The following is a 464,640-nucleotide window of genomic DNA, read 5'->3' on the forward strand; positions in this document are numbered from 1 at the left end:
ATATGGGGCATTGTTTTTTTCAGGTAAATTCAACTGGCAATTCTTTTATTCTGGGGAAGTTGCACACAGTAACATAGGGCTCTGACTAGCAATGTGGTCCACGTCAGACATTTCTTTGTCCTGCCAGAATCCTAGAGAAACAACACCACTATTTATTTCATTGATGAACCAAAATTCTTTTTTTTTTTTTGCAGTTCTGTGCAAATGAAATGAAAAACAGATGGAAGCTCAGTAAAGTGACTTTGTTCTCTAGGAGAATATCAGACACTAACAATCATCAATGGATAATCTTCCAATGTTTTATTAATTCATTTTAAATATTTTTATAGCCCCTTCCTCAGATGATGCCAGGATAATTTACTAAAAATAATTCTAATAAAATTAGAGAATCTGGGACAATAAATATCTTGAAATAAAGGCAAAATTAAAAAGCAGGTACAATAAGCTTCTGTTAACCTATGAAAACCATAGGTTTTGATCTCTTACAGAAACAGATGTAATGGGAAGTCTGTTCCTCAACTTGAGTTCCTTAATAGAAATGCCTTTTTTTTTCTTGAATCACATAATATTTTAGGTTGTTATAAATTTTAATTCTTCTTATAGTCAGTAAAAGGGTCCCCTATAAGGATTCAGCTTCAGTGTATTGGTTCTCATCCACCCATGATTACTCAGGTGACATGGAAAAATAACACTGAATGCTGTCAGAATCATCCTGACACTACATGCCAAACTTCCCAATTATCTTTTTCACCCTAGTGACAAGATAGAAAGGCTCTTCCAACAGAGATGTTACAATGGGGAAGGACCTTTCCAAACAATTTTAAGGAGCTTGTGCTGATGGGCATACCCCCATCCATTGCATGAAAGAGGGGGTGAGCTGTTGGAAAATCCAAAAATCAGTCGTGACTTGTTGGAAAATCCAGAATGCTCTACTTTTTCACTTGCCTTGATCAATCAGGATTCTTCCCCTGCACTTTTACTGAACATATATTTCTACTGGAGGCTTCCTCTTTTCTGGAGTGCAGATTGAGTCACATCCTTTTCATTTGGGAACTAATTCTTCTGCTGTAGCTGGATTTACAGTTTAGCCCCTTAAGGCTGCATCTTCTTTAGATAGCCACTTTCATCTTTTAATGGACTTGAGATCTCCAGCTCTACAGAGGATACATTGATTGCAGACTGAATAGTAGTGTTACAGATAATACCTGGCACTGTACTATCTCACCTTCTTGTTCACCAGTTGGGCTGATTTATGCAAGAGAAATTGCTCTTTTTCTTAATGGATGATTCCTGAGAAATTTCATGGAAAGTTGCAAAACTTTGTTCAGTCTTGAGGGCTGTAAGGAGACTCTTCCTTTAAATAGGATGTGACTGATCACTTTCATTCCAGAAGATCATTAGCCATGTACTGTGCTTTACATTTTTAACATTATATTTTAACGTAATTCTATATGGTATGAAATTTTGGCCCAAGATAGTAAATACATTTTTTATTTTCATAGTTTTCTAGATTTTTTTACTTTCCTAGATTCATAGGAATCAAAGAATCATAGGATTGGAAGGAACCGTGGAGGCTTTCTAGTCCAACCTGCTGCCAAAAGCAGAAATCCTTATTCCATCCCAGACAAATGGTTGTCCAATCTTTTCTTGAAAACCTACAGTGACGGAATACCCACAACTCCAGGAGGAAAGTTTCCTATTGATTAATTATTCTCACTTTCAGGAAATTTCTCCTTAGTCCCAGGTTGGCTAGTCCTCTGATGAGCTTCCACCAGGGGGATTTCATAACTCATCACTACCGGTTTGCTCGTGGGTGCGCGCTCACGCACACACAATGCTTCTGCGCATGGGCAGAAGTGTCCAGGCAGGTGGGCAGAGCCTCCTGCTGCCTCTACTAGTTCGCCCCCGGGGTGAACCTGTAGCAACCCACCACTCATTGCTCCTTGGCCTGCCCTCAGGTGCTACTGTATGTAGAGTAAATCAACCCCCTCTTCCCTATGACAGCCCTTCAAGTATTGGAAGACATCTGTTGTGGTCCGCCAGCAGCCTGTGGAGCTGGAAGCGGAGTTGGACAGTGAGAAGGCTGGGGAGGAACATGGGCCCCCAGTCCTGGAGTCTGGGGAAGGCCCAGACGAGGGCTCTGCATCGGAGGCAGAGATGGGGCCGGGGCCAGGGCCATCTGGGAGTGATGCGCGGAGTCCAGAGCCTCCAGAGTCAGACAGCAGAGAGGCAGAGGAACAGGAAGATCCTGTTTCTAGTGCGTGCATGGGCAGAGCTGCCAGAAGGCACAAACAGTTAAAACAAAAGGGATGACTCAGGAGTAAGGCCTGGAGATGATTGGCCCCTCCCATAAGGCTTAAAAGAGAAGCAAAGGCACATGGGCCCTTTGCAGGAAAGCAACGTTGTTAGTTCTGTTCCCAGTCAGCATCTCTGTTTGATTCTGGACTCCATGTGACTTTGCCAAGTAGGTCTTTGGCAGTGTGTCAAAGGAGATAAAGGTTGGTGATTATCCCGAAGGACTTCTCCCAAAGGACTTTTTGCAACTAATTGGGACTCAGCTGTGAATGAAAGTAATTCACAGCTGTTGCAATAAAAGAGGTTTTTGGGACTACTTGTGTGTTTTAATGACTCAATAAGCCTAGGTCACAACAACAGCTATCATGTCACCCCCCTAAGCTTTCTCTTCATTAGACTAAACATACCTAGTTTCCTTAGCCATTCATTGTACGATTTAGCCACCAGATCCTTTATCATCTTTGTTTCTCTTCTCTCTTTCTAGGGTCTCAACCAGGGGTGAAATGCTCCTGGTTCGGACTAGATCGCTCGATCCGGTAGCGATGGCAGCGGGTGGTTCGGAGAACAGGTAGCAAAAATCCGTGCACCCCCCCATACCCAGCTGAGCTGCGCGATCATCAGAGGCTGATTCAACCTCTTCGGCTGAAAAAATGCTTTTAAAAGTAAAAAAAAAAAGCCTCTGATGATCGCGCATTTTTTTCTGCAACCCCTTCGGCCAAAGAGGTTGTAGGAAAAAAAATGCCTTTAAAAGCCTCTGGCGATCCCAACTGACTTGCCTGATCGTCAGAAGCTTCTAAAAGCATTTTTTTCTGCAACCTCTTCAGCTGAAGAGGTTGTAGGAAAAAAAAAAATGCCTTTAAAAGCCTCTGGCGATCCCAGCTGACTTGCCTGATCGTCAGAGGCGTCTAAAAGCATTTTTTTATGCAACCTCTTAAGGTTGTAGAAAAAATGCTTTTAAAAGTAAAAAAAAAAAAAGTTGGCCACGCCCACCCAGTCACATTACCCATCCACCCCACCGCCAAGCCACGCCCACAGACCTGGTAGTAACAAATTTTAGATTTCACCCCTGGTCTCAACATCTTTTTTCTATCATGGCAACCAGAACTGACACAGTATTCCAAGTACGTCTTCACTAATGTCATATAAAGAAGTATTATCACCTATAGTATCTTGATACTATCCCTCTGTTGATGCAGTCTAGGACTACTTTGGTTTTTTTGGCAGGTTCACCACACTGCTGACTCATACTTGAATGATGGTTCACCAGAACACCTAGATTCCTCTCACAATTACTATTGTTGAGTCAGGTACCTCCTGTTCTATAGCTGTGCATTTGGATTTTTCCTACCTAAGTGCAGGACCTTACTTCTTGCACCACTGTACTACAACTTGTTGGATAGGGTCCAATGCTCAATCTAGCTAATCCATTTCATCTAATTACCATTTCTATCTTCAAGCTTTTGTTCCCAGTGGGGATGTTAGTGTATAGGCAATACATATTCAAATCATATGGATCACTTAAAAAAAAAAGGGTGGATGCAGTATCATTTCTTTCTAAACCACTGGCACTCTCTCTTCTCACAGAGGAATTAACCACTTCTTCAGCCTCTCCTGTATTCCAAAATCCATTATTCAGGATATAGTGATGTCCACGGTTCAACAATGGATATAAAATGTCTTCTTTAATGAAAGCTACGCTCCAAAATTTGTATTGGGGAAATGGATACTGTGCACACTGACACATTTGCTAAACTTTCACTATCAGTTAAAATCTTAATATCATCAACCTTCATGGTAGGTCATCACCCCTTGATCATACACCGCTCTCCCCTTTAATTATTCAGATTGTAAAGGTCACTGTATACATTTCACGGCATCAGCAGAAAGAATATAGAACACTTATACTTCTTATTTTCTTTTCTTACAAATTTACTCTTAGGTCATTCTTTTCTCTATAAGCTCTTCATATTTGGCTTTTAATGCAGTTAATTTCTGTAACCTAATAATGTAGAAACTGAGGATACAACTGAATGACAAGGACCAGAAATTTCTTTTTTAAAAAAACAGAAAGCAAAGAAAATTTTATGGCAAGGTGGGAATAATAAAACACATATGGTAGTAGACAAAAATCTACCGGAGAAGAATAAATAGCATGAATATATAGAAGAAATATTTTTAAAAATGATCCAAAGTTGATGCTATTTACAAAGGTCTGATCCCCCAAACTAGAGCCAGATATTATGAAAGTGATATTTGGAGAAACATGGGAAGGGAGTGGTCTTATTGCAGTCCCGAAGAGAATCTGACCAAAGCAAAAACTCTCAGGGAAAGTAAACTCATTTTCAAAACATAACATTTGGCTCATATTTGTTCTTAAGCAAAACCCAGTTATTTTTTCCTTCCTTTTGCAAAACGTCATGGAGAAAATATCATGGGAAAAATATCTCCCATGACATGCATCCTTTCCCTAACTCCCCAAAATGAAAGAATAAAGAACTGTCCCCCCTGCCCCAGGAGTATCAGTCGTGTAGTGTGATGGCCTTTCCAACATCTTAGAACATAGAACAATAGGGTTGGAAGGGACCTTGGGGGTCTTCTAGTCCAATCCCTGCTCAAACAGGAGACCCTATACCAGTGGTGAAATGCACTTACCTTTGCTACCAGATCGGAAACGTGAGTGCATGCGCAGAGGGTCAAAAATGGGATGTAATGACATCCCGGCAGATGGGCAAAGCCTCCCGCTGCTGGCCCTACCACCTCACACAAGCCGGATAGATCCGGCCAGATTTCACCGCTGCCCTATACCCAGTGGTGGGATTCAAATAATTTAACAACCGGTTCCCTGCCCTAATTATTTCTTCCAACAACCTGTTCGCCAAACTGCTCAGGAAGTTAACAACCAGTTCTCCTGAAGTGGTGCAAACTGGCTGAATCCCACCACTGCCTATACCATTCCAGACAAATGGCTGTCTAATTTCTTCTTGAAAATCTCCAGTGATGGAGCACCTACGATTTCTGGAGGCAAACTGTTCCACTGATTAATTGTTCTCACTGTCAGGAGCTGTTTCTTTAATTCTAGGTTGGATCTTTCTTTATTAAGCTTCCACCTGTTATTTCTTGTTCAGCCCACAGGTGCTTTGGAGAATAAATCAAACCCTTCTTCTCTGTGACAACCCCTCAAATACTGGAAGACTGCTATCACATCACCCCTTAGTCCAGGTATGTCCTGGACATCCCTAATTCCAGGGATGGGTTCTACTTACCTCCACTACCAGTTCGCAACAGGAGCGTGCATGCTTGTGCTTGGTTCGCTTGCGTGCGCACTTCTGCACCTGCACAGATCGTTCATGATGACGTCTGGGAGGGTGGGTGGAGCCTCCCTCCGCTGTTACTACTGGTTCGCAAGAACCAGACCGAACCGGGAGCAACCCACCACTGCCTAATTCCCACAATCATTCATCATATAATTTAACCTCCAAAACCCCTATCACCTTTGTTGCTCTTCTCTGCATTCTTTCTAGGATCTCAACATCTTTTTTGTATTGTGGTGACCAGAATTGGACATGGTATTCCAAGTGTAGTCTCACCAGTAAAGTGATGTAAACTGTTGATTCAACCTAAGATTGCATTAGGCAGCTGCAGCACACTAGTGGCTCATACTTAAGTGGTGGTCTACCAGGACACCTAGAACAGTCTTACAGTTGCTACTGTTGAGCCAGGTACTACCTATATCTGTGCACTTGGTTTTTGTTGCCTATGTGTAGCAGTTTACTTTACTCGCCTCAGAATTGCATTTTGTTGGACAGGGTCCAATATTCAAGTCTGCCAAGGTCCTTATGAATCTTGAGTCTATCAAAGATGAAAACCTCCTTAGAATGCATATGAGTCAATATAAAAGAAAAAAAAAAGAATGACATTGTCATAGGTGTATACTACAGGCCACCCAACCAAGCAGAAAAAATAGATTTACTTTTTGCCAACTAACTAACAAATATATGTAAGAAACACACTACAATAGTAATGGGGGACTTCAATTACCCTGACATCAACTGGAAGACTAATTCCGCACCAAGTGAAAAATCGAATAGGTTCCTGACCAACTTAGCTGACAACTTTGTTGTCCAAAAGGTAGAGGAGGGAACTAGAGGGACAGCCATACTGGACTTTATTCTTACAAACAGAGAAGAAGTGATAGAGGGAGTTTAAACCGCAGGAACCTTGGGTGAGAGTGACCATGTCATATTACAATTCAACATAACGCAAACACAAGCAACAGAACATAATGATACCAGAGTCCTAGACTTTAAAAGAGCTGATTTTAACAAGCTCAGAGAGAACCTGGGAAAGATTCCTTGGGTGAAATTCCTTAAGGGGAAAACAACTCAAGAAGCTTGGGAAACTCTGAAAAATATTATCATAAAAGCTCAGTCCAGCACAATAGCGCTGAAAAGAAAAACAAGAAATCCATGAAGAAACCAGCATGGCTGCACAAAGATATTTCTGACAAATTGAAAGACAAAAAGGACAAGTACAAAAAATGGAAAGAAGGACACATAACTATGGCAGAATATCAGCAGATAGCCAGAATCTGCAAAGACGAAGGCAGGAAAGCAAAGGCTCAGAATGAACAAAGACTTGCAACAAAAGTCCAAGTTAATAAAAAAAAAGTTTCTTCCAACATATAAATAACAAGAAAAAAGTCAAGGAAACATTAGGTCCACTAAAGAGAGAAGATGGCAAGGAAGTAACAGGCAGTAGGGAGAAAGCAGAGCTGCTTAACACATTCTTTTTTTAAAAAAAAGTTTTATTGGATTTTTATTTTTAAATATACATCAAAATATACATCAATATCCATATATGAACAGTGTGGCCTCTGGGTATAATTCATTTTGTTACAAGTAGTGATAATAATATTAATAATATTTGTTACATTTATCAAATTTATGTAATCCTAGTATCAATATACATGTTTGTTTTAAAGTACTCATTCAATATTTCAATGTTCCATTTTAATGCCAATGATATTATTTAAGTATAATAGTAATACCAACTTTCAGTGTCTAGTCCCATGATGGTGAACCTATGGCACGCATGTCCAAAGTGACACGTGGAGCCATGTCACCTGGCACGCGCAGTGTTGCCTGTTCCTCTTCCGGGTTTCTGGCACACATGTGCGCGTGACGATCAGCTGGCCTTTGTGCGTGCGGCAGTGCTGGAAACTGGAAGAGCTGGTCTTCCATTTTCCTGTATGAGCTTGTGCACTGGCCAGTTGATCGTCGCACACGCATGCATGCTAGAAACCCTAAAGACCAGCTAATTAAAAAACCAGAAGTTTATTTCCGGGTTGCGGCCCAGATGAGCACTCGGTGCCGAAAAGGTTCACCAACACTGCTCTAGTCTTTCCATCTAGTTATTGCTTATATTATATTATATAAAAATTATATATGCTAATATTCCCCATTTCTTATTTCTACCTCTATTCTAGCTTTTAGTCAGGCCACCATTACTAATCCTAGTGTTAATACACATGTTTATATTAAGACATAATACTTCATTATTTGGTTGTTTAATATTTTAATACACCATTCTAGTACCAATCATCATATTATTTATACCATCTGTCAACCTCCAATCTTTCCGTCTAACTATTGCTTTATATAAAAGTGTGCATTCTTATTTCTACCTCTATTCTAGTTTTTTAATCAGGCCATTATTATATTAGAATTTTTTTTCGCTTTCTATCCATCATCTCTTGCCCGTTTTAATACTTCAATTCTTATTCATTTTTTAGCTTGCCTCCCATACTCCTCTCTTAGATCTTTGTCTCTATCAACATCTGTGTCTTCATCATTCAGTCTGAATATTTGTCCCATCTCTATCCCCCCTAAGCTGCCAGGTCTCCAGAGTGTCCACCCAAGCCCCTATCTCCCATTTGAAAGTATCTTCCAGTTTATCTGATTCCATTTTTAAATCTCTTAAAATAGTTTTTCCTTGGTTTATTTCATCAGTCATTATTATCTTTATCATCTTCTCCTTCTCATAGCCTTGCTTTATTTGCTGATTTGTCTGTTTTATCCTTTCCTCTATTCTTTCTGTTGTCTCCTCTCTTTCCTGGACTCTTTGATCTTCATTCATTATCAGTTGTAGGATATTTTCTATTTTCCCATTTATGCCTTGCACTAGGTTCTTCATCACTCTGTGATTCTTTGCCATAGTATCCCTAATGCTTTGAAACATCAATGCCATTTCGTTTGAAATCTCACTTATTTCCCCCTGAAGGAGCATCTTGTCTTATTTTGGTAAATCCCGCTCTTACTCAATATCCAAAAGGTCCAATGTTGCTCCTCAGAAAGTTCAATAATCATAGTTCTTTACATGTCAGGATTATTAATCTGTTCTATTTAAATAGTCCAGGCAGCTTTTCAAAAACCAAAAGTCACTTTACTTTACTTAAAAGTCTTCCTTATTTTCACAATAGAGTCCAGTAATCATAAAGTAGATAGTTATAGACAGGGGTGAGATTCAGCCAGTTCAGACTGGTTCAGATGAACCAGGTGCTAATTTTACATCTGGTTCATCAAAGCGGTAGTTGAAAGGACTGGATTGCCCTGCCCACCCCATTCCGCCCCTCCCAGGAGTCTCCACACAGCCTGTTTTGGATGCCAGGTAAGTGCAGTGCCTATGCGGAGCCTGGGGAGGGCGAAAAATGGGCCTCCTGGAAGTTCTGGAAGTCTGGAAATGGGCCTGTTTTCGGCCTCCAGAGGACTCCAGAGCCCGGGAGAGGCCATTTTCACCCTCCAGGAGGCTTGACAAAAGCCTCCGGAGCTTGGGGAGGGTGAAAATGCCCCCTGGTTTTGTGGTGCAGGAGACAGAGTAGGCCACGCCCACCATGGCCACGCCTACCCAGCAACTGGACAGAGAACCGGTTGCTAAAATTTTTGAATCCCACCCCTGGTTATAGAACAGTATCACCATAGTCCTCCAGATGGATGTTTTTTTATTTCTCTTATCTGAAATTTTGCAGACTTGTAGAGGTATGGTATATTTTCCATTCACTAGTAGATGGCACCCTCGGCCTAGGTTTCAGCGTTGTTTTATTTCTGACAAATTGATTAATCCAAATTTAATTCAATTTATGGGAGCAAAGTCAGCTATTCAAGTAGATAGTTCCAGCATTTTATAATGCCTTTCCAGAACAATGCCTACCGAGTTAAAAGTTCAATTTTCTATATTTTAAAAGGTCTTTAGCTTTTCTCCCTTCAGTTTCTTTCTTTCAGGTCTAGGATTTTTCTTTCTATAATTATTCGCCACTTTAAAAAATAGTTCTAAGAGTCTCTTTTTCTGGATTTTCTTTCTTTTTCTTTTAAAGTTAGGGTCAAAATAAAAAAGGAATCTTCTCACCCAACTCCAGTGACTGTTCATCTATACCACTTCTGCACATTTCTTTGTTGCCTCAGTTGTCCCAGCTTCATGACAGCCATGTTGGCTGCCTCTTCTCCTTGTTGTGGATGAGAGGGAACAAGCCCTGGGTCAAGCAGGAGAGTTGCGGCTCTCTGCAACCTGAAAGGCACCCCTCTTTACTTCACCACCCCTACAGGGTGGCTTTAGCTACTTTCGGAGGCCTCCAACAGGGAGAACTTGGCATGGGAGTGCAGAGACCTGATCCTCATGTCCAATCTCACCATTACGTCAGCTGGTAGTCTAACTCATTCTTTGCAGCAGTCTTCATGCAAAAAGAAATCATAGCCCAATGTACCAAAAAAGTTACTGTAAAAGACAAACCAGAAATAAAAATTAATTGGCAAGAAAATGGTAAGAGAACAAGAGAACTATCTGACCTTGATAAATATAAATCACCAGGACCTGACAGATTACATCCCAGAGTTCTGAAGAAGCTTACAAAACCCTAATAAGACCACACCTGGAATACTGCAACCAATTTTGGTCACCATACTACAAAAAGGATGTTCAGACTTTGGAAAAAGTTCAGAGAAGAGCAACTAAGATGATCAAAGGCCTGGAGACTAAATCATATGAAGAATGGCTGCAGGTTTTGGGTCTGGCTAGTCTAAAGAAAAGAAGAATTAGAGGTGACATGACAGCATTATTCCAGTTTTTGAGGGGCGGCCACAAAGAAGAGGGGGTCAAATTATTCTCCAAAGCACCAGAGGTCAGGACAAAAAAACAATGGTTGGAAACTAATCAAAGAGAGAAACAACCTGGAATTAAGGAGGAACTTCCTAACAGTGAGGACAATTAACCAGTGAAACAGCTTGCCTCCAGAAATTGTGGGGTTTTTTTTTTTTTTTGCATTTTGGGGGTTCGGGCGCTCTCACACGCATTCACATGTGCACATATGTGGTTTGGGCACTTGGTCCAGAAAAGGTTAGCCATCACTGATCTATAGAGTGCATGCAGTATCAAAAAAGCAGTTATTCCAAGGCTGTTATATTCTTTTATTTATTATTAAATTTATATGCTGCCAATCTCTCTATCCAAAATGACTCTGAGCTATTAACAGGACCTAATCAAAGAAGGACTAAAAGCATTAGCATACTCAGTTTGTATAACACAGAATATTAATGTAATGTAATGTAATGTAATGTAATGTAATGTAATGTAATGATGTATTAATAATACATTTAATTAATTAATGATAATAATGTAATTGTCACACTAATCTAAAACCTATCGATTTTTATTTTTAGAAACAATTCTGATATAGAGTTACTTAAATTATTTACTTGAGCCTAGGGATATAATAGATTCACTTCTTTAATGAATAAATCCCACTTACATTGCAGGAGATGATGGCAAAATATTCAGAAAAGTGGAGGGTTCATTTTGGAGGATGCTTTTGACTTATAGAAAAAAATAAAATGTCTCTAGATAAAGCTTTACTAAGATGATGAAATAAATATTTGATTGATTGATACAGATTCAGGGTTTTGGAAAGCAAACTCTCCTTCTGTCTTAAAATAAAATATTTTTTCCATGTTACCAGTTCATCTAGAGGAAATAACTCACACTGTCAGATCAACCACAAAGTGTGAATGGGTACAATTGCTGAATTGCAAAAGTGGCTTTGAACATAATTTTGATGACAAGACAAGTTCAGCAGTTATTATAGGAATTAATCATGGATGGTGGTTCTCTATTTGGTTTTACACTAGAGCACATTCTCCATAAGAAGGAACAAAAGGTGGTGAAAGGAAAGTTTGAGAAAAAACTAGCAAAATGTCTATATGCAATGTGTACAGTTCAGAAGAATCTTGCAGCATTTAAACTTTTCTGGATGTGTTTGGTTAGAGTACGGTCCATTTATTCCTCCATCAAAGTATCCATCATATCTATATTGATTTGGAGTTATAATAGAATCATAGAGCTGGAAGGAACTTGGAGGTCTTCTAGTTCCATCCCCTGCTCTAGGCAGGAGACTTATACCATTTCAGTCAAATGGCTGTCCTGTCTATTTTTGAAAACCTCCAGTGATGGAGTAACCACAATCCCAGGAAGCAAGCTATTCCATTGATTAATTGCTCTCACCGTGAGAAAAATGCTCCTTACTTCTATGCTGGATCTCTCTCTGATAGGCCTCCACTGATTACTTCTTGTGCTGCCCTCTGGTGCCCTAGAAATTAAGTCAAATCCCTCTTCTTTGTGACAACTCCTCAAGTATTGGAAGTAGTTATCATGTCCCCCCAATCCTTCTCTTCAATAGGCTAGACATACCTAGGTCCCTCACCTGTTTGTCATACCATTTAGCCTCCAGACCCTTTACCATCTTTGTTGTTCTTCTCTTCACTTGCCACGGTCACAACATCTTTTTCGTGTTGCGGTGACCAGAACTGTACACAGTATTCCAAGTGTGGTCTCACCACTATGGTGTAAAGCAGTTCCATCATTTCTTGATGTCTTGATGCTACCTTTTTGTTGATGCAGGCTAGGATTGTATTGGTTTTTTTTTACAGAAGCAGTGGTCCACTAGGACATCTAGAACCCACCCATAGTTACTACTGTTCAGTCAGATACTACTTAGTCTATATCTATGCATCATTTTTCTTGCCTAAATGCAGGACCTTACTTTTCTTACCACTGAACTGCATCTTACTGGATAGGGCCAAGTGCTCAAGTCTGTTGAGTTCCTTCTGAATTTCTGAATCTACCCAGCAACTGGGCAGAGAACCGGTTGCTAAAATTTTTGAATCCCACCCCTGGTTATAGAACAGTATCACCACAATCCTCCAGATGGACTATTAGCAACCAGCCCCCCCCCACTTTTGTATCATCTGCAAATTTGATGAGTTCCCCTTCTATTCCCTCATCTAGATAATTTAGGAAGATGTTGAAGTGCACTGGGCCCAAGACAGAAGACACCTTACTGCATACTTCCCTCCACATAGATGTAGGTCTATTGAGGATTACCTGCTGAGTGTGGTTGGTCAGCCAATTGACAACCCATTTGGGATGGTACTGTTTACCCTATTATTGTTCTATCTTACCAAGAAGTAGGCTGTGGTCTATTTAATCAAATGCCCTGCTGAAGTCTGAATATACAATGTCTACAGCATTTCCCTTATGCACTGATATAGTTATCTTATCAAAAAAGGCTTCAAGATTTGTCCGGCATAATCTGTTTTTGACAAACCCATGTTGGTTTCTAGTAATCATCTTATTTGTTTCAAGGTACTCACAAATTCTCCACTTAATTATCTTTTCCAGAACTTTCCCAGGTATTGAGTTCAAGCTGATTGGCCTACACTTTTCTGGATCCTTTCCCCATCCCTCTTTTTGTATATTGGAACTACATCAGCTCATTTATAGTCCTCTGGTGTTTCCCCTATACTACATGAGCTTTGAAAGATTACATTCAGTGATTCCAAATTACATCTGTCAACTCCTTCAAAACCCTGAAGTATAAACCACCTGTCCCAGGTGATTTGTACTCATCCAGGATGGATAGATGAACTCCTATCTAGATTTTCTCAGAAACTGAGGCACAGATTTAATTTCTATCTTCCAATGGGATACCCAGCTGTAGCAGGTTTCCCTTATCGGTTGCTTGCCCTGCTTCACCAGCTTTTAATATTAATCATTTGAAATAGGTTTTTTGATATCATAATGACTCAGCAAGGCTCATTTTAAGAATAAACTTGCATAACATCCCTTTGCGAATTTAGTTATCAGACTTTGCTCTCTTTACTGCCACTACTGTATATGATTTGACCTGTGGAACATATTTTAAGGAAGCCGAAGGATTCATCTGCCTTAGTTGTCCTCCCTCTTCTACACAATTCCAGCAGAATGCTTTAACAGGAATAGGGCAAGATTGCTGCAGACCTTTGTGCATCTCTCTCAGTTCCTTCCTGTGTTTCTTTTCCCACATCTCATTCTTCCACAAGCTTAACAAAATGTATTTATTTCATTTAAAAGATTTGTATGGTTTCTCATCTTACAACAACCTGGCTGGCTCCCCATAGTAAACCTACAAAAACCATAAAAACCATGTGCCTCAATCATCCTGGCAGGGTGCCTCCAAACCCACCCGCAGGTTCTCATCACTCTACCTCAGTGCCTGGTAGAGCCAGGTTTCAAAGGCTAAGAGTGAGTTCGTGTGTGGGGTGGGGTGGGGTGGGGGGTTCTGCCGGATTGCCAGAGAGAAGGTGGTCCATAAATCATGGACAACCACAGAAAAGGCAAAGACTTCTGAGGTCCCACTAGATAGCAATATTTCAAAGAAGGGATCTAGAGCGATCTAGAGGGGTGGGCAGATACCCTCAGAGACAGGTCCGTCCAAGGAGTTCTGAGAGATCTCGTTAGGACCTCGAGTTCCATCTGAGAATTCCCAGAGGGCTTTCCTTTCTCCCACGCAATCCCCGACCTTTTCGAAACCGAAGAGAAAAGAAAAGAAAGTTGTGGAAAGCGCTGAGAATTGGGGTTTCCGTTTTCTCTCAAAAGCTCACCCTTAGGCGTTGCCGAGTTCAAAGCAAAAAGGAAAATCATTTATGAAGCGACTCCCATTTGAAGGTGCAGTTAGTGAAAAAAATTAAGTCAGAATGGCTTTTAATAGCCAAAGGAGAACCAACTGCCGAAGAATTTGTCACTGGCTCCGGAGCAGAAACTCGGAGGGGCGGGTCATCATCCAAATCCCAACGCGTCGGAGGAAATCACCAGAAAACCCCGTGGGGCGGAGTCTGAAGTAGTCTAGAGATCAAGAGCCGGGGCTTCTGCAACCGAGCAGCAGTCTGATGGAGCGGGTTGACGGCACTCGGTGGTCTTGGCGTCCTGCCTCCGTTTGCGCGGTGTTCTTGGGGAACATCTGCTTCTTCATCGCCTCGCTCACCGTGCTGGTCCTGAGCCTGACGAAACAGCAGTCTCCGCCGCACCAATCAAGTACCTCCAGCCAGGTACTATGAGGGCCCAAAGAACAGGGAGCCGTACTGTAATGGGGCCCGAGACAGAGCTCCAGCCTTAAACTTGGAGGGTAGAGGGTAGCCCCAGCTGGCGTCACACAAGCCGTCCCTGATGTAAGTGAAGAAGCACTGTGGTCAACTTTATTCTGAAAGGGCTAAATCATCTTTCCCCTTCTTTTTCAGGTATCCGCTGCTCATCTGGTCCTTAACCTGAATGGAAGCAGTAAGTAGATTTCCTTGATACCTGGTTACTAGCTCTGAAGACCCCAAAGTTTTATTGTTTCCCCAAATTGGTATTCTTCAAATGCTCTAGTCCTGTGTCTGGTGAGATAGTGAGGGTTATAGTCCCACCTACTTTGAATCATGAATAGAAGAGTGCTGATGAATCCAATAAATAGATGAGTAAAATAATAACTAATGGGAGAATGCCTGGTTATGGGAAAGCTACTCCAAGTGGCCTTGGGCATTGATACCAGCTGCAATATTGTGGGAGCCACTTTACCCTTCCTGAACTTTCTATTCTTTTTCTTTTTTCTTTTTTAAATTTGTAATTTTATTAAAACACATATTTGACATTTACACAACATACAACATATAAATATCTTATCATTTTAAAGCATTGTTTCATAGTGGTCTTCCATCTGTTACTTTATTCTTCTTCCCCTATATCTTAATCTATTACTCCTTCTTCTTCCCCTCATTTTCCTTTTTTCCCCCCTTCCCCCTATAGAGATCCATATATTTTAATTATATCTTTAATATTATACATTTCTACATTCCTATTATACTGTATACTTTCTATTCTTTCTCTTATTTCTATTGTCCTTAGTTTGTATTAGGTTTTTATCTTTGTAATTTTAAACTTCAATAAACATACAAAAGTAAAGATCACTTACCTCAGTTGGTGGCAGCATCCGATCATCTTGGCTGATCTCAGAAGTCAGTTCTGTCCAATACGGATAGGTACTTGGTAATCTTAGGCTGATAGTTGAAAAAGAATCCTAGAACTGAGCAAGGTTAAACCGCTTCCAGGGATTCAGTGGTGTTTTAAAGATCACTAAGAGAGCCAGTTTGGTCCAGTGATTAAGGCACCAGAGTAGAAGCTGGGAGACCACGAGTTTTAGTTCCCCCTTGGCCATGAAAGCCAGCTGAGTGACTTTGGGCCAGTCACTGTCTCTCAGCCCAACTCCTCTTACAGGGTTGTTGTGGGGAAAATAGGAGAAATAAGTTGCATTATTTATGGTCACTGCCTTGAGTTATTTATAAAAAATAATAAAGGTTGGATATTCATAAACAAATTAACAAAAGCTGTGATGTGAACACAAACATGGGTGGTTTGTTTTGTGTGCTATTTTCAGGTGCTTCAAAGGTATAAAGGGACTTTGCATTATTTTGTTGTTATTTCTTATATAAAGCTTTTAGTTGTCTGTCATGCCAAAAACTGTGTGAAACTATGTGTACTATCTTCTTACTTTCAGCGCTGAAATAGTATCAGATACTACCAGGCCATTCATTAGGGGCATAAATCTGGATGCTAAATTGTAAAGAGTATGGTGTTTTTAATTCTTTCTGTAGCTTTGTATGATTTGAGCTCTGTCAGACTTAAAAAATTGACCACTTAGAGCTTATTCGTTTCACAACATTCTAACTAAAATCATGCTTTTCTGCCAAGTCCTGAATTATATCTATAGTATAGCTAAATAGTTTCAAGAGTGTGTCATCAACTCTTTCTTCTGTTTGTAATATGACTTTAGCAGCTGATCTGTTATATGGACTGACAAGACAGTATAAATGAAAGGTTGTGAGCTCTGGAAAATATTGTTAGATTACAATGATGTAAAAAATCCTCTCAAATGGGTAAGATAACATAGAAGATCCTTGAAGGGAGAAGTCTGTTTTATATAAATCATAATTTGTATCTTAGAATTGTGTGAAATATGGTTGTAATGAACCATGGCTTTGTGTGATAGGTTTGCTTTATTAGTGTATTGATTGATTGATATATTGATTGATTCATTCAATTTATATAATCTCTCATCTCACTTTTATGTGACTCTATAGGCAACTATGTAATATACAATAGTACATTAGTCCTCAATCACTCGCTCAGTGACCATTTCATTTCAAGTTACAATGGTGCTGGATGAGTGGTGGTTATGACCAGTCCTTGGAGTTCCAGCCATTTTAGCACACCCTGATCTGGGCACTTGGCAACCGGTTCACATTTATGATGGGTTTCAGCACCTCACGGTCATGTGACCTTCCCTTGCAGCGCCTCGCCAACCTTCATGTATCCTCACACATCTTCGCCATGCTACCCTTGCTCATTCTCCTTGACTCTTGCCACACTTCCCTTGCATCCTTCACACTTTGCTGCACTTCCCTCACACCTTTGGGCACCCTCTCACATCCTCACTGTGCTTCCCTCCCATTCTCAAATGTTCTTGCCACACCTCCCTTACACCTCTGTGCATCCCCTCATGCCCTCCTCCATCTGGCATCAGTCGCTCATTTGCCTGCTAGCCAGTTTACAAACTACCTGAGACTTGCAACTTCCTGCCAGATTTGTCACTGATTTGGTTGTGATTTGGCAGGAAGTTGCCACGCCTAACGACCCTGGGATTCATTAACATCAGTAATAGGAACTGCAAGATTTGTCATTGCAAAATGATGTGATTATACTTTATGATCACATTTCTGAATGACAGAAATGACAGTCCCAATTGCCATCGTAAATCAACGAATGCCTGTATTCTTTAGCAGGGAACTCTATTTCTTACGGCCAAATGCAAGTAATTTGTTTACATTTTACATCAAAAAGTACTTTACAGTACTTTATAAGTGGGATCTTTCTCTTCGCCATGTCTGGATCAGATACACCAGAGTTTCTCTTTAACTTTGAAGAGCATGATTTTTTTAAAAAATAAAGCAAAATGGGTGTGACCTGTGTATACAATACTAAGCCATAGCCAAATTATGTTATAGCTTAACACAATTATATTATGAACCCATTCTATTGTTACCAACCTTAAAAATAGAAAATACTGTATATGCATATAAAGATATCTCTTAGATTGTAATGCAGGAATCATTCTTCATATTGAATCTCTTAGATTGTAATGCATGAATTCATATTGTCAGAACCACACCAAGAATAACCAAAACAGAGGGTTGGACTAGAAGACCTCCAAGGTCCCTTCCAACTTTGTTATTCTGTTATATGCTAGAAAGTTAAACTGCAGTATTGGACACTAGTTGATGCTTCTATCTGATATTTTCCTCTCTTTGCAGCTAACATTACTCGAGGGACACTAGACTGGTTTTACAGTGACGTTGAAGGAGCATTTCTTGGGCCATCATTTGAATATAGCTCTCAGAAGCTAAAGATTAAAAAGGATGGGCTGTACTGTATCTACGCCCAGATCAATGTTAATCGTCGTGGCTATTATAGTAACAAGACAATGAATGCTGACCTCTATATTCATCGTAAGCATGAGTCTAGTCCTCTTCTGACTCTCACTTTGCATTTGTCTGCCCGTGTAAAGAAATCATATACAAATTCCATATCCCAGATTCATCATTTATCAAGTAATGACAGACTTTATGGGACATTAAAGGGAACTACTGAAGCAGACATTAACTGGGCCCTTGAAAACTCTGGTAATTTCTTTGGCATCTTCCGGATTAATGAAAAATAGACTGTTCAAAAGGGATTGTAATAAATAGCAGAATTGAAGGAGAAATTCAAGAAGAGTTATCTATATATATATATAAAGCTTCATATAATGCTGAAGAGGCAAGTAATGCTGTGGAAAGGTCCTGCACAGACTACTGAAGCAACCAGGCATTCCATTGAAAGTGATTGTGTCTGCTCAAATTAGTCTTATTTGGCATTAATGCAAAAGCAGACAGAGCCATTGGTGTGTTGCCCTCCTTCTAGCCTCATCTTTGGGTGGAACTTCCAAGGATTTTCTCTCTGGAAAGACCCTTCTGTGATTCTCACAGTGCTTATGCAAGGCATTCTCCATCCCTAGAGAAGAAGCTTGTCCTGAAGATGATAGGATAAAAAAGAAGAAAGATGGAGCTACCGGGCCAACAATCTCAACTAGCTGCTGAAATATTTGGGATGATAACTACACTGCATTGCGGATCAATCTCAATGTTCTATTGAAGCTGGCTTTCAGTATATTTCTCAAAGAAGACAGACGTGTTACACACATGCCCCGAGCTTTGGCTTATGGTCATTCACTCACACACTCACAGCCTTGGAAAATAGCCACACCCAAGTCACTTTCAACCAAACACTGAGGCACAACCTGTTCTTTAGAATACAGAGACCCATTCAATTTAAAATAACAGCAAAACATTATTGGTTATAATATATATATTTGCTCTTTTGTGCATGCACGCACACTTGGCACTAGCCAAGACTCCAGGGCAAGGGAATAGGGGTAGCAGTTGTCATCCAGGAGTCTCTGGTAGCCATCAGAGGCACTGTTCCACAAGTTGCCAATTGTGAGACCCAGTTCTTGAAGATAGGTTCACTGGAGCAGTTGGGATTGTTACTACTATATACCAGCCTTCCTGCTGTATAGCAACTTCCCTGCATGAGCAGCTGAAGGCCATCTCAGAACTGGCTGTGGAGCCCCTCAAACTTATAGTTTTCCTGCTGCTGGAACCCCCAAAGTGGCCTGGATGTTCCTGCCTATATCCATGGTGGCCATGGGCCAGTCTCAGGTCATTCTTAACCTGACATGGGACAGTGGCCATACTCCAAACATGGTTTTCTTGTCATAGCAGTAGCAATGTTTCCTGAGAGAGTAGCTTTTCTTGACTCCTCTATCATGGTCAGATCACACCCTGATGACTTTGAGGCTTTCTGATGCTACCCTCCACTGCAGGGAGGCTGGACCCATCTGTCTGGTACACACTCAGCAACTGATGGACCAATTGGATTTCAAAGGGAGCTGAGAAAAATACCTGCTAATCTGCTACATGGTCCTATGGAGGCCCTGGCAGCTGTTTTCCAGGGTGAAGTGAGTGATGCTATGGACATTCCTTTGTGGTCCCTGGAAGTTGTAGGGTCCTGAATGGGGAACAATAGACTTCAGCTGAACTCTGGTAAGACAGAGTTGCTGTGGATGGGCCCCTCTATATCCAGGAGTTTACCATCTTTGATCTTGAATGGGGTTGCAATACCCCAGACAGACCTGGTAGGTAATCTGGGGTGGTGATGGTCCTAGACTCACAGCTCCTGCTCTAAAAGCTGATGGCAGCTGTGGCTAGGAGGGCCTTTGCTCAACTTCGTATTGTCTGTCAGTTATGCCCTTTCCTAGATAGGGAGGCTCTCCATTCGGTCACTCATGTCCTGGTCATTTCCTGTTTGGACTATTGCAAGGCGCTGTATATGGGGTACCCTTGAAAAGTATCCAGAAGCATCAGCTGGTACAAGATGCAGCTGTGCAGGTCATCTTGGGCGCTCAAAGAATTACATATAACTTTTAGCATTGATTTTTAATTTATCCTTGCCTTTTAAAATTTTATATACTGTTTTTATGTTTTAATATTTTATTTGTACACTGTTCAAAGTCCCTCTGTGAGGGAGAGGAGTGATTTCAAACTTTAATAAATTTTGATAAATAACATTTTGATAAATAAAATAAATCTTTCTGTTTCTTTCCTCCTCTTAATTTCTACAGCTTTCCAAATTCTAAATAGCCCTCCCTGAATACACCACTTTTATTCCCCCAATCCTTGCTTGCTTTGCTTTGTTGATTGGCAGCTACTTTTGCCTTGTTAATTTATAAGTCTGGTAGCTGTTGATGGGTCTTGGTGAGGAGCTTCAGGCCCAACCTCTTTTGTCTCATTCATGTGGCATTTTTTCCTTTGTTTCCTTAACAACTTGGTTCCTTCCTAACTACCTCCCTAAGGGATCTTTTAGGCAAGATTCCAGGTTTATGTCCACCCTATTACATGCCTGCTTCATCTTTAGCTATGGCAGTTTCAGCATCGTCTCTCAGATGAAGAACTACAAATGTTTAGAGTTGCTAAATTCCAACAACAATTCTTAAAAGTCTTTGACAGCACATTCCAGTGTAGTTGCAAAGAAGTTTTAATAACCCATTTTACTTGTATCTTTTTAGCGATCTTGAGCACTTGGACTAGCCTCCCTGTTTTTGGAATTTAATTTGGAAATTTTGATTTCCTGGATAGGAACAAAAAAAAAAAAAGTGGACCTCTAAAGTTTCTTGGTCTGACTTAGAATATATTTCTTAAATGCATAATTATAGCGTTATAATAATATATGTGTTCAGTCTAATGCACACTTATAAAAATACAATGTTCTATTAATATATGTAATATTTAAGTTTTTAATGGCAGTTTTCAGTTTTTGGCTGTCTGTCTACAGTAAAAAAATGGCACTTTTTTTTTAACCTTATTTCCCTTTTCATTCAGCAAAGGATCTCTTTAGATATATATTTGCTAACAAAATATAATATTTACTAGTCTTTCCCACAAATTTTTGCTACAACATGTTCTTAAATACCATCAGGTGCCCAAAAGAAACAGAACAAATCTTGGTATGATATAACTGGAACATTTATTACATACAGAGAGAGCTGGATTTTAATATAAATAAAACCACTGAGGACATTATACAAAGCTGAAGTCCCATTGTTAACTTGAAATCTCCAACCCTCTGCATCTAAGAATGGTACTACTACTAATAATTTATTAAATGTATATGGTGCTGAACTCCTAGTAATTTTACCTTGATTCTTTACTAGATCAATATGATAGTTCTGGGCATAATTATATTAAGTTTCAACAGAGATTTCTCACGGGACCGGTTCCAGTCCCTATCAATAGAGGGAGGAAGATCTAGCCTGTGACCCCTACTTTTTCGGCTGCCTCAGGGCTCTGTTCTCTCTCCCTTTCTATTTAACATATATAAAAGGCTGCTGGTTGAGGTGATCCCTTGATTTAGGGTGAGATATCATCAGTATGCGAATCACAGCAGCTCTGTAGCTCTACCCCAGGCCCCTTGAGTGATGCCATGGATGTCCTATCCCAATGTTTGGAGGCTGTTGGGGACTGGAAGGGTCAAAACCGACTCCGACTAAACCCTTGCAAGATGAAGTGGCTGTGGATAGGTAGACATCTCCCCCATTTCACAGACAAAAGCCTATTTCACAGACAAAAGCCAGGAAAAACTCCAGGCCCAGACAAGATAACTCCTTCTTGCTTAAAAGTCTCTTGACCAATTAAAAGTCTGTGTTGACCAATTGGCCCCATCTTCACTCATATCTTCAATAAATCGCTAGAGATGTGCTATATTCCTTCTTGCTTCAAACACTCTACTATCATCCCAGTGCCAAAGAAGCCCACCATCAAGGAACTGAATGACTACAGACCAGTTGCTCTAACATCTGTAGTCATGAAAACCTTTGAAAGGCTAGTGCTGTCCCACTTGAAAACCATCATGGATCCGCTGTTAGACCCCTTATAATTTGCATACCGAGCAAATAGATCAACAGATGATGCTATTAATATGGCTCTGCACTACATCCTACAACCAGTGGTGGGTTGCTCTCGGTTCGCACCGGTTCGCAAGAACCGGTAGTAAAAATTTGTAGTAGTTCCAAGAACCGGTAATAACATTGGCTGGCCATGCCCCTGAACCAATCCCCGGCCCGGTCGCTGGTCACTTACCCCGCCCACCTCATCAGAGGCTTTTTTTTTTTTAAGTTTTAAAAGCATTTTTTCTACAACCTCTTCAGCCGAAAAAATGCTTTTAAAAGTATTAAAAAAAAAGCCTCTGATGATCCCGGGGCCAGCTGGGATCGTCAGAGGCTTTTCAAAGCATTTTTTCTACAACCTCTTCAGCCGAAGAGGTGGTTAAAAAAATGCTTTGAAAAGCCTCTGACGATCTCAGCTGAGTTGCCTGATTGGCAGAGGCTTTTCAAAACATTGTTTTCTGCAACCTCTTCAGCTGAAGAGGTGGTTAAAAAAATGCTTTGAAAAGCCTCTGATGATCCCAGCTGAGTTGCCTGATCAGCAGAGGTTTTTCAAAGCATTTTTTTCTGCAACCTCTTAAGGTTGTAGAAAAAATGCTTTTAAAAGTAAAAAAAAAAAAGTTGGCCACGCCCACCCAGTCACATTACCCCCCACCAAGCCACACTCACAAAATAAGCCACGCCCACAGAACTAGTAGTAAAAATTTTTAGAACCCATCCTTGCCTACAACATCTTGAATCTATAAAGACCTACACAAGGGTCCTCTTTAGTTCAGCATTCAATATCATCATTCCAGCCACTCTTCTAACTAAGCTAAACCAGCTACAGGTACCTGAACACACTTGTAAGTGGATCATAAACTTCCTAACAAACAGGAAGCTGTAGGTGAAGCTAAGCAGAATCATATCAGATACCTGTACAATTAGCACAGGGCACCCCCCCCCAAGGCTGTGTGCTCTTCCCACTTCTCTTCTCTCTGTATACCAATGATTGCATCTCTAACAATCCATCAGTTAAACTACTGAAGTTTGCAGATGACACAACAGTGATTGGTCTCATTAGAGACAATGGTGAATCTGCATACAGATGGGAGGTTGAACAATTAGCCTCATGGTGCGACTGGAAAAATATGGAACTGAACACACTCAAAACCAAAGAAATGGTGGTAGACTTTAGGAGAAACCCTTCCATACTTCCACCTCTCACAATACTAGACAACACAGTATCAACAGTAGAGACCTTCACATTTCTAGGTTCTACCATATTGCAAGATCTAAAATGGACAGCTAACATCAAAAACGTCATCAAAAAAGCACAACAAAAATGTTCTTTCTGTGCCAACTCAGAAAGCTCAAACTGCCCAAGGAGCTGCTGATACAGTTCTACGGAGGAATTATTGAGTCTGTCATCTGCACCTCTATAACTGTCTGGTTTGGTTCTGCAACCCAACAAGGCAGACACAGACTTCAGAGGATAATTAGAACTGCAGAAAAAACAATTGCTACCTGTTAAGTTGGGTGAATGAGGACGCAGCAAGCCAGGCAATGGGGCAGCGCTGGATCTCAGGGCCGTCAGCTAAGTCCTCCTCTAGACTCGGGTTTGAGTTAGTTCGAGAGTCCTGTTGGTAGCTAGGGAGCAGTTCGTCGAATGCGTCTTCTATGTCGGTGGCCCAACGCTTCCGTAGCTGGTCAATGTGTCGGCGCCAAATCCTCCCATCTCCCATGTCTACCCTATACGACTTGGGCCCTGTTACCTCTGTAATTGTCCTGGTTTCCCAGAGGGGCCCATTCCCATAATTTCTAGCGAACACTGGCGTCCCTACTGTGAACTCCCTAAGCCTTTTCTCTGCCCCTCTAAAGCTGTCAGGGGAATAACTGGGGTGTAGCCTGTCTAGGACTCCTCTGAGGTTTCTCCCCATTAGAAGTTCCACCAGGCTCCTGCCTGTGGCGGTGCATGGTGTGGCGTGTTGGGCCATTAAGAATTTATCTATCCTCTCCTGCCAGTCCCTGGGGCCTAGGTGTGAGATGGCTTCTTTAGCCGTTCTCACAAATCTCTCCGCCAATCCATAATTAGCCAGATGAAACAGGACGGAGAGGATGTGTCTGATCCCCAACTCAGCTAGGTACCCCTCAAACTGCGTGGCCATGAACTGGGGCCTGTTATCTGAGACTAAGGTGTCCGGTAGGCCATGGGTGGCAAACAACTGCCTTAGCTCCCTAATGACAGCGTCGGTGGTAGTGGTTTTCATGAGTCTGATCTCCAACCACTTCCAGAAAGCATCCACTACGACCATAAATACCTGCCCATGGAATGGGCCAGCAAAGTCTATGTGGATCCTAGACCAGGGACCCTGGGGCCGTTCCCATTCCTTGACTGGTGCTGTGGAGGGGTCTGGTCTAGACTTTTGGCAGGGTTGGCACTTCCTTACCCACTCAGTGATGTCCTTATCCATTAGGGGCCACCATACGTAACTCCTAGCTAACCCCTTCATCCTTACAATCCCAGGGTGCCCCTCATGCAATAGCTTTAAAACTTTTTCCCTTAGGCACAAGGGAGCAATAACCTGATCACCCCACAAAAGACAACCCCCTTGCATCGTCAGCTCACCCTTTTTGTTAGCGAAATGTTTGAATTCCTCGCCCTCAGACTTTTCCGGCTACCCCCTCGTGACCCAACTCATGACTGTCCTAATCACGTGGTCTCTGGTTGAGGCTCTCGCTACCTCTGCTGAAGTGATGGGTCCCGAGTCCAAGATGTCAATTAGCAGGACTGGAATTCCGGGTTTGGGGTCCTCTATCCTGTCCGGTAATGGGCAATGGCTGAGGGCATTGGCGTTGCCCATGCTCACTCCTGGTCGATGTACCAGGCGATAGGAGTATGCTGCCAGGAAGATGGCCCAGCATGTCATCCTGGGAGATAGGGCTGCCGGGGTGGGTTGGTCCCCTGCGATGAGACCCAGAAGGGAGCGATGGTCTGTGATGAGTTCGAAGTCTCTGCCGAACAGGTATTCGTGGAACTTCTTGACTCCTGAGACAGCTGCCAGGGCCTCTTTGTCAAGTTGACGGTAGTTCCGTTCGACGCTTGAAAGAGTCCAGGAGTAGTAGGCGATGGATGCCTCTAGACCGTTCGGTAGTCTATGGCTCAGGACGGCCCCCACGCCGAAGGGGGATGCGTCACAAACTAGCACTCAGGGAAGCATAGAATTGTATTGAATTAGGAAACTCTTGGCTGACAGGAGTTTCTTTACAGCAGCAAACGCTGTAGCTTCAGCCTTCCCCCAAACCCATTTGGACTTTTTGGCCAACAGTTTGTGTAGGGGCTCCGCTACCGTTGCCTTGTCCCTTAGAAAAATTGTGTAAAAGTTCAATAGTCACAGGAACGCTTGTAGTTCCGCCTTATCTTTGGGAGCGGGAGCCTCTCGGATTGCCCTAACCTTGCTTTCGGTAGGGTGTATGCTGGCTCCATCTACTCAGTACCCCAAGAACTCCACGGAAGGGACTGCGATCATGCATTTGTTGCGTTTGACCCTGAGTCCTGCACTCCTGAATTTCCCTAGGACTTGTCTCAGCCTTTCCCCTAGCTGCTGTTCGTCTTCTGCGGTGACGAGCACGTCATCAAAATACGGGACCTTCGAAAAAATGATAAAAACTATCTATGACAATCAGAGGGTGAGCATTCTAGTAAATGGAGACAGGACAAGAATTTTTCAAATTAAGAAAGGAGTAAGGCAAGGCTGTCCCCTGTCACCGTTATTATTCATTTTGGCTCTGGAAGTTCTGCTACAAAACATTAGAAACAACGAGGAAATTAAAGGCCTAAGAATTAGAAAAGAGATTTATAAAATGCAAGCCTTTGCAGACGACGTGGCGCTAATATTAGAGGATCCATTAATATCTGGACAAAAAATATTAGAGGAATTGAGTAAATATGGAGAGGTGGCAGGCTTTAAATTGAACAAATCTAAAACTAAAATACTTACCAAGAATGTAACTGAGACGCAAAAGAAAGAGATAGAAGAAACTTTGGGCCTACAAGTTGTCCCAAAAATAAAATATTTAGGAATTTGGCTAACCAAAAGGTGTTCATCCCTAAAAGAAGACAATTATACACCATTAATTAATAAATTAAAACAAGATTTGGATAGATGGAAAAAGATTAAATTATCACTTATAGGCAAAATTGCGGCAATTAAGATGAACATCCTCCCCAAGATCTTATTTTTATATCAAAATTTACCAGTAATTCTAGAGAAAAAATTCTTTGCAGATTTAAATAAGACTGTTAGGGAATTTGTTTGGGAGGGAAAAAAAATCAAGGATCTCACTTAAAATTCTACAGGAAAAAAGGAATGTGGGAGGACTTGGACTCCCAAATTGGGAAATGTATTACAGAGTAGCAAAGTTGATATGGATAAAGGATTGGATCACCATGGAGAATAAGAGAATCTTAGTGCTAGAAGGACACGACCTACAGAAAGGGTGGCATGCATATCTATGGGACAAAGACAATAAAAAGAAAACCTATTTCCACAGGCATAAAATTAGGGACTCCCTAATACAAACGTGGGTGGGGATTAGGCAGAGATATTATTCAAAAGTCCCAAACTGGCTTTCCACGGTAGAGGCAATGATTTACCCCAATAGGTGGGGAATGGAGAGATTGTGCAGATATAAAGATATCATCGATGGAGGGGGAAACATTAAATCAAATGAAGCTCTGAGAGACCAAGGTATAATTTTAGATTGGTGGACTTACCTGCAAATAAAATCAAGATACCAGAAAGACAAAGATGAATATGGCTTAGAATTAGGATATAATGGATTAGACAAAATTTTGATGGGACCAGGGAAAAAAGCGTTGGCCAAGCTGTATAATTATTTATTAGATGAAGACAGAGATGAGGATATAATTAGAAACCAATTGAGAGCATGGGAGAGAAATATTGGACACAGTTTGAACTTTAATGAATGGGAAGAAGCTTGGAATAAAAATTATAAATTAACTAGAGCAGCCACGTATAAGGAAAATCATTACAAAATGCTTCATAGGTGGCATTTAGCACCTGCAAGACTCGCAAAGATGTTCCCCAATGCGCAGCCAAATTGTTGGAAATGTGGCCATGGTCATGGCACCTTCTTTCACATGTGGTGGACATGCCCCGAAGCAAAAAGGTACTGGAGCAAAATTCGGAGATGGCTGAAAGATATACTTAAAGAAGAAATCGATTTGAATCCAGAAATATTTCTCCTGGGAATGGTAAAGAAAGGGTATGGAAAGGAAAAAGTCCACCTCCTAATACACATAACTACAGCTGCCAGACTAGCATACACTCAATACTGGAAAAAGAAAGACCTACCACCAGATGACCTTATAATTAATAAAATATTGAGTGTGCAGAGATAAGTAAATTAACACACGAGATAAATGATGATGAAAATTCCGATTATGATACTGTGTGGGGAAGATGGTACGAATGGATAAATGATAGAATTAAGGAAGGAATAAAAGGTGCAGAAATTAATTAGAAATGTATAGTATAAATGACACCAGACATTTACTCATGTATATATGTATAAACACTGCGAATCCGATGTCAAACAGAATTGTTACGATATTTTACTTGTGTAAAAAAATCAATAAAATTGTATTAAAAAAAAATATTTACAGACCCCTTACATCCTGGACATAAACTGTTTCAACTCCTACCCTCAAAACGACACTATAGAGCACTGCACACCAGAACAACTAGACACAAGAACAGTTTTTTCCCAACGCCATCACTCTACTAAACAAATAATTCGCTCAACACTGTCAAACTATTTACTAAGTCTGCACTACTATTAATCTTCTCATCGTTCCCATCACCCATCTCCTTCCACTTATGACTGTATGACTGTAACTTTGTTGCGTGGATCCTTACCATTTATATTGATACTGTTTCCTGATTGCTTATTTGTACCCTATGGCTATCATTAAGTGATGTACCTTATGATTCTTGATGAATGTATGTACACTGAGAGCATATGCACCAAGAGAAATTCCTTGTCTGTCCAATCACACTTGGCCAATAAAAAATTCTATTCTATTCTATTGGTGTAGAATGCAGCTGTGCGGATGGTAACTGGTGCCAGAAATATGGCACACGTAACACCACTCCTGTATGAACCACACTGATTACCAGTGTGTTTCTGGGTGCAATTCATGGTCCTGGTAGTTATATAAAGCACTACATGGGAGGGCTGAGGGACTGCCTTTTTTGCAGAGTTTCTACTCGCCCAACTAGATGGGCATGCTGCAGATCCCATCAGCCAAAGAATGTCAGCTGATGGGGACTAGAAGATGAGCTTTTTCTGCAGCAGCCCCAGCTCTGTGGAACATCCTCTCTTCAGAGATTAGAATGGCTCCAACCCTGACCCAGCTATGCTCCCAAGCCTGGGGTGCTACATGCGCCTGCCCTCCCCGCCTCCTGGCTATATTGTTAACAGGCCAGATGTCTTGCTTTGTATGTTCTCAGATTAGACATTTTAATGTTTTTAGTGTTTCAATGATTATTATTGTTTATTGTTTTAAAGAGTTTTTAAGATTTTAATTGTAAGATATGTTTCTGAACTGTGAGCCGTACAGAGTCATTTGCAGAAATGGGCATACACCCATAGCAAAAACTATATTGAGTGAGGAGGAAAAAATACTACTTTACAAGTGCAACAGCTACAGACAATTTTTAATTACCACAGCTGTGAGCAGGGGTAGAGAGGAAGGCAATATCATAATGCCATGGTGTTAAAAAGAACTGGTTAACGGGGAATGAGCCCCTTGGGTTTACTGTTACAAATTGGTTCCCTCTTATTTTTTTTTAAAAAAGGGTTTTCAGACAACCCTTCAGTTGCTGATAGATTTCCAATACAGATTTGTCTGCTTTAATGATTTTTGCTTTGTATCACTGTGCATCATATTAATAGGTGTGAACAGTAAACAAACACATGACTAGATTGCAAGTCCTTCATAACATTGGTTCACTAAATAGTTTTTATTTAGCATAGGAATTAGGGAAAGTTGCATATATTGATCATGTCTATATCTTGAATCTTGAATAAAGATTACTTTTTTTTAAAACAAAATGATCTTTTGTTTTAGTTTTCCAAGTATGTTCCTCAATAAGTTTGGTGAAGCTATGCTAATATTTTCCAAACAAATCTAATATAAGTAAGATCTGATATTTTAAGAAATGATTAAATATATTTAAAGTTTCAGAATGCAAAATTTTAGGGAAAAAATCCATTAATGTGCATAAACACCTACACTTAACATGATGTTGGGAGTTGATGCTACTTTACTGTTGGTAATCCAACTTGTTATAAGAAGCAAATTCATTCATGTCCACTTTCCTCATTACAAGCTGATATGAGTGATTTTTGCCTTCTGTTCTGGTTGGAACTACTTCAGCTCTGATACATTCATTGCCCATTAATGTGTGCAGTGCCTGGTGCTACTTTGGGAGAGATGATTCCTTTGCCTCCTGCTTTTTAATTTTATGGAAGCCTTCAGCAAGAAACAGTCACGTAGTGAGTAGTGATGAACAGACCCTGATTAGGAGAAGTAACACATTATGTCAGAGGTTGGATCTGTATCTTCTGATACTGAGTTAGAAGCAGGTGCTTAGAAAGTCTGTAGATGCAGTTTTAAGTCTCCTTCTGAATTCAGCACAGAACCACTGTAGAAAAATGAAAGTGGAGAAGCATCAAGATCACACAGTGAGTAATAACAAGAGTATTACCATTCCATTGATGGGCATTATATTGGAAAAAGCCCAAGGGATTTACAGGAAGGTACAGAAGCACTGTACAAAGAAATCCCCCAAAACAATATGTGCACTCATTGACCACCAAAATAGAACCAGACATTCTGGAAATAAATGTCTGGATGAACCTTAGAAAACATTGCTAAAACAAGGTTTGACTAGTTGAGAAAATCCCAGCAGAACTATTGAAACCTGAAAAGATGATGCAGTCAAAATGCCACATGTGGCTAGGAGATATAGAAAACCACAGTGGCAAAGAATTGGAAAAACTGTTTCTATTACAATATCAAAAAGCACCAAATTATGCTAATTAAGGTAAAGCTCAAAATTCTGTATCATGAACAATAAAATATACAACAAGAAGCGACAGATAAAACATCTGATTTCATGAGAAGGAGGAGACCTGAGATCACATTGCAGACACCTAATGAAGCATGGAAAAGAGAAATGAATTTCAAAAAAGACTTCAGCAGTATATACTATCATATAATGGAAAATTATTGGTGGTTTAAATCAGTAGCATCATCAATATAAACAAAACACATATGGTGCTAACCTCACCAGATGATACATCTACCTAATCATATTAAGGTTGGCAATAATAACCACCTCATCTCAGATAATGAGATTTCAAGATTCAGGCAAGCATGTCTGGGAGAAAATGATATTTCTTATAGACTGGAGCCATGTCATACAGGATTTTTAGTCCATACAGTATGAACATTGCTTTGAATTTTGCTTAGAAACAGTCATAGCAAGGGAGTAATATGCTCTGCATCATCAGCCCATTTAATAGTGTAAATGCAGAATTCTTGAGGCATCTAGCAATCCTATATTGAGTGCATTATAGTAATCCAAGTGGGATGTAGTCTTTTGATCCTGAAGGTATCAAAACTATGTCCCTATGGTCATGTGAACAAAATTTGGGTGGATTCACCCTTATGACCAGCTGCAGCAGGGATGGGTTCTACTTATCTTTACTACCGGTTTGCAGTGGGGCCGCGAGCACGCGCACGTTTCGCTTGCATGCACACGGGCGCTCTTCTGTGCATGCGCAGAAGCATTTTGATGACGTCGGGGTCAGTGGGCGGGGCCTCCCGCTGATTTTACTACCGGTTCTTTAGAACCAGTGAGAACCGGGGACAACCCACCTCTGAACTGCAGGGACAAAAATAGAGTAACAGAATTGGAAGGGAGGTCTTCTAGTCGGTCTAGTTGAGCAGGAGACCCTATACCACTCCTCCCAAATAGTTATCCAATCTCTTCTTGGAAACCTCCAGTGATGGAGCACCACAACTCTGATGGCAAGACATTCCACTGATTAATTGTTCCCACTATTAGGAAATTTCTCCTTAATGTTAGTTTAATAATATTCTGTCTGTTACTTCTTATCCTATCCTCAGGTACTTTGGAGAAAAAGTTGACCCCCTCTTCTCTGTGATAACTCCTGAAGTATTGGTAGACCCCTATCATTTTTTAAAAATTATTTTTATTATGCAATTTTCTTTGTTATATATAAAATTTCCATGTCCACAATGGCAGTGTACTGACTAGGTATAATCTCTTTTAGCCTAAGGTCAGACTTGAAAGAGTCAGTTTGGTCTAGTAGTTAAGACATCAGAATAGACACTAGAAGACTGAGTTTAAAGCTAGCTGGGTGACTTTGGGCCAGTCCCTCTCTCTTAGCTCTAGGAAGATGGCAAAGGCAAGCCACTTCTGAATCCTTGCCAAGAAAAGTGAAAAGACTAGTTCACTAGTAGTTGCCAGGAGTAAAAAATGACTCAAAACCCCACACATGAAGATGATGTAAAAGAAATGACTTCTCTGCCCTAATTCAAGGGTTTTATGATTAAGACCAGAATCTTGAAATATGGCCAAATCAACAATGATCTCAATTCCTTAGTGAATCAGTCATTAACAGTCCACAGCTATAATTTGGATCAGATGAAATTTCCTGATAGCCTTGAATGAGCTGAATCCTAACCTTGTAAAGCCATGTTACAAGTGTCACTGTTATGCTACAGACATTGTGGGTAATACCCAGGCAAGGTTTATAGCTGAACGTGATGATAGTCCCAGGCATTTCCATAGCAGTAATAGTTTTGATTTTGATGTGTGGGTTTGTTTTTAATGAAGAATGCTTTTAAGAGCCCCTATAATTAATTTCCTTGGAATTGAGTTACATAACATGAAGAAATCAAATCAAGTCAATCTTATTTGGGCTGACACCTGGTGGGAAGGGTGGCTTTGTTTTTATCTTCAATGTTTTTGATTGTTGTGAGCCACTGAATGAGCTGTGCAGCCATAAAAGTTCTATAAAAAAAATAAAATCTTTATTAAAGTCACAGACCTGTATTGAGATCTAATGTTTTAAAACAATAATAAATTATGGTACATACAGAATTTAAAAATATGCATTGGAAATCATCTCACTTTGGAAAAAGTTCCAAAGTGAATGATTTTTTTCTTCTTCTTTCTTCTTTCTCTTACCAAATGCTTAGAGAAATGTTTCTCAACGTCAACTGCTTAAAGATGTGTGGAGCAACCTCTGGAATTCTCCAGCCAGAATTCTGGGAGTTGAAGTCTATACATCTTCAAGTAGTCAAGGTTGAGAAACACTAACATAGAGTAATAGTTCCCTACAACCAGTTCTTTAAGTGAGTAGATTCCCAGTTTCATTGTCTATAGTACTTCCCTCCCTTGCCCTCCCCTTTCACTTTATACCTTCCCATTCGAGGGCCTGCAAAGGCCCTTGGGCATGGCCCTTGAGTACTAAATCTGCCATAGCAGGCAGGGGAGCAATTGGGCCAGGCTTGCTATTTCTCTTCCTTCTTCACCCGTGCTGTCAGTTCATACTATGGAGGAGTGAGAATGAAAAGAATTGGCAGTTGGGTAGCTACTGGTGGAAAAGCTGTCATGGGAAGACATCATATTAGGGAAGGAGGGGATCTGTTCAGAGAAAGCAAGTGGGATGATTCAGCCGATTCCCTTCGGTGGAAAGTGATGCTTCAGCTTGCATCATTGCCATCTTCCTGCACACAAACATTAGCAAGGGAAGTCAGTGCAAGCAAGTCAGAGCAAGAAACCACATCCCCATAGTGGAGATTTTTGTGAAAAGCAGCTTGGTTATCATTCAGCAGTTTTCCTCATGCTAAAAAGCTGATGATTCTTTCCTCTACGTTGTGCCCAGCAACAATGATGAGTTATTCTTGTGATTTAGGCCTTGGGCTGGAACACAAACTCACCCACTCTGTTTCCTTCAGACACTATTTTCATCACCACATTAGATTGACTATTTGGAAAGTCAAGTCTGTTCTTTTTTTCTTGATAAGCCAACCTATGTAGACATCTTATGCTCAGCCAAGTATCAGACATGATCTAATATAACATTCTGATTCTGGCTTCTAATATTACAGTAAGTTGCTGTACTACCCCTCCACCTTGGGTTGATCAAGCAATGCTGTTAAGGCCCTTTCCCAGGGACTGGAGGCCATGAGGACCTGGATAAGGTGAACAGGCTTCAGCTCAGCCTGAGTGGCTATGGGTTTTATGGCCCCCTGATTCCAAACATTTTCCATTTTTGACTCTGCATCTCTTCCCTGGCATTAACTTGCTCCTAACTCACTCTCCTAAGCGCCTTTCTTGCTCTCCTTGTGGGAGGATTTTGACAGAGTAAGTGTCTTTTCAGTCTCTTTGCAAAAGGGTTGGAATAAAAATATAGGGAGTTCCTCTAGTAAAGAAAGTGGCCAGGAAGGAGGCATGACAAACACACAAAGAACTAAAGAAGCTTGGATCTACTTTTTCCATTCTTTTTCTACATTAACTGCAAACTTATGGCTGTAAATCTTTTTTTGTGAGCTGAGTGTTTTTTTTTATTTTTATATTATTACATTACATTACATTACATTATAATATTACTACATTATAATATATACTATATTATAAATTGCCTTATTGTTTTGAGACAGTACGAGGCTTTCTGACAAAGACATGATATGATATGATTGGTTAAGACGAACAAGACTTCACTTCATTGTATTTAAGTATTATTTTAATATCAGCCACAAGAGGGAACTCTGAGTTACTTTCTCTATTCCTTTTTTACATTAGCTGCAAACACATGTCTGTAAGTTGTTGTTGTTGGGGTTTTTTTGGTGAGCTGAGTTATTTTATTTTTTCCTTGATTTTTCTGCCTGATTCTTTGTGGATTTATAAACAGTTTTTGAGATCAACTTTTAACAGAAGGTTGCTGAATCAATTCTTTGCCACAAAGACCACAGTATTGAAAAGATTGTTAAAACTAGACTCTGTTTGCTTTGGATTCCCTAAATTGATTGGATTGCTGCAAGAGAAAGTGGAGGGTCTTGAGGCACAACTCACTATTCTGAGACTTATCCATGAAAATAAAGAAATCCTAATAAAGGCAGAAGTCTGTATCCAAAATGAACACAGCAAGAAAGAAGCAACTTCCAAGAAAGAGGAAGACACTACCAAGGAAGACTGATGGCATCGTACGACTGAGAGGTCAAAAAAACAGAGAAGACTGTCCTTTCTGCTGGAGCTGAACAATCAATTTCATATCCCCCTGGAAGAAATCATATGCTGACATCTTGAGAAGGGTCTTTATCAAGAGTTCCAGTGAATGGAAGAAACGTAGGCCAGATTTCCCCAAAGAAAAAAAAGGCACGTGTTGATGATTGACGATTAAAACTGGAAGGTGAAGGAGGCCATTCTTAAACCCAAAGCATAAACCCCTGCAAACAAATCACACAGTGAGTAAGGCAGTGGTGAGAAGGAAGGGACGCTCATATATAAACAGGAGATGCAGGAAGCAAATGCAGGGTCGATTATACAGGGCTTAGATGCTTGTAAAATGCTCAAAGGTTGGGCAACAAACAGGGAGAACAAAGTCTTAGTACATGAGGGCAGGTATGACATTGTTGCTATTAGTGACACATGGTGGGATGAAATTTATGATTGGAATATACTATTGAAAGAAAAGGAAACAGACTCAACAAAAGAGGGGGAGGAGTTGCATCATATGTAAATAATTACTACACCTCTCCAGAAATATACAATACCAAAGATGGAAGCCTTTTTGAAAGTATGTGGGTGGATATTAGAAAATGACATTGCTGTAGGTCAGGGGTGTCAGACTCGATTTCTTTGAGGGCCATATCAGGGTTGTGTTTGACCTCGGGGGGATGGGGGTGGGGGCTGAATAGGTGTGGCCAGCTTGACATCCTGCAGCCCTCTGCCAACAAAAACGGAGCCCGGGAGGGCCATGCACAGCCTTCATGAGCTCTGTTTTTGCTGGCAGAGGCACTGTAGGTTGGTCCTTCACTGTTTCCAGGGCGGCCCTGTGGGCCAGATCTAAGCACCCTGTGGGTCAAATCTAGCCCGCAGGCCTTGAGTTTGACACCCCTGCTGTAGGTATATATTATAGGCCCATGCTGGTGAACCTATGGCACACGTGCCAGAGATGGCATGCAGTGCCCTCTCTGATGGCATGCGAGTCTTCGCCCCAATTCACCTCTGCTGCTCATGCGCGCGTGCCTCCTGCTGGCCAGCTGGTCTTCGGGTCTCTGCCATGCATGTGTGGGGGGCAGGGCACAAGCGTGGGGCCTGCATGTGCATTTCATTTTGGGGGTTTGGGCGTGCATGCATTTGGGGGCACGCATGTGCACTTTGGGCATTCGGTCCTGAAAAGGTTAGTCATTACTGCTATAGGCCATCCAACCAAGCAGAGGAAATAGATGAATATTTTGCTAATCAGTTAACTGAGATGTGCAAGCAACACATCACTGTAGTAATTGGGAACTTTAACTTTCCACTTGTTTCCACTGGGAAACAAACTCTACAGGAAGTGGGAGATTGAACAAGTTCCTGACAACTTTGTCATCCAAAAAGTGGAGGAGGGAATTGGAGGGTTAACCATGCTGGATTTAATTCTTACTTTTAGGAATCAAATGGTTGAGGTACTGGAAATTGTAGGAACTTTAGGGGACAGTGACCATGTCATATTAGAATTCACCATAATGCAGGCACAGGCAACTGAACAAAATCAGACCAGTGTTTTAGACTTTTAAGAGAGCTGATTTCAATAAACTAAAAAAGAGGTTAGGAAGGAAAATCTTAGAGGGAAAACAGTTCAGGATGCTTGAGATAATAAAGGTCCAAACTAAAACAAGAGACTCCAGACAAAACCAGCATGGCTGCACAAAGAGTACTTTGACAAACTGAAAGACTGAAAGGACAAATGAAAGAGGGACTCTTAACTAAAGCAAGTACTAGCAAATGCCTGAATCTTCAAAGATGGAGTCAAATAGGCTATGGCTCAGAATGAACAAAGGTTTGCAACAAATGCCAAAAATAACAAAAAAATTGTTTTTTTTCAAAATGTTGGGAACAAAAAGAAAATCAAGAAAATGGTTGATTCGCTAATGGGAGATGAAGTTGAGAAGGTGATAGGCAGCAGGGACAAAGCAGAACTGTTTAAATCTTTCTTTGCATCTGTCTTTATGCAAAAGGAGAAAATAGCCCAACCTATCAAAAGCAGCACCATGGGAAACAGAACAGGAATGAAGGTCAAATTAGCCAAGAAATTGATAAGAGAACACCTATCCGCTTTGACATTTGTCTGAAATGGTATAGGGCTTACAGCCTAAGCAGGGGGTTGGACTAGAAACCTCTGAAGTCCCTTCCAACTCTGTTATTCTGATCCCATTTTTCCCGTAAATGAAATGTTGATGATTCTAGAGATTCTGGAATCATCTGCTAATAGCATATTACACCCTCTATCTCTATAATGCTACATCTCCCGCTAAGTCCCATGTTACTCACCTAGCAAATCCATATGTTGCATCTTCTACTGGCATCTGAGGTAGAAGTGTTTTGACCCTATAATTGCTGCTTCCTTCCATTCTCTGTTACTACACATTTTCATTGCAATGGGCAAAATATGATTCAACCATTTCAAAACAGTGCAATACGACTATAAGAGGAGGACAGAATGGAAAAGTAATTGAAGTCTCCATGTGTTGTTTTGGACACATATATCTGAGTGAAGGAAGCAAGACTAGCTAACATTAGGTATCTTCTATCAAGATGAAGTGCTGCAAATTGAAGAATTAACAAGATTGGTTCATAAACAGGTCTGGGATATAATTTAGGCAGGGGGCGGTCAATCCTTGGTAGACGCAGTATTTAACAGAATATTAATGATGTTTCTAATAGATTGCCTCCATCTATAAAATGTTTTGCCTAGAAATGTAGAACGGTTGTATTTCACTGAGCTAATGTCTGGCATTTAAGATTAAAAATAAAACCCTTAGTGGAAGATTTTAATTTTAGAAAAGCAACTGTAAACAAAGTAACCATCTGGGATATATTGAAGAACAGATGTATAAAAAATATCTTAAGGGTAATTAACAATTTTAAAAGCAGTATCCTGGAAAATTATATATTTAAGTTACTAACTAGCTATATATTTACATTGATGCAATTATGAGTGTGGAAGGTTTTTTTGACTGTTGTTTGCTTTTTGTTTTTTTAAAGAGATCCCTGAACGGCACATATATGGTTAATTGTAAGTAGCACCATCCTAATTTATTGAGAAGCAGAAATAAAAAAAATCCTTTGCAAGACATTATCAAATCACTAGAATAATACGTTGCATAGATATCTCTGTTCTGAGATACATATTTCTGACACATTTAGCATACAAGGGCTTTTTAAATTACAGATTTGAGTTGCTGAGCACAAATGGAAAATGCATGGAAGGATGGCTCCTTTTATCTCTAGCAGTAATCTATGGGAAAGGTGGTGGGATAGAGACAATGACACAGTGATGGGTGTACAACACTTGCACTAGGTCATGTCAAGTAGATCAAAAGTGCACAACTTTCATTGGCTTGTTAGCCCATTAGTTTCAAAATTCTGTTGTAGGTGTAGTTGTTTTTGTATTTATTAAGGCAGATCAACTCCCAAAAGACTCTGTATGGTTTGGGGAGATACAGGAATGTTAGCCCTTCTGGTTTATCCAGACAAGAAGTACAAGCAGGAGTACAGAATCTTGCAAATCTGAAAATTATTTCTCTCCTCCTTTCCTTTTACTGTCTGGAAAGTCCCTTCGGAAATACCGTGTGTCTTCTGATTCTGTGGACTGAGAACTGCATGACAATTGTTTAGACTGCACTCTTCAGTCTGTCTCCCAAGGTCCTTCTTACATGCTGTTACAAGGAATTTAAGGAGTGAAACATATGTCTTAAGTCTTTGCAAGGTTTGAGGCAAAGCTTTTGCTACTAGGCCCCCAAATTCCAGCTCTCCAAAGCTAAAAGGATCTTCAAAATTTGCTCCCCTCAATCTTTAGCTATGTGAAAGACATGAACAGATGGTGATGGCCACACACAACTCTTGAACAAAATCCATTGCCTAAAATAGAAAGAATGGAACAAGACTAAAATATTTCTTGGAAATATCATAATAATTTTATCATCATAGACAATACTTCATTCCTTTAAACCTCAGGAAATTTCCATGCAATAAGCAAACAGAGACCAGAAACATGAAATCCATTTTGCTTTCTCCCAATAACTTGAAAAAATCATTCAGGTAACAATGATACTTGTTAGGGGGAGCTCTAGGGGATGTCCTGCCTCCCTCTCTGGCCATCTAATATCCCTTCTCTAATTGTGACTTTTCCACAGTTTTTCCTTACACCGTTAGGAACAACCACATCCAAGTTCATGAATACTAGGGACTGTTTACTATGCTATGGAATGAAATGTAACCAAGCAACTCTCTTCCCTGCCAACCCTCATCAATTCTCTCCAAAGAGGTTCCCTTTGACTGTCTCTGCCAACAACTCTGCAGTGAGCCCCCCCTCTCCCCCCCCCGCCCAGGTCCTACAACTTTCTCTTCTGAGGTCACATCTCAAATTGCTTTACATCTCCCCTGCTTTTCCCCCCCTTCTTTTTCTTTTCCATGTTCTCTTTTAATACAGAATACAAGCCAAGGATAGACATACTGAAAACAGATCTCAATCACAGATATGCTGTCCTGGGAACCCATCAATAAGAAGCAAAACAGGAACTGTTTTCTTTTTAATTGCAACTTCATAGGGAGACTGGAATATGTAAAATTAAATCGCATGAAAGACGGTCACAGGACTTTACGATGTAACTGTATTTCACGAACCTAGACAACAATATCATGTTCATTTCACCCCCCCCTTTTAAATTCATTTTACTATTATTACTATTACATTTACATTGAACTCCTAGTACCATGCATTGCATTGTCAATAGACTGACAACTTCATTGGCTATTTATCATGAGTGGTGACCTTGGAATCCTATTTGAATGTACCCAACAAAATAATTAATTCCAAAACAATTATCCCCTGCATTCAATTCCATCAATTTCTATTTGATATAAAGAGCGTTTACTCCATTGGTGGTCTGGGAACTTGTTAGGGTTCGGCTGTGCTATGTTCCTGATAAGCAAATTATGTAAAAATCTTATGTACAATTTCTGAATAATTGTTTCTGCAGAAGTAAACCACAAATTTCTAACACACATTAAGTTGTCAGACAGACACTTATGCAAGCGTGCATTCATCTGCTTTCATTCCTGCTCATACAAGATACTTGAAAGGACAAAAGGCCAGCAGTTTCACTGAAATGATTCACTGTTAGTCAGGGCTTTGCTATTTTGCACATAGTCCTATGTTTCTCTTCTTAGCTTCTTGCTCGCAAATTCTCTTTGTGGGAGATAGTAGAGGCCTGGATGGGGGAGGTGTCCAAAATAATATTAAATGTTCTTTCCCCCCCTCTCTTCCAATCTCCCCTCTCTTTTTCCTTTTTGCTTCACCAAAAGTTTAGTTATTTTGGGCTATCTTCCTTTTTTTGTCCCCTTCCAAACTACCATCCTTTTTTCCATTCATTTTCCTGTCTGAGGGGAAAGTTTTTTTCTCTAATATAAACATGGCAAAAAGTACTGAAATCTTTATTACAAGTTGGAGATTTTAGAAGATGATGGGAGGGAAAGAGCCCAGATCTATTCTTATTAATGAGCTATGTTCCAAGGAGCGATTTTCTACAATTGTCCTGAACTAATAGTAATAATAGTTCCCATCTTTTCTAGATTTTGGAAGACAAAATTATAAAAAGATGAAGGCTTCTTTCATCTCATGATCTTATATAATCTCCTCCTTCCCCAGGCTGCCTGTGAGTCTATTTGCCATAATATATACTGTATGTTGATATAGACAGCGCAACAAAAGTAATTTCAGAAATGCTGCAGCTCAAGGGAAGCTCCGAAGTAGAATCTGAACTAGATACCTATCAGTTCCAAAATCCGGTGGTTCCAGAGCCCCCTAGTGGCCACTTGCAGAAGCTTGAATTTCTTGCAAACTATCTATTTTATTCTATACAGCAGGGGTCTCCAACATTGGCAACTTTAAGCCTGGAGGGCTTCAACTCCCAGAATTCCCCAGCAGCTAGTGGCGGAATTCTGGGAGTTGAAGTCCTCCAGGCTTAAAGTTGCCAAGGTTGCAGACCCCTGCTATCAATACTGTAGTCACACATTCTAAGCAGTGGTGGGATTCACTTACCTTCCCTACTGGTTTGCAAATGTGAGTGTGCACATGTCTCATCAATGCCTGTGCATGGCCTTCTGTGCATGCGCAGTGGTTGCGCATTACGTCCGAGTGGGTGGGCGGAGCCTCCCGCAGTTGCCGCTACCGGTTCACCCGGTAGTATCCTGAGAGAACCGGCAGTATCCCACCACTAATTCTAACCTAGACAAACTAGGGATAATTTTTTTCTTGCATATGATTTTGCACCAGAAGCCTGGGAAACTGTCCCTTGTCAGTAAACAGGAGTGCTGATTTATTACTAGCTTTTCAAATACGTAGGAGCTGAGGACTTGGCAGCACAAGGAAACAGTAGCTAATTATCAGCCATCAACACACAAATCAACCAATAGAAAGGGACCACATAAATATGAAGCATAGAATAGCCCAAAACACAAACTCTGTAGAGAGAAGTTCCCTGAGGATAGGCATGAGTCCGAAATTGTGGAAGACTAAACCTCTGGTCCCGATGACCTACCCAGATTGGATCTTACAACATTGTCCTGGGACATGTATATTTGCTTTCATTTGTCATATTTTTTCTTGCTTTGAGAAAAATGTTCCTTGAAAACCAACCGAGTAGTATATGAAGTTAATTCTGGCTAGATTTTCCAGAAGGAGATAGAAAAGAAAACCTGGTCTCGACAATCTAACTTGTTGTGAAGGACCAGATGCTTTGAATAGAAGCTGGACTGGATTGAGCCAAAACATTACATCATGTACCATCCTCTTCCTCATAGTGGCCAGCTCAGGGTTTTCAGGAAGTTTATAAGTAGAGCTCAAAGACATTCTGTATTGTGGTTGCTTCTGGTTTCATTTCGTCATAAGTAAGAAAATACAGTATTGGTTTGTCATGATACTCTCCCCAGAAATGTGCCTAATTCCATTTGACAGGACCTGAGACAATAGGCATCACAATTCCATTAGCAATCACACTGTGATTTATAAAAATTATAAAAAATTAAAATTCTTCTGTCCTGAATTGATTGTCTCCCAGAAAGGAACCATAAATTTTATTCTGTTGTAGAAAGTTAGCACCCACCCTTCTAGAAAAATGAAATATTCTAGAAAATATTAAAAAGGCAGAATATTTCCCCTAAAAGAGCAATAGAATCTTAAGGGACATAGAAACTCAGCTCTAGCAGATATTTTGGTGCCAGCTGATCTACAAGACAAAAGACCTTCAGCTCCAGGGTGATATGATTAGCTCTCACTCAAGATCCAAACCAGGACAAAGCCATTAAGCCATAATAGGAATTGCCCAAAGCCCCTTCATTACATCACCAGCAAGATTCAACCAAGCCTGGGACTCAAGACAACCTACAAAGTTACCCCTGCATGGGAGCCTGACAACCAAGGAGAATTTTTTTTTTCAGGAACAGGAAGCAAGTTCAAAGCCCAAGAGAGGATATAAATCTCTCTCTCTCACACCCATGTGCTTGATTGCCCAGGACCTCAAACCACGTGGTCCTGTCCACCATTAAACCATTTTTCCAATCCGCCTCCATGTTTCCAGTGTCTTTCTTCCCACTTGGAACCAAACCCAGATGGACATTTCTTCCAACACTATCTACTCTTTCCCAACTGGACAGAATTTTATGAAGTAATATCTTCCCTCCCAACCTCAATTTTTTGTAATGTTTTAATTACAGAAGAGAAATGAATAGAATAGAGTAGAGTAGAGTAGAGTAGAGTAAAATAGAGTAGAGTAGAATAGAATAGAATAGAATAGAATAGAATAGAATAGAAAAACAGAGTTGGAAGGGACCTTGGAGGTCTTCTAGTCCAACCTCCTGCTCAGGCAGAAAACTCTATACCATTTTGGTTGTCCAATCTCAGTGTCTAAAAAACTTCCAGTTTTAAGATCTCCAACACTGTGATATTTTTGCTTGCCCCTTCTTGCATGTTTTCCAGCTTTATAATATCCTTTTGAGGCCGGTTAGCATCATGAGGCAGTTGCGCCTATAAGCATCATAGGCATCATTCCCAATTTCTCTGACTAAACATTTGTAGAAAGAATTTCTGCAAGAACTTCAGTTCCTTTTGTAACAAACCATAACTTTGACTTCTTCCTTCTTCACAGTTACCATTTAGTAGGCCTGATTTATGAATTATTTTTAATATTGGATTGTTTAACCGTGGGATGGTGACTAACGTAGCTGAGCTTGAGCAACACAGTAAGTCATCAATCGTCGTATCAGCTAGGTTTACATATTCTGCTAAGACAGAACAAAGTGAATCATTATATTTTTTATTTATTTATTTTATTTTTATTTTATTTATTTGTCAAAAACATATTAGGTAATATATATAAGTATAAGCATGGATTGGATACATAAAATAGATACAAATAGAGGAAACATTAGGACAGGGACGGTAGGCACGCCCCTTACAGACCTCTTAGGAATGGGGTGAGGTCAACAGTAGACAGTCTAAAGTTAAAATTTTGGGGGTTTTGGGATGAAACCATAGAGTCAGGTAGTGCATTCCAGGCATTGATCACTCTGTTGCTGAAGTCGTATTTTCTGCAATCGAGTTTGGAGCGGTTCACTTTAAGTTTGTATCTATTGTGTGCTCGCGTATTGTTGTGTATTGTAAAAATGCTTTTAAAAGATTAAAAAAAGGCTCTGATGATCACAGCTGTGCCGCGCGATCATCAGAGCCTTTTTTTTACTTTTTTAAAGCATTTTTTTACAACCTATTCGGCGAATAGGTTGTAAAAAAATGCTTTTAAAAGGTAAAAAAAAAAAGGCTCTGAAGATCACATGCCACAGCTGATCACACCCCCCCCCCCGCCCCGCACTGTTCTACTTACCCCATGCCTCCTTTTGGTGTGCACTGCGCGCTCGCACCTCGCATTTGGTGCATGGTGTGCAGTGTGCATGCACGTGCGCAGCACACATTTGGCACACAGCACACATGCACAGCCAGTGAACCATTAGCAAACCAGTTCAGATTTCACCACTGAGCATTAGGTATGTTTACTGGGTGGAGTTGACTATATAAACTCACACGCACACATATAGCTGGATAAAATTATAATAATTAAAATTATTATGGTTCATCGCTCAATCGGCCAGATGTTCAGACTGAATTTGGCATTTTTATCTACCCATCAAGTCCTTCCCAAGGACCTGGGATAGGCAGATCTTGATGTTTTATGGTGTGAGAGGTATCATCACAGGATGTAAGCTGTTCAAAGTAATGCTGCCTTTTGTAATTGACCAATGGTGATTTTGTTAATGGTATTCAAGAGTGCTCCACTTTTTTTAAGATTACACCCAAGTTGCCATTAGTATTGGTACTATCTTTCCTTTCTTTTACTACAATCTACTTCTATTTGCAGTAGGATTCTCATCAGCTTACTTACAGTAGGAAGATAAATAATAACACAAGAATTAAATTCAATTAATAAATCCAGGAAAAATCAGAACATCATACAAGAAGACATCAATAATCAGGAGGGTACTGTTCATAACTATGCCTGGGCCAAGACTCCCTGAAAAGCCATGTTTTCATGGCATTCCTAAAAACTAGCTAGAGGGCCATCTGATTTGGAGGGTACACTGGTCCAAAGGAAGAGATTCCAACTAGAAAGTTTCATCCTTTTGGTTCCTTAAGATGACAGTCTTGGAGAATGGTCATTCCTCCAGATCTTATTAGAAGGGCAGAAACCACTGAGAGAAGGTGGTCCTGAAGATACTCAGTGATTTTGTAGCTTCATCTTTCTTTACAGAATTGTGAAAATTATTTGCAGAATATTCTGGTGACCAAAAGAAGAGGGGGGGAAATCCCATGATCAAAAGTGGCTTAAGAGTGGTTGTGGAACTTCCCAGTTGTTATGTGTAACAAATGCTTTTTTGAATAGTGATTCCCGTGACAAAAGAGGAAGAAGGTTTGGTACATTATGCCTTAATATTTTTCTTTTCCTAGACCTAGTGGGTGTGAAGACACTTGCTGAAAGTCACTGGCCTTCCCACATCCTCTTGCTTGTTTCTGTGGTAATTAAATATGTCATGCCTCCATAGATCACCAGAAAAGCAAAAATGACATTTTAATAAATGTAGAAACTTTGGCCCATTATTTGATTTGTAGAGACAAATAAAATATCAATCAAAATTGTGATATTAAGTACAAATACATATAAAGCCAAAATTAAAAAGATAGCAACAGGCAATAAATGCTGTCTCTGCAAAGAAGCTGAAGAAACAGTAGCAAAGTAACACTAGTTAAGCAAGAAGATCACACAGACTAACTACAAACAATGAACAACAAGTAGCAACAATGGCACATTGGAAGATCTGCAAGAAATACCATTTGTCTGCAAGCAAGAACTGCTGGGACTACAAAATAGACAAAGTAATAGAAAATGAAGATAAGGTGCTCTGGGACTTTAGAATTCAAATAGATAAATTATTGAAAGAGTATCTAGATTAAAAGCAAGAGAAAAGTTGGAAAAAGTAGATCATATTTGCCAATGGTTTCCCTATGCACAATTAGTAGAAAGATTAAAACTGGATACGTTTTGGATTTGTTTCTATTTGGAGACTACTTTTTGCTTGAGAAAGATAAAAAGAAAATTTTTATTTTATTTGAAATGATGATTAGGTTTGTTATCATTATAGAAATATTGTATATGTTTATTGTTATTAGACATGTATGTTTATATTTGTGTATGTTTAGTCTAACATTTAGAATAAGACATTACTTTATTATATAGTTTTAGTATTATTTTGATAGTTTAATTCGTATATTTTTATATTAGGTTTTGGTGTTTTGTTTTAACTGAGAATGTTATCTTATTATATATTTGTATGTTTAACGAAGAAAGTCAGGTCACACTTTTTGTTTTTTTCTCCATATTTTTTTATTTTATTATCACTTTTAATTTCTATTTTCCCTTGATCTCCCCCTTCCCAACCTCTTTTTTTTTGTTATTTTGTGTTTTATTTCTTTTTGAAACTTAATAAAGTTGGTTTTAAAAAGAGTGTTTCCACATTTCCCATACAGTTATAATTTTATTAGGCTATCCAATCTATCTATATCTATATATCTAATGAGCTCAATTCTTCAGAACTATTTAAGTAAAATTATTAATTAAAAAAAAGTGGTAATGGAGAAGGAAAATGGATGGTATTGGATATGGGGATTTGCCTTTGGCTGCTATTGTAATATAAAACATCTGAGGATGTAAATGAAATTCACATTAGATTCTATTTCTGGGCTGTGCAGTCTGTGTGAAAGAGGTGCTTTGCACATAAGTTTGAAAGCATTAATTTGGAAGGGTTTGTGTAGTTGATGTGAATGTTGTTCCTAGCTTTCTTTATGTGTGAGCAGCCATAGTATTGACTATGCTTCCAAACACATGCACTGTGTGCTTTGGAAAATAGATTGATCCCTTCCTCTTTTTGGCAGCCCCTCAAATATTGGAACACACTGCTATTGTGTCACTCTAGTCCTTCTTTTCACTAGACAATTCCTGCAACTCTTCTTCATTATATTTTAGCCTCCAGCATCCTAATCACCTTTGTTGTTGTTCTCTACACTCTTTCCAGAGTTTCAACATCTTTTTTATATTGTGATGACTAAAACTGGATGCAGTATTCAAATGTGGTCTTATCAAGGTATTATACAGGGGCACTAACACTTCACATGATCTTAATTTTATCCCATTTTTAATGCAGCCTAGGAATCCATTGGCTTTTGTTGGTAGCTGCAGCACACTGCTGGCTCGTATTTAAGTGATTGTCCATTAGGAGTCCAAGATCCCTCTCACAGTTACTGCTATTGAACCAGGTTTCACCTACTCTATACCGGTACATTTGGTTTTTTCTTGCCTAAGTGTAAAACCTTACTTTTCTCACCATTGAATTTCATTTTGTTAGCTAGAGCCCAGTGTTCAAGTCTGTCGACATTCTTCTGGCTCCTAACCTTGTCTTCTGGGGTGTTGGCTATTCCTAGTCCTACGAGCTTAATATCATCTGCAAATTTGATGAGTTCCCTTTCTATTCCCTCATCTAAATCATTAACTCTTTGTATAAATGGGGAAAGACACCTTCAGCACAATGTGATTGCGCCCCCTCCCCCCGATAGACTATCCAACATATAGTGAGGGAATGCTCTAACAGAAGGTATCCAGGAGGTTTTAGGGACTTCCTCTGCGTAACAACAACAGCTACTGACTGGATCTCCAAACTCGACATTAAACTCTGAAATGTTATTTCTGTTTTCCTCTTAGGTTTTCTTACTGCTTTTTTTTAAAAAATTGTTTTAATTGTTTTAACCTGTAAAAATGAAGTGTTTTAATATTGTGTGTGACCAGTCATACGCTAAATAAATAAATAAATCTAAATCATTTACGAAGCTATTGAAGAGTACTGGGCAAGCCAGAACCTTGGGGTATCCCACTGCTTACTTTCCTCCATGTAGATGTAATGTAATGTAATAAGTCCATTAAGGACTTATTAAAGACTCTATTAAGTTATATAGGCCATCCAGGGACATGGTTGCTTTAATGCTTCAAGGAGATACGTTTTTCTCATTTGAATGCTTTGCACAGCTCTACATTATACCCTTTGTGCAGAACATCTCAGATTGCAGCCAGGATTCTGTCAGGCAACTGCAAACGATGATGCAAATAAAGTATCCAGTTGTAGCTCAGAACTACAACTAAGGCAAAATACATAGGATACTTACAAATAAAAACAGAGAATGTTTTTAAGGATACAAGAAAGCCAAAAATAATTTTAGAAGAAAAGTTTTTCTTAAATAGAAAGAATAGAAAGACAAGAGAAGCTGTACTCTCAGAAAATTAATTTGCAGCCTCTAGAAGTATAAACCATCTTTGTCAAAGGCAGGATCCCACAACTGAACTCCTAAATTTGTCCCATAATTACTGTGGCTTAGAAATCAGTAAAGAATGTTAGTGTCTAATAAATGTCTTCTCAAGCTTCTCATTGGTTATTTAGTGAACTTCCTTTGAATTTGATAAAATGCAACTTCCTGCCAAAGTGTTGGAAAAGTCACCAAGCACCCTCTGGAAACCTTCAGAATCCTTTAAGTACTTTTTAAAAAACTATATCTTCTTCTGTAGGTGTTTCCTCATTCTTCCAGTGTTGTACAAATACAATTCTTGCTGCTGTCAAGACATGTAATATCAAATATACATTCCCTTTATCACATTTTTCTGGTATTATGCCTAACAGAAATAGTTCTGGCTTATAGTCTAGGTTGGGACCCCTTTTAAGCTTTAGAGTTGGCCAATCACTCACCCGGTAACAATACTCTATTCAATCACCGCTCCTGCACAAATCTTAGTCCGGTTACCCAGCTTGCAGCAGTTGTTTCAATGGCCCCCGCCCCTGGATCAAAGAATTGCCTCCGACCCTTCGAGGAACTTGCCTGTTACCCTTGGTCTTCTGAGGTGCCTACCTTTCTTCCCCATCCCTCCAAGACAGTTCTGGTCTGAAGACACCCCCCCACCCCCGACAGCAGTTTGTCTGGCTGGGTTTTCACAAAGCTCTTTGGAGCTTTGCTATTTCCCAGCCAGTATTGCTGCGATACTTCCGGTTCTCCTGGCTTATAGTCTATATTTATTTATTTATTTATTTATTTATTTATTTATTTATTTATTTATTTATTTATTTATTTATTTATTTATTTATTTATTTATTTATTTATTTATTTATTTATTTTATTTTTAAATTTGTATACTGCCCTTCTCCCTGAGGACTCAGGGCGGTGAACAGCCAAGTAAAAACATAAACTACAAACATTAAAATACAATTAAAAAGATATATATATAAATTTGGCCCCATGATTAAAAACAACAACAGACAATTAAAAACATTTTAAAAAGTGTTAGGCCAGCCCGGCTTGCTGGAAAAAGAAGGTTTTAAAGGCACGGCGGAAGGCACCGAGGTCTTGGATTCTCCTTATCTCTGGGGGCAGCTGATTCCAGAGGGTAGGTGCCCCCACAGAGAAGGCCTTCCCCTGGGGGTCACCAGCCTACATTGTTTGGCTGATGGCACCCTGAGGAGGCCCTCTCTGTGGGAGTGCACAGGTCGATGGGAGGCCGTCAGTAGCAGCAGGCGGTCTCGAATATATGCTATCTTATCTTTTAAAATTACAGAAATGGACTAACTAATGGACTAACACTGAAGATAAAAGAAAAGAAGACACAGAGTATTTTCAAATATGGGACTTGTTTTATCAATGGTTAGATAACAGAGGTAGAAATTAGGATTCTAAAAAGTATTATTATATACGCAAACTGACTCAGACAGTACACTGTTCACTAAGCCCTTATTGTATGTAAAGAGAAAATGTATAAACAAATTAAAAAATATATTTTTAGGTACTTGGGATAGATAATTTTAATAGGTCTACCAACCTTGAAATAGCCCAGGGTCTACATAATCTGCAGTTTGATGTTATACTGATTTATCCACCCTGTCTACTCTGATATAAAGGTCAGATCTATTATGTGTCCTAATTCATTTGCTGGAGTGTCAATTTCTCTTGACAATTCAATGGTTGCCACAGAAGCTCTGAACTCATGAATTACATCAGGCTCCTTCCTTGCAATATCAGTCACAAGATTATACCAAGAGTTGATGGAGGGCCACTGCAGGGGAGGTAGGTAGTTGGTAATCAACAGTAGTCCTAGAGGACTTCCGGTTTGGCATCACGGTGAGACAGTCAGGGAAATAGCAGGCTCTGATGAGCCCCGCAAAAACCTCGAACTGCCGCCGATGGGTCTTCGGACCAGAACCGTCCTGCAGGATGGGGAAAAGGAGGGGCACCTCGGACGACCAAGAGGAACAGGCAAGTTCCTCAGAGGTCAGAGGAAACACTCTGTGAGTCAGCGGCGGGGGGCAGCAGCCATGATGGCTGCCACAAAGCTGGGACAACTGGGCAAGAAATGTGCTGGAGGAAAGTGGATAGAAATGGAGCTCTTTGAAGCCGGGTGAGTGACAACCAACCCAGGCTAGAACAACGCTTAGAGCAAAATTAACATCTATAAGATCCCTAGCTATAAAATAGCGGCTGATAACAAAGGGGCTGAAAGTTTAAAATGTTACCTTAAAGAAACAAAGACCCGATAAACAACTAAGCTTTGAATAGAACTAAAGGAATTAAATATTGAGATATGGGACAAAGACTGGATATTTTAAAATTGGAATTGGATTTTTTTTTTTAAAAAAGAAGATTGGATACTTTTAAAATTAAAGAAGAAATAAATTGGATTGTTACATAATAGCACAAAATGGATACTTGCATGACTAATGGAAAATGTGGATTGTAGAGGGACATCTTCTGGTTCAAAAAGGAACTTTGTAATTGTTTTCTGCTATGGGAAATTTTGAGTTCTACAGATAAAAGTCGTGGGATCTTGCGTAGGAGGGTTTTTTCCCTGTCTGCAGGCAGCTTGACTTTTGTGAAAAGAAAAGGAAATTATAATGGAACTCCTATAGTTGAAACAATAATAACTTAAAAAATTGGCGCAGGAATAAAAGAAGGACTAAGTGCAGGCCCAAGAGAAGATTTGATATATATCATATCTGGAATAAAAATAACAAAAAGATATAATATGATTTATGGAGGACAAAATTGAAAACTTTGAAAATGGAAGGAAATATATGTTTGCAGGAGAGGAGTTGAAGAAATAAGATAAACACGACTGAAAAAAGAAAAAAGAAGATTGAAACAATGTGATTAAAAATAAAACAATGAACAGGTGGATTGTAATAATAAAAAGGAGGTTTTTACAGAAATTAAGAATGTTAAAAGGAATTTATAAACATATTTAAAGGTATGTTTGAAGCAAGAATTATGTGTTAATGTTAAATTGGTATGAAAAAGGATAAAGATAAATATGGTTAATTTAAAATGTTAAAAGGAATTTATAAATATATTTAAAGGTATATTTTAAGCAAGAACCATGTCTCAATGTTAAATTGTTATGAAAAAAGGATAAGGATAAATATGATTAACTGAAAATAAGCAATGGATAGATGGATAGAAACAACAAAGAAAGGATTAAGTAGGGATAGTTAAACCAACTATGATTATGCTGTGTTTAACAGTCAAAAAATAAAAATAGATATGCTGTGTAACAGCCAGAAAACAAAAATGACTATGCTGTGTTTAACAGCCAAACAAAATGGATATGCTGTGTAACAGCCAAAACATAAAAGGCAGTGGTGGGTTCCTCACGGTTCCGCCCGGTTCCGCCGAGCCGGTAGCGGTGACGATATGATGTCACCGAACCGGTTCTGTCCCCCCGCCCCCTGCCCCCCCACCCACCCCCACCTACCCCCCGTGTTATTCTTACCTTTTATTTGGCCCCACCCCCAATCTATTGCTGCCTCCTGAGTCTCAGCTGATGGCTAGAGGGAAAAAACTGTTTAAACTCTTGCTGCGGGGCTTCAAAGAGCCGCCCTACAGCTGATCAGTGTTAAAAGAAAACAAATGAGTAGACCGGTGCCTGCAAAAATAAATGGGTAGACCAGTGTCTCAACAGCCAAACAAAAATGGCTATGTTGTGTAACGCTAAAAAACAAAAATGAGTATGCTGTGTTTAACAGCCAAAAATAAAATGCTTATGCTGTGTTTAACAGCCAGGAAATAAAAAGGATTGGTTTAACAACAAAGCTGAAGATAAAGATGTTGGGTTTTATAGCAAAATAAAATGAGGCGGGATAGCCAAATAAGGAGGAGTATGTTGAGATTAATAGTTAAAATGAAATGAATGTTAGGTTTAATAACAGAAATAAAGACTATAAATGTTGAGTTCATTAATAAAAATAAAATGATTATGTTGGAATTAATTATGAATGTTTATAATAATAGTGATGATTTATATTGTTAAAATATATCCATCTAAGCAAATGAAAGAGAAAAATGGAATTATAATTGGTTAGGATTTAAGATTTAAGTAATGGGTTTTTGGGGATAATGGCATAGTTAAATAGATAAAATTGAGGGAAATAACTGAGTAAAATATTAAGTTGTGTTAATCAAAAATTAAGATTTGTTAGTGATTTGTATTAATTTGTGACCGGATCAAAAGCTTTGTTTTGAAAAAATGTGTTTTATGTTTATATTTTAAAAAAATAATAAAAAACTTTAAAAAAAAATCCAATTTCCTGCATAGATATTGCTTCTCACTACTAGAACAGTTTTCTTTGTCATTAAAATTCTATAAGTAATCACAGCTGCTGTTCCTCCTTGACTTGTCCTTAGCACTGTGGCTACTGCAGGCCCTGAAATCTTGCTGATAAATAGTAAGGAAAGTGCTAAATTATAGTAATCTTAAGCAATTTGGAGAAGCAGGATGTGGAATTTTATATTATGCATAAATTACTTTTCCACTCTAATTCAGATGCACAACTTCCCCAATAGAAACACTTGATGGATATAATTTGATTACATGTATAGTGCTTATTGATGTTTGTTTCACATGTATATTAGATTTGTGCTGCTGCCATACACAGAAGAAGAGATATATATCTTGGGGCAAAATGAACTCTTAGCAGCACAGGAGGAAAGATTACCTCCTCTCCACACAATGGAGATGGTGCTTTTCTTGATTGAATTTGTGATAGAAAGTTAAAAGAAAGACTTGCATTATTTGATATAATCATTGGTACTTTCCTCGCCCTAAGTTCTCAGAAACTGAGCCTTTTAAAGTGAAGTGAAGTAAAGTGAAGGGAGTTTTAAGAATTGCCCACTAAAAGAGTTTTACTGACAAACCTGGATGTAGGTCATGGTTTGCAAAATATTATATGCACTGAGCCGTAAGCGGCCGTGGTGGCAGCCACAAACCATTTGAGCTTTGGGGATATCTGAGTAACAACTGGCTTGAGGGCCTTCCGTGCTGCTGGGTTATTTCCACCCATCCTCAAGTTGGCCCCGAATTACACCAACATGACATTTGTGGCTCTAATTGCCTTCCCTGCATTGCCTGTATGGCACTCTATTCCATTCCACTGCATAACTTCTCAGGATGTAAAAAGAGATGGTGGGAGATTTGGAAATTCCCCTATCGCTTAATGGTCAGAGTAAGAAACTTAGAAAAGACTTTGCCCCTTATGGATCAAGCAGATAAAAGTGATGGTGGGATGTTTGTACTTTCAGACTTGCAAGGTTTTGTTAATGTAACTTTACAATAGAATAGCTCATCTATTATTGCTTCCTGTCTGGTCTATTTGGGAAGGCTGATATCAATTTTGCAGACTTGATAGTACAAATCTCTCACCATCTCTTTTACAGCCTGAGAAGTGGGGGGTAGGGGAGGGTTTCCTTCTGAGATTCTTTATCCATTATGTAATTGCAGGCTATGCCTTCTCTCCCTGTAATCAGATCTTATCTGATCATTCCCCAGGCAGCATCTTTCTCTCCCCTCCCCAGGTCTCCCAAGGTCCCTTCCAACTCTGTTACTGTAACTGCAACAAACCATTACAGGCAGAGGGTGCAGTCTGAAATGAGGTTATTTTCCCACCCACCTCCTCCTAATTACTAGCCTGTTTCTAACATAAATCAGTGAAAGGCAACAGCTTTTAAAGCCTCAATGGATGGTGTCCATTTAAGGATGGAAATAGAAGTTATAACCCTGACACAGATATACCTGTTTCACTCTGAGATTTTTGCATTGTGGTTAAGTGCAAATGGGGAAAAGCTCTAAGCCAAAGAGAGAGTGATTTTCATGTACTTGAAAGCACTCTGTATTTTCAGTGATTCTTCAGGTTTCACTCATCTTTGTGAACATTCAGTGTAAGAACTATTGAATGCTGCTGGAGGAGTAAACTCTAGGTTCAACCCGAAGCCGCAGGTTAATGTCCTGGAATTTAATTTGTTCCTCTCACAAGGGCCTGTATTCAGTAAATGAAGCTCATTGGGACTGACTTTCTACCACACTAGACAATGCTGCTAAAACTGAGCAGATGGTTTTGGTTCAGGTTACAGAAATGTTGCCGTTTTCCATCTACCACCCTTCTCTTCAACACACTCCAGCCAGCCAAGCATTGCAGGCCACAGGAAATCCTTTCTGTAATGCTATCGAGCCCCTGTGGTGCGGTTTGACTAAAGGAAGCAAGTGTGAGGCACAGCAGAAGCCATGTGAACCTATATAATAATGTTGCAAACATCTATTGCCACCACTTTCCTATTTATCTCCTAATTATTATTTGTTCTTCATCTACGATTATCCAGAAACCTTTCTCCCACTATACATAATAAGAAGAGTTATATTATTCTCAGTTTTACTTTAATTCCCTAGCATTAAAAAAGTAGCATTTTCCACTGAGGCAGACAGCCTGCGATCTCCAGGGGAGTTGCTGCACCAGGAGATAAATTTTTTGATAAAGATACTACAATAGAGATTAAAGAGCTACTGAAAAGTCAAGGAATCTAGTGTCAGGGAGTTTTTCAGAGATGTGAAAGTGGTTCTTCTGAGAGAGGCACATGTATGCATGTGTATCTTTTGACCAGAGTTGGCAAATAATTTATGAAATAAGAGAAAATGAGGCCTAACTGGCTTATGCCATCTCAACATCTTTTGCCATCCCTGCTTCTTCAATTGAACTTTGCTCAGCACTGCATGACCACACCATCTAGATAGCTTTCGCAAAAGCATATTTGTTTATTTTAGACAAAATAAGACAAAACCAGTCTTTCAATTCCAAAACAAAAAAATAAGGCTATTTATTATACAGATGAAAAGCCTATAGTATCAAATCATAGCAATATTGCAATAAAACACAAAAGAACAGGAAGTAACCGAATATCAGTCAACCAACTATAGCAGCAGGATGCCAAGCTTAACTCTACAAAAAGCCTGGAAGATAAGAGGCCTCAACCAATCTTTCAAAAGTGAAAGCTAGGGAGCCAACAAAACTTTCCAGGGCTTGGTCCTACTAGTGAGATTATCCTAGAATGACTGCAGATAATGTTTTTTTAAAAAAGATTATGCTGCAACTGCATGATCAAAATCTTACCCCATTTTTACACGCTACACAGATAAAAAAGGACTTCATTCGGCTGTTAACATTTTGGATCTTCCTTCTGCTGCCCCACAGACACTCCTGCCAGCTAAGCTATGTCCTGCAAGGCCAAGAGGCAATGAGGAAAGCCTCCATCTAAACTGATGAAAGGTTTAAAAGTAATACAAGAACTTTGTTGGGAAATAATCTGGAAACCAGTGTAATTTAAACAAGGTGCAATATGGCGTGGACACATCCCTGGCTCCCATATTCTATCATAGCTCTAGTTTTCAAGTCCTATTTCAGAGCAGTCCCACAAACAATATATTTTGACACATTAATCTTTGGAATTTTATTTTATCACACACATACTGTAGCTGTTCCATTAAAATTGCTTGGTGCCCTTCTTTGAGAGCCTGGTTTACGCCAATGTATAATTATCCCATTCAATACAGGATTGGGAATTAATCCATTTCCTTCTTATTTAATAAAAGGCTGAATGATTTCTTTGAGCACTAGAGCAGAGGTAATTTTGATTAGAGAAGTTTTACTTTTAATCATTTCTTCAGTATTAAGGTAGCCATCCATATATATTTCAAAAAGTATCACACCTTCTGCTCTCAATAATATTTGAATGCTTCTGTTTTGTTATATAATCCTCTTTTCCTTAAGGGATATAAATGTAATCAAATCTGATTGGTCACATGGTTTGGCAGGATTTGCCCTGTTTAGTACAAAATCCCTGATTGGGTAGCATGAGCCAGTGACTAATCCAGGAAATGCTGCCCTATTTGGGCATTACAGTAGTAGCACGATCATATGGTCCAATATCATTATATGGATATTCCCATGTTAATGCAGCAACTGTGCAGAAGGAAAAACAGCTAGGCACTCATAGAAGAGAATGGTTAATATAACCCTTCAAAGGTCTTTTGGTAGGAGATGAGGGAGAAGCATCAGAGAATAAATAAAGCCTAAAGGCTGATAGTGGCAATGTCTATCCAAGTACTAAATGGCTTCCTGAGCTCTGACCAAAGCCAATAATAAAGGAATGGCTTTATTCCTGACTATAGGACCCATGTCATAGTCAGAAAGCTGCCCAGTCATTCAAGCTTAGCTTACATTTGACATTTCACTGCAATGATAAGCAACAGTGCACCAGCACAGGAAGCTCCTTGGCTCAACAATGCTGTGTCAGTGTAACTATAAAATGGCATTTTGGAATGTGCTGGGTAGACTGTTCAAGATGAAGTGACTCATGAGTAAGCCTCCAAAATCTTGATCCTAAATTTAGGGGGCTCTCTCCACTGCTGAGTTGAAGTGCTGCCCATCCATTTAAGTTCCCCCAGGCAGAACTTGTCTCTGCTCAGAGTCCATCCCTGTCCTGCCTCTATTACTTTTGTTTCCACTCACGGGTAGTTTCCTGACTTCACTCCAAGGGTGACAAAATCTCAAGGGCTGTCCTCTGGAAGGGTCAAGATAAGAGAGGAAAATATCATTCCGAGGCTTTCTCAGTGCTGGGCTGCTGAGAACAAGACAAAGTTAACTTCATGGGAACAAGGCAGAACATAGAGACTGCCATGGCAAGTTTATGCTGTAGGTGGGTGCAAGTGGGGAAAGGCTCCTGTATATACAGCAGCTTTTCAGAGACCATGAGGTGATACATTGTCATTTTCTTTGTCCACCATGACTCCTTATCAGACTGACTTTGCAGGATTTGACAGCATTTCAAATAATAATGTATAAAAAATAGAGTTACCCCCCCCCCCCAAAGAAGTGCACCTATTACCTAAAACAGCCATACACTTGGGATGCCAGTCATGGGTGACTAATTGACAGCTCAATCAAAGAAATGTCAGCTAGTTCTTTGAAGAAATAGAAGAAGTTCACCTATGTTCTCCCCCCCCACACCTCCCACACCAAATATTTTCTCACCCTTTTTTATTTTGATCATGGCCAACCAACAGTTTATCAAACAACTTTTTCTTCTAAAAAATGAGCAGACCTCTTGCCCTCCTTCAACATATTTGAAAAACGTCTGAAGCAACATTGAGAGATGACCCCACTACAGTACAAGGAAGGATCCCTCTTCATTGCTCAACTAAAATCAAGTCTATGTGCAACCTTAAAGCCTTTAGATCATGAAGGTGCCGAATTGTGATACTGAGTCATCCTTGTACAACAACAGCTCCTTGTTTGTTACTTTGATGAACACTTCTTCCTCCTCTTCTAGATACACCATCCCAGCAAGGAAGCTATTGCCGTGCCACTGTTCACTGTCCTTAGAGTTGCAATAGGTAATGTAGTTGGTCAGAAGTAATAGCTCCTTAGGATACCGAGATGTCCTTTTGTAAATGCTGTGGGTAAAAAGGGAATTTCTCTGGTGTTTGGTTAGACAGCTTGAATATGCCAAGCTGAGCTTGGAATAGATGTAGTAGTAGCCAGACTTGTTGCAAATCAGTGAACCAGCTTTGTAGTCCATGTCATGCAAAAAGGCAAAACCGTTCTGATGTTCCCACTGCAGGACTCCATCTATAATTGCAGTGTCGGGGGGTTCTGGAAAACACAACCAACCTTGTTTCATAGATGGGCAGAGAGGTAAGCAAACAATTTTCATAGAATCTTCACTAATAGATCAGCAATGAAAACTAATTTTAACAATCTGGCTTCAAAACACACACATAGAGAACACTGAACATTGGCGAATCATTGCCTCAAATTAAGCTGAAACTTCATTTTGGGATGGGAAAGGGCAGTGAGCTCTGAGCCTTACCTCCCTCACCCCCACAGCCAGGTTCATTTCAACATAATATCCTCATATATAGATGCTGTTTTGCTGTAGGTATGAGACATCCACCCTCAGCTATGGTGCTCACTGGGTGATTTTAGTAGATAATTCCTCTCTCATTCTTAGTGTACCCTCCATCACAAGGAATAAATTGAAGGAGGGAGTACCACCTTACTCTCCTGGAAGGAAAGTGGAACAGAAATCTAACAGTGAAATAAATGACAATCAGAATGCCCGAGTTAGCTTTGCAGGTGTCTAAAGCAGTGTTCCTCAATCTCAGCAGTTTTAAGATGTGTGGATTTCAACTCCCAGAATCTGCCAGTCAGGTCTCAAGGATTCTGTCTTATTCACAAGCAGCTTCCATGCATTTAAAAGCTAAATAGAAATATAGCTTCATAAAAAGATTTCCTACCTAGTGTCAGATGAGCAGATGGTCTTTTGAGAGGAAGCTTGGGTGGAGCTGTTAAAAGGAATAAGATGAAACTGATTGTTATCAAAACAGGTACAAGCTTGAGAAGGCTCTATACAAACTCAATGCAAGTAATGAAGGCATATTTCAAACACTGCAAATGATAGAATGCAATTATATATTGAAAATTAAAATACACTAATTATATGCACTAAAACTATCAATAACATAAAACTCCCTTTCAGGTAGAGTCTGGGTGACTGGATGGAGCTGAGTATTTACTGGCTGGATGCCCTTCCTGACACCTATGTGGAATTGCAGCAGATATTTTTTTCTGTGTGCCCTAGGAGAGAAACATCTGCTACTACCTAGGATTGAACTTTAAACTTTTTGAGTGGGAGGCAAGTGTCTTCACAACTAGGATCATCTTTAATTGTCCTATAATTTGGGAGCAAGAGATGATGTTCTCTTCCTGCATTTGTTAACTAGACTTTGAAGAGTAGGAGCATCTATGGACCTGGTACCAAGACAGGTGCAGAATGGAAAATGTAGTCATTCAGATAATCAGGTCCTGCTGAATCAATGTCAGGGCCTTAAATTGTGCATGGCAGAGGATGGCAATCTAGGTATATTCCTCCCAGAATTGATGGGAATTAAAGAAGAGCATCATGTTTCTCTTTCCCATTCAATTGGGCCAACCAAGGTAACTGTCAAGTAATTTTTGATAAAATTGCATGGCCTGGCTGGACAAATTGTGTTTATTGATGTTTCAGTTGCTCATTCAGTCTTTACTGGTCTGTGTGTGTTCAGAAGTTTTGAGATTACAACTCCCAGAATTCCAATAGTTATGCTATTTGAAGGTCATATTTCATTGGGGAGATCTGGTGGGAAAAATAATTCTCGAATAATAATTCTTGTGGCTTCTTTGGTAATAGACATTTCTTGTTTTTACTCTTTCCACTGCTGTTTCTATCAAGATGTATACTGTACATCTTTTTTATAGATCCTCCACACTCCTACAGTGTCTCACCCACAGCATTTCTCCATGCTTATAATAGGTTACTATGAATTGTTCCACTAATGCATTATTCCCTTAAGGTGTGGAAAAATTGACACAGTATGCAACCAGAAGTATAACTGAGAGGGTGGATAATGGAAGGTGTTAGTTTAAAGACTTGATTTGATTTTTTTCTTTACTCACCCAAGGAAATATAGAGTTGCTATTGTATTGAGTCTTATCATGTAGTGAAAACCCAATTAAGATTTGACTCTAGTTCCCTAATCAAGTGATTTTCTTCTTCTTCTTAATTGTCTATGGGGATTCTCAATCATCCAGGTCGTCGTTTTCCCAAATGTGCTGTTTCCAAAAGGCAACTGGATTTTCTTGGTTTTATTTTTTCTTTTGAAAGCTTTTTATAGAAAGCTTATTTGAAAGCTTATTATTCTGATAATAATGAACTGAAGAAGCTTCTTGGTTGAGAAGCAAAATGTTTTCAAAGGGTGGGGGGACTCAAGACAGTCCAGTTGCTTTTTGGAAAAAGCACCTTTGGTACAGTTTTCTTCCTAGTGTTTTCCTGCAAGTGCAGTATGCTTTTTTTTAAATCATCTGAGTGCTGATCCATTGTTTGTGACAGGATTTGACCAACCAGCTTGTTGCCAAGCCTGGCATCATGGGCAGAGAGAAAGGGATTGACTTAAGGTCACCCAGCCGGCTTGCATGATAAAGTGAGATTAGAACTCACAGTCTCCTAGTTTCTAGCCTGGTGCCTTAATCACTAAACCAAACTGGCTCTCAATTAGCCTAATAATGTGAACTATAGCTCACAAAAGTTTATGCCAGAATAACACTGGTCGTTTATAAAGTACCACAAAACTCTTCATTGTTCTCTGTGTTTTGCCACTAGGTGCTCTTGCAAAAGAGCTAAAAAAGGGCCATTAAAGGGGCATTCATCAGTAATCTTCCAGCCCTCAACAAACCTGACTCTAAGCAGTTTTAAGCACATCTTAATAGACTGAAACATTTTGCCATCTTGCAAATTATTCAGTCTGGACTGCAGGCTTCCATTCTCAGTCACTATTTCCCTCATTCCTGTGCCCTCCCACCATCTTATTCCAGGAAAGCAATTGCCAATAACTTTTCTTCTTGTAAGTAGTGGTCTTGGACATTTTCTCTTCTATCTATCTATCTATCTATCTATCTATCTATCTATCTATCTATCTATCTATCCTGTTTCCCCGAAAATAAGACATCCCCTGATAATAAGCCCAATTGGGCTTTTGAGCGGATGCACTAAAATAAGCCTCCCCCCCCGAAAATAAGCTGTCCCCAAAAATATTTAAACTCAGAGCTGGAAATCAGGTAAGACGGCAAGAGGAGCCCCATCTTGCTCCAAAATAATAAGACCTCCCCGAAAATAAGGCAAAGTGCTTATTTTGGGGTTAAAAAAATATAAGATAGGGTCTTATTTTTGGGGAAATTCAGAATCTATCTATCTATCTATCTATCTATCTATCTATCTATCTATCTATCTATCATCTATTTATCTATTAACAGGTGATGAAGTCCTTCATTTTTTGCCTTTCAGAAATAGTTGCCTGTCTGTTCTGATGATAGAGCAACTGGGCAATGCTAAGAAATCCAGATCATTTCAAGTTTCCTTCAGCTCACAGAAATGCTTTGGAATAAAGAGATGAAATGCGGTCATTTTTACTATATTACAGGAGCAATACCCACCACAACCAGTGAACTATTCAAAAATTAAGAAATGGTGACTTTAAAAAATAATATTCCTGAATGTCTTCTTTAAAAAAAAAAAAGACTGGATGGAGGATCTTTGGCTACTAATAGATCTAATAGTGATGGTAAACCTATGATATATGTGTCAAAGGTGACATGGCACAACACATCTGCGTTCATAACATTCGACAACAACTATTCTCAAAAGCATGACCCATTTTCATGCACTGTTTGGAGGTCATGAAGGATGTGAAAGAATGGTTTTTGTAGAGTTTTCAGAGGCTGCAGGAGAACATTCTGCGAAGTTGCTTAAGAATAAAGGCTTCAGGTGACCCAGAGCAGCTCGAGTAGGCTGCAAAAGGCTGCCTACAGGTAAACAGCATGCACTATCAGATCCCTGGGAACACTAGATTGTGAGAGCAACCAATCATGCCATTCTTCAAGGCTTATATGCCTTGAGGAAGGTTACTAGGTGGCCTTTTTGAATGGCAGCAGTGGCGCTAGGGCTGAAGTTGAGTCCCAGGGCCTCTAGTTCAGCCTCAGCCTCAGTGCTGCCACCTAGTGTTATTGTTCAGAGCCTAGGTCCTAGGAGGAAGGGAGATAGAGAATTGTTTCTCTTTTGTTTGGGGGAGGGATTGACAAACCAGCAGTGTCAAATTAGGTTTTTTTCTACATTTTTGACATACTGAATCCAAATGGTTTGCCATCTGTTGGAAAATGAATCTGGGAAATGCTAAGCCTTAACAGTGAAGAGAACTATGCACGAGTGTTTCTTTTGTACAGTCAAAACACACTGATTGAGGACTGAATTGCTTTCCTCTTTCCTATATTTCATTGCAAATCAATACTATTCACTATTGTCTTTGGAGATTCTCAGTCATCCAGGTCATGGTTGTCCCAAAAGTGCCGCCCCCCCCCCAAGGCAACTGGACTTTTGGAAAGAGCTGAAGAAGCTTCTTGGATGAAAAGCAAGACATCCAGTTGCCCTTTGGAAAAAAGTACTTTTGGGGCTATTCACTATTGGAAAGAAAAGAGAAAACAGTAAGGAGTAACTGTGAGTATGTATATACATATTTGCATGTGGGGCAGAATGGGCTAAAAGGGGACCCTTCATCATCTGTAAACTTCCCACCCTGCAAAGAGGGAAGGTATAGCATGTAAACTGACTGAATCTGCAGCATAGAAATTGTCACTTAGCATTGGAAGGATTGGTTGTGTGCCAACAAGTTGGTGTTGAATTTTAGTGGCCACAGACAGATTTGCTCCATCACACTCTTTCCCTTTATGGATTTGTGAGAATGGAACTTTCTGTAGTACCCATATTATAGTATCTGTGAAATCTGTTTTAATTCTACTTCCCACTCATTGCTGAAAAATAATGACTCTGAGGCACTTAAAGGGTATCATATTGAATCAAGTCTAGGTGAAGACTGAAACAAAAGAGAAGAGAAACTTACCTTGTATAATTTTTTCAGCAGTCGCATTGGCTGTTCCCTAAAAAAAAAAAATCAGTAGATAATTGTTAATAAACCAAATGGAAAAAGCACTAGAAATTCACTACCCAGGAGCTCTCCTTTTGCTACACATACATGCCTCTTCTCCACAAAACATTCTTATTTATTTAACACATTGCTTTGGAATATTAATTTCCACCAAAAGAAAGAGAATCAAAGTTCAAAACCGAATTCTGAACAAAAGTCTGGATTCCACATGTTGTTCCCTTCTATTTCTCCAATAGGAACATAAAGAATCTTTGGGAAAAAAAAACAATCAATACAATAACAGGCAGCTGTGGCAACCACAACAGAGGTTAAATGAAGGTGAATTCACCATCTGTGCACTTATCCACAAAGTTTGGTCCTGCATTCACTTGATATATGCACAAAGATCATGCATGGGATGAATTGGTCAAGATATCCTCACAAGATTCTTTAACATTCAGTCATTCTTCACTTTGATGAGTTGAATTATGACTGAGAGTATCCTGTGTTGAAACTTCTTAAGAAAGGATGGCTGGTGCCTGAAAACATTCTGCAAATGCCTCAGCAAGGGAAATTGGTGAAGGCATAAATATGGGTGAAAATAGTTTATATTTCTTAGAACTGCCTATCCCTGCCCCCCCCAAATCTAGTTGCATTTGCAAGAGCAGAAAGTCAGTCTGAACGGAAGCCAGCAAAAACAGAGGAAGAGAACTCTCCTTTTTGCATGAAAACCTGTGCTACTATGGTTCTATTAGAAATGTGATAAAAACAGAAACCTCCTAATACTGTATATCCTGATCTCGTGCTCAGCCTACATTTGCACAGAAATAAATCTTAAATCACAGAAACTCATGAATAATAATAATTAATTAATAAGAATTGTTATCATTAGTTTAGGTATGCATTTATATTATTATGTTATTATTATTGTTTTTATTATATTATATCAGGACAATCAGGGATTAGCTGTAAAAAAAGCAAGTTGTGCTTCTCATTGGAAATTACATATAATCCCGTCTATAGAATAATGGCAAATTAAGTTGTGGGAGATGTAAAAAAGGACATATTTGAAAAACAAATCTAATATAGAATTCAATTCAGCATGGAAACCATTCCTAGGTTATATGGCTTGCAACACATCTGAAGTTTGAATCTCTGTCAACATAAGGTTTTAACCCCAAACCAGAATAAAAGAACACCCACCCACCATTTTTGCATTTTAATAATCCAGAAGTGTGCAAAAAAAAAATTAAGAGAGGATTCTAGGATAAGAAGCCAACTCCATATTAGCGCTACAGTGGCTGGGCTCACAAATCAGGCTAATTCACAATCAATCGTGATTTATGAGTATAAACCCTTAGTGGGTTTGGTTCACACATTTTGTTTAGCTATCTGCAATGATTTAGAAAGCACGCAATGGCTCTTTGTAGAACATGCTACCGAAATCAGGCAAGCTATTGATCTGGCTTGGAGGAATATATGACCAGCCTCTGTCATTTTTTCCTTAAGAAAAAAGGGAAAATAGTTGTAAAATATAGAAAGATTCCAAATAGGAGATACTCTGCTGACTTATCTGTAAAATTCTCCGAAAGTGGCAAGGTTATTGTTTAATTGCCCTTTGTATTTCCATCTCATACAAGGTACATTAGAAGAGACTAAAAATAGCAGTGCCATATACTAATTATTGGTCTCGTGCTTAAGGTAAAGGTAAAGGTTCCCCTCGCACATATGTGCTAGTCGTTCCCGACTCTAGGGGCGGTGCTCATCTCCATTTCAAAGCCAAAGAGCCAGCGCTCCCCAAAGACATCTCCGTGGTCATGTGGCTGGCATGACTAAATGCCAAAGATGCATGGAGCACTATTACCTTCCCACCAAAGGTGGTCCCTATTTTTCTACTTGCATTTTTTACGTGCTTTCAAAATGCTAGGTTGGCAGAAGCTGGGACAAGTAACGGGAGCTCACCCCATTATGCGGCAATAGGGATCTCATGCTTAGATCAGATTAATTGAATAGCTTTTAAAAGCTCCAATGTTTTCAATGACCTTTGAAATCTAGATCCTGCTGTTCAACTGACTTGCTGGAAGAGCCCTTCTCTCTGTCTCCCACCAATAATTTTTGCATTTTGAAAGCTACTTTGACCATTGTCAGTACAACCCTCTAATATATCATACTTAAGAAATTACTATTCTCTTTTCTCCAACATACCACACATATTCCTGCACACATACAAGAGCACACACCTAGTATGTGGAGCCAACCCCACTGAGAAACGATAGCAAAACTGTCCTGGTTTCAACTGTAGAGAAACCAAATACTACTGCACCAAGGACACATGGTCCAGCATATTCATTGACTAGGTTCCTCCTCCAACTCCCTGGCCTCTTCTTCCTGTCCCACTAGAATCTCATTCTCACCACGCTTTATCACTCTCTATGACCTGTTCCATTGCTGTATCCAGTTCCTTGCGAAAGGAAGTCAGGAGATAGGCTTGGATGGTTAAGCCGCTCAGCATCAGCAGCACCAGGAATCCCAAGAACAGCTGACCAGCTTGCCATTTCTTCGGACTCCTCCGTCTGGGTGGCACAAAGGGAACATCCCTTAGTGTTGGATCCACAACAAAAACAGAGGGGTACCCTGCAGCCGCTTCCATCATGTATCCTTCAGTGGAAGTGTGGAAGGAACTGCAGAACCCAGAGGCGTGCTGCTTATCTACAGACTGAGTCTTGTACATGAGAGAGAGAGAGAGAAAGCATGCAACGCCCACAACCCCTGGAGAGGAAACCACAAGGTTACTCAACTGTCCTTTATACATGCACTGGCCATGTTTGACTTGGTGGGCTGGGACTTCCTTGAGGGAAACTACTTTTCTTGTCTTTTCCTGGGTGGGTACATCAGGTTTTTGGTTTGAACACTGACATTTTGCACTTCCCACCTATTGCCATGAAGGGAAAGATGTGTGTAACTGGGAGTAGGGCTGTCCTTCCTCTGTTCAGGATTGCTGTCTGCTCCCAACTCATGAACAGTGAAAACTGAACCCAAAGTCCACGAAAAGAGAAGCCCTTGGACTACAGGTAGGTGGAAAGAAGTGTTGGGGGTGAGCAACTTACTCACTATGTAAGAAAATGTGGTTAGCTAGACAATAGATAACTCTCTCCTTTTAAAGCCCATAAACTAATAGATTTTTTAAAATGTATTTTTGTGATAGAGGTGAATGCTTTGGTGAGAACTCTGAATGAAAAGGACAGCAAATGAAACACCACAAGCAAGCATTGCTTCTTGAAAATATTTCTCTTCTTATCATGCAGATGGATAGGGAGTATTTAAATCCAACATGTAGATAATTTAGTAGAAAGGACAAGCCTCTGTTCTTGCCAGCCTTTGGCACTCTTCAGAATTATTGGAAATACAACCCCAAAATTCCCTAGCAAAATGGGTTACATTATGGGCAGGAATCAATAATACGGCGCTTCTCTCCCTTCTTTGTACAGTATGTAACTTCCATACATGAGTGACATCTGCAAAGGAATCCATCAGACTATTGCATTCCAGGAAGTCCTGGGTGGTAATATACACTTCCTCTTTTCAGCTAAAACTAAACTGATTGCTCGGGTGGAATAATGCTCCCTAGTCCCTTTGAATAGGTCAACTTCTATTGGTATGACTGAAAGTTTCACATGACTGTGGTCCTCTTTTCTCCGATGAACTGTCCCTGATCTCTCCCTGGGGACACAATTGAGGAGTCCCCACCCACTGAATAATATCTGCTGACAGTGTTAAATGCAGTCACAAGCAAATCCAAGCATAGTCTGTGTTTGTGGGCTTGACAACACAGAACAATACATCTGAGATCCACTTTCCTTCTTTCTTCAGCCTTCTTTCCCTCTGACCTTCCTCCCATGAGAAATCATTTCCCCCAATTGCTCTCAGAGGCAAATGTATAAAAGAATAGTTCCCTTTGTTGGTTTGTGTCATGAAAATAGGAAGGCTGCAGATCTTATAGATCCTCTCTCTTTCTTCAGCTGCTGACGCAATGGCAAATGCTGGATTTTCCAATATTATATCAGTCTTAGTTTCATTAATTTAGGGAAGAGAAATGAACTTGGGGAAGCTTTCACCAAGTCAGTGTCATCCATAGGCCTTGGGTTTATGAATCAAAATTTTGACATATTTAGATGGGCCTAGGTTGTGGAAGTCTGCCCAGCGAAGGACTTCCAAATGAGATGCATATTGAAAGCAAGGCAGCTTGTTCATCAAACTCATATTGGGATTGGCTTTGAATAGCTTTGGTCTGCTGCCTCATGAGTGGCTGGTACAAGGAGGGAGGCAACCGCTTGAGTAAGCTTGGTGCTGAACAAAAGAGGAAGTTCACATAATGATTTGAAATAATCACTCTTTGGAGTCCACAGCTGGACAATTTTGTTTTCATCATCACCTGCTTGAACTGAACTTTTAAGTAATTTTTCCCTGATGGAAATATTAATTTTATTTTGTCTTTCAGAGAGTTAGCATGTTCATGCTGAAGTGCTGTCCCCCAGCGTAAATTGCACTGTCCCCACTGCCTCCCTTTTCTTCAAATCTACCATTGTATTAAATGTCTCCATAAATGAACCTACATTAGGATGATCAAAATATAGCTCCACCACCACATGCACATCAATTAATCCCTTCCCAAAGGCCTCCATTTCATTTTTATGCAACCCATCATTGCCTTTTTAGCCCTTTCCACCTCAATATCTGATTATTCTCATGGGCTTCATTTGTATATTATTGACTATGAAATTTATTATTATTTATTTATTTATTTATTATATTTCTATACCGCCTTTCTCCCATAGGACTCAAGGCGGTGTACAGTCAAGAAAAATATAGATACACAAACATCATAAAATTGCTAATTAAAATTATTATTATAACATAGTTTGGCCCAATTAAATAGAACCTAAAATTAGATAACATTTTAAAAACATTCACATGTTCATATGTTTAGCCCCGCTTGTTGGAAAATCAGGGTTTTGAGGGCACGGTGGAAAGCACGGAGATCAGGGATATTTTGTATCTCAGGGGGCAGTTAATTCCAAAGGGTTGGAGCCCTCACAGAGAAGGCCCTCCCCCTGGGAGTCGCCAGTCGGCATAATTTGACTGACGGTACCCTGAGTAGTCCCTCCCTGTGAGAACGAACTGGTCAGTGGGAGGCTATTGGTGGCAAAAGATGGTCTCGTAGGTACCCAGGTCCTAAGCCATGGAGCACTTTAAAGGTGATAACTAACACCTTGAATCGCACCCGGAAGACCACCAGGAGCCAGTGCAGCTCGCGTAGGAGAGGTGTTACATGGGCGCAACGAGCTGCGCCCATAATCACCTGCACGGCTACATTCTGGACCAGTTGGAGCCTCCGGGTGCTTTTCAAGGGGAGCCCCATGTAGAGAGCATTACAGTAGTCCATACGGGAGGTGACTAGGGCATGAGTGACCGTGCGCAAGGCATCTCAATCCAGAAAGGAACGCAACTGGCGGATCAGGTGAACCTGATAAAAGGCACCCCTGGCCACAGCTGTCAAATGATCTTCTAAAGATAGCCGTGAATCCAGGAGGACACCCAAGTTGCGGGCCCTCTCTGTGGGAAGCAAGATCTCATCCCCAATTGTCAGTGATGGTACCAGCTGACTATACCGGGATGCCAGAAGCCACAGCTACTCGGTCTTGGAGGGGTTGAGTCTGAGCTTGTTTCTCCCCATCCAGACCCGCACGGCCTCCAGGCAACGGGACATCACAGCAAGGGCATCATTGGGGTGGTCTGGGGTGGAGATGTATAGCTGTGTGTCATCAGCATACTGATGAGCACTCACCCCGAAACCACGGATGATCTCGCCTAGCAGTTTTATATAAATGTTGAACAGAAGGGGTGAGAGGACTGACCCTTGCGGCACCCCACAAATAAGGTGCCTTGAGGTCGACCTCTGCCCCCCTGCCAACACAAACTGCGAACGGTCAGAGAGGAAGGAGGAGAACCACCGAAGCATGGTGCCCCCTATTCCTAACCCTTCCAAGCATTGATAGAAGAAATGGCCAAGATAGAAATGGCCAAGCATTGATAGAAAATGATTTCCCCCACAAAGGATTTTTGTTGGAAGGCGATGGGGGGGGGAGAGGAGCACGGACTATTTTTTCCTAGCTAGAACATTTTAAATATAGCACTTCCTCACATAGTTCTCTTGGTTAATCATCTGTGGCTCTCAGCAAACTATTCAGGCTTGTGCAGTTAAAACATGATTCATACTTGTAATCATACGTGAGGACTGGAACAATGAGGACATAGCTGATGTGTGTGGGGGCAGCAGTCCAGACCACATGATCGGAATATTATGCTATATTTAAGGGTAGTGTGGAGGAGGGACACAGACAGCTTCTATCTAACTACACCAAAAGAACATAATCTTCTGGCTCAAAGAAGAACAGAAATTTGACTGGCCGGCACTTGCCATTTACGTAATCTGTATTAGATGATATTCTACAGAATTACAGTTTAAGCCAATTGTACTAATCCTACTAAACAAGATCTTATGTCTGTTGCAAAGTGACAATCTTTGTCTCCTGCATAAGCATCACAGTTTTTTAGAATAGTAATGTTATTAAAAATTGTACTTACATAAGTAAAAATTAATACAAGCTAAAAAAATATAAAACAGAAAGAAAGGGGCAGAAAAGAAAAATAGAAAAGAAAAAAAGTAAGAATATAGTATAGAAAAAGAAAAGAAACAAAAAAGTGACTTCCAACCTGCATCGCAACAAGTATAAACAATTTTAGTAATTTAACACCTCCTCTTAAAATACGACAATTGAGCACTTCTTCCACATTCCCTCTCTTATTTATAAACAAAAACATTGCCACTTCAATCTTGGTATTAGTAAAAGTACATTAAGGGTTACAAAAATAACAACATATCTATGCTAAAGTTGATCCAATGAAACAATTTTATATTTTCTTCCTTTTACTTCTAACAATTTTTGTTTTAATCAAATAATTGTATTTGTAAGTCTTCTTTCAAGACTCTTCAAAATATTAACAAACCTCTATTGTTAATTTACTTTATTGTTAATTTACTTTATTGATTAGCCCATGGGCCATATCAAAATGCAGAGCTCCAAACACAAATTATTACTAAAATCTGATAAAAACAATTTAAAATGGAATTGGAATAAAATACAATTTAAAAGGAGATTGGAATAAAATACAATAATTTAATATATGGATAAATAAAATATGATAAAATTATATTTCAGTGTCTCCCCTACAATCTACCCCAATCAGTCCCACATATGCCGATCTCAACCAAACCATTTTGCTCCGGTACTGTGCTGTATTAAATGTTGTTTTCAAATTCTGGCTGTACATAAGGTAAGTTATTTTGATATGGGATTCCCAATGGATCATTCATTTAGTATATAGACCAAGATACCTGTGTCTCACCCTCTTATACAGGCAACAATCATATAGGATGTGAGCCAGGTCTTCTACCTCTGCCGCTCTGCAAATGTAGGGACGTCCATTGTAGGGTATAGAATGGAATCTCCCATATCTGACCATTGTGTCAAGCTGTTCGAATCTCGCTAGCATAAATATCTCCCTAAGATGTTTTGGCATTTGTAACTTTAAATAGCTGTCTATTTGAAAAGAATGTTTGCATTTGCTCAGCCATTTCAAGTTACTAAGGATAGCTACATTATTTTGCGCTTCTATATCCTTGATTCTTTGGGTAGCTCTTTTTTTTTACTTGTTCCCCTGTTACTCAAGAGACAGGGAAACAAGACTCTATTGTATAGAGCAGTGATGGCTAACCTTTTTTTCCATCGCATGCCAAAGGCGGGAGGAGCACAGGAGGGTCGCACATGTGTGTGTCCACACCCATAATTCTATGCACCCTGCCCCCCCCGCACATACATGCATGACCCCCCTGCACTCCCCCCACTTTTGGCACACAATGGCCCAGTTGGCCCAGTAGGCTTTCTAGGAGCCTTGGGAGGGCAAAAACGGCCTTCCCCACCCCCCCAGAGGCCCTCCGGAGGCTGGAAACAGGCTATTTGCCGACTTCCGGTGAGACCAGAAGGCCCGAAAATCAGCAGGCCAGCGCACAGGTGAGTGTCAGAGCTGAGCTCGCATGCCCACTGATATGGCCCTGTGTACCATCTGTGGCACCCGTGCCATAAGTTCGCCATCACGGGTATAGAGTATAGTATAGGAATATATAGTATTCCTAATATAGGAAAATTATCCAAGTCATTCTCCTGGTTTATTGTTTGTGTGTCTCTTTTAATTACTAAAACATCAGCCAGTTTCTTTTGTATGTCCAGTGTAACATCTTTTTCCAGATCATTGTAGCTGGTCATTTGTAAACCGACTTTCAATTCAGTCTTGATCTTATCAAATGAAACTTGTTCCTCTTCCATAACTTCTTTTAGACAAATCTCTCTATAGGAGCAGATGTTCTCTATTGATACTTTTAATAATAATTTCCAAATCCATTTTTCAAAAGCATCTTTCAGTATCTCCAATGTTAGAATATTTTGCTCCATTCTGTAATTGTAAGTTGAGTTTATCTGTTCTCCTTTAATTATAATCTTTAGTTCCTTCTCGTTCCTTCTAATGTCCAATGTTTAAAAATTGTATCTTACCATGTTTTAAAAATATTTAAAACAAAAGCATTATCCCATAGGAAGGATTCTTTTTAATTAATTCCAAAATCTTATTTCAAATTTATCTGGACCTTTAGTGCAGTTGTAAGATTTCTAAAATCAAACTTTTAATCACCCCTTTGCTGTTTTTATTTTTATTTTTAATCTTGTAGTCAACACTTTCTTTTGCTAAGGATTGAAGAGAAACTCACCTAGTGCTATCAAACTTGTCAATCAAAGATTTCTAATAACAGAAGAACAGTTAACAAGCAATTTCCAAAAGTAATTAGAAAAGCAGGTATGTGGACATAGTGTCCTTTAAAGGTGCCTGCCATGGTCTGACCAAGATAGTATCGTGCATCATCTCCCACAGCTCTAAAATCACTGGAAACCACTTGCAGTCTCCTTGTGAAGAGCAGCTGTCAGGACCGCTTGCGAGTGATCTCAAGTCCTCTCCTTGTCTGAATAGGTTTTAAGAGCTGGTCTACTTGCCAAGTCTTTGTTCTTTGCAGCAGCCATTGGCTCCAATTTTTGCAGAGCCATCTTTCATCTGACATTTCCTCCTCCAGTTTGCATGATTGGACTATTTTTCTTAAGTTTCCATTGGAAAACTGCATTCAACTTCATTCCCTTAATGCAGTTTCAGTTAAAGATCCAGTTCAGACCTGCACTGGCATTGGTGACAAGCCATGATGACATCACATACATCATAACATACATCATAACATCATTGTGCAGATGACTATTTGAGTGATGATGTCATGATGCATATTATTTCTCTTGCCTCCCTGTAAGTGCCCTAAAAATTTGTAATGGCTAGATACAGGCCTCCGTAGTCAGCCTTGCCTCTAATTCAATCCAGTTCATGGGACAACATTGTTGTTAAAGGCAGTTTCTTCTGTCTTGCCTTCTTCAAAGTCAAGGGGAGGTTATTTCATTCCAGCCTATGTAACATCAGACATGAGTTCATGTTTGTTATATCTCTGTCATTCAGACTATATTCACATATTGAACTAAACCATAAATCATGACTCATAAACCAGTGGCTGGTTTTGCATAACACTGATCACATTTTGAGGCTGCCTGACTGTGAACTCAGCCTCACTTTATCTTTCTTGGAAATAAAATGAAAAAGGCAGTTCCTGTGTGTCTCTCAAACAAGGTTTGGGATAACAAGAACAATTACTTGTTGTGCTTTAATTTTGCATCTGGAGGCAGGAAAAATATAAATAGAAAAACGTTTCATTGAAATGTTTGAATTTCAATAAGATAGATAAAATTAAACAGCTCATAGGAGGGAATAAAATGAAGTTAAATTGAAGATTTGTACAATTAAAATAATGCCTACTTTTGGCCTTATTTGGAATTGCATTATAGGAACTTAAAGAAAAAAAGACTAGTCTTCAGTTAAAAAAGTCCTTGGATAAAGCAAATCTTTTTCAGTCAGGATTGGGGCCAGTGGTGAAATTCAAAAATTTTCCCTGCCGGTTCTGTGGGTGTGGCTTGGTGGGCATGGCTTGGGCACGTGGCTTGGTGGGCGTGGCTTGGTGGGCATGTGACCGGGAAAACCAACTATCACACTTTACACAGAAATAACACAAAAGCTACACAACTGACTCACACACAATGCAAAAGCAGCTGGACTTCACACAAAGTGGCCCCTGCAACAAGCAGGAACCTCACAGAGTCACAGAGAGCTCAAAAACAAACTTATCACTTTACACAAAAATACTGGTTTGGACCAGTGGTGGGTTGCTCCCAGTTTGCACCGGTTCGCAAGAATCGGTAGAAAAATTTGTAGTAGTTTGGAGAACCGGTAATAACATTGGCTGGCCACACCCCCGAACTGGTCCCTGGCCTGGTCGCTGCTTGCTTACCCTGCCAACCTCGGCCAAAGAGGTTGTAGAAAACAAAATGCCTTTAAAAGCTTCTGGCGATCCCAGCTGAGTTGCCTGATCGTCAGAGGCTTCTAAAAGCATTTTTTTCTGCAACCTCTTAAGGTTGTAGAAAAAATGCTTTTAAAAGTAAAAAAAAAAAAAAAAAGTTGGCCACACCCACCCAGTCACATTACCCCCCCCACCAAGCCATGCCCACAAGATAAGCCACGCCCACAGAACCGGTAGTAAAAAATTTTAGAACCCACCCCTGGTTTGGGCAATAGGTAGTAAAAAAATACTTTAAAAAGTGAAAAAAATTTCCATCCATCACGCTGCAGAGCTGATTGTCCCAGCTGCTTGTCGGAACCTTTTAAAAACGTTTTTAAAAACTTTTTTTTTTACTACCTATTTGCCTGAACCGCTAGTAAAAAAAATGCTTTAAAAAGAAAAAAAAAGTTCAAACAATCAGCTGTGCCGCGTGATTGTCGGACCTTTTTTATTACTTTTTAAAGCATTTTTTTTACTACCGGTTCCAGTGAACCAATAGCATTTTCACTACTGGTTCGGGCAAACCACCCCGAACTGGTAGCATTTCACCCCTGGGCCAGGCTATTGATTGAGACAGCATTGGTTGCACTTGTGAATAACCTCTGTCTAGAGGACTTTGGATGCTGTGTTATCCTGGCCTTATTGTATCTCTCAGTGGCTTTTAATACCATCAACTATGGTATCTTCCTGGATCAGCTCCAAGGATTGGGAATGGAGGGAAGCTATTTTGGAGTGGTTCTCCTCCTTTCTCCATAGCCAGCACTAGTTGGTTTGTGGGGAAGGAGAGGTCCAGCCACTGGCCCTGTAACGTGGTTTGGCTCAGAGCTCTTTCTACTCCTATTTAATGTCTACATGAAGCTGCTGGGAGAGGTCATTGCTGACATGGATTTCATTATCATCAATATGCTGATAATACCCAATTATACATCTCTATCCCATGCTTGGCAAATGATGCTATTCAGCTGCTGGATCATGCCTTGAGGCTGTTAGGGCCTGGGTAGGGAGAAACCAGCTATGATACAACCCTAACAAGAGTGGTTGATGGTTTAGGCGGGAGAGTTAACATCTCTGATTCTGAATGGGGTAACACTTAGAACAGATCTGGTGGGCAGTTTAGGGGTCCTCTGGGACTCATGGCTCCCGCTGAAAGAGCAGGTTGAAACTATGGATAGGGGACCATTGCACAAATCAATCTTATGCACCCATTCCTGAACCAGGACACCTTCCACACATTCACCAAGTGAGTCTGCCTTCCATCCTGAACAAAAGAAAAATTTCATCATAAACTTAAGAATTTAAATAATCTGAAATAAGCAACAAAAAGCTAAATAAGATTTTAATCTTAGAATGTTATAAATGGACTAAGGGCCCAGATGAAATTGAAATACTTAAGCTTTTACAATAAGATTTGGAATTCATTATAAAGAACAAGCAGTTTATTTCAGTTTATTTACAAGACAAAACAAGGATAAGTAATTTCATGATTTCAAAAAGTGAACACTAGAGGGACTAACAATTTCAGGCAGAAGAAAGGTTTATAAACCTGTAAAATGTGCATTGTACATTATAACAATAAAAATTAATATAATAAAAAGGAGATTTTTGAAGAATGTATCAGAAAAAAGTAGAATTTGACAGAGCCGAGGACATAGTGAAGGGAGTGATGATAGCTTGGGCAAAAAATGTAGGGCATACTATTGAATTAGAGGATTGAGAAACGATTTGGAACAGAAATTATAAAATAACAAAATCAGCAAAATATAAAGAGAACCAATATAAAATGTTTTATCATTGGTATTTGACACCTTCAAGATTGGCAAAAATATACCCAAATTTAACCCCAAATTGTTGGAAATGTGGACAAAAACAGGGTACCTTCTTTCATTCATGGTGGTTATGCCCAGAATTGAAAAAAAAAATTGGAAAAAAATACAAACTTGGTTACAGGAATTAACTGGCTTTCAAATAGAATACACACTGGAATTGTTTCTTCTCGGGATAACGATAAAAAAACAACGTACATCATTCTACATATAATAACGGCGGCAAGTCTAGCCTTTGCGCAGTGTTGGAGAAATACAAATATACCCTCTGAAGTTGCCATGGTAACAGCACACCCTCCCACCCCACCACATCTGGCCGGAGGGGGAGGAGGAAGAGGGCCGCTGGAGCCTTAGTGCAGGAGCGAAGCAGCTCCAGACTTGCCTTCATGCCACATTTGTGCTCAAGGCAGCCTTTGCCTTCTGCCACTTTGGGCTGGATCTTGCACCCACCACGCTCGGCCAAAGAGCTGCGGGGTGGGGTGGGGGGACGGGACACAGCAAGGTGATGGCCAGAGGCTTAGTGCAGGAGTGAAGCAACCCTGTATTTCCCTTCATGCCACATTTGTGCTCAAGGCAGCCCTCCCGCCGTTTCGGCCTCAGAACTGTAAACCGTATCCTGTGCTAAGGGTGAGTGGGGCAGGATTGCATTGTTGCTCCACATTGTAATGGGCTCCAGGAGGAGGAGGCACCCCATCTCCCTCATTGTGAAGTGTGCTAAAGTTCACTGTGCTGCACAAGGCACTGCAAAAGTGCCTCATGGCCTGCCTGATGCCTCAGATCAGAATCAGAGGAGGGGGAGAGAGAGACACAGAGAGAGATACAGAGACGGGGAGAAAGAGAGGGGGCAGAGACAGAGACACACACAGAAGGGGGAGAGGGGGGAGAGACAGAGACACAAAGAGAGATACAGAGGAGGGAGAGGGGGGAGAGAGAGACACACGGGGGTGGGGAGAGAGGGGAGATACACACTCAAAGAGAGATACAGAGAAGGAGGAGAGAGGGAGAGATACAGACAGACACACACACAGATACAGGAGGAGAGAGAAGAGAGAGAGATACACATAGAGAGGAGGGAGAGAGAGAGGGAGAGAGAGACACAGAGAGAGATACAGAGGAGGGGAAAGAGGGGGAGACACACACACACACACACAGAAAGAGATACAGAGATGGGGGAGATAGAGAGGGGGAGAGAGAGAAGGGAGAGAGAGACACACACAGAGAGGTTGGAGCTGGCAATAAATAAATACCCGGGCAATGCCGGGTTATCAGCTAGTTCTTAATAAAAGCACATATCATGTACTGGGGGAGTGAAGCTGATGAACAAAGTCTTTGGAGTGTTGGGTGATTATGTCCTGCTGAGCTAGCATTGTTTGTATCCTTTTCTTAGGAAATCCTCTAAGTTTCAGTTCTACTGTTCCATGAAATGTTTTAATTGTCTAACAGTATTAGCTGGCAGAAATTTCTGGTAAACGGCAATAACTACAATATATGCATCGCCAGTAAACAATTCTTTGTTCCTAAATCCACACCAGATTTATCACAAGGCATTTTTGATCTAATATCCTCCTCAGACACTAAGATCATCTCTCTTCCACTGCAACTGTTTCCTCACCCTCCTTATGTGAGATGGGAGTGCCTAGAAACACTAAAATTCAAACTTACTCAATGATACATTTTGATTGTTCCAGTATAAGTTGTTTAGAATCATAACAGGCATCTTCTCAATACTTTTTCATCATGACTTCTAAGTTTTCAGCTTCATTTTCTCTTTATAAGATACTTATATCTGTAAGCTTTCCTCAACTTAGAATTGAAACAAATAGTATTGTTATCTATGGGACCAAAATTAAATCAATAAGATAAAATCTTAATTTTATATCTCATTAGGTCTCATTCACCACTCTCTCTTCCTGTGTGTGCCTTAAAATTAAATAACAATTGTCTGATAGTTGTGGAAATTACAATCCCAGTATTTTTGAAGGGGACCAGATTAAGGCAAAGCAATAGACCTTTCAGAGGTTCCATTTTTTACAAAAGTCATTTTATGCAGGAAGAGATTTTCCCATTTAATGTCTATTTTTTGGTGTACTCCAGCCACAGGAAAATGCAGGCATATGCATCTTCCCACGCCCTGGAATGTCTTTAAAATTTCTGATGGAAATACTGTCATATGAAAAAGAAAGTACATCCTCTTTGAGTTCTATGGTTTTACGTATCAGGACATAGTAAAAACCATCTTAGAGGTCTTCTACTCCAACTCCTTGCTTAAACAGGAGACCCTATACCAAGACCAGTCTCTTCTTAAAAGCCTGCAGTGATGAGTAGCAGCTAGATACTGCTGATCAGGTGCTCTTGATTAATTTATCATCAGCAGGTGTTGAAATTGAAGTTTTAGGAGTCTGCTGCCCTCCAGCATTGAGCTATGTGTTAACACAATGTCAAAGAGGAAAGATATAAGCAATGATCTTAGAGAAGCAATGTTTGCTGCTCCTCAATCTGGGAAGGTTCATAAGGCCATTTTCAAACAATTTAAGTCCATCATTCTACAGTGAGGAAGATTATTCACAAATGGAAAACATTCAAGACACTTGCCAATCTTTCCAGGAATGGAAAGCAAATTCACCCACGGTCAGACCGTGCAATGCTCAGAAAAATTGCAAAAAATCCAAGAGTTACATCTCAGACTCTACAGGACTCAGTATGTTAAACTTCATGACAATATAATTAGAAAAAGATTGAACAACCATGGGTTGTTTGGAAGGGTTGCCAGGAGAAAGCCTCTTCTCTCTAAAAAGATCATGGCAGCATGACTTAGGTTTGCAAAGTTGCATCTGAACAAATCACAAGAATTCTTGAACACTGCCCTTTGGACAAAAGACCAAAGTGGAGATGTTTGGCCATAATGCATAGGGCCACATTTAATGAAAACCAAACACAGCAGATCAGCACAAACAGCACCAACAGTCAGCACCAACAGTCAAGCAAGGTAGAGAAGGTTGCAGCTACGAGACCTGGGCATCTTGCAATTATTGACTTGGCCATAAACTCCTAATTACTAAATATTCTAGAGTCAAATGTGAGGCCATCTGTCTAACAGCTAAAGCATAGTCAACATTGGGTCATGCAGCAGGACTATGATCCCAAGCATACCAGCAAATCTATAACAGAATGGCTGAAAAAAAGAATCAAGGTATTGCAATGATCCAGTCAAGAGTGCTGTGAATAAACAAATGTTCACAAACATCAATGAACCGAAGCAGTGTTATAAAGAAGAGTGGGGCAAAATTCCTCCACAACAATGTGAGAGACTGATAAAATCATATAGAAAATTATTCCTTCAAGTTATTGCTGCTGAAGATGTTCTAAAAGCTATAGAATCATAATGTGTACTTAGTTTTCACACATGGCTTCTCCAGTTTGGCTTTCTTTTTGTAAAATAAATGATGACATGGTATAATATGTCATGTGCTGTTTATCTGAGCTTGTCTTTACCTACTTTTAGGAACTGCCAAGAATGGGATGATTTTTATTATATCTTGATATGTAAAACCATAGAACTCAAAGAGGGTATGCTTACTTTTTCACATGGCTGTAAGATGTGCACTTTCTTTAGAAACTTAAAAGCACACCTCAATTTTGGCACAAATGCCATAAAAAGCCCACTTTTATCTAAAGTCTACTCGTGCTATTCTCTGTAAGTTATGATCTATAATCTTCCCTGTAAGACAACATACTCTTGCCCACATCCTATCAACTAGGAGGTACATGGCACATACTGACTCTGCTTGTGATTTATGCCTGTAATTTCTTGATTTATTAATCTTGCATTCTTTGTAGTTCAAGCTTGATTCTTATCACCTATGTTTAAGGGCCATGGAACATCTCTATTTCACGGTTTTACAACAATCAGATCACATCTGTTGGAAATGTGTAGCAAATTGCTTTACAGGATTTATCTCCATAACTTTAATTTGAAGAGTGTTTGAAGTCCATCCCCTGTGGTTGAGAATGTGCTGCCTTCCCTCATCAGAATTCAAGGCAGTTCAGAGGAAAACATCAATAAAAATGTTGTAATGTCTGTAATGTTGTAATTTTCTTCAGCACTGCAAACAACTACATCAGCTCCCAGAATGCTATATTGTAATCCTTACTGAGTTTCGGGATTATACTGGCACAAACTTTGCTGCCACCACTGGCAATTTTAAACTTTCCCTAGATTGATGTGCTATTCTTATTTATAGTATACAAGGGGAACTGTATACAGAACAGGGACTGATGGATGCACCTTCCTCTTCCCTCCCTCCCTCTCTCCCTCCCTTCCTTCCTTTCCTCTGTCAAGAGCCAATGAGAGAACATCTATTAGTTACTATCCTCAGGGTTGGAGCTGGAGAAGAGGCATATTTTGACAGATGGCAAATCTAGCAGGCTTAGTCACCTGATAAAACCCATTCTAATGTAATGCAATGTTTTCTGTGGATGCAGTCAAATAATGTTTTTTCATTATTAAATAGCAGCTATTAAATGTTCTGAGATCAGTGTTTATTAAGAGTTAAGATTGTATCCAAGTCTAAGCATATAAAACTGAAACATCTGTCTTCAAAGTAACACATTTCAATCGATGTTTCTTTGGGTACAGATCTACCTTCAAGAAGAGTATATAGGCCTATTAATATTAACCCACCAACTCATTCATCCATCACTAAAACATTACTCTATAATCTGCTCAGATCACTTCAAATATTGGATGGATCAAAAGAAGAAAAAACAATCATGAAGCACCACTGTTTATTAATAATCAAGAACACACCAAAGTAAGAAATCAATTATTTATTTTATGTGTAAACAATTTAAGGGAAAATAGCAGAACAAAATGACATAAAAGTAAATGATCAAGAGGCAAAGTAACATATGTATTGGCTCAAAAATCTGTCTTCTGAGAATTTCCTTCCTATCATTCTTCTGTACCTTAATTAGGGCAGCCAAATATAGTCAGTATGTTGTACAACTCAGCAAAGTTATCACACAAATTCTGGAATTCTTCATCCTGACATTCGTCTTCATTTGGCCATCTCTCAATCCAGGTGTCCTTTGTAATGAGGTAGGAAATTCTGGAAAGAGGAAGCAAGCTAGCTTAAAATTTAGCCCTTCAAGGAAATTACTGTTGGAGTAATGTGTTGGGCTTGGACTGAATCCAATATAGTTTTTAATTATTTCATCCTATGAATATGACATTTTAATTTCAATTTCGATTTTAGGGTGAGAGAGGAAACTTTTCTTTTTCTGTAAAATCCGAATCCTAAAACAACTGAATTCTAGAAAATTCAAATGGCTGCTGATTTCTACAATAATGAATGAATTCAGTGATAAGTCAGTTTTGTCTCATAGATTTCTTATCTCCCGTTCTAGACTTTAAGCAATTCAGTTGAGATGTAGAGCGGAAAATTGGATCTGAATGCTACAGATATATACTATCGTAGTAAGTATATTTGTGGGACCCAAATGGAATGAAAAACCCCTCCAATTGCCTGCAGCTAGAACCTCTCAAAGGCAAGGAGAATAACAGATGCATCAGACTTGTGGTAGTTAAGACAATCATGAATTCAGGAAGATTTTAAGAAGTATTAGATAATAATGAGAAAATCCTTATGTTGCTTTGGAAAGTTAAACCACTGAAGCAGTATTTTGATCTTCTTCAGGCAAATGATTATCAACCTTAATGTTTCCAAAAAATACCTTAAACAAAAGGTGCATGTTCCTAAACATAGGATGATTAATTTACTGATGTTGAGTATATAGAGAGGAACAACTACCATATTTTTCGGGGTATAAGACGCACCTTTTTTCCCCCTAAAAGGGGGTGAAAATTTAGGTGTGTCTTATACACTGAATGTAGCCCTGCCCACCCACTGGCCCCCACCCTTTGGCCTGTGCCTCGCAGCAGTTACCTCTTTGCAAACAAACAGCAAGAAAAATCAGCTCCTTTCAGCTTCAGCATAGACTAATTAGCACAAGTTGATTAGATCGGCCTCCCGACTCTCAGCTGATTTGCTCTCAGCTGTTTTGTGCAGACTCTGCTGCTTGCTGCAAAGAGATAAATTGCTGGAGCAGATTTTTTTTTCCTTGTGCTAATCGAGCTATGCTGAAAACGAAACTGAAAGTAAAGCAGGCTGTTTGCTGTTTGCTGCAACAAGGCAAAATTAGGCAGAGGCAGAAGATTACTTTTTCTTTTTTTTTTCCTCACCAAAAAAGATAGGTGCAAACAATGGGAAATTTAGGGCAAAAGAGGAGAGTTCAAGATTTTAAAACACAAAAGAAAAAAAGGAGAAAGAAAAAGGCAAAAATAAAAATGGGAAGGGAGAAAAAGAAATGAAAGAGAAAGATGTTATACATATTTAGAATTGAAATATGAATAGTAGTAAGAAATAAATGGGAAATCATGATTGTAAAAATGAAATGAATAATAATTGGAATATTTGTCTTTGTATTTTTGAAATCTAGACAATGATAAGTTTTTATTTTTTATTTTTTTTAAAAATATGAATAAGTATAAACTGTAACAATTGAAATATCTTTAATGGTAGATGGTGGTGAAAGTAAAAAGGATTAAATTATAGCTTGGATAACAGCTAGAATATTTTAAAATTTAATTAGGGAAATTGTAATGATTGAAATTGTTAGGGTGTGTATAAAAAGTATTTGTTGCTTGTGCAACGAGCAGAGCAGAAACACACAGGGAAGGAGATAAACGTCCAGCTCGTGTGAGAAAAATACTTTATAGATAACAAGCAGTCTCGGTGTAAGTAAAACAGTCCAAGGTCATAAACAGTAATATCAGTCCAGTAAGTATCTTCCCTTACCAAAGCAAACAGACTTTAGTAACTCTTGGTATACAGTACCATATAACAGACGCAGTAAGCAACAGGATACAATCAAGTATCAATCCGGAAGAAGCAGGAAGAAAGAACGCTTCTCTGTGCTGCTTATTTATGCACTGTAGCCTAATTGCAGGGTTCAGCAAACCCTGATTACGTGGCTCAGTTGTTTCTTAAAGAAACAGATATATTGCCTGACCAACAAGTTAGGAGTAAGCTACAAGCTGAACCTAACAGAAATATTGTTAATTATATATTGTGATGAAAGTAGAAATGATTAAGTTGTGATTTGGAGGATTATATGGGCAAAACTGTGGGTTGTTGGGAGAGTTTAAGATGTGAAAATGAGTAACATAAGAGGGGAAAATTATTTGGTTTATTATTATTGGTAAATATAATTAATTGATTTGTAAGAAATTGGATTGCATGGAAATAATTGGAATATTCATGTTCATATTGATTAATATACAAAAAAAGATAGTTATATAACTAATGGATTTATATTAAAATATTGAATTTGTATTAAACAATTGTAATATTACATAATTAACCAATGTGAGAATGGATATAAAAATAGATGACAATGGGAAGGGGTATAATATAGAATAGAAGGGAAAAATTGAATTTGATTAAGATTAGAGATGAGGATGAAGGATAATATTGGCAAACACTATTTAAATTTGTGAACCAGCCAAATACTCTGTTCAAAGAAAATACATTGTATGTTTGTATGTGTGTTCGTCTAAAAAATAAAAAAACACTTTTTTAAAAAAAACCAAAAAAGCTAGGTGCATCTTATACTCCGAAAAATACGGTAGATGCAACCCTTCCCCAATTGAACTGTCTGTACTATAAAAACAATGGTGGAAATAATTCAGCACAAAGTGAAAGGATTGGATTAGTTGGTCTGGGCTGCACCAAAGAGATACAGACAATTTTCACTTTCTGCTGCCATCATGTGCAGATCCTTGCAGGCCAGACCTGGAGGCACTGGGAAACTTGAGGTTGTGATAGAAAAGACCCCTCCTGGCAAGCATTAGATATTCCCAGAGAAATTTAGTTGGGCAGATGGTGCTATCCATACATGAAAGAACCTAAAAATCCTAGTTAAGGTAATTCTACAGTCTTCCCCACAAAGTCACATCTAACCTATAGAACTCTTCTGTGGCATCCAGAGGAAGAATGACTATTTTGATGTTAAAAGATTCAGATTATGGTTGCTTTCAAAGTTGTAACACAACATTCTGTGGTACTGTAGTTATATTGTTAGGGGTTCTATGGATTTGATAGCAGGAAAGCAAGGTCTATAAAATTTTAGGATTTTTTTTAAAAAAATAGTGAAATACGTACTCATCTTTCATGTGCCACAGGTCACTAGTGAGACCCCAGATCAGATAATCATCATTCACTTTCAGATTCAGAGCCTCCTGGCATTTCCTTTGACTTACATAATTGCGGGCCTTTGCTTGTGGATTTCGGTCAGTGCCTGCAGAAATTAGATAGAATCTGAATAAATATTTCATTAGGGATATGGTCTTTCATTGGTTTAATACACATACTATATGTATTACATAGCCAATGGCAAGCAACTGGCAAAGAGGAAGCAGCTGTATTTAGTGGGTGAATTGGTTCTTTCTTCAACTGCTATTGGTCCATATTTATCGCCCTGGGGTAAACAAACCATCTCAGTTCTATCTTTTTCCTTAGAGAAGCCAATTATATGCAACACAGATACTGCAGCACCTGACACTGCAAAACCAGTTCCTTACCTCAGTCCTGGAGCTGTGGATGATTCAGAGAAGATTCTTATGAACAAACCTGAAAGGAGGGACATTTTTGCAGAGGGAAGGGAGGCTATTGGCAACCCTCCTACAACAGATCCTTCCCCCACTTGTTTGGAGGATCTTCTGACTCCCTGGAGCAGATTGATCAGGATACAGAAAATTGGTAGAATGATAAAAATGTCCCCTCCCCTTTCTTCTCATGGTACTTGCCCTAGTTCCTCATTCCCTCAGACAAAATACTGAATATTTATTTAAAACAGAAACATTCTCTTTAGAAAAACTCTATTGTGAGTTTGAATAACACTAATAATAAAGTGGAATAAGGTACTTCCACAGAAAAAAGAGTGAAGAGATCAGTTTAAAGCCGTCCTCTTAAAACCAAAAAAAATAAATAATAATAATAATAATAATTCATTTTTAAAGTTGTATACTATCCCATAATCCTTTTGATAATTCATAATGGTACGAATATGGGAAGTTTAAAGGAATTACTGAAAGACATTTGATAATGATGATGATGAAGGGTTGTAAGTTGAAGACTACCTATATTCAAATGCACTTTTTGAGACAATTTCTATCTGATTGCCTGCAGCAAACACTTCACTCTTTTTTAGAAATTTGAGCTTCTATTTTATTTTTATTTGATTTATATGCCGCCCTTTTCCGGAGACTCAGGGCAGCTTACAATGCATTAAGCAATAGCCTTCATACTTTTGTATATTTATACAAGTCAGCTTATTGCCCCCACAAACTGGGTCCTCATTTAACCTACCTTAGAAAGGATTGAAGGCTGAGTCAACCTTGAGCCTGGTAAGATTCGAACCTGCAGAAATTGCAGGCAGCTGTGTTAATAACAGGGTGCATTAAACCACTGTACTACCAAGGCTCCTATACAAGGCTTCTATACAATAAAATATGTCCTATTAGCACTTGAAACACTAGGTTTTTAATGGCTGTCCTCTTTTTCCCTTTGAGACAACTATGGCACTATTTCTCAAGGAAAGTTCTAGCAAACACTGAAGTTCTGATCATACAGATGAAAATTCAGTTGGTAAGAAAGTTCTCCCTGGTATCTTGGGTGATCCCCACCCTGTTGGAACTGGCTTCAAGACTTTAGGTTAGAGTGACTGGGGTTCCTGTCAGGTACGTTTGGGAGTGTGGATGTTATCAGCTGGATTCAGCCTGTGTTCCTGTTCTTTATTCATTTGTCCTGTTCCATTAATAAGTTCAATATATTGCATTTTCAATTTTGTTTGATTGTATTGTACACTGCCCAGAGTCGCTTTAGATTGGGGGGCAATTAAAATGAATATATTAAATCAAGTTAAATACACTAATGTGAACTTTCAAATGGGGTTCAAATAAACTTTCAGATTTTGTGAAAATGTTTCCTCTATTTAATATGTGATATATTTAAGGGAAAATTCTTACCTCTTTTAATAACTTCTAAAACGTCCATGATATAGATATCATTACCATCTTTTTCTTCTATTCGAAGCACCTTGGTTTTGTAGACTTTTAAGAACAAGACAGAAACAATACTCAATTAGACAGCTGATTATTTTTCACCATGAGCAGCATAATCAGTGAGGCACAGGTGCTGCTAGTTGTCTATGGAGATTCCCAATCATCTAGGTCATGGTTGTCGCAAAGATGCTTTTCCAAAAGGCAACTGGATTTCCTTTCTTACCAAGAAAGTCCAGTTGCCTTTTGGAAAAGTACCATTGGGACAGGTACTGCTAACGTTTCCACCTAGACTATGGGCACTTCCAGGCTGGATCTTTGTGGCAGTCTAGAATCCTCCAAGTGAGGCCACTGAGTACTAGTTCCACTGTGGGGTACATGGAAGCAAATTGTGTATTTTCTCTTGCATGTTGTGGTTCTGTGAGTGTGATAGTATTGTCAGCCTTGAGAGGTAGTCCAGATAGGAAACATGGCCAGACACACTAACATTACTTTTTTGAAGGATTGAGAGTGAAAACAGTGAGAGTGTGGAGTGTGGAAATGTTATCTGAATCCCGGTGTTTTGGCTCCGCTTATTCATTTATCCAGATCTATTTCTAGGAGCCCTTAATTGTTATGCTATCCCAGAGGGTCAATAACACACCAACAAGCGAGTATAAGATATTATAATGGAATGTAATATTTAATGTGTAGTAGGTATGTATATATAATATATTGATTATAAGAATAAGTATGAACCGCCCAGCCGCCCTGTTTAGGGTGACCCGCTCCCTACTTCAGATGGGAGCACGGGATGATCCCTTGCAGGGTAGAGCTGAGGATTTTGTGCAATATCTGCATGATAAAATCGCTCAGATTCGGGACAGCCTGGACTCCGATTGGGTAGCCTCGGATGGGATGATAGGGGCAGATCTTGAGAGTGTTATCTGGGAGGAGTTTGACCCTGTGGCTCCTGAGGACGTGGACAGGATTTTGGGGAGACTCAACGCTACCACATGTTTATTGGACCCGTGTCCCTCCTGGTTGGTGCTGGCCTCCTGGGAGGTTACACGAGGCTGGTTTCAGGGGATTATTAATGCTTCTTTGAGTGAGGGTGTCTTCCCAGCCGCTTTGAAAGAAGCAGTGGTGAGGCCCCTCCTCAAGAAGCCCACTCTGGACCTGGCTATATTAGCTAATTACCGTCTGGTCTCCAACCTCTGCTTTGCGGCGAAGGTTGTTGAGAGTGTGGTGGCGCGACAGCTTCCTCAATACCTGGATGAAGATGTCTATCTAGATCCGTGCAAGTCGGGCTTCAGGATGGGTTACAGCACGGAAACAGCACTGATCGCATTGGTTGCTGATCTCTGGAGGGCTCGGGACAGGGGATGCTCCTCAGTCCTGGTCCTCCTAGATCTCTCAGCGGCTTTTGATACCATCGATCATGGTATCATGCTGCGTTGGTTGGGGGGACTGGGAGTGGGACTGGGAGGCACCGTGTTGTGGTGGCTCTCCTCCTTTCTCTCCGACCATACGCAGTCTGTGTTGACGGGGGGGCAAAGGTCGACCTCGAGTCACCTTACTTGTGGGGTGCCACAAGGGTCAGTCCTCTCGCCCCTCCTGTTCAACATTTATGTGAAGCCGCTGGGTGAGATCATCTGTGGTTTTGGGGTGAAATGTCAACTGTATGCCGACAACACGCAGTTGTACATTTCTACCTCGGACCACCCCAATGATGCCCTTGACATGATGTCCCGATGCCTGGAGGCCATGCGGATCTGGATGGGGAGGAACAGGCTCAGACTCAACCCCTCCAAGACTGAGTGGCTGTGGTTTCCGGTGCCCTGATATAGCCAGCTGGTACCATCGCTGGCTATTGGGGATGAGATCTTACCCCCCTCAGAGAGGGTTCACAACTTGAGCGTCCTCCTGGATACACGGCTGTCTTTAGATGATCATATGATGGCCATGGCCAGGGGGGCTTTTTATCAGGTTCGCCTGATTTCCCAGTTGCGTCCCTTTCTGGATCGGGACGCCTTACACACGGTCACTCATGCCCTTGTCACTTCCCGTCTGGACTACTGTAATGCTCTCTACATGGGGCTCCCCTTGAGGACCACCCGGAGGCTCCAACTGGTCCAGAACGCGGCCACACAACTGGTTATGGGGGGCGACCTGTCGCTCCCATGTAACACCTCTCTTGCGCGAGCTGCACTGGCTCCCAGTGGTCTTCCGGGTGCGTTTCAAGGTGCTAGTCACCATCTTCAAAGTGCTCCATGGCTTAGGACCGGGATACTTACAGGACCGCCTTCTGACACTGCATGCCTCCCACCGCTGATACGCTCCCACAGAGACGCCCTCCTCAGGGTGCCGTCAGCCAAACAATGTCGGCTGGTGACCCCCCGGGGGAGAGCCTTCTCTGTGGGGGCTCCTGCCCTATGGAATGAGCTGCCCCCAGACATAAGGAAGATTCCCGACCTCCGCATCTTCTGTCGTGCGCTGAAGACTTTATTGTTTCAGCAAGCCTGACCGAATGAATTAACTTAAGTGGGTTTTAATGGTTTTAAAGGGGTTTTAGCTAGGGGTTTTAAATACGGCCAATGCTTTAAATTATTTTAAATTGTTTTTAATTTTTGTGTTGGTATTATTTTATCATGGCTGTACACTGCCCTGAATCTTTCGGGAGAAGGGCGGTATAGAAATATAATAAATAAATAAATAAATAAATAAATAAAATGTAACAAACAAAATGTGTATGTATATAGTTGGCTGAAAGATAAAATGGATATTACTAAAGATGCCGTTATTGGAAAGCTGCAAAAGTTTAACTAAGATTTTAAAGATGTAAATGTTGAATAAAAATATTTTTTTAAAAAAAACCACACCAACAAACAGCACCATGTTAACTAGAAAAATATCACTGCAGGATGAAGATGTATAGCAGCAGCTAAGCATTCGGAGGATAAAAAAAATCCATGAATATTATGAATAAATTCAAAATGGTTGCTTCAAATCATGACTTCATGATAGTTAGAAGTATACTGTTAACAATGAAAGACACCACTACCTTTTTAATAAGATTCTACAATATAAATACCATAATCCACATTTGGTTCGCAGGCTTCTTTAATTCGTAACGGAAGATCAATCTTTTCCTGCTGGCTGAGCAAGGAACAGGTTTCTTCAAGGGGAGAAAAGAGAAGACAGAATGTTGGATTGATTGTTGAGGATACATGTTCTGATTTAAAAGACATGGCTAGGGCCAGCACAGAGCAGCTAACATCTCATTTGTAGAAGACATCTGTGTTTGATAATTAGAAACAAGTAACACTAATTTAAATGTGGCACCGTATATCTAGGGCTAATCTACAAACATAGTTATTTGATAATTCAAATAATGTGATATTTCAAATAACAGAATAACAGACAGGGTTGTAAGGAACCTTAGAGATCTAGTCTAACCCCCTGCTCAGGCAGGAAATTCTGTACCATTTCAGACAAATGAGCCACGGCGGTGCAGTGGTTAGAGTGCAGTATTGCAGGCTACTTCTGCTGCCTGCCGGCTGCCTGCAATTTGGCAATTCAAATCTCACCAGGCTCAAGACTGACTCAGCCTTCCATCCTTCCGAGGTGGGTAAAATGAGAACCCAAATCGTTGGGGGCAATATGCTGACTCTATAAACCACTTAGAGAGGGTTGTAAACCACTGTAAAGTGGTATATAAGTCTAAGTGCTATTGCTATTGCTAAATGGTTATCCAATCTCTTCTTAAAAACTTCCATTGTTGGAGCACCCACAACTTCTCAAGGGAAGTTGTTCCACTGGTTAATTGTTTTCCTTAGAGAAAATTTTTCATTAATTCTAGGTTGCTTATCTGCTTAGTTAGTTTCCATCCATTGATTCTTGTCCTATCTTCAGGTGCTTTGGAGAATAGGTTGACCCCCTCTTCTTTGTGTCTGTCCCTTAGATATTGGACCACTGCTATTATGTCACTCCTAGTCCCCCTTTTCATTAAACTAGACATACCCAATTCCGGCAACTGTTCTTTATATGTTTTAGCTTCCAGTCCCCTAATCACCTTTGTTACTTTTCTCTGGACTCTTTCTACATCTCAACATCTTTTTTACATCGTAAACAGGATGCAGTATTCCAAGTGTGGTCTTACCAAGGCATTTTAAAGAGATATTAATACTTTACGTGATCTTGATTCTATCCCTCTGTTAATGCAGCCTAGGTCTGTGTTGGCTTTTTTGGCAGCTGCAGCACACTGCTAGCTTATATTTACATGATTGTCCACTAGGACAAGAGGAAATAAAGCTACTACTATTCATGTAGATATCACCTATGCTATACATGTGAATTTTGTTTTTCTTGCCTAAATGTAGAACCTTACTTTTTTCACCATTGAATTTCATTTTGTTAAATAGCACCCAATGTTCAAATCTGTCAAGATCCTTCTGTATCTTCAGCCTCTCTTCTGGAGTGTTGGCTATTCCTGCCAGCTATTCCTGCCAGCTTGTTGGCTATTCCTCAGCCTTCCATCCTTCCGAGGTAGGTAAAATGAGAACCCAAATCATTGGGGGCAATATGCTGACTCTGTAAACTACTTAGAGAGGGTTGTAAAGCACTGTAAAGTGGTATATACGTAAGTCTAAGTGCTATTGCTATCTTTTCTTTAAAACTTCCATTGTTGGAGCACCCACAACAATGGAACAATAGTTCCACATCTATCCCCTCATCTAAATAATTGATGAAGCTATAGAAGTATACTGGGCCTAAGACAGAACCTTGGGGTACCCACTCCATACTCCCCTACATGTAGATGCAGTTCCATTAAGGACTATACACTGAGTGTGGTTTGTCAGCCAGTTACAAATCCATCTGATGGTGATGCTGTCTAACTCACCTTTTTCTATCTTATCAAATAGTAGGTTGTGGTCTACTTTATCAAATGCACTTTCTTATTTTCTCTGAAGAGAAAATCAGATAAGAATTGTGCTGTATTTAAGGAGCAAAGGAAACACTGGGTCTTTCAAAAGCAAATCTGGCAGCTCTGACATAAGGTTTATTATGCTCTGAAATAAAAATTCAGTAATTGTGATGAACTCCGAACTAGCAATCTTTGGTATCTCCTGTTTCAAGTATGAATAAATCATTGATGGGATATCATGTAAATTGCATTTCGAGAAGAAGTCTATAAATAAATTATCTGGAAGTTATCATCATTCATATGGGGACTTATTAACGGCTTTACCATTTATTGATGATTGGTTGCAGATTAGTTTCAGATTGCAAATTCTTTTACTCTATATAATATCAAGTCATATCCCCCCTTTCTATATTATTTTCATGACAATGATACATGAAGTAGTCTGAAATCAATAGATTTGTAGATAAGTAGGACTTAAACCTGGATCTACACACAATGTTCTGACAACCTGCTACTTCACCCAGATTGTCTAATCTTCATTTTTGTCACCTATGTCACACAGTGGTACGTAGCAGAGAAACTAAGCTTGTCTGCCCGTTTCTAATCTGTTTTTCTCTCCATCTTCTCCTGTGTGTTAGAGAGAGGGACAGATCAACTGGGAAGCAGGAAGCCAAAAGACACATGCTCTCAGTTGATGAAGAGAAAGATGTACCAACTTCTGATCTTCTGCAGTTGCTTGTCCAACTGGAAGGAATGGAAGGAAATTGACCATGGTCATCAGAGAGGGGCATGTCCCACAGGAGAATGGCATTTGTTAAATATTCATATTGTATGGATACATTTTTGTTTAACTTTATTTCCTTGGTATTAACTGCTTTGATCATACATTAGATTTAAAAGGGGGGGGGCAGCTCATAAGTAAACATAGAAATGTGTGGAAACAATGAATCTTCAATCACATGTAAACTCCTTAGTAATCGTTTTATGAAGTATTGCAACTACTAAGATCCAGCAACTCTCTCCTCATATTATTTTATAGAGTCCAAAGTTTCCAAACAGATTCAGATTGATTGATTAAAATTTTATCATTGATTAAATTTGAATTAAATTTATATTTGTCATAGATTCCAAACTAACTCTTCCCCAACTCTTCCATTTTGGTGCTCAGAGACAACATTTACCTTATTTCTCCCAACTTACCTTCTGCACATCGGCAAATGTTACCATGACATATCTTATTGAGAAGGCCTGTTCTTTTATCTGGATGGTAGAACTTGGTACATTTTTCATCTAAAGGAAGAGTTAAAAGTTATGTCCATACTTCACATCAAGAAAACTATGGTGATTATAGATTTAATTACAGTTAGTCCTCAATTTACAATCATTCGTTTAGTGACTGTTCAAAGTTGTAACAGCACTGAAAAAGTGACTTATGACCATTTTTCACACTTATGACCAGTGGTAAAATCCCTCCAGTTCTATCCAGTTCGCAGAGGCTCCACCCACCTGCCAGGACATCATTACATCCCCTTTTTTAACCAACTGCATGTATAGGCGTGCAGAAGAGGCGCGCATGCAGGGGAGAGCGTGCACGCTCCCATTCCCAAACTGGTAGCAAAGGTAAGTGGATTTCACCGCTGCTTATAACCATTGCAAAATCCCCATGGTTGTGTGATTTACATTCAGATGCTTGACAACTAGTTCATATTTATGACGGTTGCAGTATCCTTGAGTCATGTGATCATCTTTTGAGACCTTTTCACAAGCAAAATCAAAGCGGAAGCCAGATTCGCTTAAAAACTGTGTTACTAACTTAACAACTGCAGTGATTCACTTAACAATTGTGGCAAAAAAGATTGTCAAATGGGGCAAAGCTCACTTAACAAATGTCTCACTTAGCAACATAAATTTTGGGTTCAATTGTGTTCATAAGTCAAGGAGTACCTGTATTTAGAAAAAGAGTAATCCATTATTCTCAGGGAGATTTCAAATTTGGGGCATGTCTAACCTGACAGTGCAATGGAAACTTATCAAGAGTGATGATTGGCTAAATGAGTTTTGTTAAGCATTTACCCGAGAAGCAGAGGGTGCTACAATGCATCAAGAAATGTAAGAGAGGATATTCCCATTATCTAATGGAGTTAGGAAGTTGAAATATGGATACCTGCAGGCAGGGCCAGATTTAGATGAAAAGAGGCCCTAGGCTATTCCACTTATGAGGCCCTTTCACCTATAGTGAAAGTGTAATTTTAATTTTGCTAACAATTTGAATGTAGGGAATGTAGGCCCCTCTTGATCTTGAGGCCCTAGGCTGAAGCCTAGTTAGCCTATAGGAAAATCCGGCCCTGCCTGCAGGATTCTGCTCCTTTTGTCAAAAAAGATGAAAATTGCAATGTGTTGCATGTTTTGGGCATGCATGTGATGCCCCAGTTAACATAAGGAAGGGATTGTGGTGTGACAGCACAATGCTTACTTTTGTCATTCTAACTCTTCTTGACGCCTCCTGTAGATGCCACTTTTTGATACTATAAAATAGACTACAAATAGTTCTTGGTTTATGACTAGAATTAAGACCTGAATGTTGATCGTAAATTGTTCCTTTCATGTTGAGTCTTCATATGACTGGACTCCATTGTATAACCATTTTTATATTGCTTGTTAAGTCAATTACTATAGTTAAGTGAATCACATGGTCTTTAAGTAAGTCATGTGGTTGTAAGTTTGAATCCAGCTATTTATATGGTAGATTTTTGCCTTTTTTTTTTTTTTTGCTGAAGAACCTACACTCATGATTCTTATGGTTTTCTATAAAAACCAATGCCTTATAGTATTAAAGGCTTTAATTTTACGGAGCGTCTGTGCAATATTAAATATAATGTCTGTGCAACATTAAATATAATACCCTGGCTCTGGTATTAGCAATACTAATGCCAATATGGAGTATTATTAAGGTAGTCCTCACTTAGTGACCACAACTAGGACTGGCAACTTGATTGCTAAGCAGAAAATCCTGTGACTGCAACTGGACTTATGACCTTTCTTCCCTTGGTCGTTAAGCAAAGAGATGCAGTCACAGAGTGAAAAATAACATGATTGCAACTTACAATTTTACTCCCACTTTCCAAACTGTACCATATCAATCCTACATGTATGCTGGTTGTGAAATATGCAAATGGCAATCAAATCACTGAGGGCAATAGTTGTAATTTGAAGGATTAGTCATGAAATTATTTTTAGCACTGTTGTAACTTTGAAAGGTTGCAGCATCCCATGTATGTTGGTAAGCAAAGACTACCAGTGCCTTATAAGTGAGACTATAGGCCAATAATCTCATATTTTCACTGCAGTTAACAAGACCTAGTGAGAGTGAGATCAAAATGGGGACAAATTGACTTTCCAGGCAAGTTAGGTAGCCTGCCCGAGCCCTTTGACACAGCAAGCGAACTTAGGGTTGCGTCTATATGTAAAATCAGTGCAAATGTTTTGCGCAGCAGAATGTCTTGGATGGACACATCCTCTCCTGAAATTAAAGCTCAATCCATTGATCTGTGCTGCCAACAAAAGAGAATTAGAACTGGTCATGGGTGTCTGTCGGTTCGGGTTTCTCATCATTTCCATCTTGGCAAATATGTCAGGTCTGATTAGTTGGACTGGAGATTTTTTAAAACAATTATTTTCTATTCTTTTAACATTTCAGAAATGTGTATGCATTTGAGGGTATGTTTTCAATTTTGCAATTTTGCCTACTAGATACAGGTTTTACAGGTAATTTTCTCTGAAGTATTTTCATGATTTTGCACATTTCATGGTTAACACACTTGTAAGTGGATCATAAGCTTCCTAACAAACAAGAAGCAGCAGGTGAAGCTAAGCAGAATCACATCAGATACCTGTACAATTAGCACAGCCCCCCCCCCCCAAGGCTGTGTGCTCTCCCCACTTCTCTTCTCTGTATACCAATGACTGCATCTCTAATGATCCATCTGTTAAACTACTGAAGTTCGCAGATGACACAACAGTGATTGGTCTCATTTGAGACAATTATGAATCCGCATACAGACGGGAGGTTGAACAACTAGCCTCGTGGTGTGACTGGAACAATCTGGAACTGAACGCACTCAAAACCATAGAAATGGTGGTAGACTTTAGGAGAAACCCTTCCATACTTCCACCTCTCACAATACTAGACAACACAGTATTAACAGTAGAGACCTTCAAATTTCTAGATTCTATCATATCACAAGATATAAAATGGACAGCTAACATCAAAAAGTCATCAAAAAAGCACAACAAAGAATGTTCTTTCTGTGCCAATTCAGAAAGCTCAAACTGCCCAAAGAGCTGCTGATACAATTCTACAGAGGTATTATTGAGTCTGACATCTGCACCTCTATAACTCTCTGGTTTGGTTCTGCAACCCAACAAGACAGACACAGACTTCAGAGGATAATTAGAACTGCAGAAAAAATAATTGCTACCAACCTGCCTTCCATTGAGGACCTGTATATTTCATGAGTCAAAAAGAGGGCTGTAAAAATATTTACAGACCCCTCGTATCCTGGATATAAACTGTTTCAACTCCTACCCTCAAAATGAACACTGCACACCAGAACAACTAGACACAAGAACAGTTTTTTCCTGAACACCATCACTCTACTCAACAAATAATTCCCTCAACACTGTCAAACTACTTACTAAGTCTGCACTACTATTAATCTTCTCATCGTTCCCATCACCCATCTCCTTCCACTTATGACTGTTGCTTTTAACTTTATGATTTATATTGATATTGTTTCCTGATTGCTTATTTGTACCCTATGACTATCATTAAGTGTTATACCTTATGATTCTTGATGAACGTATATTTTCTTTTGTGTACATCGAGAGCATATGCACCAAGACAAATTCCTTGTTTGTCCAATCACACTTGGCCAATAAAAAAATTCTATTCTATTCTATTCTATTCTATTCTATTCTATTCTATTCTATTCTATTCTATTCTATTCTATTCTATTCTATTCTATTCTATTCTAGGTGAGATCATTTGTGGTTTTGGGGTGAAGTACCATCAATATGCTGATAATACTCAGCTTTATATCTCCACCCCGGACCACCCTGGGGATGCCCTTTCCGTGATGTCCCGCTGCCTGGAAGCGGTGCGGGCCTGGATGGGAAGAAACAGACTCAGACTCAACCCATCCAAGACTGAGTGGCTGTGGATGCCGGCATCCCGTGATCTAGTGCTCCTGTCACTTGTGATAGAGGGAAGGTACTCACTCCCTCAGAAAGGGTTCACAATCTGGGTGTTCTCCTGGATTCACAGCTATCTTTAGAAGATCATCTGACGGCCGTGACCAGGGGGGCCTTTGCACAAGTACACCTGGTGCGCCAGTTGCACCCTTTCCTAGACCGGGATGCCCTTGCCACGGTCACTCATGCCCTTGTTACTTCTCAGTTGGACTACTGTAACACCCTCTACATGGGGCTGCCCTTGGGATGCACCTGGAGGCTACAGCTAGTCCAGAATGTGGCCGTGCGGGTTGTTACAGGGGCTTCTCATTACTCCCGTGTGACACCTCTCCTGCATGAGCTGCACTGGCTGCCGGTGGTCCGTCGGGTCCGTTTCAAGCTGCTGGTGCTCACCTATAAAGCCCTACATGGCTTAGGCCCAGGGTACTTGCAGTATCATCTCCCGCCATCCTCCCATCGTCCCGTGCGCTCCCACAGAGTGGGCCTCCTCAGGGTGCCGTCAGCCAGACAATGTCGGCTGGCGACCCCCAGGGGGAGAGCGTTCTCTGTGGGAGCGCCGATCCTCTGAAACGGTTTGCCCACCAGGCTTAGGACAGCCCCTGACCTCCTCTCCTTCCGCCGTGAACTGAAGACGTGGCTCTTTTATCAAATGGGCTGATCCGTTGGGGGATTTTTACATTGAAATAATTTTAATAAATTTTAATTGGATTTTAATTTTTATGTAATTTTCGAATTGTTGAATGTTTTCTTTGTAAGCCGCCCTGAGTCCTTCAGGAGAAGGGCGGCATATAAATTACATAAATAAATAAAATTCTATTCTATTCTATTCTATTCTATTCTATTCTATTCTATTCTATTCTATTCTATTCTATTCTATTCTATTCTATTCTATTCTATTCTATTCTTTCTATTTCTATTTCTATTTCTATTTCTATTTCTATTTCTATTTCTATTTCTATTTCTATTTCTATTTCTATTTCTATTCTATTCTACTCTAAAGAGCTGCACTGAAAATACTATTCAGACATAAAAATGATAATGAACTTTCAAAATACTAATTAGAATGCAAAACTCTTCCTCAGCCAGGATAAGCTCAGTACCACATTTTCCCCCTAAAGATGAGCATCACGTTGCCCACCAATGTGGGGAAATTAGGAAGAGGGAAGTGTATTCAATACATTTGACTTTACCTAGATTGTAGTAGCTGTACACCTTGACTGATCCTGGCTGAATGAAACCAACTTCAAAATGCTTGAGAATCTTAAATTGCAGGCATTCATTCTCAGAGTGGGAGACCTGGGATGGAGAGAAAAGATAATTGGTGGGTGCCAGTTTATCCATGGAGATAGTTCCCCTCCCCCGAAACTCCATCCAAATAACCTCAAGGAAACTGCTTATTCCACAGTCCTTAGGTTTGACCCAGTGATTGAAGGACTAAATTCTGCAAATCTGTCCAGGTTTCCCAGAATAAGGGGTATACAATGGAAAATGTAAGAGGAATAGCCGGTTGAAACTCTGTCTCAGAAAATACTGGTCAAAAATTAGAATATGAATACACTATTCTGTCATGTCTCCAAAGAACATTAGGTGACCTAGGCTGTTTCCCCAGTGCCCTGTATAAGAGGGTGAGAGACAGGTACTTTGGTCATATACCAAACGAATGAGCCATTGGGAGCCCCATATTAAAACAACTCACCTTATGTGTGGCCAGAATCTGAAAATAATATTTAACACAGCACAGTACTTAAGCAAAATGGTTCAGTTGAGATTGGCATATGTGGGACTGATTGGGGTAGATTGTAGGGGTGACACTGAAATATAATTTTATCATATTTTATTTATCTATATATTAAATTATTGTATTTTATTCCAATTTCATTTTAAATTGTTTTTATCAGATTTTAATAATAATTTGTGTCTGGAACTCTGCTCTTTGATATGGCCCAAGGGCAATTCAATAAAGTAAACTCAAACCCCAGTGTCCAGATACAGTGCTGCTTCCCCGTTTTGAGTCAGCAGGAAACTTACACTGGCACAAAATTGGCTAAGCTCATTGCCAATTCCCAGCCTGCCCCTGTTGCTCCTCTATTAAATCACTACAGTCATTGGACCCCACTCCAAAGGAATAGATGCTGAAGGCTAATTTCACATGAGTTGAAGATCCCCTTGAGCAGTGATTGCATGAAGGGGAAAATATTGTTTTGGCATGGGTTCAAGGAAAAATCCCTTCAGTCTGTCTTAACCAGAAACGGTGAGCCACATGCAGGAACAATTTACAGGTATATCAGAAAATAAGTCCTGGCCATGGTGTGCTTATACTGAGGTTAAATGCAAGTGGAGAAAATATCTGATTATCAATGCAAGATATTTCCATTGGAATGATTGCTAGAATTACATAGAGATCACAATAATCGTAATATTAATATTACAATTATTGTGATGTCTATGTAATTCTAGCAATCATAATATATCCAAGATGGCAGCAGCAAAGAAAACAGCATCCGATTGGGGGGAAGAAAAGTTATTAAATTAAGCAGGAAAGGAGAAGAGGAGAGGGGAAAGGGGAGGGGAGGAAAAAGGAGCAGAAAGATAGATAAGGAAGGTATATAGGAAAAGGGAAAACAAGAAGTTGGGGTGGGGGAGGAGGAAAACACCCGATTGGCGCAGTTAAGGAATGGCTGCACACTGAAAATCGGAGACAGCCAGTGACAGAACAATAGATCCCTCTCAGGAGCCCAACTAAGCTGCCCAAGTTGGAAAAAGAGGCAGCTGAGATCAGCGAACTGCCAGCTGCAAGGCGGACAAGAAAAGAAGCTGCTAGAGGCAGCGAACGGGTGGGTCACAGTATATTTACTAAATACCTAGGCCCAGATTCCAACCTAGGCAGCCCCACTCAAAGAGGCAGCTCGACCCAGAGCCCAGCAACCTAGAGACAGCCCGATTACTGCAGGGCCCCCCGCAAGCATCCTTCCATCCTGGCACCCCTCCTCAGCGACCTGCCCCAGGTGGAGGAGTCGTGGAGGACTGGATCAGCCTCCCTCCCCAATGAGATCAGCAGCCCCCCTGCCTCCTGCTAGCCCGGCAGCCCGGCAGCCCTTCCCAGGGATCTGCCTGAGGTGAAGCAGCAGAGGCGCACTGAGTTAGAGAGCTTTGTTCTCTAAACTGAGTGGCAGGCTGAGCCACTCAGCAATGGAGTCGACCGACCAGAAAACGGAGCCGACCGAAGAATTGAACGGCTGGCCAAGTGGAATTGACCAGAGCAGAAACGAGACCAAAAAGTCCCGACCACCCAAGGAGCGACAGGAGCTGGCAGAGAAAGCGGCCGGAGCAGCAAATGACGGGAGTTAAGACAATAAATTAAAGCTGAAGACTCCAATAGAGAATACAGGACTCAAAACAAAAAATTAAAGATATATAAATAGGCAAATAATAATGTATACTGAGAAAAAATCTCCTACTTTTACATATTTTTTTAATTCTTAAAAGAACCAAACAGGGTGAACTAGAAGCAATAGTACACGAGGGTAGGTATGATATAGTTGCAATTACAAAAATTTGGTGGGATGAAACTCATGACTCAAATGCATTGATGGATGGAAACAAATTGTTCAAAAGAAACAGATCTACAAAAAGAGGAGGTGGAGTTGCACTACATGTATGGGTCAATATAAAAGGAAAAAAGAGTGACATTGCCATAGGTGTATACTACAGACCACCCAACCAATCAGAACTAGATGAACTTTTTGCCAACCAGTTTACAAATATATGTAGGAAGCATCCCACGGTAGTACTAGGAGACTTTAACTACCCTAATATCATCTGGGAGATAAACTCTGCAACAAGTGGAAGATCAAACATTTCTAAGCAACCTAGATGACAACTTTGTCATCCAAAAGGTAGAGGAGGGAACTAGAGGAAAAGCTATACTGGACCTAATTCTTACTAATAGAGAAAAAGCGATAGAGGGAGTTGAAGTTGTCAGAACTTTGGGTGTGAGTGACCATGTCATACTGGAATTCAATATAATGCAAACACAAGCATTAGGACATAATCCAACCAAAGTTTAAAATCTTAAACTTTAAAGAGCTGATTTTAACAAACTCAGAGAGATCCTAGGAAAGATTCCATGGATGAAGATCCTAAAGGGGAAAACAACTCAAGAAGTGTGGGAAACTGAAAAATATGATCATAAAAGCCCAGTCCAACACAATACCACTGAAAAAGAAAAACAAGAAATCCAAGAAGAAACCAGCATGGTTGCACAAAGATCTCTCTGATAAACTGAAAGATGAAAAGGACAAGTACAAAAAATAGAAAGAGGAACACATAACTAAGGCAGAATATCAGCAGATAGCCCAAATCTGCAAAGATGCAGTCAAGAAAGCAGAGGCTCAGAATGAACAAAGACTTGCAACAAGGGCCTGGTGGCTCAGCAGACTGATAGCATTGTGATTAACACCAGCTGTCTGCAATTACTGTAAGTTCGAATCTCACCAGGCTCAAGGTTGACTCAGCCTTCCATCCTTTCTAAGGTAGGTAAATTGAGGACCCAGTTTGTGGGGGCAATAAACTGACTTTGTATAAATATACAAAAGTATGAAGGCTATTGCTTAACGCATTGTAAGCCACCTTGAGTCTCCGGAGAAGGGCGGCATATAAATCAAATTAAAAAAAAAAGTCAAAGATAATAAAAAAAAGTTCCAACATATAAATAACAAGAAAGAAAATCAAGGAAACAGTTGGTCCACTAAAGAGAGAAGATGGCAAGGAAATAACAGGCAGCAGAGAGAAAGCAGAGCTGCTTAACTTATTCTTTGCATCAGTCTTCACGCAAAAAGAAACTATAGCCCAACCTACTGAAAACATAACTTAACACACTGACTAGAAATAAAAATTAAAATAAGCAAGAAAATGGTAAGAGAACACCTGTCTGATCTTGATGAATATAAATCACTGGGACCTAACAGATTATGCTAAGCCAATCTTATTTCATTCTTTGACAAAGTGAGTAAATTAGTAGACCAACAAAATGCTATGGAGATACTATACTTAGATTACAGTAAGGCATTCAACAAAGTAGACCACAACCTACTTCTTGTTAGTAACTACTCGTTGACCCCGGTTTGTAACTGGCTGACAAACTATACTCAATGAGTAGTCCTTAATGGTACTACATCTACATGAAGGTAGGTAAGCAGTGGGGTACCACAAGGTTCCATCTTAGGCCCAGTATTCTTCAATATCTTCATAAATGATTTAGATGAGGGAATAGAAGGGGAACTCATCAAATTTGCAGATGACACTAAGCTAGCAGGAATAGCCAACATCCCAGAAGACAAGTTCAGGATCCAAAAAGATCTTGATGGACTTGAATAATGGGCCTGATCCAACAAAATGAATTTTAATGTGGAGAAGAACATAGTTTTACATTTAGGCAGGAAAAACTAAAGGTATAAATATACAGTAGATGAAACCTGACTCAAAAACAGTAACTGTGAGAGGGACCTTGGAGTCCCAGTGGATGACCGCTTAAATATGAGTCAGTAGTTTGAGGCAACTAATGATGCCTAGCGGAAGGGAAGCAATTTACCGAGGACAATGCTATTCACCATCCTTATTATTGTGGCAGAATATGAACTGGTAGAATAATTTAGGCTAGTATATGTTTACTAGCTCAAGGGCTGGTGGCTTGTACTTTATTACAATCATGGCAAACAGACAGGAGACAGTATTATATTTATCCAATTATTCTTAAATATAGCAGAAATGCAGTTTTTAAATGTACCATGCCCCATATTACAAAATATGATTATATCTCTTTCTTACTAGATATATGATCCGTTGTAGTTAATGATGGATTATGTAGGTTTATTTTGTTGAATATACTATCTATCTTTTTCAGTATAACACTCCAGAGTTTGCCTAGCAAACCAAATAACCAACCAAGCAACTACTCAAAGAAATTGATTCCATAAATATTTACCTTGTCTAAGTAAATGATAACAGCTCCTTTCTGAGCCATATTATTGTCAACTTCATACTTGGAGATGTATCTGTCCACTCCTTTAGAAAGCTAAATAATGAAAGGAAAGGAAAGAGAAGATGATATTGATTTCAGGAGTTGCAGATGATTCAAGTATGTGGAATTGCAGATGACTGAAGCCATTTATACTGGCACTGTGTTAATTTATAGCAAAATTTGAAAGTATTTTCAAGGTTCCCAGGATGTACACCTGAGAGACTTGGAAACAATCAAAAAGAGTTTTAATATTATTAATTTGTCAGAGAAATTCCAGAATCACTAGAAGAGTTGCACTTTTCTGATTTTATTAAAATATTATGCCTTTTATGCGTCATAGAAATAAAATTCAACATCTTATTGTTTCATTTACTGGTAGTGAAGTTTCATTCATTCTCTGCAGTTTTAATTATATAGGGAAATGATTAATTATAATACATTCTCTAATTCAGCATCTTCAGTGAACTATAGAAACAGCCATTTCAAGCCCCATGCAAAGCTTGCCTACCCTTTTAAGGTCTTCAGCATCAGGGAGAAAACCAGTCAGCATAGAAACATCAATTATTGTCATTGTAGAATCAACTTCTCCCAAATACCTAAAATCAAGAATGGAGAAAAAATGACCAAAAATGGATTTCCTAGTTCAGAAACTATTTCCTCTTCATTACTATGAATGCAGTGCTGTGTTTTTTTAAAATGATTCATCTTGAAGGGGAGAAATCCAGCTATTGTCATATCTTATAGGCTGGCACTTGAGCCACCGCAATGTATCTGCTCCAGTGGTGGGTTGCTACCGGTTCGGCCGGATTGGGTGAACCGGTAGCGGCAGGAGGCTCCGCCCACTTGCCCAGACGCTTCTGCTTATGCGCAGAGGTGTCACACGAGTGTGCGCCCACGAATGAACCGGTAGTGACAGGTTTTAAAACCCGCCCCGATCTGCTCCTAACTCCCATAAAACATTTCTTTTTTTTTTCATAGAAGTTTTTGCAAGGTTTATGAATTTGGGTGAAAACTGAGTAAGAATCATTAAGGCATAAAATGGAATGTATTTTTGTTCTTTAAATGACAAAACCAAACTGAAGACCTATCATTAGTCTCACTCTATAGTTCTCTTGAGTCCAGCTCAACATCTGATGGATTCATGAACAAGTTTGTGGAATTTTCTCATCAACATGGAATATATTTACCTTCTCCTGGGTTATTTTTCTCAATTTCTGAGTCTAGCCTATAGTTCTAGAGTCCCCTGGAGGTTTCCCATTCATGTACTTGCCATCTTGCTGTAGTATATTGCAATTTCTGCATCCCTAAATCAATCTGAAGGACCTGCAGTGACTTAAATCCTGCTCTTTGTTTCATCCACCAACCACAAAATGTTACAAATTAAGATGGTGCACAGAAAATAGATCAATATACAAGCAAAGATAAAGTGTAAAGTTGGAAAACGTTCAACTATTTTCTTGAAAAGTAACATAATTGCTTCTCAAAGTTATTATTCTAAATATCCTGTTACAATCCAAAGTTTTCTTTAACATTCAGCATTCTTACCTAGTGCAGATTTTGAGCTTGAGGGCTCCCTTGGCTCCCTTTGCCTGTTTGAAATCTAAAAATTACAAAAGAAAGGGGAAAAATCAGACTCTGCACAATTTTTAGCAGTTTTTTAAAGCTGAAAAGTTTGATTTTCTGGCAGTAACATCTCCTTGGAAATCGATTAATCTAATCATTTTTACCCTCTATATTTATTATTGGTTCCTTCTTGAAAGAAATATTGTGAATAAGGAATGTTTAAATGAAGAATAACAAACCCAGTTTTCAATAACTGAAGAATTGGTTGTATTGATTCTAAAGTGTATTAGCTAGAAATCTTCCAGCTAAGTGTAAAATACAACTTATTCTTCATTTTGCAAGAACTAAATTTAGTTGTTTTTTTTACACAATCTGCTGTTACATGTTTTTTGTGTGTATTTCTCTCTGTGCATGTATGTATGCATCACTGTTTTTCCTAACCTATTGTATTGAAGTATTGCAAGAATACCACAACAGGTAGTAAAAGCATTAAGCCGCTGAGAGTTGCCTCAAACTGCAAGATTAGCGGCATATAAATTGGACAAATAAATTGGGGTTCTACAAAGGAAATATGGGATAAACATATAATAAACAATATCATGAATTATATCTTGCAGAGTGCCTCAATATGGTGGACAGATATAAAACCAGTAAAAATTTGGATCCTGTTTCAAACCAATCAACATGAATTAAGAGCACCTAAAAATCATTCTTCATTTAATCTCGTTCTGGAGTTTCTAAAATTAAGAATGGCATTAAATCATTTTCTCTTTGGCACCTTTCATCCCAACATGGCTCTTAGACAAGTAGTTAATGATAGAAGAACAGTGGAGACTTAGTGGACAACAAGAGGCCTTCTGGCCTATGGCTATATCTGTCCAAATCCTAACTAGTTTTGCAAGCCTCTCATGGACTGCAGTTGCTGTTAGTTTGGGGTTAGTTAGGAATTATATTGGCAATAAGGATCTAATATCCTCTTCTTTGCTAGACATGAGCTAATAGGATTTTTCTCTGTGCCTCCGAAGAAATATAAATGATGGTAGCATGTGTGTTGCCTACAACTTCAGTTCCTCTCCGATCTACATATTTCAACACCAAAACCTGTCCTTCAGTGCTCTCAATGCCTGCTTGTTCAGGGCAAAAGGAAATAAATTATTTTGTTGACTTCAAGTGTTGTGTTCGGCACATTGCCTAACAACAGGGGCGCCATTCCCTGATTGGCTGATGCAGAGAGCAGCCACAAGGGCGGGAGAAAAGGCGCTAGTTGATTGGTGGTTGAGTTTGACAGCCGGGCATATATAAACACTGTCGGGTTTTGTTGCTGTTCGTTCAGTTCTGCCGTTTGTTAATAAAATAGTGTTGTACCGATTGTCTCGCCTCAGCCCATATTTAAACTGGGAATTTAGCATCAAGAACTAGAGTTCAACTAAGTATGAAATTGATAATGTTATTTTCTATCAAATGAGAGACTTTTTATGAATAAATAGTAGAGTAAGCTTGTTCCATATTGGAATCCTGACATGATGAATAGAAACACTTTAATCTCCCCTCCCCCCATACATTTCATTAGAATCTATTTTTAGCAAGCCAAAGGCCACCAGTCAAACTTACTCAAGTGGACGTTTTCAACAGAAACATCAAGAAAGAATTTGTTGCAAACATTTGCATCCTCCCGCAATTGTGCGTTATAGATTGTCAAAATTGTCATTGTTGCTTTTCCATCACCTGATGCTGACACAGTGAAGTCTTCATTGAGTTTGGTCTGAAAAGCAACCAGGGTTAACATGACCTTCAATTGCAGTTCCTTGGCTATTTTGATTTTACTTGTTAATAGTGCTAGTATTTTATTGACTTCGTTGTAACCTGATACAGTAAGAGCTAGAGGTGGAATAGATTTCAAAATATAAAAAGACCCAATCAAATATTTAGATGAATAAACAACAGTATATTAGCAAGGTATCAACAAAATCAAATTATAAAGAAAACTGATTCCCTTTTACTTTCTGAAGATACAATGAATGTTGTTAGTTGTGAAGTCGTTTCTGACCCATCGCGACCCCATGGACAACGCTCCTCCAGGCCCTCCTGTCCTCCACCATCCTCTTGAGTCCATTTAAGTTCACACCTACTGCTTCAGTGACTCCATCCAGCCACCTCATTCTCTCTCATTCTCAATGAATGTAAAACTAACCAAATTATTGTGCATCAATCTTAGCAATTTCTGTATTGATGTACATTCATAGTGATAAAGGATTCCAGATGTTTAGGGATTGTATCCAAAGTGTCTTATTACTTTTAGTACTACCTTTGCCACAGTTGTTCTGTTTTCTATTTCCATTTGCAGGTGTTTGTATTTTGTGATTTTCTTCAGTCCTTTCCCTTCTGCTTTCTCCAGGTGCTACCATATCCACTATCAAGACTTTTTTGTTTTTCTTATCAACAATTGTTAAATCTGGAGTATAATTATTATAATCTTATCCCTTTCATAGTATATATAACTCAAGGCACTGAACATATCTAAGTATCCTGCCTCCTTTTTTCTCCACAATAACTACCCTGTGTAGTGGATTGGGCTGAGAGAGAATGTCTGGTGTAAAATCATCCTGCCAGCTTCCCTGACTAAAGCAGGATTAGAACCCACAATCTCTTGGTTCCAAGCAATCACCTTCACCACTACATCTAATTGCCTCTCATTATATTGTATATAATAGAAATGTACTTAAGTCCTCTCCAGAATTCCTTGGAGAACTACTGTGAATCTAAATCTGTTTTTGTTTTAAACAACGTTATTTTATTCAAAAGATTAAAATCCAAAATAAAATAATTGAATAGAGACAGAACAAAACTAAACAAAAACATTGAAAAATGTCAATTAAAAAAGGACAAATACATATATTATCTCCCCTAGTTGAACACTGAGAACTTTTTTGCAACAATAATAGCTTCCTCCTTGCAAAGCAGGTCCAAAATTTATATCTATTTGCAACCCAATTGACCTGTCACACAAAACATATGTGATAGAAAAATTGTTAATGGATTAAAGTGAAAATTCAAAGCACCCTGTTAGTTGTCTGCTATTGTAATTTACTGATAGAAAGTCGCTGTGGTTTCTTACTAACCTAAATCTGTTTTTTTCTTTATAGTATGGATGTGTTCCAAAGGCATATCTATAGGCTGGCTCTGGAGTCTTGTTTCCTAAATTCTGCCACTTAAAAGCATCAACACTGCTCCATGGCAGGCCTAATTCTGGCAGTGGAGCAGTTCCTTTGCTAAATAGAAAAGCTAAGATTGGGATAATCAGAAGCTCTTTTCATCAAGCCAGCTTAAACATGAATCTGACTAGACTTTGAAGAATCAACCTTCAAGCAGGTCAGATTGGTGCACAAAGTTTAGATGCAGATTATGAGGGCTTTTTCCATCTGAGTTATATTTTCTATGATTCCAAATTGTTTTTACAGTCATGAGCTGGAGTAGAGCTCCATGTAAGCAGGAAAAAAAAAAGGGGTGTATGAAAGGATGAAACATGATTCAACTGGAAGCATCGCAACAACACAGTTGGGGATTAGCGGGCTCTGATTAGCCTTGCGAAATCCTGGACTGATGAACCGCTGCCGAGGAGTCTTCGGACCAGACCTGTCCTGTAGGGACAAGGAAGAAGGAGAGGCACCTCGGAAGACCAAGAGGAACAGACAGGTTCCTCAGAGGTCAGAGGAAACTCTCCCTGACTCAGCAGCGGGGGGTGGTGGCCATTGCGACCGCTAGTAAGCTGGGGCAACCGGACTAAGCATTGTGCAGGAGCGGCGAATTGAGCGGAACATTGATGCTGGGTGAGTGACAACTAGCTCATAGGCAGAAAAAGAAAAAAAAAGAGGACTTTTAAATTAGTTATAAATGTCCCAGCAGAATAACAGTGGCTAATGGGCATGGGGGAAAGGACAGAAGAAGATTAAAGTGGAAGCTACAAAGTGACAAAACCCGATTAGAAAATTGTTGGGTTTTTTTTTTTTATTAATATACTTGGAGAACTTTAAAAAATTAGAAGAATTAAGAACCCAGAAAGAAATTGAAAAGATCTGTCTTTAATTTGAGGAAATATAAAGGAGAATCTAAAAAGCCTTGTAATAGAAGTCTCATACGAAGAAAAAGAAAAGGGGAAAAAACGGACTTTGAAATTTTGAATTAGACTATAAATTGATTTGGTGAAATAAAAGCAAAAAAGAAGAAGATAAAAAGTTAGTAAAGATTAGCGATGTGGATTATAAACAAAATGAATACTTTTACAGACTGTTGATTGGAATTGTGGACTCTGGAGAGACACCTCCAGGTGAAATTGGATGATTATAACATTGGACTCTTATTGTTGAAAAAAGTTAAAAACTTTGATGGTGATAACCAGCTGTGAGAATTGCTAAAGAGGTTTTGTTTTGTCTACAAGTGACTTAACTTTGATGATTAAAGAAATTGGATTACAGTGGGATTTAAAATTGGAATAATACCAATCAAGATATAACAAAATGGAGCAGGAAATAATGGAAATGATGAAAATGATGTATATGTCACTGAAAACAGAAATAAGAGAAATAATCACAATATTGCAGGGAAGATCTGATGAAAATGAGTTAGACAACATTCAAGTGGATAAAGAAATAATGAATGAGAAGCAAGAGAGATTAAGAATAAAGATGAAGATAAAGACAAAGACATTGAAATTTTAACTGATTATGTTAGTAATAATAATAAAAAAGAGAGGAAAATTAAGAGTAAAGGGGGAAGTTTAATAATAGAGCTGAAACTTGAAGATTACATTGGGATTAACAATGGGAAAAATAAAAAAAATTAGAGAGGGTGGAAAGGCAAGGAGGAAAAAAGGGTTGGAATAGAAATAATAAAAATATGAATGATTACACTGGGATTAACAGTGAAAAAATAAAAAAGAAAAAGGGATGGAGAATAATGGGAAATACAGGACAAAAGATAAGAGTGCAGGAATATAAAATGCAAATAAAAAGATTGGAGAAGAAAAAGAAGAAAATGAAAAAAAATGGAAGAAAGGGAAAAAGAAAGCTAGAAACATGGCGTAGGCACTTAGAATTAAAATGAATTGATGTAAAAGTTATAGAAATAAATGAATGTCAGAAAAGGTAACAATTGATATTATGATTTACTTAGAAATAAGAATAAGTTGTGACAGATGGAGTATCTATAAAATTGTAAATTAAAAAATGAATTGGTAAGGAATGGTGATATGTTGCATGCACTTAGAATTAAAATGAATTGATGCAAAAGTTATAGATACAAATGAATGTTAGAAAAGGTAATAATTGAGAAATTACAAATGGTATTAGGACTTAGAAATGAGAATAAGTTGTGACAGATGGAATATACATGAAATTGTGAATTAAAAAATGAATTGTTAAGCAATTGTGATATTTGGAAGGTATTGAATGGTAATAATGGAATTAATTAAGTATTGTAATAGTTGGATTATTTGTGTTAAGATTTACACTTAACTGATTTTTTATTGAATATTCTTAATTAATTAGGGAAATTATAACAATTGGAATACTTTTAAAATATGAGATAAGAATATAAATATTTGATGAAAATGTAAATTAAAAAATGAACTGATAAAAATTGTGATATTTGGAAGGTATTGAATGGTAATAATGAATTAATTCAGTTAATATGAAGTAATGGTAACATGTACGGATGCTTAAGAATTAAAACAAGATTCAGAAATATAAATAAGCTTAATATATAAGATTGTAATAGTTGGAACATCTGAGTTAAGATCTATGCTTAATTGGTTTTTTGATCAGAATAAGGGAATTTAAGGAAATAACTGGGAATTGTATTATGTTGTGAGAATTTAAATTTAGGGGTTCAAATTTAGGGAGGAGAAAGAAAAATTGAATTATATCAGGATTAGAGGTTAGGATGAAGGGTACTATTGGTTTATTAAAACTAGAAAGAATAAATATTATGGTAAAAATGAATATATAAAATTGTGTTAAAGATGAAAGGATGAAACAGTGGCTGCCATGGTTTATGTTCCTTCATGTACTTTTCCCTTAAATACTATTTCATAAACATTTATTTCTGCTTGTTTATACCAGATCCATATTTAAATATATAATTCTATTGGTATCATACATCTACTTTGACTCCAAATTCCTTGTGCAACATCAGAAATAGCAACAAAATTGTTTTATTGACATTATCTTCATTTCCTAAGTCATGAAGTGCTCCAGAAGTCTCCCAGAGCCATTCAAAACTCTTTCTTATCACAGATGGAATAGTTCTTAAAAGTACAGACACAATTTTGCAATATTGTCTTAAATACAGCCTTTTGCAGCTTTGTGTGAGGAAAGGGAAGCCATTTAAAACTACACTGTATATTGACAAAGAAGCTAGCAGTCTTAAACCAGTCTCCTTTGATCAGATGCTTGACCATGGGCTAATCTCCAACCACCACAATTCCAATAGGAAGATCTGATTTAGGTTTTCTTTCTTGTTTCACTAAATTCTGTATAGTTTTTTCCGATTCTTGAAAAAAGTTACATTTGAACTTGAAACTCCAAAATAATTATTTCCAATGAAAGAAGTAATAAATACACTTGCTGAAATACTGTACCTCTGCTGTCTGGGCTCGAACAACATTGGTAGCATCAATTCTATAGTTTATAGGTAGTTCACGTTCTGGCAGCCTAATAACAACATCTAAATTTACGTCCTTATGGGTAGGCATTTGAATCTCATATTCAGCAAAACCTTGAAACACCATAATTGTTGCCTGGAACGGGAGAAGGAAAAAACAAGATTGTTTGTCTTGGAGTATCTCACAAAGGAACTGAAAATCCAGTGATATATTTTACCAGAGAATTTTTTTTTTTTTTTTTACAGTTGTCTGTTAGATCATTTGATCATAAATGAGAAGATGGGCTACAAACTGAATGAGTAAACAAACAAACAAACAAACAGAGGAGGGTTGACTTACACACATCTTTAAAGCCTTTTATCTGTAAAACTAAATGATCTAGGACAATCTAGGACAATAATAGATATTTAATAGCGAGTGCCATACTATGTGCATTAATCAAACAGGTGGCAAGAAAGCAGGGGCAGTCAGGCACAACACGGGTTATGTAGACAGTAAACATAGGGTCAATCCAAATGGACTCAAATGCCTATACACCAATGCACAGAGTATGAGGAATAAACAGGGTGAATTAGAAATTCAAGTAAATGAGGGCAAATATGATATTGTTGCCATTACGGAAACTTGGTGGGATGAAACCCACAAATGGAACGTACAGCTAGAGGGATATAAATTATTTAAAAGAAATAGACCAAATAAAAGAGGAGGTAGAGTTGCACTATATATAAGAAATAATTACATCTCTACAGAAATAGAGTACAACAATGATGAAAATTATCTTGAATGCATTTGGGTCAATATTAAGGGGGGGGGGAATGACATTGCCATAGGTCTATACTATAGGCCACCCAACCAAACAGAGGAAGTAGATGAACTTTTTGCTAGTCAGCTAACTAAGGTATGTAGGAAGCACATCACAATAGTAATGGGGGATTTTAACTACCCTGACATCAACTGGGAGACAAACTCTACACCAAGTGGAAGATCCAACAGGTTCCTAACAAACCTAGCAGACAACTTTGTTTCCCAAAAAGTAGAGAAGGGAACAAGGGGATCAGCCATATTGGACTTAATTCTCACTAACAGAGACGAAATGATAGAAGGTGTTGAAGCTACAGGAACTTGGGGGCAAGTGATCACGCAATATTGAAATTCAACTTTATGCAAACACAAGTAGTAGAACAAAGTCAAACTAGAGTCTTGGACATTAAGAGAGCTAATTTCAATAAACTTAGAGAGAGTTGGAGAAGGATTCCATGGATGAGAATCCTCAAGGGGAAAACAACTCAAGAAGCTTGGGAAATTTTGAAAAGTGAGATTATAAAAGCCCAGTCTAGCACAATACCAATGAAGAAGAAAAATAATAGATCTCAAAAGAAACCAGCATGGCTCCATAAAAAACTCTCTTACAAATTGAAAGACAAAAAGGACAAGTATAAAAAGTGGAAAGAGGGGCAAATAACTAAGGCAGAATATCAGCAAATAGCCCGAGCCTGTAAAGATGAAGTGAGGAAAGCTAAGGCTCACAATGCACAAAGGCTTCGACTAAAGTAAAAAATAACATAAAAAGCTTCTTCCAATATATTAAAAACAATAAAAAAGTCAAGGAAACAATTGGCCCATTGCTGGGAGAAAGTGGCAAGAAGGTGACAAGCAACAGGGAGAAAACAGAACTACTTAACTCATTTTTTGCATCTGTCTTTACACAAAAGGAAAAAACAGTCAAACAGTCAACAATTCAAAGATCCTGTAGCACAGGAGAATGCCAGAGGATTGGGAAAGAGCTGATGTAGTTCCCAACTTCAAAAAAGGAAAAAAAATAGATCCAGGAAACTACAGCCCTATCAGCCTGACCTCAATACCAGGGAAGATTCTGGAAAAGATAATCAAACAACAAATCACTGAACACCTAGAAGCAAACCAAGTAATAACCAAAAGCCAACATGGGTTTGTCAAAAACAGATCATGCCAGACTAAACTTATTGCATTCTTTCACAAAGTGACAAAACTAGTGGACCAGAGGAATGCTGTCAATAGAATTTACTTGGACTTCAGTAAAGCATTTGATAAAGTAGACCATAACCATAACCTACTACTAGATAAAGTAGAAAAATGTGGGTTAGACAACATCACCACCAGATGGATTCGTAACTGGATGACCAACCGCACTCAACGTGTAGTCCTCAATGGAACTGCATCTACATGGAGGGAAGTATGCAGTGAAGTACCCCAGGGCTTGTTTTAGGCCCAGTGCTCTTCAACATCTTCATCAATGACTTGGATGAGGGAATAGAGGGGGAACTCATCAAATTTGCAGATGACACCAAGCTGGCAGGAATAGCCAACACTCCAGAAGATAGGCTCAAGATACAGAATGATCTTGACAGACTTGAACATTGGGCGCTATCTAACAAAATGAAATTCAACAGTGAAAAAAGCAAGGTTCTACATTTAGGAAAGAAAAACAAAACACACAGGTACCATATATGTGGTACCCTGCTCAATAGTAGTAACTGTGAGAGGGATCTTGGAGTCCTAGTGGACAACCATTTAGATATGAGCCAGCAGTGTGCAGCAGCTGCCAAAAATAGAATCAAGAATCAAGATCACGTGAAGTGTTAATACCACTTTATAATGCCTTGGTAAGGCCACACTTGGAATATTGCATTCAGTTTTGGTTGCCATGATGTAAAAAAGATGTTGAGACTCTAGAAAGAGTGCAGAGAAGAGCAACAAAGATGATTAGGGGACTGGAGGCTAAAACATATGAAGAACGGTTGCAGGAACTGGGTATGTCTAGTTTAATGAAGAGAAGGACTAGGGGAAACATGATAGCAGTGTTCCAATATCTCAGGGGTTGCCACAAAGAAGAGGGAGTCAAACTATTCTTCAAAGCACCTGAGGGTAGAACAAAAAGCAATGGGTGGAAACTAATCAAGGAGAGAAGCAATTTAGAACTAAGGAGAAATTTCCTGACAGTTAGAACAATTAATAAGTGGAACAACTTGCCTGCAGAAGTTGTGAATGCCCCAACACTGGAAATTTTTAAGAGGATTTTGGATAACCATTTGTCTGAAGTGGTGTAGGGTATCCTGCCTGGGCAGGGGGTTGGACTAGAAGACCTCCAAGGTCCCTTCCAACTCTATTCTATTCTATTCTAAATAGGAAGTCTATGGATGAGATTTCCCTTGGTTCCCTTAATTTCAGCATGGATGACGGATATAAACCCTAGATAATGTTCAGATAAAAATTTCTTTCAAAAGCTATTCTTTGATCTGCATATCAAAAGATTCATGCACTTGTCTGCTAACCAAATAGAGATAAAGAACTCTCTATCCACCTTGTACCCACACATGGGGGATAGAGAATACATTTCTCTACTACATTTTTCTCTACTATATTTTCTCTAGAGATACTTTTTTTTTCATTTTATTGTTGAAAACTACCCTATGTAGCTTCATGGTGAGATGGACAGCAAATATACTTAATAAACAAACAAACAAACAAACAAACAAACAAACAATACACAAATGTTATTTTCTCAACACAAAACATCCTCTTCTATGGACATTTTGTGCCAAAAAAGCTTACAGATAACTGAAGTGAAACCTGTAGTTTCTTTCAATTTATCAGTTTGTCAAGTCCTAAAGTAGCTATTTGATGCCTTGTTCTACCAGCTAAGTGGGGATCATTACATCTCAGTATGAAAACACTTTGCATAAAGAAAATCAGCACTAGGATGTCAAACATATATTTAAAAACTTTCCCTTGACCTTGTCTTCATGAAATAATCTTTGAAGGCTAAGCATTCTATCATTTTTATTCCCCTTACTAGAAAATGAAACAGAATCAATGGTAGATTTACTATTACTATTAGTGCTATTACATATTCAAAACCAACCTAATACCCAGGCAAGAATCCTGACAACACGCCCAGCAAATGGTTGTCTAGCTTTTGCTTGCAAGCCTCTTGATGAACCATTATGACCACTGCTTAATAGCATTCATAGTCAGAGAATTCCCCCTTATTCTTTTTTTGGAGGTTTCTCTCTGTAAAGCTTCCATTCACTGTTTCTTGTCCTATCCTTAGGCACTATGGAGAATAAATCCATAACCTCTTCCCCGTGACAGCACTTCAAATATTAAAAGACTGCTATAGTGTCTCGACTTTACCTTCCCTTCTTTAGGCAAAACATTCAACAATTCAGACTATTGTTTTGTTTTAAACAGCCTAAAGTAGAATAGATCTTAGAAGATTATAATCTGACAATAAAGCAAAAGCTCACTTGGGTTTGTCCATATGTTCCCCCATAAAATTTCTGATCTGTCAGCCATCTGACTATGGGACCAGTTTGATCAAATTTCTTCATTTTCAGCAAAGCCAACAAGGCATAGGAAGTGCCTTCAATGTTATGGGTGTGAGCATTATGTTCTTCCCAACGATTCCTTTCTAAAAAACAGCACAGAAACAGAATTAAGCCAAACAGATAAAAATATTGGTTACTTACTTTGAAGGTGACTTTTGGTTGAAGTGAAAAGATTGGGAAAATTAACAATTGATTAAGTCTCCCATTTTTCAAGAAAGCAGATATGACTGGTTGGGTGAGGTTACTCAATGGCATGGAGTTGCTGATGATACCCAGTTATAGTCAGCTTTACCAGGTAGATCAGATGAAGAATCAATTCGACAGAAAGGCTAAGATTACTTATACCAATATTGACATATCTCCATCAAGGTCACCTTGCTTACTCTCTACAGTTAGTCTCTCTCTCTCTCTCTCTCTCTCTCTCTCTCTCTCTCTCTCTCTCTCTCTCTCTCTCTTACATCCACCACTGGCTGGGCAGGTGCTGCTCCTCCTCCATCAATGCTTGGGGATGTGAGTATCTAGATGGAGAATGATTGGTTTCTGTTTCTCCTACATCTATTAATGCTATCTCTGACTCTCAGTGGGGTAGCACTTTCCTGGACAGAGATTGTGTGCAATTGGGGAGCCCTCCTCAATATGTGGCTCCTGCTTGAAGAGCAGGTGGCAGCTGTAACTAGAGGGGCCTTTGCATAGATCCATCTTGTGCAGTAATTGTGCCCATTCCTGGATTGGGAGGCCTTGCTTGTGGTCACTCCTGCCTAGGTCACTTCCCAGCTGGACTACCTCAATGTGCTCTATCCTTGAAGGTCACCTGGGAGTTACAACTGCTCCAGAATTCAGTGGTGTTGCTTTGCCGTATCATATTGTTTTGCCATGTGAATTACACAGGGTCCATTTTCTTTCTGTATGCAATACAAGGCGATGGCTATCACCTTTAAAACATACATGGCACATGGCCAAGTTATTTGGAGGACTGTCTCTCCCTGAGGGTATCTACCAGTCCACCAGATTGGATAGGGTTAAGAACTCAAGAAGCTTCAGAAAATCTGAAAAATATGATCATAAAAGCCCAATCCAACACAATATAATTGAAAAAGAAAAACACGGAATCCAAAAAGAAACCAGCACGGTTGCACAAAGATCTCTCTGACAAATTGAAAGACAAAAAGGACAAGTACAAAAAATGGAAAGAGGGACACACAACTAAGGGAGAGTATCTGCAGATTACCCGAACCTTCAAAGGTGAAGTCAGGAAAGCAAAGGCTCAGAATGAACAAAGACTTGCAGCAAAAGTCAAAGATAATTTTTAAAAAAGTTTCTTTCAACATATAAATAACAAGAAAAAACTCAAGGAAAAGTTAGTCCACTAAAGAGAGAAGATAGCAAGGAAATAACAGGCAGCAGAGACAAAACAGAGCTGCTTAACTCATTCTTTGCATCAATCTTCACACAAAAAGAAAGTATAGCCCAACCTACTAAAAAAAATATTGTGAAAGACAGACTAGAAATAAAAATTAAAATAAGCAAGAAAATGGTAAGAGAAAAGCTATCTGGCCTTGATGAATATCAAGGGATATTCATATACTGGGACCTGGTTGATTACCTCCCAGAGGTCTGAAGATGCTATCTCAGAACCATTGTACCATATCTTTAAAAAAATCCTGGAGCACAGGAGGGGAACTACCAGAGGATTGGAAAAGAGCTAATGTGGTTTCCATCTTCAAAAAAATAAAAATAAAAAATGGGGGTAGGAGAACAGATCTTAGGAAACTACAGAGCAATCAGCCTAACATCAATACCTGGGAAGATACTGGGAAAAATAATCAAAAAACTGATCTGTGAACATCTAGAAACAAATGAAGTTATGACTAGTAGCCAGCACAGGTTTGTTAAAAACAAATCATCCCCATCCAATCTTACTTCATTCCTTGACAAAGTGACTAAATTAGTAGACCAGTGAAATGCTGTGGACATAATATACTTGGACTTCAGCAAGGCATTTGACAAAGTAGATGACAAACTACTTCTTGGTAAACTGGCAAAAGCATCACCACCAGATGGATTTGTAACTGGCTGCAATATCTAAAAATCTGTCTATCGTAATTGGTATTCCCAGCTCATCCTTCATTGTGCTTCTTACTGAAATTATCTATTTTCAAAACCCAGCCATAACTGGTTCCTTCTTCTTAAAACAAAGCTATATATGTACCTGTTGATGCCGCCATGAGTACCCTGTCGTCATCCAGACGGTCTGCAGCAGTCAAAGCATAGGCTGTGAGGGCTGTAGTGTAAGGTCTTCGCAATTTCTCATACTTTTTGAGCAAATAATCTGCAGCCTTCTTGATGCTGCTGTCTAGACTCTGAAGGTGAGGGGAGAGGGAAGAGAAGAGTTCCATTAGGAATGTTTAAAGCATCTCTATGGAACACCATTTCCTTGAGGTATGATTGCCCCCACTCTGTTGCTTTTTCAAAAGGCCTTAAAACCATGGATTTGTCAGTGCACCTGGGGACCACAAAGGGAGATGGAGCTGATCAAGTGGTAGATTTGATTGGGGGGGGTATGGGTTTGTTCTGTGGTGAATTTTTAAATGTTGTAAGATGCCCAGAGTCATATACAGGGGTGGGATTGAAAACTTTCAGCAACCGGTTCACTGCCTGGTTCCTGGGTAGGTGTGGTGGGGAGTGGCCTACTTGCCTCCTGCACCATGGTGTGTGGGGTGTTTTCACCCTCCTCAGGCTCTGGAGGCTTTCCTTGAGCCTCCAGGAGGGCGAAAACAGCCTTCCCCAGGCTCTGGAGGCCCTCCTGAGGCCGGAAATGGGCCCATTTGTGGACTTCTGAAACTTCCGGTAGGCTCGTTTTTTGCCCTCTCCAGGGTCCAGACACTTTCTTGGAACCTCCAGGAGGGCGAAAATGGCCTCCCCCAGGCTCCGTAGGCCCTCCAGAGGCTGGAAAAGGGCCCATTTCCAGACTTCTGGTAGGCCCATTTTTTGCCCTCCCAGAGCCTCCACACGCACCCTGTACTTACCTGGCATCCAAAATGGGCCGCGGACTTCTGGTTGGCACCACAGGCTCCGTGGACGGTCATTTATGACCGCCAGCCCTGCGTCTCCGTAAAAGCTGCTTTGACAGCGCAAATCGGCTGTCAAACGGCTGAAAAACTCTCCTTCGGGAAAAGAAGGAGAGGAGAGCCGGTGGGCAATAGGAGAGCCCCCCGAAAGTCCTCTGGATCATTTCCAGAGGCTTGGAGGGTGAGAGCTCCTCAGTCAGCCCGCCAAGAAGCTCCGGAGCCAGGACGACCCTGCAAAAGCAGGGCGAGAAGCCGCGATCCGATCCTGCTTTTAAAAAGTGAGTTTGATTGATCCCGAGCGCAGGCAGAGCGGAAAACAAGAGAACAAGCCTTAAAATTACAGAGCTTAACTCCAAAGTTACTTTGTTTCAATTTGAATCTTGAGCTAGAGTCGGAAGATGGCGTCTTTGTTAGAGCTTTGAAAGTGAAAGCCTGAAACGAAATGCTTGAGAACTCTGCACTGGGAGAGTGGATTAGCTGCCTATTAACTGCTGGGAACTGAGAGTGCAGAGGGAAGAGAATAAAAGGAAAAAAAAAACTACTTTGTCTGGCAACTTAGAGACTATAATTTAACATCTTTAAAGACTTTGTTGCTTTTAAAGAAAAGAGGGGGGGGGAAAGGAAAAAAAAAGGCTTCTAGACAAGTGAAACCAGGAGTTGCTAAAGGAGGGGGAGGCTCCCCAGTTGTGTCAGTGGTGACACAGAAAGCACAACTTCCGGCTGATTTACAGAGCCAGACCCAGAGTCAAGACGCAGCACTTAATGATTTTAAGGAAGCTATGAAAGAAGCCATGAATAATCAAGCAACAGCAATGAGAGAAGCAATGAACAATTTAACATTACTTGTTGAAGGGAAATTTAAGAAAATAGAGGAAGACATAGGTTCGATCAAGGGGGCAGTTGCAAAGGAGCATGATAAAATAAGAGATGATATTGTTTTTGCTGTATCAGGACTCTCAAATCTTGTTATCCAGCTTGATGGGAAAGTCGAAGAAATTAATGAAGCCAATTTAAATCTGGAGAGCAAAATGGGTGATGTCATGACCAGAACAGAGAAAGTGGATGATGAATTGGTAATGTTACAATACAGATCTATGGAGTTTGCTCTGAGACTGAGAGGCCTGAAGGAAAATAGCAAAGAAAATTTAAAAGACATTTGTGCTGATGCTATGGCTGAGATAATTAAAGAAAGACCAGAAGATGTGGCAATTCAAATTGACAAAATTTACAGGGTTAATTCCTGGTTGGCAAAACAAAGACAGCTGCCACGAGATGTGGTGATTTACTTTACAACTAGGAGGATCAGAAATGAAATTCTACAAGCTTCTTACAAGAATAAAGTTCAGGTGGCTGGGCAGGAGGTGGTGGTTTTGAAAGAGATTCCTCCAAAGATGTTGAGAAGCAGGAAAGATTTTGGTTTTCTGGTAAATGAGTTGAGAAATCAACAAGTGGCATATAGATGGGACGTTCCAATTGGTCTAATAGTGACTTATAAAGGAGAAAGATACCGGTTAAACACAGTTTGGAAGGCAAAAGATTTTTATGTAAATGTGTTACAGGCTGGATACCCACCCTCACCAGGGGGGGCGGGGAGGAAGAAAATGGAGATGTTACAACAAGAAAAAGATGGAAAACAGATACAAACCTATGCTGAAGCTGCAGCTGGAGGAATTATTATGGAAGAAGATTTGGATCTTGGGGGTTTACCCCTGACTTTGGAACCACCTAAGAAGGGAGAGCTGAAAGCACAATGACTGACCCGATCAACTTATAAATTGCAACAACAACAACCAAAAGGGCAACAATCTCAAGATTCACCTCAAGAAGTTCAAAAAACAGAAGCAGTGGGGGGAGGTAGGCCGAAGAGTAAGGTGGAGGAGGAGCTTCAGCTGATGCTCACAAGGCTTCAAAAGGCTAAAGATGGCAACTAAATTCCTATCTTGGAATGTTAATGACCTAAACTCACCACAAAAAAAGAAAGAAAGTATTTCACTACTAAACAATTTAACAATGATGTTATTTGCTTACAAGAAACACATATTATATTATTAGACCAAAAATATTTGATAAATTCAAGATTAGGTACAAATTTTGTGGCATCAACGCCAGAGAAGAAAAATGGACTAGTCATATATGTTAGGAAAGGACTATCAGCTAATCTAATTGAGGCAGATGATCAAGGAAGATATATTGCAATTGAATTATTGACACAGTCTGGAAAAATGCTTCTTATTGGAATATATGCCCCTAACCAGCAACAAGACAAGTTTTATAAATTTTTACATACTAAAATAATACAGTGGGACTATAAATCCTTTATACTAATGGGTGATTGGAATGGAGTAATTGATACACAGAAAGATAAAAAAAAGCTTATCAAAGACTTCAGCACGTGCAAAACTATCTAAATCCTTTTTTGATATGATGGAAGATATAGAATTGAGAGATATCTGGAGAGAACGTAACCTGGAGGAAAAAGATTTTACTTTTTTCTCTGATAGACATCAATCCTTCTCCAGGATTGATTTTATACTAATCACAAATGATTTTATTTCCAGGGTGAAGAAGACGAAGATATGTCCAAGAACTTTAACTGATCATAGTCCAGTCTGGATTGAATTTGAACAGGAGAGGGGAGAAAGGAGGTCTTGGAGGTTGAATGAAAACTTATTTAGATATGAAGAAAATATAAAGGAGCTTAAAAAACAAATGAGAGAATTTTTTGTTATTAATATGAATAAGGGTACTCCTATGGAAATGGTCTGGGATGCTAGTAAGGCTTATATGAGAGGTATCTTAATACATATGAATAATAAATATAGACTAAAACAACAGAAGAAGCGTAAAGAGATAGAGGAAGAAATAAAAAAGAAAGAACAATTACTTATATCTAATCCAGGAGATAAGAAAGTAAAAGAAACAATAAACATACTACGAGGGCAATTCAATATGTTAATGGCTGATCAGGTGGCAACTAGTTTACAATATGCTAAACATAATACATTTTGTAATTCCAATAAACCAGGTAGGTGGTTGGCCTACATGTTGAGGAAAAAAACAGAAAGCACGAGTCATTAGTAAGATAGAATATAGAGGTAAGGAAGTTTACCAACAGAATGTGATTAAAAAGGCTTTTTGGGAATTTTACACAAAGCTATATGCTAGTGACTCAATACAAGATATAGATATAGATAGATATTTAAAGGAAGGGAATATTTTGGAACTAATGTTGGAACAGAAGGAAGGATTGAATCAACCAATAACTTCTGAGGAGATTGTTGTGGCAATTAAGCAGTTAAAAATAGGGAAAGCTCCAGGAACAGATGGACTAACAGCTGTTTATTATAAGAACTTACAGCTTGAAATGGTAGAGCCGCTTAGAACTCTATTTTGTAAAATTCAATCAGGGGGAGGAGTTCCACCCTCTTGGAGAACAGCTTTTGTTTCATTGATTCCGAAGGAAGATCAAAACTGTATCAAACCTGAAAATTTTAGGCCAATTTCACTTTTGAACACGGATTACAAAATTTTTGCTAAGATACTATCGAATAGACTAATGCCAGTTATGCAACAAGTTATTCACAATGACCAATCAGGCTTTATAAAAGGGAGACAGATGAAATATAATGTTAGGCAAATTATTGGAATATTTGGAGAAAAATAATCAGGTCCCTGCAGCGTTTATATTTGTGGATGCAGAGAAAGCATTCGATCGATTGAACTGGCAATTTTTGTTTAAAATAATAGAAAAAATGCACTTTGGGGAGCATTTCATACATTCAATTAGAGCAATATATCAGAAACAAACAGCACAAATAATAATTAATGGAGGTTTAACAGATGTGTTTAAAATTGAGAAAGGTACGAGGCAAGGTTGTCCTTTGTCGCCATTGTTGTTTATTTTAACTTTAGAAGTTTTGTTGAATAAGCTACGTGATTCTGACAAAATAAAAGGAATTGTAATTAGACAGCAGGATTATAGATTAAGAGCGTTTGCAGATGACCTGGTTCTTACTTTATCTCAACCCATAGAAGCGGCTTCCTATATGTTGGATATAGTAGCTGAATATGGTAAAGTATCTGGATTCAAAGTAAATCTACACAAGACAAAGATGATAACTAAAAATTTATCTATAACTCAAAGAGAAGAGTTAGGGAGGATAACGGGGTTTGAAGTAGTTAAAAAGGTTAAGTATCTAGGAGTATATATTGCAGCCTCAAATACGAAATTGTATAAAAATAATTATGAAATTCTTTGGCAAAAAGTACAGAAAGAAATGGAAAAATGGAAAAAGTTACAACTTTCACTACTGGGAAGAATAGCAGCAATAAAAATGAATGTATTACCTAGATTTTTATTTTTGTTTCAAATGATACCAGTGTTTAAAAAAGATGGAAATCTGATGGAATGGCAGAAAGGGGTTAAGACTTTTATTTGGGCTGGGAAGAAACCAAGAGTGAAACTGAAAATTATACAGGATATACGTGAGAGAGGAGGTCTTAAAATGCCTAATTTAAGATTGTATTATGAAGCAGCAGCTTTATCACAAATTAGTGACTGGTTTAACTTAACTGAGGAAAGAATGTTAAACATAGAAGGTTATGATTTGTTATATGGATGGCATGCTTATTTGTTGTATGAAAAAAAGGTGGATAAAGTGTTTAAGGGTCATATACTCAGAAATGCATTGTTGAGGGTTTGGAAAAAATACCAATATAAGCTGAACTATAAGATACCTATATGGGCAAACCCCAGACATGTAATAGAAAATATAAGTACAGAGCAAAAAATAGAGGTGATTACCTATAAAGAGCTTCTTCTTTTGGAAAAGGGCAAGTTGCAATTGAAATCTCTAGATGAATTAAAAGAAGAGTGAGGGAGGTGAGAAAAGATTATAGATTTTTGGCTGTGCAATTGAACAAAAGAAATATATTATTTAGATGGCTCCTGCCAGAGGGGATGTTAATCACCTGGCAGGGGAGAAAAATAAAAATAGATAGCTTGAGCACAGCACAAGATTTTCTTGATCAGTTAAAGGGTGCAGAAGAAGAACAAAGTAGCAAGGAGGAAATAGAGGCGACAAACTTAGAAGAGGAAGGAACCGCGGAGGAGAAGATCGAAGAAGGAGCTAAGGAAAAAAAAACAAGACCAGTAAGAGCCGTAAGACTAAACAAGAACTAAGACCGAGCAAGGAAAATAGGAATGAATGATTTGAAATTAATCTCAGTAAATGTTAACGGATTAAACGACAGTAAAAAGAGGAAATTAACACTTACAAAATTAGCAAAACACAATTTGGATATAATCTGCTTACAGGAGGTCCACATAAAAAAGGATGAGGGTAAATGTCTGGAGTATAAAAAATATGGTAAATTATTTACATCATTAGCAGAAAAAAGAAAGAGAGGGGTAGCAATTTATGTTAAAAAAGGAATTGACACAGAATTGAAATATAATGATACAAAGGGAAGAACCCTCATGGTTGAAGTTATGAGAGAAAACACTAAAATGTTACTAGTGGGCATTTATGCCCCAAATAAAAAACAAGGAGAATATTTTCAAAAGCTTCGTGAACAACTAGGGAAAATGGAATATAACGAAATTTGCATGATAGGCGATTTCAATGGAATCGTAGACCCAGACAACGATCACAAAAGCAATAAAATGAACAAAAATAAAAGGATGACTTTACCAAAAGCCTTTTTCGACTTGGTGGAGGAGATGAACTTAATTGATATATGGCGAACTTTACACCCAAGCGAAAGACAATAAACATTCTATTCCAATCCGCAACAGTCATGGTCGAGAATAGATATGGTCTGGGTTACCAGGACGTTGGGGTTAGAAATAGAGATGGTAGAAATCAGCCCAAACATATGGGCAGACCACAATCCCCTGGAAATAAAATGGAGAAACACAAAGAGAAAGAAACAACTGAGATGGAGGCTCAATGCAAAACTACTATGGAACAAAGAGTGTGTGGAAAAATTGAAAGGAGAATTAAAGACTTTCTTTATAGAAAATGAGAACCAAGGGACACCCCGTGAAATAATATGGGACACAATGAAGGCCTACCTAAAGGGGTAATAATATCCTACTCTGCATATAAAAATAAATTAAAAAGGAAATCCCGGGAAGATCTTATTAAACATCTGGATGAAGCAGAAAAGAAACTCCAAAAAATACCTGGAGATACTGTAGCAAAAGAAAATTGGCTGGTGTGGAGACATAAATTAAACATCCTAGATCAAGAGGAGCTAGCTCAAAAAATAAAAAGAACAAAACAGTACCACTTCGAGAATGCCAACAAATCGGGCAGGTGGCTGGCCTATAAATTAAAAAAGGAAAATGAAAAAGGGACAATTCAGATACTAGAAGACGCTGAGGGAAATCTTTTAAACAAAGAAGAAGATAAATTGGAAAGGGTGAGAGAGTATTATGAATCCCTATACAAAGAAGAGGAGGCCTCGGAAGAAAAAATAGACCAATATCTGGCAAATGCGGAGCTCCCACAAATAACGGAGGAAGAAAAGGAGATGCTAAACGCTAAGATAACAATTGAAGAATTTAAAAAGGCTCTCTCCAAACTCAAAAACAACAAATCGCCAGGCCCAGATGGATTCCCAGGAGAAATATACAAAAAATTTGAAGAAATCCTACAACCTAAATTAATGGAAATTTTCAATGAGGTTTTGATGGGCGCAAAAATTCCTGATTCGTGGAGGGAAGCACATGTTACACTCCTGCCGAAAGAGGGTGCCGATCAAAAAAAAATCCAAAATTACAGACCGATTTCGCTTCTAAACACTGATTACAAGCTATTCATGTGTATAATGGCAGAAAGAACCAAAAAAATATTAAATAATTGGATTCATAAAGATCAAAATGGTTTTCTCCCGGGGCGACAAATTAGGGATAATTTGAGAATCATATTAGATACTTTAGAATATTACGAAGAACACCCAGAAAAGCAGTTGGCCTTAGTTTTCTTGGATGCCCAAAAGGCATTCGACAATTTAAATTGGAACTTTATGACCAAGCAAATTAAAATAATGGGATTCGGGGAAAACTTTGAAAAGATGATAAAGACTATCTACGACAATCAGAGGGCGAGCATTCTAGTTAATGGAGATAGGACAAGAACATTCCAAATTAAGAAGGGAGTAAGGCAGGGCTGCCCCCTGTCACCACTATTATTCATTCTGGCTCTAGAAGTTCTGCTACGTAAGATTAGAAATAACAAAGAAATCAAAGGCCTAAAAATTAGAAAAGAGATCTATAAAACGCAAGCCTTTGCGGATGACGTGGCACTAATACTAGAAGACCCATTAACATCTGGACAAAAAGTATTAGAGGAATTGGGTAAATATGGCGAGGTGGCTGGCTTTAAATTGAACAAATCTAAAACTAAAATACTAAGAATGTAACTGAGGCGCAGAAGAAAGAGATAGAAGGAACTTTGGGCCTACAGGTTGTCCCAAAAATAAAATACTTAGGAATTTGGCTAACCAAAAGGTGTTCATCTCTGAGAGAAGATAATTATACTCCATTAATTAATAAATTAAAACAAGATTTGGATAGATGGAAAAAGATTAAATTGTCACTTATAGGCAAAATCGCGGCAATCAAGATGAACATCCTCCCCAAGATCTTATTTTTATACCAAAACTTACCAGTGATTTTAGAGAAAATTTTTTTCCTAGAATTAAATAAGATCACGAGGGATTTCGTTTGGGAGGGAAAAAAATCGAGGATTTCACTCAAAATCTTACAGGAAAAAAGGAACGTGGGAGGATTTGGACTCCCGAATTGGGAAATGTATTATAGAGCAGCAAAGCTGATATGGATAAGGGAATGGATCACTTTGGAGAATAAGAGAATCTTAATGTTAGAAGGCCATGATTTACAGAGAGGGTGGCATGCGTATTTATGGGACAAAGATAAGAAAAAGAAAACCTACTTCCACAGGCATAAAATCAGGGACTCCCTAATACAAGCGTGGGCGGGGATTAGACAGAGATATTATACAAAAGTCCCAAATTGGCTCTCTACGGTAGAGGCATTGATTTATCCCAACAGGTGGGGAATGGAGAAACTGTGCAGATATAAAGACATTCTCGACGGAGGGGAAAACCTTAAATCAAATGATGTCCTGAGAGACCAAGGCATAATTTTAGATTGGTGGACTTACATGCAAATAAAATCAAGATACCAGAAAGACAAGGATGAATTTGTTTTAGAATTAGGATACAACGGATTAGACAAAATTCTGATGGGACCAGGAAAAAAAGCGTTGGCCAAGCTGTATAATTACTTATTAGATGAGGATAGAGATGAGGACATAATCAGAAACCAATTGAGAGCGTGGGAGAGAAATATCGGACATAGTTTGAATTTCAACGAATGGGAAGAGGCGTGGAATAAAAATTATAAATTAACTAGAGCAGCCACGTACAAGGAAAATCATTACAAAATGCGTCATAGGTGGCACTTAGCACCTGCAAGATTAGCACAGATGTTCCCCAATGTACACCCAAATTGTTGGAAATGCGGTCATGGTCAGGGCACCTTCTTTCATATGTGGTGGACATGCCCCGAAGCAAAAAGATACTGGAGCAAAATTCGGAGATGGTTGAAAGACATACTCAAAGAAGAAATTGATTTGAACCCAGAAATATTTCTCCTGGGAATGGTAAAGAAAGGGCATGGAAAGGAAAAGGTCCACCTCCTAATACACATAACTACAGCTGCCAGACTGGCGTACGCTCAATACTGGAAAAAGAAAGACCTACCACCAGATGACCTTATAATTAGCAAAATATTAGAGTGTGCAGACATAAGTAAATTAACATACGAGATAAGTGATGATGAAAACTCAGATTACGATATGATATGGGGAAGATGGTACGAATGGATAAATGATAGAATCAAGGAAGGAGTTAAAGGTGCGGAAATTAATTAGAAATGTATAGTATAAATGACACCAGATATTTTTTCATGTATATATGTACAAACACTGCGAATCCGATGTCAAACAAAATTGCTATTATATTTTATTTGTCTTAAAAAAAATCAATAAAGTATATATAAAAAAAAAAAGAAGAAGGGATAATTTATATTTGGTTTCAGTATGGTCAGCTCCAAGCTAGATGGAGGGAGGATCAAAAAATTGGGGTTATGCAAAATGAGGAAAATTTGGTGAAACAGATTAGAGATCAAAGTCAGATGCATATTAAAAGGTTGTATAATGCATTACTGGAAATAGACTCAGAAACTGAATTGGTTAAGGATTGTATGATAAAATGGACACAAAACTTTCAGGAATCAGTGATGATGGAAACGTGGGAAAAGATTTGGGTCAGAAATGTTAAATTTACGCAAGCACAAAATTTGAGAGAGAATTTTTATAAAATGTTTTATAGATGGCACTTAGATCCTAAGAAATTATCATGTATGTACTCAAATTTGCAAGCTAAATGTTGGAGATGTGAATGTAATGACACAACCTATTATCATATATGGTGGACTTGTAAGAAAGTCAAGGCATTTTGGATAAAAAATTGGTGGGTGATGCAGAACATTTTGAAAAGAAGGTTGAAATTTACTCCTCAATTGTTTCTATTGGGTATAATTACGGACTGTACAGTTTCAGAGACTAAATTGATTTTGAACTTAATATCAGCAGCTAGGCTGCTGGTAGCGCAATATTGGAAGAAGGACTCTTTACCTACTATTGAAGAGTGGATATTGAAAGTAACAAACCTAGCAGAAATGGCAAAAATCTCGGCGTACTTGAAGGACCACACGCAAGAAAGATACGTATCGGAATGGAGAAGATGGATTGATTATATTCAAAATAAGTATCAGACAAGAAAATATCAAATAGCTTATGAATGAATGTTAGTATTAGAAGTATTTGGTTATCTGTAGTGGAGTTAAGGTTTCAGTGGGGGAGGTAGTATTTTGAGGATAAGTAGATTAATCTAGTTTATGTTTGATTAAATGAAATACCTTGTATTTTGCTCTGGGAAGTCGGGGGGGAGGGGGGGGATGAAGAGGGAGGAAAGGGTGGGGGGAACAGGGGGAATTTTTTTTTGTATTTTCTTTTTGTAAAACTTTTCAATAAAAAAAACAAAAAAACAAAACAAAATGGGCTGCATGGAGACTCCTGGGAGGGGTGGGGCGGGGGGTGGGGTGGGGTCAGCCAGTCCTTGGATCAACCGGTTTGGCGAACCAGATTAAAATTAACATATGGTTTTCCCGAACCAGCCCGAACTGGCTGAATCCCACCCCTGGTCATATACATTTGTCATATACATTTGTCCAATAAATAATTGAACAAACGTGATTCAGAAGTTGTGAGTGCTTCAACAATGGAATTTTTAAAGAAAAGATTGGACAAACATTTGTATGAAATGGTGTGGGGTTTCCTGCTTGAGAGGGAGTTGGACTAGAAGATCTCCCTTCCCAACTCTGTTGTTCTGTTAATTAACAAATATATTTAAAAAAATGTGCTGCCAAATTCCTGCTGCTATGTTTTACATGCGAATACTGCAAATTTAGCCATAATATGTGTTATTTTAAGGTTATCTTAAGGTTAAATGCAGGAAGAAATGCTATGGATACATTTTTTAGGAAAGTCTTAAATAGGAGTTCCAGTAGAAAATTTCTGAAAAGCCTGCAATATCGTAAGATCCACCTGCATAGATAAATCTGCCTTTGAGGAACACTAGTGATAAAAATTACACTGCAGCAGTGAAAAGGCTCTTTGATATTTAAAGGTCATTAACTGGTCTAAATACCTTGCTGGCTTGAAAGTATATCTGTAATTTCCTAATAGTACCCTTATTGAATTGATTATTTATTTTGGTTTCATCTGATTTGAAATTAATAAAGTATAAACTACAGCAATACTATATTGAGATCCTGAAGGCTTCTAATATTGAATCTGGGGTCAAGAAGGTGGGAAAATGGAATACTATGATAAAAAAAAAAAATACTATGTTAAGAGATGTAATCTTATTTTGGCCCCCTCATACCACTTCCCATCACAGCATCACATACATTGATATAGTCATTGCAGATTGATTTGGATTCCAACAACGCAACCAGAACGAACGCTGTTAAAGATTCCTCTGGTTCAGCACCTTGAATTCCTCCCTAGAAGAAAACAGGGGGGATGGGTGAGAGAGACAAATAATAATAATAATAATAAAACAAAAACAATGCTAATGAATAAATACTTCTCTGTAATATATAGCAACAACATGGAGTAGAAAAGAATTAAGGTTTTTTTTGTATGTCTTGGCTGCCACCTAGTGGTCATCCATATTTGTTCCTCTTGAAGATGCAGTGTTGAAGAGTTGGAGTTTGAGGAAACCATTTAACTTTCGGTAGTCATATGGGAACTATAACCTATCCTAAGAACATTATGTGAGAAGAGAAAATAAAAACAAGGGGCAGCACACTCTGGGAATTGAATTTTCTGCTACACTGTCTATAAAAGAACAATAAATTAGTTCTTTTAATGTTTTTTTTTTTATTATTTGCTTCAAGTGGGGCATGGCCTAGACCAGGGGTGTCAAACTCAAGGTCCGGGGGCCAGATCTGGCCCATGGGGTGCTTAGATCTGGCCCACATGGCCACCCTGGGAACAGCAAAGGACTGGCCCACAGTGCCTCTGCCAATGAAAATGGAGCTCACAAGGGCTCCCTTTTCACTGGCAAAGGGTTGCAGGACGCCGTCATAGCTGAAAATGGAGCTCGCGGGCCTGTTTTCGCTGGCAGAGCATTCAGGCCATGACAAGCCCCCCCCCAATACGAATGATGTCAAACTGGCCACGCCCACCCTGGCCATACACCCCAACTCCCCAAGGTCAAACACAACCCTGATGCGGCCCTCAATGAAATTGAGTTTGACACCCCTGGCCTAGACAATTTCAAGGCTTCATATTCTGAGCCTCACCCATGCAGCTCAACATGCCCTATATTGCCTGTGTACAGCATCTTCAAGTAGGCTATTAGGAAGACTAATCTTATCTCAACTACAGAGAGATTATGTTACAGATGGAGATATGAAGATATGTACTCAGGAAGTGTTGAATGGACCATTTTGTACCAGGGCATGGAGGCTGTATAGATTTACTCCTAAATTTCTTCAGTAGAGCCTCATCTGCTCTTGTTAATATGTTGTTTCTTCTCCACTATAGGTGTTCTTGTTTTTGAAGCAGATTTCATCTTCAAATTCCTCCATCAGATCTATTCTCTCATTAAGTCAAATCTTACCAACACTACCCTTTTTGTCCTTTGTTTCTCTCCTATTGGTGATATCCCAATCCTGTTTTTTATATATATACCTATTTCACTGATTGTTAAATAATCTCTGAAAAGCTACCAAACTTTTGTAGTTTTCTTTATTACCTAGTGTTATAAATACCATATTTTTCGGAGTATAAGATGCACCGGAGTATAAGACGCACCTTAATTTTGGGGGAGGAAAACAAGAAAAAAAAATTTCTACCTCTGCCTACCAGCATTTAAGATGGTCTGCTTTATGCCGCTCTCCTCCTCCTCCTGTAAGTGAGAGGTGCCTCAGAGACTCGGCTGGGAAAGAGGGCATCGATTACTGAGAAGTTCTTTTCCAGAAAACTTATTGGGGTGTTCCTGCGATCCACAGGGACTACTCGCTTTCCCTCGAAGAGATCCCTCGCATGCTCTGGGGGGAAGGTCAGAGCACAGCCTGAGGAACAAACCTCTTTTGGACAGTATGGGGGGGGCGAATTTGCCCAGTGACTTCGGTAAACAAGGCATGCCCCACGATTCGCGGCTGGTCACCCCTCTGGCCTCCCAGTGGGCAGCTCAGGGCAGACAATAGTCGCGATGACTTCACTCCCCAGCAATGTGAGGAGCCGCCGCTGCCACCACCTAAGCCCTCTCTGGGACCAGGAGCCGAGCCAAGCCGAACGGGAGCACCTAAAGTGAAATGTTCCTCCTTTCCAGACACCGCTGCCCATTTGCCGGATTCCCCAATGCAATTTTCAGAGTCGCGTTTCAGGTGGCAGCCAGTTCCCCTGCAATGTGCAGCAGGGAACCGTGAACCATTTTGGATTCGGGGAGGGGATTGCAGCGCTGCCACCTGAAAATGCTTTTCTTCCCATTGCACATTGCAGAGCTGTGTGCCCTTGTCCTACTTCTCAGTAGACTCACCTTCTCTTTCCTCCTGGCCAGATCCGCCGCCTGAAATGCGATGGACATTTTTTGCCTCTGCACAACCTATGTTTGGAAATGGGAAGGGGATCACGGGTCTGCCACCCAAAAATGCTTTCCTTTGAAATCAGGGGTGTGCAGAGGCAAAAAAAGTGCATCGCGTTTCAGGCGGCAGATCTGGCCAGGAGGAAAGAGAAGGTGAGTCTGCTGAGAAGTAGACAAGGACGCATAGCTCTGCAATGTGCAATGGGAAGAAAAGCATTTTCAGGCAGCAGCGCTACAATCCCCTCCCTGAATCAAAAATGGTTCACGTTTCCCTACTGCACATTGCAGGGGAACTGGCTGCCGCCTGAAACGTGGCTCTGAGAATTGCATTGGGAAATCTGGCCAACGGGCAGCGGTGGCTGGAAAGGAAGAACATTTCACTTTAGGGGCTCCTGTTCGGCTTGGCTCGGCTTCTGGGCATGGAGAGAGATTAGGCGGTGGCAGCAGCGGCTCCTCACATTGCTGGGGAGTGAAGTCATCACGACCATTGTCTGCCCTGAGCTGCCCACTGGGCGGCCAGAGGGGTGACCAGCCGTGAATCGTGGGGCCCACCTTGTTCCCTGAAGCTTGTTCATATTTCATTGTAGAGATATGAATAATAATATTTACCCTCATGTCCTGTCTGAATTCCTGTACAGCTCTTGACTGCCCAATAGGAAGGAAGGAAGGGAGGAAACCATACCTGCATTGTTCCAGTAATTACAGGGGCATTTTCTTTGAACACTCCATCTGGTTGTTGCCTGTTCAGAATCAGCCACCTCACACCTCCACAAATGATTTCATGGCTAATGTCTTCTACAACTTTGGTAGCCATGGCAAAGACTTTTACAACATATGCTGTTAGCCTGTAAAGAGTGTAATGCATTAACCAACCATTTCAATGAAGATCTTAATACAAATAGTTGCTTGATTGATTTTGTAAGCCAAATATGGCTAGGTTGCTGCTAGCTAGGAGGGAGAGGGGAAGAGTGAAAGGGGAAGTCCAGAGTCACCACAATATTAAATTATGGCACAATATGAATAGAAGCTGTGCATGAGTCTAGGCTGGGCAATGTTATTGTTATGATGGGAAATAATCAAGATTAAAATTGGTCATCCTCATTTCTTCTTCAACCCTGAAAGGGAAAAGAAATTCAACTAACCAAGGACTCAAGGCCATATCAAGAGAAATAGGGTATTGAATCAGTTTAAGAGGAATCACAATGTTGTTATATCACAACAGTGCACAGGAGCAAGAGCTTTGGAAGAAATGCAGGTAACAGTTAAGAGAATGAGAAGTCCTTAATTCAGTTCTTATGTCAGGTCCACCCGTGTCCTACCATTCGGTTGGAAGCGGGATTGGGGGGTTGGGGTGGGGCTTGCTGGCATTTTTGCATGCTTTTGCTTTTGCTATAACTGCTTGAGAATTAGAGGGGGGGGGTTGCCTTTGGAATCGGAGTGGACTTCCTCCCAGCTAGTTCCAGCCAGGTTTCAAGGCCATCATGCCCTGAGAGTGAATCTCTCTGCCTAGCACCTCAATATTCTCAAAACAATCTTGTGGCATCATGTTGGCTGCAGTGGACTGGTCAAGGGGACTGGGTTTGGGGAAACAGAAGAATAGCTTTGTGCTTTATGTGGGAGTTTTCAGATTCCGCCTGACTTTACTGCAGCCACATTCTCTCAGCAAAAATTGTTTTGATTCAACTTAATGGATTCAAGAGTCTTATTCCTGAGGGACCAGCTGAGGCAGGTCCTTACATTAGGCAGAATCTGCAGAGTTGGTCAATCCAGAGAGGCACATTGCTCTACCGTGGGGACTGTGCACACAATATCAGCAACCAGGAGGGAGAAACATCATCCAGACCTCCCCCTGAACCTGGACCTCTCCAAGTGGACAGAGGAGGTCAGGAGCCTGGGAGACTCATCCAGACTCAGGTGGTCCACTGGAGTAGGGAAGAAGGAAGACTGGGAAGGAAAACCCAAAGGGGTGAACATTGCTCAAGGTAGCCGAGATGGATGGCAATGAGAAATGCAATCACAGCTGGAAGAGCTTGAGGTGGAGGAAGGCAGAGAACCCGATCATGCCGACTTAATGATGAATCAAGCCATATGGTTCATGATGAATGCCTTCCAAAACCTGAAGACATGTGAGGCACACACCATGGCTGCTACCAGTGAGGCCCAACAGACCCAAGAGGAGGAAGATGGGGGATGAGCATCAACAATAGAAACCACGGTGGCCAGATGAAAGCAAAGCCCTGGAAAGCCCCATCTCTTGGCATGATGTTTGATAGAGACTCCCAGCAGTTGGGATTCTTCCTGGCCCATGTTCTGACAGGGCAGGAGATGCCTACTGAGGGTGCCAAGGTGAGAAGCATTACCCTGGCACTGGAAGGGGCTGCAGTTCACTGGATGGTGACACTCCACAACATAAATGGACAAGAGTTAAGAAACTTCTATCACTTTATGACGGCATTTCATTGGCAGTTCAAAGACCCCCTAGCTGACTGCAAGGCGAGGGACTGTATCAAAACCATGCATCAAGGCCGCAAAGTGGTGGAGTGGAGTACACTGAGAAATTCCATGACTTAATATGCCTGGCCTCTCTTGAACAGCCCTCTCTCAACAGAGTGGGAGGGATACGACATCATCTATCTCCAGTCTACAACACAGTCCCTTCAACAGTTCCAAGAAGGCTCCATCCCCATTTGCACTACTCAGGTGACCCTGATGGCACAGATAAACCTCCAGGTGTTGTTTTTGACTTCCGGTTGGCAACCCCCGGCGACATGGTGCTGAGAGAGTGACCGCTACTCTCAGTGCCACTAGTCACTGTGTTTTGGGGACCCTTTTCGGGCGCGGAGCCTGGAGAGCCTCGCGGACGTTAGAGAGAGCCAGGGGAGCGATAAAGCGAATTGCAAACGCTTATCGCAAGACCGGGCGGCTCTGTCAAACCAACACGTGTGAGTCGGCCATTCAATGGCAGACCTGAGGCTGCGGTAGCCAGCAACAAAACGGAGGCAAGGAAGATCGGAGGCGGCAGTGTCAGCAGTGTCGAAATTGGATTAATATATCTTTCCCTGCATATGTGAAGTTGTCATCGGAAGAAGGTGCCGGCGGAGTCGGGCATGAAGGGCTCAGAGCGGTAAAGAGCAGCGACTGGAATTGGAGAACGGATTGAAAAGCTATAGAGCCCGACAAGCCGGCAGGGAGAATTAAGATTGATCAAATTACTTGCGCAAAGGAGATCGGTTGGCATAGCAAGTAATACATAATAAGAATTCAGATTCCAAAAATAAAAAAAGGACCTCGCTTTTGATGTTTAAAACCATAGAACTATCGGAGTGAAATTGGACGGAGACTGGTTTGTATCAAAGAACAGGAAGTGCAGCCATTACAAAGACCTGACAGGGCGATAATTGAAGAGGCTGACTCACAGACAATCTAGCAGTGGAAAATACCAGAGAGTGCCGATTTTGACCTACGGACATAGAAAAAAAGGGAGTTTTGGAAAATATTGGAGATTGAGCAATAAAAAACTTTACATATTTTAAAAGGGGACAAAAGGAAAAAAAAGGAGGTCGTCTGATTCATATAGGAATTTCGATATTTTTGGATACTTTTTGATAATTATACTGTCTAACACTTTTGATAATTGATATACTTATATTAACTGTCAACTTGCAAAATAATTAATTTTTGACATCTTTCTATGTATAGCATACATATCTATATAGTTTTCTATACTTATATATAACAGTATTTATTTCTATTTATAGTATTTATAATAGTATATATTTATATAGTATATAGCATTTATAGTATTATCAGTATTTACATATATTAAATCACGCATATATATCTATATTTATATAATATTTATAGTTTGAAACTAGTTTAAAGAAATAAGTTGGACATAGAGAATAAGTAAGTGTGATTTACTCTGGTAGCAGTGTTCCATTTCATGTCATTTACGTTATCAGGAGAGGCTAGATAAATATTGTGTTTTGGGAGAATCATATTCAAATTAATATTAGAAAATAGAGAATAATAGACAAGAAGAGGTGGCAATTAATGAATGATAATTTGGAGAAATATTGAGAAAATAATTAGAGAACAAAAAATAGTCCTGAAAGAAATGACAAGCCTGTCATCAACGATTCTGAAAACAGGGAAGAAGATACTTTCCAATCCCACTATAACTATGACCTCCCCAGCAACCTAGAAATCAACGGAACGGTTGTCTAAAATGGAAAAATCCACAGCAACACTGACCATGCAAACTTTGCAATCAACTTTGACTTTAATTCAAGAAACCATGATGATCATGCAAGAAAAAATGTCCAATAATCATGCTGAATTAAAAATAGACATTCAAATACTGGCTCAGAAGATGAGCGAGATCCAAGTCCCGATACATAACAATGAACAAAGGATACTGAAGGCGGAATCCAGAATAGAGCAAAACGAGAAGAAATTAGACATGGTGGACCAGAAGCTTATGATGCAAAATAGGGAGTTAGAGGATTCAATAATCCAACTGGAATTGGACAGGGCTTCCTTTTATTTACGTTTCCAGAATATTGTAGAAGACAAAGAGGAGGACCTGGGACAGATAATGACAGAACTAATCGCAGAAGTACTTCAACAGGACAAGCTAGAGATAATTAAAGAATTGGATGATGTCTATAGAGTAGAGACAAATTATGCAAGGAGGAACAGGCTTCCTAGGGAAGTACATGTGAGATTTGCAAGGAAAAAAGTGAAAGACATCCTGTACAATATGGCAAGAGAAGAACCAATTACATACAGAGGAAAAGAAGTGATAGTTCTAAAATAGGTCCCAAGAAGAGTGAGGGAAGTAAGAAAGGACTACAGATTCTTAGCTGTACAGCTAAATAAAAGGAATATATTATTCAGATGGCTGTTGCCAGAAGGGATGTTAATCACCTGGCAGGGGAGAAAAATAAAAATTGATAGATAGAGTACAGCACAAGATTTCCTCGACCAACTGAAAGGAACGGAGGAAGAACAAAGTAGTAAAGAAGAATTAAAGGCAGCGGCATTAGAAGAGGAAACCCCACACCAACGGAAAACTAAGGAAGGACCCTTGGAGGAGAAGAGGACAGAAGAAAAGGAAGACAAAAAGGCCAAAGGGAAAAAAACAAGACCACAAAGAGCCGTACGAGTAAATAGAAACTAAAACCGGACGAAGAAAGCAGGAATGAATGACTGGAAACTAATATCAGTAAATGTAAATGGACTAAATGATTATAAAAAGAGAAAACTAACACTTACAAAATTAGTGAAACAAAATGTAGATATAATTTGCCTACAAGAGGTGCACATAAAAAAAGAAGAGGGCAAATGTTTAGAGTACAAAAAATTTGGAAAACGTTTACCTCACTAGCAGAGAAAAAAAAGAGGGGGGTGGCAATTTACCTCAAAAAAGGAATTGAAGCAGAGCAAAAATATAATGACACAAAGGGAAGAACTCTAATGATTGAGCTCAAGAGAGGGAATTCCAAAATACTATTAGTAGGTCTATATGTTCCAAATAAAAATCAGGGGGAATACTTCAAAAAACTTCATGAGGAACTAGGAAAAATGGAATATAATGAAATTTGAATAATAGGTGATTTTAATGGAATAGTAGACCCAGGTAAGGATTATAAAAGTAATAAAAGTAATAAAAACAAAAGGGCAAAATTACCGAGAACATTTTTTGACTTAGTGGAAGAATTAAATTTAATTGATATATGGCGGACCCTACACCCAAATAATAGACAGTATACATTTTATTCTAATCCTCAAAAGTCATGGTCTAGAATCGATATGGCATGGGTCAGCAGGAATCTTGGATTAGAAATAGGAACGACAGAAATCAGCCCAAATATATGGGCAGACCACAACCCCTTAGAAGTAAAGTGGAAGAGCGCACAGAGGAAGAAACAACAGAGATGGAGGTTTAATGTGAAATTGTTGAGAGATAAAGAATATGTAGACAAACTTAAAGAAGAATTAATTTTCTTCAGAGAAAATGAAAATCAAGAAACTCCTCGTGCAATAGTATGGGATGCAATGAAGGCCTATCTGAGAGGGGTTGTGATATCATATAGTGCATATAAAAATAAAGAAAGAAGAAAGGTCTTGGATGATCATATAAATCACTTAGGAGAAGTGGAAAGGAAACTCCAAGAAAACCTGGGAGATAAAATAACAAAAGAAAGTTGGCTGATGTGGAAGCACAAACTGAATATCATAGAGCAAGAAGACCTGGCACAAAAAATAAAAAGAACAAAACAATACTATTTTGAGAATGCCAACAAGTCGGGTAGATGGCTGGCTTATAAATTAAAAAAGGAAAATGAAAAAAGGACAATTCATATATTAGAAGACTCTAAGGGTAATTTGTTAAACAAAGAAGATAAATTAGAGATAGTAGGGAATACTATGAAGCTCTTTATAAAGAAGAGGAGATCCCAGAAGAAAAAATAGAGAAATATTTGGCAAGTGAAGAGCTTCCACGGATAACAGAGGAAGAAAGGGAAATGCTCAACAGAAAGATAACGGTTGAAGAATTAAAAACAGCGCTCTCCAAACTCAAAAACAACAAATCGCCAGGCCCGGACTGATTCCCAGGAGAAATATATAAAAATCTAGAAGAAATATTACAACCAAAATTAGTGGTAATCTACAATGAGGCATTGATGGGCTCTAAAATCCCAGATTCGTGGAGGGAAGCCCATGTCACACTACTGCCGAAAGAGGATGCTGATTTAAAACAAATTCAAAACTATAGACCAATTTCTCTCCAAAACTCCGACTATAAATTATTCATGAGTATAATGGCGGAAAGAACAAAAAAAATATTGAACACTTGGATACATAAGGATCAAAATGGATTTCTCCCAGGGAGGCAGATTAGGGATAATCTGAGAATTGTGTTGGACATTCTAGAATATTATAAAGAACACCCAGGAAAGCAGATGGCCTTAGTCTTTGTAGATGCCCAGAAGGCATTTGACAATTTAAATTGGAATTTCATGATTAAACAAATTAAGATAATGGGATTTGGAGCAAATTTTGAAAAGATGATAAAAACTATTTATGACAATCAAAGGGCGAGCATCTTATTAAATGGAGACAGGACCAAAACATTCCAGATCAGGAAGGGGGTATGACAAGGTTGCCCCCTATCACTTCTATTATTTATTTTGGCCTTAGAAGTTCTGCTATGGAAAATCAGGAATAATGGGGAAATTAAAGGGTTAACAATTAGGAAAGAGGTATATAAAACGCAAGCATTCGCAGATGATGTGGCCTTGATTTTGGAAAACCCATTAGAATCCGGACAAAAAATTCTAGAGGAGTTGGATAAATACGAAGAAGTAGCAGGATTCAAATTGAATAAAACCAAAACCAAAATACTAACTAAGAATGTGACCGAGGTACAGAAGAAAGAGATAGAAGAAAAATTGGGATTATAGGTTGTTAAAAAAAAAAATAAAGTATCTAGGAATCTGGATAACTTCAAGGTGTTCATCTCTAAAGGAAGACAACTATACCCCCTTAACTAAGAAAATAAAACAAGATTTGGATAGATGGAAGAAAATACAACTGTCACTCCTAGGCAAAATAGTCTCGATTAAGATGAACATCCTCCCAAAACTATTGTATTTGTATCAAACGATACCTGTAAATCTGGATAAGAATTTTTTTTTAGAGCTTAACAAAAACATTAGGAAATTTATATGGGGTGGAAAAAGACCAAGGATCTCATTTAAAATCTTACAAGGAAAAAGGGATTTAGGAGGATTTGGACTCCCGGATTTGGAAAGATATTACAGGGCAGCCAAGCTAGTATGGATAAGGGAGTGGGCCACTCTGGAAAATGAAAGGATCCTAATGTTGGAAGGCCACGACTTACAGAAAGGGTGGCACGCATATTTATGGGACACAGAGAAGAAAAAGAAAACATACTTTCATAGGCATAAAATTAGAGACACTTTAATACAAACATGGACCACAATTAAACAGCGATATTATAAAAAAGTCCCAAAGTGGCTCTCCACGATGGAGGCCCTGATTTATCCTAACAGATGGGGAATGAAGAAAATGTGTAGATACAAAGACATACTAGATGAAGGAGGAAACCTTAAGTCTAACGATGCCTTGAGAGATCAAGGTATCAATTTAGATTGGTGGACTTATTTACAAATAAAGTCTAGATACCAGAAAGACAAGGAAGAATGCGGCTTAGAACTAGGATCTAGTGGATTCGATAAGGTTTTGATGGGAACAGGAAAAAAGATTTTGGCCAAACTATATAACTACCTATTAGATGAAGATAGAACAGAGGACACAATCAAAAACCAAATGGGGGCATGGGAGAAGAACATTGGACGCAGTATAAATTTTAACGAGTGGGAAGAGGCATGGAATAGGAATTATAAACTGACCAGAGCAGTGATTTATAAGGAAAACCAGTATAAAATGTTACACAGGTGGCATCTAGCCCCTGCTAGGCTAGCAAAGATGTATCCAAATATTCACCCAAACTGTTGGAAATGTGGTCATGGACAGGGCACCTTCTTTCACATGTGGTGGACATGCCCTGATGCGAAAAGGTATTGGAGCAAGATTTGGAGATGGTTACAAGAAATAATTGGAGAAGATATTGAATTGACACCTGAAATAGCCTTGATAGTACAAGGGTTTAGTGCACCCTGTTATTAACACAGCTGCCTGCAATTTCTGCTGGTTCGAATCTCTCCAAGGCTCAAGGTTGACTCAGCCTTCCATCCTTTCTAAGGTAGGTGAAATGAGGACCCAGTTTGTGGGGGCAATAAGCTGACTTTGTATAAAAATATACAAAAGAATGAAGGCTATTGCTTAAAGCATTGTAAGCCGCCCTGAGTCTCCGGAGAAGGGTGGCATATAAATCAAATTAAAAAAAAAAATATTTCTCCTGGGAATAATAAAGAGGAATTATGGAAAGAAAAAGATTTATTTAATTATACATATCACCACAGCTGCTAGACTGGCATACGCACAATACTGGAAAGAGAAAGATCTGCCAACAGAAGAACATATAATTAGGAAAATACTGGAGTGCGCATAGATGAGCAAACTAACACATGAAATAAATGAGGATGAAAATTCAGATTACTATACTGTTTGGGGAAGGTGGTATGAATGGATGAACGATAAAATAAAAGAAGGAGAAAAAGATGTGCCTAATAAAAGGAATAAGTAGCTTAAGGAATACCAGGTACATATCTTGTATATATGTATATATGTATAAAACACTGCACTTCCGATGTAAATAGAAATGATATTTAATGTATTTTCACAAACTTAATAAAATATTTTAAAAAAAAACATCTCCAGGTGGCCTCAACAACTCTCTAAAAGAATGAAAATGTCCAGCTGTCTGCAAAGAGTATAAATCCTTCCATTCCCCACCATCCAGTCAGAGCTGAAGAAACTTCTTGGATGAGAAGTGAAACATCTTCAAAGAAAAAACAGAAAGTCCAGTTGCCTCTTGAAAAAGCCTTGGGACCCTAAAGCAGAACTAGTCAAACCTCTGCTCCCATCCAGAAAACTGGCTGCTTAAGTCATCACCCGGGCACAAGCAAAAGAAAAACAACAAATTGGCAATGAGGTTACAGCCACATTTAAAGTCGCTCTGAAGGACGACAAATGGTTTTGAAATCATGGGAATTTTTGCTCAGCCAAGGATGGACTAGCTTGGGTGGGGGCCAAGGTTGATGGTTTTGGGGAACCTTGATGTGCCAAGGTTGATGGTTTTGAAGAAAAACCATGACTCCAAAGCCACTAGACATTTTGACTTTATAAAGACTTTACATTTAATCAAGTGACAGCTTTGGTGTCCGTCTCTGAAAAAAGACATCAAAAGCTATGTGGCAGGTTGTCCTGTCTGCACCTCTGCCAAGCAATGGCAAGGGAAAACCTCAGACTCCTCCAACCAGTGGCAGAGCTGGAGAAAATCTCCATGGATTTTATTGTGGAACTTCCAGAAAGCTCTGGAAATGCAGCTATATGGATGATAACTGATTTATTTTCTAAGCAAGTGCATTTTGTCCCCTGTCAGAAGATTCTGCATGGGGGTTGGCCAAACTATTCTCGCACCATGTCTACAGTCTACATGGAGCACCCCAACATATAATCTCAGATAGAGGGATGCAATTCACCTCTAAATGTTGGAGGGTTTTTCTTAACCTGCTTGGGACTGACCAGGGGCTTAGCTCAAGTCACCACTCCCAAACTAATGGAAGGTGTTAACATATCAAATCAGTATGGGAGCAGTATCTCAGGTGTTATATCAATTATATAACACCTGAGTTCAATTATATAGGGCCCGGTGGCTCAGCAGACCAATAGCATTGTGATTAACACCAGCTGTCTGCAATTACTGTAAATTCGAATCTCACCAGGCTCAAGGTTGACTCAGCCTTCCATCCTTTCTAAGGTAGGTAAATTGAGGACCCAGTTTGTTGGGGGCAATAAGCTGACTTTATATAAATATACAAAAGTATGAAGGCTATTGCTTAACGCATTGTAAGCCGCCCTGAGTCTCCGGAGAAGGGCGGCATATAAATCAAATAAAAAAAAATTATCAGCAAGATAACTGGACTGATCTGTTGCCTTTTGCTGAAGTGGCATATAATAATTCCATACATAGTAGCATGGTATTCACTCCTTTTAGAATGGCTACAGGGTCAGGACTTCAAACCAATGCCTGAATTGCCCCTCAATTACCCCCCAGTTGCATTGTTGAAAGAGTGGGTCTCCCAACTGCGAAATAAGTGACCAGTGGTGAGGAAGGCTTTGGCAGAAGTGAGGCTTATAAGAAGCAAGCCAACAAGAAGCGTGAAGAACCCATTTAAGATTGGTGACTGAGTTTACCTTTCTACTCACTTCCCATAGTATCTACAGCTATCAAAGAAACTATGACCCAAATTTGTGGGGCCCTTCCCAATCAATTGCATTATTAACCAGTAACTGTAGAACTAGACTTACCCAAGTCTCTTTGAGAGGTTCACCCCGTTTCACTGCACCTTATTGAAACCTGAAATCACTTCTCCCCTTAGACCTAGACTTCCACCAACCCCGGAACCATTAATGACAGAAGGGAAGCAGAATTTTGAAATTTGGGGAATTTTAGATTCCTGTAAGCATAGGGGAACCCTTCTGTACTTAGTGGCCTGGAAACATTTCCCAATAGCTCAGAATGAGTGGGTTGACCATCACTATATTAAAGCCCCTAAACTCATCAAACACTTCCATAATCAGTATCCTGACAAATCCAAATGACATTTCCCCTGTTTTATGCTTCCTCTCTCCCTGTTTGTTTTGTTTTGTTCTCCAGGACTAATGCCGCTGTTCAGGGAAGCAGCATATCAGGTCCACCATTGTGTCCTGTCATTCTGTTGGAAGGGAGAGGAGGCTTGCTGGCATTTTTGCATGCTTTTGCTTTTGCTATAACTGCTTGGGAATTAGGGAGGGGGATTGTCTTCAGAGATGAAGCAGACTCCCTCCAGCTGGTTCCAGCCAGGTTTCAAGGCCACCTAAGTCTGGAGAGGACTCGTTTATATTTGCCTGCAGGGCAGACAAAGCCTCACCTTCCCCAGATGTTGCTGTCTACTGTTGGAAAAGAGAAGAAGGGCCTTCTCCAACAATCCCCACTCCTACAACCTCCAGATAAGCAGAAGATTGGGCTGGGGGGCCAGAGCCCCTGGGCATCAGCCCAACAAACAGTTGACAAAGACAGAGCCAGAAAGGGGTCTTGGGAGGACAGTGCCCATTGGCTTCCATTGACTTCTTGGCAAGCAGCTGCCAGGCAGAAGGAAAAAGATTGGGGGAGTGATTTATGGGGAATAGGAAAAGCCAGGACGTTCTTTGAGATTGTGGGAAGGGGGAGAATTCAAACCTGCAGCTGCATTAAAAACTCTGCGGACGTGGGCAGAAAGGGGGGGGATTTGACACTTCTCCACAGAGGAGATTTGCTTCTTCCCACCCTCCCCTCTTCCAACTTGGCACTGCCACTGCTTCTTGCCCCTCCTCAAATTCTGGCAGCCAAGTGTGGAGCCAGCGCTGTTTCTCCCCAGACACTGCATCCTGGAAGGGAGAGAACTGCAAGGCTTCCCTCCAATGTGGGGAGATCCACTACTCCCAAGAATAACTTCCCTGCTGCCTTCCAGCTCCACCTCTGCTACCCAGTCTGGCCTGGCTGGCTGGCTGCTTCCCACAAGCGAGATCTGCATTGGCTTAAGCCCCATGGCAGCCTGCCCGCCAGGCGCTTCTCTCCCGGCAGATCCTGGGACAGGCTGCTTGCCCTGCTTGCCCTCCTTTCCTCCCCTGCCACTGTCCTCAGGTGGGGCATCCACAGCCTTTTGGAGTCAGAGTCCTGACTCAGCCGGGGGGGGGGGGAGCGCAGAACTGGGCAACCCCTGCACCCCAGCCAATGAGCAGCTGAGGGGCCAACGAGCTGCACCTGCCCAGTGGAAGCACCTGGCCAGATTGGAGGTGAGGTGGGGGACAGTCCCTTGCCAGGGCAGCCCTGCGGGCCAGATGTAAGCACATCATGGGCCGGATTCAGCCTGCGGGCCTTAAGTTTGACACAGTAGATCCCCACTGAAGTAGGATAATTATCTATTCAGAGAGACACTTTGCAGTAGTGGTGAAGGTCTTGGCCTAGAGAGCAGGAGATTGTGTGTTTGAGGCCTCTCTTAGGCATGAAAACCAGCTGGGTGACTTTGGGCTACTCACTCTCTCTCAGCCCAATTTACCTCATGGGGCTGCTGTTGTGGGGGAAAATAAATGGCAGGAGTATTAAGTTTGTTCGCTGCCTTGAGCTGACCAAAGGAAAAAAAAATCTAGTAATAGTAACAGCAACAACAACTCAATCTCAGGGAATCAATGTTTCAAGTGCTTTCGCTATCTTGAAGCAGGACATTCTGATTCTTATTTTAAGGAAAAAAACAATACAACTCATTGATACTAAATGCTAGACATGAGAAGACAAGGGTGACATATATAGGCAAGCCACTATTAGAAAAGAGTATTTTGTCAAGGACTGAAGCACGGCCTGGGAAGAAGCTACTAGAAAGAAGGGAATGGTAGGCAGAAATGAGGAATTGAAGAAAGCAAAAAATAAAGAGACTCAGATGCACCAGCAGAAGTTAGAAAATGAAAATATATGAACATTTATAGAGGAAGTTAGAGGAAAGCCTTTCCATGATCTGAAAGTAATGGCTATATTTTTGTCCATACCAAGTACTAGATGCACGATTTGTAAATGCTGCATAGGAATGGTCTGCTTTCTTGTACACCATCTGCTGGGCGTAACCTGAAAAGGGACAAGATAGAAAGAGCTATGAAATTTAGCTCCAGCCATACAAAATCACACTTGCATCCAAAACAGTTTTACACTCTTCTTTCTTTGCTATGTGTCTCATTGGAGCTGCTTTTCCTTTGCACAATTGTTTTGATTTGTGTTCTGGTCTCAGTGTAAAACCATCCCACTCTGCCATTGAGATTCTGAAAGCAAGCAACCTTAACAACAACAACAACAAAAGGAGCTGATGAATAGAACATACATTACTCTCCTCTACAACTGAGAAACAGACATTTGATATCAGAACAATACTTCCAAACTTACCACAAAAGAGATTAAAATGTATTTCTTTTAATAGAATATTATGATAATGAGTCCATATTTAAATATTGCTCAGCAGTTACTATGACCACCTCCACCTCTCCAGGCTAAAGAAGGGATATCCTTAGCTAAGCTAGCAGAAACCTACCTTGTGAAAGAAAACAACAACAATAACAACAAAAAACCCACCATACATTTAAGAACACTTGGCTTCTTGACTTCTGTGAGTCTTACATTTGTTCATTTTAGGAATGAATGAATCTCACATTTCCATCCCCTGAAGAAAACAAGTCTGGAGACAATTTGCCTTACCAGTCATGATCTGTTTGACAGCTTCAGGCCTGCGTTTTATGCCGAGAGCCTCCCACTGCTCTGTTGTGTCCAGGTAGTAGGTGGCAATGACCGGTGCAGTCATGCGGATCATATTTTGCTCCCCACAGCCAGAAGGAGTGATAATGAGATGGCTGAGTTTACTTCCATCAATTGAGCTTTCAATAATCTGAGCCACACGATCACCTAAATGTGAAAAAATTGCCAGGCATGTTAGAAGCTGGGTAGTTTGTGATCTTTCTTTAAGCTTCAATATCTTTAGGGCAAATGATTAGTCTAATCTTGCTTCCAACTCCACTACCCTTCCTTTAGAGCTTGAGGCAAGTAGACTAATTAGAAGGTTTATTAACTAATTTATTTAATTTGGTTTCAAGATTCTATGATTCCTTAGCAATTCTGAATGGCTTACACCACCCAGTTAAAAAGAAGAAACAATATATATAGAAAAAGACCTAGCTGACCAGAAGATTAACTCAATACCAGTAGAAAACCAATACCAGTAGAAGACCACACTTTTGCAGGGGCTCCATGAGAAAAAAAATTAAATGATTTTTAAAATGTCACTAGGATTGGACCTGCATGAATCTAGGAGGATCATTCCCGAGGGCAGGCACTGAGCACAGAAGGAAGGCTCCATAGGTCCCTCACTGTTTAAACAATAGGACCTGGAGAACACCCACTTGGTCTAATCTCACCAGATGGCAGAAGTAATAAGGTTAAATGTCAGAAGTGGGACAGATCCATTGTACCTGTGAATCCAATGAGGAAGGCTCTGATCTACACTTCATCAATTCATGAACGGAAGGACAGGGAGATATTGTGCCAATGACTTGTAGCAAGAATTGGGCTTGTGACTATTTTATTTTCTCTGTTCAACAGATGTAGGAGCCTGGATTTCAAATAACTAGTTATTACCTTGGATGGTAATCTTGGTTTCAATGTCTGTATCAGGCACCTTGTCATCTAATTTTTTGGCTTTAACCACTTGTCGCTGTGTTCCACCTGAAAAATTAAATTCAAAATGAGGAAAATTCCAAGAAAAGAAAAATGCTAGTTACCTCCACATTAGGTTCCTCTTCTGCATTGTTTCTAATAATCAGTTGTAACTGGAATTCAACACAATTATCTTAATAGGCACTTAACAGGAAGGAATATAATTGTCTGTAAACACATAACGTTTCCAAAGTAAAATAACTTTTATTTAAACTGTCATGGTAAAAAGATCCTCTCCTTTCCCTGGAAACAATAAAGCATATGGGTGAAAGGACTTTGCCATCTGCAGGACTTAGTAAAAGGTATAACGGGAATTAATGAATAAGAATTAGAATTACTCACCGAGTCCTTTTGCACGTGGGTCCAGTTCAATAATAGTCACAATATCTTTCCGTATCCCTTCAGGCTGTTACCGAAAAAGACACCAGAACAATTTCTTATGGGAGCCTCATTGCAAATAAAAATATCATGCATGATAGCAACAAGTACTTCATAAGAACACTTACAAAATACAAAGACTCTCCTGTAGCATCTCTTAGAAGTGTACTAAAATATTCAGTAATCAAATTGATGTTTGAGTGCACAATAGGAAAAGGATAAAATAACTACATGAAAGAACTCCCCAAGCAGGGAGCTCTGCCTCCATTCTGCCATTTTCAAAGCAACCAAATTTTGATATGGGAAGATTCCAAAAGTTTTCAAAGACAATCAGAAACATTTTAGCCACAGTGGTAGACTTGTTATTTAGTGCTCTTACAAGTAAAATGTTTGAGACCAAAAAGCCTGTGTTGCAATGGGAGAAGGTAAAAGATGCATTCATTAATAAAATTATGGTAAATAGTTTTTATCTACAGTGATCACTTTCTCTCCAAGAGCCATAATGTAACCCCACTTGTTACTTACTACAACTTTCAGTTTCTTCCTCACACCATCATGCAGCCCCTTTACCCGGACACTTGCTTTGACCTCAATATCATGCAATCCTTGCTGTAATGGGACTATCACAAATGGTACTGCCCTGGAGGACAGGGGTTTAATCGGGAACTCCTGTCGGTAACTTTGTCTTTCTGTGGAAGCACTGCAGAAGGCTGGGTTGTGTAACAGTTCCACCCGCACCTAGTGGAGATGAAAAAAAGCAGATGAGCCACAAGGCAGCTTTGGCAATAAGAATCATTTAAAATTAAGACTTCCGGTGGCACCGCAGGTGCTGGCAGATGTTCCTTTTGGATCGTCAGTCCCGCGATCTCCTTAAAACCACTAAGACAGAGCAAATCAGCTGTCTAGCGGTTTGGAAACCTTCCCCTCGGGAGAAGAGAGGAAGGCGAGCAGCCGGATGAAGGTAGAGCTCCCCAAAAGCCCTAGGAACAATTCTGGGGCTTGAAGGGTGAGAGCTCCCTGGTAGCCCGACAGAGCTCCGGATCCGGGACTTTTCTGCTTCAAGCAGAACAAGACACCGCAACCACCTCTGCAATCAACATTCAGCTTCAAATTAATCTCAAAGCAGGCAGAACAAAAACAGGAGTCCTAGTAACTGCAAGTACTGAACTTTAACTCTGTATCTATATTTCTTCCTTCTAAGATCATCAAAAAGGAAAGGAAAAATGGCACCTGAATTGTAACAGGGTGTGGGAAAAAGTGAAAGTTATAATGAAAGTGATTGTTAACATCGTTAGTGCTTTTAAGGCTGTTCAAGATTATTGGATTCTATATTAAAAAAAGAAAGATTTAAAGCGGAAAGATTACAGTTTGGACTTTAAATAAACTACAATACTTACAAAAGATTTAAAAACAATTGGATTTATTGATTTGGTTGCTGCAAGAAGTATAAATTGAAAGTTAAAAATGGCTTCTAAGCAAATAAAATCTGGCTTTAAAAGTGCTGGAGGATCGCCAGCACAACCATCAAAACTACAATCTTTGTCTACTTCAAACCTACAAATATTGACTTTGGAAGCTCTACAAGAGTCTTTACAGGAGGTTTTTAAGCAGCAAACCTCTGTTTTAGAGGGGAAAATTAAGGGAGTCTTTGATGAGATGGCTGAAATTAAGGAGGTTATCCAAACACGGAATAAGGAAATAAGAGAAGATATAGTAATGGTATTTCAGGGTCTGGCAAAATACACTGAATTGTTGGATGAAAGAGTAGAAGAAATTAATCAGTCTAATGTGAATTTGGAAAATAAAATGGATGAAGTTCAGACCAAGATGGATAGGGCAGACGATGAAGTGGTGATGTTACAATATAGAGCGATGGAATTTGCCCTGAGAGTAAGATGTCTGAGAGAGCACAATCGAGAGAATTTGAGGGATCTTTGCAGAGGCCTTTGCAAAGATAACTGGAGAGCAACAAGCAGATCTTTCATTGCAAATTGACAAAATATATCGTGTTAATTCCTGGTTTGCCAGACAGAACCAATTGCCAAGAGGTATTGTGATTTATTTTACATCAAGGAGGATCCGAAATGAAATTTTACAAGCCTTCTATAAAAATAAACTTCAATTGGCAGGACAAGAGGTTTTAGTACTGAAAGAAATCCCCCCAAAAATGTTGAGAACAGAAAGGAGTTTGCTTTTTTGGTGGATGAACTTAGAAATCGACAGATACAGTTTAGATGGGATGTTCCAGCTGGACTGTTGGTGAATTACTTGGGAGAAAGGCATTGCCTTAACACAATTTGGAAGGTAAAAGATTTTTATACTAATGTATTAAAGGCTGGATGCCCATCATCCCCAGAAATGAGGAGAAGAAAAGAAGAGCTGGCAATACAGGGACAGAAGCAAAGTAAACAGCCACAAGTTGAAGGAGAGATTTCGCTTATTGAAGAAGATTTATTGCAACTTTTTGGTACTGTTCCACCTTTGGAAGTAGCAGAAAAAAGAGAAGAACCAAAAGATCAAAGAGAGACCCGAGCTGCAGCTAAACAAAGAGAACAAGATTTAAAGATACAGCAAACCCAAATGAAAGTTCAAGAAGCTACAAAAACAGAAGCAGTGGGAGGAGCAAGGCCGAAGAGAAAGGTGCAGGAGGATCTTCAGCTGGCACTCCAGAAGCTTCAAGGTGCCAAGAATGGCAACTAAACTTTTGATCTGGAATGTCAATGGTTTAAATTCACCGCAAAAGAGGAAAAAAATATTTCACTATTTGAAACAGTTTAAAAACGATGTAATTTGTCTACAAGAATCACATATTAGAGTGACAGACCAAAAATATTTGATAAATTCAAGATTGGGAACACATTTTGTTGCATCTGCTCCAGAGAAGAAAAATGGTATAGTTATATACCTAAAGACAGATTTAACAGCTAAACTAATTGAGGCAGATGTTCAAGGAAGATACATTGCAATTGAATTCCTAATAGAAGGGAAGAAAACACTCTTAATTGGAGTATATGCTCCCAACCAACAGCAAGAAAAATTTTATAAGCTTTTGCACACTAAAATAATACAATGGGATTATAAATCGTGTATATTAATGGATGATTGGAATGGAGTACTGGATACTCAAAAGGACAAAAAAGGATTACTTCAAAATACCCAAAATCATGCTAGATTACCTAAATCTTTTTTTGATATGATGGATGATATGGAGCTGAGAGATATCTGGCGAGAATGAAATGTTGAAGAAAAGGATTTTACTTTTTTTTCTGATAGACACCAATCTTTTTGTAGGATTGATTTTATACTAATCACTAATGATTTTTTTTCCTAGGGTGAAGGAGACGAAGATATGTTCAAGAACTTTAACTGATCATAGCCCAGTGTGGATGGAATTAGAGCAGGAAAAGGGAGCTAGAAGGTCTTGGAGGATAAATGAAAATTTGTTTAGATATGAGGAAAATGTGAAAGAATGTAAAAAAATAAATGAAAGAATTTTTTGTTATGAATATGCACAAGGGTACACCTATGGAAATGGTTTGGGATGCAAGTAAAGCATATATGAGAGGAATTTTAATACATTTGAATAATAAATATAGACATAGACAAGAAAAGAAACGGAGGGACTTAGAAGAGGAAATAAAAAAGAAAGAGCAGGCACTTATATTGAATCCAACAGATAAGAAAATAAAGGAAACAATAAATTTGTTGCGAGGGCAGTTCAGTATGTTGATGGCAGACCAAGTGGCAACTAATTTACAATATGCTAAACATAATACTTTCTGTAATGCGAATAAACCAGGTAGATGGTTAGCTTATTTGTTAAGGAAAAAACAAAAGCTACGTAACATAGAAAAAATAGAATACAAAGGTAAAGGGGTATATCAACAAAATATGATTAAAAAAGCTTTTTTAGAATTTTATACGAAGTTATATGCTAGTGATACAATTCAAGGTAAAGACATAGATAGATATTTACAGGAGGAGAATATTCCTGTAGTTACACCAGAGCAAAGGGAAGGATTGAACCAACCAATAACTTCAGAGGAAATTATTTTAGCAATTAAACAGTTAAAAGGGGGCAAAGCTCCAGGCACAGATGGACTGACAGCTGTTTATTATATAAATTTGCAGTTAGAAATGGTGGAACTGCTTAAGGAATTATTTAGCAAGATTCAAGCTGGAGGAGATGTACCCCCATCCTGGAGAATAGCTTTTATTTCATTGATCCCAAAGGAGGACCAAGATCATAGTCAACCCAAAAATTATAGGCCAATATCGCTTTTAAATACTGATTATAAGATTTTTGCTAAAATATTAGCAAATAGGTTAATGATAGTTATGCAACAAATGATTCATAATGATCAATCTGGATTTATAAGTGGGAGACAAATGAAATGTAATGTAAGACAAATTGTAAACTTATTGGAATATTTGGAAAGAAACAACCAAGTCCCTGCAGCGCTTATTTTTTTGGATGTGGAGAAGGCACTTGATAGATTGAATTGGCAATTTTTATTGAAAATTATAGAAAAGATGCAGTTTGGAGAGTATTTTACACAATCTATTAGGGCAATATACCAGAGACAAACAGCACAAATAATAATTAATGGTGGTTTAACAGAAACTTTTAAAATTGAAAAAGGAACAAGACAGGGATGCCCTTTATCACCATTATTGTTTATTTTAACTATGGAACTTTTATTGAATAAAATATGAGGGTCAAATAAAATAAAGGGAATTAAAATTAGACATCATGATTATAGATTAAGAGCATTCGCAGATGACTTGGTTGTTACTTTAACTCAACCAGTACAATCAATTACAGGTTTAATGGATATAATTAGCCAATATGGACAAATGTCTGGATTTAAAATAAACAAACAAAAAACAAAGATAATAACTAAAAATATGACAGTAAAACAAAAAAAAAGATTTAGAAAGATTAACAGGATTTGAAATAGTAAAAAAGGTTAAATATTTAGGGGTATATATTACAGCTTCAAATGTAAAATTATATAAAAATAATTATGAATTGTTATGGCAAAAAATACAGAAAGAGATGGAGAATTGGGGAAAATTACAATTATCTTTGTTGGGAAGAATAGCAGCAATAAAAATGAATGTTTTACCCAGGTTTTTATTTTTGTTCCAAATGATACCAATACTCAAGAAAGATGAAAATTTGAGGGAATGGCAGAAGGGTATTAATAATTTTGTTTGGGCAGGGAGAAGACCGAGAATAAAGTTAAAAATAATGCAAGATATACGTGAAAGAGGAAGTCTTAAAATGCCTAGTTTAAGATTATACTATGAAGCAGCTGTCCTATCAATAATTAATGACTGGATTAATTCAACAGAAGAAAGAATATTGAACACTGAAGGATATGATTTGTTATATGGTTGGCATGCTTATTTATTATATGATAAGAAGGTGGATAAGACCTTTAAAAGCCATATATTAAGGAATGCCTTATTACGAGTTTGGAAAAAGTATCAATATAAGTTAAATTATAAAATACCTATATGGGCAATACCCAGACATGCGATAGAGAATATAAGTGTAGAACAAAAGCAAGAGGTGATTACCTATAAAGAGCTTCTTAAAATGGAAGGGGGTATATTGCAGTTAAAGTCTTTAAATGCATTAAAAGAGGAAAGGATAATTCAAACTTGGTTTCAGTATGGACAGCTGCAACCTAGATGGAAAGAAGATCAGAGAATTGGTATCATACAGAACGAGGAAAATTTGGTAAAACAAATTAGAGATCAAGGCCAAATGCATATAAAAAGATTATATAATATATTGATAGAAATAGATTCAGAAACGGAATTAGTTAAGGATTGTATGATAAAATGGGCACAAAATATTCAGGAACCAATAATGATGGAAACTTGGGAAAAAATATGGGTTAGAAATGTGAAATTTACGCAAGCACAAAATTTAAGAGAAACTTTTTATAAAATGTTCTATAGATGGCATTTAGATCCTAAAAAGTTAGCTTGTATGTATCCGAATTTGAAATCTAAGTGTTGGAGATGTGATTGTGATGATGCCACTTAATATCATATATGGTGGACTTGTAAAAAAGTTAAAGCATTTTGGATTAAAATATGGTGGATTATTCAAAATATTCTTAAAAAGAAGATAAAGTTTACTCCACAGTTGTTTTTGTTGGGTATAATCACAGATTGTACGGTTATAGAGACTAAATTGATCTTAAATTTAATAACTGCAGCTAGACTTTTGGTGGCGCAATATTGGAAGAAGGAAGATCTGCCTACTATTGAAGAATGGACATTAAAAATAGCAAATTTAGCAGAAATGGTGAAAATTTCAGCTTATTTGAAAGATCATTCACAAGAAAGATATATATCGGAATGAAGATGGATTGATTATATTCAAAACAAATATCGGACTAAAAAGTATCAAATAGCTTATGAATGAAAAGAAAAATTAAGAGTACTTATATTTAGTTAGGTAAAAGGGGAGTTAAAGTGTGAAGGGGGGGATAGGAATCCAGAGATAGTTAGCTTAGTTTAGTATATGATTGTTAATTGTTATATCTTGTATTTTGTTCTGGGAAGTTCGGAGGGATGTTGGGGGGTAAGGAAGGGAGGGGGTAGGGGGAAATATTTGTAAAAAATTTTTTTTGTAAAACTCTTTAATAAAAAAAAAAAGAATCATTTAAAATTCACCATTCCCACAGATGACACAAACACATTCCCTACTAAATCTGTTCCTGCACCAGCAAATCATTGTGATACATGAAAGGAAACACCGAAGAGGGGTACACACAGAACACACATACACATACATCATATGTTTGTTTATGTTTTGTTTGTTTTATTAAATTTATATACCACCCTACTCCCGAAGGACTCAGGGCGATGAACAGGCACAAAATAAAATACATAAATACAAAAGTTAGAAACATAATTAAAACCAAATTAAATAATTTAGCCCAAGACAATTAAAAAATCCCAATAATTTAAAACAAATTAAAATTCCAATTTAAAAATTTAAAAGAAAGGGGAGAAAATTAGGCCAGGCCGGCTTGCTGGAATAGGAGGGTCTTTAGAGCATGGCGGAAAGTGCGCAGATCCGGGATCCTCCGTATCTCCAGGGGGAGCTCGTTCCAGATAGTGGGTGCCCCCACAGAGAAGGCCCTCCCCCTGGAGGCCGCTAGTTGACACTGCTTGGCTGACGGCACCCGGAGGAGCCCCGTTCTATGAGAGCGTACCGGCCGGTAGGAGGCTGTTTGTGATAGTAGGCGGTCTCATAAATAACCAAGTCCTAAGCCATGAAGCGCTCTAAAGGTGGTGACCAAAACCTTGAAGCGCACCCGGAAGACAACCGGGAGCCAGTGCAGGTCGCGCAGGAGAGGTGTCACACGGGAGCACCATGTTGCTCCCATAACCACCCGCGCAGCCGCACTCTGCGCCAGTTGGAGCCTCCAGGTGCTCCTCAAGGGGAGCCCCATGTAGAGAGCGTTACAATAGTCCAGGCGGGAGGTGACAAGGGCATGAGTGACTGTGTGTAGGGAGTCCCGATCCAGAAAGGGACGCAACTGGCGAATCAGGCGAACCTGATGAAAAATCCTCCCGGTCACGGCCGTCAAGTGCTCTTCTAAAGACAGCCGTGAATCCAGGAGGACACCCAAGTTGCGAATCCTCTCCGTGGGGGCCAGCGATTCGCCCCCAATAGTCAGCGATGGCGTCAACTGACTATATCGGGACGTCGGAGACCATAGCCACTCGGTCTTGGATGGGTTGAGCCTGAGCCTGTTCCTCCCCATCCAGATCCGTAGGGCCTCCAGACATTGGGAAATCACTTCAAGGGCATCATTGGGGTGGTCCGGGGTGGAGATGTACAGCTGGGTATCATCAGCGTACTGGTGGTACTTCACCCTGAAACCACGGATGATCTCACCCAGCGGCTTTACATAAATGTTGAACAAAAGGGGCGAGAGGACTGACCCTTGTGGCACCCCACATATGAGGGGCCTCGGGGTCGACCTCTGCCCCCCCTGCCAACACAGACTGCAACCCGTCGGAGAGAAAGGAGTACAGTGCCCCCCACCCCTAACTCTTCCAACCGGTGCAGCATGATACCATGGTCGATGGTATCAAAAGCCACTGAGAGATCTAATAGGACCAGGACGGAGGAGCAACCCCTGTCCCGAGCCCTCCAGAGATCATCAACCAATGCGACCAATGCCGTTTCTGTGCTGTACCCGGGCCTGAAGCCCAACTGGAACGGATCCAGATACGTCGTTTCATCCAGGTACTGGGGGAGCTGTCGCGCAACCACACTCTCAACAACCTTCACCACAAAACGAAGGTTGGAGACCGGACAATAATTAGCCAACACTTCCGGGTCCAGGGAAAGCTTCTTGAGGAGAGGCCTCACCACCGCCTCTTTCAAGGCGGCGGGGAAGTCACTCTCACCCAACGAAGCATTTATAATCCCCTGGAGCCAGCCTCGCATCATCTCCCGGGAAGCCAGCACTAACCAGGAGGGACACAGGTCTAATAAACAAGTGGTCGCGTTCAGTCTACCCAGAATCCTGAACATGTCCTCAGGGGTCACAGGATCAAACTCATCCCAGATAACATTCTCAAGACCTGCCCCAGTCCCTCCCCCTGAGACTACCCAGTCGGAGTCCAAATCTTCCCGGATCTGAGTGATTTTGTCATACAGATACTGAACAAAATCCTCGGCTCTACCCTCCAAGGGGTCCTCCCACGCTTCCTGGTGGAGCAGGGAGCGGGTCACCCTAAACAGGGCGGCCAGGCGGTTATCTGATGACGCAATAAGAGCAGCAAAATAACTACATTTCGCTGCTTTTATCACCACTAGGTAATTCCTAATATGAGATCTTACCAGTGTCTGGTCCGATTCAGAAAGTCTGGCCCTCCAACTGCTCTCTAGGCATCTTTTCTGGCGCTTCAACTCCCTCAGCTCCTCAGTGAACCAAGGAGCCAAATGAGATCGGCGCCGGGTCAGAGGCCGCAAAGGCATGACCCGATCCAGAGCTCCAGCAGCTGCCCTATCCCAGGCGGCCACTAGGTCTCCAGTCGAGGCGTGTGTCAGAGCCTCAGGAAATGGCCCAAGCTCCATCTGGAACCTGTCAGGTTCCATCAGGCACCTGGGGCGGAACCATCTCACTGGCTCCGCCTCCCTGTGGCGGGGTGCAGCAGTTTGAAGGTCGAGACGAAGGAGAGAGTGATCTGACCATGACAAGGGCTCGGTAACTATATCCCCTATCTCAAGATCACTCAACCACTGTCCAGAGACAAAAACCAGATCCAGCGTGTTTCCCCCCATGTGGGTAGGGCCATGAATTAACTGGGTCAGGTCCATGGCTGTCATAGAAGCCATGAACTCCCGAGCCACTTCAGACGCCTCACCCACGGACGGCAAGTTGAAGTCCCCCATGACCATAAACCTAGGGGTATCAACTGCCACCACGGCGATGATGTTGAGTAGCTCGGGCAGGGCTGCTGCCACGTGGCAGGGGGCCAGGTACGTGATCAACAAACCCATCTGAACCCCATGACCCCATTTCACAAGGAGGGATTCACAGCTGGCCATCTGAGGAACAGTGGCCTCCCTCGGTCTCAGACCTTCTTTAATGATAACCGCTATCCCCCCCTACCCTGCAACCTCGGCCGATGGAATGCGCGGAAACCTGGTGGGCACATTTCAACGAGAGGGACCCCCCCTCTTGGCCCAACCAGGTTTCCGTAATACCTGCCAGGTCCGCTCCCCCCTCCTGGACAAGATCACAAATGAGGGGGGCTTTATTTACTACAGACCTGGCATTGCACAGCATCAGCCGAAGGCCAGGGCCCTGAGGATCTGCGCAACCTGGAGAATGAGTGGAGCTTTGGGGGCCGGAGCACGCCACCACTCGAAGACAGCGGGCGCGCGCTCCCCTAACATGATATGGCCCCCTGCTTCGGCCATATCTACCCTTCCCACCCACAATACTGATAGTAAAAGCTTTATCTGGATGAGCTTTAATCCCCCTCTCAACCCCGGGCACCCCACCCTCCATACCGCGCTTCACAGCCATACCCGGCCCTCCCCTTAGTGGGTTAACCCCCATACCCATAATCCTACTGCTAATCCAACCCTCCCTCCCCGGAACCCCTTAAAAATTAGTTAAAACTTTACATAAAAAAACCCTCAACCCCCTCTTCACGGCATGCCACCTCTCTGGGTTCCAAAACCCTTCATCGAGGTAGGCCTTTGATAACGTAGAAGGTCAGGCTTGCGAGAGGGGGGAGTCTCGCAAGGCAAAGAGCTGAGCCGGTGAATACATATCATGCAATTCATCCTTCCCTTCATCATGATAGAAAATAGGACTATGTGAATAATTCAGTATGTATGCAAATAAGACCACCCAAATACCTGAGCCCCATAAGTGCACTTCTCAATAGAAAACACAAATGGAGCAGAGATGATGATCTAAACCAGTGTTTCTTAAAGTGTGATCTGAGGAAGGGTTCTTTAAAAACCCTCACAGGGGCTCACAATATCATTTTATTTGCCAGGCAGTAAAGGTATTTGCACACATTTAAAATAATGTTACTCTTTTCATTATTATGCTATTTTTTCATGAAAAATATTCTATTGGTTAATATGTGATGGATTAAATATTATTGTTTTTATATTATTCAGTAAATAAATATTCTACAAATGCACGAATTTCAATTTTTAATATGGTAAAGATGGGTAAATATAGCCCGTAGGAGTAAAAGCTCTTTGGGGGCCCTCCATAATGTTCAAAAGTGGGAAGGGGTCCTGACAACAAAAATTTTAAGCAACTCTGATCCAAAGAGGCTTAGCCAAATGTGCCCACCATTGCCTCCATCACTGGCACTTTTTTATTAGTCAGAAAATGATGTGGCTTAGATTTGAAAGTACATAAAGTTTGCCCATCAAAGAATTGATAGCAACACAAGTCATGCACATTTCCTAATTTCTAAACCCACACTCTTGTCACAGTCTCAAAACTTACTTCAATTTCATCATCAGCGTAGTTGTACAGAACAGCTCGAATCTCCACCTGCTCATTCTTCACTACTGAATACGGTACTCGAAGATCAATGAAGAAGTCTTTCATGGCTGTTATTTCATAAGGTTCAGCCACACAGATCCCTGCAAGTAAGGCCAATGGCAAAGCCCCCCCCCAAAAAAACCGTTAATTCTACTTCAATTCTTAGGTGCTTTTCACACCTGCCAACTGTCTATCAATTGTAATTCTTTACCTTTGGTGGGTGTAATGCTCACAGCCAGCACCTCCCAGGTTGTGATGGAATCCTTCAGATGAAAAGACACTGTTGTGCTTGAAATCCTAGGGAAAAAACTAAGGGTGTTACATCATTCCTGTGCAGAGCTATTTGTTCTGTCCCTGTCCCACACACGCACACAAACAGACAGCCGGGGGTTAAATAAACTGGCAGACAACCAATTCTTCCAATAAGACGCTTGGCAGCAACCCAGTAGCTGCTTGCCAAGAACTTTACTCAATAAACAAAATACCCACAGTCAAGAATTGTCCAGTTCATAAAATAAATCCAAGGCCGATAATGTTGTTTCCAAAGATGCAATGTGACTCGATAGTAGTTAGTTTTGTCCATCACAGAGTCTGAATGGCCACCTCACCCCCTTTTATACCCTGTGGGGTGTGGTCCAGTGACTCAGCCTAATCTCTGGCACGCCTTTTCTTCTGTTGCGTACGCTTATTTCTGCGACGCTGCCGAGGATCCAGCCAAGACTCATTACCCTCATCACTGTCCACCTGTGGCTGCGTCGACGTGCTTGGCCCGGCCCTATCTCTTGCCCTTCGGCGGACACTGAAGGCATTGCCAGAGAGGAGAGTCCTGGAGAGGGAGGCCTTGCCAACTCCTCTCCTTCACTCTCGGAGTTCTCTCCTGCCGATGATACAGGCTCAGGTAACGGAGCCACAACACTATTACAGTGTGCATTTGGAAGCTAATACCAGGTAGAAAATTCCTAGAGCTATCAATCATACAGGCACTTTGTTCCAAAATATCTCAGAATCAGTGGGAAACATAAATGAGTTGCAAATTGAAGTTGTCATCAATTACTTTCCTCATTAAATTCTATGTTTGTGACAGTGGGGTTTCATAATAAAATACTCATTTATTTTGAAGGGGAAATAGATAGGAAATAGATATAACAATGCAATTTGCTTGCTGCTGGATCATCAACTACCTATTCATAACTTTGAAATCAACTTCAAGGTGACTCACTGTCACATTTCCTTTATCTACATTTCTTTCAAGGTTCTACTGACAGCTTCCAAAGTTGCCCTGTGATGGGAGATGATGCAAAACAAACTGGTCTAGTCCAGTGGTGGGATTCAATTTTTTTAACAACAGGTTCTGTGGGCGTGGTTTAGTTGGGGGTGTGGCTTGGCAATCATGTGACTGTGTGGGTGTGGCTAGCTGGTCACGTGACTGTGTAGGCGTGGCTAGCTCATCATGTGACCGGGTGGGCATGGCTATGTGCATAGGGACTACTCAGAGGGCTGAAAAAAGTCATTTCTGACTGGGCCTCGCACTTTTGACTGGTCCTCACACTTATGACCATCCTCACATTTATGCCCGTGCAGCTTTCTTAACAACCATGTCACTCATTTCACAACTGCTTCTCTTCACCATGGTGACAAGATAGGGCAAAAACGTAAAATGTGAGGACAGTCGTAAGTTCGAGGACTGGTCAAAAGTGCGAGGACCAGTCAAAAATAACTTTTTCAGCCCTCTGAGTAGTCCATATGCACAAAAAGACTACCCAGAGGGCTGAAAAAAGTGATTTCTGACAGGTCCTCGCACTTTTGACCGGTCTTCGCACTTATGACTGGTCATCATTTATGCCCATTGTAGCATTCTTAACAACCATGTCACTCATTTCACAACTGCTTCTCTTCACCATGGTGACAAGATAGGGCAAAAACGTAAAATGTGAGGACAGTCGTAAATTCGAGGACTGGTCAAAAGTGCGAGGACCAGTCAGAAATAACTTTTTCAGCCCTCTGAGTAGTCCATATGCATAAAAGGATACAGCAATAGAGAGTGATGAAGGAAGGGAAGGGAAATTAGAGTAGGAGGGAGGGTAAGAGAGGGAGGAAGAGAGGAGGAGAAGGAGAAAGGAAGAGGAAGTAGGGAGGAGAAGAAGAGGGGGAGGAAGAGCAAGTAAGAAGGAAAGAAAAGAAAAGAGAGAGGTGGTAGGTTTGAGGAGAAAGATTGCTGTACAATAAAAAAGATGAAAGGGAAGAAAGCCAACCCCAAACAAACATAAAGATATTAAGATAAAGAATGAATTGCTAAACTTTAAAGAATAAAAGAGAACAAATATGAATAAATAACAATAATTAGAAACACACATACAAACATACAATGTATTTTCTTTGAACAGAGTATTTGGCCGGTTCACAAATTTAAACAGTGTTTAGTCATTTCAATTAAATTTACAATTTCTATATTTCCTTTTTGCCATATTTATTCCTCATCTATTTTTGTAAAAAACCAATATTACCCTTCATCCTCATCTCTAATCTTAATCAAATTCAATTTTTCCCTTCTATTCTATATTATTTTATTTTATTTTTTATTTTAAATTTATATATATACCGCCCTTCTCCCTGAGGACTCAGGGCGGTGTACAGCCGGAATTAAAAAACATAAAATACAAATATTAAAAAACAATTAAAATATATATAAATTTGGCCCAAAATTAAAAATACAAACCAATTAAAACATTTAAAATTTCTTCTTAAGCCAGCCCGGCTTGCTGGAAAAAGTGGGTTTTAAGGGCACGGCGGAAGGCACTAAGGTCTTGGATTCTCCATATCTCTGGGGGCAACTGATTCCAGAGGGTAGGTGCCCCCACAGAGAAGGCCCTCCCCTCTGTGGGAGCGCACGGGACAATGGGAGGTCGTCGGTAGCAGCAGGCGGTCTCGAAGATAGCTAGGCCCGATGCCATGGAGTGCTTTAAAGGTGATAACCAGCACCTTGAAGCGCACCCGGAAGACCACTGGGAGCCAGTGCAGCTCGCGCAGGAGCGGTGTTACATGGGAGCGCCATGCTGCTCCCATCACTACCCACGCTGCTGCATTCTGGACCAGTTGGAGCCTCCGGGTGCTCTTCAAGGGGAGCCCCATGTAGAGAGCGTTGCAGTAGTCAAGGCGAGAGGTGACGAGGGCATGAGTGACTGTGCACAGGGAATCCCGATCAAGAAAGGACCGCAACTGGTGAATCAGGCGAACCTGACAAAAGGTCCCCCTGGTTACAGCTGTCAGATGTTCCTCCAAGGACAGCTGCATATCCAGGAGGACTCCCAGATTGCGAGCCCCTTCTGTGGGGGCCAACGACTCGCCCCCAATAGTCAGTGATGGAGTCAACTGACTATATCGGGATGCCGGGAGCCACAGCCACTCAGTCTTGGAAGGGTTGAGCTTGAGCCTGTTCCTCCCCATCCAGATCCGCACAGCCTCCAGGCACTGGGACATCACTTCAAGGGCATCATTGGGGTGGCCTGGGGTGGAGATGTACAGCTGGGTGTCATCAGCGTACTGGTGGTATCTCACCCCGAAGCCACGGATGATCTCGCCCAGCGGCTTTACATAAATGTTGAACAGAAGGGGCGAGAGGACCGATCCCTGCGGCACTCCACAGATGAGAGGCCTTGAGGTCGACCTCTGGCCCCCTGTATTACCCCCTATTATACCCCTTCCCATTGTCATCTATTTTTATATCCATCCTCACATTGGTTAATTATGTATTATTAGTTGTTTAATATAAATTCAACATTTTAATATAAATCAATTAGTTATATAACTACCTTTTTTGTATATTAATCAACATGAACATGAATATTCCAATTATTTCCATGCAATCCAATTTCTTACAAATCAATTAATTATATTTACCAATAATAATAAACCAAATAATTTCCCCCATATATTCCTCCAAACCACAACTTAACCATTTCTGCTTTCAGAAATATACAATTAATAGTATCTCAATTATTACAATTCCCTAGTTAAATAGAGCTTTTTTTCTTTTGTGTTTTAAAATCCTGAACTCTCCTCTTTTTCCCTAAATTTCCCATTGTTTGCACCTACCTTTTTTGGTGAGGAAAAAGAAAAGAATTCTGCCTGCCTAATTTTCCAACCTTGCAGCAACAGCAAAGCAGTTTCAGTTTCGTGTTTCAGCAGAGCTAAGGGAAAAAAAATCTGCTCCAGGACTCTTTGCAAGGAAGCAGAAGAGCCCTGAGCAAAACAGCTGAGATAAATCAGCTGAGAGCCGGGAGGCCGATAGAATCAAGGGGCTAATTAGCCTATGCTGAAGCTCCGTGGGCCAATAAAATTTCAAAAAAACACCGAACTATTTGTTAAATTGCTGGCTCCCCCACCCCTCGCCCACCACTATTTATTGGCAATAAATAGTGGTGCGGAGGGGCGGGGCAAGCCAGCAATTTAACAAACGGTTCGGCTGCACCACTGGCTCTAGGGCGGCCCTTTGAAGCCCCGCGGCAAGAATTTGAAGTTTTTTTTCCTCTAGTCATCAGCTGGGACTCCGGAGGCAGCAATAGATTGGGAGTGGGTGGGGTAAGCGAACGCCCGGCAATCCAACAGATCAGAGAGTGAGGGTGAGTGAAGGTGGAAGCTGCTTCCTCCATCCTGCTCTCTTGCATCCGGAGCTGGTGGGGAACCACGTGGCAGCCCACGTGGATCCCAGGCAGCGGATGTCAGGCTAGGGAAGGGGTGGGCAATTGTGGCTCTTTTACAACCTGTGGCCTTCAACTCCCAGAATTCCTGAGACAGCCAAGCTGTATCAGGAATTCTGGAAGTTGAAGTCCACAGGTTGTAAAAGAGCCACAATTGCCTACCCCTGGCTACGGTAAGCTGGCGCCACGCGGGTGGGAGGCGGGGCGGGGCGAGGGGCGGGCGAGCCAGCAATTTAACAAAGGGTTCGGTGTGCTGCGGGGCCAATAAATTACAAAAAAACACCGAACCGTTTGTTAAATTGCTGCCTCGCTCGTCCCATTTATTGGGAATAAATAGTAGTGCGGAGGGGCGGGGCAAGGGGCGGGGCGAGCCAGCAGTTTAATAAAGGGTTCGGCCAAACCCCCTAGAACCCCCAGAATCCCACCACTGGTCTAGTCCAAGTGGCAAGAGCTGAAAAGCAGCTTTCTCCACAACTACCATTTCTTGGTCCTTCTACTGTGCTCCATATAGTAGAACCCAAGAGGAAAGATGCATTATTGCTGCTAATGGGGTCCTTCAGTGTGAAGTGGTGTGAGAAGGGGAAAACAGCATATGCCAATGTATATCTCTATTTGGTTGAAACTACTGTTGTTTTTCCCAGTCGACCTACGGTAGGTCCTTTGATCCTGGCTGATAACTCTGGATCAACTTGGCTAAGATTCATGTATCAGAATTCATGACTTTTCAGAGAATGATGCAAATTTAAGCAGGATGTATGAAGCCTTAAACAACCAATTATGGATGCAGAAAGACAATTACATTTGTCAGTCCTCCCTAAAGATGGTTTTTTAAAACAGCCAGTTTTCATTTTTTAAAACCAGCAAGATATTAAAACTAAATAGTCATCTTTAAATTTAGAACAGCCTAAACCTTAGCACATTTTAGACATTTCCCCCAGGTATTCCTGTAAGAAAGTTTGGTAAATCCCTTATTTTTAAAGACTTTGTCCTCGTGGCAAAGAGGCAATTGAAAATACAATCCATATATTGATACACTGCTGATTTTAGAAAAACACATGACCATGCCTTAAATTTCCTTATAAGCTAAATTTCTGGGTAAGTCAGATTTATTTTAGGGACAATATTGTAAAATTTTGTTTTATTGTTTGTAAAACACACTGTAATCAATCATATTGATTATTTAATTAGTGTTGCATATTTTTTATGTTGTAAGTTTTAATGTCTACCTTTTTAAAATGGAATTCTGTTCATTGACCATAATAAAGAACAGACTGACTGACAAGTCACTTCCATAGAAATGAACAAAAGCTTTTCTCTTTTAATGGAGGTCAAAAATAAACCCCAAGTTTCACTCAGGACATTTACTGATTGATTCCTCTTGGAAGAGACACTGCCCCATTCCTGTATAAATTTTGCAATCATTAAATTTACATTTCAACTGAAAAGTGGGCTAATATAAACAGCAGAACTCCAGTACCCTTTACTGTTAGGACGTTTGGGCAGTTCCTCAGTTTGCCACAACCAACTCTCAGGAAAATTGGACCTTGTGGTGATATCCTCATCTTTTGTGAAGCCACCTTCATTATCATCTGGAAAATAGAAGGCAAATTAGTATAATGTATTATTTCTTTAACTACACTTAGTTAATTTGTTAATTAAGTATTTGATAAATTGAGTGGAGTTGGTGACCATGAACGGACATGTCCTACAAAGGTCCTGAATAACCTGCTGCTGCTGCAGGCTGTCTTTGACTCCCAGTTGAGAGATTGACCAGTCAAGGAGTTCAGCCGTTAAACAGTTAAGCTCCAGTGAAACCATCCCCCACCATGCTCCATGCCCAAGTGAGAACTGAGGATGCCACATGCCCAAGGGATTTAAAAAAAAAATGCTACAGCCTCCAGTTGAAGAGCACATCTTGATGCACAAAAATTAAAGCAAAAAGTTACTCAGCTGAGTGCAACAAAGCAAGAAGTTACTTGGGTTAGTGCAGCTGGGACATGTGGTTTCCAGATTTTATTTTAGTTCTTTATTTCCTTTTAAACATGTGAAGAACTGGATTTACTTTTCTATTTCTTTTTTCATTAACTCCAAACTTAAGAAAGAACAAAAAAAAAAAGTCAGATTTCTTTTTGCAAAGTTAAGGCTGCACATTTTTGTAGAATTACTTATTACAGGAAAATTTTTAAAATTATCCCTCCCCCAAAAAAGATAATTTTTGCCTATATATAATGGTATTATAAACAGTGTTGTTGAATTAACTGTGCCACAAGAGAAAAACTACAAAATTTTGTTTTACAAAGATTATGGTTGCCTTGAATTTACTGGAAGCATTTGCACTGGGGAACTATTAGAGGATTGGAAAAGAGCTGATATGGTTCCCATCTTCAAAAAAGAAAAAAAAAAGAAAAAAAACAAAACTACAGACCAATCAGACTAACATCAATACCTGGGAAAATATTGGAAAAAATAATTAAAAAATAGATCTGTGAACATCTAGAAACACCAGACCACCCCAAAGATGCCCTTGAAGTGATGTCCTGGTGCCTGGAGGCCGTGCGGATCTGGATGGGAAGGAACAGGCTCAGGCTCAACCCGTCCAAGACTGAGTGGCTGTGGTTTCCGACGTCCCGATATAGTCAGTTGACGCCATCGCTGACTATCGGGGGCGAATCGCTGGCCCCACGGAGAGGATTCGCAACTTGGGTGTCCTCCTGGATTCACGGCTGTCTTTAGAAGAGCACTTGACAGCCGTGACCGGGAGGATTTTCCATCAGGTTCGCCTGATTTGCCAGTTGCGTCCCTTTCTGCATCGGGACTCCTTAAACATGGTCACTCATGCCCTCGTCACTTCCCGCCTGGACTACTGTAATGCTCTCTACATGGGGCTCCCCTTGAGGAGCACCTGGAGGCTCCAACTGGCGCAGAGTGCGGCCACGCGGGTGGTTATGGGAGCGATGTGGTGCTCCCATGTAACACCTCTCCTGCGTGAGCTGCACTGGCTCCCGGTGGTCTTCCAGGTGCGCTTCAAGGTTTTGGTTACCACCTTTAGAGCGCTCCATGGCTTAGGGCCTGGTTATTTACGGGACCGCCTGCTGCTGCAAACGGCCTCCTACTGGCCGGTACACTCTCACAGAGAGGGACTCCTCCGGGTGCCGTCGGCCAAACAATGTCGGCTGGCGGCCCCCAGGGGGAGAGCCTTCTCTGGGGGCACTTACTATCTGGAACTACTATCCGGAGATACGGAGGATCCCGGATCTACGCACCTTCCGCCGCGCTCTCAAGACCTTTTTATTTCACCAGGCTGGTCTGGCCTAACCTCTCCCATTCTCTTTTTAATGTAAATTTTAATGTAAATTTTAATTTGTTCTTAACCTGGGATTTTAAATTTGTCTTGGGCTAAATTGATTTAATTCGATTTTACTTCTGCTCTTAAATTTTTGTATTCTATATGTTTTATCCTGTGCTGTTCACCGCCCTGAGTCCTTCGGGAATAGGACGGTATACAAATTTAATAAAAAAAAAAATTAAATGTTCCTTTCTTTCAATAATCCCAGAACCTGCTACTTACTTCTTGCCAGAAACAACTCGTTCTCCCGTTTCTTTTCATCTCGGATCCCTCTGATGTAGTTACAGCATTCAAGGAAGGCGGCCTTACAAGCATCTCCCTCCTGGATGTATTTTGCACGCTTTTCACAACTGTACCCCATGGGGTTCTCATGCATGCCATCTTCGCAGCATTTACGCAGGTCTTGATCCTGAAACTGCGACACTAAAATATGGAAAATTTGTGAAACATTAGACAATCCTATTTCTCATAGTCATAGGCATAAAGAGAAACAAGAGACAATGAATATCTACATAAATTAATCAAATGAGTTAGTTTTTTATCTTGTCCCAGACAGTTGGAAGGAACAGCTGAGCATCCTTTGACTTTTCACTACTGTAGTTATTAGTGCGCAAGTAATAAGCTTTATGGCTTATTACTGCATCTGCAGTTTTGCCAGAACATTCAAACTTATCTTCTGTTTTTGAAAATCAGTCAAATGTTGCAATGTATCTCAAACTCTTAAATGGAGCATTCTTGGTGCTACCAGGAGGCCTGAGTAAGCCATCAACAGCTCCTGGAAAAAACATGGGTTTTAAATCACCTAGAGGCCCTTTTCTTTAGTTATCCCTCTTCTTTCAACCAAGCCGTCCTGCAACCTTGCATACAGAGGAGTCCAAATAACAATTCCAGAGTATGCGCCTTGTTTAGGTCCCTTGGGCAGGGGAAGGGATTGGGGTCTGCTTGAGGAAGATGGTGGCCCCAGTTCATTTCTAGCTGAGAGGCATGGCCAGCTTCTCATGCTGCTGGTTGTTCTGCACTGACCCTGGGCAACATCTTCCAGGGTCAGAGCTCCCCTTGGTCTTTGGATGGCATGCGGGGGGGGGGGACGCTCCTAAAAACTACTGAGTAAACCGAGAAGAAACCCAATTCATTTCACTTAATTTGTATTTCAATGTAATTAAAATTAAAAACAGTTAATACAATTATTCTTCAACAAAATTCTCCCCCTCTCATAACAGGTAAAAGTAATAATAGGAGAGTAGGCAGAACAGGCAAAAGTAATAATAATAATTTACCCTCAAGGCTCTTTGAAGGTTTCCAGTTCAACACCTGCCTGCAGAACATTTCTTTGTCCACTAAATTCTGGCCCTTTCATAGGAGCTTTACTGATCTCTCTAGGTATAGACATTTTATTTTACTTTGTACTATTTATTATTTTTTGAAATTAAGCAAATAATTAATTATATCACCAGTACAGCAGAGGTGGGTTTCAGCAGGTTCTAACCAGTTCTGGAGAACTGGTAGCAGAAATTTTGAGTAGTTTGGAGAACCGGTAAATACTACCTCTAACTGGCCCTGCCCCCATCTATTCTCTGCCTCCCGAGTCCCAGCTGATCGGGAGGAAATGGAGATTTTACAGTATCCTTCCCCTGCCATGCCCACCAAGCCACACCCACAGAACTGGTAGTAAAAATATTTGAAACCCGTAGTACAGGGCAGAATGTGGTTTTTTAAGTTACATTTATAAATCCACAATCTGTGTTTTAAGCTTACTATACGGTTAAACAGATTTATTCTTCGCTTTCTCCTGAAATAAAGGACATCAGTTCTGGGTGTTCTGCTGTTGTTTTTTTGTGGTCCTGGTGATTCATAAGTTGCAAAAAAGGCTTTGGGGCATGGATGTCTTTAGGAAGGGGATGGTTGAAGCCCCAAACATATAAAAGGGGTGGAGCTTTGATTGTTCAGTTGGAATTGCCATGTTGATATACAGGCATTCCCACAGATGCTCCTGGTTTGGGGGCTGCTTGTAGTTCACTGGCCATTACTTCCTCCTCACCAAGAACAATTCTTGACCAGTGCTGCGATCCGAGAACACTCAAAAAACAATGCTTAAAAATTTTGTCTATCAAATGTAATCTCTTTAGCTGGAACCAGTTACTGTAGATTCGACATTAAACTATTGGGCCATTTAAGTACTCCCCCATTGCACTCAGAATTCAAGCACTCAAAGTTATTGATAAGTTAAGAATGATCCTATTTAATAGAAGTTATTAATTTTCTACCCTCTTGCTTGAGAAAGAAAGGAAAGAGGGATAATCTTCTATTCCTTTGTCCATTTCCTGACTGATTCAATAAATGCAAACAGAAACTTCATTATTTTTCACATACCTTTGCTTGCCTTGCTGTCAAGCAGCAAAACAGAGCGTCGACGCCTCCGATTTGCAGGCTGATGACACTTTGCATCTGAACGAGGCAGGGGAGAAGAGGTAGGAACAATTATTCTTTAAAGTAAGAAGATAGCGTTCAGCACTAATTCCTGTGAAGATTAATTTTACAATCGGTTTACAGTAAGGGAGTAAGGGAGTTCTGCTGCCTTCTGTGGGACTTTCTCCTATTTAAAATAGTTTGGGAATGCAGTCTGAAGCGTTAATTATGTGTTATTTGGATCTATATCCAATAGATCCAAAGCAGCTCATAGAAAGTTCACTTTAGTGCTGGGAAGCTGCAGTAAGGAAGAAAGCATAGCTCAACTCTTCATTGGGTCTGAGTTGAGGGGCTCACAGTTGAAGGTCAAAGAGCATCTCCAGCTTTTTCATGTTTTGCTGAAAATACCAGTGGAGGATTAGAGTGGATCCCTCCTAAAACCATAGGAATAAAGTAGGATGCCTGCACTATAACTCTCCTCTAGAATCATCCTTAGAAACAGTGATCTGGAATTTGCCCTACAATTTGAGTAATCATTTGGTAAAAGATGTTGGGATCATTGCATGCAGTTCAAGAACTCAGTGGCCAATATTCTGTGCTTCAGACACTGAAACATACTTTTCAGGTGCGAGGAAAACAAATCCTTAGAGGAGTGGGACATTTTAGCAAAAGAGAAACGTAAAAGGAATGTGTGCTAATTGGCACATGAAAAAGGTAACCCTGAAGTGCCTGGTTCTCTGCAAGCCTGACCAAGATTTCTATGGCAACCGAACTGATCTGTTTCTTTTATTAAGGCAATCATTCTTTCTTGAATGTAGCAGTAACTAGATGTTTGTTAATTATGAATATTTATATTTACATCATTTATTTCTTATGTGTATATATGACTCTATCATTTTCTCCTCTTTTCTGAAATGTATAAATATGAATGAATCTTTTTGTCTGCTGGAGTTTCTTCTACTATTTTCTGGAGGCAGTTCCTCCAGTACACACCGATAACAATACATTTTGCTTATTTGCTCAATTAATTAATTAATTTCTAAACTGCTCATCTCAACCAAGTGACTCTGCAGTGAGACTTGACTATTTGCTTTGGGCCTTGTGAATTTATTTATTTATTTATTTAATGGAACTTGTATGCCGCCCTATCTCCAATGGATTCGGGGCGGCTCACAACAATTAAAACAAAGCAAACAAACCATTAAAACAAAAAATCCAGGTTAAAATTAACAAAAATTCAATAAAACCCAGTTAATCTGGATCCGTTCCAGTCGGGCTTCAGGCCTGGGTACAGCATGGAAACGGCATTGGTTGCATTGGTTGATGATCTCTGGAGGGCTCGGGACAGGGGTTGCTCCTCTGTCCTGGTCCTATTAGACCTCTCAGCGGCTTTTGATACCATCAACCATGGTATCATGCTGCACCGGCTGGAAGAGCTAGGGGTGGGAGGCACCGTGTTGCGGTGGTTCTCCTCCTTCCTCTCCGACCGGTGGCAGTCAGTGTTGGCAGGGGGGCAGAGGTCGACCCCGAGGCCCCTTGTATGTGGGGTGCCACAAGGGTCGGTCCTCTTGCCCCATCTGTTCAACATTTATGTGAAGCCGCTGGGTGAGATCATCCGTGGTTTCGGGGTGAAGTACCACTAGTACGCTGATGACACCCAGCTGTACATCTCCACCCGGACCACCCCAATGATGCCCTTGAAGTGATTTCCCGGTGCCTGGAGGCTGTACGGATCTGGATGGGGAGGAACAGACTCAGGCTCAATCCATCCAAGACCGAGTGGCTGTGGTTTCCGACATCCCGATATAGTCAGTTGGTGCCATCGCTGACTATTGGGGGCGAGTCATTGGCCCCCACGGAGAGGGCTTGCAACTTGGGAGTCCTCCTGGACTCACAGCTGTCTTTAGAAGAGCACTTGACGGCTGTGGCTGGGAGGGCATTTTATCAGGTTCGCCTGATTCACCAGTTGCGTCCCTTTCTGGATCGGGACTCGTTAAATACGGTCACTCATGCCCTCGTCACTTCCCGCCTGGACTACTGCAATGCTTTCTACATGGGGCTCCCCTTGAGGAGCACCCAGAGGCTCCAGCTGGTCCAGAATGTGGCCGCGCGGGTGGTTATGGGAACGATGGGGTGCTCCCATGTGACTCCCCTCCTGCGCGAGCTGCACTGGCTCCCGGTGGTCTTCCGAGTGCGCTTCAAGGTTTTGGTTACCACCTTTAGAGCGCTCCATGGCTTAGGACCGGGGTATTTATGAGACCGCCTTCTGCCACCAGTAGCCTCTCACCGATCAGTACGCTCCCATAGAGAGGGGCTCCTCAGGGTGCCATCGGCCAAACAATGTCGACTGGCAGCCACCAGGGGGAGAGCCTTCTCTGTGGGGGCGCCCGCCATCTGGAACGAGCTCCCCCCGGAGATACGGAGGATCCTGGACCTGCGCAGTTTTCGCCGTGCCATCAAAACATTTCTTTTCCAGCAGGCCGGCCTGGCCTAACCTCTCTTTTAAACTTTTTAAAATTTTAAAATTTTTCAATTTTCAATTTTTTTTATGAATTTGGGGTGTTTTAAATTTCGTTTTCTGGGCCAATTATTTAATTGTATTTTATGCTTTTTTAACATTTGTATTATATGTATTTTATCTGGCTGTTCACCGCCCTGAGTCCTTCGGGAGTAGGGCAGTATACAAATTCAATAAATAATAATAATAATAATAATAATAAAAGTCTATTAAAACCCCCATCAGTCCAGGGCGGCCAGGTGAAATAGCCACGTTTTCAGGCCACGGCAGAAAGAGCGAAGGTTGGGGGCCACCCGGAGCTCCAGAGGGAGTTGATTCCAAAGGATGGGTGCACCCACAGAGAAAGCTCTCTCCCTGGGAGTAGACAGCCGACACTGTCTGGCCGATGGCACCCTGAGTAGGCCCTCCCCGTGGGAACATACAGGGTGATGGGAAGCTGTTGCTGGCTGCAGATGATCCGCCAAATATCCCGGGCCTAAGCCATGTAGGGCTTTATAGGTAATCACCAGCACCTTGAATCTCACCCGGAGGGCAACAGGCAACCAATGCAAGTCACGCAGGAGAGGTGTAACATGGGAGTGTCTCGACACTCCCATCACTACCTGCGCGGCTGCATTCTGCACCAGCTGAAGCCTCCGAGTGGTCTTCAAGGGCAGCCCCATGTAGAGAGCATTGCAGTAGTTAATACGGGAGGTGACAAGTGCATGAGTGACTGTGCGTAGGGCATCATGGTCCAAGTAGGGGCGCAACTGGCGTACCAGGTGAACCTGGGCAAATGCCCCATTGATTCCCATATGATGCCAGTAGTGTTTGATGGAGCAAATGCTCTTCTCTTGGCTTATAAATAGATTGGAAAACCTCTGCCATCTACCAGACATTAGCATTCATCCCCAAAATACCTGATCTCTCTTTGGTGTTGAGATTAGTGCTGGTTGTCAGAGCCAGTCCAGCATCTTCAAACACACCCAGATTATTCTGGCCGCTGCCAGCTGTACAGCCAAAGTCATTCTTTTCTATTGTGTCCCATATCTAGTGCAGATCACAGGAAAAAAATGTTCCTCTTCAGTACCGTAAATCGGAAACCCCTTGAAAGCTGAGTGTAGCTTAAGAAATGTCTGGCCTTACCTTAGCTTGGCTAATCTTATATTTATCATTGAGGACATATACTGCCTTGTCCACAGCCACAAGACCGACCCGAGCACCTGGATCTCCTTCCAATTTGATGTTCATTTTAGCTCCTGGCTGTTGTATTCTATTGTCTCTGGAAGATGCTCCTTTCACAACCAACTGTTTATACAAAGCAAAGAACAGCTCATGTCTCTAACAGACAGAAAAAATGTCAATTCAAGGAAAAATAGTTGGCTTTCTCTATCTGAACAGAAATAAATGTCTTATGAAAATACCATGAAAATGCTTTAAAATAAGCACATCTGATTTATGCACTTCTGATGCAGCTATAATAAGGTGTTTCCCATGACTGCTAAGAAGGGTACTGGGAAGGCTGACTTACCGTTCCCATGCAGGTATCCTTCACATCCACCCAGACAGAATCAGCCACAATTTCATGGTTTCCCACTTGGTAGTAAGCCACAAACCGGAAGGAAGGGATGAGATCTGGAGTGATACGCAGAGTCATGGTCACCAGATTCTGCCCAGCTCCCTTGGGTTGCCTGCCAACCTTGAAAATCTTCCCCTTAGTCAATATCTGAGGGTGAACAAATACTGATTAATGGAAAGGTTAGAAATGATAGATTAAGCCAGTGGCTTCAAGGCTACAATATGAATTGAAATGCAGCCCCTGGATTTCCTCCAAATCTATAATACTTACGAGGTATGTGAAATATTGGATCTGGTTCAGCGAATTTGCATTGCCCCTCACATTGAAATTGACAGGTAAATTATCTCCGGGCTTAATCTCTGCAGATGTAATGGCTACATGAAGATAGTTTCCAGATCCTCCCTGGGTTTGGTAGGCTGTGGCTGTCATGGACTTTGTTGCCTGGCGTTCTCTTGGGAGGTCTCCATGGTTGGTTCTAACCTAGACAGGGTACATACAAAGCAGTAACCTAATTAGGAAGCAACTATGACTCCTTTTAAGGCTGGCACTTAGTGATGTCCACATGAAGACTGCTGAAAGAGTACAGTAATGGTTACAAAGGAACTGGCTGGCACCCTGTTTTCATAAAAAAAATCTGAGATCTTTTGATATGATTCTTGATGTCTTTCAGGGGGAAAAAAGAACTCCATGTTACTATGAATGTAGCAAATGCTATACTGTCACTGGGATTTGGGGAGGGGACACATGTATTGAATAACAAAATAACAGAATTGGAAGGGATTTTGAAGGTCTTATAGTCCAACCTCCTGTTCAAGCAGGAGATCCTATACCATTTTTGACAAATCATTGTCCACTCCCTTCTTAAAAGCCTCTAGCATTGGTGCACCCTCAACTTCTGAAGGCAAGTTGTTCCACTGGTTGATTGTTCTTACTGCCAGGAAGTTTCTCCTTAATTATAGGTTGATTCCCTCTTTGTTCAATTTCCATCCATTGCTTCTTGTCTTGCCTACTGGGGCTTTAGAAAATAGATTGACCTTCCCTCTTTATGGCAGCCTACTCAAATATTGGAATACTACTATCATATCACCCCTAGTTATTTATTTATTTATTTATTTATTTATTTATTTATTTATTTATTTATTTATTTATTTTATTGAATTTCTATACCGCCCTACTCCCGAAGGACTCAGGGCGGTGCACAGCCATGAAATAAAACACATAGAAATACAAAATTTAAAATCGAATAAAATGAATTAAATAAATTTGGCTGAATTAATACCCATAATTTAAAATACCCATAATTTTAAAATACATTAAAAATTTAAAATTTACACTTAAAAGGGAGAAGATTTAGGCGAGGCCAGCTTGATGAAATAAAAGCGTCTTCAACTCGCGGCGGAAGGTACGCAGATCCGGAATCCTCCGTATCTCTGGGGGGAGCTCATTCCAGATCGTCGGTGCCCCCACAGAGAAGGCTCTCCCCCTAGGGGCCGACAGCCAACATTGTTTGGCCGACGGCACCTGGAGGAGCCCCTCTCTGTGGGAGCGTACTGGTCGGTGGGAGGCTGTTGATGGTAGTAGGCGGTCCCGTAAATAACCAGGTCCTAAGCCATGGAGCGCTTTAAAGGTGGTAACCAGAACCTTGAAGCGCACCCGGAAGACCACCGGGAGCCAGTGCAGCTCACGCAGGAGAGGTGTTACATGGGAGCTCCATGTTGCTCCCATAACCACCCGCGCGGCCGCACTCTGCACCAGTTGGAGCCTCCGGTGCACCTCAAGGGGAGCCCCATGTAGAGAGCATTACAATAGTCCAGACGAGAGGTGACGAGGGCATGAGTGACTGTGCGTAACGAGTCCTGATCTGGAAAGGGACGCAACTGTTATTATTTTTTATTATTTTTTATTTATTATTTTATTATTTTTTTTATGTATGTATGTATGTATGTATGTATGTATGTATGTATGTATTGAATACATGAACAGTGTGGCATCTGGGTATCATTAATTTTGATACCAAATAATAGTGATTTATTCCAGTTATTTATTAGGAACTTCATGTTGGCATGTTCCAAGTGAAGCCAACTCTGACCCCATGTAATTTAAGGCCTAGGCTTGACCCCGTTTTCCCCCTCCACCCAGGGTGTGTCATCAGTCACATTCACCAACAGAGCAATTTCATGGGTTGTAGAGATCACTCCCCTCAGGCCACTGTGGATAATCCTGGGAGACAGCCTTGACAGAGATATGTCTGGAATGTGCTTTTGTTTTTGGCTGCCGCGCTGCTTTGCCATAGCTGCAAGTTCATTTTCCCATCCCCCTTGCCTATGGCAACTCAAGAGCAGGCCAGGGATGCTTTGTGAGTTGACATTAATATTGATAATTAATTAATAATTAATATCGATCTTAATTACTTTAATGATACTCACATCATCATAACATTATAATTATTACAATTAAAATTATTAACAGTTTAGTATTTGCTCCACCATGTATATAATCCTTCATTATTTAATTATTCAGTATTTTAATACACAATATGAATAACCACGATAATGTTGTTTAAGTGTACATAATACAATCATCTTTCAACTTCTGATCTTTTCATCCACATACTGATTTTACAATATTATATAGGTATATACATAATAATATTTTCCCCCTTTCTAATTTCTATCTCTTCTATCTCTTCTAATTCTTGTTAGTACAAATCTTATATTAATAGGTATTCTATTTCTATCCATCATCTCTTGCCCATTTTAGCATTTCAATTCTTGTTGATTTTTTGGCATATTTTCCATACTCCACCCTTGGAATTTTGTATCTCCATGCATCATTCATATTTGATCTAAATGTTTCCTCTTTTTCTACCTCTACCTCTCATTGCCAAACCTTCACTACACCTATTAGTGTCTCTATCCTCACTTCAGGAATGTCTTTCTGTTTATCCAGTTATATTTTTTTATCTCTTAATGTATAATCTGCCTGAAATCTGATCTATTTCATCCATTTTAATTATCTCTTTCTTCTCCTTGTTTTTTTGGTTCATTTGTTGCTTTATCTGCTCTATCCTTTCCTCTGTTTTTTCTGTTTTGCCCTCTATTTCCTGTGTTTCCTGTTCATTTTTCATTGTCATTTGCTGAACATTTTCTGGTCTCACAACTATATCATCTATCAAATCCTTTATCTCCCTGTGGTTCTTTGTTATAGCTTCATGAATACATGAAAACATCAATAATATTTCTTTTTGAAATACACTTATTTTTCCCTGTTGAAGCATTTTGTCTCATTTTAATGAGTCAAAAGGTTACTCAATAATCTACCAAATCCCAAACTCTCAGTTGTCTGTAACACTAAAAAGCCAATATTAAAACAATTTACTCAGTCCCAAAATTATTCCTCAGGATGCACAATATTTATAGTTCTTTATAGTTGTCAACTGTCAGTTTACTCCTTCCAAGTTCTCCAATAAGTCTTTTTTTTTTAAATTTTCCTTCTTTTGCCTCTTTATGCAGTTATCAGACAACATCTATAATCTTAGGTGATCCAGCAGGTTTCCCCACGTCTTCCTAAACCACATAGTCAACTCTTTAATTTCAATGATAATTCCAGGTATTTGTAAGGCACTCTACTTAGCAATTTTCAAAAGTCTCAGAATTTGTCCTCCTTAGCCATGAAATGAATAAGTATAAAACAGTATGCAAAAAACCCAGTCTTCCAGGTATTGTTTGTCCCCACTCTGTATTATCAATTCTTAAATTATTTCAAGGATATTTCCAGCCTTGTAAAAATATAGTGTATATTCTTTCACCAGTAGATGGCATCATCACCTACAATTTCAACTTTATACCCAATCTAACAGCTGAAAATCTTTTCAGATTTTCTTCAAGCAATTTCTTCCAATAATCAACCAAATCTTTCCAGCATTTTAAAGTATCTTTTCAAGACATTGCCAATGAAATATTTAAGTCCTGTCTTTCTGTATTTTAAAAATTTTGTATTCTCCCTTAGGTTTCCCTTTCTTTAAGGTCTGTAATCTTTCTCTAAGTATTTATTCACCATTTTTTACCACTTTAGAGAGTCTATATTTTCAGAGTTCCTTTTCTTTCTTTCTTTTCTTTAGATCTATAATAAAGAAGTTGAAAATCACCTCACCCAGTTTCAGTCCAGCACATTTCTTTCTTCAGTTGTCTCAGCTTCATGGTGGCCATAATGGCTGCCTCTCCTCTTTGTTGTTGGATGGAAGGGTAAGCCTTGGATCAAGCAGGAGAGTTGCCGCTCTCCGTGATATGCAAGGTGCCCCTCCTTTTTTCGTCACCCCTTCAGGGTGAGTTTAGCCCTTAAGGGCCCTCCAATGAGGAGGGTTCAGCCTAGGTTTGTGGAGCCCGCTCCCTATGACTGTCTTGCAGCGACGCCAAACTGGAAGTCTGAACCCCTAGTTATTCTTTTCACTAAACTAGACAAATCTACTTCCTGTGAACATTCTTCACACACACATACACACACCAATCATCTTTGGTGCTCTTTTCTGTGCTTTTTCCAGAGTCTCAACATCTTTTTTATATTGTGGTGACCACAATTGGATGCACCTTCCTTTCTTTTTATAGATATCACCAGACCACACAATATACCATGATCAGTTAATTTGCATTGTCTAGTGGTCATTGTAAAAAGAAAAGAAGACAAAGGAAAATTGTCATTATATTACACTCTATTCAACAACAATAGACCCAAATATACAGATATCAACCTATACACAATGATCCTCTTTACACTAACAGGCATACATAATGTATTCATGTCCATTCCTAGCCAAGATGACTCTCCAGTGACACAATGTGCATAAAGGCTTCACAGCGTGTATTTCTTGCTTTGACTTTCATAGCTGTGTGGACTATCCTGCAAAAGTGCATAAAAACAGTTCGCATCACAGCAAACAGATGGACATTGCATCACTTGTTCCCTCCTGAGCAACAGCAGAGCTGCTGCTGGCATCCAAGGTGCCATTGTGCAGAATTCCACAATGCATAGGCCTGCTAAGTCTCTCTCTGCTCTCAGAGTCTGACTGTGTATGGGCAAAGCGGGTGAGCTCATGTTACTGACATAACATATCTCCTTCGCTTTCTTTGTAACTGGTAACTGATAATCCTCTCTTCAGGTCATTCCATTGGGTGGTGCACAATTTGCACACCAGACTGTGATGGCCCTATGTTCCAACATAGGTGTCAGGCCCAAAACCAAGAATAACACTTTTCCCAAGTTGAGTTTTTTATTACTTTCAAACCTATAGACAAAATCTTGTCAGACTGAGGAGTCCACTATCTGTATCTACAATATACTCTGATAAGTATTAGGTAGAGGCTGTCTTCATCCTATTTCTCTCACACAAAGAATCTGGACTGAGTTGCCACTTACTCCTCTGCAATGCCCCTCTCCCTCCACATGACATTCCCTCTCATCAGCACACTGAATGGGACTTAACAGAATGTCAGAGTGACTTACAGTGATCGGTAGGCTTTGAATGTTCAGTGGTGTGTTCAGGATGAGTTTAGCAGTCCCATCACTCAAAGTGGTTCCCTCAGAATGAATGGCCTCTGATACCACTGGTACATCAGCAGCTGGTGAGCCATCGGGGTTGGTAACATACACCTAAAACAATCCAGAAGAGATGATTCAACATGGAACATGGCAGCTTCCTCTGAATTTAAATCAGTTTATTCACTTATTTATTAATCATTAGCAAGATTTATATGGATACCCAACTCACACAGTGATTCCAGGTGGCTTACAAATTAATAAATTATGTAACTTCTGTGCAAATATATTCCAGCAAAACATCCAAAACATAAATAGCAGTCAGCGTGTCTACAGTGGCAGCGTCAACCCCAAGATAAACTTACAGTAAACCTCCACATGTATCTTGGACAATCAAGTCTGGACAGCTCTTAGAAGCCCAGTAAAGTGAAGGAGATATTGCTAAGGTGGTTCTTTGACAAAATAGGAGACTTCAATTTCTATTACCGTCAGTTCATATGGCATTCCTGGCTTGAAATATTTGGGAGTTTTTGTGAAGTAGATCTGATAGGGAGATGTCACAATATGAATGCCGCTTTGCTCAGTCACTACCATATCACTGCCTGCAAAACAAAAAGGAGGAATGCAACTTAAAATAGGAAGTCGAATTCAGAAATACAAAAGAAAAATCCTGCAAAGATTTTGAACCAGGAGGTATCACTAGCGGTTTCAAACCTAATAAATCCAGTACATTAACAGTTGTTCTCCCTCTCTCTCTTTTCTTTCCTCCTCTCTCTCTTTTTCTAGAAAACCCTAAATGAAAAAGGTGGGATAAAAATCTTATAAGTAAATAAATAAATAAATAAAAACAAAATAGCAACTTAATACATTATAACATGGATTTTCAATTTTTTTCAGACTAAGGAACTTGTTAAAATAAAAAGCAAAGGAAGCCTGATTTTATTTTTCTCTCTCTTCTTTTTTGGCTTTAGAATATCACTGAACTTAATCAAATTTTCATAGAACTATAGAGTTTCGGGGAACAGTTTGAAAATCCTTGTCTTAAATGATGGCACTCATTAAGCCAACATATCTGAGGAAAAATTGCATCCTCAAAAATGATTACAGCTTGTCCTCAAGTTAAAAACATAGTTGAGCCCCGTAATTACAGGCGTAAGTCATGACAGTCATAAAGCAAATCACCTCATGACTGGTCCAATATTATGGCCTTTTCTGCAGCAGTCATTAAGTGAATATAGCAACTGTAAAGTAAAGGTCACAGTCGTTAAGCAAAGCCATTCTTTCCGATGGGACATTTTTTGCCAGAACCAGACATAAATGCCAGTTTGTATCAATTCTTGTCATAAGTCTTGGTTGTGTGACTGTGGGGGAACTGCAAAAGACAATAAATGCAGACCAATTGCTGAATGCCCAAAATGCAGTCATGTGAATGTGAGGAGTGGCAGATGTTGGAATTTCAAATTCAGGGCATACAGTAAGTTTCTTTTGGGGGTTTTGTTGGAATTTCAAACAGTTGCTGAATAACCAGTCATAAGTAGAGAAATACCAGTATTTCTCAATATTACCTATATTATTATATATTTTTCAAACATTCTCTCTCTCCTTAATTAGGAAATTTCTAAATTCATGGCAAAACACATTTGCAAAATTTGTATTTGAAATGAGGCCATGTATAAATAGAAAATTAGCATCTTAAAATTTTTGAAGATGTGGAGTAGGGATTTCTTAATATATTGTTTTCTTTTGTGGCTTTGCAAGTAGGCATATTGTGTCCATTAAAATACTTCAAAACATTTATACAACAAAGCCTGGACGTAATCCCATACAACCTTTTGGAATGTATTGTTAAAATTTGGAAAAAATGATGTGAAATATTAGTATCATAACCTTCCCCAATTATGCTCCTAACAAATCAATCTTTTCTAGAGAATTTAAAAACACAAATGCAAATTTCTATAGATCATAGGATTGATTTATAAATGGAAAAACCATTTCTGGTATAGAGAAAAGACAGAAATCTAATGCATATGTACACATTCTATCATTTGTTAAAAATGAAAATCTAACTCAAAAAAAATAGCTTTATGCACCCCGACTGATGTTGAAACAGCAATTTTTCAACTAAAGGAAAATACCAAAGGAGCATCTCAAAAATTTGTACAATATTCTTAAAGGGTTGTCTGCTGGGCTGTCTGCTAAAATAAAGCAAGGTTGTGGCATAACTTGAAAGGAGACCAGGAAGCCTGTAATTGTGGAGTCTGTCTGGCAAGAACAAAGAATGCTTAATGCTTGTAACAATTCTGGGTGGTTAGAAAGCTGATAAAAGTAACAAAGAGGCATCTTGCAGACCTCAGCTAGAAGTTAGGAATAGAGATGCTCCGGAGCAAATAATTAGCAAAGGTTTAGGAATAGGGACAGCTAGAGACTAATAGAATAATTGTTAGATCATTACTAAATGTTTATTAAATGATATTTCTTATATATCCTGCCTTATCCCATTTTCTGCTTCAATGAAAATGTATAAAGCTTTCTCAATTCTACTGTTCAAGGTTCCTTGGCATTTTGGTCAGGATCTTTTTTCTTGGAGTGCTTCAATAAAAGGAAACAAATCTGCACCTCATGTCTGGTGTTCTTCATCGGCCCCAGCACAAGGCTCAGACCTGAATTGGTGACAGCACCTCTTTCTTCTCCCACCCCTGCTCACCTGATTCTGTTATCACTGTTACAGATGCATACAGAGTATGCCCAACAAGATCATTGAGATTTTGAAATCGAGAACGTAGTTTATGTCTTTCTAGTGTTGCTTCCCCATCTCCATCAATAATCTGAAAATAAATGAAAAATAAGTAAAAATAAGGAAGGAAATCAAGTGGCCTTCCACAGTTTAGAACAAGGAAGATCACCTTGATGGAGATATGCAAGTTCTGTGGCCAAAGCAGCAAGGGGTAAAATATGTTTTAAGTCCGGAACATCCAGATAACATTCAGAAGAAACTCGGGCACACACTCCCTTATTCACTGAATTATTAGAAGGAGAGGGAATTATATCACAACCAGGCTTGCAAAATTCTGTTATTATAGCCAGCCTCAATAATGGTAGCTTAGCCTTCTAGTGGAATTGTTCTACCTAGTAGATCTGACAAACAAACCACAAGCATTAATTTTTTAAATTTTTTAATTTGTGATTTTATAAATTGGGTGTTTTAATCTGTGTTTCGGCCGAAATATTTAATAATTTTAAGGGACTTTTTTAATATTTGGATTATCTGTATTTTATCTTGGCTGTTCACCGCCCTGAGTCCTTTGGGAGTAGGGCGGTATAGAAATTTGAAAAATAAATAAATAAATAAATAAGCACACTTCTATATGCAAACACTCCTGTTACATTTTACCGGAATCCTCATGAGTGACTCTGGAATACTCTTTTTATCACCATCTATTTTCACTCCAAAGAGGACAAAGGCCACACCTTCCACTTTCTTTCCATACAAGTACCTGTAATGACACAATGAAAGTAAAGGCCCAATTATACAACTTTGCTTTTCCTACTGATCTTCTTTGACACAAGAGGGGTACATCAGTGAGGGCATTGATCTATTTCTCACAGCTCCTTATTTTCTCAGTTCTACTCATTCAGGCATCTTTCTCCAAGCTTTTGTCACTTCTGATGCTAAAGCTGGGCAGGGGAAAACAGAATTTGAGGGTGGGAGGAATGATAAATTCAGTTTTTTATCCTTCTGCCCATTTTATTTTCTGATTTCTAAATTTCACCTTTCTGTCCATTCCAACACTCAAGGTGGCTTGCAAAAATGAAAAATATAGCGTAGAAAACACATGACAATTAAAGCCTTAATACAATTAAAACCAATTATTAAAATAACTAAGAGTTTGCTGAAAGAAACATATTTGTAACTTCCTAAATAATGGGATTGGGGGCATTGGGGGGGATTAATATTTCCCTGAAAAATGGATTTGATTATTTTTCCTCTGATCACTGCTATGACTGGGTTGCCACCCTACTCTTAACACTAAAAAAGATGCAGCATCAAAGCTATAAGAGAAATCATAGCTGATAGTGATATCACAAGCAGACTAATAAACTAAATAAAGTCTACAGAGGTAGTCAGCAGAATGTTCTTATTTTTCATGCCTAACAGCATGAAGCCAATGAACTGCTCAAGGTAAATTTACAACATCAGTTAAACAGAAATGGATTGGGAATCAAAAATAAAGTTGAAGAAGCATGATAAGAGATAGGTTGCAGAAACAAACAATATTAGCAACACTTACTCTGCAAAGGCAGGATTCACATAATGGTTTTGTCTCAAGAGGCATGGTGCGAGAAAGGGATTGAGGGTTCTTTTAGCTAAATTTTTAATCAAAATTTTAAGGGGACCCGGGAGGAAGGGAGGGGGTTGTAAAAGTGGACCCGGGGGGGGGTTCAGATAGCAACTGAGCGGGGTGATGGGTCGATTGGCTGCAACAGAGGGGTCGTGAAAGGAAATTTAACCAGGGAGCAGGGGGACGATAGGAAGGGCTGTGTAATTGAAACAATGAGTGGGAGGGGCAGGTATGACGGGCGCAGGGGGCCATATCATGTGCTGGGGGTGCGCACACGCTGAATACGAGCAATTACGCACCCCGGCCCCCAATGCGCGACTCGTGTCCTGGGTTGTGCAGAGTCTCAGGCCCAGGGTCCGCGGCTGATGTTGTGTAATGCCAGGTTAATAAAGCCCCCCTCATTTGTGATCTTATTTTAGAGGGGGGGTGGACCTGGCAGGTATTACGGAGACCTGGTTGGGCCAAGGGGGGGGGTTCCCCTCGTTGAAATGTGCCCACCAGGTTTCCGTGCATTTCATCAGCCAAGGGCCCAGGGGAGGGGTGGGGGAGTAGCGGTGATTATTAGGGAGAGTCTTTGTCCGAGGGAGACCACTGTTCCTCAGATAGCCGGATGTGAGTCCCTCTTTGTGAAGTGGGACTGTGGGGTGCAGATGGGTTTGCTGACTACGTACCTGGCTCCCTGCCACGTGGCAGCGACCCTGCCCGAGCTACTCGATGTCATTGCCGGGGTGGCGGTTGACACCCCCAGACTTATTGTCATGGGGGATTTCAACCTTCCGTCTGCGGGTGAGGCGTCAGAGGTGGCTCGAGAGTTCATGGCTTCCATGACGGCCATGGACCTGACCTAGTTAGTTCAAGGCCCAACTCACATAGGGGGACACACTCTGGACCTGATTTTTGTCTCTGGTCAGTGGTTGAATGATCTTGGTAGAGGGGACCTAGATATCAAACCCTTGTCATGGACAGATCATTCGCTCCTTCACTTAGACTTTCCTACCGCTTTCCCCTGCCACAGGGAGACGGAACCGACCAAATGGTTCCGTCCCAGGCTCCTGATGGACCCTGAAAGGTTCCTGACAGAGCTTGGGCCATTTCCTGAGACTCTGGCACACGACTCGACTGAAGAGCTGGTGGTCGCCTGGGAGAGTGCGACCGCCGGAGCTTTGGACCGCGTCATGCCTTTGCGGCCTCTGACCCGATGCCAATCTCAATTGGCTCCTTGGTTCTCTGAGGAGCTGAGAGAGATGAAGCGTCGGAAAAGACGCCTGGAGAGCATTTGGAGGACTAGTCAATCCGATTCCGACCAGACACAGGTGAGGTCTTATATCAAGACCTACCTAGTGGCGATAAAAGCGGCAAAATCTAACCATTTTTCCGCTCTTATCGTATCTGCAGAGAACCGCCCAGCCGCCCTGTTTAGGGTGACCCACTCCCTTCTTTGGGGGGGAGTGTGGGAAGATCCCTTGCAGGGCCGCGCTGAGGATTTTGTGCAATTCCTGCATGATAAAGTCGCTCGGATTCGGGATAGCTTGGACTCCGATTGGATGAGTCCAGGGGAGGAGACAAGGGTAGGACTTGAGAATATTATCTGGGAGGAGTTTGATCCTGTGGCTCCCGAGGTTGTGGACAGGGTTCTGGGTAAGATTAGTGCCGCCACATGTTTATTGGACCCGTGTCCCTCCTGGATGGTACTGGCCTCCCGGGAGATTACATGAGGCTGGCTCCAGGGGATTATAACTGCTTCTCTGAGTGAGGGTGCCTTTCCCGCTGCCTTGAAATAGGCGGTGGTGAGGCCCCTCCTCAAGAAGCCTTCCCTGGACCCGGCTGAATTAGCTAACTACCGTCCGGTCTCCAACCTTCATTTTGTGGCGAAGGTTGTTGAGAGTGTGGTGGCACGACACTGCCCAGGCACCTGGATGAAGCTATCTATCTAGACCCGTGCCAGACGGGCTTCAGGCGGGGGCACAGCACAGAAACAGCATTGGTCGCGTTGGTGGATGATCTCTGGAGGGCTCGGGACAGGGGTTGCTCCTCTGTCCTAGTCCTATTAGATCTCTCAGTGGCATTTGATACCATCGACCATGGTATCATGCTGCAGCGGTTGAGAGGGTTAGGAATAGGGGGCACCGTTCTGCGGTGGTTCTCCTCCTTCCTCTCCAACCGCTCGCAGTTCGTGTTGGCAGGGGGGCAGAGGTCGACCTCAAGGCGTCTCGCATGGGGAGTGCCACAAGGGTCGGTCCTCTCGCCCCTTCTGTTCAACATTTATGTGAAGCTGCTGGGTGAGATCATCTGTGGTTTTAGGGTGAAGTGTCATCTGTACGCTGATGATACTCAGCTGTACATCTCCACCCCAGACCACCCCAACAATGCCCTTGATGTGATGTCTCGCTGCCTGGAGGCCATGTGGGTCTGGATGGGGAGGAACAGGCTCAGACTCAACCCATCCAAGACCGAGTGGCTGTGGCTGCCGGCGTCCCAATATAGTCAGCAGGTGCCATCGCTGACTATTGGGGGTGAATCTTTGCCCCCCACAGAGAGGGCTCACAATCTGGGTGTCCTTCTGGATGCATGGCTGTCTTTAGAAGAGCATATGACGGCCGTGGCCAGGGGGGCCTTTTATCAGGTTCGCCTGATCCGCCAGTTGCAGCCCTTTCTGGATTGGGACGCCTTGCACACGGTCACTCATGCCCTTGTCACCTCCCGGCTGGACTATTGTAATGCTCTCTACATGGGGCTCCCCTTGAAGAGCACTCGGAGGCTCCAACTGGTCCAGAATGTGGCCACGTGGGTGGTTATGGGCGCAACTCGTTGTGCCCGCGTGACACCCCTCCTGCGCGAGCTTCACTGGCTCCCAGTGGTCTTCTGGGTGCAATTCAAGGTGTTGGTTACCACCTTTAAAGCGCTCCATGGCATAGGACCCGGGTACCTTCGAGACCGTCTTCTGCCACCAATAGTCCGCTCCCACAGAGAGGGTCTCCTCAGGGTGCCATCAGCCAAGTTATGTCGGCTGGCGACACCCAGGGGGAGGGCCTTCTCTGTGGGAGCCCCAGTCCTGTGGAATGAACTGCCCCCGGAAATACGTAAGATCTCCGACCTCCGGGTGTTTCGCTGCGCATTGAAGACCCTGTTGTTCCGCTAGGCCAGGCTATCAACATAATAATTTTAAATTGGGGTATTTTAAATTTTTGGGGTTTTAAACCGGCCAAATCTATTTAATTATTTTAATTTTTAATCATTGTTGTGTCTTGTGTTTTTAAATTGGCTGTACACCACCCTGAGTCCCTCAGGAGAAGGGCGGTATAGAAATAAAATTATTATTATTATTATTATTATTATTATTATTATTATTATTATTATTATTATTATTATTATTATTATTATTATATTGATTAATAGTAAAATGAAAGTTCTTGCCTAAAAATTTTAACTGATCTTTTTTCAGTTACTGGGGGCAGGGGAATGTGCTGACAGGTATTTTGCAATATTATAAATAATGTTTCAAGCCTGAAGCTGGCCTGACTGAGGCCATTTTGAGACTTCAGTGCTGACACACTGGAGAAGAGGGATAGGGAGGGGGGAATAGAGATAAGTGGGTTATTGTAGTCAAAACAAAATACTTTCTCTTGGGAACCAAGGACATTCCTGCAGGTGCTCAGAAGGAGGGGACTAGCGTCACCTAGAAACTGGACAGTATCCTGATTGGACCATGTGACTGATTGTTTTGAGAAAGTGACAAACGTTTACTTTTAATTAGTTGAAAACTGTGGGAATATTCAGTCAGTTTTCACCAGCCTGTACCAATATGACATATCCAGTAAACCTATTTTTTGAGGAAATTGCGTGCTTCAGAGGTTTTTTTTGCTATGGATATGTTACTTGGAACCCTGACATAATGTATTAGTTAAACAATTTTCAAGTAAATTTGTTCAAATCAGGACTAATATCCAAATCTTATTTTTCTGAATATTATGACCCAAAGAAAAATCCCTTTCATGCAGATGTTACCCAGTGCCAAAATAAATTTCTTTAGCTATTTATAACTAAGCATACCTTGCAGTGATAAACACGTGAAAATTTGTGTTGCCATCAATGTAAAGAAACTTCTCTGATGGTTGCAGATCGACTTCAAAGCTTGGCAACACTACAGAAAATGAAACAGGTGAAAGGGTAGACGTCTAGCACTGACAGGAAGATTTATTTACTCAATTTTATTTAATATATTTTCTTATTTATTTATTTATATCACACCTTTATTGTTTTTACAAGTAACTCAAAGCAGTGAACATATCCGACATATCTTTCTCCTCCTATTTTCCCCACAACAATAACCACCTTGTGGGATAGATTGGGCTGAGAGAGAATGACTGGCTTTCATGGCTTAGACATTAGTAGAACTCACGGTCTCCAGAGTTCTAGACTGCTACCTTAACCACTAGACCAAATTGGCTCTCATAACTTTTCAGAAGCAATCATAGCAACCATTTCCATTTCTACTAGTTTTTTTTAAACACAAAATGGAATGGGAAGAAATCCAGGATTAGGGAGTGGAAAGAGAAGAGAAGAGAAGAGAAGAGAAGAGAAGAGAAGAGAAGAGAAGAGAAGAGAAGAGAAGAGAAGAGAAGAGAAGAGAAGAGAAGAGAAGAGAAGAGAAGAGATTATCCTTCTTACCATATTCCCTGACATCAAAATATGCAGTATAACTCTCCTCTGGGGAATGTTCATATTTGGTCACAACCTTCCATGTCCCAAAACTACAGCAAGAAAATGAAAATATTTTTCATTGCTTTGGCTTTATAACCGATTTATGACAATAAATATATGAACAAGAGAACCAAGGCTTCTTCCTGATATTAATAGGTTTACTTGTCTTATGGACAATAAGTATAAAAGAGAAAGAAAATGCCTGGTTCAGAACTCTTCAGTCTCACATTTGTGGAAGTTGAAATGTGACTCTTACTTCTGCATTAAATTTCCTCTTACTCACTTAAATGGTGGTGATAAGATTGTATCTATTATTTTATCCACCCAGCTTCACAGAATTGCCATACAAATAACATTATAGCCCCACCTCTGCTGCTCCAGTTTCTCCAAAAAATAAGAGGAAATAGAAATGTGATGGACAAATGCAAAACATCAAACCTGGATTTTTTCTTTCTTTAGTAATCGATTAGAAAAATAAGCTAAAAGGGAACATACTATATGGCCTTCTTTAACCAATCTTTAATAGAAAAATGGTCCCCCCCCCCACATCAGAGTTTCAGCTTGGTTTCAAAACAGCTTTCCTTATGACAATATCCATATTAAATTACCTGACAAGCTCTGGTAAAGTGTAAGGCCGGGTCATATTTGAGTTAACTGCATTAGAACTGACAACAATGCCTTGGGGAGTCTGGGCACAAGGAAATAAAATACAGGTGTGTTGAAAACATGTAGAATGTTGCATATTATTTCCTATGCATTCTATATGATTGAAATCCATCTGGAATATTAGATTTTCTATGTGATGACATAAAATAGAGAGGAAATACAACCCAGCAGATGGGGCACTGGGATATAAGGTGCAAGACTATTATTTGAATTTTCATCTAGATGAAAATATCAACTGATAATACAAAACAGATAATTAAACTAATTTGCTTTGAAAGTAGAACATTTTATTATTTAGACTTATTATTATTTAGACATATATACTGCTTCATGGTGCTTTACAGCCCTCTCTAAGCGGTTTACAGAGAGTTAGCATATTGCATATTGCAAATTGCCCCCAACAATCTGGGTCCTCATTTTACCCACCTCGGAAGGATGGAAGGCTGAGTCAACCTTGAGCCGGTGAGATTTGATCTGCTGAACTGCTGAACTAGCAGTCAGCTGAAGTAGCCTGCAGTACTGCACTCTAACCACTGCGCCACCTCGGCTCTATATTTGCCCATTTGCCACCCTTTTGGGCAAGAAAAACATGGTGCAGATGAAAAAAGGCTTACTGCTAACAAAACAGGAAGTAGTAAACAACTAGCTCCTATCCCCACCATATACATGCACACACGAAACACATGCATTCAACCTCAGCATTATTTTTCAGCTTCATAGTGAAACTTTTCAAACCTTTGATACAGCCTAATATTTAGCATAGAGCTTAAAATTAAACATTTTAGGGAAAATGCATATATAAAATGTTAGCCAATCAAAGCTTCATATATTGGTTGGGTCTACCTGCCATGATTTCATGGGAAAGAAGAATCAACAACCATTCCTTGTTCAGGGGACTATACTAATCAGACAGGATTGCAGACAGGATTCTCACCTGAAACTCAACAATCACAGTTTTGTCCATCTTGTGCATGTTGTGATCCACAGAAAAGACACGATAGCGCACTAAGAAAAAAGAGACTAACTGTAATTTGCGGTAAAATTCAGGAGATATGGGCTTGCATTGTAAAAAAAACAAGTTTGCATAAATTGTCTGATATTCTGTGGCTGTCTGCCAGCTTCACTGTAAATCCTAAAAAGCAGATGTGGGACAGTTTCTAGAAAAACAGCTGATTAGTCTATTTGGCCAAAACAGCAGCATCCTCGGCACTTTAAAGGCCAATGGGTTTATTACAATGTTTCTTGATTACTTCAGCCTGGATCTTCTGTATCTGAGACAAAAGCACCACCTACGGTAATTCTTCAAAAATTCTTTTTTTAAAAAGCCTTGAAAAGACCTTCAAGATGACAAATTTTCTTCTTCTCTTAAAGAAGCATAATAAGAATTGGGTTTTTTTTTTTTAAAGAAAAAAGATCACTCACATAACCCTCAAGGTTTTCCCCCTTTTATAACTTGCAATTAGTCAGGGTGACATCTTCTTGGACTTCTCCATTCCCTTCCTAATTTGTGATTACATTCCACTGGACCATCAATCAATGTGTTTCTTAAATCTTTTCCGAACTTTCTAAGCTTGATTTCTCAATATCACCGATGCCAACACTCACAAGACACACATTTTTCCATTCCCCACTCTCTGGAAAACTTGAATAAATGACAAATCCCGAGAATGGTTTTGTTTATAGTATTATTATTTGTTAGTAGTATTATACCCACAGTGGGACCCCAGGGGAGTGAAGAAATAGAGGCAGAAAAAGAGTTTACCTGAAGAGCCTGGTGTATAGATGCCTTTATCGGTCTGGATGAACAAAAAGCCACTCTGGTAAGAAAGGAGAACCACCTTTTCCAATCTCACTTGAGGACCAGTTACTTGCACAACCACATACTTATTTTGCCTGGAGTCCTTACTCAGTTCTCTTGCAGGAATCTGGATGAGAAGATGAGTAGAGCAGAGGCTTCAAACGTAATCATGACTAAAGGCCACCTGAGGCCTCATTCCTTAGCCCTAGGCAACAACACTAAAACATTGGTCCAAAAATTTCTACTGAGTCAAAAATGAAACCAAAGTGGATCACAGAATGCCAAACAAAGACTTATCTTTAAAATGTGTTGCTTGCTTCTACTAAGACAGTTTTTTATGTTTCCTGGCAAAAGGCAACATGTAGTGTCCAGTTAAAGCAGCCCAGTCAATGAAAATAATGCAGAATATATTCCTGAGATCTCATTTTGCCTCTCTGCTATTACAAAACACATTTGGTGCCCTTTGTAGTACACCTACAAACCTCACCTTCTTCTCCCTGATGTTACTACAGGTGCCGCTTTCCACTCCTAATATTCGCACCAAGAAAAGTCAGCACCGAATTCTAAACTCAAAACAAATGGGAGGGAGAATCAGGGAACTCTCACCCCAAGTAAATTTACCTGGTTCTACCATTTCACTTCCTGGAGAACTATGAACCTGAAACATCAAAACTACCTTCTGGGCTGCACATTTGTAGCTCTACAATTATATGAGAGATGTTCTCTTTTCCCTTTCTCATTTTTCATTGGGTAATTATTCAATTACACACACACACACACACACACACACACACTTACCAAGATGAACAAATCTGTCCATAACTCCAACCTAGAAGGTCTGGAAGTCAGGAGAAGGTTAATTTACAGTACACAGCATACATACGTTTGTTTGGACTTGTGAACTCTCAGGACATAATCTGTTCATAAGTAGAATGTTCTTTTATTCCAGTGTGTGTGTGTGTGTGTGTGTGTGTGTGTGTATGGTGTGTGGTGTGTGTGTGTGTGTGTGTGTGTGTGTATAAAATTGTAAAATCCAATATCATTGGCATCCTTCAGTCTCAAGAAACTATGGTATTGTGCTCTGGAAAGAGGTCCTAAGACAGCATCTAATGTGACTAAAAAGGCCAATTCAAGAATGGCAATCCCTTCCACACTGAGGGCAGATACATTCTGTCCCCTGCCCAGCCCCAAGATTTCGCTGGTTCCGGGACTGCCTCTTTGCCTCAGCCTGCTAAACAAGTGTCTCTTCGAATTGGAGAAGGCCATGCTACGTCTTTAGCCTCCATGATGAACGATCGGAGGTCAAAGTTTCCCAGTTGTTAATGTCCATTCCCAGGGCCTTTAGGTCCCTCTTGCAGATATCCTTATATTGCAGCTGTGATCTCCCTCTGAGGCGCTTCCCCTGCACTAATTCTCCATACAGGAGATCTTTCGGAATCCGACCATCAGCCATTCTCACTACATGCCCCAGCCAGCGTAGACGTCGTTGCTTCAATAGTGTATACATGCTAGAAATTCCAGCACGTTCCAAGACTGCGCTTCTTTGGAACTTTGTCCTGCCAGGTGATGCCAAGAATTCGTCGGAGACAGCGCATATGAAAGGTGTTCAACTTTCTCTCCTGCCGTGCGTAGAGGGTCCAAGGCTCACTGCAGTACAAGAGTGTGCTCAGGATGCAGGCTCTATAGACCTGGATCTTTGTATGTTCCGTCAGCTTCTTATTAAGCCATACTCTCTTTGTAAGTCTGGAAAATGTGGTGGCCGCTTTACCAATACATTTATTCAGCTCAATATCTAAAGAGAGAGTGTCAGAGATAGTTAAACTGAGGTACACAAAGTCATGGACGACCTCCAGTTCTTGTGCAGAGATTGTAATACAGGGAGGTGAATCCACGTCCTGACCCATGACTTGTGTTTTTTTCAGGCTGATTGTTAGTCCAAAGTCTTGGCAGGCCTTGCTAAAACTGTCCATAAGTTGTTGAAGGTCTTCAGCTGAGTGAGCAGTGATGGCAGCATCATCAGTGAAGAAGAAATCTGCCCCTCTGAAGTCTGCTACAGGTGAGGTTATCCAGGACCGAGCAGAGCAGATGGCATGCTGGGTGCAGCACTACCCTGAGTTATATTCCAGAGAAAATGTGGTAACTGAAGAAGCATTAAATAATATTGAGTGCCTGCCTGTCTTGGAGGAGCTTGACAGTGAACCAACTTTAGAAGAACTAAATGTGGCCCTGGACTCCCTTGCCTCTGGCAAGGCATCTGGGAAAGATAACGTTCCTGCCGAAATTCTGAAGTGTTGCAAAGAGAATATCTCCACTGAACCGCATGAAATCTTCTGTTTTTGTTCTGGAGGGAAGGTGAAGTACCACAGGATATGAAGGATGCAAATATTGTCACACTGTACAAGAACAAAGGTGACAGGGGTGACTGTAACCACTACCGTGGCATCTCTCTTCTTAGTGTTGTAGGGAAGCTACTTTCCCGTGTCATACTGAAGAGGCTCCAGGTGCTTGCAGAGAGAGTCTATCCAGAATCACAATGTGGATTTCGAGCCAACAGGTCCACTACTGACATGGTATTTTCCCTTAGACAGTTGCAGGAGAAATGCAGGGAACAAAGGCAGCCACTTTTCATAGCCTTCATAGATCTTACGAAGGCTTTTGACTTGGTTAGCAGGGACAGCCTTTATAAAATTCTCCCCAAGATTGGATGTCCACCTCAGCTCCTCAACATCATCAGGTCCTTTCATGAGGGAATGAAGGGCACTGTAGTTTTTGATGGCTTAACATCAGATTCCTTTGATATTCAAAGTGGAATGAAGCAGGGCTGTGTCCTCGAGCCAACTTTATTCCGGATCTTTTTTGCTATCATGCTGAAACATGCTTTTGGAACTGCAACAGAGGGTATTTACCTCTAGATCACATCAGATGGAAAACTCTTTAATCTCTCTAGATTGAGAGCAAAGTCTAAAGTCCAGCTGAAATGCTTACAGGAAAATCCAATAATATATCTCATTATAATAATTATATGATATGTAAATGTATTTACATGAAAAAGGCTCACAATAACCAGCCAAAATAATTTAGCCAGCCAAAATAATTTAGCCAACAAAATTCACCATAAAACCAAAACAGAGAGACATAGATACGCATAGACCACTGTTTATTTTATGGTTTGTTATTTATAATGCATAAAAGCTATTGCAAACAGAAAAAAAAAGAGTGATCTCATGCAACCTATAGGCTGAGAGATTGACACCCTAGAGCTAGGGAATCAAATTAATTATTCCTGGCCTTCACTGGCAGGCAAACAATGCCCACTGAAATTATACAAAGGTTAGAATCTATGACTTTTAGAGTATCCCCAAGTCCTCAACTTGCACTGCAGTGAAGAACATTTCTTTGATAAGTGTGTCTGAGAATTACTGGGCAACCTCTGCCTTCTGACACTGGCACAGTCTGCAGTTTAATGCCTGCAGATGGCACCCAGTTGGCAAAGGCTTCTCAGAACCTTGCAGGGCTTATTTAGTGAGAGTTTGAACATTTCATTAAATATTATTACATCTTTAACAAAAAGCAATCAAAATAGGATTATTAAATCCTAAATAATAGGTAAAAGCCTACTCATTCAGGAAAAAAAAATGAAAATATACACTAATTTTATTTAACTAGTGTCAGTCAAATCAAATCAGATTTATTTAACTATAGTCATTAACCAGAGAGATAAAAACATAGCAGCAATAACCAAATACTGAATGGGAAATGTCATAAAGCTAAAAGTTAAGACTTAAACAATGGGAAAAAAGGAAAAATTGAGCAAGATGCAATAAAACTAGATAAAATAGAAATGGAACAAACAAGAAAAGAACAAGAAAAAATTGTAATTTCATCACTGCAAGGTTAGGACATTTAATATGGAACATTCATGCAAATCACTGCATGTAGAAATGTAGCAATTGCGCTAGTATGATTATGGTCCAATTTGCAGAACTTTTCTCAGTTTATCTGTCTCACCAGATACCAGCACCTGTTTGACATTCTTTGGGCTCAAGTAGTTAGCAGAGTCGGACCCAGTGAAAGCTTGGTTGAGATTTGGTCAGGGAATAACATTTTAACATTGAAGCGCTCTGGAAAGTCCAGGATTGTTGGCAACAGATCAGTCATAGAGATATACCATTCAGCGTTCTCCTTTTTCTTCCCTTCACCATTGTTCATGTGAACATAGTTCTATCCATCCATTTTCTGCTTCCTGTTGAAGACCTTTGTTGTACCAACAATGTGAACTTTGTAGTATTGTTGTACTTGATGAATAGCATGGGTTTTCTTATATTTTAATTTGTTTTATTTTTAAAATTATGTTAATAGTTGTAAAGCCATTGCAGACTGGAATGTAGAATTGATGAATCGATTGATACTTTGTAGCATTCCTAAATTGCAAGGTAAGCTATCTTTGCTCTCCAGGTCAGGACAGAATAGGAGCATGTTTGTCTCAACAGAACGTCTGTAGTACCGTATGTCTTCCGATAAGATAGAGAACTCTTGATTGACATCTAGTTTGTCTCTTTGTGGACTCTAAGTAACCTTATGATTTTTTTTTCTCATTAGCATCCTAAATTTTACACCTACAGATTCTACAAAGTTCATTTAAATGAACATATGTGCTATCACGGGATGCAAATATGTAACATGTTTAACTTCGTGTAACTAATTTCCTATGAAAAGGGAAGAATGCTATTGTCCTATTCAATCAACTTTTCTTTTGTACTTTCCTTCAATGTATTAACTATAAAAGAGAATGGAAGTTGAGGCCTGAGATTCCCTCTTTGAATGGTAGGAATCCTTTTTACCAGAATGTTCTGAATAAATCATAATAAAATGATCTTCCTGTATGAGGTTTGCTTTATTGGAATCTCTGCATGCCAGGGCACGAGCCCAGGACCAGATTTAGCTATCACTAGGTAAGGGAGAACAAAGGTTGCCAAGAAGCCTTTGGAGTTTAGCTGAAATGTCTATACAGGTAGTCCTCAAGTTACAACCCACAATGGAGCCCAAAATTTATGTTGCTAAGTGACATTTGTTAAGTGAGTTTGCCCCATTTTACGACTTTTTTTTTTAATTTGATTTATATGCCGCCCTTCTCTGGAGACTCAGGGCGGCTTACAATGTGTTAAGCAATAGCCTTCATACTTTTGTATATTTATACAAAGTCAGCTTATTGCCCCCATAATCTGGGTCCTCATTTTACCTACCTTAGAAAGGATGGAAGGCTGAGTCAACCTTGAGCCTGGTGAGATTTGAACTTGCAGTAATTGCAGGCAGCAGATGTAAGTGGATGTTAATAACAGTGCTTTAGTCTGCTGAGCCACCAGAGCTCTTGTCACAGATGTTAAATGAATCACTGCATTTGTTAAATTAGTAACATGGTTGTTAAGTGAAATTGTCTTCCTCATTGACTTTGCTTGTCAGAAGGTCCCAAAAGATGATCACAAGATCCTGAGACACAGCAACTGTTGTTTCTTTCTATGGTTGATTTTTGTTTTGATACTGATTTTGATCTAAATATTTATTTTTTTGCTGTGAAATGCTGCCCAGAATCTTTCAGCAATTGTAGCAATAAGAACTGTAACTAAACATGTATAGAGTTATACTCTATATGTCCCATAACTCTATTTTCCTTTCTCTCAATATCTGACAGTCTAGTCATGTTCTTTCTACTAAAGTGCATGGCACTTCCTCTCAAACAAGATGAACAGGATTTTAGCTTGATTTTTTTTTTGGGGGGGGGGAGGGGATACAATACTGCAACCATCACCATACACCCACATTTATAGTTGGAGTGACAAGCATGCCTCCCGCTGGATTCATAATCATATCTATTCTTCTTTGGAACAAGGTTTTCTGCTTCCGTGGAAAATCAAGAACCAAGATGTCAAGCTGCTTCGGAGTATTGTCTCCATGGGCCTCCACCAAAATTTGCTCTTCTGTGTCTGTTCGCAAAACACCAGGGGTGATGAGGGTGTAGCTGCAGAAGAAGGAAAGAACATCTCCTGAGTTAGTTTGCTTAGGAAAAGTGAGGCATTTGATGAGGCATCTCCATTATCTCTTCTTTTAGAAAAGTGAAGAAGTAAATGGTTAGAAAAGCTACTCTTTTGTGACCTTCCAAATACCATTGAAAAATTAGTAAATCTTTATCTTTATATCACTTAAAAGAGATTTGGGGAGCTGTTTTTGGGTTATAAAATGGGAGTGACCATTACAGTAAACTGGGTGGTATTGTAATGTGATCACATTATAATGAACAATGCAGTATCCCCTTGCAGCTTAAAGAAGGGCAACCTTTCCTATCAAAGAACAGAGTTTGATCTCAGATTTGAAAAATAAAAATAAAATTGTTCCTTCATCCAAGGTGAGGCATAACCCATCCTGCATACAGTCCTCCAGTAACCCATCTGCAGACCCCTGCACCTGAAACTATGTTGCTGAAATTTGGCTGCAAAATGACTAGATTTTGACAAAGTGAGATCAAGTTGTTGTTTTCAAGGAATTAAGGATTTCCATCTTTAATCCCCAACCCTTGCCTAAAATGAGGTGGAAATGTTGATCAACTCCTCTCAGTGACATCACTGCAGACCACACAGTCTCCTGAGACTCCTCACCATTCAGAAGTTGCCCCCACACACCCCAATCCACACCCCAGAATTCATGCAACACAGTAGTGTTGCAGAACAGATGCAGAATCAACCCCAGAAACTAAGGGCTAATAAATTAAGTCTTTCGCAGACAGATCTTTAAATATGAATCTATCTCAGTCTCCAGACAGACTGGTAACTCTAGTACTGTTAATTAAAAGGCATGGTGAAATATGTATTTGTAAGATCTGTGTAGCATTATAATCTAGGGTTACATGAAAGCATGATCCACCTGCATTCTTTGGGAGAAAGAGGGAGGGTGTGGCCCAGGGGTGGGTTCTACTTATCTTTACTACCGGTTTGCATTGTGCCCGCACGTGCGCGCACACTTCGCTCGTACATGCCCGCATGCATGATCCCGTTGCGAACCGGTAGTAAAGGTAAGTAGAACCCACCCCTGGTCCTAGGTCAGTATTGTTCTCAGCCCATAGCCTCTCCAAACATGCCAAGGCAGACGGGCCATCCCCATCGGATGGTCCTGACTACAGGACCGTCCTCCCCCGAACTAGGCTCTGATGGGGCCATGAAAGCATCTCAGAAAAACACAGCTGCTTTTCTGTCCCTGACCCAGCAATGGAGTGGCCTGTCCTTCTTTCCTACCCTGACATCCTGAGCTCTGGAGATCTTTGAAAGGTAAGTAAGCAATCAGTAATGGGCAGGGGTGTGTGGAACTCAGTGGGCTAGCAAAGCAGGCTCAGTGTCTCTGGGGAACCAGCAGTGCAGGATGGGGAGAAATAGGTGGGGACACATGCTGCAATGTCTCTGCGATCAGTTCCAGTTCAGTCTTAGGGGTGAATAACCATAGGTACCACAACATACACAACTTCAGGATGGAAAGTACTTTTTGTGGGTCTGTCATAACTTTGAACCGTCGCTGACTCACCTGCCTGTACCAATTATTGCACAGCTGTTGCTTGTGTTATTGTAGTGGGCTGACAGTTGTAACTATTCCATTATAGTCTTCATATCAATCCAAAGAGCAGCAACTGAGCATGAACAATTAGGATTTACCATTCTTTTTTATGAACTTGTAAGAGCTTCTCCTTTAAAACAATGTAGGATAGCCTGACCACGGATTTCATACATCTAGTGTAGTTTGTCTCAATGAGAAGATAAAGTCCCTTGTTATTGTTAAACAAACAAACCCAACAAAATCCTTCCTGAGTTTCTGCTTACTGAAACCCTAACAAGGAACAAACCATGGGGGATCATACTCTGGAGGGAAAGGTAGGAGGAAGGAAAGGTAGGAAGACCACAAGCCTCACTTTTTACAATACCACTTGAACACATACCCCCAACACAAATCCTGCCCTTCCAACTGCCTTCCCAAAGTGAAAAGGAAGCCAAATGTTAAAGGTCTTAAACATTGTCTCCTATTCGTAGCTGTAGTGTTTAGGTTTCTGTTTCTTTAAAAGCAATAAATCGACTTGGCTTCCCCGTCAAATCCCTAACAAAATCACCATCTAGCATAGTGTTGAGATTTGTTCCTCTCTCTTGGATGTCCCTGCTTTGGGTTTACATTACAGCAGGGGTGGGTTCTACTTACCTTTACTACCAGTTCGCAACGGGGCCGTGCGCGTGCTTGCTTCGCTCACATGCATGCTCTTCTGCGCATGCGCAGAAGCATTTTGATGACGTCGGGGTCAGTGGGTGGAGTCTCCCACCAGTTTTACTACCACTGGTTCTATAGAACCAGTGCGAATCGGGGGCAACCCACCACTAATCTACAGAGAGTTTGTTTGCAATCCCAAATGGGACCAGAACTGACCGCTTACGTTTCTTTCCTGCAATAAGAGTTGTTTTATGTATAGTGACAAATCACCTTCTCTGCCTCCACCTTCTCCTGTCTTTTGCTTATCAGTACCTGATACTCCATCCTGGGACCAAAGAAATACAGTATAGTCAGCCTCATGGCTGCTATCACTCATATGTCATTTAGTTACATATACTGTATGCCTGCTGCAAAGTCATATCTGGTTTTCTAGTATAGGTACGCGCAACAAAATAAATGTTTTCTCAAAACAAGTAGGTAGACCAGTCTCTATGTCACTGAAGTCTTAGTCAAGATGGCAGAAGGTTACTTGAAGACATCAGAAACAAAGAATGTGGGATGACCATTTTCTAGATATTCAACCGTATTGTTTTCCGGAAGTTGTTGATACTTCAAAAATAGTATGCTTAGCAATGGCAATAATTTAGATGGCCCCCAGCCATGACTGAGAACAAGAGGTCTTTATATTTGTCTCGAAAATCTTCATTCCAAGGACAATTTCTCAGCTTAGAACTTCAGGGCCTGTCAGTTCCCCTTATTGATGATTATAATACTTTTAGTCCTGTCATGGGATATATTAGACTTTCTGAAAAAGCTCCAAAGTGTTTGGGGACACCTGCAAGGAAATTCATTACCCTGCAAAGGACCACAGCCTTGGATGTGATGGTTCTGTTTAGCACAGACCATCATGGAAGAGAAAGCCCACAAGGCTTCCCTAGCACTGCTTTATTCCCACTGCTGAAATATCTATGATACTTACAGACTCCCATGGGAAGACCCTGGAAAACCAATCAATAGAGCAGCCACCAGATAGAGAGCCATCCCCTCCATGGTAGTCCAGAGGGGCAAGAGAAGTGATGACAACTTCAGTATTTATCCAGAGAGCCTGCTTTGAAGCCAAGCCCCTTTGCAATTGTTGAATGTTTAATCAGTATAAAGGAGGAGCTTGAGAATTTCCAAGGAAATTAATAATATCCTTAAAGCTCACAATGGATTGTCTTTTTTCTCTTGGTTCAACACAATAGTTAAAAAGCATTTTTGTGCGATTTGTTTTTCATATTCTATTGACATCTGCAAATATTTATCTTATGATTCACAAACTCACAGTACTCACAAACTACTTTGCCTCTCTCCCTCAAACACACATTTGGAAGGGATTTTAAAGTCACCTATTCACTCCAAAAATGTCCCTAAACACATTAGAGTAAGTCTATTAAGGCATTATTGTGGCTTTCATAGGTTTTTAGAGAAGGAAATGCCACTTAGTTGGAGGAAACCTACTTAAGGGAACTGGCAATATGGGACTCTGATGATGATTTTTGGATGTGATTCTAATCATATGTTAGAACAAATTAGATGTTTTAATATATAGATAATTCTATACTGTTTATATCTAGAGTATCTCATGAACCAGACAATGCTAAATGAAGAAACAAATGAATGAATAGAGAACAAATGAGCAAAGCAAGCAAGTGAGAAACAACCAAGGAATGTCCTTCACTGCGCAGTATCTTTTTACACTTTTTATGGCTGGCAACACCTTGGATGTGTGTTCTTCTAACAAAGCACCACCCAAACAAGAATAATATTTTCCTTTCTTTCTAGTGTATTGTTATCAATGGAAGGAAAGGCAGTTTATGAGAGAGATTTCTGAGTCTCTTTGTAGTCATCTTGCAATTACCTCGATGTCCACAACCAGACACGGTAATTCTAGATATTCCTATTTTTCTTTTTCTAAGTATTTCCCTTGAAGCTACTATGGGGTCCCATTTCAAATTTCTCTCCTTCCTATCCCTGCATGTATGTACATTATTTACAGCATTCAGACTTAAATACCATAAGAACAATTAAAATCAGGGTAACTTTGTCAGAATACATTTGTGAGAACATTATTTCAAATTAATGGGAATGTGCGAGTAACTATGAATAAAATCAGCATGATTAGGATGAAAATATTTTCAGAAAAACAGGTTTGCTATTCTGAAGGTTGATCAGAGACAACAAAAGGACAGAAAAGGCCTGACATAAACTAAACTGAATTTAATCTTAACTAAGAGATCAGAAAATTTGCATCTGATATTCCATAATGCCAAAGTTATAGTTGTATTGGTATTCTGAAGATACTTTTTTTCTTTTAAAGTGATATATGAACAAATTAAAAAAGTTATTTCACTGTTTAGCTTACAAAATTAACATCTTACTTGTAAGCAATTTTGTTATGGGACATTTCATAATCTACACTTGAGGAATAATTGCATTTGGGTATTCAATAGGGTCCTGGGTAAATACTATTTTAAACTTCTCCCAAATACATCATGTAGAAATTGATTGATTCACTAGGTCCCTCCTGACCCATATATCTCAAAACCATACATCTCAAAACTTGGGAAAAAGAAAAATGTTAAATCAGAACTAGATGTTTCATGAAAATCTATATAGAAAACGTCCAAATGGCATTTTTTCATTTTTTTTTGTTTGTATTCAAACATTAAAATATAAATTCCAAAAAAGAATGGGAAGCACAAAGAGACTCTAAGTTTCATAGTGGCACTGGCGACGGAGAGACCCCCTTCTACTTGGACTGTCTTGACTCCAGAAATGGAATCCTTATGTGAATTGGAGGAGAGAGCTTTTAAAAATTCAGCATAAAATGGCCAAGAAAGAGGAAAAGATTCTGAAGCCCAGGGTCAGGGAAGCCAAAGAATGAAGGGAGTTGGGGGCAGTGGCTAAAAAATAAGCATTTTTTAAATTACCAAAGGAATACTGGGATCTATGGGATGTGTTTAGTGAGAAAGTCTCTGATGCAATTCCACCTCATTGCCCACTGACTGTAGTACTCATATCCTTCCTGGAGGTAAACTTCTGAAGCCTAAACTTTACTCAATGACTCCACATGAGCTAGAAGAGCTTTGCGCTTTCATAGACAAAAACCTAAAACGTGGATTTATTCAACCAGCGAGGCCATGAGTGGCAGTCCCAGTTTTGTTCTCGGAAAGGAAAGATGTGGTTCTTTGTCTATGCATTAGCCATAGAGGGCTAAATATGGTGTGTGTAGAAAATGTCTACCCACTGCCCCAATGAAGGACATGTTGGTGCATTTAGCCAAAGGCAAAATCTTCACTAAGTTAGACTTGCAGGAGGCTGACTACCGGGTTCAGATCAATGGAAAACTGCATTTAACTGCCCTATGAAAGTTTCCAATTCTGGGTGCTCCCTTTTGGTCTGCAGGAGGCCCCAGCAGTGTTCATGCAACTAGTCAATGAGGTGCTGTATGATTATTTGCACAAAGGGGTGTAAGATATAATAATATATTGCAATATATAATCTGGAGAAGATGATTATATCGTCACTGCTACCGGCTCGGCAGAACCGGGCTGAACTGGGAGGAACCCATCACTGGTGTGGATGATCCTAAAAAGGCTCCGAGCAGCTGAACTGTATGCAAAACTTTCTAAATGTGAATTTCACCAAGATAAAATTGATTACCTGGGTTACCACATATCAAATGAAGGAGTGGAAATGGACCTAGAAAAGGTGAAGGTAATGCTAGAGTGGGCCCCTTCCTGCACTAAGAAGCAGTTACAGAGCTTCCTAGGCTTTGTTAATTTCTACTGGCAGTTCATCCCCTCATTTGCAAATCACCAGCCTTTTAAAAACTAAGGGTGAGAGCAAGCTGAAGCCAAGTCAGCTACTGGATTAAGTGGATTAAGGAGTGTCAAGCTGAGTTCGAAAACTTAAATGGCTGTTTTCAGTGGAGATTGTGCTGAAGCACCCTGATCAGCTGCACCTTTTGTGATTCAGGCAGACATGAGTGTTGTAGCTATTGGGGCTATATTATTGCAAAAGAATGCCCACGGTTTGCTACAACCATGCGCATACACCTCTAAAAAGCTTACCGAGACTGAACAGAGGAGAGTAGTATGGGAGGAGATGTATGAAGTGTGGTGGGCCCTGCTTACTTGGAGGCACTTCCTAGAAGGGGCAAAAAAAAAGCCTTCAAACTGTGGACTGATCAAAAAAATCTGGAAGCCCTGAAAACCCCATGCAAGTTATCCCCTAAACAAGTTCATTGGGCGCAATACTTTAATTTGTTCAATTTTAACCTGCACTATATTCCACAAGGAAAAAACTGGCAGACACTCTGTCCAGGTTGCCTCAATACAATAGTGGTTCGGCTTCAGATCTTGCCTGACCTAGCTGTATTTACTTCTTTCTCTAATTCTATGGAGCCAATTCCTAGGAAATTTCCCTGACAGACAGCCTGTGTGCCTTAAGCATATTTTTTCTTACATGCTACAATTCTCAGCAGCATTATACTGAGTTATACAGGTTATAAAAGCAGGCATTCTCTGGCATCGTCTCACTATTCATTTAATTAGAGTGTACATTGGAAGTCAAATGGGCTGCAGTTATTGCTGGACAAAATGTAGAAACAGTTAAGAAGCATTTTATAAATTATGTTTACAACTGCACATCAGTAAAGAGTTAATCAGGAAATATAATTCATCAGGTGGTTTACAGTAAGAGATTTTCTTGGCAGGATATCTGGACAACATTGAAGCCTGGATAATCTCCAAAGACAATCAATCATTAAACTAGACACACCCAGTTCCTGCAACTATTAATCATATGTTTTAGGCACCAGCCCCTAATCATCTTTGTTGCTCTTCTCTGTACTCTTTCTAGATTCTCAAGATCTTTTTTTTTAATCATACTGACCAAAATTGGATGTAATATTTCACCAAATATTACCATCTTACCAAACCAGTATAATTATTGTTAATATCCCTCTGATGACGCAACCTAGGTCTTGCATTGGCTTTTTTTGGCAGCTGCAGCATACTGCTGGCTCATATTTATCCACAATGTAAGTGATTATCCACTAGGACTTCTAGACCCCTCTAAAATTACTGCTATTGAGCGTCCTATTTTTACCTCCTATGTATCTCCTATTTTACACCTGTGCATTTGGTTTTCCTGCCTAAGTATAAAACTGGTCAAACCAGTCACCCAGCTGGCTTGGTATATAAGGCAGGACTAGAACTCTCAGTCTCCCAGTTTCTATCCTGGTGCCTTAATCACTACACCAAACTATATCTGTGCTTAACAACTTACTGTGTTTCCCTGAAAATAAGACCCTGTCTTATATTTTTTTGAACCCTGAAATAAGCGCTTGGCCCTATTGCCATGCGCTCAAAAGCCTGATTGGGCTTATTATCAGGGGATGTCTTATTTGGGTGAAAACAGGGTAGTTATCTGTAAAAACATTGCTAGTCTAATTTTTTGAATGTCTGCAAAAAGGTTGATCCACCTGAATTGCTTCCCTTCCTGAACTGTTTCTGCATCTTCAGAGAGTTTTGTTTTGGTTGTGGAAAATTTTCATTCTACTCCCATGTCACAGTCAGACTATTTCCTCAAAAGAAAAACTGTAGCCTGGTGTTGCATTTAAAGAAGCAATTAAAGTGGATATGAAGAAACACCACATTAGACCATAGTTTACAAACAGGATAATTTTCTCAAAATTTGAGCCCTCCAAAATCCTCTCAGAACTTGGAGATGTTTTTCATCCCCTGTTCTGAATTCCATGTCCCTTCATGGCTTTGGTTTTAAAGTTAAAAAATTAATCACCCAACTCCAAATTGTATTTTGATGGAGTTTGTTTATCCTTTAGATTCTTCCTTTGGCAAAGATGGAAAACCAATCAGAAAGACTAAATCTTAAAAACAGGCAGATCCTGATTCCTAAGTGAGAAAACTTGAAGTTTCCACACACCCACACAAAAAGCTACACATCTGGAGTCTCTGGTATGGTATATGAAGAGAGAGTTAATGCTTGACCTTGTTTACCCAACTTGCAATAGACTAGCACCTTTCCTCTCCATTCCAGGAACCAGATGTAATCTGGGAGCATTTACCTCCCCTTTCTGACCTTCACTGAGATTGGGAAAGAATGGCCTCAAAACGGACATGGAGCAGAAGATCTCTTTACTGGCATGCTGATAAACGTTATTAAGAGGCACAAACTTTGATCGTTTTGCCCTTTGTCTATGGTCATCATTTGTCTCAATCATGCAAGTCATGGTTGTCCCATAAGACAACCCATTCAGATCTAACAGTTAGATCTGAAGAAGTTTCTTGGAGGAGAAGCAAAACATTTTCAAAAACCCTATGGGATTTTGTTCTTTGCTTTGGAGAAGTGATAGTGAGAGCCTTCCCACTAAGAATTTTCAATAAACACTCAAAAGGAGCATGTGGCTCTGAACGTGAGCCTCAGTGGTTTAGCAGACTAATGCTACTTTTAAAGGTAGTATTTAGCTTCCAGCTGCCTGCAATTACTGTGAGTTCAATTCTCACCAGGCTCAAGGTTGACTCAGCCTTCCATCCTTTCTAAGGTAGGTAAAATGAGGAGCCGGTTTGTGGGGGCAATAAGATGACTTTGTATAAAATATACAAAAGTATGAAGGCTATTGCTTAACGCTTTGTAAGCCGCCCTGAGTGTCCGGAGAAGGGCGGCATATAAATAAAAATAAATAAATAAATAAAAAAACTTCAGAGGAAAAGCATTCAGTGTTGCCCATTGAAAACTGTTCTCAAAATAATGTTATCAGCTTTCAAAATTGACAGCATTTGCTTATGCTTTAATAAATTACATTTATATGCAAATTACTTAACAGCCAACAAGTTTCTTTATTGACATTTACTGATTTCCAGGGTAGTTATTTGTACTGATGCAATAAACTTTCAGGTTGCTATGGGACTCCAAAGCCAAGGAGACTTTGAATTATGAGCTTGTTCAAATAATAAAGAAACTTCTGCAGAAATTCTAGAGAAATCGCTACTGATGACCTGAAAAGAACAAGGAAGCTGCTGCTCGTATATCTAATGTTGAATCTGAGCAACAAAATCCTTTCCCATAGTTCTTGTGGCTAAAAAGCTCACCTAACAAGAATCCATGTTCTGTCATTTTACCCTGTTTGCCCCAACATTCAAATGCCCAGCTCAACTTTTACAATTTCTGATAACCAAACCCTGTACTCTAAATATACTTTCATTTCAGCTTTAAGACGACATAGTAGGTCAGAATTTTGGCTGAAGAGATCATGGATATTGGCTGATATATTTTTTTAGCTTAGCTATAGATCATCAGTCATGGGCAGAAAGGGTTGTTGTTTTTCACTCACTGGCATTTTGTAATATATTTCATCCTGAGCTTTATCTTTTCCTGCTAACACTATGACGATATCCCCCTACAGAAAATATGCTGTGGACTTTAAGCAACATTACATTGTCTTGTGCTAGATTAAAAACTGAACAAGGATTTCATGAAAACAACTATCTTCACTTGCCATAAATATGTTTCGCGCAGCAATTCCCACAATTCCAAGGGAACACAACCCCAAAAATAAGTTGAAATTTATTTATATGGTCAATGACCAGCAATATCAAATAATAAAATAAGAGATAAAAGACAGGAAATGCAATCAGGATCAAGCAAGCAGTGCAATTATATATTGACAATTATAAAGTTAAATATGGTATACTCTGAACACCTTATTACAATAATAATATGCCCATTAGTGTTTATCTAACACTAATAAAGGTAATATAATAAAACTATACATTAAAATATATGTTCTCTAAAAATCATTAGAAAATAACTAAGCAAAGTATTACTAAGAATAAGATTATTTAGTTCTTTAATTGGTTTTTCTTTATTATCATTGCAGCAGCACAAAATGTTGCTATTATACAAGTGGTAGCTGAATTGGAATCCTGAAAAAGATGATTCACATACAGGTAAAACTTGAAAAATTAGAATATCGTGCAAAAGTTCATTTATTTCAGTAATGCAACTTAAAAAGTGAAACTAATATATGAGATAGACTCATTACATGCAAAGCGAGATAGTTCAAGCCTTGTCATACTTTTGATGATTATGGCTTACAGCTCATGAAAACCCCAAATTCACAATCTCAGAAAATTAGAATATTGTGAAAAGGTGCAATATTCTAGGCTCAAAGTGTCCCACTCTAATCAGCTAATTAAGCCATAACACCTGCAAAGGGTTCCTGAGCCTTTAAATGGTCTCTCAGTCTGGTTCAGTAGGAATCACAATCATGGGAAAGACTGCTGACCTGACAGTTGTGCAGAAAACCATCATTGACACCCTCCATAAGGAGGGAAAGCCTCAAAAGGTAATTGCAAAAGAAGTTGGATGTTCCCAAAGTGCTGTATCAAAGCATATTAATAGAAAGTTATGTGGAAGGGAAAAGTGTGGAAGAAAAAGGCACACAAGCAGCAGGGATGACCGCAGCCTGGAGAGGATTGTCAGGAAAAGGCCATTCAAAAGTGTTGGGGACTTTCACAAGGAGTGGACTGAGGCTGGAGTCAGTGCATCAAGAGCTACCACACACAGACGGATCCTGGACATGGGCTTCAAATGTCGTATTCCTCTTGTCAAGCTGCTCCTGAACAACAAACAACGCCAGAAGCGTCTTACCTGGGCTAAAGACAAAAAGAACTGGTCTGTTGCTCAGTGGTCCAAAGTCCTTTTTTTTTTTGATGAGAGCAACTTTTGCATCTCATTTGGAAATCAAGGACCCAGAGTCTGGAGGAAGAATGGAGAGGCACACACTGCAAGATGCTTGAAGTCCAGTGTGAAGTTTCCAGTCTGTGTTGATTTTGGGAGCCATGTCATCTGCTGGTGTTGGTCCACTGTGCTTCATTAAGTCCAGGGTCAACACAGCCGTCTACCAGGAGATTTTGGAGCACTTCATGCTTCCTTCCACAGACGAGCTTTATGGGGCTGACTTCATTTTCCAGCAGGACTTGGCACCTGCCCACACTGCCAAAAGTACCAAAACCTGGTTCAATGACCATGGGATTACTGTGCTTGATTGGCCAGCAAACTCGCCTGACCTGAACCCCATAGAGAATCCATGGGGCATTGCCAAGAGAAAGATGAGAGACATGAGACCGAACAATGCAGAAGGGCTGAAGGCCGCTATTGAAGCATCCTGATCTTCCATAACACCTCAGCAGTGCCACAGGCTGATAGCATCCATGCCACGCTGCATTGAGGCAGTAGTTGATGCAAAAGGGGCCCAAACCAAGTACTGAGTACATATGCATGCTTATACTTTTCAGAGGTCCGATATTGTTCTATGTACAATCCTTGTTTTATTGATTTCATGTAATATTCTAATTTTCTGAGATTGTGAATTTGGGTTTTTTGTTTTTTTTATTTGATTTATATGCCGCCCTTCTCCGGAGACTCAGGGCGGCTTACAATGCGTTAAGCAATAGCCTTCATACTTTTGTATATTTATACAAAGTCAGCTTATTGCCCCCACAAACTGGGTCCTACCTTAGAAAGGATGGAAGGCTGAGTCAACCTTGAGCCTGGTGAGATTCGAATTTACAGTAATTGCAGACAGCTGGTGTTAATCATAATGCTATCAGTCTGCTCAGTCTGCTGAGCCACCAGGTCCTTTTCATGAGCTGTAAGCCATAATCATCAAAATTATGACAAATCAAGGCTTGAACTATCTCGCTTTGCATGTAATGAGTCTATCTCATATATTAGTTTCAACTTTTAAGTTGCATTACTGAAATAAATGAACTTTTGCACAATATTCTAATTTTTTGAGTTTTGCCTGTATATATTATCTGATCTCCCTAGAAATCTCTCCAATAAAGGGAGCATGTGTGTTTATCTGATGTCCCTGTAGAACTTGCAGCACAATAAGACATGTGAGATATCTTCAACTTCCCCATTGCCACATGTATACATTTCCTTAGCTATTGGGATATCATACCTGCCCTGCAGGAGTGCTGAAGGAAGGATATTAAGTCTGGCTTGAAAGCCAAATCTGGCTCTAGGTTCTGCCTCAGTTTACCTTTCCAATAAGTAACTGAGTTGGAAGATCATTTAAAAGCAGTTTATTAGGGTACCCTGATAAAGTGGGTCTCTCTATGAAAAAGGAAGAGAGAGAGCCTTGAGCCCCATGTTTCCCTTTTTTTATATAGTTAACACAGCAAAGAAAATGCAAGAGGAAAGTTAATTGGACAGAATAAAAGTAATCTCTCTTTTTCATAGGAAATCAGTTACATGTAGTCAAACATGTTACATATTTGTATCCCATAATATCACACATGTTCATTAAAATGAGGTCTGACTCAGAAGGGGCATAATTGTAAGGAAAAAGGTTGTTTAGAGTTCACATAAGAGACCAAGTTGTACTAAAAAACTTTTCTTATCTAGAGATAGCCTCCAGCTTGTTTATCAGTTTAGGAATGTTAAAAGCTAATAAATCTGAACCTCACTTTAAAAGAGAGAATATCAATCAGATTAAAATACAAGGTAACTATGTTAGTTAACAAATTACAAAACCCATGTTATTTGCCCCTCATAATCCCCCCTTTGATGCTAAAGAGCAAATAAAAGATGCCTTTTCAGCATTACCAAAAAGAAGGAAGTTTTGACCAACAGGATCAGGGACCAAATGTGCAGAAGAGTCCTTTCAGGGGGAAAAAAGAATAGAAGCCTGATAGAAACCAGTAAACAAAAATCACATTGTACTGGGCAAGCATTCTGAGGAAAAAGAAAGAAAACAAAATCCCTAATATCAATCAAAATAACAAACACCCCCCAAAATGGTGTCAATTATGTCAAGACAGATAGCCAGGAAGGAGTAAATTTCTGAAAAAAATGAAGAAAAAAAAATAGGCATCCACACATACTACAATATAAAACCATAGCCTAAGTAAAAAATACATTACAAAACTAACCCTGTGCATTTTTAATTTTAATTTTTAATCCCATTATTCCTTCCTCTTTTTTTATATCCCTATTCAGAACTTCTATTAACAAAAGTGGGGATAGCAGGCATCCTTGTCTCGTTCCCTTCTGAATAATACAAGATTTTGTGAGGTCATCATTAACAATAACCTGTGCATTTTAGTGTATGCACTTTACAAAGCAAAGCTCTCACCAAAATTCATACTTCCAAGACATGAAACAGAAATGGCCATTTATGCCCTTTGCAGCATTCTTAACAACTGTGTCACTCATTTCACAACTGCTTCTCTTCACCACCGTGACAAGATAGGGCGCAAAACATAAAATGTGAGGACAGTTGTAAGTGCGAGGACCGGTCAAAAGTGCAAGGACTGGTCAAAAATAACTTTTTCAGCCCTCTGAATAGTCCATATACACATAGGGACTACCCAGAGGGCTGAAAAAAGTGATTTCTGACCAGTCCTCACACTTTTGACCGGTCCTCGCACTTATGACCGGTCATCATTTATGCCCACTGCAGCATTCTTAACAACTGTGTCACTCATTTCACAATTCTCTTCATCATGGTGATAAGATAGGGTGCAAAATGTAAAATGTGAGGACAGTCGTAAGTGCGAGGACTGGTCAAAAGTGCGAGGACCAGTCAAAAATAACTTTTTCAGCCCTCTGAGTGGTCCCTATGCACATAGGGACGATCCAGAGGGCTGAAAAAAGTGGTTTCTGACAGGTCCTTGCACTTTTGATTGGTCCTCTAACTTATGACCACTCATCATTTATGCCCGTTGCAGCATTCTTAACAACCGTGTCACTCATTTCACAACTGCGCTGCTTCATGTGACTGGGTGGGCATGGCCAGGTGGTCATGTGGCATCGCTTCTTTGCCCTAATGACAGTTTGCTGCAATGGTTGTAAGTGTGAAAAATGGTCATAAGTCACTTTTTTCCGTGCCATTGTAATTGTTGTAAATCAAGGTTTACCTGTACAAAAATACAAAAAGCTTCTTTGCTTGCAGAAAGCTGCCCTAAATACCAATAATTAGATTAGAAATACCTGCAAACTGGAGTTACAAATCAGGCAGGGTGGCAGAGCACTTTTAGGAGTTAAAATAGTTAAAATGCAATGATAACTATCAGCAGCCAACTCTTGCTCATAAGATGAACCCTTTAGCAGAGAGGTCATTTAAACTCTCCAGAATGAAGCAAAGGAGCAAACAGAGTATCTGTTGCTTGTTAAACCAATTACCAGAACAAATAGACACAGGAACTAGTCAGATTTCCAAAGCTGCTTCTTTTCAGGAACAGATATTAACATTTTTCCTTCCAAACAAAGCTGAATAGGGAAAATTATCTCATCACTAATCACAGGATTAAACATCACCAAGCACAGAATTAAACTTCATCAAAAACCAGTTTTAGACCAAAAGTCAGAAAGGGTATGTAAACTCACGTTTGAATGACAATCTTTCTAGCTAGCCAATAAGCCTTGCTGAATGTCACTCATTTTGGTTCCTTGTCATTAAAAGCTTCTGCTTTGTTATTCAATTATTTCTTCAAAGTGCTAATCACCACACCCTGGCTGGAAGAATTCCAACAGGGGAGTATTTCCTCCCAACAGCGGTGTAAAAAGCTTAAAACAACCCTTCCCCTTTAAGAAAGTCAAGCAAAAACAAAAAAAACAAAAATTAAAAAAAGCTCTCCGAGAAGCTCCGGAACCGGAAGCAACAGTAAGTTTAGTAGTACTGCCAAGAATGTAATAAAGGTTAATGGAGAGGTAGTTTCTGTAAGCAGGGCAATAAAGATTAGGCTAGGAAACAACACCTTACAGGATTAACCCTGTAAAGTGGAAAAAACAAAAGGAGATTCTTCTAACAACCGGTTCTCCAAATTACTTAACTACTTAACAATTGGTTCTACTTAACTGGTGCGAACCGGTAGAATCCCACCACTGGATCTGTCCCAGAACCTACAAAACCAAATGGAATAGTGTAATAAACAGAATTGTAAAACCTGCAGCCCACCAATTCTTCTTAGTTTTCAATCATTTGGTGGGAATTATATTTCCCCTAAGTGTCTTTCCATTTTTTAATTGGAAAAAAAAATGGGAACCTTGCTTACAAATTATTCTTGGTTTTTGCCTTTAGGTATTATTTAAATAACATTAGAGGAGAGAATTGTTGATAGTGGGATGTTCTTGTTTGTTGTTTATTTAATTTATTAATTTATTTTATATTAATACATCTTTTTAAAAAAGCTTCTCAGTGGAGGTTTACGTGTAGACAGTCAGTACTCTGATCCTCCTTGATTAATACTTAATTTTGGCTTTGAAACCAGTATTTCTCAGTATTTTTTATACATTAGCAATAGCAATAGCACTTAGACTTACATACCACTTCACAGTGCTTTTACAGCCGTCTCTAAATGATTTGTAGAATCATTGCCCCCAACAATCTGGGTCTCGTTTTACTCACCTTGAGCCGGTGAGAATCAAACTGCTGGCAGTCAGAAGAATTTAGCCTGCAATACTGCATTCTAACCACTGTGCCACCATGGTTCATTATATATAACTTGCATATATTGCAAATTATTATAACTTGCATATAATTGCAAATTATATTCAACATTTCTTTTGTGACCCATATATCAACTTGTGATGCAATTTGTAATGGATGGAAAGCTACATCATCATCTTCTCCTTCTCCTTTTCCTTCTTCTTCCTCCTCCTAGTGCAGTGATGGCTAACCTTTTTGTTGTTGTGTGCTGAAAGCCCGTACCCGCGTGCCTGCACCCATAATGCAATGTGCATGCAACAACCTCTGCCCCCCAGTGCATTCACACATGACCCCCCATGCTCCCGCCACATGCACATGCGATTCCTCCCGTGCTCCTCCCCACCCCATTTTGGGCCTCCCTGCAGCCTCCTGGGAGCAAAAATGGGCCACGGTGTGTGTGTGTGTGTGTGCTGCACACACCCACTGCACCTTGTTTTGGGCCTAGTAGGCCTCCCTACACTTATAACCCAAAATGGAATGCACATACGACCTCCTGCACCTCCCCACCCCCACGCATGCGTGCATATCTCCTGCATGCGCCCCCTGCATGCGTGGCAGAGACCCAAAAATCAGCTGGCTGCTGGGAGGCGTACACGCATTTGTGGTAGAGCTGAAGTAGGGCGACGGCTTGTGTGCCTGCATGCCATAGGTTCCCCATCACGGTCCTAGTGTATTCCTGCTAGTGCAGACTCTGCTTTTTGGATCATTGAATGCCCCTTCAATGGTCTGCTGTGTCTCCAGGGTGCAGGCCCATGGCTTGCATATCTTTGTTGATGGTGTCTTGCCATCTCTGTTTTGGATGCCCGCGATGTCGCCAGTCATTGACTTTTAGTTGGTAGGCAGTCTTGCCAACAGTGGAAGGTGCTGCTTTCAGGATATGTCCATACCAGAGGAGCCGGCCTTCTCTAATCTTCTCCATACCACACCAAAATTTTGGTGAATGGTGTCATTTCTAATGTGGTCAAGAAGGGAGATGCCTGATATCCAATGGAGCATTTGCATTTCCATGGCATGGAGATAGCTTTTGGTCACTGTTGTTGCTGCCCAACATTCAGTGCCATACAGTGCAACAGGGCGGATGGTTTTCTTGTAAATCTTAGATTTAAGATGGGTTGGCATTCGTTTGTCACATAACACACCAGTGAGTTCTCATAAATGCATCCAGGCTGCATTCACCCTTGCTCGCACCTCACCACTGATGTTGCCATTGCCTTGGAGATGGGATCCTAGATACTGAAAAATGTCCACCTTCTTTAGGTTTTCTCCATTGATTTGAAGCATTCCAGGGGTGGTGACAGTCTCTAAGTACTCAGTTTTCTTGATGTTGAGGTGAAATACGAAATCGTTGAGGCAATAATTCCATGTTGGAACTTGCTGCTGTAGTTCACCTCTGGTGGTGGAAGCAAGCATAACATCATCAGAATAGAGTATAGTCCAGGGTGCATTCTGCTGCAGGTCATGTGTGATGGTATCCATGACCAATATAAACAGAAGTGGTGACAGTGCAGAGCCTTGGTGCACCCCAACCATCACTGGGAATCTGTTGGAGAGGCCAGCTGGGCATCACACTTGGCTGCTGGTGTTCTTGTATAGCATTTTGACCCAGTCAATGAATGGTTCATGTACTCCGTGATCCCGGAGGGCATACCAGATTAGTTGGTGTGGGACACGATCAAATGCCTTCTCCAGGTCTAGGAATGCCATGTGTAGTGGTTGTCTCTTCTCACAGTGTTTCTCTATGAGATGACGGGATGCAAAGATGGCATCAGTTGTTCCACATCCTTTAACAAAGCTGCATTGGTTGATGGTGAGTTGGGCGATGCTGCGAATGCATTGATCAGGGATTCTCTCAAAGATCTTCATAGTGTGAGACAGAAGGTGGATTGGGTGATAGCTGGCACAGTCAACTGGGTCACCCTTGTTCTTGAAGATGGGAACTGTTACTCTTGTTATCCAATCAATTGGTACATGCCCAGTGTCCATTACAGCATTGAAGAACTCAGTCAGCCAAGGTATCCCTGTGCCTCACACTTCCTTTAGTTTCCAGAAGCGAGTGAGCAGATTGTCAGGTCCAGGGGCCTTCAAATTCTTCATTCTGTCCACAGCATTGATGATTTATTCCTCAGTTATGAGTGGAATGGGTCTATGGGTTGGAGTGCCTTCTGGAATTGGTGCATGTGGGAACTCAATGTGGATGGAAAGTTATATGCAAGGGAGAATTATATATGTGCATGCCTTTGCAATTTGCAGAAAATGAAAAAGTACTTTGAATATTGCCTTTGGTGGAAATTCACAAAGTGCAGAGATCTATCTATTCTAGTTACTGGGATAAAATCACAAGGAAGTAAATTTCTATTCTGCATAGTGTTGAGCTGTGCCACCTAATTCTCTCCCCAACCTCCCCAACCCCAGTCAATATTCACCCACCAACTCATTCATCCAACACTAAAACAGTACGTTATAATCTTCTCAGAGAACTTCAATTATTAGATGGATCAGAAGAAGAAGAAAAATAATAATTCTGAAACATCATTGCTTATTAATAATCAACAGGACACCAAATAACAAATAAATTGTTTATTTTATGTATAAACAATTTAAGGGAAAATAGCACAGCAAATGACAGAAAACTAAAAAATTCAGAGGTAAAATAACATATATGTATTGACTCAAAAATCTGTCTTCTGAGAATTTTCTTCCTATCATTGATTTTTCTAAACATTAAGTGGGGCATCCAAAAATACTCAATATGTTAGACAACTGGGCAATGTCTATACATAAATTCTGGAATTCTTCATCCAGACATTCTTCTTCACTTGGCCATCTCTCAATCCAGGTGTTCTTCGTAATGGTATAGGAAATTCTGGAAAGAGGAAACAGGATAGCTTAAAATTTAGGCCTGCAAGGAAATTGGTTCAATTGTCTCCTGTTGGAGCAATGTGCTAGGCTTGGACTTAGTCCATTTATACATTTTAATCATTTCATCCTTGCAGAAGATACCACACAAGAAGCCAGAGAAAAAGTGCAGATGGCTCTCAGATGAAACCATCAAAATAGTTGAGCAAAGAAAAGCAGCCAAAGCAGCAGGCAAATGGGAAGAAGCAAGAAGACTGAATGCAGCTTTCCAGAGGGCAGTAAGGAAGAACAATGAAGTTTACTGGATGAGTGATGTAAACAGCTTGAAGCAGACTACATGAAGGGTCACATCAAGAATGCTTTTAGGCTAGTCAAAAAAATTAGAGGACCATTTATTTCTCAAAAAGGCATCATTAAAAACAAGTGAGGGAAAGAACTGTCCAACCAAATAAGACATGAAGAACAGATGGCGAGAATATACAGAACAGCTGTATGCAGGTAGCAAAGGGGCCCAGCCTCAGGATGAGGAGGCAAGACAAGTAGAAATAGAACCGGCCTCCTTGAGGAAAAGATCATATGGACGATGAACCAACTCCCAAACAACAAGACTCCAGGTGTTGACCCTATCCCTGCAGAATTACTGTTGTCAGGTCCCACAGATCCCTATTGGGACACTGCCATTCTTGTGGGGAGGGGGCCTGGGTGCATTCCTCAGTTTATAACCTTTTTCCTGATGCCTATGTATCCTGTACTTTGATTTACCTTCTTGAGAATGTAAGGGGGGAGGGCCATCTGTTTTGTCTCAGTTCCAAAGCCTCCAACAAGAGTCGTCCGGGAACAATTTCTTATCACCTTCTCAGCCTGAGATTATCAAAACAACTTTGCACCTGTGGATTGGCTTATTCAACACCGAACTGAGGGGAGGGGTTTCTAACTGCTTTATCCTAACTGAATTATGCAGAAAACCTCAGATCCTGCTTCCTTTGTCTTACAATCCCTTTTCTTTCAATAAAATATTCCTTTTGAAATGTTAATTGTTTCAAGAGTTTTGCTTTCTTGAATGAAGAGGAGAGGCAGACCCTTATACCTGTACTCCCAGAGACATTAAAGACCTGTGCCATAAAATCAGGGAAACCAACACGTGGACACAAAATCGGAAATGCCCAGTTTTCATTCCACTGCCAAAAAAAAAGCAACTCTCCTTTTGATTGCTCCAATTATCATACAATTGCTCTCATTTCTCAAATCAGAAAGGTTCTGCTTAAAATAATGCAACTATATCTAGCATCAATCATTGAAAGAGAATTACCAGAGGTCCAAGCCAGCTTCTCAAGGGGTTGTAATACCCATGACCATATTGGAAATCTGCTCTGGATCATGGAAAAAAATATTGGGAAATATCGAAAGATCATTTACATGTGCTGCAGCCACCAAAAAGGCCAATGCAATTCCAGGCTGCATTAACAGAAGGATAGAATCAAGACCATATGAAGTGCCACTTTATAATGACTGCATCCAATTTTGGTCACCACAATATAAAAAAGATGAGAAGAGCGCAGAAAAGAACAAAAAAGATGATTAGGGGACTGGAGGCTAAAACATATGAAGAATAGTTGCAAGAATTGGGTGGTGAAAAGAAGAACTGAAGTGATATGATAGCAGTATTCCAATATTTGAGGGACTGCCACAAAGAAGAGAAGGCTGGCCTATTTTCCAAAGCACAGGAAGGCAGGAAAAGAAGCAATGGATGGAAACTAATAAAGGAGAGAAGCAACCTAAAACTAAGGAGAAATTTCCTGACAGAGAGAACAATTAATCAGTGGAATGTTTTGCCTTCAGAATTTGGGGGTGCTCCATCACTGGAGGTTTTAAAGAAGAGATTGGATTGCTATTTATCTAGAATGGTATAGGGACTTAAAGACCTCAAAGTCCCTTCCAACTCTTATTCTGTTATATGTTCAATAAAATCAAAGAAGTAAGAATTTTGGTATCTTCTGGAAATCAAAAAGACCAAGCTCATGACTACCGTAAGGAAGGGAAATATCAAAATAGAAATTGATGGTGAAGAGATAGAATGTATGAAAAATTCAGTTTCCTAGGATCGCAAATAGCTCAAAGCTGTGAATGCAGCCCAGAAATAAAACATTGGATTGTCCTGGGTTGCACAGCAATGATGAACATGAGCCAAATATGGAAAAGCAAAGACATCAGACTGGCAATTAGTTCCTTCTATTATATTCTCTGAAACTACTTAAGGCTGTGACAGCTGGGCCTTAAAAAAGCAACACAGGAAGAAAATATCTTGTTTGAGCTCTGATGCTAGAGAAGGCTCCTGAGTACTCCTTGGACAGGAAAAGTGAGTACTGGAGCCCATTACACCAGAAATGTCAAAAATCACAAAAGTGCATCTCACTTACTTTGGTATGCCATGTGGGGGGAATTCACTAGAGAATGCAATTATGTTTGGAACAATTAACGGTAAAAGGAACCCAGGGCATCAAAGAACATGATGGCTGAACACTATCAAAGCTGACACTAGCCAGACCATAGAAAAACTCAAATAAATAGTGCAAGATTGGAAGATAGGGAGAGACCTGTAACATAGCTAAATGTCTATGGAGATTCTCAGTCATCCAGGTCGTGATTGTCCCAAAAGTGCTTTTTCAAAAGGTTTTGAAAAGTCCAGTTGTCTTTTGAAAAAATCACCTTTGGGACCTGAACCATAAAATTGCCAAAAGCTGGACTCGACTGAACCAATAGCATCATCATCATCATCATCATAGATTCAGATTAGGGTTGCTTTCAAAGATGTAACACAACATTCCATGGCACTGTAGTTATATTGTTAGGGGTTCTATGGATTTGATGGCAAGAAAGTAAAGTCTATAAAATTTTAGGATTTTTTTTAAAAAAATAGTGAAATACGTACGTATCATTCATGTGCCACAGGTCACTAGCAAGACCCCAGATCAGATAATCATCATTCACCTTCAGATTCAAAGCCTCCTGGCATTTCCTTTGACTTATATAATTGCGGGCCTTTGCTTGTGGATTTCGGTCAGTGCCTGCAGAAATTAGATAGAATCTGAATAAATATTTTAATAGGGTTATAGTCTTACATTGGCAAGTAATGTTAAGTAACCAGAGAAGAGGGAATAGCTGTATTTAGTGGATGCATTGGCCCTTTCTTCATCTGCTATTGGTCCATATTTATCAAAAAACAAACAAACCATCTTCTCAGCTCTACCTTTTTCCTCAGAGAGGCCAATTATGCGCAACACAGATACTGCAGCATCTGACCCTGAAAAACCAGTTCCCTATCTCAGTACTAGAGCACTTTTCAAGTTAACCTCATCTGCCTGCAGATCATCCAGGGAAGATTCCTATCAACAGAAGTGAAAGGAAGGCCATTTTTGCAGAGGGAAGGGCGGCCATTGGCAGCCTTTCTACAACAGATCCTTCCCACATTGAGGATCTTCTGGAGGATCTTCTGATTCACTGGAGCAGATTGATCAGGATACAGAAAACTGGTAGAATGATAAAAATGGCTCCTCCGTTTTTTTCTGATGTAACTCATCCCTAGTTCCACTTCCTCACAGACAAAATCCTGAATCCTTATCTAAAACAGAAACATTCTGTTTAGAAAAACCCTGTGGTGAGTTTGAATAACAGTGATAAGGATGAGGAATAAGATGTTTCCTCTCTTTAAAACAGAAAAAGAGTGAAGAGATCAATTTAAAGGCATGCTCTTCTTACAAGCAAAAGAATTCACCAGACCTGCATCTATTTCTGCATCCTTACTGTAACCAGAAGCATTAAAAGGGAGACTTTGTTTTAAGAAAGCAGACCGAAATCCCATTATTCCTTTTGATAATTCATGAATAAGGGAAGCTTGAAGGAATTACTGAAACACATTTGTGAGGATGATGAATCCTGAAGTGTTACAAAAAATTTTGAGAAATATTCAAACATGCACATTTTGAGAGAATTTCTATCTGACTTCCAATGGGAAATACTTTACTGTTCCATAGAAATGTGAGCTTCTGTGAAATAAAATATGTCCTACTGACACTTGAGGTTTTTAATGGCTGCCCTCTTTTACTTTTTGGGAAAACTACAGCATTCTTACTCGGAAAATTCTGGGAAACACTGAGATTCTGAGTGTAGAGATGAAAATTGAGCAGGTAGGTGAAGTTATCCTGATATCTCGGTAACTCCCACCCTGCTAGAAAGCTTCAAGAGCTGGCTTCAAGCCAATGGGGTGATTGGGTTCCTGTCTGATACGTTTGGGGGTATGGATGATATCAACTGGATTCAGCATCTGTTTTTGCTGTTTATTCTTTTTTCCTATTCCGTTAGTAATTTTACTATATTGCATTTATTATTTTGTTCAATTTTATTCTACATTGCCCAGAATCAATTAAGACTGAGGTGGCACTTAAACTGAATAAATTAAATTAAATCAAATTAAATAGACTAATGTGAACTTTCAAATAGGGTTCAAATGAACTTTCAGATTTAAAGAAAATGTTTGTTTCAGGGAAAAATTCTTACCTCTTTTAATAACTTCTAAAACGTCCATGACATAGGTATCATTACCATCTTTTTCTTCTATTTGAAGCAGCTTGGTTTTGTAGACTTATAAGAACAAAGACAGAAACAATACTCAATTAGACAGCTGATTATTTTTCACCATGAGCAGCATAATCAGTGAGGCACAGGTGCTGCTAGTTGTCTATGGAGATTCCCAATCATCCAGGTCAAGGTTGTCCCAAAGATGCTTTTCCAAAAGGCAACTGGATTTCCTTTCTTACCAAGAAAGTCCAGTTGCCTTTTGGAAAAGCACCTTTGGGACAGGTACTGCTAACGTTTCCACCTAGACTATGGGCACTTCCAGGCTGGATCTTTGTGGCAGTCTAGAATCTTCCAGGTGTGGCCATTGAGTACTAGCTCCACTGTGGGGTACATGGAAGCAAATTGTGTATTTTCTCTAGAGGTGCCCTGGTTCTATGAGTGTGATACTATTATCAGTCATGTGAGGTAGTCCAGACAGGATTTATTTTATTTAGCGTATGGCAAATACATGGATTTATAGTGGTTCAAATGTTAATGCCCAGTCCACCCAGTCATTCAAGGACATTCTTCCATACAGGAAGTATGGCCAGATGGACTAAAATTACTTTATTGTAAGCTTGCATTAACAGAATCTTGCAAGTCTGAAAGTATATTATTTCCTTTTTTAAAAAAAACATGTTTTATTTACAGTTTTCTTTTCACACCATAGATATTTTGTGGACAGTGCACTGACGGAGTCAAATCTTTTTTAAACAACGCTAACAATAATAATACAAATAAGTATGTGTAATCCTAATCTTCCAACTTCAACAATACTATTCTCTTTCTATAATTCTTTATCATTTTCCCCATTAATTCATTTAAACATAACATTTTTTGTGCCATGTATTTGTTATCCCCTACTAAATTACTAATATTTAATATTTTAAAAATTACTCATTATTCCACCATAACGTCAATATTCCAAATTAATGTTAATAATACAATTAGATTACCTAATTCTAAATTTCCATCTACTAAATTTAACTTATTTTTAGTTATAAGATGTATTATCTGTTAATATATATACTATTATTTTCCCTATTTGTATTTTTCCATTTTATTAATATATTTTCTCATTATTCATAATCTCTTAACTTTTTTGAAATTCCATCATTTATTGACTTTTTAGTCAGCCATTTATCTCTCTCTCTTGGAATCTTGTAGCTCTTTTTGATATATTTGCATAGAAATTTGATATATTTGACTAGAAAAAGAGGGTGGGAGAAATACTTTCAGTCTTCACGAATCTGTTTAATGTAACCTTATGCTAAAGATTCTGCTGATGTGCCTGGTTACTCTTCCTGTCTGGGCTACCTCACAGGGCTAAGCTTCCAAGAAATCCTTTCCTCCTTTTGTGAAAACTTTCTCCTCACTCCACTTCACAGTACTGTAGTGTTTAAGATCTGGGTTTTGAAGTTGGGGCCATGCAGATTACTGCACTTTGGCTTCATGTTGCTTTTTGAAGAATTGAGAGTGAAAACAGTGAGTGTGTGCAGCATGGAAATGTTCTCTGAATCTCAGTGTTTTGGCTCTGCTTACTCATTGATACAGATCTGTTTTTAGGAGCCATGAATTGTTATGCTACACTGGAAGGTAAATAACACACCAACAAACTCTGAAACTAGCCTGACAGAGGCTAGCACTAGCTAACATGGCAGCACTTTCTTGAGGGCAGTCAAGTGCCTTTTGAGGTGTGGACCAATCACAAAAATATGGAGGCACTCAGCCCCCCCCCAAAGACTCTCCCCAAAACAACTCCGATGGGCGTAGTACTTTAAATAGTTTAACTTTGAGTTGAAATACATCCTGGGTGGACGACTCATGTAAACCACAACATGACAGCAAATGTGAGGAGGTGGTCCATGCCATGCTCCCTCCCTCCCAACCGGCAGCACAAGCCACAACCAGGGGGCAGGCGAAGCGGCAAAGAAACACGGAGGGCATGGGGGTGTGATGAACCAAAGGCTAAAAGATGAACTACTGAACGACCCATACTACCTATGGACAACATGGGAGTGCTGACCCTCAAAGTTGGACTAGCGTGGAAAGGTTCAAAACTATACATGCCCAATAGTCTACAGCTCCAAATACTCCAGAAAAGTCACAACTCCAAGCAAGCGGGGCATTTTGGTTATTTAAAAACCCTGCACCTGGCTAGAAGGCAATTTTGGTGGCCAAAGATAAAGAAGGAGATTGAGGACTATGTCAAGAGCTGTGCCACTTGTGCAGCCATGAAAAAAAGACCATGAAAACCCCCAGGACTGCTCCAATAAGTGGCAGATCCATCCCAGCCCTGGGAGAACATTGCCATGGACTTCATTGTAGAACTCCCTGATAGTGGGGGAAATGCGGTCATTTGGACTGTAATAGACTTATTCTCTAAACAAGCCCATTTCATAGCTTGCACTGATCTCCCATCTACAAATAAGCTGTCCAAATTGATTGTGAAACACATCTATAGGCTGCATGGGGTTCCCTGCAGGATCATCTCTGAAAGGGGGTCCAATTCACCACCAAGTTCTGGAGTGGGTTCATAAAGTCCATTGGATCCTTTCTTTTCTTGCAGGAAGTTCTTTCTCTTAACTCTGTCAACTTTGAAGCTAGCCTGACTGAGACCATCTTGGAGGCTTCATTGTTGCCACAATGGTGATGAGAAATAGAGGGGGGGGGAATAGAGATAGTTGGGGTTTTGTAGCCAAAACAAAATAGTTTCTCCTGAAAACCAAGGACATTTCCACAGATGGCTGAAGAGAGGAGGAGTATAGTTTCCAAGCAACCGGACAGCACCTTGATTGGACCATGCGACTGATTGTTTGGGAAAGGAGGGAAAACCTTTAGTTTTAATTAAGTGAAAACTGCGGGGACCTTTAGAGTTGGTTTTTACCAATCTGGGCCAATATGATATATCCAATAAACTTGTTCTTTGAGGAAACTGCTTGCCTCGGAGTTCTGTTTGCTATGGGTGTATTACTTAAAATCTTGACACAAGCAGCACCATGTCAACTAGAAAAATATCACTGCAGGATGAAGGTGTGTATTCTGAGGGTAAAAAAATCCATTTTATGAATAAATTCAAAATGGCTGCTCCAAATCATGACTTCTTGTTAATTAGATGTAGACAATGAAAGACACCACTACTTTATTAATAAGATTCTACAATATAAATACCATAATCCACACTTGGATCGCAGGCTTTTTCCATTCGTAACGGAAGATCAATCTTTTCTTGCTGGTTGAGCAAGGAACAGGTTTCTTCAAGGGGAGAAAAGAGAAGACAAAATGTTGGATTGATTGTTGAGGATACATGTTCTGATTTAAAAGACATGGCTAGGGCAAAAAGTAGCCAGCACAGAGCAGATAACATCTCATTTTTAGAAGACATAAATAATTATGTCTTTGATAATCAGAAAAAATAAGACTAATTTAAATGCAAGACCCTACTATCTAGAGCTAATTACATAATTACTTGATAATGTGGCATTTCAAATGCTTGCTGCCTTATTTTTTCTGAAAAGAAAATCAGATAAGATTTGTACTATATTTAAGGAACAAAGAAAACACTGGGTTTTTCAAAGGCAATCCTGACATAAGGTTTATTATGCTCTGAAATAATAATTCAGTAATAACAGAATAATAGATTTGGGACTACTTGGAGGTCTTCTAGTCCAACCCCCTGTTCAGGCAGGAAACCCTATACCCGTGCCAGAGGTGCCAGAGGTGGCACGGAGCACCCTTTCTGTGGGCACATGAGCCGTCACCCCAGTTCAGCTCCACTGCGCATGCATGCGCATCTCCCACCGGGCAGCTGGTCTTCGGGTCTCTGCCACGCATACGAAGGGCACGTGCAAGGGGCCATGCACATGCGCAGGGGATGAGCGCATGCGTGGGGGGGGAGTGAGCGCATGCGCGGGGGTGGGGGGTGGGGGGCTGCATGAGAAATGCATTTTGAGGGTTTGGGAGCATGCGCTTTTGGCCTCAGTCGGGAAAAGGTTAGCCATCACTGCCCTATACCATTTCAGACATTGTCCAATCTCTTCTTATAAACCACCAGTGTTGGAACAACCATTTTCTGGAGGCAAGTCATTCCATTGATTAATTCGAAATGTTAGGAAATGTCTCCTTAATTCCAGGTTGCTTCTCTCCTTGATTAGTTTCCATTGCTTCTTGTCTTGCATTCAGGTGCTTTGGAGAATAGGCTGACCCTCTCTTCTTTGTGACAGCCCCTTAGATATTGGAACATTGCAATCATGTCACCCCAGTCCAGGGGTGGGTTCTACTTACCTTTACTACCGGTTTGCAATGGGGCCGAGCACACGCTCTTCTGCGCATGCGCAGAAGCGTTTTGATGACATCAGGGTTGGTGGGCGGACCCTCCCGCCGGTTTTACTACCGGTTCTATAGAACCGGGGGCAACCCACCACTGCCCCAGTCCTTCTTTTCTCTAGGTAGACATACTTAATTCCTGCAACCATTCTTCACATGTTTTAGCCTCCAGCTAATCATCTTTGTTGGTCTTCTCTGCACTCTTTCCAGAGGTTCAACATCTTTTTAATATTATGGTAATCTAAATTGGATGCAGTATTCTAAGTGTGGTCTTACTAAGGCATTATAAAGTGGTACTAACACTTCACATGATCTTAATTCTATCCCTCTGTTAATGTAGACTAAGACTGCGTTGGCTTTTTTGGTAGCTGCAGCACACCACTGGCTCATATTTAAGTGATTGTCCCCTAGGACTCCAAGATCCTTGGCGCAGTTATTACTATTGAATCAGGCACTACTTATACTATACCTGTGCACTTGGTTTTTCTTGCCTAAATATAGAATCTTAACTTTTCTCTATGCTGAATTAGATAAGACACAGAGTTCAAGTCTATCGAGATCCATCTGGATTTTGAGCCTATCTTCCAGAGTGTTGACCAGCTTGGTATGTCCCAACTTACCTTCTGCACATTGGCAAATGTTACCATCACATATCTTATTGAGAAGGCCTGTTCCTTTATCTGGATGGTAGAATCTGGTACATTGTTCATCTAATGGAAGAATTAAAAGTTATGTCCATATGTCACATCAAGAAATTTATGATGATTATAGATTTAATTACTTAGAAAGACAAAAGAATAACCCATTTTTTCTCAAGATTTCCAATTTAGGACATGTGTCACCTGACTGTGCAACGGAAACTTATTAAGAGTGTTGATTGGCTGATTGAGTTTTGTTAAGCATTTACCTGAGAAGCACAGAGCCCTACAATGCAATAAGATAGATAAGAGAGGATATCCCATTATCTAATGGAGTTAGGAAGTTAGAACATGGACATCTGTAGAATTCTGCAAATAGTATTGAATTGCAAGTTTTGGGCATGCATGCAATGCCACAATTAACATATAAAATGTGTGGGGCTTCTGGTGTGACAATATAATGTTTACATTTCTCATTTTAGCCCCCTTTGATGCCTCCTTATATGTACCATGTTTCCATAACATAAAATAGACTATAGGTAGTCCTCAATTTATAACCACAATTGAGGCCTGAATTCTGGTCATAAATCATTGCTGTCATATGTTGAGTCTTCACATGACCAAACTTGGTTTTATAACCATTTTAATTATGGTTGTTAAATGAGTCATTGCAATAGTTGAATCTCATGGTGATTAAGCAAACTACATGGTTGTAAGTCTGAATCCAGTTTATCAAATGGGAGGTTTTTTGCGGGTGACTACCTATAGTTATGATTCTTATAGTCTGTTATAAAACCAATTTATTCTAGTATTAAAGTCTCCAATTTTAGGGAGCTTCTGTGCAATATTACATATGATACCCTGACTCTGATATTAGCAGTACCAATACTAAAATATAGTATTATTGTTTTCACTTAGTAGTCACAATCAGGACAAGCAATTTGATTGCTAAGCAGAAAATCCTATGACTGCAACTGAATTTATGACCTTACATCCCCTTGATCATTAATCAAAGGGATGCAGTTACAGAGTGAAAAATAACATGATTATGACTTACAATTTTACTGCCACCTTTCAAACCGTACCATATTAATTCTGCTATTCCAAGCAAACATGTGTGCTGGTTGCAAATGATATAAATGGCAATCACATGACTAAGGGATGCAACAATAGTTATAAACTGAAGGATTAGACACAAGGTTATTTTTTTAGTGCCATTGTACCATGGCTGTCAGTAAGCAAAGCCTATAGATGCCTTATAATTGAAACTGTAGGCCAATACATGTAGTCCTCGACTTACAACCACAATTGAGCCCAAAATTCCTGTTGCTAAGTGAAACATTTGTTAAGTGAGTTTTGCCCCATTTTACAATCTTTCTTGCTACGGCTGTTAAGTGAATCATTGTAATGTTAAGTTAGTGACATAGTTGTTAAATGAATCTAGTTTCCCCATTGACTTCACTTGTCAGAAGGTTGCAAAATGTGATCACATGACCCTGGGATACTACAACAGTCATTGAAGGATTAGTCACAAAATTATTTTTTAGCAGCTTTGTAATTTTGAACGTTTGCAGCATCCCATGTGTGTTGGTAAGCAAAGACTACAAGTGCCTTATAAGTGAGACTACAGGCCATATTTTCACTGCAGTTAACAAGACCTAGTGAGAGTGGGATCAAAATGGGGACAAATTGACCTTCCAGGCAAGTTAGGTAGCCTGCCCGAGCCCTTTGACACAGCAAGCGATCTTAGGGTTGCGTCTATATGCAAAATCAGTGCAGCAGAATGTCTTCGATGGGCACATCCTTTCCTGAAATTAAAGCTCAACCCATTGATCTGTGCTGCCAACAAAAGGGAATTAGAACTGGTCATGGGTGTCTGTCGGTTCGGGTTTCTCATCATTTCCATCTTGGCAAATATGTCAGGTCTGATTAGTTGGACTGGAGATTTTTTAAATCAATTATTTTGTATTATTTTAACATTTCAGAAATGTGTATGCATTTGAGGGTATGTTTTCCAAACAAAGTCTTTTTTGCAATTTTGCCACTAGATACAGGTTTTACAGGTAATTTTCTCTGAAGTATTTTCATGATTTTGCACATTTCATGGTTAAAGAGCTGCACTGAAAATGCTATTCAGAAATAAAAATGATAATGAACTTTCAAAATACTAATTAGAATGGCAAAACTCTTCCTCAGCCAGGATAAGCTCAGTACCACATTTTCCCCCTAAAGATGAGCATCACGTTGCCCACCTGAGTAAAGAAAAACAGGATCTTGGTGTCACTGGCTTTGTTCTCTGCCCCTCAGGAGGCAAGCAAAGGAAACTCAGACCAGAAGGCTGCCAAAGCATTGGACTGAGCTCTGTGTCACTACCTTTAATATACCTTCAATATTCCCAAATGATTCATTCTTCACCTTTTATAAAATTGTTATAAAGAGATTTTTGGAAAATCAAGAATGTTTTTATAAACTATCAATTGTTGTTGGGCTTTTTGCCTAGTTTTTCCAAGCTTCAATACCATTGAGTTCCTTTGGAAAGAGCCAGTGTAAATGGTAAATGCACCAGGCTAGAAAGGGGGAGGAGACCATGAGTAAAGTCCCACCTTAGCCATGAAAGCCAACTGGATGACTTTGGCCAAGTCATTCTCTCACAACCTGACTCACTTCACAGAGTGTTGTTGTGGGGAAATTAGGAGGAGAGAAGTGTATTCAATACATTTGCCATTACCTAGATTGTAGTAGCTGTACACCTTGACTGATCCTGGCTGAATGAAACCAACTTCAAAATGCTTGAGAATCTTAAATTGCAGGCATTCATTCTCAGAGTGGGAGACCTGGGATGGAGAGAGAAAATAATTTGTGGGTGCCAGTTTATCCATGGAGATAATCCCCCCCCAAAAAACTCCATCCGAATAACCTCAAGGAAACTGCTTATTCCACGTTCCTTAGGTTTGACCCAGTGATTGAAGGACTAAATTCTGCAAATCTGTCCAGGTTTCCCAGAATAAGGGGTAAACAGTGGAAATGGTGAGAGGACCTGCAGGTTGAAATGGTGTCTCAGAAAATATTGGTCAAAAGTTAGAGAATTAACGCACGATACCTGGGGTTTCAAACTCAAGGCTCAGGTGATGGATCCTACCCACAGGGTGCTTAGATCTGGCCCATATGGCCGCCCTGGCAACAGCAAAGGACCAGCCTGTGGTGCCTCTGCCAGGGAAAATGGAGCTCGAGAGGGCCACCCATGGCCCTCCCCAGCTCCGTTTTCCCTGGCAGAGGTTTGCAGATCGTTGCAGCCAAAAATGGAGCTTGGTAGCCCATTTTTGCTGGCAGAGCACTTGGGCCACTACAGGCATTCCTGACACGAGTGTCCTCGAGCTGGCCACACCCACCCTGGCCCCCTCAAAGTCAAACACAACCTTGATGTGGCCCCTCAATGAAATTGAGTTTGACACACCTGCACTATTCTGTCATGTCTTCTTTCAGATTCATTCATTCATTCATTCATTCATTCATTCATTCATTCATTCATTCATTCATTTATATTCCATGCTTCTTTTTTACTATCCAAAGAGCATTAGGTGACCTAGGCCAGTGGCCCCCAACCTTTTGGGCACCAGGGACCTGTTCCGTGGAGAGAGGTTTTTCTGTGAACCAGAGGGGGTCTGGTTTCACCTGCTGCCTGTTTTGGCATGGGTTCAAGGAAAGATCCCTTCAGTCTGTCTTAACCAGAAACTGTGAGCCATATGCAGGAACAATTTACAGGTATATCAGAAAATAAGTTCTGGCCAAGGTGTGCTAGTACTGAGATTAATGCAAGTGGAGAAAATCTCTAATCATCAATGCAAGATGTTTTTATCGGGATAACTGCTAGAGATCACAATAATAATCCCACAACTCTGATAGCCAGTTCTAGCATGCTAATTCTCCTTGGGTGTTCCCTGGTTACTTCAGGTGCTGCAGGCCTCAAGGTCAGAACTCGAAGCTTTGGGCGTTTGCTTGGATATCATCATTATTTGGGCACCATCGTCCTATTGCAGCATTTGTCAGGGATGTAGCTCTTTCATTATCAATTACACCTTCCTATTCCAACCTGCACTCCCCTCCATGCCTTTAACTGGTGAGATAAGCTATTCATTAACCATATTTATCTCTTTTGGGAAAGTGTTAGAGCTGCGTTCCCAAATAGCTGAACCAACATATATCAGGGTGGGCTTGAGATTTCAAAATGGATGGGGTGTACTTGCTCACTCCATGCTTCTCTCTTATACCTGTCTACCATTTATAAGTCAGGCCACCTGACAGATGGCAAGATATGCTGTTCTAAGCATTTGTTTAAGACTGCCCCACCCTGCCCCATGTTAGGAGGAGTGATGTTCTCCCAACAGATGATGCTTAGTGGAAGGGAAGAAATCTACCAAGGACAATGTCATTCACCATCCTCATGATTGTGGCAGAATATGGACTGGTAGCATAATTTAGGCCAGTATATGTTTACTGGCTCAAGGGCTGGTGGCTTGTAATTTATTGCAATCATGGAAAACAGACAGGAGGCAGTACTACATTTATCCAATTATGGATAAATATAGCAGACATGCAGTCTTCGAATATAAGTATCGCATATTACAAGATATGATTATATCTCTTTCTTACTAAGTATATGATCTGTTGCAGTTAACGATGGATTAAGTAGGTTTATTTTGCTGAATATATACCCTATCTTTTTCAGTATAACACACTTTTTTGCCTAGCAAACCAAATAACCAACCATGCAACTACTCAAAGAAATTGATTCCATATGTATTTACCTTGTCTAAGTAAATTATAACAGTTCCTTTCTGAGCCATATTATTGTCAATTTCAAACCTGGAGATATATCTGTCCACTCCTTTAGAAAGCTAAACAATGAAAGGAAAGAAAGGATGATATTTACTTCAATAGTTGCAGATGATTCAAATACATGGAATTGCAGATGATTGAAGCTATTTGTACTGGTACTGTGTTACATTTATAGCAAAATCTGAAAATATTTTCAAGGTTTCCTGAGAGACTTCGAGACAACCAAAAAGAGTTTTAATATAATTAATTTGTCAAAGAAATTCCAATATCCTTCTTCTAGTCAAATTCACCCTACAATCAATTTCTGGGTCAGTATGGAAATCATTGCTTGTAGTCAACATCTGAGTAGTTTCCTTTTTTTATTATTTTATAATATATAATACAAAAGTAAAAAGAAAATAGTAGGAAAATAGAGGATGAAAAAGAGAAGGGAAAAGTGTGAGGCAAGGGGAAAAAAGAAAGAAAAAGTATTGACTTCCTACTCCCTTTGATGCAGTAATGATAATAACATCAAACCTCAACTTTTTACTTTTGCATAATAATAATATAAACTAGCCATTTTTATAACAACAAACTTATTAATCGGTAAAGCCCAAAATCAAAGTTTCATTTTTTTCTACCACAAGCACAAAGTCCAGAAGTGGTTTCCAAGTAGAAGCAAAAGTAATTATATATTTTTCTTTAATCAAAACAATCAATTTGGCCATCTCTGCTAACTCCATCAGATTTTGCAATTGTTCATCCATTGTAGGAATCAAGGTGTCCTTCCATTTTTGTGTGTAAAGTAATCTTGCTGCCGTCAACATATATAACAACATCAAAGTTTTTTTTAAAAAAGTTTCAAGTCTTTTTCCATTAGACCCAGAAGAAAAAATTCTGGTTTTATCTTTATATTCACTTTAAGAATTTTCTGTATTAGAATATGAATCCTACTCTAATATTTCTTTGCTTTATCACATGTCCACCACAAGTGATAAAATGTCCCTTCTTTACATTTAAATTTCCAACATTCACTTGAAATACCTTATACATTCTGGACAACTTATCTGGTGTTATATACCAACGATATATCATCTTATAAAATTTTTCTTTTAGATTATAATTTAATGTAAATTTTATACCTTTCGTCCACATATTCTCCCATTGTTCCAGCACTACATTATATCAAAATATATATATTGCCCACTGAATCATGCAACATCTGAGTAATCTCCAAGAAAATTAAAATAACTGACTAGATTCACAAAGTTTTGCAGAATCAAGACTTCATTACAAGAGATGCACTTTTCTGATTTTATTAAAAGATAATGCCTTTTATGTGTCATAGAAATAAATTTCAGCATCTTATTGATTCATTTATAGGTAATGAAATTTCATTCATTCTCTCTGCAGTTTAATTATAATACATTCTCTAATTCAGCATCTTCAGTGAACTATAGAAACAGCAACTTCAAGCCCCATCCAAAGCTTGCCTACCCTTGTAAGGTCTTCAACATCAGGGAGAAAACCAGTCAGCGTAGAAACATCAATTATTGTCATTGTAGAATCAACTTCTCCCAAATACCTAAAATCAAGAATGGTGAAAAAAATGACCAAAGATGGATTTCCTAGTTCAGAAATAATTTCCTCTTCATTGCTATGAGGGCAGTGCTCTGTTTTTAAAAATGATTCATCTTGAAGGGGAGAAATCCAGCTATTGTCATGTCATATAGGCTGGCACTTGAGCCACCGCAATATATGTGCTCCTAACTCCCATAACAATTTTCATGGAAGTTTTTGCAAGGTCATGATTTTGGATGAAAACTGAGTCAGAAGCATTAAGGCACAAAATGGAATGTATTTTTGTTCTTTAAATGACAAAACCAAACTGAAGACCTATCATTAGTCTCACTCTATAGTTCTCTTGAGTCCAGCTCAACATCTGATGGATTCATGAACAAGTTTGTGGAATTTTCCCATCAACATGGAATATATTTGTCATTACCGTCTCCTGGGTTATTTTTCTCAACTTCTGAGTCTAGCCTATAGTTGGAGGTTTCCCATTCATGTACTTGCCATCCTGCTGTAGCATATTGCAATTTCTACATCCCTAAATCAATCTGAAGGACCTGCAGTGACTTAAATCCTGCTCTTTGTTTTATCCACCACCAACAAAATGTTACAAATTAGGATGGTGCACAGAAAACAGATCAATATACAGTACAAGCAGAGATAAAGTATAAAGTTGGGAAACGTTTAACTATTTTCTTGTAAAGTAACAAAATTGCTTCACCAAGTTATTACTCTAAATATCCTGTTACAATCCAAAGTTTTCTTTAACATTCAATATTCTTACCTAGTGCAGATTTTGAGCTTGAGGGCTCCCTTGGCTCCCTTTGCCTGTTTGAAATCTAAACATTGCAAAAGAAAGGGAAAAAATCAGACTCTGTAAAAATTCTTAGCAGTTTTTTAAAAGATGAAAGGTTTGATTGTCCAACTGGCCGTAACATCTCTTTTGAAAACCAATAATTAATCTATTCATTTTTACCCTCTATTTCTATAATTGATTGGTTTTTGAAAGAATTCTTGAAAGAAATCAAACGAATAAGGAATGTTTAACCAAAGAATAATAAATTAAATCCAGACCCAATTTCAGTCGCTGAAGAACTGGTTTCGAGTCCTTGCATGACCACTTCTGCTATTAGGCCTGATATGGGCAATCCCATTGGGGTACCTTGTACTTGCTTATAGATTTTTCCATTGAACTTGAAGTTTGTGTTGTGCACAGAAAACACATCTTAGTGCCAAGATGCACAACAACATCAACATCACATTCCTTAGTAGCATTCTTGACAGTCTTAACAATGTACCTCTTTTTTCTGGAGGTGGTAGAACCAGGCAGATATCTCAGGCTCTTACAAAACCTACATATTCTGTCCTAAATAGACACCTCTTACAATTGACTCACTGACCAGAAGGGTACAACATCTGATGCAGACCATTCTGTAGCCAAGATAACTTCTTTTTCATGCACCACAATCCTCTGCCCAGTTGAATCGTTATCATCACAAACAGCTGAACCTGCCATGTTATTATCCCTCTTATTGGGCAGGGACATTACAACTATTATACAGGGATACACTCAAAACAACTTCTTTATGGTCCACTGTGCCAGATTCAACAATTATCCATACTGTCCTCCTGCAGAGTCTTTATGGAAGAGAGGGCAGAGAGCAGGGCAGCCCAATAGAACACACCTGCTGAGTTGGTCACTAATTTCAGCCTGAAAAGCTGACAAGCAAACTCTAGACAAGCAATCTGTCCATGTAAACCAGCAATCTACATACAAATAGGGCAGTATCCAAGCTTAAGAAGAGTACCGGCAGCACAACAAGTGTTGTACTGAACTTATTATATTAAGGTATTGAAAGAATACCATAGCAAGCAGTAAAAATATTAACCTAGTGAGAGTTGCCTTGAACTGCGAGATAAGACACATATAAATTTGATAAATAAATGTGGGTTCTGCAAAGGAAAAATGAGATAAACATGTAATAGTGCCTCAGAATCGTACATAGATATAAAACTGGTAAAAAATTGAATCCTGTTGTAAACCTATCAACATGAATTGAAAGCAGCCAAAAATCTCTGGAGTTAATCTCCCTTTCTGGAGTTTCTAAAATTAGGAATGCCATTAAGTCATTTTTCTTTTTTGGCACCTTTTACCTCAAATCTTAAGAGTTGGTGCAACTAGTTAAGTGATAGAACAGTGGAGACTTAGTGGACAACAAGAGGCCTTCTGGCCTATGGCTATTTGACCATCTGTCCAAATCCCAACTGGTTTGTTGACTGCAAGTACTGGATCTCAACTAAGTATGGTTAATAATATTTTCTATTAAATGAGAGACTTTTTATGAATAAATAGCAGAGAGAGCTTGTTCCACATTGAGATTCTGACACTGTGAACACTAAAACTTTAATTCCTCCCCCCCACCCCGCTGAAACTTCATTACAATCTATATTTCTAGGAAACCAAACTTACCTAACTGGACATTTTCAACAGAAACATCAAGATGGAATTTGTTGCAAATATTTGCATCTTCCTGCAATTGTGCATTATAGACCGTCAAAATTGTCATTGTTGCTTTTCCATCACCTGATGTTGACACAGTGAAGTCTTCATTGAGTTTGGTCTGAAAAGCAACCAGGGTTAACATGACCATCAACTGCAGTTCCTTGGCTATTTTGATTTTACTGGATTGTATTTGTTGTAACCTGATATGAGCTAGAGGTGGAATAGATTTCAAAATATAAGAAAGACCCAATCAAATATTTGGATGAAGAAACAACAATATATTGGCAAGGTATCAACAAAATCAAATCATAAAGAAAACTCCTTTCCTTCCACTTTCTGAAGACACAATGAATGTAAAACTAACCAAATTATTGTGCACCAATCTTTGCAATTTCTATGTATGTGTACATTCATAGTAATATAACATGTACAGTAAACTTTAAAGCACCTGAAATCTGTTTTCAGATGCAATGGAGAAGTGATTAAAATGTCCTCTTCTCCCAACAAAGTGGAGGGTAAAGCTTCCAATAAAAGGGTATTGGTTATTTAGAAATAATGGTCTCTTAGAGGCCATTGGTGATAACTGGAAGAAAAAGCAGAGCGGATCCAGCTGTAACTGAGAGAAGTGTGTATGCTTCTTAAATCAAGAATTTCTAATGAAAGGAAAAGACTGTAAGAGCCATCGCTATAGAGAAAGTAATACAAGTAGTTCTTGATGTACAACCACAGTTGGACCAGAATTTTGACCTTAAGCGATGCATTCATTAAGTGAGTCATCATGTGACTGGACCCAATATTATGACCCTTTTTACAATAGTTGTTAAGTAAATCACTGCAGCCATTAAGCGAATCTGGTCGCTTCCACTTTAAAACTTTCTTTTAAGGTGTAATCCAGTAGCTGTATCACTATTGCAAACGTTAACAAGCGTTAACAAGCACTTTCCCTAATAGCTTCCTCCTCCCGCCCTCAGGCGCCATTTTCTGCATTTTAAATCGGAGTTAAAGTGTTACTTGCAATTTTTTTCCTTTTTTCTCCTGATTTGCTCTGTCTGCAATCAAAGTAAAGATGTTAAAAGTCCCCCCATTTATTTTCAGCAGATTTTAGTCACGGCTTCTAGCTCCGCTTTAGTGGAGTCATCCCTGGTCGGAGCAGCTTGACAGGCTTCAATAGGGAGCCCACACCCTTCGCGCCCCAGGATTTCTCCTAGGACACTTGGGGGGCTCTACCTCCGCCTGTCAGCTCCTCTCTTTCCCCTTTGCCCAGGGAGAGAGTTCCAAGCCTCCAGACAGCTGTTTTTCGGCTGATCTGGGGCTTTTACGGAATCGGGGATCGGGCGCTCATAAAAGAGCGTCTTCGAGGCTCTCGGAGCCAACCGGAAGTCCTCGGTGCCGCGGGTTTTTGCGGGTGGTTTGTCGGCCTTCTTTGGTCCCAAGTCGGTGGCCTTTGGCACTGGTTTGGAGAAACATTCGGCAGCCCGATGTCCTTCCTTCCCACATTTGAAACAGGTGAAGGGCTTTGATTTCGGTTTGAATTCCGCCCTCCCCTCGGCCATCTTAGGTGCTCCTTTACGGTGAAAGGAGGATGATGGGTCTCCTGCACGCCCCCCTTGGAGTCGGCTTCGGGCCAGCTCGATCTCCACATCCTCAGCTACTATATACCAACTCTGCAAATCTTCGGGGACCCCCCGGCCTCTACAGTCCTTGTATATCTCTTCATTCAGCCCATCTTTGAAGCTCTCCAGTAGAGCCCCTGTCATGTAGGGTGCCAGCTCGCGAAATTCTTGGGTATACTCTGCCACTGATCTCCGCGTTGCTGTATGCCCTTCATTCTGAGTCTCGCCTTCCGTTCAGCTAGGTGGTCTTCAAACCGCCTCCTGAACTGGTTGTAGTTTCTCAGCAAGGGGGAGTTATTATTGTGGAGGACCACCATCCAGTCAGCGGCTGCTCCCTCTAAGACGTTCGTGACGCATCTCACTCGAGCGGCATCTGATAAGTAGTCCTCCCCTCAATCCTGCATGTGGTTCCACACTTGGGTCAAAAAAAAAAAAACAAACCCCAAGGTCTTCGGATTCCCATCATATTTCCCGGTTAGGGGGGGAATCTTTGGTTCTTACGTCTGCGGGGGGGGGCCTGCAAGGCTGGGGGTCCCTGGCCTGCTGCATCCCTCACTTGAGCTCCAGAAGCCTGAGATGTTCCTTCCTCAGCTTCCTCAACCTCTCCCCCACAGGCTGTTTCTTCCGGCTCCCCCCTGGGACCATCTCCTCCCTTCTCCACAGGGAACCCATAAAACTCACGACTTTTCCAGATTTCTTCGATATCACGGAGGAGTTGCAACGCCTGTGCCAACATGAGGCTTTCCTTTTGCTCTTGCAGCTCTCTTTTGCTCTCTCTTACGGCAGTGGTTCTCAACCTTCCTAATGCAGTTTAATACAGTTTTAACCCTTTAATACAGTTCCTCATGTTGTGGTGACCCCCAACTAGGGGTGGGTTCTAAATTTTTTTACTACCGGTTCTGTGGGCGTGGCTTATTTTGTGGGCGTGGCTTGGAGGTCATGTGACTGGATAGGCGTGGCTAGTTGGTCATGTGACCGGATGGCCATGGCTATGTGTATAGGGACTACTCAGAGGGCTGAAAAAAGTGATTTCTGACAGGTCCTCGCACTTTTGACCGGTCTTCGCACTTATGACTGGTCATCATTTATGCCCATTGTAGCATTCTTAACAACCATGTCACTCATTTCACAACTGCTTCTCTTCACCATGGTGACAAGATAGGGCAAAAACGTAAAATGTGAGGACAATCGTAAGTTCGAGGACTGGTCAAAAGTGCGAGGACCAGTCAGAAATAACTTTTTCAGCCCTCTGAGTAGTCCATATGCATAAAAGAATACAGCAATAGAGAGGGATGAAGGAAGGGAAGGGAAATTAGAGTAGGAGTGAGGGTAAGAGAGGGAGGAAGAGAGGAGGAGAAGGAGAAAGGAAGAGGAAGTAGGGAGGAGAAGAAGAGGGGGAGGAAGAGAAAGTAAGAAGGAAAGAAAAGAGAGAGATGGTAGGTTTGAGGAGAAAGATTGCTGTACAATAAAAAAGATGAAAGGGAAGAAAGCCAACCCCAAACAAATATAAAGATATTAAGATAAAGAATGAATTGCTAAACTTTAAAGAATAAAAGAGAACAAATATGAATAAATAACAATAATTAGAAACACACATACAAACATACAATGTATTTTCTTTGAACAGAGTATTTGGCCGGTTCACAAATTTAAACAGTGTTTAGTCATTTCAATTAAATTTACAATTTCTATATTTCCTTTTTGCCATATTTATTCCTCATCTATTTTTGTAAAAACCCAATATTACCCCTCATCCTCATCTCTAATCTTAATCAAATTCAATTTTTCCCTTCTATTCTATATTATACCCCTTCCCATTGTCATCTATTTTTATATCCATCCTCACATTGGTTAATTATGTAATATTACAGTTGTTTAATATAAATTCAACATTTTAATATAAATCAATTAGTTATATAACTACCTTTTTTGTATATTAATCAATATGAACATGAATATTCCAATTATTTCCATGCAATCCAATTTCTTACAAATCAATTAATTATATTTACCAATAATAATAAACCAAATAATTTCCCCCATATATTCCTCCAAACCACAACTTAACCATTTCTGCTTTCAGAAATATACAACTAATAGTATCTCAATTATTACAATTCCCTAGTTAAATAGAGCTTTTTTTGTTTTGTGTTTTAAAATCTTGAACTCTCCTCTTTTTCCCTAAATTTCCCATTGTTTGCACCTACCTTTTTTGGTGAGGAAAAAGAAAAGAAATCTGCTTGCCTAATTTTCCAACCTTGCAGCAACAGCAAAGCAGTTTCAGTTTCGTTTTTCAGCATAGCTAGGGGGAAAAAATTGCTCCAGCACTCTTTGCAAACAAGCAGCAGAGCCCTGAGCAAAACAGCTGAGAGCAAATCAGCTGAGAGCCGGGAGCCGATCTAATCAAGGGCTAATTAGCCTATGCTGAAGCTCCACGAGCCAATAAAATTACAAAAAAACACCGAACCATTTGTTAAATTGCTGACTCGCCCGCCCCTCACCCATCACTGGCTATAGGGCGGCCCTTTGAAGCCTCGCGGCAAGAATTTGAACAGTTTTTTTTTTCCTCTAGCCATCAGCTGGAACTCAGGAGGCAGCAATAGATTGGGAGTGGGCGGGGTAAGCGAACGGCCGGTGATCCAACAGAGCAGAGAGTGAGGGTGAGTGAAGGGGTGGGGGGGGTGAGAGAGGGCTTTGGCGACCCCTGTGAAATGGCCGTTCGACCCCCAAAGGGGTCGTGCCCCCCAGGTTGAGAACCGCTGCTCTTATGGGGTCTGGAGCTGGTTACTCCCTGGGGGGTCTCCCCCCAGTCCGGCATCCTTCCTACTCCTTTCGACCATCTGGCTTCCTCAGGCTCCTCTCTCAGCCGGAGTTTTTCCAACCATTTGGCAGCCTCTTTCTCTGCTTGAAGTGAAGGTATCATAGAACCCGATGCTCCCATCTGTTCTTCTTCACCTTCCTGGTCTGACATGATCTGGATTTCAGTCCCCTCGGTGGTTATCCGGGATGACTGGAGTGAGTTTCAGCTTAATGTCAGGTGTGCTTCCTTCAAAGTCCAGGAAAGAATAAGCCAAACTCCATTATTTATAGAGTAATGTACTTTTACTAGAAAATGAAGTGAACGCAATCAAGGAAAAGCTGAAACTAAAGCAATAGGCGCGAAAATTGCATATAGAAAGCATCCCCTCCCACTGTCCATCATCAATCATCCAATCCAAAGGTCTTCCAGAGGTCAGGTGGAAGCACATCTGGCATCGTCATCAATCAGGAACACGATGACGGTTGACCCGATAGCCACTTCGGAGATTAGATTTTGTTTCTTCAAAAATCCTCCAGCACACTTCCCCCACCCCACACGCTCTCTAATTCTCTCCCACCCATTTCTTATGGCAGCCAAAGCAGTAAAGGCGGAGTGTTCTGTCCCCGTCTCCACACACACACACACACAAACAGCCAGCCGAGGGTTAAGGAAGCACTTGGCACACACAGTTTGTTATCAGAAACTTGGCAGCAATATGAACACTGACTGCCAAGTGCTTTTACTTCAAGAAACGGGAGTATCCCTTCACCAGATAAACAGCAATACACACAGTTTGCAAATAGTCCAGTTCAAAACAAGAAACCTTCGGCAGATTTAGGCGTTGTTCAAAGTGACTAGCCAGAGTTAGTTTTTGTCCATCACAGAGTCTTAAATAGCCACCACACTCTCTTATATAGTCTCTGGGGTGTGGTCCAGTGACTCAGCTTAATCCCTGGCACGCCTCCTCAACTGCTGCAACCGTTTATCACGCCTTCGTTGGCGTGGATCCAGGAACAACAGATCGCCTCCATCGCTATCATCGGAGACACCTGGCTCCTGGCTAATCTTCTCTTCCTCGGCCGGCACCTAAGGCATTGCCAGAGAGGAGAGGCCTGGAGAGGGAGGCCTGGCCGACTCCTCTCCTTCATGTTGGGAGCCTTCTTCCTCCGATAAGATAGGCTCGGAGGACGGAGCCACAACAGCGGAGGCTGACAGTGGGTGTATCTAGGCGCACCCACTATAATTCGCGCGGCTGCATTCTGGACCAACTGTAGTCTCCAAACACTTTTCAAGGGTAGCCCCATGTAGAGCGCATTGCAATAATCCAACCATGAGGTGACAAGGGCATGAGTGACTGTGAGGAGAGCCTCCTGATCCAAGTAGGGTCGCAATTGGTGCACCAGACGAAACCTGTGCAAAAGTTCCCCTAGCTGTCAGATGTTGTTGCAGTCTCAGCTGTGAGTCTAGAAGGACACCCAAATTGTGAGCCCGTTCTGAGGGGGGCACTTTCTCACCCACCAGAACCAAGGATGGACAATCGACATAGTCTTTAGGGGGCAATACCCAGAGCCATTTGGTCTTGTGTGGGTTAAGTCTGAGCCTGTTGACTCCCATCCAGATCCTCACAGCCTCCAGGTACTGGCACATCACATCTACTGCCTCACTGAACTGATGAGGGGTGGAGATATACAGCTGGGTATCATCAGCATATTGCTGATATCCCACCCCGTGTCGTCGGATGATTTCACCCAGTGGTTTCATGTAGATGTTAAATAGGAAGGGAGAGAGGACCAAGCCCTGAGGCACCCCGCAGATGAGGGGCCTACGGGTCGACCTCTGTCCTCCTACCAGCACCGGCTATGATCGACCAGAGAGATAGGAGGCGAACCACCGCAATACGGTGCCTCCCACTCCTAGCTCCCTTAGTCGCCCCAGAAGGATACCATGGTCAATGGTATCGAAAGCTGCTGAGAGGTCAAGTAGCACCAAGATAGAGGAATGACCCCTGTCTCAGGCTCGCCAGAAATCATCCATCAGCGTAACCAAGACAGTTTCCATGCTATAGCCAGGTCTGAAACCGGACTGAAAATGGTCCAGATAATCGGTTTCATCCAATGACCACAGGAGCTGAAGTGCCACCACCTTCTCTACAACCTTTCCCACAAAGGGTAGGTTGGAGACTGGACGAAAGTTTTTTAATTTTGCTGGGTCCAGGGAAGGTTTCTTGAGGAGGGGCCTTACAACTGCTTCCTTCAAGGGCTGCGGGAAGGACCCCTCCCTCAAGGACGCGTTAACTAAAGCCTGGAGCCAGCCTCCTGTCATCTCCCTGCTGGCTGAAACCAGCCAGGAGGGGCACGGGTCCAACAAACAAGTGGAGGAACTCATCGCCCCTACAGCTCAAACTCCTCCCACACAATAGGACTAAGACCCGCCCCTGTCATCTCGGTCGGTATTGCCCAATCAGAGTCCAGGTCCATCCAAATCTGAGCGATTTTATCCAACAGAAACTGTACAAATTCCTCAGCTCTACCCTGCAAGGGCTCCTCCGTTCCCCCAACCTTAAGGAGGGAGCGAGTTACCCTAAATAGGGCGGTTGGGCGAGAATCAGTGGATGCAATAAGTGCGGAAAAATGTGAACATTTTGCTGCCCGTATCGCCACTAAGTAAGTCCTAACAAAGGCTCTTAAAAGTGTTCAGTCGGATTCGTCACTCTAGATGTCTCTTCTGGTGCTTCATCTCCCAGAGCTCCTCAGTAAATCAGAGAGCTTTCCTGGATCCGCTGCCATTGAGAGGCCGCAAAGGCGCAATCCGGTCCAATGCCCCAGATGCCGCCTTATGCCAGGCAGCCACTAGGGTCTCGGCCGGACTGTGGACAAGAGAGTCAGGGTCCATTAGGTGTCTGGGGCGGAATCACTTAATCAGCTCTGCCTCCCTGCAATGGAGGAGTGGCATCTTAAAGTCCAGCTTCAACAGGAAATGATCTGACAACGACAAGGGCGAGACCTCTATACCTCTTAATTCCAGATCATATCTCCACTGCCCCGAGAGAAATACCAAGTCGAGCGTGTTTCCCCCCTCATGGGTCGGACCCTGAACTACTTGGGTCAGGTCCATGGTTGTCATGGAAGCCATGAACTCCTGAGCCCCTCTGAGGATTCGCCAAGTGATGGTAGGTTGAAGTCCCCCAGTACCATAAGCCTGGGGAACTCCACCACCAACCCGGCTACTGCCTCTAGCAGCAGAGGCAGGGCTGTTGTCACGCAGCTGGGAGGCAGGTACGTCAACAACAAGCCCAACTGAACCCTTGAGTCCAACCTCAAGAGGAGAGACTCACACCCAACAATCTCCGGGGCAGGGATCCTGCGAGGACAAAGGCTCTTCCGGACAATAGCTACCACTCCTCCACCCCTTCTCTGGAGTCGCTGCTGATGAAATATCTGAAACCCATCTGGGCACATCTCTGAGAGGGGAACCCTCCCCCCCGGCCCAGCCAGGTCTCAGTTATGCATGCCAGGTCGGCCCCCTCCTCCAGGATTAAGTCCCGAATGAGGGGGGGGGGTTATTGAGTCTGTCATTTGTATCTCAATAACTATCTGGTTCGGCACAGCAACCAAACAGTACAGGACAGACTTCAACAGATAGAACAACAGAAAAAACAATCACAACCAGCCTTCCTTCCATTGAGGATCTGTATATTGCACGAACAAGAAAAAGGGCTGAGAAAATATCTACAGACCTCTCACATCCTGGACATAAACTGTTTCAACTTCTTCTCTAAAGACGCCTCTATAGATCAGTGGCTGCACCATCCCTGGAGGTTTTTAAGATGTGATTGGGCAGCCATTTGTCTGGAATGTTATAGGGTCTCCTGCTTGATAAGGGGGATTGGATTAGGTGACCTCCAAGATCCCTTACAACTCTGTTATTCTGAATTCTCTGAAAGAGGGACTGGAAACACAATGACTTCAAACTGATGACACATTTAACTCAGCCTTACAGCTCAGATTGCTCATCTCCTACAGGTTCTGATTTTCTACTATTCTCCTTTTATTTGTATATTATTATTATTATTAAATATTAATAATTAATTAATATTAAATATTAACATTATTACTTACTATATTTATAGGAAACACAATCCTATGGCAACACATTTATCAGTTTATGTATACGTGCAACTTTAAATATTATTTGCATCCTGGATATTAAATAGTGCTGTTATCCTATAGTAATATTCTTGGAGTCGAACATTTGTGTTATAGTTTTATTAGATAGTGTTTACTGATTGGACATTTTACTTCTTGTTTTCAAATAACAGATTACAAGTACCAGAAACTAGCAGATCACTACTTGCAATACTAATGGCAGCTAGCCTGATATCACATATTTATTATACTCAGTCTTTAGTATGGATTATTTTTGAAGGGAATCATCTGCACTCACTTCCTAGTGGTTGGCAATTATTTTCACATCTGTTTGTAACCATGGATCTCCAATCTTCTGTTCCCAAACTTCATTATGAAAAGTCAAACTGAAAAGCGCCCAGCCCATACACTGTTGTTAACCTTGTTCTCATTAGCTGAGACTTAGCCATAAGGTCCCAGGCTGGGTTGCTGTGCAGAGATGTACTTGAATGGCTTCTATTGCTGTGGTTTTGAAATGGCTGGTTTATACAGATTAACAAAGTTGGAAGGGACCTTGTAGGTCATCTAGTCCAACCCCCCTGCCCAAGCAGACCCTACAACATTTTTGACAGATAGCAGTCCAGTCTCTTCTTGAAAGCCTCCAGTGATGAAGCTCCCACAACTTCTGAAGGCAAGCTTTTTCATTAGTTGATTGTTCTCACTGTCAGAAAATTTCTCCTTACTTCCAGGTTGAATCTCTCCTTGATCAGTTTCCATCCATTATTCCTTGTCTGGCCTTCAGGTACTTTGGAAAATAGCTTGATCCTCTCCTCTCTGTGGCAGCCCCTCAAATATTGGAACATTGCTATCATGTCTCCCCTGGTCCTTCGCTTCACTAGACTAGCCATGCCCAGTTCCTGCAACCATTCATTGTATATTTTAGCCTCCAGTCCCCTGATCATTCTGGTTGCTCTTCTCTGCACTTGTTCTAGAGTCTCAACATCTTTTCTATAGTGTGGTGACCAAAACTGGATGCACTACTCTAGGTGTGGTCTTACTAAGGCTTTATAGAGTGGTATTAGTACCTCACTTGATCTTGATTGTATCCATCTGTTAATGCAATTTAGGATTGAAATTGCTCATTTGGCTGCCGCCACATACTGCTGACTCATATTTAATTGGTTGTCCACTGAGACTCCAAGATCCCTCTCACAGTTACTGCTATTAAGCCTGGTTTCACCCAATCTATATGTGTACTTTTCGTTTTTCTTGCCTAAATGTAAGACTTTACTTCAGAATTTAATAGTGTTGTTAAATTTTGTAGATTTTGTGGTGGGCAAGTATTTTATGGGCTAAGAGAAAGTTGTCATTTCATTGCAATCCAGGGATAAGAGGAAAAATACATGCCTACCCTGGCAATACCATGGTGCCTTGCCCCAAGAACAGGAGGGTAGACTAGCTAAGGAAACTCCTAGATTATCTGGCTAGTAACCCAGCATACTTTTTTTTCTTTTTGGAAATATTGCTGTTGTTGTGGACAATCTTATCCCCTTGGCCAAGTCTCACACCCACCCACCAAATCACACCACTGAAGTGTAGAGGGTAATTGTTTCGTCTGGCAGGGATTGTTTTTATTGCAGCTGGGGGAAGGATTGGGGGTGTGGGCGGGAGAAAGATTGGACGAAAATAAGTCCATTGCCTGACTGCAACAGTGAGCATATTTACTTAAATTTTTAATTTTTAAAAAAAAATATTTAAAGAACTCCCAAACAGTGAACCTGCTCCCATTCTGCCATTTTCAAATCAATCAAATTTTGCTATGGGAAGATTCTAGGAGTTTACAAAGGACAATCAGAATAACTGTACAGTCCAAGTTATATAACAAACTAGACCATTTTAGCCACCATGGTAGATATGCCATTTTGTGCAGTTTCAAGTAAAGTTTTGAGACCAAAATGCCTTTCTGTTGCAATGGGGGAAGATAAAGAGCGCACTCATTAATACAATTAATGCTTAACGCATTGTAAGCCACCCTGAGTCTCTGGAGAAGGGCGGCATATAAATCGAACCAATAAATAAATTAATAAATAAATAAATTATGGTAAATATTTGCAGAGATCGCTTTCTCTCCAAGAGCCATAATGTAGCCCCACTTGTTACTTACTACAACTTTCAGCTTCTTCCTCACACCATCTGATGTCATCTCTCCCCGGACACATGCTGTGACCTCAATATCATGCAATCCTTGCTGTAATGGGACTATCACAAATGGTACTGCCCTGGAGGACAGGGCTTTAATCGGGAGCTGCTGTCGGTATCTTTGTCTTTCTGTGGAAGCACTGCAGAAGGCTGGGTTGTGTAACAGTTCCACTCGCACCTAGTGGAGATGAAAAAAAGCAGATGAGCCACAAGGCAGCTTTGGCCATAAGAATCATTTAAAATCCAGCTTTTCCACAGATGACACAAACACATTCCCCACTAAATCTGTTCCTGCACCAGCAAATCATTGTGATACATGGAAGGAAACACCGAAGAGGAGTACACATAGAGCACACATACACATAAATCATATCATGCAATTCATCCTTCCCTTCATCGTAAACTGATGGAAAATAGGACTATGTGAATAAATCAGAATATTTATGCAAATAAGACCCCTGAAATATAAGAGCCCAAGAGGTACTTTTTAAAATAAAGGTAAAGGTAAAGGTAAAGTTTCCCTGCCCAGTTGTATCAGACTCTAGGGTGCAGTGTTCACCTCTGTTTCTTGGCTGAGGGAGGCACATTGCCTGAAGACATTTTCCAAGTGGCCAGCATGACTATATGCCAAAGGCGTATGGAGTGTGCTGTTACTTTCCCTCTAAAGTGGTATCTATTAACCTACTTGCATTTGCATGCTTTCACACTGCTAGGTGGACAGGAGCTGGGGCAAGGAACGGGAATGTCTTCAACCACTGTGTCATTGTGCAAATGGAGCAGAGATGATTATCTAAACCAGTGTTCCTTAACTTACTATCCAAGGAGCCTTGGGGAATCCTCTAAGACTCCCACAGAGTCCCACAAAATCAAAATTATTTGCCAGGCAGTAAAGATGTTTGCAAACATTTAAAACAATGTTACCCTTATTATTATTATTAAACATGAAACTCAGTCAACTGAACATTTAAAAATGAATCACAAATACCATTGACTGGCACTAATGGCTGATACAGGTTGCTGCCAGCATTCTAGGTATCAACCAAGTATCTTCTTAAAATGTACGATGTTCCGAGTAGTACAGTTTTTTGCAGTTCCGCTGGTGTTGCTTCAGTTTTCGCCAACATCATTTATTTTAAAACATTGTATATTTCAAGAAGATACTTGGTCAACACCTAGGATGCTGGCAGCAACCCATATCAACCATCGGTGCCAGTCAATATTTGTGATACATCTTTAAATGTTCAGTTGACTGAGTTTCATGTTTAATGAATAAAAGAGATAATAATAGAAGGAAAATGTGATCATAACTTGACATGGGCATGGCTTTAGAGAGGAGCCATCAAGAAAGAAATGGAAGGTTTAATACTTGCTGCTCAAGAACAAGCACTACAAACTAAGGCCATGAAAGCGAAGATACTTTTCAGGTATTTTAGGTAGGTCGGATTTTCTTACACATTGTTCTATCTTTTCTCCAGCTATTATCTCTTGTTTATATAGTAACTCATAATACTTTTGAACTATTTTTTTCTTTTCTTCATTTCTATAACATACCATTCCTTTTTCATCTGTTAATTGGTTGATTAGATTTTTCTCCTTCTCTTTTTTCATTTTATATGCCAACCATCTGCCTGGCTTATTTGTATTTTCAAAAAAAAATTGTTTAGAAGCTCTTACTTGACAAATCCTCTTGTTCAATTAAATTCATTTCATGTTTTTTCAAGTCCATTTCTTTTTTGATTTTCTTATTTTTTGTATCTTTTTGCAATTCCTTATCCAGATTTTTATATTTTTCTTCTAACTTTTTCTGTTTTTGTCTTTTCTTTTTATTCTTTTTTCCCAGGTATGTCATTGCCAGCCCTCTAATGTATGCTTTCATTGTATCCCATACATTTTGGAGTGATGGTTTATTTTAAAGAAAAAAACCAACTCCTTTTCCAGATATTGTTGAAATTAATTTTCCTGTAAAATTATTGAATTCAAAGTCCATCTTTTCTTCTGGCCATTCCATATACCGTATTTTCCGGCGTATAAGACGACTGGGCGTATAAGACGACCCCCAACTTTTCCTGTTAAAATATAGGGTTTGGGCTATACTCGCCATATAAGACTACCCCTCTTCCAATGCACACCAAATAAAAATTAAAAAACATCAACTGGCTCACCTACAATGTAAAAGCAGCTGTGCTAGACCCAAAATGGCCCCTGCAACAAGCAGGAACCTCATACAGCCACAAAAAGCCCCCCCAAAAAACTTTCACACTCTAAACACACACAACACAACACAACTGGCTCACCCACAATGTAAAAGCAGCTGTGCTAGTCCCAAAATGGCCCCTGCAACAAGCAGGAACCTCACACAGCCACAAAAAGCCCCCCAAAAAACTTTCACACTCTACACACACACAACACAACTGGCTCACCCACAATGTAAAAGCGGCTGTGCTAGACCCAAAATGGCCCCTGCAACAAGCAGGAACCTCACACAGCCACAAAAAGCCCCCCCAAAAAACTTTCACACTCTAAACACACACAACACAACTGGCTCACCCACAATGTAAAAGCAGCTGTGCTAGTCCCAAAATGGCCCCTGCAACAAGCAGGAACCTCACACAGCCACAAAAAGCCCCCCAAAAAACTTTCACACTCTACACACACACAACACAACTGGCTCACCCACAATGTAAAAGCAGCTGTGCTAGACCCAAAATGGCCCCTGCAACAAGCAGGAACCTCACACAGCCACAAAAAGTCCAAAAAACCAACTTTCACACTTTACACACACAAAATTCCACATACAGCTTTGTGAGATTTTGTGTGTTTGTGTAGTTAGAGTGAAACACTACAGAAACACACTAAATCTCAGAAAGCTGCACAAATATTATTTTATTTTATTTTTATTTTTATATGAAAGCTAAATTTAAAACTTCCTAAATTTTAAATGGCTAGGTCTAAAAAAGAACAACTAAAAAAAACCCAATTGACTATTTTTTTTAAAGCTCCCAAAGGGGAAAAAAACTTACCCAATAGAACAGGGGTCTCCAACCTTGGCAACTTTAAGACTTGTAGACTTCAACTCCCAGAATTCCTCAGCCAGCTTTGCTTTGCTGGCTGAGGAATTCTGGGAGTTGAAGTCCACAACTCCCTGCTTGCTTGATTGCAGGCAGGGAGTTAGTTGCTGATGGAATAGATTCAGGCAAGCGAAGCAAGGCAAGCGTTGGGACTAGCCGCTGAGGTAAGCAAGCTGGAGGGGGAAAACTTTTTATCTTTTACATGGCTCTGGCCATCCCAGCTGAGTTGCAGGGAACTCAGCTGGTATCGTCAGAGCTGGGATCGTCAGAGTAAAAGGGAACAAACTTTTTTCCTTTTACATGGTTTCTGGCGATCCCAACTGAGTTGCAGGGAACTCAGCTGGGATCGTCAGAGCTGGGATCGACCGTCAGAGCTGGGACCGTCAGAGCCATGGTTCTGGCGATCCGGGCTGAGTTGCAGGGAACTCAGCTGGGATCGTCAGAGCTGGGATCGTCAGAGTAAAAGGGAAAAAACTTTTTTCCTTTTACATGGTTTCTGGCGATCCCAGCTGAGTTGCAGGGAACTCAGCTGGGATCGTCAGAGCTGGGATCGTCAGAGTAAAAGGGAAAAAACTTTTTTCCTTTTACATGGTTTCTGGCGATCCCAGCTGAGTTGCAGGGAACTCAGCTGGGATCGTCAGAGCTGGGATCATCAGAGCTGCGATCGCCAGAGCCATTTAAGGCTCGTCAGAGCCTTTCGGGCTGGTCTGCCTGATTACAGGAGAACGACACCCGGCGTATAAGACGACCCCCGACTTTTGAGAAGATTTTCATGTGTTAAAAAGTCGTCTTATACGCCGGAAAATACCGTAATTATAATCGGATTATGATCTGCCCATGTACTTGTTTCGTGTAAAAATTATAAAAAAGCAGTAGAAGAAAGAATTAACAGAAGCAATTAAATAACAAAAGAATGGGAAAACACCGGGCCCGGATGAATTACCAGCAGAACTACAGTATATAAAATACTGCAAGATGTACTAAACAATGTAATGTTGGAAGTATTTAATGAACTTTTAGTAAACGCAAAGATACCAAACTCATCGATGGAGGCATATATTACTCTTATACCTAAAGAAGACACAGATTTACAACAAATTAAAAATTACAGATCGATTTCATTGTTGAATGCTGACAAAATATCTGCATCAATAATGGCGAATAGATTTTAAAAATTGTTAAATGAATTTATACACGTGGATCAAAATGGTTTTTTGCCCAAAAGACAGATTAGAGATAATATAAGAACAATTTTGAATATTCTGGAATATTACGAAGTGCACTCAGATAAGCAAATGACAATGATATTCCTGGATGTGCAAAAAGCGTTTGACAATGTGAATTGGCAATTTATGATAAAACAATTACAAATTATGGACTTTGGGGAAGATTTATAAATATGATAAAAACAATTTATAACAAACAGTCAGCAAAGCTAATGATGAACGGAGATATGACAGAAAAGTTTAATATAATGAAAGGAACAAGACAAGGATGCCCTTTATCCCCATTATTATTTGTATTGACATTAGAAGTATTAAATAGAAACGTAAGACAAAATGAAGAAATAAAGGGATTAAAAATAAAAAAAAGAAGAATATAAACTACAAGCCTTCACAGATGACTTAGTATTTATCTTGGAGGAACCACAAATACAGGACCCAAATTAATAGATCAACTAGAAGAATATGGAGATGTGGCAGGACTGTAAATAAATAAAGAAAAGACAAAAATATTGGTGAAAAATATTACAGAAAAACAGAAGAAAGACTTAATGGAGAAACTAGACATTCAGATTGCGAAGAAAGTAAAATATTTAGGAATCCAATTAACTTCAAGATGCATAACGATTAAAGAGGATAATTATTATAAACTGAAAAATTAAATTGAGAAAAATTTGGAGAAATGGAAAAATTTACAGCTATCATTAATGGGAAGGATTGCAATAATTAAGATGAATGTATTACCGAGACTCTTATTTTTATTTCAAACAATACAGATAAAATTGGGAAAGAAATATTTTGAACAATTAAGTAAAATAATAATGAAATTCATATGGCAAGGGAAAAAAGTGAGAATTAACATTGAGGATGTTAACAAGATGCGAGACTTCGAGGAGGATTTGGACTACCTAATTGGGAACTATACTATCAGGCACAGGCATTGACGTGGATGAGAGAATAGATTGAATTAAGAAACACAAGACTATTAACTTTGGAAGGACACGATTTACAATTGGGATGGCATGCTTTTTTATGGTATGGCAAAAATAAGATGCACAGTTATTTTCAAAGACACTATGTAAGAAATGCATTATTATTAATATGGGAGAACGTTAGAGATAAATATTACTTGAAAATACCAATATGGTTATCTACAATGGAAGCGTTAATACATCCAAATATTATCAATATGGGGATTATTCTTAGATATAAAGATATACTAACAGATAAGGGGGAAATGAAAAAGAAACAAGAAATAGAAGAACAAGGGATTGAAATGGATTGGTTTACGCAATTACAAATACAACAAGATATGAAAAAGATGCTAAACTATATGATTTTTACTTGGAAATAACAGAGCTGATAAGATACTCACAGGAACAGATGAAAAAATGATTTAAAAACTATACAATTACTTATTGAGTATTAAGCTAGAATAAGAACAGATAAAAGAAAAAATGATAGCATGGGCTAAGAATTTTGGATATACAATTGAGTTAGACAAATGGCAGCAAATATGGGAAAGAAACTATAAATTAACCATGTCCACAGCATATAAAGAAAATCAATACAAAATGTTCTATAGATGGCATATGCAGGAGTGGGTTCTACTTACCTTTACTACCAGTTCACAGTGGGCCGCGCTGGTCATTATGTAAAAAATATGCCCTACCTGTATCCGAAAAGTCATGGGAACATAAAGTCGAAAAAGTTGTTGAAAATGAGACAGTGAAGATCTTGTGGGACTTTCGAATGCAGACGGATCGTCATTTGGAACACAACATGCCAGATATCACGATTGTCAAGGGCTGAAGAGTTCAATTTATTGATATCGCTGTACCAGGAGATGCCAGAGTCAAATAAAAAGAACTGGAAAAAATCATGAAATATTGCGACCTGGCCATCGAAACTACATGGTTATGGATGAAACATGTAACAGTGATACCCACTGTCATCGGGGCAATGTTCAATGTTTTTCAAGTGCTGTCCATGCAAAGCTTTGGTTTTCCATCCATTTAATCTATCATCCAGCTGTTTTTCCTTATATTCTGCCTTTGTTTCTGTTGTTTTTATAATGTTCCCCATTTTCACAGCCTGCAGCAATTTTTCTGTACTTTGGTTCACATAATCATTCAAATCTACTACTTCATTTTTCTTCTTCTACAATTTGACAGATTTGCAATAGCCCTCTGCCCTCTATTCTTCTTGGCAGGAACAACCTGTTGATGTCACTTTGTGGATGTAAAGCGTTGTACATATTCAAAAGTTTGTGTGTTTTCCGGTCCAAGTTTTCCAGTTTAGCCACAGTCCAGTTGATGATTCCAGCTGGGTAGAGTATCACTGGAACTGCCCATGTTTTAATGACTTTAATTATGTTTCCAGCATTCAGTTTTGATTTTAAAATTTTGCGGACCCTCCTGATGTATTCCTTTTGCATTGACGCTTTGATTTTTCCATTCAAGATGTTATCTGCTTCCAATATGCCTAGGTATTTGTAACTGTCAACTTTTGCTAATGCTTTCAGAATGCTTCCATTTCCCAGTTCTATTCCTTCTATTTTTTCCATTTTTCCTCGCTGCATGGAAAGTATAGCACATTTTTCAAGTCCAAAGTTCATTCTGATGTCGTTGCTGAACAGTTGAACTGTGTTGAGTATTGATTCAACACAGTGGGGGTTTTCACATACAGTTTTAAGTCATCTATGTATAGTAGATGGTTTATCTTGCCATGTTGGCTTGAGATTTGGTAGCCCAGTTTTGTGTTTCGTAGGATTATTGTCAGTGGAATTAATGCAATGTTGAACAGTAGTGGCAAAAGTGAATCCCCTTGGAAGATTCCTTGTCTGATGTTGACTTCACCAATGTTCTCCCCATTTGCTGTTAGAACTGTTTTCCATTTTTGCATATTTGCTTTCAAAAATGTACAAATATTTTTGCTGATTCCCAAGTTTTTCAGACAGGCGTTAATCCAGCTGTGGGATAATGTGTTAAATGCCTTCTTGTAATCTATCCATGCCATATTTAAATTTGTTCTTCTTCGTTTTGCATTTTTTAGTATCATTTTGTCAATGAGCAGCTGATCTTTTGTTCCTCTTGATTTTTTTGTAATTTCTTTTTTGTTCTCCTGGGTACAAACTGTTTTCCATCAAATGATTGAATACTGAATTTGCCAGTACTCTTGTAAAAAGTTTAAATGTTGTTGGCAGACAAGTAATTGGGCAATAGTTGCTTGATTCTGTGCCATTTTCTGGATCTTTCATTATCAAGTATGTTTGGCCAGCTATTAACCATTCTTTGCTTGTTGCATTTTGAAACATTTCATCAAATTGAGGTGATGGAGGCTGGTCAGGTGCTTTAACCAGTATCAATGCAGTTCGTCCAGGCCAGTTGTCGACCTTCCTTACTTGTTGTGCAACCTTATCAGTTGTTACTACAATATTCTCCATTTTGTTTCGTGTCACCTGTTTTTGAGTACCTGTGATCCAGGAGGCCATTTTTTTGTGTTCCACTGGGTTTACCCACAGTTGTTTCCAAAAGTTCAAAGTTTTTTTCTTTACATGGGTGAACATTAGTATGGACTTGACTTTCATCAAGTGACTGGTAGAAGAGGTGTTGGTTTCTTTTGAACTGGACATTTTCATGATATTGTTTTATTCATCCTTCATATCTTTCAATTTTCTTTGCTGTTGCTATTACATGCTGTTTTAGTTCTTCCATAATTTCTGTTATTGTTTTTTCTTCCAGATTGTATGTTTTGTGTACACTATTTTTCAGCTTTTTATTCTTTAGTTTTCCTTCTTTCAAATATTTAAAATTGCTGACATCTCCTCATAGTTTTTTTACTTTATTTTCAAGTCAAATTTTCCACTTTGGTGTTCCAGTGGGTTTCTTTTTTGGGATTTTATAACCCAATTATGCAGTTATAATGGCAGCTATGCTGTACATTAGTTGGTTTGTTTCACATAGTGTGCTGCAGGGGATGGAAGTTAAAATGTTGTTCACAGCATTTAGTAGATCTTACATTCGTTTGCTATGTACTTTGCGAATATAGTAAAGATAGATAAATATAGCCCATAGGAATAAAAGCTCTTTTGGAGCCCTCTATAATGTTCAAAAGTGGGAAGGGGTCCTAACAGCAAAATATTTAAGCAACTCTGATCCAAAGAGCCTTAGCCAAATGTGCCCACCATTGCCCCCATCACTGGCACTTTTTTATTGGTCACAAAATGCTGTGGCTTAGAGTTGGGAATACATAAAGTTTGCCTGTCAAAGAATTGATAGCAACACAAGTCATGCATAAGGTGACCAGACGTCCCGCTTTTGGCGGGACAGTCCCGCTTTTGAGCAATTTGTCCCGTGTCCCGCGGCGTTTCAAAAAAGTCCCGATTTTTCTTGAGCCCCAGCTGATGGCTAGAAGAAAAAAAAACTGTTTAAACTCTTGCCCGGGGCTTCAAAGGGCCGCCCTACAGGCAATCAGTGTAAAGCAGTTTTTTTTCCCCCTAGCTAAGCTTCAGAAACGAAAACGAAACCAGGGTCTTTGGTGCAGCGTGACAAAATGAGGCAGAGAGAGATTTATTTTTATTTTTATTTTTCCTCCCCAAAAAAGGTAGGTGAAAAACTGCAAACAATGGGAAATTTAGGAGGAGAGTTCAAGATTTTAAAACACAAAGGAAAAAAAGCTGTATTTAACTAGGGAATTGTAATAATTGAGATACTATTAATTGTATATTGTGTTGAAAGCAGAAATGGTTAAGTTGTGGTTCAGAGGAATATATGGGAGAAATTATTTGGTTTATTATTATTGGTAAATATAATTAATTGATTTGTAAGAAATTGGATTGCATGGAAATAATTGGAATATTCATGTTCATATTGATTAATATACAAAAAAGATAGTTTTATAACTAATTGATTTATATTAAAATGTTGAATTTGTATTAAACAACTGTATTACATAATTACATAATTAAACAATGTGAGGATGGATATAAAAATAGATGACAATGGGAAGGGGTATAATATAGAATAGAAGGGAAAAATTGAATTTGATTAAGATTAGAGATGAGGATGAAGGGTAATATTGGTTTTTTTAAAAAATAGATGAGGAATAAATATGGCAAAAAGGAAATATAGAAATTGTAAATTTAATTGAAATGACTAAACGCTGTTTAAATTTGTGAACCAGCCAAATATTCTGTTCAAAGAAAATACATTGTATGTTTGTATGTGTGTTTCTAATTATTGCTATTTATTCATATTTGTTCTCTTTTATTCTTTAAAGTTTAACAATTCATTCTTTATCTTAATATCTTTATATTTGCTTGGGGTTGGCTTTCTTCCCTTTCATCTTTTTTATTGTACAGCAATCTTTCTCCTCAAACCTACCACCTCTCTCTTTTCTTTCCTTCTTACTTTCTCTTCCCCCCACCCTCTTTTTCTCCTCCCTACTTCCTCTTTCTTTCTCCTTCTCCTCCTCTCTTCCTCCCTCTCTTACCCTCACTCCTACTCTAATTTCCATTCCTTCATCCCTCTCTATTGCTGTAATCCTTTAATGCATATGGACTACTCAGAGGGCTGAAAAAGTTATTTTTGACTGGTCCTCACACTTTTGACCAGTCCTCGAACTTATGACTGTCCTCACATTTTACATTTTTGCCCTATCTTGTCATCATGGTGAAGAGAAGCAGTTGTGAAATGAGTGACATGGTTGTTAAGAATGCTGCACGGGCATAAATGTGAGGATGGTCATAAGTGTGAGGACCAGTCAAAAGTGCGAGGACCTGTCAGAAATGACTTTTTTCAGCCCTCTGGTTAGTCCTTTTGTGCATATGGACTACTCAGAGGGCTGAAAAAGTTATTTTTGACTGGTCCTCACACTTTTGACCAGTCCTCGAACTTACGACTGTCCTCACATTTTACATTTTTGCCCTATCTTGTCACCTTGTTGAAGAGAAGCAGTTGTGAAATGAGTGACATGGTTGTTAAGAATGCTGCACAGGCATAAATGTGAGGATGGTCATAAGTGTGAGGACCAGTCAAAAGTGTGAGGACCTGTCAGAAATGACTTTTCAGCCCTCTGAGTAGTCCCTATACACATAGCCATGGCCACCCGGTCACATGACCAGGTAGCCACGCCCACCCAGTCACATGGCCTCCAAGCCACGCCCACACAATAAGCCATGCCCACAATGGTGTCCTTCTTACCAATGTTAAAATCTGTTCACCTTACCCTATAGACATAGCCATGGCCACCCGGTCACATGACCAGCTAGCCACGCCCACCCAGTCACATGACCAGCTAGCCACGCCCACAAAATAAGCCACGCCCACAATGTCCCTCTTTACCAATGTTAAAATCTGGTCACCTTAGTCATGCACATTTCCTAATTTCTAAACCCACACTCTTTGTCACAGTCCCAAAACTTACTTCAATATCCTCATCAGCGTAGTTGTACAGAACAGCTCGAATCTCCACCTGCTCATTCTTCACTACTGAATACGGTACTCGAAGATCAATGAAGAAGTCTTTCATGGCTGTTATTTCATAAGGTTCAGCCACACAGATCCCTGCAAGTAAGGCCAATGGCAAAGACCCCCCAAAATATTAATTTATTTTAATTCTTAGGTGCTTTTCACACCTGCCAACTGTCTATCATTCATAATTCTTTACCTTTGGTGGGTGTAATGCTCACAGCCAGCACCACCCAGGTTGTGATGAAATCCTTCAGATAAAAAGACAGTATCTTGCTTGAAATCCTAGGGACAAAATGAAATGTATCACATGATTTGCAGAGCTATTATAGTGTGCATTTTTAAACTAGTATCAGGTAGACAACTCCTACAGCTACCAATCATACAGCGACCTTCCTTCCAAAAAGATCCGAGAATCAATGAGAAATACAAATGAGTTCCAAATGGAAGCGGTCACCAGCTATTTCCTCCATTAAATTCTATGTTTGCGACAGTGGGATTTCATAATAAAATACTCATTTTGAAAACAATCTACCGTAATATTGAAAATATTACGGTAGATTGTTTTCAAAGTGAGTATTTTATTATGAAATCCCACTGTGACAATGACAATGCAGATTGATTGCTGCTGGATAAATAATAAATAAAAAATCCCCAACTACTTATTCCTAAAAATCAACTTCAAGGTGACTCACTGTCACATTTCCTTTATCTGCATTTCCTTCAAGGTTCCTTCAAGATCCTTCAAGGTTCCTTCAGCTTCCAAAGTTGCCCTGTAATGGTAGACGATGCACAACAAACTGGTCTAGTCCAAGTGGCAAGAGCTGAAAAGCAGCTTTCTTCACAACTACCATTTCTTGGTCCTTCTACTGTGCTCCATATAGTAGAACCCAAGAGGAAAGATGCATTATTGCTGCTAATGGGGTCCTTCAGTGTGAAGTGGTGTGAGAAGCGGAAAACAGCATATGCCAATGTATATCTCTATTTGGTTGAAACTACTGTTGTTTTTCCTAATGGACCTAGGTCCTTTGATCCTGGCTGATGACTCTGGATCAACTTGGCTAAGATTTATGTATCAGAATTCATGGCTTTTCAAAGGATGATGTGAGTGGATGTATCAAGCCTTTAACAATGTATTATGGACCTAGAAAGGCAATTACATATTTCAATCCTTCCTAACGATATTTTTTTTAAGTAGGAAGTTTTCCTTTTTTTAAACTAGCAAGATATTAAAATTAAATATCCATCTTTAAATTTCAAAGAGCCTAAACTTACCACATTTTAGCATACCGTACTTCCTGAAGGAAAGTTTGGGGAAATCCCATATTTTCAAGACTCTGTCCTTGTGGTAGAGGTCTTCTATTCCACTTAGTAAATAAATTTCTGGGTCATTCAGATTTATCTTATGGGAAATTGTTGTAATCATTCAGTTTCACTACAAATGACCAATATCAATTTCTTTGAAAGTGGCAAACTATTGTTTTATTGTTTGCAAAAACAACTATAATTAATCATCATTTCTACCTTTTTAAAAAATGGAATTAGGGTCATTGGCACCCTTCAGTCTCAAGAAACTATGGTATCGTGCTCTGGAAAGAGGTCCTAAAACAGCATCTAATGTGACTAAAAAGGCCAATTCAAGAGTGGCAATCCCTTCCACACTGAGGGCAGATACATTTTGTCCCCTGCCCAGCCCCCAGATTTCGCTGGTTCCGGGACTGCCTCTTTGCCTCAGCCTGCTGAACAAGTGTCTCTTCGAATTGGAGAAGGCCATGCTGCGTCTTTAGCCTCCAAGCTGAATGATCGGAGGTCAAGGTTTCCCAGTTGTTAATGTCCATTCCCAGGGCCTTTAGGTCCCCTCTTGCAGATATCCTTATATCGCAACTTTGGTCTCCCTCTGAGGCACTTCCCCTGCACTAATTCTCCATTCAGGAGATCTTTCAGAATCCGACCATCAGCCATTCTCACAACATGCCCCAGCCGCCGTAGACGTTGCTGTTTCAATAGTGTATACATGCTAGAAATTCCAGACGTTCCAAGACTGCGCTATTTGGAACTTTGTCCTGCCAGGTGATGCCAAGAATTCATCAGAGACAGTGCATATGAAAGGTGTTCAACTTTCTCTCCTGCCGTGCGTAGAGGGTCCAAGACTCACTGCAGTACAAGAGTGTACTCAGGATGCAGGCTCTATAGACCTGGATCTTTGTATGTTCCGTCAGCTTCTTATTAAGCCATACTCTCTTTGTAAGTCTGGAAAATGTGGTGGCCGCTTTACCAATACGTTTATTCAGCTCAGTATCTAAAGAGAGAGTGTCAGAGATAGTTAAGCTGAGGTACACAAAGTCATGGACGACCTCCAGTTCTTGTGCAGAGATTGTAATACAGGGAGGTGAATCCATGTCCTGACCCATGACTTTTTCAGGCTGACTGTTAGTCCAAAGTCGTGGTAGGCCTTGCTAAAACTGTCCATAAATTGTTGAAGGTCTTCAGCAGAGTGAGCAGTGATGGCAGCATCATCAGCAAAGAGAAAATCCCGTAAGCATTTCAGCTGGACTTTAGACTTTGCTCTCAATCTAGAGAGATTAAAGAGTTTTCTGTCTGATCTGGTCCAGAGGTAAATACCCTCTGTTGCAGTTCCAAAAGCATGTTTCAGCATGACAGCAAAAAAGATCCCGAATAAAGCTGGCTCGAGGACACAGCCCTGCTTCACTCCACTTCAAATATCAAAGGAATCTGAAGTTAAGCCATAAAAAACTACAGTGCCCTTCATTTCCTCATGAAAGGACCTGATGATGTTGAGGAGCTGAGGTGGACATCCAATCTTGGGGAGAACTTTATAAAGGCCGTCCCTGCTAACCAAGTCAAAAGCCTTCGTAAGATCTATGAAGGCTATGAAAAGTGGCTGTCTTTGTTCCCTGCATTTCTCCTGCAACTGTCTAAGGGAAAATACCATGTCAGTAGTGGACCTGTTGGCTTGAAATCCACACTGTGATTCTGGATAGACTCTCTTTGCAAGCACCTGAAGCCTCTTCAGTACGACATGGGCAAGCCGCTTCCCTACAACACTAAGAAGAGAGATGCCATGGTAGTTGTTACAGTTACCCCTGTCACCTTTGTTCTTGTACAGTGTGATGATAGCTGCATCCTTCATGTCCTGTGGTACTCCACCTTCCCTCCAACAAAGACAGAAGATTTCATGCAGTTCAGTGGAGATGTTCTCTTTGCAGCACTTCAGAACTTCAGCAAGAATGTTATCTTTCCCAGGTGCCTTGGCAGAGGCAAGGGAATCCAGGGCCGCATTTAGTTCTTCTAAAGTTGGTTCACTGTCAAGCTCCTCCAAGGCAGGCAGGCACTCAATGTTATTTAATGCTTCTTCAGTTACCACATTTTCTCTGGAATATAACTCAGGGTAGTGCTGCACCCAGCATGCTCCTGGATAACCTCACCTGTAGCAGACTTCAGAGGGGCAGATTTCTTCTGTGTTGGACCTAAGGCCTGCTTGATGCCATTATACATCCCCTTGATGTTGCCTGTGTCTGCTGCTATCTGGATCTGAGAGCAAAGCTGCAGCCAATAATCATTAGCACATCTCCTAGCGGTCTGTTGGACTTTGCTACGAGCAGCTCACAGAACCTGTAGGTTGTGCTCACTGCAACAGGCTTTATATGCAATTAGAGCTCTCCTTTTTTCCTCGATGGCTGGCGTCAACTCCTCTGAATGGGCTTCGAACCAATCTGCTGTCTTTCTGATCTCCTCCAATGAATCAGGGTCATTGACCAGGACAAAGAACAGACTGACTGGCAAGTTGCTGCCTTAGAAATGAGCAAAACCTTTTCTTTTCTAAAGGAACTGAAAAATAAACCCCAGGTTTCATGCAGGACCTTTTCTGAACCTTTCCTCTTGGAAGAGACACCATCTTCCCCATCCCTGTATAAATTTTGCAATCGTTAGATTTTCCTTTCAGCTGAAAAGTGGGCTAATATAAACAGCAAAACTCCAATACCCTTGACTGTTAGGCTGCTCGGGCAGCTGCTCCGTTTGCCACAACCAACTCTCAGGAAAATCAGACCTTGAGATGATATTGTCATCTCCAAATAAATCATCTTCAAAATCACCTGGAAAACAGAAAGCAAGTTGGTATAAGGTGCTGTTTTTTAACAATACTTTATTAAATAAGCCACAATTAACTTGATAGTTATTTTCAAAAATAGCAAAATAGTAGGTATCTCTGTATTTTGGTTAATCAAAGTATATTTTCCCTCGCTTGCTATTCTACCAGAAAGTACTGAACATGCAAACTGGCACAATGGTGCAACATTTCTTTCTTGAAAACTCAAGCTATTCAGAATGAGGCACTCTGCAGGGCAACAGGTACTGTTTCCATCACATACAGTATTAGATGTAGTATCAAGGATATGATGAGAATTAATCATTGTTTCCGTAGACACCTATTTCTTCCATCCTTATTTTATGTTCTCTATTAGATTAACATGTTATACATCAAATGAAATTAAGAAATAATGAATTTTCAGTCAGACAGGGAAAACAAGAACTAGAAAAACAATTATCTATGAAGGCAAGGAAAATCAAGGTCATATATGTTTCTAATCCTCTTCCAATCTTGTAGCTACCTCAAAGTGTAGTTCTCTCACAATATTGACACAATGCTTATTTCTCCTCTTTTCTTCAGGAGTGTTCACACACATTTTGCACATAGAAAACAGGCAGAGTTTCAACAACACTACTATGGTTGCCATCTTGACCTTTTTTACCTCGGCCTTTTTAAAAAATCATTTTCAAACTCAATTTTTTAAATCAAAGTTTTAATTTATAGTTCACTGTTCCAACTAGAATAAAATTGAAGCAGTCTACCATTAAACTACCACCAAAGATAGATCCGTACTGCCACCACTTTCACTCAACAAGCCCTCCAGTTCATTTCTCACCGACAGCTTTCTTCAACCACTGAGACCTCCCCAAAAGTTGCTGATGCTTTAGCTGAACTAAAAGGTCAGCAATGTTCTTTAAAATGTGGTGGGTTGTTTTGAGAGGAAACAGCAGATTCCTAGTCTGCTTTAATTAAACACAGTAATGTAATGAGAGTATAGCTCCATGTGGCATAGACCTACCTTTATGGGTACTGAGAGAGCTCAGGGACTGGGAGGCTGGATGTGATGTGATTCCCACAAGTGAGGCCTCATTCAACCCAACTTCTAGTGTTCCTCCTGCATTTACAGAGCTATATTTTGCACTAAAGCTAATTAGCAACAATGTCATATAAATACCTAACAATAACAATATACTCCAAATGGGTTTTCAACCTTGGTAATGCTTCTCCGGAAACTCAGGGTGGCTTACAATGTGTTAAGCAATAGCTTTCATACTTTTATATATTTTATACAAAGTCAGCTTATTGCCCCCACAATCTGGGTCCTCATTTTACCTACCTTAGAAAGGATGGAAGGCTGAGTCAACCTTGAGCCTGGTGAGATTTGAACTTGCAGTAATTGCAGGCAGCTGATGTTAATAACAGTGCTTTAGTCTGCTGCGCTACCAGGGCTCTCTCACCAGTACAGGGGAGGCAGAATTTTTTAAGTTTTGAGTGTGGTTGTTTTTTTAGTTACATTTATAAATCCATAATCTGTGTTTTAAATTTACTATACGGTTAAACAGATTTATTCTTCGCTTTCTCCTGAAATAAAGGACATCCGTTCTGGGTGTTCTGCTGTTGTTTTTTTGTGGTCCTGGTGATTCATAAGTTGCAAAAAAGGCTTTGGGGCATGGATGTCTTTAGGAAGGGGATGGTTGAAGCCCCAAACATATAAAAGGGGCGGAGCTTTGATTGTTCAGTTGGAACTGCCATGTTGATATGCAGGCATCCCCACAGATGCTCCTGGTTTGGGGGCTGCTTGTAGTTCACTGGCCATTACTTCCTCCTCACCAAGAACAATTCTTGACCAGTGCTGCGATCCGAGAACACTCAAAAAAGAATGCTTAAAAATTTTGTCTATCAAATGTAATCGCTTTAGCTGGAACCAGTTACTGTAGTTCAGGGGTGAAATGATCCTGGTTCAGACTGGCTCGGGCGAGTAGGTAGAGATGGTGGCGGGCAGTTCGGAGAACCGGTAGCAAAAATCCCTGCCCTCGCCCCCCATGCCCAGCTGAGCCACGGGATCATCAGAGCCTTTTTTTTCTTTTAAATGGCTCTGAGAGCCCAGCTCTGATGATCCCAGCTGAGTTGCCTGGATCACCAGAGCCATGTAAAAGAAAAAACTTTTTTCCTTTTAAATGGCTCTGACCAGCCAAGCTCTGGCGATCCCAGCTGTTGCCTGCTAATCAGTAGCAAAAATCCCTCCCCCTCTCCCCCCTCAGCTTGCTTTCCTTAGCTGCTGGTCGCAACTCCTTGCTGTAATCCCTGCAATCGATTGAATCAGCAAGCACCTCTATCTCCCTGCCTGCAATCAAGCCAGCAGAGAGTTGTGGACTTCAACTCCCAGAATTCCTCAGCCAGCAAAGCAAAGCTGGCTGAGGAATTCTGGGAGTTGAAGTCCACAAGTCTTAAAGTTGCCAAGGTTGGAGACCCCTGTTCTATCGGGTAAGTTTTTTCCCCCTTTGGGAGCTTTAAAAAAAATAGTTAATTGGGGTTTTTTTTAGTTGTTCTTTTTTTTAGACCTAGCCATTTAAAGTTTAGGAAGTTTTAAATTTAGCTGCTTTTATATAAAAATAAAAATAAAATAAAATAAAATAATATTTGTGCAGCTTTTTGAGATTTTGTGTATTTCTGTAGTGTTTCACTCTAACTACACAAACACATAAAATCTCACAAAGTTGTATGTGGAATTTTGTGTGTCTAGCACAGCTGCTTTTACATTGTGGGTGAGCCAGTTGTGTTGTGTTGTGTTGTGTTGTGTGTGTGTAAAGTGTGAAAGTTGGTTTTTTGGGGCTTTTTGTGGCAGTGTGAGGTTCCTGCTTGTTGCAGGGGCCATTTTGGGTCTAGCACAGCTGCTTTTATATTGTGGGTGAGCCAGTTGTGTTGTGTTGTGTTTTGTAGGTTAAAAAAGGGCAAAGAAGTGACATTGACTTGGCCATGCCCACCTGACCAACAAGCCACGCCCTCCCAGTCACCTTACCATTAAGCCATGCCCACTAATTAAGCCACGCCCACAGAACCGGTAGCAAAAAAAATTAGATTTCACCCCTGCTGTAGATTCTACATTAAATTATTGGGCCATTTAAGTACTCCCCCCATTGCACTCAGAATTCAAGCACTCAAAGTTATTGATAAGTTAAGAATGATCCTATTTAATAGAGGTTATTAATTTTCTACCCTCTTGCTTGAGAAAGAAAGGAAAGAGGGATAATCTTCTATTCCTTTGTCCATTTCCTGACTGATTCAATAAATGCAAACAGAAACTTCATTATTTTTCACATACCTTTGCTTGCCTTGCTGTCAAGCAGCAAAACAGAGCGTCGACGCCTCCGATTTGCAGGCTGAGGACACTTTGCATCTGAACGAGGCAGGGGAGAAGAGATAGGAACAATTATTCTTTAAAGTAAGAAGATAGCGTTCAGCACTAATTCCTGTGAAGATTAATTTTACAACTGGTTTACACTAAGGGAGTAAGGGAGTTCTGCTGCCTTCTGTGGGACTTTCTCCTATTTAAAATAGTTTGGGAATGCAGTCTGAAGCGTTAATTATGTGTTATTTGGATCTATATCCAATAGATCTAAAGCAGCTCATAGAAAGTTCACTTTAGTGCTGGGAAGCTGCAGTAAGGAAGAAAGCATAGCTCAACTCTTCATTGGGTCTGAGTTGAAGGGCTCACAGTTGAAGGTCAAAGAGCATCTCCAGCTTTTTCATGTTTTGCTGAAAATACCAGTGAAGGATTAGAGTGGACCCCTCCTAAAACCATAGGAATAAAGTAGGATGCCTGCGCTATAACTCTCCTCTAGAATCATCCTTAGAAACAGTGATCTGGAATTTGCCCTACAATTTGAGTAATCATTTGGTAGAAGATGTTGAGACCATTGCATGCAGTTCAAGAACTCAGTGGCCAATATTCTATGCTTCAGACACTGAAACATACTTTTCAGGTGTGAGGAAAACAAATCCTTAGAGGAGTGGGACATTTTAGCAAAAGAGAAACGTAAAAGGAATGTGTGCTAATTGGCACATGAAAAAGGCAACCTTGAAGTGCCTGGTTCTCTGCAAGCCTGACCAAGATTTCTATGGCAACCAAATTGATCTGTTTTTTTTTATTGATACAATAATTCCTTCTTGAACATAGTAAGTGGAGAAGTAACATGAGGTTTGTTAATTATGAATGTTTATGCTTATATATGTATTACTTAGGTATATATATGACTATCATTTTTCCTCCTTTCTGAAATGTATAAATATGAACGAATCTTTTTGTCTGCTGGAGTTTCTTCTACTATTTTCTGGAAGTAGTTTCTCCAGTACATGCTGATAACAATATCCTCCCTCCCTCCCTCCCTCCCTCCCTTCCTTCCTTTCCTAAACTGCCCATCTCAACCAAGTGACTCTGCAGTGAGCCTTGACTATTTACTTTGGGCCTTGTGAATTGATTCCCATATGATGCCAGTAGTATTTGATGGAGCAAATGCTCTTCTCTTGGCTTCTAAATGGATTGGAAAACCTCTGCCATCTCCCAGACATTAGCATCCATCCCCAAAATACCTGATCTTTGTTTAGTGTTGAGATTAGTGCTGGTTGTCAGAGCCAGTCCAGCATCTTCAAATACACCCAGATTGTTCTGTCCACTGCCAGCTGTACAGCCAAAGTCACTCTTTTCTATTGTGTCCCATACCTAGTGCAGATCACAGAAGAAAATGTTCCTCTTCAGTACCGTAAGTCGGAAACCCCTTGAAAGCTGAGTGTAGCTTAAGAAATGTCTGGCCTTACCTTAGCTTGGCTAATCTTATATTTATCATTGAGGACATATACTGCCTTGTCCACAGCCACAAGACCGACCCGAGCACCTGGATCTCCTTCCAATTTGATTTTCATTGCAGCTCCTGGCTGTTGTATTCTATTGTCTCTGGAAGTTGCTCCTTTCACAACCAACTGTTTATACAAAGCAAAGAACAGCTCACGTCTCTAACAGACAGAAAAAATGTCAATTCAAGGAAAAATAGTTGGCTTTCTCTATCTGAACAGAAATAAATGTCTTATGAAAATACCATGAAAATGCTTTAAAATAAGCACATCTGATTTATGCACTTCTGATGCAGCTATAATAAGGTGTTTCCCATGACTGCTAAGAAGGGTACTGGGAAGGCTGACTTACCGTTCCCATGCAGGTATCCTTCACATCCACCCAGACAGAATCAGCCACAATTTCATGGTTTCCCACTTGGTAGTAAGCCACAAACCGGAAAGAAGGGATGAGATCTGGAGTGATACGCAGATTCATGGTCACCAGATTCTGCCCAGCTCCCTTGGGTTGCCTGCCAACCTTGAAAATCTTCCCCTTAGTCAATATCTGAGGGTGAACAAATACTGATTAATGGAAAGGTTAGAAATGATAGATTAAGCCAGTGGCTTCAAGGCTACAATATGAATTGAAATTCAGCCCTTGGATTTCCTCCAGGTCTATAATACTTACGAGGTATGTGAAATATTGGATCTGGTTCAGCGAATTTGCATTGCCCCTCACATTGAAATTGACAGGTAAGTTATCTCCGGGCTTAATCTCTGCAGATGTAATGGCTACATGAAGATAGTTTCCAGATCCTCCCTGGGTTTGGTAGGCTGTGGCTGTCATGGACTTTGTTGCCTGGCGTTCTCTTGGGAGGTCTCCATGGTTGGTTCTAACCTACACAGGGTACATACGAAGCAGTAACCTAATTAGGAAGCAACTATGACTCCTTTTAAGGCTGGCACTTAGTGACATCCACATGAAGACTGCTGAAAGAATTCAGTAATGGTTACAAAGGAACTGGCTGGCATCCTGCTTTCATAAAAAAAAAATCTGAGATTCTGTTATTTGATCTGTATCTTTAAGATAAAAAAGAGCTCTGTGTTACTGTGAGTGTAGCAAATTCTATATTGTAATTGGGATTTGGGGAGTGTGGAGTGGGCATAGCTATTGAATAAAACAATTGCAAAGCCTGAGGGTCAGATGGGATGATGAACTGGCTACAAAAAGCAAATGGGATATTTAATGCCAAACCAAATCAGGGACTTGCAAGAATCACTGTTCCTCTGAAAGAGTATCGCTACTTCATAATACTGAGAAATACTGAGAAAAGAGAAGAAATCACTTTATTTTCAGTGGCATTTATCCACGGGGTATGTTTTCTATTTGTTTTCCCTTAAAAAACAAACCTTACCAGGGCCTAAGGAGCAGCCTGAGGCCATTTATTTGCCCACCTTCCTTTCTTTTTATAGATATCACCAGACCACACAATATACCATGATCAGCTGACTTTTACAAGTGATCCTTGTAAAAAAAAAAAAAAGATGAAGAAAGATTGTCATTATATTACACTCAACTCAACAGCAATAGACCCAAATATACAGATATCAACCTATATATAATGATTTCCCTTACGTTAACAGGCATACATAATATACATACATACAGACATCCTCTCCGTTCCTAGCTAAGATGACTCTCAGTGACACAATGTGCATAGGGGCTTCACAGCGTATATTTCTTGCTTTGCCTTTCATAGCTGTGTGGACTATCCTGCAAAAGTGCATAAAAACAGAGTTTTCATCACAACAAACAGTTGGACATTGCATCACTTGTTCCCTCTTGAGCAACAGCAGAGCTGCTGCTGGCATCCATTGTGCAGAATTCCACAATGCATAGGCCTGCTAGGTCTCTCTCTTCTCTCAGAGTCTGACTGTATATGGGCAAAGTGGGTGAGCTTATGTTACTGACATAACATATCTCCTTCGCTTTCTTTGTATCTGGCAATTGACAATCCTCTCTTCAGGTCATTTCATTGGGTGGTGCACAATTTGCACACCAGACTGTGATGGCCCTATGTTCCAACATAGATGTCAGGTCCAAAACCAATAATAACACTTTTCCCAAGCTGAGTTCTTTATTGCTTTCAAACCTATAGACAAAATCTTGTCAGACTGAGGAGTCCACTATCTGTATCTACAATATACTCTGAGAAGTATTAGATAGAGGCTGTCTTCACCATATTTCTCTCACACAAAGCATCTGGACTGAGTTGCCACTTACTCCTCTGCAATGCCTCTCTCCCTCCACATGACATTCCCTCTCATCAGCACACTGAATGGGACTTAACAGAATGTCAGAGTGACTTACAGTGATCGGTAGGCTTTGAATGTTCAGTGGTGTGTTCAGGATGAGCTTAGCAGTCCCATCACTCAAAGTGGTTCCCTCAGAATGAATAGCCTCTGATACCACTGGTACATTGGCAGCTGGTGAGCCATCGGGGTTAGTAACAGACACCTAAAACAATCCAAAAGAGATGGTTCAGCATGGAATATGGCAGCTTCCTCTGAATCTAAATCAGTTTATTTAACTATTATTTATTAAAAAGATTTATATGGCTGCCCAACTCACTCAAACCGACTCCAGGCAGCTCAGAAATCGATTTACTAAAGTTTTTTTTGTAATTTATACTGTATGTTCTATGCAGATACATTACAGGAAAACATCCAATATACAAATACCAATCAATCGATCAATCTACAGTGGCAGAGCCAACCCCGAGGTAAGCTGAAGCCTCCACATGCATCTTGAACCACCAAATCTGGACAGCTCTTCAGAAGCCCAGTAAGGTGGAGGAGGATATTGTTAAGGTGGTTCTTTGACAAAATAGAAGACTTCGGTTTCTATTACCGTCAGTTCATATGGCATTCCTGGCTTGAAATATTTGGGGTTTTTTTTGAAGGAGATCTGATAGGGAGATGTCACAATATGAATGCCGCTTTGCTCAGTCACTACCATATCACTGCCTGCAAAACAAAACGAAGGAATGCAACTTAAAATAGGAAATCAAACTGAGAAATGCAAGAAAAAAATCATGCAAAGATTTTGAAGCACTTAGTTTCAAACCTAATAAACCCAGTACTTCCACAGTTTGCAAATTGTCTCTCAACTTCTTCTATCTGTCAGGTCTGGAAGCCATTGTAAGGATCGCCTCTCCTTCTAATTTAAGAAAGTGAGAACTCTTGAAATGTGGTTGTTCAAAAGGATTTCTTTTATTAAGCAGAAGTGACAGCCATCTAGTTAAAGCAAGATCTGAATACCCTTAGGCAAGGCAGTAGGATTAAAGTGGTAGAGACCCCTCCCTTTAAGTCAGAATGCAGATTTTAGCCAATACACAAGTGTGAAGATGTTTTCTTTACTAGTTTCTCTGAGAACCTGAACAAACATGCATTCCCACCATTATCCTTTAAAGTGAAACAACCCACATGGCTATCATAAAAATTCCTGCAGGTAAAGGGGATCTCAGGGCTCTTTGGCGCCAGGATATAGGTTGTAAAATATCTGTTGACACAGGCAATGCTAATAAATCGAATCCAAGTGTCCCCCTCCTCCAATTGAATGGCAGTATCACTTTTAGGGATCTGACATGCTACCCTCCTTAGAAAGCGAAAGTGTCCACCTGAAAAAAAAACAAATATACACAAGATTTCATGATAGTATATTAACAAGGATTGTTAGGGAATTGGGAGTGAAATTTTCTCAGTAAGATTGGAGCCCTAACATGGTGTTTAGCGACCCATTCGTTGTGTGCTGATGGTAAATGTTTCCAAGCAACTAAGTATTGGATTTTCCCTCTGTGGATCCTAGAATCAAGGATTTCCTTGATTTTAAAGTGTTGTTCACCTTCAATCAAGATGGGCACCGGTGGTGTAGATGCAGGTGGTCTGAGGGATGAGATTACTTCTCGCTTGAGTAAACTAATATGGAATACTGGGTGGACTTGCCTGAGTGTCTTTGAAAGGAGTAGTTCAATGCTACTGGATTGATGATTCTAGTGATGGGGAAAGGTCCAATGAACTTTGGTCCTAGTTTTTTTGATGGTTGTAATGATTTCAGGAATTTTGTAGATAAGTATACTCTGTCTCCAATATGAAAAGGTTTGGGTTCCATCCTTTTCTTGCCAGCTTGAATTTTAAAAGCTTCTCTAGCTTCCTTTAAAGCTAGTCTAACCACTGGCCACGTGTTTTGCAAATTATCCATCCACTCCTTAAGTGAGGGGATGGTGGGTTCTTCTGTGGGTAGTTCAGGCATGGGGCTGAAATCCTGGTCTGTCGCTACTCTAAAAGGGGTAAAACCAGTGTTTGAATGGACAGCATTATTAAACGCAACTTCAGCAAAAGGCAAAAGTTCGGTCCAGTTATCCTGTTGAAAATTAATGAAACATCTTAAATATTGTTCTAATACCGAGTTCAAAATTTCAGAATTTCCATTAGTAGCCAGATGATATGCCAAGCTTAACCCCTGGCCAGTACCAAGTAAGTCCAAAAATGCCCTCCAAAAGTTGGAGGTGAATTGAACCCCTCTGTTGGAGATGATCCTTTGTGGAGCACCATGAAGTCAATAAAAGTGTATTAGGAATAATTTGGCTAAACTTTTAGCAGTTGGGATCTTTTGGCAGGGTATAAAATGTGCCTGTTTTGAAAACAGGTCTGTCACGACCCAAATAACAGTATTTCCCTCACTGTTTGGCAATTCTACAATGAAATCCATAGCAATCTCTCTCCAAGGCGCTGAAGGTTCAGCTACCTTTTGCAATAGACTTGGGGATTTCCCCTGACGCCTTTTTGCTGCTGCACAAATGGGGCAGCTAGCTATATAGCTTTCTATGTCCTTTTTTAGTGATGGCTACCAAAATTGTCTTTTAATCAGGTGTAAAGTTTTCACAAACCCAAAATGTCTAGCTAATTTGGAGTCATGGCACCTTACCATTAAGCATAGTCTTTGGCTGGCAGGAACATACAGCTTCCCCCCCACCCAAGCCAAGTCTTCTTTCATCAGACAGCTGGATTTGTTGTTCAAAAACCATTCATCAGTGGCCAATGCTTGTTTAAAATTTTGGGTGGTATCATTGTCCGTCAATGTCTCTTGTTTTGCCTGGGATCTGGTAACTACTTTAGCAGCTAGTTAATAGTTTTGTACTATGGGTTTGATTACGTCTGGCTTTGCACTATTGTAGTGCGGTTTTCTGGATAGTGCATCCGCCAGAAAGTTTTTTCCCCCCGGGAGATATTTTAGAGTAAAGTCAAACCATTTAAAGTACTGAGCCCATTGTACTTGTTTTGGAGAGAGTTTCCTTGGGGTCTAGATTTCCTTGGGGTCTAGGCTTCTAGATTTTTATGATCAGTCCAGACTTCAAAAGGAGTCTTACTACCTTGTAGGACAGTGATGGCTAACCTTCTTGCCGTCACGTGCCAAAAGTGGGGGGAGCGCAGGGGGTTTGTGCACGTGTGTGCCCACACCCATAATTCAATGCACCCTGTCCCCCCGCACATGTGTGACCCCCCGCGCTCCCCCCACTTTTGGCATGGTGGGCCCGGTAGGCCCGTTCTTTGCCCTCCCCAGGCTCCAGAGGCTTTCTAGGAGCCTGGGGAGGGTGAAAACTGCCTTCCCCATCCCTCCGAAGGCCCTCTGGAAGCTGGAAACAGCCTGTTTCCTGATTTCCGGTGGGCCCAGAAGGGCCGAAAATCAGATGGCCGGGTGCGCATGCGTGCTGGAGCTGAGCTAGAGCAACATTGCATGCCCACAGATACGGCTCCGCGTGCCACCTGTGGCAACCGTGCCATAGGTTCGCCATCACGGTTCTAGGAAGTGCCTCCAGGTTAACAACGCCCAACGAACCGCATAAGCCTCTTTCTCCCAAATGGCCCATCTTTGCTCAGTCTCATTCAACTTTTTGGATGTGTAAGCACATGGTTATAGTTGGTCTTGCTCATTCTTCTGAAGCAGGACCGCTCCTATTGCCACATCGCTGGCATCTGCTTGTATGCCAAATGGTTTCTCTGTGTCCAGGTGTTTTAGAATTGGTTCTGCCGAGAACAGCCTTTTAAGTTTTTCAATGCCGCCTGGCATTCCATAGTCCAGTTCAATGGCTGCTTTGGTTTTGGATTGTCCTCCCCCTTCGTTTTTAAGAGCTTGGTGATGGGGAAGGCAATCTGGGCGAAAGCAGGGATAAACTGGTGGTAAAAGTTGGCAAAACCCAGGAAGCTCTGTAACTGTTTACACGTGCATGGAGGGTCCCAATCAAGTACAGCCTGCACTTTTAGAGGATCCATCTCAACCCCCTGGTGTGAAATGCGGTATCCCAAATAGTCAATCTTCTCTTGGTGGAATTCACATTTGGAAAGTTTAGCATAAAGTTTGGCAGAGCGAAGTTTGTTTAAAACCGCCCTGGCTAGTTTTACATGTTCTGCTTTGGTCTCGGTATAGATTAAAATGTCGTGCAAATAGACCAGAACCCCCTTATATAAATGCTGATGCAGCACTTCATTTATTAACTGCATAAACACTGCAGGAGCTCCTTGCAACCCAAAGGGAAGCACTTTGAATTGGTAGCAGCTGAGGGGGGTGTTAAATGCTGTTTTCCACTCATCCCCTTCCTTAATTCTGACACGGTAGTAAGCCTCCCTTAAGTCCAGGTTTCAGAAAATTTTCCCTTTAGCGAGGTATGCTAGCATATCTTTCATAAGGGGGAGGGGATACATGTTCTCTACACTGATTGTATTCAAATTACAAAAATCAACGCAGAGACGTTTTGAGCCATCTTCTTTCTTTCTAAAAAGCACTGGGGCTGCAATTTTTGGTCGGGCTGGTTCGATGAAACCCCTTGCTAGGTTTTTCTCAATAAATGTTCTCAGCTCTTCCAACTCCCTCGGTGACATGCTGTACATCTTGGGTTTAGGGAGTTTCGCGCCATGTAAGATTTCTATTGCGCAGTCAGTGGCGCGGTGGTGGGGAGCTCATCTGAGGCTTTTTCACTAAAAACCTCAGCTAAATCCTTGTGGGTATGCCCTCAGTTGGTATGGCGTGACCAGGCATGGCTGTTTCTTGATTCCCTGCCCCCTCCGTTCCTTTATGTGGCTTCTCAGCAAAAGTCACATTCATCTGAAATTTTATGATGCCTTGTTTCCAATTGATTTTTGGGTTCCATTTTTTCAGCCATGCAAGGCCCAGAACCAATGGCCATTCCATGCCAGGAGCCACTATAAATGCAAGCATTTCCTCATGGCTTCTGATGCCTATATGTAGAGGCTCGGTAGCAAAAGAAGCTGGCTCCCTTCCTGCTATTGACCCATCTAGTTGGCAGAATGTGATGGGATTTTTCATCTTTTTTACGTTAATCCCCAACTTCCCTACTAAGGTTGGGCTGATCAAACAATGGGTGCACCCTGAATCCACTAGAGTGTAGATATTTATCTCCCTGTCCTGGTTTGGGATAAATAGTCTTAAGGGGAGGGTAAGCAGTTTAATTGGTTTGCTTACCAGTGGTTCATCATCTGGATCGCTTCCGAATGAGTGTGATTCCTCCTGTTCAGATGCTAGGGTTTCCTCCCTAAAGAGGGTAGAGGATGGAATTTCTACGGTCTCCCTGCTCCTCAGGGCAGTCTCCTTCCCATGCCGACCCGGTTTAGCAGGATTCTCCCCCGGTGGTTGGTTCCCGGGGGGGTGTTTGCGAACGACACTCTGCAGCTCGATGCCCCTCTTTTCCACATTTGAAACAGGTTGAAGATCTCAGAGAGAATGCTGTTTGTGGTTTGAGGGGCTCTTGCTTCCATTGGGGCGGGGATTTCTTCCATGCTCGCCCCGCTCGATACTGGTTTCTGGCCATATCGATCTCAGCTTCTTCAGCGGTGACATACCATTCATGTAGGTGATTCAGTGCACCTTGGGCCACGCAGGCATTGTATAGATCATCACTCAGCCCATCCTTGAAACAGCTCACCAAAATATCTTCCGGCCAATGCACATGACACACGAGGTTCCGGAATTCTTCAGTATACTCTACTACTGGCCGTTGCCCTTGCTTCACCACCTTAATGCGGTCGCATGCTTTGCGATCCGCTACTGGGTCCTCAAACCGATGTCATAGGGCCATCATGAAACGGCCGAAATCCCGCAGTTCTGGTGCACTGGCGTTATGCAGAGTCACCATCCATCTGGCAGTAGCACCCTCTAGGGCTAGGGTCACAACTCGCACTCGGGAGCCTTGGTTTGGAAATCACGCCCATACTCTTGCATGTAGGTGAGCATGTGTGCCACAAAGAATCCTAACTGCTGCGGATTCCCATCAAAATTCACCCCAAGGGAGGGAGTTTCTCTTTCCAGTTGCGGGACTCGAGGCTGGTTGGGAATGGGTGCCTGTGTACATGCAGCCTGAGGGGGAGGGGTTGCTGGGTCTTCTCCCACTTCTGCTGTACCATCTGCTTGGTAGGCAGGCTCCAGGAGGGGGGTGCCTCCCGTGGCATCATCCGCAACTGCTGCCCTTTCCGTGCCCTTTGGTTGTTGTCCTGCCTCCTTTCAGATGTTGAGGTTTTCCAAAGTTTCCATCACCAATTGGGTAATATGCCTCTTCAGATAATCCTCCCCCAGTGGTGCTTTGCTCATTCCCCCCTGGTCAGCAAGGGCTTCTAGTTCCAGTTTCCACCCCGGTTTTCAGTTGCCACAACTGAGGGTGACTCCTCTGGATCTCTCATCCCAGCTATCTTTCTTCCCAATGCCAATTGACCAACAGGGCTTTTCAGGATTCTCCAGGGTTACCTCATCCTTTCCGATGGAGTGTACGAAACAGGCATCCAACTGGGTGGCCGTTGCTGTCTCCCCCCAGCAATCGGTTTCTCCCAGTTCTCTGCTTCGTTCCGACATGGTTTGCAAGATCCCCTCAGTAGAGCGAAGATTGCTTCTCTGGGTTGACCATTTTGCAGATCTTGCTTTCTGTAAGGATTGCCTCTCCTTCTAACTTAAGAAAGTGAGAACTCTTGAAACGTGATTGTTCAAAAGGATTTCTTTTATTAAGCAGAAGTGACAGCCATCCAGTTAAAGCAAGATCTGAATAGCCTTAGGCAAGGCAGTAGGATTAAAGTGGTAGAGACCCCTCCCTTTAAGTCAGAATGCAGATTTTAGCCAATACACAAGTGTGAAGATGTTTTCTTTACTAGTTTCTCTGAGAACCCGAACAAACATGCATTCCCACCATTATCCATTAAAGTGAAACAACCCACATGGCTATCATAAAAATTCCTGCAGGTAAAGGATCTCAGGGTTCTTTGGCGCCAGGATATAGGTTGTAAAATATCTGTTGACACAGGCAATGCTAATAAATCGAATCCAAGTGTCCCCCCTCCTCCGATTGAATGGCAGTATCACTTTTAGGGATCTGACAGCCATCTTTTGCATTGGGCCTTCAGGCCTGCCACATATTCTACTGTGGGAAAATGGGAGGGGGGATTATATGGAGTATGGGAGCTATATGGTCAAAATAACATTCTTTTCTCAAAGAGTCAAGGATGTCTGCCTGGCACCTGGAGTTGGGTGACTGGGAGGCATCTCCAGTTGGAACGGTGCCTGATTGAGCCATGTGATGGACATATGGGTGCTGAGCAGGAACTAGAACTTTTACTTGGGTGGGGAAAACCTGGAAACTTTCAGATTCAGGTTTTCCCAGATGTGCCAATATGACATCTCTAATAAAATGGAACTTTGAGGAATCTCGAGCCTCGGAGTCTTCTTTTGTTGGGGGTGTTACTTGGAACCCTGACACTATCTTCGTATTTTTTTTTCTAGAAAACAATGTTGCAACTTATTATGTGCTGATTGTAAATTTTATTATCCTGTCATGTAAATGGTCTTAAGAAGTTAGAGAAAATAGTGTGGCAAATGATAATTTATAAATAGAAAATTGGCATATTAAAACTTCAGAAGGTGTGGAGTGGGGATTTATTAATTTATCGTTTTATTTTGTGGTTTTGAGACTAGACATACTGTTTCCCTTAAAATAGCAATAGCACTTAGATTTATATGCTTCAAAAACAAAGCCTGAATGTAATTCCACACAAGACTATAGTTTCAAAACTGCTTGAAGAAAATTGACAAAAAAATTGAAATTGGAAACTGAAATTTGACAAAAGTAATATGAAATATTAGCACTGTAACTTTTCTCCAATTATGTCCCTGATAGAAGTTCAATATTTTCCAGAGATTTTAAAGCACTTCAAAGAGATGAACAAATGGAAATTTATATAGGGTTGATTTATAAATGGAGAAACAATTTCTGATATAGAGAAAAAGCAGAGATCTAATGCTTCGGACTAAATATGTACAGGTTCTATCATTTATTAAAGATGAAAAAATAAAGAAAAGAGCTTTATACCCCCCCCCCGACTGACACAGAAACAATAATTTATGAACTAAAGGAAAATAACAAAGAATCATGTCAAAACTTTATATATCATTCAAGAGTTCCAGAATGCAGTAAAATGTCTATATGAACAAGAGCTTGGAAACAATACTGAGAATATGAAATGGAAAACTTTATGGAAAGCTTCACCTTACTGTGGAACAGTGGTGGGTTGCTCCCGGTTCGGCCCGGTTCTACCGAATAGGTAGTAACTTTAGGAAGTAGTTCTCCGAACCAGTAGTAACAGCAGCCAGGCCACGCCCCCGAACCGGTTCCCCGGTCGCTGCTTGCTCGCCCACCTGAAGCTGACCGGAGCAAAGAAGCCTCTCAGTCGCCTGGCCGCAGAGTGCCGAAAAGTCCTTCAGCTGGTGAGAAGAAAGCTGCGCATGCACGAAGATGGCGGCAGTGACTGGAGGTCTTTCCGGCGCTGTGCGCCAGTGGCTGGGTGGAAAAGAAGCCTCTCAGCTTCCAAGTTCAGCAGCAGGCTCAGTCCCTTCACACAGGCTCACTTTTCTCCGCACCCGAGAAAGATCAAAAGGCACGGAGCAGTCTTTAATTACAAAGTCGCCTTAACGAGGTAAAAGAAAACAAACCACTGAGGGAAGGAGCCCACCGAAGCTGCCGGCGTTGCAGCCACCCCCCCTCCCTGCAGCTTGGAGCTCCAAGTGAAAGAAGTCCTCAGCTGTTGCGAAGAAGTGGCAGCTCTGGGTGCGCTATGCCTGCTTCTTTCTCTTTGAGAGCTGCTTTTCAAACAAGGTGCAAAGCGGCTCTCAAAGAGAATAAAGCGGGCGTAGCGCAGCCAGAGCTGCTGCTTCTTTGCAACAGCCGAGGACAGAAGAGTTCGCTCAGGAGCGACACAGCAAGGAAGGCGGCTGGGTTGGAGGGAGGCGTAGCCCGAGCTCTCTGGAATGGGTAAACAAGTGTGGGGAGGTGAAGGGGAGTGGACTTGGCACTCCGCGTGTTGAACATTAAGTGTTTTATTGGTGTTTCAAGAAGACCATGAAAAAATTAGAAACAAAGACAAGATCAGATTGATACTGGTGTCAGGAAGCACATCAGGAAGAGAAGGACATTAATATTCCAAATTTAGGCCTAATATTCCAAATGATTAGAAACCTTTTTAATTGAAAAAAACTAATAGATACAATTCATACAGGGCAACATTTTAGATAGGACATCCCTTTTAATCTAATTTGGAAAATTTTGATTCAATTTTTTAAACATTTAGAGTCAATTAAGAGACATTTATCCACAATAATATTGTGGATTTTGTAGGAAAAAGGTGAATAATCATTGAGAAAGGGGAGGATTCAAAAGCCAATTCACAAATCAATGATGTATTCTGGTGATGGTTTGTTTTCTTTTATTTATTTATTTTCAGACCCTGGTATTTAAAATTGTAGTCTGTTAATTTTTAAAAGTGTAATATGTTTGTATTCAAAGAAACAATTTACCCTTCTCTTCTCCCACCCCTGCTCACCTGATTCTGTTATCACTGTTACAGATACATACAGAGTATGCCCAACAAGATCATTGAGATTTTGAAATCGGGAACGTAGTTTATGTCTTTCTAGTGTTGCATCCCCATCTCCATCAATAATCTGAAAATAAATGAAAAATAAGTAAAAATAATAGAATAGAATTCTTTATTGCCCAAGTGTGATTGGACACACAAGGAATTTGTCTCCAATGCATAAGCTCACAGTGTACATATAAACATCAAGTCATAGATCATAAATCATAATTACAATAATCAAGGAAACAGTCAGTCCACTAAAGAGAGAAGACAGAAGTAACAGGCAGCAGAGGGAAAGCAGAGCTGCTTAACTCATTCTTTTGTGGTCTTCACACAAAAAGAAACTATAGTCCAACCTACCAAAAACATAACTATAAAAGACAGACTAGAAATAAAAGTTAAAATAAGCAAAACCATGGTAAGAGAACATCTGTCTGATCTTGATGGATACAAATCACTGGGACCTCACAGATTACATCCCAGAGTTCTAAAAGAGCTGGCAGATGTCATCTCAGAACCACTGTATCACATCTTTCAAAAATCCTGGAGTACTGGGGAACTACCAGAGGACTGGAAAACAGCTGATGTGGTTTCCATCTTCAAAAAAAAAGGGGGGGGGAAATAGACCCAAGAAGCTACAGACCAATCAGCCTAACATTAATACCTGGGAAAATACTGAAAAAGACAATTAAAAAACATCTAGAAACAAGTAAAGTAATAATTAAAAGTCAGCATCTGTTTGTTAAAAACAGATCATGCCAAACCAATCTGATTTCATTCTTCAATTCAGTGACTAAATTAGTAGACCAGCGAAATACTGTGGACATAATATACTTAGTCTTCAGCAAGGCATTCAACAAAGTACACCACAACCAGTGGTGGGTTCCTCCCGGTTCGGTCTGGTTCGGCCGAGCCAGTAGCAGTGATGATATGACGTCACTGAACCAGTTCTCCTCCCCCCCCCGCCCTCCCACACACCCCCACCCACATTATTCTTACCTTTTATTTGGTCCCACCCCCAATCTATTGCTGCCTCCTGAGTCCCAGCTGATGACTAGAGGGAAAAAAACTGTTTAAACTCTTGCTGCGGGCAGGGCTGGATTTAGATGAAAAGAGGCCCTAGGCTATTCCACTTATGAGGCCCTTTCACCTATAGTGAAAGTGTAATTTTAATTTCGCTAACAATTTGAATGTAGGCCCCTCTTGATCTTGAGGCCCTAGGCTGAAGCCTAGTTAGCCTATAGGAAAATCCGGCCCTGGCCGCGGGGCTTCAAAGAGCCGTCCTACAGCTGATCAGTGTTAAAAGCAAACAAATGAGTTGGGTCGTAAGTGCGAGGACTGGTCGTAAGTGCGAGGACCTTCCAGAAATGACTCTGACCAGCTAGCCATGCCTACCTAGTCACATGACCTCCAAGCCACACCCACAAAATAAGCCACGCCCACAGAACTGGTAGTAAAAAAAATTAGAACCCACCCCTGACCACAACCTACTTCTTGCTTACCTCTTGGTAAGCTAGAAAAAAGTGGTATACAAATCCATCACCATCAGATGGATTTGTAACTGTCTGACAAACCATACTTAAAGAGTAGTCCTTAATGGTACCACATCTACATGAAGGCAGGTAAGCAGTGGGGTACCACAAGGTTTTGTCTTAAGCCCAGTACTCTTCAATATCTTCATAAATGACTTAGAGGAGGGAATAGAAGGGGAACTTACCAAATTTGCAGATGATACTAAGCTGTCAGAAATAGCCAACACCCTAGATGATAGACTTTAACACTGGGCCCTATCTAACAAAATGAAATTCAATGTAGAGAAAAGTAAACTCTTACACTTAGGCAATAAAAACCAAAAGTACAGATATAGACTGGGTGAAACCAGGGAGGAGATTATAGCACTGACGCCTAAAAGTGTTTTTCTGCACATTGCAGAGCCGCGCGCCCCCGTCCTCCTTCTCAGCAGACTCTTGGTACACTTTTTTTTTGTCTCTGCACACACCCCATGTTTGGAATCGGGAAGGGGATCGCGGGTTCGGGCGGCAGACCCGCAATCCCCTTCCCGATTCCAAACATGGGGTGTGTACCGTGTTTCAGGCGGCTGATCTGGCCAGGAGGAAAGAGAAGAGTCTGCTGAGAAGGAGGACGGGGGCGCACGGCTCTGCAATGTGCAGAAAAATACTTTTAGGCGTCAGCGCTACAATCTCCTCCCTGAATCCAAAGCACTTCCCAGTTCCCCGCTGCACATTGCAGGGGAACTGGCCACCACCTGAAGCACGACTCTTGAGGTTTGCATTTTGGGATCCATGCAGCGATGGCTGGAAAAGAGGAACATTTCCCTTTAGGGGCTCCCATTCAGCTCGGCTTGGCTCCTGGGCACAGAGAGGGTTAGGCAGTGGTGGCGGCGGCTCCTCACATTGCTGGGGAGTGAAGTCAGCGTGGCCAGAGGGGTGACCAGCCACAAATCGTGGCACCTGCCTTGTTCCCCAAAGCTACTGGGCAGATTCCCCCCCCCCACTGTCCCGAAGAGGGAGGGTTGTTCCTCAGGCTGTGCTCTGTCCCTCCCCCCAGAGTATGCTAGGGTCTCTTTGGGGGAAAGCGAGTAGTCCCTGCACCTCTCGCTTGCAGGAGGAAGAGGAGGGCGGCGCCACCTTAAATGCTGGTAGGCAGAGGTAAAATACTTTTTTCTTTGTTTTCCTCCCCCAAAATTAAGGTGCGTCTTATACTCCGGTGCATCTTATACACCGAAAAATACGGTAAATATTTGGGAATATACTTTTTTTTTTTTAATTTGATTTATATGCCACTCTTCTCCGGAGACTCAGGGTGGCTTACAATGTGTTAAGCAATAGCCTTCATACTTTTGTATATTTATACAAAGTCAGCTTATTGCCTCCACAAACTGGGTCCTCATTTTATCTACCTTAGAAAGGATGGAAGGCTGAGTCAACCTTGAGCCTGATGAGATTCGAACTTACAGTAATTGCAGACAGCTGGTGTTAATCACAATGCTTTTAGTCTGCTGAGCCACCAGGCTGGTACTTAATAGCAGGATGTGCAACAATAAAAGAAGACAATTATATAAAACTACTTAAGCAAATAAAAAGAAAATGGAGGGTTTGGAGTATCAAATTGTGTGATAACAAAGAATGGATAACTCTCAGACACAAGAGACTGTTATATTTAGAAGAACATGATTTACAATTAGGATGGCTCGCCTTCCTATGGTATGAGAAAAATAAAGTTTATAGATATTTTCAAAATCACTATATAAGAAATTCACTAATATTGATATGGGAAAAGATAAAGCCTAAAATATACTTAAACATTCCAGAATGCCTCTCAATGATGCAAGCCTTTACATATCCTGATTCGCCAGTTGCAGCCCTTTCTGGATCGGGACGCCCTGCGTACAGTCACTCACGCCCTTGTTACCTCCTGGTTGGACTACTGCAATGCTCTCTACATGGGGCTCCCCTTGAAGAGCACTCGGAGGCTCCAACTGGTCCAGAATGCGGCCGCGCGGGTGGTTATGGGTGCAACCCATTGCGCCCACGTGACACCCCTCCTGCGCGAGCTGCACTGGCTCCCAGTGGTCTTCCGGGTGTGATTCAAGGTGTTGGTCACCACCTTTAAAGCGCTCCATGGCATAGGACCCGGGTACCTTCGAGACCGTCTTCTGCCACCAATAGCCTCCCACAGGCCAGCCCGCTCCCACAGAGAGGGTCTCCTCAGGGTGCCATCGGCCAAGTCATGTCGGCTGGCGACACCCAGGGGGAGGGCCTTCTCTGTGGGAGCTCCAGCCCTGTGGAATGAACTGCCCCCGGAAATTCGTAAGATTTCTGACCTCCGGGTATTTCGCTGCGCACTCAAGACCCTATTGTTCCGCCAGGCTGGGTTAGCAACATAATTTTAAATTGGATGTTTTAAATTTTTGGGGTTTTAAATTAAGCCAAATTTATTTAATACTTTTAAATTATTTTAAATTGATGTTTATTCTGTTTTTAATTAGGCTGTACACTGCCCTGAGTCCTTCGGGAGAAGGGCGGTATAGAAATAAAATTATTATTATTATTATTATTATTAAATCTGGTGATGTTTAAAAAAATTGTGACATATAAAGACATTTTAGACACTGAAGGGAAATTAAAATTGAAGCAAGAACTTGAAGAACAGGACATTATATTTTCATGGTGACCATAAAGGACAAACACCATTTGATAAGACACTGTTGAACACTGATGAAAATTTAATTAAGAAGGTATAAAACTTTTTGCTAAATTTAAAAATGGAGGATGAACAAATAAAAGATACAATGGTACAATGGGGGGAAAACGAAACGAAAATAACATAGAATTAGAGAAATGGCAAAATTTATGGGAAAGGAACTATAGATTAACAATGGTAACATCTTATAAAGAAAATTTATATAAAATGTTTTATAGATGGCATTTACCACCTGCGAGGTTAGCTAAAATGTTTAAAAATATCTCTAGCAAATGTTGGAAATGTAATCAAAAGATGGGCACGTTTTATCATATGTGATGGACTTGTGCTAAAACAAAAAATATTTAGGCGAAAATACATAAGGAAACATACAGACTTTAAACCTGAACTGTTTTTATTAGGGATGATATCAGAAAAATTTGGTAAGAGAAGTATGTATTTAGTATTACATATTTTAACAGCAGCAAGGATTATCTTCGCACAATATTGCAAAAATGAAGAAACACCTCAAGATGAAGAGATAATTAAGAAGATATTAGATTGTGCAGAAATGGACAGATTTACATTGAAAATCAAACAGAAACAAGACACAGAATATTATCAAACTTGGAATTTATTTTATCAGTGGTTGGAAAAAAGGGGTGGAGAGTAAGAATGGCATTTATACTGTTAAGCAAATTAAATACCCTGATAACACGATGTTTATTGAGCACTAAGGAATATAATTGATAGAAAATTAATAAAATTTATTTTTTAAAAAATCAAGTGAGGTACTAATATCAGTCTATAAAGCCTTAGTAAGGCCACACTATTGAAAAGATGTTTTTTATAGTCTAGTGAAGAGAAGGACCAGGGGAGACATGATAACAGTGTTCCAATATTTGAGGGGCTGCCATGGGGTGGGGGAGGGTGTCAAGCTATTTTGCAAAGCACCTGAAGGCCAGACAAGGAATAATGGATGGAAACTGAAAAAGGAGAGATTCAACATGGAAATAAGGAGAAGAACCAATGGAACAAAAGTTGCCTTCAGAGGTTGTGGGAACTTCATCACTGATATCTTTCAAGAAGAGACTGGACTGCCATCTATCAGAAATGGTTACGGTCTCCTGCTTGGGCAGAGGGGTTGGACTAGATGATCTACAGGATCCCTGCCAACTCTGTTAATCTGATACTTTGACAATAGTTAATCATAAATTACAAACAATAATTGATAAATAATAAGAAATCAATAAAAGAAGATAGTAGGAAAGATGAAAAGATAAGATGAGAAATGAGACAGTGTTGTTGGAATTAACTGTTCAGGAGAGTAATGGCACGGGGAGGAAAATTACCTTTATGTCGAGTTCTTTTGACATGCAATGCTGTATAGCAACATCATGAGGGGAGAAATTGAAATAGAGTATGTCCAGGATGTGAGGGGTCTGTAGCAGGGGTGAAATGCTCCCGGTTCGGACCGGCTCAGGTGAGTAGGTAGCGATGGCGGCGGGCAGTTCGGAGAACCGGTAGCAAAAATCTCTGCCCCCCCACCCCCCATGCCCAGCTGAGCCGCGTGATCATCAGAGTCTTTCTTTTCTTTTAAATGGCTCTGACCAGCCAAGCTCTGACGATCCCAGCTGAGTTGCCTGCTAATCGGTAGCAAAAATCCCTCCCCCTCCCCCCTCAGCTTGCTTACCTTAGCTGCTGGTCGCAACTCCTTGCTGTAATCCCTGCAATCCATTGCATCAGCAAGCAACTGAATCTCCCTGCCTGGAATCAAGCAGGCAGGGAGTTGTGGACTTCAACTCCCAGAATTCCTCAGCCAGCAAAGCAAAGCTGGCTGAGGAATTCTGGGAGTTGAAGTTTACAAGTGTTAAAGTTGCCAAGGTTGGAGATCCCTGTTCTATTGGGTAAGTTTTTTCCCCCTTTGGGAGCTTTAAAAAAATAGTTAATTGGGTTTTTTTTTAGTTGTTCTTTTTTTAGACCTAGCCATTTAAAGTTTAGGAAGTTTTAAATTTAGCTATTTTTATATAAAAATAAAAATAAATTAAAATAAAATAATATTTGTGCAGCTTTCTGAGATTTAGTGTGTTTCTGTAATGTTTCACTCTAACTACACAAACAAACAAAATCTCACAAAGCTGTATGTGGAATTTTGTGTGTGTAAAGTGTGAAAGTTGGTTTTTTGGGCTTTTTGTGGCTGTGTGAGGTTCCTGCTTGTTGCAGGGGCCATTTTGGGTCTAGCACAGCTGCTTTTATATTGTGGGTGAGCCAGTTGTGTTGTGTTGTGTTGTGTGTGTGTAAAGTGTGAAAGTTGGTTTTTTGGGCTTTTTGTGGCTGTGTAAGGTTCCTGCTTGTTGCAGGGGCCATTTTGGGTCTAGCACAGCTGCTTTTATATTGTGTTGTGTTGTGTTTTGTAGGTTAAAAAAGGGCAAAGAAGTGACATTGACTTGGCCACGCCCACCTGACCAACCAGCCAAACCCTCCCAGTCACCTTACTACCAAGCCCCGCCCACTAATTAAGCCACGCCCACAGAACCGGTAGCAAAAAAATTTAGATTTCACCCCTGGTCTGTAGATATTTCTTCAGTCCTCTTTTTGGTTCGTGCAGGAATAGAATAGAATAGAATAGAATAGAATAGAATAGAATAGAATAGAATAGAATAGAATAGAATAGAATAGAATAGAATAGAATAGAATAGAATAGAATAGAATAGAATAGACAGATCCTCAATGGAGGGCAGGCTGGTTGTGATTGTTTTTTCTGTAGTCCTAACTACCCATTGAAGTCTGTACTTGTCCTGTTTGTTTGCTGTGCCAAACCAGATAGTTATTGAGGTACAATTGACAGACTCAATAATTCCTGTACAGAACTGTATCAGCAGATCCTTGGGCAATCTAAGCTTTCTGAGTTGATGAAGGAAGAACATTCTTTGTTATGCCTTTTTAATGATGATTCTAATGTTAGATGTCCATTTCAAGTCCTTGGAGATAATAGTACCTAGATACGTGAAGGTCTCTATAGTTGACACTGTATTGCCTAATATTGTAAGAGGTGGTAGAACAGGAGACCTTCTTCTAAAATCTATTATCATCTCTACAGTTTAAAGAGTCTTCAGTTCCAGATTGTTCTGGCTGCATCACATTGCCAGTGGATCTACCTCTAGTCTATATGCAGACTCATGATTGTCTTGAATAAGACCAATGACTGTTGTATCATCTGCAAAAGTCAGTACTTTAACAGAGGGATCCTTTGAGATGTAGTCATTGGTATAGAGAGAGAAGAGTAATGGAGAGAGCACACTACCCTGAGGGGGCTCCTGTGCTAATTGAATAGGTATTCAATGTGATTTTCCCTAGCTTCACCAGCTGCTTCCTATTTGTTAGAAAGATTATAATTCATCTACAAATATGGTCAAGCACAGGTAGCTGAGTCAGTTTAAAGAGAAGGATTTCAGGAATGATGGTATTAAATGCCAAGATGAAGTCTACAAAAAAGACCCTTATATAGTTCTTTGGGGATTCAAGATGTTGTAAGATGTCGGACTTCCGGTCTGGAGCCGCGGCGCCACAGTTGGGGAAATAGCTATCTCTAACGAGCCCGCAAAAACCCCAACTGACAAACCACCGTCCGATCGGTCTTCGGACTGACCCCCATCTTGCAGGGATGGGGGGTGAAGAGGAGCGCCTCGGTGTGCCAAGAGGAACAGGCAAGTTCCTCGGAGGCCAGAGGGAATCCTCGAAGTCAGCGGTGGGGGTAGGGAGCCATGGCGGCTGCCACAAAGCCGCAGCAGACCGGGACACAAGATCGTGCAGGAGAGAAGAAGAAGAAAGAGCGAGTATCTCAAAGCCGGGTGAGTGACACCAACCTAGGAAAAACAACATGATTATTTGGATTTTTTTTAAAAAAATAAGACCCCAAACTTAAAATAGCGGCTACAGATCTGTGGGGCTTGAAGATCAAAAGGGGAAAAAATGGAAATAAAGACCTAAGACAGACCTTGCTTTAGCAAATTTGGCTTGGAAGAATTGGCTTTTAAGAACTTAAAAAAGTGACTTTTCTTTTATTTGGAGTGGATTGGAGAAATGTATCTCTAGGAGTTTACACCTTTGAAAGTTAATGAAGCTAATGAAGAAAGACAGACGGATGGCTACATAATTGCCATGGAGTCTGCGGTGACTAAGCAGGAGAGTCGATTGAAGAGATTTCCCTTTCTGTTTGGAAAAGAAACATTTTAAATGACTTTTTACCTTGGATTACTTTGAAATTAACATTAGATCTATGGAATTTGGAGATCCCTATTTTGTCCTGGATGATTTCAAGAAGAAAGAAGGAATATTTTGGACATTTGACAATGGAAATTAACAAGCTTAGCAAAAAAAATTAGGTGTGGCGTAGGAACAAAAGACAGGAAGTTGATGCATCACACATGGAACAGACATTATAAAGCGTTAAAGGGACATACAGAATTTTTTAATTAGAACAGATGAACTTTGAAATGGAACATTTATGGACAGATAGGAAAAGGAAGAAAAGGAAGAAATAAAGTAGATAAATTTAAATGTAACTAAATTTAAATGTAAAGTTTAAAAGCCTGAACGTATATATGATTTTTGGATAAAAACAGGAGGGTTTTTGGAGTAACAAAATTAGAAAATAAGAGATGGCAACTAAAATAGAGGATGATATATAGGTGGTTAAAAACAATAAAGAAGAGTATATATTAATGTGAGACAACTTTAAGAAAGTTTACTGCTTGATGTAATATGTTTTAATTTTAATTTGCAAACAAATGTTAGATTGGTTATTACGCTTGACTAAGGTTTTATTGAACAAATTATAAGATACACAGATTTTAGTAACAAATTGTGATTTAATTTAATATATGCTGGTAAATGATGATTATTATGAAATATATTGAGAATTAATTTGAAAGAGCATGCTGGGAAACTGACACAAAATAGATAATCATACTGTAAGAGAAAATTAAAATAAGACGAATGGATACCAACTAGATAAGAGTTTGAGACTCGGAGGAAATACGTTGGAAACTAGTTAAAATGCTGGAAATTAGCCAAACACTTACAGGAGAGTTGGAGGAGACTATGCTGGAAATCAGCCAAACAAGAGTGGCAGCCTTGGAGGGGACTATGCTGGAAATCAGCCAAATATAATATGCTGGAAATCAGCCAATAAAATGCTGGAAATCAGCCAAGCAAATAGGAGGAGAGTTGGAGGAGATTATGCTGGAAATCAGCCAAACAATGGAGGGAGTTTAGGAGGAGACTATGCTGGAAATTAGACAAACATAATATCCTGGAAATCAGCCAATAATGGTGGTAGGCTTGGAGGAGACTATATTGGAAATTAGCCAAAAATAGTTGGTGCTCTGGAGGAGACTGTGCTGTGAATCAGCCAAACATAATATGCTGGAAAACAGCCAAACAATAGAGGGAGGTATGGAAGAAAATATGCTGGAAATTAGTTTAAATAAAATATGTTTTTGTGATAAATCTGTGTAACATGAAAAGTGTAATAGATGATAAGTGGGATAAAATTAAAGATAAATTGATAAAGTTTAAGATATTAAGATTCGAGAAAAAGGGTCAAGAGATTAAGAATTAGATAGAATTTTGTTTTATAAAGTGTAATAAAGATGGAGTTGTATTGAATTTGAAATTAAGATTTGTGGTGATAAAATTGTAAGGTAAATAATTAGAATAAGAGGTTAGAATATTGTTAAAAATTATTTTGACATTGATGGTAAAAGATACAAGGTGAAGAAGAACAAGATATAATCAGGATTGATTTATAGATATAAAAATGAGTGAAAGTTAATTTGAAATTAAAATTGTATTGATATAATGGATTTGTTTAGATGAAGATGCTAGACTTCATGTTAAAACTTGTTCTTATATGTTTTGAATTTTTATCCATAAAAGATGTAATGGGAAATTCTGAATGGAGCTTGTTAAAGGAATGTAAGCGTGGTAGCTATCTATGACCGGATCGAGACTCTGTTCTTGAAAGTTATATTTTATGTTTATGTTTGAAAAAAAATAAAAAAATATTTACCAAAAAAAAAGATGTTGTAACAAGTCAAAGTGCAGTGTCATATTGACAGGATCATCTGTCGATCTATTTCCATGATAGGCAAATTGAAAGTGGTCTAGCAGCAGATTTGTAATGGTTTTCAGGTGGCATAACCTTTTGAAGATTTCATAACTACAGATGTCAGAGCCACCGGTCTGTAGTTATTCAACTCCTTGATGGAGGTGTCTTGGGCACTGGGATGATAGTAGAGCATTTGAAGCAAGAAGGGATATACCACATCTCCAGTGGTTTATTAAATATGTGAGTGAAGATGTGGGCCAGTTGATCAGCACAGACTTTCAAGCAAGAGGGGGTTACCCTGTCTGACCCTGGTGCTTTTCCACCTTTTTGTCTGTGAAATAGACCTCACACATCTTTTTATGTGATCACCAGTGGTGTGGGGCCCAGAGGGATAGAGTTGAGTGTAAGAGACTTAGCTGTTGTTGATGTATTTGAGATGGAGAGGGTAGCGGTATTTGACAGTGATCTTCTCTCAAACCTACAGTAGAACACATTCAGGTCATCTGCCAGATGCTGATTCTCTTCTACACGGTCTTCTGTAACTAATGATATTTTCAGGCTTTTCCACACATTTGCCAGTTCATTTGTGGAGAGCTGATTTCTCAGAAGAGACTGAAGCAGACACTCCCTTATTCCCCAAATTATTAGAAGGAGAAAAAATTATAGCCCAACCAGATTTACAAGATTCTGTTACTACAGACTCTCAGCAAAGATAGTTTTAGCCTACTATGGAATTAATTTTGTGGTTTGTTCTATCTAATAAATCTGACACACAAACCCACGGATACATTCCAATACACAAACACTCCTGTTAAACTTTACCGGAATTCTCGTGAGTGACTCTGGAATACTCTTTTTATCACCATCTATTTTCACTCCAAAGAGGACAAAGGCCACACCTTCCACTTTCTTTCCATACAAGTACCTGTAAATGACACAATGAAAGTAAAGGCCCAATTATACATCTTTGCTTTTCCTACTGATCTTCTTTGACACAAGAGGGGTACATCAGTGATGGTATCTGAAAGATGCTTTTTTCTTTAAAAGGCAACTGGACTGTTTTTTCCTTGATGACGAAAAAGAAAACATTTCACTTCTCATCCACAAAGCTTACAATGCAATGCAATGCAATGCAATGCAATGCAATACATACAATACAATACAATACAAATGCAAAAAAATACAATCCTTCCATTTCCACCACCACCATCCTAGCAGAGCCTATCCTTCCATCCCCCCCACCATCCAGTCTCAACTGTCAGTACCTATCCTTCCATACCAGGTCCAGACAAGATAACTCCTTCTTGCTTAAAAACTTGTGCTGACTAACTGGCCCCCATCTTCACCTGCATCTTTAATAAATCACTAGAGATGTGCTATGTTCCTTCTTGATTCAAATGCTCTACTATCATCCCAGTGCTGAAGAAACCCTCTATCAAGGAACTGAATGACTTCAGACTGGTTGCTCTAACATCTGTAGTTATGAAGACCTTTGAAAGACTAGTGCTCAGCCACCTGAGAACCATCACGGATCCGCTGTTAGACCCCTTGCAATTTGTCTACCGAGCAAATAGATCAACAGATGATGCTGTTAATATGACTCTGCACTACATCCTACAACATCTTGAATCTTCAAAGACCTATTCAAGGGTCCTCTTTGTAGACTTCAGCTCAGCATTCTATACCATCATTCCAGCTATTCTTCTAACTAAATTAAATCAGCTAGCTGTACCTGATCACACTTGTAAATGGACCATAAGCTTCCTAACAGACAGAAAGCAGCAGGTGAAGCTAGGCAAAATCACACCAGATACCTGCACAATTAGCACAGCAGCCCCCCAGGGCTGTGTGCTCTCTCCACTTCTCTTCTCTCTGTATGCCAATGACTGCATCTCAAAAGACCCCTCTGTTAAAGTACTGAAGTTTGCAGATGATATAACAGTGATTGGTCTCATTCAAGACAATGATGAATCTGCATACAGATGGGAGGTTGAACAATTAGCCCTGTGGTGCAACCAGAACAATCTTGAACTAAGTACACTCAAAACCATAGAAATGGTGGTGGATTTTAGAAGAAAGCCTCCTATACTACCACCTCTTACAATACCAGACAACACGGTATCAACAGTAGAGTCCTTCAAGTTTCTATCATATCTCAAGACTTAAAATGGACACCTAATATCAAAAACATCATCAAAAAAGCTCAACAAAGAATGTTCTTTCTGCTCAAACTCAGAAAGCTCAAACTGCCCAAGGAGCTGCTGATCCAGTTCTACAGAGGAATTATTGAATCTGTCATCAGCACCTCCATAACTGTCTGGTTTGGCTCTGCAACCAAATAAGACAAACTTGACAGACTTCAATGGATAATTAGAACTGCAGAAAAAACAATTGCTACCAACCTGCTTTCCATTGAGGACCTGTGTACTGCATGAGTCAAAAAGAGGGCTGTAAAAATATCTACAGACCCCTCACATCCTGGACATAAATTGTTTCAACTTCTACCCTCAAAACAACGCTATTGGGCATTGCACACTAGAACAACTAGACACAAGGACAGTTTTTTCCCGAATGCCATCACTCTGCTTAACAAGTAATTCCCCCAACACTGTCAAATAATTTAGTAAGACTGTATTACTATTCTTCTTCTCTTCCTTACTAGTATCTATCTCTTCCCACTTATTACTATAATTGTGTTGCTTGTATCTTTCAATTTATATTGTTTTTATTTGTTTCCTAGTACGATTTGATAGTTTATTAGTAACCTTGACTAACACTAAGTGTTGTATCTTTTTGTTCTCAATGAATGTATTTTATTCTCCTTATGTACAGTGAGAGCATATACATTAAAGACAAATTCCTTGTGTGTCCAGTCACACTTGACCAATAAAGAATTCTATTCTATTCTATTCTACCCTCCCTGCTGTCAGAACTGATGAAGCTTCTTGGATGAGAATCGAAATGTTTACTTCTTCTTCCTCAAGGAAAAAAGAGTCCAGTTGCCTTTGAGCATCTTTAAGACAACTGTGACCTGGATGATTGAGACTCTCCACAGACATCACTGAGGTTGCTGACCTATTTCTCATGGCTATCTTTTTTTCTCTGCTCTACTGATTCAGGCACCTTTCTCCAAGATTTTGTCACTTCTGATGGTAAAACTGGGCAGGAGAAAACAGATTGTTTGGGAGAAGGACATGATAAGTTCAGTTCCTTCACCTATCTGCCCATTTTACTTCCTTTTTTCTAAATGTATACCTTCCTTTCTGTTCATTCCAACACTCAAAGTGGCTTGCAAAAATAACAAGTGTGGAGTAGAAAGCATACCATATTTAAAACCTTATGTAGTGGGCGGGGGGAGAGAGGGCAAGAAAAGGTAGGGGAGACTTGGGTGGGAAAAGCTGGAAGGTAAGGATAGCAAAAGTGGCCTGGGGAAGGGGAAAAGTGACTAAAAAGGCTAAGAGGAAAATAGAGAAAGAGGCCTAAGGAAAAGGAGAGGGACTGAAGGCAATAGTAATGTGAGAAGCCCCCCCCCCCAAGAATGAAATATTTTGGGGAATATTAAAAAGACAGAATATTATATTTCTCCAAAGGGAGAAATGGAAACATGCTTTTAAAGACAGAAAGCAGTCTTTCTTAATAGCCCAACCTCCCCAAAAGATATTTTGCGCCCATTAAGAAAGACTGGGCCAGCCTATCTACAAAACAAAAGACCAGGGTGATGGGATTAAGAAGAAAAGGACATGACCCTTCAGGACATAATAGGATTAACCCACTACCATTAAGCAGAAGACACAGAGCTCACTACATTGCACAATCTCCTAAGAGCATTTCAGACATTGCACAACACCCACCCACCCCCCAGCAGCATCTCTTAAACATTATAAAAATCCATGTACTCATCAAACCAATTGTTCAGCTGCACCAGAACCATAAACCCTGGTGGTTCTATTCATCATTAAACCATCTTTCCATCAGTCTCCATATTTCCAGTGTTTTTATCCAGCTTGGAACTGAACCAGATGGATTTTCCCTCCAACAGGGAGAATAGGAGAGGCTTCAATGGGCCAAGGCTGAGAGACAGAAGGGGCTAGGATAGGATAGGATAGGCTTCTGTGGGGCAAGCCTGGGGAAGAGAAGGAGAATAGGATAGGATAGGATATGCTTCTGTGGGGCAAGTCTGAGAGACAGAAGGGGATAGGATAGGATTGGCTTCTGTGAGGCAAGCCTGAGGGAGAGAAGAATTTGAAAGGGAGGCAAGCAGAGGCTGTGGAAGGAGCAGAGGCTACAAAGGAGCAGAGCCTGTGGAAGGAGAGCCCAGCAGGCAGTTCAAGAGAGAGAGAGGAGAGAGAGAAAGAGAGGAAGAAGGGCCGACCAGCCACCTGAATACCATCTCATCATGTCACCCACCTGCTGAGAAAAGACTGACCATCTCTCCACCATGTGACCTTCCTGCTGAGAGGAGACTGACCACCACTCCACTACGTTACCCAGGCAAGTACAGGTGCCTGAGCAAGGGACCAGTGTGGACCAGCAGCCATACCAAGAGGGCCAGGAGAACTCAGACTCCAGCGATCTTTACGGGGATATCACTACACTTAATACAATTAAAATCACTCATTAGAATTTGTAACTTCCTAAATAATGGGAGAGTGGAATTGGTGGCATTTTTTTCAGATTATAATTTCCCAACTGAATTTGATTATTCTTCCTCTGGTCATTTCTATGACTACCACCCTACCTTGACACTAAAATGATGCAGTATTAAAGCTATAAGTGATAATTCAGTTTGGTATAATAAGCAGTCAGACTAATAAAGCTACCATAAATAAAGTCTAAAGACTATTTTGCAATTTTATAAATAATGTATTTGTTTAAAAAAATTCAAGTAAATATGTTCAAATCAGAACTAGTCTCCACATCTTATTTTTCTGAATATTATGACCCAAAGAAAAACCACTTTCAAGCAGATGTTACCCAGTGCCAAAATAAATTTCTTTATTTTGGCACTGAGTAATAATATTCATAGTTGTAAATAAGTATACCTTGCAGTGATAGACACTTGGAAATTTGTATTGCCATCAATGTAAAGAAACTTCTCTGATGGTTGCAGACGGACTTCAAAGCTTGGCAACACTACAGAAAAAGAAACAGATGAAAGAGTAGAAGGCTAGCACTGATAGATTTTATTCAATATATTTTATTTATTATTTATTTATATCCCATCTTTATTATTTTTATAAACAACTCAAAGTGGTGAACATACCTAATACTCCTTCCTCTGATTTTATTTATTTATTTGTATCTTGCGTTTATTATTTTTACAGATAACTCATATCCAACACACCTTTCTCATTCTATTTTCTCCACAACAACCATGTGATGTGGATTGGACTGAGAGAGAATGACTGGCCAAGGCCACCCAAGCTGGCTTTCATGACTAAGGTGGGATTAGAATTCACAGTCTCCAGGGTTCTAGACTGCTACCTTTTTTTTTTTGTAAATAATTTTTATTGTAGTTTTTCTTTTCCAAAACTCTAAGGTGATGTAGGCCAGTGCCTTATCATGCTGCCTTTGATCTGCAGTTGCTAATGGTGCCTGGGGTGGATTAAGAAGCCATGAGGAGAAGAGCCTCTGCTCCTTGGACCAGAGAGAGAAGAGCAACAGAAGAGATCAGATTACATTCTATTTACTAAAGAGTAAAATAGAGGTGCTACAGAAATTTAAGCAACGGGTAAGCTTCATAGATAGAAGATATAAACAACAGGTATATCAGCTGCAAACTGACAGAGGTTCAGAATTCATGTCAGCACGTTTTCAACAGTGGTTGGGATAGTTAGGAATAAAACACAGATGCACTAATCCGTATACAGCAGCTGAGAATGGTGTAGTTAAGAGGTGGAATGGTGTCTTACAAACCATGAAGGACTCACTGGTCTGAGCAGGTCATATTGGAGTGAAGCCATGTTGGCTGCTAATTAGTTAATCAATAGGCTGTGGAGTTCTTCTATTAATGATACTCCCTATACAGTATTATATGGGAGAAAGCCATCTCTGGCACATTTAAAGATTTTTGGAAGCAATAGTGGGTGCATATTCCAAAAGCAATCAGGAGAAAAGGTCAACCAAAGGCTAGAAAACTCAGGCTTACGGTCTATGAGCCTGACTCAAAGAGCTATCACTTTAGTAATGGGAGCAAGAGAATAGTGATTTCCAGGTCTGCTAGCTTTGCAGAGAAAAATTGGAACAGAATTGATGCAAATTTTTGGAATGATCCATTTAGTGACGGTGACCCACTTAGCAATGGTAACTCACTTAGTGACCATCTCAGTGTTCAGGGAGGATAAGCTAAAAAAGAACAAGAAAAGGAGTCAGGAGAAGATGATCACTCAGATATGAAGCAAGAGAGTGTTGAAGCACAAGAGCAGTCAATGCCACTCAGATCAGAGCGATGGAACAAGGGGATTCCACCTGACAGGTATTCTGCTAGTGAAGTAAAGGTGTGTAATGTGTGGTTTGAGTCAAGAAACTATAAGGAAGTATTGGCATTACCCAAAATTGAACAAGTGAAGTGGAAAGAAGCCATGGACAAAGAAATGAAATCCATGGGTGAACATAAAGTGTTCACATCTGTAACTTTGCCACAAGGTTGCAAAGCCATAGGATGTAAATGGGTGTACAAAAGGAAAGTACTATCCAACAATGTGGTCCAATATAAGGCAAGATTAGTGGCACAAGGTTTTTCACAAAAGAAAAATGTGCACTTTGATGAGGTATTTGCACCTATGGTAAAGCATAAGGTTGGCACTAACGTTAGCAGTGGCACATGGCCATAAAATTTGGCATTTTGATATAACCACTGCATTCCTCAATGTGGAATTAGAGGAAGAAATTTACATGGTTCAAGCACCAGGGTATGAAAGTAAAAAGCCTAACACGGTGTATAAATTGAACAAGACCATTTATGGGCTGAAGCAGTCATCTGGGAATTGGAATATCTGTCTAGCTACTGCATTGAAGGGTCTTGGGTTCAAGAGTTGCAAGGCTGATGGTTGCACATACACTGGAAAGTTACAAGGTGGGGATTGTCAATTATTAGCATTTGTGGATGATCTGGTTTCATTGCAAAAGATCTGTCACAGGTAAAAGAATTTGCTAATCAGAAAAAGTTTGAATTGAAAGATTTCGGTGAAATACAAAACTATCTTGGTGTAGAGATACAAAAAACTGAGAAAGATAGTTATGTTCTCAGTCAAAGAAGAAAAATTGAACAGCTGTTGGAGAGATATAATATGAAGGATTGTAATTCTGCTCCAACATCTATGAGCACAGATTTTCATAACAATTTGGGTGAGGACAAAAGTGAAGCCTGTGATCAAGAGATATATCAGTCAGCAATAGGGAACTTGCTATATCTGTCACAGTGGTCCAGACCAGACATAGCTTGTGCAGTAAGCATCTTATGTCACTTTACTGCTGCACCAACACATTGCACCACTTTTTACACCCATCCATTGCATTGGATGGGTGTAAAAAGGATTCTCACATAGTTGAAGGGAATTGTGAACTTGGGTCTTCAAATACAGGTCTCTGAAGAATTAAAGTTGAAATGTTATGTTGACAGTGATTATGCCAAAGATGTAAAAACCAGAAAGTACAATTCTGGGATTGTGGTATTATTTGGAGGAGCTTTAATTGGTTGGAAGTCTAGAAAACAAACAATTGTAGCCATTTCTACTGCAGAGGCAGAATTTATTTCTCTATCTAAACTTTGTTCAGAGGTAACTTGGTACGTACAGCTGTTGAAGGATTTAAATGTAAAAGTAAATAACGCTGTAACAGTGTTTGAGGATAATGCTGCTTGCATTAATAGCAAATGCATTAAGAGCCTTGGTAGTACAGTGGTCTAAAGCACCCTGTTATTAAGACCACTGCCTGCAATTACTGCAGGTTCGAATCTCGCCATGCTCAAGGTTGACTCAGCCTTCCATCCTTTCTAAGGTAGGTAAATTGAGGACCCAGTTGTGGGGGCAATAAGCTGACTTTGTATAAAATATACAAAAGGATGAAGGCTATTGCTTAGCGCATTGTAAGCCGCCCTGAGTCTCCAGAGAAGGGTGGCATATAAATCAATTTTTTTAAAAAAAAATGGCAACAGGTGACAGAGTAAAAAAATAGAAGCAAGCATGTGGATATTATATATTGTAATGTAAGAGAAGCCATCAAATGTAAATTAATTAGCTTGCTTCGCTGTTTTTCAGAAGGCAATCTGGCAGATATAATGACCAAGCCATTGGGTGGAGTGCACCATGGGAAGAATATTAAGTTATTCGGTTTTATGTCTATTCCAGTCATAAAGGGAGTAGTGTCAGTATGAACTGTATGAACTGTATGAACTGGAATAGCCGTAACAACAAGTCAGCCAATGAGTCGACAACGTTGCAAGAGCTGCATGGGTATTATATACATGCATCATGTTTTATATTATTGTATATAAAGAAGTTACTTCTATAAAATGAATCCTGCTGAATTATTTACTTGTGTGCTGGTTGGATAGCTACAGACTTTGACATAGACCAAATTTGTTCTCATAATTTTCCACTTCTACAAATGATAGAACTAGATTTTTTAGAAACTACATGGAGGGGGAAGAAACCCAGGATCAGGAAGTGGATTTGTTGAACAGAAATGATCCTTCTTACCATATTCCCTGACATCAAAATATGCGGTATAGCTCCCCTCTGTGGAATGCTCATATTTGGCCACAGCCTTCCATGTTCCAAAACTACAGAAGGAAAATGAAGATATTTTTCATTCTTTTGACTTTATAATTGATTTATGACAATAATGATATGAACAAGGGATACAAGGCTTCTTCCTGATATTAATAGGTTTGCTTGTCCTATGGAGAATAAGTATAAAGGACGAAGAAAATGTCTGTTTCAGAAATCTTCAGATTCATATATGTGGAAGCTGAATTGTGAATGTTACATCTGCAACAAATTTACTCTTGCTCACTGAGCTTAAGTGGTGGTGATAAGATTGTATCTATTATTTGTCCAATCAATTTCACAGAATTGCCATACAAATAACATTGCAGCCCCATGAATGTTGCTCTGGGCTCTTCAAAAAACAAGAGGAAATAGAAATGTCATGGACAAATTCAAGTGATCAAATCTGGATTTTTTTTTCTTACTTTAGTAATAGATCAGGGAAGCAGGCTAAAAGGGAAAATACTATACAGCCTATCCTTTAACCGGTCTTTAATAGCTGAATTCCCACCCCCACCCCCACCCCTTAAGAGTTTCAGCTTGGTTTCAAAACAGGTTTCCTTATAACAATATCCATATTAAATTACCTGGCAAGCTCTGGTAAATTGTAAGGCCGGATCAAGTTTGGGTCAACTGGATTAGAACTGACAACAATGCCTTGTGGAGTCTGGGCACGAAGAAATAAAATACGGGTGTGTTGAAAACATGTAGAATGTTGCATATTATTTCCTATGCATTCTATATGATCAAAATCCAGCTGAAATACTAGATTTTATATGTGATAACACAATATAGAGAGCAAATGAAACCCAGCAGGTGGGGAACTAGGTTATAAGATGCAAGGCTATTATTTGAATTTTCACTAAGATAATACCAACTGATAGCCCAGAACAGATAATTCAGCCTAATTTGGTTTGAAAGTAGAATATTTGCCACCCCAAGCCCCTTTTAGCAAAAAAAAATAATAATGGTGCAGATGAAAACTGCTGACAAAACAGGAAGTAGTAAACTTCCTGAGCCTTGATAGTACAGTGGTCTAAAGCACCCTGTTATTAAGTTATTAAGACCAGCTGCCTGCAATTACTGCAGGTTCGAATCTCGCCAGGCTCAAGGTTAACTCAGCCTTCCATCCTTTCTAAGGTAGGTAAATTGAGGACCCAGTTGTGGGGGCAATAAGCTGACTTTGTATAAATATACAAAAGGATGAAGGCTATTGCTTAGCGCATTGTAGGCCGCCCTGAGTCTCCGGAGAAGGGCGGCATATAAATCAAATTAAAAAAAAAAACAACTAGCTCCTATCCCCACCATATACATGCATACACAAAAATACATACATTCAACCTCGGCGTTATTTTCCAGTTTCATAGTGAAACTTTTCAAATCTTTGATACAGCCTAATATTTAACACAGAGCTTAAAATTAAACATTTTAGGAAAATGCATATATAAAATGTTAGCCAACCAAAGCTTCATAAAGTGGTTGGGTCTTCCTGCCATGATTACATGGGAGAATCAACAACCACTCCTTGTTCAGGGGACTATACTAATCAAACAGGATTGCAGACATGATTCTCACCTGAAACTCAACAATCACAGTTTTGTCCATCCTGTGCATGTTGTGATCCACAGAAAAGACACGATAGTGCACTAAGAAAAAAGAGACTAACTGTAATTTGTGATAGTATTCAGAAGATATGTGCTTACATCATGCTGGTCTGTGACCATAATGAAAAAATTGATTGATTGATGTGCTTGCATCATCATCAACAAAAAGTACTGTTATAAATTGTCTGATATTTTGTAGCTGTCAATCGTCCCACATGTACATGCAGCAAATAAAGACTCCTGGGACATTTTTATTACCAAGAGTATAACTTACTGAGCCAACATGGATCTAGAAGTAGCAAAGACAATACTAACATTTTATGCACAAACAGCATAGTTAAATGTTCCCCTTTATTCCATCCAATCAGTATAGTCAGTTCAGTTCAGTTTGTTTGGCTAATGGACTCTCCACCTAGTAGACTTTCTCAGCAGATGACCTTGGTTCTCAGGCTCCAAGTCAGTGCTCTTTGCATTCCTTCCTCCTCCCCCCCATTATGCCTCCCCTGCATTCCAATCTATTCCCTCCCCTCATTCTTCTTGTTTAGTTGAAAGCAGGGTTTGCAAAGTGAGCCAAATCTCAACCATGACAGCAGCTATCTGCCAGACTCACTGTAAATCCTAAAAAGCAGATGTGGGTCAGTTTCTAGAAAAACAGCTCATTAGTCTTATGGGAAGCTACCCCCCTCCCAGAAAAATTAAATATTTTGAGAAATATTTAAAAAGGCAGGATAAAATATTTCCCCTAAAAGAGAAATAAAAATCTTAAGAGAGACAGAAACTCAGAGCCCCAGCTCCCTCCCCACCACCCAGGAGATATTTTGTACCCATTGAGAAAGATTGGGCCAGCCTATCTACAAAACAAAAGAGCTTCAGCTCCAGGGTGATGGGATTAAGACATGACCCTTTAGGACATAATAAGATTAACCCACTACCATCTAGCAGCAGAGCTCACCACATTGCATAATCTCCTAAAGACATTGCATCACCCTCCAAACTTCAACCAAACTTAGCTCAGACAACCTATAGAGCCAGCTATGACCCCTACAACAACTAATAGAATACATGTTCTTGCACAGGAACAGGAAGTTCAAGTGCAAAGCCCAAGAGAAGGTATAAAAGCCACCTACTCGCAACTCCATGTGGTCAGCTGCACCAGAACCACAACCCATGTGGTCCTGTTCATCAATAAATGAACCCTCTTTCCAATCAGCCTCCAGCCTCCATTTTGTCTCCAGTGCCTTTCTCCCGGCTTGGAACTGAACTAGGTATTTCTTCCAACAATTTGGCACCCCAGATGGGACTCCAAGCTAACCTGACCAATGGGTACCCCTGGCCTGGGTAAGCCTCCCTTGCCAGCATAGACCCATTCTGTCTGTGGGTGGATTTTTTCCAGACCATGGCCATTTGGAACTAAGGTTGTAAAGGGATTTTGAGTTTTGAGCTTCAAGGCTGCTTGGAAAGAAGGTGAGCATCTCCAAATTGTAACTTTTAAAGCCCAGAAGAGCTGAGAAATGTGTGTATGCTTGTATGTGTGAGTGAGATTAAGACATGACCCTTCTCCCAATCACTGGATTGGGAGAAGGGTGATCACTGGATCACAGCTGGATTCTGCTCCCAATCACAGCTGGATTCTGCTCCCTCTGTGCCTTTCCTAACTGCAGAAAGATCTGTTCTACCAATAGAGTATAGAATAGAATTATTTTATTTTATTTAGAGTCTAGAAAGCATGGGGGATTTGCCAGAGCACAGGACCTTCTGTTAGGGAAAAAGGGAGAGAGTATGTGAAAAGGGAATGGGAAAGTGAATGAGAGAGTTAAACATGTCAGCCTGCTAGGAAGTCATTAAACTTAGCCCATTCCAAGGAGGTGTCCTTACTTTGCCAGGGAAGGCAGAGTCCTCCTGGATCTTAGTAGATTACTAAGATTAAATGTTAGATTAAATGTTTCTAGATTACTTCAGTATGGATCTTCTGGATCTTAGACAAAAACACCACCTTCAAAGGAAACCTAAAGAAAAAGCCTTTCTGGAAAGAATAGACCTTCAGGATTACACATTTTCTTCTCTTAAAAAAAAACACAGAAAGATTTTTTTAAAAAAAGATCATTCATATAATCCTCAAGAGTTTCCCCCTTTTATAGCTTGCAATTAGTCAGGGTGACATCTTCTTTGACGTCTCCATTCCCTTCCTAATTTGTGATTACATTCCACTGGACCATCTATCAATGTGTTTCTTAAATCTTTTCTGAACTTTCTAAGCTTGATTTCTCAATATCACCAGTGCCAACACTCACAAGACACACATTCTTCCATTCCCCACTCTCTGGAAATATCTTGAATAAATGACAAATCTCAGGAATGGTTTTGTTTATAGTATTATTCATCACATAATCACAGTGGGACCCCAGGGGAGTGAAGAATAGAGGCAGAAAAAGAGTTTACCTGGAGAGCCTGGTGTGTAGATGCCTTTATCTGTCTGGATGAACACAAAGCCACTCTGGTAAGAAAGGAGAACCAGCTTTTCCAAACTCACTTGAGGACCAGTTACTTGCACAACCACATACTTATTTTGCCTGGAGTCCTTACTCAGTTCTCTTGCAGGAATCTGGATGAGAAGATGAGTAGAGCAGAGGCTTCAAACGTAATCATGACTAAAGGCCACCTGAGGCCTCATTCCTTAGCCCTAGGCAACAACACTAAAACATTGGTCCAAAAATTTCTACTGGGTCAAAAATGAAAACAAAGTGGATCACAGAATGACAAACATAGGCTTATCTTTAAAATGTGTTGCTTACTTCTACTAAGACAGTTTTTGATCTTTCCTGGCAGAAGGCAGTGGAAAGACCATGTAGTGTCCAGTTAAAGCAGCCCAGTCAATGAAACTAATGCAGAACATATCCCTGAGATCTTGCCTTGCCACATCTTGCTACATTGTGTTACAAGCCACATCTGTCCACTGCAGTACACCCACAAACCCCACATTGTTCTCTCTGGCCTTTTCCCTCCTAATTTACACAACTGTCTTGGTTCGGCCATCTCACTTCCTGAAGGATCATAAATCCAAACACATCGAATCTTTTTCGTTGGACAATTATTCGATTTTCCAAATACACGCACATCAGAAGTGGTATTCAGCAGATTCTGACCAGTTCTGGAGAACCAGTAGCAGAAATTTTGAGTAGTTCAGAGAACCGGTAAATGCCACCTCTGACTGGCCCCGCCCCCATCTATTCTCTGCCTCCCGAGTCCCAGCTGAGTGGGAGGAAATCGAGATTTTGCAGTAACCTTCCCCTGGAGTGGGGAGGGAATGGAGATTTTACAGTATCCTTCCCCTGCCATGCCCACAAAGCCATGCCACACCCACCAAGTCATACCCACAGAACCAGTAGTAAAAATTTTGAATCCCAATACTGAGACACACACACACACACACTTACCAAGATGAACTATTATATTCCATTAATATATTTCAATAATATATCTCCTTATTATAATAATTGTATAATATCTAAAGTTTACATGAAAACAGCTTACAATAACCAGCCAAAATCATTTAGCCTACAAAATCCACCATAAAATCCAAACAGAGAGACTTTGACATGCATAGACCACTCTTTATTTTATGGTTTGTTATTTTTAATGCATAAGAGCTATTGCAAACAGGAAAAAAAAGAATGATCTTATGGGACCCACAGACTGAGAAATTGCCCCAGAGCTAGGGAATCAAATTAATTATTCCTGGTCTTTACTGGCAGGTAAACAATGCCCCCTGAAATTATACAAAGGTTAGAATCTATGACTTTTAGAGTATCCCCAAATCCCCAACTTGCACAGGCTGGCACAGTCTGCAGTTTAATGCCTGCAGATGGCACCCAGTTGGCAAAAGCTTCTCTGAACCTTGCAGGGCTTATTTAGTGAGAGTTTGTCTAAGATTTATTTCATTAAATATTATTACATCTTTAACAAAAAGCAATCAAAATAAGTTAAAGCATGCTCATTCAGAAAGAAAATGAAAATATACACTAATCTTATTTAACTAGTCAGTCAAATCAAATCAGATTTATTTAAATATAGTCATTAACCAGCACGATAAAAACATAGCAGCAATGACCAAATAATGTATATGAAAAGCAGTGTATCACTCACATAAAACTAAAAGTTAATACAAAAATGGGAAAAAAGGAAATTGCAGCAGATGTAATAAAACCAGATAAAAGAAAAAAGAAAGGTTTGTAATTTCATCACTGCAAGGTTAGGACATTTAATATGCCTATTCATGGAAATCACTGCATATAGAAATGTAGCAATTGTGTTAGTATGATTATGGTCCAATTTGCAGAACTTTTCTCAGTTTTCTGAGAAAAGATATCAGCAGTTGTTTGACATTCTTTGGGCTCAATTAGTTAGCAGACTCAGACCTGTGATTGATTTTTGGTTTTGATACTGATTTTGATCTAAATATTTATTATATTTTACTTGTTTGTGTGAAATGCTGCAGAGAATCTTTCAGTAATTGTGGCAGTAAGAACTGTAAAATAAATACACATGCATCCCAAAATTCCATTTTGCTTTCCTCCTTAGAATTATATGGTCAATTTCTCTCAATATCTGACGATCTAATCATGTTTGATTAAGGTGCATAGGACTTCCCCTCAAGCCAGACTGGACAGAGTTTTAGCTTGTTTTTTTTTTTTTTTTTACAGGGATACAAGAGACCCATGATGGAGAACCTATGGCACGCATGCTGGAAGTGGTATGCAGAGACATCTCTCTGGGCACACCAGCTGTCGTCTGTTTCTCTTCCACCAGCTGGACTTCGGGATTGGGGAAGTGCCGGAAACCCGAATAGCAGCTTCCCGGCATGCACATGCTGGTTTTCGGCGCTCCTGTTTTGACACTCGGTGCTAAAAAGATCCGCCAACACTGCAATAGACTCTACTGCAACCATCACCATACACCCACCTTTATAGTTGGAGTGACAAGCATGCCTCCCGTTGGATTCACAATCATATCTACTCTGGTTTGGAACAAGGCTCTCTGCTTCCCTGGAAAATCAAGAACCCAGATGTCAAGCTGTTTTGGAGTATTGTCTCCATGGGCCTCCACCAAAATTTGCTCTTCTGTGTCTGTTCGCAGAACACCAGGGGTGATGAGGGTGTAGCTGCAGAAGAAGGAAAGAACATCTCCTGAGTTAGTTTGCTTAGGAAAAGTGAGGCATTTGATGAGGCATCTCCATTATCTCTTCTTTTAGAAAAGTGAAGAAATAAATGGTTAGAGATGTGACCCAGAAAGCTTTCAAATACAGTTGAAAAATGAGTAAATCTATTGTATCTTTATATCACCTAGAAGATATTTGGGATGCTGGCTTTTTTTAGTTATAAAATGAGACTGACCATTACTGTACAGTAACCTGTGTGGTATTGTAATGTAATCAACACATTATAATGAACAATGCAGTGCCCCCTTGCAGCATAAAGGACAATCTTTTTTATGAAAGAACAAAGTTTGACCTCTGATTTGAAAAATAGAATTGTGTCTTTATCCAAGATCAGGCAGTCCCCAGCCTGCATGCAGTCCTCCAGTAACCTCATCTGCAGATCCAGGCACCTGAAACTACATTGCTGAAATTTGGCTGCAAAATGGCTAGATTTTGACTAAGTGAGATCAACCTGTTTTTTGGAGTTAGTGATTCCCATCTTTAACCTCCAACCCTTGCCTAAGATGAGGTGGAAATTTACACTGTTTTAAGAGCTGGTTTGTAGTTTTCTGCGCCTGGGATGCTGCACACAGAGAGGTTGCTTGGGTTTGCAGTTCATTCTTCCACAGAGAGCCCTATCAATCAGAATAGAGATGGAAGGAACCTTGGAGATCTTCTAGGCCAATCACAGGCTCAAGCAGGAGACCCTATATCATTCCAGACAAGTGACTGTCCAGTCTCTTCTTAAAAACCTCCAGTGATGAAGTAACCACAACTTCTGGAAGCAAACTGTTCCAATGGTTAATTGTTTTCACTATTAGGAAGTTTCTCCTTCATTCCAGGTTGCTTTTCTTCTTGATTAGTTTCCAACCATTATTTCTTGTCCTGCCCTCCATTTGGAAAATAAGTTGATCCCCTCCTCTTTGTGGCAATATCTCAGATACTGGAATACTGCTATCATATCCCCCCTAGTCCTTCTTTTCTCTAGACCAGGGGTGTCAAACTCACATTGTCACAGCGGCATCACGTGATGTATCTGGACTTTCCCTCCCTTCGCTAAACCAATCGTGGGTATGGCCAGCATGTGATGCATCTGGCCCACAGGCCAGGAGTTTGACAGCCCTGTTCTGGACTAGCCAAACCCAAATCCTGCAACTGTTCTTCATATGTTTTCTTCATATGTTTTTGGCTGTTGCACACAGAGGGCTTACTTGGGTTTACAGTTCACTCTTCCTCAGAGAGCCCTACATCAGGTTCATCATCATTACATTTATATCCTGCCTTTGTTTTGTACAACTCAAAGGAGCAGCATATATAAGTTTGCTGCCTCCTATTTTTCCCACAAAACCCACTCTGTGAGATGAGTTGGGCTGAGAAAGGGACTGGCCCAGAGTTACCTGCCTAAGGAAGCGCTAGAACTCATAGTCTCCTGATTTCCAGGCCGGCACTTTAATCACCAAGCAAACTGGCTAAACTGATGTTAAAGCAGCACCTACCCACTTGATCCAGCATTTTCCAAGGGCAGCTTTTCGTTCTAAAAAAATGGTATAGTCTGTCAGCCCCAAGTAAAGGCTGCATGAAAAGAAGGTATTGTGATACCATTTTGTAATACTGGAATGTCAACAATTGAAGGCCTTTACAGAACGTGCAGGGAAAGAAATGGTAGGTTTTGTTACTAACAGCACAGGCATATTTATTACAAAAACAAAAGTAAAGCAATGGAGAAAACAAAAACATTTTTAGATGTTTTAGATGAACACATTATCTTGTGTGAATGGGAGATTAAGGCTGTGTAAATAAAATCACTCTAATATTATACATTGCTAATAAATGCCTTATTATCATATCTTGATATCTTTAGTCACATTTTATTGGTTCTGGCTCTGTTTGCATTTAAACAGAGCAATTTGAAACTGAGGCCTGCTGGAGTTTCCTCCTTGCAATCTGATTAAGTGTGCAGTTTCACATAAATTGTCTACAGTGTAATTTAATTGGCTTCTCAGAGCTATCTGATTACTTTTGCAAACTATAGGGTATATGGAGATTGGAGTAACAAATAGCTCTTGCAGGAATGTATCCCCACATAGACATAATAGATAATAAAGATTGCACTTGCACTATGATATCAGAGTGCATGAATCAAATGATCGTCAGAATTGGATGTTGCCTTATTTAGATGATGCCCAGGTGTAGGAAAGTCAGGTGATGGAAAGGTATTGAGCAGAGGCGCAAAAGAGGCAGAATAGTAATCCGCAATGGCACAGCCAATTTCAAGCTGGAGTTCATTTCTGAGAAAAAAATATTGTGCCCATGTGCCAGGAAGTGGCATTAGAAACTCATGCATGACTCCTGCTATTAAAATTCTCCAGTGCTTGGGGAGGTTAATGCAAGCAACATTAGAAATTGCATTTATTTATGTATTTCTTTATCAATCCTTTCAAATCCATGTAAATTATTGCCATCTAAGGGCCCCATTCCAGAAGCCCTGAAAGAAACGACTGTTTTCACTTTCCTTCTGAACGATAGGTGTTTTAATTGAGTTGAGTTGAGTTGAGTTGAGTTGAGTTGAGTTGAATACTTTATTGGCCAAGTGTGATTAGACAGACACACAAGGAATTTGTCTCTAGTACTGAAATACTCATTGTACTTGCAAGGCAACAGAGAAAAAAAAACCAATTATCTGGAGATCAACCTGCTCTAAAGTGAAGAAACTACTACTGAAAAGGCCATGTTAAGGGGGGACTTTCTGGTGAAATGTGGGCAACTAGAGCACCCCTACCTGGCTAGACAATGGTGGTGAACCTTTTGTGGTTGCCATGTCAAAAATTCAGGAAATTGGACTCTTCTTACATCTCTCTTTCTCTCTCACACGCACACACACATGCATGTCCCCAACTAAAAACACATTCTTTATGTACACATTTCTTTTTTAAAAAATACAGTGCAATCATGTGTGTGATCCCCAGGATCTGCCTCGTGCCACTTACCTTCAGGTGGGCTTCTCTTTCTTTTGACAGACCCCTGTGGCCTACCTGAGGCTGCTCCAGGTTGCCTGAGGCCTTCGTTCTTGAGGCAGCCTCAGAGAAAGCTCTTCCGCAGCCCCCACAAAACCCTGTGAAAGCTCATCCTTTTGCCCTGTGATTTTTGAGGCTTCGGAGGCTGTATGAGAACATGGTCTTCTTGCATGGAGAGACAGAGACTTCCTCACACAAGAACTGGCCTCTGAAAACTACTTTGAAGAAATAATTGCTGGGTGTTGGTGAAGGCTGGCGTGTGACCCAAAAATGTTGTGCTGTGTCCCTTTTACATGTGTGTCATAGATTCATGCCCACAGTATAGTTAAAATATATGAAAGTTTATATGAAATACACTTCTGTGTATTTATAATTCAACCATCTCACCTAAAAGGGATATGTTAAAATATTAAATAGCCCTAATGTTTTACTAGCTAGTCTTAAATAGCCAGGTCAAGTGATGGATTCTTGACAAGGAAACACATTACCTTCTCCTTTACAGCTGAGGGTACCATCCATCCCTCAAGGATGAATGTGCCACCTCCTGTATCCAGCTACCTTTTCCTCTCTAGCTGTACGTATCAGCCAGGAGGGCCCAGATCTACTTTATAGATGACTGAGCTCATTCCACAGATGACCATGTCTACTTCAGTGCCACAGGCCTGGACAAATCCCAGATGATCTAGCAGGATGTTACTTCTCATGTATATGAGAAGACCTTGCCCATCCAGCATCCAACTTAGAGCAGATATGAGCAAGTTTATTTATAAAGTCCTGGCCAGCAGGATCTCCCAGGCCCACTGTACTAAAAAAGTACAAAACACTTTAAATAACACCACCGATCGTCACTAGGATAGCGACGATCAAGATGAATATCCTACCTAAATTATTATACTTATTTCAGACAATTCCCATATCATTAGATAAGAAGTTTTTCGGAGAACTTAACAAAATTACTACAAAATGTGTTTGGTCAGGAAAGAAGGCAAGGATAAAACTACTCTCTCTCCAAGATAGTAGAAGTAGAGGTGGCTGTAGACTCCCACCGTGAGAATTTTACCACAAGGCAGCAACTCTGGTTTGGATAAGGGATTGGGTTAATTTAAACAATAGAAGAATCTTAACACTGGAAGGACACGATCTGCAAAAGGAGTGGCATTCCTTTATGTGAGATAAAGGGAATAGGACACACTCATATCCTTATAGACACAAAATAAGAGATGCATTGTTACGAATTTGGGAGGATATAAGGAGGAGGATATATTGGAGGAGATGGCAAGACATGATGAGATTGTGAACCAGAACCTTGAAAAATTTAGACAGGAAATTAAAGAGTTGGTTCAACAAAAGTATGATAACCTGAAGCAACATATGAAAAGTTTCTTAGAAATAATTATAAAGATGGATAAAGATATCAATTTAGAAATAGAGTCTAAAATGAAGGAAGTTGATTATAAGATTCATAATTTGGATAATAAAATACAAAGAATTGAAAATGATTTAACAATGATTCAAGAAAAAAGCTCAGAAGTAGAGTCTAAAATAAAGGAAGCTGACTACAAGACTTACAATGCAGATAATATAAAACAAAGGATTGAAAATGAAGTCACAATGATGCAATTCAGATTCATGGAATTTGCGGTCAGAATTAGGGGAATACAGGAAAATAAAAGAGAAGATTTGAGAAAGATGTCTGCTGAAGTTCTGGCTGTGATTTTAAAGGTTAGTCCTGAAGAGGTATCCTGTAAGATTGATAAGGCCTACAGAGCAAATTCTTGGGTGGCAAAGCAAAGGCAGTTGCCTAGAGATGTGGTGATTTACTTTACTGATAAAGGAATAAGAAATGATATTGTGCAAAAGTCTTTTAACTCCACTCTTGAAATGAATGGAAGGAAGATTTGGATATATAAAGAGCTGCCGTCCAAGATGTTAAAAGATAGAAAGGATTTTGGATTTTTGGTGACTGAGCTAAAGAAACAAAACATCCCATTTAGGTAGGATGCTCCAGTTGGTATAATATTGAGATATCAAGGAGAAAGATATCAATTAAATACTGTTGAAAAAGTGGAAGAATTTTACTACAAGGTTTTTAAAATGGATTCAACATCTCCATGTATGCCATCAGTGTTAGGAACACACAAGGGGAATAAAGAAAAGCAAAATCAACAAGAGATTGAAACCCAGGCTAAGCAGATGGAGATGGAGGTAATGGAAAAGCAACAAGTTACAGAGGCCCTTTTGGACGAGCCGCTTTTGGATTTTCCTTCAGAGGTTATAGTTGGATTACCTATAAATACAAGAGAGGCGGCTTCAGATCTTAATGTGATGTCTTATCAAGTTACAGACCAGCATGGAAATCAATCAGCTGATATACAAGTCCTAGAAAGGCAACCAGGATGGAGATCTAAACCACAAAAAGTTAAGAAAAGAAGAAGCAGGTTCTACAAAACTAAAAAATGTTAGACTAAACAACAGTCTAATGCCAGTTACTTAAGAGACGATTAAATATAATAAGCGGGATTTATAGACAGCTGATACATGAAAATATAGCTGAGGCAAAGTATTGGTTTATACTATTTTGAGAAGAATAACAGATCTCTGCAGTGCTGTGCTTTTGGGATGTGGAAGATGGCCTCTAATTGAGTGGATTGGAACTTTCTATTTTGGACTCTTTGACAAATGGATTACGTATATGTTGAGCTATAAGGCAAGAGAACTATGGGATTGGGGCATGCAGAAGATCTGGTTGTTACCCTAACACGGTGGTTGGCATTAATAATCTAGATGAAAGACACTACAGAAGATACTATATGGAATATAAATATAAAGTCACTCGGGTGGTTTTTTATATACGAAAACACTTATTATTGATGGGGGCAGATGGTAATGGAAGATACTGAATATACTGTTGGAACTAGAACTTGATGTTACCCTAACATGGGCGATGGAATTAATAATCCAGTTGAAAGACATTACAGAAGATATCATATGGATTACAAGCTTAAAGTCATTTGAGGATTTTATTTACATATGGAAATATTTTTTAGTGGTGTGGGCAGAAGAACAAAGATATTAAAAATATTATGTATGGTAGACCTGTAGGAAAGTGGGTGGAGATAGGTTAGTTTACTGATTGTTTAGCTTAGGAAAAGGGATGGAATGTCCAGATATTAATATACGTAAAATATTTGAATTAAGAGATATATGTATGGGGGAGGAGGAAATGGGTAGATTATGAGTTGAAATTGCCAAATTAGGATTTATTATATAATTTTACAGCTGAATGTTGCTCTGAAATGTATAGTATAGGGGGGATATAATAATATTGTTAGAAAGAAATGGTCAGCATATGGGGGGTGGAGTAAAAGGATGGTAAAGTATTATATAATCTGTTATTAATCTGGGTTTTATTTTGGAGAAGCCACAGGGGGAGGGGAGGGGGAGGGGGGTTAGGGAGGAGGGGGGGAAAAGGGGGAAAAATCTGTATTTGAAAAACTTTTTCAATTAAAAAAAAATTAGATACTGAATGTATATAATGTATATATTGTATGGAATGTTGATCCAAAGTATATGAAAATGACACAGTCTGTTAATTATGTTTTAGAGTTGTGTAAAGGAAAATTGTAATAAAAATTATTTCAATAAATAAATAAATAAATAACACCACTGATCAGCACTGCATAGAGTGCTGAGAAATATCAATGCCTAAACTTATTTCCATATAAATTTCCTTGGATTAACAAAAGTGTTCCTCACCTTGATCCAAGAATTGAAACGTAGATAAGGGTTCATAGCAGGGGTGAAATCCAAATTTTTTCCCTACTGGTTCTCCAGAACCTGTCAGAACCTGCTGGATTTCACCCCTGGTTCATGGTGATAATTGTCAATAATTAATTAAGTTAATTGTGATAGCGTATATATGCTTTTACAAACACTGTCTTCTTGTCAAGATCAGAAAAGCACCAGGTCCAGACGAAGTAAATCCTTCCTGCTTGAAAGCCTGGGCTGAACAACTTCAACTTCAGCCCCCATTTTCACCCACATCTCTAATAAATCATTAGAGATATGTTATGTCCTTTCTTGCTTCAAATCTTCTACTACCTTCCCAGTTCCCAACCCCCAATCAAGGAGCTGAAAGAGTACAGACTGGTTCCTCTGACATCTGTAGTTATTAAGACTTTTGAGAAGCTAGTGCTGGCCCATCTGAAAATCATCACAAATCCACTGTTACACTCCTTGCAGTTTGCCAACTGAGCAAATAGATTGGCAGATGATGGTATCAACATGGCACTGCACTACATTTGGCAACAGCTTGAATCTCCAGGGATCTATGCAAGAGTCCTTTTTGTAAACTTCAGCTCAGCATTCAATACCACCATTCCAGAAATTCTTCTCTCTCGACTTATTCAGTTAACAGTGCTATCCATACTTGTAGGTGGATTATTAGGTTTTTGACAAATAGGAAGCAACAGGCAAAGCTAGGGAAAATCACACTGAATATCCAGCAATAAGCACAGATGCCCCTGGGGGCTATGCTCTCTCCATTGCTCTTCTCTCTATATACCAATGATTGCATCTTTAGGGATCCCTCTGTTAAAGTACAGATAGTCCTTGACTTACAACCACAATTGAGCCCAAAATTTCTGTTGCTGAGCGAGACATTTGTTAAATGAATTTTGCCCCATTTTATGACCCTTCTTGCCACAGTAACTGCAGTTACTAAGTTAGTAACATGGTTGTTAAGTGAATTTGGCTTTCCCATTGACTTTGCTTGCCAGAAGGCCACAAAAAGTGACCACATGAGCCAGGAACACTGCAACTGTCATAAATATGAGTCAGTTGCCAAGCATCTGAATTTTGATCATGTGACCCTGCAGATGCTACAATGATTGTAAGTGTGAACTTACATAGGTAACTTTTTTCAGTGTTGTTGAACTGTCACAAAACTAACTGGCTACCAGGTAGGTGAGTGAGTCTTCGAGTTCTCGATTACTTGCTATTTGTTGTTGTTCCAGCATTTCTACTTTCTTGACTGTCTGTTCCATTTTGATTTCTGTCTTTTGAATCCTTTGTTCGTTTTTGGCAATGTTTTGCTGGATCTTTTCTATCTTGTCATCCATTTTCTTTATGTTATCGTTTATCTCTCCCACATTGGATTTCAGATCATCGTGATTTCTTTTTGTCTCCTCATGGTTATTAGCAATTGTTTCCTGGGTCTTATTCATCAATTCCTGTATCATTGCCAAAATTGACTGAATATTTTGCATGCTGGAAATAGAGCCCATCTTCTCTTTTTCTGTTCCAAGCATGGTTTCTATAGACCTCTGTTGGGCAGGGGATGCTGTAGGGGAGGCTTGGTTTGAAATTATTTTCTTATTCGCTTTGGTTATGGTGGTTGTTCCGGTACTTGTCATCTTAACTCTTTTTTGTAGGTTCTCCCAAAATTTCATGCACTGGACTATTCTTATTTGTGTTTCAATATCATTATTTATGATAGTATTTTATCAGTAATAGTGTCTAAGGTCTATGGTCTATATGGTGTAGGTCTTCAAAATAAAATTATTGGATTATGAATTACTTCTATAAATATCCTTAACACTTTAGTAATTAATAATTAATTAGATATATAGATATATATTCAGGTAAGGGAGAGGAAAAATAGGATGAAGGAAGTACACGTCCAATTTACAAAGAAAACGATAAAAGAGGAGTTATACAGAAAAATGAGAGAAGACGCGATTTTCTACAAAGGGAAAGAAATAATAACACTGAAACAAATTCCGAGACATGTAAGGGACCAGAGGAAAAACTACAGCTTCCTCACAACACAACTAAATAAACACAAAGTGATGTTCCGTTGGCTGCTACCAGAGGGCATCTTAATCTCGTAGCAGGACAAGAAATTTAAGATAGATAGTCTGGAAGGAGCCCAGGAATTTTTTGACCAACACTTCGTCCTGGAGGAAGATCAAGAATCCAGAGAGGAATCGGAGAATAAGAGCCAAGAGGAACAACCTACAGAAGAAACAGAAGAGGAACAAGAGGAGAAGAGAAGACTGGAGAGAGAAAGAATGGAGAAAGAAGGGAAAAACGCAAAGAATAACAAGAAACACAAGGAAACCAAAGACAACAAATAAATAGGAAGAAAAATGGAACAGGAAATAAAAATGATTTCAATTAATATAAATGGGTTAAATGCCCCAACTAAAAGAACCCAGACATTTACCAAATTACAAAAATTGGAGATGGATATAATAAACTTACAGGAAGTCCATATCAAAAAACAACACCAACAGATATCAGAAAATACAAGATTAGGAAACCTTTACACCTCACTAGCAGAACAAAAGAAAAGAGGCATTGCAGTTTACATTAGGAAATACCTAAAATCAAAACAGGTATATGCAGACGAGGAGGGAAGAGTTTTAATGATCGAATTACAAATGGAATTAAAAACAATATTATTGATTTCGATTTACGCGCCAAATGAGAATCAACGTGCTTTCTTCAAAAACATACACAACAAAGTAAAAGATCTGGACTACGAAAACATTTGCATGATAGGTGATTTCAATGCAATTTCAGACACGGAAAAAGACTATTGGAGTACCAGGAAAAATAAAATTAGGAAAAAGACCCTTCCAGATACCTTTAGGGAAATGGCGCAATAACTATGCCTCCAGGATGCTTGGAGGGAAATAAATAAAGAAAAAAAACAGTATACCTTTTACTCCAATCCACACTCATCCTGGTCCAGAATAGATATGGCCTGGATGACAATGGATCTTAGGAAAGACTTAGAAGAAATAGAAATAATGACAAATATTTGGGCAGACCACAGTCCCGTAAAAATAATTTGGAAAGGCTATCGGAAGAAGAAGAGATGGATGATGAACACTGAGATTTTGAAAGATAAAGACTATGTACAAATGATAGAAAAAGAAATGAAAATATTTTTTGAAATCAACATTAAAGAGCAAACCTCCCTCCAGAACTTATGGGACACAGCAAAAGCCTATATAAGAGGCCTGACAATAGCATATTTGGCAAAGAAAAACAAGGAAAAACAACAGAAGAAAGAAAATTTATTGAAAGATCTTAAAAAATATGAATCTGAGCTACAGAATGAACCTCAAAACAAAACGATCAAAGAAAAAATAAACTTGACAAAACACAAAATAAATTTGATCACACAAACAGAAATAGCCAGGAAAATCGAATCAATAAAACAAAACCATTTCAAACACGCGAACAAGACAGGACGATGGCTGGCGTACAAATTGAAGAAAGAAAAAGAGAGAAGGACAATATATCAATTACAGGACGACACAGGAGAGATATATTATAGGCATAAGGATAAAAAGAACATAGCCAAAACATTTTTCCAAAAATTGTATGAACAGGAAGAGTCCTCAGAAGAGGACATCAAACAATATTTAAATGAAGCTGACATCAAAGAACTAGAAGAAACACATAGGGACCTATTGGACAGGCCAATCACGATGACAGAACTAACAGAGGCGAGGAAAAAAAAAAAAAAAAACCCCAGGATCGGACGGTATACCTGCAGAGTTTTACAAATCTTGTCAACACGTAATAGATGAAATTTTACTTGGAGTCCTGAATGAAGCTACAATTCCTAACTCCTGGACAGAGGCTATTATTACACTGATATCAAAAGAACAGACAGACCATATACATATTAAAAATTACAGACCGATATCACTTTTAAATGTGGACTAAAAATTATTTACATTGATTATTACAGAACGACTTAAGAAAATAATTAATGAATACATTCACTCCTATCAAAATGGCTTTATCCCAAAGAGACAGATAAAAAACAATATGAGATTAATAATGGACGTATTAGAATATTATGAAATAAATTCAGATAAACAAGCGGCCCTAATCTTTTTAGACGCACAGAAGGCATTCGACAACCTAAATTGGAAATTTCTTGTACTGCAATTGGAAGCTATGAAATTTGGCAACAAATTCATAAATATGATAAAGAAAATTTACTCCTCCCAAACGGCAAAAATAACAATAAATGGCGACTTGACGGAACAATTTCCGATATCAAAAGGAGTGAGACAGGGGTGTCCTCTGTCCCCTCTGTTATTCATATTAGCCTTAGAAACTCTCTTAAAGGAGAACAGAAGAGATAAAGAAATAAAAGGTCTGAAAATCAAAGGGGAGGAATACAAACTCCAAGCTTTCGCCGATGACATGGTATTCATCATAAAACAACCGATAACAACTGGCACTAAATTATTAGATAAAATAGAAAAATACGGGAGTGTAGCCGGACTCAAAATCAATAAACAAAAAACAAAGATACTAACGAAAAACCAACAAGAAAAAGAATTAGAAGACCAATTAGATATAGAAATGACAAAGAGGGTAAAATACTTAGGAATATGGCTTACCAATAAAAGCTCATCAATTAGAGAGGATAATTATGATAAATTGGCAAGACAAATTAAAAAAGATTTAGAAATTTGGAAAAAACTATAACTATCTCTTTTGGGAAAAGTCGCCTCAATTAAAATGAATGTTCTACCTAGAATTTTATACTTATTCCAAGTGATTCCAATGAAACCGGGGAATAATTTCTTTAAGGATTTTAATAAATTAATAGCAGACTACATATGGCAAGGGAAGAAAGCAAGAATTAAAACAAAACACCTACAAGATACAAGAGAAAGAGGAGGACTGGCACTACTGGACTGGGAAACATATTATAAAGCATCAGCACTAATTTGGATCAAGGAATGGATGGAACTTAAAAATAAAAGATTATTGACTTTGGAAGGATTCGACCTACAATGAGGATGGCACGCATTTCTGTGGGAGGGCACCGATAAACAGCATGGATATTTTCAGTGGCCCCTGGCATGGAATGACCCCTTCTACTTGGACTGCCTTGGCTCCGAAAATGGAACCTGCGCATAAATTGGAGGATGGGCGTGTTGCGCATCCACTCTAGCCAGCAAGGGAAGAGAGGGGGAACCCCTATTGCGTGGCCAAAGCAGTGAGTGAGTTGGCAGCGACCGCAACATTACACATTGTGGGGAAGGTAAAAATCCCAAAAGAGTACTGGGACCTCTGGGAGGTGTTTAGTGAGAAGGCGTCAGATGTGCTGCCCCCCACATCGGCCTACCGACTGTAATATAGGAATCCTTCCAGGGGTGAAACTCCCTAAACTAAAAATCTACCCAATGATCCCCTGGGAGCTGGGGGAGCTACAAGACTTTATTGATAAAAACCTAAAATGCGGCTTCATCCAACCAGCTAGGCTGCGAGTATCCGCCCTGGTGCTATTCTGGGAGAAGAAAGATGGGTCTCTTCGTCTGTGCATTGACTATAAGAATTTAAATGCTATTTGTGTGGAAAATGCCTACCCCCTACCCCTCATGAAAGACATGCTAGCCCACCTGGCCAAGGGGAAGATTTTTTCTAAATTGGATTTACAGGAGGCTTATTATAGAGTTCGGATTAAAGAATGTGACAAATGGAAAACAGCTTTCAATTGCCCACTGGGATGTTTCCAGTTTAGGGTGCTCCCTTTCGGATTACAAGGGCCCCGCAGTATTCATGCAACTGATCAATGAAGTGCTGCATGAGCACCTTTACAAGGGGGTCTTGGTTTACCTGAATGACATTCTTATTTACACAGAGACCATAGACGAACACGTAAAGCTGGTGAGAGCTGTCCTGAAAAAACTTAGAGCTGCTGAACTGTATACTAAGTTGTCAAAATGTGAATTCCACCAGACTAAAATTGACTATTTGGGGTACCGCATCTTGCATGAGGGGATAGAAATGGACCCGGAAAAAGTTCGGGCAGTCCTGGAATGGCCGCTGCCACGTACCCGCAAACAACTACAAAGCTTCCTGGGATTTGCTAACTTCTATAGACAGTTCATCCCCTCGTTCGCAAAGATTGCCTTACTGATTACTAACCTCCTGAAAACAAAGGGAGAGGCGAAGCCAAAACCTTCCCGGCCTCTCAAGTGGACTATGAAATGCCAGGCGGCCTTTGAAAAACTGAAACGACTGTTTGCCGCCAAACCGGTCTTTAAACACCCTGACATGGAGGACCCATTTGTCGTCCAGGCTGACGCCAGCGATGTGGCCATTGGGGCAGTGTTACTTCAAGCCAATGCCGAGGGAAGTTTACAACCCTGTGCCTATACCTCTCGGAAACTATCTGAAACCGAGAGGAGATGGGCTATCTGGGAGAAGGAGGCTTTTGCTGTTCGCTGGGCGTTGCTAACATGGAGGCACTTCCTGGAAGGGGCGAAGCACCCTTTTGTGGTGTGGACTGATCAAAAAAACTTAGAGGCCCTAAAAACGCCCTGGAAGTTGTCACCTAAGCAAGTCCGCTGGGCCCAACACTTTAACCGCTTTAATTTCTCTCTGCGCTACCTTCCTGGGGGAAAGAAATTTATGGCAGATGCTCTTTCAAGACTACCTCAATACAATAGTGCTCAGGCGGAAGTGATTCATCCGGTTGTCCCCTTGAAACATCTGGCTGCTCCAGTAGTTACCAGAGCCCAGGCGGTTTATCCCCACAATAAAGCTCAGAGTTTCTTGGTGATCCCCCATCCACATCTCAATTGGTTCGGTTACAAAATGGGCTGGGCTCCCCACCCCAGCTACTGACCCGTCTAGCTGACAGAATGTGATGGGCCTTTTCATCGTTCTTAGTCTTAGACCCATCTTTTCCACAATCTCAGGGCTGATGACAGACCTTGTGCACCCCGAATCTAGGAGGGCTAGCATCTTCCCGTGGGCCCTGGTAGATGGTACTTTTAGTTCCATCGGGATGCTCATGGGTCCCTCACTCTGACTTACCATGAGGTCCTCGTCGGAATCAGTTTCGGTGTCGCTGTCACTGGTGGGGGTCGGAGTTCCCAGCTCTCCCTGGTTCGGAGGAGCGAACTCAATGACTTCCACCCCTTTTAGGGCGGTCTTGCAGGGTTTGGCAGGAGGTTTGTTCCCTCCACCAGGGGTCACCTTGGGTCCAGGCTTAAAGAAACAATCAGCCGCTCAGTGCTCCTCCTTTCCACATCTGAAGCACGCAGTGGACTTTGATTTGGAGCCCGCGAGTCCCTGGACAGCCTTTGGAGCCCCCTTGTGGGGTGAGGAGGGTGGCTTGTTCCAGGTGCAGCCATCCACTCAACTGCCATCCCCTCCAGGGCCTTGGTAACGCATCTCACGCGTGTGGCATCTGAGGTGAAATCCTCCTCCCCATTCTTGCATGTTGTTCCACACTTGGGTTAAGAAGAACCCCAGTCCTTTTGGATCTTCCCCATATTTTAGTGGTAGCAAGGGGATTTTGGGCTTTTTCCGCCCCCGTGGCAATGCCTGTCTAGCAGGGGGGCCCTGGATCGCAGCCACTGCTTGAGTTCCAGAGGCCTGAACTGCCTCTTTCCAGGCTTTGGATCTCTCTTCCAAGCTGAAGTCTCAATTTCATCCCCGGGACGATCAGCCTCCCCACTGGCAGGCAATCCATGGGCAGGCTTTCCATACCTTTCACAGGCTCTTCGACTCTCACAAGCCTCTCTCAGTAGTTGTAGAGCCTGGGTCAGCAGGAGGTCTTCTTTCTGCTCTTCCTGCCAGGCAGCATCTGCGTGTCGGCGTCTGTTAGTTGTTATTCCTGGGGGGGGTTTCTCCTCCAGCTCTGGCAACCTCCCCATGCCCAGCGACCATTTGGCTCTCACTGGCTTTTCCTCAAACTGTAAATCAGCCATCCACTCCAAAGCTTCCCAGCTGGGGCGTGACTGGGAGGTAGTGGATCCAGCAGCCCCCATGTCCTCCTGGTCACTGTCTTGGTCAGACATTCTTTGCTCAGTCCCCACAGTAGCTTTTCCTGGATGGCTGTTAATTTCAGACCTTGCTTAATGTCAGGTATGCCTCCTTTTAGTACTCAAGAAAGAAAACCTCCGACTCCATTTTTATAGCGAAAAGAACTTTTACTGGGTATGAACTGAATGCAACCAAAGAAAAACAAGGTCTGAGGCAATAGGCGCAAAAATTACATATAGAAAGCATCCCCAAAACCCTCCCCCCCAAGGGTCCAGTCAGGATTATCCAATCCACATCCCCCCAAAGTGTCATGTGGGGTGCAGCTTCAGATGGCTCCATCCTTCTGGTATGTCAGGACGGTTGACCTTGACTGGTTATCTGCACGCCTTCCAGCTAAAGAGAAAGCGCTGAGGAAAACTTTCTCCAATTCACTCCCTGTTATGAGACATCTCCACCAGCTCACTTCCCCCCTCCCAAATACCCAGACAGTTCCCCCCTCACCCCATTACAATGGCAGCCGAAGCAAGCAAGCAATATAAAGGCGGAGGCTGACACTTAGGAAGTTCATATTGCACCAGAGGAATTGTTGAGTCTGTCATCTGTACTTTTACAAACAAATTGAAGCAACTTTCAGTATGGCTGAGCTTCACATATTACATCAAACCCAGAGGCTACCGCTGCCCCTAATTAAGGAAGCACAACCTATCAGCGCCAAAACTCATTGTGTTTACCAATTTGTTTGTAATTGTGGAGACAATTACATTGGCAGAACTGATAGGTGTTTAGCTTTCAGAATAATAGAGCATCTTTCGAAATGAGTGCAGATAGTCTTGAGTAATCCAACAACAACAGCAAATCATGGCCATAAAATGCCTTCTTCGGCCATTTCAAGACACTTACTAGCTACAGGCCACCAGGTGGATCCATACTCTGTGTTTAAAGTTCTACTGTGCCACAGGAACTCTAGTTTCCTGTGGTTTGCTGAGGTGCCATTAACCATTTGAAGCCTCCCTTGTGCATGCAGAAATAGCTTTATGTCAATCTACGCCTCCCATGGGCATAAGGCTTGTCATTGGTTGCTTTCCTGCATACCTTATAGGTTTAATTAGTGCTCTTGCTAGATGTTATATTTGAGGCTGAGTTTAACTGTGTTATTGTAATGTAGATACTGATGAGTCTATACGAAATGCTTACATCTACCTCTGTTCGTCTTTTGGCTGTATTGTTTAAATTATTAAAAGGGATTAATTGTTTTAACAAATTAATTATTCATTAATGGTCACATTTTGAAGGGAAAGATGGGAGGGCTTGTCGAAAATCACAAACCTGACTGTTTACAATACCACTTGACCACATACCCCCAACACAAATCCTACCTTTCCAATTGCTTTCCTAAGGGGAAAAGGAAGTCACCCCTAAGGTAAAGGGCTTAAACATTGGCTTCTGGACCAGAATTACACATTTACTTTTCTTTCTGCAATAAGAGTTGTTATATGTATACTGACAAATCACCTTCTCTGCCTCCTTCTTCTCCTGTCTTTTGCTTTTTCAGTACCTGATACTCCATACTGGGACCAGAGAAATACAGTATAGTCAGCCTCATGGCTGCTATCACTCATATGTCATTTAGTTACACATACTGTATGCCTGCTGCAAAGTCATATCTGGTTTTCCAGTATAGGTACGCACAACAAAATAGATATTTTCTTAAAACAAGCAGGTAGACCAGTCTCTGTGTCACTTGGCCATAATGGGAAAAGGTTACTTGAAGACATCAGAAACAAAGAATGTGGGATGGCTGTTTTCTAGATGTTCAATTTTATTGTTTTCTGGAAGTTGTTGATGCTTCAGAAATAGTATGCTTAGCAATGGCAATAATTTAGATGGCCCCCAGCCATAACTGAGAACAAGAGGTCTTTATATTTGTCCAGAAAATCTTCACTCCAAGGACAATGCCTCAGCTTAGAACTTCAGGGCCTGTCAGTTCCCCTTATTGATGATTATAATACTTTTACTCCTGTCATGGGATATTTTGACTTTTTAAGAAAGTATTTGGAGACACCTGCAAGTAAATTCAGTACTCTATAAAGCACCATAACTTTGGACATGATAGTTCTGCTTAGCACAGATTGTCAAGTCCACAAGTGTTTGCGACACCTGTAAGCAAATTCATTACCCTGCAAAGGACCACAAGGCTTTCCCAGCACTGCTTTACTTTCCCTGCTGAAATATATGTGATACTTACAGACTTCCATGGGAAGACCCTGGAAAACAAATCAATAGAGCAGCCACCAGACAAAGAGCCATCCCCTCCATGATAGTCCAGGGGGGCAAGAGAAATGCTGAGAACTCCAGTATTTATCCAGAGAGCCTGCTCGAATCCCCTTTGCAATTGCTGAATGTTTAATCAGTACACAAAGGGGAGGAGGAGCTTGAATAACTAGGACATTTCAGAGGAAATTAACAAAAACTCACATTGGATTATTTGTCTTCTCACTTTGGTTTCAATGCAATGGCTAAATAGCAGTTTATATGCAATTTAGTTTTGATATTCTGCTATTACATCTGCAAATATGAGCCTGGTTTAGCTCAGCAGCTAAAAAAGCATAGTGATTAACACCAGCTGTCTGCAAGTACTGTAAGTTCGAATCTCACCAGGCTCAAGGTTGACTCAGCCTTCCATCCTTTCTAAGGTAGGTAAATTGAGGACCCAGTTTGTGGGGGCAATAAGCTGACTTTGTATAAATATACAAAAATATGAAGGCTATTGCTTAATGCATTGTAAGCCGCCCTGAGTCTCCGGAGAAGGGCGGCATATAAATCATTTTTTTAAAAAAAAATTCCTTTATCTTGTGATCTGGAATTCACAAACTCACTTTGCCCCTCTCCTTCATAAACATATTTGGAAGGGGTTTTAAAGTAGCCCAATTTTGGGGTACAACTTCTTATCCCAATGTCTGTTCCTAAACATATCACAGTAATTGTATTAAGGCACTACTGTTGTTTCCACCGGTTTTCAGAGCAGGAAATCACATATATTTGGAAGTGATCTAACTTGGGAAGCTGGTGATATGGGATTCTGATGATGATTTTTGATGTGATTCTAATCATATGTTAGAATATGTTAGAAATTATTTTTGTTTATATATAAAGAGCCTGGAGTGTTTCATGAAGCAGACAATGCTAAGTGAAAAAACATATGAATGAATGAATGAATGAATGAATGAATGAATGAATGAATGAATGAATGAATATAAGCAAGCAAGCAATAAAAGAATCTACTTCACTACACAGTACCTTTTTACCCCTTTTATGGCTAGCAATACCTTGGATGTGTGTTCTTCTGACAGGGCACCACACAAAGAAGAATGATAATGATGATGATGATGATGATGTTATCCTATCTGTTGTGTCCGACTCTTGGCAATTCTATAGGCCAGGTCTCTCCACATCTTCCGATCTTGTACTACTTCTTTGAGTTGTTCTATGCTGTAGCTGGTGTCAGCTTTGATGGTGTCCAGCCACCATGTTCTTTGGCAGCCTGGTTTCCTTTTACCGCTAACTTTTCTGAAAACATAATTGCTTTCTCCAATAAATTCCTCCATGCAACATGACCAAAATAAGTGAGACGTTGTTTTGTGGTTTTCCTTTGCAGTGACATGCCTGGTGGTATGCTCTCCAGTACTTGCTTGTTGGTCACCTTTGCTGTCTAAGGAATATGCAGGAGCCTTCTCCAGCACCTCAGTTCAAATGAGTTGATTTTCTACCTGTCTGTTGTGGCCCCGTCCTCTGAGCCTGTCCCATCGGAGGAAGAAAGCTCCGAGCATGAGGAAGAGGAGTCAGCCAGGCCTCCCTCTCCAGGCCCCTCCCCTCTGGCATTGTCTCAAGTGCCGGCCGAGGGAGAGGAGACAGCTGATTTGGATCAGAGTGAGGAGGAAACATCATTCCTGGACGCACGCCTCCGAAGGCGTGATAAACGTTTGCAGCAGCTTAGGAGGCGTGCTAGGGATTAGAACTGAGTCACTGGACCACACCCCAGAGACTATATAATAGAGGGTGGTGGTCAAGGATCTTTGTGACGAACAAAGCAAACCTTAGATAGTCACTAAAGCCTCGTCCGGAGCTGCTGAGAGAAAGATTTAAAGTGTCGGACATTTGGACTCTTGAGTATTTATCTTTCTGTTTTACTTTGAAAATAAAGTCACTTGGCAGACGGTGTGTCTATCGCTGCCAAGTGGGAGATAAGACCTGGGTGCGTTCCAAAGTGTTTCCTTAACCCTCGACTGGCTGTGTTTGTGTGTGTGTGGGTACGGGGACAGATCACTGTCTTGCTTTTTTGAAGTCCAAGCATGGGTAGCTAAAGGGAAAACAATAGAGTGGACTAACCTACATTTCGTTGCCAGGCTGACTTAGCTTTTCCATATTTGGTTCATGATCATCGTTTCTATGTGACTCAGTGCAATCCAACGTTTTATTTCTGGGCTGCATTCACTGCTTTGAGCGGTCTGCGATCCTAGGAAAGAGAATTTTTCCACATATTCTTTCTCTTTACCATCAATTTCTATTTTGAGATTTCCATTCCTTGCAGTGGTTATGAGCTTGGTCTTTTTGATGTTCAGGAATAGACCAAAATTCTTATTTTCTTATTTGATTTTTTTATCACAAGTTACACGCCTTCTTTGGTTTCTGAAAGGAAAGTTGTATTGTCAGCATATCAAAGATCATTGATGTTTCTTCCTCCAAACTTTACCCCAATTTTTTATCCTTCAAGATCTAGTTTTCTCATGATCATTTTGGCACACACTTTGAATAAGAAGGGGAGAGAATGCAACCTTGTTACATTTGTTTCTCTATCTTAAACCGATTGGTGTCTCCATATGGTGTTCGCATATTGGCTTCCTGATTTGTGTACAGTGATTGCACCAACTTGATCTGATGCGCTACCACTAAGTACTCCTAGGTCTTGTAGGGCTTTCCATACCTTCTCAGGGTCAACTGAGAAGAATCAATTGAATGATTTCTTGTAGTCAGTAAAACACATGAAAATGAACTTTTGATATTCCCAAATTATTTTCCATGATCCAGAGCAGATTTGCAATATGGTCCTGGGTACCATGACCCCTTGAGAAGCTGGCTGAACCTCTGGTAATATTCAATGATTGATGCTAGATATTTTAAGCAGAACCTTCCTGATTTGAGAAATGAGAGCAATTGTGTGATAATTGCAGCAATCAAAGGGAGAGTCACCTCTTTTTTTGGCAGTGGAATGAAAATTGGGCATTTCCAATCCTGTGGCCATGTGTTGGTTTCCCAGATTTTCTGGCACAAGTCTCAGTAATTCTGCAGGGATAATGTCAACAACTGGAGTCTTGTTGTTTGGGAGTTGGTTCATCGTCCATCTGATCTCTTCCTCAAGGATGGCCGATTCTATTTCTACTTGTCTTGCCACCTCATCCTGAAGCTGGGCCCCTTTGCTACCTGCATACAGCTGTTCTGTATATTCTCGCCATCTGTTCTTCATGTCTTATTGGTCAGACAGTTCTCTCCCTCACTTGTTTTTAATGATGCCTTTTTGAGAAATAAATGGCCCTCTAATCTTTTTGACTTGCCTAAAAGCATTCTTGATGTGACCCTTCATGTAGTCTGCTTCAAGCCGTTTACATTGCTCACCCCGGTAAACTTCATTGTTCTTCCTTACTGCCCTCTGGAATGCTGCATTCAGTCTTTTTGCTTCTTCCCATTTGCCTGCTGCTTTGGCTGCTTTTCTTTGCTCAGCTATTTTGATGGCTTCATCTGAGAGCCATCTGCACTTTTCTCTGGCTTCTTGCATGATATGTATTTTTCTGCAGTTCCAGTAATGGTCGATTTAATTTCCTGCCACAGTTCATCAGGCGTCTTCTCAGCAGTGTCCAATAGTTCAAGCCCATTTTTCACCTCAAAGTTTCTTTGAGTAGCATAGTGAGGTCTTGAATTTTCCCCAAGTAAACCCTCACATGGACATCCATGCCCGCCCTCCCACCAAAAAAAAACAGGGCTAATTACCAAAGAGTGTCTAAAGATGCCTTAGCACCTTAAACATATTTTGTCTTATATGATACAGTTCTCAGTAGGATCATGCCCATGTTACAAAAGCAGGCATTCCTTGGCGCGGTCTTACTATAATTAGAACCTATATTGGAAGTCAAACAAACTGCACTTATTGCCAGATAAAATGTATAGAAAAGACAGTCAAGAAGCATTTTATTGTATGTTATTTATTTAAAACTGCACATCAGTAAAGAGTTAATCAGGGAATATAATTCATCAGGTGGTTTTCAGTAAGAGCTCTTCTTGGCAGGATATATGGACAACACGGGAGCCTGGATTTCCAAAGAAAATCAGTTGCACCATATCTACTCTGTTTACTCTAGCTTGCTAAAAATATGCTTAGGGATGGAAAGTGTTCTGTGATCTCTACGTGTGCGTGTAACTGCAAAGGCAGTTGAGGAGGTGGAAAAGGGGGGGTATTGGGCCCCAAAGATATCATCATCACCATCATCATCATCATTAGAATTGGAAGGGATCTTGGAGGTAAAGGTTCCCCTTCACATGTGTGCTAGTCATTTCTGGCTCTAGGGGTGGTGCTCATCTCCATTTCTAAGCTGAAGAGCTAGCACTGTCTGAAGAGAGAGTCAAAGTTTGGCCTTGTTTACCCAGCTTGCAACAGACTCCACTACCAGCAGCATCACCTTTCCTCTCCATTCCGGGAACCACTGGGATCTGGGAGGATTTACCTCCCCTGCCTGACCTTCACTGAGATTGGGAAAGAGTGACCTCAAGAGTGGCCACAGAGCAGAAGATCACTTTACTTGGCATGCTGATAAATGTTATTAAGAGGCACAGAACTTTGATCGTTTTGCTCTTTGCTTTGGAGACATGACAGTGGGCAACACTTCCCTCTAAGAAGTTACAATAAATAAAAAGAAGAATGTGGCTCTGAACTTTAGAGGGAAAACTAATTCTATTTTCAAAGCTTGATCAGATTTCAAGATTAATGGCATTTCCTTTTGTTTTAATATTCCCTTGTTGCTATTGTGGTGCTGATATGCAAACAATTAAATAGATTGCATGAGATTGCCCACAACATGCATCCTCTGGTTCCCTAGGAGATCTACACAAAGCACACCAAAGGTGATTGCTTGGGTAGCTGAATTGGACATCTAGTTATGAGGCCACTGCCATACCCTTGTAGAAGTTTTGTATATAATTACATATCGAGTGCATATGTTTACTTCTCTTCTGTCATGTTCTCATCATCATTACAAATAAATATTTTGATTATTAACAGTTTGATGCAAATTAATTGACAGCCAGCCAGTTTCTTTTATTGACTTTTACTGATTGCCAGAGTAGTTATTTGCATAGGTGGCGTTGTATCAATGCAATAAAGTTTCAGGTTGCTATGGGACTCCAAAGCCAAGTAGACTTTGAGCTTGTTCAAATAATAAAGAAAATTCTGCAGAAATTCTAGAGAAATCTCTACTGATTACGTCAAAATAACTGGGAAGCTGCTGCTCAGATTTCTAATGTTCAATCTGAGCAACAAAATCCTTTCCCATATCTCTTATGGCTAAAAAGCTCACATAACAACAGTCCATATTCTCTCATTTTACCCTGGCAATGCACTGCACTTTATTTAAGTTTGCCCTGACATTCAAGCCTTAATGCCAAGCTCAACTTTTAAGATTTTAAACAACCAAAGCCTGTACTCTAAGTCTACTTTAGTTTCAGGTTTAAGTTGACATACAGGCAGTCCTCAACTTACAACCTTTCATTTAGTAACTGTTCAAAGTTACAATGGCATTGAAAGAAGTGACTTAGCCAGGGATGGGTTCTACTTACCTCTGCTACCGGAGGTTTGCAACGTGGAGTGTGCACTTGCGCAGATCATTCATGATGATGTCCAGGCGGGTGCGCGGAGCCTTCCACCGCCATTACTACTGGTTCGCAAGAACCGAACCGGGAGCAACCCACCACTGCTAAGGACCATTTTTCACATGACCATTGCAGCATCCCCATGGTCACATGATCAAAATTTGAATGTTTCGCAACTGGCTCATATTGACATTGAATCATGACGGTTGCAGTGTCCCGGGGTCATGTGATCAACCTTTGTGACCTTTTGACAAGCAAAGTCAATGAGGAAGCCAGATTCACTTAACAACCATGTTACTAACTTAACAGCTGCAGTGATTCATTTAACAACTGCAAAAAGTCATAAAATGGGGCAAAATGACCTTGGGACACAGCAATGGTTGTAAGTATGAACCAGTTGCTGTGCCTCTGAACTTTGATCACATGACCATGAGGAGGCTGCAAAGAGACTCAAGTCACTTTTTTCAGGACTTTTGTAGCTTTGAATGGTCACTAAGTGGACTGTTGTAAGCCAAGGACTATCTGTATATCTCATCCTGAGCTTTATCTTTTCCTGCTAACACTATGAAGACACACCCATTTAAAGAATGTGCTGTGGACTTCAGACCAGTGGTGAAATCCAAATTTTTTTACTACTGGTTCTGTGGGCATGGCTTGGTGGGTGTGGCATGGCTTGGTGAGTGTGGCAGGGGAAGGATACTGTAAAATCTCCATTCTGACCTCACTCCAGGGGAAGGATACTGCAAAATCCCCATTCCCACCGCACTTTGGGGCCAGCCAGAGGTGGCATTTGCCGGTTCTCCAAACTGCTCAAAATTTTCGCTACCGGTTCTCCAGAACCTGTCAGAACCTGCTGGATTTTACCCCTGCTTCAGATATGTTACATTGCCTTGTGTTAATTAAAAACTGAACAAGGATTTCATGAAAACAACTTTTCCCACTAGGTGCCATAAATATGCTTTGCATAGCAATTCCACAATTCCAAGGAAACACAGCCTAAGAGTAAATTGAGGAAAGTTCCACTCAAGATTTCTGGAAAACATACATGTTGCCGTTCTTTTTTAAAAAGATCAATATTCTCCCCCACCCCCACCCCTTTCCACTTAATATATGCTCTGTAAGAAAGAGAGAAAGCATTTATTCTGATGTTATGATTTAGGCATAGAGTAGTATTTGAAATCATATTGGAAGTTTGAGATAGTTATACAGAATTAGGAACTGAGTATATCAGTGGTTCTCAACCTTCCTAATGCTGTGACGCTTTAATACAGTTCCTCATGTTGTGGTGACCCCCCAACCATAAAATTATTCCTAAAACCATTGAAAATATGTGTTTTCCGATGGTCTTAGGCGACCCCTGTGAAAGGGTCATTCGACCCCCAAGGGGGTCCCGACCCACAGGTTGAGAACCACTGGCTTTGTGATCTAAATTTCTTTTAATTTTTTTTAAAAATAGGAAGCATATTACTGCTGTGTTAAAAGGAATTGATTTAAAGCTTGAACAGAGAAGCATTATTTAATAATAATATTTAGTTTATTCAAGAAAAGTTAAACTACAAAACAGCAAAATGTATATAAAAAAAGAAAAAACACAACAAACTAGACATTAAAAGGGGGAGGGGGGAAACACACATATACATCCTAGCTGAATGTTGATTAATATAATTAATTTTAATTAATTTTACAATATTAATTTCCCATCCCTTACAAAACTGATCAAAAGAATTTTAAAATACTCAACTACTAGATCAGTTTTTACATTGTTAGCCTGCTGTCTTTATATTTTATAAACAACAAAACAGTTAGGAGGAAAAACAACAATAGAATAGAATTCTTTTTTGGGCAAGTGTGATTGGACACAAGGAATTTGTCCTTGGTGCATAAACTCTCAATGTACATATAAACAACAAAGTGATAGGTCATGTATCATGGATCATAGTTAAAATAATTAATAATAAGATACAACAAGTAATAAATCATATATATCAATAGGAGAAGGCATTAGGAAAGATGAGAAAATGAGAAAGTTGACAAGATGAGAAAGTTGACAAGATGAGAAGGATAATATCAATACAGCCTACTATATGAGTAAGTATCTTTAGGCGTAAAACAGTGTTGTGGGAATTACCATACTTTTCGGAATATAAGACACTCCAGACTATAAGACGCACCTACCTTTTGGGGGGGAGGAAAACAAGAAAAAAAAATTCTGCTTCTGCCTCCCAGCATCCATTCGGTATTCATCTGGCCTGTTTGCCGCCACCCATTCGCCACCGCTGCCATGGCCCGTTCGCCACTGCGAGGCCCATTCATCATGGCCTGTTCGCTGCTGTCCGTTGACTGCCGTGGCTCATTCGCCACCACCCATTCGCTGCCGCTGCCACCCATTCGCTGCCGCTGCTGCCCATTTGGTGCTGTTGCCCATTTGGGGCGACCCATTTGCCACCATTGCCGCCTGTTCAGCACAGCCCATTCAGTGCAGCCTGTTTGCCACCGCAACAGTCTGTTCAGCATGGCCCATTCGGTGTGGCCCGTTCGCCGATGCCCGTTTGCCACAGCAGCCGCCCATTTGCCGTGGCCTGTTCAGCACGGCCTGTTGGGCACAGCCCGTTCACCAATGCCCATTCACTATATCCATTTGCTAACGACCGTTCACCGCCAACACTGCCCATTCGGCACTGCCAATGTGGCCTGTTTAGCGTGGCCCATTTGCTGCTGCCCATTCATCGCCGCCGCCTGTTTGCCACCACCCATTCGCTGCTGCAATGGCCCATTTGGTGCAACCTGTTTGCCACCATCCATTTGTCCTGGCCTGTTTGCTGCCGTCACCGTGGCCCATTCTAGAACAGCTGATTGGTGCCGCACCATCCCCCCTCTCCCCCACCACAACATTCGCTGTATAAGATGCACCAAAATTTTCACCCACTTTTGGGGGAGGGGGAGGTACATTTTATACTCTGAAAAATATGGTACATGTTTAGCAGAGTGATGGCATGAGGGGAGGAAGGGGGGAACTATATTTGTGTCGAATTGTTTTGGCATGCAATGCCCTATAGCAGTGTCCAGAAAGAAGAAGCTGAAGCAGTTCATGTCCAGGATGTGAGGAGTCTGTAGATATTTTCTCAGCCCTCTTTCTGGTTCATGCAGTGTACAGATCCTCAATGGAAGGCAGGCTGGTTGCAATTGTTTTTTTCTGCAATTCTAACTATCCATTGAAGTCTGTACCTGTCCTGTTTGGTTGCTATGACAAGCCGGACAGTTATTGAGGTACAAATGACACTCAATAATTCCTCTATAGAACTCTATCAGCAGATCCTTGGGCAATCACATGGCCAGTGCGACCATCGTGAGGAAAGGAGGAGGCCGCTTTCCCTCTTTCTTCTCCCTGCTCCTCCTTCCGTCATGCCGGCCGCTCCATTTCCCATTTCTCCATTGCAATGCAGTGCCCAGCATCCACTTTGATAGTGGGGTGGGAGGTATAATTTATCAACCAATTTGCCCAGGGTCAGGTTGGCCATTGCAGGAGGCTCCTCCTGCATGTGCAGCAGAACTGGAGGACAGGGATGGACCAACCTGACCCTGAGCGAACTAGTTGTTAAATTATTTGAACCCCACCACTGGAAAGCAACCTCCTCCTTCCCTCGTGCCGGTCACTCCATTGCCCATTTCTCCAGTCTAGCACCACGCTGTCTACCACTGCCTTTCATTGGGGAGTGTGGAGCAAGACAGGGCTCCTCTTGCTGTCTCTTCTCCCCTCGCCAGGCATGGCAGAGCTTCCTGCCCCTCACTTAGCCACCCACCCACCCTTTTATTGATGCAATTTGGGGGTTACAGATGGGGAGGGGTGGGGCGGGGAAAGAAGGCTATTCAGCCAGTTCGCCAAACTTCAGAAAAATGTAGCTACCAGTTCTACTGAACCGGTACAAACTGGCTGAATCCTACCACTGCATACCCAGTTCTTCCAACCATTCTTTATATATTTTAGTCTCTAGGCTTTTAATCATCTTAGTTGCTCTTCTCTGTACTTTTTTAAAAATCTCGCTAACTTTTTTGTAATGTGGTGACCAAATCTGGATGCATTATTCCAGGTTTTATAAAGTGGTACTAATACTTATGTGATTTTGATTCTATGCCTATGTTTATATAACCAAGGATTGTATTAATTTTTTGGCTGCTGTCGCACAATGTCACCAGCTGGCTCATATTTAAGTGATTGTCAACTAGCACTCCAAGGTCCCTCTCACAGTTACTGTTTTTGAGCCATGTTTTACCTCATCTATACTTGTACCTTTCGGAGGTAGGGTTGTCTAAGTGTAAACCTTGCTTTTCTCCACATTAAATTTCTTTTTTGGGGGGAATAGGGCTCATTATTCAACTCTGTCAAGATCTTTTGGGATCCTGAGCTTGTCCTCTAGGTTGTTAGCTATTATTGCTAGCTTAGTGTCATCTGCAAATTTGATAAGTTCCCCTTCTATTCCCTCATCTAAGACATTTATGAAGATATTGAAGACTAAAACAGAACCTTGCTTACTTCCCTCCATGTAGATGTAGTACCATTAAGGACTATTTGTTGAGTATGGTTTATCAGCCAGTTACAAATACATTTGGTGGTGATGCTTTCTATCCCATATTTTTCTAGTTTATCAAGAAGTAGGTTGTGATATTTTGTTGAATGCTATACTGAAATCTAAGCATATTATGTCCACAGAATTTTGCTGGTCTACTACTTTAGTCATATTGTCAAAGAATGAAATATGATTGGTTTGGCATGATCTGTTTTAAACAAACAGATTCTAGATATTCGCAGATCTGTTTTTTCATTATCTTTTCCAGTATCTTCCCAGGTATTGATGTTAGGCTGATTTGTCTGTACTTTCCAGGGTCTGTTTTCCCCCCTTTTTTTTGAAGATGGGAACCAGTGGTGGGATTCAGCTGGTTTGCACTGGTTCAGCCAAAGAGGTTGTTAACTTTTTGCGCAGTTCGGCGAAATGGCTGATCCCACCACTGGCTGGCCCCGCGCCTCACCTCGCTTCTCCCCTCCCAGTCATTCCTCGGCTGGCCTGAAAAGGTAAGGGTGATGGTGGGGGGGAGATTCGCTCTTGGTGGGGCTGGAAATCTCCACCGTAGAGGGTGGTACAAGAAGTGGTGCAAGGAGTAGCGCAGCCCTCACTGGCCAGAATGAGGTAATATTGCTGTTATGGCAAGGTTGGGTAGCACAGGCGGGCTGAACCTTGCCATGAGTGATGTTGAGTTCACCATGCCCACTGAGTCACATGATACCACCACCACCCAGCCACACCTGTCAGCTCTGGCGTGGAGCTGCCATTCGGAGAGGAGCCGTCACCCTGAAGCCTCCGGCCAGTACCAGCCCAGCTGCCACCCCAGAACCAGCCCAGGAGCCGCCAGGACACCAGGAGCTGTCAGCCCCACCACCATGCAGGCAGCGGAGCTACAGCAGAAACACCCGAAAGAGGCCGCTATGCCGGGAGGAGGCCGCATGTCCACCAAACAACTAAGATGTGGTTGCACGGCGATCACGTCATCGAGGACGGCATGGCAGCACTCGAGAGGCAGCCATCGCTCTCCCAGGCCATCCTGGACCTCTGTTGAAGACTGGCCACTTCAGTGAGGACCAATCCTCCCTTAAGGACTCCATTGGGACTGAGGGCTAAGGAGGCTGAATTTGAAAGATGATGGCTTCTTCTCACTTCCGGATCATGTGGGAGGGAGTTGCATACCATTGTGGGTGGATGGTACTTATTGTATAAAAGGTGGTGGGGAGCACAGGCAAGTAGCCCTAACAAGATATTCCTGCGATTGTAAGTGTGTGCCAGAAGGGAAGTAAAGCAGGCAGTAACAAACCAAGTTTGTGTTTGGTTGTGTTCCTTCTTTTTCTTTTCTTTTGGAACCTTACAACACCTACACAGCTGGTCATTAGGCAGAACCGGTTGTTAAATTACTTGAATCACATCACTGATGGGAACCACATCATCTCTTTTCCAGTCCTCTGGTACTTCCCTGGTGCTCCAGAATTTTTGAAAGATATTGTACAATGGTTCTGCGATAACACCTGTCAGTTCTTTCAGAACACTGGGATGTAATCCATCAGGTCCCAGTGATTTATATTTGTCAAGATCAGACAGATGTTCTCTTACCATTTTCTTGTTTATTTTATTTTTTATTTCTAGTCTGTCTTTTAAGATTATATTTTTGGTAGGTTGGGCTATAGTTTTTGTTTGCGTGAAGACAACTGAAAGAATGAGTTAAGCAGCTCTGCTTTCTCTCTGCTGCCTGTTACTTCCTTGCTGCCTTCTCTCTTTAGTGGACCAACTGTTTCCTTGATTTTTTTTTCTTATTATTTATATGTTGGAAGGAACTTTATCATCTTTGACTTTTGTTGCAAGCCTTTGTTAATTCTGAGCCTTTGCTTTCCTGATTTCAACTTTGCAGATTCTGGCTATCTGCTGATATTCTGCCTTAGTTAAGTGTCCCTCTTTCCATTTTTTGTACTTGTCCTTTTTGTCTTTCAACTTACAGTATCAGAGAGATCTTTGTGCAGTCATGCTGGTTTCTTCTTGGATTTGCTACTTTTCTTTTTCAGTGGTATTGTGCTGGACTGAGATTTTATAATCATATTTTTCAGTTTCCCAAGCTTCTTGAGTTGTTTTCCCCTTTAGGATTTTCATCCAAGGAATCTTTCCCAAGTTCTCTCTGAGTTTATTAAAATCAGCTTTTTTTAAATCTAAGACTCTGGTGTCATTATGTTCTGTTGCTTGTGTTTGCATTATATTGAATTCCAGTATGACTATGTCCAGTATGACATGGTCACTCACACCCAAGGTTCCTGCAGTTTCAGCTCCCTCTATCACGACTTCTCTGTTCATAAGAGAAGGAGCCATAAGGAGCCTTGGTGGTGCAGTGGACTAAAAGGGCTGTTAAAGTAGCACTTAGCTGCCAGCTGCCTGCAATTACTGTGAGTTCAATTCTCACCAGGCTCAAGGTTGACTCAGCCTTCCATCCTTCCAAGGTAGGTAAAATGAGGACCCGGATTAATAAGCTGACTTTGTATAAAAAAGAACACCGCTGGGGGGGGTGGCGAAAGCCCTACTAAGCAGGTATATACAAAAGTATGAAGGCTCTTGCTTAATGCATTGTAAGCCGCCCTGAGTCTCCGGAGAAGGGCGGCGTATAAATCGAACCAATAAATAAATAAATAAATAAATAAATAAATAAATAAATAAATAAATAAGCAAATAAATGAATAAAAATTAAGTCCATTATGGCTCTCCATCTCTAGGGAGGGTAGAGTTCCCTCCTCTACCTTTTGGACAATAAAGTTGTCAGCTAGGTTGGTCAGGAACTTATTTGATTTCTCACTTAGTTCAAAATTAGTCTTCCAGTTGATGTCAAGTTAATTGAAGTCCCCCATTACTATTGTAATGTGTTTCCTACATATATTTGTTACTTGGTTAGCAAAAAGTACATCTATTTTTTTTTTTTTTTTTTTGCTTAGTTGTAGTATACACCTATGGCAATGTCATTCTTTTTTTCTTTTATATTGACCCATGTGCATTCTAGGAGGTTTTTATCTTTGGTTTTGTTCATTTCTGTAGCAATATAGTGATCCTTTATATACAGTGCAACTCCACCTACCCTTTTATGGGGTCTGGTTTATAAAAGACTACAAATTTATGTTAGGGTTTCCAATTTCATCTAGACAGCTGCTGTGCATTTCCTTGACAATCCTAATACATCTTTTTTGAAAAGGAAGGTATCTGTAAACTCTGATCCACCTTGAGTAATAATACTTAGTTTTGGCTCTACAATCAACATTACTCATTTTTATACATTATATATAACTTTGAAGAACATTAAAGAGGGGATAGCTGCAATTGATATTCAACGTTTCTTTTATGACCTAGATATGAACTTGTGATGCAATTTGTAATGGATGGAAAGCTATATGCATGGGAGAATGCCTTTGCAATTTGCAGAAAGTGAAAAAGCACTTTGAGTATTGCCTTTGGTGGAAACTCAGCAAAATGCAGAAATCTAACTATTCTAGTTACTGGGATGAGATTAGAAGGAAGTAAATTTATATTCTGCATTGTGTTGAGCTGTGCCACCTAATTCTTTACCTCAGCCTTATTAATCCCAGTTAATATTCACCCACTAACTCATTCATCCATCACTAAAACAATACTTTATAATCTTCTCCAAGAACTTCAATTAATAAAAGGATCAGAAGAACAAAAAAAGAATACTCCTGAAATATCACTCCTTATTAACTATCAACAGGATACCAAAGTATGAAATCAATCATTTATTTTATGAATAAACAATTTTGAAAGAAAATAGCACAGCAAAATGATAAAAAACTAAAAAATCAAGAGGCAAAGTAACATATATGTATTGGCTCAAAAATCGTTATTCTGAGAATATTCTTCCTATCATTGATTCTTCTAAACTTTAAGTAGGGCAGCCAAAAATAGTCAGTGTGTTGGACAACTGAGCAAAGTCATCACATAAATTCTGGAATTCTTCATCCTGGCATTCTTCTTCATATGGCCATCTCTCGATCCAGGTGTTCTTTGTAATGAGGTAGGAAATACTGGAAAGAGAAACAGGATAGCTAAAAACAGCCCTGCAAGGAAATTAGTTCAACTATCTCCTGTTGGAACAATGTGTTGGGCTTGGATTGAATCCAAATATAGTTTTCAATCATTTCATGCTATGAATATGACATTTTAATTTAGATTTTGTTTTTAGGGTGAGAAAAGAAACTTCTCTTTTTCCTTAAAATCTGAATCCTCAACTGAATTCTGGAAAATTCAAATGGTTCCTGCCATAAAACATGATTGCTATCATGACACCCCCGTGAGTTGCAAGATTTGGCAGTATACAGTACAGATGTGATGAATGAATGAATGAATTCAATGATGCATCAGTTTTATCTCATAGATTGCTTCTCCCCAGTCTAAGACTTTATGCATTTCAGTTAACACAAATGGCAGAAAATTGGATCTGAATGCTAAAGGTATATATTATCAACAGAAATTTAGAAGTATGTTTGTGGAACCCAAATGGAATGAAAAAAACCCCAATGGCTCAGAGTTAGAGCTTCTCAAAGTCAACCAGGCAAGGAGAATAAGAGATGCATCAGGCTTGTGATAGTTAAGACAATCCAAAATTCAGGGAGACTTTAAGAAGTGTGAAAAAGTGTGAAAAATCCTTATGTTGCTTTGAACGGTTAAATCACCCAAACAGTATTTTGATTTTCTTCACGTAAATGAGTATCAGCCTTGATGTTTCCAAAAACACCTAAAACAACAAGTCTATGTTCCTAAACATACAGTGATAATCTACCAACTCTTTTTCATGTGTATGTTTGAGTGTATAGAGAGGAACAATTAGATGCAACCCTTCCCCTACTGAACTGTCTGTACTATAAAAACAATGGTGGAAATAATTCAGCACAAAGTGAAATGAAATGATTGGACTAGTAGGTCTGGGCTGCAAAAATTTGGGCAACCACTAGACAGTAACAAAGACATGAAGACAACTTTTATTCTTTGCTGAGTGAAAGATCTCACATGTATGGATCCTTGCAGGCCTGAACTGGAGGCACTGGGAAACGTGAGGTTGTGATAGAAAAGACCTCTCCAGGCCAGCAAAGCTCTTCAGCACAACATAGAGCATATGGACTATGTGGCTTGTAGCATCTGAGCAAAAGCATTAGATATTCCCAGAGAGATTTAGTTGGGCAGATGGTGCTATCCATACATGAAGGAATCTAAAAATCCTAGTTAAGGTTATTCCCTACAATGTCATATGTAACCTACACAAGTGACATCCAATAAAACTGAGGAGGAATGGCTATTTTGATATTAAAAGATTCAGATTAGGGTTGCTTTCAAAGTTGTAACACAACGTTCTATGGTACTGTAAATATATTGTTAGGTGTTCTATGGATTTGATAGCAGAAAAACAAAATCTATAAAATTTTAGATTTTTTTTTTTTAAATAGTGAAATACGTACTCATCTTTCTTGGGCCACAGGTCACTGCTGAGACCCCAGATCAAATAATCATTGTCCAGCTTCAAATTCAAAGCCTCCTGGCATTTCCTTTGACTTACATACTCACGGGGCTTTGCTTGTGGATTTCGGTCAGTGCCTGCAGAAATTAGATAGAATCTGAATAAATATTTCAATAGGGTTATGGTCTTACATTGGCAAGTAATGTTAAGTAACCAGAGAAGAGGGAATAGCTGTATTTAGTGAGTGAATTGGTTCTTTCTTCAGCTGCTATTGGTCCATATTTATCACCCGGGGGCAAACAAATCATCTTCTCAGCTCTACCTTTTTCCTCAGAGAGGCCAATTATATGCAACACATATACTGCAGCATCTGACCCTGAAAAACCAGTTCCCTATCTCAGTACTAGAGGCTAACCTCATCTGTCTGCGGATCATCCAGGGAAGATTCCTATCAACAGAAGTGAAAGGAAGGCCATTTTTGCTGAGGGGAGGACAGCCATTGGCAGCCTTTCTACAACAGATCCTTCCCACATTGATTGGAGGCAGTGGTGGGTTGCTACTGGTTCAGCCCGGATCTACCGAATAGGTAGTAACTTTAGCAGGGGTGGGTTCTAAATTTTTTTTACTACCAGTTCTGTGGGCGTGGCTTATTTTATGGGTGTGGCTTGGAGGTCATGTGACTGGGTGGGCATGGCTAGCTGGTCATGTGACCGGGTGGCCATGGCTATGTGTATAGGGACTACTCAGAGGGCTGAAAAAAGTCATTTCTGACAGGTCCTTGCACTTGACTGGTCCTCACACTTATGACCATCTTCACCTTTATGCCCGTGCAGCATTCTTAACAACCATGTTACTCATTTCACAACTGCTTCTCTTCACCATGGTGACAAGATAGGGCAAAAAATGTAAAATGTGAGGACAGTCATAAGTTCGAGGAGTGGTCAAAAGTGCAAGGACCAGTCAAAAATAACTTTTTCAGCTCTCTGAGTAATCCATATGCACAAAAGGATACAGCAATAGAGAGGGATGAAGGAAGGAGAAGAGAGGGAAGGAAGAGAAGGGAGGAAGGAAGGGAAGGGAAATTAGAGTAGGAGTGAGGGTAAGAGAGGGAGGAAGAGAGGAGGAGAAGGAGAAAGGAAGAGGAAGTAGGGAGGAGAAGAAGAGGGGGGGAAGAGAAAGTAAGAAGGAAAGAAAAGAGAGAGGTGGTAGGTTTGAGGAGAAAGATTGCTGTACAATAAAAAAGATGAAAGGGAAGAAAGGAAACCCCAAACAAATATAAAGATATTAAGATAAAAAATGAATTGTTAATCTTTAAAGAATAAAAGAGGACAAATATGAATAAATAGCAATAATTAGAAACACACATACAAACATACAATGTATTTTCTTTGAACAGAGTATTTGGCCGGTTCACAAATTTAAACAGTGTTTAGTCATTTCAATTAAATTTAAAATTTCTATATTTCCTTTTTGCCATATTTATTCCTCATCTATTTTTTTAAAAAACCAATATTACCCTTCATCCTCATCTCTAATCTTAATCAAATTCAATTTTTCCCTTCTATTCTATATTATACCCCTTCCCATTGTCATCTATTTTTATATCCATCCTTACATTGGTTAATTATGTAATATTACAGTTGTTTAATACAAATTTTAATTAATTTTAATTTTACAAACATTTTAATATAAATCAATTAGTTATATAATTATCTTTTTTGTATATTAATCAATATGAACATGAATATTCCAATTATTTCCATGCAATCCAATTTCTTACAAATCAATTAATTATATTTACCAATAATAATAAACCAAATAATTTCCCCCATATATTCCTCCAAACCACAACTTAACCATTTCTGCTTTCAACACAATATACAATTAATAATATCTCAATTATTACAATTCCTTAGAGCTTTTTTTCTTTTGTGTTTTAAAATCTTGAACTCTCCTCTTTTGCCCTAAATTTCCCATTGTTTGCACCTACCTTTTTTGGTGAGCAAAAAGAAAAAGAAATCTCTCCCTGCCTCATTTTGTCACGTTGCAGCAGAGCCTGCTTTACTTTCAGTTTCATTTTTTCCCTAGCATAGCTACTCATTTGTTTTATTTTAACACTGATCACTTGTAGGGCGGCCCTTTGAAGCCCTGCGGCAAGAGTTTAAACAATTTTTTTCCCCTCTAGCCATCAGCTGGGACTCAGGAGGCAGCAATAGATTGGGAGTGGGGCCAAATAAAGGCTAAAAATAACGCGGGGGGTGGAGGGGCGGGGGGGGTGAGAATCAGTTCGGTGACGTCATATCGTCACCGCTACCGGCTCGCAGGAACCGGTGCGAACCGGGAGCAAGTTACCATTGAACTTTAGGAACTAGTTCTCCGAACCGGTAGTAATGGCAGCCAGGCCATGCCCCCGAACCGGTCCCCCGGTCGCTGCTTGCTCACCCACCCGAAGCTGACCAGAGCAAAGAAGCCTCTTAGCTGCCTGGCCGCAAGGCGCCGAAAAGTCCTTCACCTGGTGAAAAGAAAGCTGTGTATGCGCGAAGATGGTGGCAGCGACCGGAGGTCTTTCCGGCGCTGTGCGCCAGTGGCTGGGTGGAAAAGAAGCCTCTCAGCTTCCAAGTTCAGCAGCAGGCTCAGTCCCTTCACACAGGGTCATTTTTCTCTGCACCTGAGAAAGATCAAAAGGCGCAGAGCAGCCTTTAATGACAAAGTCCCCTAGACAAGGTAAAAGAAAACAAACCGCTGAGGGAAGGAGCCCACCGAAGCTGCCAGCATTGCAGCCGCCCCCCCCTCTCCATGCAGCTTGGAGCTCCAAGCGGAAGAAGTCCTCGACTGTGCAAAGAAGCAGCAGCTCTGGGTGTGCCACACCTGCTTCTTTCTCTTTTAAGAGCCACTTTGCAAACAAGGTGCAAAGTGGCTCTCAAAGAGAACGAAGTGATCGTGGTGCACCCAGAGCTGCCGCTTCTTCGCAACAGCCGAGGACGGAAGAGTTCGCTCAGGAGCGATGCCGGCAAGGAAGGTGGCTGGGTCAGAGGGAGGCATAGTCTCAGCTCTCTGGGATGGGTAAACAAGTGTGGGGATGTGAAGGGAAGCGGACTCAGTAGCCCACGTGTTGCACCCCCCTCCCAGCCTTTGCCTGTGCCTCCGTGCCACCAGCATCTCATGAAGCCGCCGTTGGAGCCGCAACAGGGACTGGGGCAGCCCGGTAGCAGCCATGAGCCATGCTTTCCTCTAAGCACTGTAGGTGGCAGAGGGAAACAGTTGCTTCTCTCTGTGAGACTTGGAGGAAAGCGCAGCTCATGGCTGCTAAAGCACCTCAATCAGCTACAGCCCAGACGAGCTGAGGAACTGCGAGGAGCCTCCCGTGTGTTGCACCCCCCTCCCAGCCTTTCCCTGTGCCTCCGTTCTGCCAGCGTCTCCCGAAGCTGCCGCCATTGGAGCCATGACAGGGGTGGGGGCAGCCCAGTAAACTTAGTGCCCGACGGAGGTGCGGGGGGAAAGCTGGGAGGGGGTGCAACATGTGGGAGGCTCCCCGCAGTTCCTTGGCTCATCTGAGCTGCAGCTGAGTCCGCTGCCCTGAGCTGGCGGAGTGGGTTGCTCCAGCTGCAACCACGAGGAAGGCCCATCAGAAGTGAGAAGGGGTGCTTTTCGGCCAGGAAGGGCAATGGAGGGAAAGCCGAGATGACCACCACCACCCCACGTGTCCCGACCGGGATATGGAGCTGGAGTGTCAAAAAAAAAGTTTCAAAAAGTCCCAAAAATTTTAGCCACCTTTTTGATGGGTGTGGCTTTGGGGGGGTCATGTGACTGAGTGTGTGAGTGATGTCACATTGGCCACGCCCAATCAGTCACGCCCCCCCCACCTAGCCACACCCACCAAACTGGTAGAAAAAATTTTAGAACCCACCACTGGTTGGAGGATCTTCTGATTCACTGGAACAGATTGATCAGGATACAGAAAACTGGTAGAATGATAAAAATGGCTCCTCCGTTTTTTTCTGATGTAACTCATCCCTAGTTCCACTTCCTCACAGACAAAATCCTGAATCCTTATCTAAAACAGAAACATTCTGTTTAGAAAAACCCTGTGGTGAGTTTGAATAACAGTGATAAGGATGAGGAATAAGATGTTTCCTCTCTTTAAAACAGAAAAAGAGTGAAGAGATCAATTTAAAGGCATGCTCCTCTTACAAGCAAAAGAATTCACCAGACCTGCGTCTATTTCTGCATCCTTACTGTAACCAGAAGCATTAAAAGGGAGACTTTGTTTTAAGAAAGCAGACCGAAATCCCATTATTCCTTTTGATAATTCATGAATAAGGGAAGTTTGAAGGAATTACTGAAACACATTTGTGAGGATGATGAATCCTGAAGTGTTACAAAAAATTTTGAGAAATATTCAATCATGCACATTTTGAGAGAATTTCTATCTGACTTCCAATGGGAAATACTTTACTGTTCCATAGAAATGTGAGCTTCTGTGAAATAAAATATGTCCTACTGACACTTGAGGTTTTTAATGGCTGCCCTCTTTTACTTTTTGAGAAAACTACAGCATTCTTACTCAAGGAAAATTCTGGGAAACACTGAGATTTTGACTGTAGAGATGAAAATTCAGCATGTAGGTGAAGTTATCCCGATATCTCAGTAACTCCCACCCTGCTGGCCTTCTCTAGAAAGCTTCAAGAGCTTAAATTGAATAAATTAAATTAAATCAAATTAAATAGACTAATGTGAACTTTCAAATAGGGTTGAAATGAACTTTCAGATTTAAAGAAGAGCCTTGGTAGTACAGTGGTTTAAAGCACCCTGTTATTAAGACCAGCTGCCTGCAATTACTGCAGGTTCGAATCTCGCCAAGGCTCAAGGTTGACTCAGCCTTCCATCCTTTCTAAGGTAGGTAAATTGAGGACCCAGTTGTGGGGGCAATAAACTGACTTTGTATAAATATACAAAAGTATGAAGGCTATTGCTTAGCGCATTGTAAGCCGCCCTGAGTCTCCGGAGAAGGGCAGCATACAAATCAAATTTTAAAAAAAAGAAAATGTTTGTTTCAGAGAAAAGATCTTACCTGATTTAATAACTTCTAAAACGTCCATGACATAGATATCATTACCATCTTTTTCTTCTATCCGAAGCAGCTTGGTTTTGTAGACTTATAAGAACAAAGACAGAAACAATACTCATTAAGACAGCTGATTATTTTTCACCATGAGTGGCATAATCAGTGAGGCACAGGCACTGCTAATTATCTATGTACAATTATTATTCCCAATCATCCAGTGAGTGTGTGCAGCATGGAAATGTTCTCTGAATCTCAGTGTTTTGGCTCTGCTTACTCACTGATACAGATCTATTTCTATGAGCCCTGAATTGTTATATGCTGCACTGGAGGGTAAATAACACACCAACAAGCAGCACCATGTTAACTAGAAAAATATCATTGCAGAATGAACGTGTGTATTCTGAGGGTTAAAAAAATCCATCTTATTATGAATAAATTCAAAATGGCTGCTCCAAATCATGACTTCTTGATAATTAGAAATCGAGCATTAATAATGAAAGACACCACTACCTTATTAATAAGATTCTACAATATAAATACCATAATCCACATTTGGCTCGCAGGCTTTTTGAATTCGTAACTGAAGATCAATCTTTTTCTGCTGGTTGAGCAAGGAACAGGTTTCTTCAAGAAGGGAAAAGAAAAAACAGCATATTGGATTGATCGTTGATGATACATGTTCTCATTTAAAATACATTGCTAGGGGAAAATATTCCATACTATCTCTTCCTCAAATCTTTCATTTTGGTGCTCAGATACAAACTTTATTTAATTATTCCAACTTACCTTCTGCACATCGGCAAATGTTACCATGACATATCTTATTGAGAAGGCCTGTTGCTTTATCTGGATGGTAGAACTTGGTACATTTTTCATCTAAAGGAAGAATTAAAAGTTATGTCCATACATCACATCAATAAATCTATGATGACTATAGATATAATTATTTAGAAGAACAAAGAGTAACCCATTTTCTCAAGGAGATTTCAAATTTGGGGCATGTCTGACCTGACAAGGCAATGGAAACTTATCAAGAATGTTGGTTGGCTGATTGAGTTTTGTTAAGCATTTACCTGAGAAGCAGAGTGCAACAATGCATCAAGAAATGTAAGAGAGGATATCCCATTATATAATGGAGTTAGTAAGTTGGAACGTGGACATCTGTAGAATTCTGCTCCTTTTGTCAAATGGCATTGCATTGCCAGTTTTGAGCATGCATGTGATGCCACAATTAACTTGTGGTGTGACCAATTAAGTTGTGGTTTGATAACACAATGTTTACTTTTGTCGTTCTAATCCCCCTTGATGCCTCCTGTATATGCCACTTTTTGACAGTATAAAATAGACTATAGTTAGTCCTCAATTTATGATCACAATTGAGCTCTGAATGCTGGTCATAGTCATTGCTGTTGTAAATTGAATCTTCGCATGACCAGACTCACAATTGATCACAATTGGGACTGGCAACTTGATTGCTAATCAGAAAATCGTGTGACTACAATTGGCCTTATGAACTTATTTCCCTTTTGGTTGTTGGGCAAAGAGATGCAGTTGCTATGTGAAAAATAACATGAATGTAATTTACAATTTTACTTCCACCTCCCAAATTCTAGAGTATTGTTGCAAGCAAATATGTATGCTAGTTTCAAAGAAGCAATCTCATGACTGAGGGATTCTACAATGCTTGTGAATGCAAAGATTGGTCACAAGTTACTTTTTAGCACCATTGTGCCTTTGAACAATTTGCAGTGTCCCATGGCCATTGTAAGTGAGGACTACAGATGCCTTATAAGTGAGATTACAGGCCAATAATCTTGCATTTTCACTGAAGTTAACAATACCTAGCAAAAATGAATCAAATGGGGACAAATTGACCTTCCAGGTAAACTAGGTATCCCTGTGACACAGCAAGCAATCTTAGGGTTGCACCAGTGGTGGGTTGCTCCCGGTTCGCACTGGTTCGCAAGAACCGGTAGTAAAAATTTCTAGTAGTTCAGAGAACCAGTAATAACATTGGCTGGCCAGGCCCCCGAACCGGTCCCCGGCCCGGTCGCCGCTCGCTTACCCCACCCACCTCATCAGAGGCTTTTTTTTTTTTTTACTTTTAAAAGCATTTTTTCTACAACCTCTTTGGCCGAAAAAATGCTTTTAAAAGTAAAAAAAAAAAGCCTCTGATGATCGCGCGGCTCAGCTGGGATCGTCAGAGGCTTTTAAAAGCATTTTTTCTACAATCTCTTCATCCAAAAAATGTTTTTAAAAGTAAAAAAAAAAGCCTCTGATGATCGCGCGGCTTAGCTGGGATCGTCAGAGGCTTTTAAAAGCATTTTTTCTATAACCTCTTCAGCCGAAGAGGCTGTAGGGAAAAAAAATGCCTTTAAAAGCCTCTGGCGATCTCAGCTGAGTTGCCTGATCGTCAGAGACTTCTAAAAGCATTTTTTTCTGCAACCTCTTAAGGTTGTAGAAAAAATGGTTTTAAAAGTTAAAAAAAAAAAGTTGGTCATCCCCACCCAGTCACATTACCCCCCCCCCACCAAGCCACGCCCACAAAATAAGCCATGCCCACAGAACCAGTAGTAAAAAATTTTAGAACCCAGCCCTGGGTTGCACCTATATGCAAAATCAGTGTAAATGCTTTGTGCAGCAGAATGTCTTGAGTGAGCACATCCTTTCCTGAAATTAAAGCATAATCCATTGATCTGTGCTGCCAACAAAACTGAATTAGAACTGGGCCTTCTAACGCCAATAGTCTTGTATTTTTGAGATGCATCCACTCACTTATCCATACCAAAGCTGCTACCTGATAATATTTTCCCCAATCTGACAAACTGAATCCCCCTCTTTCTCTAGCATCTTTACAGATAGGATGGCATGCTATTTTATGGGAGGAAAAGCATAAAGTCCATCAGTACTTCCAGAGGCATTATATTAGGAGGGTTCTATTAGATATCTGGATTAAGACAAAAAGAATTAATTATATGAAAATTTCCAACTGGGTGTCAACTTTGGAAATGTATACTCATCCAAATTTTACTAAATTGGGGGGGGGGGTGTTTAATCACCTATAAAGATATTCTGAATGAGAGAGGAGAATTGAAAGCGAGAAACATTTTAAAGGAAGAAGGAATTGAATTGGAATGGTGGGCATACCTCCAAATACAATCTAAATTTAGCAAAGATAAAAAGGAATGGGATATAAAGCAAGAATTATCATAATTAGATAAGATTTTATTAAGCAGGGAGGGCAAGACCATAAGTAAATTATATTGCTATTTATTGAAGCAAGACATGATTTATTTTTATTTATTATTTATTTTATTAAATTTTTTTACCACCCTTCTCCTACTGGACTCAGTATTTTATTTTTGGTGAACAGCCAAAAATAAAAAACATCACATACAAAATTTAATTTTTTGTAAAAAGAATTAGACAAATTTTGGCCCAATTAAATTTAAAACACCCCAACTAAAATCAATTTACAATTAAAAATATTTAAAAATATCTAAAAATATCTAAGGGGGGGGGGGGGTTACGCCAGCCCAGCTTGATGAAATAAAAAAGTTTTAAGGGCACGGCAAAAGGTACAGAGATCTGGTATCTTACGTATCTCCGGGGGCAGGTTGTTCCAGAGAGCAGGTGCTGCCACAGAGAAGGCCCTCCCCCTGGGGGTCACCAGCCAACATTGTCTGGCCGACGGCACCCTAAGGAGTCCCTCTCTGTAGGAGCGTACAGGCCGGTGGCAGGCTATCAGTGGCAGAAGGCGGTCCCGTAAGTACAACGGGATTGAGGAACAACTCAAAGAAACGATAATAATTTGGAGCAAATATTTTGGGCATAGTATTGATTTGGGCAATTGGCAGACTCTCTGCGAAAAAAAATTAAAAATTACATTAGCAACTTCATATAAGGAAAATTTATATAAGATATTGTATAGGTGGCACTTCCCCCCCACTAGATTAGCACGAATCAATAAGGGAAATTCTTCGGCATGTTGGAAGTGCAATGTGGCTTCAGGGAACTTCTATCATATGTGGTGGGAATGCCCAAAGGCAAAGAAATATTGGAATCTGATAAAAGGTTGGTTGGAAGAAATTTTGTTAATAAACATAGAAATCAAACTGGAATTTTTCCTTTTGGGAATGACAGAGGGCAAATACAAGAAAGTCATAAATTATCTACTACTGCATATACTTACAGCGGCACGGATAGCCTTTGCGCAGAAGTGGAAAGAGAAAGATACCCCAACTGAAGAGGAAATACTACTAAAAATTTTCAACTGCGCAGAAATGGATAGACTCACCTTGGAACTCAAGGATAAAAGCGAAACATTGTACTATAAAATCTGGGCAAAATTCTATGAATGGTTAGATAAAAGGAGGATAGCCGAGACAAATGTGTATTGTTAGACTAGAATTATATACATTATTATAGATAAATATGTATGTGAATTGTATAGATAGGTATATGTAGATATAGATATATATAATTATATAGGAATAAGGTATAAATTACTATTATTATACTATGTTTAAATAACGTATAAGGTGTAAGGAATATATTATTATATTATCATTAGTATATTATGTATTAACTTAAAGTGTTGGAAGATGCTTGGGTCCAGTGATGTCATATCTATGTCCAATGTTTTTAATTTTGAACTACTAATAAAAAACTTTTTTAAAAAATTGAATTAGAACTGGGCATGGGTGTTTGTCAGTTTTGGTTTTTCAACTTTGCAAAAATGATTAGTTGGATTAGAGATTTTTTTAAACAGTTATTTTATATTTTAAATATTTAATATTTTATAAATGTGTATGCATTTGGGGATTTTTTTTCCAAACAAATGCCTTTTGGAATATTGCCTACTATATATATAGCTTTTACAGGTAATTTTCTCTAAAATAGCACTATTTTTGAGGTTAAAGAGCTGCAATGAAAATGCTATTCAGAAATAAAAACAATAATGAACTTTCAAAATATTAATTAGAATGGCAAAACTCTTCCTCAGCTAGGATAAACTCAGCTTCCTAAGTCTCAGTATCACTTTTTTTCTCTAAGATGAGCATCACGTTGCCCACCAGACCAAAGAAAAATAGAATCTTGGTGTCACTGGCTTCAGAATGGAACTACTTGCCACAGCCAATTTGCCATGGCCAACTTACTGCGGCCAACTGGTCACATGACAAGTCACTGTGGGCCAGTTCAACATTTCAATTTAATTATTTCAAATAATTTAAAAAATATTTTTTGTCATTCAGATTTCATTTTGCATCCTTTCTTTAATGATTCTATTCTACCATTTCTTTGATATTAGTGTAACTTTTGCTTCACGGCGAGTTGTGCCATGGCGAGTTGGCTGTGGCAGGTTGGCCGCAATGAGTTGGCCATGGCAAGGTGGCCATGGTGAGTTGGCTGCAATGAGTTGTCCTAGACCCCACTAGCTTTGTTTTATGCTCTTCAGGAGGCAAGCAAAGGAAACTCATGCCAGAAGTCTACCAAAATACTGTACAGAGCTCTGTGTCAATAACTTTCAACGTTCTCAAGTGATTTTTCATCAGGTTCACCTGATTCGCCAGTTACGTCCCTTTCTAGATCGGGACTCGTTACGCACAGTCACTCATGCCCTCGTCACCTCTCGTCTGGACTATTGTAACGCTCTCTACATGGGGCTCCCCTTGAGGTGCACCCGGAGGCTCCAACTGGCGCAGAGTGTGGCTGCGCGGGTGGTTATGGGAGCAACGTGGAGCTCCCATGTAACACCTCTCCTGCGCGAGCTGCACTGGCTCCCGGTGGTCTTCCAGGTGCGCTTCAAGGTTCTGGTTACCACCTTTAAAGCGCTCCATGGCTTAGGACCTGGTTACTTACAGGACTGCCTACTACCATCAATAGCCTCCCACCGACCAGTACGCTCCCACAGAGAGGGGCTCCTCCAGGTGCCGTCGGCCAAACAATGTCGGCTGTCGGCCCCTAGGGGGAGAGCCTTCTCTGTGGGGGCACCGACGATCTGGAATGAGCTCCCCCCAGAGATACGGAGGATTCCAGACCTGCGCACCTTCCGCCGCGAGCTGAAGACGCTTTTATTTCATCAAGCTGGCCTCGCCTAAATCTTCTCCCTTTTAAGTGTAAATTTTAAATTTTTACTGTGTTTTAAAATATGGGTATTTTAAATTATGGGTATTAATTCAGCCAAATTTATTTTATTCATTTTATTCGATTTTAAATTTTGTATATCTATGTGTTTTATTTCATGGCTGTGCACCACCCTGAGTCCTTTGGGAGTAGGGCGGTATAGAAATTCAATAAAATAAAATAAATAAATAAATTCATTCTTCACTTCAGCCTTTATAAAATAGGTATAAAGAGACTTTTGGAAAGTCAAGAATATTTTATAAAGTATCAATTATTGTTGGGTATTTTTGCCTAATTTTGCCAAGCTCCAGTATGTTGAATGGTGTTCAATACATCTGCCATTACCTAGATTGTAGTAGCTGTACACCTTGACTATTCCTGGCTGAATGAAGCCAACTTCAAAATGCTTGTGAATCTTAAATTGCAGGCATTCCTCCTGCAAGTGGGAGACCTGGGATGGAGAGAAAAGATAATTTTGTGAGTGCTAGTTTGCTCATGGAGGTAATAAGGATTTTTTATAGACGTTCCATCTGTATAACCAGAGATGCAGTGGCGCAGCTGGATAGGGATGCTGGATCTGCTGACCAGAAATGGTTGACACTCTATCAATTCAAGGCCTGGTAGTATCATGGGACAGGGCGATTTCCCGTGACTATGCCACACAAAGTAAATAACATAATTATGAAATAAATGAAATAAAATCTGTATAACTTCAAAGAAACTACTTATTCCAAGTTGGGTGCTCAAGTTTGACCCACTGATTGAAGGACTAAGTTCTATAAGTCTGTCCAAGTTGTGGAGAATAAAGGTTAATAATGGAAAAGGTTCATATACGGAGAGGATCAGCAGGTTGAAATGGTGTCACAGAAAATACTGGTCAAAAGTTAGAGTATTAAAACAATTCTGTCATATCTTCTTTTTGTTAATTAATTAATCTATTTATATTTTATGTTTTTTTTTAATATCCAAAATTCCCTCAGTGCCCAGATACAGTGCTGTCTTCCCCATTTTGAGTCAGCAGGAAACTACCCTGGCACAAAATTGGCTAAGCCAAGGACAGTGCCATTCATCACCCTCATTATTGTGGCAGAATATAGATTGTTAGCATAATTTGGATTAGCATACGTTTGCTGGCCCAAGGACTGGTGACATGCACATCACTGCAATCATGGAAAACAGACAGGAGGTAGCAAAAATGTGATCTTGAAATATAATGTAAGAGATTATTATATCTCTTTCTTACTAGATATATGATCTGTTACAATCAACAATGAATTATGTAGATTTATTTCGCTGAATATACACACTATCATTTTCAGTATTACACACTTCGTGTTTGCCTAGCAAACCAAATAACCAACCATGCAACTACTCAAAGAAATTGATTCTATACATATTTACCTTGTCTAAGTAAATGACAAGAGTTCCTTTCTGAGCAATATTATTGTCAGTTTCAAACTTGGAGATATATCTGTCGACTCTTTTAGAAAGCTAAACAATGAAAGAAAAGATATTAATTCAGGAGTTGCAGATGATTCAAATACATGGAATTGCAGATAACTGAAGCCATTTGTATTGGCATTGTGTTACATTTATAGCAAAATCTGAAAGTATTTTCAAAGTTCCCAGGATGTACATCTGAGAAACTTTGAGACAGCCAAAAAGAGTTTTAATATTAGTAATTTGCCAAAGAAATTCCACAGCCTTGTACAAATCAAATTCTTCCGACAGTCAAATTCTGGGTCTATAGAAATCACTGCTTACAGTCAACACCAAGAAAGTTAAAATAGTTAAAAGTTAAAATAACCTTGACTTCAGTTCAAGACTTTCTGATTTTTTAAAAAATGCCTTTTATGTGTCATTGAAATAAAATTCAGCATCTTATTGATTCATTTACTGGTAATGAAGATTCATTCATTCCCTCTGCAGTTTTAACCATATAGGCAAATGATTAACTATAATACATTCTCTAACTCTAACCTTCATGGAACTATAGAAACAGCAACTTCAAGCCCCATCCAAAGCTTGCCTACCGTTGTAAGGTCTTCAACATCAGGGATAAAACCAGTCAGCATAGAAACATCAATTATTGTCATTGTAGAATCAACTTCTCCCAGATAACTAAAATCAAGAATGGAGAAAAAATTACCAAAGATGGATTTCCTAGTTCACAAACAATTTCCTGTTCATTGCTATGTGGGCAGTTCTGGATTTTTCAAAATGTTTCATCTTGAAGGGGAGAAATCTAGTTATTGACAGATCTTATAGTCTGGCACTTGAGCCACCGCAATGTACGTGCTCCTAACTCACAAAACAATTTTTATGAATGTTTTTACTAGGTTTATGAATTTGGGTGAAAACTGAGTAAGAATCATTAAGGCACAAAATGGAATGTATTTTTGTTCTTTAAATGACAAAACCAAACTGAAGACCTATCATTAGTCTCACTCTATAGTTCTCTTGAGTCCAGCTCAACATCTGATGGATTCATGAACAAGTTTGTGGAATTTTCCCATCAACATGGAATATATTTGCCATTACCTTCTCCTGGGTCATTTTTCTCAACTTCTGAGTCTAGCCTATAGTTCTAGAGTCCCCTAGAGGTTTCCCATTCATTGTACTTGCCATCCTGCTATAGCATATTGCAATTTCTGCATCCCTAAATCAATCTGAAGGACCTGCAGTGACTTAAATCCTGCTCTTTGTTTCATCCACCAACAAGAAAATGTTACAAATTGGGATGGTGCACAGAAAACAGATCAATATACAAGCAGAGATAAAGTGTAAAGCTGGGAAAAGTATAACTATTTTTTTGAAAAGTAACACAAGTGCTTCTTCAGGTTATTACTCTAAATATTCAGTTACAATCCAGAGTTTTCTTGAACGTTCAACATTCTTACCTAATGCAGATTTTAAGCTTGAGGGTTGCCTTGGCTCCCTTTGCCTGTTTTGAATCTAAAAATTACAAAAGAAAGGGGGAAAATCAGACTCTGCACAAATTCTTAGCAGCTTTTTTAAGTGAAAAGTTTTGTCTAACTGGCCATAGCATCTTCTTGGAAAACAAAGCATTAATTTAATTGTTTTCACTTTCCATTTCTATAATTGATTGGGTTTTGAAAGAGGTCTTGGAAGAAGTGAATAGGGAATATTTAGATTCAAATCCAGATCAAATTTCAATAATTGAAGAACTGGTTGTGTAGTAAAGTATGTGAGCTAGGAATTTTCAACCTGGGTATAAAAAAATCATTTTGCAAGAACCAGATTTATGTTTTTTTCTTTACATCTACAGTAATTGCTATTGTACATGTCTGTTTGTGCAGAGTTTGTGTGTGTGTATTATTGTTTATCCTAGAAAGATAGAAAACTGGTGGCAGAAAAATACTTAGTGGTCCATTGAGACTGGGGTTTTTGTTTGTTTATTTTTAATTGTATTTTTTATTTTTTGTTGGATAATGGATATGTGTTTATCTCAAGCATGTTTAAACTTAGTTACTGATGACTGACCTATTAACTCTGCTGGAAGTTGGTTCCAAGTTTCCACAACTCTTTCCGTAATATTTTCTAACATTACTTTTGAACCTCCCTCCTGTCAGTTAGAAGTTATGCCCCTGTGTTTTTGATTTTTGCAAAATATTGAAAATACCTCCTTCTAGAACCTTATTCACACCCTTAATATATTTAAAGATTTTGATTATGTCCCCCCATCCAGTGGTGGGTTGCTCCCGGTTCGCTCTGATTTGGGCAAACTGGTAGCGGCAGTGGGAGGCTCTGCCAACTTGCTCAGACATCATCAAAAATGCTCTGCGCATGCACAGAAGCTTCTGCACATGCGCCGAAGTGCCGCACATTCACGAAGTGAGCACGCTACCGATAGCGAACCAGTAGCACCAGGATTTGAAACCCACTACTGGTTTTCAATTTGACAGCAAATTGCAACAGTTGACAGGTTAACATCATCCCCCACTGATAAGCAGACTAGGAGGGAGGAAACAGTAGGAATTAAGCCTCCATCATCCAGCATGACCACAGGAAAAACAACACAGCTAATTACAAGTGGGAGACGGCTGGAAGGGCCTATTACATGCACAATGGCCAAATTGATTAATGGCATATAAAGGCAGAGATCTCTGTAATGGTAGTTTAATATTCTGACGATGTCAGCAGATGGCTGACGAAAGCTTAGTAGAATAAAGTTTTTTAATTATTTTAAAATTTTAAGTTCCGGAGCTCGCAGAATGTCTGCTTCTTTCTTTACATGCATACATACATACATACAGTGTGTATTCATGTCTATGATATGGTATGGTATGGTATGGTATGGTATGGTATGGTATGGTATGGTGTGGTGTGGTGTGGTGTGGTGTGGTGTGGTGTGGTGTGGTATGGTATGGTGTATGGGGTGGGGTGGGGTGGGGTGGGGTGGGGTGGGGTGGGGTGGTATGGTATGGTATGGTATGGTATGGTATGGTATGGTATGGTATGGTATGGTATAGTATAGTATAGTATAGTATAGTATAGTATAGTATAGTATAGTATAGTACAGTATAGTTAATACAATGATATCACAATATAAATAATAAATGACAGAATACTCTATTCTGTTATTGTGTTCAATTATGTCCTCTGAAAGAAATGACAACTCCACTCTTCCTCTTTTCTACTCTGTCTTTTCTGAATCAAAATCAAAATGACAGAGTTGGAGACCTTGGAGATCTTCTAGTCCAACCACTTGCTCAAGCATGAGACCCTATACCATTCCAGACAAATGGCAGTCCAGTCTCTTCTTAAAAGCCTCCAGCGATGGAGCACCCACAACCTCTGAAGGCAAGCTATTCCACCAGTGAATTGTTCTCACTGTTAGGAAATCTCTCCTTAATTCTAGATTGCTTCTCTCCTTCATTAGTTTCCATCCATAGTTTCTTGTCTTGCCTTCGGGTGCTTTGGAAAATAGATTGACTGCCTCTTCTTTGTGACCATCTAGTCAAATATTGAAACACTGCTATCATGTCACCCTTCATCCTTCTTTTCACAAGACTAGGCATAACCAATTCCTGCAACCATTCTTCATACGTTTTACCCTCCAGCCACCTAATCATTTTGATGTTCTTTTCTGCACTCTTTCCAAAGTCTCTACATCCTATTTATAATATGGTGATCAAACTGGATTCAGTATTCCAAGTGTGGTCTTACTAAGGCTTTATAAAGCAATACTAATACTTTAAATGAACTTGATTCTATCACTCTATTAATGCAATGTAGGATTGCATGGGGGTTTTTTGCTGCTGAAACACACTGGTGGCTCATATTTAAGTGATTGTCCACTAGGATCTATCTATCTGTCCAAGATCTATCTCACAGTCACTGCTATTGAGTTGGGTTTCTCCTAATCTGTACCTGTACATTTGGTTTTCCTTGCCTGTGTAAAACCTTACTTTTCTCTACACTGATTTTCATTTTGTTAGCTAGGGCCCAATGTTCAAATCTTCTGAGGTTTGGCTATTCCTGCCAGTTTAGTGTCATCTGCAAATTTGATGAATTCCCCTTCTATTCCCTTATTTAAATTGTTTATGAAGATGTTGAAGAATACTGGGCCTAAAATGGAACCTAGGGTACCCCACTATTTCCTTCCTTCCATGTTAATGTAATTTCATTGAGGGCTACACATTGAGTGTGATTTGTCAGCCAGTTACAAATCCATCTGGTGGTGATGCTTTCTATCCCATATTTTTTTTAGCTTACCAAGAAGTAAGTTGTGGTCTACTTTGTCAAATGCCTTACTGAAATTCAAGTATATGTCCACTAATTTAGTCACTTTGTCAAAGAATGAAATAAGATTTGTTTGGCATGATCTGTTTTGACAAACCTGTATGTAACCTTGTATGTATAATCTAGAATCTAGTATGTAGCCTGGTATTCTTATATCCCAATCAATGGGCTCTCTGAATAATGTCTCTGTAATTGCAACAAAATTCAAGTTATCCCTGGACATACCAGCTGTTTGTTCGCAAAGTTTGTTGCCGAAACTGCAAACATTAATGCCCATGATATGGCTCTCACTATCAAAAACTTGATTTTTCCTAATGCCAACTTTAATATTATTAACTGCAGAAAGATCTGTGTTAGAAACACAACAACCTTATTAGTCCCCAGTGTTTGCTGGGGACAACAACCCTCTCTTAAATATAAGACTACAGCCTATCCTACTAAGTTCCTGCCCCAAATTCTGGAAATCCTTCTGCACAGACAACACATTTTTTTTGGACAGATCATTAATGCCAAGATGCACAACAACATCAACATCACAATCCTTACTACCATTCTTGACAGTCTTAATAATATACCTCTTTTTTCTCCTGGCAGTACAACCAGGCAGATATCTCAGGCTCTTACAAAATCTACATATTCCTGTCCTAAATAGACGCCTCTTACAGTTGTGTCACCAACCAGAAGGGTACTAAATCATGGACCACAATGCCCTGCCCAATAGAGTTATCATCACAAACAACTGAATCGGCCATCTCAGTATCCCTCTTAAGTTTGGCAGGGACATTATAACTATCCCCTGCACTTCTCCTGCAGAGTCTTTGTGGAAGAGAGGGGTGAGAGCAGGGCAGCCCAATAGAACACGCCGGCTGAGTCGGTCACTAATTTCAGCCTGAAAAGCTGACAAGCAAACTCTAGAAAAGCAATTTCTCCATGTAAACTAGCAATCTGCATACAAACAGGGCAGTATACCAGCTTAAGAAGACTACCATGAAAGACAACTGCAAAGCAAATGTTGTACTAAATATATTAAGGTATTACAAGAATTCCATAGCAATATTAACCCACTGAGTCGCTTTGAATTGCAAGATAAGTGGCATATAAATTTGATAAATAAATATGGTTTCTGCAAAGGAAAAATGAGATAAACATGTAATAGTGCCTCAGAATGGTACACAGATACAAAACGGGTTAGAAATTGAATCACGTTGCAAACCCATCAACATGAATTGAAAGCAATCAAAAATCTCTGGAGTTAATCTCTCTTTTTGGAATTTCTAAAATTAAGAATGCCATTGTCATTTTTCTTTTTTGGCACCTTTTACCTCAAATCTTAAGAGTTGGTGCAACTAGTTAAGTGATAGGAGAACAGTAGTGGACAACAAGAGGCCTTCTGGCCTATGGCTATTTGACCATCTGTCCAAATCCCAATTGGTTTGTTGACTGCAAGTACTGGATCTCAACTAAGTATGGTTAATAATATTTTCTATTAAATGAGAGACTTTTTATGAATAGATTCTGACATGGTGAACACTAAAATTTTAATCCCCCACCCAAAATTTCATTACAACCCACTATTTCTAGGAAGCCAAACTTACTGATCTGCACGTTTTCAACAGAAACATCAAGATGGAATTTGTTGCAAACATTTGCATCCTCCCGCAATTGTGCATTATAGACCGTCAAAATTGTCATTGTTGCTTTTCCATCACCTGATGCTGACACAGTGAAGTCTTCATTGAGTTTGGTCTGAAAAGCAACCAGGGTTAACATGACCATCAACTGCAGTTCCTTGGCTATTTTGATTTTACTGGATTGTATTTGTTGTAACCTGATATGAGCTAGAGGTGGAATAGATTTCAAAATATAAGAAAGACCCAATCAAATATTTGGATGAAGAAACAACAATATATTGGCAAGGTATCAACAAAATCAAATCATAAAGAAAACTCTTTTCCTTCCACTTTCTGAAGACACAATGAATGTAAAACTAACCAAATTATTGTGCACCAATCTTTGCAATTTCTATGTATGTGTACATTCATAGTAACATAATGTAGTAGAATAAATGGATTTAATTTTCTGCAATAGGAAGGTATAAATATATATTATATATAAATCATGAGCGGTGCCATTTGACAATTACATTATATTTGTATAGTAAACTTTAAAGCACCTGAAATCTGTTTTCAGGTGCAATGGAGAAGTGATTAATATGTCCTCTTCTCCCAACAAAGTGGAGGGTAAAGCTTTCAATAAAAGGGTATTGGTTATTTAGAAATAATGGTCTCTTAGAGGCCATTGGTGATAACTGGAAGAAGTAGTTCTTGATGTACAACCACAGTTGGACCAGAATTTTGATCTTAAGCGATGCATACATTAAGTGAGTCATCATGTGACTGGACCCAATATTATGACCCTTTTTACAATGGTTGTTAAGTAAATCACTGCAGCCGTTAAGCGAATCTGGTTTCCTCAACTGACTTTGCTTGTCAGATAGAAGTAGTCCTTGACTTATGACTGTCCATTTAGCAACCATTCAAAGTTATAGCACTGAAAAAGGTGATTTAGGTACAACATTGCAGTGTCACTAGAGTCATGTAATTGCCTTTTGCAACATTCCCAAGAGGCTTCAGACAAACAAAGGCAGTGGTGGGTTGCCCCCGGTTCGGACCAGTTCTATAGAACTGGCGGGAGGCTCCGCCCACTGGCCCTGACATCAGAAGGGATCTGCGCATGCGCAGAAACAAGGCACATGCGCGATCCTATTGCGAACCGGTAGTAAAGGTAAGTAGAACCCACCCCTGAACAAAGGCAATAGGGGAAGCTGGATTTGCTTAACAGCTGCATGATTCACTTATTGACCATGGTTATTTGCTTTATGACTGGGGGGAAAAAGTTATAAAATTGGGCATGATTCATTTAACACCAACATCAGTTAATGACAGAAGTTCTGATATTAATATCTGGCTGATTGTGTGATGAACCATGATAATTCTTGACTTTACATTCACAGTCGGTCCAAAGAAAAATAATGCATAACTGGATATACAAACATCTTGGGTCGCTTTGTCATTATCATTGGTTGTTCACACAATCAGCCAGATATTTAGACTGGATTTGGCATTTCTATCCACCTGGTGAATCATTTCCAAGGACAAAGGATAGGCAGATTTTGTTCTTTGATGTTGTTAAAGATATGGTCACAGGATGTGAGCTGTTCCGAGTAAAACTGCCTTTTGCAATTGATTGACAGTAATTAATCAATGCCACAGGTGATTAAGTGATGCTCCAGTTGTTGTGGGATTGCACCCAAGGCCCCTATTACTATTGGTATGTTGATAATAATTCCTGCCTACATGTGCTTTCCCCTTGTATTCTGTTTCACAAATATTTCTTTCTACTTGATTGTACCAGATCTATATATAAACATATTCAAACTCTATTAGTATCATACCTTTACATTGGCTCTAAATTGCTTCTGCAATATCAGAAATAGCAAAGAGTAATAGATCATTTTAATGACTTTATCTTCATGTACTAAGTGAAGGTGTTGCGAAGTGCTCCAAAAGTCCCTCAGAACCATTCAAATCTCTTTCCTAGGAATAGTTCTTAAAAGTACAGACACAATTTTGCAATATTGTCTTAAATACAGCCTTTTGCAGCTTTGTGTGAGGAAAGGGAAGTCATTTAAAACTACACTGTATGTTGACAAAGAAGCTAGTAGTCTTAAGCCACTCTCCCCTGATCTGATGCTTGAACATGGGCTAATCTCCAACCACCACAATTCCAATAGGAAGAACTGATTTAAGTTTTCTTTCTTGTTTTACTAAATACTGTATAGTTTTTCCCAGTTCTTGAACAAAGATGTATTTCAACTTTAAACTCCAACATAATTAGTTCCAATGAAAGGAGTAATAAATATACTTGCTGAAATACCATACCTCTGTTGTCTGGGCTCGAGCAGCATTGGTAATATCAATTCTGTAGTTTATAGGTAGTTCTCGTTCTGGCAGCCTAATAACAATATCTAAGTTTAAGTCCTTATGGGTAGGCAATTGAATCTCATATTCAGCAAGAGCTTGAAACACCACAACTGTTGCCTGGAATGGGAGAAGGAAAAAATAAGATTGTTTGTCTTGGAGTGTCTCACAAAGGAACTGTAATTCCAGTGATGTATTTTACCAGAGAAATAAATGTTTAACACATAGGGAAGAACATGGTGATGGGGCTCGTTGCAATAAATACCCAAACTATCTTTCTAATTTTTACAATTGTCTGTTGGATCATTTGATCATAAATGAGAAGATGGGCTACAAACTGAATGAGTAAACAAACAGAGGAGGGTTGACTTACTGTATATGCACATACATACATCTTTAAAGAGCCTTTTATCTGTAGAACTAAATGATCTAGGTCTAGGACAATAGGAAGTTTATGGATGAGATTTCCCTTGATTCCCTTAATTTCAACATGAATGAAGGACATAAACCCTAGATAATCTTCAGGTAAAAATTCCTTTCAAAAGCTATTCATTGTCCTGCACATCAAAGATTCAACCAATTAGAGATAAATTCTCTATCCACCATGTAAGCATACACCCTGATCTTTTCTCAGCACAAAACATTTTCTCCTATGGATATTTTGTGCCAAAAAAAAGCTTACAGATGTCTAAAATGAAACCTGTGGTTTCTTTCAGTCTATCAGAGTTATTCAACACCTATAGCATCTATTCAATGCTTTGTTCTAACAGCTGAGTAGTCTACAAAGTACAGTTAAAAAAACACTCCTTATTCTTTTTTTCTTTTTCTTTTTTTGAGGTCTCTCTCTGTAAAGCTTCCATTCACTGTTTCTTGTCTTATCCTTAGACACTATGGAGAATAAATCCACAACTTCTTCTCTGTGACAGCACTTCAAATATTAAAAGACTGCTATAGTGTCTTGACTTTGCCTTCTCTTCCTTAGGCGAAACCTGCAAAAATTCAGACTATTGTTTTGTTTTAAGCAGCCTAGTTTAGAATAGAGCTCAGAAGATTATAAACTGACAATAAAGCAAAAGCTCACTTGGGTTTGTCCATAGGTTCCCCCATAATATTTCTGATCTGTCAGCCATCTGACTATGGGACCGGCCTCCTCAAATTTCTTCATTTTCAGCAGGGCCAACAAGGCATAGGAAGTGCCTTCAATGTTGTGGGTGCGAGCATTATATTCTTCCCAACGATTCCTTCCTAAAAAACAGCACAGAAACAGAATTAAGCCAAACAGATAAAAATATTGGTTACTTATCTTGAAAGGTGACTTTGCATTGATCCATCTTGTGCAGCAATTGTGCCCATTCCTGGATTGGGAGACCTTGCTCATAGTCACTCCTGCCTAGCTGGACTACCTCAATGTGCTCTATCTTCCCAGCTGGACTACCTCAATGTGCTCTATCTTTGAAGGTCACCCAGAAGTTACAACTGCTCCAGAATTCAGTGGTGTTGCAGTTTCAGATGCCCCTTGCTTCGCCCATATCATATTGTTTGCCATGTGAATTGCACTGTGTCCATTTTCTTTCTGTATGCAATACAAGGTGATGGTTTTCACCTTTAAAACATACATGGCACACAACCAAGTTATTTAGAGGACTGCCTCTCCCTGAGGGTATCTCCCTGAGGGTATCTGCCATTCCACCAGATTGGATAGGGTTGACCTGCTCCAGCTCCCTTCCCTTAAATATTGCCATCTAGCAGGACCAGTGGTGGGTTGCTACCGGTTCGCACCAGTTTGGGAGAACCGGTAGTAAAAATATTTAGTCGCTCGCAGAACCGGTAGCAATGGCAGGCTGGCCATGCCCCCGAACCAGTCGCCCGGTCACGTCTCACTCACCCCGGCCGCCATGTTCGTCGCCGCCATGTTCTTCACGCATGCACGTCCCATTGCCTTGCAACTCCAATGGGATGTGCATATGCGAAGAACAAGGCGGCGATGGCAGCAGCTTTCCTTCAGATAAAGCTTTCTAGCAGCGGCAGTTAGCTGGGGGCCGTTCTGGACCAGCTGCCGTGGTAGGTAAGCAGCCTAACAAAGAGACGGTGGTGGGGAAGGAAACAGGCAAGTGGGCCTGGCCACAGGACTGCCGGGAAGGGCGCATGGAAGGCAGGCAAGCATGTCAGGGCCACCCGGCAGTACAGAAGAGAGCTAGCAGCCTACTCCCTTCCCTGCGGCCTGGCATGCTTGCCTGCCTTCCATGTGGCCTTCCCGGTGGTCCCCCATGCCTTTGCCTTCCAAGGTCAGGTCACACATGCGGCCTGTGACAGGAGATGTAGCGCTTCCAGCCGGGCCCGGCCAGTGGGTGGGTGGGCGGCCCTTCAGGGAGATGGAGCCATTGCAATGAGGCTGAGAGGGGCGGCGACAGTGGCAGTGCTGCAGCAGGGCAAGCAGATTTCCCATGGCCTTCCCTCCATGTGACGGAAGGCAGCCACCGCAAAAGCTGCGTAGAAAAAGTTTCGGGGAGTTCCGGGACTCCTGCCACCACCACTGCCACTGATGCCTGCAGCGGCAAAAGCCACGCAGGAAAAGTTTCGGGGCACTGAAGTTCCCGTTTTGACCCCTGCCCTGCCTCTGCCTGCCACAGCCTGAAGCTCCTGTTTTGGGTGCCGCCACCACCGCTGCTGCTGCTACTGCCACCGTGGCCAGGCATTTTCTCTCGGGTCTCCCAGTCTCACTCTCCTAGACTTTGAAGGAGGGAGGGAGGGAGGGAGAGAGTAAAAGAAAGAAAGAGAGAGAGAAAAAGAGAGAAAGAAAATGAGAGAAAGAGGAAAAAAGATAGAAGGGAGAGACAAGAAAGAAAAAGAAAGAGACAAAGAAAGAGAGAAAGAAAGAAGGAAAGGGAGAGAGAGAGAAAAGAAAGTGAAAGAAAAAGAGACAAAGAAAAAAACAAAGAAAGAGAAAGGAAGAGAAAGGAAGGAAGGAAGGGAAAGACAAAGAAAGAAAGAGAGAGAAAGAGAGAAAGAAAGAAGGAAAGAGGAAGGGAGAGAAGGAAAAAAGAAAGAATGAAAGAAAAAAGAAAGAAAAAACAAAAAAAGAGAAAGGAAGGAAGAAAGAAAGGGAGAGACAAAGAAAGAAAGAAAGAGAAAGAAGGAAAGAGGAAGGGAGAGAGAGAAAAAAGAAAGAGAAAGAGAAAGAAAGAGAAGGAGAGACAAGAAAGAGAGAAAGAAAGGAGAGGAAGGGAGAGAGAGCGAAAAGAAAGAAAGAAAGAAAGAAAGAAAGAGAAAGGGAGAGACAAGAAAGAGAGAAAGAAGGAAGGAAGGAAGGAAGGGAGGGAGGGAGGGAGGAGGGAGAGAGAAAGAAAGAAAGAAAGAAAGAAAGAAAGAAAGAAAGAAAGAAAGAAAGAAAGAAAGAAAGAAAGAAAGAAGAGGAAGGAAGGAAAGAAGGAACACAAATCCTGGCACTAAACATGGCTTCAGAAGATGCTTTGAAACAGGACAGCAATTTAGGGCTGGAAGGGGCCTTAGAGGCCATCTAGTCCAACCCCCTGCTCCAGCAGGAAACCTTACATCGACTGGATTATTTTGGTGCCTCTAACAGAAAAGAAAATTTTTAGAAAGGAGAAGGAGTTTACTAGGACAAGGCAGCCATGCAGAGGAAAGCAGAGATAGTCCTTGATTTATGACCAGAACTGAGCCCAAAATTTTGGTTGCTAAGCAAGAGCGTTGTTAAGTGAGTTTCACCACATTTTACTCAATCCATGATCTCTCCTGGCTCTAACAGTGATGTGCAAGTTAGGGAAGAACATCTGAAGGTGTGTGTAATGTTCTAAATGTATAGAAGTTATAGTTAAATGTGTGGCAGAAAGTGGACTCTGGATGTGTTTTTCCAAATGGAGTAAGTGAGGTTGAATGTGTATAGTTTTAGAAGAGGTGTGTGTGTATGGGTACATACACATACAGTATATATAGTAAATAATGTATCTTTTTGTGTGCCTATACACTATACTATGTAATATTATGTGCACATATGGCATATGTACATAGGATTAAATAGTATATTTTGGATGTTCAGTAGTAGTAAATAAATAGACAGGGAAATTGTATCTCGTTGAGGCCTTTGAGGCGAGGAGAGGCCAGGCACCCTAACCATAACCCTTGACATGAGTGATGTCAAGCTGGCCACGCCTACCCAGTCACATGACCACCCAGCTACGCCCACCCAGTCACATGACCACCAAGCTACGCCCACCAAATAAGCCACGCCCACAGAACTGATAGTAAAAAAATTTAGAACCCACCCGAGTGGGACCTTGAAAGAGTATCTTTTCCATAGAAGTGCCCACCCTGCAGAACGCTCATCCCATGGCATCTGGCAGGCCCTCATCCTTCTAGCCTTTCAGAAAGCTGAAAAGGCTTGGCTTTTATATATATATAAAATATATAAAATGATATATATATATATATATATATATATATATCAACCAAATTTGGTACACAGATGACTTACTCTCTGGAAAAAAATACTATGGGGGTAAGACACCCCTGGTGTGTGTGTGTCTGTGTGTGTGTCTATGTATGTGCCACAACGTTCTTCAGCCTTCTGCTGAGATGAACAACTGGCAGCCTATGGAAAAAAGAGCTTTATATCTATTTTTACTCATATTGTTTCTACTTTACCAGGCAGCTAGAAGCAAACCAATGCCATTTGCTCTTGGTTTTATTTTTGGTTACTGCAATTTCTAAAAATCTATCCATTCTGTTTCGTGTTCCAAGCTAATCTTTCAAAACCCAACCACACCTGGTTTCTATTTAAAACAAACCCATATATTACCTTTTGATGCTTCCATGAGTACCCTGTCATCATTGAGTCGGTCTGCAGCAGCCAAAGCATAGGCTGTGAGGGCCGTAGTGTAAGGCCTTTGCAGTTTGTCGTATTTTCTGAGTAAATAATCTACAGCCTTGTTGATGCTGCTGTCTAGAATCTAGAAGTGAGGGCAGAGGAAAGAGAAGAGATCCATTAGGAATGTTTGGGGGACAATTAGCATCTCTATGAAACATCATTTCCCTGAGGTTTGATTGGTCCCCTCTCAGTTGCTTTTCTGAAAGGCCCCACAAATCATGATTTTGTCAGTGAGCCTGAGGATGTTGTAAGCTGCCCAGAGTCACCTATTTGTGGTGTTCAATAAATAATAAATAAAGTGAATATGTGCTGCCCTCTTCCTGCTTGTATGTTTTGCATGCTAACAATGCACGTTTAGTCTACTTTGAGATCCTGAAGGCTTCTAATACTGAACCTGGGGTCAAGAAGGTGGGAAAATGGAATATTATGATTAAAAAAACCCTAGAGATGTGCTCGTATTTTGGCCCCCTCATACCATTTCCCAATACAACATCACATACATTGATATGTTCATTGCAGATTGATCTGGATTCCAATAATGAAATTAGACAGAATGCTGTTAAAGATACTTCTGGTTCAGCACCTTTAGATCCTCCCTAGAAGAAAACAGGGGGGGGGGAGACAAAAAAATGATAAAAGTTAATGGTAATATATAAATATATTAAATAATGCTAATAAATAAACACTTCTCTGTAATTATTCATAGGGGGTACGTGGGGGAGCAGCAAAGAGTTAAGGGGTTGGGGGTTTTTTTGTATCTCTTGGCTGCCATCCACATTTCACGATTCAACTTGCAGTGTTGTTGAAGAGTTGGAATTTGAGAAAACATTCAACTTTGCATATCCATATGGGAGCTATAAACAACCCTAACAACTTTTTGTGAGGAGAGAAAGAACAAAGGGCAGCAAACTCTGTGAAAGGAATTTTCTGCCAGACTGTCTACAGAAGAACAAGTAATTAGTCCTTTTAATGAAACTTTTGATTATTTGCTTTAAGCCAGGTATGGCCTAGGCAATTTCAAGAGTTTATACTCGGAAGCTGATCAGTTGATGCTACTTCAGAAAGACAAATAAAATTCTTTATATGCCAGAATTCCAGCCATTTTGTTTAAAGAGAAGTGGAGGGCAGGCAAAGAGAAATATGGGACAACTTGCTGCGGCTAGCTCCCCACAGCCAGCTTGCCACTTCCAGCTCCCCTTTGCCAATTTGCTGCCACCAAGTTGCCGCAGGACAATCCCATAAGGTCAACTCACCACAGGGAGAACTCGCCACAAGCAAGCAGAGGGAGCGCAGACAGGAGTGGGAGGGGGAGGCAAGCAAGCGGGTGGGCAGAACACAGAGCTTTATTCTCTCATTCAGTCAAATCTTACCAAGGCTAGCCTTTTTGCCCTTCATCCCACTTTTACTGGTGACATTCCAGGCCTGTTTTTAATTTTTTTTAATACATACTTCACTGATTGTTGCATATTATTTGAAAAGCTGCACACTTTTTGTGGTTTTGCTTATTATTTAGTGCTATAAAAACATTTCATTATAGAGAAATAATAATAATATATCCTGACTTCACAAAAAACCATCCTACTCGGAACTGCTTATATACTCAGGTGCTACCTTAATAGCTCTTAGGGTTTGGTTAAGACTTGAACTGTTTTTACCAGTCCCAGACTGTGAATCGAAATGAAGATTAAATCAATAATAACAACAATCAGAATAATTTCTATAAGACCCTTGAAAGTGGACATGGTGCTACCACAAAGAAAATACCCTGAAATTTTGGAAAAGTAAGAAGCACAATGGGAATGCACAGTGGATCAAGAAGGTTGAAAGCACTATAAAAGTGACTAGAAGGGAAGATGTACACACAATAAAAGAAATGGTGCAAAAACAAGCAAAGAAGGTCAAGAACTGGGGTGCCCCTGATTTAGATGAGCTGCATGGATTCTGGTTGAAATAACTAACAAGCAATCCAAATGAATCAGGTTCTGGAAACATCAGAAAATGAAAAATGGCTAACAACTGGAAGAACTTTTTTGATTCAGAAAGATGTAGAAAGGTGAAAAAACCTGAAAATTACAGGCCAATCAGTTGCCTGCCAACAACATACAAATTACAAATTACTTACAGGCATTATTACCAGGGCCGGATTTTCCTATAGGCTAACTAGGCTTCAGCCTAGGGCCTCAAGATCAAGAGGGGCCTACATTCAAATTGTTAGCAAAATTAAAATTACACTTTCACTATAGGTGAAAGGGCCTCATAAGTGGAATAGCCTAGGGCCTCTTTTCATCTAAATCCGGCCCTGATTATTACAAACCAAATTTATGGATATCTAGAAAACAAGGATTTGCTACTTGTAGAACAGAAAGGATGCTGCAAAAATTCAAAAGGAACCAAAGACCAATTGTTGATTGATAACTGGTTTTGAAGAATTCAAGGAAAAGACAAACAAATTTGTTCGTGGGCTGGATTAATTATAAGAAAGCATTTGATTCTGTTCCATACAGCTGGATTGAGAAATGCTTAGATATTTTTGGAATTAGCAGCAACACCCAGAAATTAGATAGATTAGATAGAGTAACAGAGTTGGAAGGGACCTTGGAGGTCATCTAGTCCAACCCCCCCACCCAAGCAGGAGACCCTACACCATTTCTGACAGATGGCAGTCCAGTCTCTTCTTGAAAGCCTCCAGTGATGAAGCTCCCACAACTTCTGAAGGCAAGCTGTTCCATTGGTTGATTGCTCTCACTGTCAGAAAATTTCTTCTTGTTTCCAGGTTGAATCTCTCCTTGTTCAGTTTCCATCCATTATTCCTTGTCTGGCCTTCAGGTGCTTTGGAATTTGAAATTCCTGAAGACTTCCATGAAGCTATGGCATACTAAGTTGATGGCCTGTAGAGAAGAACTTGGTGAAGTTGAAATCAAACAAGGAATCTTCCAAGGTGACTCATTGTCACCTCTATTATTTGTACTTTTGATGGCACCACTAACAAGCATTTTGAACAAACCAAATTGTGGCTATGAATTGGCAAAAAAAGGGTTGAAAAATTCCCATTTGCTTTACATGGATGATTTAAAACTGTTTGGAAAAACAAAATCTGAATTGAGCTCATTGCTGAAAAGCACTGAGGAGTTTAGCAGAGACATTGAGATGCAATTTGGCATTGACTAATGTGCAACAATTGCTGTTAAGGTAGGAAAAATTGTTGAAGATGATGGATTCGAATTTGATAATGAAGAGTTGATAAAAGCAGTAATACCAGAAGAAGGGTACAAGTACTTAGGAATTTTTGAAGTCTCTGGCTTGTTGCACAACCAAGTCAATGAAGCTACTTCAACAAAATATATAAAATGAGTCCAGACATTTTTGAAACCAAAGCTAAGCAGAGGAAATATCATTAAGGCAATTAACACCTGAGCAGTGCCTGTAATACGAAGCTGGAATAATTGATTGGACTCAACTAACTAACTTGATAACTTAGATTGAAAGACAAGAAAACTAATGACAATGCACCATGCAGAGCAAGTGGTATTGATCAATTGTACTTTCCAAGATGTCAGGGTGGCAGAGGATTCTTTCAGGTGAAACAAACTATGGAAGAGAAAAAACATGGTTTAAATGACTACATAAAAAAGCAAAAGTGCCTCTGCTGGAGGAGTTGAACAAGGGAAACCTCTTGAAAACAACAAGATTGAAAGCAGAATATCAAAAGGAAACAATTGAGCATTGAGTTTCTAACTGGAAAAAGCAGCCTATGCACCATCAATACCTGAAGGACATTGAAGGAAAGATAGATACAAAGCTAACATGGAGCTGGTTGAGATCAGGGGTGCTGAAGAAAGAAACTGAAGGCTACATTTCAGCTGCCCAAGAACAAGCCCTACAAACCAATTCCATGAAAGCAAAAATTCAACGTGTCAGTAACAACAGCAAATGTTGCTTATGCAATGAGAAAGATGAAACGGTGGATCATCTTATCAGTAACTGCATCAAAATCTCACAAAGTGATTATCTACAACATCATGATCAAATTGCCAAAATCATACATTGGAAGCTTTGCCAGATGTTGGGTTTGAATGCAGCAAAAATTAGTAAGCACACCAACTTGACAAAGTCCTTGAAAATGAACAGGTCAAGATCTTGTGGAACTTTCGAATCCAAACAGACATACATCTGGCCCACAACACTCCTGACATCACTATTGTGGAAAAGAAAAAGGTCATTGATATTGCAATACCAGGTGATGCATGAATTGAAGAGAAACAACTAGAAAAAATAATGAAATACCGCAATCTGCAAATTGCAGTTAAGTGATTGTGGAGGAAGAAATCAATGGTTGTACCAATAGTAATAGGAGCCCTTAGAGCAATATCCAAATGATACTACTACTACTACTACTACTACTACTACTAATAATAATAATAATAATAATAATAATAATAATAATAATAATAACAACAACAACAACAGCAACAATAATAATAATAATACCACCCAGTTTGAACATCTGACTGTGCAACAAACAATAATAATAAAATAATGGTATATATCCGCATGTCCTGCCTGAATTCCTGTACAGCTGACCAATATCATTAGAGAAAAAGCTAGCAATGAATCACTTGCACAGTACAATCTTTTCTTTAATACCTGGGTTTGGGTTTTTTGTTAAGAACTTTAAAACCTCTGGATTTATTTAAATTGAACAGGGAGGGAGGGAGGGAGGGAGACCATACCAGCATTTCTCCATGGATTACAGGGGCATTTTCTTTGAACACTCCATCTGGTTGTTGCCTGTTCAGAATCAGCCACTTCACACCTCCACAAATGATTTCATGGCTAATGTCTTTTGCAACTTTGGTAGCCATGGCAAAGACTTTTACAACATATGCTGTTAGCCTGTAAAGAAGATAATGCATTAACTAACCATTTCAATGAAGATCTTAATACAAGCAGTTGCTTGCTTGGTTTTGTAAGCCAAATATGACTAGGTTGCTGCTAGCTAAGAGGAAGAGGGGAAGAGTGGTTTGTCCAGAGTCACCACATCACTATATTATGATACAACAAGGGTAGAAGCTGTCCATGCATTGATGGGAAACAATCAAGATTAAAATGAGTTGTCCTCATCTCTCATCTGTCCTTCAACCTAGGAAGGAAAAAGAGCTCAACTAATCCAGGTCTCAACCCAGGACTCAAGGAAGTATCAGGAGAAATAATGCATCAAATCAGTTTAAGAGGAATTATAATATTGTTATATCAGTACAGTACATAGGAACTAGAGCTTTGGAAGAAATCCAGGATAAGAGTTAAGAGAAGGAGAATTCCTTAATTCAGTTCTTGTGACTATCAAAGATGAATTCTAAACATTTGCTCTATATGTGTTAGTAATAGTCAGTGGAACTGAGTACTTTCAGAGGACAGCTCCTCACTGAAGTAGGATAATCATCTATTCAGAGAGCCACTTTGCAGTAGTGGTGAAGGTCCTGGCCTAGAGAACAGGAGATTGCGCGTCCTAGGCCTCCCTTAGGCATGAAAGCCAGCTGGGTGACTTTGGGCCTCTGTCAGCCAAATTCACCTCACACTACTGTTGGCTACTGTTGTGGGGAAAATAAAAGGCAAGAATATTAAGTATGTTCATCACCTTGAACTAACCAAAGAGAAAAAAAATCTAGTAACAATAACAGCAACAACTCAATCCTATGGAATCAGTGTTTCAAGTCTTCTACTAGCTTGAAGCAGGACATTCTGATTCTTATTTTAATGAAAAAAAAAACAATAGAACTGGTTGATATTAAATGCTAGACATGAGAAGACAAGAGGGAGACATATTATATGGATAAGCCATTATCAGAAAAGAGTATTTTGTCTGAAAGCTGAAAGGATTTTGACCGAAACATGGGCTAGAAAGGAGCTACTAACTACAAAGAAGGGAAAGGTAGGTAGAAAGGAATGAAGAAATGAAGAAAGCAAAAAAACAAAATACAAAGACAGAAACTCAGATGCACCAGCAGAAGTTAGAAAATGAAAATATATGAACATTTATAGAGGAAGTTAGAGGAAAGCCTTTCCATGATCTGAAAGTAATGGCTATATTTTTGTCCATACCAAGTACTAGATGCACGATTTGGAAATGCTGCATAGGAATGGTCTGCTTTCTTGTACACCAACTCCTGGGCGTAACCTGAAAAGGGACAAGATAGAAAGAGCTGTGAAATTTAGCTCCAGCCATACAAAATCACACTTGCATCCAGACTGGCATCCAAAACAGTTTTGCACTCTTCTTTCTTTGCTGTATGTTTCATTGGAGCTGCTTTTCCTTGGCACAATTGTTTTGATTTGTGTTCTGGTCTCAGTGTAAAACCATCCCACTCTTCAGATGAGATTCTGAAAGCAAGCAACCTTAACAACAACAACAAAAGGAGTCCTGTGTGCCTGAAAAACAAGCATTTGATAGCAGAACAGTATTTCCAAACTCACCACAAGAGATGAAAATGTCTTTCCTTTTATATAATATTATGATAATTCCATGAGTCCATATTTAAACATTTCTCAGCAGTTACTATGACCGCTCCAGATTAATGAAGTGATATCCTTAGCTAAACTAGCAGAAATCTATCTTGTGAAAGAAAAACAATAACAACAGAGTTCCACCATACATTTAAGAACATTTGGCTTCTTCTGTGGGTCTTATATTTGTTTATTTTAGGGATTAAAGAATCTCACATTCCCATCTACTGAGCAAAACATATCTGGAGACAATTTGCCTTACCAGTCATGATCTGTTTGATAGCTTCAGTCCTGCGATCCACGCCAAGATTCTCCCACTGCCCTGTTGTGTCCAGGTAGTAGGTGGCAATAACCGATGGAGTCATGGTGATCATATTTTGCTCCCCACAGCCAGAAGGAGTGATAATGAGATGATTGAGTTTACTTCCATCGATTGAGTTTTCAATCAACTGAGCCACACGGTCACCTGAATGTGAAAAAATTGCCAAGCATGTTAGAAACTGGGTAGTTTGTGATCTTTCTTTAAGCTTCAATATCTTTAGGGCAAATGATTAGTCTAATCTTGCTTCCAACTCCCCTACCCTTCATTTAGAGCATTGAACATGGAGTAATTAGGTTCCAGGACTAATTAAAAGGTTTATTAACTAACTTATTTATTTCAGTTTCAAGATTGCCAGACTCCTTAGCAATTCTGGGTGGTTTATAGTTAAAAATAAGAAACAATATATATAGAAAAGGATATAGCTGACCAAAAGATTGTCAAGGCTGTCCTAAAGAAAGACCCTCAATTCCATTTGCAGTGAAAGGCATACTTTTACTAAAGCCAACTGGTTACAGTCAGAGGTGGGTTTCACTTACCTTTGCTACTGGTTCACTTCGCTCGCACATGCACCCCATCTGCGCATGTGCAGAAGCTTCTGCGCATGCGCAGATCGTATTTGATGATGTCCAGGCGGGTGGGCGGAGCATCCCGCTGCTGCCGCTACCGGTTCACCCAAACCAGGGCGAACCGGTAGCAACCCACCACTGGTTACAGTGTAGGAAAAGCCAGATCAGAGGATTCACACATAAAGCCATTTCTTTTCCCCTCTTCCAGGCGTTCCTCCCGCCCCCCCAGTAGTGTCCAGTAAAGTTTAAATTAGTTGTTTTGGTAACAGGTCTGAGGTTTGGAGCCTCTTTGATAGGCATTTGCATTCTGTTCCCATGCCTGTGTCCTTGAATCATTCAACAGGTGTCTCTGGTTGGCACTTCTGGCTCCTGTCATACCCCCTCCCTGCATTCGCCTTTCCCTCCCCCCATACTTTATGGCAGGCTGCCATCAAAGTGAAGTAGGGTTGAAGCGGTGTGATGGTAGATCTGACACTAACTCAATACCAATAGAAAACCAAACTTTTACAGGGACTCCACAAGGAAAACCACCAATTTTTTAAATGACTTTTTGAATGTCATTAGAGTTAGACCTGTATGGATCTGGGGGAGAATGGCATTCCAGAGGGCAGGCACTGAGCAGAGAAGGAAATCTGCTTATGGGACTTCCTAGGTCCCATAAGATTACACTGTTTAAACATCAGGACCTGGAGCAGACCCACTTTGATTCTCCAGATAGGCAAAAGTAATAAGATTAAATGTCAGAAGTGGGTCAGATCGATTGTATCTGTGAATCCAGTAAGGAAGGCTCTGATCTATGCTCCATCTACAGTAGAACCTCTGGTCACGACCATAATTCATTTCATAACTTTGGTCACAACCCGATTTGGTCGTGACCCGAACCTAACCAAAATTAATGCAAAATTAATGCAGCGGCCACATGAGGTCACTGTTGCTTGGCGCTTACAAAAAAAAAATGGTGCAGAATGGGAAATAGGCCGTGGCCGTGTTTGATCACCACTCAAGTTTGTGTTTGTGACCAGATTCAAAAATTTTGTGAATTTTTTGGTCGGAACCCGATTTGGTTGTGGTCAAAAGCGTTCATCACCAGAGGTTCTACTGGTGAACAGTACAAGAACAGAGAAATATGAAAATGTTGTTCTATCAAGGAGTCCATCTACAGCACCAGTAGATTGTAGCAAAATTGGGCTAGTGATTATTTCATCTTCTATATTTAACAGATGTAGAAGCCTGGGTTTCAAATAACCAATTCTTACCTTGAACACTAATCTTGGTTTCAATTTCTGTTTCAGGCACCTTGTCATCTAATTTATTGGCTATGACCGTTTGTTCCTGGGTTCCACCTGCAAAATGAAAAAGAAAATGAGGAAAATTACAGGAAAAGAAAAATATCACATTCCACATTAGGTACCTCTTTGACATTGTTTCTAATAATAATTATAAACGGAATTCAACACAATTATCTTAATAGGCACTTAACAGGAAGGAATATAATTGTCTGTAAGCACATAACTTTTCCAAAGTAAAATAACTTTATTTAAACTGTCATGGTAAAAAGATCCTCTCCTTTCCCTGGAAACAATAAAGCATGTGGGTGAAAGGACTTTGCCATCTGCAGGACTTAGTAAAAGGTATAATGGGAATTAATGAGTAAGAATTAGAGTTACTCACCTTTTGCAGCTGGGTCCAGTTCAATAACAGTCACAATATCTTTCCGTATTCCTTCAGGCTGTTACAGAAAAACACCAGAACAATCTCTTATGGGAGCCTCATTGCAAATAAAAATATCATGCATGACAGCAACAAGTACTTCATAAGAACACTTACAAAATACAAAGACTCTCCTGTAGCATCTCTTAGAAATGTAGTAAAATATTCAGTAATAGAATTGGTGCTCGGATGCACAATAGGAAAAGACTTAGGTCAGCCTCATATCTTCTCAATAGCCAAATCAACATGGCCCTCTATTAAGGATTAATTTCTATTTATCCACCAGTCTACCATCGGCTCTTAATGGATCCTTGCCCCTCCTGTAGCTGAATATCCTGGAAGCCCTGAGCTTCCTTATCTCAGATTAAGGGTTAGGGGACAAGAATGTCTCTGGTCACTCAAAAGGTTCTTATCTTACTTATTTTTATTGTACTGCCTTCTGTGCTTTCTTCCTCCCCAATAGCAGCTGCTGTATGTTGTGTGTGTAGCCTGCTTCTGACAGAATGATATTCCACATATCTGATGAAGTTTAGATGATAAAAGCATTGCCAGTCTTTAAAATGTTGCAATGCTGATGTGACTTTTGTTGCACAAGAGTAACACTCCTCATCCTCTAGAAACAACAATAAAGTCAGCCTGGTACTATTTTGGCTTAGCCTAACTTCGGAGACTTCCAGATAAATTAGACTTATTTTTGAAGGGAATCGTCTGCACTCACTTCCTAGTGGTTGCCAATTATTTTCACATCTGTTTGTAACCATTGTTCTCCAAATGTCTGCTCCCAAACTTCATTTTGAAAAGCACCCGGCCAGCACATTGTTGTTAATCTTGTTTTCATTAGGTGAGACCTATCCATTCAGCCCCAGCTTGAGTTGTTGTGCATAGATGAATTTGAATGGCTCCTATGGTTTTGAAATGGCTGCTTTGATATTTCTCTTTCAGAATTCAATAGTATTATTAATTTTTTTAGAATTTGTGGTGGGCAAGTATTTCATGGGCTAAGACAAAGATGCCATCCCATTCCAGTCCAAGGATAGGAGGGGAAACACATGACTACCCTGGCAAGGCAGGCCAGCCTAGGGAACTCCTAAATTAAACTGACTAGTCACCCAGCATACTTTTTTTTTCTTTTCAGCAGTATTGCTGCTGTTGTGGACAATTTTAGCCCCTTGGTCATGTCTCCCACCCATCCACCAAATCACACCATTGAAATGTAAAGGGTAATTGTTTCATGTGGCAGGGATTTTTTTTTATTGCACCTGGGGGAGGGATTGGGAGGTGGGAGAGAAAGACTGGACTAAACGAATCCTGGCTGCAACACTGAACATATTTACTTTGCATGAAAGAACTCCCCAAGCATTGAGCTCTGCCCCATTCTGCCATTTTCAAACCAACCAAATTTTGCTATGGGAAGATTCTAGGAGTTTTTAAAAGAAAACTATAAAATCAGAACAACTATACAGTCCAAGATGAATAACAAACTAGACCATTTTAGCCACCATATGCCATTTTGTGTTGTTACAAGTTACGTTTTGAGACCAAAAAGCCTTTGTGTTGCAATGGGAGAAGGTAAAGGGTGCATTCATTAATATAATTATGGTAAATAGTCTTTATCTGCAGCGATCTCTGGTTACAGCCTCTCTTTTCCAGGAGCCATAATGTAACCCCACTTGTTACTTACTACAACTTTCAGCTTCTTCCTCACACCATCTGATGCCATCTCTCCCCGGACACGTGCTGTGACCTCAATATCATGCAATCCTTGCTGTAATGGGACTATCACAAATGGTACTGCCCTGGAGGACAGGGCTTTAATCGGGAGCTGCTGTCGGTATCTTTGTCTTTCTGTGGAAGCACTGCAGAAGGCTGGGTTGTGTAACAGTTCCACTCGCACCTAGTGGAGATGAAAAAAAGCAGATGAGCCACAAGGCAGCTTTGGCCATAAGAATCATTTAAAATCCAGCTTTCCCACAGATGACACAAACACATTCCCCACTAAATCTGTTCCTGCACCAGCAAATCATTGTGATACATGGAAGGAAACACTGAAGAGGGGTACACACAGAGCACACATACACATATATCATATCTTGCAATCCATCCTTCCCTTCATCATGGTAGAAAATAGGACTATGTGAATAATTCAGTATGTATGCAAATAAGGCAATCCAAATACCTGAGCCCCATAAGTGCACTTCTCAATAGAAAACACAAATGGAGCAGAGATGATGATCTAAACCAGTGTTTCTTAAAGTGTGATCTGAGGAAGGGTCCTCTAAAAACCCTCACAGGGGCTCACAATATCAGAATTATTTGCCACGCAGTAAAGGTATTTGCACACATTTAAAATAATGTTACTCTTCTCATTATTATGCTATATTTTTCATGAAAAATATTCTATTGGCTAATATGTGATGGATTTAATATTATTGTTTTTATATTACTCAGTAAATATTCTACAAATGCATCAATTTCAATTTTTAATATGGTAAAGATGGGTAAATATAGCCCATAGGAATAAAAGCTCTTTGGGGGCCCTCCATAATGTTCAAAAGTGGGAAGGGGTCCTGTCAACAAAAATTTTAAGCAACTCTGATCCAAAGAGCCTTAGCCAAATGTGCCCACCATGACCTCCATCACTGGCACTTTTTTATTAGTCAGAAAATGATGTGGCTTAGATTTGAAAGTACATAAAGTTTGCCCATCAAAGAATTGATAGCAACACAAGTCATGCACATTTCCTAATTTCTAAACCCACACTCTTGTCACAGTCCCAAAACTTACTTCAATATCTTCATCAATGTAGTTGTACAGAATAGCTCGAATCTCCACCTGCTCATTCTTCACTACTGAATACGGTACTCGAAGATCAATGAAGAAGTCTTTCATGGCTGTTATTTCATAAGGTTCAGCCACACAGATCCCTGCAAGTAAGGCAAAGCCCCCCCCCCAAAAAAAAACGTTAATTCTACTTCAATTCTTAGGTGCTTTTCACATCTCCCAACTTTAGCTCCATTGTTCAAAATTCTTTACCTTTGGTGGGTGAAATGCTCACAGCCAGTACCTCCCAAGTTGTGATGGAATCCCTCAGATAAAAAGACAGTGTCTTGCTTGAAATCCTAGTAACAAAATGGAATGTGTTATGTCAGTGGTTCTCAACCTGTGGTCCGCAGACTCCGGGGAGGGGAGGGGCATGTCATCACAGGAGGTCCACAAAGGGTTGAAGAAATGTTATGATTTACATATTGAGTTACATCTTGAGGGTCTGTGGACATGGTCTGTGGCCACAAAAGATATTTAAAGGGGGCCACAGTGAAGAAAAGGCTGAGAACCATTTTGTTGCATCATTACTATGCAGAGGTATTACAGTAAACACTTGGAGGCTCATGTCAGGTAGACAGCTACCAATTATACAGCGTCCTTCCTTCCAAAAGGATCTGAGAATCAATGGGAAATACAAACAAGTTCCAAATGGAAGTTGTCATCAGCTACTTCCCCCATTAAATTCTAAGTTTGCAACAGTGGGGTTTCAAAATAAAATACTCATTTTGAAAGCAATCAACAGTAATATGGGAAACAGATATGACAATGCAATTTGATTGCTGCTGGATAAATAATCACCAACTACCTAATCCTAACTTAGAAATCAACTTCAAGGTGATTCACTGTCACATTTCCTTTATCTGCATTTCCTTCAAGGTTCTACTGACAGCTTCCGAAGTTGCCTTGTAATGGTAGACGATGCACAACAAACCGATCTAGTCCAAGTGGCAAGAGCTGAAAAGCAGCTTTCTCCACAACTACCATTTCTTGGTCCTTTTACTGTGCTCCATATAGTAGAACCCAAGAGGAAAGATGCATTATTGCTGCTAATGGGGTCTTTTGGTGTGAAAAGGGAAAACAGCATATGCCAACATACATCTCTATTTCGCTGAAACTATTTTTTTCACCAATGGACCTAGGTCCTTTGATCTTGGCTGATAACTCTGGATCAACTTGGCTAAGATTAATTTATTAAAATTCATGGCTTTTCACAGGATGATGCGGGTTTAAGCAGGGTATATCAAGCCTTAAACAATCAATTATGCAGAAAGACAATTACTCAGCCCTCCTTAAAGATGGTTTTGTTAAAGTAGCCAGTTTTTCTTTTTTAAATCAGCAAGATATTAAAACTAAATATTCTAAATAAACTAAATGTAAAAAAAATGTAAATGTTAACGATATAAAAAAGATGTGGAAACTCTAGAAAGAGTGCAGAGAAGAGCAACAACTGGACTGGAAGCTAAAACATGAAGAACGGTTGAAGGAACTGGGCATGGCTAGTCTAGTGAAGAGAAGGACCAGGGGAGACATGATAGCAGTGTTCCAATATCTCAGGGGCTGCCACAAAGAAGAGGGAGTCAAGCTATTCTCCAAAGCACCTGAGGGTAGGACAAGAAGCAATGGGTGGAAATTAATCAAGGAGAAAAGCAAATTAGAACTAAGGAGAAATTTCCTGACAGTTAGAACAATTAATCAGTGGAACAACTTGCCTCCAGAAGTTGTGAATGCTCCAACACTGGAGGTTTTTAAGAAGACATTGGATAACTATTTAGGGTTATAGTGTGTAGGGTTTCCTGCCTAAGCAGCGGATTGGACTAGAAGACCTCCAAGGTCCTTCCAACTCTGTTATTCTCTTATTAATTGTAATTAATAATCATTTCTACTTTTTCAAAATGGAATTCTGGTCATTGGCCATAATAAAGAACAGTGATTAACAAGTAGCTTTTCTCTTCTAAAGGAGGTGAAAAATAAACCCCAGGTTTCATGCAGGACCTTTTCTGAACCTTTTCTCTTGGAAGAGACACCATCTTCCACATCCTTGTATAAATTTTGCAATCATTAGATTTTCCTTTCAGCTGAAAAGTGGGATAATATAAACAGCAGAACTCCAATACCCTTGACTGTTAGGCTGCTCGGGCAGCACCTCCGTTAGCCACAACCAACTTTCAGGAAAATCAGATCTTGAGATGATGTTGTCATCTCCAAAGAAATCATCTTCAAAATCACCTGGAAAACAGAAAGCAAGTTGGTATAAGGTACAGTTTTTTAACAATAGTTTATTAAATAAATCACAATTAACTTGATAGTTATTTTCAAAAATAGCAAAATAGTAGGTATCTCTGTATTTTGGTTAATCAAAGTATATTTTCCCTCGCTTGCTATTCTACCAGAAAGTACTGAACATGCAAACTGGCACAATGGTGCAACATTTCTTTCTTGAAAACTCAAGCTATTCAGAATGAGGCACTCTGTGGGGCAACAGGTACTGTTTCCATCACATACAGTATTAGATGTAGTATCAAGGATATGATGAGAATTAATCATTGTTTCCATAGACACCTATTTCTTCCATCCTTATTTTATGTTCTCTATTAGATTAACATGTATACATAAAATGAAATTAAGAAATAATAAATTTTCAGTCAGACAGGAAAAACAAGAACTAGAAAAACAATTATCTATGAAGGCAAGGAAAATCAAGGTCATATATGTTTCTAATCCTCTTCCAATCTTGCAGCTACCTCAAAGTGTAGCTCTCTCACAATATTGACACAAAAGAGGAAAAATCCTCTTTTCTTTAAGAGTGTTCACACACATTTTGTACATAGAAAACAGGCAGAATTTCAGCCACACTACTATAGTTGCCATCTTGACCTTTTTTACCTCAGCCTTTTTAAAAAATCATTTTCAAACTCAATTTTTTAAATCAAGGTTTTAATTTATAGTTCACTGTTCCAACTAGAATAAAATTGAAGCAGTCTACCATTAAACTACCACCAAAGATAGATCTGTACTGCCACCACTTTCACTCAACAAGCCCTCCAGTTCATTTCTCACCGACAGTTTTCTTCAACCACTGAGACCTCCCCAAAAGTTGCTGATGCTTTAGCTGAACTAAAAGGTCAGCAATGTTCTTTAAAATGTGGTGGGTTGTTTTGAGAGGAAACAGCAGATTCCTAGTCTGCTTTAATTAAAAACAGTGATGTAATGAGAGTATAGCTCCATGCGGCATAGACCTAACTTTGATGGGCACTGAGAGAGCCCAGGGACTGGGAGGCTCTCTCACGAATGAAGCCTCGTTCAACCCAATTTCTAGTGTTCCTCCTGCATTTACAGAGCTGTATTTTGCATTAAAGCTCAGCTATAAATTAGCAACAATGACATATAAATACCTAATAATAACAATATACCCCAAATGGATTTTCAACCTTGGTAATGCTATTATGTACTGCGTTTTCCAGGTATTGGTGAATTAAATGTTGCTTTCTTTCAATAATCCCAGAACCTGCTACTTACTTCTTGCCAGAAACAACTCACTCTCCCGTTGGTTTTCATCTCGGATCCCTTTGATGTAGTTACAGCATTCAAGGAAGGCGGCCTTACAAGCATCTCCCTCCTGGATGTATTTTGCACGCTTTTCACAACTGTACCCCATGGGGTTCTCATGCATGCCATCTTCGCAGCATTTACGCAGGTCTTGATCCTGAAACTGCGACACTAAAATATGGAAAATTTGTGAAACATTAGACAATCCTATTTCTCATAGTCATAGGCATAAAGGGAAACAAGAGACAATGAATATCTACATAAATTAATCAAATTAGTTAGTTTTTTATCTTGTCCCAGACAGTTGGAAGGAACAACTGAGCATCCTTTGACTTTTCACTACTGTAGTTATTAGTGCACAAGTAATAAGCTTTATGGCTTATTACTGCATCTGCAGTTTTGCCAGAACATTCAAACTTATCTTCTGTTTTTGAAAATCAGTCAAATGTTGCAATGTATCTCAAACTCTTAAATGGAGCATTATAGGTGCTACCAGGACTGAGTAAGCCATCACCAGCTCCTGGAAAAAACATGGGCTTTAAATCACCTAGAGACCCTTTTCTTTAGTTATCCCTCTTCTTTCAACCAAGCTGTCCTGCAACCTTGCATACAGAGGAGTCCAAATAACAATTCCAGAGTATGCGCTTTGTTTAGGTCCCTTGGGCAGGGGAAGGGATTGGGGTCTGCTTGAGGAAGATGGTGGCCCCAGTTCATTTCTAGCTGAGAGGCATGGCCAGCTTCTCATGCTGCTGGTTGTTCTGCACTGACCCTGGGCAATATCTTCCAGGGTCAGAGCTCCCCTTGGTCTTTGGATGGCATGCGGGGGGGGGGGGGGCACGCTCCTAAAAACTACTGGATAAACCGAGAAGAAACCCAATTCATTTCACTTAGTTTGAATTTCAATGTAATTAAAATTAAAAACAGTTAATACAATTATTCTTCAACAAAATTCTCCTCTTCTCATAACAGGTAAAAGTAATAATAGGAGAGTAGGCAGAACAGGCAAAAGTAATAATAATAATTTACCCCCAAAGCTTCTGTAGACGGAATGCTCTCTGAAGGCTTCCAGTTCAACACCTGCCTGCAGAACATTTCTTTGGCCACTAAATTCTGGCCCCTTTCATAGGAGCTTCACTGATCTCTCTAGGTATAGCCATTTTATTTTACTAGGGGCAGAGCTTTGATTGTTCAGTTGGAACTGCCATGTTGATATGCAGGCATCCCCACAGATGCTCCTGGTTTGGGGGCTGCTTGTAGTTCACTGGCCATTACTTCCTCCTCACCAAGAACAATTCTTGATCAGTGCTGCACTCCAAGAACACTCAAAAACAATGCTTAAAAATTTTGTCTTATCAAATGTAATCTCTTTAGCTGAAACCAGTTACTGTAGATTCTACATTGAACTATTGGGCCATTTAAGTACTCCCCCCGTTGCACTCAGAATTCAAGCACTCAAAGTTATTGATAAGTTAAGAATGATTCTATTTAATAGAGATCATTAATTTTCTACCCTTTTGCTTGAGAAAGAAAGGAAAGAGGGATAATCTTCTATTCCTTTGTCCATTTCCTGACTGATTCAATAAATGCAAATGGACTGCAGTTTTATTCTTTTACCTCAGAGTAAACAGACTTCATTATTTTTCATATACCTTTGCTTGCCTTGCTGTCAAGCAGCAAAACAGAGCTGCGACGCTTCCGATTTGCAGGCTGAGGACACTTTGCATCTGAACGAGAAGAGGTAGGAACAATTATTCTTTAAAGTAAGAAAATAATACTCAGCACTAATTCCTGTGAAGATTAATTTTACAATTGTAAAGAAGGAAGGAAGCTTAGTAAGTTAGGACTCTCTTACAATCATTGGAATAAAGTAGAAATCCTGCATTATAATTCCCTCCTCTAGAGCCACCCTTAGAAACAGTGATCTGGAATTTGCCCTACAATTTGAGTAATCATTTGGTAGAAGATGTTGGAACCAATGCATGCAGTTCAAGAACTCAGTGGCCAATATTCTGTGCTTCAAACACTGAAACATATTTTTCAGGTGTGAGGAAAACAAATCCTTAGAGGAGTGGGACATTTTAGCAAAAGAGAAACGTAAAAGGAATGTGTGCTAATTGGCACATGAAAAAGGCAACCTTGAAGTGCCTGGTTCTCTGTAAGTCTGACCAGTGGTGGGTTGCTCCCAATTCGCACCGGTTCACAAGAACTGGTAGTAAAAAAATTTAATAGTTCGGAGAACTGGTAATAAGATTGGCTGGCCATGCCCTCGAACCGGTTCCCTGCCCGGTCGCCAGTCGCTTACCCAGCCCACCGTCATTAGCCACATGCAGCCCTGGGACTCCCTTTGCCAGCCAGGAGCACTGCCGCCAGTCACTCCCATGCACCCGGCTGCCTGCCTGCCTCGTCACCACCACCATGCGTTCTGTCCCCGTCTCACACACGCACACCAGCAGTCGACCAAGAGTTAAAAGAAACCAGCAGACAAGAATTTCCTTTGATAACAGAATTGGCAGCAACCCAGTGGCTGCTTGCCAAAAGTTTTTACTTACAAAGGGAGGTTTATCTCCTCTGACCGAAACATCAAAGTAAGTCCACAAAAGCCAAAGAATGGTCAAGTCCAGTCCAAAAATCAATCCAAACAGAGCATATAACAAAGTTCCAGAAATGCAGAATGACTTGCTAGCTTTCAGTTTTGTCCATCATAAAGCCTGAATGGCCACCACACCCCCTTTTATCCCCTGTGGGGTGTGATCCAGTGACTTAGCTTAATCTCTGGCACGCCTCCTTCTCTGCTGCGTGCGCTTGTCTTTCCGACACTGACGGGGATCCAGCCACGACTTATCTCCATCGCTGTCTAACTGTGGCTGCTTGGAAGTGCCTGGCTCCTGGCCTATCTCTTGGCCTTCGGAAGACACCTGAGGCATTGCCAGAGAGGAGGGTCCTGGAGAGGGAGGCCTTGCCAACTCCTCTCCTTCACTTTCAGAGTCTTCTCCGTCCAATAAGATGGGCTCGGGGGTCAGAGTCACAACACCATGAGGAAAGGCCCTGAAGTTCCGCTGCCTGGGATCGATGTGGGCTGCCGCAGGGAGAAGCCAGGTATGGCTGGCTGGACAGTGCCCAGAGCTGAGCTCGAGGATGGCAGGAGGAGGAACGTTGCCTCTTAGTTGGCTCGACCGAAGGATAAGCCATCCGCCCCAGATACATGGGAGCAGAGCAGAAGGCGAAACTTGCCCCAGAGGCTGCCATCCCCGCAATGCACCCACAGCACCAAACACGACTCGCCTGGGTGCATGGGGCCCAGCATCCCCATGACCTTCCTAGGGCCCTGGGTCTACCTGTGAGGGCCATTTTGCGGAACCCGCAGGGCAAAGACGGCGAGTTTTCCATGGGGGCTTCCCGGGCTCTGACCGGATCGGAGAGCCAGCAGAGGGTGTGAGATGCACGCCGCACTTCCTCCGCAGGGACGGGCCAAGTTTGAAAAAGTTCCCCGCCGGCACCAGATGGGCTCCGGTGGCTGCAGCGGCGGTGATGGCGTCCGGGCAGATCCAACAGGTAAGAACGCAGGAGCAAGAACGTGCCGCACAGGTGCACCTTTGCAAAGCGGCCTCATGGACGGGGCCTCCTTTCCCCACCCGGGGCTGCTGTGCCTACACTGCCAGGGAACTGGCGGAGGGAGTGGGGAGGGTGGGCACAGGGGGGGGTCCTATCCAAGTGGGCTTTTGCAAAACCAGGCGCAAGTTGGGAATTCTGACGCTCCACGCGCGTTTTGTGTGGCTCGCGGGGAGAGGGGGAGTGGGCCGGAATCCGAGCCTGTGAATTGGCTTGTTTGGGGTGGGGGGCCAGGATCTCCGATGACTGGGACTTCCAGGGGATGCTCCTGGCTTTGCAGCGGAAGGGTCTTTAAACCTGCCTTATCTGCATTCCTTTTCTTTGCAAAGATTCCCCCCCCCCCAAAAAAAAAGGACGGGTTGCTCAAACCTCCAAGGAGGTTGTAGGGGAAAAAAAATCCCTTTAAAAGCTTCTGGCGATCTCAGCAGATTTGCCTGATTGTTAGAAGCTTCTAAAAGCATGTTTTCCTGCAACCTCCTCAGCCGAGGTGGTTGTAGGAAAAATAATCCCTTTAAATGCTTCTGGCGATCTCAGCAGATTTGCCTGATTGTCAGAAGCTTCTAAAAGCATGTTTTCCTGCAACCTCTTAAGGTTGTAGAAAAAATGCTTTTAAAAGTAAAAATTAAAAAAAAAAAAGTTGGCCATGCCCACCGTAACATTACCCCCAAGCCACACCCACAAAATAAGCCACGCCCACAGAACCGGTAGTAAAAAAATTTAGAACCCACCCCTGAGTCTGACCAAGATTTCTATGGCAACCGAACTGATATGTTTCTTTTATTAATACAATAATTCCTTCTTGAACATAGTAAGTGGAGAAGTAACATGAGGTTTGTTAATTATGAATGTTTATGCTTATATATGTATTACTTAGGTATATATATGACACTATCATTTTTTTCCTCCTTTCTGAAATGTATAAATATGAGTGAACCTTTTTGTCTGCTCGAATTTCTTCTACTATTTTCTGGAGGCAGTTCCTCCAGTACACGTGGATAACTATATGCTTTCTTTCTTTCTTTCTTTCTTTCTTTCCTAAACTGCCCATCTCAACCAAGTGACACTTGGTTGCAGTCACTTGACTATTTGCTTTGGGCCGTGTGATTCCCATATGATGCCAATAGTGTTTGATGGAGCAAATGCTCTTCTCTTGGCTTCTAAATGGATTGGAAAACCTCTGCCATCTACCAGACATTAGCATCCATCCCCAAAATACCTGATCTTTGTTTGGTGTTGAGCTTGGTGCTGGTTGTCAGAGTCAATCCAGCATCTTCAAAAACACCCAGATTGTTCTGCCCACTGCCAGCTGTACAGCCAAAGTCACTCTTTTCTATTGTGTCCCATACCTAGTGCAGATCACAGAAGAAAATGTTCCTATTCAGTACCGTAAGTCAGAAACCCCTTGAAAGTTGAGTGTTTGTAGCTTAAGAAATGTTTGGCCTTACCTTAGCTTGGCTAATCTTATATTTATCATTGAGGACATATACTGCTTTGTCCACAGCCACAAGACCGACCCGAGCACCTGGATCTCCTTCCAATTTGATTTTCATTGCAGCTCCTGGCTTTTGAATTTTATTGTCTCTGGAAGATGCTCCTTTCACAACCAACTGTTTATACAAAGCAAAGAACAGTTCAAATATCTAACAGACAGCAAAATTGCCAGTTCAAGGGAAAATAGTTGGCTTTTTCTATCTGAACAGAAATAAATGTTTGGTGGAGACCGGAAGCGTTGCAGCGAGACCAGCTGGAAAAATAGTGGGCTCAGACAAGCTCCATGAAAATTCAGCTGGACAAACTGCTATCGGGTGGTTTTTCGGACCATAACTGTCCTGTAATGATGGTGAAGAAGAAGAGGCATCTCAGAAGACCAAGAGGAACAGGCAAGTTCCTTGAAAGGTCGGAGGCAGCTCTTCAGACCAGCAGCAGGGGTGGCGGCCATTATAAAATGACCACTCTGAAGCTGGGGCAACTGGACTAAGTTGCTGTGCAGGAGAGGTGTTTGAATGGAGTGCTGGTACCAGGTGAGTGATTAGCCAACTCACAGGTAAAAGAAAATTTCGAATTCGATTAAAAGATGTCCCAGAGCTGAAATGAGCGGCTAACTGGCATTTGGGAAATTCTATGGAGGGAGAAGAACAAAGAGGAGACTGAAATACTAAAACCCAAGAAAGTTTTTGTGTCAATAATTGGATTTGGAGAAACTAAAAATAATAAAAGAAAAGAACCCAAGGAAAAGTATTTTCTATGTGGATTTAAAGTATTTTTGACAGCTTTGACACTTAGTTGGTTTGAGAATATTGTGGATTTGAGAGAAACAACTGCTGGCTGAAGGAGAGTACAGCAATATTTGTTGAAAGAAAGAAAAGGAAGTACAGTTGTAACCTTGACTACTAAAAGATAATTTGGAAACTGTGAGAACTTTTAAGGAGTATCTGTCTTTCTACATTGCTTGCTTTCGATTTTTAATGGCTGTGGAAGATAACAAAGCTTTAATTTGGAGTGGACTGGATAAATATTTGAATTGGACATTAGAATTTGATTTATGCACTTCTGATGCAGCTATAATAAGGTGTTTCCCATGACTGCTAAGAAAGCTACTGGGAAGGCTGACTTACCGTTCCCATGCAGGTATCTTTCACATCCACCCAGACAGAATCAGCCACAATTTCATTGTTTCCCACTTGGTAGTAAGCCACAAACCGGAAGGAAGGGATGAGATCTGGAGTGATACGCAGAGTCATGGTGACCAGATTCTGCCCAGCTCCCTTGGGTTGCCTGCCAACCTTGAAAATCTTCCCCTTAGTCAATATCTGAGGGTGAACAAATACTGATTAATGGAAAGGTTAGAAATGATAGATTAAGCCAGTGGCTTCAAGGCTACAATATGAATTGAAATGCAGCCCCTGGATTTCCTCCAAATCTATAATACTTACGAGGTATGTGAAATATTGGATCTGGTTCAATGAATTTGCATTGCCCCTCACATTGAAATTGATAGGTAAATTATCTCCGGGCTTAATCTCTGCAGATGTAATGGCTACATGAAGATAGTTTCCAGATCCTCCCTGGGTTTGGTAGGCTGTGGCTGTCATGGACTTTGTTGCCTGGCGTTCTCTTGGGAGGCCTCCATGGTTGGTTTTAACCTACACAGGGTACATACGAAGCAGTAACCTAATTAGGAAGCAACTATGACTCCTTTTAAGGCTGGCACTTAGTGACATCCACATGAAGACTGCTGAAAGAATTCAGTAATGGTTAGAAAAGAACTGGCTGGCATCCTGCTTTCATAAAAAAAATATCTGAGATCCTGGGGGGGTTTTTTTGTTGGTTTTTTTTATTAATTTGATTTATATGCCGCCCTTCTCCAGAGACTCAGGGCGGCTTACAATGCATTAAGCATTGTTATTTGATCTGCATCTTTAAGATAAAAAAGAGCTCTGTGTTACTATGAGTGTAGCAAATTCTATATTGTAATTGGAATTTGGGGAGTGTGGAGTGGGCATAGCTATTGAATAAAACAATTGCAAAGCCTGAGGGTCAGATGGGATGATGAACTGGCTACAAAAAGCAAATGGGATATTTAATGCCAAACCAAATCAGGGACTTGCAAGAATCACTGTTCCTCTGAAAGAGTATCGCTACTTCATAATACTGAGAAATACTGAGAAAAGAGAAGAAATCACTTTATTTTCAGTGGCATTTATCCACGGGGTATGTTTTCTATTTGTTTTCCCTTAAAAAACAAACCTTACCAGGGCCTAAGGAGCAGCCTGAGGCCATTTATTTGCCCACCTTCCTTTCTTTTTATAGATATCACCAGACCACACAATATACCATGATCAGCTGACTTTTACAAGTGATCCTTGTAAAAAAAAAAAAAAAAAGATGAAGAAAGATTGTCATTATATTACACTCAACTCAACAGCAATAGACCCAAATATACAGATATCAACCTATATACAATGATCTCCCTTACATTAACAGGCATACATAATGTATTCCTCTCCATTCCTAGCTAAGATGACTCTCCAGTGACACAATGTGCATAGGGGCTTCACAGCTTTGCCTTTCATAGCTGTGTGGACTATCCTGCAAAAGTGCATAAAAACAGAGTTTTCATCACAACAAACAGTTGGACATTGCATCACTTGTTCCCTCTTGAGCAACAGCAGAGCTGCTGCTGGCATCCATTGCGCAGAATTCCTGCTAGGTCTCTCTCTTCTCTCAGAGTCTGACTGTATATGGGCAAAGCGGGTGAGCTTATGTTACTGACATAACTAAGGTGACCAGATTTTAACATTGGTAAAGAGGGACATTGTGGGCGTGGCTTATTTTGTGGGCGTGGCTAGCTGGTCATGTGACTGGGTGGGCGTGGCTAGCTGGTCATGTGACCGGGGGGCCATGGCTATGTCTATAGGGTAAGGTGAACAGATTTTAACATTGGTAAGAAGGACACCATTGTGGGCGTGGCTTATTGTGTGGGCGTGGCTTGGAGGCCATGTGACTGGGTGGGCGTGGCTACCTGGTCATGTGACCGGGTGGCCATGGCTATGTGTATAGGGACTACTCAGAGGGCTGAAAAGTCATTTCTGACAGGTCCTCACACTTTTGACTGGTCCTCACACTTATGACCATCCTCACATTTATGCCCATGCAGCATTCTTAACAACCATGTCACTCATTTCACAACTGCTTCTCTTCACCATGATGACAAGATAGGGCAAAAATGTAAAATGTGAGGACAGTCATAAGTTCGAGGACTGGTCAAAAGTGTGAGGACCAGTCAAAAATAACTTTTTCAGCCCTCTGAGTAGTCCATATGCACAAAAGGACTAACCAGAGAGCTGAAAAAAGTCATTTCTGACAGGTCCTCGCACTTTTGACTGGTCCTCACACTTATGACCATCCTCACATTTATGCCCATGCAGCATTCTTAACAACCATGTCACTCATTTCACAACTGCTTCTCTTCACCATGATGACAAGATAGGGCAAAAATGTAAAATGTGAGGACAGTCATAAGTTCGAGGACTGGTCAAAAGTGTGAGGACCAGTCAAAAATAACTTTTTCAGCCCTCTGAGTAGTCCATATGCATTAAAGGATTACAGCAATAGAGAGGGATGAAGGAATGGAAATTAGAGTAGGAGTGAGGGTAAGAGAGGGAGGAAGAGAGGAGGAGAAGAGAAAGAAAGAGGAAGTAGGGAGGAGAAAAAGAGGGTGGGGGGAAGAGAAAGTAAGAAGGAAAGAAAAGAGAGAGGTGGTAGGTTTGAGGAGAAAGATTGCTGTACAATAAAAAAGATGAAAGGGAAGAAAGCCAACCCCAAGCAAATATAAAGATATTAAGATAAAGAATGAATTGTTAAACTTTAAAGAATAAAAGAGAACAAATATGAATAAATAGCAATAATTAGAAACACACATACAAACATACAATGTATTTTCTTTGAACAGAATATTTGGCTGGTTCACAAATTTAAACAGCGTTTAGTCATTTCAATTAAATTTACAATTTCTATATTTCCTTTTTGCCATATTTATTCCTCATCTATTTTTTAAAAAAACCAATATTACCCTTCATCCTCATCTCTAATCTTAATCAAATTCAATTTTTCCCTTCTATTCTGTATTATACCCCTTCCCATTGTCATCTATTTTTATATCCATCCTCACATTGTTTAATTATGTAATTATGTAATACAGTTGTTTAATACAAATTCAACATTTTAATATAAATCAATTAGTTATAAAACTATCTTTTTTGTATATTAATCAATATGAACATGAATATTCCAATTATTTCCATGCAATCCAATTTCTTACAAATCAATTAATTATATTTACCATTAATAATAAACCAAATAATTTCTCCCATATATTCCTCCGAACCACAACTTAACCATTTCTGCTTTCAACACAATATACAATTAATAGTATCTCAATTATTACAATTCCCTAGTTAAATACAGCTTTTTTTCCTTTGTGTTTTAAAATCTTGAACTCTCCTCCTAAATTTCCCATTGTTTGCAGTTTTTCACCTACCTTTTTTGGGGAGGAAAAATAAAAATAAAAATAAATCTCTCTCTGCCTCATTTTGTCACGCTGCACCAAAGACCCTGGTTTCGTTTTCGTTTCTGAAGCTTAGCTAGGGGGAAAAAAAACTGCTTTACACTGATTGCCTGTAGGGCGGCCCTTTGAAGCCCCGGGCAAGAGTTTAAACAGTTTTTTTTTCTTCTAGCCATCAGCTGGGGCTCAAGAAAAATCGGGACTTTTTTGAAACGCCGCGGGACGTGGGACAAATTGCTCAAAAGCGGGACTGTCCCGCCAAAAGCGGGACGTCTGGTCACCTTAGACATAACATATCTCCTTCGCTTTCTTTGTATCTGGCAATTGACAATCCTCTCTTCAGGTCATTTCATTGGGTGGTGCACAATTTGCACACCAGACTGTGATGGCCCTATGTTCCAACATAGATGTCAGGTCCAAAACCAATAATAACACTTTTCCCAAGCTGAGTTCTTTATTGCTTTCAAACCTATAGACAAAATCTTGTCAGACTGAGGAGTCCACTATCTGTATCTACAATATACTCTGAGAAGTATTAGGTAGAGGCTGTCTTCACCCTATTTCTCTCACACAAAGCATCCGGACTGAGTTGCCACTTACTACTCTGCAATGCCCCTCTCCGTCCTCACGACATTCCCTCTCATCAGCACATGGGACTTAACAGAATGTCAGAGTGACTTACAGTGATCGGTAGGCTTTGAATGTTCAGTGGTGTGTTCAGGATGAGCTTAGCAGTCCCATCACTCAAAGTGGTTCCCTCAGAATGAATGGCCTCTGATACCACTGGTACATTGGCAGCTGGTGAGCCATCGGGGTTGGTAACAGACACCTAAAACAATCCAGAAGAGATGGTTCAGCATGGAATATGGCAGCTTCCTCTGAATCTAAATCAGTTTATTTAACTATTATTTATTAAAAAGATTTATATGGCTGCCCAACTCACTCAAACCGACTCCAGGCAGCTCAGAAATTGATTTACTAAAGCTTATTTTTGTAATTTATACTGTAAGTTTTGTGCAGATACATTACAGGAAAACATCCAATATACAAATACCAATCAATCAATCAATCTACAGTGGCAGAGCCAACCCCAAGGTAAGCTGAAGCCTCCACATGCATCTTGAACCACCAAATCTGGACAGCTCTTCAGAAGCCCAGTAAGGTGGAGGAGGATATTGTAAAGATGGTTCTTTGACAAAATAGAAGACTTCAGTTTCTATTACCGTCAGTTCATATGGCATTCCTGGCTTGAAATATTTGGGGGTTTTTCTGAAGGAGATCTGATAGGGAGATGTCACAATATGAATGCCGCTTTGCTCAGTCACTACCATATCACTGCCTGCAAAACAAAAAGAAGGAATGCAACTTAAAATAGGAAATCAAACTGAGAAATGCAAGAAAAAAATCATGCAAAGATTTTGAAGCACTATTAGTTTCAAACCTAATAAACCCAGGACTTCCACAGTTTGCAAATTGTCTCTCAACTTCTTCTATCTGTCAGGTCTGGAAGCCATCTTTTGCATTGGGCCTTCAGGCCTGCCACATATTCTACTGTGGGAAAATGGGAGGGGGGATTATATGGAGTATGGGAGATATATAGTCAAAATAACATTCTTTTCTCAAAGAGTCAAGGACGTCTGCCTGGCACCTGGAGTTGGGTGACTGGGAGGCATCTCCAGTTGGAACGGTGCCTGATTGAGCCATGTGATGGACATGTGAGTGCTGGGCAGGAACTAGAACTTTTACTTGGGTCAGGAAAACCTGGAAACTTTCAGATTCAGGTTTTCCCAGATGTGCCAATATGACATCTCTAATAAAATGGAACTTCGAGAATCTCGAGCCTTGGAGTCTTCTTTTGTTGGGGGTGTTACTTGGAACCCTGACACTATCTTCGTATTTCTTTTTCTAGAAAACAATGTTTCAACATATTATGTGCTGATTGTAAGTTTTATTATCCTGTCATGTAAATGGTCTTAAGAAGTTAGAGAAAATAATGTGGCAAATGATCATTTATAAATAGAAAATTGGCATATTAAAACTTCAGAAGGTGTGGAGTGGGGATTTATTAATATATTGTTTTATTTTGTGGTTTTTTTTTTTTTGTTTTTTTTTTAATTTGATTTATATGCCGCCCTTCTCCGGAGACTCAGGGCGGCTTACAGTGCGTTAAGCAATAGCCTTCATACTTTTGTATATTTATACAAAGTCAGCTTATTGCCCCCACAAACTGGGTCCTCATTTAACCTACCTTAGAAAGGATGGAAGGCTGAGTCAACCTTGAGCCTTGGCGAGATTCGAACCAGCAGTAAATTGCAGGCAGCTGTGTTAATAACAGGGTGCTTTAAACCACTGTAGTACCAAGGCTCTTTAATGGTACTAGATATATTGTTTCCCTTAAAATAGCAATAGCACTTAGATTTATATGCTTCAAAAACAAAGCCTGAATGTAATTCCACAAAAGACTATAGTTTCAAAACTGCTTGAAGAAAATTGACCAAAAAAAAAATGAAATTGGAAACGGACATTTGACAAAAGTGATATGAAATATTAGCACTGTAACTTTTCTCCAATTATGTCCCTGATAGAAGTTCAATATTTTCCAGAGATTTTAAAGCACTTCAAAGAGATGAACAAATGCAAATTTATATAAGGTTGATTTATAAATGGAGAAACAATTTCTGATATAGAGAAAAGGCAGAGATCTAATGCTTCAGGACTAAATATGTACAGGTTCTATCATTTATTAAAGATGAAAAAATAAAGAAAATAGCTTTATACCCCAACAATAGCTCAGAATAGTTTCTATTAGAAACTATTGTTCTAATAGAACAATAGTTTCTGAGCTAAAGGAAAATACCAAAGAATCATGTCAAAACTTTATATGATATTATTCAAGAGATCCAGAATGCAGTAAAATGTCAAGAGCTTGGAAACAATACTGAGAATATGAAATGGAAAGCTTTATGGAAAGCTTCACCTTACTGTGGAAGAATATGAAATGGAAAGCTTTACTTTTCTGTGGAAGGATTATAAAATAATATTCATATTGTATTCCAATTTTTAGTAAATATTTGAGTACAATATCTAATAATGATAAAAATTGACATATCTAGTAGCATTGCCCAAAATCCAAAATTTTTACAGAAATGAATAAGTTCTATTATACCACCTGCCATAGCAATTAAGTGTTTTATTGGTGTTTCAAGAAGACCATGAAAAAATTAGAAACAAAGACAAGATCAAATTGATACTGGTGTCAGGAAGCACATAGGAAGAAAAGGACATTAATATTCCAAATTTAGGCCTAATATTCCAAATGATTAGAAACATTTTTTATTGAAAAAAACTAATAGATACAATTCATACAGGGCAACATTTTAGACATCCCTTTTAATCTAATTTGGAAAATTTTGACTCACTTTTCTAAACATTTAGAGTCAATTAAGAGACATTTATCCACAATAATATTGTGGATTTTGTGGGAAAAAGGTGAATAATCATTGAGAAAGGGGAGGATTCAAAAGCCAATTCACAAATCAATGATGTATTCTGGTGATGGTTTGTTTTCTTTTATTTATTTATTTTCAGACCCTGGTATTTAAAATTGTAGTCTGTTAATTTTTAAAAGTGTAATATGTTTGTATTCAAAGAAACAATTTACCCTTCTCTTCTCCCACCCCTGCTCACCTGATTCTGTTATCACTGTTACAGATACATACAGAGTATGCCCAACAAGATCATTGAGATTTTTAAATCGGGAACGTAGTTTATGTCTTTCTAATGTTGCATCCCCATCTCCATCAATAATCTGAAAATAAATGAAAAATAAGTAAAAATAAGGAAGGAAATCAAGTGGCCTTCCACAGTTTAGAACAAGGAAGATGACCTTGATGGAGATATGCAAGTTCTGTGGCCAAAGCAGCAAGGGGAAAAATATGTTTTAAGTCCAGAACATCCAAATAACATTCACAAGAGACTCGGGCACACACTCCGTTATTCACTGAATTATTAGAAAGTGAGGGAATTATAGCACAACCAGGCTTGCAAAATTCTATTATTATAGACAACCTCATTTATGGTATCTTAGCCTTCTAGTGGAATTGTTCTACGTAGTAGATCTGACAAACAACCCACAAGCACACTCCTATATGCAAACACTCCTGTTACATTTTACCGGAATTCTCGTGAGTGACTCTGGAATATTCTTTTTTACACCATCTATTTTCACTCCAAAGAGGACAAAGGCCACACCTTCCACTTTCTTTCCATACAAGTACCTGTAATGACACAATGAAAGTAAAGGCCCAATTATACAACTTTGCTTTTCCTACTGATCTTCTTTGACACAAGAGGGGTACATCAGTGAGGGTGTTGATTTATTTCTCAAAGCTCTTTATTTTCTCAGTTCTACTCATTCAGGCATCTTTCTCCAAGCCTTTGTCACTTCTGATGCTAAAGCTGGGCAGGGGAAAACAGAATTTGAGGGTGGCAGGAATGATAAATTCAGTTCCTTCATCCTTCTGCCCATTTTATTTTCTGATTTCTAAATATATACTTCACCTTTCTCTTCATTCCAACACTCAAGGTTGCGTGCAAAAATGAAAAGAATGGAGTAGAAAACATACCACAATTAAAGCCTTAATACAATTGAAATCAATAATTAAAATAACTAAGAATTTGCTGAAAGGAATATATTTGTAATTTCCTAAATAATGGGGAAATGGGATTAGGATATTTTTTTATTATAATAATTTCCCTGAAAAATGAATTTGATTACTCTCCCTCTGATCATTTCTATGACTGGGCTCCACCCTACCCTTGACACTAAAAAGATGCAGTATTAAAACTATAAGTGATAAGTGAGTTTGGTATCGTAAGCAGTCAGACTAATAAAGATAAATAAAGTCTAAAGACTATTTTGTAATATTATAAATATTGTATTTGTGAAATAAATGTCAAGTAAATATGTTCAGATCAGGACTAGTCACAAAATCATATTTTTCTGAATATTATAACCCAAAGAAAAACCACTTTCATGCAGATGTTACCCAGTGTCAAAATAAATTTCTTTATCTACTCATATTTGTAAATAAGCATACCTTGCAGTGATAGACACTTGGAAATTTGTATTGCCGTCAATGTAAAGAAACTTCTCTGATGGTTGCAGACGGACTTCAAAGCTTGGCAACACTACAGAAAAAGAAACAGGTGAAAGGGTAGACGTCTAGCACTGACAGGAAGATTTATTTACTCAATTTTATTTAATATATTTTCTTATTTGTTTATTTATATCACACCTTTATTATTTTTACAAATAACTCAAGGCAGTGAACATATCTGACATATCTTTCTCCTCCTATTTTCCCCACAACAACCCTGTGGACTGAGCTGAGAGAGAATGACTGGCCAAGGCCACCCAGCTGCCTAAGACAGTAGTAGAACTCACAGTCTCCTGGTTTCTAACCTTGTGTCTTAACCACTAGACCAAATTGGCTCTCATAACTTTCCAGGAGAGATCATAGCAGCCATTTCCACTTTTATAAATGACAGAAAAAGGTTTTTAGAGATAAATCAAAGGGGATAAAAACCCAGGATCAGAAAATAGATTTGTTGAACAGAAATGATCTTTCTTCTTACCATATTCTTTGACATCAAAATATGCAGTATAGTTCTCCTCTGCTGAATGTTCATATTTGGCCACAGCCTTCCATGTCCCAAAACTATAGAAAGAAAAAGAAGAGAATTTTCATTGTTTTGGCTTTGCAATCGATTTATGACAATAGAGAATAAAGAATAACAGAGTTAGAAGGGACTTTGAAAGTTTTCTAATCCAATTCTCTGTTCAAGCAGAAGACCCTATACTATTTCAGACAAATGGCTGTCCAATCTCTTCCTGAAAACCTTCAGTGTTGGAGCACCCACAACTCTTCTTGATATTAATAGGATTAATAGGATTATGTAGAATAAGTGTAAAAGAGGAAGAAAATGCCTGATTCAGAGATCTTCAGATTCATATATGTAGAAACTGAAATGTGACTCTTACTTCTGCAACAAATTTCTTCTTACTCATTGGTCTTAAATGGTGGTGATGAAATTGTATCTATTATTATTTATCCATTCAATTTCACAGAATCGCCATACAAATAACATTATAACCCCACCAAAAAACAAGAGGAAATAGAAATGTGATGGACAAATGCAAAATATGAAACCTGGATTTTTCTTACTTTAATAAACAATCTGAAAAGCAAGCTAAAAGGGAACATACAGCTTTATTCTATAACCAGTCTTTAATAGCTGAATGTTTCCCCCACCCACCCACCCATCAGAGTTTTACCTTGGTTTCTAAACTGGTTGCCTTATGACAATATCCATGTTAAATTACCTGACAAGTTCTGGTAAATTGTAAGGCCGGATCAAGGTTGAAGATGGGTTGACTGGATTAGAACTGACAACAATGCCTTGTGGAGTCTGGGCACAAATAAATAAAATACAGGTGTGTTGCAAAAATACATGTTGCCTATTATTTCCTATGCATTCTGTATCATCAAACTCCAGCTGGAATACTAGATTTTCTATGTGATGACATAATATAGAGAGCAAATGCAACCCAGCAGGTGGGGCACTAGGTTATAAGAAGAATCAACAAGCATTCCTTGTTCAGAGGACTACTAATCACACAGGATTGCAGACATGATTCTCACCTGAAATTCGACAATCACAGTTTTGTCCATCCTGTGCATGTTGTGATCCATAGAAAAGACACGATAGCGCACTAAGAAAAAAGAGACTAGCTGTAATTTGTGATAGTATTCAGAACATATGTACTTGCATCATGCTGGCCTGTGACCATAATAAAAAATTGATTGATTGATGTGCTTACATCCTAAAAAAAGTATTGTCGTAAATTGTCTGATATTTTGTAGCTGTCCACATGATTCATGCAGCAAATAAAGACTCCTGGAACATTTTTATTACCAAGAGTATAATTTACTGAGCCAACACGGATACAGAAGTAGCAAAGACAATACGAATGTTTTCACACGCAAGCAGCATAGTTAAACATTCCCCTTTATTCCATCCAATCAGTATGGTCAGTTCAGTTCAGTTTGTTTGGCTAATGGACTCTCCGCCTAGTAGACTTTCTCAGCAGATGACCTTGGTTCTCAGGCTCCAAGTCAGTGCTCTTTGCATTCCTTTCCGCCCCATTATGCCTCCCCTGCATTCCAATCTATTCCCTCCACTCATTCTTCTTGTCTAGTTGTAAGCGGGGTTTGCAAAGTGAGCCAAGTCTCAACCATGACAGCAGCTGTCTGCCAGACTCACTGTAAATCCTAAAAAGCAGATGTGGGACAGTTTCTAGAAAAACAGCTGATTAGTCTATTTGGCCAAAACAGCAGCATCCTCAGGCACTTTAAAGGCTAATGGGTTTATTATGGCGTAAATGTTTCCAGATTACTTCAATCTAAATCTCCTGTATCTTAGACAAAAACACCACCTAGTTCTTCAAAGGAAAGCTAAAGAAAAAGCCTTTCTGGAAAGGAAAGGCCTTCAAGATTATACATTTTCTTCTCTTAAAGAAACACAGTAAGAATATTTTTTTTAAAGATCACTCACATAACCCTCAAGGGTTTCCCCATTTTATAGCTTGCGATTAGTCAGGATGACATCTTCTTTGACTTCTCCATTCCCTTCCTAATTTGTGATTACATTCCACTGGACCATCAATCAATGTGTTTCTTAAATCTTTTCTGAACTTTCTAAGCTTGATTTCTCAATATCATCAATGCCAACACTCACAAGACACACGTTCTTCCATTCCCCACTCTCTGGAAATATCTTGAATAAATGACAAATCCCAAGAATGGTTTTGTTTATAGTATTATTCATCACATAATTACAGTGGGACCCCAGGGGAGTGAAGAATAGAGGCAGAAAAAGAGTTTACCTGGAGAGCCTGGTGTATAGATGCCTTTATCTGTCTGGATGAACACAAAACCACTCTGGTAAGAAAGGAGAACCACCTTTTCCAAACTCACTTGAGGACCACTTGAGACTTGCACAACCACATACTGATTTTGCCTGGAATCCTTATTCAGTTCTTTTGCAGGAATCTGGATGAGAAAATGAGTAGAGCAGAGGTTTCAAACGTAATCATGACTAAAGGCCACCCAAGGCCTCATTCCTTAGTCCTAAGCAACAACACTAAAACATTGGTCCAAAACATTCTACTCCTTTCTAAAGGAAAACAAAGAGGATCACAGAATGCCACACATAGATGTATTAAATCTTAAAAACATATTTCTTGCTTCTCCTAAGTCAGTTTCTGATCCTTCCTCACAGAAGGCTAAGGAGAGGTCCTATAGCCATGATGGCGAACCTATGGCAACCTATGGCAGCGCCCTCTCTGTGGGCATGCAAGCCGTCACCCCAGTTCAGCTCCGCTGTGCATGCACGCAGTCTTCCCACCGGCCAGCTGGTTATCAGGTCTCTGCTGCGCATGCACGGGGGGAAGGGTGCATGTGGGGGCCATGCACGCATGCACGGCAGTGGGGCACATGCAGGGGGTGTGCGTGCATGTGTGGGATGGGGCACATGCAGGGGCATGTGCAGGGGCAGGGTGCACATGCGGGGAGGGCAGGGCACATGCGGGGGGGCATGCTGGGGCCGCACGCACATTGTATTTTGGGGGTTCAGGCACACATGTGTGCATTCGCACACACACACTTTGGGCACTCGATCCAGAAAAGGTTAGCCATCACTACCCTATTATGTCCAGCTAAAGCAGCACAGTCAATGAAACTAATGAAGAACATATCCCCAAGATCTCACCTTGCCATTCTGCTGTTACAAGTCACATTTAGTGTCCTTTGCCCACTGCCGTGTACCCACAACCTTTTTCTCCTTGGCCTTTTTCCCTCCTAATTTATGCACCAAGAAAACTCAGTGCCTAATTCCAAGCTCAAGATAAGTGGGAGAGAGAGTGAGGGAACCCTCATCCCAAGTAAACTTTTCTGGTCAACCGTCTCAACCTGGAGAAACATGAATCCCAGCTCATAATGAATCCTACCATCTGGGCTGCGCACTGTAGTTCTACAATCATATGAGAGCTATTATCTCTTTCCCTTTATCATTTTTTCACTGGGCAATTATTGGATTATCCAGATACACAGAGATACACACAAGACTAACACACACCACTTTTACCAATATGAACAAATCTGTCCATAACTCCAACCTAGAAGGTCTGAAAGTCAGGAGGTAATTTCTCTTGATGAGATTATGGTCCAATTTGCAGAACTTTTCTCAGTTTATCTGTCCCTCCAGATGCCAGCAGCTGTTTGACATTCTTTGGGCTCAAGTACTAGCAGAGTCAGACTTAGTAAAGCCTTGGATGGGATTTGGTCAGGGAATAACATTTCAACACTGAAGCCCTCTGGAATATCCAGGACTATTGGAAACGGATCAGTCATAGAGATATACCATTCAGCATTCTTTTTTTCTCCTTCGTTCATGTTGAGAGTGAACATAGTTCTATCAGCACACAGTCTAGCCCAATTTCCCTCCCTGGGTAAGGGAGAACAAAAGTTGTCCAGAAGCCTTTGGAGTTCCCTGAAATGTTTACATTTTAAATCTGAAAATTCGGCTCTTTGGCCCACTAACATCCTACTTTTACTAACCACTAAATTTAGACTGATTCAGAATCTCTAGCAATCTGTTCTAAAAGCTAGTTTAGCAGTTTTGTTTTATTAATCACTTTAATTTTGCTATACTTCATATCTGTCAGGTTTTCTTTTGGTTTCTTCCTATGGTTGACTTTTGGTTTTGATGCTGATTTTGATCTAAATATTTATAATATTTTACTTGTTTGCTGTGAAATGCTGTGCAGAATCTTTCAGCAATTATGGCAACAAGAACGTAAAATAAATACATATGTATCCTATAACTTTGTTTTTCTTTCCTCCCTCGAGTTATACTCTCAATTTCTCCCAATATTTGACAGTCTAGTCATGTTCTTTCTATTAAAGTGCATGGCACGTCCTCTCAAACAGGATGAACAGGATTTTAGCTTGGTTTTTTTTTTTTTTAGGGATACAATAGACTCTACTGCAACCATCACAATACACCCACATTTATAGTTGGAGCGACAAGCATGCCTCCCGCTGGATTCGCAATCATATCTACTCTTCTTTGGAACAAGGTTTTCTGCTTCCGTGGAAAATCATGAACCAAGATGTCAAGCTGTTTCGGAGTATTGTCTCCATGGGCCTCCACCACAATTTGCTCTTCTGTGTCTGTTCGCAAAACACCAGGGGTGATGAGGGTGTAGCTGCAGAAGAAGGAAAGAACATCTCCTGAGTTAGTTTGCTTGGGAAAAGTGAGGCATTTGATGGGGCATCTCCATTATCTCTTCTTTTAGAAAAGTGAAGAAGTAAATGGTTAGAAAAGCTACTCTTTTGTGACCTTCCAAATACCATTGAAAAATTAGTAAATCTTTATCTTTATATCACTTAAAAGAGATTTGGGGAGCTGTTTTTGGGTTATAAAATGGGAGCGACCATTACAGTAAACTGGGTGGTATTGTAATGTGATCACATTATAATAAACAAGCAGTGTCCCCTTGCAGCTTAAAGAAGGGCAACCTTTCCTATGAAAGAACAGAGTTTGATCTCAGATTTGAAGAAGAAAAATAGAATTGTTCCTTCATCCAAGGTGAGGCATAACCCATCCTGCATACAGTCCTCCAGTAACCCATCTGCAGACCCCTGCACTTGAAACTATGTTGCTGAAATTTGGCTGCAAAATGGCTAGATTTTGACAAAGTGAGATCAAGTTGTTGTTTTTTCCAGGAAATAAGGATTTCCATCTTTAATCCCCAACCCTTGCCTAAAATGAGGTGGAAATGTTGACCAACTCCTCTCAGTGACATCACTGCAAACCACACAGTCTCCTGAGACTCCTCACCATTCAGAAGTTGCCCCCACACACCCTAATCCACACACCAGAATTCATGCAACACAGTAGTGTTGCAGTGTTGCAGAACAGATGCAGAATCAACCCCAGAAACTAAGGGCTAATAAATTACATCTTTCGCAGACAGATCTTTAAATATGAATCTATCTCGGTCCCCAGACAGACAGATAACTCTAGTACTGCTAATTAAAAGGCATGATGAAATATGTATTTGTAAGATCTGTATAGCTTTATAATATAGGGTTACATGATAGCAGCAGGAAGACTTCAGCCACAGTCATTCAACTGATTGTAGAACAGCTGTTAGAGAAAACTGAAAGAGAGCAAAATGCAGTTTGGGTGCTACCGCTGAACTTGCCTTCCCTGTCCTCTCTATTTTCAGTCCCTCTTTCCTTTAATAAGTTCTGAAGGCACCTTTCCCAGTATGGTGCTTTTTCAGTCTATGGGATCTCAGATTTTGCCCCAGCAGCTGGGACTTGGGAAAATGTTCCAATCTTTTTTTTGTAATAAGTTTTTATTTTATTTTTTTAACATACAAAAATTCCAACTTCAGTTGAACAGTGTTGTCTGGGCACAAATCATTTCAGGAAATAATAATCAAAGTGTTTACAACAATATTCATTGCATCAATATCAATTATATTAATATTAATAACAGTAATAATCATACTATTTATTTAACCAAGTTAACCTATCTTCCTTATATTGCTGATCCTTTCACATATTTCCCTGTTTCTAGCTCCTGTTTTTGTCAGCTAGCCATTAATAAAATAAGTCCCAAGTCAAAAAATATTCAGTTTCTTTTTTTCCCCTTTAATTTTAAGTATTAGTTTATCCATTTCTGCACATTCTAATATTTTTCTAATCACATCTTCATATGTTGGGATCTCTTCACTTTTCCATTGTTGTGGAAATGCTATTGTCACTGCAATCATTACATGTAAAATCAGATATACATTCCCTTTGTTATATTTGTCTGGTAAAATGCCCAACAAAAATGTCTCTAGTTTCAAGTCTCTATGTTGTTTTATCATTTTTTCCAGACAATATTTTTTTGCTTTTTGACATGTCCACCACTTATTATTATTATTATTATTATTATTATTATTATTATTATTATTATTATTTATTGGTTAATCTTTAGTGAGATTCACAGCCTTTGAGGCTGGTTAATAGCTCAGCAGCTCGAGTCCTAACCAAGGACCTAGGAACTGTTAAGGTATCGTCGGAGGATGTAAGCTGTTCCGAGTAAGGTGGTTTTTTGTAGAGTCAAAATGTTCAAGTCCGGCAAATTTAGAATTTCTAAATAGCGGGGTAGCCCTTTGGGTATTGCTCCAAGGGCTCCAATTACAATCGGGACAACACACGATTTCTTTTTCCACAGTCGCTCAACTTCAATTTGTAAGTCCCGGTACTTTGTGATTTTTTCTTTCTGCTTATCTTCAATTCGTGCATCACCAGGTATTGCAATGTCAATGAACCATACTTTTTTCTTTTCAACTATTGTTATGTCAGGTGTGTTGTGGACCAAGTGCCTGTCAATCTGAATCCTAAAGTCCCACAAGATCTTGAGTTTCTCATATTATTATTATTATTATTATTATTATTATTATTATTATTATTATTATTATTTTATTTCTATACCGCCAAGTGTACAGCCAATTTAAAAACGCAAGACACAACAATGATTAAAAATTAAAATAATTAAATAGATTTGGCCGGTTTAAAACCCCAAAAATTTAAAATACCCCAATTTAAAATCATTATGTTGATAGCCCGGCCTGGTAGAACAACAAGGTCTTCAATGCGCAACGAAACATCCGGAGGTCGGAGATCTTACGTATTTCCGGGGGCAGTTCATTCCACAGGGCTGGGGCTCCGACAGAGAAGGCCCTCCCCCTGGGTGTCGCCAGCCGACATAACTTGGTCGATGGCACCCTGAGGAGACCCTCTCTGTGGGAGCGGACTGGCCGGTGGGAGGCAACTGGTGGCAGAAGTCGGTCTCGAAGGTACCCAGGTCCTATGCCATGGAGCGCTTTAAAGGTGGTAACCAGCACCTTGAATCGCACCCGGAAGACCACTGGAAGCCAATGCAGCTCGCGCGGGAGGGGTGTCACACAGGCACAACGAGTTGCGCCCATAACCACCCACACGGCCGCATTCTGGACCAGTTGGAGCCTCCGAATGCTCCAACTGGTCCAGATGATAGTATGAACCAGGTATCTGGTGACATTTCCAACATTTTGCAGATTGTGCCCATATGTCATGAAGTGACATTAGAAACTCATGCACAACTCCTATTATTAAAATTCTCCAGTGCTTGGGATTGTTAACTCAAACAATATTAGAAATTGTATTTCTTTATGTATTTTTTTTATCAATCCTTTCAAATCTATAAAAATTGCCATCTAATGAGGGTCCCCATTCCAAAAGCCCTAAAAGAGGACTCTTTTCACTTTCCTCCTGAATAATAGGCATTTGAGTTGAATTGAATTGAATACTTTATTTGGCCAAATTTTATTAGACACTCAAGGAATTTAAATCTGGTACAGAAGCACTCAGTCTACTTGCAAGGCAACAGAGAAAAAAATAAAATGATGGGGATCAACCTGTTCTAAAGTAAAGCTGCTACTGGGAAGGCCATGTTAAGAGGGACTTTTGGTGAAAAGTGGGCATTATTGTCCTGGCTAGACAATAATGGTGAACTTTTTGGGATTAGCATGTCAAAAATTTGGGAAATGCCTAATTTGACTCTTCTTGCATCTCTCTCTCACACACACACTTGCATGCCCCCAACGAAAGAGGTTCATTTTTTTATATATTCATTTTTTTTTTAAATAAAAGTATAGTGCAATTGTGTGGGTGTCTTGTGCCACTTTCCGACAGAAGGCCTTCTCTTTCTGTTGAGAAGCCCCTGTGGCCTACTTGAGGCTGCTCCACCTTACCTAAGGCCTTCATTCTTGGTGGCATTGGAGAAAGCTCTTCCATGGCCTCTTCAGCCCCGGAAAACCCTGTGAAAGCTTATCCCTTTCTCATGTGATTTTTTGAGGCTTCAGATGCTGCATGAGAACATGGTTGTCTTGCATGGAGAGACAGAGACTTCCCCACACAAGAACTGACCTCTGAAAACCACTTCCAAGAATAGTTAGAATAGAATAACAGAGTTGGAAGGGACTTTGGAAGTCTTCTAGTCCAACCCCCTGCTTAGGCAGGAAACCCTACACCACTTCAGACAAATGGTTATCCAACCTCTTCTTAAAAACTTCCAGTGTTGGAGTATTCACAACTTCTGGAGGCAAGTTGTTCCACTGATTAATTGTTCTAGTTGTTGAGTGTTGGTGGGGATTAGTTGTTGGGTGTTGGTGAAGGCTGGTGTGTCACTCAAGAATGTTGTGCTGTGTCCTTTTGACACGTGTGTCATAGATTTGCCACTATTGTATAGCTAAAACCTTTTTTATGTAAAGGTTTATATAAAATACACTCCTGTGTATTTATAATTCAACCACCTCACCTAAAAGGGATATATTGAAGATAGCCAGGTCAAGTGATGGATTCTTGACAACACATCGCCATCTTCTTTATGACTGAGGGCATCATCCATCCCTCAACTATGAATGTACCACCTCCTATATCCAGCTATCCTTTCCTCTCTAGCTGTACGTATCAGCCAGGAGGGCCCAGATCTACTTTATAGATGACTAAGCTCATTCCACAGACGACCATGTCTACTGCAGTGCCACAGGCCTGGTCAAATCCCAGATGATCTAGCAGGATGTTACCTCTCATGTATCATGAGAAGACCTTGCCCATCTAGCATCCAAGTTAGAGGAGATACTGTATGAGCAAGTTTATCCATACAGTGCCTGGCCAGCAGGATTTCCCAGACCCACTGTTCTAAAAAAAGTACAACACACTTCAAATAACACCACTGGCCAGCACTCCACAGAGTGCAAAGGAATACAGTATGAATGCCTAAGAATGATCACCATGCACACCTTCATATGTTTCCTTGGATTAACAAAAATGTACTTCCCCTTAGCCAAGAACTGAAGCTCAGATAAGATTTCATGGTGATATTTGTCAATAATTAAGTTAATTGTGTTAATCCACATATGCCTTTACAAAACACTGCTTTCTTCTGCTGTAATGATTACATACCTATTATTGCACAGCTGTTGCTTGTGTTATTGTAATGGCCTGACAGTTGTAACCATATATACATATATTACATTATATTCTTCACATCAATCCAAAGAGCAGCAATTGAGCATAAACAATTAGGATTTACAATTCTTTTTATGAACTTTTAAGAGTTGCTTCTTTAAAACAATGTCTTAGGCAGCCTGACCATGGATTTTGTACATCTAGTATAGTTTCATCCATTGTTATTGTTAAACAAACAAATTCAACAAAACCCTTCCTGAGTTTCTGCTTACTGAAACCCTAACAAGGAACAAACCATGGGGGATCATACTCTGGAGGGAAAGGTAGGAGGAAGGAAAGGTAGGAAGACCACAAGCCTCACTTTTTACAATACCACTTGAACACATACCCCCAACACAAATCCTGCTCTTCCAACTGCCTTCCCAAAGTGAAAAGGAAGCCAAATGTTAAAGGTCTTAAACATTGTCTCCTATTCATAGCTGTAGTGTTTAGGTTTCTGTTCCTTTAAAAGCAATAAATCAACTTGGCTTCTCTGTCAAATCCCTAACAAAATCCCCGTCTAGCATAGTGTTGAGATTTGTCAGTCTCTCTTGGATGTCCCTGCTTTGGGTTTACATCTACAGAGAGTTTGTTTGCAATCCCAAATGGGACCAGAACTGACCGCTTACCTTTCTTTCCTGCAATAAGAGTTGTTATATGTATAGTGACAAATCACCTTCTCTGCCTCCTTCTTCTCCTGTCTTTTGCTTTTTCAGTACCTGATACTCCATACTGGGACCAGAGAAATACAGTATAGTCAGCCTCATGGCTGCTATCACTCATATGTCATTTAGTTACACATACCATATGCCTGCTGCAAAGTCATATCTGGTTTTCCAGTATAGGTACGCACAACAAAATAAATATTTTCTCAAAACAAGCAGGTAGACCAGTCTTTATGTCACTGAAGTCTTAGCCATGATGGCAAAAGGTTACTTGAAGACATCAGAAACAAAGAATGTGGGATGGCTGTTTTCTAGATATTCAACCTTATTGTTTTCTGGAAGTTGTTGACTCTGCTTAGCAATGATAATATAGATGGGGCCTCAGCCATAACTGAGAACAAGAGGTCTTTATATTTGTCCAGAGAATCTTCACTCCAAGGACAATTCCTCAGCTTAGAACTTCAGAGCCTGTCAGTTCCCCTTATTGATGATTATAATAATTTTACTCCTGTCATGAAATATATTGGACTTTCTGAAAAAGCCCCAAAGTGTTTGGGGCCATCTGCAAGAAAATTCATTACCTTGAAAAGGACCACAAGGCTTTCCCAGCACTGCTTTATTCCCACTGCTGAAATATCTATGATACTTACAGACCCCCATGGGAAGACCCTGGAAAACCAATCAATAGAGCAGCCACCAGATAGAGAGCCATCCCCTCCATGGTAGTCCAGAGGGGCAGGAGAAGTGGTGACAACTTCAGTATTTATCCAGAGAGTCTGCTTTGAAGCCAAGCCTCTTTGCAATTGCTGAATGTTTAATCAGTACATGAGAATGGGGGGTGAGGAGGAGCTTGAGCAAGGAGGGAATTTCAGAGGAAATTAATGAGGCCCTTAAAAACACACTGGATTATTTGTCTTCTCTCTCTTAGTTCAACATGATTGCTAAATAGCATTTTTGTGCAATTTGTTCTAGATATTCTGCTATTATGCCTGCAAATATCCCTTTATCTTAAGATCAGGAACTCACAAACTCACTTTCCCTCTCTCCCTCACACAGATTTGGAAGTAGCCCAAATCTGCCCCTAAACAGATCACAATAAGGCTGTTAAGACATTGTTGTTTCCTCAGGTTTTTTGAGCAGGAAATGCCAATTATTTGGAGCACCTGCTTTGAAGACTGGTGATATGGGATAGTTATAGTAGCTCTGGGTATTCCTATTTTTGTTTTCCCGAGTACTTCCCTTGAAGCTAGTGTGGGGTCCCATTTCAAATTTCTCTCCTCCCTATTCATGCACACATGTACAATATTTACAGCTTAAATAAGCTGTAAAACTTAAGTAAGAACAATTAAAACCAGTATAATTTTATAAGAATGCATTTGTGAGCACTTTATTTCAAATTCATGGGAATGTATGCATAACTATAAACAAAATCAGAATGATTAGGATGAAAATATTTTTTCAGAAAAACAAGCTTACATTTTTTGAAGATTGGTCAGAGACAACAAAATGACAAGAAAGGCCTGGCATAACCAAGACTGAAATTAATCTTAACTAAGCACATTCCAGGGATTTAAAAGTTTACATCTGATATTTCATAATGCCAAAGTTAAAATTGCATTGGCCTCTTGAAGATGCTTTTTCTTTTACAGTGATATATGAACAAATTTAAAAGCTTATTTCACTGTTTGTTTTACAAAATTAATATTTTACTTGTAAGCAATTCAGACATGGGGTATTTTATAATCTACATGTGAGGAATAATAGGATCCTAGGTAGATACTATTTTTAACTTCTCCCAAATATGTCATGTAGAAATTGATCTATCCACTAGATCTCTCCTGAGCCATACATCTCAAAACTTGAAAACAAAATGTTTAAGATTGAACTAGACATTTCATGAAAATCTATATAGGAAAACTCCAAATGGCTTTTTTTCCCCAGCAACATCTCTTTGGGGATCCCAAAGATGCTTTTCCAAAAGGCAACTGGATTTTCTTCATTTTTTTCCTTGAAAATATTTCACTTCTCATCCAAGAAGCTTCAAGGGGGGGGGAAAAAGCCCAGTTGCCTTTTCAAAAAGCTTCTTTGGAGCAACCATGACTGGATGATTGAGAATCTCCAGACATTCGTCTCTTTGGGGATGTGACTAAAGGAACCAAATTTGATCCACAACAATTCCATGCCTCTCAAATGCCCTCTGTAGATACAGGTATTGTTAGTAAGTGCCCCCTTGGAATTTTACAGAAGGAAAGGAAGTATATTTGAAGTGGAAAAGTAACAGGTGGGTTAAACATCTTTGCAGGTTGCTTCTCTGCTCCCAATTAATTTTTCCTAAATTTGTTTGTATTAAATAAGGAGAACTTTCAGGTTCTGATATGCACATTCACATGTACTTCACCCATTGAAGCAAGACTTTGCATTTTGTACATCAGGGATTATGGCTTAGTCTTTTATCAGAATCTAATCAATTCTGATTTTCTGATTTGTTTAACAAAATGTAAAGTATAGATGTGAACCAAAGCCTGCTTTTATATGTAGAAATAACTGTTCCTCTAATTAAACCTTTTGAGAACACAGTTGAATCTTACAAGGTCAGTATATTATTAGCATGGACATAATTATTGCAAATTGGTGTATGTTGCCCAGAATAGCTTGTTTATGAAATGGAAGATTATATAATTTGGTTTAATAAATAAATAAAAATAAAACAAGTTATACGCTGCATGACTCCCAGTGATTATAGGTGGTTGGGAGCTCAAAGATGTAAGACATAACATTATTAACTAGAAACTGAAACTTAAATTACAGAAACTATTCAATAAATGAAATGGGCAAGTTCCCAAAGTCTCTTTGAATAGCATAGTGAGGTCTTGAATTTTCCCCAAGTAAACCCTCACGTGGAAAGCCATGCCTGGCTTTCAAAAAAACCCAGGGCTAATTAGCAAAGAATGTCTAAAGATGCCTTTGCTTAAGCATATTTTATCTTACATGCTACAGTTCTCAGTAGGATTACGCCCAAGTTACAAAAACAGGCATTCTCTGGCATCATTTTACTATGTGTTTAATTAGAATGCACATTAGAAGTCAAATGGCTGCAGTTATTGCCAGACCAAAGATACAAATAAGACAGTTAAAAAGCATTTTATAAGTTACATTTACCACTGCATATCAGTAAAGAGTTAATCAGGAAATATAATTCATCAGGTGGTTTCCAGTAAGAGTTCTTCTTGGCAGGATATATGGACAACACTGGAGCCTGGACAATCTCCAAAGACAATCAATTGCACCATATCTACTCTGTTTACTCTGGCTTGCTGAAAAGTATGTTTAGGCATGGAAAGTGTTCTGTGACCTCTACATGTTTGTAACTGCAAAGGCAGATGGGCAGGTGGAAAATGAGAGGCAGTGGACCCCAAAGTGATTTGAATAGTCAAAAAGAGACACAACCCCCAGCTGACTTTGCTTTCATCCTCCTGAGTTTGTGGCAGTTCTTAATTAGCTTGCTGTCATCATTTGATCAGAAACTGTTCAGATTTGTTAAGACAGCAATAAAGCAGGTATATTAAAGCCAACTGGTTCATGTATTTTCATATATTTCCTTCATGTCATAGGAAGCTTTGTAGCTAAAGAGTAAAGTTAATTCTTACAGTAGCATCTGTTGTTCATATGAGCCAGAGTTTATCTCGGCTACGACCACCTTGGTATTCAATGCAGCGCCACCGTAGAGTTGATGCTCAAAGTTAGTAAGCCATATTTATAGAATGTTTGTCCCTAACCAGTTGCTTCTTGGGATGAATACCAGCTTGGAGATTGGGCAGCCACAACCCAGTAGAGGATCTTAGTGCCTGTTCATGTGCTGCTATGATCAGTGCCTCAGCGCTGCCTTATAGTCCAGCCCTTTCCAAACGTTGATAGGATTTCCCAATGTCAGCATGTCAGATATCTGTCGATGGTCCATCCCATCCAGAGTCCTGTCTTGCCACAGAACTTCCCCACAATGATTGGAAATGTGTAATGTATCTGTTTTAAAGTACAATGTCCTCCTCTAATCAGAAAGTAAAACAATAACTTTATCCACAGGTTTTATGATATTTTACAACAGTCAAGTAGTATCAAATTATTTGATCCAATTACACCTTTCCTGGTATTGAATAAGGTAATTACCCCCACAACAAAAATAAAAATAAAAAGAGACTCTGACTCACAGTCTATTGCTGTATTTAATCATAACAACAACATAATATTATAAAGTACTTTTGTAAACCATTGATTTCTACATAATGTTTAATATATGATGTATAAGAGAGCAAGTTTAGTGTGGTGGTTAAGGCACCAGGCTAAAAACAGGGAGACCAAGAGTTCTAGTCCCATTTAGACATAGAGACAGCTGGTTGACCTTGGGCCAGTCCTTCTTTCATTCAATACAGGAAGTGGCCAAGGGCAAACATCTTCCAAAATCTTACTTAGAAACACATCTAAGCAATCACCAGGAGTTCACATTGACTTGAGGGCACCAGGAAATAAATAAATTTATATGTATCTTGCAACGTTCCAAGTAATAAACTCAGGGAAGTCAGGATTCTGATACTTTGTTCAGATTCAATAAATCCTTTATTGGCACTTAGAAAGGTGAAGCTAGCTCTAAATTATTCCCGCGTTTAGGGATAATTAAAAGAATAAGACCGCCCCATTCACTTTTGTCTCTCAGGTCACATGGGCCAATCAGTCCAGATGCAGATTCCCGCTCAACTTCAACAGGTGTCCGTTGACATGACCTTGGTTCTCATACCAGTTGGTAGATGTTATGGCTAGCTGGCTGAGGCACCATATTCCTGAGTTCCCCTCATGCTCTCCCCCCTCCCCCTTGAATGGCAACCAAGAAATGAAGCAGAAATAAGTATGGCATCAGCTGAAGTTGTTTTGCAGGTTGATAGTATGTGTGTATATATGTACATACAATACTGTGCAAAAGTTTTAGGCAGTTGTGCAACAGTGCTGTAAATTAAGAATGTTTTCAGAAATGTTTTATGGTACAAAGGAACTAAAATACAGGGGTATTTTAGAAGACATCAGATACGTGAAGCGTTGCTTTTGAATTGGGAGAGGATTAAAAAATACCATTATTTGAAGATTCCAGTCTGGGTATCTACAGTTGAAGCTTTTTCATATCCAGTGATATTCAAAAGGGAATAAATTGTTACATATAGTGAATTATTGGATGAAAAGGGTGAACTTAAATTAAAGCAAGATTTAGAAGATCAGGGATTTAAGATGGATTGGTTTTCATATATGCAAATATTTTCTAGATATCGAGAAGATCTCAAACAAGAAGGTTTTTATAATGTTTTGACTACCTTAGATAAGATATTGATGGGCTCTGATGACCATGTAATTAAAAAGTTATATGGACACTTGCTAGAGGCAAAATTGGAAGAAGAACAAGTTAAAGGGTCAATGATAGCATGGGGGGAAAATTTTGGTTATAGTATTGATTTAGTGAAATGGCAAAAATTGTGGTCACATAATTATAAAATGACAATGTCTACAGCATATAAGGAGAATTTGTATAAGATGTTTTACAGGTGGCATTTACCCCCGACGAGGATAGCCAGAATGTTCAAGAACAAATCGGAGAAGTGCTGGAAGTGCCATCAGACCCCAGGATCCTATTACCATATGTGGTGGACATGCATAGAAGCAAGGAGATTTTGGACTAAGATACACACATGGTTGGAAAAAATGACAAAGAGACATATTGACCTTAAACCAGAGATATTTTTATTAGGGATCTTACCGGAGACATTCAACAAAGAATTACAATATTTGATTGTGAATATATTAACACATTGCAAATCATGCCTTTTTTATATTGTATCTGATGATGTACCTGATGATATTATATCTTAATATCATGATGCTTGTGACCACCACCCCTTATCCCCATCATGCAGATACATCTGCAAACATTCTCATCCCCTAACTCAGAAAAAAGTACACTTTAGTTAGTGATAGACTGCAACCTCAGGATGTGAGTCTCCTGCTGGGAATTTCAAATGTTATAATTATATCTGAATGATAAGCTAATTATCAATCAGATAATTAACACAGGTTTATTAGCAGGCCTGAAATGGCAGCCTCTAAAACTCTGCTTCCCTTTTGGTCAAAGGGTGTTTCAGGAGGATGTAACATTTTTTTCCCCAGAAGGGCCTCTTCCCAAGGGAAGGAATGGATTGCCTGTGCTTCTTTCCCACATATATATTTGCTCCTGGAAATAGGAGGAGTGTTTCTATGGGATCAGCAGAAACCATAGATCAGCAGTTCTATGGACCACACCAGAGCACGGTAGAAAAATGGCCCTTGCTCTGCCACTTCTGCTCTGAAGACACTTACTGCAATATACTTATTTTATTAAAGATAAAACTTTTTGCTCCAATGAACACAAGGCAGCAGGTAGATTTTCCCTCCTATTTATTTTCACAATGAGTTGAAATGGATTGAGAGTCAGTGATATATGAGAAAAGCTCATTCAATGAGATTCATGGATGTCTGTAGGTTTTTGCTGTCCTTTTGAAAAATCTGAACATTCCCAAGTCTTCAAAGACAGCAGATCCTAGACAATATCACCTGTTTAGACTCTTTCGTTGGTGCACTCCCCCCCCAAAAAAAGGCTACCACATCTGGAGTCTGTATGAAGAGAGAGTCAAAGTTTGGCCTTGTTTACCCAGCTTGCAACAGACTCCACTACCAGCAGCATCACCTTTCCTCTCCATTCCGGGAACCACTGGGATCTGGGAGGATTTACCTCCCCTGTCTGACCTTCACTGAGATTGGGAAAGAGTGACCTCAAGAGTGGCCACAGAGCAGAAGATCACTTTACTTGGCATGCTGATAAATGTTATTAAGAGGCACAGAACTTTGATCGTTTTGCTCTTTGCTTTGGAGACATGACAGTGGGCAACAGCCTTCCCTCTAAGAAGTTACAATAAATAAAAAGAAGAATGTGGCTCTGAACTTTAGAGGGAAAACTGTCCCCCCACTGAAAGCTGTTTTGAAAGAAACAAGCAGTAATTTATCCATTTTGGAGATTGATAGCATTTCCTCCTATGCAAATTAATTGACAGCCAGCCAGTTTGTTTTACTGATCTTTACTGATTACCAGAGTATGTACTCACATAGGCTGTATTTTATCAATGTAATAAAGTTTCAGATTGCTATAGGACTGCAAAGCTAAGAAAACTTCGAACTCGGAACTTTTAAAATGATAAGAAAGAAAAACCGGAAGAAATTATAAAGAAATCTCTTTAATGACCTGAAAAGAACTGGGAAGCTGCTGCTTAGATTTCTAATGTTTAAAATCCATTCCCTAGTTCTTATGTCTAAAAAGCTGACATAACAAGAAATCATATTCTGTCATTTTATCCTGGCAATATACTGCATTTTAATTAAGTTTATCCTGACATTCAAACTCTAAATGCCCAGCTCAGCTGTTAAAACCAAAACCTGTCCTGTAAATATACTTTCATTTCAGGTTTAAGATGACATAGTAGGTCAGAATTTTGGCTGAAGAGTTAATGGATATTGGTTAGCCAGTTTTTTTAGCTTATGTATAGACAATCAGTCATGGGCTGAAAGAGGTTTGGTGTTTTTTTCCTGCTGTCTGGCATTTTGTAGTATATCTCATTTTGAGCTTTATCTTTTCCTGCTAACACTATGAAGATATACCTATTAAGAGAATGTGCTGTAAATTTTAGGCAATGTTACGTTGCCTTGTGTTGTGCTAGATTAAAAACTGAACAAGGATTTCATGAAAACAACTAACTTCACCAGGCATAAATATGTTTTGCGCAGCAATTCCCACAATTCCAAAGAAATACACCCCAAGAGTAAATTGAAGAAAGCTGCATTCAAGATTTCTGGAAAACATACATGTTGCAATTTTTAAAAATGTATTGCTTTATAGCACCTCATCTATATTGTTAGATCGGCACAAGGCAACAGGTGAGAGCCGTTAGTGAATTCAGCACCTTTTTATTTCCAGCAAAATGTGTCTGTGCTCTGCTGGCTGGGCTGCCAGATCTCGCCTTCTTAAGGAGCTCCAGGCAGACCAGCCGGCCAATGACAGGAGGTTAAATCTCCCACGGTCCGGACAGCCAATCAGTGGTGAACATGAAACCTTATGTAGATTCTAGCCAATCCAGGGCGAGCATGCAAACTTATGTAGATTCTAGCCAATCCATACATAACACCCCTCCCCTCCTAGAATGAACAGTGTCCAATCCCCTGCCTATATATGTGACATAGTCCTCTAGGTAGGCGGGGTGCACTGGCTTCCCACTTGTCCCCGGGATCTTGGCTGCAGCAGTCGAGACTGGTGTTCCTCCAGCTGCCTGGGAACGAACCTTCTGAAGCTCCTCGGCCCGCAAGTCGAGTTCCGGCCTGGTTCCTTCGGTTTCTAAAACCGTCGCTTCCCGCTGGATGCCCTTGATCCCAGAGGAATGGTTGTGGCCCTGGTTGGCGAGTAGTCCCCCTGTTGGGCCACCGGGTAGGCCTGGTTCCTGCTCGTCTGCTTCCCAGATGGCGGTTGACAGCGCTCTTCGGAGCGGAGACCTTAGCTTCTGCGATTGCTGCACTGGCCCTCTGGTCGCGGTCCAGTCGCCCTGGTTCCTCAGCTCGGTGTCCCCCAGGCAGTGTCTGAGTTGGTCAATATGCCTCCTCCAGATCTGCCCGTCTTCCAGCTCAATGCGGTATGACTTGGGGCCAGTGACAGCCACGACTCGGCTCACCAGCCAGGTTGGGTACCCCGCATAGTTGTGTGCAAATACCCGGTCCTGTACATTGAATGCCCACATGGGCCGTGCAGAGTCAAGGGGGGTCTCAGGAAGGTAGTCCTGGTGGTATCAGTCAAGTTGCGACCTCAGCCTTCTTCCCATCAGCAACTCTGCTGGGCTCTTGTTGGTGGGGGTGATGGGGGGTGATGTGTTGAGCGAGGAGGAACTGGTCGACTTTTTCCTGCCAATTCCCTGGACCCCTTCGGGTGAGGGTTTCCTTGGTTAGTCTCACCATGCGCTCGACCTGCCTGTTGCTTGCTGGGTGGAACAGAGAGATGAGTACATGCTGGATCCCTTGCTCTGCGAGGAATGCCTCCATGGACTTGGCTGTCAGTTGTGGGCCGTTATCGGAAACCAGGACTTTGGGTAGACCGTGGGTGGCGAACAGCCATCGGAGGGCTCGGATGGTGGCTTCTGTCGTGGTTGTCTGCATGATGATGACCTCTAGCCACTTGGAGTATGCGTCCACAACAATCAGGAACATCTGTTCTTCTACTGGCCCTGCAAAGTCAATATGTATGCGGGACCAGGGCCCCTTGGCCGCTTCCCATTCATGAGTGGGTGCCCGTGGTGGTGCTGGTCACGTCCCCTGGCAGGGTTTGCAGGTGTCCATCCACTCGGTAATGTCCTTGTCCATCTGGGGCCACCAGATGTAGCTCCAGGCTAACACCTTCATGCTCACGATTCCAGGGTGTCCCATGTGCAGGGCGTCCATAGCGTGCCTCCGAAGCTTTTGAGGAATGATGATCCTTTCTCTCCACAGCAAACAGTTCTTAATGGTTGTGGTAACTCTTGAACTCCTCCCCCAGGTTGTCCTGTGGCCACCCCCTCAACACCCAGTTCAGAACCTTTCTTAATGTTTTGTCTTTTTGGGTGTGTTCAGCAATGTCTCTGGCGGTCACTGGGCTGGCCAGGTCGATGTCGATCAACAGCACTTGGGTGGTGGGTGCAGGTCTTCCACCAATTCTGGCAGGGGCAGCAGCTGAGAGTGTCGGCGTGGCTGATGTCTTTGCCGGGGCGGTGGATTAGCTCGTAGTCATACGCCGTGAGGAAAATGGCCCATCTGGTCATCCTCAGGGACATGTATGGCGGGGTTTGTTAGTTACCAGCCAGGAGTCCTAATAGGGGCTTATGATCGGTTACAATCTCGAAATGCCTACCATATACATACTCGTGGAACCACTTGATCCCTGCCACCACAGCCAAGGCCTCTTTATCAATCTGGCTGTAGTTGTGCTCGGCCGATGACAGGGTCTTGGAGTAGTATGCTATTGGTGCTTCCGTTCCATTTGGTAGGTGGTGGCTGAGGATCGCCCCAACTCCGAAAGGGGAGGCGTCACAGGTGATCCGAACCGGCAACGTGTGGTTATATTGGATCAGGACGCTGTCGGACGAGAGGAGGTCTTTCACTGCTGCAAAAGCTTGGTCTTCCCTCCGTCCCCAGGTTCACAGTGTCGTCTTCCCCAAGAGGTTGTGGAGCGATTCAGCATGGTGGCCTTCTGTTGTAAAAATGTGCTGTAAAAGTTTAACAGTCCCAAGAAGGCTTGCAGTTCTGCCTTATTCTTTGGGGTTGGGCCATTCTTAATGGCTTTCATCTTGCTGTCAGTTGGGTGGATGCCCAACCCATCTATTAAGTAACCCAGGAACTCTACCTGCCTTATATCAATTTTGCATTTATTAGGGTTCACTTTGAGTCCTTTTTTCTGGAACCTCCCTAAGGTTTTGCGCTGAAAGGGAATGGGTTGGGGCGCTTTGCAGGCTTCAGCAATGTGGCCCTTTCTTTGGCATCGGCGGCATTGAGTCCCGGAAACGGCAAGCCGCCCTTGTGTGAAAACTCATGCAGCCTGGGCAATGTGGCTGCCTGCTCTCCGCGTCCCTGGGGTTCTGCTGCGTTTCTGGGTACAGCAGTGGATGGTGTCATCTGTGTCGTCCCAGTCGTCATCGTACTCAGGGACTTCGGTTGACCAGTCGGGCTCCTGGTATGTATGGTGCACCCTGCTGGTCTTCCTTACATTTGCCGCTGAGTTGTCTGATGATTCTGCAGCCCTGGCCTTCTCGACAACGTCCTTGAATGAGACCCCTCTCCTTATCAACAGTTTCTTTTGTAGAGCGAGGTCTCTCATCCCCAGGATGATCCGGTCCTTCATCATTTCTTCAGGATTTATGAACTCGCACCTGGTAGCGATCTCCCGGAGGCTGGCCACAAAATCATTGACGGTTTCTCCCTCTCATTGTTGCCAGTGGTAAAACTCATTTTAGCTGACCATGGGGGCAGTGGATGGTGTGTAGTGGCCTTCCAGGGCATGTTGCAGGGTCGCCCAGGCGATGGTCTCCACATCTGCTGGGGCGATCAGCGTCTGTGCCATTTTGTAGATCTTGGTGCCACAGTAGGTCAGGAATAATGCTCACTTCCTCTTGTCTGAACTGTCCTGGTAATCGTTGGCCTCCAGGAACATTCTGAAATGGCCTATGTATGTGTGCCAGTCTTCTGTCTGCGGGTCGAAGATCGCTGGGGCCAGCGATACTAGCGATGCCATTCATGCAGGTGGTCAGAGGTCCTTGTTCCAAGACAGCTGCGTGGTTCACAAGGAGGTTCTCAGGTCTCCTTTGTCCTTCATCGCCAGTGTTAGATCGGTGCAAGGCAACAGGCGAGAGCCATTAGTGAATTCAGCACTCTGTCAGCTGGGCTGCCAGAGCTTGCCTTTTTAAGGAGCTCCAGGCAGACCAGCCAGCCAATGACAGCAGGTTAAATCTCCCATGGTCTGGATTCCAATCAGCGGTGAGCATGAAACCTTATGTAGATTCTAGCCAATCCGTACATAACATATATGTTGCCCTTCCTCTTAATACATACTCTGTAAAAAGGGGGAAAGCATTTATTCTGAAGTTGTGATTTAGGAATTGGGCAATAATTGAAATCATTTTGGAAGTTTGAAGTAGATATACAGTATTATGAACAGAGTATGTGATTCCAGGCTTTGTCATCTAAGTCTCTTTCAAGCTTTAAAACTAGAAAACATATGGAGGAACATATTACTGCGGTGTTGAAAGGAACCAATTTAAAGCTTGATTAGTGAAGCATTATTTAGAGAAGGCTTACATAGTACATCATTGTCATCGTTGTCGATGTCATCATCATCATCATCATCATCATCATCATCATCATCATCTAATATTTATTCCAAAACAGCCTGTTCCTAAAACTGATTTGAATGCTGATTCAGGATCTGTAAATGCCAAATGGGGAGCAAACCCCATTTCCTCCTCAGATAGAATTTTATCCTACTCTAACCAGTCTAACAATTTTCTGCATAGCAATAGCACTAGCACTTAGACTTATATACCGCTTCACAGTGCTTTTACAGCCCTCTCTAACAGTGCTTTTACAGCCCTCGGTTTACAGAGTCAGCATATTGCCCCAACGATCTGGGCTCTCATTTTATCAACCTCAGAAGGATGGAAGGCTGAGTCAACCATGAGCTGGTGAGACTCGAACTGCCAAATTGCAGGCAGCCAGCAGGCAGCAGAAGTAGTCTGCAGTACTGCATTCTAACCACTGCGCCACCGCAGCATAGATGGAGTGTATACAGTTATTGATCACACTCTGTAAATCAGTTAGGCAGGACTCTGGGCCAGCTCTCTCCACTGTTTTAAAGACAGATGAAGTGATAAATCTTTCCCAGAACTCACAAAAGCAAAAGTAGCAGTCTATGTTAATAAACAGAATTGCCAAACCCAGAGCCCACCAATTTTATTTTAGTTTTTGATCATTTGGTGGGAATCATATTTCCTCTGAGCATCTTTCCATTTTTCAACTGAAAAAAAATTAGGAATGTTGCTTTCAAATTATTCTTGGTTTTTGCCTTTAGATATTATTTAAGCAATAACATTAGAGAGAAGAATAGTTTAGTTTAGTGAGATGTCCTTGTTTGTTGGTTACCTTACTGAGGAGTCCTTGATGCTCTCTGAGTTTGCTAGTTTTCTTGCAGACATTTTATTACCCAAACTAGGTAACATCATCAGGACTGGTAAGGAATGGAGTTTGCTCTCAAGTTTATATTCTAGTCTAGTGGCTTGCCCTGTCAGCGTTGGTGGGGGTGGTCTTAGACATTATTTGGTTAGGCTGTTTACTGTTGGTTTCCTTGGCAGTTTTTTGATTGGGGGGATTGTTTATTTGATTGTTGGCATGTTGTTAATCTTGGAGTTAATCTATATTGATTTGGGTGCTGATTGCTGGTGGAGACATACTTTATTTATTTTTATTTATTTGTTTGTTTGTCAAACATGTACAAGATAGCAGGTATAGGTATAAACATAAACATAAACATAAACATAAACAAAGGAAGTAAGTACAGATAAATGGGGACAGTAAGACAGGGATGGTAGGCTTGCTGGTGCGCTTATGCACATCCCCTTTATGAACCTCTTAGGAATGGGGTGAGGTCCACGGTAGACAGTTTGAGGTTGAAGCCTGGAGGGTTTGAGGCTGTAACAACAGTCAGGTAGAGCATTCCAGGCGTTGACCACTCTGTTGCTGAACTCGTATTTTCTGCAATCATTGTCTGTACTTGTCTTGTCTGTTCCTTTTTTTGTTATCTAACTGATTTTAATTTAATACATCTTTTTTAAAAAGCCTCTCAGAGAAAGGCGCCTGTAGACAGTCAGTACTCTGATCCTCCTTGATTAATACTTGATTTTGGCTCTAAAATCAATATTTTTAAAATACATTATATATCACTTCAAAGAACATAAAAAAGGGGATAGCTGCAAATTATATTTAACATTGCTTTTGTTCCTCATATATCAATTTCTGATGCAATTTGTAATTGATGGAAAGCGATATGCATGGAAAAGTTATAAATGTGCATGCCTTTGCAATTTGCAGGAAGTGAAAAAGCACTTTGAATAGTGCCTTTGGTGGAAACTCAGCAAAATGCAGAGATCTAGCTATTCTAGTTACTGGGATTGAATTACGAGGAAGTAAATTTCTATTCTGCATTGCATTGAGTTGTGTCACCAAATTCTTTTTCCCAACGTCACGAATCTCAAAGATTTTCCTTTCCCGAATTAAATTAGCATTCATGTTGGAAGTATGACAGTTTCACAATTTATTGATTAACCTCAAGAAACATTACAGAAATCCAACCTAAAACAACTGTATTATAAAGCAGAAGAGTCTTCACTTCAGCAGAATGGGAGAATATTCTACTGTTTTTGGCTGTGGTTTTGATTCTATTGACATTTTCTTGGATGAGTAGAACTCATACTGACCCTTTTTAAGTATCACTAAGATTGATTTAAATAAACTTTTTTTTAATTTTGTGGGGAATAATATAGCCTTGAAAAAATTGTTTATTTATTTATTTATGTTTCACATTTCTGAACTGCCCATCTCCCTCAAAGAGGGATTCTGTAATTTGTAATTCTGTTATGTACCACAGTACATAAAAATTAAAATGTTGAAGTTAAAATTTTAGAATTAAAAGTTTTAAAAAATATTAAAAATTTCAAGGAAGCAAGAATAATTACACCTTGTTAAAATTAATTGACAAAGACAAAAGGAGGGCACCATGGCACTCTAAAAGACTTAACTTTCCTATGTTTGACATGGCTGCACTCCTGATTCATTCTAGAATTTTGACATTGAGAACATTCATAGTTTTAAGTCACTTTGGAGATTTATTTTGTTGTAGAGATTGCCTTTTTCACTATTAATTCATGGCAAGCCTCTTTCCCATTACAAGGGCCCTGCTCCCCTGCTCTACAATCTCATTTAAAAAAGAAAAGAAACTCCTGCCAGTTTGATTAGAGTCCCAAATCTTGTACAGGGCAGATTGAAATAAATGTAAGGTTGAAGGTATTGAGATCAAAGCACATAGGAGATGGTCTGATTGTCCATAAAAATGAATTTTTGAAATGGTACATTTTTGTAGCGTTTTTGAGTTTAAGCTACCATTCTGGTTAATAATCAGCACTATACAAACAGGAAGAGTTTGGCCTTTATTGAATTACCAGTCTTTCCCAAACCACAAAATTCAGGGGAAATTGACACAAGATTATCTTCTTTTAATGCAGGGGTGTCATTTTCGTGATCCATGGGCCAGATGTGTCACACGCTGGTTACGCCCACCCCTGGTTTAGCAAAGGGGGGGAAAGTTGTGATACATCACATGATGACAACATGACGCCGTGAGTTTGACACCCCTGTTTTAATGTGTTCCAATGAATGAGATTAGATTTTTGTTCAGATTAATCAGAAAGCTGTCAGCCTGGACATATTTATTTGTTCAAAAGTAAAGAGCTCAAAGACAATTAGGGCCAGTCACCTGCTATTCTTTGTGGGTTGACTTTTGACTTTTCTGGTTGACTTTTGTGGGGTATATGATCAGACATGGATTTACCATACCAAACTAAACATTGTGCAATTGCAAAATTAACAGCAGGTTTGAATTCTTGGCATAAAAACACATATTTTTAGAACCCCTCACTGAAAAAAAGAATGCAAAAATTAATTTTCACCCCATTAAATGACACAGCCTAATATATCAAGATGGCTTTGCATCCCATTTTGTCTTATGTGATCAATATGGGGCTTTACTTGTCTGTTAGCTGTATTTTTTTTCCTGAAGTAAAGTGTTAAAAGAGCAAAGTGTATTTCTTTTCTCAATCCTCTACTTCCAAGGATAGAACTCTTGACAGCGCTTGCTTTCCTTTTGAAGGAGATCTCTGGATTTTTATTCATATTGTAGTATCTGCATTTAGCTCATAAATATCTAGGTAGGACATAAATAGAGTACCAGTTTAATACTCCATAGACAGTCAAAGTTCATGTCTTTCATGAAGACTGTGGGGGCACAGATAAATCTCCAAATGGCCTCAGCGATTCTCAGAGTGCTAGTGACCAGATGACTGCAAGGAATATAAATCCTTCCATTCTCCACCATTCAGTCAGAACTGAAGAAGCTTCTTGGATGAGAAGTGAAATGTCTTCAAGGAAAAACAAAATCCAGTTGCCTTTTGAAAAAGCACCTTTGAGTTTCTCATGGTAGTTCTCCAGATAGGCCACCAGACTCTTAAAGTGATGTTCTAGTTTACTTGTAGCTAAACTTCATAAAAATGCAATTAGCAGTTTGTGGGTTCTTGGAATTCTGAGTACCAAGCTCAGAGAGCAACAAGAACCTCCAGTTTTAGCCCTGAGCTACACTTTTTCTCTCCTATTAGAATTAATAGTTTTTAAGACAAAGGCGTGGGGAGAAGGGAACTTATAGAAACTATGTAAGTTTTTTTTCCCTATGTGTTCTCTTACTAGAAAGTTTTGTGACTTTTACTGGTTTGAGCCTCATGCTAGAGGCTTTCAAGAGAATCTCCCCTGAAGAGGGGGCTTATATAGCTTTTGATGTTATATTATCTATTGACTAGCTAGAGCTTAGCTGGCAGACCAGTTTCATCCTTATTGAGGCTCTCCAGACACAGGTATCCTCCATAGCAGAAGAGCGCAAGGCTTGTAAGGTTCAAATTCCACTAAAGAACTGAACAAAGAACATCTGTGTCTATCCCAGTCCACACACATACCCATACTCAGCACGAGGAGAGTAAGTGTGTTTATTTCACACAACCAACCCTGTAGTCCTTCCTGAAGTCCCAACTCCATCTGTGCAGTCTTTAAAGTCTGCTCCAAGCGACTTAGACAACATGAAGGGAACAGAAACAAAATGTGCTGCAGACTTTTCTGCACCTGTGGCCCAGGAGCAATGCTGGCAGCACAACATCCCCAATAACTCTCAAAGCACAGCAAATTTAAACATGATTTCAATGGGTTTAAGGCACAACGAAGGCAACATGACTCCAGCAGGCTCAAGGCACAATGAAGGTGAATTGGTTTCAATGGGTTCAAGGCACACGAAAGGCAACTTGACTTCAATGGGTGCTAGGCACTATGACAGCAAACGGTCTCAATGAATTCAAGGCAGTGGGTCAAGTATATCAGTGAATCCATAGATTACAAATGGTAAATAAACTGATGATATCCGATTGTACAACTCCTCACTTGGTCACCCAAGCAACATCTTGAAGTTCATGAAGGGTGTCTGTGTCCTTGAAAATATTGTTGTGTGGGCTAATGAAAAATCATGGATGACATATGAGGCTCTCAAGATATTGAAAGCATGGAATATGGCTTTTAAATACAGCAATATGCTGGCATTTAGAACAGTCAGAGCCAATTTCAAAAGCGCCGTGAAAAGAGCAGAGCAAGTCCATTGTCAGAAAGTTCAGGCCTTTTTTCAGGCATATGTGGCAAGGCATCCAGGCCATTACAGACCATAAAGTGGCTCCATCACGTTCAAAGGGCGACACGGACTTTTTAAACAAGCTGAACACGTTTTTTGGAAGATTCGAGGCATGATTAATGATTACCGTCTGGTTGCACTTATATCCATCATTGTGAAATGTTTTGAGAGGCTGATAAAGGACATAATTATATCCAGCCTCCCTCCAGCATTTGACTCGCTTCAGTTTGCTTACCATCCAAATCAGAGGACTCTACAGAGGAGTCTATTTCTTCTGTTCGCCATCCGAGCTTGGCATACTTGGAGGAAAGAAATACTCATGTGCGAATGCTGTTTGTCGACTTCAGTTCGGCATTTAATACAATTATTCCTCAGCTTCCAATAGACAAACTGGGCCTTTTAGGCTTTAATACTCCTTTGTGCAACTGGATTCTTTATTTTTTTATTGACAGGCCCCAGTATATGCAATTTGGGACTAATGTTTCTAACACCATTTTCTTGAGTGCAGGTTCTTCTCAGCGCTGAAGTAGAGGGTTTGGTGACCTGGTGTAATAGAAACAGCCTCATTTTAAATGTAGGACAAACTAAAGAGATCATTGTCAATTTCAGAAAAGGCAGGCACAGCCACACATCTCTGTATTAATGAGGTGGTTAGCAGTTTCTGGGTCTGCAGCTAAATGAGTAGGCTAGCTTGGTCGCTCAACAGTGAGACTGTCAGCTGCCCATCTTCGCTTTCTTTGAAGCTCGCTAGCAATTGCCATATGCAGGGGGAGTTGACATTTGGGAGGGGAAGAGTGCTGGAGGTGTGAAAGAATGCTGTGGGAATTTGGGGAGAATGGACACTAACAAGAACCAGAGGTGCCAAACCAAGCCATCTTCCTGCCTTCAAGGATGCTGGCCCTGGGAAAGGAATTTACACTGGTGTCTGAAGCACCAGCTTCCCAAAACATCGGAAGAGAACCTGATTGGACTACTCTCACGGGGGGAAGGTTTTGGACATTGGAGATTGCTTTCAATATATGGTTTTCACATGGTTTTTCTTCAGAATTTGCCTCACTTATACTGCACTCAGATCTCTAGTAAAAGTACCTTTTCTACTAACTGCTATGGAGTCAAGGGTCATTCTTTCCTAAGGAGCACGCTGTGGCCAGTCGAACAGAGACACTGGTGAAATGGACACAGCAGCAACTGCATTTTCTATGTCGCATGAGAAAAGTATATCTTCCTTCCCCTGTCCTTACCACTTTCTATAGAGGGACAATCAAGAGTATCCTGTCATATTCCATTACTGTCTGGTTTGGAAGCATTACTGCTTTGGACAGGAAGGTGGTGCAGAGAGTGGTGAGGATAACAGAAAAGATTATTGGTAATTCATTTCCTTCTATCCAGCATATTCGGGAAGGCCTGGACTCCGATTAGGTAGATCCAGGGGAGGAGACGGGGGTAGGTCTTGAGAGCATTATCTGGGAAGAGTTTGACTCTGTGGCTCCTGAGGACGTGGACAGGATTCTGGGCAAGCTTAACGCTGCCACATGTTTATTGGACCCGTGTCCCTCCTGGTTGGTACTGGCCTCCCGGGAGGTTACACGAGGCTGGCTCCAGGGGATTATAAATGCTTCTCTGAGTGAGGGTGTCTTTTCTGCCACCTTGAAAGAGGTGGTTGTGAAGCCCCTCCTCAAGAAGCCTTCCCTGGACCCGGCTATATTATCAAATTATCATCCAGTCTCCAATCTTCGCTTTGTTGCGAAGGTTGTTGAGAGTGTGGTAGCGCGACAACTACCCCGATACCTGGATGAAGTTGTCTATCTGGATCCATTCCAGTCGGGCTTCAGGTCACGATACAGCACGGAAACGGCATTGGTCACGTTGGTTGATGATCTCTGGAGGGCTCAGGACAGGATGTTCCTCTATCCTGGTCTTATTAGATCTCTCAGCGGCTTTTGATACCATCGACCATGGTATCTTACTGCACCAACTGGAGGGGTTAGGAATAGGGGGCACCATGCTTCGGTGGTTCTCCTCCTTCCTCTCTGACCGTTCGCAGTTTGTGTTGGCAGGGGGGCAGAGGTCAACCTCGAGACAACTTATTTGTGGGGTGCCACAAGGGTCAGTCCTCTCACCCCTTCTGTTCAACATTTATATAAAACCACTAGGCGAGATCATCCGTGGTTTTGGGGTGAGTGTTCATCAGTATGCTGATGACACACAGCTATACATCTCCACCCCAGACCACCCCAATGATGCCCTTGCTGTGATGTCCCATTGCCTGGAGGCCGTGCGGATCTGGATGGGGAGAAACAAGCTCAGACTCAACCCCTCCAAGACCGAGTGGCTGTGGCTTCCGGCGTCCCGGTATAGTCAGCTGGTACCATCACTGACAATTGGGGATGAGATCTTGCTCCCCACAGAGAGGGCCCGCAACTTGGGTGTCCTCCTGGATTCACGGCTATCTTTAGAAGATCATTTGACGGCTGTGGCCAGGGGTGCCTTTTATCAGGTTCGTCTGATCTGCCAGTTGCGTCCCTTTCTGGATCGGGACGCCTTGCGCACGGTCACTCATGCCCTAGTCACCTCCCGTATGGACTACTGTAATGCTCTCTACATGGGACTCCCCTTGAAAAGCACCCGGAGGCTCCAACTGGTCCAGAATGTAGCTGCGTGGTATGGGCGCAGCTCGTTGCGCCCATGTAACACCTCTCCTACGCGAGCTGCACTGGTTCCCGGTGGTCTTCTGGGTGTGATTCAAGGTGTTAGTTATCACCTTTAAAGCGCTCCATGGCTTAGGACCTGGGTACCTACGAGACCGTCTTTTGCCACCAATAGCCTCCCACCGACCAGTTCGTTCTCACAGGGAGGGACTACTCAGGGTACCGTCAGTCAAATTATGCTGACTGGCGACTCCCAAGGGGAGGGCCTTCTCTGTGAGCGCTCCAACCCTTTGGAATGAACTGCCCCCTGAGAAATGAAATATCCCTGATCTCCGTGCTTTCCACCGTGCCCTCAAAACCCTGATGTTCCAACAGGCGGGGCTAAACATATGAACATGTGAATGTTTTTAAAATGTTATCTAATTTTAGGTTCTATTTAATTGGGCCAAACTATGTTATAATAATAATTTTAATTAGCAATTTTATGATGTTTGTGTATCTATATTTTTCTTTACTGTACACCACCTTGAGTCCTATGGGAGAAAGGCGGTATAGAAATATAATAAATAAATAAATAAATAAATAAATAAATAAATAAATAAATAAATAAATAAATAAATAAATAAATAAATAAATAAATCATACAAGCGATGCTTGAGCAGGGTCTGCAGTATTGTCTGGGATGCTACACATCCTCTGCATGACCTGTTTTCCTTGTTACCTTCTGGGAGGAGGCTTCAAGTTCAAAATGAATAGTGATTATATACAGTATATACAGTACATTAAGAAAGTATTCAGGACTCTTCCACTTTTTATCAATTTTGTTATGCTGCAGCCTGATTCTACAGTTGTTGACATTCATTTTTTCTCATTAATCTGCACTCAATCTCCCATAATGACAAAGTGAAAACAGAATTTTAGAAATGTCTGTAAATTTATTAAAAAGAAAAAATTGAAATATCCCATTGGCATAAGTATTCAGACCCTTTGCAACAACACATAAAATATAGCTCTGGGGTCTTCCATTTCTCTTGACCATTGCTGGCATGTTTCTACACCTTGATTGGAGTCTACCTATGGTAAATTAAATTGATTGGACATGATTTGGATTGGCACACATCTCTCTATAGAAGGCATCACAGCTGACCATGCATATTGTAGCAGAGCAAAAGCCATGAGGTCAAGGGAACTGCCTGCAGAGCTCAGAGACAGGATTACTGCAAGGCACAGATCTGGAGAAGGCTACAATAAAATTTCTGCTGCGTTGAAGCTTCCGAATAGCACAGTGGCCTCCATAATTATCAAATGGAAGAAGTTTGGCACAACCAGGACTCTTTCAAGAACTGGTCACCCAGTCTGAGCAATCAGGAAAGAAGGGCCTTAGTAAGAGAGGTGACCAAAACCCAATGGTCTGAGCTCCAGAGATCCTGTATGGTGATGGGACAGAGTTCCAGAAGGACAACCATCACTGCAGCCATCCACCAATCTGGGCTTTTATGGCAAAGTGGAAGCCTCTTCTCAGTGCAAAACACATAAAATCCCACTTAGAATTTGCAAAAAAGCATCTGATGAAACCAGACCAGATTAAGAAAATTAAAATAAATAACACTGAATTAGGTAATCTCATACTTTGGATTTGACAGTCCAGATGTCTCTGTAACTTCTCCAGTTTGTTTTATACACTAAGAGCAATAGAGTCCCACTAATTATACAAAGCCAAGCTAATATAGAAACTCCTTACAATTAATTCTACACCACTCTATTCCTTTCTGTAAGTGAAGCTTTGAGACCACTTAATGTAGAGAAGGAATAGTCCCAACAAAGTCTTATTAGAATTTCTAATAATAAACAATTGATTGTCCTTCTAACAACCACTATCCAATATGAATGAAGGCAAATATACATGTCCTAGGATAATGTTGCAGAATCCAATCTGTGCCAGTCACTAGGATCAGAAGTTTTATCTTCTGAGCTTTTGGACTCATGTTGGAGCCAATCCTCAGGGAACTTCTCTTTGTGCTCTGGGCTGTTCTCTGTGTGGTATTTATATGGTGGCTGTTGTGGGCTGTTGTTTTCAATCACAGCCTCAGGAGTCCCACATAATGTCTTCCTGAAGCCTGGCATCATCTATATATCTTGGGATTACAATTCTGAGAAGCCTCATCCAACCCGGAAGGCACAACTTGGAGAAAGCTGGTGTAATTCCATTTTCAATTACAATAATTATTGTATTGTATTACAATACAATAATTATTGTATTGTATTACAATACAATATATAGTATTTTACTTGTGCTTCAGCTACAGCTATTGTCACTCACTTGCAAACTCTGAGTTGCAAACCAGCAGTACAAGAATAATTCCTCCTTTATCATTATTATTATTAATAGATGAAAATGAAGCAGTGAGCTTGTGACTATATGATCTTAACTCCTCCATAAAGCTCTCTACTCTGTAACTTGGGTGCCCTCTTCTGCTTTGAAATGTATGTTACCCAATCTTGAACAGCAGCAACTTTGGAGACTGACAGGAAAGCGAATATGACACACACACATACACACACACACACACACACACACACACACACACACACCGCTCTGATTTCTGAATCATGTTCCACTGTTGGGACAGAATGATCAAGTACTACTGTTGCCATACAACTGGAGAAGATCATAAATGTTTTGCGGAATTTCCCTATTTGGAAAGATATTTAATTCTAAAATTATTCAATTTTAGAAGGTATGTTATGCCCCTTCACATCCACCTGGAATCAAACTGTTTTACAGAATAAACAGATCCTTCTGGTACAGTAATCATTTCTCTGTCCAAGAGAAATGTCCAAATGCAATGTGAAACTGCATTTCTTGCTTCTTTTCTCTTTTCAATTCTGGCAGATTTTTTTTCTGGTTCAGAAGTACTGGGACTGCAATTACCAGAATTCCCAGGCAGTTCTCAATGTAATTTTCCCCAATTTAATATTGTTTAATTTTCTCTAATGATTTATTTTTGTGTGCATTTCTTTGAGTTGCAGACTTCATTGTGTAGTCTGGAAAATGTGAATTTTTCTCACTATAGCATGTTTTGTTTTAGTCATATATTTGGAGATGAGCATTTTGTAACTTTATATCAATATGTGGATTGAACAGATTTCCCTCCCTTTCTGTTTCCTTGTAGAACTGCAGTCTGGAGTTTAGCCTGCCCCAGAATGGGGATGATATTCCCCTGATAATCACGAAGCCTAGTAAAGCAAGCAGAAATGTTACTTTTAGGCAGGCTAGGTACTAGCTTGTGGAGGGTATTCCAGGCTATGATAGATTTAGAAGAGCCTGTATCAACCTCCATTTGACAGGGAACCCCCTCAATCTTAACTGTGAGGTAAATTTTTTTCCTGGAACCAGGGGAAACCTGACTGGTCGACACCGCAGGGTGGGCGTCATCTCAGAAAATTGTGAAACAATTTTGGCTTGGCGGGACTCCTTTGGGGCCGTCTAAAGGAACGTTGGTCTGGAGCAGAACAGGAATCCAGTGCGGAGGCTCGGCAAACTTTGGCGAGGTGGCCTTTTTTCCCGTAGCGCCGACAGATAACGGTCTTGAAATGGCAAAGGGACCGGGGGTGGTTCTCGCTGCATCCCAGGCAGGCAGAAGGCGGGGTCTTCCTCCCTGGCGCCCACTGACCTGACTGGGACTTCAGGTGGCTCACTTCAGTCTCCTCATCAGTGGTATCCTCGGAAAATTCCTCCTCATAATGGACTGGAACGGCGCGGCTAGGCGGAATAGTTGTATGAGTCCTGTGCCTCTCGGTCGTCGACTTGTTTGACATCTCCGATCCACAGGCTTCATCGATGGCGATCTGAAGAGTAATATCAGTCCTAGCTAGAAGACGCCGTTGCAGCCGGATGTCCCTCACCCCGCACACCAATTGCTCCAGAAGGGAGTCTTCAAGATCATGGAACTCGCACTCGATTGCAGCAGCTCTGAGGGAAACCATATACTGATTGATGGATTCGCCTTCCTTTTGAAGGATGTGGCAGAAAGCGAAACACTGGAAAATGCGAGAAGGAGCTAGTGCGTAGTGAGCCCTCAGCTTGGCTAAAAGAAGGTCCCAAGGCACGGTAGAAACGAGCTGAGGTGCCAACAGAGCCCTAGCAGTCGTAAAAATCTCAGGCCCACAGGAATTTTAAAAATGAGCCCATTTCCTGTCACTCGAGAGCCCCGCATAGTCATTTGCCTGCAAGAAGCACTCAAAACGCTCCATGTAGGCATCCCAGGACTCCATAGAGGGTTTGAAATGGGTGAACGTGGCCAGGATGGACATCGCAAACACAGCAGGACAGAGCAGATGCGTACCTTGAGTCTTCTCAGTCGCCCCAAACCTTCATCGCCAGTGTTAGTTCAGGCATTGGCGTAGAATAACAACTGAGGCAAATTAACTCAAACACAGCTGTTTATTTCTTAACAACAAGTAACCAGAACGGAACAAGAGCAACTTGCGACAGAACTGCTATTTATACCATCGGCTGTCAGAGATGTAGCCAATGGTTAACGCTTATGCCTCCCGCCAAAAGAGCTGTCAATTTGTGGTCAATCAGAGGCTCCTCCTGGTTGCTGGCAGCAACAGGCAGAGAACACTACACTTATCACATCTACTTATCACAGACCTTTTTCAGCTGATCTAGTCTTTGGGGGGCCAAGTGAAATATAAATAAGGCATCTAATTGTTAAAGTTACTCAGATTTGTTCAAAGCTGTATTCTCTGGACTGGTTAAGTGATGGAGGCCTTCCAGGTCTTGTTTAGCTACCTTATAACCTCTGATCAAGTAGATGGGATCTTCAGAACTGTTAACCTGTTCGTTACATCTTTGTCCCTTGTGGCTTGTGAAAGCCAGGAGATATTCACAATAACATTCACAACTATGTGATGGAGTCTCTTTGGGAAAAGGGGTGGTTCTACTGGACTTGAAGGAAAAGGTACTGTGCCTTCTTACATCCATTGCTGGATATAACCATCCTGGACAATTTTCACCCAGTGTCCAAGCTTCCCGTTTTGGAGAAAGTGTTGAGAAAGTGTCAGATTGGAACTATGGAAGACACCAGATGAAGCAAATTATTTGTATTTTTTTCAGTGGGTTTCAGACCTAGACATAATATTGAAGTAGCATTAACCATCCTAACTGGAAGTGGTACAATTCTCCTGGCCCTTCCAGATCTCTCAGCAGCTCTTGATAATACTGACTGTGGTATCTTTCTCACCATTTGGTGTCAGATATCATCAGTGTGCTGGCCAACCAAATGGCCCTATCACTGTCAGCTTCCAGTGCCTGAAAGCTTGAGGTCTGGATGAGGAGGAACAGGCTCAGACTCAGCTCTACCAAGACCAATTTGACTTTCCCAATTCTGGGGACTTTTCTATCCTTGGTTCTAAATGTGCTTGCACTCTCCTGTTTAGAATTAATGCACAGTTTGAGAGTCTTTTCGATTTCAAACTCCTGCTCGAGGGGCAGATGGCAGCTAGACCTTTGCACAGGTTAAACTTACTTATTCATGTCTTGGATGACTAAGTGCAGTGAATTATTGTCATGTGCTATACCCATGATGGCAAATCTATGGCACATGTAGCCATATCGGTGGGCATGTGAGCTCAGCTCCAGCTGATTTTCAGGCCTTCTGGGCCCATTGGAAGTAGGGAAACAGGCTGTTTCTTGCCTCCGGAGGGCCTCAGGGGATGGTGGGGAAGGCCCGTTTTTCTCTCTCCCCAGGCTTCAGAACCTTCCTAGGAGCTTGGGGAGGGTGAAAATGCCCACCCCCCACCCCAGGAGACCCTCCAGAGGCCAGAAATGGCCCATTTGCCAACTTCCGGTAGGACCGGAAGGCCTGTTTTTTTGCTCTTCCCCAGGCTCCAGAGCCTTTTTAGGAGCCTGGGGAGGACAAAAACGGCCTTCCCCACCCCCACCCCTGGAGGCCCTTGGCAAATGGGCTGTTTCCAGCCTCTGGAGGGCCTCCTGGGAGATAGGGAGGCCATTTTTGCCTTCCCCAAGCTCCTAGAAAGGCTCTGGAGCCTGGGGAGAGAGAAAAACGGGCCTACTGGGCCCACCGTGCCATCATGTGCCAGGAGGGGGGAGCGGGGAGGGTTGCACGCACATGCATGGGGGCAGGGCACATAGAATTATGGGTGTGGGCACGCATGTGTGTGACCCCCCTCCCCCCGCGCTCCTGGCATGCGATGGCAAAAAGTTTAGCCATCACTGTACTATAGTGTCTATCCTTGAAGACCACCCAGAATGTAACAACACTGAGCAAGATGGGCAAGCTTCACTCTGTCATATAATTTCCCTGCTACAGGATCATGGTCTTCTTGAAAGATGCAGATTTTTTCCTGTATCACTGCTTGAAGAAAGTATCTTTTAAAAACTGGCAGTAGGTTTCGGAGTTGATTTTGAATCCATCTTCAACCCAAAAAGGTCTAACTAACTCATCTTTAATAAAACCAGCCCATACCAGTACCCCACCTTCACCTTGCTGGCGTCTGAGTCAAAGTGGAGCTCTGTGCCTTTTACTGATCCAGCCATGGGCCAATCTATCTGGTCCGTCAGAGTCGCTCTCATCTCATCAGTCCATAAAACCTTTGAAAAATCTGTCGTCAGATATTTCTTGGCCCAGTCTTGCTGTTTCAACTTATGTGTTCAGTGGTGGTCAGATTTCAGCCTTCCTTACCTTGGCCATGTCTCTGGGCACTGAACACCTTGTACTTCTGGACACTCCAGGTAAGTTGCGGTTCTGGAATATAACAGCACTGGAGGATAATGGGTTCCTGGTAATTTCACATTTGATTCTTCTCAAATCTTTGGCAGTTAATTTGCGTGTTTTTTTCTCAACACGTTTCTTGCAACCCTGTTGACTATTTGCAACAAAACGTTTGATGATTTTGTGATCATGCCCCATTATCTTAGCAATTTCAAGATTGCTGCATTCCTCTGAAAAACTTTTTACAATTTTTGACTTTTCAGAGTCAGTTAAATCTCTTTTCTGGCCCATTTTGCCTGATGAAAAGACACTGCCTAATAATTATGCACATCTTGATATAGGGTGTTGATCTCCTTAAGCCACACCCTCCTTCATTACCTGACACATACACATTACCTGACATGCTTATATCCATGTCCATGGAAAATGGAGATGGAAAATATGCATAAAAATGATGATATAGTCAAAATACTCACTTGCCTAATAATTGTGCACACAGTGTACAGCTTTGAGTTGTGTTTCTTTTTTAATGCTTATAGTGTTGCCAAACTTCAAGGTAACCCTGGAACCCTATCAAAACATTCTTTATGTTGATGGCAACGAACTGATCCTTGACATTACTGCTAGGGAGACCTCTTTTTAATTCTTCATTCCTACTGAATAGAGGGAAGGATGACATAAAGTATCTTAGTTGCAAAGTCATATAGATTGCAGCCACCAGTCTTGTTCTTCTTGCAGCGAAGAGGGGGTTGAGGGATTTTTAGCAAAAATTTTAATGAAAATTTTAAGGGGACCCGGGAGGAGGGGAGGGGTTGTAAAGATGGACCTGGGGGGGTCCATATAGCCACCGAGCAGGGTGATGGGTCGATTGGACGCAGCGGAGGGGTCGTGGAAGGAAATTTGACCGGGGAGCAGGAGGGTGATAGGAAGGGCAGTGCAATTGAAATAATGAGTGGGAGGGGCAGATATGACAGGCGCAGGGGGCCACATCATGTTCCAGGGGTGCGCGCATGCTGTTTACGAGCGATTGCACACTCTGGCCCCCAATGCGCAACTCATGTCTGGGGTTATACAGAGCCTTGATAGTACAAGGGTTTAGTGCACCCTGTTATTAACACAACTGCCTGCAATTTCTGCTGGTTCGAATCTCTCCAAGGCTCAAGGTTGACTCAGCCTTCCATCCTTTCTAAGGTAGGTGAAATGAGGACCCAGTTTGTGGGGGCAATAAGCTGACTTTGTATAAAATATACAAAAGAATGAAGGCTATTGCTTAAAGCATTGTAAGCCGCCCTGAGTCTCCAGAGAAGGGCGGCATATAAATCAAATAAAAAAAAAAAAAAAGGGTCCGCGGCTGATGTTATGTAATGCCAGGTCGGTTGTTAATAAAGCCCCCTCATTTGTGATCCTATTTTGGAGGGGGATGCGGACCTGGCAGGTATTACGGAGACCTGGTTGGGCCAAGAGGGGGGGGTCCCCCTCGTTGAAATGTGCCCACCAGGTTTCCATGCATTTCATCAGCCAAGGGCCCAGGGGAGGGGTGGAGGAGTGGTGGTGATTATTAGGGAAAGTCTTTGTCCGAGGGAGACCACTGTTCCTCAGATAGCCGGATGCGAATCCCTTTTTGTGAAGTGGGGCCATGGGGTGCAGATGGGTTTGCTGACTACGTACCTGGCTCCCTGTCACGTGGCAGCGACCCTGCCCGAGCTACTCAACGTCATTGCCGGGGTGGCGGTTGATACCCCCAGACTTATTGTCATGGGGGATTTCAACCTTCCATCTGCAGGTGAGGCGTCTGAGGCAGCTTGGGAGTTCATGGTTTCCATGACGGCCATGGACCTGACCCAGTTAGATCAAGGCCCCACTCACATAGGACTTGATTTTTGTTTCTGGTCAGTGGTTGAATGATCTTGGTAGAGGGGACCTAGATATCAAACCCTTGTCATGGACAGATCATTCGCTCCTCCACTTGGACTTTCCTACCGCTTTCCCCCACCGCAGGGAGACGGAACCGACCAGATGGTTCTGTCCCAGGCACCTGATGGACCCCGAAAGGTTCCTGATGGAGCTTGGGCCATTTCCTGAGACTCTGGCACACGACTCGACTGAAGAGCTGGTGGCCGCCTGGGAGAATGCGGCCGCCGGAGCTTTGGACCGCGTCGTGCCGTCGCGGCCTCTGACCCGATGCCGATCTCAATTGGCTCCTTGGTTCTCTGAGGAGCTGAGAGAGATGAAGCGTCGGAAAAGATGCCTAGAGAGCATTTGGAGGGCTAGTCAATCTGATTCCAACCGGACACAGGTGAGGTCTTATATCAAGACCTACTTAGTGGCGATAAAAGCGGCAAAATCTAACCATTTTTCCGCTCTTATCGCATCTGCAGAGAACCGCCCAGCCGCCCTGTTCACTCCCACTCCCTTCTTCGGGGGGGGAGTGCGGGAAGATCCCTTGCAGGGTCGTGCTGAGGATTTTGTGCAATTCCTGCATGATAAAGTTGCTCGGATTCGGGATGGCTTGGACTCCGATTGGATGAGTCCAGGGGAGGAGACGAGGGTAGGTCTTGAGAATGTTATCTGGGAGGAGTTTGATCCTGTGGCTCCCAAGGATGTGGACAGGGTACTGGGTAAGATTAGTGCCGCCACATGTTTATTGGACCCGTGTCCCTCCTGGTTGGTACTGGCCTCCCAGGAGGTTACACGAGGCTGGCTCCAGGGAATTATAAGTGCGTCTCTGAGTGAGGGAGCCTTTCCTGCTGCCTTGAAAGAGGCGGTAGTGAGGCCCCTCCTCAAGAAGCCCTCCCTGTTGAATTAGCCAACTACCGTCCAGTCTCCAACCTTCGTTTTATGGCGAAGGTTGTTGAGAGCTTGGTGGCACGACAGCTTCCCTGGCACCTGGATGAAGCTATCTATCTGGACCCGTAACAGTCGGGCTTCAGGCAGGGGTACAGCACAGAAACAGCATTGGTTGCGCTGGTGGATGATCTCTGGAGGGCTCGGGACAGGGGTTGTTCCTCTGTCCTAGTCCTATTAGATCTCTCAGCGGCTTTTGATACCATCGACCATGGTATCATGCTGCGGGGGTTAGGTATCATGTTGAAGGGGTTAGGAATAGGGGGCACCGTTCTGCAGTGGTTCTCCTTCCTCTCTGACCACTCGCAGTTTGTGTTGGCAGGGGGGCAGAGGTCGACCTCGAGGCGCCTCGCATGGGGAGTGCCACAAGGGTCGGTCCTCTCGCCCCTTCTGTTCAACATTTATGTGAAGCCGCTGGGTGAGATCATCCGTGGTTTTGGGGTGAAGTGTCATCTGTACGCTGATGATACTCAGCTGTACATCTCCACCCCAGACCACCCCAACGATGCCCTTGATGTGATGTCTCGCTGCCTGGAGGCCATGCGGGTCTGGATGGGGAGAAATAGGCTCAGACTCAACCCTTCCAAGACCGAGTGGCTGTGGCTTCCGGCATCCCGATATAGTCAGCAGGTGCCATCGCTGACTATTGGGGGTGAATCTTTGCCCCCCACAGAGAGGGCTCACAATCTGGGTGTCCTCCTGGATTCACGGCTGTCTTTAGAAGAGCATATGACGGCCGTGGCCAGGGGGCCTTTTATCAGGTTCGCCTGATTCGCCAGTTGCAGCCCTTTCTGGACCGGGGCGCCTTGCGCACGGTCACTCATGCCCTTGTCACCTCCCGGCTGGGCTATTGTAATGCTCTCTACATGGGGCTCCCCTTGAAGAGCACTCGGAGGCTCCAACTGGTCCAGAATGCTGCCGCGCAGGTGGTTATAGGCGCAACTCGTTGTGCCCACGTGACACCCCTCCTGCGCAAGCTGCACTGGCTCCCACTGGTCTTCCGGGTGCAATTCAAGGTGTTGGTCACCACCTTTAAAGCGCTCCATGGCATAGGACCCAGGTACCTTCGAGACCGACTTCTGCCACCAATAGCCTCCCACCGGCCAGTTCGCTCCCACAGAGAGGGTCTCCTCAGGGTGCCATCGGCTAAGTTATGTTGGCTAGCGACACCCAGGGGGAGGGCCTTCTCTGTGGGAGCCCCAGCCCTGTGGAATGAACTGCCCCCGGAAGTGCGCAAGATCTCCGACCTCTGGGTATTTCGCTGTGCACTCAAGACCCTGTTGTTCCGCCAGGCCAGGCTATCAACATAATAATTTTAAATTGGGTGTTTTAAATTTCTGGGGTTTTAAATTGAGCCGAATTATTTAATAATTTTAAATTATTTTAATTGATGTTTGTCTTGTGCTTTTAATAGGCTGTACACCGCCCTGAGTCCTTCGGGAGAAGAGCGGTATAGAAATAAAATTATTCTTATTCTTGCTCAAATTTCAGGTCTTCATTCATTGTTTTAATGTTGAATATTCTTTTTGTGTTATCTTAGTACCGCTGCTTCCTTGTTCTTTGTGACTGACTCAGTTTAAGCCAGAGAGTTACCTACTGTATATGCAAAACGTTTAAGGAAGTTTCATTGTGTCTCCAGATCAGTGGTGGGTAGCGGTGATGATATGTCGTCACCAAACCGGTTCTGCCCCCCGTCCCCCCCCCACATTATTCTTACCATTTATTTGGCCCCACCCCCAATCTATTGCTGCCTCCTGAGTCCCAGCTGATGGGCTATAAGGAAAAACTGTTTAAACTCTTGCCGTGGGGCTTCAAAGGGCCACCTACAGCTGATCAGTGGTAAAAGGCAGTTTGGTGGTAGATCGGTGCCTCCAAAAACAAATGAGTAGACCGGTGCCTGCAAAAATAAATGGGTAGACCAGTGCCTGCAAAAATAAATGGGTAGACCAGTGCCTGCAAAAATACATGAGTAGACCAGTGCCTGTGAAAATAAATGGGTAGACCAGTGCCTGCGAAAATAAATAGGTAGACCGGTACAGCTCTGCAAGCAGTTAAAAGCAGGGTAGACCAGTACCTCTGCTAAATCCTAAAGAATTGTCACATGACCATCAAACCACGTCCACAAAATAAGCCATGCCCACAGAACCGGTAGTAAAAAAATTTAGAATCCACCCCTGCTCCAGATAGATAGATAATTAGTACCATTGCTCAAAAGCACTGTACAATATCTCCTTATTAGGATATTTAGAAATGGAAGATAATGATGATTGACCTCATTGTCAAATTCTGTAAGACAGGGCCATTGCATACATACAGTACAAAAATATTCACTTGGAGGCAGAAGAGAAAATCTGAAGGAAGCATTTAGCAATTAAATAGAAATCATGTTAAAATTAAATAGCAGGGGCAAGAGAATGAAGGAAAAAGGAAGAATGCCATGGAAAGAGGGATAAATCAGCCTAAAGGAAGGTGAGGAAAACCCAAATAGCAACAAAGAAGGGAAGCTAAACAATCACTTGCTGGTGATAATTTTCTTTTTGTCTGCATTGAATTCATCCAGCCCAAGTAAAACAACACAGAGTGATGTGGCACTTATTGTCTTACATGACCTTCCCCTGCTCCCCCCTCCCCCAGCAAGGTTTTGTGAGCAAGACTAAAAGAAAGAAAATGACTTTTCCTTTCTGCTAATTGAAAAATATAGGGACACCATACACTCAATATCTTGGCTAACGTTTTGGAGAAGCCTTAGCCTTTAGAAGCATGTTTCCAGAATCCCTCAAGAAACTGATACCAAAATGGGACCGGAAGTTGGCGCCGTGGTGAGACGCGCGGGGTTTTTAGGGCTCCTGAAACTCCGCTGAGAAACTCTGCTGCTGGACAGTCCGAATCGGACCACACAGTCTCGTTTTGACTGTGGTAGTGGAGGGCACGTCCTGAGGCCCCCAGGGACATTGTTAAGTCCTGGTTGAGCCAGGAAAGCCCTTTTTCCAGCAGCAGAGCAGCAGCCATTAGGCTGCGGAGGCTGTGGCAACTTCAGGAAGGAAGATCGGAAGGACAGTGACTAGACTGGTGAGAAACTTCTACTTTTTTTTTTACTAAGAACACTCTTATTAGTGCATGGAACTGTGATGGGCAGTAAATGAAGAGGAGCGGCAAACCTATTTTGGATTGATTTTATTTTTTCCCAAGTATATATTTTAAAAGACTTGAAATTGCCTAATTGTCTTATTTCCGTTTTGGATAACTGGACTGGATTGAAAGCAGGAAAGCAGTATTGGGACATTTTTGAAATCTTTGGAGCTTGTGGATTTTGGTTTGTAACATCTACAAAAGCCAGATCAACTAGAGCAACAAAACCTAACTATAAAGTATGAATATGGATGAAAGGAAATTAATCTCAATAAATATAAATGGACTTAATTCGGCCAACAAAAGAAGAAGTCTTTCATAAATTAGAAAAATTAAAATTTGATATAATTTGTTTACAGGAAGTGCATATTAAAAAGCAACATGAACAATTACTGATTCAACCAAAACTTGGTAAAACTTTTCTATCATTGGCACAAAGTAAAAAAAGAGGTGTTGCTCTGTATATTAGAAATACATTTACGGCTGAGCAGAAGTATGCTGATCTAGAAGGCAGAATTTTGATGGTGGAATTAATTGATAACAATACAAAATTACTTTTAGTAGCAATATACGGCCCTAACAATAATCAGAATGATTTTTACAGGAAATTACATAACAAGATAATTGAAATGGAGTATGAAAATGTTTACATGATGGGAGATTTTAATGGAATTGTAGATGAAAAACTGGACAATAAAACAAGTAGAACAACAAGAGATAGTAGAAAGATATTGCTGAGGACCTTCTTTAAAATGATAGAGGAAATAAACTTGAAAGACATTTGGAGGGAGAGAAATGGGAAAAATAGACAATACACTTTCTACTCTGACAGACATTCATCTTGGTCCAGACTGGACATGATATGGGCAACAATGGAATTGACTTTAAATATTGAACAAGTGAATATAGATACTAATACATGGGCGGATCATAATCCAGTGATCGCTATTTGGAAAGGGCGAAAAGGCAGATCTAGATGGACATTGAACAATACAATATTAAAAGAGAAAGATTTTACACAGACAATGAAACGAGAATTGGACTTTTTTTTCAAGGAGAATAAGAAAGAAACATTGATACAAAACTGTTGGGATACAATGAAAGCCTTTGCCAGAGGATTAATCATTGATTATACACGGAAAAGAAATGTGAAGAAAAGACAAACCCTTAAAGTATTGAGAGATGATCATAAAAGACTTGAAAAAGAACTCCAGAAAGATCCATATAAGATGTAAAAATTAAAATGGATACTATAAAGCACAAAATGGATCTACTGGAGAAGGAAGAATTAGCGCAAAAAATAAGAATTGCTAAACAGAATTATTTTGAAAATGCAAATAAATCTGGCAGATGGTTAGTACATAAATTGAAAAAAGAAAGAGAATCAAAGAAAATAACGCAATTAATTGATCACCAAGGACAAAGTAGATTTGGAAATAAAGAGATGGGGGAAATAATACAGGAATACTATACACAACTGTACAAGAAAGACGTGATAGAAGAGGATAAAGTGGCAAGGTATCTACAAAAAGCTAAACTACCAAAAATTCCCAAAGAAGTTGAGGAGTTATTGGATGGAAATATAATGATGATGGAGCTAACTGAGGCAATTAAGAAACAGAAGAATGGAAAGGCACCAGGCCCAGATGGACTGCCAGTCGAATATTATAGGACTCTACAAGAATCACTATTGATCCCAATGCTGGAGGTTATGAATGAAGTAATGATAAAAAAAGAAATACCCAAGACATGGACTGAGGCATACATCACTTTGATTCATAAGGAAAAGACAGACCCACAACAAATCAAAAACTATAGGCCGATATCCCTGCTAAATGCAGATTATAAAATCTTTGCTATGATATTGGCAGAAAGACTTAAGAGATATTTGAATAATTTTATACATTCCGACCAAAATGGATTCTTACCTAAAAGACAAATTCGAGACAATATAAGAATAATCTTGGACACTTTAGAATACTATGAAGCGCACCCTGAAAAGCAGATGGCTTTGATATTTTTAGATGCACAAAAAGCCTTCGAAAATGTCAATTGGTGATTTATGATGTTACAGATGGAGGAGATGGGCTTTGGGAAAAAATTTCTTCAGGCAATTGAAGCTATATACTCAAAAGAAAAGACTAAGGTAATGATAAATGGAGAATTGTCTGAATATATTGAAATAGAGAAAGGCATAGACAAGGTTGCCCACTGTCCCCATTGTTGTTTATATTGACATTGGAAGTGCTAAACAGAAATATTAGAGAAGAAAATGAGATAAAAAGTATGAAAATTCGGAAAGAGGAATATAAATTACAAGCTTTTGCAGATGATTTGGTTTTTATTATGGAAGAACCCTTAACATCTATAAATAAATTGCTAGAAAGAATTGGAGAGTTTGGAGAAGCAGCTGGTTTAAAAATTAATAAAGAAAAGACAAAGATAATGACTAAAAATATGTTGAAAAAGCAAAGAGAAGAATTGAGATTTCAAATATACAGGTTACGAATAAGGTAAAATATTTGGGGGATACAATTGATAGCAAGGTATAGTTCTCTTAAGGAAAATAATTATAATAAGGTTAAACGACAGATAGGACAAGATTTGGAAAATGGGGAAACTTGCAACTATCTTTAATTGGGAGAATTGCAACCATTAAGATGAATATTTTGCCTAGAATGTTGTATTTGTTTCAGACAATTCCGATAAAGTTGGACAAGGATTTTTTTACAGATTTGAATAAAATGATATTGAAATATATTTGGCAAGGGGAAAAGGCAAGAATAAAAATTAAGTTGTTACAAGATGCTAAAGTGATGGTTTTGGTTTACCTAACTTTGAATTATATTATCAAGCTGCTAGTTTAATGTGGATTAAAGAATGGGTAACATTGAAAAATATTAGACTATTGAATTTGGAGGGACATGATTTGTTGAAGGGGTGGCATGCCTTTTTATGGTACAAAGGAACTAAAATACAGGGGTATTTCAGAAGACATCAGATACATGAAGCTTTGCTTTTGAATTGGGAGAGGATTAAAAAATACCATTTGTAGATTCCAGTCTGGGTATCTACAATTGAAGCTTTTTCATATCCAGTGATACTCAAAAGGGAACAAATTGTTACATATAGTGAATTATTGGATGAAAAGGGTGAACTTAAATTAAAGCAAGACTTAGAAGATCAGGGATTTAAGATGGATTGGTTTTCATATATGCAAATATTTTCTAGATATCGAGAAGATCTCAAACAAGAAGGCTTTTATAATGTTTTGACTACCTTAGATAAGATATTGATGGGCTCTGATGACCATGTAATTAAAAAGTTATATGGATACTTGCTAGAGGCAAAATTGGAAGAAGAACAAGTTAAAGGGTCAATGATAGCATGGGGGAAAAATTTTGGTTATAGTATTGATTTAGAGAAATGGCAAAAATTGTGGTCACATAATTATAAAATGACAATGTCTACAGCATATAAGGAGAATTTGTATAAGATGTTTTACAGGTGGCATTTACCCCCAACGAAGATAGCCAGAATGTTCAAGAACAATTGGAGAAGTGCTGGAAGTGCCATCACACCCCAGGATCCTATTACCATATGTGGTGGACATGCATAGAAGCAAGGAGATTTTGGACTAAGATACACACATGGTTGGAAAAAATGACAAAGAGACATATTGACCTTAAACCAGAGATATTTTTATTAGGGATCTTACCAGAGACATTTAATAAAGAATTACAATATTTAATTGTGAATATATTAACAGTGGCTAGAATTGTATTTGCAAAAAACTGGAAAGGAGAAAAGATGATTACTGATGAAGAAATTATTAAGAAAATGTTGGATTGTGCCAAAATGAGTAGATTGACATTTGAAATAAGAGAACAGGAAGATAAACAATATTATTTGATATGGGAGCTATTTTATCAATGGATAGATAATAAAACATGGAGATGAAATATTATATATGAAATGAAATTTGGATAAAATGTTTAAGCACTTGGTTTTTTTTTTTTTTTTTTTTTTGGTTAGAGGTAAGAATATCTGTCATATAATGAGAGTTTGAAAATTTTGAGAGCACGAAACGATTTTCACCAATCAAAATACTGTCTGTAAGTGTTTGGAAGGTTGATGCTTTTATGTTGTTTTTGTTTAAAAAAATAAAAAACTTTTTGCAAAAAAAAAAAAGAAACTGACAACAAAATATATGCTTAAATTAATATTTAGAGTTTATTAATGTGCAACAATAAGGAAACATACGGTAATAGATGAGTGATAAGGCTTAAAGCAAACGACTGGATTTCAGTGAGGAAGTATAAGAAAAGAGGTAATCATTAAGTCATGCATAAATGAGATTAAGACTCAGAGAACAGCTAGCTGTGGAAGAAACCTGGGTAATCTGTCTTGAGAACATGCAAAGTAAAATAAGTCTCAATCTTAGCAACTTTAAGATGTATGGACTCTCAGAATTCCCCAGCTAGCTTGCTGGATGAGAAATTCTGGGAGTTGAAGTTCATACATCTTAAAGTTGCTAAAGTTGAAAAATACTATCTTAATGGAATTCTGCTTACTCACTGCATTAGAAGTCTAGTTTACAAGTTTAGTTAAGATTCTAGAAGATTTTTTCCACAATCTGGGATAAACTTAAATTCCTTCCTTTTCTTCCATACAGCCAGCGGTTGCCTTCTTTCTCACACCATGAAGATCTTTGAGAAAATCCTTGATCAACACATTTGCAGCATCGCCCAACCCACCATCAACCAATGCAGCTTCATCAAAGGCTGTGGAACAACTGATGCCATCTTTGCACCCCGTCAGCTCATAGAGAAACACTGTGAGAAGAGATAATCACTACACATGGCATTCCTAGACCTGGAGAAGGCATTTGATCGTGTCCCACACCAACTGATCTAGTATGCCCTCCGGGATCATGAAGTACATGAATCCCTCATTGACTGGGTCAAAATGTTAAATAAGAACAGGCAGGTGCAATGCCCAGCTGGTCTCTCCAACAGATTCCCAGTGATGGTGCGCCAAGGCTCTGCACTGTCACCACTTCTGTGGATACCATCACGCTCCAAGGACCATCCAAGGAATACCCCCAACCAGGGATGAAACACTCCCGGTTCAGACCAGATCACCCGATCCAGTAGCGATAGCGGCAGGTGGTTAGGCGAACCGGTAGCAAAAATCCCTGCCCCCCCCCCACCATGCCCAGTTGAGCCGCACAATCATCAGAGGCTATTTTTTTACTTTTAAAAGCATTTTTTCTACAACTTCTTCCAACGAAAAAATGCTTTTAAAAGTAAAAAAAAAGCCTCTGATGATCGTGCGGCTCAGCTGGGATCGTCAGAGGCTTTTCTTTCAAAGCATTTTTTTCTGCAACCTCTTGACTGAAGAAGTAATAAAAAAAATGCTTCGAAAAGTCTCTGACGATCCCAGCTGAGTTGCCTGATGGGCAGAGAGGTATTTTTTAAAAAATACCTCTCTGCCGATCAGGCAACTCAGCTGGGATTGTCAGAGAGGCTTTTTAAAAAATAGCTCTCTGCTCATCAGGCAACTCAGCTGGGATCGTCAGAGAGGCTTTTTAAATCAAATAAAAGTAAAGTAAAGTAAAGTAAAAAATACCTCTCTGCTGATCAGGCAACTCAGCTGGGATCATCAGAGAGGCTTTTTAAAAAATACCTCTCTGCCAATCAGGCAACTCAGCTGGGATCGAGAGGTATTTTTTAAAAAGCAGAGGCTTTTTCAAAGCATTAGAAAGAATGCTTTGAAAAGTAAAAAAAAAAAAAAGTTGGCCACGCCCACCCAGTCACATTACCCCCCACACCAAGCCACGCCCACAGAACCGGTAGTAACAAATTTTACATTTCACCCCTGCCCCCAACAAATTAAAGCTCTGAGGCCTGAGGTTCCTCAAAGGACCTACGTACCTTTCGCCGTGCCCTTAAGACTCTATTGTTTCAACAGGCTGGGCTGGCTTAGAAAATGAATTTTAGTCGGGTGTTTGTAGTTTTTAATATAAGGGCCAAATTTCTAATATATTTTAAACTGTTTTTAAATTTTATAGGTATATGTGGTTTTAATATGGCTGTACACCGCCCTGAGTCCTTCGGGAGAAGGGCGGTATAAAAATTTAATAAATAAAATAAATAAATAAATAAAGTTTATTAGAGATGGCATGTTGGCACATCTGGGAAAACCCGAATCTGAAAGCTTCCAGGTTTTCCACACCTAGCTAACAGTTCACAGCCCTGCCCCACACCCACAAGTTCATCACATTGTCCAATCAACTCATCCCACTCAACTGGATACAATCTTCCGGCAGTCTCCATCAGACGCAGGCAAAAGTCCTTGAATACGGAATGTTGTTATGACTAACTTTCTACCGCTCCAACAACAACCCCCTCCCAACTTCACCAGCTAAAATATGTGGCAGTTAAGAAGCAAAAAAGAAAATTGTCTTCCAAAATTGAAACACGCATGACCTGCAGCAGAATGCACCCTGGACTATGCTGTATGCTGATGATGTTACGCTTGCTTCCACCACCAGAGGTGAACTACAGCAGCAAGTTCCAACATGGAATGATCACCTCAACCATTTTGGACTTTGCCTCAACATCAAGGATACTGAGTACTTAGAGACTGTCACTACCCCTGGAATTGCTTCAAATCAATGGTGGACATTTTTTGGTATCTGGGATCCAATCTCCAAGGCAATAGCGACATCAATGGTGAGGTGTGAGCAAGGGTGAATGCAACCTGGATGCATTGACAAGAACTCATTGGTGTGTTATCTGACAGACGAATGCCAACCCATCTTAAATCGAAGATTTATAAGACAGTCATCCGCCCTGTTGTACTGTATGGCACTGAATGTTGGGCAGCAACAACAGGGATCGAAAGCTATCTCCATGCCATGGAAATATGAATGCTCCATTGAATATTGGGCATCTCCCTTCTTGACCACATCACAAATGAGACCATTTGACAGCATTTTGGTGTGGCACCAATTACAGAGAAGATGAGAGAAGGCTGGCTCCTTTGGTATGGACACGTCCAGAGAGCAGCACCTTCCACCGTTGTCAAGACAGCCTATCAACTAAAAGTCAATGGCCGGCAACCTCGAGGGTGTCTAAAACAGAGATGGCAAGACACCATCAACAAAGACATGGAAGCTGCAGACCTGTGCCTCAGAGATGCAGCTGACCATGCAAAGTGGTGTTCAATGATCCAAAAAGTGGACCCTGCATCTGCGTGACTATGTTAGGAAGAAGAAGAAGAAGCCAGCTGTTGCTGATGAGGAGAGCTTCAGAATAAATGACAGACAGAAGGGCACAGATGGGGGGTGGGATATACGTGGTGAGGAGTTGAAATGGAAGCAAGCAGAAGCAAGGCAAGAGAAGTGTGAAGTCCTCACCTATTGATGGCACAGATCATGCCAGTACCAGAACCAAGACTATCAGAATACTGTCACTGAGAGGTGTGGTCATGTGATGTTTATCTTAACAACCATTTCTCTTAGGGAATGGAAATTCTGGCCCCAGTGAGGGTTGTTGAACTATAGTTTCAAAGTCAGTTGTGTGTGCATTCTGATCTAACTGAATTCTCTAGAAGCTTGCCATGATAAAGGTGCCCACTGCAGTTATGTATTCAGCTATAAGTCATTTGTAGGGCCTTAGCTGTGTACATATTTATTCTTTTCTGTTAGGAAGAAATATATTAATTCTGGAGTTTAATTGGTTTACTTTTTAAAGTAGGTGCAAGAGGTTGTTATGGTAGGGTTTACATTGGATTTTTTGCATGTGAGATGTTGCAATATCAGTTGGTTCATTGGTAGGGTATTACAAACAGCACATTACTCATTCTGAACACAAGGCTTTCTCTTATTTGCAGGAGAATTAGGTGGTGGAAAGGTGGCATGTTCTTGGAAACCAACAACATTGCATCTGCAAGCTCCAGCTGCCACCATATTATCTTGATCCAATGTTCTATCTGTGTTTTTAGGTTCATATAGGTTCCTCATACTTTAACAAACTATTAATTCTGTCCACCTCCCAGAGTCTCAGATGTAAAATGGGGAGCCATATAAATCAATTAAACAAATAAATCTTTGAGAGGGTTTTTGTTTTTTTTTTTAAAAAAAAGAGAAACCAATATTTTCTTGTCCACAATCTCTAGGAAATACTATACTTCCTACCCTCCACTTGACAACAAACCCATTTTCAAATCAGTTTTACAATTTAACCTGATCAGTTTTACTATCCCTGCCATCAGTTTCACAATTCCTTTGACAATTGCCTAATCTGATTTTCTCTGCTTCTGGAAATAACATGCACATTCCCCTAGTAGTGTTACCCTGTACTGGAGGAAAAAAAATGGGGACCATACCCTTCCCACCCACCCACCCCCACCCCCGTCTTTGCCGAATCCCAACTGACCTTCCCTGTCCCAGACAAAGCTCCCCTGCAATCCCATCAAACCAAAGCATAGAAGCCTCCTCACCAGCTCACAGCCCAGCATAAGGGCAACCCATACAAGAGAATTGCAATTCACTTAACAATGGTGACAAGGGACTTCCGGTTTGGCTCCGCGAACTTCGCTGACGCTCTTTTGTGAGTGCCCGATCCCCGGCACCGTAAATGCCGCCAGAACAGCTGAAAAACAGCTGTCTGGTGGCGAAAAACCCTCTCCCCAGGCAAAGGGGAGAGAGAAGAGCCAACAGGTGGAGGTAGAGCCCCCCAAGTGCGCTAGGAGAAATCCTGGGGCGCAAAGGGTGTGGGCTCCCTATGGAAGCCTGTCAAGCTGCTCTGGACCTGGGACGACTCCGCTGAAGCGGAGCTAGAAGCCGTGACCAAATTCTGCTTATAACAAAGGAGGGGATTTTTAACATCTTTACTTTGATTGCAGACAGAGCGAATCAGGAGAAAAAAGAAAAAAATTGCAAGTAACACTTTAACTCTGTTTTAAAATGAGAAAATGGCGCCTGAGGGCGTGAGGAGGAAGCTATTAGGGAAAGTGCTTGTTAACACTTGTTAACGTTTGTAACATTGATACAGCTACTGGATTACACCCTAAGAGAAAGTTTAAAGTGGAAGCGGCAAGGGAAAGAACTTAGTACTGATCTCAATTAAGATTCATTTTTAAACTGTGTGGAAATAGTTGGAATTGTCGTCCTGATAGCTGGATAAATATAAACTGTCTGAAACATGGCTGACAATAAGGCTGGAGGATCACTGCCTGGTGAATCAGCAAATTTTCAAGCTGTGACTGTTAAAGCTTTTCAAGAACTTTTAGACTCTTTCACCTCCGCTCTTTTGAAAGAGCTTTTCAAAAATATAGCTTGGAAAGTCATAATCATTTGTTGGATGGGAAAAAAGAGGAAATTACTCAGAGGATTCTGATTTTTGAGGATCAAGAGGCTGTCAGGACAGAAAGGGAGATTGGCATAAATGGAACAGAGGTCTCTGCAGACCTTTCCACTCAACTGATAGAAAAGCAACAAATAGACTCTTTATTGCAAGCTGACAAACTTTATGGCAACAAATTTTGGTTTTATGGACAAAGGAATGAATTAAATGATTATACAAGCAAGAAGAGTCGAAATGGAGACTTTAAATTAGAAAAAGTGAATTCAAGAAGAGAGCGAGTTTTCCAGATACATCAACCTCAAATTAACATTTTTAAATTTTAGAAAATAAAATTGGGGGAAGGAACAATGTTGAAAGAATTAATAAAGAAAAAGGATTGGAAAAAATATAGAAAGAAGAGAAGAATAGAAGATTAAGGTTTTTTTTTTCTTTTTTTCTTTGGGGAAGGATAAAAATGGCTAATTGAAAATTTGAAAGATATCTTCCTGTAGATTTTGAAATTTGCATTTGGCAAATATGTGTTTTAATGGTATTAAGAGATTTTTAAAATGTTTAACATAAGATTATATTATTTTAAAAGACATATGAGATAAAATGTGTAAGATTTCAAGATGCCCAACTTTTTGAAGCAAAGAGGATTATGTTTAATATAAGATTATAGTATTTTAAAAGGTATATGAGAGAAAATGTCTAAGGTTTGAAAATATTCAATTTTATGAAGGTTAATGTTAAATTCAGAATTTTATTAGAGAGTAATGTTCAAAAAGAATGATGTTCGAGGGTATGGAAATGAAATTTACTTATGATTTTTACTGTTTGTAATATTGCTAAAGTATTGGATTATACATCAAGAAAAAGTTTTTTTTATAATTAGGAAGAATGAATTTAACTTAATTGTTCTTGAGGATTTATAAAAAGGAGGTTGATGAATTGGAGCAAGGGGAGTTAAAGAACGTGTGGGAGTTTTGAATTTTATAATTAGTTAGTTTATTTTAGCATATGTTTGTTAGATGCTATACCCTGTTTTTGCTCTGGGAAGTCAGGGGGTGGGTTGGGGAGGGTGGGATAAGGGTTGTGGTGGGAAAAAAGTGGTGAATAGAGAAATGTTTTAACAGAAGAAAGTATCTACGATTAGAATACAGGAGTTGCTCAGATACTAAAGGAGGAGAATATTTCACAGCAAAGAAGTTAGAAAGGAGAGAGGAGGAGAGGCTAGGAAGAGGAGAGGGAGGGAGAGGAATGGAAGAAAGGAGAGGGGGAAGGGAAGGGGACAGGAGTAGGAGTGAAGGTGAGAAGGGGGAAAAGAAGAGAGAAGTGGGGGAAAGGAAAAGGAAGTAGGATGAGGTAGGAGAGGAGGAAGGAGAAAGTAGGAGAGAAGAGGAGGGAGGGAAGGGAAAGAAAGGAGGAGAAGAAGAAGGTTTGTTGTGGAATGAGAGAAGAAAGAGAAGAAGAGCAACTCCGAATGTAATTCAAATGTTAAAAAAAAAACAATGGTGGCAAGAAAGGTTGAAAATGGGGCAAGATTAACTTAACAACTGCCTCACTTAGCAACAGGAGTTTTGGCTCAAACATTGAGGACAACCTGTATTACAGTATGCACACCAGATCTATAATTTAACAATTATGCTAATTTTAATAACTAACCATTTTCAAAGTTGTACATACACATCATGTAAACAAAGGTCTTTTGTTTCTCTGTCAAGCTGTCTAGTAGTCAGAAACCAGTTTGATGGCTGATTATATATATACTGTAACTATAGAGATTTCCTGTAAGGATTGCCTCTCCTCCCAACTTAAGAAAGTAAACACTCTTGAAACGTAATATTTCAAAAGGACCTTTTTATTAAGCAGAAGTGACAGCAATGGATTCAAAGCAAGGTCTGAATACCCTTAGGCAAGACAAATAGGATTAAAGCAGTAGAGACCTCTCCCTTAAGCCAGAATGCAGATTTTAGCCAATACACAAGTGTGAAAATGTTTTCACATGACCAGGAAGCCACGCCTGCTGAGTCACATGACCAGGAAGCCACGCCTGCTGAGTCACATGACCAGGAAGCCACATCCACAAAATAAGCCACGCCCACAGAACCAGTAGTAAAAAAATTTAGAACCCACCCCTGCAATGTATGCACAAAATGTATGGAAGGTGCACCAGGGGATTCTTCTGATGTTCTGTTTTTCTCCTACTGACAGCACACTTGGTAAAAGTTTTTGCAATGGCCAGTCCACTCGTTTCTGTTGTGGGGCTGTGAAATGACTAATTAAGCAGAAGCAAAAATTTGAAGGTGCCTTCAAGGAAAATGCTCCTGTGATTCATGGAGAGATGGTGGGAAGCAGGAAGAATATCTAGGACCATGATGGCGAACCTATGGCACATGTGCCACCAGGTGGCATGCAGCACCCTCTCTGTGGGCATGCGAGCCGTCACCCCAATTCAGCTCCGCCACGCATGCGCATGCACTTCCCGCCAGCCAGCTGGTCATCGGGTCTCTGCTGTGCATGCACAGGGGGAGGGGTGCATGTGGGGGTCCGTGCGTGCATGCACAGGGATGGGGCACACATGCATGGGGGCTGAGGCACATGTGTGGGGGACGGGGTGCATGTGCAGGGCCGCACGCGCAGAGGGGGTATTCAGCAGGTTCTGACCAGTTCTTGAGAACTGGTAGCAGAAATTTTGAGTAGTTCGGAGAACCGGTAAATACCACCTCTGACTGGCCCCGCCCCCATCTATTCTCTGCCTCCCGAGTCCCAGCTGATCGGGAGGAAATGGAGATTTTACAGTAACCTTCCCCTGGAGTGGGGTGGGAATGGAGATTTTACAATATCCTTCCCCTGGAGCGGGGTGGGAATGGAGATTTTACAGTATCCTTCCCCTGCCATGCCCAAGCCATGCCCACCAGGCCATGCAACACCCACCAATCCATGCCCACAGAACCGGTAGTAAAAAAATTTGAATCCCACGCATTGCATTTTGGGGGTTCAGGCGCACGCATGCACATTCACGCAAATACCCTTTGGGCATTCGGTTTGGAAAAGGTTAGCCATCAGTGATCTTCCATTACTTCAGACATTATAATCCCTGAGTTGACACTGTTGATGACTGGGAATTATGGGAGTCCAACACATCTCTATGGCATTAGCAGATATAATACAATACTATAAGAAAGGGCACATGGTTGCATAATAGTCAAACACAAAGGTTGAAAATTGGGAGACCATGAATTCTAGCCCTGCTTAGACATGAAAGCTAAATGGCTGACCTTGGATCAGTCATTCTTTCTCAGTTCAAGGAAGATGGTAAGGGCAAACCATTTTTGAAAAAGTTGCCAAGAAAACTGCAGGGACTTGTTCCTATAGTCACCAGGAATCAGGGTTTATTGAGTAGAACATAGCAACAGAATAAGAATCATTAATATAACAATAGAAACTTCATTCTTTTCTATGAGTGGCAATGATCAGCACAGCAGTCTACATCCATTAAGCATCTAGCACAGTGGCCAGGAAGAGACAATGAAGTGGCTTTGCACTCAATAGAGTAACAGGTGTCAGCTTTGTCAGAAATACTCTGTCTCCTCATATGAAGCTGCTTGCTTTGGTGGCTGGGGCTGTAGCACTGGCAACATTGGATTATGGCAGGTTTGAAACTTGGAAATTAGGATGTTCTTTGTGCATGGCCTCTTAGGAGGCTGGGTCTGAAATTTAGAGCATTCATTTTTCCAGACTACAAAGGAAGTAAAAATAGAGAAAATAAGTTTAGCAAATGAAAAACACTGCAAATAATAATAATAATAATAATAATAATAATAATAATAATAATAATAATAATAATAATAATAATAATTTTATTTCTATACCGCCCTTCTCCCGAAGGACTCAGGGCGGTGTACAGCCAATTTAAAAACACAGGACACAACAATGATTAAAAATTAAAATAATTAAATAGATTTGGCCGATTTAAAACCCCAAAAATTTAAAATACCCCAATTTAAAATTATGATATTGATAGCCCTGCCTGGCGGAACAACAGGGTCTTCAGTGCGCAGCGAAACACCCGGAGGTCGGAGATCTTACGTATTTCCGGGGGCAGTTCATTCCACAGGGCTGGGGCTCCCACAGAGAAGGCCCTCCCCCTGGGTGTCACCAGCCGACATAACTTGGCTGATGGCACCCTGAGGAGACCCTCTCTGTGGGAGCGGACTGGTCGGTGGGAGGCTATTTGTGGCAGAAGACGGTCTCGAAGGTACCCGGGTCCTATGCCATGGAGCGCTTTGAAGGTGGTAACCAACACCTTGAATCGCACCCGGAAGACCACTGGGAGCCAGTGCAGCTCGCGCAGGAGGGGTGTCACGCGGGCACAACGAGTTGCACCCATAACCACCCGCACGGCCACATTCTGGACCAGTTGGAGCCTCCGAGTGCTCTTCAAGGGGAGCCCCATGTAGAGAGCATTACAATAGTCCAGCCGGGAGGTGACAAGGGCATGAGTGACCGTGCACAAGGCGTCCCGGTCCAGAAAGGGCTGCAACTGGCGGATCAGGCGAACCTGATAAAAGGTCCCCCTGGCCACAGCCGGGTCAAACAATTTAGATATTGCTTTCTAGATTATTACATGAATGTTTCTGAAATAACCAGAAGTCAGACTCAACTCTAATTTTTCAAAATACTTTTATCTTATCTTTATGAGAGTAAACTGTTAGTCTGCTGTCCTCTAGTGGTTATCTGGGTTTTGCAGCCCAAATAGGGTAGCACATATACAGGGGATAACTGTGTTTTGAAATTCACAGCAACAGATCCTGAAATAAATTATTTCAACTTTCAAACATATCAGGATCCCCCTTGTTTGGAGGAGCTTTTGAACAGCCCATGGAGCTGTCCATAGACTTCTTGGACTTGTGGGGTTTGGACAAGATAATAAATCAAACAAAGGACTAGTTAACCAGGAGACTGGAAAGCTTGCAGAAGACTTATTCCATTATCATTACTCTTATGTGCTGTATTTGCTAGGGAGGAATAAGGACACCAGGAAGCTGATTGGCCTTTCCACAGGTGACTGAGTCTCTTCTGAAACAGCTGCTGAGATGAGGAGGCCTTCCAAAAGAAATTTCAAAGAAAACCATCAGAGGGCAGATTTAACAATATGGATCTACCGGTAACAAAAATAGATTCCACTGCAGCACATACACTTGGTCTTCAGGAAACAGTCATTATTTTTAAAAAAAAAATAAACTAAAATTAGATGCATTGGGAATATAAAAATAGCTTTGGAGAAAAGTTTAAAAGAGTTTAACTTTTATTTTTGCAATACCAAAAGACAAACTTTTTTTTAAAAAAAAAATGCAATCTGCAAGGAAACTTGGAAGTGTACATTCACTAACATATATAGATACTCTTACTTCTATTTATCCATGTTTTATAACAGTTAAAACTTTATTAAATAATAATATATACTGAGAAATATTCATTTCCCCCTTTTAGATCTTTAAAAGATCTATCAATCTATCTGTTTTATTTCTTTTTAGTCTTATTATAATCCTTTTATTTTATTTAAAACAAAGATATATTTTTGAAGAAAAATGTATGAATAAACATAATTATAAGATTATACAATTATAACATTAGTAATATATACCAGAGTGTATGAAATTGTTTTATGTTATAAAAAGTATACATTTTTAACAGTGCCAAAATCTCCACTACAGTTGGTCCTCGACTTACAACAGTTCACTTAATAACCATTTGAAATTACAACGCCACTGAAAAAAATGACGTATGACCATTTTTCACACTTATTGCAGTTGCAGCATCCCCATGGTCACGTGATTTCCATTCAGATGCTTGACAACTGACTCACATTTATGATGATTGCAGTGTCCCGGGGTCATGTGATCATCTTTTGCGACTTTCTGACAAGCAAAGTCAATGGGGAAGCCAGATTCACTTAACAACCATGTTACTAATTTAACAACTGCAGTGATTCACTTAACAACTGATTTAAAATGAGGCAAAACTCACTTAACAAATTTCTCACTTAGCAACATAAATTTTGGACTCAATTGTGGTTGTAAGTTGAGGATTACCTGTATATTATGTTTATAAATGTTAGACAAAAAAACAAAAGAAAAAAAAAGAAAAAGGTGCAAAAAAACCTTAAAATTAATATAGATAAATATTTAATTCTGACTTCCCTCTTCCTTGTGCTCCAACTGATTTGCAGTACCTTTTGGCATAAGCTTTAGAAACCATAATATTTGTTTCTACCTTGCTATATAATCTATAATATCTATGGCATTCTTGCTTAAATTTAATTAAACATTAATAATGTTAGTTCCACTATTATTGCATATACTTCACGTACTGAATCTTGCTGATGCTATATCTTTTTCCTGGTGTGATCCAAAGAGTATTTTTATAGCTATAAGCATGTATTTTAATAAATTATGATATTTTTTACTGGTATGATCTGGAATTACATATGGAAATACATTGTGGGTTTTCTTTCAAATCATACATCTTGTATTAAAACATTCTTGATGAATGTCCATGAAAAACATACCAGTGAGTCAAAGACTGATGTGCACAATGACTGTTCCTTCCAACTTCCATGCTTTTTCCGCACAGGAAGCCACTGACCTGAACCCAGCTCCCAACTCTACTTCCTTGAGGCCACATCTTATGACCTGCTGATTCTCCTCCAACTGAACAGGCTTGATTTGGCCGGCCCCATCATGCTCACTGACAGAGCAGAGGTTCTATAAAGGTGGCTATGACTTGACCCAGGCCAGATCATCTTGCAAAACTCTCATGTATTCCTTTGGGGCTGCTGCAAAATATTCTTCTTATGCTCCAGGGAGGAGAGAGATCAGAAAAGGCAGCAGAGGTGTTATCCATAAAGATTGATAGACTTTTTTGCATAGAATTTCTGTGGATTTTTGCATTGAAATAAATAACCATATGATATTAAAGAATCTTATCTGAGTTCCCCCTTCACTACCCCTGCCCCCCAATAAGATGCTCTTAGCATGTATTTGTTATTGTCCAATTTTCTTCCAAAACATAGATTCTCAACAGGATCCTTCAAATTGTTTTCATATGAGAAACAGGAACTGACAAAGATTTCACGCAGTTATTTCATTAGCTGCCAAGAGATGGAGATATTGTACTAGTTTGAGTGCAAGGAGATATCGAGTGAGCAGCATCAAATGCAATGCTGCCAGTTCAACTTGCACCATATTTTGTAGGGAATTGTTTCCATGTCTAAGGGACACCTTCTCCGTAATGTTCAAAGAACTATTTATTATTGTTCTCTATGTCTGGGAATGGTAAAAAAGAGAAATGTTGGCATTATGACTTTCAACCGCTAGAGAAAATAACAAGCTCTAGGGTAAGACTGAGCAGCCAGTCAGAAAGCATAGTTCAAATTTTGCTTCCATTTTAAATGTCTTAGTTGCCTTTAAGGAAGAAATTATGATATTGAGAAGGATAAATACACTGATGTACTTTGCATGTCTAAAATGTACTATATTATGATTCCAACAGAGGAAAGACTTATCCTTACTTTTCATGAAATGGCCTCTTTACCTTGCAGGCAACAATTATGGTTTTCCAGGCACTAGCTCAGTACCAGATGTCTGTATTAAATAAGGTGACCAGATTTTAACACTGGTAAAGAGGGACATTGTGGGCGTGGCTTATTTTGTGGGCGTGGCTAGCTGGTCATGTGACTGGGTGGGCGTGGCTAGCTGGTCATGTGACCGGGTGGCCATGGCTATGTCTATAGGGTAAGGTGAACAGATTTTAACATTGGTAAGAAGGACACCATTGTGGGCGTGGCTTATTGTGTGGGCGTGGCTTGGAGGCCATGTGACTGGGTGGGTGTGGCTACCTGGTCATGTGACCGGGTGGCCATGGCTATGTGTATAGGGACTACTCAGAGGGCTGAAAAGTCATTTCTGACAGGTCCTCACACTTTTGACTGGTCCTCACACTTATGACCATCCTCACATTTATGCCCGTGCAGCATTCTTAACAACCATGTCACTCATTTCACAACTGCTTCTCTTCAACAAGGTGACAAGATAGGGCAAAAATGTAAAATGTGAGAACAGTCGTAAGTTCGAGGACTGGTCAAAAGTGTGAGGACCAGTCAAAAATAACTTTTTCAGCCCTCTGAGTAGTCCATATGCACAAAAGGACTAACCAGAGGGCTGAAAAAAGTCATTTCTGACAGGTCCTCGCACTTTTGACTGGTCCTCACACTTATGACCATCCTCACATTTATGCCCGTGCAGCATTCTTAACAACCATGTCACTCATTTCACAACTGCTTCTCTTCAACAAGGTGACAAGATAGGGCAAAAATGTAAAATGTGAGGACAGTCGTAAGTTCGAGGACTGGTCAAAAGTGTGAGGACCAGTCAAAAATAACTTTTTCAGCCCTCTGAGTAGTCCATATGCACAAAAGGACTAACCAGAGGGCTGAAAAAAGTCATTTCTGACAGGTCCTCGCACTTTTGACTGGTCCTCACACTTATGACCATCCTCACATTTATGCCCGTGCAGCATTCTTAACAACCATGTCACTCATTTCACAACTGCTTCTCTTCAACATGGTGACAAGATAGGGCAAAAATGTAAAATGTGAGGACAGTCGTAAGTTCGAGGACTGGTCAAAAGTGTGAGGACCAGTCAAAAATAACTTTTTCAGCCCTCTGAGTAGTCCATATGCACAAAAGGACTAACCAGAGGGCTGAAAAAAGTCATTTCTGACAGGTCCTCGCACTTTTGACTGGTCCTCACACTTATGACCATCCTCACATTTATGCCCGTGCAGCATTCTTAACAACCATGTCACTCATTTCACAACTGCTTCTCTTCAACAAGGTGACAAGATAGGGCAAAAATGTAAAATGTGAGGACAGTCGTAAGTTCGAGGACTGGTCAAAAGTGTGAGGACCAGTCAAAAATAACTTTTTCAGCCCTCTGAGTAGTCCATATGCACAAAAGGACTAACCAGAGGGCTGAAAAAAGTCATTTCTGACAGGTCCTCGCACTTTTGACTGGTCCTCACACTTATGACCATCCTCACATTTATGCCCGTGCAGCATTCTTAACAACCATGTCACTCATTTCACAACTGCTTCTCTTCAACATGGTGACAAGATAGGGCAAAAATGTAAAATGTGAGGACAGTCGTAAGTTCGAGGACTGGTCAAAAGTGTGAGGACCAGTCAAAAATAACTTTTTCAGCCCTCTGAGTAGTCCATATGCACAAAAGGACTAACCAGAGGGCTGAAAAAAGTCATTTCTGACAGGTCCTCGCACTTTTGACTGGTCCTCACACTTATGACCATCCTCACATTTATGCCCGTGCAGCATTCTTAACAACCATGTCACTCAATTCACAACTGCTTCTCTTCAACATGGTGACAAGATAGGGCAAAAATGTAAAATGTGAGGACAGTCGTAAGTTCGAGGACTGGTCAAAAGTGTGAGGACCAGTCAAAAATAACTTTTTCAGCCCTCTGAGTAGTCCATATGCACAAAAGGACTAACCAGAGGGCTGAAAAAAGTCATTTCTGACAGGTCCTCGCACTTTTGACTGGTCCTCACACTTATGATCATCCTCACATTTATGCCCGTGCAGCATTCTTAACAACCATGTCACTCATTTCACAACTGCTTCTCTTCAACATGGTGACAAGATAGGGCAAAAATGTAAAATGTGAGGACAGTCGTAAGTTCGAGGACTGGTCAAAAGTGTGAGGACCAGTCAAAAATAACTTTCTCAGCCCTCTGAGTAGTCCATATGCACAAAAGGACTAACCAGAGGGCTGAAAAAAGTCATTTCTGACAGGTCCTCGCACTTTTGACTGGTCCTCACACTTATGACCATCCTCACATTTATGCCCGTGCAGCATTCTTAACAACCATGTCACTCATTTCACAACTGCTTCTCTTCAACATGGTGACAAGATAGGGCAAAAATGTAAAATGTGAGGACAGTCGTAAGTTCGAGGACTGGTCAAAAGTGTGAGGACCAGTCAAAAATAACTTTTTCAGCCCTCTGAGTAGTCCATATGCATTAAAGGATTACAGCAATAGAGAGGGATGAAGGAATGGAAATTAGAGTAGGAGTGAGGGTAAGAGAGGGAGGAAGAGAGGAGGAGAAGGAGAAAGAAAGAGGAAGTAGGGAGGAGAAAAAGAGGGTGGGGGGAAGAGAAAGTAAGAAGGAAAGAAAAGAGAGAGGTGGTAGGTTTGAGGAGAAAGATTGCTGTACAATAAAAAAGATGAAAGGGAAGAAAGCCAACCCCAAGCAAATATAAAGATATTAAGATAAAGAATGAATTGTTAAACTTTAAAGAATAAAAGAGAACAAATATGAATAAATAGCAATAATTAGAAACACACATACAAACATACAATGTATTTTCTTTGAACAGAATATTTGGCTGGTTCACAAATTTAAACAGCGTTTAGTCATTTCAATTAAATTTACAATTTCTATATTTCCTTTTTGCCATATTTATTCCTCATCTATTTTTTAAAAAAACCAATATTACCCTTCATCCTCATCTCTAATCTTAATCAAATTCAATTTTTCCCTTCTATTCTATATTATACCCCTTCCCATTGTCATCTATTTTTATATCCATCCTCACATTGTTTAATTGTGTAATTATGTAATACAGTTGTTTAATACAAATTCAACATTTTAATATAAATCAATTAGTTATAAAACTATCTTTTTTGTATATTAATCAATATGAACATGAATATTCCAATTATTTCCATGCAATCCAATTTCTTACAAATCAATTAATTATATTTACCAATAATAATAAACCAAATAATTTCTCCCATATATTCCTCCGAACCACAACTTAACCATTTCTGCTTTCAACACAATATACAATTAATAGTATCTCAATTATTACAATTCCCTAGTTAAATACAGCTTTTTTTCCTTTGTGTTTTAAAATCTTGAACTCTCCTCCTAAATTTCCCATTGTTTGCAGTTTTTCACCTACCTTTTTTGGGGAGGAAAAATAAAAATAAAAATAAATCTCTCTCTGCCTCATTTTGTCACGCTGCACCAAAGACCCTGGTTTCGGTTTCGTTTTCGTTTCTGAAGCTTAGCTAGGGGAAAAAAAAAACTGCTTTACACTGATTGCCTGTAGGGCGGCCCTTTGAAGCCCCGGGCAAGAGTTTAAACAGTTTTTTTTTCTTTTAGCCATCAGCTGGGGCTCAAGAAAAATCGGGACTTTTTTGAAACGCCGCGGGACGCGGGACAAATTGCTCAAAAGCGGGACTGTCCCGCCAAAAGCGGGACGTCTGGTCACCTTAGTATTAAACAGCAAGGGTTGTCAAACTCAAATTCATTGAGGGCTGCATCTGGGTTGTGTTTGACTTCGGGGCGGGGTATGGCCAGAGTGGGCGTGGCCAGCTGACATCACTTGTGTCAGGGGCACCTTTGGTGTCCCGAGCACTCTGCCAGTGAAAACGGGCTCCTGAGCTCCATTTCCAGCTGCAACTGCCTCCTGCAACCCTCTGCCAGAGAAAACACAGCCCTCGCGAGCTCCGTTTTCAGATGCAATGGCCTCTGTTTTCACTGGCTTAGGCACCGCAGGATGGTCCTTTGCTGTTTCCAGGGTGGCCCTGCAGGCCAGATCTAAGCAACCCGCAGGCCGGATCTGGCCCCTGGGCCTTGAGTTTGACACCCTGTCTTAGATATTACAATTATGCTGCCAACCCATAGTGATTTGGTCCCCTGACGGATGCACCATGAAAATGGTACGTTAACTCAAATGGAACAGGTAATGACAGCTGGGATTATGACAAGTCTGAAGATTCCCCTTTCCCATGATATCTATGGGGCTCCATAATCCAGTCTTTCCTTCGAGCAGAATGTCTCATAAAGACAGAGAAGAAGGAACAAAAGGCAAATTTCTGCCAAGTAAATCATGCTGTCTTATCCAGAATCAGTGCAAGAGCAGTAGAGTTCCAACAAGGTGTTAACACTGGGTTCTCTTGACCTCCTTCTGGCAACAACCCTCTATCTGCATGCCAGCAGTGTCTTGCCAAAAGCTCTGTACAGGACAAGGTGGCAGCTGATATATTTAAATGATTCTCTAGTAGTATTATTGTGCATAGACCCAAATTGGTTGATTATGATATACTATAAGTGCTTAAACCTCACGGTTTAATACAAGGCAGATATACAGTGTAATAGTGGAATGACAGGACAGTGGTGTGATGGCCTAGTGGTGAAGACATTTGCCTTCCACTCAGAAAGTTGATAGTTCAATCCTAGGTAACAACAGACATTTTTCTCTTAGGGCACAAAGAAAAAATAAATACTGTAAACTCCATATAGGTGTAGGGAATGGCATTCAGCCAGTAAATGCTCAGCTCCATCCAGTTGCCCCGACTCTACCCCAAATTAAGGGATTACAGGGTCATAAAAAAAGAGTGGAATGACAGGACCATTTCCCTGCTCTACTTACCTCCCATATAGAACCCAAAAGGATTTGAAAACTGGAATTTGTGGCTTAAATAAAGTAAAGAAAGGAAGGAAAGACAATTCCTAAATAAAATTCTGCTTGTGGGTCAATTCCTTCTGATTCTGAACCACAGTATTTGTTTTCAAGTTTATTCAGCTCGGCTATTAATGACAGAATGGGCAGAGTCTAGAAATGATGGATAGAGTCCTGCAGTCTGGCCCACTCTGTCAACTTGCAAAGCTTTCAAATTGCCATGAGCAGGAGGGGGGGAGAACTGAAGTGAATTACATACATTCTTTCTGACAGCAATCAGAAGGAGGGTGTTAGGTTTCACAGCCAGCCAAAGTGGTTAATTGGAGAATATGATTTATGACATGGCCAGAGAGGAGGGGAGAGACAGGGTCATAGGGGAACGTAAATCTACGTAGGATCAGTCCTAACTGCATCCGAGTATTGCCGGAATGTTGCTCCTAATAAATGAATATATTTCCTTTGAAGTCTGGATCATGGCTCATGAATTAATTAGGGCATCTATCGGAAACTTGACACACTCTTTTTCCTGCTGTTGTACCATAAAGGGCTGATGTCTTTCCTACCAGCTGGTGATATGCTGAAGAGGAAGGGCAGCAAGGAAAAGGAACACGTCCCTCGCTTGTCTATCATGGGCTGCTCTTAAATAACCAGGACACACCGTTCAACTTCTGCCATGGTGTTGAAATGCAGTGTGGCATTTGCCATAAACTATCTGGACAATTGAGTTACTCAAATATAAACTATGGGCTGCGGGGCCAAAAGTTACAGTCTTGTGTTGCTGGTGCTTAGAAGACTGAAATGGTTTCTGCTTTATTTTGGAGGACAACTAAAAGTTCTGCTGCCTTCCTCCAAAGCTCTGTCCAGCTTAGGAACAGGTATCTGCCTCTGTAATAGTCTGCCATGAAAGAAGATCTTGGACATCTGTCTTCAAAGCACTCCAACACCTGAAGCAAACTGAATGCACATTCACAGCAGCAGCATCCTACATGTGGATCATCCCTTTTGGAAGTTTCCTGGGTCTAAACATCCTACTGTTTTCCTTTTTTTTTTTTTTAATATTCTCAGTTCTTTAGGAGTTTTGTCCTCTCTCAAATGGACATTATGGTGCTTTTCAGATACTGTATTTGTTGTGGCCTGCCAGCGGCCAGCAAAGCTGGCAGCAGATTCGGACAGTGAGGAGGTTGGGGAGGAACGTGGGCCAGTCCTGGAGTCTGGGGAAGGCTCAGACAAGGGCTCTGAGTCAGAGGCAGAAAGAGGGCCAAGGCCATCTGGTAGTTCTTTGCTGCCTCCGGAGTCTGACATCAGCGAGGCAGAAGAACAGTGTGAGCCTGTTCCCAGTGTGCGCATGCGCAGAGCTGCCAGGAGACAGGAACAATCAAGGAAACAAGGTCAATTTGGGAGTAAGATTTGGAGATGATTGGCCCCTCCCATAAGACGTAAAAGAGAAGTGAACGGGACATGAGCTTTTGCAGGAAGCAATTAGTTCATCTGGCTGATTCAAGATTTGAAACTTCTGTTTGTGACTCTACCAGGTTTGGCCTTGCCCTGCATCTGGAAATTAGCTCTTTGGCAGCGTTCCATGTGAGATAGGTGGGTGTTGATAACCTTCCTCTGAAAGACTGATAATCAAGACTTGCAGACTGTAAATGAAAGTAATTTACAGCTGTATGAATTAAAGAGGTTTGCCGGGACTAAGTTTGTGCTGTTTAATTTCTAAGGAAGCCTAGGTCAGAACAGTATTTTTAAATTGATGTATATTAGGCATGGAGTTTTATCATAATATGGTAAAAAATCACTCTGGAAAACAGCTTGTAAAAGATGGGATATATGTATGACACTAAATTGTTCCTAATTTTTCTCTGATCTGCTAGAGAATCATTGCACAAAATTTTACTACCCAAGCAAGGAGGATGGGCTCCTGAGTATGCTGTGTCAGAAAAATACCTGCCATTGCATGGAAGGTAAAGCGTTAACCTGATAAAAGCAGGTGTTTTCTCCTGAGATAGAAATTCCCCAGGTCAAGAGCTTGTTTGCAGTCTTTGCATCATCTTCATATTTACTTGGGAAGTTCTTACCTCCCTGTTTGGTTACATAGTAATGAAAAACCTTCAGAGGAAGGAACTTCTTTCAGTAACCCTAATCTGTCCATTAGATTGTTCATCTGCGTGTCCTACACTAAGGACACGCTATTATGCCCAGGAAGAGCTATGCTAGCTGTGTGCAAGGATTTGTGGACATTCTAACAGCTTTTTATAATACAAGCCATGTCTAGAGATTCAAGAATATTGTGCAAAGCTGACTTATGAACGCTATATTCCTGGCAATGCCCTTGTCTCATAATTGAAACTGAAACAAAGATGACATCCTCCCCCCCCCGGTTTAAATAATAGGCCAGGAGTAAGCGCTTGAAGTAAACAGGAGAGACACAAGAGCATGGTAGTCCCTTGGAGTCACCCATCATGTTAAGGCAAAAGCTGTGAGTGAACCCAGCCTTTGGCACTAGTACACTTCATGAACCCAGAGGATATTTTATAAGACTCTGCTGCTTTGTTTCCAGAAAAAATGCAACTTAATGAAAAAGATTGCATGTATGCCCAACAACACAGTGAAGATGGAGGCTGCCTGTAAATCTGAAGTAGATTATGGCATTGCACAGGGTTGCCACCAACATGGCTAAACCCTGAAACATCTTTGTTTCTGACTCTGTGAAATACAGTACATGTTGCTTGTATTTCACAGAGTCTGCTCCTTTTCTGCCCTCAAAATACAAAGTGCCTATTTATCTTGTGACACTTGGGGCCAAAGGGAAGCACCTTAACGGATGATTTGTGTTAGGAAGGAAACCAGGAGGCTAATGCAGCTTCTCAGCTCAGTATTATCCCCTCTAGAATCAACTTCTAACAGAAATATGGGTTCAGTTACTGTATTTTTCGGAGTATAAGATGCACTTTTTTTCCCCCCATAAAAAAGGGTGAAAATTTGGGTGCATTTTATACACTGAATGTAGCCCCACCCACCCGCCTACCCCCGGAAAATGGGGTGCGCAGAGGCAGCTATAGGCTATGGCAATCCCTGCAGCCTGAAACAGCTGATCTCCGGGAGGCCGATCCAACTGACAATCAGCTGCTTGTGCTAATCAGGTTGTGCTGAAGTTGAAACTGAAGCTGAAACTGAAACAGACTGTTTGCTGCAAGGAGGCAAATTGCTGGGAGGCAGATGCAGATGTTTTTTTCTTGTTTTCCTCCCCAAAAAAGGTAGGTGCATCTCATAGTCCAGAGTGTCTTATACTCTGAAAAATACGGTACATGTATTAAGAGCTATATATAACTTATATACTAAATAGGCACAGTAAGTTGCAAAATATTTTCACTTTCCAACAAGGGCTCCTACTGAGTCTCTGTCACCAAGGGAATGTAATTTAACACATACTTAACTACAACACGTAATACTTTGTTGGCACATCCCCAAAGTCAGTATCTTCAGCAGTTTCAGACTCTCTGAAATTCTAAACTCTCGTGTCACTCTCATCCAGCATTGCAATGCAAATCATCTGGAGGGCAACAGGATGGAGAAAGGCTTCTTAGTCAGTGCCACATAAAATGAACCAATACTTTGACTCAATAAATAACAGTCAATTGTTAGGTTCCAGCCCCACCCAAAATATTCTATTCTATTCTATTCTATTCTATTCTATTCTATTCTATTCTATTCTATTCTATTCTATTCTATTCTATTCTATTCTATTCATTTATTTATTTATTTGTCAGATTTATATGCCGCCTTTCTCCCATAGGACTCGGGGCAGCTCACAACAATAAAACAACCCGACAATAGATAAAGATTAAATAATAATAAAAATCAATTTAAAATCCCCAAATCCCCAAGTTAAAATCCACGGCAGATCAGGGAAGTTGCTGAAAGAGCCATGTCTTTAGGTTGGCGCAGAAGGTGCGGAGGTCGGGGGCCGTCCAAAGCCCAGTGGGCAACCCATTCCAGAGGGTCGGTGCGACCACAGAGAACGCCCTCATCCTGGGGATCGCCAGCCGACACTGTCTGGCCGAGGGGACCCGGAGGAGGGCAGCCCTATGTGAGCGCACTGGATGGTGGGAGGCCGGTAGGAGGTGATCCTGCAAATACCCCGGGCCCATGCCATGAAGGGCTTTATAGGTGAGTACCAGCACCTTGAAGCGGATCTGGAGGACCACCGGCAACCAGTGCAGCTCATGCAATAAGAGTAGCGGGACGCACCCGTAACTACTCACGCAGCCGCATTCTGGACCAGTTGGAGCCTCCAGGTGCACCCCAAGGACAGTCCCATGTAGTGGGCATTGCAGTAATCCAACCGAGAGATAATGAGAGCATGAGTGACCGTACGGAGGGCATCCCTGTCTAGAAAAGGGCATAACTGGCGCACCAGGCAAACCTGTGCAAATGCCCCCCTTGTCACAGCTATTAGATGGTCCACTAAAGACAGCCGTGAATCAAGGAGGACGCCAAGATTACGAACCCTTTCCGAGGGAGCAAGACACTCCCCTCCCATCAACAATGATGGGGGAGCTAGATCATGGGACGCCAGTATCCACAGCCACTCTGTCTTGGAGGGGTTGAGCCTGAGCCTGTTCCTACCCATCCAGACCCGTACCACCTCCAGGCACTTAGACATCATGGAAAGGGCATCCCTGGGTTGGTCCAGGGTGGAGATGTAAAGTCGGGTATCATCAGCGTACTGATGATACCGCACCCCGAAACCACAAATGATCTCACCCAGTGGCTTCATATAGATGTTAAAGAGCAGGGGGGAGAGAACCGACCCCTGCAGCACCCCACAAGTGAGGGGCCTCGGGGAGGATCTCTGACCCCCCGCCCAAACAAACTGCGTATGGCCTGAGAGGTAGGAGGAGAACCACTGTAAAACAGTGCCCCCCACCCCCAACCCCCCGAGATGTTGCAGTAAGATACCATGGTCGATGGTATCAAAAGCCGCTGAGAGGTCAAGTAGCACCAGGATGGAAGAATAACCCCTATCCCGGGCCCGCCAGAGCTCATTCACCAGGACGACCGATGTCGTTTCCATGCTGTGTCCGCGTCTGAAGCCTGATTGGTATCGGTCTAGATAATCAATCTCTTCCAGGAATTACGGAAGCTGGTACGCCACCACAGACTCAACAACCTTCGCTATAAAGCAAAGGTTGGAGACAGGACGAAAGTTGTTCAGGGAGGCCAGATCCAGGGCAGGCTTCTTGAGGAGGGGACGAACCACTGCCTCCTTGAGTAAGGCGAGGAAGACCCCATCTCTCAATGAAGCATTGATAATCGCCCGGACCCAGTCTCCAGTCACCTCCCTGGTTGCCGCAACAAGCCAGGAGGGACAAAGGTCCAGTAAACATGTGGAGGCCCCCAGTCTACCCACAATCCTGTCCACTTCCTCCATAGAAACAGGATCAAAGTCAACCCAGCTGTTACCTCCAAGATCTGCTCCCATCCCCTCGTTGGATCCTGCCCAGTCAGAGTCTAACCCAGTCTGAATCTGAGCAACTTGGGCGTCCTCCTGGATTCACGGCTGTCTTTAGAAGAGCATTTGACGGCCGTGACCAGGAGGATTTTTCATCAGGTTCGCCTGATTCGCCAGTTGTGTCCCTTTCTGGATTGGGACTCCATACGCACAGTCACTCATGCCCTCGTCACCTCCCGCCTGGACTATTGTAACGCTCTCTACATGGGGCTCCCCTTGAGGAGCACCCAGAGGCTCCAACTGGCGCAGAGTGTGGCCGCACGGGTGGTAATGGGAGCGACATGGCGTTCCCATGTAACACCTCTCCTGCACGAGCTGCACTGGCTCCCGGTGGTCTTCCAGGTGCGCTTCAAGGTTTTGGTTACCACCTTTAGAGCGCTCCATGGCTTAGGACTTGGTTATCTATGGGACCGCCTACTACCACCAATAGCCTCCCACCGGCCGGTACGCTCTCATAGAGAGGGGCTCCTCCAGGTGCCATCGGCCAAACAATGTCAACTGGCGGCCCCTAGGGGGAGAGCCTTCTCTGTGGGGGCACCTACTATCTGGAACAAGCTCCTCCCGGAGATACGGAGAATCCCGGATCTGCGCACCTTCCGCCGCGCTCTTAAGACCTTTTTATTCCACCAGGCGGGCCCGGCCTAATCTTTTCCCTCTTTTTAATTATGCAAATTTTAATCGGTTTTTAAATGATTGGGGTATTTTAATCTGTCTGGGCCAAATTGTTTAATTCGATTTTACTTTGTTTTTAAATTTTGTATCTATGTATTTTTACTGTTTGGCTGTTCACCGCCCTGAGTCCTTCGGGAGTAGGGCGGTATATAAATCAAATAAAGTAAGTAAGTAAGTAAGTCTTGCAATGCAAGAAGGTCGGCTGCCGTATACATCCAATAAGCGTGGAAGGGAGGTAAGATCTGGCCAGGGGTTCAACAAATAGTCTAAAAGTACTGGAGCAAAATAGATCTCAATGCCGGTAGGCTGGACTCCACTGCCCTCTCACAACAGTGGGAGGAGTCCCGTGCCATTTCGCCACAATCGGAGGGTAAGTATCCAAGCCACCCTCTCACGGTGGCTGGCCCAGCTGGAAATGGCGATGGAAATCAGATGGTCTGTCTCCTCCGATGGTGAATGGCAGCAGCTCCCTCAGATCCCGCGTAACAATTGCCCAGTCTCCATCTGGCTGGGGGCTCAGATGAAAAGACAAGCCTGTCCATAGAGGCAGAATGATAATGGTCCCGAGGGAGGGGAGATGTCCAAAGAAAGGGGATAACATGCAACTTGACACAATCTGGAGGCGGATGGATGTGCACGCCAAAACCAGGCCATAAACAGGGGGGGGGAGAGACCACCCGAGGTGACCAGATGACCAGTCCTTGGCCATCCTCCAGCCTCTCCAAACCCCCAGAACTTCACAAATCCCACCAGTCACGCCTCCAGCCTCCAGTCCCCAGCCCCCAGATCACAGTGGGGGTCTCCGAGTCCCTGCAGTTCCAGATGGTAAAGCCAGAGGATAAAGCCGGCCATATCTCCCCCTCCGCCATGCTGCTAGGCACCAGCTGCTGGCACCATTAACCCTCGCCATCGAGCTGCGGCCGCCATTGCCACCACAGTCGCTGTCTTCGACGCCATCAGCAACCATATCCCAGGACCTCCAGAAAAGGTGTCCAGGGGAGGCCCACTCCGATACCGCCGCAGCCGCATGACCACCGCCGCTGTCGCTCCAGCCTCCGCTGCCTCCGGCACTGGAAAAAAAGCTGCTGCAACCAGGCCGCCGCCGCCATCCTCCCGCGGCACCTACAAACGTCGGCTCCGACCCAGCCATGGCGTTCCGGAGGGCGAAAAAGCCCTCAGCAGGCTGAACAGAGACTCCCCTAGCCGGGACTGGAGCCGAAGATGATCAAATCGGCTCCCAAAGACCCCGAACGGCCAGAAACTGTCCCATCATTGGATGCGTTTCACACGGACGCCGCCATCTTGGAGCATGCGCAAAAGTGATTATTCCACCCTCGTTTCTTTTTTTTTCCTCCAAATGTTCAGCTTTCCCCTGCTATGGAATATGCTTAAACTCGGTCCTTTTTGAAGCATTTTAAAAGGTTCCCCAGAGATGTATTTTTATAAGAATTGTATATACTTTAGATTTTCCTTATGAAGCTGGATCTCTCCCTCTTATACATCAGCAAACCTGTTTTAGCTGTATTATCACTAAGTTTTGTATTGGCTAGAGGGAGTGATGTGCTTCTTAAACACAAGAAAAAGTTTGAAACTTTTGAGTATAAAAAGATACACTTACATTCCTTTTTTTTAAAAGCCTGCTTTCCAATTTAGCACATAATAAGTGGAAGATTAGATCTCAGAATCAGGCTTTGAGTGGGGTGGGAGGTTTCAATAAGCACCTTAAATAGAAGCTGAGATGGTTTGGCCTGAACATCAGGTCTGCTAACTTCAGCAACTGCACTTTGCTTCATTCTAGTCTTTAAAGTTTATCTGGAAAAAATGAGCAAAAAGAAATAGATATTCTACTTCATGAGAATTGTGGAAGTTATCAAAGAAGATAAAGTTCTCTGGAAATGGCTAGCTATCCCATAGTTCTTATCTTTTTCCTTAAACAAAAGATATTCCATAGGTTTACTGTACTGGATGCAAAATTCAGGACATGGCAAAATGCTATGGCCACTGCAAGAAATGAATTCTACTTATAGCCAAGGAGAAAGGCCCATTACCACTGGCATTCTACATAGGGAGTAGATTTCCAGAGGAAAAAATGGTGGGCTGAAGACAGCTCTATGAAAAGCACAGCTCATGACCACGGCAAAGAATGAAGAGCAGATAAGTAGACTAGCTTTTCAGAACTCCTCCAGCCAGGACGGGGGATCACCCATGTGTACTCCAAATAGATGCTCTTCATGTGGAGACCACAATATTATATAACAGTCCCTGGCAGGTGTTGAGCTGAGGGAGATAATGGGGAAAATGGGAAAAACAATTGCAGTCAGAGCCTAAATTTGCAAACTTCCTTTTCTAATCATGTCCAGAAATAAAGTTTTAAGAATTTTTAAAAATGAAACAACCAGCAAAAAACTAAATAAGACTTTGATCCAAAAAAAGCTATAAACAGATTAAGAGCCCAGATAAATTTGGAATAAAATTTTGAAATTAATTATAATTATTCTTTACTATGAGAAATAGATTTGCTTGGACTTTTGCAAGACAAAATAAAGATATGTAAGTATAAAAATTGAACACCAGAAAGAACTATAGACTTTAATTAAAGGAGAAAAATATGTAAGCTTGATTAAAAGCTAATTAACTGGGACTTATAAAATGATGCAAAATATTATAACATTGAAAATATCAAAGGACATTTTTGAAAAATGGAGTCCTAAATTAGTATCAATGATGTGCACTAAATAATGATGTTTGCTTCTATGGATAGACTATTATGGAAGAAATGACAGATGAAGACCAGTTGTATTTCATAAGATAGAGACGGCTTGGAAAAAGATGTCTCATTGGACACACAAAAGAATATGGTTGATGTTTTAAAATTCAAAAGGAAAATACAGTTAATAAACAAAGAGAGTGATCTGGAATTGTTATTCCTGGTAATCCTTATTGGGCTTTCTGCTGACCTAGGACTAAAAAGATGGTGCTTTATGGATTTGTCTATAGATAAGTGATGGGATATTGGATGAGGAGATTATTGGTTTTAAACTATAAGGAGGTGTCTTGCTTAGCAAAGGAAATTTTGGCTTTCATTGTGGTCATAACTCGAGGACTACCTGTGTACTTATTGCAATGAAGGTTGGAAGGCACTTCTTTATAGATTTCCTCTTTCTTTACTATATATTCACTTTTCTTTTTTGTTTTCTACTTATTTTTCTTCTCCTTTTCACCTTTCACACTTTCTTTGTATTCTTTATTTTTTTAATTTTTATTAGACTTTATCATTGTAATTAAAATCCTTAATATTTTTTTTTAAAGGAATCCTAGAGAGGGAGGGGAGGGCAATACATATAAAGCACATCGCAACTGAATTGTACCCAAACTAAATGGAGCTCATCAATGATACCCCTCTTTTCCTTTCTGCAACAACATGGAGTGAGGGGAGGAAATTAAGAGATGGAGAAAAGCTAGAGATAAAAGAATATTACACTTGGTGAAAGAAGTTAAAAACATTACCCAGGGAACAAATATCTTACATCTTCAGTGATAACTCCTCAGGTTCCATGAACCTGCTCAGCATCAGCTTGCCATGACCCCAGCATTGGGAATGGTTTTACTGCCATTGTTTCCTTTCTACATTCCACTGATTTTGTGCAGGAACAGAACCAGCTGTTCAAGGGAAGATCCAGCAATTCATTAGTCCTTTACTCTTCCAGGACCCTGGGTAGACATGTGGGCAAAATTATTTGCTCAGGAGCTATCACAGAGACATATGGAACCTCAGAAAAGAGTAAGTACTCCGTTGGAAGGTAGAATTTCTAATTATATTGCCTGCCATTCAAAAAAGTTCCTTACTTTGAGTATCCTCTGACTTTTATAATCAAAGATCTGCGATCTGGCTTCTTGGAAAAGTTATGCATTCCACTGTAGCAAAATGCTTTTATTTGTACTTTTCCTCCCCTCCCATTGCCTAGAGTCTCTGCTCTGTTCTTATTATGCTGATGATAGTCATATTGTCTGTAACTCAAACATGCCTCCAAACCAGTGGTGGGATTCAGCTGGTTCGGCTCAGTTTGGGCGAACCGGTTGTTAACTTTGTGTGCAGTTCAGAGAACCAGCTGATCCCACCAGTGGCTGGCCCCACCCCTCACCTTCCAGGAACTCCCCACCTCAGCCAGCCTCTCCTGAGGCCATTTTGGCACCTCAGCGCTCCTCTAACTGCCCCTCCCCCATCCAAGCAAGTGACATCGGTGTAGGCAAAACCACAAGGCAACTATGACAAGGCACTCGGAGGGAGGGGCTGCACCTACTAAACAAGCAACCAAGCTAAGTGCCTGAAGGATCCCATCCATCAACAGGCACCTCAGCGGTCGGCGAGGAGGCCTTGGCTGGGGATACAACATGTTTTACAGAGGGCTGATCTAGTGCCCAGAGCTGGTTCTGCCCTAAGGAGGCCAGGGGCATTGTTGGAGCTCCTGTGAAGAGGTGCCCAAGCCCAGTCCCTGTGCCGCACCATGACCCACGAGCTGCTGCTGGCACTGTGCGGCTACCTGGGTGGTCTCTTTGGGGGGGGGCAGCCCTCTCTCATGGGCCTGGCCCAGGGTCATTCCTCCTCCTCCTCAGAGCTGCCAGTATTCCCAACTCCTGGGCCGACTAGCTTTTTCCCAGCTCTTTCTCTTCCTTTTGTGGTCAGCCATCAAAAACGAGGTTTTTGTGGGCAGAAGAGCTGCACTGCAATGAAGAAATGGGAAATGGAGCGGCCGGCATGAGGGAAGGAGGAGGAGCAGGGAAAGAGGAAAAACAGCCTCGTCCTTCCCTCAGGCTGGCCACTCTGTTGCCTGTTTCTCCATTGAAACGTAGTGCCACACCAGAGTTAGCCCCACCCACTTTAGGAAATGCATCAATGCCCCAGTTAGATGGACAATATTTTCAATAGCTACTGTTTTTCTGTACCATACTATATTGGTATTTTATTGTGTTTGGTCATAAATAAATTTTGATTGATTGTATTTTTTTTATTTTTTAAAAATTTTTTTTATTGATTTTCAAACATTAGAAAAAAACAAAAACATAAATGCAAAATTACAAAAAAGAAAAAAAAAAATTGCAAGTCTGTGACCATTTACACAACATATCACTAATTCTACTATGTCTGTTTTATTTTTCTGTTTTTAATCCATTTGTACCATTTCTCCCATGATACATAATACTCCAAGTCTGTCATTCCTTTCAATTCCAGTGTCAATTTATCCATTTCAGAGCAGTCAAAAACAATTTTTATTAAGTCATCGGAGGGCGTCCAACACTGTGCAAAGGCCGATCTTGTCGCAGTTGTTATATGTAGAATGATGTGTCTTGTCTTCTAAGTCTTTTTCATTATCCCCAGGAGGAACAATTCCGGTGTATACTCC

At 40.5% G+C, this 464,640-nt stretch overlaps 4 protein-coding genes and 1 pseudogene across 4 annotated transcripts; 1 reads left to right on the plus strand and 4 right to left on the minus strand.

Annotated features, from left to right (window-relative positions):
* Nucleotides 1-56,779: 56,779 nt before the first annotated feature.
* TNFSF14 (TNF superfamily member 14) lies at nt 56,780-64,713 on the minus strand. Its single transcript, XM_070935251.1, has 4 exons — nt 64,498-64,713; nt 62,037-62,073; nt 57,846-57,893; nt 56,780-57,201 (listed from the first exon to the last, which is right to left on the minus strand). The coding sequence occupies exons 1-4, from the start codon at nt 64,711-64,713 to the stop codon at nt 56,780-56,782; spliced, it is 723 nt and encodes a 240-aa protein (XP_070791352.1).
* A 14,581-nt stretch (nt 64,714-79,294) lies between these two features.
* On the minus strand, nt 79,295-196,956 carry LOC139312977 (ophiophagus venom factor). Its single transcript, XM_070938223.1, has 40 exons — nt 196,886-196,956; nt 193,489-193,687; nt 187,636-187,798; nt 186,808-186,878; nt 185,816-185,895; nt 185,175-185,257; nt 184,557-184,647; nt 179,558-179,660; nt 178,871-178,991; nt 176,653-176,768; nt 176,134-176,280; nt 170,905-171,114; nt 170,587-170,781; nt 170,202-170,363; nt 169,976-170,105; nt 166,523-166,597; nt 164,375-164,575; nt 162,284-162,395; nt 156,321-156,406; nt 156,071-156,210; nt 145,569-145,781; nt 145,008-145,071; nt 144,588-144,674; nt 143,655-143,858; nt 142,958-143,033; nt 130,362-130,524; nt 127,494-127,589; nt 115,570-115,720; nt 113,280-113,443; nt 108,970-109,128; nt 103,947-104,097; nt 102,318-102,372; nt 101,281-101,368; nt 100,737-100,826; nt 95,944-96,049; nt 90,704-90,793; nt 87,671-87,754; nt 84,565-84,648; nt 82,700-82,835; nt 79,295-79,585 (listed from the first exon to the last, which is right to left on the minus strand). The coding sequence occupies exons 1-40, from the start codon at nt 196,954-196,956 to the stop codon at nt 79,444-79,446; spliced, it is 4,959 nt and encodes a 1,652-aa protein (XP_070794324.1). The 3' UTR covers nt 79,295-79,443.
* Nucleotides 196,957-212,035: 15,079 nt separating this feature from the next.
* On the minus strand, nt 212,036-316,232 carry LOC139312978 (A.superbus venom factor 1-like). Its single transcript, XM_070938224.1, has 30 exons — nt 316,160-316,232; nt 298,849-299,047; nt 296,329-296,491; nt 293,861-293,931; nt 292,873-292,952; nt 292,217-292,299; nt 288,560-288,650; nt 284,340-284,442; nt 273,167-273,287; nt 264,147-264,262; nt 263,607-263,753; nt 261,924-262,133; nt 261,606-261,800; nt 261,221-261,382; nt 260,996-261,125; nt 259,728-259,802; nt 256,298-256,409; nt 252,494-252,579; nt 252,251-252,390; nt 241,499-241,711; nt 230,765-230,915; nt 229,079-229,133; nt 228,220-228,307; nt 226,713-226,802; nt 224,636-224,741; nt 221,890-221,979; nt 220,115-220,198; nt 216,884-216,967; nt 215,259-215,394; nt 212,036-212,336 (listed from the first exon to the last, which is right to left on the minus strand). Exons 1-30 carry the CDS (start codon nt 316,228-316,230, stop codon nt 212,195-212,197), a joined length of 3,594 nt encoding a protein of 1,197 aa, XP_070794325.1. The 5' UTR covers nt 316,231-316,232; the 3' UTR covers nt 212,036-212,194.
* Nucleotides 316,233-330,136: 13,904 nt separating this feature from the next.
* On the minus strand, nt 330,137-399,406 carry C3 (complement C3). Its single transcript, XM_070938225.1, has 40 exons — nt 399,321-399,406; nt 392,961-393,159; nt 390,778-390,943; nt 389,534-389,604; nt 389,215-389,300; nt 388,467-388,549; nt 387,929-388,019; nt 387,004-387,106; nt 386,517-386,637; nt 384,053-384,168; nt 383,512-383,658; nt 379,699-379,908; nt 379,381-379,575; nt 378,211-378,372; nt 377,982-378,111; nt 374,806-374,880; nt 373,127-373,327; nt 371,725-371,836; nt 369,821-369,906; nt 369,572-369,711; nt 368,469-368,681; nt 366,749-366,806; nt 366,334-366,420; nt 364,452-364,655; nt 363,788-363,863; nt 362,419-362,581; nt 358,189-358,284; nt 357,620-357,770; nt 353,885-354,048; nt 352,765-352,923; nt 350,419-350,569; nt 345,958-346,012; nt 345,091-345,178; nt 344,459-344,548; nt 343,403-343,508; nt 337,718-337,807; nt 337,472-337,555; nt 336,938-337,021; nt 331,868-332,003; nt 330,137-330,439 (listed from the first exon to the last, which is right to left on the minus strand). Exons 1-40 carry the CDS (start codon nt 399,389-399,391, stop codon nt 330,298-330,300), a joined length of 4,962 nt encoding a protein of 1,653 aa, XP_070794326.1. The 5' UTR covers nt 399,392-399,406; the 3' UTR covers nt 330,137-330,297.
* Nucleotides 399,407-425,151: 25,745 nt separating this feature from the next.
* LOC139310299 (uncharacterized) lies at nt 425,152-438,411 on the plus strand (annotated as a pseudogene).
* Nucleotides 438,412-464,640: the final 26,229 nt, after the last annotated feature.

Source organism: Pituophis catenifer, unplaced genomic scaffold (genome assembly GCF_029215685.1).
Source record: "Pituophis catenifer annectens isolate HBS135680 unplaced genomic scaffold, rPitCat1.0.hap2 SCAF_2, whole genome shotgun sequence".
NCBI classification, from domain to species: Eukaryota; Metazoa; Chordata; class Lepidosauria; order Squamata; family Colubridae; genus Pituophis; species Pituophis catenifer.

Excerpts from the sequence above, each read along its gene's own strand:
- TNFSF14 (XM_070935251.1), bottom strand. The coding sequence starts at position 64,713 with ATGATGGAAGCGGCTGCAGGGTACCCCTCTGTTTTTGTTGTGGATCCA. Across the intron at positions 62,074-64,497 it reads TGGATACAGCAATGGAACAG|GGAACAGCCAATGCGACTGC; the intron begins GTCATAGAGAGT and ends TTTTTTTTTTAG. Across the intron at positions 57,894-62,036 it reads TGCTGAAAAAATTATACAAG|CTCCACCCAAGCTTCCTCTC; the intron begins GTAAGTTTCTCT and ends TCCTTTTAACAG.
- LOC139312977 (XM_070938223.1), bottom strand. The coding sequence starts at position 196,956 with ATGGAGGGGATGGCTCTCTATCTGGTGGCTGCTCTATTGATTGGTTTT. Across the intron at positions 186,879-187,635 it reads CTATACACCAGGCTCTTCAG|TGCGCTATCGTGTCTTTTCT; the intron begins GTAAACTCTTTT and ends CTTTTTTCTTAG. Across the intron at positions 179,661-184,556 it reads CACGTGTTTATCACTGCAAG|GTACTTGTATGGAAAGAAAG; the intron begins GTATGCTTAGTT and ends GTGTCATTACAG.
- LOC139312978 (XM_070938224.1), bottom strand. The coding sequence starts at position 316,230 with ATGGAGGGGATGGCTCTTTGTCTGGTGGCTGCTCTATTGATTTGTTTT. Across the intron at positions 273,288-284,339 it reads AGTCACTCACGAGAATTCCG|ATTATTGATGGAGATGGGGA; the intron begins GTAAAGTTTAAC and ends ATTTATTTTCAG. Across the intron at positions 259,803-260,995 it reads CAACACTAAACAAAGATCAG|ATGCAAAGTGTCCTCAGCCT; the intron begins GTATTTTGGGGA and ends TGCCTCGTTCAG.
- C3 (XM_070938225.1), bottom strand. The coding sequence starts at position 399,391 with ATGGAGGGGATGGCTCTCTATCTGGTGGCTGCTCTATTGATTGGTTTT. Across the intron at positions 371,837-373,126 it reads TGAGTTGTTTCTGGCAAGAA|GTGATTTTGAAGATGATTTC; the intron begins GTAAGTAGCAGG and ends TCTGTTTTCCAG. Across the intron at positions 366,807-368,468 it reads GGAAGAAGCTGAAAGTTGTA|CCTGAAGGAATACGGAAAGA; the intron begins GTAAGTAACAAG and ends TTTCTGTAACAG.